This window comes from Salmo salar, chromosome 02 (assembly GCF_965601325.2).
Source record: "Salmo salar chromosome 02, fSalSal1, whole genome shotgun sequence".
NCBI classification, from domain to species: Eukaryota; Metazoa; Chordata; class Actinopteri; order Salmoniformes; family Salmonidae; genus Salmo; species Salmo salar.
The window spans coordinates 44,572,501-45,055,000 of record NC_138292.1 but is presented as its reverse complement, the minus strand read 5'-3'; the positions used below and the strand labels follow the sequence as shown (position 1 = coordinate 45,055,000).

The following is a 482,500-nucleotide window of genomic DNA, read 5'->3' as shown; positions in this document are numbered from 1 at the left end:
TACAGCTATTTGTATTACATCTTGGCCGACTTCTCCTTAACTCAATATGATTTCTTTGAACGGCAGCCAGGTCTCATGAGCACACTGTATAAACAACTTTCACAGACAGGAGCCCTAACTAATAGGTGTAAGTAGGCAGGGGTCACATGTAGTGTACATGTTTACGCACTAATGGGTTTCGGGATGACACGGCCATGATGCCGTAATGGACAGTAGCGAAGCATAATGGACATTTTAGGGCTGGATATCATCAAAGCACAGTCGCTTGTACATACGCACACACTATACAGTATGTGTATGGTTATAGCAAGCAGTGTTTGGTTGAAAACAACACAATTTAAATGTAAGAGCCCGAGGAAAGATTATACCTAAAAACCCATCAGCTTTTTTAGGATATAGAGAAGATAGCAAGAGTGTATCCGGGACCTAAAAGGGTTCTTCGGCTGAAAACCCTTTGAAGAACCCTTTTTGGTTCCAGGTTAGGGTTGCAAACCTACCGGCAAGTTAATGGAATCTTGAGTAATTTTGGTAATTAACAGAAAATCTATGGCAATGTTGAGTAACTTTGGTAATTTATAAAAATGTATTCATATACCATATTCATTTATTATATCTGTGCCCATATTTTCCATGAGTTTCTAGTAGATAGACCATATGGTTCAAGAGAAAATTGTCCAATTAATGAAAAAAGCATCTAATCAAATGACATTACTTTCAATTAACTTCGAGATAATACATTTTTTAAATAAAATATAAAGGATATTTCATGCTGAAACCCTCATATTAAACATCAATGGTATTCACTAAATTGATGGTTTGTATTTAGGAGAATATTTGTTCATATTTGTCATTATATTTTATTATTGTAAAATTATCTTATTTCATATGTTTTACATGTGGTAAGGCCACACAGAGGGACAGAGATAATTACAGACACCTGTGATAATCTGAAGTACATAAAGTCCTTGAAAGATACCAAAATTCTAGTAGTTTACTGGTAAACCTAGAAAGTTTCCAGTAATATACCCCCCCTTTGCAACTCTATTCCAGGTAGAAATCATTTTTGGTTCCAGGTAGAACCCCTGTTGGGTTCCATGTAGATCCCATACAGAGGGTTTACATGGTCTTTCTACTTGAAACTCAAGGAAAATATGGAAACAGAAAGGGTTCTAACTGGAACCACAAAGGGTTCTCCTATGGGGTCAGCAGAAGAACCCTTTTGGAACCCTTCTTTTTAAGAGTGTAGTTTTCTGACGCTGTATGGTAACCCTACCACAGCAGGGCTAGGAATTCCATCAGGCAGGATTGTTTAGACAAGAGAAGAGACTCCTGTGGTTTGAGTTATCATAACTCCTTAGCACGTCCAGTGCCTCGGGGGCTTGGGTATTAGCAGCGGTTCTTGCATAAAAAAACAATTTGCTGCTCATTTATAACAGTAAGTAGTGTTGCATGTTGACACCTGCAAGGTAGGGACTTAGCCTACTCTATTCTGATGACCTCTTTGTAATGAGACACTCGGGGCTTACGTTACCACCCATGTCTTTGGATGGAAGCCACCCCCTAATTCACACGTATCGCATTATCCATCCTATCGAACACGTCTTGATTTGTTTTGTTTGTTTGTTTTTTTAGGAACTCGGCCGGGGTCTCAACTTACTGTTGAGTTAGAAGAGTAGAACACACAAGGTGCAATTTCGAAATTTGGTTGTGCATCAGCAGTTTGGTCTTGTTATGTCAGTCACTGACAGTCACTCAATTAGCCTGACAGCAAAAAATAATTTGATCGATAAGTTAGTCTAGCCAACTATCTAAACTTGTAGTAATCATGGTTGAATTACTGACCGAGTGGACCCCATTGGTTTTGTTAGTCACTCTCACTCAGATGTCATATTCAAAGCTGCAAATAGTTTTCTCCCAACTATGGCAAAATGTGAAAAATTGCAGGAAATTAGCTGTAAAACTGCAAATGTTTCAAATTTCAAACATTTTTTTTTCACTTAGGTCCCTCAAAAGGCATGACTGCATGTGTGGGAATGCAGACCTGCAAGCCACTGCGGCCCCTCATGATGAGTTCAGATTTAATGTGGCCCCCACCCCCATCAAAATTGCCCATCCCTACTCTAGTATGTCAACCATCCATGTGAATTAGACATACAGTTCACCATCCTAATGTCAACACCTATTGCACATACCATACTGCCCCTAGAGGTGTGGAGTGTTTAAAAAAAATTCTGTACTTGCCATCCAATTTCATTAATAGGACTCTTATTGTACGGACCGACGCCGGAGGTGAGAAGCAGGTACGGGGAGTCAACATTTAATAAGGAACAGACATGAAACAAGACAGGCACAGCGTCAGCACACAGGAAAAACACGACATTTGACAATCAATGCAGCAGCAGGGAACAGAGATGGGGAACTGACAAATACAGGGGATGTAATAAACAGGTGATTGAGTCCAGGTGAGTCCAATAATACGTTGATGCGTGTGACGGGGAAAGGCAGGTGTGCGTACTGATGGTGGCAAGAGTACGTAATACTGGGGAGCCTGGCGCCTTCGAGCGCCGGGAGGGGGAGTGGAGCAGGCGTGACAGTGCCCCCCTCTAGGGGCACCACCCGGTGTCCCACCTGGGCGAGCCTAATGGGCTGGCCGAGGCACGGGCGCAGGACAAACCTGCTAGGCATAAAATCCCGACGAACCGGTAGGGGCGTGGGAGCCTGGCAAACCGGCTGAGGCGTGGGAGCCTGATGATCCTGCTGGCACGTGGGAGCCTGATGAGCCGGCTGAAGCGTAGATGCCTGGCAAGCCGGCTAAGGCGTAAAACCCTGGCGATCCGGCTGAGGCCTGACGTGGGATGGGCCTACCGAGCCAACCGGGACAAGAAAACCTCTCGAGCCAGCTAGTGCGTGGAAGCCCGACGAGCTGGCTTAGGCACCCCCGGTTCCATCAGTGGCGGCCCCCGGACACGACGTCACCACCAACCAGAACGCCAGCACTCCCCGATGTTTCGTTAGATGGCTGCTGCATTCTGTACGGACTGACGCCGGAGATGAGAAGCAGGTACGGGGAGTCAACATTTAATAAGGAACAGACATGAAACAAGACAGGCACAGCATCAGCACATGGGCAAAACACCGGGATTCGACAATCATTGCAGCAGCAGGGAACAGAGATGGGGAACTGACAAATATAGGGGAGGTAATAAACAGGTGATTGAGTCTATGTGAGTCCAATAATTACTGATGCGCGTGACAGGGAAAGACAGGTGTGCGTAATGATGGTGGCAGGAGTGCGTAATGCTGGGGAGCCTGGCACCTTCGAGCGCCGGGAGGGGAACGGGGGAAGACGTGACACTTATACACCTTTCAAACCAGTACGTTTTTTCGGCAACTTTAACATCCCGCCAACATTTGCAAAATTTTCTTTATATATGAAGGGTATTGCCAGCGATAAAGCCTCTACTTTTATTTTCCGTCAACCGACCTAGTCATGATTGCAGTAAAGTTCTGCCTACGGTATGAAATGTAGCCATAATGCTGAGGCGGCATTGACACGGACTACTCTCTTAAGCTCTTAATGGTTGCGATGCCGCGCCCATTACTACCATTCTCCTGCCAGTTCTAAACTTTGCGAGGCATGTCACTTCACCCATCTTTTTTTTCTCATAGCTCACCACATGCACTGTTTTCTTAACCACAACTGGCGTATCCATAAAGAATTACTGTTCCAGTAAATATCACTGAATTACGAAAATATTGTAATAAAGTAAGCTAATGCAATTGAAGGCAGGATGAAAGTCATCAAATAGTTATGATATATTTGAAGCAATAGCCTACCCGCGTGTGGTCAACTATTTCAGCACCGTTTCACGCTTCATTGAAACAAGAGTGGGGACTCGTCTTGATAAATCAATCAATGTCAGATTTGATTTTCTTCACTGAATCCACATTTGAATATTGGTTACAATTAGGCTGTAGAAACGTTAGCTAAGTTGAGGTGAGTGCTGCTCATGATCATCTTGTCTAGTTGGCTCATGTATTAGCACGGGTGAACAGAACATTTGTCAGCATGTTATGTAGCTTAACAAGTGGATAATGTTGCTCTTCACTCGCAGTCAATTAGTAGCCCTGGCCTACTCCCGACCAAAAAGCCTATGACTCGTCTTAATCAATCAATGTGATTTTGTTTCATGGAATCTCCGTCTGTGTTGACTGTGATCAGGGTAGCCTAAGTGTCTTGTCTGTTTAATGAACACAATAACTATTGATTTCAGGTGCATGGCATGGCAAGGCCATGTAGCATATAGGCTGCACAGACCCAGTGGCGGTTCTAGACCATTTCAACTGGGGGGGCCAAGCTGGGGCCAGTTGTACTGTTAGAGGGGCCAGTTACATTAGACGTTATTGTTGTCATATCGTTTTCTTCACTGCATTGCAGGCAAAAGACCATGTTCATAATCATCATCGTTGCCACTGTCTAATAACGGATGTAAAAAAAGAACGATTGCAAAAATTAGTTATGTAAAAATGATTTCATACTCCACATTTAGGGGGGCCACAAGGGGGTCCAAAATTGTTGTCACAGGGGCACTGCCCCCTTCCCCTCCCCCCCAGAACCGCCCCTGCACAGACCAGGAACGTCATTACACTCAAAATATGACATTCTATTATTTTGAAAACAAAATGATTAGTCTTATGTTTCTTAGGACCTGCCTAAAACAAATGAATAATGGATTTATTAAAACAGAAGTCCATCCACATTGGCCCATGTCCACTCAAATTCATGTGCACGGAGATATAAAAGGCTTATTGCAACAAGAATATGGTAAAAATGGGACTGTATGAATTGGGCTCAAAAAATGGGTATATATTTTTTTACAGGCAACATACCATGAAGTCTATCTGTAAAGGGTAAGAAACAGTCCTTAATTACTAAAGTTTGAAAACCCATGGCAGTGCAATTCTCACTCTCAAGTGAAAGGTGGCGGTGGGATCGGAGATATTGGAGCCAGGGAATGATGCTTTGAAGTTGTCTTTTTGTGGCGTGGACCATGTGTGAAAGTAAGACCGTGTCTCAGCCATCGGCCCCCCTGTGGAGCGCTCCACTTTTGACCCTGTGGATCACCTCAGATCTCCCTCCAGGCCGCAGGGCCGAGCAGGGGTGTGAGGTTGTATCTTGTTAAAGGGTTAATGAGGTAGAACTGTGTGGCACGGTTCATGTTCACCCAGTGGAGAGAGGGCCGTAGTGATAGTCAGTGTGACTATGTATACAGTGTGTGTGCAGGGCTCTAAAGTGCAACCATTTTGGTCGCATATGCTCCTAAATATTTTGAATAATTGTTGTTATGATTAGGCTTTGCTGTACCGCTGCCTCCAAGTGCCATACCCCTCGGGTCCGGAGAGCAAATCAAGTGCACCTATAGGCCTACGGCTGGCTAATCGGTTTGCTCAGATTACCGTGTCTGCAGCTTCCTCGAGCGCTGATACTATGAGATTTCAAAAGTTTTAAAAACATGACTAGAGACCCAGCTAGTACATTAGGTTCCTTGGAAATTTTTGGTTTACCAGTGGTTCTGGGAACGAAGCCATACGTTTCCTGACCGGTAAAACGGAAGTGAACATTTCGCCATTAAAATTTGTTTTTCAACCACTCCACAAATTTCTTGTTAACAAACTATAGTTCTGATCGGCTAATTGACATCATTTGAGTCAATTGGAGGTGTACCTGTGGACGTATTTAGAGGTCTACCTTCAAACTCAGTGCCTCTTTGCTTGACATCATGGGAAAATCAAAAGAAATCAGCCAGACCTCAGAAAAAGAATTGTAGACTTCCACAAGTCTGGTTCATCCTTGGGAGCAATTTCCAAACTCCTGAAGGTACCACGTTCATCTGTACAAACAATAGTACGAAAGTATAAACACCATGGGACCACGCAGCCGTTATACTGCTCAGGAAGGAGAAGCATTCTGTCTCCTAGAGATTAACGTACTTTGGTGCGAAAAGAACAACAGCAAAAGACCTTGTGAAGATGCTGGAGGAAACAGGTACAAAAGTATCTATATCCACAGTAAAACAAGTCCTACATAGACATAACCTGAAAGGCCGCTCAGCAAGGAAGAAGCCACTGCTCCAAAACCGCCATAAAAAAACAACGTTGAAACAACGTTGATTCAACCAGTGTGTGTCCAGTGGGCGTCCCCTTTTTGGTCACGGTCAGTCCCGGCGGAGGGATGGTGAGAGGCGGACCCTCTGCTGCTCCCTCCGTCTGCTGCTTCCTCCCTCTGCTGAAACTGACCATCAGATGCAGACAACATCAGTCCAGTAAAATAAAAAAAAATGAATTATTTAAATGTAGGCTCACTCAGCTGTGCCTCACGAGTAATACAACACCTGATCTATTACCAGTCTGATCATATACGGTAACTGCCCAAATAAAGGAAACACTTGTATAAATGAAATTGAAGAGTTCTGGAGTGTTTTCTACCACCATCAACAAAACACCAAATTATGGAATTTGTCATGGAAGAATGACGTCGCATCCCTCCAATAGAGTTCCAGACACTTGTAGAATCTATGCCGAGGTGCATTGAAGCTGTTCTGTTAAAAAAAGAATCTGCTGTAAATCTCGGCTTACAGGTATTTGTATAAAGGTTTTAGCTTTTTATAATAAACAATTTCTTTATTAGTGTCTAGGGCACATCATTGTGCCTCAGAAGTAGCTATAATTCATATAGACCCAATATAGGCTATCCCAATCAATAAAAAAATCTGCTTTTCTGGTGCTCCTAAGTTTTATGTTGTGCTCCTACATTTTTTTTTAGGTTTGGAAGCATCAGTGCTACCCATTAAACATTTACATTTTTAATTTAGTGCCCTGTGTGTGTGTGTGTGTGTGTGTGTGTGTGTGTGTGTGTGTGTGTGTGTGTGTGTGTGTGTGTGTGTGTGTGTGTGTGTGTGTGTGTGTGTGTGTGTGTGTGTGTGTGTGTGTGTGTGTGTGTGTGTGTGTGTGTTGGGGCATGCCTCAAATAGAACCGAGCCCTCAGGGTTGTTTATTTTCGTGCTACACAGCAGGAAGAAGCTTGGTATCCATCCACCTTTTCCTTCAGATGTGAAGAACCTGAAGTATCCACGGCTGGTAGAGTAAAAGCAGTACGAGCAAAGGAAGGGGTGGGGAGGGGATTGAAGAGGCCAGACTCTTCCATGCTACATGTGGTGCAAAAATGCCAAGCATGCATGTCCACTCTTCATAGGCTGTCATGTCCCCTCTCCTCTCATTCCGAGCCAGGCGTTGCGGAGAAACCCAGGACTCAAACACCATGTGGGAGTGAATTACTGGGACTCGCAGCACATTGCGGTACAGGTGTGAAAATTAGGTGTGAGGTTTATGTGTGATAAATTACCAACAGGTGTGCTAATTTAAGCCACTTCACCTCCATCCACCCCTTCTCCATTTCAACCCCTTTTCAGAGAGAGGAAAACACATTTCACTCTCGCAGACTGAGAGGAATTCGGGGAGTGGAAAATACCAAATATAAAAAATTCCCCCCAAAAAAGAAGGGCGAAAAGAGAGAGAAATATAAACCACAGGGCAGAAACATAAACCACATGTTTGTGTCTTCGAGCATGGCCAGAGAGTGATAAGATCCATTGTGTTGAGTCACCCATTAACTCTTTCTGTTATCCTTCACTGGAGAGTAGTAAACCCCGTAGCACCTGCACAGACCTATTGGCCATACTGGCATCTAAACAGCATAGCAACATGAAAACCAGAGGCAGATGCTGTATAGACAAGAGCGCCGTGCCAGTCAGTAGCTGGGAGATCATTCAGATAGTAGGAGTAGATCACAGAGCATGCTCTAGAGATGTTCCACAGAGGGACAACTGTACACGGTTATAAATGCATCAAGTAATGAAATGAGTTTAATCGCGTTAGTAAATGATGCTATTAAAATAGTCATGCTTTTTAATGGCACGTTTAGGTAATGTGATTAATGACGTTAAATAGGATTGCTGTTGTTTCTACTTTCCTGATGTGGAGATGACACCGACTTGTCAGCTGAACGTCAAGGAAGTTCCCACGGCTTTTCCTGTGCAATTCAGTTCAAATGGGGCTATGAGTCTTTCCAGTCCTTTCCAGTTCTTTAAAAGCACAATCCTTCATTCATTTTCTTTATTATGCTAGAGGTATTTTTATTATGCCAGAGGTATTATACTAGAGGTATTTTGAGGCAATACGTTTTGCGTTTACAACGACTATTGTTAACTATTGAGTAAAAACAAGTGCATGTTGGGGTAAGACAATTGTACTAAGTTCATGGGGCTTTATAAGTAATATTCTTATAGAATCAATGGGTGTATATTATTAATTAATTGAAATGACCACAACTGTAGGATTTTGCAAATTGTACCTTGAATGTGACATTTCCACCATACAGCAAGATCTCAACCAACTAGCCGACTGTTCAGAACAAAACAAGATGAAGCTCAACCCAACAAAGTGCAAAGTCAAAAATACCTGTTTCAGCCATAATCCTGACCCACCTCCGCCATTATCCATCTCCGACCACACACTTGAGGTGGTGTCCAGTGCCAAAGCGCTCGGTGTGACATTCCAAGCCAACCTAAAATGGGAAACACACATCTCCAACATTACCACCAAAGGGATCCGAAGGCTCTTCATGCTGAACCGTCTTCGCCACTTCAACCTTCCCCCGAAGACCTTCTGACAATCTACACCTGCTTTGTCCATCCAGTGCTATAGTACAGCTCATATTTTTCTATTTTATTTACTTATGTAGGCCTATGTATGCTGCAATTCAGCTTTTTTAGCTGCTAATGTGCACAATAGAAAATATATTTATTGTGTGTGTGTGTGTGTGTGTGTGTGTATATATATATATATATATATATTAATGGCCAAGCTTATTCTCATTTGGTTTTCCACAACTTGGATGAAACGTGGGAACAGACCGCAACACATACTACCATACCATTGGGTCAGTCACCTTTTCAATTTTCATAAAAGCAAAATAATGAGGTTTCTTTCACGTGAGAAAATCCAGATGCCGGATGTCACCCGGGTACATGGGACTTTAGTCAGAATCCATCATAAAGAAATGAATAAGAATGTGAACCAACCTGGATTCTTCATATAGATGTGTAATGAATGCATAGGGCGAGAGCTAAGAGAAGCCCCTCACTGAGTTAGACAGATGGGTGAAAGGTTCTCAGAGTGTTTCCAGATTGTGTCTGAAACGCGCTACGTTTCACTACAACCTGATGCAATAATATGGACCCGGATTGCAGAGAGAGAGAGAAACCTTGGTATTATGGTCATAGACTGACTGGGTTCTCATTTCCAGGTGAGGAGTTATTTTTTTGTATTGAATCTAGGATATTTTTTATTAGAATCTTATTTTATTTTAACAAGGGTTCCATAGACAACCAAACAAAGCGCACCATACAGACTAAGTACAATAAAAGGAATAAGGATAGGGCAAAACATTACACAAAAAGGTGGTCATAAAACGGAGAGAAAAAAAAGAGATACAAACATCACAATTATAACATGGGTCATTTATGGGAGGTTTGGAGACCAGATTTTCCAAAATGTATCAGACGTGTGATGTAAATCAATGGTAAGTTTCTCTAGGGGTAGAATAGCAGAAGCTTAAGAAAGCCACATTCTCACAGATGGTACTTCAGGTGTGGACCATAATAACAATATGAATTTTTTGGCTAAGCAAACAATGAACAGACGTTCAGTCAGGGCCAAACACAACGTTACAATCAAAGCAGAGCTAATATAAATTCAGTGAAAAGGCAAATTGTCTACCTAAGATCTTCTGGATCTGTAAATGAATAGCATTCCAATAAGACAGTACCAAAAAACGTGCATGAAGGTGCCAGTATCCTATTTACATTTGAACCATAAATGTGATGCATTGGGAAACATTTAGTGAAGGCGGAGAGGTGTAAAGTAGGTTCTATGAAAACATTTGAAATGTAGTTATTGTATGCTTACGGAGGTGCATTTGGGGTAGACCCTTTCGCAGATAGAAGCCCATTCTTCCTCACAAATGCATGTCCAATGTCTCTCTCCCAAACATGTCTCAACACATCATAGGATGAGGCACTTCTGTTCAATAAAATAGAATATATGTTTGAGATTAAATCTCACCGAACAGTAGTATTCATAAATAGTTTTTCAACTTCAGTCATTTGAAAACATAGTTTATCGACTTTCTTCTGACCCTCTATGAAGTGTCTAAGTTGTAGGTACTTAAAATAAATCTTTGTCGGGTAAGTTAAACTCAGTTTCTACCTGTTGGAACGATTTAAGAGTGTCCTGAGTAAATAAAAGTGTAAGGTCAGCAATACCCTTCGTCTTCCAGTCCAGAAGTCCAATACTCCTTATTTTGGGGGAAAATATGGTCTGGAATCTGCAAGTACCTCCTTGCGTCTTTCCAAGCTAAGAGTGTATTATGTTGTGTAAAATTGTCAGATAAGGCCGGGATCTTTTCAAGGCTATTAATAAATGGTAAGGAAGCTAATGCTCTTGGATGACATGCTATTGATTCCATCTCAACCGAAAGTGAGTGGCGTCTGTCTAGGCACCAACTAATCATGTGCTTGATCTGAGCAGACCAGTATTATTATTGCAGATTTGTCAAAGAGACTCCTCCTAAATCCTTAGGCTTAATTTGTTTGGTAAATTTGGTTCTAGGTTTCTTATTGTTCCAGATATACAGTACCAGTCAAAAGTTTGGACACACCTACTCATTCAAGGGTTTTTCTTTATTTTCACTATTTTCTACATTGTAGAATAATAGTGAAGACATTAAATTTGAGATTCTTCAAAGTAGCCACCCTTTGCACGACTCTTGGCTTCTCTCAACCAGCTTCACCTGGAATGCTTTTAAAACAATCTTGAAGAAGTTCCCACATATGCTGAGAACTTGTTGGCTGCTTTTCCTTCACTCTGCGGTCCAATTCATCCCAAACCATCTCAATTGGGTTGAGGTCGGGTGATTGTGGAGATATCGTTTCTATGTTGATTGTAGAGGGGATACACAAAAGGTAAAACCATTAATTTTTCCACATTCATTTTGTACCCTGACAGGTTACAGATATGATGTCCATTACTGCAGTGACAGAGGTCTCTGGTTCAGACATGTATAAAAGCACATCATCAGCAAATAATGAAATTCTGTGCTCTTCGTCACCCATAGAGATGCCCTTGATGTTATTACTAGACCTTATTGCCTCAGCCTATCAGGACTCAGGATAAGACCCAGACAGTACAAATCACAGATGTTTATTTACAAAACGGGGTATGCAAACGACAGGTCAAGGGCAGGCAGAGTTCAGTAATCCAGGGCATTGTCAGTAAGGTACAGAACGGCGGGCAGGCTCAGGGTCAGGGCAGGCAGAGGTCAGTAATCCAGGGCAGTGTCAGAAAGGTACAGAACGGCGGGCAGGCTCAGGGTCAGGTCAGGCAGAGGTCAGAAAGTGTCAGAAAGGTACAGAACGGCAGGCAGGCTCAGGGCAGAATGGTCAAAACCAGGAGGACTAGAAAACAGCAACTATAGAAACTCAAAAACACGCTGGTAGGACTTGACAGGACAAGACGAACTGGCAACAGACAAACAGAAAACGCAGGAGATAATGGGCAGAAATGGGAGACAGCTGGTGGGGGGGGTAGAGACAAACACAAGACAGGTGAATCAGATCAGGGTGTGACAAGGCAGTTAACCCGCTGTTCCCCTGTAGGCCGTCATTGTAAATAAGAATTTGTTCTTAACTGACTTGCCTAGTTAAATACATTTTAAAAAATGTGTTTTATATATAGTTTCTCAAACCTCTTCAGGAATAAAGGGGCGCATTTAGTCTATTTCTTTGCTCATCTGATATAATGGGCAAGATGATCTTATTCAGATATTTAGTAATTTTGTCATTCGATCTTGTACATTGTGAAGTATAAAGAGATTTATAGAAGCCGCAAAACGTATTATAGACAAGCAATGGATCATAAGAAGTGGAGCCATCTGCCATCCTTCTAGACTTAATCGATCTTTCATTCTGTTCTTTGTTAAGTTGGTGTGCAAGTAGACGGCTTGGACGGTTACTGAACTCATAATATTTTTGCTTGGTGAAAATGCTTACGTGCTTTGTATGATCTAAATTGAGTTTGGCCTTAGCACAAGCTAGTGAATTCCAGTTTGCCTGGGTTGGTTGTTGTTTATGAAAAAATTCTAAATGCTTTGCTTCAGCCTCCAATTTTTCCCTGTTTTCCATTCTAAGCTTCTTGATCAGAGAGGCTTGGGAAATGATATAACCCCTTATGGTTGCTTTAGCAGTATCCCAGATAGTTGCAGCTGAGACAGGAGAGAGTAGATTGTCGAGCCAGTAATGTGATAATTTATCTTTTATCCCAGAGCAGAATTCTTAATTGTTAACCAGAGACGTATTAATTCTCCAATATCTTGTTTTGGGAATTGTTTTGCCAATTTCAATATCTATATACACTGGGGCATGATCAGAACTTACTATAGAACCAATAGCATATGACTGGACAACATGCATGTAAGTAGAGGGCATAAAAAAATAGTCAAATCTAGAATATGTGTTATGGGGTCTTGAGTAAAAGTATGGTCTCTTGACATTAGGATTTAGCTCTCTCCATACATCTACTAAACCAGATGAATCACAAACGCTTCTGAGAGCATTCCAGACTGGAGCAGATGATGATTTATCCAATTTACCCAAAGTACAATTAAAATCTCCTGAAATAAACCCAAGTCCCTTGCAGTGTTGATTAAATAATAAAAATATGTCCAACATAAAGTCAGCAAAAAAAGAAGGCCCTTTTTCAGGACCCTGTCTTTCAAAGATAATTTGTAAAAATCAAAATAACTTCACAGATCTTCATTGTAAAAGGGTTTAAACACTGTTTCCCATGCTTGTTCAATGAAACATAAACAATTAATGAACATGCACCTGTGGAACGGTTGTTAAGACACTAACAGCTTACAGACGTTAGGCAATTAAGGTCACAGTTATGAAAACTTAGGACACTAAAGAGGCCTTTCTACTAATTCTGAAAAACACCAAAAGAAAGATGCCCAGGATCCCTGCTCATCTGCAGATGTGGCCAGGGCAATACATTGCAATGTCCGTACTGTGAGATGCCTAAGACAGCGCTACAGGGAGACAGGACAGACAGCTGATCGTCCTCGCAGTGGCAGACCACGTGTAACAACAACTGCACAGGATCGGTACATCCGAACATCACACCTGCGGGACAGGTACAGGATGGCAACAACAACTGCCCGAGTTACACCAGGAACGCACAATCCCTCCATCAGTACTCAGACTGTCCGCAATAGGCTGAGAGAGGCTGGACTGAGGGCTTGTAGGCCTGTTGTAAGGCAGGTCCTCACCAGACATCACCGGCAACAACGTCGCCTATAGGCACAAACCCACCGTCGCTGGACCAGACAGGACTGGCAAAAAGTGCTCTTCACTGACGACTCGCGGTTTTGTCTCACCAGGGGTGATGGTCAGATTTGCATTTATCGTCAAAGGAATGAGCGTTACACCAAGGCCTGTACTCTGGAGCGGGATCGACTTGGAGGTGGAGGGTCCATCATGGTCTGGGGCGGTGTGTCACAGCATCATCAGACTGAGCTTGTTGTCATTGCAGGCAATCTCAATGCTGTGCATTACAGGGAAGACATCCTCCTCCCTCATGTGGTACCCGTCCTGCAGGCTCATCCTGACATGACCCTCCAGCATGACAATGCCTCCAGCCATACTGCTCGTTCTGTGCGTGATTTCCTGCAAGACAGGAATGTCAGTGTTCTGCCATGGCCAGCGAAGAGCCTGGATCTCAATGCCTTTGAGCACGTCTGGGACCTGTTGGATCGAAGGGTGAGGGCTAGGGCCATTCCCCCCAGAAATGTCTGGGAACTTGCAGGTGCCTTGGTGGAAGAGTGGGGTAACATCTCATAGCAAGAACAGGCAAATCTGGTGCAGTCCATGAAGAGGAGGTGCACTGCAGTACTTAATGGAGCTGGTGGCCACACCAGATACTGACTGTTACTTTTGATTTTGACCCCCCCTTTGTTCAGGGACACATTATTCAATTTGTGTGTGGAACTTCTTCCGTTTATTTCTCAGTTGTTGAATCTTGTTATGTTCATACAAATATTTGCACATGTTAAGTTTGCTGAAAATAAACGCAGTTGACAGTGAGAGGACATTTCTTTTTTTGCTGAGTTTACATTCGGGGGAGTCTGTGTTCGGGCCATATACGTTTAGTATAGTAATATGTTGACCAAGTATATTACCTGGAATCAAAATAAATTGTCCTTCATGGTCTGTATCTTGGTGCTCAAATATAAAATGGGACATTTTTTGGTTTGAACTAAAGAAGAAAATTACACCTGGCCCACCCAGTCCCACTTCAGCTTAGCATGTTCTGTTGAAGATAAATGGGTCTCCTGTAGCATAGCAATTGAAACCCTTTCCTTTTTTAAGAATGTAAGAATTTTCTTCCTCTTGACCACATGCTCACTGCCCTGAACATTCCAGGAGACTGGTTTAAATGAACTGTTTATGTTACAGTAGTATTAAAGAATAACTTCAACCAGACTGAGTAGTGCATCACAAAAACAAAACAATTAATAAAACATTTGCGTAACCCTAAACTAAAATAAAACATAAAAATAAAATTTAGAAAACCCTCACTGCCGAGTCCCCAAATGAAACGACAGACCCCAAAATCAGTACCCACCCTGTTTTCTGTCACATTACTAAAAAGCCCACTAAGTGTTTCACCATGTCCTATGTTGAGTAAAGGGGAATTAACATCAATCTATGGACATGTGGATGAAAAATGAATAGCCTAGTCTTTTAAATTGTCCTAAGCGTTAACGCTATTGTATTCACATGCACGTGCCCGAACACACACACCATGTAGCCTAGCCTATATATTAAATAAAAAAAATACAAATTGCGGGCCTGAAGTAAATAGCCTGGTAATTACACCCCTTCGCCTACCTTGAGGCCCAACTAAAGGAGCAGATTAACAGGAACGTCATAGGGCTTCGGCTTATTAAATTAATAAGAACCTCAGTTCTATAAATGAGAAGCTTATTAGCTATTACTTTATAAACCATGGTAGACTGTTCCATCCCGAGGACGTCAGCCGTCTATATGCGGTGCATGGACTGCCCAAATAAAAGTTACTCACATTCACGTCCATAAACTGACCATGTGTGCACCCTAATAACATAACTAGCAGCCTTCACGGATCTGGGTTCTGTGCCGCTGTTGAGTGGATATTGTCCCAGTAGAAGGTGAGCACAGACTGGGGGTCGTCAAATGTGTGGCTAGCCCCCTGGAAAAGAATCCTCAGTTTAGCCGGGTGTGTCAGGCCAAATTTGACTCCTGCCTTGTGAAGGTGGGCTTTCGCGTCTTTGTATGCAGCTTTGCGTCTTGCCAGATCTGCCGAGTAATCTGTGAAGATATGGATCCGCTTGCCATTGTCCTTTTTCTCGGGAGGTCCGAATAATTTTTTATCTTTGGTCTGGAGGTAATGTAGGCGGACCAGCATTGCTCTGGTAGGGCAACCGGGCTGTGGTTCTTCTGTCAAACGTCTCTCTGCCGAGGACGCCTTGCAGGAAAGAGGCCATGAACTCGGTAAGATTGCGCCCTTCCGTCCCTTCTGGGATTCTGACCACACGTATGTTGTTTCTCTGGGAATGGTTTCCCTGTTCATCTAGACTAACCTTTAGCGTCACGTTCTCGGAGGTAAGCTCGTCGTTTTTGGTCTCCAATTCGGTAAGCCGCTTATTGATGTCGGTCAACAACGTTTCCATGTCCTTTATTTTTGGGGTTTGGGTCGCGATAGTTATTTGTCATAGTTCCAGCTCATAGACTTGACACAGAGGAACAAAGCTGGGACATGAAATCAGAGCATAGTCTAGCCATTTCTGCGCGGATGGTGACAAGCGTCTCCGTAACATCGTGTCGCTAGTTTTCATCATGTCTCCTTGTTTACCGTTTCGTCTCATTTTCCTGGTTGCCACCCAAATGTTACTAGAGCCAGTAGGTGTGCAAAGTGTGTTCTCGTTTTGATAGGTAAACGGTTCAAACATAAGTGTCAACCCTTTGTGGAGAGGCCTCGGAACGCGTCTTCACGAAGCCATGTAGAAACCGCCGTGGCGCTCTTTTCAATCTGAGGAACCAACTGCCTGTGTAACGGAGCAGTCTGTTTTTACTACATCTCTGCCATGCTCGCCTCTCGACAGGTCGTCATTGCTTATAACAATCTGTTGTTAAATGACTTGCCTGTATACAATAGTTAAAACAAATTAAAGTATAGAATTGAATAATAGTCAGGCCTTGAGTAAAATGTGCTTTTCGTTAAGGAAGACCAAGGGCCTTTTTATGAAGAGTATGTGAATAGAATCTTGACAGTTGTGCTGTGACACAGTTTGAATTCTAAAAGGGCTTTTAACGACTGATTGGACTTGGTCAAGGGAGTGGCTTCAGAGAGAGGAGAGTATATGAATGAGTCATGGTTTGTTTGAGTAATTGATTGATTGATTGAGTGAGGGAGGCCAAAGCCAGAAATAAGCTGTGCTGAGGCCTACTGTAGACCAGGAGTCTTCAACTTGTGGCCTGCAGGCCAAATCTGCCCCACAAGCCAATTTAATGTGGCCTGCCAAGGATGTGTATCCACCTGACATTGAGTCAGTGATTCTGTCTGGGTCATTTTTCTCTGCATAGAAATGAGAACATGTGCTAGGTACAGGCTGTGCCACAGCTCTTTTTGCCTACCCTATTCCCTATTATAAGCTGCAGGTTCCTACTCATATAGCTGCCTGTTTTCCCCATTGCTTTGGAGATCTCTAACTCCTTTCAAGTGATGTGATCAAATCTCTCCGTGCCTGCTTGCCTGCCTGCCTTGTCTTGCCTTGCCTGGTGGGTCTGTGTCACAGGAACACTTTGGCTATAATAATATGTCTGAAAACAAATGTGTTTGCTCAGACACATGCTGCAAAATCATTATAAGCAGCAGAATTGTCCTAAATTATAAACATGTGCATACAGTACGATCTGTTAAAGTAAACTCAGAAAAAAACATAGATCCTAAATCCTGACTGTTTCCAGCTGGAAAGGAGTCGGAGCCGAGTCCAACATATTTTCTACTAAATTGGAACAGAAATATGCCTTCAGCGCATATGGCTGGTGTTCCCCCCCACCCTTCATATTTTCCCCCTAATTTTGAGCGAAGTGTGATTTCCAGAACCGTGACAAATAAAGTCATATGCTTAAAATGTGGGTGATTTGATGTCCTTTTCCATGTACCGACTTTAACAAGCTAGAACAATGTGTAGCCGTTCCGGGGGCTGGTTAACATTGGGTGGACAGTCTGAGAGTTTTACAGTGTAGAATTGGCTGTTCAGCCTCTCGCTGCTACAGCGTAAGCCTCAAGGGTTACGTGGTTTGAAGAGGGATACAGCGAGCGGTCGTGTCTCCAAGTTCGATACGAGGCCAGCCTGTTGGTGGTTGTGATGGTGTCCCGCACGTCTCTCGCCCAGGGGTAGCACATCCAGACCCACTGAAATGAGAGGGATACGGCTTCTCTCTCTCTCTTTTTGACTGAATAACAGTAAGCTTATACTATCATTGAGGGTAAAAAAAACAAAAAAACAATAATCGCCTAGATGCTATGAAGAAAAGTCCACATATATAGTTCTGTTGGGGAATGTTCTTCTCACCACATAAGAAGAGTGAACCTCCTAACCAGGCTGCGGCTTTGTGACATATGAGGCCTGAGGTTTCCCTGCACTGTGTCCTCCCTCGCCGTTTGCATCCAATATGAATGGATCCATACATTAATGTTGAGTAGAACTCTTCCAAAACTCTGGTTAGCTACTAGGGATATAGCTATCCTAGAGTTATTAGATTGACATACCAGGGCCCTTCTGAGTAGCTAAGGAGACGTATAAGGATATAACCTCTTGTGTTGTGTTTGGTGCGTTTGACCCTGAATCCCCTGTACTGTATCATTAGCACAAGTTTCCCAGTCACAACAGTTCGAGTAAGAGTTTTCCCCCTCTACAGAGAAACATTAGTCATTAATCAGACCCTGAGTGGGTTTTGATGCGTAGCAGCTTTACTTACTCACTTAGGGAAAGCCCAATGATGAGAGAGAATGGACCCTGGCCCCAGCAACCCTCTTCCTCTGCCCTCTCATGTCATCCCATCTATCCCTGCCTCACACAACTTCAACAAATGGGATCAACAGTAAATGAGCCTTATTAATGTGGGCGGGATGCTCCCTTTTACATTTCCATCCCGGGCACTGGATGGATCGAGGGGTGAGTCAGTGTGTGATTCCTACAGGGAACAATCAAAGTTTTCACATAAAAGAAACACCAAAAACGGATCTGCAATTTGCCTTTTTATGGTTCATAAGTTGCAGAAAGTTATAATGAGTCAGTGTGGTTGATGATGTCATGGAGAGCGGTAGGTGCGTGAGAGGCAGGAGGTGGTTGGCTCAGACCAGGCCCGGCTAACTCCCCTGCCTGCATGTGGGGCTTTGGCAACTGCCAGTGATGCCCATTACGCTTGTTTCAGAGTCGTTAAACGTACCTGAGACAGACTGTGTTCCTGCTGGATCTCACAGTGGGCCTAATTGCTCCTGAGCTGCGTTCAAAACAAACCTCCCAACAACAGCACCGCTGCCCTGCTGAATGAAACTGCTACCCTCCAAACATGTTGTCATAACTCACATTATGGGCCTGTGTTTTGCATGAATGGAGGACCAAAACTTTGTTCACCTGAATGAACTGGAATATCTCTCTCCAAACTGGGCAGTGCAACTGGAACTCTGTTGGAGGAACATGTTGCCTCTCAGTTTAAATTAGATTTGATTTCATAGTCTGGAGCCTGAAATCATTGTTGGATGTCGTAGATATTGTTCTCATTCATAGATCAAATTGCACAGTTTGATCTACCAGAACTGCTTGTAAAATGGAGTCTCATTGAAGCCCAAAGAGAGAGTCAGATGAAGAATGATTATTACTCAACCCAGGCAGTTGATTCGTAGAAACTTATCAGGACTTCCCAGCAACACAAAAACACAGCACGTATTGGTTCAGTTGAGAAACTTAGTGTAGTAGAATTGTGTCTGCCAATAGAGTGGTGGACTTCAGATATATGTAAAATTGCTCCCTGCATATCTCACACAGGCACATACAAGGAGAACCCTCAAACCCACTACCGCAAACAGTTAGATGTCTGTGGCAGGGGAGGGGTTTCTCACATGATCTACTGTATGTGGTGCCAGTAGAAGACCAATATTAACTAGCAGCTATATGTCAGTCCCATTTCACTATACAACCGTCACACTCCAAATGATTTGTAATATTTGTCTTGTCTGCTTGGTTAGCTTGCTGTGCTAAGGAACCATCGTGGTGGTGTCTTCTCCAGTGATGTTCAAAAGGGCCCTGGTTTTTGTAAATACAATACTTGAGGCACAGAGGGATCATTAGATAACAATCAGAAGTGAGGACTGCAGAGATGTTTTGTTTTAAGTCCTATTTATTCTGTGGTTGAAACTGTAAACTATGTTGGCTGATCATGGAGAGGGAGTGGCATTTGTAATGGTGTGTTCACTGCATGCATTCTCTCTCTCCACAGTTACAAAAAACAGGCTGTTCCTAGGCATCCAAAATCTCACGATGAACATTTCGGCTAGGCCTATGTTCTGGTGATGAAAGATGACATGAAAGAAAAGACCTGAGCTACTACAGACGCCTTGAAAAAGTCTAGCATGTGAACATGTCAAAATACAGTTTGCATAGTTGATTTGTTGGTTTCAAATCTATCTGCTGTTCGGAAAAACTATTTATGTACGATGTGCGTTGCAAGTTCACGCAACATACCATCGCTGTGTGTTTAAAAGCTCACATGGGTTGCCAAATTAGGTTACGATGCTGTAATTTTCAGAGAGCCCGAAATTCCTCCAGACCGATGCACTTTGATCGTCTCCTCTCTACTGTGACTTGAAAACATGGCTATAGATGCTGTTTACACATCAGAGCCCAATGGCTTTCACTGTTTCGGTTGGAGGCCCTGTAGCATGCGAGCTAAGGGAGTAGAGGCTTCTCTTTTGATATCTATCTGATCGCTTCGCCATTGGATCTATCTCCCCATTGGCACGGTGTCTCTCTCTACAATGCACTGGACTGGTGGTGGTGGCGGATGCTATATTCCTCTAGAAAACCCCCAAACTGTTGATTTTCGAAACTTTGTTTATTGGGATTTTTCAAGGATATTGTTGGTTTTCTGCACGAATATTGCGAGAGGTTTGTATCTTGAACATATGTTCCTGCTAAATATCCATGTCTTATGTAGGCATGGAATTGGAGAGAACTCGTTTGGACACCTTGTCGTCCATAGAAAGCAAAACTGTTTTCCTTTTTTGAGCTTGTTTCATGTTTGGTTCACATCGATGTGTCTGAGAATTGATGAATGACTGAAACCAGCTGGCAATGTTGATGTTTGAATGTGCTTGACACCGTTCCAGTAGGTCTAGTTGAGTTGGACAGGGCCACTCCAAACAGGCAGACGGACAGACAGACAGACAGACAGACAGACAGACAGACAGACAGACAGACAGACAGACAGACAGACAGACAGACAGACAGACAGACAGACAGACAGACAGACAGACAGACAGACAGAAGCTGTGCTTCGAATGCGCTCCAGACTTCGACCTGATCCAAAGAAGTATCCAAAGAACAGTTACCAAAAAGAATTCTCACTCGCCTGTAGAGTGTTTCCTTCCTTCTTTCCATTTCTAACTGTAGGATGTGGGATCTGCATCGGGTCCAAACAGTGCATGCATGGTTGTTGTTATCCTTAATCAGCATGTGTTGCAAGATTAGCAACGAGCAAAACATTTTTTTCAACAGGATCAAAGAGGAAAGGCATGGAGTGTGAGCCAGAGATGTGATGAAGCGATTCACTGACAACGTTCTCGCTGATTGATTGACCAGTGGGCTGAGGTGATCAGGCATAATGAACACACAGTTAAATGGCTGCTAATAGAAGGCAGTAGGCATTCAACCACTAAAAAGAGGTGAGCCAGAGGCGCCGCTGGTCAGATCAAGTGAGTAACTAACCCGCCCATATGACGAAAGAAAGGGACATGCTTTGCGATAGTAGTGATCCGCCTTCGAAGCTGTTAGAACCCAGAACCCCTTCTCTCCCAATGGGTGGGAAAAGAACTCGCTAACTTCTCACAATTTCCATCTTCATTCCATGCCCGGTTTCCCCTGCTCTCAACGTTGTGTGTTAGCAATCATGTGTGGATGGGGTTTGGGAAAGGGGAGTACATTTGGCCAATTTACAGTGGATGTCAGGTCAATGTAAACATGCCCAGAGTGTATATTCTACATTAATGTATGGCTGTGTGAGGCGATGAGGAAGAAAAATACTCCCGTTTATTTTCCCTCCATATAGAGAGATTGACAGCATGAAGCCAGATATACAGTGAGCTTCAAAAGTATTGGGACAGTGACACATACAGTTGAAGTCGGACGTTTACATACACCTTAGGCAAATACATTTACTCAGTTTTTCACAATTCTGACATTTGAGTCCTTGTAAAAATTCCTTGTCTTAGGTCAGTTAGGATCACTGCTTTATTTTAAGAATGTGAAATGTCAGAACAATAGTATAGAGAATGATTTATTTCAGCCTTTATTTCTTTCCTCACATTCCCAGTGGGTCAGAGGTTTACATACACTCAATTAGTATTTGGTAGCATTGCCTTTAAATTGTTTAACTTGGGTCAAACATTTTGGGTAGCCTTCCACAAGCTTCCCACAATAAGTTGGGTGAATTTTGGCCCATTCCTCCTGACAGTGCTGATGTAAGTCAGGTTTGTAGGCCTCCTTGATCGCACACACTTTTTCAGTTCTGCCCACAAATTTTCTATAAGATTGAGGTCAGGGCTTTGTGATGGCCACTCCAATACCTTGACTTTGTTGTCCTTAAGCCATTTTGCACACCTTTGGAAGTATGCTTGGGGGTTCATTATCCATTTGGAAGACCCATTTGCGAGCAGGCTTTAACTTCCTGACTGATGTCTTGAGATGTTGCTTCAATATATCCACATAATTTTCCTTCCTTCCCTTTTTCCTCCAAACATAACGATGGTCATTATGGCCAAACAGTTCTATTTTTGTTTCATCAGACCAGAGGACATTTCTCCAAAAAGTACAATCTTTGTCCCCATGTGCAGCTGCAAAACGTACTCTGGCTTTTTTATGGAGGTTTTGGAGCAGTGGCTTCTTCCTTGCTGAGCGGCCTTTCGATGTAGAACTCGTTTTACTGTGGATACTTTTGTACCTGTTTCCTCCAGCATCTTCACAAGGTCCTTTGCTGTTGTTCTGGGATTGATTTGCACTTTTCGCACCAAAGTACATTCATCTCTAAGAGACAGAATGCGTCTCCTTCCTGAGCGGTGTGAGGGCTGCGTAGTCCCATGGTGTTTATACTTGCGTACTATTGTTTGTACAGATGAACGTGGTACCTTCAGGCATTTGGAAATTGCTCCCAAGGATGAACCAGACTTGTGGAGGTCTACATTTTTTTTCTGAGGTCTTGTCTGATTTCTTTTGATTTTCCCATGATGTCAAGCAAAGAGGCAGTGAGTTTGAAGGTAGGCCTTGAAATACATCCACAGGTACACCTCCAATTGACTCAAATGATGTCAATTAGCCTATCAGAAGCTTCTAAAGCCATGACATCATTTTCTGGAATTTTCCAAGCTGTTTAAAGGCACAGTCAACTTAGTGTATGTAAACTTCTGACCCACTGGAATTGTGATACAGTGAATTATAAGTTAAATAATCTGTCTGTAAACAATTGTTGGAAAAATTACTTGTGTCATGCACAAAGTACTAACCGACTTGCCAAAACTATAGTTTATTAACAAGAAATGTGTGGAGTGGTTGAAAAACGCATTTTAATGACTCCAACCTAAGTGTATGTAAACTACTGACTTCAACTGTAAATATTTTTTGTCTTTGTACTCCAGCACTTTGGATTTGAAATGATACAATGACTATGAGGTCAAAGTGCAGACTGTCAACTTTAATTTAAGGGTATTTTTCATCCATATCGGGTCCGTTTAGAAATTGCAGCACTTTTTGCACGTAGTACCCCCCCATTTTAGGTGACCAAAAGTATTGGGACAAATTCACTTATATATGTATTAAAGTAGGTGAAAAGTTTTGTATTTGGTTCCATATTTCTAGCACGCAATGATTACAGCAAGCTTGTGACTCTACAAACTTGTTGGATGCATTTTCTTTCTTTTTTGGTTGTGTTTCAGATTATTTTGTGGCCAATAGAAATTAATGGTAAGTAATGTATTGTATTTTTGACTACTTTAATACACATATAAGTGAATTCATCCCAATACTTTTGGTCCCCTAAAATGGGGGGACTATGTACAAAAAGTGCTGTAATTTCTAAACGGTTCACCTAATATGGATGAATACCTTCAAATTAAAGCTGATAGTCTGCACTTTAACCTCATAGTCATTGCGTTATTTCAAATCCAAAGTGTTAAAGTACAGAGTCAAATAAACAGCAAAATTGTCACTGTCCCAAGACTTTTGGAGCTCGCTGTATATTGTCCAAGAATATCATTACTTTGTTACGTCGTTATCTTTGAAAATGACATCAACTCCCCGTATAATTTCTCTATCAGAGTAGACAGTAGCAGGTTGGGTTTGACGTCCTGAAGCGAAAGAAGAAAAAGAGGACGGTCTGTTTAGATTTGGATGTTACAGTACGTGGCTGCAATGAATCCAATCTTCTCACAGTTCGGAAATATCTTGAAATGTGTTATGTGTCTGACGTATTGAGGTCTCTGCTCGTTGCTGAGTGAGTAGTCGTGCAGTAAGGAGATGAGCAATCAGTGATGAATAGGCCACGGATTACAGTGGGTGCTAATCTGAACGTGATCGACGAGGGGTGAACTTAATCCCTGGAGACGATCACAGACACACTCTGATTAACACTAAATCTCAGTGTCTCCGCTCTCGCTCCATCTCATCACTCCCCAACACAGATTTTGTGTGTTTGCGTGTAGTCTGCCAGGCGGGTCTTCTCCTCCGTAAATCCAGGGTACTCTGCTTCAGTCTTCAACACTGCGGGGAAGAGTGAACCCCATGTCAAACACTGACATCTCCTTGCTGCTGCTTCTCACATGATTACAAACTGCTGTTATAGTTCCACTTAGCAATTTATTGTCGTCTTTAAACGGGTTGGAGAAATGTAATATGCGAATTCATGGCCAATGGAGAAACATGCTCTGTTCAGTCAGTTGACTTCTCTATGATTGTTTTATTAAGAACTGTGGTAAGTTGCCTATTCGGTGGAAGCTGTTACCCTATATCTGCCTGTGATATTTAAAACTTGGCTCCGATCGATAGCAGTGTCTCTCGTTTGCAGCTATTGTGTTCGCCCAAGGACATTTTCTTGTAAACAGGATCGCTAAGGAGTTTATATTAAGAGACGCTTATTGTGGAATGGACTGGCTGTTACTGGCTCCTTTGTCCTCCGCCGGCAACTCGATCCGGGCCCAGAGTCAATGTGGTTTGGGGCGTTCATCGGCTGTCTCAACACAGCATCAACACAGCGCTCAGGAGGGCCAGTTCTGACCAGAATTAATGCAATATTCACATTCAAAACCAATCAGTATTCAAAGTTGCAGAGGGCAACCAAAGTTTGCATGAATGACAAATTGCTGAATTAGACGGATTTCCTACAAATTTGAAAATATCTTTGTTACATATCTGTAACTATTGTTTGGCTTATACTGTGTGATGGACTTTTCAACTGCTGACTTTTTCCTCTGTTGCCTCAAGTGTACCTTTGTCCTCAGCTCTGAGGCCATCCGCAGTTTTGTCTTACCACCGTGACAGGAACATGTTGTTGTTAGGCCCAGTGAACTCAGCTGCAGTATCACATGTTAGTTACAGTAGTTACAGTGGAATATACTATCAAAGGCAGTTATCATTCATACTGACGGTGCCTGTATTCCACACTCTCAAACTCAAGCGTTGTTCCAGGGGGTTTTTCCTTTTTTCCTTTCTCCCTGCTTTTTGGGATCTAAACCAAGTTTTTTTCCCTTGCCACTGTGCTTCTCCCTGCTTTTTGGGATCTAAACCGAGGCACTTGTGACCACTGCTGATGTAAAAAGATTTTATAAGTTAATTTGATCGACTGATTGATTGATTGCTTGATTGGATTGCTTTACATGTAGTTGAAACTAATCACACTTTCTGTTTGTGCCCTCTGTTTCTCGTCTCTCTCCTGCAGCTAGCTATGGCGTGTACCCTATCTGCAAGGGCTGCTCGGTGTGCTCCAAGGACAATGGCTGCGTGAACTGCCAGCCCAAGCTCTTCTTGTTCCTGCGGAGGGAGAGGATGAGGCAGTACGGCGAGTGTCTCCACGCATGTCCGACGGGATACTATGGCATTCGAGCTCCGGAGATCAACACCTGCTCCCGTAAGGCCTCCCTCCTTCATCCCTCCATCCCTCCATCCCCTGATCTCTCTTTTCTATCTCCTCTCTCCTCTCGTCACATGATTTATTGTCTCGTCACATGCTCCTTATGCAGGGAAGAGGGAGACGCACATGCTTCACACGGCTGAACCAAGAGCATAGGTGGATGTTAGTGCCGAGACTTTATTAAGAAGGGCCTTTCCTCCAGGGGCGACCAGTATAGGCCTGGATGTGGGATCTGAGGCTGTAGATGTCTGATTAATCCGGCTTCTCAACCAACAGTCCCACTTGGTGAACATTTAGAGGCTTGTTAGAGGGTGTTGTGGATGGGCTTCAGAACAAAGGCTATTCAGACGTACTTAAATGGGCTGTTATTCAAGTTCTAGGCATATCTTGGTGCTTTGTTTAATTTAAAAGAAAAATATTTCACCTTTATTTAACCAGGTAGGCAAGTTGAGAACAAGTTCTCATTTACAACTGCGACCTGGCCAAGATAAAGCAAAGCAGTTCGACACATACAACAACACAGAGTTACACATGGAGTAAAACAAACATACAGTCAATAATACAGTAGAAAAATAAGTCTATATACAATGTGAGCAAATGAGGTGAGATAAGGGAGGTAAAGGCAAAAAAGGCCATGGTGGCAACGTAAATACAATATAGCAATTAAAACACTGGAAGATTAGCGACGCTTACCAATAGTTTGTAGACTTTGCACAAACGGAACGCTGCCATGTGCAGATTAAAGCGAGTGGAATAGGTTAAGGCACTCGCAGAGGGCTGGACGATGTCATTCTGAGGAAAAACTATCCTGATGATGATGATGTGAGGAAAAAACATCAATCATATTAGATATTTCTATTCATCCATGTTAATAGTATAAATGTATATCATTTTTTGTGGGATTTATGTACTCGTGTTCAACGTGTTTTCTGTGTGTAGTCAGCTGTATTCGATATCAGGATTGTTTTGGTCTCATGACAACCTAAAACAGACACCTTTAGACACAGATCTTTTTCATTATGTTGTCTATATTAAAAACTGAAAGGGGAAGAACTAAAACCCAACAATGGTTCTCAGCTAAAAATAAATAATAATAATACAATATCAAATTAATTAAATGTGTCCCTCTCCACTCCTATTGGACCAGGCTGCGCCCCCATCTCATAACCTTATTTTAACATGGAGTCTGGCTTGAGAGAGGCCGGCTTTATAGGTTTATAGAGAGCCCGAGGCGTTGGCTGAGTGTTTCATGTGAAAACTGAGAAAGAACTTGAACCCATTGGGTTCTGTTAGCCAAACTCCTGACAGACATGCTGAAATGAGGCCCCAGAGGAGCGTGTCAGGACCTCTACGCCCAATAATCCAGACGCGCAGCAGACACTGGAGGAGAAACCATTTTGCTGCTTACTCACTGACTCGCTCTCTCTCTCCAAACCTCCATGCAAATACGTCCGCTGGTTTTGTCAGTCAGAAAAATAGAGCAGATTGACGACTGAAATGCCTGGCTTGTCGTAAACTGCTGGTATCAATTGGATTCTCCCCTCCCCGAGACACCCGCTCCCCCTGCACACACATTCTCATCTCTCCATTCCCCACAATAAAAGAGGAGAAGGACGGGCCTGCAGTCATTTCACCCTATCTTCACAAGTCAGGGAAAATCAGAGGAGAAAGACATTGTGTTCTTCAGCGGATAGTAATTCTTCCCCATCCCTCCCCACACTGTCTCTCTGTCCTGCGCGAAGTTTGATTTTAAGCGGTACCGACGTGCTGCACCAACGTGTGGCAAGTTAATCTTGTGGCAGTTTGCTCTTTTCAGAACCAAAATCTTACCATTGTCAAGTATCATCAAATCTCGGCGGCCAGGTCTTCTTTGATGTGATCGCTACTGGAGTCGTAACTATGTAATCCCACTTCGCATTTGACCTTCCTCCTTAAGTTGCACTCTTCATGTAATTTCCACTAAACAGTTTGGGTCTGTCGGCCATAACGGGCCGTTCTATCAGCTCGGCTCTACGAAGCTAATTGTCGGGTCACTGGGAACGATTTGTGGGCTGACAAGGCAGCCGGATTCTCCTCTGAGCTCAAAGACACCGGGGTTCCTCCCCGCCACCGGTGACCCAGAACCAGTGCCTGCCCCTGTTCTCTAAGAGGCCGGGAAGGTGGAATTACGTCTCTGTTATCATGGTCTTTCAAAGCAGCCTCTGAAATCACTTAAGGAGCAGCTGCTTATTATTACACCAGAGTTTGTCTGTGTGATCTTATCTCATTCAAGATTGTTTTGTGGACTGCCTGGGTAAAGGAAAACCAAAGCCACACGATAGAGAGAGAGGTTTACACACTCACTCCCAGGACCAGCCGTGATGAGGCTGGAACCCCGTGGCTAAGTTCCTCACTCTCTTTCAGCCGCCGCTTGACAGCTTGGCATTAGGAGAAGAAAGAGTGTAGCCACACACTTTAACCTGTGTGCCAATGTGCAGTAAGACTAGGTGACTGAAGCTAACCAGGCAACTGAACCAGCCAGTGGCTGAATTTAGAAGAGAGAGGGGGAAGTTAAAGGTTGGGAAATGGGAGGGGAGGAAGATGCCTGATTCCGCATATTTTTTTCTCAAATTCAGTTTTCTCTGGGTAGTTTTTCCAGGTTTCATTTAAATGTTTTTTTTTTGTGTTTTTTTGGTTTTCTCTCTCAAAATCACACTTTTTTAATAGAAAACACACACAACTGTATGTTCACTTTTGAGGTCTGGGAAAAATCTAAGAAATATTGGTGTAGTTACCCATTAATGCAAGTGTGCACCAGCCAGAGACTTTTGTTTGGTTAGCTGTGTTTCTGTAGCGCTCATGTGATTGCAGAGTTAGCAAAACAAATGGCTACTGGATTGATGCAAATCACCATCATATCATTCTGCCTGGTAGGCATAGGCTACTTTGTAGTTAACATTTCGTTCAGAAGGTTTTGGTGAAAACCTTTCCATCTACAGTACCAGCAGACGATTATCATTAGCATTCATGCTAACGGCTACACAAAGTGTAGACTAGATAAAAGTGCGCTGTACACAACACAGACGAGGGCATTCCTGTGCCTTTTCAGAAAGTTGCAGGAAAATACAAGTCACTGATGCATTTTGTTCATGGATTTTCTACAAGTCCAATAAATGTAGTTCATTTCCTACTAAGTTCAATAAATGTTTGAATATTGCTGAATTCCGTTTTAATGTCTGGCATACGTGATTCGGTCCGTGTTTTCCTCATCTTTCTCTCTCTCACACACATACATAAGTACACACACACACACACACACACACACACACACACACACACACACACACACACACACACACACACACACACACACACACACACACACACACACACCCTTTCAACAGCTAATGGTGAAGAGTTTGATATGATTTGTAAGTCCAGCTGCAGTCATGGAGGAGCTTATCAGCTCAACAGACTAATACTGCTCTATGCTCATCTGTCTCTATGTCAACCTCCATCTCTACCAGGGACATTTCTAAGGATAGAGATTCACATATGGTTTATATACAGCCCAGTCCTGATAGGTGCACATATATACAGTAAGGGATGTGTAAGTTAGTTCGTTGCAGTTGCACCAGTGCTAATACAAACTAGTCTGTCTACTTGCAAGGGACATCTATCGGCATGATTTAGGTTTAACGCAGGCTTTTATGACATTATTTAATTCCCAAGCTATGGCATAGACTGTATCAGGCATCAACTGTATTTTCACATGGGTTTAAAATATTAGGAGGGGGTGAGTGGTGGATAACAGTGTGCTGAGTTTAACGGTAGGGAAAGTGTTGACAGGGGCAGCATGAGAGTAATACTCTGAGCAAAACTTCCTCCCAGGGGCTGTATAATGGTTTTAAACACTGCTGAGGTGGTGGGGGGAAGAGGTTTGGAGGGTATCCTGGTGGACAAGGCTTTAAGTCTGGGATAGATTGTCCCTATATGCACCTCCATTTAACAAACACACACACAGCTCTCCCTCAGCCACAGCTCTCCCTCAGTCACAGCATGCTGTAATGCTCACAGAAACCCCAGCAACGAGCACCCCCCTGCCAGGATGGAAACCCTGTCAAGCTGAGCTCATAGATATGGCCAATATTCTGGAAGTGTGGTTCAAATATCACAGCGCGTCCAGTGCCAGTATATATGCCACTCGAGATTCCCCTTGTCCGAGGTGATTTTTAAAACCCCATTTCTGATTTTATTTTATTGCCTCTCTCGCATTTTGTTTCTGGTTTGTCCCGTTTTATGAGTTTTGGATGACTGGTTACACCTTTGTAAGATAGTTCATTTTTAAAGTGCATCATGGGAGCTTGGTCGATTCTGAGGTGGACAGTAGACACACGTCAGTTCTCCGGGCCAATTGAGTACCGAAGTATGAAGCTCTGTAAAGGAACTAACTCATAATACCATGAGCTACGTTGGCAGCACAGGCAGAAATAGGCTACTCTGCATCTCTGTCTTCCTGTGGGTATTTCCATTGCACATTTTAACCAGAAAAATACCAGTTGCTTTTGGCCTTTGCGCCTTACCAAGGGACAGTTAATCATCACAGCTTTTACAAACCACAGTTTAGACACACTGCCAGACAACACAATGGACACAACGAACTGACAGGCCTGTCGTGTCTCCTCTCCACTGGCCCATTCTGACTGACAGGAACACCGGCACTGTCTCGCCCAGCAGCCCCATGCCAGTGTGTTGAAGAGCATCCACGTGGAAAGAAAAGAGAATTTTAGAGGGAAGAACATGCAGCCTTTCCCTGTGACATGAACTCCTGCCATCCATCAATCCACATGACATGGCTGGGTGGCAGCTAGCAAGCCAAGGGTTAAATGTCAGCCAAACCTTCTGATTTAGAGAGTAGGTCAAAGCGCTATTAGGCTAGCACAAGGCTAGCTGCTTCACTCAGACCCACTTGGAGAGGAAGGCTGGAAAAATGGGGTTTGTTTTCCCCCGCTTCAGTGCCAGAGCTTCTTTCTGTCTGATCATGGACATGGACACTGCCACTGCCTGCCTGTTCAACAGCAGTCCTGGTTAGCATCCTGGAAGACTTTGTGACTTTTCATTAGACTGATGATTGGCTTGACAACCTAACCCCCATAGCTTACAAGAAAGGCCCTCTCTGGGCTCCCAACAGATTCTCCATCTTTTGAAAAATGATTTACAGTTTTTTTAACACGAATATTCATTGAAATAAATCAAGTGATGGCATATGTCCCATGTCAACCCAATCTCAGACAGAACACCTCTGAAATTGACAATTGCTTTGAGTGTCCCTGATCAAATTTGCTGATTTTCAATCCAGACCACAGCAGAGAGATGGGGAGAGTCGCTGCCAGCTAGACTCGCAGGGTTAGATCACGCTTTTAAAGCTCCATGATTCAACTCCAAATGTAGTTGACATGAAAACCACAAACTGAAAAAACAAAAAAATGGAAACAGTCACATTCATACAAGTGCAACCATGACTTTCCTTTAAAAGATGTTGACCATCTGAAATTTCAGCCTGTTTTGGCGGGTTGGCGTTTTGGCCTAATAGAACAATAAGAAAGAGAGTTCCAAACCTGTCTGCCAATAACAACTAGTTTTCAGTTTTCCCCTCCCCACTCCCAGACAGTCCTACCGCAATTCTTGCTTGAGAAATTGCACTTTACTAAGAAGCTATTTCTTTTTCTTTTTGACGATTTTAATTGAAAACAATCACAGTACAGTACTTAATTTTTACCCAGAAAAGATTTGATATTGAGTTAAAAACGGAGAAACAAGGCTAAGAGGAGATAATGTGTTTTAAGCCTCAAAGAAGAACATTGAGCCTTCCTTTCATCAGATTCCTGCCAGATCTGATGACCTCATTATTTCTTATTAGTCTCCCAGAGGCACCTAGAAGAGACATTGGAGGTGGCACAGAGGTTAATCCCAAAGAGGGCTATAACCTGCTCCTATGCATCTGAGGGCCATGGGCCTCGTCTGGCGCTCTCCGTTGGGCCCCTGGCCACCGCAGAGGCAGTCAAGCAGCCGGGCAGTTGCAGCACCCTGTGGGAACTTCCCTCATATCCATCCAACTCTGACCCCAGACATACATACATACATATATACACTGCTCAAAAAAATAAAGGGAACACTTAAAAAACACATCCTAGATCTGAATGAAAGAAATAATCTTATGAAATACTTATTTCTTTACATAGTTGAATGTGCTGACAACAAAATCACTCAAAAAGAATCAATGGAAATCCAATCAACCCATGGAGGTCTGGATTTGGAGTCACACTCAAAATTAAAGTGGAAAACCACACTACAGGCTGATCCAACTTTGATGTAATGTCCTTAAAACAGGTCAAAATGAGGCTCAGTAGTGTGTGTGGCCTCCACGTGCCTGTATGACCTCCCTACAACGCCTGGGCATGCTCCTGATGAGGTGGCGGATGGTCTCCTGAGGGATCTCCTCCCAGACCTGGACTAAAGCATCCGCCAACTCCTGGACAGTCTGTGGTGCAACGTGGCGTTGGTGGATGGAGCGAGACATGATGTCCCAGATGTGCTCAATTGGATTCAGGCCTGGGGAACGGGCGGGCCAGTCCATAGCATCAATGCCTTCCTCTTGCAGGAACTGCTGACACACTCCAGCCACATGAGGTCTAGCATTGTCTTGCATTAGGAGGAACCCAGGGCCAACCACACCATCATATGGTCTCACAAAGGGTCTGAGGATGTCATCTCGGTACCTAATGGCAGTCAGGCTACCTCTGGCGAGCACATGGAGGCGAGCACACCTCTGGCGAGCACATGGCCCCCCAAAGAAATGCCACCCCACACCATGAGTGACCCACCGCCAAACCGGTCATGCTGAAGGATGTTGCAGGCAGCAGAATGTTCTCCACGGCGTCTCCAGACTCTGTCACGTCTGTCACGTGCTCAGTGTGAACCTGCTTTCATCTGTGAAGAGCACAGGGCGCCAGTGGCGAATTTGCCAATCTTGGTGTTCTCTGGAAAATGCCAAACATCCTGCACGGTGTTGGGCTGTAAGCACAACCCCCACCTGTGGATGTCGGGCCCTCATACCACCCTCATGGAGTCGGTTTCTGACCGTTTGAGCAGACACACGCACATTTGTGGCCTGCTGGAGGCCATTTTGCAGGGCTCTGGCAGTGCTCCTCCTGCTCCTCCTTGCAGAAAGGCGGAGGTAGCGGTCCTGCTGCTGGGTTGTTGCCCTCCTACGGCCTCCTCCACGTCTCCTGATGTACTGGCCTGTCTCCTGGTAGCGCCTCCATGCTCTGGACACTACGCTGACAGACACAGCAAACCTTCTTGCTACAGCTCACATTGAGGTTTTGGAGCAGTGGCTTCTTCCTTGCTGAGCGGCCTTTCAGGTTATGTCGATATAGGACTCGTTTTACTGTGGATATAGATACTTTTGTACCTGTTTCCTCCAGCATCTTCACAAGGTCCTTTGCTGTTGTTCTGGGATTGATTTGCACTTTTTGCACTAAAGTACGTTCATCTCTAGGAGACAGAATGCGTCTCCTTCCTGAGCGGTATGACGGCTGCGTGGTCCCATGGGGTTTATACTTGTGTACTATTGTTTGTACAGATGAACGTGGTACCTTCAGGCGTTGGGACATTTCTTTTGATTTTCCCATGATGTCAAGCAAATAGGCACTGAGTTTGAAGGTAGGCCTTGAAATAGATCCACAGGTACACCTCCAATTGACTCATGATGTCAATTAGCCTATCAGAAGCTTCTAAAGCCATGACATCATTTCTGGAATCTTCCAAGCCGTTTAAAGGCACAGTCAACTTAGTGTATGTTAACTTCTGACCCACTGGAATTGTGATACAGTGAATTATAAGTGAAATAATCTGTCTGCAAACAATTGTTGGAAAAATTACTTGTGTCATGCACAAAGTAGATGTCCTAACCGACTTGCCAAAACTATAGTTTGTTAGCAATACGTTTGTGGAGTGGTTGAAAAACGAGTTTTAATGACTCCAGCCTAAATGTATGTAAACTTCCCACTTCAACTGTATATGCATGTGATATATCTGTAAAGGAATGCCGTATCTTCTATTATATCTGATAAAAAGTAAGACAGGAATCGCTATCACCGGTGTTTGCTAATAAATTTGACTATAAGCTTGTTTTTGACATCTATATTGTGAGATGAACTTTAACGTTGTGGCACTCGTTAGTCATGTGTGTTTCGGTGTACCAGCGTCTCCACTCCTGTTTGTTGTCAATAACAGCAGGTTGCGCAATATGCCAGTGCTTGAGAGTGTAGTAGTGCCAGATGTTCTTTTGTCTTGTGTTTGAGGGGTAAAGAGGAGCGCTGCTTTCCAATCTACTCCTTTGATTTATTGGCTGTTGGGTTCCTGTCTTGGGCCTGACGTGTATTGACACCGAGCCCCACCAATATCTAATTTCAGCGGGAACAAAGAGGAGAGGAGAGAGGGATGAGAGCTAAAAAAAAAAAAAAAAGTAGGGAGGAGGGAGAGGAGAGCGAGCGCATCCTGCATTTGTGTGGGCCTCTGCCTTACCTCCCGTTTCACTCATTCCATGCCAAAATCTCTACAGCACTGCGTAACTCTATTGGCCCAGTGTGTTTATCAAGCAAGAGATAAGCACGTGTGTGTGTGATATGTTGGACCAGGGATGAGATAGTGAGATGGCAGAAATGTCTCAATCGTAAATGTTGGCTGCCTTCCATGTTTAGTTTGTTTTGTTCTATCTAGGTAGTCTTCAATTGGTACCAAACGGAATAAAACTATTTGTACTTATCCAGTGTAGGGCAATTCCACTGTAACGGAGTGATGCTGAGACTCAGATTTTTCACTTTAAAATGTACAGGATATCCAACACAAACCAATGATTGCAAAGTTAAACACACAGAATGACGGTTTGTGCTGTTTGTGGCGTCATTCTGTTACCAAACTTTGCATCAGCACTGTTCTTCATGTAAATGTGTTTTTGTAAAATGTTCAGTGGAAATTGCTAAAAGTAGTCCTTGTGCATAGAGTTGTATTGTCTGTTTTAACTTTGCAGTCATTGGTTTTTGTTGGATATGCATTTTAAAGTAAAAAATCTGAGTCTCAGCATCACTCTGTTACCGTGGAATTGCCCTACAGTGTGCCCTAATGAAGACGACCCAGGAGGGCAGTGAGGTCTTACAGGCTGCCTCAGACCACCTCTTGAATCTGAGAGTGTCTGTTGCATGTACCACATCCGCACATCCGTTCCAGTAGCACTGAATTTACACTGTTCCTACCCCAACATCCCGTTTCTGCAAATCCCAGCTGGTTGTCACATATGGTTGTCACCTCCGAGAGAGTTTCTCTCTTTTCCTTTGGATAAAAGCGTATATTAAATGCCATTATATTGCCCTAGGTTGCACTGCGCTTTTACCATTAGATCACTTAGGCTGTAGCTGGTTTTATTCATGTCCCAAAGATGAAACTTATTTTTTTGTAACTTCTTTTCCAGCTTTTTTCTTCACGAACATACATTTTATATATTACATTTTACATACTACAGACATGGTACTTTTATATACAGCATTCACATGACAAATATATTATGTATACATACAGTACATATATACATACATATACACATGGATACATACACACATACATACACACATATATATATATATATATATATATATATATATATATATATATATATATATATATATATATATATAGTTAAAGTCGGAAGTTTACATACATTTAGGTTGGAGTCATTAAAACTCATTTTTCAACCACTTCACACATTTCTTGTTAACAAACTAATAGTTTGGCAAGTCGGTTAGGACATCTACTTTGTGCATGACACAAGTAATGTTTACAACAATTGTTTACAGACAGATTATTTCACTTATAATTCATTGTATCACAATTCCAGTGGGTCAGAAGTTTACAAACACTAAGTTGACTGTGCCTTTAAACAGCTTGGAAAATTCCAGAAAATGATGTCATGGCTTTAGAAGCTTCTGATAGGCTAATTGACATCATTTGAGTCAATTGGAGGTGTACCTCTGGATGTATTTCAAGGCCTACCTTCAAACTCACTGCCTCTTTGCTTGACATCATGGGAAAATCAGAAGTAATCAGCCAAGACCTCAAAAAAAACATTGTAGACCTCCACAAGTCTGGTTCATCCTTGGGAGCAATTTCCAAACACCTGAAGGTGCCACGTTCATCTGTACAAGCAATAGTACGCAAGTATAAACCCCATGGGACCACGCAACCATCATACTGCTCAGGAAGGAGTCGCGTTCTGTCTCCTAGAGATGAACGTACTTTGGTGCGAAAAGTGCAAATCAATCCCAGAACAACAGCAAAGAACCTTGTGAAGATGCTGGAGGAAACAGGCACAAAATATATCCACAGTAAAACGAGTCCTATATCGACATAACCTGAAAGGCCGCTCAGCGAGGAAGAAGCCACTGCTCCAAAACCGTTTGCAACTGCACATGGGGACAATTCACCCAACTTATTGTGGGAAGCTTGTGGAAGGCTACCTGAAACGTTTGACCCAAGTTAAACAATTTAAAGGCAATGCTACCAAATACTAATTGAGTGTATGTAAACTTCTGACCCACAGGGAATGTGATGAAAGAAATCAAATCTGAAATAAATCATTCTCTCTACTATTATTCTGACATTTCACATTCTTAAAATAAAGTGGTTATCCTAACTGACCTAAGACAGGGGATTTTTACTAGGATTAAATGTCAGGAATTGTGAGTTTAAATGTATTTGGCAAAGGTGTATGTAAACTTCCAACTTCATCTGTATATATATATATCCGTTGAACCTCTGGATATAGGCCTACAGTAGACCTATACATATCGCGTCAGGAACATCATTCATTAAACTTTGATGAGGGTGATAATCAAGCATTATGCCAATGACCAGCCAGAGAGCCAATAGATACTGTATCTAGGTAAAGAATCAAGAACAGTGTGGAGGCTGGTATTCAAACATCTTGTCATCCTGTCATCTTTTCATAAGGTAGGCAACAGGGGGGACAGGACGATGGGTGTGTCCCCAACCAACTTTGATTTGAGAGAGAGAGAGAGAGAGAGAGTGTGTGTGTGTGTGTGTGTGTGTGTGTGTGTGTGTGTGTGTGTGTGTGTGTGTGTGTGTGTGTGTGTGTGTGTGTGTGTGTGTGTGTGTGTGTGTTTCCATTATATGTGTGTGTCTGTGTGTACGTTTGTGTGTGTACGTTTGTGTGTATATGTGTGTGTTTGCGGCAGGTTTGTTTAGACTGGTCAGGATTGGAAAAGCGTGAGAGACAGAGTGAGTGGGTAGAGGCCATACTTAGGGGTTCAAAGTGAAAAGGGGAGGGACCTCCGTCGTTGCGGAGGAATGCAGAGTGAGCAGAGGAGGCCTGATGGTTAGCTGGAGATGGTGTAATTAAGGGGCGTGATTGTGAGAACCTTCTCTGGGCCCGCAATAGGGTCCTAGATAAAAGAGTCTTGGGCCTTGTACTCTGTATCTGTTACATGTGGATAATTACTTCAACACACAATCACATGCACACATGGTGACTCTCCGGGAGACACAGAGAAGAACAGATGTCACCACCATACCTGAGAAAGCCTAGTTGAGCGAGTGATAGAGATGACTGCTGCTAGATGGCTAGCCTATAGGTCAGTGGAGCCTGGTGGGAGGAGCTATAGGAGGATGGGCTCATTGACATGGCTGACATGGAATTAATGGAACAAAGTCAAACATGTGGTTTCTATATGTTTGATATGCTTGATACGTTCCATTTATTCCATTCCAGCCATTACAATTAGCCCATCCTCCTATAGGTCCTCCCACCAGCCTCCTCTAATATAGATTGGGGTTAGCCAACCAATCAGGCGACTTAAGGATTCTGAGGAGTGTCATCAATTAGACAGCTCGTGTGAGGGCTTCCTTTTAATCATGCAGCCCAGCGCGTCGCCCCGTCGGTGCGGCTCGTGTAATTTGGGCCCCTGCCTGAACGTGCTATTTGCAGAGTAAAAGGCTTGATGACACGTCGCCCTCGCCGCACAGTGCTGTGTTTCAGCCCGGCAGGGTGGGGCGTGGGACGCAAAGTGTGGCGTTGTGTTTCTCACCAACGACATCAGCGTTGGTTAGTTAGTTTGGCAGGGGCTCGCAATGTTTTTGTTCCCCAACCCAAACTAACACAAAACTGAGGATTCTATCGCAGCTGTATGCCAGCTTCCTAATCACAAAAAGTTCATTCTTACCCCCATCAATGATGCAATGTCTGATAGCACGAAGCTTAGAATAAGCCATATCAAACATAAATTGGAGGCATGGGTAACACTAACTTTCTTAAAAAATATATTGAAAACCAAAACAAAATAGAATCCCCCCCCCACCAAAACAAAATGGAATCCCTCAAACCCATTCATGGCTAGGACATGAGAACCAGGCCCAGACCTCTGTGTTGTCTCCAGACTGTTGGATGTCAGGCTAGTGGTCTGTTTTCTTGCCTGTGTTGAAAGGGGTCACAGTGAGGTAATGTTTCACTAACTTTGCTGTTGTTATTTCACAGTTCGCACTCTTCACCCGCTCACACTGAAAACCGAGTGTGCTGAAATACAGCACAGCCCTGGAGATATATGATTATATGATTCACAGGACATCAACACAGAGGCTTTCTTTTGGAGGGGGGCGGTAATCCTTTCAAGAACTCCATCTCCTTCCCCAAACCCCCTTAGTCTTCTATCAACTCCAGATGGTATGAGTGTAAACTGTACTGTACCGCTGCCTAGCCCTGGCCTTGCCGAGACCTCTCCTCTCTTCACTTCCCCTCCTCTCCCCGCGTCGCCTCTCATCTCGTCTCCTCTTCCTCCCACAGGGTGCAGGATAGATAACTGTGAGTCCTGCTTCAGTAAAGACTTCTGCACCAAGTGCAAGGCAGGGTTTTACCTGCACAAAGGGCGCTGCTCCGAGAAGTGCCCAGAGGGCTTTGCGCCCCTGGAGGACACCATGGAGTGTGGAGGTAAGACGGGAAACAGCAAAGACATATGTGTGTCTGAAATAGCTCCGTATTCTCTATGTGGTGCGCTACTGGGCTCTGGTTCAAAGTAGTGCACTATATAGGGAATAGGGTGTCTTTTTGGAGTAATTCATACTGTGTTTGAAATGTGGAAAGTCGACAATGTGGATCACATTGAGGCAGGATCTCCTAGAACTGATTGACTTTACCCAACAGTCTTTAACCAATCTAACCTCTTGTATATGTTTTTGAATGAAACAGTAGAAGGATGGAAAGGACCACACACCAAGAGGTTATGGCCATCCGAGTCTTTTCACTATGTACTGTAGTAAACCTTGATTTGGACCCTCTATCGAGTCTCCCTGGCGCTACCCTTTAATGACTCATGTCTCTCCCCACACAGAAGGCTGTGAGGTGGGCCAGTGGAGCGAGTGGGGGTCTTGCACCAGGAGAAACAAAACCTGCGGCTTCAAGTGGGGTCTGGAGACCCGGACGCGGCACATCGTGAAGAAGCCGCCCAAGGACACTATACCCTGCCCCACCATCGCCGAGTCCAAGAGATGCAAAATGGCCATTAGGCACTGCAGGAGAGGTAAGACGTAATGCCATATTGGCAGACAGCTGTTTGGGTGGGTAGATGGATAATGTGTGTGTGTGTGTGTGTGTGTGTGTGCGCGTCTGTGTCATCCATCTCTATCTTTAGGGTGTTTTTGGTCTGTGGTGTGTCTGTCATGTGCAAGTCTAGCCTCTCCTCAAGGATTATAGTGCTTTAGAGCAGCGGTGTCAAACTCATTTCATGGAGGGCCTAGTGTCTGCAGGTTTTAGTTTTTTTCCTTTCAATTAAGGCCTAGATAACCAGGTATGGGGAGTTCTTTACTAATTAGTGACCTTAATTCATCAATCAAGTACAAGGGAGGAGCGAAAACCTGCAGACACTCGGCCCTCCGTGGAATGAGTTTGACACCTGTGTTTTAGAGACTTGTATCTAGGGTAAGGGGCCAGAACTCCCTCTTGGGAGAAACCATTTCCCCTTTCTGGTCTCAGAGTCCCACCAGGTATGTCTGCTGCTCTAGCCCACATTAACCCTGCGTGTCCCTCAAACACAAACCCACCACGTTCTGCCTTTTTTTTTTTTTACCTTTTGGTTTTTAGGTGCACAGTGGTGTTTTCATGCATGAAGTATCAGTATTTTTCCATGGCCGCCCCATTCAAGCCAGCTCACCAGGTTTTTCTGGGTATATATATTTTTCTCTCTCTCTCTCTCTCTCTTCTGTGGAATTCTTCAAAGTATGAACTGCAGGTTTCCTCAATGGCACTCTCTGTTTCCTCCCGTCCATTTGAAAGTTATTTGCGGTACGCACAGCATGTACGTCGACCATTAAATGAGAAGTCAGATCTGGAAATATTTTTTGTGTAAATACAGCTAGGAAAATATTTTTCCTGAAGTTATTCAGTTCTTCACAGATGATCCAAACACACCATTTAGAGCGATGGCCTCATTCAAGTGTGCTTATTGACGAGTTGATGACAGAAAAGTTGTCCCTAACTCAAATATGTCCCTAACTCAGTCAATGTGATTTCGGATTAGGATGTGCTGTGCATACACTTCCTTAGGCAAAACATGGAGATATAGGAGTTATAGTGGCAGAATGGCAAATTGGGTTCAAGCCTTCCGAAAAATGATGAAAAAGAACATTGTTTAAAAAAAGCTGGAAAATATCCTACTCTCTCCAGGATTTTCCTCCATTTTTGGTATTGCATGTTAAATCCGAGTACCATTTAGTGAGGTGGTGAGAGCGTAAATAAACATGAAATAAACCATGATTGTCTCTCCTATTGCAGCAATATTGAGGCAGGCAGTGCTTTCTGGCTTGGAAACTGTCCCACTGGGCAGTTTCTTGACTCTAGCTGGGCCATGTGCGTGGAACCAACGTTGAAAATACGTTGAATTAACATCTGTGCCCAGTGAAACTGACGTGGAAACATTGAAATGATGTATAAACAACATTGATTCAAATAGTGTGTGCCCAGTGGGGTGATTATGTGTTTCTATCCCCTGTCCTGTTTTTTTTCTTTAGGAATTTCCCTCCCCCTAATTTAGCACTGCTTGCTTGACCTTTTCCAAAGTATTTTATGGTCTTCTTTAATTAAAACCTGGCATTGTTGGGCCTGTGTTACTGGCATCAATTATCTAGTATGAGGTCAGTGATGGGGAGTTATTGTGAAAAGTCTCAATTGAATGCATAACAAGCTATTTTTCTGCTAGCCTGTAGAAACCAAGTGTGGGGGCCTCTAACGTCGACCTCGCTTATCACTCCTGTCTCATGGTTGATACGGTCATCTATTAGTGTCTTCACCCCATTCAATGTTTCTGGGAATGGTCCATGGCTTCAATTTAGATGTGTAGTTAAAGTTGTCTGTAGTCGTTGCTGTGTGCTCTTTTTGGTTACAAGAATGGCAGAGGTGGCTCGTATCATAAAGTTGAGTTTTGTACTTAAAGGGAACTGTTAACTCCCCGACCCTCACGCCGCTCAAGTGGTAGTGAAAAATCCTATCCCCCAAAACTAAGCCTGTGAAACGAAAGACTCGTCCATGTCAAGCTGTTTAAATAAATACTATGTAAAATGGAAGCCATTTAAGTCGAGCGGGATAAGGGAATGCCAAGAAAGAAAAGAAGAAGAAATACTCAGGGATCCTTTCAGGCAGGCAGCATGGACCCAGTCCCAGTTCCAGACCAACTGACATTGTAAAATAATCACTTCCCATAAGTGATAATGAAGAGTAATCCAATGGGAGGAATGTCTGTCTTTCCCTTTGGTGTGCAGGTGACCAGGAAGTGGTCCAAGCCGGTGGATGAAGATCAAGAGGTTCATGGAAAGGCCTCATTACGCCCGGGTTCATTATTAAATACCTTCGAGTTGACCTTTTAAATTACAACAGATTCCAGGGACTTTGGGCAGTAAGGCCCTCCAATGCTATCTAATACACCATGTCTTTGCTCCGCAATATAACAAATTACATCTCAAGATGTAAATAGGATTATTCCCAGGCTATAACCACAATGTATGTTTTTGTCTTCTAAATATACCTTTACAACAATACAACCCAAAGCGAAAATCAGTTAGAGTGTGAACTAGAATAGAATCCAGAGTGATGGAAGAAAGGCTGGGTTAAGAAAATATAATTTAGGGTGCATGTAATTTCTTCCCACTGAACACCAGTATTTGGGATACATATTGGGTTAGATTTCTATGGATTAAAATGAGACAAGAAATATATATACAGTCGTGGCCAAAAGTATTGAGAATGACACAAATATTAATTTCCACAAAGTTTGCTGCTTCAGTGTCTTTAGATATTTTTGTCAGATGTTACTATGGAATACTGAAGTATAATTACAAGCATTTCATAAGTGTCAAAGGCACTTACAATTACATGAAGTTGATGCAAAGAGTCAATATTTGCAGTGTTGACCCTTCTTTTTCAAGACCTCTGCAATCTGCCCTGGCATGCTGTCAATTAATTTCTGGGCCACATCATGACTGATGGCAGTCCATTCTTGCATAATCAATGCTTGGAGTTTGTCAGAATTTGTGGGTTTTTGTATGTCTACCTGCCTCTTGAGGATTGACCACAAGTTCTCAATGGGATTAAGGTCTGGGGAGTTTCCTGGCCATGGACCCAAAATATCGATGTTTGTTCCCCGAGCCACTTAGTTATCACTTTTGCCTTATGGCAAGGTGCTCCATCATGCTGAAAAGGCATTGTTCGTCACCAAACTGTTCCTGGATGGTTGGGAGAAGTTGCTCTCAGAGGATGTGTTGGTACCATTCTTTATTCATGGCTGTGTTCTTAGGCAAAATTGTGAGTGAGCCCATTCCCTTGGCTGAGAAGCAACCCCACACATGAATGCTTTACTGTTGACATGACACAGGACTAATGGTAGCGCTCACCTTGTCTTTTGGGAAAATGGGAAAATCAAAAGAAATCAGCCAAGACCTCAGAAAAAACATTGTAGACCTCCACAAGTCTGGTTCATCCTTGGGAGCAATTTCAAAATGTCTGAAGGTATCACGTTCGTCTGTACAAACAATAGTACACAAGTATAAACACCATGGGACCACGCAGCCATCATACCGCTCAGGAAGGAGATGCGTTCTGTCTCTTCTAGAGATGAACGTTCTTTGGTGCGAAAAGTGCAAATCAATCCCAGAACAACAGCAAAGGACCTTGTGAAGATGCTGGAGGAAACAGGTACAAAAGTATCTATATCCACAGTAAAACGAGCCCTATATCGACATAACCTGAAAGGCCGCTCAGCAAGGAAGAAGCCACTGTTCCAAAACCGCCTTTAACAAAACAGACTACGGTTTGCAACTGCACATGGGAATAAAGATGGTACTTTTTGGAAAAATGTCCTCTGGTCTGATGAAACAAAAATAGAACTGTTTGGCCATAATGACCATCGTTATGTTTGGAGGAAAAAGGGGGAGGCTTGCAAGCCGAAGAACACCATCCCAACCGTGAAGCATGGGGGTGGCAGCACATTGTTGTGGGGGTGCTTTGCTGCAGGAGAGACTGGTGCACTTCCCAAAATAGATGGCATCATGAGGTAGGAAAATTATGTGGATATATTGAAGCAACATCTCAAGACATCAGTCAGGAAGTTAAAGCTTGGTCGCAAATGGGTCTTCCACATGGACAATCACCCCAAGCATACTTCCAAAGTTGTGGCAAAATGGCTTAAGGACAACAAAGTCAAGGTTTTGGAGTGGCCATCCCAAAGCCCTGACCTCAACCCTATTGAAAATGTGTGGGAAGAACTGAAAAAGCATGTGTAAGCAAGGAGGCCTACAAACCTGACTCAGTTACACCAGCTCTGTCAGGAGGAATGGGTGAAAATTCACCCAACTTACTGTGTGAAGCTTGTAGAAGGCTACCCGAAACATTTAACCTAAGTTAAACAATTTAAAGGCAATGCTACCAAATACTAATTGAGTGTATGTAAACGTCTGACCCACTGGGAATGTGATGAAAGAAATAAAAGCTGGAATAAATCATTCTCTCTACTATTATTCTGATATTTCACATTATTAAAATAAAGTGGTGATCCTAACTGACCTAAAGACAGGGAATTTTTACTTGGATTAAATGTCAGGAATTGTGAAAAACTGAGTTTAAATGTATTTGGCTAAGGTGTATGTAAACTTCCGACTTCAACTGTGTGTGTATATATATATACTGCTCAAAAAAATAAAGGGAACACTTAAACAACACATCCTAGATCTGAATGAAAGAAATAATCTTATTAAATACTTTTTTCTTTACATAGTTGAATGTGCTGACAACAAAATTACACAAAAATAATCCATGGAAATCCAATTTATCAACCCATGGAGGTCTGGATTTGGAGTCACACTCAAAATTAAAGTGGAAAAACACACTACAGGCTGATCCAACTTTGATGTAATGTCCTTAAAACAAGTCAAAATGAGGCTCAGTAGTGTGTGTGGCCTCCATGTGCCTGTATGACCTCCCTACAACGCCTGGGCATGCTCCTGATGAGGTGGCGGATGGTCTCCTGAGGGATCTCCTCCCAGACCTGGACTAAAGCATCCGCCAACTCCTGGACAGTCTGTGGTGCAACGTGGCGTTGGTGGATGGAGCGAGACATGATGTCCCAGATGTGCTCAATTGGATTCAGGTCTGGGGAACGGGCGGGCCGGTCCATAGCATCATTGCGTTCCTCTTGCAGGAACTGCTGACACACTCCAGCCACATGAGGTCTAGCATTGTCTTGCATTAGGAGGAACCCAGGGCCAACCGCACCAGCATTTGGTCTCACAAGGGGTCTGAGGATCTCATCTTGGTACCTAATGGCAGTCAGGGTACCTCTGGCGAGCACATGGAGGGCTGTGCGGCCCCCCAAAGAAATGCCACCCCACACCATGACTGACCAAAAAAATAAAGGGAACACTTAAACAACACAATGTAACTCCAAGTCAATCACACTTCTGTGAACTCAAACTGTCCACTTAGGAAGCAACACTGATTGACAATAAATGTAACATGCTGTTGTGCAAATGGAATAGACAACAGGTGGAAATTATAGGCAATTAGCAAGACACCCCCAATAAAGGAGTGGTTCTGCAGGTGGGGACCACAGACCACCTCTCAGTTCCTATCCTTCCTGGCTGATGTTTTGGTCACTTTTGAATGCTGGCGGTGCTTTCACTCTAGTGGTAGCATGAGACGGAGTCTACAACCCACACAAGTGGCTCAGGTAGTGCAGATCATCCAGGATGGCACATCAATGCGAGCTGTGGCAAGAAGGTTTGCTGTGTCTGTCAGCGTAGTGTCCAGAGCATGGAGGCGCTACCAGGAGACAGGCCAGTACATCAGGAGACGTGGAGGAGGCCGTAGGAGGGCAACAACCCAGCAGCAGGACCGCTACCTCCGCCTTTGTGCAAGGAGGAGCAGGAGGAGCACTGCCAGAGCCCTGCAAAATGACCTCCAGCAGGCCACAAATGTGCATGTGTCTGCTCAAACGGTCAGAAACAGACTCCATGAGGGTGGTATGAGGGCCCGACGTCCACAGGTGGGGGTTGTGCTTACAGCCCAACACCGTGCAGGACGTTTGGCATTTGCCAGAGAACACCAAGATTGGCAAATTCGCCACTGGCGCCCTGTGCTCTTCACAGATGAAAGCAGGATCACACTGAGCACGTGACAGACGTGACAGAGTCTGGAGACGCCGTGGAGAACGTTCTGCTGCTTGCAACATCCTCCAGCATGACCGGTTTGGCGGTGGTTCAGTCATGGTGTGGGGTGGCATTTCTTTGAGGGGCCATGTGCTCGCCAGAGGTAGCCTGACTGCCATTAGGTACCGAGATGAGATCCTCAGACCCCTTGTGAGACCAAATGCTGGTGCGGTTGGCCCTGGGTTCCTTCTAATGCAAGACAATGCTAGACCTCATGTGGCTGGAGTGTGTCAGCAGTTCCTGCAAGAGGAAGGCATTGATGCTATGGACTGGCCCGCCCGTTCCCCAGACCTGAATCCAATTGAGCACATCTGGGACATCATGTCTCGCTCCATCCACCAACGCCACGTTGCACCACAGACTGTCCAGAAGTTGGCGGATGCTTTAGTCCAGGTCTGGGAGGAGATCCCTCAGGAGACCATCCGCCACCTCATCAGGAGCATGCCCAGGCATTGTAGGGAGGTCATACAGGCACGTGGAGGCCACACACACTACTGAGCCTCATTTTGACTTGTTTTAAGGACATTACATCAAAGTAGGATCAGCCTGTAGTGTGGTTTTCCACTTTAATTTTGAGTGTGACTCCAAATCCAGACCTCCATGGGTTGATACATTGGATTTCCATTGATTATTTTTGTGTGATTTTGTTGTCAGCACATTCAACTATGTAAAGAAAAAAGTATTTAGTAAGATTATTTCATTCATTCAGATCTAGGATGTGTTATTTTAGTGTTCCCTTTATTTTTTTGAGCAGTATACATTGGATTTGAAAAAAGTCATCAAAGTAAACTGTTGTCTTGAGGGTGAAACTTCAACCACAGGATTATGTGATCATAGTAACCACATTTCAACATAGACAAAGCTTGTATAAAATATGTTGAATTTGTACCATTAAAACAACATCTTCAACGTTATATCCAGTATCAGAAAAAACAATAGGCTCAGCAGCACCTCTTATGGAGAATTGATCTATCTGCAGCTACCCTTTGGTCTCCCAACCAGGATTTTAACCAAGCACAGCCCTGCTTTGCTACGACACCAAGAGACAACAAACATACTATTTACACACTATTCACATATACATATTCTTATACCCAGTCCAGTTAAATTAGAGCTTTAGAAAAAGGAGGTGCTGTGATACAATATTCTTTTTTTAATCTGTTATTTAAAGCTAAACTTACATTTTGCATGAGTAACCTCTGGTGACAGAGCATCCCACGATGACATGGCTCTATACATACCTGATCAACGCATTAAATCTGTTTTTGGTTTGGGAACCATGAAGAAACCTGTAGTGTCGCGTCTGGCTGAGTACAGTATGTATGTTTGTTTACCAAAAGAATAGGACTGTATAAAATCAAACTTCATTTGATTAAAGTGCATTTAAAGTTGGATTTGATTTGATTTAGTCCTATAACTTATTCTTTAACTTAGATGTTTTTGTTGTTGAGATGGAGACGTGAATCCAACATCACAATTATTCATTTGTAGACAAACTGGAATTAAAGCCAGACTAAGTCAGTGCACAGATGGAACTATCCAAACAGAAAATAACTCTCCTTCAAATGTTGATATTTGGTTGCGTTGACAACCAAACAATTCAATATCACTTTTGAAGTAAAATAAATTGCCTATTAACTTGTCGACAATTAATAACAAATGACATGTTGGATTCACGTCTCCAACTCAACCAAAAATAAAAGTTGAAGAATGGGATTAAGCCAGAGGCTCAGATGGAACTATTCCAGCAGTACTGTAGATACGGCTCTTTTAAACGTAGATCATTTGTTGCGTTGTCAACCAAACACAATTCAATATTACTTTTACAGTAAATAGCCTAAAGTTAAGGCTATCGTACAAACTAATGTAACATTCAACCTCAGAAGTAGTAACACATCCATGGTCACATTTTGAGGTTACTGTAACTATACATGTCGTCATATGTGTTCATGTGAAGTGTGCATGTTCAAGATAGCATGAATAGGTTGTCGCAGGTTTGTGAGATCTTCACAATCACTGTAATAATCTGTGCAGAATCTGCAATCCAGGTCATTTGGTTATGCTATTAGATGAAGCACTGTGGTTACACATTAAGTTGTTGTATAAATAAACATAATATCTGACATTGTATTCCTATTTGAACCTTGCCATGCTTTTAAAGTGATTGAAAGCACTGTGATAAACATTGGGTGATTTTTAATTTATTTTAATAAAAAAAAAATGTAATTGGAATTTGGTTGTGCTTTTATAGATGGTTGAAATCATAGTGATACGACATAGGAAATTCAACTAACTTTTGTCTTTTTGAGTGGGTGAATATAGGTTGTAATCTCATTGATCAACGTCAACCAAATATTAGCCAGTTATCCACGTTGATATGAGTGGGTATATTCTGACTCAGCTAGCATGGCGTCTCTGTAACCTGGACTCAGGGGTAGATGTGACATCCTCCTGTAACACTGTGTCTTATGTAACCCTACCAAAGATAACTTATCATACTCATTTCAGTGTCCTGGATTCACATTAAAAAAAATCACGAAAATTGTGGCATTTGGTTTGCTTAATATAAGGAATTTTTTATTATTTATACTTTTACTTTTGATATTTAAGTATATTTTAGCAATTACATTTACTTTTGATACTTAAGTATATTTAAAATCAAGTACTTTTAGACTTACTCAAGTTGTTTTTAACTTGGTGAATTTCACTTTTACTTGAGTCATTTTCTATTAAGGTATCTTTACTTTTACTCAAGTATGACCGTTGGGTACTTTTTCCACCACTGCTGTTGGGTGCCAGTCTTCTTCTCCTCACCTCTTCCCTCCCTCAGGGTAGGTAGACAGACTGCTGTTCTGTTGCTTCCATCCTCTCCTCTCTCCCCAGGGTGGTCCGCTGAAAGGGCCATAAACAGGGCCTTATTAATAGCTGTTCCATTGGCCTCTGCAATGACACGCTGACTTCTCTCTCTCTCTCTCTCTCTCTCTCCCTCTCTCTCTCTCTCTCTCTCTCTCTCTCTCCCCAACTTCAATATGCTTTAATGGCATGATGACAAGGTCAATGTTGCCAAAGCACAGTGATACACAACAATTAGGAAAGCAACAGCAACAGCAATAAGAACTGAAATATATATATATATATATCTAATACAAAAAATGTAATAATGGTCAACGTTCAGAAATCTAATTCAGTACATGGAGAAATTACAACAAAAAAAGTACTTTCTTTCCTTAGCTTGTGGCAAGCTGTGACATATTATGCTGCCAACTAATACACATCAGACCTTTCCCCAAGAGTATAAGTGTCTCTTTGTTTGATTGTTCTGTGAATGGGAACATTTAAAATTTTCATTTGGGGAAGAAGGAATCTCTAACCAATATGTACGGGCCAAAAGATTAGAAAGTGTTCTTCAATTTCTATTTCTCCCGACCCACAGTAATGACATAGTCGCTCTGGCCAGCCATGTGTTTGTTATGGCGTCCTGTTTCAATTGCCAGGCTACGATTACTAATTATCTATTTAGTTAAAGATTAAATCTGCATTAGGTGGAAACAGCGCAACGTCCACCCCACCACCGTTGTTATTGTTTTTGTTGCCAAGCTGAAGAGACGTCGCGCAGCATAGTCAAAACAATTGCAGTACATATTGTGCTCTTGCAATGATGTCGGAGGGGGGGGGGACAGTATTTGTTGTTTGCAGTAACTTCTTCCTTGTTGTAATATTGCAAATGGGCGTGACAGTTTCACCATTAAGGATTTTGGCTTTAAGGTTTTGCTTTGTTTGGGGTCTTTTAAACGGGTTAAGTATTCAGTGAAGTCTCGTTCCAATGCTTGATAGCGTTCCGTCTTTCTCTGACCTTTGACCTCACTCTGCCAATACTCAATGTATGTGTTCTTATTATTCACCTCCAGCTGTCTAAATTCTGCTCATGGGGCCTCTCTCTCTCTGGAGTCTTAAGCTGCTCAGTATTGACGCCATAATATTCTCCCTCAGGAGATTTCACCACAATCCTAAAAATATAGAAACATTAATCCTGTCATCAGACTCTGGTTTACAAACAGAGATGTAACACATACATCTCTCGCTCTCGCGCTCTCGCTCTATCTCTCTCTACTTCTCTCCCACTCTCTCTCTACCTCCCTCTCTCTCCCTCTCTACCTCCCTCTCTCTCCCTCTATCTCTCTCTCTATCCCCCCTCTCTCTCTCTCTCACACACTGTAACTTCCTCTTTCTGCTTAAATTCATTGCAGACAGCCCCCCCCCCCCCCCCCCCCTTTTCTCCTAACCTCCAAGTGATGGGTTATTCCATTTTAATAGTATTAGATGCTGTGTAAACAACTTAAAATATTTAAGCTCTAAAAACGCCTACTTAATCTTTCTGTAATCCCTGGTTTTTGGATTTAGGCTGAGTAGTAAGGTCTTACACAAACACACCATTGAAACTCATTGGCTAATTTTCTACTGCTCTGCAAATCCGCTTTCAGATTCACAGACGGCTCCAAAGTCACTAGTTGTCATTGACAAGCGTGACATTTGTGTAACTCTTGTTTGCATTTTCTGTGTAACTACGCAAAATAATGATTAGTAAGCCCAGAGTGGATCATTTCTAGCCACAGAAAGACGGAGACATGAGATGAGCAAGACTCCCAGGCACCGTGGCGACAGGGTGGAGAGGGAGAGTGTAAGGTAGACTGTTAGAGAAAGAGAGACCCCATAATGATTATCTATGGTCATTGGGTTAGGTACCTGTGCTGGAAGCGGAGAGGAGCAGCAGTAGTAGGCCAGTGTGGTGGGGGCTAATGATCTCCCCTGTGTGTAAGAGGAGAAACCTTCTCTGCTGTAGAGCTCATCTGAGGCCAAGCCCTCCATCGCACTATCATCAATCATACACTTAGCTAAACTTCTCAGAACAGGCCCCGAGCACTTGCCTTGCCTTAGCCAGGCAGCAAATGCTTCTCATTGGAAAACCACTTGTGTGTGTGTTCCCATGTCTGTACAACTGTACAATGCATACTGTATGTGTTCCGTACCTTTTTTCTGTAGAGAAATCATCACAGCCTAGGAAAAAAGTTGAAAGTATTGGTATCATGTAACTTGTTATACACTATTAGTATTTCAGTATTAGTAGTATTTCAGTATTTCAGTGTCCATATAAAGTAACATGGCTAGATGAAAGCTAGAAGGCCTGTGAGGTATTCGTCAGCCGTTAAATAGCTATGGAACCGGACAGAGAGTGATAGGCAGCAGCTTTGTGCTCAGCAGCCACCTCTGTGGACCAGGTTCTGTCTAACCCGGTGTGGTTGTGAAGTGAACACGCAGGGCTGTGGACCAGGTTCTGTCTAACTCTTAAGTGTGGGTCTGTAGATTTTGTCTACCCCAGTGTGGTTCTGCAGTGTGGTTCTGTAGGGAACACACAGCTCTGTGGACCTCCTGGACGTCTCCGTCTGGGTACCATGTGTGGCGGTCGGTTTGGTCCTCCTGTAAAACGATGCACTGAGAAGTGGGACTGCCCCAAATCCGTTTGGGAGGAAGCGCGGCCGCCTGTCTGTAACACACACCGTCCGTGACACCAACACGCTCAAGCCAGGATTCGCTTGATGTGTTTGTGTGTGTGTCAAATCAAATCAAAGTTGATTCACATGACAGAATACAACGGGTGTAAGCCATACAGTGAAATGCTTACATACAAGTTCTTACTTACACACACACACACACTAGAGCTTGTGTGTGTGTGTGTGTGTGTGTGTGTGTGTGTGTGTGTGTGTGTGTGTGTGTGTGTGTGTGTGTGTGTGTGTGTGTGTGTGTGTGTGTGTGTATGTGACTGTGTACTGTGTCACACAGAATTTGCCTGTTTACGGTCAGAAAGCCAAGAGATTTATGTGCTGGCAAAGGCTATCCTCTGATCGCATCTGACTCTGGCCCGTGTTTATTGGTTTGGAGAACCAATATCCCCCAACAAATTTCTGGATGTTTGTGTGCCTGTCAGACATACCCCGCTCCCTCTCCTGCTGCCATCATCATGCCAGTTTGTGGAACACAGGCTGACAGACTTTTACTGAAGAGCTACCTCCTCTCTTATGGAGCGCGCTCCTTTTCCTCCACAGAGAAGTTCATGGGACAGGCCTCGTCCAAACCAAACAGCAAGTGATATGCCTCTGCCACCACACTCAACCAAACCACTTAAATGCTCTCGTGAAACAAAAAGGAGATGATTTTGTAGATGAAGATTCCTGAGTCCTGATGATTCCGTGGCAAATCCGGAATGGGGCCGATGATTAACAGGCAAACTCCGGCCCGGGTAATATCACGGAAAATCCAGATAAATGTGAGCCGCCAAGTGCTTTCCCAGGGCAGACGGAGAGCACTAATTGGCTGCTGGCCTGTCAGAGTGATTATGCACGCCCCACGCGACAGCCTGTTGTGACTGCGAGAGCCACGGCCTAATCTTCATTTAATTAGCCCGCACGGCACGGCCGACACGGTAGCCACTAAGTGGGGCCTTCAGAAGTGCCGCGCCCTGACGCTTCCCGCCTCACCCTGTCCTCGCGGCCACAGGGGCAGCTCTGTCCCCCTCTGACATCTACCATTCACCGCTGTTCTCCAGAGCTGGTGACACGGTGACATGCATTAACTATGTAATGTATCTGAAATGATTCATTAAGATTATTCATTAAGACGTCAGGATATTCAGGAACAGGTAGCTCTCGGTGATCACGAGGCCGTCGCTGAGCGCTGTGTGACATTCATTTCACCTCTGCGCTTGAGATTTGAAATATATTATAATGCCGAGGTAGGGGAGGTTAGAGAGTGTTTACTGCCGTGTTTCTGAGACTCAGATAGAGGATCACGGGTCAGAAGGAAAGACATCAACCTGCCATTGGATTGGCCTGCAGCCCTGAGCCAATGGCAGTTATAGCCAACGCTGCGGTCGCATTCACAAATGAACACACAAGTTCTGCTTTCAGTCTTCCTCAGTCCCCACCAGTCGCTGCCGTAGATCATTCCTTTTCCTATAAGCACTTATTAAAATTATTTCTTGCATCTCCTAACCGGATGGGAATTGATTATCCAAGCGCACAGCCAATCAACACTTGATTTATACTGACGGTTCCCTGACCAAACTTTGGGTTTATTTTTCTGCCTCTCGAGCGTTTTCGCGGTGTTAAATCTTCCACAGGAGGAGAAAGTCATTACCAGTAGTCTCCGGTCCTTCTCTGCCGTGGTTGCATTCCTCAAAGGAGGGTGGGAAGAGGGAGTCTCTGATTAACTCCCCACAAAGTGCCCTGCTCCCTGACCAAAATAAATATGGCCGCTGACATTTTGTCAGCGACTGTCTTCGGAGAGCAATATTTGAAACACCCCATGATCCTTGCTGGCTTTTATATGGAGAATCCATCGTCATACCACAGGCATGAGCCATAAACATGTGGAGGCCTTTCAAAGACCAGGGGGGGTGGAGGAGGAGGAGGGAGGAGGAGGGGGTGCATTAGTGCTCACTGGGGCTCCACACTCCACGTTATTGTCATCTGGTCGGTTCCAAGCAGGAAGAACGAGGGGGTGGGGCTTTTTTCTCCCACTCTTTGGCCCGACAAACTAGTCGTTTCACCGAACGGCCTCGCTAGACGCATGTAGTCACATTACACCATGGAAATCCCAGGCATTTCTTTCATTCATTTTAACGGCGATGACCATATTAATTATTGCTTGATTTTCGGACGTAAGGCGATGACGTTTTAGGGTACGTGTTAAGACGAAATCTGACACGTTATTATGATGAAACATCCATGGAACAACGGACTATTAATGGGCTTAATCAAGATGATTTGTGTGTCACGAAGTAGCCCGTCCAGATGTCTGACTGTCTGTTTTTGACCGTGTGTATGTAAGCGAGTATGTGTGTCTGTCTATGGCAGTATGCGTAGAGTGCGAGATAACACAGATCAGGAAAGCCTCCCTGTCTGAGGTTCTGGCTGGGAGGAAATGAGGCGGCACATGCCTAAACAGCAACAGCCCCATCAAAAACAGACGTACACAAACAAACAAAGTGGCAGCACACTGGAGGGGGAGCAGAGCAGAAGGAAAACGTTTCAAGTCCCCATCGACATGTTTCACAAGTGGGAGAAATGTACTGTCACAGTGTGATATTGTCCATGACATGGTTACTGCTGTAAAGCCAGGTTCTCTGCTGAGGGTTCATTGGAGGTTTTAGGGAATTGATGGTTTGTCAGTGGTTTCTGTATCTAGAGATGAGATCGGAGGGAGTCTTCGGTGCTTCAACAGACTCGCATTGAGGGGATGTGTTCTCCATGGCCCCTGTGAGGGCCCTAAAGGCCCCAGTGTGGCCCCTGCCCGGGATGCATCTCTGCCTGCCAGACCTCCAGCTCTCTGTGTCCCGCACACGCTTCCATCACCACACACAGACCACACATAGCATACCAACACACACACACGTACTAGCACACACACATATACACACACACACACGTGCAAACACACACACACAAACACACACACTTGCCGACGTACACAGACACAATCAGACAAACAGACCTCAAGCAGAAAAGGATATAGTGTAACTTATGTTTATCTACTCTACTCTACCCTACTCTTGTCTTCTCTCTCTCTTTCTCTCCCTCTCTCTCTCTCTTTCTCTCTCTCTTACACTCAAACATACACACATCTTTCAGACATGCAAGCACTATATGACAAAGACAATCGGAATGACAGACAATGTGCAGTGCACACAACACAGGAGAACATTTTAGCGTGTTGGTAGTTGTGCACATCTTCTAGGGGAACATCGTCGTGCCCGCGTCCGCCCCCTTGAGTGTGCTGGCTGTAAGGAGAAGGGAAGGGGGCCGGCTGGGAACATCTGGTGCACAGTTGCACCGGCTCAGCCACCAGAAGCCCCTCTACCTCCCCCCTCCCACTCTCTCCCCTCGTTCTCTCTCTCTCTCTCTCTCTACTCCCCCTCTATCTCTCTCCCCCTCCCACTCTCTCCCCTCTTTCTTTCTCTCTCTCTCTCACTCCCCCCTCTATCTCTCTCTTCCCCCCTCCCTCTCTCTATCCATCTCTGGCGGGCCTGGTCTTCATAGAGACATCACAGCTTTTAATTAGAGCCTGATGATTCACAGAGAGAGGCTGCGGCTTTTGACCCACTCATGTCCAGGAGCTTGGACCCAGGGAACAGACACACAGACACAACAAAGCAACAAGTACAGGCCTACCAGCTGCTGCTCTGTGTGTGTGTGTGTGTGTGTGTGTGTGTGTGTGTGTGTGTGTGTGTGTGTGTGTGTGTGTGTGTGTGTGTGTGTGTGTGTGTGTGTGGTGTGCGTGTGTGCGTGCGTGCGTGCGTGCGTGCGTGCGTGCGTGCGTGCGTGCGTGCGTGCGTGCGTGCGTCAGTGTTTGTGAACACAGACAAATACAGGGAAGGAGAAGCAGAGCACTTAAGTAGAGGCCCGCTCATAAAGGTTGTACTCAGCTCAACACACGAAGGCAATACACCATGGGCTCTGAGGAGACTGCAACCATTTGGACTGTCTGTAACTGTAATACGTGTTTTATTACATGGCTGAGGTGAGGGGATGGCTGCCGTTTACAGGCTCCTAACCAATTGTGCTATTTTGTGTGTTATTTTTTACATAATGTTTCTGCTACCATCTCTTATGACCGAAAAGAGCTGTATAAGAGCCTCGTTATTGTCATTTAATTGAGTTACTTTTTTTACTTTCATTTATTTAGTAAATATTTTCTTAACTCTTATTTTCTTAAAACTGGATTGTTGGTTAAGGGCTTGTAAGTAAGCATTTCACGGTAAGGTTGTATACCTGTTGTATTCGGCGCATGTGACAAATAACATTTGATTTGATTTGTATATACAAAATGGAAATCTTGAGAAACCATAGATTCTCCCATGGCTCATCCAACCTGTCAGACTTCTATGTGAATTACTCAAAAGGGAGTTTGACCAATCCCCTATCATTGATGTTTTAAATCCCCTGTAAAGTGCACCTAGTTTGCTTCATTGGTGTCAGGCTTTGGGATCATAACCCCGCCCCAATAGGCCTTGAGGCTGGGTATTGGAATCACGAGTCACTCAATGAGCATCATACAAATCTCCTTACCGTCATACCTCTCTGGAAGGATGTTGTTGCCTGAAATACTCAACTCTCTCTTTATTCGAGGTGAGACCCTGAAACGGCCGTCGAAATGGACATTGCGCTGTAATCAAAGGAGGCTAAAGAACAAACTCGTCAAATGTTTTCCATATGTCAAGACGTCAGGAAAGCCCCCTTGTTTGCGTTTGAGTGAGTGGAGGGGTATTGGGAGTATTATTGACAGACAGGGAGTCGGCTGGTGCCTGGGGAGGAGAGGAGAGAAGACTACAGCAGCGGCCTATTAGCTGGACGATACGGGATCTGTGAGATCTGTCAGCTTCACTCAGCTGTCTGCTTGACTGGCGCTTGACAGGCTTCTGATAGAGCTCAGGCCTTAGTGAGGATCAGGGACTACTGAGAACGGACTGATCTGGGTCTCTAACGAAAACACACACAACAGGAGCTCTGCAAGGACATCAAACAGACTGAGACTTCAAGGCTCAAATTAGACTTTGTCTAGTCAAAAATTTTGTCGTGTTTGTAGTGTTTTTGTAGGGTTTTCACGCTTTGTGAGTGCAAGGAGATGGGGTGGAAACCGTCCAGAGTTACCCAAACAATCCATGAAGATAAAAACACAAAAAACAAGGTTATGTCCTTGAGTCCCTTGTCATCCGCTATAGCACGGGGACTGTGCCATGATTTCCACAGCCCCTCTCTCTGGTTTAGCGTCTAAGCCCGTCTGATTTAGCATGGCTCCCTCTTCGTTAGGGCCTAGTTCCTCTTCACGGGACAGTTGTGCTCCGTGTCCAGACATGGGGGGGAGGGGATTTCCTCCCCTCCCATTCATTTTCCCAGAGGAGAAGGGGATGAAGTGGAGGATAGGGGGATGAAGGGACTTGGTGGAGAAATTAGGTGTAAAGCAGTGAATCATGCCGGACAATTTCCTCCTTGATCCCCCCCAAGCCCCCCAGGCCACGGGGGGGGGGGGGGGGGGATGTTGTGTGTGTGTGTGTGTGTGTGTGTGTGTGTGTGTGTGTGTGTGTGTGTGTGTGTGTGTGTGTGTGTGTGTGTGTGTGTGTGTGTGTGTGTGTAAGTGGTGGGGGGGGGGGTTGACCAGAGGGGCTGTTGCAGGCCAGGGAGAGGAGAGCACACACACGTGCCCCAGACAGCAGACAGCCTGTGTGACAGACTCTGAGTCGCCCCTTATGCCCCCTTGGCGTCCTCACAATGCAGACATGATGTTCTTTATGTATGTATGATGCGCTGTTGACACAGCCTTGATATTTCAGTGAATGTGAACCCCTCTGTCTGGAAGAGGATACACTCCATCGTGTGTGGGTGCGTGCGTGCACGCTTGTGTGTGTGCATTATAATACATGCGTACTCAGCAGGGCTCATGACAGTGTAAGTACGGTATATATTACACAATGTATTTGCGTGTGCGTGTTAGGAAGGGTCTTCCAGACAGCGCCGTGAGCGTAAGCAGAAGAACCCTCCTCCTTGTGGCCCCACAAAAGGGTCCAGAGATTCAGAGAAGCTCCCACCACCCAGACCACGTATTGCCTGCCCCCTCCCTGTTCTGCTGCCCACCAGGCCCACTCCACACCCCCTAGCAGGCAGCAGGAAATGCATCTTCACCACCCTGAAATGAAAAACAAATGTTCCATCCAATGTTTAATCCTTGGTGTGAGGAGGTCACCTCCTTGGCAGGACTACGTACGTTTTGTCTCTCGGTGCTAGCGAGCGTGCTTTTCAAAGTGTACAGTTAAGACTGGGTAGGTGGGGTTTTTACGGAGGGAGAGAGTCGGGGTGCTCTGGAGTGGGAGTTCTTCATTCTCTTCAGTTGGTTTTAAAAGGCAAAGGCAGAGTGTGTAAAAGTGCACTGCCAAGTCCTGTTTTTATTAGCTTTTACTGTTTAATGGCATGGCGTAAGATAATGAATCGCAGAGGCAATCATTGTACTTCTACTCCAAACAAAGGGAGAGTCAGGAATGCAACCAAGTCGGCTCCACGTTTCCCCGTTTTAAAACGGTTCATTTCATTAGGGAATTACCCTGCATCTATCAATTGATATGTAAACTGTGCGACGGAACGAAGATCAATGATTCTGTTTCTACCCCCCAAGGCACCTTTTCTAAGGGACGCAGGAAATATTTACATAAAATAGATTCAATTAAATGAATGAGTGAGATCAAATAATTTATTGTGATCTGGAAATGGAAGACGCCCCACAATGAAAGCATGAGAATGAGAGCCCCACCCTCTCCTCTGCTATGTGACCGAAGTGGAACGTAATTGACATCTCCCCTATTATTCCAGCCATGATGATAAATGCGTAATATTCCACTCATAGTCCCCTTGATCTTATAATTGGACCCCCGGCCCACTTTTACACCACCCCCTGGTTTGCTACAGCTATCCACAGCTCGCTAACACTCACACACACACACCTACACACACCCGCTCGCACCAGCACACACACTAGCAGAGCCACACACACACTGAAACACGTGAACACATACGCACGCATGCATGCAAGCACGCACGCACACACACACACACACACACACACACACACACACACACACACACACACACACACACACACATCGACAGAGCTATTTTGCCCGTCAGAAATGAAACGCAACATTTAGCCATTCATTATAGTTAACTAAAGCTAATTATTCCTCCTTTTCAGCAGCTCCATATATTTAGGCCCAGATGTGTGTGTGTGAGACAGTCGGGGGGGGGGGGGTGATAGCAGACTGCAGATGAATTTGAGTTTCAGGCGTATCAGACACAGTAGCCTAGTCATCACGCCTGCACTCTGCGTGGCCCTCTTCCGTTGCCGTGGTGACACCACCCGTAAAGTAGAGCCAGAGGTGGTGAGCAAGCGCCGATTTTAACCCGGAGAGGGGTACCGTTCAGGGGAGCAGAGTTGTGAGTGACTCTGCAGAGGTTTCAGTTTTGATTTCCACATTGGACGCCTGGTCTGCTGGCTTGCCTATGTTAAGGTTGTTAGCGGTGTGGTGTTAGCGGTTAGCCAAATATTGACCAAATATTTACAGGTAGCTCTCTCATTAGCAAAGTCTAAGCATACATACTCAGTGTTGACAGATCAGAAACTGACCGAGCGTTGACTGAAAGTTGAACGGTTTCATCGTCAGACAGTGTCCTTCCCTCAACACTGGACCATTCCTCAATACCGGACCATTCCTGGACACCGTTCCTGGGGATCGTTCCATTGTCTTTGTCACAGTCATTCAGCAGCTCAAAGGAGAAAAAACCCAACTCCATATTGCCCATCGGGCAGATTAATCACTGTGTCAGTCATGCATTATTTGCCGGGGCTTCTCCCTGCAAAAGACGCTAATCTCCTTGTTGGGTTTTCGATTTGACTTATTGTCAGCGAAATGGAGCTTCAAAGGCAGGACCGGTGGACTAACCTGCTGCTTAATCTCCTGACAGAGCCTCCATCGCGTAGATGAGAAAATAATGACCCACCTAATCCCAACATTAGCTTTTTAAATCGGAATGCATATGTTTTAAATCATCCCTGCTAAGCAGGATGGGTGATTGTAAGCAGAGCACTGGGGAAAGAGAATGAGAATGAGAAAGAGAAGAGTGAGAAGAGAAAGTACGATTCAGAGTAATCTTGTTAGGCTAAATGACACTGTGCAGAGAGGCTCTTGTCATCCTGTTGGCAAGATGGACTTGTTCTCATAAAATATTGTCCTCTCTGGACAAAGAGGGTGTTTTTTTTCTGTCTCTTTTTCACCGGTGTATCTTTCCCTGTTCTCAACTATTTCCCTTTTTTTCCCCCAATTTCCCTCCATCTCTGTCTCTCTCCCCTCTCTCGCCCTCTTTCCTACCTTTCTCTCTCTCATACACTGTCACTCAAAAGCCCCCACTACATTTCTTCCTTTTCTTCTTCATCCTCCTCCTCCTTCCCCTCTTCTCTATTACTCACTCTCTAAACTCTCTGTCACTTTTAGATCATATCTTTTCATGTGAACATCTGTAGACCTTGGCTCACCATATGTCCTTACCATTTTACATATCCACAACCCCACATTGTCCATGGAGTGTATCTTATTCCAGACAGTAGAGCTCATCGGTGTGAGTGAGAGGAGCTGGCTACAGATACGTTCCCCTTCACGGCATTATAAATGTATGTGTGAGGAGGCCTTTAATGGCTGCTAATCCAATTTCTGCCACTGAAATCAAATCTCGCTGGCGCCAGTAGTCCCCTCCTTCCCTCACAAATAATGGCTTTCGCTTTGGCATGTTTATGAAGAAGATGAGCCGCCAAAAATTCCAGCTTTTACCGTACTAAATCCACCAGAATCTTCTTCGGAATTGTTTTGATCCCCTACCCTCAACCTCCCTTCTCTTAAGAAACATATTAATTGATGGTCTCAGGATGATTGCGGCGTTTACTGGCGGGATGAGGTAACAAAAAGGAGAGGAGAGGGTTTACTTCAGAGGAGGAACCCATTTACCGTTCGTCTTAATGCCTTCTCAAGGTTGGTCCCATCGATTTCCTCCAACCGCAAGCGGAGCAGATAAGATTAGGCCTTCGATTGGTGCATTGCCTGCTGGAGCCCGAGCACTGGGTGGATGAAGTCACTTGGCCATGCCGCCAGTCAGTCAGTACACACACACACACACACACACACACACACACAGTGGTCATGGCCTCAGTGATTATAGATTTGCATGCAGGTACACACTCCCACAGTGGCAGCCACCAGGTCCGTATCTAAATAATCATCCCTTTCCTTTTCTGTCTCTATCGAGGTCTGTTTTTGTCAATGTCCTCATTGAACTGAGCCCATTCTTGGCAGCATGAAGAACACAACATTGACCTAATGATGCAACAAAAAAACGTTATTTTTTACATAATTCAAATACTCACTCATCGTAAAGAATACATTTTCTCCGGTTTATTTGGTTCTCCAAAACAAAGTTATTGGATTTGGAGATAGGTGAAGGGAATTTTGGCTCCGTCTTTCTCCCCTGTATAAAATGTTATTGTGATTCAATTAGACAAGTTGAATGGACTGCAACTCAGAGTGCCATATCTCCTGTGTCACGTTCTTGAAAATGATCGGACCAAGGCGCAGCGTGAGTATAGTTCCACATATTTATTTAAGTGAAACTAACAAAACAAAATAACAAAACTTACAAAAACCGTGAGGACGTAGTGCCCAAACACACTAACAATCAATATCCCACAAAACACAGGTGGGGAAATAGCTACCTAAATATGATCCCCAATCAGAGGCAACGATAAACAGCTGCCTCTAATTGGGAACGATATTAGCACCAACATAGAACTAGACATACTAGATCACCCCCTAGTCATGCCCTGACCTACTACACCATAGAAAACCAAGGGCTCTCTATGGTCAGGGCATGACAGTACCCCCCCCCCCAAAGGTGCGGACTCCGGCCACAAAACCTGAAACCAAATGGGGAGGGTAGGGGGGGTAATTAGTGTCGGTGGCGGCTCCGGTGCAGGTCGTAGCCCCGCCCAGACCCCGGATCCGGCCTTGGAGCTGGACTGGACACCGTGCCTGGAAGCTCCGGACCGTGGACCGTCGCTGGAGGTTCCGGACCGTGGACCGTCGCTGGAGGTTCCGGACCGTGGACCGTCGCTGGAGGTTCCGGACCGTGGACCGTCGCTGGAGGTTCCGGGCCGTGGACCGTCGCAGGAGGTTCCGGGCCATGGACCGTCGCAGGAGGTTCCAGGCCGTGGACCGTCGCAGGAAGCGCCGGAACGGGAAACGTCGCCGGAAGCTCTGAACAGGGAACCTTCGCCGGAAGCTCTGGACTGTGAACCGTCACCGGAAGCTCTGGACTGTGAACCGTCGCCGGAAGCTCTGGACTGTGAATGCGCACTGGAGGCCTAGTGCGTGGAGCCGGTACAGGTGGCACCGGACTGGTGACACACACTTAAGGGCGAGTGCGGGGAATAGGCACAGAACGTACCGGACTGGGGAGGCGCACTGGAGGCCTGATGTGTGGAGCCGGTACAGCTGGCACCGGATTGGTGACACGCACTTCAGGACGAGTGCGAGGAGCAGGCACAGGACGTACCGGACTGGGGACACGCACTGGAGGCCTGATGCGTGGGGCCGGCACAGGTTGCACCGGTCTGGTGACACGCTCTTCAGGGTGAGTGTGAGGAGCAGGCACAGGACGTACCGAACTGGGGAGGTGCACTGGAGGCCAGTTGCGTGGAACCAACACAGGTTTCACCAGACTGCTAACCGGATCTTCTGGTCGAATGTTGAGCAGAACACACTTGCACAACATCTCTCTCTCTCCCAACTTCTCCATTGCCTCCCTGACAGTCTATGGCTCTTCCCGCTGCTCAGCCGCCAGCTCCATGTGCCCCCCCAAAAAAATAATCTTGGGGTTTTTGTGACCGTGGTCTGACGACACGCTCCTCCAGAGTTTGCCATTCAGGCTCTGGCACTCTCCTCGGCTCGACCAGCCACCCCTTGTGCCCCCCCCCCAAAAAACTTGGGGTTGTCCTTGGGCTTTCTGTGGCCGCAAACCCTGGCGTCGTCGATGTCCTCCATTATTACCTTCCGTCTGCCGCCAAGGAAGGGTTTTGCACCCACCCATCACTTCTTCCCATGTCCAAAACTCCTTTACCTGGTGAACACGCTGCTTGGTCCTGGTTTGGTGGGATATTCTGTCACGTTATTGAAAATGATCGGACCAAGTCGCAGCGTGAGTATAGTTCCACATATTTATTTAAGTGAAACTAACAAAACAAAATAGCAAAACTTACAAAGACCGTGAGGACGTAGTGCCCAAAAACATTAACAATCAATCAATATCCCACAAAACACAGGTGGGAAATAGCTACCTAAATATGATCCCCAATCAGAGGCAACGATAAACAGCTGCCTCTAAATTGGGAACCATAATAGCACCAACATAGAAATAGACATACTAGATCACCCCTAGTCACGCCCTGACCTACTACACCATAGAGAACCAAGGGCTCTCTATGGTCAGGGCGTGACATCCTGAGAGATAGCATAGTGTTATTGTTACTATACAACAAGCCTACAGAACAGCATTCCTGTTGGGATATCTGGCTATGTCTCAACCACCATCAGAGATGGACAGAGAGAGAAAGAGAGGGATGCGAATGAGAGAAAACGAGAGAGAGAGATGTGAAAGAGAAATGGAAAGTGATGGATGTCAACCGGACTGGTCCTGGAATATCCCAGTCAGCAGAGGTCAGGGTAGAACTCCCACCCCAGTGCATGTAGGGAAGTCTAATCTGCCTCTGCCAGGTGCTTTGGCAGCTGATATGATTGTATGTGACATTAGAGGGTCCAAGACACATTTCTTAAAGACCTTGAGTTGATATGGAAGAGCGTACCTACCCAGGCACACATGTACATAGCCTAGTCTTAGACAAACACACAGATACAAAGCAGGCTTGGAGTGCATTCCAGGGCTTTCTTCAGGTAGCAAGAACTTTACCAGAACCAGACCTGTCTCATGCAGTGAGACCAAGATTGGGCTTACTCACACACAGGCACAAATACTAATGTACACACACACACACACACACACACACACACACACACACACACACACACACACACACACACACACACACACACACACACACACACACACACACACACACACACACACACACACACACACACACACACACACCACACCATGTCTATAATACACACACACACAGTGATAATGGTGGGGTCATCCTCTGCCACCACAGCAGCTTCTGCTTTTGATTCAAAACTACAAAACATTTTGATTTGCTTATAAATGTTTTGTTTGTTTGTTCAATTTACTCTGACTACGAACTCGTCCACATACAAAGCTTTAGTTGGCAGATTGAATCTACAAAAAACAAACAAACGTTATGCAATTAAGGATTGTGACCAAAACTGAAAAGAAAATGGGGAAACATTTGTAGAAGTATTTTCTGAAATGCAAGCCATTCTTCAATTTTGGCAGCAAGTTTAAATTCGGGGTCAGTGTGGGGTAAAATAAAAATAGCAAAAAAAAATGGAAGATTTATTTAACTTCCAAGACAAATTATCTTTACTCGCTCTAAGATTTATGAATTTGTTCCTTGTTTGGAAAGTAATCGACTTGACTTCTTAATGATTTATTTCCTGGTAAATTAAACATTTGTTTTTCTTATGGAAACTCTGGCTTGTATAATCATCTTCAGTGATTACATTGGTTGTAAATATGACATCATAAAAGCGTTGTGTATTCACTCTGTGTTACGCCCTGGTAAATGCTAAAAATGAACGAGACAGACCCTGATATGATGTACCATCTCACGAGCCTTAAATCAGATGCACAGGGGGGAAGATCTAAGTTCTCTTGGTATTGGTTGCCCTCTAGCTGTCAGCCTAGAGAACTCTGTCTGGTTATGAAATATAACCCAGCGTAGTCATTGTTTTCATGGACACAGTGGTCAAACAGTTCATCAGCTCACTTGGACAGCTCTGATGACATTCCCGGACGTTTTGGTTTTTACACTTCACATTGTCCTGGAATAAATGAGATATTTTGAGATATGAGAAGCGTAATAATGACGTGGGGCAAACAGACCTCAGACCTGGGACAAATACATAATATGTCAAGGTGATACGTTTTAATCCATTGGTTACGTTGGACTGGGGAAAACCAAATGATGCACAGCTCAAGCTTTCGAAAGGGTTTGACAAAGTGTGTATATTTCACCCATGTCTGCAGGCAGCCTTGACTTACTCACACAACTTACTTACATCTTATGAGATGAGCAGTACTGTGACATCGAATCACGGTCTATATAATGCCATGGAGATGTGTAGCGCCTTGTTTTTCCAAGAACATTCTGTAATCATGTTTGTGTGTGGTGTAAGACAAGTGTTATGCAGTTCACAAACATCATAAAGCCATGTGGATTATAGCCTTTCTGTGTTCGTAACTATCCAGGAAAGCTATACTGTAGGTCTTTAAGTGAGCTCTCACGCATTTATTTGCACGACACGCAAACAGCCTAATGGCTCCAAGGAATGGCCCGTATGGGCCTAGCCCAGCTACAGAGGTATTTTTAATACAGCAAGGTGTGCTTTATAGCCACCAAATGTAATTCGTCTGGAGTTGATCGTATTGAAGGCTGTGGTCCAAATTGACTTGAGCGTTATGCCTGTACTAACTAACCATACAGTAACTTACCCAAAGAATCGAAAGCGACATTTACTAAACAAGCATAACAACTTTGCTGTTAATGTTTTTCAATTGGAGGTCATGGAAAGTTTAGAGCAAGATGTATGTTTTCCTCATGAGATGTGATTTTAAAGCCTTTATGCTCTGAAGAGGGGATTTTTTTAATAAGATATTGCGTGCAGGCAACATTTTTCGCCCTCGGAATGGCCAATATGACCAAAAATAGCTAGCTAGATTGAATTAATTGCAGGAAATGGCTCTGAAATGTGGAAGTGAAATTGTTTGATATTTGTGCAACTGTAACATTACTCTCGTTAACAGAGCGAAAACAGAATTTTTTTCCGAATTTTATACGTCCCCATTTCTTGGAAATAATATTTTCTAATATATTTTACAGTGTGGTGCTGAGATGTTCAATTGAACCAGACTTTTTTGGGGTGGCTTTAAATGGCCGGCGTTTGGCCAGGCCATATGAGAAGGTAATTAGAGGTAATTCTGCCACATATTACACACTTTAGCCTTATTTTCCTGAGTGAAATGGCATGAACAAGTGCAATAATAGGACACGGAGCCAGGTTTTGCAAACCTACCGTTGAGACATCCATTTATGTAGCATTTTTCAGTATTTTTCCCCCCTCGGCGAACCATAGCATGCCTTGTTTCTTGCTGTGCCAAATCAGGATCCAGATAGCATCTCATCATCCAAGCCTGACTCTAGTTTACCCCCCCCATCAGATTTAATTTTTTTCTCAGATCACTTACCCACTCAAAACCAGCAGAGCTATGCCACTGGGCAGAGGGGTTGGCAGCAGGATTGTGCCCCCCCCCCACCACCACCCAAAGCCAACCTTTATCCAGCCCCATCACTTCTCTCTCTCTTTATTTCTCTCTCTGTCTGTCTTTCTCACACACAAACACCTCGTTATATTATTTGTGTCTTTTGGCAGCCAAACTGTTGCCTTTTGGTTCAGTAGCCTCTGTCATAGTGAACCATGGGTACCGAGGTATCGCAACACACGGTTCCAATAGCGCAGGTTGCCAACATGCTTTGCCCACACCAATGGCACCTGGGATACATTAATCCTGGGCTTGCGAACGAGGACCTTTCCAGTTCGGAAAGAGTGTTATGCAATTTCCCCAGTTTCTCTCCCCTCTGTGTACCCTAGCAGAGTGAGTGGAAGTGATGGAGAGAGAGAAAGAAAGAAAGAGAGAGAGAAATAAAGAGAGAGGGAGAAGTGATGAGGCTGAATAAAGGCAAGATCTTGCTGCCAACCCCTCTGCCCAGTGACATAGCTCTACTGGTTTTGAGTGGGTAAAGAGGGGACCAAGATATATGGTATATACACTACCGTTAGTGAATGACTATTGTAGCTGGAAATGGCATATTTTTTATGGAATATCTACATAGGTGTACAGAGGCCCATTATCAGCAACCATCACTCCTGTGTTCCAATGGCATGTTGTGTTAGCTAATCCAAGTTTATCATTTTAAAAGGCTAATTGATCATTAGAGAACCCTTTTGCAATTATGTTAGCACAGCTGAAAACTGTCGTTCTGATTAAAGACTCAATAAAACTGTCCTTCTTTAGACTAGTTGAGTATCTGGAGCATCAGCATTTGTGGGTTTGATTACAGGCTCAAAATGGCCAGAAACAAAAGACTTTCTTCTGAAACTCGTCAGTCTATTCTTGTTCTGAGAAAACAAGGACCCCTAAGGGATGTGTTCCTTTTTGACATTGATGCACTGCTTTTCTAACAGGCTCTCTTTTCCTTCTTGTCTTTCTGTTTCAGGAGAATCAGGGAAGCACCGACCCAAAGAACCAAAGAAGAAGTCCAACAAGCAGAGGCTCCGGTTCCAGGCCCAGAACCAGCACAGTGACCACCTGGCCTCCATGAGCTCCAGCCAGTAGAGGACTGAGTCCCCCCCCCCCACCCCTTGGAACCTAAACAACACAAAGCTGCTAGCTGCTGCTCCACAAATCTCCCCCCCCCGTTAACCCACCCCCCTACCCCAGCATACAGTCACACTACACCCTATTAATGACCCTACACATGTCTATGGTTGTAGTAAAGTACACATATGCCCTCTGTCCCTGTCTCTCTCTGCCTTCTGCTGCTTCCCTCGTACCGTAGAGTACCGCATCGTAGTGTACCGCTGACAGTTCAGCCAATCAGCTTCCCCCTTTGAGCCCACTGTGACATCATAGAACTCATAGAAACATTTGTTCCCTTTGCTCACACGTCATGTACGTCTGGTTAGAACAAACCAACGAGGGGCGACCGACACACACAGACTGACAGACTGAGGACGCGAAAGAGCAGAAGGAGAATGAGGAATGAGACGGATGTTGATAATAGTGATGACGGTCCAGCTGAGGGGGGGCAATGGAAGACGTCACGACGATGATTCTGACGGAGAGAGGAAGAACGTGCAAAGAGATAGAATGAGAGGATGATCAAGAGAAGAGGAGAGATTTGGCAGGAGCAACGAGGGTGACGGCTATAAGTGACATCTTGAAATAATTGAGACTTTTTTTGTATTTATTTTAAAGCAAACTCTTATTTTCCCCCATTGGAGGCAGTGTGTTCCATGTACGGCCTGTTTGTTCATTATGTACATTTTTGAGAGTCATGTTAAGAAATACCATGCATAGTTGCAATGTATTTTATTCTCGGCACAAAATGTTTACGTCCAGAACCGCTTTAACGCTCTAACTGTATGGTGTGGATAAATAAATGTAGTTGTTTGACTTAGCATGGCAAAAAAACTCATCTGTACATAGTTGATGAGTTTATCTAATTATAAAACCTATTACTGTATTTTCAGTATTGACTCCTTCAGCGTACTAAATGTTTTAGTGAAAAGGTTGTAATATCAAGTTACAGTTTCAAAAAGATTGAAAACGAAATAATAAACATAGCCACCACATAGCTATTACATTTATATGGTATATATTTGATTTATTTATTGATTCTATTTTGTACTTTTGTGTTCGGTGACAATTTTTGTCTCGTACTGTTACTCCTCTGTGCTGAAATATGATTTGAATCCCGCAATACAGATATCTTTAAAAGAGCCTCTTGTTTGTGTCTGGTCATGCGAAACAGTTTGAGTGTTGTATCGTATTCATTTGGTCTCATCTACTGATTTCAATGTTTCAAAAACGGCAAAATAAAATGCGTACTTTGTTTGACTTTCTTTAGGTTTGATATTCAGGATTCAACAAATATATGGTCATGGGACGACATCTGTACATTGTTTTATTAAAATACATTTCATGTGACTGTCGATGTAGCTTTTCAGTATTATTGTTCATGAACAGCTGAGAGCGCTAGCTTTAGCTTGTCCCTCCCACCTTAGTATACAATTATGTCATTTGAAAAACATTTGTGATATCAATCATGAACTGTGCACTGCATGACACAAGCTGCCTTCGAGCCAGGGAGATTCGATGTGGTCAGTTGACCATGACGTCACTGTGAACGGCCTGTAAGTCATCTTGACTTGACGTGTCCTCACGGATGGTGCAATGCCACATTGCGATGTCACCCCCGTATCATTCATTTCCATCCTCATTATCTTACACATGATTTGGCCATACAACTGCCTACTGTGCTTCCTTCATACACACACACACACACACACACACACACACACACACACACACACACACACACACACACACACACACACACACACGAGCATGCACATATACAGACACCCATTCACCCCCTCTTTATTTGAGCACTCATCAGATCTCTTTCATTTTCGTGGGTTTCAAAACATCAGATAAATAAATATATAAATCCAAAATGTGCTGGCTTGCCAAGAAAGGTTTAACGCCAGTCACGGCTAATTAACCTAGTGATGCATACTGTATAATCATTGCCCGTTAGAAAATGTGAGGCCGTATCTGCCAGACAGCTTATGGACACACAGTAGCGAATGAATCAACGTTGTGTCCTATATCATCCTGGGAGACACCGACCACAGGTTTCCTGTTCCTAGTAATCCTCTGAAGTCACACATGATATTTCCAGAGGGAAAGAGGCGACGGTGTTGATGCTCAAATAACCCATAATACCCGGTTTGTCCATGTAGCCTTCTCTGAAAAGGAGTGAAACCAACCTCTTACAGCGAAACAGTAGCCCCCGCTAGGAACGGCGAATGGCTCAACGTACAGTAAGGTCTTTCACAGGTGTTGGAAAGGATCACGGAGAAGGATGCTTGACGTACTCTTCATTTTTACAGCTTAACACTTCCCTTAACCTTTCCCCTTGATGAAATGTACCAGTACTCATTGTCATGAAAGGGGAATATCCTCTTTGATGCGCCTTATAGCAATTAGAGATATCCATAAAGCCTAGAGTGCAGAACAGTGAGTGAAGAGTGAATGGAAATGTAAAAGTACTAAGTGTTTTAAAAGACATCTGCTGCTGGTTAAAAGTTAATGAACGGTTTACAGATGTCATCCCCAGGGCCAGACTGTCACTGCTTCAGACTGGGAATTAACTGCACCGAAGTGGATTCATTAAGGAGAAGACCACCAACACCACTGAAACACTACACAATGTCTAGTGGGGGGGAAACCCAAGTGCACACTGGAGAATCCCCACAATACATCATTCTAAATGTCTTGTTTCCCTTACCTTATTCCTCTGTCTGTCATCCATTCTGGGTGTATTTGGGTCGTCGGTGAGAAACTGCATTCAGGGTTTCTTTAATGTTGGTTAGGGCATCAACGTTCACCCAGACATCAGAAGGTAGCCCTGCTAATCCCCTTTTATTAGTGAAACCACTTCTGTAAACTTCGAGGCAGCTTAAAGGAAGCGTCTGTGTTTCTCACCGTGTGTGTGTGTGTGTGTGTGTGTGTGTGTGTGTGTGTGTGTGTGTGTGTGTGTGTGTGTGTGTGTGTGTGTGTGTGTGTGTGTGTGTGTGTGTGTGTGTGTGTGTGTACTTTATATGGTTGAAGGACATAGTTAGGTGGTTGAGGCTGACGCTCCCTTTTAATGTGACTGGGTGCATTTTCATTAGTTCAGTTTCGTCCTATTATTAAAGCCCACTTCAAAGGCCCAACAAGTGAAACCACAAACAGGAAATGTCCCAGTGGCCTCTGCACACTAGAGATCCATACTGTAATACAGGAGGAGCACAGTGAAGTACTGCTAAAGGGATAGTTCACCTAAATTGTATACTAACATCCAGTTTTGACAGGTTACCAAAATGCCCAAATCATGTTAAGGTTTTCAGCATACATATATTGCAGTCCCTCTCTTCAGCTACTTCAAATGTGCTGCACTTTGTGAGTGACACATTCGTTCCAACCCCAGATGGCAGAAGTGGAAGTTATGACATTGGCGGGTTAATAACATTGCCCGGGAAAATAAACGTTGAAATCATTTGCTGTGTTTAATAACTATATAATTGGGCATTGGTTGCCCTTTGAGCTGAAGGAAATCTGGAACTATTAGCATTCACATGGGTTATGATGACGCTTGGCACGGCCTATTGCAGGCAGCACAGAGTAGGTACAATGAAACCAGTCTAAGACTTTCTACAAGTTTACCATATGTCAGCTATCATATGCAGGGGTACTGAGTGGAGGCATAAACACCATGTCTTTCATCCACCAAATTCGGACAAATTCCCTCATAATTGCAAAATGGTATCCGGTATCCACTTCCTTTTGAAAAGCAGATTGGCTTCATTAAGAAAAAGTTGCTAAGTAACACGTTTATTACAGGCATAAATAAATACGTCAATAAAAGGTAATTGTCTGTGACCCTCTCTGCGTTCTTGGGAGACAAATCGGACGGGAAATTGAAAGGGACCAGGCCCGGTAATGGGACTCCATAGCTAATGCTGGTGTGTTCTGCCTGAGTGCAGCTGAAGTGAGGCTTTGAAGGTGGCTATCTTAGGCAGTGCTCGTGATTATAGCCGTCTGACCTCTTATACATCTGTCCCACCTGCTGGAGAGAGATGCACCAACCTAATGACTCTTACTGAAGTCAATTGTTTCCTGTTTACATTGCCATCATCATGCTCTGTTCGATTCTTTCAAATGTCCAGCCTTCGACTTTGTCAAGCAGGGGGACATTTATGATGTCCAGCCTTCGACTTTGTCAAGCAGGGGGACATTTATGACTCATTTCCTTGGGCTGTGTTTCTTTGGTTACATTTCAACAGGTGCAGAAATGGGGCCATGCGGTTCCATAGTACACTACCCAGAAGGGAAAATCTATATTATATTCCTGACCTGGTATGAGGTTTCCTTAGGGGCTTGGCAGTCGTTTTCGGGTCTGTTTCACCTAACATTCCTCTTCTCCTTTCCAATGACTCATTTTACTGATGGCGAACCACCACCAGCAGCACCCCGGAGACAGTGCTGCTTTTTTCTCAGGTTCAATAAATCAACAGTGAGGCCCAAACAATGAAAACACACAAGCATTGTCCCTTACCCCCACCTGAGGGAAATAAGCACAGGGACCCTGTCCTTCCATTCAGGATGTGACACACATGGTCTTTATGACCCCAGCTGAATCATACTGAGCACTTAAAAAACATTAGTGATTACCTAGCGGAGCAAACAATTCCCCTTACTGGCAGACATAGAGCCATGGGCATAACTGTATTTACCTCGGGAGCCAGCTGGTAAGGACGTCCACCAAGACTACTATTTTCCCCCCTTTTTTGGCAGCCCTTCTCCATTCATTGACTTTTCATATGTGCCTAGTAGCCACATTACCACTGGTTTCAAGGGAGAATTAATCAAAAACAGCTCTTATTAAACCATATTAAGACCACTCGTGTTGGATATAATGTGACCAGCAAAGGCCCCAAAAGGGCCATATCTGTTCCATGGAGCTGGCTCAAGTGGCCCCTGAAGAAGGAGCTGTCCGCTATCATGTAGGGGAGCACAGGTTCCAGGGGGGGCCATTTAGGCATTAGAGCCAAGAGTCCTGCATTCATGGGGGGGGGGGGGGGGGGGGGGGTAAGGGTGGTTAGGAAGGTATAAGGAAAGTAGGGGGTAAGAGGGTCTCATTGTCCTGGAATGTTCACCTCACCTTCCCCCATGTCTTCATTGAGGGGGGGATTATGCAGCGCCATGCTTCATAGTCAACCTCTGCCTCGACTTGGAGGGTCTTGAGTGGAAATCTTCATCCAGACACACACAACACACACACACACACACTCACACACATGCACGCATGCACACACATACGCACGCGCGTGTGCGCACACAAACACACACACACCACACATAATCTACACCACAATAAGGAGCCTGTTGTTTCCTGCTTCCAGACAGCGATGGCGGTCTCGTCTTAGAGGTGGTAGGTGTGGGTCTGGGCTGGGCTGGGCTGGAGCCGAGCCAGGCTGCAGCAGGGTGTCATGGCTGCTGTCTCTCCTGACTCCTCTGTTGTCTGGAGCCATGGAGCCAGCCATAGAACACCTTCCACTCCATCAGACTCCCGCCTGCCCGTCATTCCTCCTCAGCAGCCAGCGCCAGCTTTTATTGGCTGCATTGTGCGGTGTGTCTCAGAAATGGGTTTAATCAACTAACCATAGGGGAGGTCGTGACCTCATGTCAATGGTTCCCAGGCCTTGGTGTGAAGTGTGATCTGTGGTTCAGCCACTAGTTCACACTCAGGACTCTTCGTTGGTAAAAGTGATCAATTGTAAGAAAGTCATGACTAATGGGAGGTAGCCTGACAGACAGGGCAATCCATATAGCTGCACATTATCCACAACAATCAGTTTAAATGAAATGCTAACAATTATCTCAAGGCATCGGTTATCTCAAGGCACTGTCGTTCCTCTGCTTCCAGAACAGTGAAAGATTGCAGATGCTTGTAAAACTTTAATCTATAAGTGTGTGTGTGTGTGTAAACGGAAACAGGCAATGATTCAGTACATGCACAAGCTACTTCCCTCTGGGGTGTGTGTGTGTGTGTGTATGTGTTAATGTGTGTGCGTGTGTGTGTGTGCGTTTTAAGGTGGTTGTCTCATTATCACCGCGATTTGTTTTTACAGTAGGCTGAACAAATCCACCTCCTACCAAGTCTCACATTACCAAACAAACATACAGTAGACGTTCTGGGATATATATCCATAGCATGTACTTATTAGCTGGGAGAGCCGAGGAGTAAGCAGTTAAGCCATTGGAGCAGAGAATATACAGTAACGCCGTATTCAGGCTGTACTATCAAATCCTCACTAAAGTACTTCAGCGGGACCCCCAGTAGCATTTAAGTCTTAACTGTTTTGTAAAGCATCCAGCGAAGAGTGTCTGCTAATCAAATGACCAACAATGGTAGCATCCTGTGGGATCCTCAGTTTTACCGCCCTGCGTGGAAATGTCTTCACTTTAAAACACTACAGTGAAGATTTATAGAGCCAGTATACCGGAGCAAACCAATGAGACAGACATTTAATTGCTGTTGCCTGCCTGGCTTGTATGCATTGTGTGAAGTAAAATAAACCACATGGGCTGTGTGTGTCTGCGTGCATGCCTGTTTGTGCATTCCCGTGTGTGTGTGTGTGTGTGTGTGTGTGTGTGTGTGTGTGTGTGTGTGTGTGTGTGTGTGTGTGTGTGTGTGTGTGTGTGTGTGTGTGTGTGTGTGTGTGTGTGTGTGTGTGTGTGTGGGGGGGCGCGAGACAGCTGCCGGACCTAGCTCTCTGCCTTCATTGTCTGTCTCCCTGTGTGGCTCGGCTTGGCAGCGGTTTTGTGCTGGTACGGGGGTGTACAGCGGGCATTTGTCTGGGCGCGAAGCATGGCAGTGTACTCCTCAACCCCCTGCAATGGTTGGCTGCTCGGAGGTCTAGCAGGCAGGCTCCAGTCTCTGTGGGAGTCTAGCAGGCAGGCTCCAGTCTCTGTGGTGGGGTTAAAGCCCCAATCTAACAGGCTTATTGGAGACCATGGGTTTACTAGTGCCCACACACATACACCATTGACATCCACTCACAATCAGACAGATCACACATATGCCACAGCAACTGACAGCAGATTACAATGTGTGAGCACACAATGCCTTGACCTCTCTGGCCTACGTCCGTTCCAACGCATCCGTCCGTGTGGCCATGCCACCGAATCTCAGTCTGTGTTTTTCTATACATTTTTTCACACTCAATTAACACGGTGCCATTAACAAACTTAGTGGTCATTTATAACGGCGAGGTGCGATCCATCCACGCTTAACATAATACAATAGCACACATGCCACCCTGGCCAACAGCCACACCTCCACTGTTGGTGAAGAAATGAAGCAGAGTGGGGCTGTGCTTGGTTAGCACTTGGATGGAAGACCACCCTAGGAAAATCAAGTTGCCCCTGTTTGTTGAGCCAGTAGACAAGGTTTTTCCTATGTGGCTCTCCATTCCCCGGTGTGGTACGCTAGTGGAAATTCTAGGCTGGAAAGAGGTAGGCTCAAAGTCTTAACTGTTTTGTACAGGTTCTGTTTCCCTGTGATCATTCTTGAACCTATATTTAACCAGGAAAGACCCGAGGTTAGAAACCTCTTTGGTAAAGGCTGACCTGACAAGAGGTCAGAAGGATAGTATGAACAACAAACATTTACATGCAACTTGACCACAAATATTGGAGTGTTAACCCCTCCAGGACACCTTCAGCACCCAATGTCACAGGAAGGCCAAAATGATCATCAAGGCCACTGCCTGTTCACCCCGGTATCCTCCAGAATGCCAGGTCAGTACAGGTGCATCAAAGCTGGGAACGAGAGACTGAAAAACATCTTCTATCTCAAGGCCATCAGACCGTTAAATAGCCGTCACTAGCCGGCTACCACCCGGTTACTCAACCCTGTACCATAGAGGCTGCTGCCCTATATACACAGACATGGAATCACTGGCCACTTTAACTAGTCACTTTAATAATGTTTACATCCTGCCACTTTAACATTGCTCGTCATAATATTTATATTATTAAATAATTATTTTATTTTCTTAATTCCATTCTTTTACTTTTAGATTTGTGTGTATTGTTGTGAATTGTTAGATACTACTGCACTGTTGGAGCTAGGAACACAAGCATTTCGCTACACCCGCAGTAACATCTGCTAAATATGTGCATGTGACCAATACAATTTCATTTGATGTCCTGGTAAAAAAAAAAAACACAACCATTCAATTCCCACAACGACTAAAAGTTTTTCTCCCTGAAACAACTCAAAATGGTTCTAGAAGGTAGGAGCAAATCATTGACGATGGTTGATACGGTAAGTCACCAACAGGCTATTAAGAGATTCGACAAAGCACTAGGTCAATGCAGGGCTGAATTAACTCATGGTTATAGGCACAACACAGCTGGGTAACACAGCTCAAACTGTCTACCGTTTCCAGACCTGAGTCCACCAGTAATGAGTTCTAGACAAACAGCTGACTGAAGGTATGTCAAGTGGTAGAAAAGTGACAGGTTCTTTTGGATCTGGGTTGAGCAGGCAGAGTGAAGTAGAGACCTAACAATGTAAAAATGAAATATACCAACAACAAAAAAAACACTGAATATTTAATAGAACATGTGGCTCAGGTAGGGTACATCTCACGTGTCATTCCACAGTTTTGCTTTTAGCCAATACATAGTTTAAAATACCGAAAACAAACCAAACACAAAGGGGCACAGGAAGGGATGCAGCCCAGGAGGCAGGCATCCAATTTCCAAGTTCTCCATAGCTCAAACAACTCCATTATCCATGTGCACTAAACAAATGACGCCATTAGCTCTCTGCACACAAGGAACCGCCATTAGCTCTCTGCACACAAGGAACCGTCATTAGCTCTCTACACACAAGGAACTGCCATTAGCTCTCTGCACACGAGGAACCGCCATTAGCTCTCTGCACACAAGGAACCGTCATTAGCTCTCTGCACACAAGGAACCGTCATTAGCTCTCTGCACACAAGGAACCGCCATTAGCTCTCTGCACACAAGGAACCGCCATTAGCTCTCTGCACACAAGGACCCGCAATTAGCTCTCTGCACACAAGGACCCGCAATTACCTCTCTGCACACAAGGACCCGCCATTAGCTCTCAGCACACAAGGACCTGCCATACCTGCGGACTGCATTCACTTCCTGTGGACAGGCATCTAGAACATAAAAAGAGTATGGTTTAAATACACAAGTCACATAATCAGTTCAATTGTCCAATGACAATGTTTGCTGCATTAGCTGAATGAAAAGGGGCCATCAGTCACACCTGTGACAGTTACTCCTCACATCCAACATGGTCTCATTAGAATATGTAATCTTGAGGCATGAGGTCTTGCTACCAGGAATACATATCTCCAGGGATTATTTCGTTTTTTGGAGAATTTGCAAACTGCTAACCATTAGGGCAGGGCTCCCCAACTGGCAGCACAAGGGACAAATTTGGCCCACGGATGGTTTTATACGGCCCCCAAGTTTTCTGAGCCCCCCCAAAAAATATTTGTTAAAAATGATTTATCATTTTCATTGTTGAACATAAAAGACTGTAAAAATCCGATTCAAGTGATAACATTTTTGGAAATCTCTATTCCCACGCATAATATAGAGACAAGTGATCGTTTACAAATGTAAGCAAGGTTTGAAATGATTTGAAATAATTTTAGTCAACAACTTCTTAGTCTATAAATTATATTATTTGTAATTATGATCCGCCCCCCCCCAACCATCCGATCAAGAGAAAAATTGGCCCGCGACTGAATCTACATATAGTTGATGATTCCTGCATTAGAGGATGTGCAAGTCAAAGTAATCTTGGAAGAGGGGGCATGGTTATTTCGCTCTCATCTATGTTTTTTCTTGGCTGAAGCAGCCTTCTCAGTGTTGCTAACTTAGCAACTTTGTCGCTATATTTAGCGAGTTCTCACGTTCTTCTGAAGAATGGGACCAAGGCGCAGCGTGTGTATCGTTCCACATTTTATTATAACTGTGAAACTATGCAAGACATACAAATAAACTAATAAACAAAACAACAAACCGTGACGAAGAGGTGCAACATACACTAACTCAAAATAATCTCCCACAAAATCTAGTGGGAAAAACAACAATTTAAATATGATCCCCAATTAGAGACAACGATGACCAGCTGCCTCTAATTGGAGATCATCCCAAAAAACATCAACATAGAAATACAGAAACTAGAACCACCCAACATAGAAAATGTAAACTAGACAAAAACCCCTGTCACGCCCTGACCTACTCTACCATGGTCAGGACATACCTACTCTATGGTCAGGATGTGACACGAGTATTCAGACCCCTCTGGCGACACATTTTCAAAAAATCGACTAGCGACAAATCTAGCGATTTTTTCTGGTGTTATTGGAGACTTTTGGAGACTCTGACATGAAAGCACGTATCGTTCTTACTCTTCTCAACGAGCAGCGGGTGCTGCCGTGGGCCCCACCCTCGTCCCAAAGCACTCGCAGGCGGCCCAGTCCTCGCGCAGCAGTCCCTCCCAGCTGCAGTCAGAGCAGGAGATGTTCACCCTTCCGCGTCCAGACTGCAAATGGTCTTCCATCCAAGTGCGGGAAGCCGCCGCTGGCTGATCCTGCCCTGAATGTAAGCCAGGGCGGGAAATGTAAAATGTTCTTTGTCTAAAATAAATCACTGCACAAAAATAAATCACTGCATTTGACTCACACAACCTCAGTCACTTACTCACCTTGTCCACTGTGTGTGTGCCTCTCTGTGACATAAGCTAAACATCTAGCTGGCTAGCTCATCATGTCTCAGTCTAAATTGTACACTCAAAAATACAGAAAGGAGTGGGAATCAAACCCTGAATTCAAAGGCCGGTTGAAGCCGTTTACTGGAGATGATACACGGGCATACTGCCTGTATTGTAAGGCTGATTTCTACGCCAAACTTAGTGATGTAAAAAAACACATGACAACTCAAAAACATACTCAAAAGGCAAAGCCTTATAACAGTTCCACCCAGAACAAGCTGCCATTTATGGTTAAAAAAATTGACTCTGCAAAAAAGGCTGAGGCCAACATGGCATTAGCTATCGCCGAACACTGTTCCATGCTGGCATGTGATCACATTGGAGAAGCATGTAGAGCTGCTTTCTCAGACCCCACTGCTGCTACCTAGTTCAAAACGCACAGGACAAACTGCACAGAAATTATTAATGGTGTTCTAGCACCATACTTTCTGAAAAACTTGGTCGCAGATGTGGGTGACCAGCGTTTCAGCCTCCTCCTCGATGAGTCCATGGATGTAAGTGTTTCTAAGTACCTGGGGGTTGTGATAAGGTACTTTAGTGACACCAAGCAGACAATTGTATCAACATTTCTGGGGCTTGTTGAGTTGGAGGGAGGAGATGCCAAATCTATATCCCGTGCTGTTGTGGCCTTTCCTCAAGAAGTGTTGTCTTAAAAAAGAGAAACTCCTGGGGATAGGGACTGACAATGCCTCTGTTATGACGGGGATTAACAATGGGGTCCATAAAGTGCTGAAGGAGGAGTACGGCCTCAAATATCTGGTTCTTATTCGCTGTGTGTGCCACTCTCTGCAGCGTGCTCATTTGTAGTTGTAAACATATTTAGGTGTTTTTTTTACTCACTTTCTGTCTCTCCCACAACGTTATTCCTCTCTCCTACAGCGTCCATCACAATTACATGCACATGGCCAATTATGCAAATTAGGCGACAACGTCATTTAGCAACTTCTAGCAACTTTTAGGACAGCCAATAGCTGCTTTCCTTACTGAGGAGTTGGCAACACTGAGCCTTCTTCCTTGTTACAATGGTCACTCTCTCACTCACACACATGCATGCATACACGCACGTATGGCATACTATATTTCCTCAAATATAGTGACATTTAATATATATAGTGACACCCAAGCTGACCTATCTGGGGTGGCAGGTAGCCTAGTGGTTAGAGCGTTGGGCCAGTAACTGAAAGGTTGCTAGATCGAATCCCTGAGCTGACAAGGTAAAAATCTGTCGTTCTGCCCCTGAACAAGGCAGTTAACCCACTGTTCCTAGGCTGTCATTGGATATAAGAATTTGTTCTTAACTGACTTGCCTAGTTAAATTTAAAAAAAAAAATTGCTACGGTATGTCACTTATGGCAGGTGACGTCACATCAGAGTGAAGGTGAACAAAGGGCAACCAGGGCAAACGTCGCTCCATAATTCACATTTAGGCTAATGTGCTTCTTTCCCTCCTTCCTCTGGCAATGTCCACAGCAAAACGAATAAAAATACATTGTGACATGGGAACTCTGCCAAGGCAACTGTAACACAGGAAGAAAATTCTATGGGAGACCGGTGTAATTAGCCTAATAAATGTTTTAACGCGGATGTATTGGAAACAAAGCAGAGCTTATTGCTGCACGCATGCCTTTTATTGTGAGACCTTGTAAGCGGATGATGTCTTCTGCTCCGAGTCAAAGGGCTCTCTCATTCGGTGGCAATGAAACTAGTTAACGGGAGCACTTGCGCTAACAAAACCGGTTTTCTACTACCGAGGAAGCAAAATGTGGAACTGCTCTCCTTTTTTTTTAATAATATGAGGATGTAATAAAAATGAGTGTATGGATTTTGTTTTAATTCAAGACCTTTTTTTATGATCGCATTAACCCCGATAAAAGATATATGAACAAACGTGCACGGGGGATTACATAAGGAGAGCATGCTGATTTGATTCTGTTTTTTAATTATGTGCAAAGTAACATGGATGCTTGTTTGGAGCATCCATTAAAACAGCCATGAGAAACTGTATGAACAGTGGTTTATAGAGTTACTGAGGTACTGAGCAGGGTGACATGTTTCTGGTTTAATACTGTTACAATAGGCTGCCATGCTCATTACTGAGGAGACGGCTGTACTGGTTAGGAACAGCTTGCCCAGAGCCTCTGGTTAGGACCTGCGCACACACCAGACGGCCCTCCTTTAATGGGCTGGGGCTGCCAGTTAGTGCTTTGCTGGTTCCTGCCCTATAGATGTGGCTTTTCAGAGGGTGTCGGGGGGTTTGGAGGGGGCAGAGAGGGGGTCAGGCTCGCTCTCCACTGGGTGTCAGCCGGCCAAATTGCTGCCACATGAACGCCTTCTGCACTTGTGATTGGGAAACGAAGGAAGAAAAAGGTTGAAAATAGGTTCCTATGGTGCATAATTGAGCCTTAAAGGGACACGGCCAAACTTGAACGTATCTTTAGCATCTACACAATCCAAGCTTGAGGGATGAACAGTGTGTAGACACAACACAATCATCTAAGCAAGGGGCTCTGAGCGTGGTAGAGGGAGGGTGAGGGATGTGAGAGGAGCTGATCACATCATGGCCACCATATGGATCCATCCAGTTACTCAAGTTGTGTTGGTCTCTTATTTACTATGTCCTGTGCAGTGTTGGGAGTAGTGGTAGTAGTAGTAGTAGTAGTAGTAGTAGTAGTAGTTGGGAGTAGTGAACTACATGTAGTTCAACTAGTAATTTAACTACATTTTGCAGTAGCTTGGAGGTAGTTGAACTACATTCAAATATTGGTAGTGTTTTCAGTAGTTCATATTTTCTTTTTACCATGCTACTGGAACAACACTACTTTTTTTGCAAACATAAAATAAAATATGAGTGAAGTAGGACTGAAATTCCTTTCCTTTTCGGCATCAGACCTGCCTAATTCTCACTTGAAACATTGTTTTTGTGTTTAATGGGAGAAATGACACATTATATTATCATCTGACGACATAGTGATCTGTTCTTGCAAATTGTATTCTATGACATTTCTGATTTCTATGATTATTTTTCATGAAGTAGTTTGGATGTAGTGAACTACTTGATAAAAGTAGCTTTAGTTAAGTAAACTGCATTTTTATTATGGGTAGCTTTACCATAGCTTCACTTCTTTCAGTGTGAAGTAATTGGTAGCTTGTAAACTATATTTTGAGAGTAGCTTCCCCAACACTGGTCCTGTACTGTCGTCAGGCTCAACTGTTTTACATCTTCCTTTCTTGATGGAGGCAGATATATTTAGCCGTCTACTGTGGCACAGCGGGGTGGTTGTTTAGAGGAGGTTGCTGTGCGCCGTGGCCTTCTCGGTTGTAGATTACAGTTGAAGTTGTAAAAATGTTTGTGAAGTGAAAACATCTCAGAGCTGTGGTGCTCATGCCGAAAAGGGTCTTCACACACATAGTAGGGCGTAATGAAAGAGCGAAACTAATCCACAGGTCACAGTCAGTCATCATAGGTCCCATGGATGTCAGCTAAGTGAAGCCAGAGCAGCCCTCAAGTTTGTTCAGCTATCTATCACCCCAAGGGAATTACACACAAACCTGTTCTTATTTTAGCTGTCAATGAACACAAGTATTAAACCTTTTCACTGCTAAAGTGCCTAAAAACCATGTCTACAAAACAGTTCTGTAAAGTGAGAAGCTAAATCTCAGGCAAGCCAATTAACATCATTCAATGTCTCTCCAGTGGTGGAAATAGCTTGTTGTGTAATCTCCATCCTATGTCTACATCTCATTAGCTTACTACTTGTAAGCCTAGCCTACCTACTAGACTAGACTACAATTAGCCTGAAATCTTAATTTGCTTGCGAAGTAACTCTGAAAACATACTCGTAAAGACATACACTAGCACTTGTATTACATTATGGAGACATTCGCAATGGAAATGCTTAGTCTTGTAGCCACCCAGGACTATTTAGTAAGCAAAATGGCTTTTTCAACACCACGTTATGTTCTCCTTTCGTTGTTTTCTCACCCACCATTTCTTCCAGCATGCTGTCAAAATGAGGCACATTGGAAATCGCTCCTTTTTTATCTATGTTGCTTTACACCCAGCTTTTATAACGTAATGTGGCAAGTATTACATGGTAAGGGACTAATGATATATTTTCTCAGCTGGAACGTGGGAATCGCACCGCGGACCCGGAGCAGTGTCGGGTCTCAGTAAATTAGTGCGTGCAGTTAAGTGAAAAGTGAGCCGCTTGCCAGCCAAGCGCCGCGCTGGTTTGTGATCCGTGGGGAACCCGCTGCCCACATGTTATGAGAGGGAGGAAGTTTCGAGGAATAGAGAGAACCGATAGGGAAACGAAGTCCTCTTTCACTGGAGAGACACTCTCAAAACCCAGACCCTCTGACAGCTCGGAAATATCCATTTTAATATGGGGGAAAAGTGGATTTGGCCAGACAGTTTCATTCTTCATGTGGAAACTCATCTGTTCCGACTCTCGTCTCTCTCTGATGTGAGGCGACACCCAGTGACTTTAGGGAGAGGAGAGCATATTCGGGCAAGCACGGAGTTATGTCACTTAAATGAAGGTTCTTCTGAGGTCTGGTAATATAGGGTCTGGGTCAGAGGCCATAGAGGGAGCTGGAGACATTGGTTTGAGAGGAAGGTTTGAGTGGCTCGCCTTTTCACAGCCTTCAGCATTGTACACTGTCCTGCTCTGATGTGCATCTTCTAAGCGTATTGCCCTCTATACTGGTCTTTATTTAATCAAACCCTGAGTTCCTGGGATTAAAATCTGTACACTGTAAGAATGCAGATGTGAAATGTAATGTTCTATTTACACTACATTGCCAAAAGTATGTGGACAGCCCTTCAAATTAGTGGATTTGGCTAATTTCAGCCGCACCATTGCTGACAGGTGTATAAAATCGATAGACAAACATTGGCAGTAGAATGGCCCGTACTGAAGAGCTTAGTGACTTTCAACGTGGCACCTTCATAGAATTCCACCGTTCCAACAAGTCAGTTTGTCAAATTTCTGCCCTGCTAGAGGTGCCCCGGTCACCTGTAAGTGCTGTTATTGTGAAGTGGAAACGTCTAGGAGCAACAAGGGCTCAGCCACGAAGTGGTAGGCCACACAAGCTCACAGAATGGGACCGCTGAGTGCCGAAGCGCGTAGCATGTAAAAATTGTCTGTCCTCGGTTGCAACACCCACTACAGAGTTCCAAACTGCCTCTGGAAGCAACGTCAGCACAATAACTGTTCGTCGGGAACTTCATGAAATGGGTTTCCATGGCCGAGCAGCCACACACAAGCTTGATCACTATGCGCAATGCCAAACGTTGGCTGCAGTGGTGTAAAGCTCGCCGCCATTGGACTCTGGAGCAGTGAAAACGAGTTCTCTGGAGTGATGAATCACGCTTCACCATCTGGCAGTTGGAAGGACGATTCTGGGTTTGGCAGATGCCATGAGAATGCTACCTGCCCGAATGCATAGTGCCAACTGTAAAGTTTGGTGGAGGAGGAATAATGGTCTGGAGCTGTTTTTCATGGTTCGGGCTAGGTCCCTTAGTTCCAGTCAAGGGAAATCTTAACTCTATAGCATACTGACATTCTAGACGATTCTGTGCTTCCAACTTTGTGGCAACAGTTTGGGCAAGGCCATTTCTTGTTTCAGCATGACAAATGGTTTGCCGAGATTGGTGTGGAAGAACATGGCCTGCATGGCCTGCACAGAGCCTTGACCTCAACCCCATCGAACCCCTTTGGGATGAATTGGAACACCGACTGCGAGCCAGACCTAATCGCCCAACATCAGTGCCCAACCTCACTAACGCTCTTGTGGCTGAATGGAAGCAAGTCCCCGCAGCAATGTTCAAACATCTATTTGAAAGCCTTCCCAGAAGAGTGGAGGCTGTTATAGCAGCAAAGGGTGGACCAACTCCATATTAATGCCCATGATTTTGGAGTGAGATGTTCGACGAGCAGGTATCCACATACTTTTGGCCATGTAGTGTATATCTGGTTACCTGTTTGGATTTAATAAGGCCCTACTTCTAGACTTAAGTTGAATTTACTGATAGAAAGCCGTTCTGGATAAGAGCCTCTGTAAGAACTTCTCATGTGGGGATCACTTTCCAACACAGGATTGTTTTCTTTTCTCCATAGTATGTTATTGCCAATTGTTTGTTACATGATGTTCTGAAATCTCAAGGTTTGATTAGGAAAAGGTCTATCTAAACTGCGAAAACTGAGCACAAAAACAAGGCGCACTCAAGTGCAAGAATCATCTGTCCCCAGATAAGAATAAGGCTCACAAAATGTCACCCTTTATGTACTGTAGAATATACATTACCTTGTACTTACGATTGCAGCTGAAGCTGTTTTCCTGGAAGTTATTCAATGAACTACTAAAAAATCAACACAAATACATGAACTTTATGTTTTGATTATAACGGCGCCTTATTTAATACACATGTACGTAGTAATATTCAACAGCTGCGCAACCCTGCCTCCAGGGCATTCTTTGTTTTTCACTAAAGAGAAGAGAAGAGAAAGGAAAATAAAAACTTCCACATGCTAACATTTATACAGTGATTTCTTTTAATTGCCCTCTACTTTTTAATTTGCCTTGGACTAATGCTTTTAAAAGCGGTGCTGGAGGTATTTTATTGAAGTCGTGCCTAATGCAGGACAGAGTTTTCCTAATTGCTGTGGCCTCGTAGCCGCCCAGCTCCTTCCTACCTGACAACCTGCGTTATTTGTTTCATTCCCAATGTCAAACATGCCACAAAGCATTTAGAGTTGGAACAGCGAGGGGAACACTGTGAGTGAGCTTCCTCCAGGTCGAAGCTTCAAAGGATTACCATGAATTAACGTGCCTAGATTCTGGGCGCACGGTAAAGTCCAAAAGGAATCACGTTAAAATGGAAAAGCCAGGTTGACTTTTTCAGTTGAACTTCAACAGCAGATGATCCATAATAGATATATGTTGCGGTGAAGGGTAAAGCAAAGACCATGTTTTATAGATTTCAATCAGCCAGGAGGCAAAAGTGATATTTAGTTAAAGAAGTCCAATGATAATAAAGCTTCTGTCAAAACAGTGAACATAAACTCTTGTTGACGAGCTAAGTCCCTAACTCAGCCTCTCTGACATCTTGGATGTCTTGATTCTGCGACGGGAATACACGTACGTTATTAAAGTAAATATCACGCAAAGTGACAGTGACTATGGCTCCATCCAACAGCTTTCCGTGTAATGCCTCAATAGAACAAGCTATGGCTTTTACTCTTCTGTCTTGATGGAAAGCACTTCTGCACTGATGAGAAAAGCAACAAAGTAAATATCCTCCTAATATTTATGATTATGAGCTCCCAGTTCCTGGTCTGTCCAGAGGCCCTATATCTCCCCCAATGGCTGTGTCTCAGCTACACACTCAGGGTGTCAAGAAGGCCAGCCAGGCCCCACATCTGCAGTAAACTAACTCTGCACTGTCACACTTGACAGCTCCATCGTCTGTTAGCTACGCTGCCGTCCTCCTCCAACAGAGAGAAGACAGAGAAGAACTAGAGAGTGAGAGAGAAAACAGAGAGTCATTCTGGATGTTAGGAGAGAAAAAGGGTGAAAATGAGTGCTATGCCGAGGAGTTATGGCCGGGGTTTGACCCCTCGTGCCTTCTGAGCCACAGTGCTACTGTATCTCATCCTCACTGCTGTAAAGACCTCTGTTTTATGGTCTCAATTTCCCATGTGAAAAACTCAGGAGCAGTCCCAGCCAGCAGATGTTTTGATCTAGGTCCCAGTGTTTCTTCGTCTGCTTCTCACACTCTGTGTGTGTGTGTGTGTGTGTGTGTGTGCGTGCGTGCCTGCATGCATGTGTTTGCCTGCATGCACGGGGGAATTGTGTGTGATTCGCATCCTGGCATGTGCGTGTGTGTGCAACTGTTCAGGAACGGTAAGGTGAGAGGTGTTACGAGTTCCACTGATCAAATCTTATTGGTGGTAAAAAAAAAAATCTTAAAGAGAACTTAAGTGGCAGCAGTATTTTTGATGAATTTGCGCGCTCAAAATAAACATGAACGCTTCATTAGAGGGGTGAATGGAAAGTGAGTGTTTATGGTCTCAATTACCACCTTTGCTTTAGTGCCTGCTTTAATCACAGCCATATCCCTCTAACACTCACCAGAATGCAATCTCCCACTGCAACGCACATCACCACGGAGACTGGGAAGTTAGAGGTACTAAATGGCCATGAATTTGTCAGTAAGAGAATAGAACGTTGTGTAATGTGACTGCATACACCTTGGCCCACGGTGGACGTTGCAACATACACAAAGTGCTTGAAAACATCTATACTTTCAACATGGAAACATATCCACTGAGTATACAAAACATTAGGAACATCTGCTCTTTCCATGACATAGACTGTCCAGGTGAATCCAGGTGAGAGCGATGAGGAGACAGGTTAAAGAAGGATTTTTAAGCCTTGAGACAATTGAGACATCTATTGTGGTTGTGTGCCATTCAGAGGGTGAATGGGGATAACAAAATATTTCATTTCCTTTGAACAGGGTATGGTAGTAGGTGCCGGGCGCCCCGGTTTGTGTCAAGAACTGCAACGCTGCTGGGTTTGAGGCTGTGTTGGGGGGGTGGGGGGGTGCAACTCAATATTAGGAAGGTGTTTCTAATGTTTGGTATATATCCTAGAAATACGTTGTAATCACCAGTAATATCAATTGAGAGAACAATTGTTCTTTGGCACTCAACATTTCACATGTACACCCTGTAGTTAATCATACCTATTCACCGTTCATTTCCAGTTTCACAAGAGCCCACTAGATCAAACATGGGTAGAAAATGGTTTGAGTTTCCTAACGCATGGTCTTGAACAACAATTCGGAGAAATAGAAACAGTATGTGCCATATCAACACTTGCGGTCACTGAACCATCACCACATAATGGGGTCATATTGTTTTCTGTTTCTGGCTGCCACGAGAGTCAGGCATTATGGTTCATGCTCATACATGCTCATACCAGTGACCCCATCTTGTGGACATACTGTAGTAGGTAACCTCATGCTCTACAAATGTGAATTTACAGTGCATTCGGAAAGTATTGAGACCCCTTGGCTTTTTCCACATTTTGTTACGTTCATGCATTATTCTAAAATTGATTAAAATGTTTTTTTCCCCTCATCAATCTACACACAATACCCCATAATGACAGAGCAAAAACAGGTGTTTAGACATTTTTGCTAATTTATTGCAAATAAAAAATGAAATATGACATTTACATAAGTACTTTGTTGAAGCACCGTTGGCAGCGATTACAGACTTGAGTCATCTTGGGTATGATGCTACAAGCTTGGTACACCTGTATTTGTGGAGTTTCTCCAATTCTTCTCTGCAGATCCTCTCAAGCTCTGTCAGGTTCAATGGGGAGCGTCGCTTCACAGCTGTCTCCAGAGATGTTCAATCGGGTTCAAGTCCGGGCTCTGGCTGGGCCACTCTAGGACTTGTCCAGAAGCCACTCCTGTGTTGTCTTGGCTGTATGCTTACGGTCGTTGTCCAGTTGGACGGTGAACCTTCGCCCCCAGTCTGAGGTCCTGAGGACTCTAGAGCAGATTATCATCAAGGATCTCTCTGTACTTTCATCCGTTCATCTTTCCCTCGATCCTGACTAGTCTCCCAGTCCATGAAAAACATCCCCCCCAGCATGATACTGCCACCACCATGCTTCACCGTAGGGATGTCCTTCTGGAAGGTTCTCCCATCTCCACTGAGGAACTCTGGAGCTCTGTCAGAATGACCACTGGGTTCTTGGTCACCTCATGACCAAGGCCCTTCTCCAGCGATTGCTCAGTTTGGCCGGGTGGCAAGTTCTAGTAAGAGTCTTGGTCGTTCCAAACTTCTTCCATTTAAGAATGATGGAGGTCACTGTGTTCTTTGGGACTAGCTAGCCAAGTTAGGCATTATTTACTATGCACTGAATGGAGCTGTATGCATGCTACCGAGCGATGCTTAAGTAAAGACAATTCTAAACAACATTACCTTGGTCTTGTATAGAACAAACAGCACACAAAACGGGGACATTCAATGCTGCAGACATTTGTTGGTACCCTTCCCCAGATCTGTGCCTTGACACAATCCTGTCTCTGAGCTCTACGGAAAATTCCTTCGAACCTCATGGCTTGGTTTTTGCTCTGACATGCATTGTAAACTGTGGGACCTTATATAGACAGGTACCACAGGAATAAACTGTTACTATTGTTTGGTCCATAACCTTTGTCTGAGGTCACATCAAAGTTACCGTATGATGAGAAAGGTTCTCTAGATTAGATGCCTCTAAATTTAGATATAACATTTAGGAAGGCCTCATCCCTGTGTCTGGAAATTAAACCAGGTTTAAGAATATACAACTAAAGGCATTCTTTATTGTTATTGTTAGACAGTTGGTCTTTTTAACAGCGACTACATTTCCCGGATTTAATTTCAAGCTTTCATATTTTCCTCATTTAACTCTGCACATTCCTTTTCATGTTGCGCATGTGCCAGTGAGTCGGGTTGACCTGTAACATGGTGAGATGTGACAGTTCAAATACACTGTGGTCAACAAGGCATCCTGTGTGACCACAGAGAGGCAGGCCCAATGAAACTCCTGCTCCAGAAGAGTACCCTCTAAACCCACACTGGGCCCACCACATCAGGGGCTGAGGGGTGAAATCATAGGACGACCGTGGCAGCCACGCTCACAATACCGTTTCCATTTTGTTCTTTTTTCCTCCCACTCGTGCTCAGTCCTCTTTACCACTTGCGACCGCAAGGCAACCGTAGGACCCATGACGTTGACATCAACCAGTCAGAACCCATGACGTCCTGTCGTCCTTAATGTCAGGTTTTATTGCAACGGAGCAGCCCACAGGGATGAAGGACACAGTGGTCACAGCAGAACCTTAAGCGCTGATGAATTGCACCCTAAGTGTACTTTACACAATGCCGTATATCTACTTAACGAGACAGACTGTGTTCAAAGTCAATCTAATAAGAAGGAACGGCAGTGTAACTGAGACACAGAGCTAATGACATTCAGGGGGACACAGCAGAATTTGGGGCATTAGCAGGAAGACGAAAAGGAGGGCATTGGTTTTCACAAGGTCATGTTTTAGAAATATGTTAAGGACCCAGTTCAGCTGATACATTGTAGATAAGTCGACTGCTTTGGTTGGATCAGAAAGTACAGGGTTGGTGAAGGCAAGTCAAGAAAAACACCTCCGGGAAAAACACCTCCGGAATCCATCCCCCTCACTAAGCCTGGGTTGTTTGAGGGATCAGGGGATGTACTCTAGGCCCTTGGTTAGAGAGGAAACCTGTGAAAATGTATTTGCTGACCGTTCTTCACCAGACAGAGTTATACTAGTCATTACAAATCAATTTCCTAAGCTGTGACTTACAGTAAGTATGGTAAATCTAACGATATCCCAACTGAGACCTGTTCTGGTCAGTGTACTATAGTATGTAATCAGTTCATCCCCCTGGATGGAAATAAGCTCAAAAGCAGTGGCTAGTACACAGTGAGTGTGACACGGGAACACCTACTTTTGTGCGAAGGGGTATTCAACTTCAGGCCTAGAGGGCAGACACACTTCTTATCTGGCTTTCATTCATTCCATCTAATCAGGGTCTGATTCAGACCTGAGACACCAGGTAAGTGGACTCTCTGGCCAATCAATTAACAAGGTATAAAGAACCGGAACTTTGGCCCTCCAGGACCCCTGGACTATGCTCACAAACGTGTGTGTGTGTTGGGGGATGCATGCGTATGTGTGTGTGCGTATATACGTGTGTGTGCATGCGTGTGTGTGTGTGTGTGTGTGTGTGTGTGTGTGTGTGTGTGTGTCATTCAGTAGCTGTGTACTTAGGGCTCTGATACATACAGCTGGTGCCCATCTGTTGCTGCTATTGCCCCTGCTGCCTGTGGCTCCCTGTGTGAGGTGCACTGGCACACGGTGTCTGGATCTGCAACACAGAGGGAGGATGTTTCTGGTGTGTGTGTGTGTGTGTGTATGTGTGTGTTTGTGTAAAAAGGATTCCAAAAGGGTTCTTCGGCTGTCTCCATAGGATAACCCTTTTTGGTTCTAGGTAGGACCCTTTTGGGTTCCAAGTAGAACCCTCCGTAGGAAGGGTTCTACATGGAACCACAAAAGGTTCTACCTGCAAACAAAAAAGTGTATTCAAACGGTTATCCTATGGGAACAGCCGAAGAACCCTTGAAGGTTCCAGATAACACCTTTTTTTTCTATGCGTGTACGTATACAGTATGTGTGTGTGATTGTGGGAGGGGTATCTCCAACTAAACATTCCTCTCAGTGAATAGAATCAAAATAAAGCACTCTGCTGCCCTCCAGGGCCCACATGCTAATGTACCCTATCATATCAGTGTTACTATCCATTCCAAAACACTTCTTTTCCCCATTTTGCCAGGTTTCCATCCGTGCATTATGTATAATGTGGTCGTGTTGGCGGGATTACTCTCTGAAGCTACAATAAGTATATTTCAACACGCACTCATAATGTTTTAAATATAAAAAGGACTTTGAGAAGCAAGGTTGACATTAGGTATTGGCTATGGAAGTAAATGCCTTGAGAGTGTGCTACTTGTCAAACAGATCTCATTTCAAAATGCTCTGGCTGATGTGTAAATTGTGATTGGGGATGACTTTGGGAATGTTAGAGCAAAATGCCGCATTACCGCTTTATCTTGTGGCCATGACCATCCACTGCTGCCACTTTTTGGCTCCATCTTCGTGACTAAAATACGACCACAACAAGGGTGTCACAGCTCTTTGTCCAATCACATTTATCATATGTGTTATCATTACTTGATACACAGGTGGAATATTAGACAATTAAATAGACGAGAGAGCACAGAATAGCTCTGTGTAACGTATTTCCTCTTCTGTCCTCTGGAGGACAGCGTAAGTCTGATAATAACAATGTCCATGGGTCTGCGATCATCTCCCCGCTGGTTCCCAAGTTCCTTTGTGTGTATCCCACTGCCTTAACCCTTCCCTCTCCAAGAAAATGACCACTCCTGTCCTGACCACTAAAATGTCTCCTCAAAATTTGATGTTATACTTTTGATTACGAAATGTAAATATCCTATGGAAATATGTGAGAGACAACTATCAATATTACAGTATATGTGAATGAAAAAAAGCATGAGATCAAACACCCATGTCAAATGATTAGCTAAGTAATTACATAATATGATGTTCAGTGAATATTGAATAGTCAACCTATTTCAGAGTGGTATGGAGGGGATTTAGGCCAGGTCTGGGGACTTGTGGACTGGACTGACTCCTCTTGGCTCTTGGGGCAGCCTTGCTGGACAAGCCAAGCACTTTACGATGACTCAGCTCCCTGTGAAAGTGGGCCTGCTTGGACTCCTGACAAGTGGGCTATTTCTAGATTGGTCTTAGGTACAGAGAGTTAGCGTCAGTGCTGTTTCTCTGAAGCCCACACTGAAGAGCCCAGCCAGAGTGGGGTGAGAGGGCTGGATGAGTGAGGCTCCAGACAATCCGTTACACAGGGTCTGTGCTTCTGAATGAACTGTCTCAATAGCAGCACCACCACACAAGCAGAAGGGCAGCAGCCTAACCGCTCACAGAGCACAGCTTTGTTCAGTCATTCTGATGCTTTTGGCTGCATGGCCAAATCTAGGGGTTTTATAGTGATGGTTTGGATCCATACAAAGACTTCAGAGAGACTGATGAGAGGACTGAGTGAGCTGAATGTTAGATTAGCCCAAAGAAAGAGAGACGTTTGGTGGAAATTACTGAGGATATAGTCAGATTGCCATGACTTTAGCCTGGACGGGCTCCATTGAGATCTGCTCTGAATGATGGCATACATGCAATCTGTTACTATTGAAACCATTGCCCTAAGATACATTATCCAAGAGCCGATCAAAAAGCTGTGCTTCATGGAGCTATAGTGATGAAACATCGGTTGAGAGGTACATTATTTGATCTCTCAAACGCTCAGTTTCACTCCAAATCAATAGGGCAGAAGGCAGAGAAGAGATCATTGGAAAACTGAGGTTATCAACAGAACACCTCATCTTTAAAACATGGGCAAAATATATTTATTGCAGTAACTTGTGATAGGGTTCCACTGAGGCCCCTGGCTAATAGCTTACGCTCATCTTAGAAATATAGAAAATACCAGAAATGGTCCTGTGGAGCGATTTCAACCAACCCACACTGCACAAATTTTAGTTTGAAAAAGAAGGCATCCTCATTTAGAAAAATATAAGGCCGATCCTTAGCGCAGAGATAAGGTTATAATTCAGTCCCACAGAAACACAGCTAGTTCTTTGCAGTCTTTTTGTATACCACGGTCAGGATATCAGAGGCAATCAATTAATTTAGGCTTTAAAATGCAAGATAATTTATGTTGTGTTTTTGCCACAATGAAATCTTCATCATCATAAGCCAAGTGCTGGAAGCCAGCAGGGCTCATCTTTTCAAGGAGCAAACTCAACTTGTTTTCACTTCCTGTTTTAATTACTAGTTGTTCCCAGAAATCTCTCTGGCTCTATAAGTATCATTAACATCAGCCATAGATAATTATATCTCTGGGTGAGTTTCATTTCAGGATGACAGGCTGCACCTCTTCATAACCCCTCTATTACAGGAAACATCTGCATCAGGCATTCATTGTTGCTGTGTTATCCTTATCGCATAAGTCATTGTTCTCCGAATCCTTATCAAATAAAAACATCCTACTAATAAGGATTTTGTTTTTGATTTAATGTATAAAGGTTGCCAAGGGCCTTTCTTGTCCAGAACTAATCTGTCAGAATGTCTATGATCATTATCAAAGTTTTTTCAAATGGCACATATTTTGACATTTATGATGAAATGTTTGAATGAAGTATAGCCCTACTACGGTTCTTATAATAACTATTTTACATACATCAGCCTTATGGTATCTTATGCTCTTGATAGATTGTTATTTAATTGAGGCCGGGAAAAGAGAACCTAGACGGTGAAAGTTGCAGCTGTCTGGTATGAACGTAAGATCAGCTAAATCACTGGCATGCAATCTCCTGTTGGTATCGTTTTAAGAAAACTGTCACCACTGACAATAATTGACATTCTCAATAAAGGCCTTATTTACAGCTCTCTACACGTATTTGCCACTGTACCATTTGAACTATAGAAGTTATCACCAGTGAAGGGGTTGGATCCTCAGACACTCTACTGATAAGATCCATTGTCATATCATGATGATTTTCATCATTAGGCAGTTTAAAAAATATATTACTTAAATATAAGTAACATTAAACTATAATTTTGGTGATTTTTAAACAGAAAAACATTCAGTAACGGTCAAATAAAAACATTTCAGGGGGACTTTTACTTTTTTATTTTTTATTAGTCATATGATCATTTGACCTTAATGCCGCTAGCGTCACAATGCTCATCGGTACATTGTGTCGGATCAGTAGTACTTTGAAAACTGCATCTGAGCATCGCAGCTCCGGTATCAAGCTTCCCATCACTACACATGACAACTTTGAGGGCCTGAACCTCTTTTTATTTATCCTTTATTTAACTAGGCAAGTCAGTTAACAACAAATTCTTATTTAAATGACGTGTCTTTCTCACTCAAACACTCATACGCACAGCCCCCGAGCCATTATAACGGTTGGATTTTCAAATACAGAGAACCAATCAACGAATTTCGGAGCGAATACAGCATTAACAGCCTCCTTTACAGACCAGTGTGGTCACAACTCTCCCTGTGCTTTGAGTCACATGGGTTGCGTCAGCCAGGCTAGGAAGCGTGCTCGTCCACAGCGGTATTTGAACCCCCAACATTCTGGCCCGTAGCCCAGTGTGCCATAGACTGTGCCACAAAAGCCTGCTCATGTGGATGAGTAGATCAAGCGGTTATATACACAGGGTCGCTACAATACTGTAGAAGTGGAAACAAAAATGACTGTACATTTGGGCCAAACAGTGGTGCAAATCCTGCCTACGGAAATGTAACATAATCGAGTTGTCCTCTTGTCAAGCAGAGGTGAGCCGGCCAAGTGACAAAAAAGTGTCCAAGTCTATTAAGAAGACAGAATCATGTCTGTGCACTGTTTATGAGTGAGTTTGGATCATATCAATTGCAGTGAGTCAAACAAAATGTCAATCAACGTGATAATAGTCAGACACAAAGAAAGTCAACCCTGTCAGTGTCGGAGAGTTAGTGTGAGTGAAAATCAAGTGCAGTCTCGTTGGGTATAGCCTAGCTCTCGCTCACCAAAGTGGGCTTTGTCTTTGGTTCTCAGCTGAAGCATAAATGAAGGCACAGGAATGTTTACAACAGTCCCAACGCTCTGTCTACATGTTAATAATGCTTGCTTGCGATAGGTTTTGGAAACATTTCGAAATGTATTTTCTTATGATCGAGAAATACATTTCATAAAACAAAAAGGTACAATCATTACACACCCTTTAAACATGATTCGACACAGCCATATTTCCATGTTACAGCTTGTTTACAGAAGAGAGAGATGACCTGTTGATTGACCTGTTCTAATTAGCTATCTGTTGGCTAGCCTAGACTCCTTTAAAGGACCTGCATGGTCAATCCGACATCTGCGTTGGCCGTGCAGCATTTACCGTGATAAGGCGTATCCAGAAGCCAGAACTTCGCGGAGAAGCGCAGAGCTGAAGTGATTTTGTGTTTATACAGGACCTCCTGCCCCCACCTACCATCAACCAAGCGTGTCAATCATGTAAATGCTGAGCTATACAGAGCCCTCGGCATTGTTATAAACGGCGATACGTTACGGAGCTAAATTTGGCCTCCCCATACAAAGCCTTTCGGATCAATCATAAATTGTCTCTTAAAGGCCCAGTGCAGTGAAAAATTTGATTTTTCTTTGTCTTGTATATATTTACACAAAATGAGGTTGGAATAATACTGTGAAATTGTGAAAAATGTGATAATGCCTTTTTTAGTGGAAGAGCTGTTTGAAAAGGCCGCCTGAAATTTCTGCCTGTTTTGGTGACACCACCAGTCGTAAATGAGTTAATAGACAAATAAGAAAGAGAGTTCCAAACCTCTCTGCCAATAACAGCTAGCATTTCCCACTCCCCACAGACAATCCGAGCAAAATTGCTTGCTTGAGAAGCTGTTTTTGTTTCTTGTTGGCCATTTTAATTGAAAACAATCACAGTACGGTACATAATTGTTACTCAGAAATGATTTGATATTGAGATAAAAATGGCTGCATTGGACCCTTTAACAGTACATCTTAGGCTAGGTTGTAGCCTAGCACATTTTGTCCTGTTCGTTAGACAGAATGATTTGTGAAGTTTGTGCCAGTGTGTGACAGTGATGTATAATCTGGTCGGGCTGTGTGTTTAAAAGGGTGCTTTCTTGAGGAATAATTCAGAGCTCTCCAACACCTTGATAGCAAGATAATTTAGTCAGCAATACATTCTACATTATCTCTGGATGACTCAGTGGCAGAAGACATCCGGCTTTGTCAAGCACTCCTATTACCCACAGAGCCTACCTATTCGTCACTGCAGTGCAGCATCAGACTTCTCCTCCCCCGTGTCTCAATTTCTCTATGAGAACACAGCCATGGATTCAGTGAAATGCTACTGCAGACCTATGGTTTTCCCAGTTTAATACTGTACTTTAGGTACAGTAAAAATGTGAATTTGATTTTTAATTTGATTTTTAGTTCACCTTTATTTAACCAAGTAGGCTAGATGAGAAAAAGTTCTCATTTACAACTGCGACCTGGCCAAGATAAAGCAAAGCAGTTTCGACACATACAACAACACAGAGCTACACATGAAATAAACAAACATACAGTCAATAACACAATAGAAAAAAAAGTCTATAAACAGTGTGTGCAAATAAGGGAAGTGGCAAGCGGCTTCATTAAAAGGATGGCATGTTCACTAGATTTATTCTCCATTACACAGCTGTGCAGGGGGCTATTAGGATACATGTGCTTGGGGGACCTAGTGGTTGATGCTTGTGGGCTCAGCTCTTGCAGCGACGCTCTCTTCTGTACACTACTTTCACTTTCCTGTGTTTCCATGGCAGAGGACCTGAGCACAGAAATAGAGAGAAATGAATCATTCCATTATGAATGGTTTCCACCCGAATCTTCTAAATCATAGCCTACCCCACAATAATTGTTTTTTGGAATTAGAAAAATAAAAAGTAAGTATTATATGGGATCGTCATTCGGATGTAATAATTTATAACATAAAAATAACAGCCATGCAATAACAGGCATGCTACTGATGCTGAGGAAGATGATGATGGTAAATGACGAAGACAAATGGGCTATCGCTCTATTAGATGAATCCGTATTTCAGGTTAGTCTTCTGATTTCAGAAACATGCGTCAAGAGCATCTCTCTAACCTCGACTGGGCTCTAGCTCTCCTCAGGACCAGGATAACTAATCGAACAACGAAGCACGTGCTCCGGGTTAAATTCACTGCATCAGATTCTCCCAGCAGACCCAGCCCGTTACAGTCAATTGCTCCCGAGCGTGTTGTACCACGCAATGAAGTCTGATCTTCTGCCTCCATCGCTAAATATTTGTAATGTTCTCTATCGGTTAACGTTTAGATCCAACTACAGACGCGGTAGGGGATGGTGAGTGAGACAGCGAAGGAGACGTTCACGTTCACAAATGCGCCGAGGGTACATAGTACCGTTAGAGGACTGCAGATTCTGCAATTCGGCTCGTCTCTCAAACCCTGCCTCCTGAAAAGGAGTGGCTATTGAAACGTTACACATTCAAGCACGGTCGTTGACAGGGAGCAAGTTTATTTGTTTCTGTTGCAGCCATAGCCATCGCAGCGAAGTCGTATGGACACCCGCATTCATGGCTATTTGACAGGAGCCCGTAAAGCAGCAAGCTGAACCAACATAGGCTACGGTAAGGCTATTTCGTCACTCACAACAACTACACAGTACTGTACTTTAACATTCAGTTTGTGTATCACTATTTAATGCAATGTCGAGTAGCCTAGACTACAGAGCTTATCAATACTGTAGGTTCCATGGTCGATTGATTTATCCACTGGGGGGAATTATGGGCTCCATTTGCAGCAGGTGCTTAATACTTTCATTATGCAACACCATTGACTTTCTTCAATAGTAAAGTGGTAGTTCCATGAGATGTTCAGTCACTATGAAATAAACACAAGAATTTGAAGCTTAGGCCTAAAGGTGCGGGGCCTTATTTCTATTAAAGCATATTGGAGGACTGTCATTCATATTCCATTCACCCAGCTCAATGTAACATCGATAGGTTTAGACCACTACATAGTACAAACATTTTCCCTACACCCGTCATGCTACAACCTAGCCTATGAATAAAAGTTCATAACGTTTCTTAAAAGGAAGCAAACAGAACGATGCGGTCATGAATCTACCTGAATTTGTCCAATAGAAACTCCCGTTTGGACAGGTCGAGAGACAAGTTGGAGGTGGCAAATAGTGACACATTCAATACCGCCTTGCGCACTCTTGTCTGCATCTAGCTGATCTAGGGTGTAATCATTAGTCCAAACGGGAGTTTCTATTGGACAAATTCAGGTAGATTCATGACCGCATCGTTCTGTTTGCTTCCTTTTAAGAAACTTTTTTCTACAGAATCGGCAGAATTAATACACCCCTGACCTTAGAGATCCCTTTTATTCCCTATTTGGTTAGGTCAGGGTGTGACTAGGGTGGGCCCGGGTATGGTTGTTGGCCCTGGTATGGTTCTCAATCAGAGGCAGCTGTCTATGTAACAGTGTAGGTTCCGTCCCTCTCTTCGCCCCAACCTGGGCTCGAACCGGGGACCCTTGCACACATCAACAACTGACACCCCACGAAGCATCGTTACCCATCGCGCCACAAAAGCCGCGGCCCTTGCAACGCAAGGGGAAACCCTACTTCAAGTCTCAGAGCGAGTGACGTCACCGATTGAAATGTCATTAGCGCGCACCACCGCTAACTAACTAGCCATTTCACATCGGTTACATCTATCGTTGTCTCTGATTGGGGATCATACTTAGGCAGCCTTTTTTCCCACCTTTGTTTGTGGGATCTTGTTTTTGGTACTGTGCTGTATGCCCTACTGAATGTTATGTTTTCGTTTTGTATTTATTTTGGTTTTGTTTCGGTCTTCATCTAATAAAGAAAGATGTACGCTTACCACGCTGCACCTTGGTCTAATTCTTCCCTCAACGAACGTAACACCCTGATCACCCGCACACACAGTTCACTTTCATAGCAGCCACATACTGTACAGCATCATCACTTTGCTCGTTGTATAATTCCTTCTTGCATCTACGCGCTCTACTCCACTCACCTTTTCCCTTCGCTAGTGGACTTCGGTGCACAACACAACAGCTGTGACATGGCAAAAAAAAACTTTCCAAACCAAACCTACATACCCTAACCGCCAGTGCTTGACTGAAAAAGGTGCCAGTACTCATTTTGGGTGCTGGTACTGATTCTATTTAGGTGCAGGAGCTCCACAATACTTTTGAGCTAATATTCTATAAGCGGAACAGGAGCTCAAGCAGTAGAAAACTTGAGGTGCCAGTACTCAGCTCTGGTGAGCTCCTGCTCACCGCTAACCGCTACACACAGTCTACATCGTTGTCACCATATTATCTAACATCACAGCCAACATAGTGTAGGTACTAGAAATGCCTGCATAAGGTAGCCTACAATGTAGGTACGGTACTGCATGGTATACAAACACCGCTTCCAGCTGCCCTCCTGGCGGTGATTCTAAATATTTATCCAGATATTCAAATCCTCCTGCTGCAGGATTATTTTCCTACTGTGACGAAAGGGGTCAAATTTAGATCCAACATCTGTACAGTACATTGTCCATGCTCATTTCCAGGTGTCAAAGGTACAGTAAGAAGGTGACAGTAATGTATATATTTCTCAAGGAAACCTAGACATACTGGGCTGAATGGAATAGAACAGAAGAATAGAATTGTGCTTTATTAGTCCATCAGAAATGGGAATTCTTCTACTCTGTCCCCAACTGCCCACCAGACAACACACAACACACGTTGAATGGAGCACAGGGCATCCGCAGTGCAGTGCCCCTGGAGATATGTAGGTGTTAAGTTCCTTTCTCGAGGGCTTAACGGCCAGAGATGGTACAGAGGAACTTAAACCAGCAACCTTCCAGCTACTGGTCTGCTTTTCTAACACCTGGGCTATCTACTGCCACCAGATGCACTGTGTCTCTATGAAGGACTCATTTGCACTCAGTCCAGGTTGACACATCACAGTAGCATGTCTCTGGGATAGTCCTTCACTGTCTAGGACCTTGGAGCCACAGGACTGCTTTACACCCATGTGCTATGTGTCACAGTAGGCGTGTCACTGTGCCATTGGTACCAATCATTTGCAACTCAAATATGCAATATGCAATATGCATGCCTGTTAAGATACCACGGTTCTTCTCTACATCAGCTACAGTTGGTCTTAGTTGTGGCATTGACCTCACACCACATTGCTGATTGCCACGTTTCATTAGGTGACAATGAGACACTAGTGAACTTATCATCCTATCCATCTCTTTGGTAACCCTTTCAGGAAACACAGTTGAATAAATAGAAATAACTCTCGCTCCATTGGCTATAATGAGGCCTAGTCTGACCCACATCCTCATAGCTGAGGTTCATTTCACTGTACCCCTATATATTTTACTGGCTTCACTGTATCGCCAGTGTGTGTGTGTGTGTGGGAATGGCATAACATGTCATCAATACTAGCTAGTAGCCACACTGTGTGTGTGTGTGTGTGTGCGCATGCATAGTATGTGAGGGTGTGTGCATCTGTGTGCGTGGGGGGTTAGGGTTAGGGGCTGATGGGGAGGGGTCTAGTCTAGCTGGGTATGACATCATGTGTTGCATGGTGTGACATTTTACTAGTGACCACACAGTGAGGAAGAGCTGTGACTCACTGGTCTGGAAAGGAGGTCGTTTGCTAATGCAATATTTGCTCAGAAATTGAGTGGCCACATTGATTGGTTATCTCCAATGTTTTTTTTTCTTTCTGGGGGGGTTGTTTGCATGTGAAAATTCAACAGTTGTAATTGAAGGGGGCATGGCTCTGGGGCTGTGCAGTGTTTGAGTGAGAACGACACAGAAGAGAACCAACCAGTAAAAGCACATCCGCCTTCATTATCAACACATCGTGCTGACAACATCAAAATAGCCTTTCCAGCCTTTTCCAGAAGTCAGGAGGACTTTGAGTTTGGTATCAGTCAGACCTACATTCCACTGCCAGGGAGCCTCTCTGTCTGTCACCATGCCAACCAAGGATTACGTGGCAAGTAAATATGTCAGGAGGGGTCGAAATCTGAACAAGTTGATAAAACTATGCACTGAAGGTGATTGGTAAAGAGATAGGAACATTTGCTCTAGTATTCTGAAACTACCTATTTCATGCGCTGTGTGTTCATCACATGCCTTCATGGTGTGGCAGTTTGCCTTACGGCTAGCTTCAAAATGCTAATTGGAACGTACAGCCTAACGACTTTGCGTATATGTGGCTGGTTTCTTTGCTCTGTGTTTCACCATATACATATCGATTTTGGATTTTGAAAGATGTGAGATTTGGTGTTGGGAGCTGAGATTATGGCCATTTTTCTTTGATGAACTGCTAGACAATGTCGGCTCAGTGACAATGTATTAGACATAAACAAGAAAGTTGAATGACTTTAGTTCCACCAAAATAAACACACCCAACAAAACAGGAAGTCATAACTTCAGGGACTGTTAATTAAAACAAATCCTTACCATGCACAAGGCAGAGATAGTGTAGTGCAGAGATAGTGTATTAGTTATGTTTTCCTGTAAACATCATAAATTGAAGCCGCAAAACGTGCTCCCACGTAGCCTGGTTGTCAGAACAACACAACTTCAAGACGAGAGTCTTTACATCACGCTAGTTTCTTATTTACTTTACAACAAACATATGTATCGGGGACACTTTATGTGGATAGTCCATTTCTAGATGCTAACCCTTATGCTAACCGTTACCCTAACCCTTATTCTAAACCTAACCCTAACCGTAACCTTAGCACGCAGTTGCTTATCAACAGATAGTTTGCGGATAGTATGACCATCTGTAGAGCATCTACAGACTATCCAAAGAAAGTGTGACCAATGTATCATCCAAAAATCGATGCACAATGCCTTATGCTTTTGTCTTCATCTAGTTACAGTATAATCAACTCATTTGATTCCAAATATTAACAGATTTGGTACCGCTTACATGTTTTACCCCCCAAAAACAAAGACATTAGTGCATTGTTATTGGGTAACATTAGCAGAGCGGGTTTTTTGCGTTCCGATCAGAGATGAAGGTCCATCACTTACCGATAGTGGCCACTTAGTCAGACTTTTTCCAGGAAACTCAATAGTTCATAGTCAGCCTCGTCTCCTTTTCCTATCAAGTGCCCAAGTCTACGGACGGTAAGGGATGCAAATGGTAGTTTGCACTTTGTTCCACTGTATGACTGTAATATGGAAATATTTTTCTTAACATTTATCTGGGCTGCATATTTTCATGGTGGTTAATCATCAACTGGGAGTTGGGTCACAGCGAAAGTGTCCCTCCTTTAACACGTGAGAATTGCCTGCCTGACCCTAACTGAGCTATACATGTTGGGTGTTTTATTAGACACCTTGGCTGGCAGCAGCTGGTTGATATCCTACTGTGTTGGCTAAGGCTTGCCATTCATCATGTGGCAAGTAGATCATAGAATGTTGTAGTCATTATCCTACTGATATCTGAATACCAGTCTGGACTATCTTTTGAACTAGCATGGATGCATGCTCTGTCATTGGTGAACTATTTTTTCGATGCCGCCTGACATGCCAGGCGATTCCAGAGAGATGTACTGTAAAACAACATTAGTTCCAGTGTATCCACTTGACCCATGTTAGGCAAGGCTTCCAACTGAACATGTTATAGACATTGCCAGTGTGTGTACCTGTGGCGGTGTATATTTGTATCCCGTGGACTGTATCCAGTATTCAATTGTGGAGCTCAAAGTGTTCAAATATGAACAATGTACAGTACTAGTCAAAAGTTTGGACACACCTGCTCATTTAAGGGTTTTTCTTTATTTTACTATTTTCTGCATTGTGGAATAATAGTGAAGACATCAAAACTTTGAAATAGCATTCAGTGTGAAACAAATCAAAATATATTCTATATTCTTCAAAGTAGCCACCCTTTGCCTTGGTGACAGCTTTGCACACTCTTGGCATTCTCTGAACCAGCTTCACCTGGAATGCTTTTCCAACAGTCTTGAAGGAGTTCCCACATATGATGCGCACTTGTTGGCTGCTTTTCCTTCACTCTGCGGTCCAACTCATCCCAAACCATCTCAATTGGGTTGGGTGATTGTGGAGGCCAGGTCATCTAATGCAGCACTCCATCCCTCTCCTTATTGGTCAAATAGCCCTTTAAAAAAAAATATATTCCACCTTTATTTAACCAGGTAGGCTAGTTGAGAACAAGTTCTCATTTGCAACTGCGACCTGGCCAAGATAAAGCATAGCAATTCGACACATACAACAACACAGAGTTACACTTGGAATAAACAAAACATACAGTCAATAATACAGTAGAACAGAAGAAAACAAAAAGTCTATATACAGTGAGTGCAAATGAGGTAGGATAAGGGAGTTAAGGCAATAAATAGGCCATGGTGGCGAAGTAATTACAATATAGCAATTAAACACTGGAATGGTAGATGTGCAGAAGATGAATGTGCAAGTTGGGATACTGGGGTTCAAAGGAGCAAGATAAATACATAAATACAGTATAGGGATGAGGTAGGTAGATAGGTAGATAGATGGGCTGTTTACAGATGGGCTATGTACAGGTGCAGTGATCTGTGAGCTGCTCTGACAGCTGATGCTTAAAGTTAGTGAGGGAGATATGAATCTCCAGCTTCAGAGATTTTTGCAGTTCGTTCCAGTCATTGGCAGCAGAGAACTGGAAGGAAAGATGACCAAAGGAGGAATTGGCTTTGGGGGTGACCAGTGAGATATACCTGCTGGAGCGCGTGCTACGAGTGGGTGCTGCTATGGTGACCAGTGAGCTGAGATAAGGCGGGGCTTTACCTAGCAGAGACTTGTAGATAACCTGTAGCTAGTGGGTTTGGTGATGAGTATGAAGCGAGGGCCAACCAACGAGAGCGTACAGGTTGCAATGGTAGGTAGTGTATGGTGCTTTGGTGACAAAACGGATGGCACTGTGTGTTTGGTCATTGTCTTGTTGAAAAACAAATGATAGTCCCACTAAGCACAAACCAGATGGGATGGCGAATCGCTGCAGAATGCTGTGGGAGCCATGCTAGTTAAGTGTGCCTTGAATTCTAAATAAATCACAGACAGTGTCACCAGCAAAGCACCATCACACCTCCTCCATGCTTCACGGTGGGAATCACACATGTGGAGCTCATCCGTTTACCTACAGTGCGTCTCACAAAGACACAGCGGTTGGAACCAAGAATCTCACATTTGGTGTTGTTTAGCAGATCAAAGGGCAGATTTCCACCGGTCTAATGTCCATTGCACATGTTTCTTGGCCCAAGCAAGTCTCTTTTTCTTATTGGTGTCCTTTAGTAGTGGTTTCTTTGCAGCAATTCGACCACAAAGGCCTGATTCACGCAGGCCCCCATGAACAGTTGATGTTGAGATGTGTCTGTTACTTGAACTCTGTGAAGCATTTTTTTGGGCTGCAATTTTTGAGGCTGGAAACTCTAATGATCTTATCCTCTGCAGCAGAGGTAACTCTGGGTCCTCCATTCCTCTGGTGGTCCTCATGAGAGCCAGTTTCATCATAGCGACTGCACTTGAAGAAACTTTCGAAGTTCTTGAAATGTTACACATTGACTGACCTTCATGTCTTAAAGTATTGATGGACTGTCGTTTCTCTGCTTATTTGAGCTGTTCTTGTCATAATATGGACCCCTACCTTGTCACAACACAACTGATTGGCTCAAATTCATTAAGAAGGAAAGATATTCCACAAATTAACTTTTAACAAGGCACACCTGTTAATTGAAATGCGTTCATGGTGACTACCTCATGAAGCTGGTTGAGAGAATGCCAAGAGTGTGCAAAGCTGTCATCAAGGAAAAGGGTGGCTGCTTTGACAAATCTAAAATATATTTTGATATGTTTAACACACTTTTTTGGTTACTATATGATTCCATATGTGTTATTACATACAGTCGTTTTGATGTCTTCTCTATTTTTCTACAATGTAGAAAATAGTACAAATAAAGTAAAACCCTTGAATGAGTAGGTCTGTCCAAACTTTTGACTGGTACTGTATGTTTCTAATATACATAGGCCTATACACGTGCCATGTCTTACTGCTGCTCTCCTCCATGTCGTTGTACAGTACTGTACTGTAGGTGATGGCGTCGGGGCGTAAGGACAGACAGAAGGACAGGGACCGGCAGAGGGAGAGGGAGAGGGCCCTGCTAGACAGCTATGGAGAGAGGAGCTTCCCTGCCCCCTGCCCTGGGGACACACTCCCCTGGAACCTGGCTAAACACCAGAGGGTCAAACGCTCTAAGTCTGCCTCAGGCGCTGGGGACGTCCTGGACCCGGCTGAGAGGGCCGTCATCCGCATCGCAGGTAGGCAGTCTGCTGTCTGCAGCCCCGCGACACTCCTCCTGCCACCTCTCACACATGCTACTTTGCTATGCTACTGTTCCCAACAGGCCTCATGCTAGAAAATTGGGTCTGAACTAGCTTTGTCTGAATGGGGCGAATGACACGTCCTGTGTATGAGTGTGTTTATCATACCAGCCATTGAAGTAGTTGATTTCTGTAGAATTTTGTTGACTGTTTTCATTGGCAGTGTGTGTGTGTGTGTGTGTGTGTGTGTGGGTGTGTGTGTGCGTGTGCGTGTGCGTGCGCGTGTGCGTGTGCGTACGAGTGCTGTGTTGGGCAGGTGCCTTTGGACTAAGTTTCACCAACTGAACAGGATGTGTGCGTCCACAGAGTGTGGGGCTATAGCCAAGTGTTAGGTGGGATTGTCCTTACAGGGCTCAATCAATAGAGAGATATCTAATTCACATGATTTATTTAGATAGTTGGAGCACGTAACGTTGGTGTTGCCTTCTTATTAGCTGCTCCACCCATAACACTGTAATTCGTTGGGTGGTTGTGCAGCGAGAAAACAGAACAGTTTCAGAGACATTAAATCATCTATTTTACATATTTGTGACAACTGCATCACTCAACTGGTAGTCGAGAACATCCTACCGTGGGGACGGTTGTAGATTCCCTAACGTATACTGACGCCATATTCACTCAGTCTGTCTGTACTATTGAAGTCCCTGATTGCAGTGTAATGGACACGCGTGTAAGTAAATTGGCCTGGCATCAAGGGCCCAATCAGATTACATTTCACCATTGTGTTGCCATGGCAAAATGGAGTGTGAGTTTACGACCTCAGGTGCACGTTGGAGTGAGCACCTTCCCCTGAGTCCCATATCTGGTCGCAATTAACAGTGCTAAAATCACCCCTCCTCATTACAAATAGTCTTCATTAGAAGCTTGGAGGAAATTCATGTTCCTTCCCCTCATTCTGTAGCATGATTAGAATAAGAACAACGTCATTGTCCACACACCATGTGAAAATGTGCCTTTGCTCCACTATAACATTTTTGACATCAAACACAAACAACATTAATACATCAGGATCATTATCGACATCTAGCTAATTTCAATGAAACTATTCTGTGTTTTGCTGGTCTCCTCTCTGGTTAAAGTAAGGTTAGATCTACCCAGCATTTGCAGAGGAAGGCTTTGAGGCCTAAACACATCCATTGCAACTGCTGAGATTGAAAATAAGTCTAAGTAATAGCCTAATATTTTTCATTATATACTGTATGATTTTTTTTTGGGGGGGAGGGTTGTCTCCTATCTCCAATGCTCTTCCTCTGTCATAGGACCTGGTGGGGCTGTGTCAGCACACATGGGGCAGCCTTTGTTCTATTCTCTGCTGACATGCTGCCCAGAGTAGGCTATAAACCCTGACAGTACGGGGAATCATGCATATATCTCAGCCGTCAGCTCTCCAACAGCCAGCCGGGGCATTAAGATAGGTCTGTGGTGTGCACATTTCAAATGGCAAGTGGACTGCCTCTGCGGCTGCATCTGTGTGTGCACTGCACAGGTACTTGGATGTGTATACATTATGTGGGAATCCTTTGCTGGGGTGCATCCGAATTTGCTATACTTCTCCCAAAGTGTGCACTTGCACATTCCATAGCATGGATTTAACGATGGTAGTTAGTGCTTAACGCTCACTTTGGGGAAAGTGTGGAGAATTGGGACCCACATCAGTCATGTTTGTCAGTCACAGGTGTATGGGAACCATGTGTTTGATGTATTTGATACCATTCCGCCCATTCCGCTCCAGTCGTTACCACGAGCCCGTCCTCCCCAATGAAGGTGCCACCAACCTCCTGTGCTGTGTGGGACAGGCGTTAATTAGCTGGCTTTGCTCTGAGTGCAGCAGTGTTCCCTAGAGGCAGGTGTGTATGTGCATCCTGGCAGGAACCCGGAGAACGGTGCCTCCTGCACGTAGTTCTCTCTTAAACACATGTATCCACTAACCTCTGAGTCTTAGACAGACAGGTTTTTAAAATGTACTACTATGTATCTAATTACTTCATGGAGGCTGATTTGAATCACTTACGGGAGCTCTCTGGCTCAGAGGAGCGGGAGAGTTGTTGGGCTCCTCCTTCATGTGTTCGGTTATTAATGAAATGCCACGAAGCTGCATCACCTAGCAGTGACGTGTGGGGTATGGCTATTTGTCATATAACACTCTCCTTTGGCACACTTGGAACAGTTGGGAATGGCTCAATCTGTCTCATTTACACTCCAGTGTCAAAAGGCTCTTGTTAAGTTCAACTCAATTCTCCCAGAGGGAGTTCTTCTCAGCTCCCGTACCAGTGTTCTTGAAAAGGGTGAAAGTGAGGTCAAACTAGGGAACAGGGAGGTGAAAGGTCGTGTAAGCGCCAGGGCAGAAGAACGTGTGTCATCCTTAATGTGTCCCCTGGGACCTGAACTCCAGAGCGGTGTCCCTGCTTTTCAGTCACTCACACCAAAGGTCAAGGGAGAGGAAGAGACTCAGGACAGCCACCCAGTGGTTAAGGGAAGATTCACCATTCACAGTGTACAGCCTTGGTAGAACTAGTGTATACCCCGGCCAGAGAATTCACTGTGGATTACAATACAATACGTGTTTTGAACGCCATCCAACACTGCTAGATATACTAGCTTTGATTTTGGAGGGCTGAAGGAAATCATTCAATGATTTCACCTCAGACAGGAGTCATGAATAGATATGTTGACACTGTTGACACATATTCATGACACATAAAAAAAAAAAATGCAAAAATGTATTACAACATCTGGTGCCATGGTACTTGCACACTTTGACGGCCTTGTTGTGTTCAGAGCTGCAATGTGTGTGAATGGTGTCTGTTTTTGACAGAGCCCTCCTGGGGTAAGGCTTTACTTACCCGGCTAACATCCCTACTGAGTGGCTGTCTATTATTCATAACAGAGCTGCTATGATCTAAAGCTGTCAAAGTCACGGTGCCGTGCGCATACACACACACGCACACACAGAGAGCAGATTTTAATGTGGGAAAGAGCCATTTGATTCATAGGGCCGTGTGATTCTGCACTGACTGCGTATTGATGACTGGATGAGTCATAAGTCCTCTCTGTTCCTCTCAGAGTGTGTTCACTGTGCTGTAAACAGAGTGAAAGAATGTCTCTTCAGTCAGTGTAATAAATAATCCACCATTCACACGCATTGGTACTGCCTCAGTCACTGAGGGACTTTGGGTTGAAGCCATGCCCGAGGGCCTCCATCAGTAGAATCACAAAAACAAAACAGGCTGTCTATCATTACACACTGTGGTACAGCATGTGTCTTATTTGTCTCCAAACATCTCAGGCATCTAGACAGGGGCCTGTAGTGTGTCGGTGGACCCTTTTCTCCATCCCTCCCAAAAGCCTTCAGACTGCAGTATCCGTATTCACCACCAGGTGTCAGTCCGCATGGGAAAGTTTCCAGCCGGGTCCTGGAGTAGCCCTGGAAACCCTTTGAGCCTCTGGAAAATGTGCCTCCATTCTCTATCGTTTTTAAATAGAATGGGTTACATATTTATTGTGGCTGATCTTATTGGCACAATGGCGCTCCTTTCATTTCACAGAGGATACATTTTATACTTATTGAAAAGTCAGTCAGAGGGGTTCAATTTCCTTTTTATGTGTGGTAACGACTTTTTTGGACACAGCATAAAATGGCTCACTGACGAAGCCCCATTGCATGCTCACGCAAATGAATGACTAAGACGCGTTACTAGTATGAAGAGTAGAAGGTGGGGTATTACAGTGGTGCCTGATGGTGACTAGATAGAGGCAAGGTAAGGTAGAGCATGGGATAGACTAGATAGGCATGTCCCGGATGTCACCAAGATAGAATGTCAGACTGAATGGCTTGTCAGTAACCAGAGGGTGGCACCAGCCTGTTTCCATGGCATTCTCCTATACTGTCACTGTTAACATCATTACACAGTCCTTACACACTCATTAGACAAGCAGTACACTGCTCAGGAAACGCCATATAAGCTGGAGGCTTATAGGGATTCTATATGTAATTATATATGAACCTGAGCCATGTTTTGAGACATGGAGATATGTTGTCAAGAGGTAGGAGTGAGAGAGGGAGCGATTGATAAACTAAGAGATGGGCTTTAGGAGGCCTCTGTAGCCCTCCTTACCCCATAAAAACACACACACACACACACACACACACACACACACACACACACACACACACACACACACACACACACACACACACACACACTCAAGGCACTAAGGGACAGCTGGCAGGAAGGTCACTTTGAAACACATTTACAGTATGTGCGTGACGTAGTAGCCATCTTGGTCATCGCATAGATGTTGGTCTGTGACACAGATTTGATTTGTTACAAATCAATCTAATTTGAAACAAGCAAGAGGGCCCAACCCAGTCCAAGGCCAAACGCAAGGCCAAAAAAGCTGATATTGTTTCAGTAGAACATTGGAATATTAGCCCTGTAGGACAGTATCTCTCTACGCCCTTCATTTCCATTTTCATTTCTCACTTGCCATATTAATTTCCTCCCCATTGCAAAGGACTATAAATCATAGCGTGCATAAACAAAGACCCACACACACACAGTCGTAGTTATGGCTTTAGAATTACAGCTCAGGAGTCTGTTATCTCTGGCCCGCCTTTACTGCCAAAATGAACTCCTTGCGTGTGTGTGCATGTGTGTTTGTGCTTAACTGTGTGTGCGTGTGTATGTGCACGCGCATCTGTGTGTACACGTGTGTATGTGCGTGCCTACTGTGTCTTTGTGTGTGTGTGCCTTTGCTTGCAATCTGCAGCTTCCCTGTATCCGTTCTGCTTACAGTAAATGTGCTCATCGCCACCATCCTCCAGCAGAGTATTCATTAATAACTTAGACATACATTTATAAAAGCTGCTGAGGTTTGCGTGGGCCTTGTAATTAATGACACTTCACTCTCAGGATGTACAACACTGAGAGAAACATTAATGTACACTGATGGATGCTTAAAGCACGCTGGCTGTTTGAGCCATACATTCTTAAAAAACAAACGATTCATAACGGGTTCTACGGCTGTTCCTGTAGGAAAACTGTCCTTGTTGGAGAACACTTTTTTGGTTCCATGTAGAACCCTTTCACCCAGTCAAGAAACCTAAAATAAAAGGTTCTACTTGGAACCAAAAAGAGTTCTACCTGGAACCAAACAGGGCTCTCCCTACAGGGACAGTCCAAGAACCCTTTATGGTTCTAGGAAGCACCTTTTTTTCTAAGTATAGACCTACTTGAATATCAAACGATGGGGCAGATCTCTGTGCTTCCTGCAGAAGAAAGGAGAGTGCAGAGACCTAGAGGTGTGAGGTTACTGAGGGGGCATGTTTCAAGCCTGTGTGCCTTCATCAATGGCATTACACACATGGGAAAGCTATGAAGGACTCACAAGCCACCTGGGTCAAAGCAAAGGGCACAGGTCACAGGTCAAGTTGGGCATGTTTAATTCCGTGTTTGTGCCAGCTGTGTTTACATGTTAACGTGTTCATGCAGTGTCATATCACTCACCTCATAGGCCGAAGTGGACATATTGAATTTCACTCCCATGTTAGTTGTGCACATGTGTTTGTACAGGGTTATACATCCCCAGGTGCTGTCAGCACACACAGCATCATACATCACACACATGCACACTAGGGATGTGACAAATGTAAAAATGTTCTTAATGTTTAAACTGCAATTTTTTTTACAGTTTAAACGATAACAACAAAAAAATTACATGTGAATTCCAAATGCAGATATGGTGCTGCATATGACCACTAGGGGGCCATTCAGTTCAATCTACCGCAGTCTTGGCTACCATACGGCTACCTTATTACTATCCCCCACCCACTCAGCAACGAGGGTAGTAAATTACGTTTTTTAGGTTCTCTGCTGTGTGCCTCTCCTCCATTTTCTCAGTGGTCAGTACATGGGACTTCATGTCTCACTTCTCTTCAATGACTCATTGCAGGGATGTATGACAGTGTGTTCATAGACATCCAACAATCTGTTGTTAATGCCATGTATGGGGTGTTTGAGAGCTCGTGCTTTGTACTTGCAGAGCAATCATTATGCAATTTCTCCATCTGGGCCGTCACGGTTTTTCGACATGGCATGCTTGTAGTCTGGGTCTAGATATACCATTAGGGTATTGAAGGTAACATCCTCTACCATTGACAATGGGTGCATATCAACTGCAATCATTTCTGTAATCAGCGCTGTGATTTTCTCACTCCGTCTCTTAACACATTTATTTTGTGTGAAGAGCCTGTCTAATGTCTGTTGTCGGGGGCCTGCGCAGCTGCCAGCAACGGTTTGGGTCGCACGGCGTCTCCCTTTCAAACGTTGAACCTGTACTGCTACTGTAGCTCAATTCCACCTCTCAATGGTTGCATTTCACAATGTTTTCATTTAACTTCTCAAATTATTGCCATTAAGGACTTCGCTGCTGTCACTTCCCTGTCTCACTCTGCCAGGTGTTAACGATGATGACGTGCGTAGCGCTTTATACCCCTGGCAAATAATTTGAAAGAAATCTAAGATGTTAACAAGAAGCTTGATCTTAACATCTAGCCACTTAGCTAGCAAGTTAGCAAACCAAATGGATAGCTGGAGCCCTGGGCTGGATACAGTGCATTCGGAAAGTATTCAGACCCTTGACTTTTCCACATTTTGTTACGCTACAGCCGTATTGTAAAATGGATTCATTTGTTTTCTTTCCTCATCAATCTACACACAATACCCCATAATGACAAAGCGAAAACAGTTTATTTGAAAATGTTTGCAAATGTGTATATATATATTAAAAAAATTATATCACATTTACATAAGTATTCAGACCCTTTACTCAGTACTTTGTTGAAGCACCGTTGGCAGCGATTACAGCCTCAAGTTCTTTTAGGGTATGACGCTACAAGCTTGGCACACCTGTATTTGGGGAGTTTCTCTAATTCTTCTCTGCAGATCCTCTCAAGCTCTGTCAGGTTGGATGGGGAGCGTCGCTGCACAGCTATTTTCAGGTCTCTCCAGAGATGTTTGGTCGGGTTCAAGTCCGGCTGGGCCACTCAAGGAAATTCAGAGACTTGTCCCGAAGCCACTCTTGCGTTGTCTTGGCTGTGTGCTTAGGTTCGTTGTCCTGTTGGACAGTGAACCTTCGCCCCAGTCTGAGGTCCTGAGCGCTCTGGAGCAGGTTTTCATCAAGGATCTCTCTGTACTTTGCTACGTTCATCTTTCCCTCGATCCTGACAAGTCTCCCAGTCCCTACTGCTGAAATACATCCCCACAGCATGATGCTGCCACCACCATGCTTCACTGTAGGGATGGTGCCAGGTTTCCTCCAGACATGACGCTTGGCATTCAGGCCAATGAGTTCAATCTTGGTTTCATCAGACCAGAGAATCTTGTTTCTCATGGTCTGAAAGTCATTAGGTGACTTTTGGCAAACTCCAAGCGGGCTGTCATGTGCCTTTTACTGAGGAGTGGCTTCCATCTGGCCACTTTACCATAAAGGCCTGATTGGTGGAGTTCTGCATAGATGGTTGTCCTTCTGGAAGGTTCTCCCATCTCCACAGAGGAACTCTGGAGCTCTTTCAGAATGACCATCAGGTTCTTGGTCACCTCCCTGACCAAGGCCCTTGTGATAGCCTATAATATATTTTTGCAATAATTGCAATAATAAATAGTCAAGATAGTAGAGAGTAGGTTCTTTCAACAATGAGACCAACGTTGAGGAAGGTGGTCTTGATCGAGCTGTTGCTTGGAGGAGCCTCTGCTGAAATGAGTTGAGCGGATCTGGGGGCTGGTACTTCCGATGACGCCTGGTGTGACGTTGTTAATCTTAGTTTCTCTCCCTGTTTCTCTCCTCATTTGTCACAATGGCCACATCCTGTTCAACAAGGTCCTCAGTGGTCACTTTCGTGAGGGTCATAATAATCTCACCGGCTTCCAGATCCCGAGGTGCTTCCTTCATTTCAGCATCATCCATCGCTGCAACGGTGGCAGTGGTGGTAGCACTTCTGGATGACGAGGAGGTTCTTGATGCACCGTTGGAGGCGGTGGTCACGCTTGTGGATGACGTAGACGACGTAAAGGGTCTCGCTGCAGCGGAGGTCACACTTGTGGATGACGTAGAGGTTCTTGATGCACCGGTGCCGGTTGTGGTCATACTTGTGGATGACGTAGACGTCGTAGAGGGTCTCGCTGCACCGGTGCCCGTTGTGGTCATACTTGTGGATGACGTAGACGTCGTAGAGGGTGTCGCTGCACCGGTGCCAGTTGTGGTCATACTTGTGGATGACGTAGACGTCGTAGAGGGTCTCGCTGCACCGGTGGTGGTGGTGGTCGTCGCACTTATAGATGACGTAGAAGGTCTTGATGCACCGGTGGCGCCCTCACTTGTGAAAGACGTAGAGGATCTGGCTGTAAAATTGCCACTCGTTGCCCTAGGCACAATAAATGGATCCAGAAAAGAAAGAATGTGACAGAAGCGCCAAGGCCGCTGGCCTGAAGCTGCTGACCCAGATCTCTTTTTCTCTTTCTCTGCCCTTCTCTCTCTCTCTTCTCTCTCTCTAATACCTGTCCCTGAGTCCTCTCTACTTACTCCTACAGTCTTTTTCTACATAGACATGAACATGATAAACCAAACCATCACCTAGCATAGCTATAGTTATTCGATTGCTAAAATGGACATCTCACCTACTGTACACACAGACACACACGCAGGGTTGGGGAGTAACTGATTATTTGTAATCTGTTACATGTAAGGGATTACAAAAAATAAAAATAAAACGGTAACTGTAATCTGTTACGTTACCAGCAAAATTATTGTAATCAGATTACAGATAGTTTTGAAAAACTAGATGATTACTTTGAGGATTACTTTTAAATTCAGAAAGGATGTTTGGTGGTGATTGACTCCGCTGTCCTGGCGTCGTGAGGGAGCTTGTTCCACCATTGGGGTGCCAGAGCAGCGAACAGTTTTGACTGGGCTGAGCGGGAACTGTGCTTCCTCAGAGGTAGGGAGGCGAGCAGGCCAGAGGTGGATGAACGGAGTGCCCTTGTTTGGGTGTAGGGCCTGATCAGAGCCTGAAGGTACGGAGGTGCCGTTCCCCTCACAGCTCCTTAGGCAAGCACCATGGTCTTGTAGCGGATGCGAGCTTCGACTGGAAGCCAGTGGAGAGAGCGGAGGTAGCGGGGTGACGTGAGAGAACTTGGGAAGGTTGAACACCAGACGGGCTGCGGCGTTCTGGATGAGTTGTAGGGGTTTAATGGCACAGGCAGGGAGCCCAGCCAACAGCGAGTTGCAATAATCCAGACGGGAGATGACAAGTGCCTGGATTAGGACCTGCGCCGCTTCCTGTGTGAGGCAGGGTCGTACTCTGCGAATGTTGTAGAGCATGAACCTACAGGATCGGGTCACCGCCTTGATGTTGGTGGAGAACGACAGGGTGTTGTCCAGGGTCACGCCAAGGCTCTTAGCACTCTGGGAGGAGGACACAAGGGAGTTGTCAACCGTGATGGCGAGATCATGGAACGGGCAGTCCTTCCCCGGGAGGAAGAGCAGCTCCGTCTTGCCTAGGTTCAGCTTGAGGTGGTGATCCGTCATCCACACTGATATGTCTGCCAGACATGCAGAGATGCGATTCGCCACCTGGTTGTCAGAAGGGGGAAAGGAGAAGATTAATTGTGTGTCATCTGCATAGCAATGATATGAGAGACCATGTGAGGATATGACAGAGCCAAGTGACTTGGTGTATAGCGAGAATAGGAGTGGGCCAAGAACAGAGCCCTGGGGGACACCAGTGGTGAGAGCACGTGGTGCGGAGACAGATTCTCGCCACGCCACCTGGTAGGAGCGACCTGTCAGGTAGGACGCAATCCAAGCGTGGGCCGCGCCGGAGATGCCCAGCTCGGAGAGGGTGGAGAGGAGGATCTGATGGTTCACGGTATCAAAGGCAGCAGATAGGTCTAGAAGGATGAGAGCAGAGGAGAGAGAGTTAGCTTTAGCAGTGCGGAGAGCCTCCGTGACACAGAGAAGAGCAGTCTCAGTTGAATGCCCAGTCTTGAAACCTGACTGATTAGGATCAAGAAGGTCATTCTGAGAGAGATAGCAAGAGAGCTGGCCAAGGACGGCACGTTCAAGAGTTTTGGAGAGAAAGGAAAGAAGGGATACTGGTCTGTAGTTGTTGACATCGGAGAGATCGAGTGTAGGTTTTTTCAGAAGGGGTGCAACTCTCTCTCTCTTGAAGACGGAAGGGACGTAGCCAGCGGTCAAGGATGAGTTGATGAGCGAGGTGAGGTAGGGGAGAAGGTCTCCGGAAATGGTCTGGAGAAGAGAGGAGGGGATAGGGTCAAGTGGGCAGGTTGTTGGGCGGCCGGCCGTCACAAGATGCGAGATTTCATCTGGAGAGAGAGGGGAGAAAGAGGTCAAAGCACAGGGTAGGGCAGTGTGAGCAGGACCAGCAGTGTCGTTTGACTTAGCAAACGAGGATCGGATGTCGTCAACCTTCTTTTCAAAATGGTTGACGAAGTCATCCGCAGAGAGGGAGGAGGGGGGGGGGGAGGGGGAGGAGGATTCAGGAGGGAGGAGAAGGTAGCAAAGAGCTTCCTAGGGTTAGAGGCAGATGCTTGGAGTTTAGAGTGGTAGAAAGTGGCATTAGCAGCAGAGACAGAAGAGGAAAATGTAGAGAGGAGGGAGTGAAAGGATGCCAGGTCCGCAGGGAGGCGAGTTTTCCTCCATTTCCGCTCGGCTGCCCGGAGCCCTGTTCTGTGAGCTCGCAGTGAGTCGTCGAGCCACGGAGCAGGAGGGGAGGACCGAGCCGGCCTGGAGGATAGGGGACAGAGGAAATCAAAGGATGCAGAGAGGGAGGAGAGGAGGGTTGAGGAGGCAGAATCAAGAGATAGGTTGGAGAAGGTTTGAGCAGAGGGAAGAGATGATAGGATGGAAGAGGAGAGAGTAGCGGGAGAGAGAGAGCGAAGGTTGGGACGGCGCAATACCATCCGAGTAGGGGCAGAGTGAGAAGTGTTGGATGAGAGCGAGAGGGAAAAGGATACAAGGTAGTGGTCGGAGACTTGGAGGGGAGTTGCAATGAGATTAGTGGAAGAACAGCATCTAGTAAAGATGAGGTCAAGCGTATTGCCTGCCTTGTGAGTAGGGGGGGAAGGTGAGAGGGTGAGGTCGAAAGAGGAGAGGAGTGGAGAGAAGGAGGCAGAGAGGAATGAGTCGAAGGTAGACGTGGGGAGGTTAAAGTCACCCAGAACTGTGAGAGGTGAGCCATCCTCAGGAAAGGAACTTATCAAGGCGTCAAGCTCATTGATGAACTCTCCAAGGGAACCTGGAGGGCGATAAATGATAAGGATGTTAAGCTTGAAAGGGCTGGTAACTGTGACAGCATGGAATTCAAATGAGGAGATAGACAGATGGGTCAGGGGAGAAAGAGAGAATGTCCACTTGGGAGAGATGAGGATTCCAGTGCCACCACCCCGCTGGCTCGATGCTCTATCTGGTTCTTTTATGGCGGTTTTGGAGCAGTGGCTTCTTCCTTGCTGAGCGGCCTTTCAGGTTATGTCGATATAGAACTTGTTTTACTGTACATATAGATACTTTTGTACCTGTTTCCTCCAGCATCTTCACAAGGTCCTTTGCTGTTGTTCTGGGATTGATTTGCACTTTTCGCACCAAAGTAAGTTCATCTCTAGGAGACAGAATGTGTCTCCTCCTCCTTGTTTTTTGAAAGAAAAGCACATTTTTTGTCCACTAAAATAACATCAAATTGATCAGAAATACAGTGTACACGTTGTTAATGTTGTAAATGACTATTGTAGCTGGAAACGGCTGATTTTTAATGGAATTATCTACATAGGCGTACAGAGGCCCGTTATCAGCAACCATCATTCCTGTGTTCCAATGGCACGTTGTATTAGTTAACCTCTTGGGGCTAGGTGGGACGCTAGCGTGCCACCCGTGGTGCACTCCATCAACAGCAGGTGCATTTCAAGAGCGGCAAATTTGAATCCAAATAAATGTCAAAATTCAAATTTTTCAAAAATACAACTATTTTACACCATTTGAAAGATAAACATCTCCTTAATCTAACCACGTTTTACGATTTCAAAAAGGTTTTACGGCGAAAGCATAAATTTAGAGTATGTTAGGACAGTACATTTACAAGAGTTGTGTGTAATGTTTTGTCAAGTCAAAGACAGGGTCACCAAAACCATAAAACCAGCTAAAATGATGCACTAACCTTTTACAATCTCCATCAGATGACACTCCTAGGACATTATGTTAGACAATGCATGCATTTTTAGTTCTATCAAGTTCATATTTATATCCAAAAACAGCGTTTTACTATGGCATTGATGTTGAGGAAATCGTTTCCCTCCAATAACCGGCAGTCAAGTCAGCGTAACAAATTAAATAATTAAAATTAGAAAACATTGGTAAAATATTATATTGTCATTTAAAGAATTATAGATTTACATCTCTTGAACGCAATCAACTTGCCAGATTTAAAAATAACCTTACTGGGAAATCACACTTTGCAATAATCTGAGCACTGCGCCCAGAAAAATACGCGTTGCGATACAGACTAGACGTCATGTTGGGGAGATCTAAAATCGAAAATACTATGTAAATAATCCATTACCTTTGATTCTCTTCATCAGATGTCACTTCCAGGTATCACAGGTCCATAACGAATGTAGTTTTGTTCAAAAAAGCTCATCATTTATGTCCAAAAATCTCCGTCTCGTTAGCACATGATGTAAGCCAGCCGGACTTCTCGTCATGAACGAGGGGAAAAAATATATTTCCGTTCGTTCAAACATGTCAAACGTTGTATAGCATAAATCATTAGGGCCTTTTTTAACCAGAACATGAATAATATTCAAGGTGGACGAATGCATACTCTTTTATAACGTATTGGAACGAGGGTACCCAACATGAACTCGCGCGCCAGGTGTCTAATGGGACATCATCGTTCCATGGCTCTTGTTCGGTCAGATCTCCCTCCAGAAGACTCAAAACACTTTGTAAAGGCTGGTGACATCTAGTGGAAGCAATAGGAAGTGCCAAAATATTCCTAAGCCCCTGTGTTTTTCAATGGGATAGGTTTAAAGTCAATACAACACATCAGGTATCCACTTCCTGTCAGAAAATGTCTCAGGGTTTTGCCTGCCAAATGAGTTCTGTTATACTCACAGACACCATTCAAACAGTTTTGGAAACTTTAGAGTGTTTTCTATCCATATATAATAAGTATATGCATATTCTAGTTACTGGGTAGGATTAGTAACCAGATTAAATCGGGTAAATTTTTTTTATCCAGACGTGCAAATGCTGCCCCCTAGACCCAACAGGTTAATCCAAGTTTATCATTTTAAAAGGCAAATTGATCATTAGAAAACCCTTTTGCAATTATGTTAGCACAGCTGAAAACTCGTCAGTCTATTCTTGTTCTTAGAAATTAAGGATATTCCATGCGAGATATTGCCAAGAAACTGAAGATCTCGTACAACGCTGTGCACTACTCCCTTCACATAACAGCGCAAACTGGCTATAACCAGAATAGAAAGAGTGGGAGACCCCGGTGCACAACTGAGCAAGAAGACACGTACATTAGAGTGTCTAGTTTGAGAAGCAGATGCCTCACATATCCTCAACTGGCAGCTTCATTAAATAGTAGCTGCAAACACCAGTCTCAAAATCAACAGTGAAGAGGCTACTCTGGGATGCTGGCCTTCTAGGCAGAATTCCTCTGTCCAGTGTCTGTGTTCTTTTGCCCATCTTAATCTTTTCTTTTTATTGGCCAGTCTGAGATTTTTCTTTGCAAATCTGCATAAAAGGCCAGCATCCCAAAATCGCCTCTTCACTGTTGACATTGAGACTGGTGTTTTGCAGGTACTATTTAATGAAGCTGCCAGTTGAGGACTTGTGAGGCATCTGTTTCTCAAACTAGACACTCTAATGTACTTGTCCTCTGTCTCAGTTGTGCACCTGGGCCTCCCACTCCTCTTTCGATTGTGGTTAGAGACAGTTTCATAGTTCAGATTCGTAGTTCTCATAGTTAATACCCCCAACCAACGCCATCACTACTACACACTACACCCCCAACCCCACAAAAAAAAGAAGCTTGCTCTTGACTTTTCCTACCAGATACTTTCTTTATTGAGGAAAATGTACTTACTATGACTGTGATATGTGGTTGTGTCACCTATCGATCTTAAGAAGAATGCACTAACTATACGTCGCTCTGGATAACAGAGTCTGTTAAATGACTACAATGTAAATGCAATACACATGCACACACACACGCACACCTTCTCGAACCCTCTCATGTGGACAGCGTGTGTGAGTATCTTAAGCCACATGCAAACTGCCACATGCCTAAGCACACAGCGTAGCCCACCTGTTGTCTGCATTGGGAGCTGGGAAACTGCAAACAATCATCTCAGATTGTGTTGACACAAAGTTATATATACATAGACGCACATTTAAACACACACACACACACACACACACACACACACACACACACACACACACACACACACACACACACACACACACACACACACACAGGTCATCTTTCACCTCATATAGACAACTGGAGAGTCCTCAAAGATGTCGTTAACTTGTATCTGGTTAACAACTCACAACTCACCTATCTGAAGTGTCGAGGCACGGAAAGAAGTAAGTGTAAATGTAAATATTTCTAAAGGGCCTGTTGCTGAAACACCAGTAACAAGTACGAATGTGTGACGTGACGTGATGTGTGTGTGTGTGTGTGTGTGTGTGTGTGTGTGTGTGTGTGTGTGTGTGTGTGTGTGTGTGTGTGTGTGTGTGTTCATCTCCAGGTGGGGTGTAGAGGAATGGGGTAAATGGGTTTATACAGGAACACACCACTCCACTCCCATCTGTTAAGCCACAGTACAGTCTTCTAATACCCTCAGCCCTTTAACCATTGTCAACAAAGCAAACAGCCCTCTCCCTCCATTGAGAGACTTGCCACGCTGAACTGGAGTGCCTTACCTGTCTAAATCAATCCCATTCCGTATATAGATGCTGTAAAGGAGTCAATGGAACACAGACTTTCCATTGACCAGATTGACCAGTCAAATCTGATCTAACAAAGTGGATATTGGTCAAATCCGTCAGAAATCGGCGGTGGTAGTCAACGTCGTGTTTTTAACTGTAATGCAGTTGATTGGTAACGATGACATGAACATGTGTTGGGGTTAACATCCATACAACAATTATACTCAGATTTCTACCTCGACATAGTGTTAAATACACTTATAAACAATAGCCTAAATGTAGGCTAATTTTGCTAGGGGGCAATGAGGAGACTCTTTCCCCCATGGCCCTTTCCCCCGCGCGTTTCCATGGCAATTTCATTATTTTGGTCGAGTTCGATTGACCTCTTTACCTCATCTACCGTACGCTGAAGGCTACTCTAGTTTTCTATTGTTATGGCACATGGCAACGATAGAAGACTAGAGTTAGCTTCAGCAGAGTAAATACAGTACAGTAAAGTATGGATGCAAGCTTAGTCTCATATCTGTTTGTGTAGTCTTGCCAACTCCTATGGTCATTGACTCGCCAATGTTTGGCTTGATAATAATAATAATTTATAAAAAAATATATATTTTGCGCTTTTCATAACAGGCTGAAAGTGCTTCAAAAGCAAAAAAAAACAAGCAACACATCATTATGAGTAGCCTAGCTATAGTCAGGTAAACCAATAGAGGCCAAGTCTTTGCATCCTCCAAAGATGGAAAGAGACAGTGATCAGAGGAATGACCAACAATGTTCATAGGAGTTGGCAAGACAGCATCAACAGATCTGGGACCAGGCTAGATGAACATGTGGTGAACCATCAGGTCTGTGTAGTCCTAGTCCTATCCTGTGCCAGTAGTGAAACAGTTTCCATTTCCTGTCGAAGTGTGGGCGTTTGTCTGGAACGGCAACAACGGCTCCTTTTCCAGTGGCGAGTGAGGCGTTTGGACTTATCCTGTTTCCTCACAGGAAAGCCCCCTGGCTGATGTCAGGGACTGGCCTTGGTCATGAGAAACTCGCTGATAGAACGGCCAGGACAGAAATGAAACAACGAGGGGAGATTTTCCTACGGTACTGTCTCTGCTCCCTGTCATTGTGCTGCTGAGGGGATCTGACGTTTAAAGACACTCATTCTGACTGCAACATTCTAACAGTGTAATTAATACATTTCTTATATGCTATTGCAAAAATAATAATTTGGTAGTGTTTATGAAGGCTGTGGGTAACGTTAGAATACTTTTTTTATTCAATATTTTATATCAAAATCACATTTTTATTAGTTTATGTTACTGTGGGCTATATGTATAAAAAAAAGTGTTCAATCAATTTTATTAGTGTTTGTTACAACTATGAAACAGAAATGTGTATGAACATGGTAACAGCTTCGTTTTATAACAACTAAATAAGGGTCAAGATGCGGGGTCAACTGATGAAAACATCAGTAGCCTAAACATCATTATATGCGCCAAGTGTCCTTGATAAATAGTGAAACTCAGCACAAAAGCAATAATGACATTATAATGAATATAAGTGTCGATATGACAGCAGTCAAAAATAGTCCATTATTATCAGCATGCGCTTGTGTGCGTCTTCACGCAACGGAGTTAGTTGGATTTCATTTAGCTGTTATCCCTTGTCCTAACAGTTGACAAAATGTTTGTAACTTTCACTCGTTGACACACTTTGACATACCTTTGTTGGTTGTAGTGCGTAATAGTCTCCGGTTTTCTCTTTATAGGTGCCTTATTTTGCGCAGAGGGAAGAAGTTTTGTTCATGGTGCCGGCCAGACTTGTTTTCTTTGCAAGCAACTTGGCCATAGTGACATTTCTCCCCTTGCCTCATCACCACATTCTGCAACACTGATAGGCCAGAGTAGACTGATAGGACTGCTTTGATTGGGTGGACTGATGTAGGGTACATACCATTTTAAGATTAGAATTAGAGTGGATCAATACAATAGAATGGGCCGCCCTGTTCTTCATTCACAGTGGCTGATTACATAATTATGCATTGTTCGCACCCCCTCGTTCATCAACTCACCCATTCTCCCCCTTTCTCCCCATCATGCTTTACTTAATTTATTTATTCTGTTGTTATATGTGTTCAATTAGTTTCAGTATAGTTTAGGTTCAGTTCTGAGGCAATGATCAGAGTGATTATCAACTGGGCACGGCACTTTCAACTGTTGTAAGAAGGAGCGGAGCAGGTCCTGCTGTTGGGATAACGGGCAACGTGCCCTCCTAAAACTGGTTAGAACTCCGGTTCTGTTAGTGATATTAAGATTCTAACAGCGGCAGTGTGTTCTGTAGAGTTACAGTATTTAGGAAAAGTCAAGGACAGAGGGAGGCATGACTTTACAAATGGCAGAGTAATAATAATGAAACAAATCATGAACAGTCAAATGACAGCTTTCACAGGTTCTAGTGTTGTTAATGCATGGAATGGATCTTTTACTCTCCGGCCTGAAATAAACACCGTTTTATGGAGATGTTCCTGTATACGGGGCGGCAGGTAGCGTAGTGGTTGGAGCGTTGGACTAGTAACCGAAAAGTTGCAAGGTCGAATCCCCGAGCTGACCAGGTAAAAATGTGTCGTTCTGCCCCTGAACTGTTCCTAGGCAGTCACTTAAAATAAGAATTTGTTCTTAACTGACTTCCCTAGTTAAATAAAGGTCAAATATGGCTGGATGGATGCTTTCAGTACAATGTCAGCGTTGTTTTATTGCTTTCCCACCACTACAGATGATTCACCAACACTTTTATGTGGCTTGTATGGGTGCCGTAATGAGGCCGCCAAATCAGGTGGGATATTAAATTGATATATGAAGTCTTGACATAAAAAATAAATAATAATTGTCCCTGGATTGTCAAGTGGAGGAGCTGCTGAATATTCAATGTTGCTTGCTTTTGAATGAGCTTGTTCCCAGAGGATGACAAGGGCATATCTGCATTGTAACTAGTTTTTAAACGTATTCATCAATTGAGAGGCAGCAGCATCAAAACATTTACTTCCACTTCCTTGTGAATGACCCGGACACGCCAGCTAGGCAGCAACAGCAACAGCTAGGCAGCAACAGAAAAATATCCTTGATCATGAGAATTGTTTTATTTGGTTTGTTTTTTGTAATTCAATTTAGCTTTTTGGTTTCTGTGATTAGGATTGCATATACTGTACATTTGAGTGTATATATATTTTTTAACTGTTTGTGTTTGGGTCTTGCATCTTATAATGAGAATTTGCACTTCCTTTTTTAACCCTAAGTCAGGAATTGGGCCCGCTGTAGAAATGCTGTAGCAGCTTGTTTGCTACTGGGTGTGACTGTGAGTTTGGTTAGGAAAGTACATGCTAAACCCATGTGGTGCTTTACTACAATGCAATGGTTTGATGGTGTGCCTGCCTGACAAGTCCTGCCGGTGTGCCCAATACATTTCTCTCTCTCTCTCTCTCTCTCTCTCTCTCTCTCTCTCTCTCTCTCTCTCTCTCTCTCTCTCTCTGTGTGTGTCTGTGTCTGTGTGTGTGTGTGTGTGTGTGTGCTTCCCCTGCCATGTGTCTTTAAGAGCTTAAGAGGAGGAGCCTGGCATTCATATTGAGTATTTCTCTGTTACGAGGGGAGGGGGGGAGAGGGGGGGCGGGTGCTGACCACTGGAATGAAGTTGAGAGCTGTGGAGAGCTCATAACCTACTGAGAGAACTACAGAGAAGACAGACAGACAGCAGGGGTTGTCGCACGAACAGGGAACGAGAGAGAGGGAGCCCACTGACCTCAAAAGGAGAAGAAGGAAGAGGAGAACAACAAAAAGAGGAGCAGAGGGTGACGTGCCCCAGTTGACAGACAGCGCCGGCCATGGCCATGTACGAACCCGCATGCCTGCCCCCCGATGCAGAGGAGCAGGACTTCATCCAGGCGTATGAGAACGTCAGGGAGAAGTACAAAGGTACCTGCCAGCTAGGGCCCACACACTCACATAGAGGGGAGACTGCTGCTACTGCTGCCGGTGATGACAGGATGGAGTGCGCGTGTGTGAGGAGGTGTGGGGCAGAGGGAGAATGTGTGATATCGGTAGCTCTGCACAGGGGTGTTAAGAGCACGTGTTTGTATAAGCCTGTGTACCTTCATCTGTCTTTCTGCATGTCTTCCACACGTGTGTGTGTGTGTGTGTGTGTGTGTGTGTGTGTGTGTGTGTGTGTGTGTGTGTGTGTGTGTGTGTGTGTGTGTGTGTGTGCGTGCGCGCGCAACAGGGAGTGCAGGCGGCCAGCCACACGCTGCCCCTCCAGAGTGCTGAGTGAAGTGTTGATTGGATCACGTTTGCTGTCACTCTGCCGGTCTCGCTCAGTGGAGGTTGTCAAAGTTCACTGTTGATTTACTCCACTGCTTTACTTTGATATGTGGCCATAGCCAACTAGGTCTACCATTCTAACCTTTGACCTTAATGAAATGGAGAGGAGAGGGTCTTACGTGTGCTGTAAGTGCTCATCTGATTGTGTTATCTTTTGCCCAGATACAGTTTATGGGACGTGGACAGGTGTTGTTTCTCTACAATGAAATATACTGTCAATTTACCAGAGCGTATCATCACATTATGTGTCTTCTTAATTGTCTCTTTTGAGCCACTTGGCTAATGTTCCTGGGAAAGAATGTTCTGTCATTCACAGCCGGTCACAACCACTGGTTGGAGTGTCAAGATCTTCTTTTGGTTCATGATGTTCATGATGTTCATATGGTATATAGGTTGGAATTCAGTGCACAGTCTTTGTTTAAAAATGTCACCCTGCTTTTACACGTCTGAAAAGTGAAGGCATACCTGTGAGGGGAGTCTACCTGGTAGTTTGTATAGGGCTTTATACAGTACCCCAGACCAGTCTGTGATTTTATATCACCATGGGGAAAAAGAGCTAATGTGTAAATGCATACTGCAATGTGGACTTGATTGAATTGAGCCCCCAGTCAGAAGTGGGTTTTGGGATGCACAGGTGATTATGCACTACCCCAATCATATCATACTGCATCCATTGACGATCAGGCCTCATCCACAGAAAACCTCATCCACACCCCGAAACTCCTCCATTGCTATTTCACACCTGCATCGGCGTGTCTTTGTACCCATAACTCATTCTCTCCACATCCCCATCTCTCTGCATGTCTTCCCTTATTCCTGTTCTGGATATCAAAGCTTTAACTCCCTCCATCTCTCGCATCCTGGTGTTCCTTCTCTCTCCTTCTCCCTACATTTTGCTCCCCTTTTATGTATCCCCGTTCTGCTTTCCCCTAGGAAGTAGTCCTTCCAGCTGGTCCTTCCTTCAGAAAACAGAGAGCTCATCTATAAATATCGCCCCAGTTTTTTTTTCTCCGAGAGAATCTGGAGAATGAGCCCCTGTGCTGAATCAATTTTGCTGTTGCTGGGTGGATCTGCACGTTTGTGGGTTTCTGTTACATGAACTATATATGGGGGGGGGGGGGGGGGGGGGGTGTATGGGTGCATGCATACACGTGTGTTTTGTTTTATTTCAAGCTAGTTCTTTGTGTGTGTTTGGGGGGGGGGGGTTATAGAACGCGTGGCCAAGAACGGTGGCAGGCAGGTGTTTATATTTGAGACGTTCCTCTGTGTTCTGTATTCACAGTATCTGTCCTACAGGCAAGGAACGTAAAACAGGCAAGGCTGTCCTGCTCCGCTCTCCTTATTAAGGCACAGGAGTCAGGGAGGCAATGAGCTGCTCATCTGTCTCTCTCCATCTCTCCCAGTCTCTCTCTGTCTCAGACCCCTCTCTCTCTCTCTTTTGCTCTCTCTCCGTCCCTGTATCTCTGTCTCTCTCTCTCTCTCTCTCGCCATTCCTCCCAGTCTCTGTCTCTCTCTGTATCACCCCCACTCTCTGTCTCTCGCCATTCCTCCCAGTCTCTGTCTCTCTCTGTATCACCCCCACTCTCTGTCTCTCGCCATTCCTCCCAGTCTCTGTCTCTCTCTGTATCACCCCCACTCTCTGTCTCTCGCCACCCCTCCCGGTATCTCTGTCTCTCTCTTTCTCTCTTTCTCCGTCTTTCGCCATCTCTCCCAGTGTGTCTCATTCTCTGTCTCTCGCCACCCCTCCCGGTATCTCTGTCTCTCTCTTTCTCCGTCTTTCGCCATCTCTCCCAGTGTGTCTCATTCTCTGTCTCTCGCCACCCCTCCCGGTATCTCTGTCTCTCTCTTTCTCTCTTTCTCCGTCTTTCGCCATCTCTCCCAGTGTGTCTCATTCTCTGTCTCTTGATTTCTTGAGCCAATTGTTTTAATCTGAACCTGTGTTCTTTTCAGTGATGTCATAGTGGTGTTTCCTCACTATCATGCACAGGTCAATCTAAGGTCATGACGGATCAGACTTCTTGTAAACCCCCTTGCCTTCAACTCTTGTTCTTCTTTGTGTATCTCTCGGCATATAGTTGGACCTAGTGTACCTACTGAAGTCCGATAATTGAAATCATTTAGTCTGTAAACATTGCGAGGTGGCTCGCAGTTCACATGTCTAGTTCTTCCGCTAAGACATCTTTAGCCATAGCAGCATACCGTGACAGTGTTGGAGTTTCACTGGGAGATTTCATTTCGTTGTCCACACTCACCACTCACCGGAGAATTCCCCATTCGTTTTGAGCTGTCGCGTGCTTCTCGCCTCACTGTTCCAAGTAGGAGTGGTTGCCATAGAAGTGCCGGATTATGGAACGCTTGAATGACTGCGCTCGAAGTCTGGGGTGGAGTTGTCAGCCGATGATTCCGAAGTGATTATATTCAATGAGAGACGAAAGCTGGTGATGCATATTATGTGAGATGAGGTAAATATATCTGAATAGTCTGTCATACAGCAAGATGGACAACATGACACTAGGGTCTTACATTCATCACAGTATGTACAGTATATAGAATGTGTCCCTCTCTAGGAGTCCCTCGGCCTGTGTTCTTTGATCCACTGTCATATCAGGAAGACGGACAACATTAATGGATAACAGTACTGTAATACGTTTGTAAGTGTTTATATATATATATATCCCTCTGTCGGAGTTAGTCAAACATTTCTCTTTGGTTCATTTGCAGCTCGGGAGACAACATGACGATACTCTCTTACATTCGTCAGAGTTTGTGTATAGAACATATCCCTCCTTGGAAGTTAGTCAACCTGTGCTCTACCTATTTCATTCACTTGTGCTGTCTCATTGTCCCAGCATGGCGAAGGGAGTGAGGGAGGCAGGCAGGCTACTGTAGCTGGCCGGCTTCCCAGCGTCCTCTAATGCAATTTGTGACGGCAGGTGATGTGGACAGGTCGTCACTGGGCCACCGGTGAGGGGGATTGCCCCAGTCTGGATGGACGTGCCGGGTGGACGGGCGGACTACGGTTGGCATCCACGCTCTCTCCCACCGCCAACTTCCATGGCGCCTTCCTATACCCCGCGGGGGCTTAAAATAACCCCCAAATATAACCTCAGCCTTGTTCGGCCAGCCAATTAAATAGTTATTTTTGGCTCAAGGGTAGACTTTGATTGTACCATCTTATTCTGGGGTATTAAACACATACTTATACGGACTGTGGTTAATAATTTGATTTGATATAAATGTGCTTATGCTATGGAATGATGGAATCATTACTCATGCTACTTAAAAAAAGTGGAAAAAAACAAAGGTTTCAGGTTGTAGAAACAGAGGGGTACGCTCACAAGAAAAGACTGGTGAGTCGTGACAAGTCGAACTTGATGAATCTCCATAGATCAATCAAGAATCTGTCAGTGGATGACTTAAGTTATATTTAGGGGTCTTGTGTAAAGTCATTTGGGAAGTGGTCAGTCACCCAGCTTTATGAATGAACAAGCTATTCAAAACCCGTGGTGTCTATTCTACCGTAGATATATAATGTGCGACTGTAGTGACTTTGTCTGTTTTAAAGCGGTGAGTGAGTGCGTATACTGTATATAATGAACAAAAATATAAACGCAAAATGTAAAGTGTTGGTCCAATGTTTCATGAGCTGAAGTAAAAGATCCCAGACATTTTCCGTACGCACAAAACCGGCCTCACAACCACAGACCACAGATTTCCCTAATGAAAATAACTTGGAACTGATTTCCTATTGTTTTTATATTTTTTAGTGGGGTTTTTTGCTCAGAAAACTTGGGGGGGTCAAATAAAACCACCCGTGGGCCAAATTCCGCCAGTTGGGGAACCCTGCCCTAATCTATGGATTTCACATGACTGGGCAGGGGTGCAGCCAATTCCACCCACTTGCTCAGTCATGTGAAATCCATAGATTAGAGCAGGGTTTCCCAACAGGCTGATTTTATTCGGCCCCCCAAGTTTCCTGAGAAAAATAAATATATATATATTTTATTTTCATTGTTGGACATAAAAAAACTGTAAAAAAACAAGGAAATCAGCTCCAAGTGATTTTCATTTAAGAAATCTGTTCCAAGTATTCCCATGCATAATAGAGAGATGTGATCGTATACAAATTTAAGCAAGGTTTGTAATGATTATGTTTTAGTCAAATATTATCTCTGTTTGGGCTTCTTGCGGTCAATTTGCAGTCCACAAATGATTTGTAATTATGTTCCGTCCCCGCCGAACGTCCTCTCCAAAAAAATCGTCCCGTAGCTGAATCCAGTTGATGATCCCTGGATTAGGGCCTACTGAATGTATTTAAATTGCCTGATTTCCTTATATGAACTGTAACTCAGTAAAAGCGTTGGAATTGTTGCATGTTGCGTTTATATTATTGTTCAGTGTATATATGAGCTGGCAGATCAGGTTTCCCCAATGGACAGGCTAGTGAGTGATGGGTGTGTGGTGGGCCTGAGGAACTTCTTGTGGATGATAGGCTGAAGTGATGGGGATTGTAAGGATCAGGGTCAGTGACACGTCAGATCTCCATGAATCACTGCTCTCTCTCTCTCTCTCTGTCTCTCTCTGTCTCTCTGTCTCTCTCTCTCTCTCTCTCTGTTTCTCTCTGTCTCTCTCTGTCTCTCTCTCTCTCTCTCTCTCTGTCTCTCTCTGTCTCTCTCTCTCTCTGTCTCTCTCTCTCTCTGTCTCTCTCTCTCCCTGTCTCCCTGTCTCTCTGTCTCCCTGTCTCTGTCTATCTCTCTCTGTCTATCTCTCTCTGTCTCTGTCTATCTCTCTCTCTCTCTCTCTCTCTCTGTCTCTCTCTCTGTCTCTCTCTCTCTCTGTCTCTCTGTCTCTCTCTCTCTCTCTCTCTGTCCCTCTCTCTCTGTCTCTGTCTCTCTCTCTGTCTCTCTGTCTGTCTGTCTGTGTGTCTGTGTGTCTGTCTGTCTGTCTGTCTGTCTGTCTGTCTGTGTGTCTGTGTGTCTGTCTGTCTGTCTGTCTGTCTGTCTGTCTGTCTGTCTGTCTGTCTGTCTGTCTGTCTGTCTGTCTGTCTGTCTGTCTGTCTGTCTGTCTGTCTGTCTGTCTGTCTGTCTGTCTGTCTGTCTGTCTCTCTCTCTCTCTCTCTCTCTCTCTCTCTCTCTCTGTCTCTCTCTATCACTCCCCCTCTCTCTTTCTCTAAGACTCTCCATGCATGTCAGTCTCCTGTCGACCGGCTGAAATAAGGACTCTCAAAAGTGCTACATTAATTAAACCCTTTTTTGTGTGTTTGAAATCACTTGAAATGTAAATCCATACATATGCAGTATGTATGAAGCTATTCACATACCACTTGCTTTTACCTTGCCGCAGAAGTACCGAAATTGAATAATACATATATTTGAGAACCATGCTGATCACATGTGTCTCTGTCTGTCTTGAGTTCTGTCTCACAGGTAAGCATTGTCCCTCTCCCTCATTGACTCCAACACAGGTGCATTGGAATCAGGTGTTGTAAGCCTACTGTGCTGTCTTAAATTGCTTTGCTGACAACATACCTGTGATTTTCCAGTAGTACCCTCAGTGCTTGTGTCTACTCGTAAATCGCCCCTCACCCTCTGAAGCATTGTCCTACTGTGGCCCCTATGGCTGTAGCTCTGTGAATCACACACACACACACACACACACACACACACACACACACACACACACACACACACACACACACACACACACACACACACACACACACTGAACTGATGCAGAGGTCAACCAGGCACAAATGATATGTGAATGCTAAAGGAAGTCATGAACAATTGTGCCTAGGTAGAAAATCAAAGTGTGTGTGTGCTGTCTGCTGTGTAAAATGTGTGACATTATGAGGACGTTTTCCTTAATTGAGTAGCTACCAGAATGTTCCCTTTCAAAGAGCTTAAGCTGGCAGTTTTCCGGAGCAAAAATTTAAAAGGAAAATCTCAGTAATGGACATTTTCTGTACAGTATGTCTGTGAAATCGTTGCAGCAGAAATGCAGCGGGCTCAGTGTGAGAGTGAAAAAAGAGAGCGAGGGAGTGTGTGTTAGAGAAAGAGAGGGGGGAGAGAGAGAGAGCGGGGGAGAGACATGGGTAAAGTGGGAGAGAGAGAGTCCTTTGTTCTGTCGGACTTAACTCTGAGAGGCGTCAGAACCATGCTGAGGGAAAGACCGCGGGTTATTCCGGGTCTTTTCCCGGCCTCTATGTGTTTCTGTATTCCTGTCATTCCTGCGTCAGCATTCTTAGGGCCGGTGGCAGCAGCCTGGGATAGATCAGTACTGACACACAGCTCAGGTGAGAGGTCACTTCAAGGCCAGGAGGGTCATGGCTAGACGGGATCCAGCTTTTGTCAAATGAACGTCAGATTTGACTTTTCGTAGCAGGTTAGGAGAACTTAAGCAGCACCTTAGGATAATTAACATATCAGGTTAGGAGAATTAGGTTAAGGTTAGGAAAAGGGTTAAGGTTAGCTAAAATGCCAAAAGAATTCAACTTTGGACTTTAATTTGGCGAAAGCTGGAATATGTCCTGGCCGGTCGGCTAGACCCTTCTAGCTATGACCGGCCAGGAGGGATGATAGATGCTTTACAGAGATTCCTCCGGCCTTATATGGACTTTGCAGGGTCCGCTGGGAGGTTTCCCAATTATTTACTGTCCGTTTCCTGTCAGAGAGGCATAGCTGTGCAGAGGCTACTGTTCTGTTTTCTTGGATTACAGCAAGTGCAGAATCACATATGGGCTTATTCATCAAATAGCTTTTTTTCCACAGTACAATCTGCTCTCTCTCTGTGTCTCTGTCTGTGTCCCTGTCTGTGTCCCTGTCTGTGTCTCTGTCTGTGTCTCTGTCTCTGTCTCTGTCTGTGTCTGTGTGTGTGTGTGTGTGTGTGTGTGTGCACTCCCTCGCGCGTAATGTGTCTGTTGAAACTCAGTTTTTAACAATGTTGTCAAACATTACACGTGAGGGAGCGCGCACACACACACACACACACACACACACCATCTGAGTCTCTGAACATGCTGAACAGACCGATCTGCAGTCTGCTGATAAAGTCGGTGAAACGCTGAGCCGTCCCATTCGCTGACGGCCATGGTTTTCGTCCACCTCATCTCTTCTCCTCAAGCTACATGACCTGACATCTTTGTTTGATGTTTCTCAGCCATCTTCGTTTGAAAGCGGCATGATCGACAGTTTAGCTGAGTGACAGGTGTCAGCGTTTGATGGCGTAACAGCTCAGCATACCAGACAACCTTTCAGATCTCCTTCACCCCTGTTTTAGTTTCAACCTCGGGCCGGTTATATGCTACGTACAAGCAGGAGTCACGGCATCATTTTTTGCAACAGTTCCTTTAAGATTTTCATGGAGACACATGACATTCATCCAACTGTTGTTGGGAATTATGTGGAAAAGCACTGTTTGCACCTGGACTGTGTTTGACACAATGCCTCTCTTTCTTCCTCCATCTCTCTGTTCCTCTGTTTCTCTGTTCCTCTGTCCAGGGCTACTAGGGTTAGGCTTTATTGACTGCACTATGTGTCGGGGACGGCTGCCCCAAGGCGTCAGTAAGCAATGAAAACATATAGGAGTAATCTTATTGCTCCTGCAGCTGCGCACACACATACACACACACACACACACACACACACACACACACACACACACACACACACACACACACACACACACACACACACACACACACACACACACACACACACACACACACAGATGCATGCAACATCCACATGCACTCGCACACGCGCGTGCACTCACGCAGGCACACACACATGCAGGCACGTAGTGACGGTTACATATCGCGATATTATATCAACCCTTTGGCTCCCAAGTATTGGTTTTATAAAAAATGCAATAAATTGTTGGGTAGCATTAGCTAGTGCTGGTCTGCTGTGCCTGATCAAATACTCTGGTGTTGTTCATCCTATAGCTTGTTCTCCAGTTCCTTTTGAAATCGTGAGCCAGCATCTTTTCAGCACTTTTATTTCCATGACTGCCCCCTCTTGTTTCTCTCCAGCAGACATATAGTGAGCAATATGTTCCCAGATAGCAGACGCACGTCTGCCCAACGTACGCACGATGTATACAGGCTAAATCGAGAAGATGCCTTCCAGACAACGTTTGCTCATGGCCAAGATGTCACGCAGATGCGTTTGTACGTTGGCCAGACATCAACATTCCTATTCTGATGTCTCGCCGACGTCTTCCCCGACGTGCGAACGGCAATACGAATCATATCGGCACCTAAGGATTGTGATAATATCGTATCGTGAGGTCCCTAGCAATTCCCAGCCCTACATGTACGTGGGCAAGCAGGCACACACACACACTCACCGGGGTCTAGGTCGTTAAAGCGGTATTCGGTGTCATATCCAGTCAGTGCACAGGGAATCTTCCCTCCCCCTCATTTCCCAACCCTTCCTTCTCACATGCTCATTATAACCATAGTGAGGACGGTGTGTGTGTGTGTGTGTGTGTGTGTGTGTGCGTGCGTGCGTGCGTGCGTGCGTGTGTCTGGAAGGAGTAACAGGTGTGTGTTTTGAACATTGACATCTATGTTAATGTGTGTGTCAACATGCTAGGGAAGTGTCAATGTGTACGCATGTTTGTAGAAGAAAGTGGAGTAAAGTTTCGTAAGCCACTTATTCGTCACGCTTTTCAATACCTCAGCTATTAATAAGAGTCCTAACACACACACACACACGCACACGCACACGCACACACACACACACTCAGACCCCCCCACACACACCCACATACATACACTCAGACCCCCCCCCCACACACACCCACACACATACACTCAGACCCCCCCACACACCCACACACATACACTCAGACCCCCCCACACACACCCACACACATACACTCAGACTCCCCCCACACACACCCACACACACACACTCAGACCCCCCACACACATACACTCAGACCCCCCACACGCACCCACATACATACACTAAGACCCCCCCACACACACCCACACTCAGACCCCCCCCCCCCAAACACACACACACATACACTCAGACCCACACACATACACTCAGACCCCCCCCCCCACACACACACACACACACACACACACACACACACACACACATACACTCAGACCCACACACACACACACACACATACACTCAGACCCACACACACATACACTCAGAACCCCCCCCCCCCCCCCCCTCCCTTACACACACACACATACACTCAGACACACACACACATACACTCAGACCCACACACAGCACAGAATGCATAGAAGATGAAGGTATCAGGATGGAATGGATTTAGTGTGAATGGCCACAGTGTGTATTATTTTCCATGGCCCTAATTGGACCTCTTCTTTAATGTGGAGTCTGTACTCGTGCTGTGATGAGTTGTTAAATGGAAGTGTCTGTCTGTATGCTCTGTGAAGGAGGACTGTGCTCGTGCTGTGATGAGTTGTTAAATGGAAGTGTCTGTCTGTATGCTCTGTGAAGGAGGACTGTGCTCGTGCTGTGATGAGTTGTTAAATGGAAGTGTCTGTCTGTATGCTCTGTGAAGGAGGACTGTGCTCGTGCTGTGATGAGTTGTTAAATGGAAGTGTCTGTCTGTATGCTCTGTGAAGGAGGACTGTGCTCGTGCTGTGATGAGTTGTTAAATGGAAGTGTCTGTCTGTATGCTCTGTGAAGGAGGACTGTACTCGTGCTGTGATGAGTTGTTAAATGGAAGTGTCTGTCTGTATGCTCTGTGAAGGAGGACTGTACTCGTGCTGTGATGAGTTGTTAAATGGAAGTGTCTGTCTGTATGCTCTGTGAAGGAGGACTGTACTCGTGCTGTGATGAGTTGTTAAATGGAAGTGTCTGTCTGTATGCTCTGTGAAGGAGGACTGTACTCGTGCTGTGATGAGTTGTTAAATGGAAGTGTCTGTCTGTATGCTCTGTGAAGGAGGACTGTACTCGTGCTGTGATGAGTTGTTAAATGGAAGTGTCTGTCTGTATGCTCTGTGAAGGAGGACTGTACTCGTGCTGTGATGAGTTGTTAAATGGAAGTGTCTGTCTGTATGCTCTGTGAAGGAGGACTGTACTCGTGCTGTGATGAGTTGTTAAATGGAAGTGTCTGTCTGTATGCTCTGTGAAGGAGGACTGTACTCGTGCTGTGATGAGTTGTTAAATGGAAGTGTCTGTCTGTATGCTCTGTGAAGGAGGACTGTACTCGTGCTGTGATGAGTTGTTAAATGGAAGTGTCTGTCTGTATGCTCTGTGAAGGAGGACTGTACTCGTGCTGTGATGAGTTGTTAAATGGAAGTGTCTGTCTGGATGCTCTGTGAAGGAGGACTGTACTCGTGCTGTGATGAGTTGTTAAATGGAAGTGTCTGTCTGGATGCTCTGTGAAGGAGGACTGTACTCGTGCTGTGATGAGTTGTTAAATGGAAGTGTCTGTCTGTATGCTCTGTGAAGGAGGACTGTGCTCGTGCTGTGATGAGTTGTTAAATGGAAGTGTCTGTCTGTATGCTCTGTGAAGGAGGACTGTGTTCGTGCTGTGATGAGTTGTTAAATGGAAGTGTCTGTCTGTATGCTCTGTGAAGGAGGACTGTGCTCGTGCTGTGATGAGTTGTTAAATGGAAGTGTCTGTCTGTATGCTCTGTGAAGGAGGACTGTACCTGTGCTGTGATGAGTTGTTAAATGGAAGTGTCTGTCTGTATGCTCTGTGAAGGAGGACTGTACCTGTGCTGTGATGAGTTGTTAAATGGAAGTGTCTGTCTGTATGCTCTGTGAAGGAGGACTGTGCTCGTGCTGTGATGAGTTGTTAAATGGAAGTGTCTGTCTGTATGCTCTGTGAAGGAGGACTGTACCTGTGCTGTGATGAGTTGTTAAATGGAAGTGTCTGTCTGTATGCTCTGTGAAGGAGGACTGTACCTGTGCTGTGATGAGTTGTTAAATGGAAGTGTCTGTCTGTATGCTCTGTGAAGGAGGACTGTACTCGTGCTGTGATGAGTTGTTAAATGGAAGTGTCTGCCTGTATGCTCTGTGAAGGAGGACTGTACTCGGGCTGTGATGAGTTGTTAAATGGAAGTGTCTGCCTGTATGCTCTGTGAAGGAGGACTGTACTCGTGCTGTGATGAGTTGTTAAATGGAAGTGTCTGTCTGTATGCTCTGTGAAGGAGGACTGTACTCGGGCTGTGATGAGTTGTTAAATGGAAGTGTCTGCCTGTATGCTCTGTGAAGGAGGACTGTACTCGGGCTGTGATGAGTTGTTAAATGGAAGTGTCTGCCTGTATGCTCTGTGAAGGAGGACTGTACTCGGGCTGTGATGAGTTGTTAAATGGAAGTGTCTGCCTGTATGCTCTGTGAAGGAGGACTGTACTCGTGCTGTGATGAGTTGTTAAATGGAAGTGTCTGCCTGTATGCTCTGTGAAGGAGGACTGTACTCGGGCTGTGATGAGTTGTTAAATGGAAGTGTCTGCCTGTATGCTCTGTGAAGGAGGACTGTATGAGAGAACAAGCTCTGTTTGATAGCACTTTTATTTATATTCACATGGAAGATGGTCCTTCTTACAGAGAGAGGAGCAATTGGCTGATGGAAACATGTTTTTTCCGCTCCAGAGAGAGGGTACGGATTGAAATGGACTTGAAACAGTTGAGCATTCTTCTAGTGGGTAACAGTACTCAAACAAGTCCCTAAAAGGTCATATGTTTATTAGTGATACTGTGAGCAATCAGTGAGAAATGAGGGTGCTTTCTGTGTGGAAGAGATTTAGATCGGTCTATATGTGTGTGTGTGTGTGTGTGTGTGTGTGTGTGTGTGTGTGTGTGTGTGTGTGTGTGTGTGTGTGTGTGTGTGTGTGTGTGTGTGTGTGTGTGTGTGTGTGTGTGTGTGTGTGTGTGTGTGTGTGTGTGCGTGTGTGTGTGTTAGTGGTCTGCCATGTCATTCTCTAGCACATTGCTGCTTCCAGACACGTTGCGCAACTCGAGCCGCCATGACAGAGTCACCATGAGGGCCGGTAATGTCACAGCAGGTCATCCTGCACAGCTGCCGCACACACGCACACACCGACACAAGAATGCGTGCACACGTGCATGCACGTGAGCGCCCAGAAACACACACACACACACACACACACATAGAAAACCCTGGGGTAATACAGACTGTCCTTGAGGTATCACTTGCTACATTCTCCCCTGGTAGCAGGCTGCTTGGTTTGCCGCACATTGACACGCTAAAGAATTTTGAGAAGCGATGCCTGGTGGCAGAGACAAATACCCAGAAAGCCGTTATTCCCCAGCCTCAACAATACCAAGCAAAACACTGAGTGACAGAAGTTGCCATTACCCAAACTTCTTGTATATAGATATGAAATACCAACTTCTCTATCAGATGTGTGAACAAGGTCTCAGCTACCTGAATGTGGGGAAACTCTTGTGGTAACTGTTTTTGACTGCTATTGATTGCATTTTGTATTTCAATTTTTTTTTGAGGGGTATTCTCATTTGAAAAGGAGACCTGGGTCTCAATATGACTCCCTGCAGAGATAAAGGTTAAACAAAATGTAACGTTGGTCTCTAACCTCTCCAGCACAGAGGGGTGTACCCCTTCCCCTGTGGGGAAGAATGGCCACACTGGAAAACAGTTTTTATTTTATCAAAGCGCTAAGAGCACAGCTAATTCTGGGTTTTCATGTTGTAGCCCCTCCTGTAGACATTTTGAATCAGTCAGAGCAAACTGGGGTCAAGGTCGTTCAGTGTTTTGAAGCATTTCTCAACAGTAGCAAAGCAAGGTCCTATCTGAGCTCTCTTATCAGTGCTCACAAACGCAGCGTGAAGAATCAAATATGAAAAGATATTCAGCAACTCTTGGTAGGACAATGGAAGTTTGCTTTGACATTGTCTTTCCGAGAATTGCCGACTATCTTTTCAGGTTCAGCCTGCTCCACGGTTCACTGCATCAGCATTTCACCTCCGTAGGAGCGTTTTACCGTGTTTTATGTATGATAAAAGAGGACAGAACAATGCTTAAAAGAGGACATACAGTACTGCCCATGTACAGTACGTATACTATTCCCTGAGTGCACAAAACGTTTAGAATATCACATGTTCGTTCCACGACATAACCTGACCAGATGAATCCAGGTGAAAGCTTTGGTCCCTTATTGATGTCACTTGTTAAATCCAATTCAAAAATCAGTGTAGATGAAGGTCAGGAGACAGGTTAAAACAATATTTTTAAGCCTTGAGACAGTTGAGACATGGATTGTGTCCGTGTGCCATCCAGAGGGTGAATGGGCAAGACAAAACATTTCAATGTTTTTGAAAAGGTTATGGTTGTAGGTGCCAGGTGCACCGGTTTGAGTGTGTCAAGAAGTGCAAAGCTGCTGGGTCTTTCACGCTCAATAGTTTCCCCTGAGTATCTAGAATGGTCCTCCACCAAATGACATCCAGCCAACTTGACACAACAGTGGGAAGCATTGGAGTCAACATGAGCCAGCATCCCTGTGGAACACTTTCGACACCTTGTAGAGTCCATGCCCTGACAAATTGAGGCTGTTCTGAGGGCAAAAGGGGGGGGGGGGGGGGGGGGTGCAACACAATATTAGGAAGGTATTCTTAATGTTTTGTACACTCAGTGTATAGTGTAAATGTCATGTCCTCTGGCTGGCGTCGTCACTCTGCAGTTCTATTGTTTGTGTACATAGATATGCCATGACAACTGTTTGTTTTGTCACCGCTAGTGTTAATGTCTGTATGTGAGTGTGTTTCTTTTGAAGTACTTGTTTTTGCTTCTGATAGTACTGTTGTGCAGTAATCTTTACTCATCTCATGTGTATATACTGTATTCTATTCTACTGTATTTTAGTCAATGCCACTCTGACATTGCTCGTCCCAATATTTATATATTTCTTAATTACATTTTTGTACTTTTAGATTTGTGTGCATTGTTGTGAATTGTTAGGTACTACTGCGCTGTTGGAGCTAGGATGTGTACGTGACCAATGAAACGGGATTTGGTTTGGAATAACGCATAATCCTAATGCATTGTATTGTATGTGAATGGATTATGTGTGAAATTCTAGCTATGACAGTTTTAGATGTCACGTAAAGGAAAGGACTCCTTGAGGGGCTGTACGATGTTAGCCTAGTTAAACCAGAATGAATGCTGCTCTCACTAATTGAGCACAGCATTCGGTCTGGTTTTTACCAAGCCAGTAAAGCTGTGGTCATTTTTATGTGTTGTACCTGTTTTGGTTGCAGACAATAGATTCCCCCCACGGCCTGCTGGATGTGGCCCTTATGAGGCAGCAGTTAAAAGAGAGGAGAAAGACGTATGTTTATTCCCGGAGATGCTGAGGCTCCTGTAACAGAATCAATACAACAGTACCCAGGTCCAGGCAGAGGCAGACATCTCGGATGAGTCTGGCCAGGCTCCCGGGGAACACAAAGTAGCCGAGCCGGCGCCTTCAATCAAAAACTCCTCGCATCATTACATATTCCAGGCGTATACAGAGAGAGAGAGAGGGAGAGAGATGGGAGAGTATGAGAGGCAGGAAAACACAGAGGGAGAGAGACACAGGAGGGAGAGAGAGGCTATTAGTCTCTCAGTGCTACTGTATTGATCAGCTGTGTGGTTGGCTTCCACTCAGCGGTTTGTTTCGATTATTAGACATGTGTAAGGGGACAGTACAGCCCTGTCACTGTGGGACTCATGTTCAGCCCTGAAATGGCTGTCTGTTTCTGCTGATTCGCTGCAACGATATCTAGGCAAGCGAGAAGAGACGCACTCACTCACTCACTCACTCACTCACTCACTCACTCACTCACTCACTCACTCACTCACTCACTCACTCACTCACTCACTCACTCACTCACTCACTCTCTCCCCCCCAAGGAGACAGCCCCTTGGCAAGGGCAACATTTTGAGCCATATGTGAGCATCCAGTTTACAGCTCCCACGGCAACCTGCTATACTCCCTGTGAAACTACAACATGCTGACTCAGCAGTTTTCTATTGCCGTAGGAAATGTATGCAACCTATTAAAAATGCATGTTACTGAGGGGAGCATCAATAATGAATATGCTGTTTCATATACATTTATGTAAGAAATATGGTAAAACTACTCCATTTCCCCCATGCCCAAGCACATATGTGATTGTGATTCAATCCGTTTGTGACTCATTTTCTTAAACGAACCAAAATAGCATTTTCTTGCCGTCTTGACAGTAACTGCTGCCTTGTTTCCTGTAATTTAACGAACTGTTTGCTAGAAAACAAATAGTTGTCTTTTCACCCTTTTTCCACTGAGAGTCCGACTCAGAGAGTTGGGGATAGTTTGGCTGTACAGCGTAAGCACAGCCCCTAGTGGAACAAAGTCCACATAACAACATATAAAAACTCTTGGATCCACTGTTTGAAAGAGGAGATTGTGTCAGGCTTTGGATAAAAAGTACTTCTGGAATATTACAGCCAAGCAAATAAGTACTGTGATTATTAACTATCAAATATTGCAATGAATACTCCATTTTTTAGGGGGGGGATTTGAACATGGATTTTTACAGAAGGACATGCATGTTTTGATAATCTCAAACACACAGAATTAGGTCTGCCTTTAGGTACTGAGATGACAGCATCTCTCCAGTGTCCAGCGGGGCTCATGGTCCAGCTCCAGCCCTCTGACCTTGACTTCCCTGGCCATTCCCTTTGAGCATGGGTGTGTGCCTTAAACCCAGGGGCCTGGTCTGGTCTGGTCCCTGGTCTGGGACAGAACATAGAGGAAACCTGGCTGAAAACTTTCTGTGCTCTGTTACCCTCCAGCCCCATTCCCAGCATTCCTGCACCAGGCCAACGCACGCTACCCCGCCAGCCGCCCAGCCTTTTGGGTCGGAAACCAGCTCCCTGGGCAGAGTTTGAGCAGCTGCATGCTGTATGCCTGCCAACATACTGTAGGCAAGCAGATCCACAGTGACAGTACAAACTCATTCTCTCACCACACACATCATGTATTGGTCAGCGTATAGACAAAATCAAGATTGTAATGTCAATAAAATGACATGGTAGAAATAATGACATAAGTAGCAGTTGTTTGAAATACATGTTCAGATCTTATTAGAGAGTTTTGAATATCAAATAAAAGTTATGGAAGTTGATAAGCTCCAATTATTGCGTGAGGGATTTGGCCTTTCGGAAGTGTATTCAGCAATATGCTCCTGAGGGCATGAGGTTGAAACTCTGGGTTCTCTTGCAGTGAGTGTGTTGACATTATCGTCACCTTATCTTGAGAAGTGAATATCCGGTGAGGTGGAAGATAAGGCACTATGATCCTGTAGTGGACAGCCTTTAGTAGCAGGAAACAATGGTGGAGGTGTGTCGGGTAGAATGTGTGCCAAAGCACCCTGCCCTCTCAGCACACTCTTACAGGGATTATATCCTGTGTGTGTGTAACCGATGTGAAATGGCTAGCTAGTTAGCGGTGGTGCGCGCTAATAGCGTTTCAATCGGTGACGTCACTCGCTCTGAGACCTGAAGTGGTTGTTCCCCTTGCTCTGCAAGGGCCGTGGCTTTTGTGGCGCGATGGGTAACGATGCTTTGTGGGGTGTCAGTTGTTGATGTGTGCAGAGGGTCCCTGGTTCAAGCCCAGGTTGGGGTGAGGAGAGGGACGGAAGCTATACTGTTACGTGTGTGTATGTGCATTTTATGCAGCCGTGTGTGTCTAACACTCTATGCGTGGTATTTAACCTCGAGATTATTCAAGTGCACCTGCAAGAGATCCTCAGTTACCATCATCACCACTTTAATGAAGTAGACAGTGAGTGATGCTTCACAGGGATATTTGCTAAGTGTGTGAGTGTATGTGTCCTCTTTGTAGTGTGTGTGATCAATATACTGGGACCTGTTGTGTTTAGCCTTGGCCTGTCCATTGACTAACAGTTTTATCACCAGATACTGGCTCTGTGCAAAGCTTTTCTCTCAGTGCTGCGGGAAATCTGTCCAGGGCTGGCCGCTGCCCTGCGCTCTAAGCTGTCACATTGGACTGGAGATTTGTGTGGCTGTGTGACCTCAGGGAGATGGAATGTTTTGTCTGGACATTCACAGCGGGGCTACCGGCGTCAACTGGCCAGGGGCTGCAAACACATTCATGGCCCACACAGTCAGGGGTGAAAGGATATAAGGCTCTGAAATGGACAGGGCTCTGAAATGGTGACGGCTCTGAAATGGACAGGACTGTGAGGGAGTGTCCACTCCGATACTAGGTGCTACACCGTCCCACACAGCCTTTCTGTGGTAGATTGAAAGAAAGAACGCTTTCCAGTGCTCTCTATCCTACATCCCACATTCGATCCACATCCACATGCTAGCGCAATCTACAGTACTGTTCCTCTCAGAAAATGTACAGAGTCCTGCTCTTCCCCTTAACTCTCCACAGAAAGCCAGTAATATCTTGACTTAAGCTACGTGTGAAAACCAGTGCTTAGAGTGATGCATGGAGCAATAGAGACATCACTGGGAGAGTGAAACGGGCCATTGGATTCGTCAATGTTTTGTGAGAGGAGAAAAGAGGATTCCTTTTGCAGGCGTTAACACTTTGTAACCCGGGACCACTAATAAACGGCTGTGTGGATTGACATGTTCCCCCATAAGTCTGCACTCTGCATATAAACTGCAGACAAGCACATAGCTCCAACACAGGCCCTACTGTTACGACAAAAGGCCTCTGCCTCATAACTTCATTCCACTGAGGCTCTTTGTCAATAACAAATGCCCGCTACTGATAATGAGACAAAGTTTCATCTCTGTATCCTTGACCATATGTGATCAAGATTACTATTACTGGAACGACCCCTTCAAAAAAAAAAAAATTGTAGTCACAACTGTTTGTTATCTTGAATACACCCGTCCATACTGAAGCTCAGACTTGTTTTTAAATAGCATTTGAAATCTTTCAAATACTTTGAACGTGTGCCCGAGCCTTGCTGGAGTCCAAGATGGGCAGGGTTTGCACTTTTGGGAATATCAAGCTCAGCTGAAGTATTTGAAAGTTGCCAAATGCTATGTGAACCCAGGTCTGCTGTAGCTAAATCTTAGTCAGTCACTAAGGTTCACACAAACATGCAGTGATGCTGGTGAACTGCATCTGAGAAATACAATTAAACCTCCCTCAGGCCAAACTTCAGACGTTTGCTGACTCATACAGTAGGCTGCAGTTACAATAAGCTTAGGATGAATTCGGTTTCCATTCCTGCCGCCTGCAGCCATGTTTTGAGTTTGCCCAATGCCTATTCAAGCAGACAACCAAATAAGATAATGACTGAACACAAACAGTAAACACACTAATCAAGCATGCTAATAAATATTTTTTCATAGGGATTCACATTTGGACATATTTAATCTGGGAGACAATGTTTACTGTGTGACAACAAATACATTCAACGGGGTATTAGGCTTAGTCAAACGCGCACAAATCTCTCTGAGTGGAATGCTGTTTTGACATGAACCTTATCCTTTAAACCTCCTGCTACTAGTATCACTGGTTTATTTCTAGTACCTATTGAATAAGGACTAGGGACTCCGATCATCCGATCTAAGTTGGGTAGAGTAGAGGGAATACGGTATAGCTCTGCTATTCTCTTCTCAAACTCATTAACACATGCTGTAGAGATTCTCATGATGAGCAATGAGGCACTCCTGTGTGTCCGGTGTGGAAAAATGCATTCAGCATTTAATCACATGTATGCAATACGACAAATTAAATTGGCCAGACATATTCATCTTTCCACACCTTCTATCCTGTTTCATCCTGTTGCAGCTGTGAGTGACATGTGAGCAGTCCAGTTCAAAGTAGTCCAGTTTTAATCTGGATCCGCTTCTCTGTTAGTCAGCTCACCCATCTGGAAGTTATTGGGGAGTGTTGTTGCTATTGTCACATCTAATTCATTACAGTTCTATCCTATTGCCTTTTGTTGGTTACATGCTGGTTAGTATTCATTCAACCTGTCACACTGACAAAGCGGGAGGTACAGGAAGAGAGGGAGGCACAGGTCCAAAGGGATGCTGGTGTGAGCCAATCCAAACAACAGTCACCCCATACACAGCTGTGCCATCTCTCTGTGTCATTTGTTGGCTGTTTAGTCTCTCTGGTGCTGTGGAATGCTGGGATAGCAGGGAACACATCCATAAGGAAATAGTCAGGGACCCCAGCCATGGACACACACACACACACACACACACACACACACACACACACACACACACACACACACACACACACACACACACACAGTTTTGTGTATGTATTTTTCCTTGATATTACAGAATGGCTAGACTGCCAGTTCCTTTGCGGTCAACAGTATGTCACTCATTTCCTCCCCCCTTCCTTTATTATATGAGAGAGAGAAAGCAATACTGATTGTGACTCAAATTATAGCACCATTCATTACAGGAAGACAGCTTCAGGGTTGTGTACTCTGAATCAGACCGATGCTTCAGAATTATAGGGTCATTTCCATGTACAGTGCATTCGGAAAGTATTCTGACCCCTTGACTTTTTGTTACATTACAGCCTTATTCTAAAATGGGTTCAATAGTTTTTTTCCCCCCTCATAAATCTACACACAATACCCCATAATGACAAAGCAAAAACAGTTTTTTAGACATTTTGGCAAAGTTATTAAAAATAAGAAACTGACATCACATTTGCATAAGTATTCAGACCCTTTACTCAGTACTTTGTTGAAGCACTTTTGGTAGTGATTACAGCCTGGAGTCTTCTTGGGTATTCTTCTTGGCACACCTGTATTTGGGGAGTTGCTCCAATTCTTCTCTGCAGATCCTCTCAAGCTCTGTTAGGTTGAATGGGGAGCATCGCTGCACAGCTATTTTCAGGTCTCTCCAGAGATGTTCGATTGGGTTCAAGTCCGGGCTCTGGCTGGGCCACTCAAGGACATTCAGACACTTGTCCTGAAGCCACTCCTGTGTTGTCTTGGCTCTGTGCTTAGGGTCATTGTCCTGTTGGAAGGTGAACCTTCACCCCAGTTTGATGTCCTGAGCACTCTGGAGCAGGTTTTCATCAAGGATCTCTCTGTACTTTGCGCTGTTCATCTTTCCCTCTCCTGACTAGTCTCCCAGTCCCTGCCGGTGAAAAACATCCCCACAGCATGATGCTGCCACCACCATGCTTCACTGTAGGGATGGTGCCAGGTTTCCTCCAGATGTGATGCTTGGCATTCAGGCCAAAGAGTTCAATCTTGGTTTCATCAGACCAGAGAATCTTGTTTTTTATGGTCTGAGAGTCTTTAGGTGCCTTTTTAGAAAATGTATGTGCCTTTTACTGAGGAGTGGCTTCAGTCTGGCCAATACCATAAAGACCTGATTGGTGGAGTGCTGCCGAATGGTTGTCCTTCTGGAAGGTTCTCCCATCTCCTCAGAGGAACTCTGGAGCTCTGTCAGAGTGACCATTGGGTTCTTGGTCACCTCACTCTAGGAAGCGTTTTGGCGGTTCCAAACTTCTTCCATTTAAGAATGATGGAGGCCACTTGTTCTTGGGGACCTTTAATGCTGCAGACATTTTTTGGTACCCTTCCCCAGATATGTGCCTCGACACAATCCTGTCTCGGAACTCTACGGAGAATTCCTTCGACCTCATGGTTTTTGCTCTGACATGCACTGTCAACTGTGGGACTTTATATATGACTCACCACCTGGATTCGGTCTTATGTAGCAAAATTTGAAATTGTGTTTTTTACATTGGATAAAATAGAGACTCAGAGCTACAAAATGGTATATCATACTGCATTGTTGAGGAACAATGGGAAAGTTATTCTGCTTTGAGAGTTGATAAACTCGGAAAACTCACTTTTGAGAAAATGGCCTTTTGAATGTTTGGTATCTACTGATATCTTTGTCTACACCCATTCAGCATTGTTCACACCCTCTTAAGCTTTAGCCCCACCCATCTTGTTTCGCCTTTGGAGTGTTCAGAGCGCACACTTGACGCTCTGGCCGATGATTTGTTTACCTATGGATAACATGAAAACAGTCTAACCAGCTCCTCTGGCAACAATTTCATAATGCTTCTTTGCAGACGTTTACGGCCATATCCAATGCGTGATGTACACTTTATCTTAAGACATGTAGTTAGCTAGGTAAACAATGAACCTAACTAGGTAAACAAAGTGTAAGATCACACACGTACGTTAGCTAACGAGCCAGCCAGCTAACGCTAGTTAGTTAAACAACAAGGAACATAGTCCCAAATCATGTCGTTACTACCCTGCATGAATATGCTGGGAGCTAACCATCCAGGTTCATTGTTAGCTAGCTAACATTAGGCGCTAACTAGCGAAGCAAACAGCTGTGGGATGCCAATAATAACGTCAGCTAGGGAGCCAGCCAGCTAACATTAGCTAGCTAGCTAACAGTACATTTTAGCTTAAGACATGTAGCTAGCTAGCTACGTAAACAATTAACCTAGCTAGGTAAAGACCGTGTAAAATCACACACGTCACGTAACGTTAGCTAACAAGCCAGCCAGCTAATGTTAGCTAGTTAAACAACAATGAACATAGTGCCAAATCTTGTTGTTACAACACTGCATGAATATAATGGAAGCTAACCAACCAGGTTCAATGTTAGCTAGCTAACATTAAGCTCTAACTAGCAAAGCAAACAGCTCTGGGATACGAATAATAATGTCAGCTAGGGAGCCAGCCAGCTAACGTTAGCTAGCTAGCTAACAGTATACTTTAGCTTGAAATGAAACCACTTTCAGATATTACAAAAAAATTGTAATATCTGAAAATGTATCTAGCTAACGCTAGACTATCTTACCTGTTTACATCATCATGCATGATGGACACGTTTCCATGTCATGGATGCCGTGCCACAGTTACCCTTAGTTTGAAGATGTAATCCGGAGACAGATGTTTTCTCCATCTCTTTAGCTATCATAATCTAATTCCAATGATTTCAAAACTTGATCCTCCAGAGAGTGGAGAGCAACACTTAGCTGTGCAGCTCCACTACACAATAAAACAAATGAAATGCTGCTTTCGACAGTATTACCGACACAGACGTACCAGCTCAAATAGACAGAAGCCTTCAAATTTCAAATTTGGCGTCAAATGAAAGCCAAGAGCCTTTGTAATTTTTTTAATAAATGAAGACCTATATACATTTTCAACCATTTTACATCCTAAAATTAGGAATAAGCAAGGCTTTGATTTCTGGTCAAACAGATGGAAAAGGGGTCTTAGAAAACATATACCAGAAAAAGTATTAAAAGGTATTCTAAATACATCAAAGCTTCAATAATGTTGAAGTTAAGTCCCTTGCGAACTAATATCAACATTTCTATTTAATTTTGCCTGAATGATTTGCCTTCTGTTATATTGCCTAGTGTCTTGCAACTATGTTAGAAAAACCTCACCTACTGTATCTTTAAGATACAGTATTTAATAAAAATAATTATCATGAGGACGGAAAATGAAAGTTCACACAAGTAACAAATAAAGGTAGACCTACCAATTAGTGTTTTTACTGATAACAATTTTGTTTATGATTGATTAAGTGATTAAAACTGGGCTCCCGAGTGGCGCAGCTGTCTAAGGCACTGCATCTCAGTGCTAGAGGCGTCACTACAGACACCCTGGTTTGAATCCAGGCTGTATCACAACCGGCCATGACAGGGAGTCCCATAGGGCGGTGCACAATTAGCGCCGGTCCTGGTTTGGCCGGTGTAATATGTGTCATTCTGTTACAAAATCCATAACAGAAGGACTGAAAATCTTTAACAGAATGACTGCAATTGAATTGGCTAAAATAGGAAGTTATAGTAGTCACAAACCACAGTTGGTTCACATGCTACTGTCCTTCCACTGGCATACTGTTATGTTCCGCTCATAATTGTGAAAGCAATCTGGTCAACCGCTCGCTCGCTCTCTCTCTCTCTCTCTTCTCCATCACTCTTTTCTCTGTCTCTGTCTCTTCTCTTTCTCGCTCTCGCGCTCCTTCTCCTCTCAAGTTAATGTCACCTCTTCCGGCTCTTACTGAGTAGTTGAGTAGAGTATAGGTCAGTACAGTACTGTTGAGTTTAGTACAGTAGAGCACACTACAGTAGAGTACAGTATCATTTACTGTACTGAACTCTGCTGTGCTGTACTGTACTCTATTGTGCTCTACTGTGATGTCTAAACTTGTGTAACATAGACGTCTATGATTGGTTCAGTTTTGCTCTGGTCCGTACCAACCAAATTTGATCTTGTTTGGGGTTGGGGGAGCTCATTAGAATAATAGTCAATGTGTTGAATAATACCCAAACAATCAGGTGTTAATCCACTTCACTTACTGAAGTTCAATAAGCAAATAGATTTTTTTCAAACTCAAGGTGTCATCATATTTGACACCCCATTATTTTCGCAAACATCTTTGAATCTTCATTCAGAGTAGATATTTAACAAAGGAAAACTACATAACATAAAAAACAGAGGGAGATTTTACTGTCATTCTGTTATGAAACTAGCTTGTTTTTGTTTGGCATACATTTTAAATTGAGTTTCAGCATCATTATTTGACCATGGAATTGCCCATAGTCAATCATGTACATGAGGATCTCGTTACTATCATTAGTTATTGTGTGGTTTTAGGGAGAGTTGTCTCTGTCCATGAGAGTGGAACAAAGGTTGCTGTGAAATATGCTCAGATTTTGTGCCTTTCTGTCTTCAGTGTAGCCTGGGGGCTCTGTGTAATATTGAAGGAACCCAGGGGACACTAAAGATGGGATGGGGTGGGTTATGTTGAAATTGAACATGGACCGTAAACTGGAACATTTGACACAGTACAAAGACTGGCAGTTTTTCCAGTGGCATTTCAATGTCAGATCAGCAGCTAAACAGTGATATTTGAGCGTTGGTTAGTTGCTACTGTGGACAGTTACTGTATGCATTAGAGTAGATGGTGAAAGTAAAGTCATGTTGATGGCGGTCTTAATTAAATGACTTTTACCAGGTCAATAGTTCTGCAGTGATCATGTTTTTGTAATGCAGATGTCAAGCAGTGCCTGATGATTTGAAATATTATAACATCAGGTTTGACACAGTACACCTGTGCTGCTGCAGGTGAAATGAGATTGTATTAATGGGATTGGTCCTGATTGTACCCATTCACCCTGTTGTGATATAGCATAGATTTAACACTGATAGAGAAGGTTGGCGTTTCCATTGTCACAGCCCAGATTTAGAGTGGGGTTACTGTTTGCGTATTCTCCCACTATTCTCTCCCACTATTCTCTTCTGCGAGATGGCGTCTAGCCTATACATTTCTGTGCGTTGATAAGGGATCTTCCTTCCTTAGTTTTATCTTTATCTTTATCTGTCTGGTTCGGAACTGGGCGTGGCACGGGGATTTTATTCCTCCCCAGCTTCACTTTCCATCCTTCCCATCATCGCTCTGTATGTCTATTACTCTATCCCCCCCTCTCTCTCTGCCTCCATCTCTACTTTAAAACTCACCATCATTCAAACTCCACTTGTTACAGTAATGAGTCTGAATGGCGGAGTTACACTGTGATTGGTTGCGCTATAATGAAGCGGATGCCAGTGCCCTGCAACCATTGGCTAAGTCATGGTGAATGAGAGTGATTTGCAGAGGCACAGCCCCCAGTGAAAAGCAGGCTTTAGGCGGAGGAGGAGGGAAGAAGGGAGGGGCTTCCCACAGAAGGATATTCCTGTACACACAAGGTGTGTGTGTGCATGTGTATTTGAGAGGGACCCAAACACAGCAGCCTCTCCCGGCAAGCAGCACTACAGAAACTGAAAGAAAGAGAGCAAAAAGAGGGAGACAGAAATTGGGCAGTTCCTAAGCCTGCGTCAGAGTAGCCAGGACTCACAGACACTTGCAAAGTCAACTTGAGGCAGAGGTACACAGTAGGAGCTGCACCGAGAACTGGCATCAACATCGTCACTGTCATCAACATCACAGAGAACTGTCATCAACCATCAACAGAAGGCTAGAGAGTCAGAATGGAAGGCCACAGGTCCATTCAGCAGGAGATCATTTCTCTCAAAGGTACTTTCTATCTTTGTACTGTCACTGCAGAGTTACAGTATACTTGTAACGGGGGAGTTTACAGAGGAACTCTCTGTGCGTGCTTCATTGTACTTAACCAGGGACAGACTGTCCAGACTGTCCAGACTGTCCAGACAGACAGACAGACAGACAGACAGACAGTACAGACAGTGAAACCATCCAACTACTTTTAACAATTTCCACAGACAATTTTAGGTACATTCCAGATACAAAGTTTGGTAACAGAATGACGACACAAACAGCACAAACCGTCAATCTGTTACCAAACTTTGCATCTGCACTGTTCTTAACATTTTCTGTGGAAATTGTTAAAAGTAGTCCTTGTGCATGGAGTTGTATGGTTTGTTTAACTGTACAATCATCAAACCCTATGAATGAACCATTTTAGAGATTTGTATTTTCTTTTCTTTAGGTCTATGTAAACATGCTGGAGTAACCAGTCAAGTTTTGTCCTCTAAATCATGCTTCCCCATTACAGTTTCTGTTGACTTGATGTAATGACGGACATGTGATTTCTTCAGCAAAATAATGCTAAGTATGTCGACCATGTAGACCAACAACTATCTACAACCATTTATTTGTATTATTTTGAACAGGGACAACTGTGGGACAATTTAGCATGACCATAGCCTAAATTATGATTGTTTTGATGAGGTTGACGATGAGGATGGTGTTGTCCACGATACTGACTTGCTTGTTTGCCGGAAGTGTGTGTGTGTGTGTGTGTGTGTGTGGTGTGTGTGTGTGTGTGTGTGTGTGTGTGTGTGTGTGTGTGTGTGTGTGTGTGTGTGTGTGTGTGTGTGTGTGTAAAATGAAGTCATTCAGTAATAATCCTGTGGAGCACCAGACAGTGGTGTGACTTAATGATGTCATGGCGGGCACTCCTTGACCCCGCTACCCAGCCAGCAGAGCTGAGATGACATTTCACCAGGGAGTGTGAGAGCAAAGAGGAGGTGTTAGTGTATGTGTGTGCACACATGCGTGTGATCTTAATGAATTGAGTGGGGATACACTAAATCCACTAACCTCACGCTGGCACAGCACAAATGCAGTTCTACCACACCCATGGGACGATTGGCGCGAGGGGATAATATCGTTTGACTCCTCTCTTAGTCTGGCGTAAGCACTCCTCTCAGCCACTGTGTTCATCGGAAGTCCAGGATCAATCGCTCTGTATAATTCCAGACATGTCACTCACTCTCTCTGACGCCCCATCCCTAGGCTAGCCTGTTAACACTGACGCGCTAATAGAACACATTGGGTCTCGCCATGGTGCTACATTTGGACAAGGCCTACTGATACATTTTAGATGACACCTTGTCATCAATGCCCATCGGTCAGATGGAGGAATTTGCAGTCATGGTGAAGAAGCAGGGAAGAGTGGGCATTAGGCTAGTTCTCTTTCAGCACTGGGATAGAGATACTGGACGAATTAGTGATTCGCGATCTTGATCAGTCTTAAGCCTATATCCTTACTTGTGTGTTTATGTGCGTTTACTGCGTTTGTGTGTGCCTGCACGAGTGCATTGGTGGGTGTATTTGTGTATGTTACATTGTATACAACATGTGCATCAGTGAGTGCTGTAAGAGGGTGTGTTGCCAGGAAGTGGCTCCTAGATAGGTGATTCATCTCATCTCCCCCTTGATCACCAACCCAGCAGCCTCTCGTATATCAGCTCTCCAGACCGCCGATCGATTTCAGTCTGAGCTGGACTTCCTGGCGGAGATCCACAGCCATATAAACCCACTGTAGCCCTGCTGCACGGTGAACCACACCGCTGTACTAGAGCCATCTAAATATATAGCTCTGCACTGTACCGTATGATGAATAGGAGCTTTATGGCTGGCCTGGGGAAGAGGGAGAGAATATACAGATTCTCCCTCTAGTCTTCTCCCTCTGGTCTTAATCTGATGCTGTCATAGTATCTTGTAGATTATATAGACTCTCCCCATGAGGGATGATGTCGTTGTGTGTGTGTGTGTGTGTGTGTGTGTGTGTGTGTGTGTGTGTGTGTGTGTGTGTGTGTGTGTGTGTGTGTTAAAAATGCCAGGGTATCTTGGAACCTGAAAGAGTGTATTGATGCTTTGGATTGTCTAAAGAAAACTCCCCACATTTCTGGGTCAATACCAAGTGAGCAGCGGACTGCAAGGTAAAGCATTTACTTGAGGAAGGATGATCAGCTCATGTGCTGGATGAGCCACTCCACTATTCGATAGGCTGTGAATTTCTGAAATAAAAAAAAAGCCTTCAGCGGTATGGGATAGGTTTTGATTTAAACCGTCCAAACTCAGTCCATTAAGCCACTGCAATGCAGCTGAGCAAAGAGCTGGTGAGACCCAAACACAACCGAAATGCATGAACCCACGCGCACGCACACACTGAACAAAGGGTGTTGCTGTCTGAAGGAAACACCTCTGATTACACAGGAAATGTTCCAACCACATGTGTGTACTTTACCTCCCATCTACTGTGTGTGTCAAGAAGAAGTTATGGAGAAGAATACTGTTAATAGGTTAAAAAAATAAGGCTAATATGCCACTCAAAGTTTGGGTCTATTAGAGAGAGAAAACTACAGTAAATCAGTTTTGACTCCAGGAAATATCCTGGAATCCCTCTGATTTCTGCCTAACAAGCATTTTTATTTATGTAGTACCATAAATGAACTGAGATATACTCTGTGCCTGAGCCAAACAGTCATTTTTGGATCTAATGGGAGTATTAGGAATCATAAATAAAAAATGTATGAACTCTTGCCTTTACCCTAAGTTAAGCAAAATGGTGTCTCTGCATTGCCTCCAAGTAGCCTTGGCACACTGAACCTCTCACACACAGTCACACACTACACACTCACACACAAGCTGTAATTAGTGTATGGGTAAGGTTACATAGGGAGGGTATATTACTGGAATCTTTCAAATTTTACCAGTAAACTACCAGCATTTTTGTAACTTTTATGGAATTTTATCACATGATATTTAATTACCTTTTTTGGGTTCTTCAGATCATCACGGGTGTTTGTAATTATCTTTAGCCTTATCACATGTAATATATATATATATATATACATTTAACATTTATTTAACTAGGCAAGTCAGTTAAGAACAAATTCTTATTTACCGTCATTGTCAGCTCGGGGATTCGATCCAGCAACCTTTCGGGGTGTGTGTGTGTGTGTGTGTGTGTGTGTGTGTGTGTGTGTGTGTGTGTGTGTGTGTGTGTGTGTGTGTGTGTGTGTGTGTGTGTGTGTGTGTGTGTGTGTGTGTGTGTGTGTGTGTGTGTGTGTGTGTGTGTGTGTGTGTGTCTATATATATATATAGTTACTACATGATTCCATATGTGTTATTTCATAGTTTTGATGTCTTCACTATTATTCTACAATGTGGAAAATAGTAAAAATAAAGAACAATCCTTGAATGAGTAGGTGTGTCCTAACTTTTGACTGGTACTGTATAGAATATATTTTTTTGCTATGTCTTTGTTGCAAATGCTTTGTGGCCAAACTGGTGGCAGTTGTGAAAAATACAATAGTTGGAGGAGATGCAGAGTTATTTGAAAATAATGCCATTGTTGATTAGATACTTTTTTCATTAATTAGGCTATTTTCTCTTGAACCATATGGTCTATCCACTAGAAAGTCATGAACAATATGGACACAGATTAAAACATATATATTAATACATTTTTAAGTTATTCAAGTATAATTGACTAATATTACCATGGATTTCCATAGATTACCTTTTAATGATCAAAATTTGCAAAAATTCCAGCAGGGGCATTTCTAGAATTCGCAAGCATTGGGGGCATAGCCCAAAGCCAGTAGGGGTTCTGGGACCATCATTGAGAGATGAGAACATTGAGAGATTTAGATATTTTTCAAGTAACTTGCACTTTGCCACAACAGGCACTGCCAGTACGCAATTACAGTAGCTACTGTGGGTCTCTTCACTGTAACACTCTCTACTCTACTATAGAACATACACAGCAGATGTATTGCCAAAAACCTCCATACCACTCAACAACTACAAACATAGACTCTGACAGATACCAACACATCTTGACCACCAAAGTCCATTTGATGTCACAAAGCTGTTCAGTACTTTAAAAATATCCTCTCCTGTTGTCCTGTTTCTCAGTGGTTTGCAGAAGAGGATGTCTTCCTTAATTGACCCTCCATAAACATAATGGACATATACCAGAAGCTGTACCAGGCCCGCCACGTCTATTAAGCTTTAACTTCCTGACTGATGTCTTGAGATGTTGCTTCAATATATCCACATAATTTCCCTCCCTCATGATGCCATCTACTTTGTGAAGTGCACCAGTCTACCCTGCACCAAGGCACCACCAAAACATGATACTGCCATCCCTGTGCTTCACGGTTGAGATGGTGTTCTTCGACTTGCAAGCCTCCCCCTTTTTCCTCCAAACATAACGATGGTCATTAGGGCCTAACAGTTCTATTTTTGTTTCATCAGACCAGAGGACATTTCTCCAAAAAGTACAATCTTTGTCCCCATGTGCAGTTGCAAACTGTAGTCTGGCTTTTCTATGGTGGTTTTGGAGCAGTGGCTTCTTCCTTGCTGAGCGGCCTTTCAGGTTATGTCGATATAGGACTCGTTTTACTGTGGATATAGATACTTTTGTACCTGTTTCCTCCAGCATCTTCACAATGTCCTTTGCTGTTGTTCTGGGATTGATTTGCACTTTTCGCACCAAAGTACGTTCATCTCTAGGAGACAGACCGCGACTCCTTCCTGAGCGGTATGATGGTTGCGTGGTCCCATGGGGTTTATACTTGCATACTATTGTTTGTACAGATGAACATGGTACCTTCAGGCGTTTGGAAATTGCTCCCAAGGATGAACCAGACTTGTGGAGGTCTAAAATTGTTTTTCTGGGGTCCTGGCTGATTTCTTTTGATTTTCCCATGATGTCAAGCAAAGAGGCAGTGAGTTTTAAGGTAGGCCTTGAAATACATCCACATGTACACCTCCAATTGACTCAAATTATGTCAATTAGCCTATCAGAAGCTTCGAAAGCCATGACATAATTTTCTGGAATTTTCCAATCTGTTTAAAGGCACAGTCAACTTAGTGTATGTAAACTTCTGACCCACTGGAATTGTGATACAGTGAATTATAAGTGAAATAATCTTTCTGTAAACAATTGTTGGAAAAATTACTTGTGTCATGCACAATGTAGATGTCCTAATCAACTTGCCAAAACTATAGTCTGTTAACAAGAAATTTGTGGAGTGGTTGAAAAACGAGTTTTAATGACTCCAACCTAAGTGTATGTAAACTTCCGACTTCAACTGTATATATATATATATTTACATACAGTTGAAGTTGGAAGTTTACATACACTTAGATTGGAGTCATTAAAACTTGTTTATATTATCATCTCTGTCTTATGAAACCACTCGTATTTGCGGTGCGCTTTTGAGAACAGTGTTTTCCCACTAATTGCATTTTGGAACATTTGCGCTTATGGTCTACTGGCGTATGCGCATTGCTGCGTTTTATAATGTGAAGATATAGCCTAATAGTTGATCAACATTTTAAGCTAAACGTTCTGATCTGTTGCATCAGCCTCATTGCTTTTCAAAACATTTTGTTTTAATGTACAGTGATTGTATTAGTTTGGGATCTATCGTCCCACAACATTCTCAGTCTGTTTGGAATATTTATTTCTCACACAGAATGACAAGCTGACCAATTAGAATACGTCAACTTTTGTACTATGGGGATAGTAGATTGACATAGTTCTTTTAATATCTTCAATATGCGTCTTGAATTTCGATAAGGACACGTGCCAATGCATCCCCAGTGTGTCTGTCTTCACTTGTAGCCTAATTCAGAGCTGCAATGCCTGTGAAAAGGACCCGATCACATGACAGTAGGGGTGAAACGGTTCGGTACAGGGTCCACGGTGCACATTTCGGTACGCACTGCGAACCGAACATACATTAATCATATATTATAGCTAGGAAAATATATTTCATTGTAAAAAAATATTACTGCATAAACCAATGGCGTATAAATTAAAGTGGGAAAAATTTCCACACAGTAATAAAGTAAAAGAAAAAAAAAAGTTGTCTTGTAGCTGTATGCAGCTCCGCTCGTTAGTTATTTCACTCCAGCGAGAACAGAGCTGAGAGAGCATCGTAGCAGCAATTAGCATGTGAAGGAATTAGCAGTTAGCTAAATGCAGAGGAGCAACAAAGCAAGCATTGGCGAGCCAGAACTAGAAGACGCCCCAGTATCATTCAGGTCTGCCGTCTGGGAACACTTCGGTTTCCCCGTAAACTATAACGGGGATGGCCAACGAGTGGTGGATAAAACTCCTACAACATGTAGGCTCTGTTCATTGCCGATAGCCTATACGAGTAAGATGACTACTCATTTGCGCCAACATCACCCCAAAGTGCCAATCGGTGGGACTTGGCGAAAAAATTAAACGGCAACCACTTCTCTGTGGTAGAGAATGAGGGGTTCAGAAACATGTTTAAAGTGGTCGAGCCGCGCTTCACTCTTCCTTCCCGTACGCGTGTTGCCCAGACATTAATACCTTCCTTATACAAAAAAACTAAAGAACACCTTGAGAGTGAGTTGTCAGAAACGTGGTCTGTTGCTCTAACACCACACAGCTGGACGTCTAGAGCTACAGAGAGTTACCTTACTGTGACGGCTTATTTCATTACGGCAGAGTGGGAGATAAAAAGCCATGTCCTTCAAACACGTCCCCTTGAGAGTAGTCACACCAGTGTAAACTTGGGGGGAGAGCTAAGGGAAGTAGTTGCAGTGTGGAAGTTGGAGAGGGTTAATGTAACGATTCCTGTGACCACTGACAACGCTAGAAATATTGTAAATGCAGTTGCACTAGCCGGATTGGGGCCACAGATAGGATGCTTTGCTCGCGTCAATAATCTAGCATCTCAAAAAGCAATGTCAGTGATTCCAATCTCTCTCCTCCAAGCAAAGATCAGGAAGGTGGTATCCTTCTTTCATAAAAGCACAACTGCTGCACATGTTTTCAAGACAAAACAGGAGATGCCGGAGCTGCCAAACCACAAACTAATCCAAGATGTCCCTACTAGATGGAATTCAAGACATGAAACGGTTGAGAGATACCTCGAGCAGAAAGTTGCGGTGTATTCTACACTGACTGATCAAGCTGTGAGGAAGAATGTCAAAGATATTGTGATATATTGTTAAATTCAGCTCAAGGGCACCACGGCCGAAAGGCGCAGATTTTTTTTTGTGGGCATTACGGCAACACAAGTGGCCATGGCCGTCGATGCCGCCGGGAAATTCGAGGCCTGGTGAGCGGTCCACTACATTCTGAAGTGCCTGCTACTGCCTATTGTATTGTTTATTTTTTGTCCGTTTATTTTTGGCACTAAATCATTTTGTTTTAAATACTGAATATATATTTTTTAAAGGTTTGGGGCTGGACCAAAAACATCCGGGACTGAAGCCCCGGAAGCCCAGACCTAATGACACCGCTGGATTTGGATAACTTTGGCAAATTACTGGTAGCTTTGCAACCCTATGTAAGGGGGAATCCCTGGGTCTTACGTGAGTGGCATGCAGGGAGGTACTCCACATACCCTGCCTTCCTGAAGTTCCTGCACCCTCATTTCCTTAGCGCCGGAGGTCAGTCAGACCAAGAACTGCAATACTGAACTCCTGGTAACAACAGAAAACATAACAAACAAGTGTGTTATTTCGCTTGTACTTACCAAGTGTATACACTATCATGTAGTTTCAGTACGTGTGCCCATGCCTAATAAGTCTGGATGGTATTGTTTAGGATTTCATATATTCCGATTTGCCTCAACCAGATTTCAGTTAAGAAGGGAGGGTTCCTACATGAGGGCCCCCTCCCTACCTCCCCACACTAGCCTGCTCGAGATGTCCCGATTAGTCCTTACCAGGCGTCCGACCAGGAGGGGCTGAAGAGGCCCTACTGCAGGGCTCCTCCCACTATCCTGCCAAAGACAGTTTGACCCAACCCCGCCAGGTGTGATATAAGGAGGGGTTGGGGAGACCCTGCTAGAGGGCCTCCCCCTTACCTCCCCATACCCTCCTGTCAGAAATTATTCAACATTCCCCTAATTGGTAATTATAATGATAAAGGTTAAGCTCTTTGATTAGCTATTTTGAAATGATTTTTTTTCTTAGCCATGAAGCTCTAACTGCCCTCATAATAACGTGTGCTATTTAGCAGACACTTTTGTCCAAAGTACAGTGCTGCGAGGCTATACATGTTATGGTCCCAGTGGGAATTGAACCAACAACCCTGGTGTTGCTAGTGCCACACTATTACCAACTGAGCCACACAGACCCACAGTCGGTAACAGTACTGGCCCCTGTTAGCTCCATGTGATTGTGTGGAGTGTTTGCACTGGGTTGTGCCCTCTCACTGTGCTGGGCTAGTCCCTGAATGGCATCAAATACCTCAGCCTCTTTCAGAATCCGAGTGCTGAGACTTGACCTAGTTTGGCTGAAAGATGTTGGCGTGCCTAACCCCCTCTCACTATTGCATAAGTCTAAAATACTCATAATGCTATTTGACTAGATTTTTAAAATCAGTCAAACACATTGGTTGAAACAATATGTTTGAGTTAGTTGAAGTCATATACTTTACTGAGGATAGGCCTTGAATGTCAATTGAAATGCTATTTTCTTGGGTGTTACTTAGGCGATGTGTAAAGCCATAACAAAATGTACAGACAAGTATCAATATGAAAGGAGTTTGGGATGGTTAGTAGAGTTGAGTGTAGCCTATGATCTTCAATGTGTCGACCTGAAGCTACTCTACCATCATCGAGACAATGTGAACAGAGTGCCGTGCCAATAACAAACTGACCCTGGTCAAATTACCACCAGTCTGATGATGATTACAGGGCGCTGTTAGACATCGGTCTATCACTACAAGTTTGACTTTTCAGTCAGACTTCAAGAGGCACCGCAGTAGGATATGTGATGAATGTTGGCTCATTTTTTGTATTTTTTATTTAACCTTTATTAACTAGGCAAGTCAGTTAAGAACAAGTGATTATTTACAATGATGGCCTACCCCAGCCAAAACCTAACCCGGACAACACTGGGCCAATTGTGCACCGGCCTTATCAGACTCCTTATTTATTTATTTAAACTTTATTTAACTAGGCAAGTCAGTTAAGAACAAATTCTTATTTATAATGATGGCCTAGGAACAGTGGGTTAACTGCCTTGTTCAGGAGCAGAACGACAGATTTTTACCTTGTCAGCTCAGGGATTCAATCTAGCAACCTTTTGGTTACTGGCCCAACACTCTAACCACTAGGCTACCTGCCGCCCCAATCACGGTCAGTTGTGATACAGCCTGGAATCGAACCAGGGTCTGTAGTGACACCTCTAGCACTAAGATGCTGTACCTTAGACCACTGCGCCACTCTGACGATAGAGTGAGAGAGGGGCGGGGTCTCCTGACCTGTGGGTGTTTGCTTAACCCTTTTCCTGGCCCTTTGTGGTGTGTGTGTGTGTGTGTGTGTGTGTGTGTGTGTGTGTGTGTGTGTGTGTGTGTGTGTGTGTGTGTGTGTGTGTGTGTGTGTGTGTGTGTGTGTGTGTGTGTGAGACTAAGTTTGACAGTGTTATTTTACAGCTGACTCATCAGCCCCAGTGTATCCTCCACACACCTCCTGACTCATTAGGAAAGACACAAAAGGGTGAGGACAGACAGCTTCCCAGCAAGGCATGTTCTGGTTGGCCCTTGGCCTGGGTTCAGGGGACTGGGGTTCACATGACCTTACTGGTGGTCCACACTGACCGCACAGTTTGTTTGTTTGTTCCAATTGCCTGCTATATCTCTCCAATAAGTCTTCTTTCTTGATTTCCCTTTATCTTCTTCAGTTTCATCAGTTGTTGAGATGTTGTAGGATTCCTCCTGCAACATTCTTCATACTCAGGAATGCAAAGTACAGATTAACTTGGCATCATTGATCTCACTTGTTACTGTAATTGTGGAATCAGCTGTTTTGACACAATTAGTAGAAGTTAGTGGAGCAGCTAGCTTGCTAAACATGGCGGGGATACACCTGTGTGTGTGCTGCTGTGAATACAGTACTACGCTGTGTCTATTGTGTGTCTGTGTATATACATGTACAGTGCCATCAGAAAGTATTCTTACTACTTGATCTGTTCCATATTTTGTTGTTACAGCCTAAATTCAAAATGGATTCAAATCAATTTTCTTTCTCACACACAATACCCCATAATGACGAAGTGAAAACACATTTTTTGTTGTTGTATGAAAATGTATTGAAAAGTAAAGACATAAATATATATTTTTTTACATAAGTATTCATACCCCTGAGTCAATATATGTTAGAATCACCTTTGGCAGTGACTATAGCTGAATATTTCTTGGTAAGTCTCTCTAAGAGCTTTCCACACCTGGATTGTACAATATGTGCACATTATTCTTTTTACATTTTTTAAAATTATTCAAGCTTTAGTCAGCCATTTTCAGTTCTTGCCATACATTTTCAAGCTGATTTAAGTCAAAACTGTAACTAGGCCACTCAGGAACATTCAATGTTGTCTTGGTTAGCAACTCCAGTGTATATTTGGCCTTGTGTTATAGTTCATTGTCTTGCTGAAAGGTGAATTTGTCTTCCAGTGTCTGTTGGAAAGCAGACTGAATCAGGTTTTCCTCAAGGATTTTGCCTGTGCTTAGCTCTATTCAGTTTTTTTTATCCCCCAAAAAACTCCCTAGTCCTTGCCAATGGCAAGCATACCCATACCCATAACATGATGCAGCCACCACCATGCTTGAACATATAAAGAGTGGTACTGTGTTGTGTTGGATTTTCCCCAAACATAACGCTTTGAATTCCGAACTTAAAGTTAATTTCTTTCCCACATTTTTTGCAGTTTTACTTTAGTGCCTTATTGCAAACAAGATGCATGTTTTGGAATATTTTTTGTTCTGTACAGGCTTCCTTCTTTTTTTTCTTTTTTTAAACATTTATTTAAATAGGCAGGTCAGTTAAGAACAAATTCTTATTTACAATGACGGCCTACACCGGCCAAACACGGACGACGCTGGGCCAATTGTGCGCCGCCCTATGAGACTCCCAATCACAGCCGGTTGTGATGCAGCCTGGAATCGAACCAGGGTGTCTGTAGTGACGCTTCAAGCACTGAGATGCAGTGCCTTAAACCTCTGAGTAACTACAATGTTGTTGAAATCCCTTAGCGGTTTCCTTCCTCTCTAGCCACTGAGTTAGGAAGGACGCCTGTATCTTTTGTAGTGACTGGGTGTATTAATACACCATCCAGGGTGTAATTAATAACTTTACCATGCTCAAAGGGATATTCTATGTCTTTGCGAGGCATTGGAAAAACCTCCCTGGTCTTTGTGGTTGAACCTATGTTTGAAATTCATTGCTCGACAGAAGGACCTTACAGGTAATTGTATGTGTGAGGTACAGAGATGAGGTAGACAATAAAAAAACAACTATTATTGTACACAGCGTGAGTCCATGCAACTTATTATGTGACTTGTTAAGCAACATTTTACTCCTGAACTTCTTTAGGCTTGTCATAACAAAGGGGTTCAATACTAATTGACTCAAGACATTTCAGCCTTTTATTTATTTATTTATTTGTAAAAATGTCTTAAAACATAATTCCACTTTGACATTATGGGGCATTGTGTGTGTAGGCCAGTGACACAAAATATGAATTAAATCCATTTTATATTGAAACTGTAACGCAACAAAATGTGGAAAAAGACAAGGGTTGTGAATATTTCCTAAAGTCACTCTGTGTGTGTGTGTGTGTGTGTGTGTGTGTGTGTGTGTGTGTGTGTGTGTGTGTGTGTGTTTGTGTGTTTGTGTGTTTGTGTGCATGTTCAGGGATTCAGTGAATCAGATTCTGGTGAGAGTTTTGAAGGAGGAGAGACAACAAAGACAGGAAGGAAAAGCCGCAAGAGTTTTTTTGTTGTTGAGGAAATTGTAAATTGTAGCTGTTTTTATGGAATCTGATATCAGATGAAAGGGCAGTATTCTGTACATGGGAGCTACTGTAAAGCCATGCCCCCTTGTGTATGAAGTGGCTGTTTGCTTTTTTTAATATGAGCCTGCCTCAGTCTGGGCAGAATGAAAGGAATTCTACAGGAAGACATGGATAGTCTGGAGCTTACTCCTTGAACTGGAGATTTACAGATGCTGTATCTTAATTTGATCATCCTGGTGTTGCAAGAAATGCAAACGTGTAGTGTATTCAAGGTTTAAAAAGGCTTCTAAAATATATAATTTCCAGTAAAAAATTTGACTTGATTTGCCCTAATGAAAAATGTATCAACCCCCCAAAACATTCTCCATTAATTATAATCCACATAGCTATTCTCATTTCCTGTGGCTGCAGGACTATTTTCCTTCTGTGTGAAACTGGCTCAAATTAAGATATGACATCTGTACATCTATAGTACTGTACCTGCACTGCTGTGGTGGGTCTAGTAGAAAACCAGGTTATTTTCCTGGTGATGTTTTAATTGTCAATCCAAGTCAGCTGTCAATAGAGTTGTTTGCAAAGCCAATAAATTGTGTCAGGGATGGGGAACGTTGATGGGGCTGGGGGCTATAGAAAAATCTGAACTCGGGGGCCGCAGTTGCTCGCGGGTCTGCGTACCCACACGTGGATTTTGCAATTTTATAAGTAATTTCCTGCACCTCTACACATTTTGTTGTAGGGTGGAGAGAAATGTTTGCTGTTTTTTATATGACATCTTAGTGAGACTGACTAACAAAATCAATTGGGGTAATTCGACTATGATTACAACGTTTTTAGACAGCTGGCCACTAGACTAATTTACCGATCTGAAAGATGTTAGTCACTCAGTTAGCCCATGTCAACTATCAGTGTCTGGTTGTGAATCAGTAGTTTTTCTCAATCATGTGTATTCTACTATTATAACCTGCAACAGTAAGTTGAGACCCCGACTGAAGGCCTTCAAAAGGGGGTCATGCCAGTTACCCATCCCTGAATTATGTTATGAAATCCAGAGGGTTCAGAGGGCAAGGATTCCACAAAATAGGACAGAATTCCTGTGCAACAATGCAGATGTAGGATATCTGGCTAGTGCTGAGTGGTTTAACCTTTTATTTTTACATTATTTTATTTTTTTACAATTAATTGACCTGACAACGGTTTAATTACTTGAATTCCAATTTTGTTTAAATGTTTTTGTGAGCTGAGCGCACCGTTTCTCTAGAGAGAAATCAAATCATTCATGAGAGAAATCACGTCAAGAACGATGTGGGACGCTGGGCAAATATTCAACCGGGTTCAGCGCAGAAATGTGGTAATTCACTACAATGACCATAATCCATTGCACTTGTTCTTCCCTGCTTGATAGTTGTAGTACAGTATGCATCTACTTTGAAGAACTAGTCAAATAATTTTGTCAGACAGCTCTGCAGCATACTTAGGCAGCTACTAGCTAGCCAGCTAGTGACTAGCCTAGCTAAATAGGATGTCTCAAAGACAGTACAGTATGGGGCGCATAGAGATAACGTTTGGATGTCTGGCTGGCTGGCTGGCTGGCTGGCTGCTTGCTTCTGCTTGAGCAGAGATGAGATGATGAATTTAAGGTATGAAAAATTATAAATGAAGTAATATACATATTTATTTTTTCCTTATAATTTCCTCGTTTTCTGTTGATGTCTACGCAATGTGGACCTGACAAAGAGAATGACATGTTTTCAATGTTTTGGCAATTGATTGTTCACTATATTGGGCTTTGGAATTTCCAATAAAAAGTTCTTAAATCATTTTAATGTCATTATTTGATAATTAGATATATTTTTTAAACCTAACCTAAATCGAACCCACCTCAAAAATCCCTCCGCACTAGGCTATATCTGGCTGACTTGTCATCACTCAGTCTGTTGCTTGGACCATTTTTCTGCCATCTACTGTTGATTTGAGGACATCCATTTCCTACTATGGTTTCAAACATAGACCAATATGTTTTTTTGGGATCCAATTCCTATTGATTGATTATCAGTTATTATTAGCCGACACAGATATCTCGGTAAAAGGCCAATATCGGCCAATAATATAGGTGAACCGATATATCGCTCTGAATAAGATGGGGATTGGGGAAGAGTTGCATTGGAGAGCAGAGGGTTCAAATGAGCCAATTGGAAGTGAAGATTAGCCTACGACTAGTTGGTCAGGGTAGTACAGTATGAGGGGCCAAGTTTGTTGTTTGAGCCAGGACATCGGGTTTAACAGCTCATGAACAGGACCTTGATTTACTGTAATGTTCTATCCGAAGGCAACACCCTTTGCAGGGCAGTGGCCCTGATCGACATCTCATTACTCTTAAGTTATTTACCCAAGTGTTTGGCTTTCCCATTGATCACTGATGGTATGGTGGCAGTCAGAATGTAACAATAGCGCTTTGGTAGATGCTTGACTTACTGGGAATGGTTAATAATCAGTGAGCAGACAGACAGACAGACAGACAGACAGACAGACAGACAGACAGACAAGAGCCCATCGATTCCTCCGCTCAGCTGCCAATGACAGGAGGGGGGATGCGTCGCTGCCTGCTCTATCAGGGAAAATCCGAACGTCCTGTTCAGTTTTATCTGATCCATTCCTATGTCTAGTCTGAGAGTCCTGAAACCACAACAGTAACCCTGTGATTTACCACTGATGATCGCTATCATACTCTAGTCAGCTGGCTACTGAAGCCAGTCAGCTGGCTACTGTATACTAGCGGAGGTGGCTACAGTGTTTTGGCGTGTAGAACGATGGCTGGGTGGCTGCTGGTCCCATTGTCTGGTATTGTTTATGTCTTCTTGTTTTGGTGGGGCAGGGAATGGGATCTCCCATCCGACGGTTGTCCTTCCCAGTTTATCCCAGTTACTTCATCTGGGAATCCCATCAAACACTCTGGCCTTGATTCTGAGGACGATGTTGATGGGTGTGAGTGTGAGTGTGTGCGTGTGTGTAGTTGTGTGTGTACGTATGTGAGTGGGATATGGAAATACTGCCTTAGATATCAAAACACTGTCCCTGGATAACCTCTCAAGGATAGCTTCTTTTGAACGATCTCTTATGTAGGGGGATTTTAAAAGCATTTCAGTTGGCCTGAACAGAAAAGGTTGAGAACCCTTGAACTAGTTAGTAATAACAAACTTTTAAGTGAATATAGCCATTGTCAGCAATATCCTATTACTGTTGAACAAACAATGCTGAGTCATGCACTCATACATCTTTATTAGTTCAACTCAACATTTCCAAAATGTCCCCACATGGGATTCAGACCTGCGTTCCTGTGGTTTCACGTCAATTCCCAATTTCCCACAACCACTCTGCCACACCAGCGACACAAGCTTCCTGAAAGCAGGACATTCCTTTGACATGGTCATCACTGGTAGGAAATGCATCACAGGACTGTTTTCCACCTCTGTCGTCAAGCTATTCACAGTGATTGTGAGGCCCAGGGGAGCAGTAGACAGTACAGTAGATAAACATAAGGCATGTCCCTCCACGGCTGCAGGTTAGGGCTTTCCCTGGGTGAAGTGTCCCTCTGCTGGTGGTTAATATGTGATCAGGACAGAAGCAGAAACAGGGTGCAGCTGGGTTTTACTCATTAGTGCGCACCGTAGCAAAATGTTTTGCCACGGAAAAGGAAGAGATTTGTTTGGTATTTTGCAAAAACATGTTTTTTTTTTATGGGAGATTACAATAAATGGAATTGGACGAAAACGACAAACATTCTCCGCGTTTAAAAAAATAAAATCGGCCACAAAACAAACAGTCACGTCCCTCACCGCCGTAACAATCACATCCCTCGCCTCCGTTAACCCCTCCACTCCAGCTGGTGTTACTAAGATTTGTAAAAAAAGATTTGTCTCCGTCTTTTAAGGTCAGTGTTTGCGTTCTGCTGCAGTCATACTTACCTTGTGCTGTGCTTACGTACGGTGTGCCATTTAGGCCATGATAACTGTAAATGGTTAACTGCGTGCACATAGCATCGTCAATCTCCAGCTGCTCAACACTGCACCTTTTTGAACTACACCACCGTGAAGCTACACGTGTAGTAACACACCTGCGCTGCAACTGCTACACGTTCTTTAGTGTTACAGCGACGTATCAATGCTGATGTTGCGCACTACACCTCTCTGCTTTGTACTTACTCAATATAAAGGCTGCACAAAGGTCAAGAAACAACGTCTAGCCCTACCCCTTGGACTTACATAGACTTGTATAGATCCTAAATAATTGGTTGGGCACAAGCAATATGGTCTAAAGTATCCGTTTAGTTTACTAGAGGGCAAGGTGGAGCTATTACCATATTTCTTACACCTGTCTAATTCTTTCACATCTACATGTGGTGTTTAGGTTAAGGGGCTAGTAGATTGTTTCTATGTAGGACACATTCTGTATTCTACTGCATTCCCAAACAGACTGTATCCCCCCGCTCCGTCAGTAGGGCTGGCAGAGGGCCATGCCACTGAACCACTCTGTCACTGTGCCAGAACACTTAACCACCTCGACCCTCCGCCTCCATGGAACTCTGTGGTGATAGTCTCCCCCCCACACACTGCTGCTTTCATCAAGGCGTCCTCTGTCTGTCCATCCGTCTGTATCTCCGTCTGCATGTCTGGCTATCTGTCCGTCTGGCTGTCAGTCAGGATATAGACTTCACTCTACCACAGGATCTCTCAGGAGGTGCAAACTGTTTTAACGCCGCTAGCTAAGCGCTGAACCGAGCAGTAGAGGATGGCAGCTGGGGATGTCGTCAAAGCATTGCACTTGTCTCCTTATAATGAATCATGAGCCTGCGTCTCACGTCTCAAGTGCACAGTGTCAGTGGTTGGCTGGTTTGCATTTGTCACTGAATCGAATGCAGAACTATTTTCTCATTCTGCATTCTTGTCCTGTTCTTTTGAAGTTTTTTTTATTCCCCGCTGGCCTTTGTTGCTGATGTGAATACCTCGCCTCTCTCAAAGCACTTGAGCGCTGCATTGACACACTCATACACACACACACACTCTCTCTCTCACACAAGCGGTGCTTACATGGGCCTTATGAGTGAGGGCGGCTCTAACCTGTGAAGGGGGGAGGGGGACTCCTATTCTGTGGAACTACGAGGCGTGACGTGTTAGAAAGGGAGAGGACGATAGACAGAGAAAGACAGAAACCAGGCTGCACAAACTGAGATCAAGAGACAGGGAGAAAAGCAAAAGAAACGCTTCAGCAAGGAATCTCAAGAGACCTAGCTCCTGCAGTTCCAAAGGTCTCAGGAGCTGCTAAGGCATGTCTTCTCCCTACTCCTCGACCAAAGGTAAGACAGCGGATTGTGTTAGTGGGTACAAATGTGGAACGCTGAAAGTGAAGAAACCTTAGAATGGTGGAGGAAACAAACGCAGGTGCAGAGTATGCGTGACAGACCCTCTGGACTAGCCGGGGAGTATAGACACCATAGCAGACTAGAGCCAACACACGACCGGTGTCTGTCTGTCTGTATCCAGGGGCTGCATACTGTAGGCCAGGGGAGTTCAGATCCTTCTGCACCGTATTTACTTCACGGTTACAAAGGCATAAGGTGTGTGTGTGTGGGTGTGTGTGTGCGCGCACGTGTATGGGAATGAGATATGGGGAGATGCATGTGTGGTCTCTCTGCACATCTACAGGGATTAGTGCATAAAACTTGATGACATCAACAACCATAATGTATTGAGCCTGGTTCTTAAAGTTCAGCCTGGCTGACTGCCAATGGGCTGTTTTATGCTACAGTACAGCTAGTTTACTGTGTGCTCCTTCTGTCTGTGCTTGCAGGGTAGACAAGACCGCAAGCTTGAGTGCTGGTAATGGTTGTGTATACCTTTTACTAATTAGGGGTCTTGGTTTTGTTGTCCTTATACCTCTGGCTTGGTCCTGTATGTGTAACCTAGTCAAATGGTATGATGTGATGATTGATGTTCTATTTCTAGACTGCCCCAACAAGCAAAAAAAGGGTTATTTAAAATGTCATAAGAATCCCAAGCCTAATCGTTGATGTGAGTGACTCTGTTTGCTGTTTTGCAGGATTAAGCAACACTACCCACCTGCCCTCGATTTCCCCTCCACTACATACTAATCTGTCTACCTCAAACACATACACACAGTTGAAGTCGGAAGATAAAATACACCTTAGCCAAATGCATTTGAACTCAGTTTTTCACAATTCCTGACATTTAATCCTAGTAAATATTCCCTGTCTTAGGTCAGTTAGTCCTAACTGACTTGCCAAAACGATAGTTTGTTAACAAGAGATTTGTGGAATGGTTGAAAAACGAGTTTCAATGACTCCAACCTAAGTGTATGTAAACTTCCGACTTCAACTGTATATACACTACCGTTCAAAAGTTTGGGGTCACATAGAAATGTCCTTGTTTTTGAAGGAAAAGCACATTTTTTTTGGTCAATTTTTGTCAATTAAAATAACATTGTTAATGTTGTAAATGACTATTGTAGCTGGAAACGGCAGATTTTTTATGGAATATCTACGAAGGACCATTATCAGCAACCATCACTCCTGTGTTCCAATGGCACGTTGTGTTAGCAAATCCAAGTTTATCATTTTAGAAGGCTAATTGATCATTACAAAACCCTTTTGCAATTATGTTAGCACAGCTGAAAACTGTTGTTCTGATTAAAGAAGCAATAAAACTGGCCTTCTTTAGACTAGTTGAGTATCTGGAGCATGGGTTCGATTACAGGCTCAAAATGTCCCGAAACAAAGACTTTCTTCTGAAATTCATCAGTCTATTCTTGTTCTGAGATTAAGGCTATTCCATGTGAGAAATTGCCAAGAAACTGAAGATCTCGTACAACACTGTGTACTACTCCCTCCACAGAACAGCGCAAACTGTCTCTAACCAGAATAGAAAGAGGAGTGGGAGGCCCCGGTGCACAACTGAGAAAGAGGACAAGTACATTAGAGTGTCTAGTTTGAGAAACAGACGCCTCACATGTCCTCAAATGGCAGCTTCATTAAATAGTACCCGCAAAACACCAGACTCGACGTCAACAGTGAAGAGGCTACTCTGGGATGCTGGCCTTCTAGGCAGAGGTGTAAAGAAAAAGCCATCTCTCAGACTGGCCAATAAAAATAAAATATTAAGATGGGCAAAAGAACACAGACACTGGACAGAGGAACTCTGCCTAGAAGGCCAGCATCCCATATATATATATATATATATATATATATATATATATATATATATACACACACAGAATGCAACAAGGCCTATACAGACAGATGGATGCACTACACTGTGCACACATACACACCCGCTTGTCTGTCAAAGGTCCAATAAATGACAGACCTGTTAAATGACATGTTGTTTCAATCTGTTTTTGACGAATATAAAGTTTGTCTGAACATGGCCTACAGTAACACACAGACACATACTGCTTTCTCTATACTCTTCACCCTCTCACCCTCTGCCTTTCTCAATAACACCCCCATCATTAAAACTCTTTTGTCGATAGCCCTCTCTCTGCCTCCCTCTCAACTCATTGTATGAAAAGGCCCTGGGGGGGAACGCAATGAATTGATGAAAGACTTGAGATTCACTTCAAACTAATCCAGACCAGACCAGTCCTTTATGGGAACAGCTGGCATCAGTGCTGTACTGTAGAGGTTAAGTGAGCTATTTAGGCCACCGTTACTGGCTCCTCTTCTAAACACTAAGCAGTTACCTCTCCAGATCAGCCCGTCTGTCTGTCCTACTTAATCTGAGGCTGCAGCTGATTCCTAGTCTAGTGGCCACTGGCAAGGCTCCTTCTCATTAAGAGTATTTTAATGGAGAGTGTGTACATGTGCGTCTGCGTCTGTCTAAGGGTGAAAGGTCCTTCTGTGTCTCCTTCGAGACCTCCCATGGAATGGAATAAGGAGCGTGTCTGTCTGATTTTTGTTGTGGCTTTGAATGCCAGTTGAGTTTAGGAAAAGCCTAAAACTGCAGTCTGACTGAGATTGCAGTTTGGCTGGTCGAGGCAGAATGCATTCAGAGAGAGGGAGAAAGGGAGAGAGTTGAGGGCTCGGTGTGTGTGTGTGTGTGTGTGTGTGTGTGTGTGTGTGTGTGTGTGTGTGTGTGTGTGTGTGTGTGTGTGTGTGTGTGTGTGTGTGTGTGTGTGTGTGTGTGTGTGTGGGTGTGTGTGTGTGTGTGTGTGTGTGTGTGTGCATTTGGGAATTATTGGATGACAATGGCCAAGGGTGTGTTTTTCTCCACCAAGTCCCTCCAGTGTTGCAGTCTTTCTTCCTACTGGTATTGATGGGCGTTACAGTAAACACCAGCTCTGAGGAACATACTGCCAATGGGAGCATATTATGGAGAGTTTCTGATTGTCGTGGGTTAGTGGGTGGGTGGGTGGGTGTGGGCATGTGCATGTGTATAATGGCACGTGAATGTATATGTGTGTGTTTCCCCAGAGAAGAACATTTCTCAATAAAGTAGGGTATATTTAAGTCAATAATACAAAGTTACAATGTTGTTTTTTTTGTTGACATGCTCCCTTGAGGCTTGACAGGCTTGAGTCTTTCTGGCCCTTGTGCAGCTGGTTTGCATCCTTCCAGGAGTGGTGACTATCCTGGAATGTTCCAGTGTAGGAGTAGTTAAGAGTTCAGAGAGTAGAAGTAGTTAAGAGTTCAGATTGTTCCCCTCCCAGATTCTGATTGTGCTCTTTGATTGTTGTCCATCTCCAAAGTGCACAGAACAGCCCGTCCGTCACCCGTAACATCCCCCCCCCCCCCCCCCACACACACCCACAATCATCACTCACTTGCCTGTTCCCAGATCTGTCTGTTCTGTTTTGGTTTAAAGGCTAAAGTAGACAACAATAGGGTATATGGGCACTTGCTGCGTTTTAAAAGGTAGATGCCCAGGTAAATTATACAGTGTCATGTCAGTAAATGGCTAGGTGTCAGTATTTGACTTGATATTTGAAGTAGACCTAGTAACCTTTGTCTCTAGTAGGGAAGTAATATTGAACTTGTATTAGTAGATCATGTCTACATTGATATACAGTTAGTAGTAGATTATACCAGTATAATTATACTTCCATTTGGGGGGATGAAAAGTAAGCCTATTGACTTATGGCCAAAGCGTAATATGTCACATTTTGAACACATGGCTCTACTCTTTTATCCCAGTAGGTGGCAATGTTGGCAAGTCATCCAGGCCTTGTCATGGTGTGAGGTCTCAGTGCAAACTAGGTTGATGTGTCAGGAGGATTATATAGAGTGCACACTCCTACAGCGACCATAAATCTATCACTGAAGCATCTACTACTAACCTATAGCCTAGACTCCTCAGTATCACGAATCCCTTCTGAAAGCTCAAGACTTGTTGCTTACTCTACTATTCAATTATTGTGTTTGTTTGCAAAAGTCAGATGTGAAAGATGCATTTTAACAGTTCAGTTGTAGTCTGATCCCATTGTTCTCTTTTAACGGAAGGAAGAACGGTTCAAGATTTACCCTGGAGGTTTACTCCTGCCAACTACGGAAAGTTCAACCGCCTCTCACACGGATGGGTTCTGAGACATAAGACTTTGAAAGAGTCACAGGTTGTTAAAATTGACATGTTTTGTCTTGGTATGCTTTACTAGTTGCGAACATATTGAAGATTTACATTGCCTATACCTAGTAAAAAAAAAATGTGTTCAAATAATATGCAATGAACTAATGAGTTCTTCTTCTGTTGTTTGAATCATCAGAAGGAAGGGTGGGACACCGGGGTCTGCTGCCATCTGTCTCAGTAGAAGTACAATACTCTAATAACATGAACATACCATAAGGGATAGAAGGAATCCACATAAAGGCGTAGGTAAATGTCGGAGAAAATGTCGGACAGATAATGTTATTGTAATGGTTGGAAATTATGTTAGCGGTGGTGCTGTTTTGCATTTGCATTTGCTGGGATTTGTATACGAGATGACAGGACAATGTGTACAGATGTAGGCGTGCAGCCTTTCAATTTCTTTGCCAAATCTATCACAATGATGCATTGAGTTTCAGGCCAGTGTAGTTGTGCAGGGAGCTGCCTTGTATCAAATAGTTAGGGGATAATCGAGTGTTTCAAGGTGAACAGCGATGGACAGTGCGGTAATAACAGTTGTCTCCAAGGTGGCGCATTTGGGAAATGGAATCACTGGCATGTAGATATGAAATTCCTTACATGCGCATGCAGGAACATGCACACAACATGTGTTAATCATACTGAAACATCCCTGTAGCAGTGTTGTTCTTTTATGCTGTCTTGAAAGAGAGGCCCCTCTAGTGAAGTTGAAAGGCTGGGTTGTGACTTGCCCTGTTCCCAGACCACTTATACTAGCATCTTACAACTCTCTGGAATGGTTCACGCCCCTTCTGACCTGTGCAGGTGCTGTAACACCTACTGTAGATGAGAAACACCTGAGTGAGAGGACTTGCTCAAAACGGGAGACTGGGAGAGGTCACCACCATGATGCAGTATTGGTAGAGCTGCATGGTTCTTTTTCTTTTTAGGATGGGTGGTGTAGATAAAGCAACACATCTGCTCTAACTTTGGACTTTGCATCCAGTTTCGTGAAATCAGTATGTGAAGAATGTGTGTGTGTGTTTAGCAATTTACTTTCAAGTATCTAGAGTCAACAGACTCATGACTGTACATGCGTTTACATGTCTTTTGCAGACCCTCAGAAAGCAGCAGGCGGTCTACAAAAACATGTAGAATGGAAGTATAGTTAGAGATAGCATGCTGATAAAGTAACAGTTGAGGTGCATGGTTGAGCAGGCCATGAACTACAACCCTCTTGCTAGCCAGGCTAGAGTACACTCTTAGAAAAAATGGTTCCAAAAGGGTTCTTCGGCTGTCGCCGTAAGGAGAACCGTTTTTGGTTCCAGGTAAAACCCTTTTGGGTTTTATGTAGAACCCTCTGTGGTAAGGATTCTACATGGAACCCAAAAGGATTCTACCTGGAACCAAAATGGGTTCTTCAAAGGGTTCTGCTGTGGGAACAGTCGACAAACCCTTTTAGGTTCTAGACAGCACACAGAGTGTGTAGGTGTCATTTTAGCACCTGAGGGCATGCAATTCATCATGCAACAACCTGGGCACACCACGCATGTGTCCTCTTTCTGCGAGACAATCGAAGGTAGGTTATTCTGAAAGTAAATCCATCTGGTTGGCATTCAATTCTTCTCTAGGGAGGCTGGTATCACTTTCCATCCACCAGTGTTATTACAGTATGTCAGCTCATCTTTATTCTTGCGAGCCATTATCAAATCTTAAGCTAGCTATGAATCTCTCTGGGAGAGACTACCTCCACCTTCCACCACAGGATAACATTTGCCCATATTGTATAATTGTCTAAATCCTCCATGAGATCGAAGTATGTTCGTTGACTTTGATGTGTTGTCTCTGTTGGCCCTAATAGGTTACTGTACCACTACTCTCTGGGGAGCTCAGAGTTGTCAGGGGAGAAACATGATAGGCTGCTGGCCATAGATTTACTATACCGTGCTTTTCTCTCTCTCTCTCACACTCTTTTTCTCTCACTCTCACTCGCTCTCTGTCTCTCTCCCCCCCCCCCACAAATCCACACTCTGAAGGACAAAATGTGAACACACTGCAACTCACACTGTTGCCCGTAGCCTCTTCTGGGAGGGGGTCTGAGAGGCCCACATACTGTAGGCTTTTCTTATATGACCAGCGCTGAAATGAAGGAGTGAAGAGAAAGTATCATCTGCCTGTTGTTTGAACTGGCTCTTTCTCTGTTAGAAGGAGCGTGTTTGCTTTGCTAGGTACTCACAGTGCAAAACAGGATAGGGCGAGACCCAGTCCAGCTGTGCTGATAAGCGAAGGCAAAGTAAATGTCACCTCTTGCAGCGACGGTGACTGGTGACATGAGAAAATGCTAGATATTAAGAGCCCAGAAAATGTCAGGTACTGTATTAAAACGAATTGGTGCGCAGGTCGATCATTTTGTTCATGATATGTTGGGTTATAGAAATAGCCTAATGCAGGAGGACTCAAACCTTTTCTAACGCAGTGTATCCTAATGCTGTTGAGTTGACGTGGGCTAAAGGCTTAGCATCTCAACCACCACTGAACCACTCCCCTCTGCAATCATTCGCAACCGTAACCGCCATGTGATATTGTAATTGCTCTGCTGCGCTGTAACTTTGGGTGTGGTGAATTTGTTGTTCTAAGACGCCGCGTTAGAAAAGGAAAACAAACATGCGTTACCAGATGGTGCTCTTGGATTATTGAGTCGCGTTTATAAATATCCTCCTAATCTTTTACCTTGGTGTTGCACGGTTATCTTTGGGACAGATCCTTGATTTACAACAGCCAATGACACCAAATTGTAGTGATGTTGGCTTTTTTATGAGAGTAATATGAGTTCTAACAGCCAACTCTATCTATTTGGCATGTTGTCTTGAGTTGATGTTGTGTAATAACTCAGTTCAACTGTGTTATGGACAGAAGTTAGGACTGCGACATTTAGGACTCCAACATTTATAGACTGCTAGTGAAGGTCCCACCTGCTCTTCTCATAAGAGGAAACACGCTGAGAAGGAGCTGAACCATAGAAATAGAATTCCAGTAATTCTATTTCTAAGGGCTCAACTTACGGTATATTAAAGCATAGTTAGGTCATGGGAAAGGTCTCTGAAGTTTCTTCGTCTCTGCAAATACACTACATGACCAGAAGTATATGGACACCTGCTCGTCGAACATCTCTTTCCAAAATCATGGGCAATAATATGGAGTTGGTCCCCCCCCCCCCCTTAGCTTTTATAACAGCCTCCACTCTTTTCAGGGAAGGCTTTCCACTAGATGTTGGAACATTGCTGCGGGGACTTGCTTCCATTCAGCCACAAGCGTTAGTGAGGTCGGGCACTGATGTTGGGCAATTAGGCCTGGCTCGCAGTCGGCGTTCCAATTCATCTCAAAGGTGTTTGATGGGGTTGAGGTCAGGGCTCTGGGCAGGCCAGTCAAGTTCTTCCCCACTCTCGACAAAGCATTTCTGTATGGACCTCATTTTGCATGGTGGCATTGTCATGCTGAACCAGGAAAGGGCCTTCACCAAACTGTTGCCATAAAGTTGGTTAGCACAGAATTGTCTAAAATGTCATTGTATGCTGTAGCGTTAAGATTTCCCTTCACTGGAACTAAGGGGCCTCGCCCGAACCATGAAAAACAGCCCAGACCATTATTTATCCTCCACCAAACGTTACAGTTGGGACTATGTATTGGGGCAGGTAGCATTCTCATGGCATCCGCCAAACCCAGATTTGTCATTCAGACTGCCAGATGGTGAAGCGTGGTTCATCACTCCAGAGAATGCATTTCCACTGCTCCAGAGTCCAATGGCGGCGAGCTTTACACCACTCCAGCCGACGCTTGGCATTGCGCATGGTGATCTTAGGCTTGTGTGTGGCTGCTCGGCCATGGAAACCCATTTCATGAAGCTCCCGACAAACAGTTATTGTGCTGACGTTGCTTCCAGAGGCAGTTTGGAATTCGGTAGTGAATGTTGCAACCGAGGACAGACGATTTTTATGCTCTACGCGCTTCAGCACTTTGTGGCTGAGTGGTTGTTGCGCCTAAACATTTCCACTTCACAATAAGAGCACTTACAGTTGACCGGGGCACCTCTAGCAGGGCAGAAATTTGACAAACTGACTTGTTGGAAAGGTGGCGTCCTATGACGGTGCCACGTTGAAAGTCACTGAGCTCTTCGGTAAGGGCATTCTAATGCCAGTGTTTGTCTATGGAGATTGCATGGCGGTGGCTCGATTTTATACACTTGTCAGCAACAGGTGTGGCTGAAATAGCCGAATCCACTAATTTAAAGGGGTGTCCACATACTTACGTTTATATATAGTGTATATATTGCTTCACTTGAGTTTCTGGTGATTTTTCTTGGCATTGTTACTTCCTATAGTGTCCTTGCGTTCAGCCTAAATGTACACCTTTACCATTCATCTCTCCCTCCAGCACATCTGTATAGGTGGTTTGACTCACTTCATGGTTGACTTCATAGCTGTCAGTCATTGCCATTGGGCGTCGCCTGTCTCTCCTCACCTCCATAAAGATGGTATGAGAGGATTTCAGGAACTGCTTATTTTCCCTCGCTCAGAGCATACACTTAGAATACACGTTATTCAATGTTTAAGGAATGCCCCTCTTTGCTTTCCTCAAAAATAAAATAAAAATCTGAAAAATGTACAAGAATTGTACTGAAATATTGCAGTCGTAGAGCAAAAAGAATGTTCTCACGCTTCCAGTTAAGAGATGCACTACTTCCATTTGGATTATGGCTGATCTATCCCTCTACGGTTGCTATAGGGTTGCTATTGAACTAGGGTTGCTATAGGATTGCTATTGAACTAGGGTTGCTATAGGGTTGCTATTGAACTAGGGTTGCTATAGGGTTGCTATTGAACTAGGGTTGCTATAGGGTTGCTATTGAACTAGGGTTGCTATAGAGTTGCTATAGGGTTGCTATTGAACTAGGGTTGCTGTAGGGTTGCTATTGAACTAGGGTTGCTATAGAGTTGCTGTAGGGTTGCTATTGAACTAGGGTTGCTATAGGGTTACTATTGAACTAGGGTTGCTATAGGGTTGCTATTGAACTAGGGTTGCTATAGGGTTGCTATAGGGTTGCTATTGAGCTAGGGTTGCTAAAGGGTTGCTATTGAACTAGGGTTGCTATAGGGTTGCTATTGAGCTAGGGTTGCTATAGGGTTGCTATTGAACTAGGGTTGCTATAGAGTTGCTATAGGGTTGCTATTGAACTAGGGTTGCTATAGGGTTGCTATTGAACTAGGGTTGCTATAGAGTTGCTAAAGGGTTGCTATTGAACTAGGGTTGCTATAGTATTTTAACCAGAGGGTCTACTTGATGTATTTTATTTGCCCGCTTACCTCACTTTTCAAAATGTTTCAACTATTGAATATATCTTTATATATTCTCTATTAGGCTGCTATTCACACATCTGCTCAAACCTAACAACTTACATTGACTGCTGGGAGAGCTGTACTGTAGGTTATAGTAGGTCATTAAGATGGGTACTACACACATGATAGTTGGTTTAAGGATTCAGTTAAAGAGCTTCGGGATAGTTCCCTTTCTGGTTCTCCAGCTAAAGCCTGCAGAATGGACAGACCCTGCTATGTTGCTGTCTCTGACTACTGTGTCCCTGGAATCACAAAGAGCTCCCTTGTGGAGAGATCAGCTCATAGACAGTCCATTTGATGATAGCTAGAGAGGAATGACAATGTTGGAAAGTTACTGCTGATATTGATGTCCAGAGCTGTTAAGAGAAAGGACCCTTTCTTTTCTCAGCCACAAACAAGCTAAATAAATTACAGCAATCTGCTTCTACGAATGGCAGTTCTTCCAGGAATTTTTTTCCCCTCCTGTTCCGCTCAGCGGAAAGAATGCGACTGATTTATTCTCTCCAGATGGAGAGGTTTTTATGGGCAAAATGTGGATAATAAATCTCCTTATTGTGTGTTCATTTGTGCTGTGCCCGCTGTGCCTGTGTGCATACTTTTGTGTGTGTGTGTGTTTGTTGGTTTAAATGTTGACTATAAGTTGATTTTCAGGACGCCTGTCTAAAAATATAATACAACGAAGCCTCTTCAAGCTGCAATGCAAATTCTACTCAAGTCACTGCCAGTAAGGAAGGGTATCTTGTGTCAGTTTTGTTTCGGGGACGGTTGCTGGGGCAACAGCCACGTTCTTTCGACCTCAGCCACAGACAGTACTGTATTTGCCTAGTCTGTGTCCCATTTACAGGCGGCGTCTCTATGGCAACACGTGGATCAGCATGACCACTCCCGTGTGTGGTTTTGTAGTCGCTGAATGTCGCTGAGTCATAGCACAAACATTCCCAAGGTTTTTATTGTGCTTTTGCTCCCTCAACACCGACTCAACTGCTGCCCTTTTGTTTTACTGTGGGACACTTTTGAGTGTGAGACTTAGTCTTTGTCACCCAGATCCTTCCTCTACTGTAGCTTTCCCCTGCTGTGTAGTTGAACTTCATTAATCATATCGACACTGTGGAATGAATGCTTCCCTCTGGTCTGGCGCAGCCGCCGGGCTCTGGGTGGCGCAAACGGGCCGAGCCCGGTGTTGGCTGGCACTCCCGGCCCGACGGACATTTTCTCCCTGCTCCTCCATCTTAGTTCCATTTCAAACTCCGACAGGAAGTGCAGGAGATAATCAATAACACTTATCACTCCAGAAACGGCCTTGTGAATAGTGTAAGAAGAAGTTCATGATATGGTATTGGTTGTGGTGTGTCTTATGCAAACAATGTTGATGCAACTCTTAGTGAACAGTGTCCATGTTATCTTAAGCAATTCCACACTGCTCTTGTGATTAAAAATGGCAATAATGCTACAGGCGTTTCTACATGTTCAAATGAGACCCAGAGTTGGAAAACCTTTATAAAAGAGTCATCACCAGTGCAGTCTGGGAAAGCAAGTAGAGACAGGTCTGACGCCTGCACAATTATTTTAGTGTTGAAATTTGCACAATGGTGTTTAACTTATCTTTCCTATCTTGATCCTATCCTTCAAAGTGCGTTGTTAAATCCACTGAGAAGGCATCCAGCCAAGTGCACTGACTCATATCCATGTGTCCCAAATGTGTTGCGAATGTTATCTTCCAGCCCAGGTCCTCTTCAAAAATGTTAACAATTTGGGTAATCCTTCCTCAGCCACTCAAAACAAAGAAAGTATTGATTATTAATACAGGTTTTAACTGTTATGGAGGCTTGATTAAGGGAGGATATCTGGATCTCTTGTCACTTTCTCCCTAGGCCTCAACACTCCTTTCAGCCTCCAACTGTCTGCAGAAGAACAGAATGTTTCTTTTAACAACCTGGACAAGGCCTAAATGCTCTCCTCCATGAACTCAGGGATGAGTAGGATAGAATAGAAGAGAGGCGAAGATTGACTGTGGGGTGAACTTGGGTAACAATGCAATACTGCATTGCTGCTTTTACTGAGTAAGACTGGGTATAAGCGAAGCGGGCCAGAATCACTCCTTGCTTTTGTCCCTCCTCTAGTTTTCTCTTTGCCTCTCTATCGCTCCATGACAATGTCCGACCTTCGTCTTAATCAACAAGGCTGAAATTTGTGAGGCCTCCAGGGACAAGGCGCCCTGTGTGTGTGTGTGTGTGTGTGTGTGTGTGTGTGTGTGTGTGTGTGTGTGTGTGTGTGTGTGTGTGTGTGTGTGTGTGTGTGTGTGTGTGTGTGTGTGTGTGTGTGTGTGTCTGGTCTGACAGAGTGTTTCTGGAACAATGTGTGTGTGTGCTCTTAGATGTATGGGGTAATGAGAGAGAGAGAGGGGCGGGCAGGCAGGAGCCAGAGGAGGACACATTGGTTCTTGGCAAGGCCTCAGATTTATGGTGTAGGTCTACTCAGATGTTGCTTTGTCTTTATGGGCACATTGGGCATAAGATGAAAAGAAGCCCTTGTTCCATCCACCCCATCCTTCTCTTCCTTGTCACATCTTGCATGCAGTGTGGATCTACAAGACAAGACGGGCAATAGGATTCACATGGGGGAGAAGAGTGGTTCAATTCTGGCCTAAGGCAGTGGAGGTGGTGGAAGGTTTAGTATCGTCTATATGGTCTAGAGGGTTGGAATGGATGGACCCAGGAGAACCTGAGGTGACACTGAGAGGTCAAAGCGCCACGGACATGGCTGAGAGGTCAATGGGCGACCCACTGGGAGACCTCTTCTGGTGCGGGACTAAGAAAGGTAGGTGACAAACCCGACTGATAAGACATTGCTAAGAATGGTATGAGACAAACCAGACTGATGCGACATTCCTAAGAAAGGTAGGAGACAAACCAGACTGATACGACATTCCTAAGAAAGGTTGGAGACAAACCAGACTGATACGACATTCCTAAGACAGGTAGGAGACAAACCAGACTGAAACGACATTCCTAAGACAGGTAGGAGACAAACCAGACTGATACGACATTCCTAAGACAGTTAGGAGGCAAGCCAGCCAGCTAGCTGCTAGCTGTTTATCTTTCCTTTGGACAGGTGGATGGTTGAGGTGCATGCCTTGAAGTCTTGGTCAGAGCACTCCTACCTCTCCCACATTCTTTTTTTCCAGTTGCTTTTCAGTTTCCCACATACCTTCTATTGCGCATTTACATAGGTTTTGAAGGCATAAATTCTGCAGGTACTGCCATCAGCCAGGTGTGTGACTGAGATGTATTTATTTTGGTTCAATTATAAATACGATAGAGTTTGTGGCTACTTTCTTTTACGTTCTGAGCGTGACTGAAATAGGACATGCCCTGCTTTACATTCGACGTAGTCTGTCATCCAGAGGGGCTGTAGTGGAGAGATTGAGGGATTGATATGAGAGATTATTGGACCCCCACAGTCTGCCCGTCAATGGTTAATCCTGACTGGCGCAAAGTGAAGTAATCATCCTGAAGTTTTGGCTGCTGCAGAGCTGTGCCGTGTGGAAATCTATGGCTCCCACAGGGGATCTGGGAATGAGGAGGACTGTTTCACATTCCCTGCTGACATCAGATCCCTGTGTCTGCTGGAACTTGTTTACCAAACTTTCAAACCTGATTCTCATTACGAAATGTAAAGTGGGATTTTTGGCACGCGTCTTACTTTTTCTCCTCAGAATTGAAACATTGATGTGAAATTAAGCATTGCTCGATAGTCTGACAGGTTTTACAGTAATAATGATGGAGTTGATAAACTTTACACCTTAATGTAATACACTGTAAATCTGTCAGACTCCCTTATGGGCCCGTGGTTTCAGTCCTTGCTCATTGGGCTCCTCCGCCAGGATCTGCAGGGGGCGCAGTACCAGTTAGGTTGGTCAGGGAGCGCACCACTGTCCCCCACCGAATCTCGGCTCATTAGATTAGACAAGTAGCAACACTGGAAGTGGTAGAGGTGCTTATTTTCTGACTTCATATTTCTTTCCACTCTGGAAAAGGAGAAGTCGTTGTGATCCATGACTCATGGAGTTGATATTTTTACCTCAAGCTCTGCACCCAATTTATAGCCATGTGTGTTTCGTGCCTCTGAGAACTCAGCCAAGCTGCTCTCCCTTAACACCTATGCTGCTGCTAAAAGGATTATTGATTAGATTTTATTAATACCACTACGCTGCTGTTCACTGATTATTGATTGCCATTATTAGTATCTATTTATCCTGCTACTGGTCACTTACTCCTGTTTATATTACCGGTAGTATATTATCATAAGTATTTCTACGTATATTCTTGCTACTAGTCACTTTTCAGCCCTGTTAACATGTATATCCACCTATCACGCCTACACTGACACTCTTGCACACACACACTAACACCTATACACCCGTTCACCATCACACACCCACCCACCACTTATTCTGCCGACGTGTTATTTATTCATATTCTTATCATTTATCCTGCTACCAGTCATTTTCTCCTAAGCCGTGCCCACATGTACATATCTACCTCCACTATTCCAGTATGCCCGCCCATTGTACTGGCACTGACCCTGTATATAGCTTACATTCTCCTTTTTATTTCATTTAAATGTATTGTTATACTAGGTTGATATTGAATACTGCACTGTTTGGAAGCGCTCGCAAGTTAAGCATTTCACTGTACTTGTGCATGTGAAAAATACAACTTGAAAACTTCATCTTGTTTAACACACAATAGCCTATTCTTCAGATGTGACGTCAGCATAATGTTTTTATATAGGTGAACTCTGCCCAAGAGAAAAGTTCTTGGCACACCCACATTTTATGTAGAAGCTTAGTTTTTACCACTTAGCCATTCTGACTTGCTTTACTTGGTTCCAAAACGATTTCATTTATTAGGCAGCGTCTGGAGACAGTTCTAGCTGGGCCGAGTTTGCAGAACAGCTCCTGGAGTTTGCCATTGATCTCCGCACAATATGTGTTTCTCTCTCTCTCTCTCTGTTTACCTCTCATGGACTCAACACCCTCTATGTCAACATGCCATAACTTTCTTCCATTCGAAGTTGATGTTTAATTTCGATTAGCCGAGAACAGTCAACTTGTTTATTTTCCTCTCAATGTGTGGAATGCCAATGGCACCTCTTTTTCTCTCCTTCTCCTTCCCTCTTTTAGCCAGCTCGTGAACAAAACACTGCTCTTTTGTCTGCAACAGTCCTTTGTGGTTTTTCAGTCTTTCCTTGTGGTGGTCTTACCGACAGAGGCTGTCCATTGCGATGCCAACTCACCCACCACACCTCTCTTTTCTTTTCCTCTGGTTTAGAATTTCATGCCAAGTCACACCAGGGACGCTGAAGCCGTCCATTTTGGATCTCACTAGATCATCCCAAATTAGTCGCCCGCTTCGTGCCAGGGGTTAATCTATGCTGCTCTGGCCCGCTTGCATTTCAAAGGTGCCATTCAAGGCTGGCCAAGGTGCTGATTGGCACGGCCCGTGAAGCTCCCATTAACAAGACACACTGTATATCAAGGTCACCTCAGTGAATGACCTATCTGGCCCTTAATGTCGCTTGATGCCGCTTGATGCCACTCGGGTCATAAACCATTTTATAACAAGTGACCAGTCAACCTGTTGACCTATTTTGAAAGGATCTTCCTGGATATAGTCATATTGACATCAACATTAATCACCATGTCCACGGTTGCCTTGTTACCCCAACCTATAAGTTTGTGATTTTCTCTCTATAAGTAGCCCATTTTAAGAGGTGTTATCGGGTTAAAAGTACCCCTCCAGCTGGTTACAGTACTCCCCAGTCGAGAGATTCCGGGGGGGGCGAGGTGACATGCGAGTCACACACGTCAGCTCTTGTTCAGAGTGGACAGCTGGACGCTTGTCCCAATCTGAGGGGGGTCATCCTCAAAACCAGATCAAGCAAGCACAAAAGCAATAGGGGTTGGAAATGTGTAATTCCACAGGACAGTAGTCCAACCTAACACCAGTGTCTGGAGATGTCTGGAGATGAGTACTCTTATTCCCTGTAATGATACTGATATCGAAAGTGAAAGTTACTAATGGTAAAGAAAGGCTGCTTTCTTACTGTAATGTATTTGCTGTGTAAATAAAACTGGCAAATTATTTGTTGCAGCCCATGCTCTAGTGAAAGCAAATGGCTGTCAATTCCAGGGTTGCAGAGAGGACCACGTGTCCACTTGAGTCACTGCAGTCCCAAACTGCCTTCCAACAACATTCTACCACAGAAGCACTTTCTACCACAAAACAAAATACACAAGATTCCCCATCATTACTCTCATACCCCTTGCTGTATTCAATTGCATTTAAAAGTCAGCACTCAGATATACAGTGCATTCGGAAAGTATTCCGACCCCTTTACTTTTTCTAAATTTTGTTACATTACAGCCCTATTTTAAAATGGATTAAATAAATGTTTTTCCTCATCTGGGGCGGCAGGTAGCCTAGTGGTTAGAGCGTTGGGCCAGTAACCGAAAGGTTGCTGGATCGAATCCCCAAGCTGACAAGGTAAAAATCTGTCGTTCTGCCCCTGAACAAGGCAGTTAACCCACTGTTCCCCGGAAGGCTGTCAGTTTTAAAAAAAAAGTGTTCTTAACTGACTTACCTAGTTAAACAAAGGTTAAATATATTTTTTTAATATATCTATATATATCGAACAACAGTTTTTTTGAAATACCTTATTTACATAAGTATTCAGACCCTTTGCTATGAGACTCTAAATTGAGCTCAGATGCATCCTGTTTCCATTGATCATCCTTGAAATGTTTCTACAACTTGATTGGACAGATTCAATTGATTGGACATGCCTTGCAAAGGCACACACCTGTTTATATAAGGTCTCACAGTTGACAGTGCATGTCAGAGCAAAAATCACGCCATGAGGTCGAAGGAATTGTCCGTAGAGCTCAGAGACAGGATTGGGTCGGGGCACAGATCTGGGGAAGGGTACTAAAGAATTTCTGCAGCATTGAAGGTTCCCAAGAACACAGTGACCTCCATTCTTAAACTGAAGAAGTTTGGAACCACCAAGAGTCTTCCTAGAGCTGGCCGCACGGGGGAGAAGGGCCTTGAGGAGACCAAGAACCCGATGGTCACTCTGACAGAGCTCCAGAGTTCCTCTGTGGAGATGGGTCATTCTGGAAGGTTCTCCCATCACTGCAGCACTCAACCAATCAGGCCTTTATGGTAGAGTGGCCAGACGGAAGCCACTCCTCAGTAAAAGGCAGATGAAATCCCGCTTGGAGTTTGCCAAAAGGCACCTAAAGGACTCTCAGACCATGAGAAACAAGATTTTCTGGTCTGATGAAACCAATTGAAGTCTTTGGCCTGAATGTCAAGCGTCACGTCTGGAGGAAACCTGGCACCATCCCTACGGTGAAGCATGGTGGTGGCAGTATCATGCCGGGGGGGGGGGGGGGGGGGGGGGATGTTTTTCAGCGGCAGGAACTGGGAGACTAGTCAGGATCGAGGGAAAGATGAACAGAGCAAAGTCAGGCCTAATCGCCCAACATCAGTGCCCGACCTCACTAATGCAATTGTGGCTGAATGGAAGCAAGTCCCCACAAGTCCCCAAAAGTCCTAGCTCTAATTCAGAGCATGTGGGCTCGTAATGATATGTGGTCTTTTTAGTCATCTACAGACCTATCATAGGTCAGTTAGACTACCTGCAGTACTGTTGGGTACTTACTACCTGGATGTGGTTTGTACCATTATTCGCAGGAGAGAACTTTAATGTTTTGCTGGTGAACTCAGCTGTCAATGGCTGAGTCTTGTGATGTTGTCAGTGATGAAGCATCCTGTTGACTTGCTCTCTTTATTTTCTCTCTTACATTCTTCCTCCCAGAGACAGATTGTGGGGGTCTCAGTCATTTATTAGCAGCTGTAATTACATCTACTAGCCACATGAATTTGAGCTTCAGTTGATTCCTGGACATATTACTCTCAATGCAACAGATACACACAACTGGTCTCTAAGACATATCCTGATGACCTTTGTTTTTCCCTGGAATGGCTTGGAGTCTGATATCAGAGTGGGCAGGCCGTAGGCACGTGTCTTTGACGGACATTGAGCCCCAGAGCACAGAGCCTTTACAGTGGGCATGGAGCCCAGTCAGAGTCCCTGGTGTGTGTGCTGACATGTCTATTCTGGGCAGAGTGGGTTGTCTGACACATCTAAGCAGACTTACCAGGAACAGCATCTGGCTGGAGTGGACTCTCCTATGATCTCTCTCTCTCTCTCTCTCTCTCTCTCTCTCTCTCTCGTTTCTGATTATCTCGTTCTTCATCTCTATCTATTATCAAAGTTGACTTCCACTCCCTGGCCCGACGTTGTCCCATTGCCAACTTCGACAGTTCAGAGATAATGAACAGCTTATTCAGTACAGTGGAAACTCAACTCGTCGTGTTTGGAGGAGGAGGAATGCTGCCTACGACCCCAAGAACACCATCTCCACCGTCAAACATGGAGGTGGAAACATGCTTTGGGGGTGTTTTTCTGCTAAGGGGACAGGACAACTTCACCGCATCAAAGGGACGATGGACGGGGCCATGTACCGTCAAATCTTGGGTGAGAACCTCCTTCCCTCAGCCAGGGCATTGAAAATGGGTCGTGAATGGGTATTCCAGCATGAGAATGACCCAAAACACACGGCCAAGGCAACAAAGGAGTGGCTCAAGAAGAAGCACATTAATGTCCTGGAGTGGCCTAGCCAGTCTCCAGACCTTAATCCCATAGAAAATCTGTGGAAGGAGCTGAAGGTTCGAGTTGCCAAACGTCAGCCTCGAAACCTTAATGACTTGGAGAAGATCTGCAAAGAGGAGTGGGACAAAATCCCTCCTGAGATGTGTGCAAACCTGGTGGCCAACTACAAGAAACGTCTGACCTCTGTGATTGCCAACAAGGGTTTTGCCACCAAGTACTAAGTCATGTTTTGCAGAGGGGTCAAATACATATTTCCCTCATTAAAATGCATATCATTTTATAACATTTTTGACATGCGTTTTTCTGGATTTTTTGTTGTTATTCTGTCTCTCACTGTTCAAATAAACCTACTATTAAAATTATAGACTGATCATTTCTTTGTAAGTGGGCAAACGTACAAAATCAGCAGGGGATCAAATACTTTTTTCCCCCACTGTACGTGGGTCTAGGCATTTAACCAGTTCATAGGTCATTGTGAGACAGTGGGTTGTTCAGTTAGCACTTTGTGCACAAACAGTGCATGAAATCCCACTGATGGGCAGTTCTAAGAGGAGGGCACAGGGCATGTGGATGCAAATTATCCCTAATGAGGAGTGCTGGCATGGGCAGAGGGGCACAGCTAGGGGACATGGCATGGCACAGTGAAATTGGGGGATGGTATTAAGGTGTCTATTGCCAGTTTATAGTTTTTAACAAGGAGCACATTTTCTTAAGGAAGTAATAGGGTCATCTCTGTTCATTATAACCTGATAGATCATGATCTTTTTGAAATGGATGATTAATTGGATACATTTCCTTTGAAAGCAAAAAATAAAATTGTGATTGATAGTGAGTTACAGAGCTGTCACTGTCATTGAAAGCAAGTCTAAGCAGCGGGAGATCTGTTCTATGTGCGCTGTTTCTATGCTTCCCTTGCTTAAGTTTCGTTTTTTTCTTCTTTTACTTTCGGTTTTGTACACCAGCTTCAAACAGCTGAAAATCCAATCTTTTTGCTTATTGAAAATATATTTCACAGATTCTCAACAGTCGTTTTGTCACAAACTGAAATTAGGTGAACTATTTGCATTTCAGCAACCAGGAAATGGGGGAGCGATTTCTGCATATTGCAACTTAATATGAATCATGTAGGAGTACAAACGCACAACTGCACAACCTTCCTTTCTCTGATTAGGCAGACTGTAGCATGCCAATGATAATCCATTCCATTTCTTTCGTAGTTGCAAGGAATGTGTTTGCAGTACATTACCTTCAGCATTCCTTGTGCTTTTACGCTATTAAATGTGGCCACTGACCCTTCTTGTGAAAGAGTTGCTAGTCTTGAGTTATGGTGTTTTATCATTTAGCTATCATGTTGCAATAGAATAAGCATTCAAATGTTACACACCTGACCCAGATTGTGATTTATAATGGAACATTTTTGGATTTGACCTTTATTTAACTAGGCAAGTCAGTTAAGAACAAATTCTTATTTTAAATGATGGCCTAGGAACAGTGTTCAGTGGCAGAACTACAGATTTGTACCTTGTCAGCTCAGGGATTTGAACTTGCAACCTTTCAGTTACTAGCCCAACGCTCTAACCACTAGGCTAGCCTGCCGATTATGTAAAAAACAACAGTAATTGTGTGATGGTGGGGACACAGGCCTGTGTTCCAAACAAAACAACAAGTGTGCTTGCTTCAGTTCCTCAGTGGCAAAACTAGGAGAGCTAAAAATAAAACTAAGCACTGTGCTGTTGAAAGCTCTTTTCGTGAGTCAGAAAAGTGCATTGAAACTACTTTCAAGTTTGGACAGGTTTGTGGTCACTTGGAGACACCAGTTAGTCCTCTCACTCAAACCCGTAATTGTTTTTTTTCTTATCTTCCCCCTACTCCAAAATTACAGTGAATATTCGTATTATGTTGAATGTATCCAGAGTATTTTCAGATGTTGTTATTGACAAATGCTGTGAAAGGTACGGTCAAAGTTAAAATGCACATAAAATCAACATTGTAATGTTTGGATTCAGTCTTGTGTCAGGTGAACAGTTGTGTCCTCACCTTTTGGTCTGACAATTTCCCCATCATTTAGAAAGTCTTTCCTGTCAATTGCTTCCCTGGTCATGCATATGCTTTTTATAATTCCTCTGTTAGAAAGATGTACATTTGTCGCTATATAATGCATAAAAACAAGTCTTCGGTGTTCATGAACTATTATTGTGGCAGTATGCACTTTTTTAAATGAACGCCTTAGATCTAATTGCATGCAGTTAAATTTAACGAGCTGTCTGTATTCTAAAATGTAGACCTAAAGAGCGCAATTACATCAGGTGATTATTTAGGATGACTTGATTGGTGATGGAACGCTGACTTGTGCCTATTGTATAGTTTGGCTGAGAGCGCAATGCTAACTGTTGCAGACAGCTGTCTGTGAAGTGACAGTGGAGTCAAGATGCCCTGAATAACATATTTATGTTATTTCTCTCTATATCCTGAAAGAGGAATTTTGAAGCATTTATGTAATCCTAAACTGCACAAAGCACATAAAGGCTTCATAATTCATAAAGGGCAGATTAACTGACTGATATTATCTCATAGAACAAAACTGTTTGTTCATCCCAAAACCCTATTTTTCCCCATAGGGATGGCTGAACGAACCATAGTTTACTCATTTCCGGGTTTTAGGACTACAAGCTGGTGAGCTCTATTTGACTTGCTCTGAACTGGAACACTGTCTTGTATGCCTGTCGCCATGGCGATGAAAAAGAAAACCTTTTTTTGTGGTTGGAAATAGTAGCCTATGCGTTTCCTCATGGCATTTTTTTGTGTTGTCGCCACAGGCGTTACTCACATACTATCTATCCGTGAGTGTCAGACCCACGTGTTTGTTGTACCTGATAAGTGTGTGAACGGAATATAATTTAGACTAATGAAATGTTCTCTCTTCCCCTAAGGGCACTTTCTAGTTTTCCTCTCTTACACACATGAATGAATGAATGAATGAGAGAGAGAGAGAGAGAGAGAGAGAGAGAGAGAGAGAGAGAAGAGAGAGAGAGAGAGAGAGAGAGAGAGAGAGAGAGAGAGAGAGAGAGAGAGAGAGAGAGAGAGAGAGAGAGAGAGAGAGAGAGAGAGAGAGAGAGAGAGAGAGAGTCCATCAATCTCGGGGAGGGTAATCTGATCTCATGTTCCTGGGTGCTGTGAAAGGTTAGCTATAATGTATAGGCTCTTTATATAGTCGAGTCAGGCAATATAAGTTCACTGGCTATATCAGGGCATGAAGCCTCCATGTGAGCTGTTTGGACAGTGGGAATAGTGGTTCTTACAGCCTGTTGCATCACTTTAATGGGTTACATTGGGAGAAGTTGGTGAGATTCTTTTATTTCCTCTTCACTTGGTGCGCTAACAAAACACTGACATGAATAGAGTTGAATTAAATCAATTGTTTGATTAGTTATATGTGTGCGATCTGGCTTTACCTCTTTGGCTTAAACAAGATGGATTAGTGAAGTAAGTTCAGTCCATAGGGCTATTTGTGCTTTCCACCCTGACTTGTCTAACTATCAAGTTACAGTATTCTAATTTTAGTCGGTCACATCAAAGCCTATGTCCATGTTACCTTAGCTGTGGCTATAGCCTATCTATCTCTTATCTCTCACATGATCTATATGTGTCATACTATATTCAAGAAGAAAGTGTGTTTACTCTCTTAGGCATGGGGTCTGGAGACACGCCGTTTTTCAGGCAGATCCTCTGTGTGTAGGGCAAAAGTCAAGCAGCCAGTGATACCGGATCTGAAATGTGTAAACCAGGGTGTTTGAGGGTAACAAGCCTCCCGTAAGTCAATGTCTAGTGTGTCTCTGCAGTGTAGGATGACATGCCTAAAGGTTGTCTCCCCTTACTGTCGCTAGCTAATCTCTCCTGGTCCAACCCACAGTGTGTGAATGTGAGCACGCGTGTGTGGGTGGGCGTCTTCTTTTAGCAACAGCCCTGCATGTGCTCAAGTACTACAGAGGTCTGTTAGTAGCTTCCATTCATTTTACTTTTCTTTCTTTCACTCGCTTATCCTAATCTAATCTCGATCGCGCACATTTATTCACCCCCTCGACAAGTCATTTTCCGCCTTCTGCCGTTGTTTAAGTTTGTTTACTCTGAAGGTTTTTTATTTTTTTTACCCATGCCAACTTTTCCTCAACTGTAGAGAGAAGGTAGGAGGAGCCGTTTGGAGCAGTGTGCCTCTCTCTCTCTTTCTCTCTCCTTCTGACACTGCTGCTGCATGCGTCAGACCGGAGTCTGTTCACTTCCAAGCAAGTCTGCTAAAGGGTGGAACAGTACTCTTTTGACTTAGTTTCTGGAGTTTTCACAAAGTTTTCTCTGTTTCCTCAACCGTTCAAAGGCAACAAGAAGAGAGTGAAGAAGCAATAAGAGAGAATAAGAGGATTTATTCATACTTTTTGTGATTGGATTGAAAAGCACTTGGCAGACGGTTTTAGCCACTGGACCCTTTCACAGACTGAGAAGTGAGGTCATCCTGTAATTCATTCTTCCTTGGCGGAGTGGCTCCAGCTTTGCTGTTAGTCATACTTTGAAGGGACAAACCCACACACACATACACACACACACACACACACACACACAGACCAACAATGGTGGCCGGAATGGTGATGCCCTTGGTGGACTTGAGGGCCATCTACGAGCTCCTGTTTCGCGATGGCGTCATGGTGGCCAAGAAGGACAAGCGGCCCCAGACCAAGCACCCAGAGATCCCCAGCGTAGGAAACCTGCAGGTGATCCGCGCCATGGGCTCCCTCAAGTCCAGGGGCTACTTGAGGGAGACGTTCGCCTGGAGGCACTTCTATTGGTACCTGACCAACGAGGGCATTGTTTACCTGCGCGACTTCCTCCGTCTGCCTGCTGAGATCGTCCCCTCTTCCCTGCAAAGGGTTCGCCGTCCAACAGCCACCTTGGCCGTTGCCCAAAGGGCAGCGCGTGGGGTCCAGTCAGTGGACGGCCCCACATCTTACGTCCCCAAACCTGGCAGGGAAGAGAGTCAGGAGGCGATGGCTGAGCGCCAGGTCTACCGACACAGGAGGCTGGACGCAGCCGAGGAGGAAGGCCCCTCTGACCGAACGCCAAGGTTCAGAGGTCGCCCCATGGCCACCGAGCCGGTCAGATCAAGAGCACCATGGGAATCTGAGGCCCAGGCCCAGCCTCCCCTGAGGAAGGCACGGGGCTTCCACACTGAGGCTTCAATGATGGAGGAAAGCCAGGGGAAGAGGGCATCCACGGTTACCTTCTCTCAGACCACTGAGGCTAGTAGCAGAAAAGCAGTGGTGTCCTCCCAGGAGAAGATCATCACTAAGGTCCATGCAGAAAGGCCCCAGGTGGTTCCGGTTCAGGAATCACAGGTCAGCATCAAGTCAGTCTCCTCCAAAACAGCCCTCCCATTAGCTGTTACTGCAGTAACTAGTGCTGCTGGGGCTGCAGCAGTGAAGGTCTCAGCTGAATCCTCTTTCAATAAAGCAGGTAAAGAGAAGCCCAAGAAAGCTGCAGCAGTGACTGTCCCTGAGGAGACCCCCAAAGTCTCTGCTGAACCTGTCCTCAGTAAGCCAGCCATCTCAGCACCCCTGCCCCCTACTAAAGAGGTTAAGGAGGAGAAAAAAACAGAAGTGAAGGTAATTCCGGAACCCAAGAAAGCATCAGAAATTACTGTCCCCCAAGAGACCCCGAAACTCTCAGCCGAACCCACCACATCATTCAAAGTTGACATCACTGCTCACTTACCAGTGGTCAATGGCAATGACGGTGTTGTCACTGAAAAGGTTATCGAAACTAAGAAAGTGATGATTGAAGATGGCTCCAAATCAAAGAAGAAAAAAGCAACAGCGAAGGCTGTGATTGCTGAACCACCTGTCACAAAGGTGTCCTCAGACAAAGGACTGAAGACCCCAGACAAAGAGACACAGGAGCCTGCCAAACCCCCACCAGCTATTACATCATCAATAAAGCCCAAGGATTCCGAATCCACAAAAGAAACTAAGGCTGAGGTTCGAAGGGAAACTAAGGCTGAGGTTCGAAGGGAAACTAAGGCTGAGGTTCGAAGAGAAACTAAGGCTGAGGTTCGAAGAGAAACTAAGGCTGAGATTCAAAAATCAAATGAGGCTGATCGTCAGACCTACAAACCAGCAGTGGAACAGAGCAACACGAAATCTGTAGTATTACAAGATGCACCCCATCCCGTTGCAGCCCCTCCAGCTGAGCCTCCAATCACTGTCCAAGTGCAGGAGAAGGCTGAGACAAGCAATAAACTGACCTCAGGCTCATCTGGAAAAATATCCCACAGGTCAGAGATGAGTGTCACTAAAGTGGAAATGGTGACAGTGCCGAAGACCATAAAAATGGCGATGACACAGGAAACCCTCAAACCTGTGGAGATGACCTTTACACTGCCACTGCAACCACCACAACCTGCCATAGTGCCAGAGGCTAAAGCCCCTATAGAAACAGCTGTGGTTGATTCATCAAAGGCAAAAAAAGCTAAAAAGAAAAAGCAGGTTTCTTCCCCAGACCGTGAGACCACAACCACAAAACCATTATCCCCACCTGCAGCTGAAACATTATCAGCAATAGAGGTGTCGCTGACCAGGACCACCGTTAAGGTTGACCACCCAAACACCCCCGGGGCAAAAGTAATGGACTGCTCTCTAAAGATGCCTCCGGAAAGAATGTGGTCTGAGGAAACCAGCGTGGCAGCAGCTGTGCAGGCTGGGTCCCCTGCTTTAGACAAAGGAGAGGCGGAGCCTGCCCAGCCCTCTGCTGAAAAAATCAAACGGGAGGACCCGAAACCAAAAACCTCCTCTGCGAGGGAAGCACCCGTTGCAGCCGAAGAGACAGCGTCAGCCAGAGCCGAGGCACGGGCCAGCCTCCACACTGAGCAGGGGGAGCTTCCTAGAGTTGTTGCACAACACTCAGCCGCTCTAGCAGCAGCACAGAGCACAGAGGAGGAGAAGGAGAACTGTCTATCTGTTCCTCCCAAGGCCTTGGAGAAGGACAACAAACCCCCACAGACCACTGCTACCACTGCAGCCACCACCCCTCTGCCAGCACAGCCTCACCTGGAGGACACCTGTGACCAGCCTGTAGACGAGGCCAACATGAGGAAGAAGATAGTAGTGGTGGAGGAGGTGATTGAGGTGCAGCACATAAATAGCCCACAGGCGGTGGCTGGAGGAGAGGTTCCTCCTTCTGTTGAACCTGAGATAACAGGGCAAGAACTGGACTTTGATGTCCTGCACGCACTGGCCATCGAACGGGCTCTTCTGGCCGGGGGAGCGGTGGTCGAGTCCGCCCGGAGCACCATCTCCGACGAGGACTGGGACCACTCTCTGGACGTACCTGAGGAAAAGACCTTCCCCAACTTCATAGAAGGTTTGAGACAATTTCTTGTTTCCCCCTATTTACTTCCTGTCCTGTGTGTTTATTGTGTGATGTCACTGTTGCTGAGGTTTCCTCCCCTGTATGTACTGTGGGAAATCCTAGGTGGGCGTTGTGGTGATGGCACTACCATGTCTTTTACCATGTGCTATTATGTTCTAGTTGCATAGTGGTATAAACAGTGTTCAGGTTATTGTACTTGTTGGTTTATGCATCTTTCCTTTCAGAGTATATCCTTTGAAGTTCAAATGATGGTATTAGTTTGGTCAGCAAAAATCTGTATTATAGTCCCAGGCCTTAGTTTCAGTGTTTGATTTATATTCTGTTATAGAGCCTGGTTGCTCTTTAGGAATAGTTTCAGTGAGATGATGAATGAGTACAAACCAACTACGATGAAGCTGTGATTTAGGCATCTACTAATAGATCAGCATGCCTCTATAGTAGTTCACTCCCTAATGTATATTCATATCCTATCTGTTTCACTGGCAGGGAAGATAACTCAATCCTACACATACGATGAAGTCAAAAATGTGATAGATGTTCATGCGTAGCAGCATATTGTTGTACAAACAGCAGTGCCACCTGACTTTGAGTTTAGACTTAAGCAATGCGGACTTAAGCGATGCACGCTCACTGTCTCCCTGCCAGAAATGATTCAGACCTGCAGTAATTCCTGCGGTGTGGCTATGTGCAACGCCTAGCTTACTCCCCTCCTGTCTTTTCTCTGTGGAGATGACCTGCGTTATAAAGTGAAGAAGAGAATGAATGAGAGAAGGGGGTGTGGTGCTTTTGAGAATCGCTCTCTGTGTTTTTTTTTTGTCAGGAAGGTTGTGTTCTTGGCACTGTGATTTTTGAACGGTGATCTCCAGTTCCTGGTTTCCCCTCTCGGGTGTGATAATAGTATATGCCTTTGTGTGCGTTATCGATCAACAGGCTAGCAATAGGGGGCTTGGGAACAGTATGTTATTATACCTGCTGGCAGCTCCCTGCTCTCCACCCCAGATTGGCTCACGGAAAGGGCTGGAACGTGCGTATAAATGTTGCCAATGCCATCCCATCTTGTTGGCTTTGACGGAACTAAAAGTATAAATCTCTGTTTCTCTGCTGTTGTTTGTTGTTATTAAAGCAAGATGCACGTTGGTGACAATTTGGTTTTGAGATTTATGGATTGTGGGTTTTGAGATGTATTACGTGGGTGTTAATGTGTATATACTGCAGAATATAACCCTCGCGCAGAGTGGCGAGAGAGCAGTACACATGGGCGTTGTCTGTACTGTTGCGTGAGCGACAGAACAGACAGGAAATTGGAATAGTTTGTTCATACCATAGCTGTACTATTCTGGGTGTGAGTTCTCAGTTCCGCACGTCACACTGCTTCTGCAGGTCTGGAGTGAATTAGCAGCGTTGCTCACATGACAGGCAGTGGTCAAGCTGTGTTCGTCATCAGGTGGATGACTCCACTTTCAGCGATTTTAAAGTTAGTGTGTGTGAACAGATCACCTAGTCAACAGCGTTTAGAGCGTTTGAGATATGGATCAAATAACACATTTGGAATAATAACAAACTTCTTCAAAATGTCCAGTGGCATATTGTTATACTGTATGTTAGGGCATTACATTCCTTTTTGTTTTGGCATCAGTGTGAAATGTAAAGAAATAAGGTTCCTTGGTCTTTATGTGAATACCATGGGATAAAAAAGGCTGTATAACTGATCTGGCAGGGAAGCCCATCATGCTTCAGAGTGCCATCCTAACCGCAGATAATACCGATGTTTGCTAACTCACTGCTGCCACCTACAGTGGATGATCCATAATAGCCATGTGTATGCGCTCCTTACCCCAGAAATAACCACTGTAAAAGCGTAGTGTCTTTCTCTGGGCTATTTTTTTATTCATTTTGGAATGCATGTCATGTGACCAATCATGTAGTTTGTCAATCATACCGTAAGCTACGTTAGAAACAGTATCTATGTGAAGGAATACATCTGGCAGTGATTGGTAATGACTTCAAATGGAGATGTTTAGCAGACACCACATTGGTATGAGGGTGTCTCTTCATGTCTGAAGATCCTAGAGCATCTAGTATTCATGGTCTGCAATCTAATTATATAGCTGTCGGATTTAGTAATACCCTCAGATACACTACGCCTACTTTTATACTGTGACACTGTCTGAGAGTCTCAGGACTCATTCAACCCTTTCTTAGACTTCTGTCAATGTGGCTATTTTTATTTAAAAAGGCAAGTCAGTTAAGAACAAACTCTTATTCACAATGACGGCCTAACCCGGGCGACGCCTGGCCAATTGTTGCACCGCCCTATGGGACTCCCAATCACGGCCGGTTATGATATGGCCTGGAATCGAACCAGGGTCTGTAGTGAAGCCTCTAGCACTGAGATGCAGTGCCTTAGACCGCTGCACCACTCGGGAGCTGGCTCAGAGTGACTGGGAGATCTACTGCCTCCCTTAAAACAGTTAACTCACTGTAATGTAAACTATGGAACAAGCACACAGATCAATCGCATATGTTCATGTGTAGAAATCAAAACGGGGATCTTTAGATCTGGCATTGACATGTTCGTATCTTGTCGCTTTAAAGCTCTTTATACATCAGTGACTCTTGATCTGGGAAATCCCAGGAAATCACTTACTCTGTGTCTGTGACATTTGCAATCGTGTGTGATGAATGGATAGCACTCCATGTTCAAACAAAAGCTACAGTGTTTATGATAAGTGGGGTTGCCTGCTGGCGCCATGCAAAAATATGCGCACACGTGGGGCACCCAACCCCAACTCATATTTCTGACAGGCCATGTTGTTTTCCTAGGCTTCTCTCTACTCGGTTCACGGCATTCCCACATGTAATATGTGACATGACCAGCAACTCTCAGGATTCTCCTCTGTCCCTTCTCATTCTAATGGCTCACGATTGTGGTGTGGCGTATGTGAGTGTGTGAGCCTAACCTTCCGTGAGTGAAAAAACATGGGGGTCGAGCACTGTTAGCCGTCACGCTATCAGTAGCCTGCGGTGTGACATCGCAGCGATGAGCGTGTTGAGTACAGTGTAAGGCTGTACATCTGGGCTTTGCTGTTGTGCTCAAAACAAGGTTGGGTAGCTCAGCTGCTCCTATGTCTTTCCGCTGACACCACCAGGCATGTCTCCTGGGCTGGGATGGCACCTGTGTGTTTACAGGCCGGCTAATGAGGAAAACACGTGTTGCTCCATATTTCTGAAATAACGAGATGAAATGAGAGATCGTACTTTGTCTGCTTGCGCAGAATTGGGATTTGCGTCACACGCTTGACGTCACACGGGTCTGATCCAATTGTAGGAACTTGTATGAAACAATGTAGATCATAGTATAGTGTATCGCTGCAGTGTATAAAGGTTGTGTAACATAGTTCTCTCACAGAAGCCTGCTGGGTATTGTCTTCCAGCGTAGGCAGGCAGAGTGGTTGCTATAGTTGGAGCAGAGCTGGCTCACATGGAGGAAAAATTCTGCTGGAACAACCAGCGTTAATTATAGTTTGTAATGCAATGTAATGAGTGCAGCCTGGCTGGCTCTTGTCAGAGTGACTGGGAGATGTACTGCCTCCGTATAACAGTAAACTCACTGTAGTATAAACTATGGAACGAACACACATCAATAGCATATGTTCCTATAATGAGTACTAGGCCAAGATGAGCTGATGTTAGGTATTTCACATAGTACATATTGGATTTTGGTCCTTGGTCAACAACATACATTAGAAGCTACAGTGCCTTCAGAAAGGATTCACACCCCTTGACTTTTTCTACATTTTGTCACTGGCATACACCTAATACACCATAATGTCAAAGTGGAATTATGTTTTTAGAAATGTTTACAAATGAATCCAAAATGAAAACCTGGAATGTCTTGAGTCAATGAGTATTCAATCCCTTTGTTATGGCAAGCCTAAATAAGTTTAGGAGTAAAAATGTGCTTAACAAGTCACATTGTAAGTTGCATGTTTAACATGATTTTTGAAGGACTACCTCGTCTTTGTACCCCACACATACAATTATCTGTAAGGTCCCTCAGTCGAGCAGTGGATTTCAAACACAGATTCAACCACAAAGACCAGAGAGGTTTTCTAATGTCTCGCAAAGAAGGGCACCTATTGGTTGATGGGTAAAAAAAAATGTGCAGACATTGAATAATCCCTTTGAGCATGGTGAAGTTATTAATTACACTTTGGATGCCATATCAATACACCCAGTCACTACAAAGATACAGGCATCCTTCTTAACTCAGTTGTCGGAGAGGAAGGAAACCACTCAGGGATTTTGTCAGGAGGACAATGGTGACTTTAAAACAGTTAGAGTTTAATGGCTGTGATAGGAAACTGAGAATGGATCAACAACATTGTAGTTACTCCATAATACAAACCTAAATTACAGAAGGAAGCCTGTACAGAAAAAAAAATATTGCAAAACATGCATACTGTTTGCAATAAGGCACTAAAGTATTGAACTTTTTGTCCTGAATACAAAGCATTGTGTTTGGGGCAAATCCAACACAACACATCACTGAGTACCACTCTTCATATTTTTAAGCACGGTGGTGGCTGCATCATGTTATGGTTATGCTTGTCATCGGCAAGGAATATGGAGTTTTTAGGATAAAAACCAAATGAAATAGAGCTAAGCACAGGCAAAATCCTAGAGGAAAACCTGGTTCCGTCTGCTTTCCAACAGACACTGGGAGACAAATTCACCTTTCATCAGGACAATAACCTAAAATATAAGGCCAAACCTACACTGGAGTTGCTTACCAAGACAACATTGATTGTTCCTGAGTGGCGTAGTCACAGTTTTGACTTAAATTGGCTTGAAAATCTATGGCAAGACTTGAAAATGGCTGTCTAGCAATGATCAACAACCAACTTAACAGAGCTTGAAGATTTAAAAAAATAAATAATGTGGAAATATTGTATGATCCAGGTGTGCAAGGCTCTTAGAGACTTACCCAGAAAGACTCACAGCTGTAATCGCTGCCAAAGGTGAGTCTAGCATGTATTGACTCATGGATGTGAATATTTATGTAAATGAGATATATCTGTATTTCATTTTCAATATATTTTCAAAAATATATAAAAACATATTTTCTCTTTGTCATTATGGGGTGTTCTGTGTAGTTTGGTGAGAAATCCATGTTGAATTCAGGCTGTAACACAACAAAATGTTGAATACTGTAAGTGAATGGGTATGAATCATTTCTGTATGTGGCTCCGGTATGACTATCCTCCCCTGGGTGTTGAGAGGAGGGAAGGGAATGGATTCTAAATAGTAAATGTTGATTTTGTGACGTGTACACACACATGCCCACATGCACGCTCACACATAAAAACCCACTCCCACAACACTCACCCATATACAAAATACTATAGGGTTTCTCTACTCTTTTCAACGGTCTCAGAACCATTTGACCTTCAACACGAACCTCCCAAATTGTAACAGTATGTTTTTCAGCAGCTACCCGCCTGACGTTCTCTGAGTCTAGATGGAACATTAACTAGAGCAGAGAGGGACTCCATGGTTTAGAGATAATAGCTGAGCTTTCTTCACTAGATATATAGAACATGTACATATACATATATAGAACATATACGTGGGGCCCCTTTATGGCTTGGTCGAAACTGGATGTGGACTTATGGTCAGTTAAATGAACAATTATGTGTTTTTCAATGTTGTGCATTTCTTGCACATTGTTCTTGTATTTGTTATGTCCAGTCTTTCTGTTGAAAAAAATACTTTATAAAAAATATCCTGTATAAAAAAATTTCATTACAAAAGGTTTAAGGGAGATAGCAAAGATAGCACTATTTCTCAGTTCTTCAATGTTCAAAGCCTTTTTAGGGACTTTTTTTTGTTGCCTTTTTAGGCACTAACTCCTCATCACTCCAGAAATGTGAGTGATGTGTGTATGGATACCACAAGGGTGAACTATCTATCTGTTGACATATAGAAATGCAAACAGGAAGTCATGTCTTTGGACTACTCTGAGCCTCCAAGGGGTGTCGTAGTACAGCTCTATTTCAGAAATGACTGCACCTCTTTATTGGTTAATTTGGTGGAAATATTCCATGTCAATATTACTAGGAACTGTGTTTGGGCTATCGATAATCCTATAAGAACATCAGTTCCTAGCAGACAAAATATTGAAATCTTCGATCTCTGTAACTGATTTTCAGTTTCACAGAGCTCCAAATGGCCTAGTTAACATTGAACACATAATAGTGGTTTTAGAAAGGCCTATTTCATCCTCAAACACAGGGGACCAAAGAAAAGCTGTCTCAGAAAGTAGGTATGGTATTGTTGCGAATGGAACATACATTGTCAGTACTGTAATTCACAATGCCACAAGCACACTTAGATACATAGCCACCAATTTAAAAAACAAAATGCTATATCTAGCTAATGTTATACATTGCAAAAGCAACAAAGCAACATCATTAGTTCGAGAGGCTTGGAGATTAGGTCATGCCAATCTATCTCTCACTAAACAGGAGTGTCTTCACTGGCATTTAGACCGTTAAGTTTGACATTCCAAAGAAGTGACAAAGAAGACCACCAAGCCAGCCTGAGCCAGATTAGTTCCAGTTCTGGATATGAGAAATCAGGTTTATGTTAGAGTACATTGTAATTGACACGGTGCTTAATTGAGAACCACTTGTCCTGCTTCACCTGTTGATTTTTCACTTGTGTCTTCATGTCACATAGATGATAGGCTTTTGGCAGAAAGCTTAACTGACCGTAGTGGTATTAGATGATGGCAATATAGTAGGCTATTTGATGACAGTATTAGCTGATGGACTTACTTCATGTATGTAGGTACAGTATGTGCTCAGGCAAACTGTATACGTCATCAGATTCCTCTTAAATGGGTCGGGTCTCTTTCCTGGCCTGGCTGAAACCTGTGACATAATCTCACTGAATAAAGATCTCATCTGAGAAGGGAGGTAGCCTGGCGTAGTAGCAGCAAAAAATGGCCGCCAGGGTGGTTCCATCAGCTTCTAAACTGTGATGGTGTGATCATCTGTCCCTGTCTGGTATTTATAGCCCCACAGTAAGCTTCAATACCGCCCCTTGCCTCCCACTCCCCTCCCCTCCTTCCCCCTCCATGTCCCTGCCCCCCCCCCCCCCCCCCCAGCCCTGTCGGTTCCCCTCGCTCCCCTTCTAATTGTGAGGCCACTAGAGAGCAGGCTGACAAATCCTAGCAGCAGGCACGGGGCTGTCAAAATTAAGAAGGTGGAGAAACGGGGCAGCGGAGAGCAAACAAACAGGAGTCCTCCTCTTTCCCCTCATTTCCCTGATTCGGCTCTCTCTGTTCCTCCTACTTCCTCTTCCTCTCTCTTTTCCTGACAACATAGATGAAGATCATACCTGGTAGGTCAACCGACTGGGGTGACTGTTGTTGTGGTCAATGTCCATCTGTCTCTCTGTCGGCTGTCCGTCTGTGTGTTTTTGGCAAACGCGGTGTGTGAAATGTTGTTGTGTTGCTGAGAGGGGGGGTGGAAACGCACATCGGTACTACACACAGACGCACATTCACCACACACACACACGTACACACTCATGGCCGCTTAACCGCAACCTTCAGCTACCGAAGTAGGGATTCTGTTCCATATTTAAACCTGTTGGCACTATGGCAGACTTGAATTGCAAATCATGTCTGATGACTGTTTAAAAAAAAAAGCCACCCGGATGGGACTGTCTAGTCCTCTGAGTTGGACAGACGTGCATCCAGAAAAATAGTGTTGTGACTGGCTAGAAGGATAGTGTTGCTCCATTTGAAACTCCTCTGTGTCTGTTTGGGCTATTTGTGAATACTGAAAAGCTGATTTTAAAAAAAAATATATAAGGCCTACACCTGTTTTCGTGTCTTGCACAAGCCTTGCTCAAGCCACCAGTGTCGCCAGGCCATTTGGGATTGTTGTTGTTGTATGTAAGCAAGTTAACTGGTAGTCTATCTGTTTCTTTCATAGAGATTTAAAAGGCAGGATTATTTGGTGACTCTTTTAAATTGTCTGCGCTTAGTTCACTCTTATTCTCGAAGGACGTTCTTTTGCAAGATAGAGGTGATACTGGTGTGAAGGCGTGATTGATGGGCTGGTATGGTAAACATGCCGTTGTTAGATGTTGAAATCACAGCGAGACCTTTACCCTGGGATGACTGGCCTTACTTTGATTACCATTCTTCCTTCGGGCTGGGCTTTCTCCTTTTGGGATCGCTCCGTGACAGGACCTTTTTAGATAACACTTCCAGACCAGCCAGTCCCGCTGTAATTGACCTAACAAAGGGATTTGCATCACCTACTTCCTTGCGAAATACTGTAGAACTAAATCCTTGTTCAGTTGAACTACAATGTACTGTATGTGTAGAGGTTGGAAAAGAAGGGGGGTGGGGGACATTCATTGGGGAACATATGGGAGCGATTAGGCAGCAGTGAGAGAGAGAAAAGGGGAACAAAATGAACATTGATACTCTAGGATGGAATGAGTCAGAGAGGGGGTTCAATTCAACGTGCTAAGAACACAATACTCTCAACGTAAACTTCCACCTACTGTTATCGTTTACTTCAATTCTAACCATATTATCAGATTGTTTCAAGAGGGACAATAGGATTTTTTTACATCATTTTACGGTGGTCGTTTTTTCGAACCGTTCCTTCATTTGAAGTCTATCTTGCCTTTTTTGACTGCGCGTGTGTGTCTGTATGTTTCATGAACAGAGTCTAGTTAATTGCCCAGTGTGACTAGACACACTTTAGTTTAGACAGCCCTTTGCAGTGAAAGCAGACACTGTAAACACACAGAGGGTGCCCTGGTTATTACAGAACAGACACATACATTATAGGAACATACGTTCAGAATGTAGAGAGAGGAAGAGAAGAGAAAGAGAGAGAGAGAGAGTTGTAAACAGAGAGAAGCCTAGATGAGCGACAGAAGAAGTGTTGAGGGCGTAGCAGCGAGTGAGAGATAGCTAGGGGTTCACTGTGTTGGCCAGGAAAGGTTGAAACTGTCTGTCTTTATTTTTTAAACCACCCTCCCACCTCTCTTCTCCTCTGACACACCCACATGGCCCCACTCCCCTCCCATTCCATGCCCTGCCACCTGTCTGTCAGTGCTGCCAAAGTTGTCCTGGGCTTATCTCTGTCCTAATGCTGGCTGTGGCGAGCCCCCCAGGATCCATGTTCCCCGCCCTGGTGGTTTTGGGGCACATAGTGACCCTGATCGCAGTCTGGCGCTTGACGAGACTGAGGAGGCAAGGTAAGAGAACTTCAGGAGATAGGGAGAAAAGGGGAAAGGGCTTTTCAATCGTAATCTCCCACTAAGACACACTAACCTTAAGTAAAGGAGAGTCAAAGTCATAGAGTAGCCGGCTGTACCATTCAGTAGGTCTCCTTTTCCCTCTACTTCTCTGTCTCACCAGCCCTCTCTCTTCCTACAGTAACTCGGTCTCTCTCTCGTTCTTGCTTTACTCTCTTCAGCCCTCTTGTGTTGGAAGTTAACCCTCTAAATGCTGGCTACTATCCTAGTCATGTTAGCAGTCGTGGCATGTGGTAAGAGAGGCATGGGGGGGGGGTGTAGCTGATCTGTTAATATCACTGTAGTTGTTATTCTTTGGATCTGAATCCGTGTCCAAGGTTTGAAAGGTCATTACTTATATCACAAATCGATGAATTGCAAATCTATCAAGCCTCTCTGAATAAATAGTAGCTACAGTATATACAATATTATATTATTATCACATTTTCATCTTGGCGTTAGCACAGAACAGACCATTTATCCGTTAGATTCAGATTGAAATTAATATGAGGGTCATAAGTGCCTTCCAGTACTTCCAACATTGATTTGATTTGCTGTGATTGAATTGGCTTACAACATGCTAATTTCAGCCTGCATGCTTACACCAGCTTTGCCTTTACGAAAAGGTTGCATGTAAGGCAGTCCCTTTCATGCTTGACCTCTGTGGTCGGAGGGCATAACCCGTGGCAAGCCATGACGGTTGCGGGGTCTTTCCGTGCTGATACCACGTGAGCACCCGGTACGTGATTGAAGTGACCTTACCGCAGCAGCAGCAAAGGGCTTAGCTCTCATTACACAGTAAGTGCATGGTAACATGGGAAGCCTATCACCTGGTATCGTGGTGCAGGTTTTCCTGTGACCCGTTAGACCCACCAGAGCCATCGTGACAAGTCACAACACTGAGAAAGCTTGAGGCGCTCCGCCTGACCACCCCACCTCCACTCCAGCGAGACTTAGCTACGCTTATTGTTGTAAGGTAGTTTGATGAGGGGCTGTCCGGTGTGAACAATGTGTAAGCTCCCAAACCTGTTTCAGTCATGGATAAGGCTATGCCTGTCGGCGTCGGTGTCGACCTGGTGTGTGTGTGTGTGTATGTGCCCACCTGTGGGAGTTGAAAGTTGCCTTGTATCCTTTTAGGTGGGGTTAAGCACAGTTACCAGGGTCATGGTTTAATGCACCTGTCAGGTTGGAGACAGGGCAGTGATGTCCCCACCCTACGGACAGACAGATAGCGTTACAGAGAGATGTAGAAATCCATAGGTGGGCCAGCCATTCAACAAGGAACACTGATGTCTTCAAGGTGCTAGTCTGAATCAACATCAGATCTGTGATGGGTAATGTCATACGGAGTGACACAGTCTGTAGGTTAAATGCATGAAGGGTTCTGTGTAACTAAATGTTAAATGTTGTTTACATGTCAGGCTGCTAGAATATGAGCCAGTGATTAGCTAGAATAACATCCACTACACCCAAAATGATAATGTTCTGTTAAACCCTTCAGAGTTGGTAAAGGTCTAAGTAGCTGGGGGCTACTCTAAGTGATTGTCACTGAACAGGAAGAGCATCAATGTTGGGCTCCTACAGAGAAAAAAACAATCCACAATAATATCATGACCTGGCATCTAGGTAGAATAACATCCACTATGTCATGTATGTTGTGAACACACACACACACACACACACACACACACACACACACACACACACACACACACACACACACACACACACACACACACACACACACACACACGCATGCATGCATCAAGTTGAACACAGCAGAGAAGCATCATCAACAGTTAAGTAGCTGGGGGAATGCAGCGGGGGGAAGTAAAATGGTGAAGTAGCTGGGGGAATGCAGCGGGAGGAAGTAAAATGGTTAAGTAGCTGGGGGGGATGCAGTGGGACGAAGTAAAAGGGTTAAGGAGCTGGGGGAATGCAGTGGGAGGAAGTAAAAGGGTTAAGGAGCTGGGGGGAATGCAGTGGGACGAAGTAAAAGGGTTAAGTAGCTGGGGGGAATGCAGCGGGAGGAAGAAAAAGGGTTAAGTAGCTGGGGGAATGCAGTGGGAGGAAGTAAAAGGGTTAAGGAGCTGGGGGAATGCAGTGGGAGGAAGTAAAAGGGTTAAGGAGCTGGGGGAATGCAGTGGGAGGAAGTAAAAGGGTTAAGGAGCTGGGGGAATGCAGTGGGAGGAAGTAAAAGGGTTAAGGAGCTGGGGGAATGCAGTGGGAGGAAGTAAAAGGGTTAAGGAGCTGGGGGAATGCAGTGGGAGGAAGTAAATGGGTTAAGTAGCTGGGGGAATACAGCGGGAAGAAGTCTCATCAGAGTCAGTAAAAGGGTTAAGTAGATGGGGGAATGCAGCGGGAAGAAGTCTCATCAGAGTCAGTAAAAGGGTTAAGTAGATGGGGGAATGCAGCGGGAAGAAGTCTCATCAGAGTCAGTAAAAGGGTTAAGTAGATGGGGGAATGCAGCGGGAAGAAGTCTCATCAGAGTCAGTAAAAGGGTTAAGTAGATGGGGGAATGCAGCGGGAAGAAGTCTCATCAGAGTCAGTAAAAGGGTTAAGTAGATGGGGGAATGCAGCGGGAAGAAGTCTCATCAGAGTCAGTAAAAGGGTTAAGTAGATGGGGGAATGCAGCGGGAAGAAGTCTCATCAGAGTCAGTAAAAGGGTTAAGTAGATGGGGGTACTCTTGGTGATTGATGCTCTTCCTGTGCAGTGACAGTGACCAGGTGTTATCAAGGGTATCTGGTCTCCAACTGTCCTCTGTCACTGGAAGCCGCCTGCATGATGACAGTTCTGTCCCCCAACCCCACTCAATGCCTCCTTAGGTGGATTCCATCCTTAATATACAGAGGGATGATGAGAGTAGTGAGGATCACATACCTTTACCCACGGTATATTGGCTATATATCACAAACCAAAGAGGAGGATTATTGCTATTAAACTGGTTACCAACGTAAAACTAAGCATTTTGTTATACCTGTGGTATACTGTCTGATATACCATAGCTTTCAGCCAATCAGAATTCATGGCTCAAACCACCCGGTTTATAATAGCGGGTATATTATACAGTGGCCAATTCCCCTGCTTCTGTATTGGAGCGGTAGTTTGGCTCTGTTGTACTGGGTCACATTCATTTGGCACCAAACGGACTGAAACAGGTAATGAATACGATCCCACTGGAACGGGAAGAGGCTATCATTTGCTGACCTGACCTAGTTCAAGTTTAATTTTAAAGTTCAAGTTTAAAGTACAGTGAAATGCCCAACCTGCAAGCTCCACCTAACAGTGCAGCAATCAACATAAAAACATCACAACAAATAATAAATAATCTGAACAAATATATATATACTGTATAGTGTATAGTAAAGAAAACATGAGAAATAAGAGAGGAAGCTATATACAGGGTCAGTGTCATTGTAAGCGGGCGTGGCTAAGTAAAACCATTAAAACTCTCTTTCGCGTACAAGGTGCATCACCTTTCGTTCTCTCTCTGAACTTTAACCTTTCCATTTGTGCTTGTTTACCATCGCCCCAGGCAACCATACCTAGCAAATTGTTCCTTAGGGGGTCATGCAAATATTTACAACTCATCCAGAACGCCGCAGCCCGTCTGGTGTTCAACCTTCCCAAATTCTCTCACGTCACCCCGCTCCTCCGCTCTCTCCACTGGCTTCCAGTTGAAGCTCGCATCCGCTACAAGACCATGGTGATTGCCTACAGAGCTGTGAAGGGAACGGCACCTCCATACCTTCAGGCTCTGATCAGGCCCTACACCCAAACAAGGGCACTGCGTTCATCCACCTCTGGACTGCTGGCCCCCCTACCTCTGAGGAAGCACAGTTCCCGCTCAGCCCAGTCAAAACTGTTCGCTGCTCTGGCACCCCAATGGTGGAACAAGCTCCCTCACGACGCCAGGACAGCGGAGTCAATCACCACCTTCCGGAGACACCTGAAACCCCACCTCTTTAAGGAATACCTAGGATAGGATAAAGTAATCCTTCTAACCCCCCCCTTAAAAGATTTAGATGCACTATTGTAAAGTGGTTGTTCCACTGGATATCATAAGGTGAATGCACCAATTTGTAAGTCGCTCTGGATAAGAGCGTCTCCTAAATGACTTAAATGTAATGTAAATGTAAATTTAAACTGTTGTTCATGGAAGTTCTACCTTATTTTTGAAGGATTTTTCTTTCTTTCTACACCTATTATGCATAGTGTGTATCTAGTAGGTGTGTGATATTCGGAGGATGGTTAGTTTTGAGAGGGTGTTTCCCAGACGGTTGATGGAACGTTTGAAGTGTTTTGCATAATTGGCACACACTGGCTTCATCTGTCTAGTTCTCAGGCAGAACATGTTTTACAGGTGGTTCACAGTTTAATCCAGGCTTATGGCAATCCTTTCTCATGGAGATAGATATAGAGATTGGAAATACAACAAAGATAATCAAATGGTTATTGGTCACAAACATGTGTTTAGCAGATGTTATTGTGGCTGTAGCGAAATGCTTGTGTCTCTAGCTCCAACAGTGCAGTAATATCTAACAATTTCACAACAATAGACACAATACACACAAATCTAAAGTAAAGGAATGGAATTAAGAACATATACATTTTGGGACGAGCAACGTCAGAGTGGCATAGACTAAGATACAGTAGAATATAATACAGTATATACATATGAGATGAGTAATGCAAAATATGTCAACATTATTAAAGTGACTAGTGTTCCATTATTAAAGTGGCCAGTTATTTCAAGTCTATGTATATAGGGCAGCAGCCTCTAATGTGCTAGTGATGGCTATTCAACAGTCTGATGACCTTGAGATAGAAGCTGTTTTTCAGTCTCTCGGTCCCAGCTTTGATGCACCTGTACTGACCTCGCCTTCTGGATGATAGCAGGGTGAACAGGCAGTGGCTCGGGTGGTTGTTGTCCTTGATAATTATTTTGGCCTTCCTGTGACATCGGGTGCTGTAGGTGTCCTGGAGAGCAGGTAGTTTGCCCCTGTGGATGCGTTGGGCACCCTCTGGAGAGCCCTGCGGTTGTGGGTGGTGAAGTTGCCGTACCAGGCGGTGATACAGCACGACAGGATGCCTTCAATTGTGCGTCTGTAAGAGTTTGAGGGTTTTAGGTGCCAAGCCAACTTTCTTCATCCTCCTGAGTTTGAAGAGGCGCTGTTCTTCACCACACTGTCTGTGTGGGTGGACCATTTCAGTTTGTCAGTGATGTGTATGCCGAGGAACTTGAAGCTTTCCACCTTCTCCACTGCTGTCTCGTCGATGTGGATACGGGGTGCGTGGCCACGCAGTCATGGGTGAACAGGGAGTACAGGAGGGGGCTGAGCACGCACCCTTGTGGGGCCCCAGTGTTGAGGATCAGCGAAGTGGAGGTGTTGTTTCCTACCTTCACCACCTGGGGGTGGCCCGTCAGGATGTCCAGGACCCAGTTGCACAGGGCGGGGTTCAGACCCAGGGCCTCAAGCTTAATGATGAGCTAGGAGGCTACTATGCTGTTGAATGCTGAGCTATAGTCAATGAACAGCATTCTTACAAATGTATTCCTTTTGTCCAGATGTGCTAGGGCAGTGTGCAGTGCGATGGCGATTGCGTCGTATGTGGATCTATTGGGGCGGTAGGCAAATTGAAGAGGGTCTAGGGTGTCAGGTAAGGTAAGGTAGAGGTGATATGATCCTTGACTAGATTCTCAAAGCCCTTCATGATGACAGAAGTTGAGTGCTACGGGGTGATAGTCATTTAGTTCAGTTACCTTTGCTTTCTTGGGTACAGGAACAATGGTGGACATCTTGAAGCAATTGGGGACAGCAGACTGGGATAGGGAGAGCTTGAATATGTCCGTAAACACTCCAGCCAGCTGGTCTGCGCATGCTCTGAGCTGGCAGCCTTGCGAGGGTTAACACGCTTAAATGTCTTACTCACCTCGCCCACGGAGGAGAGCCCACAGTCCTTAGTAGCGGGCCGTGTCGGTGGCACTGTGTTATCCTCAAAGCGGACGATGAAGGTATTAAGCTTGTTCGGAAGCAAGATGTCAGTGTCTCCGACGTGTCTGGTTTTCCCTTTGTAGTCCATGATTGTCTGTAGACTCTGCCACATACGTCTCGTGTCTGAGCCATTGAATTGCAACTCCACTTTGTCTCTCTACTAACATTTTGCCTGTTTAATTGCCTTATGGAGGGAATGCCATGGTTAAATGCGATTGTTTGCGCTTTCAGTTTGCGCGAATGCTGCCATCTATCCACGATTTCTGGTTAGGGTAGGTTTTAATACCCACAATGGGTACAACATCTGCTATACACTTCCTGATAAACTCAGTCATCGTCAATGTTATTCTCGTAGGCTACCCGGAACGTATCCCAGTCCGTGTGATCAAAACAATCTTGAAACGTGGATTCCGATTGGTCAGACCAGCGTTGAATAGTCCTTCGCACGGGTACTATCTGTTTGAGTTCCTGCATGTAGGAAAGGAGGAGCAAAATGGAGTCGTGATCAGATTTGCCGAAGGGAGGGCGGGGGAGTGCCTTGTAGTCATCCCGGAAGTTGGAGCAGTGGTTGAGTGTTTTAGTAGCGTGAGTACGGCTGTCAGTATGTTGATAGAACTTCGGCAGCGTTTTCCTCAAATTTGCTTTGTTAACCTGTTAGGGCTAGGGGGCAGTATTGACACGGCTGGATAAAAAACATACCCGATTTAATCTGGTTACCACTCCTACCCAGTAACTAGAATATGCATATACTTATTACATATGGATAGAAAACACCCTACATTTTCTAAAACTGTTTGAATGGTGTCTGTGAGTATAACAGAACTCAAATGGCAGGTCAAAACCTGAGAGATTCCTTTACAGGAAGTGGCCTGTCTGACCATTTCTTGAACTTCTTTTCCATCTCTATCATTTACTAAGGATCTCTGCTCTAACGTGACACTTCCCACGTCGTCCATAGGCGCTCAGAGCCCGGGAAAAAACAGAATGTCGTCATCCCAGCCCCAGGCTGAAACACATTATCGCCTTTCTCAAGTGGCCGATCAAGGGACACTGGGCTTATGCGCGTGACCCGACCGCCCCCGCCTTTGGGATTTTTTCCTCTGTTTGCCGAAAAGGAGATTCCCTGTCGGAATATTATCGCTTTTCTACGAGAAAAATGTCGTAAAAATTGATTTTAAACAGCGGTTGACATGCTTCGAAGTACGGTAATGGAATATTTAGAATTTTATTGTCACGAATTGCGCCATGCGCGCGACACTTCTTTACTATTTCGGATAGTGTCTGGAACGCACGAACAAAACGCCGCTATTCGGATATAACGATGGATTATTTTGGACCAAACCAACATTTGTTATTGAAGTAGCAGTCCTGGGTGTGCATTCTGACGAAGACAACAAAAGGTAATCAAACTTTTATAATAGTAAATATGATTATGGTGAGTGCTAAACTTGCCGGGTGTCTAAATAGCGAGCCCGTGATGCCTGGGCTATGTACTTAGAATATTGCAAAATGTGCTTTCACCAAAAAGCTATTTTAAAATCGGACATATCGAGTGCATAGAGGAGGTCTGTATCTATAATTCGTTATGCTTTTTGTGAACGTTTATCGTGAGTAATTTAGTAAAATGTTAGCGAATTCCCCGGAAGTTTGCGGGGGGTATGCTAGTTCTGAACGTCACATGCTAATGTAAAAAGCTGGTTTTTGATATAAATATGAACTTGATTGAACAAAACATGCATGTATTGTATAACATAATGTCCTAGGGTTGTCATCTGATGAAGATCATCAAAGGTGAGTGCTGCATTTAGCTGTCTTCTGGGTTTTGGTGACATTATATGCTGGCTTGAAAAATGGGTGTCTGATTATTTCTGGCTTGGTACTCTGCTGACATAATCTAATGTTTTGCTTTCGTTGTAAAGCCTTTTTGAAATCGGACAGTGTGGTTAGATTAACGAGAGTCTTGTCTTTAAATAGCTGTAAAATAGTCATATGTTTGAGAAATTGAAGTAATAGGATTTTTAAGGTTTTGAAAATCGCGCCACAGGCTGCCAGTGGCTGTTACGTAGGTGGGACGCAAGCGTCCCACCTAGCCCATAGAGGTTAAAATCTCCAGCTACAATAAATGCGGCCTCAGGATATGTGGTTTCCAGTTTGCATAAAGTCCATTCAAGTTCTTTGAGGGCCGTCGTGGTATCGGCTTGAGGGGGAATATACACGGCTGTGACTATAACCGAATAGAATTCTCTTGGGAGGTAATACGATCGGCATTTGATTATGAGGTTTTCTCGGTCGGGTGAACAATAGGACTTGAGTTCCTGTATGTTATCACAATCACACCATGAGTAGTTCATCTTGAAACATACACCCCCGCCCTTCTTCTTCCCAGAGAGATATTTATTCCTGTCTGAGCAATGAACTGAGAAGCCAACTGGCTGTACTGACTCAGACAGTATATCCCGAGAGAGCCATGTTTCCGTGAAACAGAGTATATACCAATCCCTGATGTCTCTCTGGAAGGAAATCCTCGCCCTGAGCTCGTCAACTTTATTATCCAGAGACTGAACATTAGCGAGTAATATACTCGGAAGCAGTGGGTGGTGTGCGCGCCTCCTGAGTCGGTCTGAAGTCCTCTCTAGTTCTTTCCAGCTGTATGTAATAACACAAAAACAAATTTGGGCTAATAATGTAAGAAATAACACATAAAAAACAAAATACTGAAAAGTTACCTAGGAACTAGAAGCACGGCTGCCCTACCTGACGGCGCCATCTGCCCTATCTGTTACCCTACTTTTACAGTAATTCAAGAGTTGCTACATTTTCATTAGAATGTATCTTTTCTTACAATTGTACACACACACAAATCATTCTCTGTTGTCCAAGGGATGACACAAACACTCATAATTCTGTTATAGGCTGATGCTATAGAAGGACTGGGGTGAGTGGCTTGGCACTGAGTTTCTGGTGTGGAGGAAAGCTCCACAGTGTTTCCTGGAAACAATCACAACTCCCACACCTACTCTGGAGGCTGCTACTGACATTCCGGCCAGGAGGGAGGGATTCAATTTGATTCACTTGTGTGCTTTTTATCATTCCAGGAACCATGAGTGTGTACGAAATAACACATATCCCCCTAACACCAACACTGTGTTGGTGTGGTATGGTATTCATAACAGAAAGTTCCAGAATTTCAAGCTAAACAGTGGACATATGCAACAGGGGGCACATGGGGAGCAGAGTTATACATCAGACGTGTAGTTTGGTTCAGATTGTTGACTTTGGATGCTGTTCAGTGTCCTCTGAGAGAAGGGGAGAGGGCAGAGCAATTGACCCTGCCAAAACACAGAGGAACAACGTACAGACCTCATGTGGACCTCATGAGTGCCAGTCATTGAGGCTGTATTTATGAGTTGCTCTGGGACCATGGAAACACATCCGGTCCTAGGCTAAGAGTTTATTTATACCTCACTGCCCTCATCAGGGGATTTCTCAACAGCACACCCTCGTTAGTATACATAAGCATCATTCTGTTTATCCCGAGAAGTTCTTTCTAAGTGATATTTAATCTAGGAGAAGTATCTCCCATTATCTGTGAAGCCCTAAAACCCTTATCAAAGCTATGGGACTGCCCAATAAAGAATACTGGTTACCCCCAGTAGACAATCTCCTGTTGAAAGCTGAAAGACCTAAACACACAAGACAACTGTTCACTTGCAACAAGGTGCAAGATCCCATACAAGACTATGCAAGCGGTTCATAGGACTCCTATTATATGTTATAAATTAAAGCAGAATTTTCTGACACCTGTTGTAAGTATAAGAAGGAAAAAGGCATGCATGGCCATCTTTTTTGGACTTGCCCATGAATAAAAAATTTCGGGGGAAAATATCAAAACGGAGCTGTGGAGCATGTTAATATGTCCTATAAGAATGGACCGATGGCTTTTTGGACTAGGTGTCGTCGGGAATAGGCCCTCACTTACCTTAGCACAGCTCAATCTTCTTCAGAAATGACTCTTTGTGGCCTGCAAATACATTTTCCTTAACCGGATTAAAGACTAGCCACCAACAATAAATCAGTGTTACTGTGAGATCTTTAAAGTGTGAAAATGAGTGCTATATTTAGGAACAAGGAAGGTGATTTCTATACAATATGGGACCCCTTTTGACTCTCCCTTCCCCCTAATCTTCCCAGATACCTGAAGACGTGTCAATATAAAAATTCTATTAATTTATTGGTCAACTGGACCCTGGTCTCTTTCTTGTATAAAATAAATATCTTGCTGAATAGGCCTCTATACTCTTTTAGGGGTATTTTACACACTACAGCTACACATTTTGCGACAGTTAAATTATTTTATGGTATGTAAGGAAAATACAAAATAGTCATGTTAAAGCAATTAATGAGGAAAATAAAAATTAAGAGCAGAGAACTGAAAGGGAATGTATAATTCTTATTGCTTGTGTATGTTTTTGTTTTGGTGTTTGTTGGTTATGTTTTATGTTACCTTGTTTAATTTTGGAATTAAAATATATGTACAATTTGCTTATGATGTTGACCTGAAACAAGGAAAATTAGATAATAATAAAAAAAATATATATATATATATTTGAAGAGTACTGGTTACATTGAATGTTCATGGCCATTAAAGAGTACAGGTTTGTTGTCCTCAAACAACATAAAAGCTTATACTGGAAAAAACTACAGTATGCAACATTTAATGATACATAAATGGAAGCTTCCATTTACAACATACAGTGCCTTCAGAAAGTATTCAAACCCATGGACTTATTCCACATTTTGTTGTGTTACAGCCTGAATTCAAAATGGATTCATATTTTCTTTTTTCTCTAACCCATCTACACACAACACCCCATAATGACAATTTTTACAGATGTATTTAAAATGAAACACAGAGATATCTAATTTACATAAGTATTCACACCCCTGAGTCAATACATGTTATAATCATATTGGCAGTGATTACAGCTGTCAGTATTTCTGGGTAAGTCTCTAAGAGATTTGCACACCAGGATTGTTTAATATTTTCCCGTTAATTATTTTCAAAATTCTTCAAGCTCTGTCAAATTGGTTGTTAATCATTGCTAGACAACCATTTTCAAGTCTTGCCATAGATTTTCAAGACGATTTAAGCCAGAACTGTAACTCGGCCACCCAGGAACATTCACTGTCTTCTTGTTAAGCAGCTCCAGTGTAGATTTGGCCTTATGTTTTAGGTTGTTGTCCTGCTGAAAGGTGAATTCATCTCCCAGTGTCTGTTGGAAAGCAGACTGAACCAGGTTGTCCTCTAGGTTTTTGCCTGTGCTTAGGGCCATTCCTTTTTTTTATCCTGAAAAACTCCATAATCCTTAATGATGACAAGCATATCCATAGCATGATGCAGCCACCACTATGCTTGAAAATACAGAGAGTGGACTCAGTAATGTGTGGTATTGGATTTGCCACAAAGATAACATTTTGTATTCAGGAAAAAAAGTAAATTGCTTTGCTGCATTTTTTGCATTATTACTTTAGTGCCTTGTGGCAAACAGGATTTATGTTTCTGTACAGAATTCCTTATTTTGTCAATGTTGATCTATCCTCAGTTTTCTCCTATCACAGCCATTAAACTCTGTAATTGTTTTAGTCACCATTGGCCTCATGGTGAAATCCCTGAGCGGTTTACTTCCTTTCCGGAAACTGAGTTAAGAAGGACGTCTGTACCTTTGTAGTGACTGGGTGTATTGATCCACTATCCAAAGTGTTATTAATAACTTCACCATGCTCAGGGATATTCAATGTCTGCATATTATTTATTTTTTACCCATCTACCAATAGGTGCTCTTCTTTGCAAGGCATTGGAAAGCCATACTTTTATCTCTCCTCATGGCACATTCCTAAACCTTCCCAAATCTCTCCGTTTCACTCAATACCCATCAGCAGTAAACGCTAGTGATTTTTCTGTGTATACACGTTGGAATGGGAAAAACAAGTGACTTAAGTGACTTTGAGTATGGTGTGATTGTCAGTGCCAGGCACGCCAGATCCAGTGTCTCAGAAACGGTCGCCCTCCTGGGCTTTTCACGCAATAATGATGCGACAAACGAACAAAAAACATCCTGTCAGTCGTAGTCCGGTGGTCGAAAACAGCTCATTGATTAGAGCGATCGAAGGAGAATGGCAAGAATTGTGCAAGCTAACAGGTGGGTCACAAACAAACAAGTAACAGCGCAGTACAACAGTGGTGTGCAGAATGGCATCACGGAACACACAACTCATCGGTCCTTGTCACGGATGGGCTATTGCAGCAGACGACCACACCGGGTTCCACTCCTGTCAGCTAAAAACAAGAAGAAGCGGCTCCAGTGGGCACGCGATCACCAACACTGGACAATTGAGGAGTGGAAAAACATCACTTGGAACATGACAGTGAGTTCAGTTTACTTGAGTGTCCTGGTCAGTCCCCTGACCTCAACCCAATAGAACATCTTTGGGATGAGATGGAATGGGCTGTTGGCAGCACGAATGTACCGCCATCCAATCTGCAGCAACTGCGTGACGCCATCGCGTCAGCATGGATCAACATCCCTGTGGAACGTTTTCCGGTACCTCATAGAATACCCCATCGAATTCAAGCTGTTCTGGAAGCAAAGGGGGTGCTACCCGGTACTAGATGGGTGTACCTAATGAACTAATGAACCACTATGTGGCTACGCTCATTGATAGACATGTGAGGGTTGGAGATCCCCCTGTGGGTAGCATCTGGCAGTGATCGTCTGAGCTCTGACACTTATTCCAGAAAGTTCTCTCCATTCAGTTCATTTTTATGGGGAAATTAATGTTGGCTTTTTATTGTATGTAGTTCAATGAGTGTGGGATTAAATGGGATTTGTATTTAAATTGACCTATTCTAACAGCAATTCACTTCACCTCTTAGGTTACCATCATCATGACTGCCTATGATGTTCAAAGCCCCCTCTTTGTAAAGCCTGATGCAAATCAAATACAAATTAGTCTTCTCTCTTGACAATGTGATATCCGCGTCTTTCTCATCCTTAACTTGGCTGATCTGGTTGAGAAGAAAGACCTGATGATTCCCGATTGTACAGTACATTCACTCTTAAACACCCGCTTAAACCCTTTCGACATGCACGCACACACACACCTCTTCATCTGTGTGAATAATAAAGCCATAGCCTTTTTAACGGTTTACTTGCTAAATGGATGTAACAATGTTATCAATTGTTGTCTGTTGTGGCTGGTTATTCATGACACAATGGTGATGCTTTAGTATTACCATTTACATTTTAGTCATTAAGCAGACACTCTTATTTTCACCTAGTCGGCTCTGGGATTCAAACCAGCAACCTTTTGGTTACTGGCCCAACACTCTTAACCGCTAGCCTACCTGCCGCCCAGAATATCTCTCTTTAGTTTTTTGTTTGTAGTGCGGGAAATGAATTGGTTAGAAGGATCATAGAATTAGGAATTAGAATTCGATTTGGATATGTGACCGACCACCTCGATTCGGTCTTATGATGCAACATTTGAAATTGTGTTTTTTAAAGTAGGGACTCAGAGCTACAAAATGGTATATAATGTACTGCAGTTGGGGAACAATGGGAAAGTAATTCTACTTTAAAAGTTGATACACTTGGCCCTTGAATGTTTTGGTACTACTACTGGAGAGCTCTTCTTTGTCTACACCTATTCAGCATAGTGCACACCCTTTTAAGCCTTAGCCCTACCCATATATTTAAGGATTCACATGTGAGGCCATGTGCTAAACAGAGTGAGTAAGGTTAAACAACCAAATATTCCAAGACTAAAAGTGGTGAAAGTATAGTAGACTACAATAAGGAAAAACTCCAGGTAAAAATACACTTTATCTAGTCCTTGGCCTATATCCTAATCTGACTTTGGTGCAGGTCATGTTGTTCGTCTCTGGTAAACACACACTCTATCAAATAAAATGTATGTTTATTTGTCACATGCACAGGATATAGAAGGTGAAAACTGTACAGTGAAATGGTTACTTGCATATTTGCATAGCAGCAATATCCAAAATAGTGTCCGGATAAAAATATTTTATAAATATTTCTAATTATTAGATGATACTTACCCAGACACACTTCTCTAAATGAATGGGTCCTGTGAAAGGAAATACTATAACCACCTCCCAGCCACATCTAGCTGTGGATGGGTCACTATTGTCTAGACATGTTCACATGTTCATGAAATACAATAGATGGCCTTAATCACCTCCAGACACACCTGGCTAACTTGATGAGTCATGTAATTTTCTGGCGAAGTGAAGTATTTTGTTTAGACATGTAGCTAGCCAGCTAAACAATGAAACATAATCCTAACCCATACGACTAGCAATGCAAACAGATTGTCATAGCTAGCCACCATGCATGAAATGCTGTAGTATGAATCTGCAGGTAGCTAAAACTAACCAACTAGGTTCAATATGAGCTAGCTAGCTAACATTAGGCTACAACTAAATCAAATAAAATAAAATGTTATTTGTCACATGCGCCGAATAAAACAGGTGTAGACCTTACAGTGAAATGCTTACCTACAATCCCTTAACCAACAATGCAGTTTAAAGAAAAATAAGTGTTTAAGTATTTACTCAAATAAACTGAAGTAAAAAATAACCAAAATAAAAAAGTTAAAAAGAAGAAAATAGAAAATAACTAATATTTAAAGAGCAACAATAAAATAAGGGTAGCGAGGCTATATACAGGGGGTACCGGTAACTAGCAATGCAAATAGCTTTCTGAGATGCTAATAATATTACTACACAGATCATACACTTGACGTTAGCTAGCGATCCAGCAAGCTATTGTTCGCTAGCTAGATAACAGTACGCTTTAACTTACAATGAAAACGACTTTCTGCCAAAATTAGAAACTTGTAATATCTGAAAATGTAGCTAGACTCTTACGATGTATACATAGATGAAGGCTTCACGGCAGACTGGAAACCCTTTTAACTCTGTTTTGTTTGGACAGCTTGTTTGACCCACATTGTGTCAAGTCACTCCGGTTCACACTGACCATGTTCAGAAAGTAGTCCATCACAACTTTTCCCACTGATCTTTGTCGTTAGCGCCTGCAAAATTTTGGCAGCAATGTTGTTGAGAGCAGTAGCAACACTTTTGCAGTTCTCCGTGGCTAACGTTATATCTTTCAAAACAGCCGCAGTAGAAAGGATTATCTACACATACTGAGCAGCTCATGTTATAGACAAAAGCATGCTACATCTCTCGGCATGTCCATCTCATCCATCATCTCAGCTTTTTCCGTGGAAATTTTAACAATTGTATTCCTATTTACAGATGGCATACAAGTTTGTTAGAAGGCATTTCTGCCAAAAGACGCATTTTGATTAAAAAAAAAAAGTGTTTATGTGCAAATGCCTCTCCTGTGAAGTAGCAACATATGCCTAGCTTCCTGAAACGGGTCACATAATATTGCTTAAAGGTTAGAAGTTAGAATCCTAGGTCCAGTTTCCCGGACCCAGATTAAGCCTATCCATGTGCCAAAAATCACTTTCAATTAAGACTCTCCGTTGACCATATGCTTTTTAGTATGGGTGTGGGAAACCAGTCCTTAGTGCCTGAAGACAAGTGCAGTTGTATGTTTGTGGAGCAGAGGTCAGTCATCTGTAAGAGAAGTCTCATATTCAGGCCATCTGCCCACTCTTTAATCTGACCTAGGATCAGGTCAGTTGTGACCTGTCGTAAATTAGCCCCCCGCCTCCTTTCCTTTGACTGACGATGGTGGTGTTGGTGTCGCTCAACCCATGTAGACAGTCATTCATTGTTTAATTACAGTCCTGTTAGAAAGGGAGAAAGTAGTCTGCTTTTTCCCCTTTTACTTTCATAATGAGAATTCAGTACTGTGAGTTCCAAGGTGGAATGCAGTACCGAGGGAGCCTCATAGGTAAACTGATGACAGCTTTTATCATTATAATTTCACATTATAAGACCTGTATCACCCCAGGCCACTGTTAAAACTGCCAAAGAGCCCAGATAACACACTTCATAAACCACAACACTAAGGAAGGTTCTCAAAGGCATGTGTACACACACAAAGTGAAATAATTAAACTATGTATTTCACACGTTATATTTCCCACCGAATGTCAAATTAACTGATCAAATATTTGCTTTCATTCTCACACATAAATATTGCAATTGTAATTTAACTTTATCCCAAGAATATACAAATTATTTCTAACAAAGTGTAACATTTCATCTTTTTTATATGAATTTTTTAACATTTTACTTCTATATTGAATAGATAGGCCTATATATGTATATATCAATTGATATGGAACAGAGTACAAGTCCATATACCTTTGGGAAATAAAAGGACCCAAATGAGATGGGCAGGGCTGTTGTGAAAGTGAAACTTTCACCCATCCATTAGAAAGCATTTTTTTCTCTCCATCGACTGTCGCACCATGAAAAAGCGAGTGTTTTGCATTCTTGCGTTCCGGAAGGTCGGTGAGCGCATCTTGAGAACTGTTGGAAGTTATAGCGACGCAGGGAAGCCCCGAAGTTCCAACTGGAGCAATTTTGTTCTTTCACCTGGGAATAGTTTATGAACGGGAAGATCACCTGCCCGAGATGAGCTATGCAGAAAGAAGCAGATATTTGTACATCAAAATGTGTTGTGTAGGTGAGTGGCAGAAATATAAATACTGACATGGGGAAGGGTTAAGCAAAGTAGGCGTTCCCCACACTGGTTGTACTCCTACAGTAGTAAATATGATCACATCTTATACAAATGTAGTTACTGGTAATAGTTGAAGTTTCTAATTGAAGTTGAATATATATTATAGGGCCCTGTGTTTTGCGCAATCATTTGACATAGCAAGATTTAATCCAGAAATGAGAATTACACCAAAAATGTTAACAATTGTCTAAGGATGGTGCTGGACCATCAAAATAAAAAGGGTTAAAAACCAGGTATGTAACATGATAGAGCAAAACACAGGGCCCTACAACATTATGTATTATTTTCACTTGATAGTTTCCATTTACAAGTGAAAATGTTGATACCTCAAGTGTGTTGTTAATTAGGCTACTCTTCCTTTCAATGAATGACCATTTAAATCTTGGGCAACTGAATGGATTCAGAATGTATGGTATAGTTCTCAAATAAATACATTATGCATATTAGTAGCATGTGAGATTTTGTGAATGGGGGAGAAAGCGTACGAGACTTGATTAGCTGTCTCTTTTAAGTGTTACAGTTAAACTGGTCCTGGATTCCAGTTATATAATGGCGGATGTTTTGCTGATTGCCTCCAGCTGTCTCATGTCCAACTCACTTCCATATGTGTTTAAAGTAGAACACTGAAGGAGCTCTTACTCCCCAGCTCTCACTCAATTCACAAATGACTACCATCATGGGCTTTGGCAAGCCTTTCCAATGGGGTGGGTCTTCTTGACTCAGAATCCCACACGGATATACACATGAATTAGGCGACCAGCTATTTGTTCTCTATGCATGGGAACTGCCTACGGGTCGAACTGTTAACAGTTTAGTCTATAGTAATTAATAACTACTCCAGTATATAAGATTACAAATAATAATGCACTTGTTATTCCTCTGTAATACAGTTCACAGGTTGTTATTGCACTCTGGGTGTGACATGGCTGCTGGGTAATATGCAGATTGAGTGACTGAGGGATAGTGCTCTGTGGATGACTCACCCTGACTGGATTAAGCAATGTCCCGACAGTTAGGATCAAGGGTGTCATTCCGCTATTATAACTATTACTGTTTTAGAGACACTGATGACGAGTAGTGTCTTAAACACTTTCAGTTCCATGTAACTATCTATAGCCCAGTTTTAGAGTATTCAGTGGGTATGGAGTCTAGCTGTGTATCCCCTTCCATAAATGCACTCTGAGAGGGTCTGAATAGCACCATCATTATATTTGCTGTTTCATACATTTCTTTTGTGTGATTTGAAATGTCTACTGTATGCAGGATTGGCAAGTTCTCATTACTCAGTTTTTTTATCGTAAATTTTTCATAATAACTAGATCCAGGTGTTTTTCTTCTCACCATGTAACTTGACTATAACTTACTGATATGGAGCCCAGAGTTTATCCTGGTTAGATCATGGCAACAGAAAAAAAAGTATAGCAACGTAATAACAAGGCCAGGAAAAGTCACTCTTTCCTCATTGTGCTTTGTTGCCATCTAGTGTTCACTCCGTGAACTTTCTATTCTTTTCTCCCTCCAGAGGAGAACCACTGTTTTCCTTTCTCTCTGAAGTTAGTCAATCATGGAAGACACAGCTTCCTGTCTAAAAATATAGCCATGAGTAATATAAGTAAAATAACCCAGCCACAGGCGCAAAAAGCTACCGTATGTTTGGAGATGTTGCCACAGCAACCCCTCTCAGGTTCCCCTTTTTCCACATTCAAATGTACCGTCGGTCAGATAGTTCTCGATTCAGCCCTCCGCTTATGTTCATCAAATATGGAAACCAGTAATAATGATTTTTGAAGGGATAGGGAATGAAGTGAGAGTGATGTTTTGACAGGTATTCTCAGCAGCAATATGTAATTTCCATTTTTGCATACTTTAAATAAGGTGTCTGTTGCCCTCAGTCGAAAGTATTGTTTGTAATGAGTGCATCGGCTGGTGTAGTATGATACCATCTCCAATAGAGGGAGACTGGGTGTTGTATTGTACAGGTACCGTACCTACACCTTGATTAAACAGACTCGGTTTTCTCTTTGTGTAAGTTTACTCAAGGAAAGTCCATGAGAGTGAGCGTTAATTCACAGATGTGGGGCTTTCCACCATGGCTCCAGGAGCGGTAGACTAATTAGCCATTTTTAACCTCAGCTGTCAGGGCTAATCCATTCCGTGTTGAGTCGGAGTTAAATTGGGCTTACAGCTTCATCTTTTGATCTAATTCTGACTATTACATTTTACATTTTAGTCATTTAGCAGACGCTCTTATCCAGAGCGACTTACAGTAGTGAATGCATACATTTCATCCTTTTTTTTTTTTTTCGTACTGGAAAAATCCCTGCTACAGGGATTTAGATCTGTGAAGATAATGTCGGACAGCGAGTGAGTCATTCCATAGCTGCGGCGGCAATCCCCTCATGTCCTGTTATACAGACAGAAAAAGTTCAACAAAGACTGAACAATATGTCTGTTGATCTTTATGAATATTTCAAAGGTACACTGTGCTGTAGTTCCTTTGATTTCTATTTCTTTGTGAGACACAGCTGACCCAAACTGGCTGTGCTCACACACACACACACACACACGCACACACACAGTCAGGAACAAGGTGTATCCCACTTGTTCCTCTTGGTTTTATTTTATTAACATTCCGAGTACACGCTCCCACTTGCATTGGGCTGGAGTGACAGGACAGTGGGAGGGAGAGAGTCAGTATCCTAGGTATCCTTAGGGAGGTGGTTGTTCCTCTAAGGGAGGGGTGAGGCTGTTCCCTTCTCTGGAATGAGGGGCGTTAACACTACCCTCCTCTTCCTCCCCTCTTCTCACCTTTTCTCTCTCCATGAGCTCAAGACTTTCTAAATCATGATGGCGGATTTCTGTTCTGTTTAATCTCTGTTTTCCTAATGCTCCCTGTGACTACAAGACCGATTTGTCTCAGTCAACGATGCTTGACCTGATGATTTTTACAGATGAACTTGACATGAGCCATATACTGTACAAATGCTCATAAGTAGAGCATAGTGGCTTTGACATTCCAACTTTGAAGAGTCAGGCAATAGCATTGCATTTATGTGACCGTTTACAGTTGTGAACGAGTTCAAACAGAAAGGGTGTGGCCGGAATAGTGTTGTGATTATCTTCTGTTAACTTTGGATGGTTCTCCATTCCTCTCCCCTTGAACTCTGGGTTAGAATGTCTGCAGGGGACACTTTTCTATCGCTGCAGGAGTAGGCCTAACTCTCCGGAGGTTTTGCAATGGAAAATGGAAACAAACCTTTCTTATTGGATAAGTTTTGAAGGTCACTCCATGTTTCAGTCCGTTTTGTGCCTCATGAACACGACCCTGGTTGATTATGACTGTGATGCTTATCTCTGCTGAGTTGAGTGAGTAGGGTTGAGTACCATGAGAAGCTATTTGAAATGGAACCTAGTTGTTTTCTATTTGAAATGGAAAACAACTACTGTACCACTGTTGATTTTGGATAAAAATCACTATTTCCGTCAACCCAATTTGATAGATCTTTCAGAAAGAAGGACGTAGTATTATGGGAACTGTTCAGAGGATTCACAGTGATATAGACAGTGTTTGGCGTTTTCATCTGGGACTTTCTACAGATGCATAGGCTTGCGGGCATATTCTTTCTATTTAGTATGGAGATGAATACACAACTGATAGTGTAGGATGCTGACTCATTTTGACATCGGACAAACATCTGACAAAGTTTGGCTTTGTAGAGTCTCTAAGTTCTTTGAATATACACGAACCTTGAAATGAAACATTGGGCATACAAATTAGAGGAGTGGATCCAGGGGGTTTCCCCCTCTTCCCTCTTCCCTCCACCAGAATGATCCATCCACATATAACCTAACGTAGTAGGCGTTAAAGAAACACCTCAGCGGAGTTTCCACTTCTGGCTTGGTTGAAGTAGCTTTATCCCTGAAAACTGGACGCATCCGGTTGTTGGGAACTCCGCTGAGGGTGTCCACATATGAAGCCCAGTCAGTGTGGGAACACATGAGGAGAACCCCCAAGACACTCTACTTTAATCTGTCCCGTTCTAGCAATGAGAGAACATCAAGCATGTCATTTAGAGAGAGAGAGAAAAATCTCTTCATGTTTTCAACAGTCTTCCTGTTTTTTAAAGGCCAAGCGTTCCATCTGGTTTAGATGATGGCAAATGAGGGAGCAGGTTTATAAGCATGTGTAGACCTTAATGATACATCCTTTCTTTGGAGCGTCGTTGGCGAAAACAGTTTCATGAGTAAGATTTTCCACGGTATCTCTCACGTTGGCTGCTCTTTTCAGTTTGGGCCTTCCTGTGACATTCCACATTTCCCGTTGTTATGCCCCCCTGGGCTTTGTGTTGTTATGTGTGAAGTACCTAACACCCTGGTGTTGGTACAGTGCCTTCGGGAAATATTCAGACCCCTTGACCTTTTCTGCTTTTTGTTACGTTAACCTTATTCTAAAATGGATTAAAATCAAAAAATCCTCAGCAATCTATACACAATAACCCATCATGTTAAAGCAAAAACAGGTTTTAAGAAATCTTTGCAATTTATTAAAGATACAAAACATATCTTATTTACATACTGTAAGTATTCAGACCCTTTGCTATGAGACTCGAAATTGAGCTCAGGTGCATCCTGTTTCCATTGGTCATCCTTGAGATGTTTCTACAACTTGATTGGAGTCCACCTATGGTAAATTCAATTGGTTGTACATGATTTGAAAAGGTGCACATCTGTCTATATAAGGTCCCACAATTGACAGTGCATGTCGAAGCAAAAACCAAGCCATGAGGTTGAAGGAATTGTCCGTAAAGCTCCGAGATAAGATTGTGTCGGGGCACAGATCTGCGGAAGGGTAAACATTTCTGCAGCATTGAAGGTCCCCAAGAACACAGTGGTTTCCATCCTTCTTAAATGGAAGAAGTTTGGAAACACCAAGACTCTTCCCAGAGCTGGCCGCCCGGCTAAACTGAGCAATCGGGGGAGAAGGGCTTTGGTCAGGGAGGTGACCAAGAACCCTATGGTCACTCTGACAGAGCTCTAGAGTTCCTCTGTTGGGATGGGAGAACCTTCCAGAAGGACAACCATCTCTGCAGCACTCCACCAATCAGCTCTTTATGGTAGAGTGGCCAGACAGAAGCCACTCCTCAGTAAAAGGCACATGACAGCCCGTTTGGAGTTTGCCAAAAGGCACCTAAAGACTCTCAGACCATGAGAATCAAGATTCTTTGGTCTGATGAAACCAAGATTGAACTCTTTGGCCTGAATGCCAAGCATCATGTCTGGAGGAAACCTGGCACTATCCCTACAGTGAAGCATGGTGGTGGCAGCATCATGCTGTGGGATGTTTTTCAGGGACTGGGAGACTAGTCAGGATCGAGGCAAAGATGAATGGAGCAAAGTACAGAGAGATCCTTGATGAAAATCTGCTCCAGAGTGCTCAGGACCTCAGACTAGGGCGTAGGTTCACCTTAAAACAGGACAATAACCCTAAGCATACAGCCAAGACAACACAGGAGTGGCTTCAGGACAAGTGTCTGAATGTCCTTGAATGGCCCAGCCAGAGCTCGAACTTGAACCTGATCTAAAATTTCTGGAGAGACCTGAAAATAGCTGTGCAGCAACGCTCCCCATCCAACCTGACAGAACGTGAGAGGATCTGCAGAGAAGAATGGGAGAAACTCCCCAAATACAACTGTGCCAAGCTTGTAGCGTCATACCCAAGAAGACTTGAGGCTGTAATCGCTGCCAAAGGTGCTTCAACAAAGTACTGAGTAAAGGGTCTGAATACTTTTGTAAATGTGATATTTCAGTTTTTTTTTTTTATAAATTAGCAAACATTTCTAAAAACCTGTTTTTGCTTTGTCATTATGGGGTATTGTATGTAGGTTGATGAGGGGAAAAAACAGTTTCATCAATTTTAGAGTAAGGCTGTAACGTAACAAAATGTGGAAAAAGTCAAGGGGTCTGAATACGAATTCATGGAGGAGGGTGAAGTTGCCCCTTGACACTGGTCTTAAGTCAGTTTTGCATTTCCCCCATGAATGGTTAGGGTTCAGAATGGGGGAGGGGAAGCTGATCCTAGATCTGTACCTAGGGGAAACGTCACACCGCTGAAGAGAAGTGCCTAACATTGGTGTTCACACCTGTGAGGGGAAAGCCCTTTGCCACCGCACGGCAGTGTTGACCTTCAGGTATAAAATACTGTACGGTCCAGTATGTCAAGCTATTTACGATCCAGTGACAAGCTATCAAGTTCTATACAATAAGCTACACCCAAGATGTACCTTTGCTCATACAACTTGTTTTTTATGTGATGTGGCAGATGACGTGATTGTGATTTGTATGGCTAGATTTGTCACATATCAGCTTCTTGCAGGCCTACCAATCCTCTCTGTGCGGGGGTAAGGGTGTGTGTTTGTTTGGTGTGGTGGGTTAGGATATTTAGGTTAGGACTTTGGCCCAGTGCACCAGCCAGCAGAGAGGAGATCGCAGACACATTCCAACAGCTCATCACATGCCCTGCTCTCAGTCAGCAACCTATCAGCTGTATAAGCAGTAGTCCATGAATAAATTCCTTTCACTTCACCTCTTTTCTAGCTTTCTTTCCACCCCATGCACATTGACATTTGATTCCATAAATTCACTCTGTTCCAGAAACTCCCAACCTGTTTTAAGATATCAGTAGCAGTTAACGTGTTGTGGTCTCACCTATAACGGGTTTAACAGAAGACTGTATTTTGTTTACATTAGATGTTGAGAGTCTATATACCAGCATTCCCCATATGTGGGGGCTGGCAGCCCTAGTTCACTATTTGAGAGACAGAGATGCTAACGAATACCCACCAACAAACTTTATTCTGGAGCTGACTATTTCAGGTTTGATGATGAATACTACCTCCAAACGAATGGAACATCGATGGGGTCCACATTCGCTCCAAGCTATGCTAACCTTTATGTGGGTCTTTTTGATGAACGTTTTGTTAATCATGAAAATGAAAATCCATTTTTGAATAAAGTCCTGAATTGGTATCGATATATTGACAACATTTTTTTGCATATGGAGAGTATGGGAGAAGAGCTGTCAGACTCTATGGCATTACTCAATGACGTTGACCCCAATCTCAAATTCACTATTGAATGTGACACTAAATGTGTTCATGACCTCGATATGTGGATTCAGAAATCAAATGGAACACTGTTTACAACTCTGTATAGAAAGAAACGGACAGAAATGCTCTATTACAGGGGGACAGCTTCCACCTTGAGCCATTAAAAAGAGGACTTCCAAGAAGTCTGTTTTTCAGACTGAGCCGTACAGTATATGCCACTCCACAGAGGACTATCTAGAAAAAGCAGCTGAGATGCGCAATAGGTTTCTAAGAAGAGGGTATTCTCCACAATGTGTGGATGAAGCTCTTAATTTGGCATTGGGGAAAACACGAGACGAACTGCTACAAAAAAGACCGGCTAGAGCTAAAGAATACTCTGTAATGTTCACAACTACCGTAATTTCCGGACTATTAAGCGCACCTGAATATAAGCCGCACCCACTGAATTTTTTAAAAATTATTATTTTGAACATAAATAAGCCGCACATGTCTATAAGCCGCAGGTGAAACAAATGAACTTTACACAGGCTTTAACGAAACACGGCTTGTAACAAAAATAAATAGGCTTTAACGAAACACGGCTTGTAACAAAAATAAATAGGCTTTAACGAAACACGGCTTGTAACAAAAATAAATAGGCTTTAACGAAACACGGCTTGTAACAAAAAATAAAAAATTAGCAGTAAACAGTAGCCTACCAAGAAAGTCATTGGTCACTATCTTCCTCCTCCTGTGCACTGAAACCATCTCCTTCGGTGTCGGAGTTGAATAGCCTCAGAATTGCTTCATCCGATATTGGATCGTTTTCATTGTCGCTCTCGTCACTTTCATCCGGAGGCAAATCCCCCACTGAGCCCTCTTCAACACGCAGCAGTCCAGCGTTTCGAAACCCGTTGATGATAGTGGATTTTTTGACAATGCTCCACGCTGTCAGGACCCACAAATTTGAAAGCGGGAAAAATCCATATATTAGCCGCGTTATTGTTTAAGCTGCGAAGTTCAAAGCGTGGGAAAAAAGTTGCGGCTTATAGTCCGGAATTTACGGTACATATACTTTGAACTCGCGAAAAGTAGGAGATACGGTCAAGAAACACATATTTTATCGTCGGACCCAGCTTTGCCTGCTGAATTTAAGAATCCACCACTTATTGTATATAGGAGAGGTCGCAATTGCTGCGATAAATTGGTCCATGCCAACTGCCAACCACAAAAGAAAATCAGCCAGGCTCTTTTACGCCCTCTTCCAAACGGTAGCTACAGTTGAAGACGGAAGTTTACATACACCTTAGCCAACTACATTTAAACTCAGTTTTTCACAATTCCTGACATTTAATCCTAGTAAAACTTCCCTGTCTTAGGTCAGTTAGGATCACCACTTTATTTTAAGAATGTGAAATGTCAGAATAATAGTAGAGAGAATGATTTCAGCTTTTTTTTATTTCCTCACATTCCCAGTGGGTCAGAAGTTTACCTACACTCAATTAGTATTTGGTAGCATTGCCTTTAAATTGTTTAACTTAGGTTAAATGTTTTGGGTAGCCTTCTACAAGCTTCACACAGTAAGTTGGATGAATTTTGGCCCATTCCTCCTGACAGAGCTGGTGTAACTGAGTCAGGTTTGTAGACCTCCTTGCTCGCACACGCTTTTTCAGTTCTGCCCACAAATTATCTATGGGATTGAGGTCAGGGCTTTGTGATGGCCACTCCAATACCTTGACTTTGTTGTCCTTAAGCCATTTTGCCACAACTTTAGAAGTATGCTTGGGGTCATTGTCCATTTGGAGACCCATTTGTGACCAAGCTTTAACTTCCTGACTGATGTCTTGAGATGTTGCTTCAATATATCCACATAATTTTCCATCCTCATGATGCCATCTATTTTGTGAAGTGTACCAGTCCCTCCTGCAGCAAAGCACCCCCACAACATGACGCTGCCACCCCCGTGCTTCACGGTTGGGATGGTGTTCTTCGGCTTGCAAGCCTCCCCTTTTTCCTCCAAACATAACGATGATCATTATGTCCAAACAGTTCTATTTTTGTTTCATCACACTAGAGGACATTTCTCCAAAAAGTACGATCTTTGTCCTCATGTGCAGTTGCAAACCGTAGTCTGGCTTTTTTTTGGCGGTTTTAGAGCAGTGGCTTCTTCCTTGCCTTTCAGGTTATGTCGATATAGGACTCGTTTTACTGTGGATATAGATACTTTTGCACCTGTTTCCTCCAGCATCTTCACAAGGTCCTTTGCTGTTGTTCTGGAATTGATTTGCCTTTACCTCCCTTATCTCACCTCATTTGCTCACACTGTATATATACTTATTTTTCTACTGTATTATTGACTGTATGTTTGTTTTTACTCCATGTGTAACTCTGTGTTGTTGTATGTTGTCGAACTGCTTTGCTTTATCAAGGCCAGGTCGCAATTGTAAATGAGAACTTGTTCTCAACTTGCCTACCTGGTTAAATAAAGGTGAAATTATTATTTTTTTTAAATTGCGCTTTTTACACCAAAGTACATTCATCTCTAGGAGACAGAATGCGTCTCCTTCCTGAGCGGTATGACTGCTGTGTGATCCCATGGTGTTTATACTTGCGTACTATTGTTTGTACAGATGAACGTGGTACCTTCAGGAGTTTGGAAATTGCTCCCAAGGATGAACCATACTTGTGGAGGTCTACCATTTTTTTCTGAGGTCTTGACTGATTTCTTTTGATTTTCCCATGATGTCAAGCAAAGAGGCAGTGAGTTTGAAAGTAGGCCTTGAAATACATTCACAGGTACACCTCCAATTGACTCAAATGATGTCAATTAGCCTATCAGAAGCTTCTAAAGCCTTGACATCATTTTCTGGAATTTTCTAAGCTGTTTAAAGGCACAGTCAACATAGTGTATGTAAACTTCTGACCCACTGGAATTGTGATACAGTGAATTATAAGTTAAATAATCTGTCTGTAAACAATTGTTGGAAAAATGACTTGTGTCATGCATGAAGTAGATGTCCTAACCGACTTGCCAAAACTATAGTCTGTTAACAAGACATTTGTGGAGTGGTTGAAAAACTAGTTTTAATGACTCCAACCTAAGGGTATGTAAACTTCTGACTTCAACTGTATAAATGCAGAGTGCAACAGTATGATGAAGTGTGAATATTTCTGCCACCCACATACAAGAAAACGTATCCAAATAAATGAAATTATTATGTGCTCCACCACCCATTTTATCTACATTATTAAATGTCTATGTGGGCTGTGCTATTAAGGTAAAACCTCTCGTTCTCTCAAACAGAGAATCAGTGAACATAAAAGTTCAATCAGGTGAAACGACAGAGATTATCCAGTCGCAGAACATTTTAATGACCTAAAACATGACATGTCTACCATTTTAGATTTTGTGGCATAGAGAAAGTTAAGATATCAGACAGGGGAGGTGATATAAATAATACTCTGAGTAAAATAGAATGTTTTTGGATTTTCACCCTCCAGACATTATTCCCTAAAGGTCTTAATGATGAAATGCCTATGTATGTTATGTTGTGAATTTGAACATGAATTATGTCCCTATTTAAGATTACTCTGACGTTTTTCTTACGCTGTACCCAATGATTTATGAAAACTTGCTCGATCGGTCGATGGCCTCATTGTGGTTTTACAGACGTGTTTAATACGTTTTATGTACACACTTTATTCAAATATTTCATTATTTGTTATATTTGGTGGCACTTATTTGTTTTTCCTTCGCCTCCAACCCCATTCGACGCATCGAACGGATGTGGGTGGGGCTAGGTCTACCCTTGGGTGCTAATTTAAAAAAAACTCACAAAACCTTTTACAAAGGCCGTGAGGCCGATACGAAAAGCTTATTAAAGATACTATCAAGAGCAGTGTGCGGGTTCCTTCTTCTTTTTTCTCTGCTAAGCACCTAGAAATCAATGACGTCATATATTAATCATTTATTTCACATGCTACACTGTCCAAACTCCCCTGTCAGAGGTGATCATATGAATCCTCAATGTCTTTATGTTTAGCCTCCAGCACTGTCGAATGTGTGATTATGTGTGTGTTATTATTACTGTGCTCTTCCCTTCTGTGTCTTGGACTGTACAGTATTATGGTATTTGCTTGCCCTCCTTAATTCCTGTTCTTGCCTAGACATGTGGAAGTACACTATTATTTAAGGTGTGCCTCTCCACAATTTGCTAATTTTGTGAACTTAGTGTTTAAATAAAACAAACACACTCATCCTGACAAATCAACTGCTTCATGTTCAAACAAGATGCCTTAATAACCTCACATTGGAAAGAAAAGTTGATGTTTTTTTACATCCTTCCTAATGTTATGTCAGACAGGGTGTGGAAATGAGATGCACACCTTCTACCCTCTTAATGTTTAGAGGGCTAGGATTTGCCAGGGCCTGTTGGTCACACCCTGCGGCATTGGTTTGGGTGTCAGCACCCTACAGTTCTTATAGGGGGTTAGACCGCAGTGAAGGGACCTTAGTGAAGCCCCAAAATATACAGGACTAGGAACCCTGAAGGGTATACTACAAAGCAGATTCAAGGAGTTAGTTAAATATTGTCATAGAAGTAAAATAAAAATGTTTGAAAGATCTTGAAAGGCGTATGGTTTACTCTTATTGATTCAATAATCAAAAATGCATATTTAAGTTTAGCTTTTTTTAATGAAGCCAGCTTACTTTGTTCATCAAAGTAAGCTGGCTAACTCCTTGATCTTACTTTGTAGTATACTCCCCTGTTCTTCCCTGGGTCTGTCTTCAGTGTATTTTGTGTCTTCCCGTGTTATTATGAGGGAATGAGACACCAAAACAAGTCCGCACTGATGTCCTCACAGATATAGTGTCTTATCAGTTATCTGAATGGTCATCTCTGGGTTAGAGGCTGATAAAGGACTCATCATCATAATCGCTGGCTTAAGGATGCTTGCTGGTTGTTGTGGAGTTGTGCTGGAATGTTTCTGCAATGTCTTCACATGTGAGTGTAGAGTTTGAGGAAATCAGGTCTGTGAGCGTACATGAGTGTTCATGCTAGTGTAGTTAAAGGGAAAACAAAACACACACACACACACACACACACACACACACACACACACACACACACACACACACACACACACACACCTGTCAGGCCTTCAGCAGAACAGAAGGAATAAGTACTCCTTCACTAATTGTCTAGTTCGAGAATCTACATGTCCTTAGATAGCTGGTAGTGTATAGTCTTGTTGAGGGTTGGGTCATGGCTGATCTCTCTCTGTGTGTGTGGGTGCCAAAGTAGCCCTTCCTTCAGCCCCCCCCCCCCCCCCCCCTTCCTCATCACACTGAGTAATACCCACAGCTCTTTCAGGAATGCCATGAGTAGGCAATGATTCATATTGGGGGTGGGTGGGTGGGTGGGTGTGTGTGTGTGTGTGTGTGTGTGTGTGTGTGTGTGTGTGTGTGTGTGTGTGTGTGTGTGTGTGTGTGTGTGTGTGTGTAAAACGTAATTAGAAATCCATGGAGACATTGAACTGTGTTCTAAAATAATATATCAAACCGTAAAACAATATTGCGTTATTTATTCCGGTGCCATTCTTCGTTATTGCTTATACAGCCATCGTAACGAAGCAGAATGATTCAGGCTGTGTACTGTGCGCGCTTGTGGAAGCGAAGTTAAGATGACGAGTAAAAGTGTATGCAGGTGGTGTATTTTATGGCACAACGGGCCCGCTGGCCAGCACACCTCGTCTGATCACTCACTCTCTGCCCCTGCCCCCTTCCTGCTCACACCAGCCACACCAATATGACGGGGCAGAGGAAGGGGTGTGACCGAGCCTTACCCACCACAATGTCCTCCAAACACACAGGCAGGTATCATAGTGTACAGATCAGCACAAGGACAGGCCCAGACACCGTACCCCACAGGCATAACTTATTGCGAAAGGAGGAGAGGAAGAAAAAAAAAAAACCACACACAACGGGAAGGAAAGAAAAGAAGAGCTCATACGGTGATAGAGCGAGAGAGGAACCAATTGTAGGCTAGATCGAAAGTGCTGACTGGATCTTAGCCACGCCACTGCATGAGTGAAAGGAGCGCTGAGGAATTTTTAAGAGGAAAAAGAGCAGGAGAGAGAAACGTTCTAGCTACGGACGCAAACCGTGTGGTGACAAAGCGGTCACATAGAGCGCGTTAGAGGGAACGTTTGATTCATTCATTTCGGAGTTGAGTTGCATCATGAGCGGTCAGCAACAGAGATACCGGAACTTCTCCACAGACAGCAGTGGTGGCAGGGATGGGAGAGACAGGGTGCCCTCAGACGAAAGCTACTACCAGGGGATGCTCAAGTCCACGGACGGCAGGAAAGGTACCAGTACGACAGCATTCACCTAGGAAGCTATGTGTCCTAGACGTTAACTGTACATGAAACGTTTGGTTCTATAGGTACGAGTATGACAGTGTTCACTTAGACAGTGTGTGTCATAGACACCTAGACTTTCTGTGTCTAATAGGTTCATATGAAAAGTTTGCCTCTAACACTATGGTTCATGTTTGCGTATGGGAGAGAGTTAAAATGCTGGGTGTTTTTTTTGTGTTTTTTTTCCTGTGAAAGGAAAAGTTTTACTGCTGCAGTTACAGGTTTGGACCATTTTTATATCCCTGCACAGACAAGTCTATTCAGAGGTTCAAGTCTGTGCCTGATTGGCTAGTCTGTGAAATAATGAGCCCCTTCATGATGCTAAGATACATACCAACTGTCAGTGTCAATTTAAATTGAAAGAGGGCTTGTGGCTTCCACTGTGAGCCTTTTATTGTATTTTTTTGTATTTATTATGGATCCCCATTAGCTGCTGCAAAGCAGCAGCTACTCTTCCTGGGGTCCAGCAAAATTAAGGCCGTTCATACAATTTTCACAGATTTCACACCACACTGTGCACTCTCAGGCCCCTTTAGTGCACTCTCAATTACAGTTTGAGCTTTCTCTAATCATCGTCTATGGGGATTCCCCTTCTCTTAAGTGTCAATTCTGAGAACACATTTAGATTTAAAAGGAAGTGTTTTTTTGTTGCTGTAATGTTTTCTGTCTCTCCAGTGGTCCACATTGTGACCAGGAGTGGACACTCCTACTAATCTAACGCATCAGCCGCTCCCTCCCACCCTATTGGTCAGCGAACCCATTCACAAAATGAGTGGATGAAATCTCAGCAGGCCCATACATTGTTGATAAAACTCCTATAGGATGACCAAAAAACATTCCTTAACCCAGGACACATCAACGGTTGACTATCCAGGTGAACAAAGAATAAGGAGTAATAGAGTAAAAGTCAAATGCGCATTGGTTAATGGTCAATTATATATCAAGTGCTGAGAGTGACTCACTCAGGAGGACCTATTAGATTACCACATTTTGCGATGGGTTGAAACACTCCTTTGTCCTGCAGTGAATCAAGGAGATGGCTCAGGGTGAAGGAGGTAGGACTTTCGCCCCTTTTACCTTTGTGATCACTGTGTTTATCTTTGGCGTTATACAATGGAGTTTAAATAGTTTGTCTTAGCCTGAGTCATGACTGCGCTAGTGTGTATGCTGGTTGCAAGCTGGACACTACTATTTTGAATTTACATTAGTTGAATGACCACAGGTCAAGGTGCAGGGTTTGTCCAGGATTATGGGACCTTTGCAAAACGTGCTAAATTTGATTTAGTATTTATGCCAGCAATCAACCAATCAGGATTGCCCTCGTATTGTAGCTTTGTTGATGAACGACAGAGGTCAAAGTTGCGTCAGTCTCCAGGCGCACACACGCCCTGCGGTTGCCACGGCAACGTGTTTCCATAACACAATAGCAACATGGCACACCTTAAAATACTAAAACGTAGCCTGCGGGTTCAGTTTCCGGTCGCAGTGAATCAGCACTGCCTTCAACGTTCTACTTTGGTTCGTCTGGGCGTTGCACGATGCAGAAATCGCTCTGCCATTTCCTGGTTGCTAAAACTCTAATAGTTTGCCTAATTTCAGTTTAGTATTTTAAGTTTAGTGCAGAGAATCATTGTACCATCTAAACCGCTGTGAAATGTATTTTCCATAACCATGAATATGAATATTGTTGTTTCAGCTGTTTGAAGCTGGTGTACGAAACCGAAAATAAAAGACTCAAAAGCAACACTTAAGAATGGGAAGCATAGAAATACAGTTTCATAGACTTGCTTTCAAGTAGAATGATAGATCTATAACTCGCAATTCTATGTGACTTGGTCAGGTCGGACAAAAAGTTACATATTACCACTTTAAGGGAAAATTCCCCCCAAAAATGCAACTTCGTATTCATCATCTCCAGCACCACCCCAACATCAACATATGTGAAAATGGCCATTTCATAAAAAAAAATTTGTGAGGAAGATAAGTGTTTCCACTGACATCATTGGTGTGCATCGTGTGATTTTAACCAAGTATGATTAGGCATTGCCTACTTATTGTCTACTAATTGGTTGATGATGGCATTGGAAACATTTTATCTTCCTCTATCTTTTTTACTACAAAACATAGAAACGCGCCATTTTCACAATGTACATTTTGGGGTGGTATTTTCCTTTTAGCTGTACGGTAGGCTTTGATGAAGAACCTTAAATGCAGTTTGTTAATGAACTATTATTAATATGGACACCCATTTCTTTTATCTGGATAATGATTCTTCAGTCTAATAACTATAGTATTATCTTCAATGCGACGTCTGACTTTCTAAACAGACCTATTGGAATTGCTATTGGATTGGCCATCAGTACTATCTCACGTGATATAACTGATGGGCTCACTTGAAAAAGTGAGCCTAAATACTAATCTCAATGGGACTTCTTTGTTTTAATTTTGTTTGTATCCGTTATTTAACCAATCTTTCAGTGAAGTGGTCTGGCATGATGGGTAACAGTTGGTGATATGCCTGTTGGTTGGGGAGGGTCAGTGTCTACGGTTGCTACGTCTGTGTCTGCGCTCCGCAATATGTCTTCCAGTACCCCAGGGTAGTGGGGTGTGTCCAAGTATTTGCCCGAGGGTGTGTCAATTCCACTCAGTACGGTGAGGCTGAAACCGGATCTATCTGCTAGATGCGATTATCTGCCCGTTAAGGCACCGTTTTCTTACTCTCTGAGAGCTACCGTATCTTGTCAGGTTCAGCATGCACCACAGTGTCCGTTACAGTATGTCGCCTGTAGAGATACTGAACACCTGTACAGTGTAATCCTTCCACTAAGCCTCAGGCCTGTAGTCATACCATAGTGAAAAGCATTTGCAGATACAACTAGACGATGATGGTCTATATCTAGACACTGACTGTGCTATGATGATTTCTCCTAAGTCAGACATGTTTAGTCCAGACGCTCTGGTATCATGTCTCACTAGGCAAGACTAATCCCATCCAATGACTTGTCTTTGTTTCGGGGATGTACAAAACGATGGCGGCATCTGGAATATTTGTTATTTTTCAGCTCTTGTTGTTCATGTTAAATGTATTTTAAATCCTTTGATCTTCTCCTTATCCCTAATACCCTGCGACATGTTTTAATCTCAACCCCCGTTAAAAAATACATCAATATTACTGTATGTACTCAGAGGGTGTATCAAATATTTATTTTCATTTCTTTTTAACCATGTCTGACGTTTGCTCTTTGTTGTGTCTTGCAGATGAACGGGATCGAGTACAGAAAAAGACCTTCACAAAATGGGTGAACAAACACTTGATAAAGGTATGGTAACACACTACCAGAGTAGTTTTTATGTGCTCAATAACTCAATACCTAACTCACTCTCCCTGTCTTACATACTTTAATGCACTCATCACTGGTATCAATACTTTATACACAAAGACAATCACATGCGCACACACACCACACCGACTTATTTTTAACCAACATCAGTTTGATTTCAGTAGATTTGTTTACATTTTGTTTCTGAGGTTTACTGGAGTTCTCACAATGACTCGTACATCATTTTCAAAATCACTATTCCTGTGTTATTATCCATAAATATCTTTTTAACCTTTATTTAACTAGGCAAGTCAGTGAAGATCAAATTCTTATTTACAATGATGGCCTAGGAACAGTGGGTTAACTGCCTTGTTCTGGGGGCAGAACGACAGATTTTTACCTTGTCAGCTCGGGGATTCGATCTCGCGACCTTTCGGTTACTGGCCCGACGCTCTTAACCACTAGGCTACCTGCCGCCCCTTCGTCAAATATCAGTCAAATGTCATAAAACGAATGAAAATGCCTGAAGTGGTTACTTGCAGAACAACCGCAGAAGTTGTCAAAGTAGGATTTATGGTGAGTTGGATCACAACTGGTCCAGAAGTGATGTGTACGAGTGGCAGATGGTAGATATTTCCTTAGTGAATCATACCTCATAATTGGCCAACCAACCACATGGAGGCTGAGCTGTGTGTTTTCAGACGGTTGCAGTTTAGCCTCTCGGCAAAAAATTGGTCTTTAGCTTCAGAAGTAATTTTGCCACTAATGACAGGAGTAGGATAGAATCTTTGGCGTGAATTGTAGCGACACCGGCCAGATACTTTATTGCTGTGTTTTAGATGTGTAGTTCCGTTTCTCAAATTTAAAATGGCGACGAATCTTAACAAACACCAGGGCCCGCATTCATAAAGCGTCTCAGAGTAGGAGTGCAGGTCTAGGATATGTTTTACCTTTTACATTATAATGAATGGTCATGGGGTGACCTGATCCCAGATCAGCACTTCTACTCTGGGACACTTTATGAACATAGGCCCAGATAGTCTTCCTCTGATACAGAAACTATGTTCTCACCTTTTATGTTTACAATAATTATTTTGGTATAGGGGATATCTGTGTTGGTATGTTAGTAGATGAGATGTGACCGTCTGATTTAACCGTTACTGCATTACTATGAGTGGAGCTGGGGTCCATTCTGGTCCAGCCATGCTGAACATGCAGGTGCTATTAAAGTCATGATCCCATGCTGGGTAGTATCCATGACAACACAATATTATGACAGCGAGTTTTGATCCCCCACCAGACAGATATCCACAGATATCAAACCATCAAGTGGTTGTTGTTTTTAACACCATCTCAACCTACTACATCAATACAGTCAGACAGACCAACCCCTTTGGAAGGGTTTCATTGAAAGTGCCATGCATTGGTCATACACACACACACACACACACACACACACACACACACACACACACACACACACACACACACACACACACACACACACACACACACACACACACACACACACACACACACACAGAGAGAGAAAGGTTGCTGGAAATCATGAGTGTTTGGTTTCTAGCTTGGTGTTTTGAGGGAAGGTTTACCCGAAGACCAGCCTCACTTTGACTGAGTGAGTTTGTCAATTGTGCTGTTGTCACCCTTCTCTTTTCATCTACCTCACCACTGCCCCTTCCCTTAGGGCTGAAAACCATCAGCGCTAACATACTCTGTTCCTGATATAACACACAAGCGAGCAGTCTTTTTCGTTCAGTGTTTTATGTTAGTCCCAGACATCTGGATATGTTTTGCTCTTTGCCTCTGAAGCACCACATTCTGTTCTGGGCCCAAGGCCCGGTGGCTGCTAGCTGGGCCAACAGTAGCACATGTGCTACACAGACTGACTGCTGGTTCTGGGTGGCTGACTGCCTGCCTGCCCGCCCTTAGCTCTTTGCTAGGCAAGGTCCTTAAGTGCTCCTTACAGGTACTATCAGAGGAATCAATCTGTGTCTCTTGTCTTCCCACTACCATTATGACAAATTGGTCGGCCTATATGACAAGATTTGCATCTCGTTTAATGTTCGATGGACTGGGATAACTGTACATTTTTCCTTTAAAAAAAGTTTAAATTAAGTAGGCTATATATTGACATGAAGTAGACAAATGTTTAATTAAGAGCTTTCCTAGAGAGAACTGTCTTTTTAGAAACCGTTTCCTACCATACACAGTATGTGCTATGCAATGCATTGTTACAGAACTAGCCTAGTCATTAAAATGAAATAGCGACCCAAGCAAGGCTTGAAAAACATAATTGGAAGCATCACGCGGGAGATTTTTAAATATAGCATTTTGCGGTAGAACGAAAGTGTTAAGTCTGCCTGTGTGATGGTAAACTGACGTTGAACGAATGTTGTTCATGTGTTTCCAGTGGGCACGTCCCGGGGTGGGCCATGAGGTGGTTGTAAAGGGATTTGGAATAACTTCCACTCGAGCATAAATCTTGTTGTGTGTCAACAAGGGTGGGAAGACAGCATGGAGGGTTTCTCAGCCATTATTTCTCAGCGTTATGTAAAAGGTAATCCACTGTAGCTTACATCGTTCTGTAGATGTAATGCCCCATTCACTTTTAATGAAGTGTACAGACCAGACACTATCACTATTTTCTTATTCAATGACGTGTGTGATTTATTTTTATTTTTTATAGGCGTTCAACATTATAATAACACATGTTAAGTGTTACGTGCTAAGTTAAGTGAAGAACGCATTACCTAAAGGGTGTTTTGTAATGGGAAAGCGACGTGGTGGATGAGGTGTTGTCAGGTTCTGTGTTGACTGGCCTAATGTTTTTAACCTTGATGTACTCATAATGAGCCCAGGTCTGCAGTGCACAATTTGTACCATGACACCACCTGATCACGTTGACTCAATCTGAGCTTCTTCAACATGGGCTATTGTGTTTTGATGACAGACAGGGTTTAAACATATGCTACAGGATAGCAGAGAGAGACTGTTGTAGCTACCATAGAGGAACCAATGAGAGTGAAGCATTTCACACCAACTACAATTATGCTGTATTTGTATGTATTACTCTTCCTGGGGTCTGGCAAAATTAAGGCAGTTATACAATTTAAAAACATTACAATATATTCATTACAGAATTCACAACACTCTGTGTGCCCCCAGGCCCATACTCCACTACCACATATCTACAACACAAAATCCATGCATACGTGTGTGTATAGTGCGTATGTTATCATGTGTTTGTATGCATGTGTCTGCGCTTATGTTTGTATTACTTCACAGTCACTGCTGTTCCTAAAGGTGTATTTTTACCATATTTTTTTATCTGATTCTACTGCTTGCATCAGTTACCTGATGTGGAATAGATTTCCATGTAGTCATGGCTCTATGTAGTACTGTGCGCCTCCCATAGTCTGTTCTGGACTTGGGGACTGTGAAGAGACCTCTGGTGACATGTCTTGTGGGGTATTCATGGGTGTCCGAGCTGTGTGCTAGTATTTTAAACAGACAGCTCGGTACATTCAGCTTATCAACACCTCTTACAAAAACAAGTAATGAGGAAGTAAATCTCTCTTCCACTTTGAGCATGAGAGATTGACATGCATGTCATTAATGCCATCTCTCTGTGTACTTTTAAGGGCCAGCCGTGCTGCCCTGTTCTGAGCCAACTGCAATTTTCCCAAGTCCCTCTTTGTGACACCTGACCACACTACTGAACAGTAGTCCAGATGCGACAAAACCAGGGCCTGTAGGACCTGCCTAGTTGATAGTGTTGTTAAGAAGGCAGAGCAGCACTTTTATTATGGACAGACTTCTCCCCATCTTAGCTACTGTTGTATCAATATGTTTTGACCATGACAGTTTAAAATCCAGGGTTACACCAAGCAGTTTAGTCACCTCAACTTGCTCAATTTCCACGTGGTTCATTACGAGATGTAGTTGAGGTTTAGGTTTTAGTGAATGATTTGTCCCAAATACAATGCTTTTCGTTTTGGAAATATTTAGGATCAACTTATTTCTTGCTACCCATTCCGAAACTAACTGCAGCTCTTTGTTAAGTGTTTCAGTCATTTCAGTTGCTGTAGTAGCTGACATGTATAGTGTTGAGTCATCCGCATGCATAGACACACTGGCCTTACTCAAAGCCAGTGGCATGTCGTTAGTAAAGATTGAAAAAAGAAAGGGGCCTAAACAGCTACCCTGGGGAATTCCTGCTTCTACCTGGATTATGTTTGAGAGGCTTCCATTAAAGAACACCCTCTGTGTTCTGTTAGACAAGTAACGATTTATCCACATTATAGCAGGGGGTGTAAAGCCATAGCACACAAGTTTTTCCAGCAGCAGACTATGATCGATAATGTCAAAAGCTGCACTGAAGTCTAACAAGACCACCCACACAATCATTTTATCAATTTCGTTCAGCCAATCATCAGTCATTTGTGTAAGTGCTGTGCTTGTTGAGTGTCCTTCCCTATATGCGTGCTGAAAGCCTGTTGTCAATTTGTTTACTGTGAAATAGCATTGTATCTGGTGAAACACAATTTTTTCTAGAAGTTTACTAAGGGTTGGTACCAGACTGATTGGTCAGCTATTTGAGCCAGTAAAGGGCTATAAATTATAGATGGGCTATGTACAGGTGCAGTGATCTGGGAGCTGCTCTGATAGCTGGTGCTTAAAGCTAGTGAGGGAGATAAGTGTTTCCAGTTTCAGAGATTTTTGGAGTTCGTTCCAGTCATTGGCAGCAGAGAACTGGAAGGAGAGACGACCAAAGGAGGAGTTGGCTTTAGGGGTGACCAGAGAGATATACCTGCTGGAGCGCGTGCTACAGGTGGGTGCTGCTATGGTGACCAGTGAGCGGAGATAAGGGGGGACTTTACCTAGCAGGGTCTTGTAGATGACCTGGAGCCAATGTGTTTGGCGACGATTATGAAGCGAAGGCCAGCCAACGAGAGCGTACAGGTCGCAGTGGTGGGTAGTATATGGGGCTTTGGTGACAAAACGGATGGCACTGTGATAGACTGCATCCAGCTTGTTGAGTAGGGTATTGGAGGCTATTTTGTAAATGACATCGCCGAAGTCGAGGATTGGTAGGATGGTCAGTTTTACGAGGGTATGTTTGGCAGCATGAGTGAAGGATGCTTTGTTGCGAAATAGGAAGCCAATTCTAGATTTAACTTTGGATTGGAGATGATTGATGTGAGTCTGGAAGGAGAGTTTACAGTCTAACCAGACACCTAGGTATTTGTAGTTATCCACAAATTCTAAGTCAGAACCGTCCAGAGAAGTGATGCTGGACAGGCGGGCAGGTGCAGGCAGCGATCGGTTGAAGAGCATGCATTTAGTTTTACTTGTATTTAGGAGCAGTTGGAGACCACGGAAGGAGAGTTGTATGGCATTGAAGCTCGTCTGGAGGGTTGCTAACACATTGTCCAAAGAAGGGCCAGAAGTATACAGAATGGTGTCGTCTGCGTAGAGGTGGATCAGAGATTCACCAGCAGCAAGAGCGACATCATTGATGTATACAGAGAAAAGAGTTGGCCCAAGAATTGAACCCTGTGGTACCCCCATAGAGACTGCCAGAGGTCCGGACAGCAGGCCCTCCGATTTGACACACTGAACTCTATCAGAGAAGTAGTTGGTGAACCAGGCGACGCAATCGTTTGAGAAACCAAGGCTACTGAGTCTGCCGATGAGGATGTGGTGATTAACAGAGTCAAAAGCTTTGGCCAGGTCAATGAATACGGCAGCACAGTATTGTTTCTTATCGATGGCGGTTACGATGTCGTTTAGGACCTTGAGCGTGGCTGAGGTGCACCCATGACCAGCTCTGAAACCAGATTGCATAGTGGAGAGGGTGCGGTGGGATTCGAAATGGTCGGTAATCTGTTTGTTGACTTGGCTTTTGAAGACCTTAGAAAGGCAGGGTAGGATGGATATAGGTCTGTAGCAATTTGGGTCAAGAGTGTCACCTCCTTTGAAGAGGGGGATGACAGCAGCTGCTTTCCAATCTATGGGAATCTCAGACGACACGAAAGAGAGGTTGAACAGGCTAGTAATAGGGGTTGCAATAATTTCGTCAGATAATTTTAGAAAGAAAGGGTCCAGATTGTCAAGCTCAGCTGATTTGTAGGGGTCCAGATTTTGCAGCTCTTTCAGAACATCAGCTGAATGGATTTGGGAGAAGGAGAAATGGGGGAGGCTTGGGCGAGTAGCTGTGGGGGGGTGCAGTGCTGTTGAATGCAGTAGGGGTAGTTAGGTGGAAAGCATGGCCAGCCGTAGAAAAATGCTTATTGAAATTCTCAATTATAGTGGGCTTATCGGTGGTGACAGAGTTTCCTATCCTCAGTGCAGTGGGCAGTTGGGAGGAGGTGTTCTTATTCTCCATGGACTTTACAGTGTCCCAGAACTTTTTAGAGTTTGAGTTGCAGGAAGCAAATTTCTGTTTGAAAAAGCTAGCCTTGGCGTTTCTAACTGCCTGTGTTAGTGGGGTTCCGTGTGGAAGGGGGGACCAGTCCAAGTTGGCAAAATAGTTAGTTATAGTGGCCCAAGAAAAGTGTCCGAATAGACCTATTCAGATCGCAGCCGATAAGACAGCTAACGATTAACGATTAGTGGGCCGCAGATGGGCGATCAGGTTACGTCGCGACGGAGGGGCCAGTTGGATAACTCCCTCGGGCAGATAACGTCGGTGGTCCAGTTGTGAAGGCCCGATGGGGCTCCGCATCGGCAGTAAAGCGGGTCAGGATAGGTGATTGTATCCCAGGGGACACTTCAGCTGGCTAGCTCAGGAAAAGCCCACGAGTGGCTGACGGAACTCTTCAGCTGGCTAGCTCCGGGATAATGTGTATTAATTCCGGGACCGACGTTGCCAATAGTCACTCAGGTAGCAGCTAGTTAGCTGCAAGATCCAGGTGTAAATGTCCAGAGCCTGCGGTAGAAATCGGGGAAAGGAGAGAGAATAGGTCCGGTGTGCTCTGGTCTGAGTCGCGCTGTACAAAAACTGGCGATAGCTTTCGAGCTAATGGATAGCTGAGGACAGCTAACCGTGGCTAGCTGAACTCCAACGTTAGCCAGTGAAAATGGCTAACCTCTGGCTAGCTTCTGTTGTGGATTTCGGATTTGAGGTAAATAATACTTTATTTTTTAAATTGGTGAGGCGGGTTGCAGGAGAGTGCTTTGAGGTTGAGTTGTAGAAGAAAAATTGTAAAAAGATAATGCGAAGAAAAATATGTAAATATATATATATATATATATATACACGGGACACGACAAGAGGAGGGTAATGGACGTCTGAACTGCTACGCCATCTTGGATTACGAATGATTCACTTGTCATTGTTGATAGACAACAATACTTTTTTCAACAATAATTCTTGAACTGTAGAATGCCTTCAAATTTAAGTTGGATATTAACTGATTTTGAGGTAATTTGGCCTATAATCATAACTGTGGTATTGTTGCCCCAAGCAGTTGAACTGAAGAAAAACACTTGAATGTTACGCGATCTTATCCCATCAGTTCCAGACATACAACTTGTATAATATTGTTGAAGTTGGAGACTCTTAGTTGAAGTTGGACAATCTTACGTGATTAATGTGTAAACAGTGGTCCCTAGTGGCCATCATCAACTCCCACTGCATTTCAAACCTCCATGGATGGAGTGTGTACGCCACAGGTGGGCAGGAGTGAGTTACTGTGTTCACACACAGGGTTATATAACTACTTATAACACACAGTATTACATAATACTTACCATTGATGCCAGTAATAAATCAAGGTAGTGAGTGTTACAACTTGCAGGGGCGAGACTTGCATACATACCTGTGCGAGGACAGTACCTGTTTTTCACAAGATCGAACACACTGACTAGAGGTCGACCGATTCTGATTTTTCAACGCCGATACCGATTATTGGAGGACCAAAAACCCGATGCCGATTTAATCGGACGATTTAATAAATACATTTGTTTTTTAAATATATTGTAATAATGACAATTATTATTTGTAATAATGACAATTACAACAATACTGAATGAACACTTATTTTAACTTAATATAATACATCAATAAAATCAATTTAGCCTCAAATAAATAATGAAACATGTTCAATTTGGTTTAAATAATGCAAAAACAAAGTGTTGGAGAAGAAAGTAAAAGTGCAATATGTGCCATGTAAAAAAGCATTTCAGCTCCTTGCTCAGAACATGGGAACATATGAAAGCTGGTGGTTCCTTTTAACATGAGTCTTCAATATTCCCAGGTAAGAAGTTTTAGGTTGTATTTATTATAGGAATTATTGGACTATTTCTCTCTATACGATTTGTATTTCATATACCTTTGACTATTGGATGTTCTTATAGGCACTTTAGTATTGCCAGTGTGACAGTATAGCTTCCGTCCCTCTCCTCGCTCCTACCTGGGCTCGAACCAGGAACACATCAACAACAGCCACCATAGAAGCAGCGTTACCCATGCAGAGCAAGGGGAACAACTACTCCAAGTCTCAGAGCGAGTGACGTTTGAAACGCTATTAGCGCGCACCCCGCTAACTAGCTAGCCATTTCACATAGGTTACACCAGCCTAATCTCGGGAGTTGATAGGCTTGAAGTCATAAACAGCACAATGCTTGAAGCATTGCGAAGAGCTGCTGGCAAACGCACGAAAGTGCTGTTTGAATGAATGCTTACGAGCCTGCAGGTGCCTACCATCGCTCAGTCAGACTGCTCTATCAAATCATAGACTTATTTATAACATAATAACACACAGAAATACGAGCCTTTGGTCATTAAAATGGTCGAATCCGGAATTTCTTAATCATCATTTCGAAAACAAAACGTTTTTTCTTTCAGTGAAATACGGAACCGTTCTGTATTTTATCTAACGGATGGCATCCCTAAGTCTAAATATTACTGTTACATTGTACAACCTTCAATGTTATGTCATAATTATGTACAATTCTGGCAAATTAATTACGGTCTTCACACAGTTCGCAATGAGCTAGGCGGCCCAAACTGCTGCATGCGGCCCTGACTGCTTGCACGGAACGTAAGAGAAGTGACACAATTTCCCTAGTTATAAGAAATTCATGTTAGCAGGCGATATTAACTAAATATGCAGGTTTAAAAATGTATACTTGTGTATTGATTTTAAAGAAAGGCATTGATATTTATGGTTAGGTACATTGTGCTACGACAGTGTTTTTTTTGCAAATGCGCTTGTTAAATCATCACCCGTTTGTCGAAGTAGGCTGTGATTCAATGACAAATTAACAGGCACCGCATCGATTATATGCAACGCAGGACACGCTAGATAAACTAGTACTATCATCAACCATGTGTAGTTAACTAGTGATTATGTTAAGATTGATTGTTTTTTATAAGATAAGTTTAATGCTAGCTAGCAACTTACCTTGGCTTCTTGCTGCCCTCGCGTAACAGGTAGTCAGCCTGCCACGCAGGCTCCTCGTGGAGTGCAATGTAAGGCAGGTGGTTAGAGCGTTGGACTAATAACCGGAAGGTTGCAAAAACGAATCCCCGAGCTGACAAGGTAAAAATATGTCGTTCTGCCCCTGAACAAGGCAGTTAACCCACCGTTCCTAGGCCGTCATTGAAAATAAGAGTGTGTTCTTAACTGACTTGCCTAGTTAAATAAAAACATCGGCAAATCAGTGTCCAAAAATACTGATTACCGATTGTTATGAAAACTTGAAATCGGCCCTAATTAATCGGCCATTCCGATTAATCGGTCGACCTCTAACACTGACACAGTAGCAAAGCATTACATCCAATATTAACCATGTGATTAAGCACTAAAATTTGAACCTTTTTTTTATTATTCTCTTTTATTCTATTCATCTAACTTTTCATTTTCTTAATCATTTTATATAATCTCAGGCTCATTTCTTTTTTTTAATTGATTTAACCTTTATTTAACTAGGCAAGTCAGTTAAGAACAAATTCTTATTTATAATGACGGCCAACCAAAAGGCAAAATGCCTCCTGCGAGGACGGGGGCTGGGATTAAAGATTTTACAAACATTTTATAAAAATATAGGACAAAACGCACATCATGACAAGAAAGACTGCACAACACTACATAGAGACCTAAGACGACAACATAGCATGGCAGCAACACATGGCAACATAGCATGGTAGAAACACAACATGACAACAACATGGTAGCAACACAACATGGTAGCAGCACAAAACAGGGTACAAACTTTATTGGGCACCGACAACAGCAGAAAGTGTAAGAAGGTAGAGACAACAATACATCACGCAAAGCAGCCACAACTGTCAGTAAGAGTGTCCATGATTGAGCCTTCTAATGAAGAGATTGAGATAAAACTGTCCAGTTTGAGTGTTTGTTGCAGCTCGTTCCAGTCGCTAGCTGCAGCGAACTGGAAAGACGAGCAACCCAGGGATGTGTGTGCTTTGGGGACCTTTAACAGAACGTGACTCATGATCGTGTTCTCTTTCTCTTTCTGTCATTCTCCCTCTCTATTTCCTTGTTCTCTCCATCTCATCCCTCATCCACGCTTTCTCCTCCGTCCAGCATGGGAAAGCAGAGGTAGGTGCCTGCAAGCCCCAGCAGGAGGGCACTGTATGTGGGACACATTCTGATGAGCATGTATCTCACCTGAACACTATCCACTCCCCACACCTATGCCATCACTGTGAAAGTATGAGGAATTACACTGATGCTGTCACACAGAGTGCCTTGTGGACTGTGAGCCAAACCCTAACTTGAGATATGTGCGAGTAACTAGGGTTTGGTCACGTAAATCATGCATTTATGTCAATGGGAGATTTGTCCAGGTTACGTGCACAGACCTCAAGTGTTAGGACTATGTGTTGCACAGTAAAGTACATACTTGAGGCATGCAGTCCCTTTGCATTTGGATGAAAACGACTTTTAAATCCTTCAGTTTTCAGTCGTTCCCTACTCTCCCTAAGCTTTCACCCTCTTCTGCTCTCTATAACACTTTATCTTGCTTACTGGAATTGATTATAGCATGCGCCCAGTCCCAAGACTCACTGGACTATCTGTTTTCATTTGCAAGTATCTGTCTATATTCAAACTGTTTATTTAGTTGTTTTTGACTGTGATTTTTTATTTTTTATTGAGACTCCCTGACTTCCATCCATCATCTCTCAGTAGATCTGGCAGCTGCCACTTAGCAGGTGTCTTGAGTGTCCAACACAGGCTGATTGGTTGCCTGCAGCCATGCATTCCTGTCCTTTGTACAGATGTACTGGTGGAGCGAGAGAGAGAGAGAGAGCTGCAGGCTCATAGCATGAGCTGTGTAGACTGATTGAGAGGAGCATGAACATCTTGTATAATTTTATACAGGAATGATTGGTTATTCTTTCCAAGGTTTACTGTAAGAGGATGATACCCATGTCTAGGTGCCCTATCAAATCAGACTCATAACCAGATCCGGAATATTAAAATGTTATTACATAAATACAAGGTATTGTGTCTTAGGTGTTGCACAAAGAAAATACATTGCGATGACAACCTTCTCTTTCTGTTCCACAGTCACAGAGTCAGGTGACTGATCTGTATGAAGACCTGAGAGATGGACACAACCTGATCTCCCTCCTGGAGGTCCTCTCTGGAGAGACACTGGTGAGTGCTGCTGACTTCTGATTGGCGAGTGGACGGACCTCGATCCAAACACCCCAATCTGAACCAAGTCCTGACTCTAAGAAACAAAAGTCTAGCCCCTGCTTACCTACCTCTCATTCCAGTCCCTGGAAATATTAACTATTTGTAGTTGTTTCGATTTTTAAAATACAAGTCAGTAAGTCAACACTGGACGCTTGCACATTATGATGATTCGTTATAGGTTACTGCAGATCTCTCTGGAAGCCTTGCACTCTGTCTCTGCTACATTAGCTCATCGCTCTGCTGGTCTCTACTCATCTACCAGACGCCTCCGTGGTCCTAACACAATAACCCCACTTTGGCTTCTCTTTTTGTACTGTGTGCTCCTGTCTGACCTTTCTCTGGTTCTCCTTTTCTGCTCCCCCCCTCTCCTCATGTCCCCCTCTTTACCCCCCTACACTTTCCCCCCTTTCCTGTATGCTGACCGTTGCCCTTTGGCCTATGCCTCCTCTCTTTGCACTGCTCTTTGCTGGGGCTAGGCAAGGGAGAGAGACGTGGTCAGGAACTTGCGGTTGGTGAGTGGGGTTTTCTATAACTCGGCCGCCATTTTCTTCTTCTACTTCATGTGGCTTGAGTCGTCCGTTACCCAGTGGCTCGGCTGTGCATGACTTCCTGTGCTTATGATTCCATTCATTATTTTTCCTTTGGCCATCAATTATTTATCATTGACAAGCTTGCAAAGACTGGGGTGCATTAACCATTTCGCTGCTGGCTATAAACAAAAACCCCTCGGTTATTAATAGGTGCCATGGCTGAATGAAGGAAGGACATGATTGACTTACTACTTCATTGACTCTAGTCATTGACCCTATAACAATACTTAAGCATGGGAAATTATCCATTTGAAAATAGCTTTATTGTTTCTGTTTATCTCAATTACTAATGCTTATTGTATAGCACAAATACAGTATTCTTTGGAAGTGGAAGTCTTCGATTCATTGTTCTCCCATCCGAACACATGACCGAAGTGGTGACCTAATAACTAATCATGGTATTGGCTCAGCCTCTTTCACACCAAATATATCTCCTATTTACCTCTGTGTTTGTCTGTCGAAGGTGAAGAACAGGTAGGTACACTAATGAATGATGTCATTAATGTGGTTTTACAATGAGGGAAGTTGTACTTGGAAATCTGTGAGATGCATCAGTTATTCGTCGTGTTCTTTGTCATTCATCTTTTTCTTTGGAGGAAAATCATGTGTACTCTTGTCATTGAGTCTACAATTTAGTTCCCAATTTCCCTTTTCCCGTTTTGTTGGATATTGTCGTAGCTGCATCACATTTTTCTCTTCCGACATAGTCTCACTCGCATTTCTCCAAGCCTCTTCTAAGGTAGCATTAACTCCTGTCCAGTCTGTTTCTAACCTCTCTCTCTCTCTCTCTCTCTCTCTCTCTCTCTCTCTCTCTCTCTAGCCCAGAGAGAAAGGCCGCATGAGATTCCACAAGCTGCAGAATGTACAGATAGCACTGGACTTCCTCAAACACCGACAGGTAATAGAAACAGCAATTGAAATGGAGATAATGTAACAAATGATTTACCCTCGTGTACTGTATTAAGATGTATTAAGTGACATGACTGAGAACTATCTAAATGCATTGGAACAGGGTCATAATGTATCTACTATGATGTGAACTACTATAATTGTTAAGTCTCGCTCTTCTCTGTCGTCCAATCACAGGTCAAGCTGGTGAACATCAGAAACGATGACATCGCGGATGGCAACCCCAAGCTGACCCTTGGGCTGATATGGACCATCATCCTTCACTTCCAGGTGTCCTACTCTGTCAGTGTTGTGTTCCATTACCATATAGCTCCTCATCCTCCTTGGCTCTGACCCAAGCCAATCAGTAACAATCACAAATTGAACTCAATCCAATCATGTGTAATCCATTTGATCTCAATCACTCGAGATGTTACCACATCGCTTTCATAAAATCACATTGCTCTCAAATCTGTTATCAAATTATTATCAAATATATTTCAATCGTAGTATTATTACAGTTTAATAATTATTATAACAGATTAAACTCCAGCCTCTTCATAGTAGGCTAATGTACTGTAGGCCATGCTAACCCTTCCTGATAATTCATGATCATGCATTCATTTAGTTATTTTGAAACATGGAAAGAATAAGGAAGTGATCTTATGATGTAGCTTTCCCTGCCACTTAAATATCCTTAACATATTGATGAAGTGTTACAATACAATAGCATTAGTGTGTGTGTGTGAATCACTCTCCCCATGCTTCCCAAGGGAAAGGAGTGGCATAACTTTGACCCACTGGACAAAAACTGGTTGAATCAACGTTGTTTCCACATCATTTCAACCCCCATAAATCTGTTATGACATTGAATCAACGTGGAAAACTAATTGGATTTGCAGAAAGTCAAAAAGTAAGGGAATTTAGTATTTTTTTCAGAGGTGGAAAAAGTACCCAATTGCCAAGTGAAAGTATAGATACCTTAATAGAAAGTTACTCAAGTAAAAGTGAAAGTCATCTGGTAAAATACTACTTTAGTAAAAGTCTAAAAGTATTTCGTTTTAAATATACTTAAGTATCAATAGTAAATGTAATTGATAAAATATACTTAAGTATCAAAAGTATAAGTCATATAAAATTCCTTATATTAAGCAAAGCAAACAGCACCATTTTTTTGTTTTTAAAATGTATGGACAGCCAGGGGCACACTTCCACACTCAGACATTATTTACAAAATATGCATTTGTGTTTAGTGAGTCCTCCAGCCCAGAGGCAGTAGGGATGACCATGTGCTCTCTTGATATGTGCTTGAATTTGACCATTTTCCTGTCCTGCTAAGCATTCAAAACGTAACTAGTTGTAATGGGCGTCGTAAGGATTGGACCAAGGTGCAGCGGGAACGTGTATACTCATCTTCTTTATTAAATCAAAAGAAGGAAAAACAAATAAATCACGTATACAAAACAAAGAACGGCACTAAACAGTCCTGTCAGGTGCACAGACACAAAACAGGAAACAATTACCCACAAACACCCATAGCACAAACACCCCTATACATAGGACCTTCAATCAGAGGCAACGAGGAACAGCTGCCTCCAATTGAAGGTCAATCAACAAACCCTAAACATAAAAACACTAACCTAGAACATAGACCAAAAACCCAGAAACACTCTAAAAAAACACCCTTCTTACATAAGCACATAGACCAACAAACCCCGAGAGACTCTAATCAAACACCCCCTTTTACATAAGCACATAGACCAACAACCCCCGTGACACTCTAAACAAACAACCTCATGCCACGTCCTGACCAAACTACAATAACAAAAATACCCCTTTACTGATCAGGACGTGACACTAGTACTTTTTGTTGTCAGGGAAAATGTATAAAGTAAAAAGTACAATATTTTTTGATAGGAATGTAGTGAAGTAAAAGTTGTCAAAAATATAAATAGTAAAGTACAGATACCCCAAAAAACTACTTAAGTATTTTTACTTACTTTACACCAATGCTTTTTTTCACACAACTTTTAACCAAAATCGAATGACGTGGTGACACTTTTTGTTGAATTCACGTTAGTTGACAACTCAAACAATTGTAACTCAAAACTAGAAGTTGAACTGACGTCTGTGCCCAGTCTTGCTGCACAATTTCAATAATAATTTCAAATACTTTAGCTAGGCTTGATCGAATTTGCCTGGCTTAATGGAACCAATACAATAGTCAAACCCTGCCCATCCGGCACCCCAGGAAGGCTTAAGTAAACATGAAAAGTATTTGAAAGATGTCAAATAGTATTTGAACCCAGGTCTGTGAGGGACCCATGTTCCGATCAAGGCAGAGGAAATAAAAGAACATTGTGTCCTGCAAACTATTCCCTACGGTAGCATTGACTATTGGTTCCATTAAGCCAGGCTAAAGTATTTGAAATGATTTCAAATAGTATTTGAAACCAGGTCTAAATACGTCCCTTACTTGCTATGTTATGCTGTAAAACCTTTGTGAAATAACACATGAGCTTTCTATAACACTACATTATTTGATTAAAGAATGCGTGGCACTGCCAGTTAAAATGGAGCAGTAAGCTCATGTGGCCTTGGTTGAGCAGGGCACAGGAAGAGATGTTGGTTCTGCAGTAAGACTGGTGTAGAGTATACCCACTGGGCACAGACATCAGTTCAACTTCAAGTTGTGATTTACATTTTCATTGGTTTACTGTACTCCATGTACTGCGTTGGCTAGAGAGACGTATCTCTCATTTCTCAGAAGGAGAAGAAAAAAAACAGCAGGGCCGCAGCCTGGTGAGTCATCATAGGCATTCTCCTCTTCTTTAGAAGGGAGAGGTTTAGGGTGGGGCCATCGAGGGTGGATTGGATCCCGAGGAGAACACACACACACACACACTTACAGTATACGCACACACACCGACTACAGAAAGAGACCAGTAGGCAGAGAATTTGGTAATTGAGCGGTCTTTTGGCAAGAACAGAGAGTACCCTCTGAGCCTCTGGTGACTGTGACTCATTTCATTTCCCTTCCGGCCCAAATAATAAAAAAACAGTCCTGCCACATTAGCCAATGGACCAGATAGTGCTTAAGTTGTGTCTGGAGACCCAAAGCAGGAGCAGTCTCCGCTTGCCATCCCTCCCACCTACCCAATGACCTAGGAATTGAGATCTAGTTGGCGGTTCCCTTTGATGTCACATATGTACTAATGATGACAGAGTTGCCTCCCCTAGCTGAAAAACACTTTTTTCTTGTTTTCCACCACAGATCATTGAGGTGGACAAAACCTGATTCCGATTGAGCCAGAATATCATATGATTGAATCAATCCCCATCCATTACAATGCATCATCGATTTTCTCAAACAGATTATAACTTTGTTTCCAACTATCTCCCTCTGCCACCATGACAAGCAGGGTTGGGGTCAATTCCATATCAATTCAGTCAATCCAGGACGTAAACTGAAACTCCATTTTCTATTCCAAATCTCGTCATTGAGAAGGCATTTTCATCCAAGTTTAGTTAACTTCCTGCATTGACCAAAATGTAAATGGAATTGACCCCAACCCTGGTGGCGTGTGGCCTCCTCCCCTGTCTAACCCCGGTATCTGTCCTCCCCTGTTAGATCTCGGACATCCAGGTGAATGGCCAGTCAGATGACATGTCGGCTAAGGAGAAGCTGCTGCTGTGGTCCCAGCGCATGGTGGACGGCTACCAGGGCATCCGCTGTGACAACTTCACCACCAGCTGGAGGGACGGCAAGCTCTTCAACGCCGTCATCCACAAACACCAGTAAGTGGTCCTCCGTAGCTCAGTTGGTAGAACATGCTGCTTGTAATGCCAGGATACTGGGTTCGATTCCCGAGACCACCTGTAGGTAAAATGTATGATTGGAGAAAGGGTCTGCTAAATGGCATATATTTGTATTATTTTTAGTATATTACTTTGGCGGTCGACACCTCAAGCCACAATACGTAGTGTAACATTTACAGTATTTCATCTCTGCACCCAGAACCAAATCTTGGGTAAAGTCTGTCCATAAGAGACTATATACTGCACCTAATGTTCAGATACTGGCGAACATCTTTGGATTTTAGCCTCAGAATGTTACACGTAAGCCCTGCTGTCGCCCCAAAATGTAGCCTCACCTCCAGCCATTTCAGGTTTATTCTTAAAAGGTGAGATTAACCCCCAAAATACTACCCCAAATGTACCCCTCAGTAGACTGTACCCACTCATGTTATTACCCACAGTAAGTGGCACTAATAGGTGTTAATATGTCTTGTCCTAGCGTCTCCGGTAGTGCTAAGCTGTATGCAACGGGGTTGTCATGACACATCACCACACTTAGGTTTTATTCGATGTGAAGCAGATGGGGCAGGAATGGAATATATTGTCAAATTGTAGTGTGTGCCATGCTAGTTCTGACTAGTCCTTCAAATTATCATTATTATTTTATCACAAGGTCATACATTCGCTCATATATAGGTACAGTCATTGGTAGGTATGCTTGGTAGAAGATCTGCTTCAAATGTACTATATATATATATTATAGCTAGATATATATATATATATATATATATATATATATATATATATATATATATATATATATATATATATTATAGCTAGATGCTTGACCATTAGTATCTAAATTACCAGTAATTCTTAGTAGTATTTTTGTCTTTTACACCATGTGTCCAAATCCCTCCCCATCCACCCCGGGCAATATTTATTTAATTGATTTATTTCCTTTGTATCCTTGTGTTGATGTTTACATCATATATTATATACACTATATATACAAAAGTATGTGGACACCTCGTCAAATGAGTGGATTTGGCTATTTCAACCACACCCGTTGCTGACAGGTGTATAAAATTGCTCACACACCCATGCAATCTCCATAGACAAACATAGGCAGTAGAATGGCCTGACTGGAGAGCTCAGTGACTTTCAACCTGGTACTGTCATAGGATGCCACCTTTCCAACAAGTCAGTTCGTCAAATTTCTGCCCTGCTAGAGTTGCCCCGGTCAATTGTACGTGCTTTTATTGTGAAGTAGAAACGTCTAGGAGCAACAGCGGCTCAGCCGTAAAGTGGTAGGCCACAAAAGCTCACAGAACGGGACCGCAGTGTGCTAAAGCGTGTAGAGTGTAAAAACTGCCTGTCCTCGGTTTCAACACTAACCACCAAGTTCCAAACTGCCTCTGGAAGCAACGTATGCACAAGAACTGTTTGTCGGGACCTTCATGAAATTTACTTAAGTACTTTACACCACTGCTTTTTTTCACAACTTTTAACCAAAATCAAATGACGTGGTGACACTTTTTGTTGATTTCAAATTGAATTCACGTTAGTTGACAACTCAAACAATTGTAAATCAAAACTAGAAGTTGAACTGACGTCTGTGCCCAGTCTTACTGCACAATTTCAATAATAATTTCAAATACTTTAGCTAGGCTTGATCGAATTTGCCTGGCTTAATGGAACCAATACAATAGTCAAACCCTGCCCATCCGGCACCCCAGGAAGGCTTAAGTAAACATGAAAAGTATTTGAAAGATGTCAAATAGTATTTGAACCCAGGTCTGTGAGGGACCCATGTTCCGATGAAGGCAGAGGAAATAAAAGAACATTGTGTCCTGCAAACTATTCCCCACGGTAGCATTGACTATTGGTTCCATTAAGCCAGGCTAAAGTATTTGAAATGATTTCAAATAGTATTTGAAACCAGGTCTAAATATTTCCCTTACTTGCTATGTTATGCTGTAAAACCTTTGTGAAATAACACATGAGCTTTCTATAACACTACATTATTTGATTAAAGAATGCGTGGCACTGCCAGTTAAAATGGAGCAGTAAGCCCATGTGGCCTTGGTTGAGCAGGGCACAGGAAGAGATGTTGGTTCTGCAGTGAGACTGGTGTAGAGTATACCCACTGGGCACAGACATCAGTTCAACTTCAAGTTTTGATTTACATTTTCATTGGTTTACTGTACTCCGTGTCCTGGAAGCAACGTATGCACAATAACTGTTTGTCGGGACCTTCATGAAATGGGTTTCCATGGCCAAGCAGCCACAAGTCTAAGATCACCATGCACAATGTCAAGCATCGGCTGGATTGGTGTAAAGCTTTACACCGCGCTAAAGTGGTGTGAAGCTCGCCGCCATTGGACTCTGGAGCAGTGGAAACACGTTCTTTGGAGTGATGAATCACGCTTCACTATCTGGCAGTCCGACGGACGAATCTGAGTTTGGCGGATGCCAGGAGAACGCTACCTGCCCCAATGCATAGTGCCAACTGTAAAGTTTGGTGGAGGAGGAATAATGGTCTGGGGCTGCTTTTCATGGTTCGGGCTAGGTCCCTTAGTCCCAGTCAAGGGAAATCTTAACGCTACAGCTTCCAACTTTATGGCAACAGTTTGGGGAAGGCCCTTTCTTGTTTCAGCATGACAATGCCCCGGTTCACAAAGCGAGGTCCGTACATAAATGGTTTTTCGAGAACTTGACTGGCCTACACAGAGCCATGACCTCAACCCAATTGAACACCTTTGGGATGAAGTGGAACGCCGACTGCGAGCCAGGCCTAATCACCCAACATCAGTGCCCGACCTCACTAATGCTCTTGTGGCTGAATAGAAGCAAGACCCCGCAGCAATGTTCCAAAATCTAGTGGAAAGCCTTCCCAGAAGAGAGGATGCTGTTATAGCAGCAAAGGGGGGACCAACTCCATATTAATGTCCATGATTTTGGAATGAGCTGTCTGACGAGCAGGTGTCCACATCATTTTTGTCATGTCATGTAGTGTATACACACGAGTACAAATGTAAACTATCAGGTACATAATCAATCAGACACTGGTTTCAGTTTTGACAAGAGAGAGAAAAGTGTTCCATGTCTTATAAAATAAGGTTGTGTATCCACTTCGTGTTCATTTCTGACTTGTCCTGAGGTAAATTACGTTTTTACATCTAACTCCGTAGTTGTTCAATCTCCTCTCCTGGCCGTACTTGATCGCACAGGTTTCAGGCAGCTCTAATAAGACATTTCTTTGAACTTGTCAGTGCCCTGGGCTTGGAATACCACAGGTGGGTGTTGCCTCACATGGATATAGGTACTGGCACTGATTAGAGCACTTACTGTATACGCTGTTATTATTATGTTATTAGACTCAGTAATGCCCATTCAGGTGGAGAGGGCGCTGTCTGAGGCACCTGGGTGGCGTAGAATTGGGAAAGATGGGTTTGTTTACTTATCCTTTCATGAGAATCTATTTTTCTAGCGAGCCTTGGACTAAAGGAAGTGACCAGTTGAGTTCTCAGTGAATCACTCCCTCTGTTAATATCACAATGGCCTTAGAGCTGCTTTAGTCTCTGCTGACGCATACAGTTACGTATAGACATGAATATGAGAGCGGATGAGTGGAGACATGTCTGTGGTCTCTCACAGTGGGAGGCGGAGTCCTAAAAAGCCACAGAGACAGGCACGTTATCTGTAAATAATAGGGTCTTCCAGCACATAACATGTAATGAAAGCAGCACCCTGCACATCCCCAGGGAGTCTGAATGAAACATGAGAGCGACTGAAAGAGGGCCACGTGATGAGGGAAATCTGGGTGAATACCCAGCAAGGCGTGGCACAAAAGGAAGGAAGAAAGAGAGGCCCACGGGGCAGGTTCAATCAAAGCTGTGCATGTACCTGCAAAGCCCAGCTACACTCTGCTCCCTCTAACAGAGAGCGAGAGAGAGAACACTTTTTTTTTTCAAGGTTTTGAGTGTCACCTAAGGCAGTCTATTTAGTAGCTTATTTTCATAAAGAGAGCGGTGTCACTGTAACACTCCTACTCAAACGAAGAACACTGCAGAGTTACTTTTTGCACAGCCTGCAGTCTGCGTTATCCACCAATTTGCGGCACTTTTTTTTAACCGCTTATTTGGAGGATTGAATGTTGTCGTCACCCTGGGAACTAAGGAACTTACCTTGGGCTGGTGAAAGTTGCAGTTGATTTCAGGGGAGCTGTTTTGGATAGACGGGGCTGAGGTTGGGAGGTCAGGTCAGAGGGGATGACAGCAGTTAGCCTCCTAGTGGTACAGAGCTGTTTCTTCTCTCACGGAGAGGGTTGAGCACTCTTTGTAACCTCAACGTGAAGATTGTGAAGACGTCTTATTGAAGACGTAAATGCTCGGGTGGGATTTACCTGCACGTTCTGCAGACTTGGACCCAACTGTTTCCCGAACAACCACCAAACCATCACAAGGTACCTTGTTGAAATGGTTGGAGCAGCACGCCTTTTGGAATCGGAATTTCACTGTTAAGTGCAACGTTTTCACTTGCCACTGGACGAGTACGAAACATCTAGCCAGCTAGCTCTCTGTTTTTGGGAGACTACAACTCCCAGAAGGCACCATGATGTCGAGTCTGAAGAGGAAGCTGTCCATAAAGTCCAGGAAGAGGACTGGCCGCTCGTCCAGCAGGGTCACAGGCTTGGTCAGCTCATTGGAAGACCGTGTGGTCATGCAGTGTGACAATATCCCCTCAGAAGGCTCCTCATGGGACTCAGGCCAGGGATCCCACAGCTCAGTGGCCCACTCCAGCTGCGACTCCCAGTCAGGGGACCAGGAACTGGGCCAGGGGACAGGGCTGGGACATGATTGCAGCCCCCACAGCCTCCAGGGAGGGGAGGGGAGGCTGGTCAGCCCCAGTAGGGTAGAAGGGAGGCCCACCAGGCCACGGAAGCAGCTCTCTCTTAGGGAGGTGCAGTGCCTGGAATCGGCCCCAAGCCCTGGGGACTACTACACTGTCCGCTCCACCCTTCACGTCAAATCGCTGTACGGATCTGCTCTAAGCGTCTCTCTTATTTGTCTTGGGCTTTCCATTCGGAGTATATCAGAATAATGTGAACGTATTGTAAAGAGAGAATGAGTATACTGTGCCATTTTAAAAATAGAATAAGTTGTAAACAGTGACATTTTTACTTAAAGGATGCAATGAAAAATGAATTAGAGAGGGAACGTTTGTGACGGATTTTTTTGTAATGTTTACATTGGTCAAGAATTGAATTTGAGTAACGGTATGCTTTGAATGTTTCCCTATGGCTATTTTCTCACTTAACCTCATCTGCACCACGGAGAGGATAGTAACGGGGAGCGAGTATAGGTGCTTATCTAATTTGAAACATGGCTGCCCAGGTTGTCTGCTGCAGCCCCATGTAACATTCCGTTCATATATAGATGCCAAGCACCCCAGGGAAAGCAGGTGTTCACTACAGATTTCTGACATACAGACGTGGCATTTCTTTTAGGACAAGCGATATGTAGGTAGGCATGATCAGTATCTGCCCGGCCAGTCCTTATACCCTCCTCACCTGTCTACGCTGCCTTTAAACCAGTCGTGACGGATGTCCCGTGATTCTGTCTCCTCAGGCCTAGACTCATTGACATGAGTAAGGTGTACCGCCAGACCAACGTGCAGAACCTTGAGTACGCCTTCAACGTGGCCGAGACGGACCTGGGCGTGACACGCCTGTTGGATCCGGAGGGTAAGACTGCAGTACATGTACATGTGATGATGGCTGACCTCTACACCAGGGGTGGAATCATAAGTGCACACTGTAGCAAATAGTTGCAAAAATGTTTCGCAAATGGAAAACGTTTTTTCCAACGTAAACAATAGTTTCTATTCGGCAAATTCCCTCCCCATTTTGTTGTTTGCTTCTGTTTTGTTCCTAGTGAATGCACCCCAAGTTCTCCAACCACGTCCCACCTAACGTTGTACTTTTGCTATTTAATGGAAGAAGAGTCAGGGGTGAGAGACTCCAGATGGAACTTGAAGAGCCCCCCCCCCCCCCCCCCCCCATTCAGTGCTGCTGTACTGTATGAGCCGTGTCCAATCAAATATTTTGATAGCTTACTCCTTTCTCCAAATCCACCATGAACATGATCTAGGTGTATAACTAATGTTTACACACATCTTCACATACCAACTAATGATTGGGCACACTTCACTTTTTGTTATACAATGAAAGGTCGTCATCCTAAAAAAAAAATGTATTTGCAGCATCTCCATTACTCTTTCGATGTGAAAACAAATCTATAAACACACCAATTATTTTCCCAGATGTTGACGTGCCACATCCGGATGAGAAGTCCATCATCACCTACGTGTCGTCCCTGTATGATGCCATGCCCCGGGATGTCCAGGATGGAATCCAGGCTAACGTGAGTGCACTCCTGACCGCCTCTGATCACTTCATTCTTTTTCTACAAGATTGTCCCTAAACCTGATATACTCACAAACTGGACACCTCACGTCCGAGACTCAAATTGATCAATTCAAAAAGGACACGCTATAAGCCACTGTTAATGCATTCAACCCTACTTTCAATGAGAGTTCATTCAGGGAAACTCCTGGATTATGGCTTGTGACAGTCAGAATATGTAATTGCTTTGTTTATGACACAGAGTAGCTTCAGTTTGGAACTACAATAGAAGTCCTGCCATCCTAAATGGAGCTGCAGGAAATTAGCAACCTTCTGTGTTTACCTCAAAGTACTTTCTACCCAATAAACACCCCTCTCACACCACAGCATGCTCACAGCACACAGAAGAGAGTTGTTGGAAAAGCAGAATGGTGTACTGAATTGTATTGCCAAAACAGATTTTAGAATGCCATTTGTACTCCAATGCTAACTAAAGATGTACTGAAAGTGAGTAAAGGAGGGAACTTTTGTTTATTGCGCGTGTGTGTACTAATGCACGTACACACACACTACATTATCATTCTCTCTCTCGCTCTCTTTCAATAAAATCTGCTTTATTGGCGTGATGTAACAATGTACTGTACATATTGCCAAAGCGTAATAATAATCAATATTGTCACCGGGACAATCAGTAACAACATTCAGTCACTCACACTCTGCTCCCTGTCCAGCCACACAAGGCTGGGCCTGTTGACACCTAATTGAGTGAGGGTGGTGTGTGAGCAGGCGAGTTATCCTGGCTCTCCAGGAGAAGGTTCTTGGCTGTCTGTCATTAAACCCCGTCGTTGTCTGCTGTGTTCTGTGTTACAGCAGCTGGAGCTGCGCTGGACAGAGTACTATGAGCTGGTCACTATCATTCGACAGTGGATAAGCCACCATGTCGTTATCTTCGGGGAGAGGAGGTTCCCAGGCAGCTATGAGGAGATAGAGGTGAGTCTCCTACCTGGACAGTTACTGGGAACGCTGTTGTGACTGGGATTGGACTGCTACCTGTGGCTGGTCACGTAATGTATTATTGCTCGATATAGGAGCGTGAATACTGTAACTTGGATACTGAAAATACTGTATGTGTTTCTGTGTCTATATATCGGGGCTGTAGCTAAGGCATTTTTTTTGGGGGGGGGGGGGGGGGCTGTGAGTTATGATTCTAACATTTCTCCACACACATTTTCTGTTACCATGACTAAGCCTATTCAGAGATGCCTTACATGATGTAAAAATCTGTCGTTCTGCCCCTGAGCAAGGCAGTGTTCCTAGGCCGTCATTGAAAATAAGAATTTGTTCTTAACTGACTTGCCTCGTTAAATGAAGGTCAAAAAAATAGAAAGAAATATTATGAACAAGCAGCTAGCTCTGCCATTCGATCCCACATCAAACAGAGCAATTACAGTCTAGAGATTGCATTGTCTCGTGTGGTTGCATTGTGTGGCATCTGGGTGGGTGGCACTGGAGCTGAGAAAAGCAGACCTGAAGACACACATTATTCTACCTAATCCTCGGTGGAATCTTCCGTACTGCCCCTCCCCATTCCCTGGCTAGCGTGCCTGCAACTTTCTCTGTGGAGACAAAGGGGACTGTCAGACAAAAGGCTAGGTCAGCTAAGTTCTCCTATTGGATAATGTATAAAACATTCATTAATCCTTTTCAGTTGCTGTAATCAGTTTCCAAATCTTGTACAGTCAAAGGGATTGTACAGTAAAACAGAGGAGGACCCACCTCCGTGTTAAATTTACTTTATCAACTCGAATGACATTATCAGAATGAGCAGTACGAGGCTGCGTATATTGTGCTTCGAGGTAATCTAGTTCCAAGATCTCTTTTCCTAGAAAATGGTTCCCAATTACAGACAAAAGCAGTATCGCGAGTCTATTTGTTTCTATTTGTGTTGATACACCGTCTGCGTCTTCTAATAAGGCATCTGACTTTTCTATGTATACTTTTCAACACCCCTTATCTTTGTTAGCTTGAGTTTTTATTTGGGAAGGTGTCAGAATAATCGGGTTAGCCACGTTATTGATCTAGGTACCATATTGGATTTAGGTAATCCCATTTTTAATGGCCAGTTGAAAAGGTCAAGCTCTGTGTGTATCTATGTGAATTAAGGACATGGGTACATGTTATAAAGCTACAAGGTTAACAATACTTTCTCAAATAACTCCCCCTGTAAGAATGTAAACATGTTAACTAACTCATCAAGAGCTGTAGTTTTACACCACAGAAGCAGAATCATCACCTAGACTAGAGTCTATGGGAGCAGAATCATCACCTAGACTAGAGTCAATGGGAGCAGAATCATCACCTAGACTAGAGTCAATGGGAGCAGAATCATCACCTAGACTAGAGTCAATGGAAGCGGAATCATCACCTAGACTAGAGTCAATGGGAGCAGAATCATCACCTAGACTAGAGTCAATGGAAGCAGAATCATCACCTAGACTAGAGTCTATGGAAGCAGAATCATCACCTAGACTAGAGTCTATGGAAGCAGAATCATCACCTAGACTAGAGTCAATGGAAGCAGTTTGAATAAGTACTGCTGTGGTGGTTGGGGTCAATTCCATTTCAAATGGAATTTCAGTTTACTTTCTGAATTGACTGTCTTGAAATAGAATTGTCATCAACCCTGTTTAGTGGCATGTAGCATTTTAAAAAGGAAGCAAGAGTAGGATGGATTGAGTCACAAGATAATACGGTAGGTAGCCTAGCGGTTAGAGTGTTGGGCCAGGAACCAAAATGTCGCTGGTTCGCATACCTGAGCCGACAATGTGAAAAATCTGCAGATGTATCCTTGAGCAAGGCACTTAAGGGCCATTTGCTCCAGGGGCGCCGTACTGCTATAGCTAACCCTGTAAAACAACACATTTCACTTAACATACATTTTTTATTTTTCTACGTCAATTTCCCCTTTGTGACCGTTCAAGAACGGTAAAAGAAAATGTCTCCTTCATCCTGTCTCTCTCTCTCTTTCAGATCCTGTGGCGTCAGTTCTTGAAGTTCAAAGAGACAGAACTGCCTGCAAAGGAGGCCGACAAGCACCGTTCCAAACTCATCTACCAGTCCTTTGAGGTTAGCCATGCACAGAGCTTCTATTCTATTATTTTCTATTCTATTTGCATTCTAGTCTATTCGATTCTATTGTATTGTATTCTACTCTATTGTATCCCATTCCATTATACTCTACTCTATTGTATCCCATTCCATTATACTCTACTCTATTTTTGATAGAATGATATAGATAGATAAAGGTGGTTGTCTGATTTGTGGCTAGAGGTCTAACACTTATTATTTTACACCACCCCCTCTACAGAGTGCAGTGCATGCTGGTCAGGTCAAGGTTCCTCCAGGCTACCATCCAATTGATGTGGAGAAGGAATGGGGCCGTCTGCACGTGTCCATCCTTGAGAGAGAACGACTGCTCAGGATAGAGTTTGAGAGGTGAGTGAGTGAAGCTGTGTAGTGGATATCAATGTCTGGCCATATTATTCCTGATTCCATCAATCCTCATCTGGATCTACACTGACCAAAAATATAAACGCAACATGTAAAGTCTTGGTCCCATGTTTCATGAGCTGAAATAAAAGATCCCAGAAATGTTCCATACACACAAAAAGTGTATTTCTCTCAAATTCTGTGCACAAATTAGTTTACATCCCTGTTAGTGGGGATGCCAAGATAATCCATCCACCTGACAGGTGTGGCATATTAATAATCTGACTAAACTCCATGATCATTACACAGGTGCACGTTGTGCTGGGGACAATAAAAGGCCACTCTAAAATGTGCAGTTTTGTCACAAATCTCAATACCACAGATGTCTAAAGTTTTGAGGGAGCGTGCAATTGGCATGCTGACTTCAGGAATGTCCACCAGTGCTGTTGCCAGAGAATTGAATGTTAATTTCTTTATTAGCAGCCTCCAACGTCGTTTTAGAGAATTTGGCAGTGCGTCCAACCGGCCTCACAACCGCAGACCACGCGTATGCCGCAGTGTGGGCGAGCGATTTGCTGTTGTCAACGTTGTGAACAGAGTGCCCCATGGTGGCGGTGGGGTTATGGTATGGGCAGACAGAAGCTACGGACAACGAACACAATTGCATTTTATCGATGGTAGTTTGAATGCACAAAAATATCATGAAAAGATACTAAGGCCCATTGTAAGGTCCATTTTTTTTAAAGGTATCTGTGACCAACAGATGCGTATCTGTACTCCCAGTCATGTGAAATCTATATATTAGGGCCTAATGAATTTATTATTTCAATTGACTGATTTCCTCATATGAACTCAGTAAAACCAATTAAATTGTTGCTTGTTGCGTTTATATTTTTGTTTACTATATATCTATTCTCTTCAAGTGACCTTGTTAGTTTCTGCCTGTTTTGTTAGAAAAAGATTCTTCATGTTACAAAATGGGAAGAATATGTTATTGTTTGACACAAGACCGGTCATTGATTCGTTGGTCTGTGTGAGAGCATCCTGGATAACTAACTCCATTAGTCGATTAAGCCCAGTTTTACCTTAGTTGCACTGCTCTGGGACCTTGTTTAGGCTGTGGTTTGTCTAGAGCCAGCTCCTCTTGAACAGTAACACCATTGGCACGCCTGAGGTTTGCTATCTATCATGCTGTAAGGGGCTTGGACACTGTCCTGCCTGATTTCTCCAAGGTCGTCAGGGATGACTTCACGCGTCTTGACTTTTGATGGAAGTTTCCACTAGTTTCTTTTGTACTGAGTAGCGCCACAAAGCGTAGATTAGAATATCAGACCGTTGACGAGTGCAATTTACTTACAGCGAATGAATCACGATTCATATAAAAACCACAGAAAGTGACAGATGGATTCTTATCAAGCCGATTCTGTTTATCGGACCATTTCCCTGTAGTTACATGTGCCGTTTTAAACAGCTGCAAGAACATCTGAAGCTAAGTAATGCACAGTAATTCTATTACCCATCTCCCCTCATTTGGAGACTCCATATCCAGATGTTATGATTGAATCAGGTTTTCCCTTTGCAATGAAGGGATTGCAAAGAAAGACATCCTCTGTTCACAAGGGCAAGTCTGGCACGGAGCGATTGTATTTTTACAAAATGTATTCTTGTCAACTTAATCAGATATGATTATCTGTCAGAAGACATCAAATGCCAATGTTATCAATATCATAAGGCTAGGTAGCTGGGGGGGGGTGTTGTGCTGGAAGTTGTCTTGAAATGGGCTGGTCCACTGTCATGAGACAGCCTTGTGTGCCGGGTCCATGTTCAGTGTAATGGGCAGTCATCGTTTGCTAGTTTCGACTAAGTTCATCAGACTGGGCAGCGCTCTATCTGGGCAGCCTTATTCGTGAACTGGGATGAGGAATGTCTGAACAAGCGCTGCAGAAATGTGCCTTACACAACGCAGCAGACATTTGTTGTCCCTGCCAAGGTTGGGAGAGAATTCCCATGACACTATGGGACTGTGTTAAGAAGAGCCACCTCTCTACCTGGGACTTTAAAAGGGAGAGCATAAGGACAAGAGTATGGCATTTGTGACGAACCCTTATAAAGTAGAGTACCTTCTGCATTCAAAGAGGCCGTAAGTGTCTTGTTCCGGACTTTCAGTGATTGTGCTGTTGTGGTTATTGTGTTACTATGTTATGAAGTTTTTAGCTGTGGCCAAGCAAGGAACATGTTATATTTGATACTTGATATTCTTAATCGTGACATAAATCATCTTTTGGTTTGTTTGTTTTTCTATTGATTCATTCACTTTTAGCATGGTACAGAAGTGAAATTCTATACCCAGGTCCGTGTTGATCCTGACCTGGTATGTTTGCTAAAAACCATTGAAATAAAAATGTTTTGACCAGATCAGTGTTAACGCTCCTCTTCTCTTCCCTCAGGCTAGAGAGACTCCAGAGGATCGTCAGTAAAGTCCAGATGGAGTCAGGTGTGTGTGAGGAGCAGCTCAACCAGCTGGAGACCCTGCTGCAGACGGTGAGTCTTGGACCACTAACACTCTGACAGTACAGTGAGGCCTGGGAATGGGACTGAGGCTGGGACTGGGAATGAGGCTGGGACTGGGACTGGGAATGAGGCTGGGACTGGGGCTGAGAATGAGCCTGAGGCTGGGACTGGGGCTGGGGCTGGGAATGAGCCTGAGGCTGGGACTGGGACTGGGAATGAGGCTGGGACTGGGATTGGGGCTGGGAATGAGGCTGGAGCCGGGATAGGCTGTGGCTAGAGCTGGGGGAAACTAAGGACAGCCATTGTCCTCAATTATGTAAAGTTGCTATAGGCCAGTGATTGGGTCAAATGACTCATACCGGGTAAGTCATATGCTCCAGTTAGAAAATCATTAGCTGTCTGTTTACTACCTCATTCAAAACCAATGTGTCCAGTCATCACCAGCGAAAATGCTCCAATCAGAATGGTATTCCCTCTCCTGTCATGAGGTGGGCTGGATACAGTCTCGCATAACAAAATGAAGATCTGAACTGATCTCCAACAAGTTTGGAAAGCCATGAAATCCTTAAAGTGGAGGAAGCATTACTTGTCTGTCAATCATAGAAACCCTTTTACCTTCTCTCTTTCACAAGCTCATAGGTTAATGACATTAATATTGGTATGCCCTCCTCCCTCTAGGACATCCGTCTCCTGAGTGCAGGGAAGCCGGCTCAGCACACTGCCGAGGTGGAGCGGGACCTGGACAAGGCAGACGGCATGATCCGGCTGCTCTTCAACGACGTGCAGCTGCTCAAAGATGGGCGCCACCAGCAGGCCGAGCAGATGTACCGCAGGTGAGTTGGCCATTTTCAGTTTCTCACAAAATGGATAATAAAGTATCTATTTTCTATTCGATTATATTATATACATCGATCGATTACAGCGATCTGCTTCGTTAGGATAACAATTTCCTCTAAATTATAAATGATATCCCCTCCCCCTCTAGTCATGAACGCTGATTGAAACCTAAGCTTGTTGCATAACCATAGTCATTTAATTGAAGAAATGTGTGACAGGACAGAACACTTACCTGTCAAATGCGTGTCGTTCCCACAGGGTATACCGCCTTCACGAGCGTCTTGTGAACCTGCGCACCGATTACAACCTGCGTCTCAAGTCGCAGGTGACGACCACCCAGATGATCCAGACCCAGACCATCCAGCAGTCGTCCTCCAGGGTGCGTCCTGAGCTGGACGAGGTGACCCTGCGCTACGCCCAGGACCTGCTGACCTGGGTGGAGGAGAGTCAGAGGCGGATTGACGAGGCCGAGTGGGGCTCGGACCTGCCCACCGTGGAGTCTCAGCTGGGCAGCCACCGGGGCCTGCACCAGACCGTGGAGGACTTCCGCGCCAAGATCGAACGGGCCAAGGCTGACGAGGTACTAGACCTTAAAGGGGCAAAGGTGAAATATGTTTTAGTGGGGTGTTATAATAACTTTGTTTCATAGACTCTCTATATCTCCATATATTTCCATTACACTTTGAATGAGTTTATATCATGTACTTTGTATTCGATCCGAGGGAATGGAGACATTATATACATATATATCATTACCATCCTCAAGTGCTAGATCCTCTCTGACTGTGACATAACATTGATGTTGCCTGTGTGTCTCTTGTGTCCCTCAGAGCCAGCTATCCCCAGTCAGTAAAGGGACGTACAGTCAATACCTGGGCAAATTGGACCTTCAGTATGCCAAGCTGCTGGTAAGATCTTTATTCAGAAGCGTTATTTTGGGTTAAATGTAATGTTGTTATGGTCAACTACCACAAGGATTAGTAATAATTGTATTCTCATAAATGCACACATACAGTATGTAATCTAATCTACATCTTCCCTCTTTCACCGCTCTCTCCCAGAACTCCTCCAAGTCTCGTCTGCGCAACCTGGACTCGCTCTATGTGTTCGTCAGCGCGGCAACCAAGGAGCTGATGTGGCTCAACGACAAAGAGGAGGAGGAGGTCAACTACGACTGGAGTGACCGCAACACCAACATGACAGCCAAGAAAGACAACTACTCGGTAGGTCAGATACAGATACATAACTTGAAAAATATATCAGAAATGCTGTTAAGACAGCTTGGTTGTTCAAGTGCACGTTTTCTGAAGCCTAGAAAAACATTGAATAGATCATACAGTATTTCCAATCTCGAGTAGTGCTCATCTGAATGTAAGGCTGTTGATAGCTCATTGATAGCTCATCTTCATTCGGAAGGGTCTGATGCGTGAGCTGGAGCTGAGAGAGAAAAAGGTCAACAACATCCAGGTCACAGGAGACAAGATGCTGAAGGAGGGCCACCCTGGCAAGAAAACAGTGGAGGTGAGCACTACACTACCCCCTAGTGGTCTCCATGAGTAATAGCAGGGTAAACCTGGATGTATGCGTTAGTACACAGAACTGCATACCGTTGTAGATTGTTTTGCAACTGAAAACAAGCATGTCTTATTGGACAAGTTCAGGTAGTCCCTCCCTGTTTCAGTCAGTATTCCTCCGCTTGGTACCTAATGAACACGACCCTGTTTTGCCCTACTCTTGATGTCCCCCTTTAATTTCCAGGCCTTCACAGCAGCCCTGCAGACTCAGTGGAGCTGGATCCTCCAGCTGTGTTGTTGCATCGAGGCTCACCTCAAAGAGAACACAGCTTACTACCAGGTTTGGATGCTCAGAATAATTTTCAAAATAGAGAATGGCTCATAAACCTGCATGGTTCTATAAGTAATAGTTCCAAACACAATTGTTGATGTTCTCATTTTATTGTTCAATACACATGCCCTTATCTTCTCGTGCTTCTTCGCAGTTCTTTTCGGACGTGAAAGAAGCTGAGGAGAGGATGAAGAAGATGCAGGAGACGTTGAAGAAGAAGTACTGCTGCGATCGCTCCACTACGGCCACGCGACTAGAGGACCTGCTACAGGATGCTGTGGTACGTAGGCTACTACACAGCTGGACTGTGGACGGGTGCTTGTGCTCACATAAAACATGAGGTCGCCTAGCTCGGGACCCGTATTCATAAATCGTGAGAGTAGGACTGCGGATCTAGTATCAGGTCTGCTTTTTATATATGATGAATGGAAAGGGAGTACACGATCCTAGATCATACTTACTCTGAGATACTTTATGAATATGGGCCCTCGTCTCATAGGCAGGACTTTAGTTGCTCAAATGCAGAGAAAGCAAACCAGGAAACTCTTATCTTTTTGTTCCATCTTTTTCCTGAAGATGTTAAATTATTTCCCTTCTTCACCAGGAGGAGAAGGAGCAGCTGAACGAGTTTAAGACTCACGTGGCCGGCCTGAACAAGAGGGCCAAGACCATAATCCAGCTGAAGCCCCGTAACCCCACCAAGTCCATCAAGGGCAAACTGCCCATCCAGGCCGTGTGTGACTTCAAACAGATGGAGGTAAGCATATCATCCTTACCGTCACCTTTTCAAGGTATCAGGTGTAGGAATAACGGCTCTACATATGTAGACAGGAAGTAGATACTTACTTTTAGTTTCTTTGTTCATTAAATTGTTTGTTCATCACTCGTTTTTTTTCATTCATTCATTCTTCCTGGTTCGTTGGTTCATGCTGGTCTAGCCATCCACCATCCATCCGTGGACTGTAACATCTCATATACTCCGTCTCTCTGTGTAGATCACCGTCCATAAGGGAGAGGAGTGTGCTCTCATCAACAACTCCCCACAGCCCAACAAGTGGAAGGTCCTGAACCGCTCAGGCATTGAGGCGGTGGTGCCTTCAGTCTGCTTCCTGGTTCCACCTGTCAACAAGGAGGCTATGGACAGTGTGTCCAGGTGAGACTCTTACATCAATACACAGTGCTCTCCATCAATGGATCACATGGAGCCCGTTTTTCTTCTTTTTTTGCCACGTCCCGTATCTGTTTGCGCTGTCTTCCGTCACAGTGACCATAGGAGTTGGCAAGATGACACAGACAGATCTGGGACCAGGCTGGTTTTTCGGGACCTAGCCTTGAAAAAACTCTGGGCCCTAATTATATTTGTTTTACGGTACAGTAACACTTCCTTCTGTCTCCTACCCCAGTCTGGACTCTGGTCACCAGTCGATGCTGGTCCTGTGGCAGAGATTGCATGTGGACATGAAGAGCATGCTGTCCTGGCAGTACCTGACGAGAGACATCACACAGATACGTACCTGGAACATCACCATGGTAAACGCTAGTCACCTGTGTTTTTATTCTTTATCTTGAAAAAAAAACGGAGAAAGATATATAGTAATTGGAATAGTTTGACATTAGTTAACTGTTTGAAGCTTAGACTTTTTTAAGTTAAAAGTGATCCTCACAGACAGCCAATCAGTGACACTGTGAGAGAGAGTCAAGTGGTCACCCTGTTTGTGTTACTGTAAGTGTACTGAATTGAACGGGGAGATTCCCCATGCCTTTGTTGCTTTACGGTGAGGTTGAGTCTCGAGCTCTGTTATTTATAGAGCAGACCATGTAAACATGGACAAGTGTTTTATTGAGGTAGAAAACCTCATGGGTTTCCAAATGGAATTATTGTCGGGGAAAGTTCTTATACTGTTACGACAGTAAGGTGCGGTGTCTACCAAAGCTTGTTTGTATTACGTAACAAACAAACTAAAAGTCTTGATTGTATAGTAGATTTGATTTTTATGAAATGTAACCATCTAAAACAGGTTGTGATGCAGGCAGGGTACACGGACAGGATGACAGTAACAAATTGACAGGCAATTCTGATCGGTTCCTCTCACAAGGAGGTGGTTTTGAAAGATTATAATGATTAAGATTAACATGTTTTAGATTGACTATTTACTTACCGCTCTCCCTATTCTCTCTCCCTCTTTCCCCCCCTCTCTCCTGCCTGTTCTTCTCTCTCTGTCTTCCTTCTCTCCTTTTCACCCTATTTTTTTCCCTCTCTCCTCCCTCTTTCTCTCTCTCTCTCCTTTCTCCCTCTCCCCTCTCTCCCCTCTATAGTTTAAGACCATGAAGGTGGAGGAGTACAGGCTGTTTATGAGGAACCTGGAGCTTCACTATCAGGACTTCATGCGTGACAGTCAGGATTCCCAGCTGTTTGGTCCACACGACCGTATGCAGATCGAGGGCGACTACTCTAAGACCACACAGTACTACGACAACCTTCTGCGCTCTGTGGAGAAAGGTCCGTCCCACCTACATACTCATGAACAAACACAACAAACCTCTGTAAACCTTTTATTTTACAGCCTGGTACTTACCTGGTGTTTACATGGTATTAACTAAGAAACTAATGGGGTATTAGTCGGTACTTTCTGGTTTGGTGACTACCTGGTTTGACAAATAATTTGTAAGTAATTACCTAATAAACAGCGGGCTGTAAAATAAAGTTTTGATCTCAGTAAGGGTGGCATCTACTCTCCTTCTCTGAGTACCACTAGCAAACAGTCCTTTATACAGTGGATGTGTGTAGTCAGGGGTGAAAGGCGTGTTACTGTACACCAGTTCAGCAACATTGGGTAACTGTCAAATTCACCTTTCAGGACCAGTGGTTAAAACCAAAGGTGAGTGTGAACAGTGAACCGCCATGCTTTTGAACTATGGATGGTTGGCACGTTTAAAAACTAACGTTTTGTTGTTTCCATCACGCCAACCCCATCAACTTACAGTGTTCACATAGATAGAAATGCTTTCCCTAGCTCTTACAGCTTTTGAGTGAGTGCATGATATTTAGTCTTTTTTTGTCCATTTCCTGTTTCCAATGTGGCTTGGTTTGTTTTCTTGTTATGCAATATAGTGGTTTAGAAAAACACATTCAGGTAGTGGTCAAGCTGTGTTTTGCTGTGTGTAGAGATACCACTGCACAGTGGGTAATTTAATGAAATATGCTTTGTTTGAATGCTTATCAACCTGTGTGTGTGTGACATACTACATGTGAACACATGCATGTCTGATCATGAACCATATGAATACACTGCACAAAAGTATGTATGTATGTATGTATGTATGTATGTATGTATGTATGTATGTATGTACAGTTGAAGTTGGAAGTTTACATACACCTTTGCCAAATACATTTAAACTCAGTTTCACAATTCCTGACATTTAATCCTTGTAAAAATTCCCTGTCTTAGGTCAGTTAGGATCACCACTTTATTTTAAGAATGTGAAATGTCAGAATAATAGTAGAGAGAATGATTTATTTTTTATTTATTTCATCACATTCCCAGTGGGTCAGAAGTTTACATACAGTCAATTAGTACTTGGTAGCATTGCCTTTAAATTGTTTAACTTGGGTCAATCGTCTCGGGTAGCCTTCCACAAGCTTCCCACAATAAGTTGGGTGAATTTTGGCCCATTCCTCCTGACAGAGCTGGTGTAACTGAGTCAGGTTTGTAGGCCTCCTTGCTCGCACACGCTTTTTCAGTTCTGCCCACAGATTTTCTATGGGATTGAGGTCAGGGCTTTGTGATGGCCACTCCAATACCTTGACTTTGTTGTCCTTAAGCCATTTTGCCACAACTTTGGAAGTATGCTTGGGGTCATTGTTCATTTGGAAGACCCATTTCTGACCAAGCTTTAACTTCCTGACTGATGTCTTGAGATGTTGCTTCAATATATCCACATAATTTTCCATCCTCATGATGCCATTTATTTTGTGAAGTGCACCAGTCCCTCCTGCAGCAAAGCACCCCCACAACATGATGCTGCCACCCCCGTGCTTCATGGTTGGGATGGTGTTCTTCAGCTTGCAAGCATCCCCCTTTTTCCTTCAAACATAACGATGGTCATTATGGCCAAACAGTTCTATTTTTGTTTCATCAGACCAGAGGACCTTTCTCCAAAAAGTACGATCTTTGTCCCCATGTGCAGTTGCAAACCATAGTCTGGCTTTTTTTATGGCAGTTTTGGAGCAGTGACTTCTTCCTTGCCTTTCAGGTTATGTCGATATAGGACTCGTTTTACTGTGGATATAGATACTTTTGCACATGTTTCCTCCAGCATCTTCACAAGGTCCTTTGCTGTTCTGGGATTGATTTGCACTTTTTGCACCAAAGTACGTTCATATCTCAGGAAGGAGACAGAACGCGTCTCCTTCATGAGCGGTATGACGGCTGCGTGGACCCATGGTGTTTATACTTGCGTACTATTGTTTGTACAGATGAATGTGGTGCCTTCAGGCGTTTGTAAATTGCTCCCAAGGATGAACCAGACTTGTGGAGGTCTAAAAAAAAATACATTCTGAGGTCTTGGCTGATTTCTTTTGATTTTCCCATGATGTCAAGCAAAGAAGCACTGAGTTTGAAGGTAGGCCTTGAAATACATCCACAGATACACCTCCAATTGACTCAAATTATATCTATTAGCCTATCAGAAGCTTCTAAAGCCTTGACATTATTTTCTGGAATTTTCCAAGCTGTTTAAAGGCACAGTCAACTTAGTGTATTTAAACTTCTGACCCACTGGAATTGTGATACAGTGAATTATAAGTGAAATAATCTGTCTGTAAACAATTGTTGGAAATATTACTTGTCATGCACAAAGTAGATGTCCTAACCGACTTGTGGACCTAAGTGTATGTAAACTTCCGACTATAACTGTATATATATTTCTGCAATTGTAATTCCATTCAAAGCAATCAGGTATTGCAAGCTAAAGAATGTACATGGAAAAAAACAAGGGAAAGGTTTCACCACACTACTGTCAACCCTCTATCTTATGACACCTACACCCACAGTGACCACACCCATCCTGCCCTAAGCTCTTCACCATGATAATATAATAATTATATTATTATTGCCCCTTAGCAGGTGCTTCTATCTGAAATGATTTACAGTACAGTGAGCGCATACATTTTGAGTATGTGATCCCTGTGCGTATTGAACCCACAACCTTGGAGCTACTAGTGCCACACTCTTACCATCCTAACCAATCTCCACAATGTCCACGCTACACACAGGTGAGCAGGATGAGTCGATGTGTGTGACCTACATCACCCAGATCAAGGACCTGCGTCTACGGATAGAGGACTGCGAGGCTCGTACCGTGGCCCGCATCCGCAAGCCCGTGGACAAGGACCCCATCCAAGACTGTGCCCAGAAGACCACCGACCAGAAGGTACTGTACCTACACTGTACTAACTAAAGAATACGTTGTGACTTAGGTCTAACATATTTATTGGACAGGTCTCCTCTGTAAAAGACTCTCAGTGGATCAACCTGTATAAATATAGGATGATAAAGTATAACCTATATACAGGTAAAGGTAACGGTGGGGGAGGGGCACATCAGTGCTAGTGTCCATGGGACAACAGATACCGAAGTTAATCACCAAAAAACAATGACGTTTTATTTGAACACTAGAAATAACGTCATAAAGAACCCTGAATGTGTTTTTAGGAGCTACTGTAAAACTGTTATGGAGGGGGAAGCACCTAAAATGTGATACCAAGCAGGGTTTGGTAGGTTACTTTCTAAATGTAATCCATTAGTTACATGGCCAAAATTGTAATAGATTACCTTCCCCTTAAAAACTTCTTAGAGATCAAATCCCTTTAGCGGGATCGATTTTACAACAGCCAGTGAAAGTGCAGGGCGCCAAATTAAAACAACAGAAATCTCATCATTAAAATTCCTCAAACATACAAGTATTATACACCATTTTAAAGATAAAGTTCTTGTTAATCCAACTACACTGTCCGATTTCAAAAAGGCTTTACGGCGAAAGCATACCTTGTGATTATGTTAGGTCAGCACCTAGTCACAAAAAAACATAGCCATTTTCCAGCCAAAGAGAGGAGTCACAAAAAGCAGAAATGTAGATAAAATGAATCACTAACCTTTGATGATCTTCATCAGATGGCAGTCATAGGACTTCATGTTACACAATACATGTATGTTTTGTTCGATAAAGTTCATATTTATATCCAAAAATCTCAGTTTACATTGGCGCGTTATATGATTTTGCAGAGAGCCACATCAATTTACAGAAATACTCATCATAAACTTTGATATAAGATACACTTCTCCTTAATGCAACCGCTGTGTCAGATTTCAAAAAAGCTTTACGGCAAAAGCAAAGTCCATACTTTGTCCAAATACCTCCCTTTTGTTCGCGCGAGCACTAAGTTCAGACGAAAAGTCAAAAAAGTTCAATTACAGTTCGTAGAAACATGTCAAACGATGTATAGAATCAATCTTTAGGATGTTTTTATCATAAATCATAAAACGGCCGCGCGCGTGACTTAGCTCATTGCATTCTGCCAGACACCTGATTCCAACAGCTCTTATTCTCTCCCCATTCACAGTAGAAGCATGAAACAACATTCTAAAGACTGTTGACATCCAGTGGAAGCCCTAGGAAGTGCAATATGACCCCATTTACACTGTATATTGGATAGGCAATCACTTAGAAAAACTACAAACCTCAGATTTCCCACTTCCTGGTTGGATTTTTCTCAGGTTTTCGCCTGCCATATGCGTTCTGTTATACTCACAGACATCATTCAAACAGTTTTAGAAACTTCAGAGTGTTTTCTATCCAAATCTACTAATAATATTCATACCCTAGCTTCTGGGCCTGAGTAGCAGGCAGTTTACTCTGGGCATGCTTTTCATCCGGACGTCAAAATATTGCCCCCTAGCCCAAAGAGGTTATGCATTAGAAGGCGGCAAACCTTTATATTACCAATTTACCAACATCTATTACAGGATAAATCAATGTTAGCGTTTACATAGCTAGTAATGTAACGTACAGTTATTTTCTTTTGTAATCAGTTACATGTAATCCGTTACTCCCCAACCCTGATACCAAGCTACAGACTGGCACCAGAAACAGGACAAAGCACTACACAGAAAAGGAGAGAGAGAGAGAATGAGGAAGAAAGAGAATGAGGGAGGGGTAGAAAGAGAGGGAATGAAATACCGAGAGAGGAGACAGCGAGGCTTAATTACAGCAGATTGCAGCTATGGATAGGGCTTTCTGCGGTGGGGGAGAGAAATGTGAGAAAGAAGGGGGCTTGAGAAAGGAGATATACATACTGTACTGGAGCCAAGTGCAGCAGGAAAGAGAGGAACGATGACTCAGTAGAAGGGAGGATAGGCGGAGCAGAGGTAGATAGATAGAGAGGGAGGGAATGGAATGGCATGGTCACCGCCTTCTGCGCTGCCTCTGAGGGGGGAAGAGGGAGAGAGGAGAAGGCAAGTCATGAGAGTAAGACAGAGAGAGAGCGAGAAAGGGAAAATAGAGTAGTGTATAAGCTCAGTGTGTCCAGTAAGTCCCTGGGCTGTGTTTCTCTATGGAGACTGAGGGAGACTGGCTGGAAGGCCCACTGCCCAGCCTGCTGATCCAGCTCCTCTGGACCCTGCTGGCTCTGGGCCTAGTGGGGATCCTTTCTCTGCTACTCCACCAAGACCCCTGGCAGCTCCTCACCCGGAGAGTCCACACACAGGTCAGGCTCAGGAACACACTGCTTCCTTGGGCCTGATAGGGGGGGTCTCGTTCAGCATTATGATACTCGGTGGAAGTTTGTAATCGGAGGAGATTTTCTCTCTTTGTTTTGCTATTTGTCCTTTCTTTATCTTAATCGTCATGCGCTTGTTCTTCTCCTGTTTCAGAAAGTCCAAGTGGAGCTTGAGGGTATCAAGAAGAACTTGGACCAGGTGGCCGTGAAGACCGAGGAGGTCCTGAGTACCACTCCTCAGCAGTCCAGCACTGCGCCTGTCCTGCGCTCTGAACTGGAGTTCACCCTGAAGAAGATGGACCATGCCTACATCCTCTCCTCTGTCTATCTAGAGAAGTGAGTTGACTTGTTGGTTTTCTTTCTGTAGCCAGATTCCATTTTTGGGGTTCTTATTGCCCTGACAAAAACAACAAACAAGCGAGGGAAAAATACAACATTCTATTTAAGCAGCATTAAATCTCTCACGCCACTTCCCATCCCTCCTCCACTGACATTTCCTTTTCCTTGCCTCAGGCTGAAGACGGTGGACGTGGTCATCCGCAACACGCAGGGGGCCGAGGGCGTTCTGAAGAAGTACGAGCAGCGACTGCGCGAGGTCCAAACGGTTCCCAATGACTTCAAGGAGGTGGAGATGTACCGCACCCAGCTCAAGGTGAACTGACTGGACCGCACTGGGCACAGCCTCAGCCTTTATTCTTGTGTTACGTTTCCACTGAACAACCAGGCTTTTGTTCTCAGTTCTCTGAACACTTACCTCCTCTTTGTAGGACACAGTTGGTCCGCTTTTTCCAAGCCAGGGAGCTGGAGAGGCTTTTGCATAAACGCTACTCAGTAGATAGATTGTGATGTTTATTACATTAAAAACACATGCGCTTTGGGACATTAATGAACTGTGTGGGATTCATTACGGGTTTCTTGACAGCCAACGCTCATGTATTTTTGCGTTTTATATATATATATATATATCATTGGATTATGAACATGGAAACAAGGCAGGTTTAAAAAGAGAGAGAAACTGTTTACGTGATGAAACACAAGAGACTTGCTTCTGTGAATTTTTAAAAACTTTTTCGAAGATTATTTTTGATGTAAGCTACACTTATTGATAGCTTATTTAACATGCTAACTGTTGCTCTTCCCTCCCGTCTCTTTCCCTGTAGAAAATGCGTGCTGAAGCGGAGGGTGAAAAGCCTGCATTCGATTCTCTGGAGGGCGAGCTCGGAAAGGCAGCAGCCGTGAGCGAGAAGATGTCTCGTGTGCACAGTGAGCGTGACGCCGAGTTGGACCACTACCGCCATCTCCTGTCCTGTCTCCAGGACCGCTGGCAAGCTGTGTTCTCCCAGATGGACCTGCGTCAGCGGGAGCTGGAGCAGCTAGGTCGCCAGCTGGGTTACTACAGAGAGAGCTACGACTGGCTCATCCAGTGGATCGGTGACGCCAAGCAGAGGCAGGAGAAGATCCAGGCCGTGCCCATCAGTGACAGCAAGACTCTGAAGGAGCAACTGGCCCAGGAGAAGGTACTGATGGGGGAGTATTAGGGGTCCGTTACATCACTGCATTGCTCTAGGTGCTTAGCTGATCAACTGAACATTCTGGAACTTAAATCATTGACACCTTTTTTTTATACTTCTTATTTGGTATACTACTTATGAGACAATGAATGTTAAAAAGGTGTGTTTTGTGTAGTTCTCATCATTGAACATATACAGGCACATCTTGAAATCCCATCCAGACTAATTCTGATTATTTCCCCCAACATAGAAACTTCTGGAAGAGATTGAGCAAAACAAAGAGAAAGTTGACGAGTGTCAGAAATATGCTAAGGCATATATCGACACTATCAAGGTAAGCATGCACAACATCGGTGTACAAACGTGGAAACCATTATTACATTCACATACAGCTCTATTTAAATATCTTCGTTTCATAAGGTTTAGTGTTGAAACATCCTGTTTCTTTTTTATAAGGATTATGAACTCCAGTTGGTGGCCTACAAAGCACAGGTGGACCCTCTCTCACCCCTGAAGAAAACCAAAATGGATTCTGCCTCAGATAACATCATTCAAGAGGTGTGTGCCACTTGTGTAATCTGAACGCAGGTTGTCATTCTCTGACAACCATTTGCAATGTTAGGAGAAAAGTTTAGATCAATAGTTTAAGCCAAACCCACACTAAATCAAAGGTTTCCCGTTTCATTTCTTCTCCATCAGTATGTGACGCTAAGAACCCGCTACAGTGAGCTGATGACTCTGACCAGTCAGTACATCAAGTTTATCACGGAGACACAGCGCCGCCTAGAGGACGAGGAGGTGCGTGACAACACACTGGGATATCCTAACACATTGACAACCAATGAAAAACAAACGCATGACCACTCTTTTGCACGCACAAATGCATACACACACATTAATGTATGGATGATATTCTTTCATTTTGAGGTAAAGTATGGTTTGGAACATTGGCATTTGCATGCTGTGCTGTAGCCGCAGGATGTTAGGGCACCTAGCAGACAGGAAATCCTATCTCGTAGAAGGATGGCCAAGCGGAGCTATTCGGCAAATATGAACGATCTTCCAGAAATAATCCTAGTGCGTAGTGTCATGGTTCTCAGATGGGAACCAGGGACTATCAATTAGAATGTGGCTGGAGTGTCATTCATTTTTTTAATGGTGCCTTAAAATATCCAGGGCCAAGTAGATACGTATCGATTATATGAACATCATTGACAATTGCATACTGTTTTGATAAGCAGTAGTGGCCTTGTCACAAAATTCAATGAATTGATGAAACGTTTATGTTCAGTCTGAAGCAAAAGAAAGAAAGCATCCCCAAAAGATTAAGGGACCACGAGAGGAAATTCCAGTGGGTTAGAAGAAGCAACTCATTGGGTTTACACATTTAGTATTTTGGCCTATTCATTTTCATGTCATTTATTGAGGCGTGCCATATTTTTTTTTAAAGGGCGTTCTTTCTTTCACTATGTCTTTTTTTTCTCATTGGCCACTCTTTCTTAGATGTCAATCTAAGCTCTCCCACTGTACGCTTCAGGCCGACTGCCATGTTCTTCAACTTTCCTTTTTTCAAATGAACACAAACTTTCTGTCTCCCGTTCTTTTCTAACCCTAATGTTTTGTTTGTTTCTTTGCTTCTCTTAACTGCTTGCCAGTGCTTTGTCATGATGAATGCTTATCTTGTTTGGGCGTTAAAAGAGGTAAATAATCCACTACGCTCCAGTTACTATTCTCTCATTATGTGCCTTACCTTCCATACCCTCAGGCTTCAATTCATCACCTAAACTGTCAAACATTTCCATATTTACCTTACATTCACTTACTTCCATGTCTCGTTTATTCTGTGTTCGCATGGGCTTTAGGTGCTATTTTCTTATTACATTTTCAGACTCTCCTTGTACTCTCCCTGCTTTCCCCTTTGCACATATTCTGCCCAGTTCCTTGATAATAGGGATCTAAAGAATGCATTGCATTGTTGTGCAATAAATCATAACAAGTTGTTTAACAGTGTGAATAGATTCATTTCAACTAACTAGCTGCTGGTTGATTGTGATGTAATTTTTGGATGACAACTTTGAGTCATTTCAAGCTGAAAATAGATTATTTAAAAAATAAATGATTCACTTTACTATTTCACTTATGCAAAATGGTTTATCACAAAAGAATTCCCTTAAGGACACCGATATTGAAAAAGATACAGTTGCATGCCACATGAATTCCTCACTTTGTTGTGTTGTGATGTCTTGTCTCCATACATTAATTGTTACATAACCATTTTCCATCTTACTTGTTTCTACCTTGAATTGTCTTTGTCGAAGATAACTTGCTTTAACAGCATCCTCCTGAATGAATTTACATCTGAACATATATCAATCTTTAAGCTACCTATTAACATTTAACCTGTCATGCTTAATTTTATATTTTCTTTACCATTTGCTTCCACTAATACAGAAAGCTGCTGAGAAAATGAAAGCGGAAGACAGGAAAAAAATGGCAGAGATGCAGGCTGAGTTAAACAAACAGAAGCAGCTAGCTGAATCTCATGCAAAGGCCATTGCCAAGGCCGAGCAGGAAGCTCAAGAGCTGAAGCTCATGATGCAGGAGGAAGTCAGCAGGAGACAAGTTGTTTCTGTGGATGCAGAAAAGCAAAAGCACAATATCCAGCTGGAACTACATGAGCTCAAAAATCTCTCAGAGCAGCAGATCAAGTCCAAGAGTCAACAGGTAGAAGAAGCCAATCAGAGCAGAGTCAAGATTGAGGAGGAAATCCGTATCATCAGGATCCAGCTGGAAACCACTGTCAAACAGAAGTTTACAGCTGAGGATGAGCTCAAGCAACTCCGGGAAAAAGCGTCTGAAGCCGAGAGGCTGAGGAAGCTTGCACAGGAGGAAGCTGAGAAGCTCCGCAAACAGGTCAACGAGGAGACCCAGAAAAAACGCAGGGCAGAGGAAGAGCTCAAGTTAAAGTCTGAGGCTGAGAAGGAGGCTGCCAAGCAGAAGCAGAAGGCTCTGGAAGACCTTGAGAAGCTGAAGATGCAGGCGGAGGAGGCGGAAAGACGCATGAAGCAAGCTGAAGTGGAGAAGGAGAGGCAGATCAAGGTTGCCCAAGAGGTGGCACAGAAGAGTGCTGCCACTGAACTCCAGAGCAAACGCATGTCCTATGTTGAAAAGACATCAAAGCTGGAGGAATCACTCAAACTAGAGCATGTCACTGTCATCCAGCTGCAGGAGGAGGCAGCTCGTCTCAAGAAGCAACAGGAGGAGGCAGATATGGCCAGGGAGGAGGCGGAGAAGGAGTTAGAGAAATGGAGGCAGAAGGCCAATGAGGCACTCCGCTTAAGGCTCCAGGCTGAGGAAGAAGCTCACAAAAAGAGTCGTGCCCAGGAGGAGGCTGAGAAACAGAAGGAGGATGCTGAGCGTGAGGCCAGGAAGAGGGCTAAAGCTGAGGAGTCCGCACTGAAACAGAAAGATATGGCAGAGCAAGAGCTGGAGAGGCAGAGGAGGCTAGCTGAGGGAACTGCCCAGCAGAAACTCTCAGCAGAACAGGAGTTAATCCGGCTCAGGGCAGACTTCGACCATGCTGAGCAACAGAGATGCCTGCTTGATGACGAGCTGTACCGCCTGAAGAATGAAGTCAGTGCAGCTGAGCAGCAAAGGAAACAGCTCGAAGATGAACTGGCCAAAGTGAGGAGTGAAATGAATATACTCCTGCAGCTAAAGTCTAAGGCAGAAAAGGAGAGCATGTCCAACACTGAGAAGAGCAAACAGCTCCTCGAATCTGAAGCTGCAAAAATGAGGGACCTTGCTGAGGAGGCAGGCAAACTTAGATCCATCGCTGAGGAAGCCAAGCGACAAAGGCAAGTTGCTGAGCAAGAAGCAGCTCGTCAAAGAGTAGAAGCTGAAAGGATCCTCAAAGAGAAGCTTGCTGCCATTAACGAGGCAACTCGCATGAAGACTGAAGCAGAAATTGCCCTCAAAGAAAAAGAGGCTGAGAATGAGCGACTCAGACGACAAGCTGAGGATGAAGCTTACCAGAGGAAAGCTCTGGAGGACCAAGCCAGCCAGCACAAGCAAGATATTGAAGAAAAGATCAATCAACTCAAGAAGTCATCTGAGAATGAGTTGGGAAGACAAAAGACACTTGTAGATGAAACTCTCAAGCAAAGACGAGTGGTTGAGGAGGAAATTCGCATTCTCAAGCTAAACTTTGAGAAAGCCTCATCTGGCAAGCTTGATTTGGAGCTGGAGTTGAATAAACTGAAAAACATTGCAGAGGAAACACAACAGAGTAAACTCCAAGCTGAAAAAGAGGCTGAGAAACATAGGAAACTTGCCCTGGAGGAGGAGAAACGCAGGCGCGAAGCAGAGGAAAAGGTAAAAAAGATCACTGCTGCAGAGGAAGAAGCAGGCAGACAGTGCAAAAATGCGCAGGAGGAAGTGGAGCGCCTCAAAAAGAAAGCAGATGAAGCCAAAAAGCAGAAAGAGGATGCTGACAAGGAAGCAGAAAGACAGATCCTTGTAGCCAAACAAGCAGCACAAAAATGCAATGCAGCAGAACAGCAAGTTCAGAGTGTCCTTGTCCAACAGAAGGAGGACAACCTCACGCAGAAACAGCTCAAGGAAGAGTATGAGAAAGCCAAGATGCTTGCGAAACAGGCAGAGCTTGCCAAGGAAAAGGCAGAGAAGGAGGCTGCTCTTCTCCGGCAACAAGCTGAGGATGCAGAACGCCAAAAACAGGCCGCTGAACGCGAAGCTGCCAACCAAGCCAAGGCTCAAGAGGAAGCCGTGAAATTGAGAAAGGAGGCAGAGTTCGAAGCTGCCAAGCGAGCACAGGCTGAGGCTGATGCAATCAAACAGAAACAACAAGCAGATGCTGAGATGGAAAAGCACAAAAAGCTTGCAGAGCAAACAGTGAGTCAAAAGTCTCAGGTAGAGAAAGAGCTCACAAAGGTCAGGCTTCAGCTGGATGAAACTGACAAGCAAAAATCTGTCTTAGACGAGGAGCTGCAGCGCTTAAAGGACGAAGTCGGTGATGCGGTCAAGCAGAAGGCCCAGGTGGAAGAGGAGTTATTCAAAGTCAAGATTCAGATGGAGGAGCTGGTCAAACTGAAACTCAGAATTGAGCAGGAGAACCAGCGTCTTATCAAAAAGGACAAGGATAACACTCAGAAATTCCTGGCTGAGGAAGCTGAAAACATGAAGAAGCTTGCAGAAGAAGCTGCCAGACTCAGTGTGGAAGCCCAGGAGGCTGCACACATGAGACAGATCGCTGAATCTGACCTCTCCCAACAGAGGGCACTTGCAGAGAAGATGCTAAAGGAGAAGATGCTTGCCATTCAGGAAGCATGTAAACTGAAAGCAGAGGCTGAGATGCTCCAAAGACAGAAGGACCTGGCTCAAGAGCAGGCCCAGAAGCTGCTTGAGGATAAACAACTGATGCAGCAGCGTCTTGAGGAAGAGACTGAGGGCTTCCAGAAATCCTTGGAAGCTGAGCGCAGGAGACAGCTGGAGATCACAGCCGAAGCTGAAAATCTCAAAGTCAAAGTGTCCCAACTTAGTGATGCTCAGTCCAAAGCAGAGAATGAGGCCAAGAAATTCAAGAAGCAAGCAGATGAGATCAGTGCCCGTCTTCATCAGACAGAGCTAGCAACTAAAGAGAAATTGACTGTTGTAGAGAAACTTGAAGTGCAGAGACTGAGCAGCAACAAAGAGGCTGATGAATTACGCAAAGCCATCGCTGATCTAGAAAAGGAGAAGGACAAACTGAAAAAGGATGCTGAAGACCTACAGAATAACTCTAAAGAGGTATTGTGTTAGAGATGGCATAGTAGTGCAGTTTATGTCATTGTTAACCCTCTCTCTGAAAACGAACAATCTTAAATAATTTAATTACATTTCTTTATCTATTCCTTCTTAACATTAACCACTTACACAGTTATATTGTTTTGAGTTATATTTGTATTACGGCACACTGAGCTTAAAAAGATCATATCCCTTCCAGATATGTTCAGTTTGTCCAGGACAAAAGTATATATTCATTATTGGTGGTGTTCCCCATAATGTTCTCCCTTTACTGAGAAGAGTGTATATACTATTATGTAACATAGAAATAATTCAATCTAATATATGTATTTTAAACTATTTGGGACTGATTCTTATAAGTGGAGTGCATTGTACTAAAATGTTGTAATTTCTTTGCTATATTGCACAATATGTGGATTGATGGAGTTTTACGGAATATTTTAAATATAAATGAAACTCATATTGTTCTAATTATGTTCTTGTTTTCCCTTTTTCTCAATTAGATGGTCAATGCTCAGCAGAAACAAATCCAACACGAGAAGACAGTACTCCAGCAGACATTCATCACAGAGAAGGCGGAGCTGTTGAAGAAGGAGAAACAAATTGAAGAGGAGAAGAAGAAGCTGGAGAAACAGTTTGAGGAAGAGGTCAAGAAGGCCAAGGCCCTCAAAGAAGAACAGGAACGCCAGAGGAAACAAATGGAGGAGGAGAAAAATAAACTTCAGGCGACCATGGATGCTGCCCTCAACAAACAAAAAGAGGCTGAGAAAGAAATGCTCAACAAGCAAAAAGAGATGCAGGAGCTTGAAAGGAAAAGACTTGAACAGGAAAAGCTGCTTGGCGAGGAGAACAAGAAACTTCGTGAGAAACTGCAGCAGCTCGAGGTCGCCCATAAAGAGCCAATCTCCCACACCAGAGAAATTGATATCCAGACTGACGATGTGCCTGAAGAGGAACTGATCCATATGACCATGGTGGAGACAACGAAGCAGGTTATCAATGGCCAAAGTGTTGGGGAGGAGGTTGACAGTAAGAAGGATACAATGTCTTTTGATGGCATCCGCGAGAAAGTACCTGCAAGCAGACTTTATGAAGTTGGCCTTTTGACGAAAAAGGAGTTTGATAAGCTGAAGAAAGGCAAAGCCACTGTGCAAGACCTCAGCCAGACTGATAAGTTAAGAACAATTCTGCAGGGCAAGAACTGTATAGGGGGTGTCTTGACACAGTCTAATCAGAAAATGGCAATATATCAAGCTATGAAAGAAAAGAAAATTACTCCTGGCTGGGCTTTGATCCTCCTGGAGGCACAGGCAGCATCTGGCTATGTAGTAGACCCAGTTAAAAACAAGAAACTCTCTGTCAGTGAGGCTGTGAAGGAAGGCCTGATCGGACCTGAACTGCACAACAAAATGCTGTCTGCTGAGAGAGCTGTCATTGGTTACAAAGACCCTTACACTGGTAACAAGATCTCACTCTTTGAAGCTATGAAGAAGGGCTTGATTGACAGAGACCATGCCATTAGGCAGCTTGAGGCTCAGATAGCTACTGGTGGACTCATTGACCCCATAAACAGCCACCGTGTGCCCATCGAGACTGCATACAAACAGGGGCAGTTTGACGCTGAGATGAACAAGATACTGGAGGACCCTTCGGATAACACCAAGGGATTCTTTGATCCTAACACCCAGGAGAAATTAACATACCTTCAGCTAATGCAGAGATGCAGCACAGATCCGGAGACAGGACTGCTGCTCCTGCCCATCACTGACAAGGCTGCTCTGAGCACGTCAACCTACACAGAGGAGGAGACCAAGGATGTGTTCAGCAAGACGACTGTCTCTGTGCCATTCGGAAAATTCAAAGGAAAGACTGTAACTATCTGGGAAATCATCAATTCTGAGTACTTTACCGAGGACCAGAGAAAGGATCTTATTCGTCAGTACAAGACAGGAAAGATCACAGTGGAAAAAATCATCACGATTGTTATCACCATGGCAGAGGAAAAGGAAAAAAAGAATGAAATCGCTTTTGAGGGTCTGAGGGGACCTGTCCTTGCTACTGAACTACTGGAGTCCAAGATAATCGACAAAGACCTCTACAACAAGCTGCACACAGGCAATACAACAATCAAAGAGGTGTCTGAAATGGAGCCTGTTCACAAATCCTTGAAGGGTACAAACTGCATTGCAGGTGTAGTTATTGACTCAACTAAGGAGACTATGTCTTTCTATCAAGCCATGAAGAAGGATATGATGAGGGTAGGGCCTGCTTTAACTCTGCTGGAAGCACAAGCAGGAACAGGATTTGTTGTTGATCCTATAAAGAATCAGAAGTTCACTGTCGATGAAGCTGTGAAAGCAACTGTCATTGGTCCTGAGCTGCATGAAAAACTACTGTCAGCTGAAAGAGGTGTTACAGGCTACAAAGATCCTTACACGGGAAAGACTGTGTCTTTGTTCGAAGCAATGAAGAAAGAACTCATTCCAAAAGATCAGGGCATCAGACTCCTAGACGCGCAACTTGCAACAGGAGGCATCATTGATCCAGTGAAAAGCCACCGCATCCCACATGATGTTGCCTGTAAACGAGGCTTCTTTGATGATGAAATGAACCAGATTCTGAATAATCCAACTGATGATGTTAAAGGCTACTTTGACCCCAACACACAGGAAAATGTCACATACTCACAGCTATACAAGAGATGTATCACTGACAATAAATCTGGCCTTCAGCTTCTTCCTCTGTCTGAGCAAGCAATCAATGCAAAGGAAGAGCAGACATACACAGACGTCCAAACCAAAGAGGCCATGAGCCAAGCAACAATGGAGCTGCAGTCTGGTCCACTCAAAGGGAAGAAACTCACTATCTGGGAAATTATCCACTCTGAATATATTACAGAGGAACAGAGAATTGACCTGATGAGGCAGTATAGGTCTGGAAAGATTACAATAGAAAAGATCATCAAGATTATGATCACCATTGTATATGAGAAAGAGGCTAAGAAACAAGAACAAGACGGCTTCAAAGGGCTTAGGGCACAGGTTTCTGCCAAGTCACTGTTTGATTCCAAAATCATTGACAAAGCTACGTTTGACATGCTTCAACAGGGCAAAAAGACACCTACACAGGTCAGCGAAAATGTCAATGTAAGCAAGTACCTACAGGGCTCTGACAGTATTGCTGGTGTCTACCTTGAACCAACAAAGGAGAAGATCAGCATCTATCAAGCTATGAAGAAAAATCTTCTGAGATACAACACAGGCCTGTCACTTCTAGAGGCCCAAGCTGCCACAGGGTTCATTATAGATCCAGTGAAGAAACAGTACCTGTCAGTGGATGAAGCAGTTAAAGCAGGCATTGTCGGCCCTGAGCTACATGAGAAACTGCTTGCTGCTGAAAAAGCGGTCACTGGTTACAAAGATCCCTTCACGGGCAAAACAATCTCTCTCTTCCAAGCAATGGAAAAAGATCTAATCATTAAGGAGCATGTCATGCCACTCTTGGAGGCCCAACTGAGTTCAGGGGGAATCATTGATCCTGTAAACAGCCACCGTGTTCCTATTGACGTTGCCTATCAGAAGAGCTTTTTCAGCAAAGACTTGACACACACCTTCTCGGAACCATCTGACGATAACAAAGCATTCTCAGACCCCAATTCAGACGATAAAGTAACATACAAACAGCTGAAAGAGAAGTGCACTAGAGATCCTGATTCAGGCATGAACCTTCTACCACTTTCCAAGCCACAGGCCCCTACTGTGGTGGAGAAGACATACCTCTACACGGAGGAACAGACGCAGAATGACCTGGCCACAACACAAATTGACCTCCCCAGTTCACTTGAGTCCCTTGCTGGAGGGTCAAAAAGTATCTGGGACATCATGAACTCAAATCTACTTCCTGAGCAAGAGAGGAAGAAGCTGATGGAGGAGTATCGTTCTGGAAGTATCACTAAAGAGCGCATGATCATCATCATTATTGAGATTATGGAGCAGAGAGAGATCATCAGAGGTGAAACTGTTAAGTCCTGCAACACAATCAGACGTAGGGTCACTATCGAGGAGCTCTACAATTCCCGTATCATTGACCTGGAGACATTCAACCTGCTGAAGCAAGACAAAAGAAACATCCGTGACATTATGGAGATGCAGAGTGTGAAGCAGTATCTGTTTGGCACGGGCTGCGTTGCTGGTGTCATGTCTGACTCTACCTCCAGGATGAGCATTTATTCAGCGATGAAGAGAGGGTTCTTGAAACCTGAAATTGCCCTTAGTCTCCTGGAAGCACAAGCAGCAACAGGATTCATAATTGATCCTGTGAGAAACGAGACACTCACTGTTGATGAGGCTGTCCGCAAGGGTGTGGTCGGCCCTGAGATCCACGACAGACTTCTGTCAGCTGAGAGAGCGGTCACAGGCTACAAGGACCCTTACAGTGGCAAAATCATATCTCTCTTCCAAGCAATGAAAAAGGACCTTGTTCTGGAGGATTATGCTCTGAAAATGTTGGAGGCTCAGACTGCCACAGGAGGCATTATGGATCCTGAATTCTACTTCCACCTCCCAGCAGACATTGCCACACAGAGAGGATACATCAACAAGGAAACAAATGAAAGGCTTGCTGATGATGTAAAGGGATTTGTTGACCCTGTCACTGAGGAGAAACTTTCTTATGCCCAATTACTCAAGAGATGCAAGATTGACCCTACCAATGGGATGCGCTTGCTGTCACTAGGAGACAAGAGACTGATGTTCAAAGGTCTTAGAAAACAGATCACCATAGAGGAGATGTTACGCTCTCAGATCATCGACCAACAGACGGTCACTGAGCTGAATGAAGGTCTGATTTCAGTGGAAGAGGTTAGCCGTAGACTCCAAAAATACCTTGAGGGCACAAGCTGTATCGCTGGTGTTTATGTAGAGGGAACTAATGACCGTCTATCAATCTACCAAGCCATGAAAAAGAACATGATCAGGCCAGGAACTGCCTTTGAACTGCTGGAGGCTCAGGCTGCCACAGGCTATGTAATTGACCCAATCAAAAATCTCAAACTTACTGTCAATGAATCTATCAAGATGGGAATAGTGGGGCCAGAATTCAAAGACAAGCTTCTCTCTGCTGAGCGTGCCGTGACAGGTTACAGAGACCCCTATTCCGGAAAGACAATCTCTCTGTTCCAGGCCATGAAGAAGGGGCTCATCTTAAAAGACCATGGAATACGTCTCCTTGAGGCTCAGATTGCCACTGGCGGAATCATTGACCCAGAGGAGAGTCATCGCTTGCCAGTGGAGGTGGCCTACAACCGTGGCCTCTTCGACGAGGAGATGAATGAGATTCTCACAGATCCATCAGATGACACCAAGGGTTTCTTCGATCCTAACACTGAGGAGAACCTGACCTACCTCGGGCTAATGGAGAGGTGCATCACTGACCCAGCTACTGGCCTTGTGCTCCTGCTCCTGAAGGAGAAGAAGCGCGAGAGACAGACCTCCTCCAAATCCTCTGTCCGCAAACGCAGAGTGGTCATTGTGGACCCAGAGTCAGGCAAAGAGATGACTGTCTATGAGGCATTTAGAAAGCAACTCATTGACCATCAGACCTACCTAGAGCTTTCTGAGCAGGAGTGTGAGTGGGAAGAGATCACACAGACATCCTCTGATGGCGTTGTCAAGTCAATGATCATCGACAGACGGTCAGGAAGACAGTATGACATTGATGACGCCCTTGCACGAGGCCTCATCGACCAGACTTCACTTAGTACATACCGCTCTGGAAACCTGTCCATCACTGAGTTTGCTGACATGCTGTCTGGAAACATGGGTGGTTTCCGCTCCCGGTCATCCTCTTTTGGTTCCACCTCTGGTTCCACCTCATCATCATACAATCCCATGAGCCCCATACCCTCCATTAGACCCCCTGCAATCATGTGGAATGACCCCACAGAGGAGACTGGCCCTGTAGCTGGAATCCTGGATACAGACACTTTGGAGAAGGTGTCAGTCACAGAGGCCATGCACAGGAACCTTGTGGACAATATCACAGGCCAAAGACTACTTGAGGCACAAGCCTGCACAGGGGGCATAATCGACCCAACTACTGGGGAACGATTTGCTGTTACTGAGGCAACCGAGAAAGGGCTTGTGGACAAGGTGATGGTGGACCGTATCAACCTGGCTCACAAAGCTTTCAATGGATTTGAGGACCCAAGAACCAAAGTGAAAATGTCTGCCTCCCAAGCTCTAAAGAAAGGCTGGCTGTATTATGAAGCTGGGCAACGTTTTCTGGAAGTCCAATACCTTACGGGGGGGCTGATTGAACCGGATGTTGAGGGCAGAGTCTCACTGGACGAATCCATCAGAAAGGGCACAATTGATGCTCGCACTGCTCAGAAGTTGAGAGATGTGAGTGCTTACTCCAAATACCTGACATGTCCCAAAACCAAACTAAAAATCTCTTACAAAGATGCCATGGACAGAAGCATGGTTGAGGAAGGATCTGGCCTGCGACTGCTGGAGGCCTCCTCACAGTCAAGCAAAGGGCTGTACAGCCCATACAATGCCAGCAATTCCGGGTCCGCCGCTGGCTCCCGGTCCGGGTCCAGGACTGGATCCAGAACAGGATCCAGAAGAGGCAGCTTTGATGCCACAGGTTCCGGTTTCAGTATGAACTTCTCATCCTCCTCCTACACCAGCTCCAGCAGTTACGGTGGCCGCAGATATGATGCAGGACCTCATAATGGGCTCATGGATGAGCTAGCCCAAGCCCTTGCGGCTCTAGCAATGATCAGGCCATGCAGCTCAGAAGAACAACGAGCCTTCCCAATGATGATACCAATGCATACCACAGTCGCATAATTTATAGGAAAAGAAATTGACATTTGAAAAACAAATAATTAATTTATTCTGCTCACGTGGTCACATTCGGAAATGGCTGGAAGTAATTAAATGCAGTTCCTCATATAGATGTCTAAAACAACGCCTTATCTCTCCAGCCTTAATTTCTTATAATTATTAGATACATTTAATGTTTTGTTCCACTTTATTGCAATTTTTATTGATTAGTAAGTCAATTTATATTTTAAGAGCAAAGTATCGGATTTAGTTTTTACTTCATATAAAGTGATCACAACTGATTTTATAGTTCGCGTTAACACAACTTGTATACTTAAGCTTTCCGAAACGAATATATGTACTTCGAACAGATATATTTTTCCAGTTTTCTTTTTCTTTTGAAACTTAAGAATATTTTTGTCCTCTTTCTTGTATCTGTTTGACAATATCCTATGAAATATGCCAACATAGATATTACAGTGACGCTTTTAGATGTTTTCATATTCCTGAATGTCTGTATAGAGTTTGACCCAGAGTTTTTTTTTTGTTTTTTTTTAAGTGAAATTACTTATCTGGCAAAGTAAAACAAATAGTCGCAGAGCAGAATAAAAAAACACTACATAAACAGTGGAAGACGACTGCAACATTCAAAGTTTAATGAACTGCTTCCCTGCCTACATCCCAGACAACATTGCCCTTTCTGTTCAGTGGACAGGCCCATGTACCAAGTCATCACCTTATTCTTTAATCACCCACTCCAAAGTTATGAACTATTATACCCATCATTATGGACTACTATACCCACCATTTACCCCTTGTCAAGTGTTCCTGGTAGACTGTCCTAAGAAGATGTCAGGCTTCACCATGCTTCCTCTGACATTAGAGGCAAAGATCTGCATCCTGGATGTTGCTTTGGTTCTTGTAAGTTGAAATCAGTTTTCTGATTTTGTAATTTAGTAATGTAGTTTTATCTACTTCCCTTTCATCACAGCCATACACCTTCTCTACTCTCCTCTGATTCAGTTTTTTCTCTTCCCCTTTATCGCTAGTATTTCAATTCTAGTTTGAAAGAAAGCGCTATCAAACGTTTTTATTATTTGGATGATTATGATCATGCCTTTTTCCCCTCAGTATTTTAAGATGATTGATTCCCTTTTTTGACAGATGTCTCATTCCATCAGAATTCGATGGGGATTTGCAGATACTCAGATGGGCATGGCTGATGAGTCTCTTAACAGGGACGATATCCCAATTCAACAGCTTCACCATCCAGAAATGCAGGTAAATTCATCATCCACCATATAAAGCATTAAATCATCAAATACATTTGGAATTTATTTATTTGTTTACGTTACAATTATTTTAGCTTTTTTATTTATTTTTATTTTTTACTGTTGTTGGTTTTGTTGTCTCAAAATTATTATTTTTGTTTTGTTTTTAGATCTGCCATTGAGTACCTTTCTTCCATTGCATCTCCCTCATTTTTGAAGACAGTTGAGACTTGTGACCCCTGAAGTCTCCCTGGGATACCATACTAGGAACAAACTCCATGAATTTTTGTCCAACATTCTTACTTGAATATTGATCATAATCCCCCCTATTTTGGATTACACCTCTTACATGTACACATCACTATGTTTATGGGCTTTCACATGGTCAGCGCCATGAAGATGAAATGCAATGTAATCTTCATTTCTGTAAGCAACATTAATGTAACATCAGTCAAAACCAAAGTAAATAGTTGCTGAGATGACATTGCAGTATATGATCTGATATTACAATACATTGAATGAATGTACATGTTTTATAGGATGAATATATTTCAAGACATTTTCCTACATTCTACATATTTCCTTTGCAAAAATGATTTTGAAGCTTTGTCATATGTTGCTTTTAAACCAGTATTGGAGCTCTTGTTTTCCATACCAAGTATGTTTTTTTCTGTTCTGCTTCTAGGAAGTGTTTTACTTCTGTAAATCTTCATTTTCATTTTTCATCATATTTTTCATATCTAATATAATACATTTTTGCTTTGCATGTTTTACTAACTTGGTAATAAATATTTTGGGAAAAAAATAATTGTAAGAAGAAGAGAATAGGACATGAATCTGCTCTGCAAAACATGTTTTGTTAAATGCGGATTTAATTGGTAACAAGATATTTAATCAAAACTAACTGGTTGGTTTTGCTCATTAACAGATTTTTGTGTTGAGTGGCATGGTGAGTGGAATCTGGTGTATGTTTTGATAACACTTTAATGTAAATAAATGTGCTATTAAAAAGGTAATCTTGTCAACTACATTTCAATATCCAGGTAAATCACACGTTCTGACATGGAATTATCTACACAGTGACCGTACAGCATACAGAACATATCACTATTTTCAGCATAACACATAACACATTGTGTGTACCTGTAGGTGCATTATAGATTTTCACACTAAAGTCTATAAACCAATTTATTGGTAGCAGCATCTGATATACTGTATGATTTTTCATGCAAAATTGCTCAATTGATTCAAATGACTTCAGTTTAAGCCATTGTATTTTGTGGTAGGCCTTATACTTTAGTTTAGTAATTTTATTGTGGTATGCATATACTTAAGCTTAAAAGCATTGTTCTGTACAGTGGTGGGTGGAAAAATTACACAATTGTCATACTTAAGTAAAAATACCTTAATAAGAAATGACAAAGGTGAAAGTCACCCAGTAAAATAATACTTGAGTAAAAGTCAAAGTATTTGGTTTTAAATATACTGTACTTAAGTATCAGAAGTAAATGTAATTGCTAAAGTATACTTAAGTGTGTGAATTTGACCATTTTCCTGTCCCGCTAAGCATTCAAAATATAACTAGTACTTTTGGGTGTCAGGGAAAATGTATGGAGTAAGAAGTACATTGTTTTCTGTAGTGAAGTAAAAGTTGTCAAAAATATAAATTGTAAAGTACAGATACCCCCAAAAACGACATAAGTTTTACTTTAAAGTATTTTACTTAGTGAGCACCATAATTCATTGGACAGTGACCATTTTTTGCTTATTTTGGTTCTGTATTGTAGCACTTTGAGTTTGAAAGGATACAATGAGGGTGAAGTGCAGACTGTCAGCTTTAATTTGAAGGTATTTTCATACATATCGGATGCACTGTTTAGAAATGACAGCACCTTTTGTACATGGTCCCCCCATTTTAAGGTACTATAAGTATTTGTTGAATTGGCTTCACAGATGTGTGTCGTTAGGCAGGTGTATTCATTTGTGTCGTTAGTGAATGCAGGAGAGATGTTGATGAATAGTATTGATTCTAGAATTTGCTATTGCCTTTGGAGGTTGTTGTTGGGGTGTGACAACATGAGGAAGACAGCAGTGTCGTTGCAAATGAAGCTGGCTGTCATAAGGCTCAGAAATGAAAATCAATCAATCAGGAACATTGCAAAAACCCTGGGCATGCCCAAGTCAACAGTATGGTTCATCAGTAACAAGAAAAAAACAACCGGTGAACTTAATTATGTCAAAAGACCCGATAGACTGACGAAGACCACTGTAGTGATTGACCGGAGAATACTCTCTATGGTGAAGAAAACCCCCCTGACAACAGCCCAACAGATCAAAAACACTCCCCTGGATGCAGGTGTAGATGTGTCAAAGTCTACCATACGTAGAAGACTACAGAGGGTACACTACAAGATGCAAACCACTGAAGAACAGAAAGGCGAGATTATAGTTTGCTAAAAAAACACCTAAAAGAGCCCTAAGAGTTCTGGAAAAAAGTATTGTGGACAGATGAGACAAAGATTAACCAGAGTGATGGAAAGATAAAAGTGTGGAGAAAAAAAAGACATGCCCATGACCCAAAGCATACCACCTCAATTCGTGAAACATGGTGGAGGGGGTGTTATGGCTTGGGCCTGTATGGCTGCCAGTGGAACAGGCTCACTTGTCTTCATCGATGATGTGACTCCAGACAGAAGTAGAACAATGAATTCTGAAGTCTACAGAAATATTTTATCTGCTCAGATAAAACCAAATGCCTCCAAACTCATTGGAGAGCAGGAGTGTGGCATACTGCTTGGCATACTGCTAGAGCAACGAAGGGGTTTTTGATGGCCAAAAACTGGAAAATCCTTGACTGGCCGAGTCAATCATCGGATCTGAATCCAATTGAACATGCATTTTACATGCTGAAGAGGAGACTGAAGGCAATAAGTCCCCGAAACAAGCAGGAACTGAAGATGGCTGCAGTACAGGCCTGGCAGAGCATCACCAGGGAAGATACCCAGCGTCTGGTGATGTCGATGTATCGCAGACTTCAAGCAGTCATTGCATGCAAAGGATATGCGACCAAATATTAACAATGATTACTTTATTCTACATTATGTTAAACTGCCCAATGTTTTTGGATGCCCAAAAATGGTGGGGACTATGTACAAAAGCTTCTATAATTTCTAAACGGTTCATCTGATATGTATGAAAATACCCTCAAATTAAAGCTGACAGTCTGCACTTCACCCTCATTGTCATTGTATCCTTTCAAACTCAAAGTGCTACAGTACAGAACCAAAATAAATGGTCACTGTCCAATGAATTATGGTGCTCACTGTAAGTCCTTTACACCACTGGTACAGTATACCATAGTAGAATCATTATAGGTGAATGAAGTAGTGTCTTTAATGCCCTCTACTTGCTGTCTACAAGCACTACTGTCTGCATTATTTAATTTCACCATTATGAGGGCACTATTAGTTTGACTTACAAGTAATTTCAACTCATGTCCTCTTGGAATCAGATGTATTGGAATACAAGCAAACAATGAACCCTCATCCCCTCATTCACGATTCAGCTACCAACTTCATTTCATGGATACATTTTCTGTCAGCAACTTGGAGAACGTTATTAGAGACTTAGATATACAGTATATGTGTGTCTGTGTGGAAGGGTGTGGAAGTTGTGCTCTATTTGTCTATATGTCTATGTGTGTTTCTTTCTATGCTAATGTTAGCCTTTGACATTGATGGAAGATCCAGCCAATATGAGAGATGGGCCGTCTACCTGCCAGAATACCTCTAATGACTGCCTTGACTACCCTTCACTGACCCTGTCCCTCCCACCCCTCCCAGAGAGGGGTGACGAGGAGGTAAGACATCCGAGAATGGGGTGAGGCAGTGCCTTGGGAAGACAGTGCTGTAACAGACCTACCAGTAGGGAGCAGTAAAACGAAATACCTGAATTTGAACTTTGGTAGTACTATACTAATGTATCGATGAGGGCAAACTCAGTGTCCTGATCACTACCAATTCAGCTGCACTAATTCATTGTATTATACTGTATATTGAGTGAAAGCAAACACATATTAATAATATCTGATGTATTCTTATTTTTGTTGTCTGTTTCAGGAAGAAAGAGGGAGTGTGTATGGATTGGCAACACCCACATCCAAGGAACCAAGCTCTGGGTATGGGTAAATGCTAGTGATGCACCGATATTACATTTTTGGCAGATACCGATATTCAAAATTTTCCTTGCCAAAAAAACCCGATACCGATAACCGATATTTAAAATGTTTGCGGCCTTTTAAGCATTCTAGTACAGTTAAATAGTTAACACACACACGGACGCAGCGGTCTAAGGCACTGCAGCTCAGTGCAAGAGGCATCACTACAGTCCCCGGTTCGAATCCAGTCTGTATCACATCCGGCCATGATTGGGAGTCCAATAGGGCTGCGCACAATTGGCCCAGCGACGTCCGGGTTTGGCCGGGGTAGGCCTTCATTGTAAATAAGAATTTATTCTTAACGGACTTGTCTAGTTAAATAAATGTTATACACACACACCACACTGACCAAAAAGTTATTTTGTTGGTATTTACGTATGTCCCCATTACCAGTAAAAACATAATCAAAACATATTTATTTCACTTACTTGCTGTGCTGTTTCATTGTTCATTTGTTCAGTTGTTTCATTCTCAACCAGGATTTCTATGGAATGCCGTTTGAGTCTTTTTGCATGTCAAAAAAGATACACATCACATAACACTATTTGACGTGTCAAAAAGCTTGTTGACCAATCAGGACTTGAATATGACTGCACGTCACATAATAATTTAACACGGACATACATTTTCTACGTAGTTATTACACATTGATTACGCTGTGACACATGAAATACGAGTGATAGCAACGATTCATCGATACGTATGCTATGATGCTGGTAAAGTTGTCTCGCGCTGGTCATAAAAAAAAGCTAGCTAGCTCATGGATGCAAACAATGTTCTTCCCCAAAAACATCGCAAAACGACAATCTGTTTCAGTAGCTATCGTTAGCTAGCTAACTATATAGCTAGGTGTCATCATCTAAAATAACCCTGATTTATAAAACAGTTGTTATTTAATTAATGGTGGTCGGACCCATCTATGTGAAGCTAGCCACAATAAGGATTAGTCACAATAGTGAACTTTGCGGTTAGCCTTCAAAATAAACGTATGTCATTGACAGTGACGCAAGTGAATACAAATAGCAGAATTATGCCATAATTGAATAGATCATGCTAAACGAGGTTGGAATGTTGGTATATAAAATCAACAAAAGACAATCATTTGTTAATTTGACAAAAATCTGTCGAAATCACACATGTATTATACTTTAGAATTGCATTGAGGGCATAGTTATTTCACTGTACAGCCTTACCTATGGATTGTGGATCAAGGACATGGGGTATCGGTCTACTCAGTGACACCCAGAGAACATTAGCGTCGTAGCTCTTATTGCGGGACTCTGAAACAACTGTGAATTGAGCCACAATTATTGTCAACCTATGTGTATTTTACAACATTAAGAATGTCTACACGGTACTTCTGATCAATTTGATATTATTTTAATGGACATAAATGTGCTTTTCTTTCAAAAACAAGGACATTTCTAAGTGACCCCAAACTTTTGAACGGTAATGTACGTTTTATAGGTATGCACGTCAGCTTTGACATCGGTTTTTCACATCGGCGTTAAACTAGACATCGGGCCGATATCGATATTGCCATTTTTACGTTTCCGATATGTTCACCGATATATCGTGCATCTCTAGTAAATGCAAAAACAAGGTGGCCATGGCTAAATTCAACACATAACCATCACAACTTCAACAATTCACCTATTGGTGAATTTTCCTTTCTGTATGCATTTCAAGATCATAACATTTGTAATTAAATACAAATTCAATGTGTTAGACATGTTGCACTGAGCTCCATGCCCGTCACCCACCATCAGTCAGGTCAAACTGAATAAATTGCTGGTTATGATGACATTTGGTCGATTGTCACAGTTTAGTGGACCAGTGTACCTGGATCTAAAGTCATTGACCTGGATGGTCCAACAGTACAAAGACGATAACAAAGATTAAGTGTAAATCGGTCCAGTTACAAACATTGGGTAATTGGTATATGTATAGTTATTAGTTATTTCAGTAAACAATGATTTTAATGAAAAAATGTAATTAAATTACATCCCTGTTAGTGAGCATTTCTCATTTACCAAGATAATCCATCCACCTGACAGGTGTGGCATATCATGAAGCTGATTAAACAGCATGATCATTACATAGGTGGACCATGCGCTGGGGACAATAAAAGCCCACTCTAATGAAGCTCTTTTGTGGGGAAAAACTCATTCTGATTGGCTGGGCCTGGTTCGCCAGTGGGTGGGCCTGGCTCACAAGTGGGTGAGCCTATGCCCTTCCAAAATCACCCATGGGTGTGCCCCTGCCCAGTCAGGTGAAAACCATAAATTAGGGACTATTGAATTTATTTCAATTGACTGATTTCTTTCTATGAACTGTAACTGTAAAATCTTAGAAATTGTTGCATGTTGCATTTATTTTTGTTCAGTATACAAAAAGTGCTAATCTTTCTAAATGGTGCACCCGATATGGAAAAAATATCTCACTGTCCCAATAATTATGTATAATGACACTTTTAATGACAGCATTTATCCATCCAAAAAATGCTAAGATGCTAAATTATAAACTAAGTGGTTCGAACCCTGAATGCTGATTGGCTGACAGCCGTGATATATCACGGGTATGACAAAACATTTATTTTTACTGTTCTAATTACGTTGGTAACCAGTTTTTAATAGCAGTAAGGCACCTCGGGGTTTGTGGTATATGGCCATGGGCCATGGTATATGGCAAAGGGCTGTGTATAGGGCTCCGCGATGCGTCGTGCCTAAGAGCAGCTCTTAGCCGTGGTATATTGGCCATATACCACACCCCCTCGTGCCTTATTGCTTAAATACAAATTCCCTTTTCAGTGTAGCTGGAAAAGCCGTTTACAATACTCTAGGTATTTGAAGTTACAGTAGGTATCTGGTTAGGCAGGTATTCGTATATATACAGTTGAAGTCGGAAGTTTACATACGTCTTAGCCAAATACATTTAACCTAGTAAAAATTCCCTGTCTTAGGTCAGTTAGGATCACCACTTTATTTTAAGAATGTGAAATGTCAGAATAATAGTAGAGAGAATGATTTATTTCAGCTTTTATTTCTTTCATCACATTCCCAGTGGGTCAGAAGTTTTCATACACTCAATTAGTATTTGGTAGCATTGCCTTTAAATTGTTTAACTTGGGTCAAACATTTTGGGTAGCCTTCCACAAGCTTCCCACAATAAGATGGGTGAATTTTGGCCCATTCCTCCTGACAGAGATGGGATACCTGAGTCAGGTTTGTAGGCCTCCTTGCTCGCACACACTTTTTCAATTCTGCCTACAAATTTTCTATAGGGTTGAGGTCAGGGCTTTGTGATGGCCACTCCAATACCTTGATTTTGTTGTCCTTAAGCCATTTTGCCACAACTTTGAAAGTAGGCTTGGGGTCATTGTCCATTTGGCAGACACATTTGCGACCAAGCTTTAACTTCCTGACTGATGTATTGAGATGTTGCTTCAATATATCCACATAATTTTCCATCCTCATGATGCCATCTATTTTGTGAAGTGCACCAGTGTACTGTTGTTCTGGGATTGATTTGCACTTTTCTCACCAAAGTTAGTTCATCTCAAGTAGACAGAACGCGTCTCCTTCCTGAGTGGTATGACAGCTGCGTGGTCCCATGGTGTTTATACTTGCGTACTATTGTTTGTACATTTACATTTACATTACATTTAAGTCATTTAGCAGACGCTCTTATCCAGAGCGACTTACAAATTGGTGCATTCACCTTATGATATCCAGTGGAACAACCACTTTACAATAGTGCATCTAAATCTTTTAAGGGGGGGGGGGGGGGGTTAGAAGGATTACTTTATCCTATCCTAGGTATTCCTTAAAGAGGTGGGGTTTCAGGTGTCTCCGGAAGGTGGTGATTGACTCCGCTGTCCTGGCGTCGTGAGGGAGCTTGTTCCACCATTGGGGTGCCAGAGCAGCGAACAGTTTTGACTGGGCTGAGCGGGAACTGTGCTTCCTCAGAGGTAGGGGGGCCAGCAGGCCAGAGGTGGATGAACGCAGTGCCCTTGTTTGGGTGTAGGGCCTGATCAGAGCCTGAAGGTATGGAGGTGCCGTTCCCTTCACAGCTCCGTAGGCAATCACCATGGTCTTGTAGCGGATGCGAGCTTCAACAGGAAGCCAGTGGAGAGAGCGGAGGAGCGGGGTGACGTGAGAGAACTTGGGAAGGTTGAACACCAGACGGGCTGCGGCGTTCTGTACAGATGAACGTGGTACCTTCAGTCGTTTGGAAATTGCTCCCAAGGATGAACCAGACTTGTCGAGGTCTACCATTATTTCCTGAGGTCTTGGCTGATTTCTTTTGATTTTCCCATGATGTCAAGCAAAGAGGCACTGAGTTTGAAGGTAGGCCTTGAAATACAGCCACAGGTACACCTCCAATTGACTCAAATGATGTCAATTAGCCTATCAGAAGCTTCTAAAGCCATGACACAATTTTCTGGAATTTTCCGAGCTGTTTAAAGGCACAGTCAACTTAGTGTATGTAAACTTCTGACCCATTGGAATTGTGATACAGTGAATTATAAGTGAAATAATCTGTAAACAATTGTTGGAAAAAATACTTGTGTCATGCACAAAGTAGACCAACTTGCCAAAACTAGTTTGTTAACAAGAAATTTGTGGAGTGGTTGAAAAACGAGTTTTAATGAGTCCAACCTAACTGTATGTAAACTTCCGACTTCAACTGTATGAGATGAGTAGTGACATTGACACAAGCTTTGTGGGGCTTGTATGCTTCCAGGAGGGAGTCAGAGGAGTGGAGCCAATGGCAGGGGGAGTTCAGAGGTCAAATCCGAGCCTTGCGACACTGGCTGAAGAGCATGGAGATGAGGCTACCTCCTCTGGACCATACGGTCAGTTGGGTTGTTGAGTTGCTAGGTTCCTTACCTTTCTCTCGTTCACCTATTTAACCTACAGCTTGAATGTAATTTGTTTTATAAATATTAATAAGACATTTTCTGTCACCATTGCTAACATCAGTCTTTTCCCTCCGTAAAATTATTCTCAGCGGTTTAGTGTACATTACGCAGTTAGCAGTAGAATGGACAGGGCCTTATTTACTAAAGCAACATCCTTGTAGTGGGATCTGCTGAAAGAGGCTATCAACCTATTGCCATCATCATCAATGGATATCCACGGAGCCAATAAAGACGGACATCGTCCTCCATCCTCTGTTGCTGTGCGTCCAAAAACACACAGTAAAATACACTGATGGAGAGGGGGCTGGATATTAAGTCAAGGAGAAGAATGAGTGAACAATGTTGATATGTTATCCATTCACAGGATGCTAGAGGACTGGACAATACCCATCCCCCATGATGCAACTTGTTGGTCTAACGGTAATTGTGTGGGCTGGGAGAAATCGAAAGAAGATTTCAAACAAAAACAGTGATTTGTGGCTGGCCCCTATTGTGTAATACACTGTCCCCATGGCGTTGGGCTCAGCATCACTATCGAATACTATGCCCTAAGCCCCAGAGAAATAAATGCTCTCTCACCCAGGGGGCTGGCATGAAACCACTAAACAGAGAGCGAGAGAAAAACTGTACAAACAACAGAGCAAGAGTCAGAAGAGGGAGACACATTACACGTATGACTTTAGACAGAAGGAAAAAAGAGCAAGGGAATCAGTGAGAGAGAAGAATCTAGAGCCAGACGGACTCAAGCGGAGATCGAGGTGGTGGTCTTCGCTCCTCCGTGTCCTGCAGCAAGTTTCCTTTGGGGAGAGGGGCAGGCAGGCAAGCTCTTTTGTGCTGTGCTGGGACAGGGAGGCTGGAGAGACGCTCAGCAGTGGAGGCCCACTGCACACATGAGCGAACAGACTGAAAGGACATTAGACTCAGATGGGAGGATGAGGACGGAGAGAAAAAAAGAAAAGAAAAACAGGATCTTACCGAGTGCTGTGGTCTGGCCATAAAGGCATTTGTTGTGTGTACCCCAGCCATTAGTCTTTTTTATCTGTTAGTGGCGGACAATGACATCTCAGCGTTGCACAATAATTAGTGTGTCTTGAAGGGTGATATTTCATATCACAAACAGTAACCGTGTTCTTTTAGACTTAGGATAATGAACAAGGGCCTCGACTCCGATAACTAGCCTAATCCACAGATTTAAAGCATCAATATGACCAGACTGAAGAGCACACCAAGACTCTTTACAACACGAACACTGTTTGAATCAATCGCCATACTGTGTGTTTCAGCGTCATGTCGCTACTCTCTGCATTCATTTAGACTTTTTGGCTTCTTTGTGTTTTTTTTTTTTTTTTTTTGTGGTTGTGAGTACTATGTTACCTCAGAGGGAAAGGAGGACCTTATTGTGATTGATAGGTTTTGGTTGATTTAGTGTTACTAAAAGTTCCATTGTCCTAATTGTTTTGTTTGATTGATTAATTGATTATAACGCTAAATGGCGTAACAACGGAATTATTTAATCTTATAATCAAGGTTTGAACTGGATAAATACACATTACCTTTTGGGTGAACTTATCCATCAAGCCAAAGCCAATTGTTTTTCTCTAATATTGAATTGCAAAATATTTTTTCATTATGGCATCATCACGCTTTGTTTTGTGTGTGTGTGTGTGTGTGTGTGTGTGTGTGTGTGTGTGAGACTCAGAAATGTGTGTATGACACATGTATTCTCAACTTAAAGGAGTCCGTTTCTTATATTTTTATGAGCTATAAGGTAGAACGCTATGTTCAGTGGTGGGCTGAGGGTGTGGGGGCTCCTGTGCCTCTCCCAGAGAACGTGGGTTAAATGCAGGTAGTCTTTATTCAGTACTGTCCCTTTATCACAGTGCACCCCTCCATAAGCCTTTGTCATGTTAATGCTGCTAGTCTGCTCCACTGCTGTTTTCAGTCTGGTCTGTGGGAACTCGTTAGTTAGCTAGGCTAACTGCATGATTGAGACACAACCCAACTTCCCCCAACATGCCAACAAAACACAGGAGAGAGACACACCTGGTCCTTAACACATGCTCTGACAGTGGGTCACGTTCTTTAAAACATACTGTGGCAAAATGTCTTGCAATGGAAAACAAACATTTTACTTTTGAACGACGATATCAGATAGTACTTCACTGTTTCACTCCACGTCGGGACATTTTATTCCATTCCGTGACTGTTGAACATCACCTTGTTTCTCCATACAACCTAACAGCCTCCATAAACAAAGTTAAGATGATTCATAAACAGATGTGAAGCAGAAATTTGATTTGTTTAAAAAAAAAAAAGTAGGCCTAGAAGTTTACGCTGAATGTTCCACCTTGTGAAAATGACTTGGAAGTGTTTGCATTGTGTAAGAAGTGCTGTATTGCGCCATTCAAAAGTCAGAAAAGCAATCTCTCCGTTCAGAGAAACGAATTAAGGCCAAAAGTTACTCTCTTCTTTGTTCCGTCCCCCCGCTATTGAGGAACTGCTGGATAAAGAGTGTCTGTGTCCCTCTGTCTCTAAAGGTCTCTAATTTCCCTTGGCCCGCTGCAAAGTCTGCATCTCAAATAAGCCCTACATACATAACCTGTAAACAGACCAGGAAGAGGGGTGAGAGCTAGCAGCCTATTCTCCTCTACTCTGTCTTGATGGCAGTGGGCAAACAGCAGCCCTTCTCTGATGACGGAAGATAATGACTTGGGAAGATGCGTTGGTGTTGATTGCTGTGAATCACCAAGTGGTAAAGATAGGGAGGGATTGTGTGTGTGTGTGTTCATAATGTTTTGAATTATGGTTATCTTCTTCTTTCTGGTCCTGGGATTGTTTGTGTTTTTGTGTTTCTTTAACATTCGTTGTCATCAACCTTTGCATAGGAATACTAAAAGGTTATTGACAATGTAGCGGCTTCTTTTATGTTCTGACTCTTTACTTGTTGTGGAAGCTTTCAATCTAATCTTCCTGTGAACAGACCAATCACATAAGGGGGTTGGGTCGTTGATTTTGTTGTTGAATCCCTCCACCCTGTGACTAAGATTTCCAGTGTCCAGGCACCCCAGGGAAGCCCCTAACTCCTTTTCACCCAAACCCACACATTTCTGGGAAGTGTGTGTGTGTGTGCGTGCGTGCGTGTGCATGTGCGTGCGTGCGTGCATGTGAGTGTGTGTGTAATGGTGGTGAATGGTGCTTTAGTTTTGACCCATAAAAGGGACCCCTTTTTCATTTCCTCATGAAGAGGGCTCCCCAATTGAGGGGTGGGCGTGGCTGCCAAAGTGCTAATTACCACATAGGCTAATGGCTCCATAGAGGAACCACTGAGGTCTTGTTTAATTTGAAGGCAGAGCAGAGAGGGAAGAGAAGGAAGGTTGTGGAGGAGAAGGGGGGACATGCCATGCAGCATTAATCTACTTTAGTGCTCTCAGGTCTTCTGGCACATGGGGTCTGTGATCAAATTTGGCCCCATTTGCAACCAATTTGGATTTGTGTTCTTTCAGGCCCCTATATCCCATCTCCCCATATCAGAACCTACACTTCCCAGTCTTACATACAGCGTAGGGGGCAGATGGGAGGTTAATGGTAGAGAAACTGGGAAATGATCAACTGCCTGGCTGCCCAGCCTGTTAATAGTGTGTTGCTTCGTAGCCCCATTGATAGCCAGTGTTCCAGTGCTTCTTCAACTACTGTACACCAGCCAGTCTTTTGGAACGGGGTTTACGTGTGGTTAAGGCCAGGGTGTGAAATGGAAAGGGACAGCGGGTTTGGTGAAACGATTCAATTATTTCTAAGAGGATTTGGAGCTCGCTGAAAACCAGGATCAGGTGTTGTGGGTTTAGAACAGTGGCACTGGCATACTGGAGTCTCATCCATGCCAGACCCACTCAGGGAGAAGGAGGAGGGCTGGCTCACTTGCTCTTCGTTAAACAGCTGAAGACACTGCTGCTCTCTTATGGGACCAACCAAACCCTTATCTGGAGTATTGCTACTATTTCGAAAGCTTGATCTTGTCTGCCTGGAGTATCAATCTCTCTGAACTGTCGGTTGCAGATGTCCGCGCATTTCTGTCATTGCCTGCAGGTTCAGATCTCTGGGACGGAGAAGGTAAAGTATGGGAGGTTGTAATATGTGAGGCTGGTATAATTTAGGACACACAGGGATGGAGTGGTCACAGGGTTAAATAACTTGACCCCATGGGGGTCACGCTATTGAAATCCCTTTTCCTTCGCAGCCAGGGCATTTTCAGTCTCCTTTGTGGTTCATGCTATCACCTCTTTCCCAGTTACTCCTTGTCCCTCATTGTTTTCAAAGTGGCAAGTAACACTGTCGTAAACAAACATTCACTCCTGGGAAAATAAGCCTAAGCAAGGTTAAAGCTCGCATGAAGACATGCAATACCGGTATGACAATATCTTGGCATCAGTGTAAAACGTGTTACGTTTACACTACAGAAAGATGGTGTATTGGTAATCAGCTGATCTTGGCACAGTGAAAAGGGAGGAACATGTGATTTCTTGTCCCCTTCTGTCTTTGCACAGAAAGAGTCAATATTTCGCCCCCTCTTCCATCTGCCATGCACTTTCTCCTCTGACTAATCCTTCTAGAGACATTGACTCCGATGTCACTTCGCCCCCACCTACATATACAAATTACCTCAACTAGCCTGTACCCCTGCACACTGACTTGGTACCGGTACCCCCTGTATATAGACTCGTTATTATTATTCTTATTGTGTTACTTTTTATTATTACTTTTTATTATTACCTACTTGGTAAATATTTTCTTCTTCTTGAATTGCACTGTTGGTTAAGGGCTTGTAAAGTAAGCATTTCACGGTAAAGTCTACACTTGTTGTATTCGGCGCATGTGGCAAATAACGTTTGATTTGATTTTGAAAGACTGTAGATTATGGAAGAGGGAGGGGGCTTGCGTGTGTACATGAGAGAGAGACCGAGAGTGTGTGTGAGAGAGAGGGAGAATATTGGAGGAGGGAGAAAGAAAGATAAGGAGAGAGAGAGAGACACAGACAGACAGACAGACAGACAGACAGACAGACAGACAGACAGACAGACAGACAGACAGACAGACAGACAGACAGACAGACAGACAGACAGACAGACAGACAGACAGACAGACAGACAGACAGACAGACAGACAGACAGACAGACAGACAGACAGACGAGAGAGAGAGAGAGAGATGTTAAATTAGGTTGTTCAGGGCTTCAGGGAATAAACACCTCTTTGAAGGGAGTGACCTAAAATTGCACCTGTCCTCCAGGGCTTCCAGTGCACCTGCTGCCCTGCACCTGTCCACTTACTCACAGCTAGTAGTAATCCCAGCTGTTATCGCAGGGGAGATCACTACACACATTATCTCCAGGAGATCACATGAGTGTGTGATTATCTGGTTTCATTCAACAGGGGTGTTGGTTTCCCTAGTCTTAGTCTCCCTGTAAGAGATAGATTAGGAAATAAAACAATTAGGTAACATAGTGTTAATGTAAAAAGACAAATCACATGTAGATGCTATTGTATAGTTCAGATTTAGTTACATGCAAATGTAGTTTGATAAATGATATCCACAGGGTTCAATCATAGCTTTCCCAGAAGTCAGAGAGGTCTATTTTGCCAACATCCAATTTTCTCAATTTCGTCTTCATTTACCTTCTTTGTTTTTTCATAGGAGTTGTATGGGTCTGGAAGTGAGTTGAAAAAAGTAATCAGAGATGTTTTACAGTAATTTGTTGTCTTTGTTGCTGCTGTGGAGGCTGCTGCACTGACTGAATGGAGATGGGGGAATGGGTGAGGGTGGGTGAAGGTCCCTCCTTTTGTGGCATTGCGCTGATTGCCCCTGCCGGTGCTGTGTGAGCTAGAGGCAGAGAGAAGGGGCTGGAGGCAGCTGGAGGCATGTGAATGTTTCCAGGAGGGTGACCCGGAGCTCTTTAGAAAGCTTTTTTTCTCACTCTCTCTTTTTTCACCACAAGCAGCATGGAGTTTCAGAGCCCAAATAAAACCTTCTAAGGGAGGGACTATCGAGGGGACGGGGGACGGGGGACGGGGGGTAAGGGAAGCACTTTGCTGTCTAACTGTCTGGTATAGGAGCACAAGCGGTGTAGATTGTGCCACTGGCCTGCGGTCATATGGAGCTACCAGAGTCTGATCACAATGCAATGACTATTTTCTGGCTGGGAACCGAGGGAATCTAGTTGAGCCGTTGGAACTACATTGTCTTGATCCGGGTGCACCATCATCCTATTGGTGGCGTGAACAAGGAAGGAATTCCTCTATCGGAGCTCCAACAACAAAGGAGAGAGGGAGAGGAGCGTAGCCGGTGGGAAGGGAGGAGGGGGTGCTGTGAGAGGGGAGAGGAGGACATTGTTTGCCTGTGGCTGTGGGCAACGGAAAGCATGGGTTATCAGGCCTTGTGTGTTTTTGTTTAGAGTGTGTGTTTTGATGTGAGGATGTCTGAGTGAGTTGTGAGTGTATGTGCGTGAGGAGACTTCTTGGGAAGGGAGGGAGGCCATTCAAAGGATGCTCAAACAAGGCAGGAATTTTTTTCTCTCCTTTTTGAATGGTGACTGAGGACTAGCTGAATTCCTTTGCTCTAGCCGTTGTGCTCGTCTCTGCTCCAGGGTAAGTGTGCGTCACCTAAATCTCAAACCGCCAAAACTGCCACCAGGCCTGGATTGGCTTGTAGGAAAAGTTCAGTAGGAGTTTACTCTTCTGTGATTGTAGCTTGGAAGAGCATGTGATGATGCAAAGTGGCTATGACCATTGGTTCACTGGTCCACATTGGCCCAAAGGGACAGTTCCGAGTCTGAACAGTGAATGTGAAGCTAGAAGTATGTTTTTATTTTTACTCCACACATAGGAAATATGTATTTTTGATTGTTTCATACAGTTGTAAGTATATGTCTTCATGATAATGGTAATGTGCAGTAATAACGTGCAAGATAGAATATTATAATTTACAGATTTGATTCAGGAAGAAAGTAGTGAGTTTGATATGTGAAATTGGGAAAATTCTATCGACCGTTGCTACATTTTGTCAGGATCAGAATGATAAAAATAGCATTGTGGTGCTAGAGCCAACATGTGCTGTTTTAAATGCAATTCACCAAAATATCAAACAACTTCACCATTGGATGCAACCGTCACATATAGTCTTACCATAGCCAATTGTGCATCTTGGGTTTAATGTATTAGATATTTAATATTATTTCCTAGATGTAATGTGAGGTGTTTAAATCAACAAAACAGTTTGATACAATCGTTTGTGGCACGCTTTGTTGTTCTGTTTTAGTCATGAACGGATTACCTTTTTTCATATCTGTGATAAGAAGTCTCACGGGTGAACGCACAGCCGTCAGCTTTAATTAGAAGACCGTTATCTTGATTACCACATAGACCCTCCGTGAATCGGGACTGGCCTGTCTTTGTGGGGCTCTAAGATTGTAATTCATGATTATTATTCTGTTGTTAATGGAATCAATAGTCTGGTTTGCCTGTCATTGGATGCATTTTTTTGGTTTGGAAACACGCTGGAACAATGGTGCCACAACACCAGACTCTCTTTTGTGTGTGAGTGCATGTTGGTGTAGGTGTGGGTGGGGACTGTGTTTCTCACAGACACTCACCGAAAAAGAACTCAGCCACATTCAAAACTGTCTAGTGTCCATCCGTGATAGGATACATAGATTTCAATTTGTAATGATTGAGATAATAGTATCAGACATTTTACTGCCCTTTCAGGTCTCATTGCATGTTCCATATATTGCAGAGTAGCCCTTTATTGTGACTCTAAATTTGATTCGTCAGGAAACGGTCTTGCAGGGATGGATCTTGAGAGCACACAAAGGGCAGTCTAAATCAAGGGTCATTTCTAGAGAGGTTAAGTGGTGGAATGGGCCGGGTCATCTGAGATATGGGTTCAGTGAAATGGTTGCCTGGCTTCAGCTTTAGCGCAGAACAAGCTACTGTGCACATTCGTATCATATAGCAACATGGCCTTAATAAAATATGTCAAAACAGTATAATTTAACCATTGGTTAGCCTGTTGTGGACTGATTGCCTGGGTTGTTTGAATTCTTAGTTAAATTGCAGTATGGCCTTGCAGATTATTTGAGATTTTGATGGACCTGGAAGATAGGCTCTTAGAATGACTCAATTACCTCATACAGTAGAGTTGAAATACAAAACTGATAGTTTGGTCGCTATAATAGTTAACCAAATAGCTACCCGGACCATCTGTATTGACACTTCACATACACTGCTGCTACTGTTTATTATCTATCCTGTTGCTTAGTCACTTTACTCATACCTATATGTACATGTCTACCTCAATTACCTCGTACCCCTGCAAATCGACTCAGTACTAGTACTCCGTGTATATAGCAAAGTTAGCGTTACTCATTGTGTATTTATTCCTTGTGTTGTTATTTTTACATTTTTCTCTCTGCATTGTTGGGAAGGGCCGTAAGTAAGCATTTCACTGTTAGTCTACACCTGTTGTTTACTAAGCATGTGACAAATACAATTCGATATTATTTTATGAGATTGATGCGGTAATTAGCATCCTCAGTGTTTGTTTTCAGATGGCATCTCACTGTTAATGTAGTAAATGTGTCAGTAGGATGACACACAGCATCATCACGCTACATACAGTATGTCTCATAGAAATAGTTTATGATAGCACACTCAGGTAGCCTGGGATCCAACCTGATATGCTCTGTTTCCATTGTCTGCTATTTTGAAGTGAAACAATGGGCAAACAGAACGTGTCAGTTTGAATTCCAGGCTACACGTTTTGTTTAACTAGGCAAGTCAGTTAAGAACAAATTCTTATTTACAACGACGGCCTACCCCCGGCCAAACCCTAACCCGGATGACGCTGGGCCAAACGTGTGCCGCCCTATGGGACTTCCAATCACGGCCGGTAGTGATACAGCCTGGAATCGAACCAGGGCCTGTAGGGATGCCTTTTGCACTGAGATGCAGTGCCTTAGACCGCTGTGCCACTTGGAAGCACATCAGGTGCAATAGCCAGTCAGACATGGCACGCCCTCACCCTTTGCCTTGGTTTGTTAACCTACTGAACATGGACACAGCCGCCTGGCCGCAGATACTCTCCTCTGGAGAATACGAGGATGTGATTAAGGCTAACAGGGTAATCATTGATCTTGGGCTGGGGCTTTGTCTGTGAGCCACTATCCTCTCTGATCCTGTGTATTCACAGAATTCCCCCTGGGATCCATGCTATGGCCTACATCATCTGCGTTGCAGACATGTGCATAGTACGACTGTAATTACTAAAATGCACATAGAGAGGTCTAATCAAAATGTTCATTTCAGCTACACCCTCATTATATAATAGAAGACAGAGACATCCTGGTTTATAATGGGGATCATGGCTGCGAAACAGAATAAACTGAATAGAATTATGAATAGAATAGAATTACAGTATGACATGAAATTGCTGACAGAGGCACAATGAGGTTGTGTTCTGCTACAAGCCGAACAAGCTGTTTTATCTCCAGCAAAGAGAACAGCCGAATCCAGTCATGCAGCTAATTGTTTCAAGCTCCTAACCTGTGATTACTGAATATTCATTGTAACCAAAGAACAAAGAGCTGATACAGCCAGCAAAGACAGCACTGTAAAATTTGGTGTCTTCTGGTCCAGCGAGCCAGAAAACAGAAAACCCTCTTGGCAGGTGTTTTGGAGCCAACTTCCCCAATTTATCTGACCCGACCAGCTGAGACCAGTTGCGACCAGCCGTGACCTGGAATGACCTGTTGTCGATCCACAGGCACTAATCCACTCTGACCTCAGAGGAAGCAGTCGCAGCAGAGTATAGCAGAGCCCCTCCCTTGTAGCCCCTGATGGGCTCACCTCAGCCCCTATAGGCCAGGATAGTTACACTCATCTTTGTCTGTCATAACAATGACCATACTGTGGAGAAGTAACAGACAGTCTGAAACAGTCCCTAGTCATGGATAAAACTCATGGCAGTTATGTTGGAATTAGCCAATGAACTCTTGGAAAAGGATGCGTTGTAAGCCATGCAAAGATGTTTAATATTTGAAAATAGTGGACTGTTCTGTGGCTTACAGTCCAAATTGTTGTGATGATGTGATTTGTTAGTGATTTACATTTACATTTAAGTCATTTAGCAGACGCTCTTATCCAGAGCGACTTACAAATTGGTGCATTCACCTTATGATATCCAGTGGAACAACCACTTTACAATAGTGCATCTAAATCTTTTAAGGGGGGGGGGAGGTTAGAAGGATTACTTTATCCTATCCTAGGTATTCCTTAAAGAGGTGGGGTTTCAGGTGTCTCCGGAAGGTGGTGATTGACTCCGCTGTCCTGGCGTCGTGAGGGAGCTTGTTCCACCATTGGGGTGCCAGAGCAGTGAACAGTTTTGACTGGGCTGAGCGGGAACTGTGCTTCCTCAGAGGTAGGCGGGCCAGCAGGCCAGAGGTGGATGAACGCAGTGCCCTTGTTTGGGTGTAGGGCCTGATCTGAGCCTGAAGGTATGGAGGTGCCGTTCCCTTCACAGCTCCGTAGGCAATCACCATGGTCTTGTAGCGGATGCGAGCTTCAACTGGAAGCCAGTGGAGAGAGCGGAGGAGCGGGGTGACGTGAGAGAACTTGGGAAGGTTGAACACCAGACGGGCTGCGGCGTTCTGGATGAGTTGTAGGGGTTTAATGGCACAGGCAGGGAGCCCAGCCAACAGCGAGTTGCAGTAATCCAGACGGGAGATGACAAGTGCCTGGATTAGGACCTGCGCCGCTTCCTGTGTGAGGCAGGGTCGTACTCTGCGAATGTTGTAGAGCATGAACCTACAGGATCGGGTCACCGCCTTGATGTTAGTGGAGAACGACAGGGTGTTGTGCAGGATCACGCCAAGGTTCTTAGCACTCTGGGAGGAGGACACAAGGGAGTTGTCAACCGTGATGGCGAGATCATGGAACAGGCAGTCCTTCCCCGGGAGGAAGAGCAGCTCCGTCTTGCCGAGGTTCAGCTTGAGGTGGTGATCCGTCATCCACACTGATATGTCTGACAGACATGCAGAGATGCGATTCGCCGCCTGGTTATCAGAAGGGGGAAAGGAGAAGATTAATTGTGTGTCGTCTGCATAGCAATGATAGGAGAGACCATGTGAGGATATGACAGAGCCAAGTGACTTCGTGTATAGCGAGAATAGGAGAGGGCCTAGAACAGAGCCCTGGGGGACACCAGTGGTGAGAGCGCATGGTGCGGAGACAGATTCTCGCCACGCCACCTGGTAGGAGCGACCTGTCAGGTAGGACGCAGTGATCAGTCACAGCAGAAATCTTGCTGCTATTACCATTCCCAATTATGTACAGTACAACCTGTTTACAATGCTTCGTGAGCCCAGTGTCTCTGCAGTTATGTCAGGTCATCACAACCAGATCAGAAAGCGGAACGGTGTCCTGTGTCATCATAGACATCTTTTATCTGTGATTCCCCGACTATGCATCACTGCCCCCCCCAGCCATACCTACTTCCTCCACCCCCTCCTCAGCACCCAAAAAATGAGGGGGCGTTTTTATGCCTGTCATATTTAATTATGGGCTAAATAGTTTCCCCAGGGCCGGGCTGGAGAGAGAGAGAGAGAGAGGGCTAGAGCTGGCAGGGGAGAACTGATCCTGCCTGCCAGAGCTCAACAGTGGGTTTCCTAACAGTGGGTATCCTTGAACATTCTGCTTTCAGTGGACAGGCCTGTCACACACATTTCAATAGCCAGAATGTTTTAGCTGGTGCCTGGTGCAGGCCATCCAAGACCAAGAGAGCCCAGATCAGTGCATGTGGTCCAAGGATGACAAAGAACCAGGATTGTCTGCACAGTAAACCGGTCTCCCTGGCTCTGCTGTGCTTCAGTTGATTTTACTGCACTATTCGGTCTCTCTCAACTAATGGGCTGTGGCTGTGGTTGCGGTGTGGTTAGAGATGGAGTGAATAGGTAGTTAACCTCTCATGGATATGTTTCTGCAGTTGTAGTAGTTTTCACCATATTTTAGTTAGTGATTGCTTTCATAAGTCATGCACATTGCAAATAATATGAAATCTACCATTATCCAAAGTTGGTGCAATAACATCAGAGATCAACAAAACATGTAATATAAATCAAACTGTTTTGGGGGGTCAAAGAGGAATGATTTTACAGTTAAGCTGGATGCTCACCCCAAGCCCCCTTGTCTCACTCTAGGCTTCTGAAGGATCTCCTGCATGCATGGCAGAGGGGCCCACTCTCGCCTATTACCTCACTATCCCTTGGGCTGAAGGATTATGGGTAATCTGATCAGCCGGCCCAGCTGTCTGGGCCAGAAGTCCAAGCAGGTGAGGTCCGACGAGGACTTCCTGAAGGAGTGCTACCAGCGGCGCCGCGAATGGCAAGCTCCGCCCCTGACGCACCACGGGGAGGCCAGGCGGGAGGAAGTGGTCAGAGAGAGGGAGGAGGAGGAGGAGAGGGTGACAGACAGGACGAAGGAGGATGAGGTAGAGGATGAGGTGTCTCACAGCAACACCCCTCCCTCGGACAAACCCCTAAGGACCAACACATCCCCCGCCCCCACAGTCACCACCACCAGTACTCTGGACAATGCCTGGCACGGCACCCCCTCCCCCATCAAGACTTCCAGGAACAGCACCCTGACTAGGAAGGCTGTGGTCCAAGAGATCCCCTATGGGAAATCCCCTCTAGCCCTGCCTGGCTCAGTCCCAGGCTCAGCGGAGAGGAGGGCCAGCCTCCAGAGGAAAGACTCCAGAGAAGGAAGCCTCCAAAGGAGAGACTCTAGAGAGGGCAGCCCCTGGTCCTGGAAGACCTTGGCCTCCCGCGAGGTCACGGAGGTGACAGAAGTGACAGAGACAGTTGTGACAGAGATTGTGGAGGTGACGGAGTACCCGTCTGGAGAGAAGGGCGGAGACCCCATAGTCACCAGGACTGTTAGGGTTCTGACTGGAGCAGCTGAGGAACTCGCTGAGGTCAATATAACTTCAACAGCAAACAGCCTCTCTAAAGTGTCTATTATTATTCAGTACAGTAGACTAGGATTTGACTTTCCTTTTTTCCCCCCTTTCCATTCCATTCTTTCATTGAACGTCTGAACTTCAGCCTATCATCTTTACCGCTCTGCAATTTCCTTAACATCTCTTCAGCAGCATGTGCTACAGAATGTGTTATATTTTTGTCGGGATGGTGCTCTTTTTCAGAAAAGTAGATTGTGCAATGAAGTCGGCTGTTGTGTTGACTTTTATATTTCTATCCCAGCTGCAAAGCGATGGACATTCTAGTTCAGACCAAGATTCCAGCTTGGACCGTTGGAGGGTAAGATATCCAGTGCATTGCTCTGTTTTTTTTAATGTGATTTACTTATTTTAGCATTATCTCAATCGCCTCTGCACAGTATGAAGGTAACACTGATATTACAGAATGGTTCCATGGTGCCCATGGTTTCATATGGTTGAGTTACTATAAACAGTGTTAATGCTGTGTCATGCTCTCTTTCTCCCCAGGGAACAAGATCTGCCTTGACTCTGAGAGATGATTTTGCAGATTCTGAAACATTCCATCAATCCCTGGAAGCACTGTTGACCTGGGTCTGTGAGATAGAGGAGCTGACAGCCAATCAGAAGCCTCCATCTTCAGAGGTCAAAGTGGTGAAAGCACAGCTGCAAGAGCAGAAGGTACAGTACCAGTCAAAAGTTTGGACACACCTACTCATTCAAGGGCTTTTCTTGATTTTTCATATTTTCTACATTGTAGAATAATAGTGAAGACATCAAAACTATGAAATAACACATATGGAATCATGTAGTAATCAAAAAAGTGTTAAACTAATGAAAACATATTTTGTATTTGAGATTCTTCAAAGTAGCCACCCTTTGCCTTGATGACAGCTTTGCACACTCTTGGCATTCTCTCAACCAGCTTCATGAGGTAGTCACCTGGAATGCATTTCAATTAACACGTATGCCTTGTTAAAAGTTCATTTCTGGAATTTCTTTCCTTCTTAATGCGTTTGAGCCAATCAGTTGTATTGTGACTAGGTAGGGGTGATATACAGAAGATAGCCCTATTTGCTAAAAGATCAAGTCCATATTATGGCAAGAGCAGCTCAAATAAGCAAAGAAAAATGACAGTCCATCCTTACTTTAAGACATGAAGGTCCGTCAATCCGGAAAATGTCAAGAACTTTGAAAGTTTCTTCAAGTGCAGTCGCAAAAACCATAAAGCGCTATGATGAAATTGGCTCTCATGAGGACCACCACAGGAAAGGAACACTCAGAGTTACCTCTGCTGCAGAGGATAAGTTCATTAGAGTTAACTGCACCTCAGATTGCAGCCCAAATTAATACTTCACAGAGTTCAAGTAACAGACACATCTCAACATCAACTGTTCAGAGGAGACAGCGTGAATCAGGCCTTCATGGTCAAATTGCTGCAAAGAAACCACTACTAAAGGACATCAATAAGAAGAAGAGACTTTCTTGGGCCAAGAAACATGAGCAATGGACATTAGATCGGTGGAAATCTGTCCTTTGGTCTGGTGAGTCCAAATTTGATATTTTCTGTTCCAACCGCTGTGTCTTTGTGAGACACAGAGTAGGGGAACGGATGATCTCCGCATGTGTGGTTCCCACCGTGAAGCATGGAGGAGGAGGTGTGATGGTGTGGGGGTGCATTGCTGGTGACACTGTCAGTGATTTATTTAGAATTTAAGGCACACTTAACCAGCATGGCTAACACAGCATTCTGCAGCGATACGCCATCCCATCTGGTTTGCGCTTAGTGGGACTATCATTTGTTTTTCAACAGGACAATGACCCAACACACCTCCAGGCTGTGTAAGGGCTATTTGACCAATAAGTAGAGTGATGGAGTGCTGCATCAGATAACCTGGCCTCCACAATCACCTGACCCAATTGAGATGGTTTGGGATGAGTTGGACCGCAGAGTGAAGGAAAAGCAGCCAACAAGTGCTCAGCATATGTGGGAACTCCTTCAAGACTGTTGGAAAAGCCTTCCTCATGAAGCAGGTTGAGAGAATGCCAAGAGTGTGCAAAGCTGTCATCAAGGCAAAGGGTGGCTACTTTGAAGAATCTAAAATATATTTTGATTTGTTTAACACTTTTTTGCCTACTACATGATCCCATATGTGTTATTTCATCGTTTTTATTCTACGATGTAGAAAATAGTAAAAATTAAGAAAAACCCTTGAATGAGTAGGTGGGTCCAAACATTTGACTGGTACTGTAATTTACAACATGGTGCACAAAATATATAAACTTACACACAGCACCCATGGCTAAGTAACTATAATGTTTGATCAATCGCATGAGGATACTTTATCTATGGAAAATGGCACTGAGATCATGGAAATAGTAAAATGCTCCCTTTATTATATGAAATCCCTTGTATTCAGGACTGAATAGGGAAGGTTCACTCTTACAATTCCTAGGATTATTATATATTTTTTAAAGCCATTCACCTTTCAGTGTGAACCAGCACCCATTGTGAGTACAGCGGGTGAGGTGAAACCTGCCTGGCTCCTCACAATGCAGGCCTGACACTTGAGATGGGGCTTTCACTGCACTCACACAAAGGCAGGAGAGACAAGAAAAGGCACATACTGTATACCCAAATGTACATTCTCAGGGCTAGCAAGTAGCAATGACTCTCCCCAGCTAAGACCTGAGTCGTCTGAGCTGGGGTTGTCCTAACTCCTAATACATCTATTTGAGATATTCTCTGGCTTTACACTTCACTTCTCAATAGTTGTAGCCTATTTTCAAGAATTTGTAAGATTACACTGGCTGTTCCAAAGTAGCCCATCCCCGACTTATCACAGGTTTTGACTTTTTATCACTGAGAAAATATCCATGAGTCTCACCATCAGAAAGACAATGAGTAAGACTTGGCGTTTTCCCTGGTCAGGTACTGTGGTCAGGTAAAACTCCTGGTCATAACAACAATAAGGCAATGGCTGAGTATCCATAATCATCTCACAGCTCCTGCAGCGTCTCCTGGAGGACCGGAGGCATAGTATGGAGACCATGATGCTGGAGGGCCCTCATATGGCAGAGGCCTTCCCAGGGGAGGAGGGGGAGCAGGCCAGGGTCCAGCTCTCCACGCTCAGACACAAATGGGAGACCTTACTGGTAGATGCAGTGAACAGGTCAGCTATGTTATGTTTTATTTTGCTTTGCTTTGCTATGCTATGCTATGCTATGCTATGCTATCATGCTGTTGGCAGCGTGGGCTGAGCTGTAATGTAATGGGTGTTGTGTATTGGTGTTGACAGGCGGGGCAATCTGGAGCTCATCCTGCCCAGGGCCAAGCTCTTCCAGGAGAGGGTGGACAGCCTGCAGCAATGGCTCATCTCTGTGGAGCAGGACCTGGCCAAGCTACGCAATTGTGAGAGGGAAATGCTACACCTCCCCGAGGGTACGGAGGAAGCCAAGGTATACGTTTCTTCTGCATGCAGGCCTATACCCTGTGCCATATACTGCATGTTTATATACCAGTGGAGGCTGGTGGGCGGAGAAATCGTCTGACACAAAATGGCTGACATATTTTTGGAATACCCCTCAGGCTGTGGTGGAAGAGATCAAGGGGAAAAACGCTGACTTGGTGAAAATTCAACAGAGCGGTCATGACCTCAAGGAGAAGATTTCAGGTACATAAATGAATGTTGCAAAATCAATGCGTTTGTAAATGTTTACCCTTACCAATACACAAAATCCATCAACAGATGACTTACATAGAGAAACAACATGAGAAGCGACATGCCACAGGAGGCTGCTGAGGGAAGAACGGCTCGTAATAATGTCCGGAACGGAGCAAATGGAATGGCATCAAACACATGGAAACCATGTGGTTGATGTATTTGATACCATTCCACTTATTCCACTCCAGTCATTACCACGAGCCCGTTCTCCCCAATGAAGGTGCCACCAACCTCCTGTGTTACATATGAATAGTAATAACATGCTAAGAGTACTAACATGCTAAGAGTACTAACATGCTAAGAGTACCAACATGCTAAGAGTACCAACATGCTAAGAGTACCAACATACTAATAGTAATAACATGCTAAGAGTACTAACATGCTAAGAGTACTAACATGCTAAGAGTACCAACATGCTAAGAGTACCAACATGCTAAGAGTACCAACATGCTAAGAGTACCAACATGCTAATAGTAATAACATGCTAAGAGTACTAACATGCTAAGAGTACTAACATGCTAAGAGTACCAACATGCTAAGAGTACCAACATGCTAAGAGCACCAAAATGCTAAGATGATCCACATGCTAAGTGTAGCAACATGCTAATCCTACACGTCTTTCTGTTGGTGTGGTCCCCACAGAAGAGGAAGCCCAGCAGGTGCAGGAGCGTGTGGACAGCCTGAGGATACGTTGCTCGGTGTTGAGCCTGACCAGTGGTGACGTGCTGCAGAGACTGGAGCAGGCCCTGGAGGCATCCAGCCGCTGCACCTCCAGCCAGGAAGACCTCCACCTGTGGCTGGGCCGCATCGAGAGGGACCTGCTGGGACCTGCTGGGGGGCAGACTGGGGGGGGAGACACGGTGCTCTGTGCTGCAGAGAGACAGAGGGTAAGAAGCGGGGCTTAGCAATATCGCCTGTGTACATAATTGATATGAGGTTGATGGATTGCTTACCCACCAGTCACGACTACTCATTGGGTCCTGCGCATTTAGTCAATTTTGATAGTCTTCTGATAAGGATGAAGTAGTAGGAACTCTGCACACACTTCAACGAGACAGCAATGTGTACTTTTGTTAACCTTTTGTTAACCTGTCTGTATATGTGTGTTATTTTTTGTCAGTTGGAGCAGGCTGTGGTGAAGGAGATGGCCTGGTTCAGAGACACTGCCCTGGGCCTGGAGCAACTTAAAGCCTTTACTCTGGAGCCTGAGCTTATCTCTGCCCAACTCTATGAACAGAAGGTGAAGAGACCCATTGGAACTACATTTTAAAAGCTACTTTGTCCCTTAGGGCCACCCTATACAAGCCCGTTCATCCACCTCTACACATGCCATGTTTTGTTCTACAACCAGCTATGTAGATTTGTATAGAGGTCTGGTGATGTGTGAAGTTTGAAAATATTTCTTGGTTTGCAAAGGCTTGTGTGTTTGAACAGTATTTTACATGACCTTCATTTTAGATTGTAAAATATGCCATGCTTTTGTGTGTTGTGTACATGAAGATCCTTGCAGTGGAGATTCTGCAACACAAGTTCAACATTGAGAAGATGGTGAAGATCGCTGAAATCTTGCAGACATACGGTGATGAAGGGGAAATAAGGGATCTGCAGGTACATACTGTACCATCTTACCCATGATGTCATCTGAATATAAAACATTCAAACAAATGAGACAAGCTACTAGCATACAGGTCACGTTAAAGCTGTTGTCACCCTTTCTCCCCAGACCCCGTTGGATGCCTTACAGGAACAATGCAACACCACGTCAGCCACCAACTCCCATGTGGTCCTGCAGCTGGAGCATGCCCAGTCCCTCTTGGTCCAGTTCACTGAGGGCTTTGCTGAGGTGTCACCATGGCTACAGGAAACCCAAGCGCTCATTGGCCAGCTCTCCCTGAGTACCATTAGCTACAAGGCATTCCGAGAACAACAGGACCTCTTACAGGTACTGTTAGCAGAGACCTGCCTTTGAGTGACAATTCTTTTTTTGTCGTTTTTTTCTTCTCCCCGTTCAACAATGATGCCCTTTTAGACTTCAGAGCTCCCCCTCCGTTTTCTGCTCAAATGTGCTGTTCTACTGTTCTTCCCTTGTAGATTTTTTGGCTCCGTTCATTAGTGTACTTTAATCTACTTCCTGAAAGGATAACATTGAACATTCCCACAGGTACATAAAGACATCTCTATTCTCCTAGGTAGTTAATGGAAAGTGAGGCAAGGTGACCCGTTTTACCTTTCCTCTTCAACAGTTCTCAGAGATAGAATTGAGACCTCGTTTTTCAAACATAGCCATTTAAGTGCACTCTACAATGCCTTTACCAAGCCCAAAAAGTTATCTGGGTCATATTCATTAGGTACCAAACGGAAGAAAACGTGGAGGAATTACCTGAATTTGTTCAATAAGAAACTGTCCTTTTAGTTTTCAAAAACTTTTTACTACTGTGTGCCCTAATGAATACAACCCATATCTATGTGTCTAGGGATCTATTTCTATGACCCCTAACCGTTTCTCACCTAGGGCCTAAGGGAGTCCATAGCAGAGCATAGACCTCTGATAGCACGGCTGTGCTCGCTGGGGAAGCGTCTGTCAGAGCTTAGCCCCGCCCAGGGGGAGGAGTTCTGTCATAGCGCCACAGAGGCTGAGGAGCAGCACAGGGCCATCAGGGACAGGGTCAGAGAGGCTGCCAATCTGTTGGAAGAGTCCCTGCCAAGATACACACAGGTGACAGTTATACACACACTGCTGCATGAACACACGCGCACGCAAGCCTGCATGAAGACTGTCTTTTGGACTCTCTGTGGTCACTAAAGATCCCATGGCACTTATTTTAAGAGTAGGGATGTTAACCTCGGTGTCCTGGCTAAATTCCCAATCTGGCCCTCATACCATCATGGCCACCTAATCATCCCCAGCCTCCAATTGGCTCATTCATCCCCCTTCCTCTCCCCTGTAACTATTCCCCAGGTCGTTGCTGTAAATGAGAATGTGTTCTCAGTCAACTTACCTGGTAAAATAAGGGTTAACGTTTGAATTTTTTTTATAATAAACAAAAGACACGTGCAACACAAACACACACACACACCCCCCCGAAGCGCACACACCCCCCCACAAACACACATGCGTAAAGACACACACATGGTACATGTATACTTACATACAGAACACATAGCAGTCTCGCCAGACACTGCATACTGTGAGAATAGACTATACACATGTAAACGTTTGGCCATCACATACACACAGTAACACAATGTTGTCTTGTCTCTGTAGCTGAATGAGAGGATGACGCTGATTAGAGAGAGTCTGGATCGTCTGCTTGGCCACATGCAGTCTCCAGTCTCTCTGCAGGGCCATACTCCACGCATCCAGGAGCAGCTACAGGACAACAAGCACACCCTGGCTGAGCTCTCCAAGCTGGAGCTGGGGCTGGGGAGTGTCCGGACCCAGGCTGACGAGCTCCTGGCCAACACGCTGGCAGCTGGGGACGCCTCCATCGGTACAGGTACACTCGTCACAAAGTGCCGAAATGTTGGTTCTTTGCGTTAAACGGTTGGGAGTATAAAGGGTGTGTAACTTTCTTTTATGTGAGTTGTTTCAATCAATATGGAGCTTTTCTGTTTAGCAGCCGACATCTGGAGAGGGAGAATACATAGCAGGTGCTTTGCTTGCTTGCCTGTGTGTCATGAATTTATCATGAAACACCTTTGACAGAGATGCTGCCTAGGTTACCTACAATGGGTTACCATTTTTTGGAGTGTGTAGAGAACGTAATTCGAGAGAAAACACAGAGATGTCACTGTGACTTGCAATGTTTGTGATATGTGGTTGACATGTGTATGAGTGTCTGCTAAACGACTAAAACGCAATGTATTATATTGATTGTGTTCCGTGTTCTCCCTAGCGATCCAGGAGCAGGTCTCCAGCCTGACCCAGCTGTGGGAGGAGGCTCAGAAGCAGGCTCAGGAGAGAGATGGCTGGCTGCTCAACCTGCTGGACCTGGCCCTCAAGTTCTGGAACGATGTTAGTGACGTGACGGCTGGCCTGAACGATGCCCAACAGGCTGTCCTGGACCTGAACGCCAGTAGGACAGACTCAGAGACCATCCGTCAGAGCCTGGAGACCATGCAGGTAACTGTGGCCGGTGGAGCTGTTGGTTTGATCTTAGCTGCTTAAGATTTCCAGTGAATGTGTTTTTTTCATCTTCTGTCAGGTGTTTGTTTCGTCCTCTGTCAGGTACTAAGACGATCCAAGACGATCTATTTCAACTAATGTACTTTATGATGCCTGCTTCTATTTAACTCCCTTCTTACCGATTCCATTGTGGGGTCTCTCACCCCTGGCTATATCACCTTACAGACACTCAGGAAGGACATTGACAGTCTACAGGGGGAGCTGGACACGCTTGGCATTCTGGGAATGGACCTGATGTCAGCATGTGGGGATACAGACAAACCCGATGTCACCAAGAGCCTAGATGAGGTGAGGAGTGAGAGGAGGTAACATTCATTTTAATATTCATTTTCTGTAAGACAATCATTTTCCAATGTGTTTCTAAGCAACTTCGTCACTGACTCCATAGCTCTACTGCACATGGAACAACCTGAGTAAACTCTGGAGTGAGTGTCACAAGAAGCTGGAGGAATCTTTACAGATGGCTCTACATTACCAGGACACCATACAGGTGCGTGTGTACAGTATGTGTGCGTGTGCGTGCATGCATGTGTAGTGCGTGCGTGCGTTCGTGAATGCGTTTGTGCGTGTCTGTGTGTGGGAGCTGGTCACTAACATATCCGTATTGTCACATAGCTTTGCTTGGCTGCTGCTTCTCCTCTTTACTTCCCCAGTGCAGTGGTAATCAACCAACAAAGACCTCCACTAGTCTTTTATGTCAATTGCAATGGCAGAAACCAGACTCTAGCTTCCTGTAATGTTGGTGATGAGTGACTGACAGACTGTGCACTTCCCTGCCAGTGGGAAACAAATGGTGTTGATGGTGTTAACTGTGAGAGACAAAGTCTATGCCCGAGGTCTGGGAAGCCAGCCTCAGTGTCGCCACTTGTACAAGTCAGCAGGATCGCATGTTTCATTGTTCAATATGGAAGTTATTTCACCACTTCAAAATACAGAGCAACTATTCATAGTCTCTTGTGACACAAACTTGTGCGTATATGAATGAATTATGTTTTTAATCATATAAAAACAATCCGTTTCTTGTTTTTCCACAGGGGCTTTTCGAGTGGCTCAAGTCAGCAGAGCTGAGATCCACAGAGGAGTTCTTGGTAGGAACTGACCTGGAGTCAGTCAAAGAGCAGCTGTGTGATCTCAAGGTGAGTCTACTCTACACAGACAGAACATACTGAAGAGCTCCCACTCTTTTCTAAACTCAAACCAATCGTTTATCATGGGAGCAAGAAGCAAGACATTCCGTAATTGTCACGAAGCCTTTGAGTATTTTGCTGAGTCGGACAGTTCTTTCTACGTTGCCAGGTCTGTAAAGTATATGAAACCTGTGCCCCTTTCTCCTCAGGAGTTTAAACGGGAGCTATACCAGAAGAAGATCGAGATGGAGAGCCTGAACCACCGCTTCGTGTGCAGGCTGTCTCCAGGCTCTGAGCGTCCCGGATCTGTCTCTCCCCTGTGTGACTTCAGACAGCGCTGGGACAGCCTGGAGGCAGAGACCGTCAGCAGACAGGTCAGACTACACTCAATCACTCATCAATATGTGGAATTCAATTGGCTGGGACTGGTTTCCCAGACACAGATTAACCCGAGTCCTGGATTAAGAAGCACTTTCCATGGATAAATTCCATTGAGGATGTTTTTTTAGTCTAGGATAAGGCTTAGCCTGTGTTCAGGAAACCGACGCCTGTTCAGTATTTTTTTTAATGGCTAGGGTTATGTTATTGAAGAGGTCGGACAATGTGTTAATGTGTTTTCACTACTTGTGGTTGCAGCATCAGTTGGAGTGTGCCCTGCTGGGTCTGGGTCAGTTCCAGAACACTCTGGATGAGCTGCACACCTGGCTCTCCCACACAGCCGACCTCCTCCAGTGCAGTCGGCCAATCAGCATCGACCTGCAGGCATGCGAGATAGAGCTGGCCAAACACAAGGTTTGTGACTTGAAATGAATCAACACACTTTATTGGGATCAATGCCATTTCAAAGCTTCTGACACCTATGGGTGCGTGTGTTTGAGGAAGGATGATACTATTGGATATATTGGATATGCATGTACTATGTTCTCCCCACTCTAGGTGCTGCGTAATGATGTCATGTCCCACGTGCGTACGGTGGAGTCTTTGAACCAGGCGGGGCGGGGCCTGTTGGAGGTGGGGACTGGGGACAGCCCTCACGGTCTGCACCCGCGGCTGGAGCAGCTGAACGAACGCTGGGAGTTTGTCCGCTGTGAGACAGAGCGCAGACAGCTACAGCTGGAGAACAACCTCAGTCAGGTGAGGAGAGATTGGGAATGGGGAATACCCCATTCCCAAACCAAGAGGCAAGTTAGAGGTTATTTTTCATGATCCCTCCATCTCTCTTTCTCATTCACTATCGCAAAGAGATGCCAAACTTATTAGAAGTCTTAGGTCTAGCTACTTATTAGGTTTCTCCCAACATTGCGATATCATTAGTCCACAGTACTGAAGGATCCTCTGCTCTGTGGTGCCCTCTAGGGGTCAGTGTCTGAATCAGACTTAGTCAAATAAGAAATAATGCAGTCATAACAGATTAGTGATTGATTATTCAATTATTCTAAGTGTGGTTTTCAGAAATGTATTGATCTTTATTTTTTTCTACCCTAGGTCCAAGATGTTACCATGGAGATCCAGGACCTTCTTCAGTGGTTGGAGAACACAGACCTGAGGCTGTCCTCCAGTAAGACAGTGTGGGGGATGCCTGACTCTGCCAGCGAGAGGCTCAACGCACATCTGGTAAGGCCAACCCAACACCTCACACCAACTCTACCCCACCGCAGTAACCTATCTAGTAACTGCCCACTGAAACTGTCCTGTGCCTTGATGAAAAAAAATTATATCCAAGTTCAGAGATTCATAATAATATAGGGTGAGAACACTTCTCCCATCCAACTGTATCTCATTAAAACCCAATGTGTATTGTAATTGTATGATTTTTTACAAGGTTTTGCCTCAGCTCAGAGGAAACCTACTCTTTGAGTATGCACATTTACAGTGTGGCATCGAGCAACAGTGATATCTATATAGCTGGATAAACCTATCTACTAGTTCATATCTTTAATTCAAACTTTTTCTTTGAAGGTGTAAATTCAAGTGTGAATTGAATGACTAGGAAGGAGCAATTGAAAATGACATATATTATTTATTTGTATTACTGACATTACATGTTTTTATATACTGTATCAACTGCTTAAAACACTTGTTCATTACTTCTGAGATGGCAGTGCGTCTTATTATCAAAGGCACGTTTTACTGTTAATTACATGGAGTTTGAGTCATAAACTATCTTCACAACCCTCCAGCTAATCAGTACATAAAGACATTACATCATTTCATATGTTAGTGCATTTTGTCCTCACTTGACCCTGGCAATTTAGCTAGTTTTTCGCCTTTCCTAAAAGGCGTAGTGGGCAAATCACACTTCCACTGTTAAAGTATGGGAACATCTTTTCAGTGAATTTGTCTTTGAAGGTGCACAGGGTAGTGTTCTTGGTGAGGTCAAAGAATTTCACCTCCCCTTTGTTACAGTCCAGTCGTACTCGGATCACTCGTGGGCTCTCATCTACCTTGATCTGGACGAACGATTGTATACCTGCCTTGTATTTCCCATTGATGTATTTGATGATCCACAATCCACTCTGAGGCTCCATTTTGACTTCCGTCTTGCGTGGAAAGGACTCTTTGGCTACCCCTAAGATCCAGTTGTCGTTATCTCCGACCTCCACGTCCCAGTAATGGGTGCCTTTACTGTACCCTTCAGAACCCAACACTCCTACGTTAAGAAACCTTTCGGGATTGTCTGGGAGACTCTGCCTCTCGTCACAGTATGTCATAGTGGTGAGGTCATCAGAGAGGGTGAACTTAGTGGACATTGTGTTCGGATCCATGGTCACAGGAGCTATAGGGATGTGTGCAGAGATGTTGTATATTAATATTGAACTATATTGGTGGGAGACACAGTAGAGAAACACTTTTTGGGGGGTGGGGGGGATGCACTCACTGTAGTCAACAAACTCAAGCATTTTCTCCCAAACTTTGAACTTGAGAGATCCTACATGTTTGGCCATGTCAATCAGTGCTCCTGATACTACCTCTGTATCTGCAGTATCTGGGAATGTGCAATCGGCTCTATGGGGAAAAAAAGGGATGGCGTCAGTGAAATGGAAAATAATATAGATATTTCGATATTTTTTTTTGTTGATTTACCTGTTAAGTATGGCCTTGTAGTTCTATAAAAAAGAACGAGGACAAATGTCACTTTTGATATCAGGTAACTGCGAGAGATATACTTTCACAGCAATGGGATTTGAAACATTTTGACAGACCCCTTACCTTCAGGAATGTGATATTGTCCACTTCCATTTCCTTATCGATAACTACAATTGTCTCTGAAAAGGTTGTGATCTCTCTGGCCAATGCCTCAGCTCTTCCTCGCATCACTTCAGATTTCTGCTGTTCTTCCTCTCTCAGGGCAGCTATCCTGGCTGTCTCTTCCTCGTCTAGGAAGTGGTGGAGTTTCTTAAACTCCCTCCTTATCTGTTCCTCTGCACATTGGGCCTGGCCCTACAATAGAAAATATTAAAGTCACGTTTCAACATTGCTTAAATGCTCACTCCAATTTGTATGTTGCTTAAATTGTATTACGATAGCTACCTTTATGTGCTCCTCCCAGCTTTGATGACCCATCTTGGCTGTGTTCTTGTTTGCTAGTTTGTTCTTCAAGGTGGAAACCACAACCTGGATTTCACTCTAGATTGGAAGTGATAATTATCAACGCATCTTTTTTTTTAGTTACACAACTCTGTCACACTGAAAAAAAAATAATGTGTTTATTCAGCTTCAATAAATCTAGGCAACCAGCTGCAATAGCGTTTTTAGTTTGCTCAACATTTGGGCATATTAGCTCAACCAACAAATGTAACTAGAAATTGTGTTGTAGCTGGTTGGTTGCCTTGATTTGTTTGTGTTGAGTAATCTGAAGCCCTCTAACCTCCTGCTGGGCTCTCCCCTGATATACTTAAAAACTACTTTTTTTTTAAGGGTTTTGTACTTTATTCAGACAGATGCAGAATAAGGGATTGTGGGATAAATAGTTGGAAAGGTAGTGTTAAGGACTGAACCCCTCGGGGAACAGTATATGTGCATAGAGCCAGGATATTACCCCTTGTGCCAGTAACTGAAAGGTCGCTGGTTCGAATACCCAAGCCGTACCACTATTTCATCACACCTATCCGGTATATAATTTAAACGGAACAAATATATCAACACAACATGCAACAATTTCAACAATTTTACTGAGTTACAGTTCATATAAGGAAATCAGTTAATTTAAGTAAATTAATTAGGCCCTAATGTATGGATTTCACATGACTGGGCAGGGGCACAGCCATGGGTGGGCCTGGGAGGGCATAGGCCCATCCACTTGGGAGCCAGGCACCTACTCTGAGACGCTTTTTGAATACGGGTCCAGGACAAGACCAACGGACGGCACGTTGGGAAATCGTGTTGCCAAAGAGAGTAGATAGTGGTTTCCTCTCCGGTTGCTGTGCTCTCCTCGTCAACTTCAAAGATGAAAGTGCGTTTGTGCAATGTCTTTTGTCATTGCCTTCCAGAGGCAAACCTTAATTTGTAATTTTACGCAACAAGCCTTTTCAAATTCAACTCAAAATCCACTCAACTCACAAAATAACGCTGATTAAGACATTTATTTTGTCACTGAGGGAGATACATTGGCAGTTAAATGAAAGCAAAGTAAACAAAAAGTTTACAAAATGGTCTCACCTTCAAATCAGGCACAGCCTCCTCAATGGGATAACAGTTATGACCTTTATGTTTTTTTGATGTGTAGCAGACAACACAGATGGGCTGTTTATCATCGAAACAGAAGATTTGAAGTTTCTCTCCGTGCAGCCGGCAGTTATCAGATCTGATGTTTTCACCCCCCTTCTGTATGGAATCACAGAGACTCTTTAAAGCGAGGCTTAAACTCTGCTCCTCAGATGAACACTCTGCCCTGCATGCAGGACACCGCGGATTCTCCATATCCTTCCAGTATTTCTGCAGACACTCCTCACAGAAGCTGTGGCTGCATTTGAGGACCACAGGGTTCCTGAAGATGTCACAGCACACGGGACAAGAGAGGTGCTCCTCCAAGAGATACAAACTGGCCGCCATTCTTTTTCACACACAGGGATCGTCTGTGCTATTTCTTCCACGTCGATGGGCGCTGTGGCTGGAGCAAAGGGCATGTTAATATGATTGAAATGGACTCCTCCCACGAGTTACCAAGAAACATAACAGAAACCAATCTCACTCTGCCTCCGTGCAGAAACTCAGTCTTGGAAAATAATGTAAACTGTTTATGATTATAGCAATATGGCAAACAATTATCAAAGGCAAAATATTGTACAAACTATTAGAGTGACATAAAACAACAAAAACTGACATTTTGTGAGGACTTTTGCCTATGTGAGCACACCTCTTTACCACTAGATGTCAGTAAGTTCCAGACATTGTGAAGACATGGTGAAGACATGGAAATTATGAAGGTATTGCTTAAAATCGGCATAAACATAAAGACATGGTCACCCCGTGACACTGTTGTAATACAGTATGTAACATTTTATCTTTCAAATCTGGTGGAAAAAAGTCACAGTGAATCCCATTCAGAGTAAACCTGTCCCAAGGTATGCTTTCATCTTATTAGCAAGCAGTTCCAAGAGCTTCAACTTAACGTTACTGTCTACCATCTCTCTCTCTCTCTTTCTTTAAGATGGAGCGGCAGGCAGGCAATGCGATGGACACAGGCTTAGTGATTAATTACTTATCTCACACTGGCCAATGTTCTCCCTCTCAGGCAGCCAGGAAGCTACGAGCCTTATTAGGGCTGAGGATGGCTGTCAATCCCCCTAGGTTCTAATGAGCTTAGGCAGTTTGACATAGTGTTCTCTCTTACTATTCTCCCTGGGACTAGTCTCAGTGACAGATGCCTTCTGGAGTGCATCGAGACCCCTCCACCAGTCTCACACCACTCTCAGGGTGTTACGGAGCTGACAGTAGAGAGTGTCAGTGTGGTTTGCACTTCCCCAAGGGTTCTTGGGAAAGGGGAGGGTGCTAGAGCCCAGTGCCTGTCCCAAAATACCCTCATCCTCTTTGTTCGATGTTACAATGCCACTGTGCTGTAGAGCTCCTTCCTGCTGCACAGACTCTGGAGAGACGGAAGGTATTGATGGCGATGGCTCCGAGAGCATATTCAATATTGTTATCAATAGAGTATAACGGTGTCACATTTATTGCAGCCTCATATCAACCGATTTGCAAAAAGATGACAATTAGTCAATAGGCTATTTCTCTCCTGTGCTGCGCAGTTATGGTGGATGGTAACTAGTGAGTAGATGGTCGTTTGACTGCATACATAAAGAATAATATTTTGTACATAAAAACAATATATATATATATATATATATATATATATATATATATATATATATATATATATATCAGTTTGAAAGGAAAGTGGGAGACGTACTGTATATGAGTGGATATAGTGGATGCTGAGCAGGGTTCAATCCCCCATTGCAAGGGGATGTGGTCCAGAGTCCGCTGCGTAAACCACAAGGCCTACGCCAAACTCTAACTCATGTGTTAGAGTCTCTTTTAGTGTCTCTTTTAAACGCCCCTCTCAGGGGTCGGGTTAAATGCGGAAGACACATTTCAGTTGAAGGCCTTCAGTTGTACAACTGACTAAGTATCTCCCTTTCCCTTTCCCTCTCTGTACCGCCCCAGGAACTGTGTAACGAGATGGACTCTAAGCTCCATGCCTACACAGACGTGAGGAACGCCATCCGCAGGATGTTGGAGAGCAGCGACGTGACCCGGGGCTCCAGCACGGAACACAGCCTCTGTATCCTGGAGCAGAAGTGGGCTACCGTCTACGGGAAAGTACAGGACCGCAAGGTGAGAGTGAGACTTAGCCTGCTCCCGGATCTACGTGCTTTAGCCAACTCCTCTGACCATTGTTAACATCACATACAGGGTTGTATGTGGGCATGCAGCAATGTTTTAGCTACAGAAAACGAAAAGGAGCATTTCTTACTGGATAAGTTCAGGTAGTCCCTCCCTTTTTCAGTCAGTTTACTTCCAACCCAGATCTGGGACCAGGGTAAGTAACACCGACGAGGGGCCTAAGAACAGGATGATTAACTACAGTATGTTTGTGAACGACCTGAGTAAAAGTGTGGTATCTGTTCTGTTTGTAGGCTAAGCTAACCGAAGGGTTGAGCCTGGCGAAGGAGTTCCACTGTAATGTCCAGGAGCTGCTGACCAGGATGGCCAAGTGTGAGGAGGCCATAGGAGTCCTGCCTGTCCCCAGCTTTGTCCTGGACACAGTCTGTGGCCAGCTTCAAGACCACCGGGTGGGTTTGTGTGTGTGTGTGTGTGTGTGTGTGTGTGTGTGTGTGTGTGTGTGTGTGTGTGTGTGTGTGTGTGTGTGTGTGTGTGCGTATTAGCATGCATGTGCACATGCATTTGTGTGTCTATGTGTGTGTGTGTGAGAGTAAGAATGTATGTTTGTGCATATGTGTGTGCATGTGTGAATTATGTCTGCGTGTATATGATAAATCATAGTCTATTTCCCTCCCATAGACTCTGGTGAGTGAGGTGAACTGTTACGGTGAGAAGAAGACAGTGGTAGAGAGTGCAGGCTCCAGGCTGACCGAGCTGAGCAGGAAGGAGGACTGTGACGTGGTTCACAACCTGATCATGACCGTACACGACCGCTACAGGAAACTTCACCAGCGCGCCACAGAGAGGGGCCGTACACTAGAGGACGTCAAGAAGAATGCAAAACAGGTAGAGATACAGAACCATCAGATATTCTCTGAAGTATCGTTTTTTTTGTTGTCATTATTAACTATTCTGTATTTTCCACCCAACATCGTCATTTTTTTCCAACATCCTCTATCTAGTAACTCATAATAACCCTCCAAACAGTTAATGCCTCAGTTTCAAAAGTCCAATTTAGAAGGGCTCTCATGATAACAAGCCTGCAATAACCTCTAATATTTCAGTTCAGTGAATCTTGGCGCCTCCTAGTGGACTGGATGACTGAGGTGGAGCAGACACTGGACACACATAAAGAGATCGCTGTGGACCACGAGGAAATTAAACTGCAGCTCACCGAACAGAAGGTAGGCCTAAAGAAATTATAGCAATAATTATAGCTCTTGTGAATATTTTTCTAGCTTGGAATGTATAATTTAAATCCATTGTTTTTACATCAATTACATATTTCATTGAACTATCCCTTTAATTCCTGTATTTTTCTGTATGTGTGCTCCTAGGACTTCCAGAAGCTTCTGCGCTCGAAGCGACCCATGTACGAGGCCACTCTAAAGAGTGGGCGGGGCCTTCATGAGAGGTCTCAGAGTGCCCAGGACAGACAGCACCTGGAGAACCTGCTCTCTGAGCTCCGGGACTCATGGGATACTATCAGTGGCAAATCCATGGAAAGGTGAGGGACACAATGCACTGATGAGGGAACACCTACAATGATTTAAAACACTGTTCCCAATTCGCTCCCCACCTCTTCCCCTAGGCCTTTGATATCTGTAGACCTGAAGGGATAGGATAGGTTCAATCCAAATAGTTGTGGACTATCCACAATTTTGCTTCCACCTTACAGATTTGCAAACATTGAAGGGATCTGCAAACATCAAAGCCAAGGGTAGGGATAGAGAGTGGATTGTGATCGGAATCAATTTGGGCAACATGGCAACTTTGACAGAGTATATGATCCAATTACATTTTCCACAGGCAACACAAACTGGAGGAAGCACTGCTGTTTTCAGGCAGATTCACAGATGCCCTTCAAGCCCTGAATGACTGGTTATACAGAGCAGAGCCACAGCTGGCTGAAGACGTACCTGTCGGTGGGGAAAAAGACATGGTCAACAATCTGATCGACAAGCACAAGGTCATTTTTTATCCATTCTGTGAATGTGATCCGGTAAGATATTGAGGCTTTCCTATGGACACCATAAAAATGCCTTTCTTGAGGCTTCACCTGTAAACTGTGTGACAGCAGTACAGGGTATGAAATTCCTCTCAAGCTGACATTCTCTTGGACTCTCTTGTTTCTCAGGTGTTCCAGAAGGAGTTGGGGAAGCGAGCCGGGTGCATTAGGACCCTGAAGCGCTCGGTGAGGGACCTGACCAGGAGCAGCACTGCTGATGCCCATTGGTTGCAGGAGCAGATGGACGAATTGGAGGCACGCTGGGAGGACGTGTGTAAACTGTCCGTATCCAAGCAGGCCAGGCTGGAGGCAGCCCTTCAACAGGTAACTCACCATACTGTCTTATTCACATTTTACGATCACGATCACACTGACTTATCTTCAGTGTTATGTTATGTAATTGTCTAGTGTGGACAGGGTATATCAAAGTTCAAATCTCGGATGAACCCCCAGAAATCATCCAAGACAATTTCCCCCCTCTTGGACAATAAAGCCTATCCTTTCTGAACACTTTACTTAAAGCCTGCAGGTATAATGATTTATGACTTGTTATTAACATGCTTGAGGCTTTATAATGTCTCGTTATGTCTTTCTATGAAGGATGGTGTATCTCATTGTCCTTTCATATGTGTGTCTCTGTCAGGCTGAGAAGTTTGACAGGTTGGTCCACTCCTTCCTGGAGCATCTGGCGGAGGCAGAGAGGGTGCTGAGGTACGGGGTCATCCCTGAGGAAGAGGAAGCTCTGCTGGCCTTCCGCAAACAACATGAGGTAGGTAGACATTTAGGCCTAATATGACTGTAGCCTCCATTATTAAGGTGCATAAATAGCATAATAACAATTAACATCAGGGCTTGTAGAGGTTGCATGATACAAGATATAAAAGCCTGATGCTTTATCTAGCTTTTTATAATAATAATAATAATAGTTCATGGTATTTATAAAGCGCTTTTCAAGAACCCAAAGTTGCTTTAAAATTGTAGAAATGAAAAACAAGAAACTGAAATCAAAACAAAACAATGCCAAACTAAACAAAAGGACAAAAACATGAAACAAAGAGTAGGGTCTGGGCTCAAGGAAGGGAAAAGGTCTGATGTGTCCGTGCATGACTGAGCGAGCAGGTGTTGTGTGTTGTGTGTGAGTAAGTGAAAAATAGTGGGTGCTTGAGAAGAGTGTGTGAGGATAGTGGGGTTAAGGGTAGGCCATGATGAAGAGGTAGGGCTAGACTGAAAGATGGTGATAGACTCAGATGGCCGTGGGAGGTAGTTTCAGTTTTGTGGTTGCCTTTTTAGTTTTACTGACATTCAAGATACCAAGCTACAGGTCATTTTGTATTTACTCATAGTTTTGTATTTTGATGGCATTACCCAGTAGATGGGGGGTGTAATGAGCTCTGTGTTTATGCCCTGCGTCCAGAAGTCAATCACTTCCCTGCGCTCCCAGGAGATGGAGCTAGAGAGCATCCGGTGTCTGAATGAGGAAATCCTGTCCTCCTGTCACCCAGACTCCATCATCACACTCAAGTCCTGGATCAGCGTCACCAAGACCCGCTACGAAGAGGTGAGTCCACTCTTACCTCTTGGGACTTTACGTAGGACAAAAATATAATAACTATGACTTAAGCGTTGGGGCATGCAATTTCTCTAAGGTATTTAAATTAGCCTTTGCGGAGTCGCCAGAAAACACTGACATCCGGTCTTCAGGGATACAGTATTTTACAGCCAAACTTCTGCTTCCCCTAACAACTGAAGTGGCAACTCTGCTCAGGCGCCTTTCTACACCTGCTACGCTTGGTTATATTTACATTGACCATCCCCCACAAAAAAAACGGTGAATGTTTGATCCATTTTGAAGATAAATTATGTTTTTGTTGCTGCTTTGGCAGCCTGTCAGTCAATCTGCAGTCAGTCAGTCTGCAGTTAGTCATTTTCTGTTAGTTGGTCTTGCTGATTCCCTGTAGACAACACAGAATCCAGGTGTGACTTTTTGCTGGTGGTCCCTCTCTCTCTCTCTCTCGCTCTGATTCAGGTGCAGACTTGGGCTCAGCAGCAGGGCCAGAGGATCCAGGCCAGCCTGTCTGCTCTGGAGGTTGAGCGGGAGAAGCTACAGCGCCTACTGGACTGGATCTCATCTGCCGAGGAGGCCCTCAACCTCAGAGACCAGGAGCCACCAGCTGAGAGCATAGAACACAACCAGGAACTCATCGTCCAACACATGGTATAGTACATAAACACACAGTCTCAAACCATATAGTCTCTACAAGCTACAAACCATGCAGAGCACAGAACTAACAAACACAGCTAAACAGTTCCAATTCACACAGTATACAATTACCAAATACATTTACATTTGACATTTTAGTCATTTAGCAGACATTCTTTTCCAGGGCGACTTACAGTTAGTTAGTGCATTCATCTTAAGAGCTAGGTGGGACAATCACATATCACATAGTAAGGACATTTTCCCACAATAAAGTAGCTATCAGCGAAGTCAGAGCTATTAATTAAGGGGGAAAAAGTCAAGTGCGAGTATTAGTTCACAAAATACTATTGATTTTTTTTTTTACAGACTCAAATATTTTTTTGTTAAGACTGTTAATAACTCACTCTTCCTCCCTCCAGGTATTCATGGAGGAGCTGAACCAAAAACTGCCAGAGGTTGAACATGCCACAAAATCCTGCAAACAGAAGCTGATCCCCAAACAGCAGGCTTCACCGTGCCGCAAGGCACTGACAAGTAAGTGAAGGGTTAGGGTTAGCAACCACTTGGCTTAGGGACTTTGTATTTTATTGAATAACTGTTTTACTTACAGCTCTAATCTGAGCCATATTAAAATGTTGACGTGCGCATTTTTTGAGGGATTATGTCAAGCATGGACTAATTTTACGTTAAAGGCCCAATGCAGTCAAACACGTAATTGTCCTGTGTTTTATATATATTTCCACACTATGAAGTTGGAATAATAGTGTGAAATTGTGAAAATTATGATAATGCCCTTCTAGTGTAAGAGCTGTTTGAAAAGACCACCTGAAAGATTTTGATGGGATTGAGTTTTGGCCTGCCTATTGACATCACCAGGCGGTAAATTACTGAAAAGACTAAAGAGAGTTCCAAACCTCTCGGCAAATAACTGCTCGTTTTCAGTCCCCCCTCCCCCCAATCAGACCACTCCCAGACAGTCCTTGATACATTCTTCCTTGAGAAATTGCTCGTTGCTATTGTTGTATATTTTTTACCCAGAAATGATTTGATATTGATATATATATATGTTAATGTAAAACGTTCCTTGAAGTTTGTATCTACTAAGCTAATTGAGGTATCCATCTTCTGTGTTTGCTCCAGAGAGGAGGAGCACTCTGAAACTCCAGCCTATAGTAGTCCCTCTACCCCTGGAGAACCTGGACCCTCAGACCCCTCAGCTGTGTCAGCTGGTCAGCCACTGGCAGAAACTCTGGCTCCTGGCTCTGGCCAGACAGGGCCGCCTAGAGCAGCACGAGCAGGGACTCCAAGAGGTGACTGACACAACATACTGCCACCTATGTGTTAGCGCTAGTTAGTTAGTTTCCCTTTCAATAGCTTCAAAATCGGACATAAATTACTCGTTGTACAGTGTTAATGTCATTTCTCGCTAATATTATTGATTTTCCACAAACAGATGGAGGAATTTGCGAATTTCGACTTCAACGTCTGGCGCAAGCGCTACATGCAGTGGATCAGCCACCTCAAGTCTCGGATCCTAGATGTGTTCCGAAACATCGACAGGGACCAGGACGGACGAATCAGCAAGAAGGAGTTAATCGACAACGTCCTGGCATCCAGTAAGCCCTGCCCCCATCCCCACTCCCAGCCTCTCAGCATCTGTCACTCAAACCCTACGTTCATTTACTCAACGCCCATTCATTATTGATTTGATGTATGTATAAAACTGCCACTTGGCACTAATGTCCTGGAGAGAATGATGGCCTTACTTAATCAGCAGAAAACTTTGATCAGTCTGTTATTAAAATGTAATTGAAATGTCAACTCCCATCACGGATTCAAAGTCTAAAACTTAAACAAATCCACATGAACAAATCCACATATTACCTTTTTAGAATTCCCCACCAATTCCCTGGAGATGAATGCAGTGGCCAATATCTTTGACATGAATGGGGACGGCTTCATTGACTACTATGAGTTTGTGAGTGCCCTCCATCCCAGCCGGGATCCCTACAGGAGGACGCTAGATGCAGATCAGATCAACGAGGAGGTGAAATGTCACCCAGAGTTGTTTTCATGCCCATGATCTTCAACGGTGTAACAGCATACAGTTCAACGTATTACACCTAACCACAGTTGTGTTTGATGAAAGTTGTCTGACTGACTGACTCCCGTATCTCCCTCAGGTGGGTCGACAGGTGTCTCAGTGCAACTGTCCCAAGAGGTTCCAGGTGGAGCAGATCAGTGCCAACCGCTACAGGGTGAGGGACCTTTAACCTTTGACCTTTTGATTGTATGTAGGTCATTGGAACAAGGAACATGTGTTTAACTGAACCCAGTGAAAACGTTGGTTATAGGGTTGTTAATGCTTTGAGTAATGCCAGACTGTTAAAACCAGTTATGTTTTTTGATGGTCTCTGCTGTAGTTTGGGGATTCCCAACAGTTGCGGATGGTGCGTATCCTGCGCAGTACCCTGATGGTACGGGTGGGAGGAGGCTGGACAGCACTTGATGAATTCCTGGTCAAGAACGACCCTTGTAGAGGTTAGTGGAGACTTAAAGTGCAGTAGGACCGTATAATTCTCAAAAATAAGGTTTTAACTTTTAGTTTATTTTCGTCTTATCTTGGATGTTGTCATTTCATCCAAACCGTTTTGAAGTTTGTTAGCTGGTTATTTAGCAACGTCCAGAAAGCATGGGGACAGCGGCCGTGGGGACCTAAGAAGCACTCTGTAGAGCTCTTTTCCCATGCTTTTAATACAATCCATTTCCACTAGCATTGCATCCACTACATCCTCCAAAAATGAAGCCAGATTCATAATGACCATTGACATCTGTTATTTATTTCACAGTGAAAGGTCGGACGAACCTAAAGATAAAGGAGAAGTACTTGTTCGACAACTCTAGGAGAGGAGGCTCGTCTAAAACCCTGACGGTCAGCAGGTCCAACTCCAGCCTGAGTCTCTACAGCAGTGCCTCGGCTCCTAGCAGCCCCCTAACACGCAAGGTAAGATCCCCTCCATCGTAGTGTACAACCAGACCCAGAAACAGTCATATCACTACCTGTGTATAAGCCTACAAACCAACAAGGTATGCTTACCACTGTAACTTTGTACTAGCCCAAACCAACACACTCTGTTGGGGCAGCAGGTAGCCTAGTGGTTAGAGCGTTGGGCTAGTAACTGAAAGGTTGCTAGCTCGAATCCCCGAGCTGACAAGGTAAAAATCTGCCATTCTACCCCTGAACAAGGCACTGTTCCTAGGCTGTCATTGTAAGTAAGATTTTGTTTTTAACTGACTTGCCTAGTTAGGTCAAATAAAATAAATATATAAAAACAACACACTCTCCTTTGTTGTAGAATGATAGTCCTCAAAGCAATAAGGTAAGCTCACCTATTCATGTCATTGAGATGGCTAGTATCATGGTTAACTCATCTCTAAGCCCATGTTCCAGGCCTTACTGCGGAGGAGTCTCTCAGGCGACCGCTGCATCCGGCCCAGGAGCTCCATAGCTGCTCTGGGGTCAGATCTACAGTTCTCCACTGCGGGGGATGACGATTCTCTTTCACCATCAGGTGTGTACAGTAAATAAACCCTCTGTGAATGGAAATGGACTTGCAATTATAGTGAAGTTCAAATGAGCTGGGCTAGACAATCTGGACCCTCTCTTTCTAAAATGATCTGCCGAAATTGTTGCAACCACTATTACTAGCCTATTCAACCTCTCTTTCGTATCGTCTGAGATCCCCAAAGATTGGAAAGCTGCCGCGGTCATCCCCCTCTTCAAAGGGGGAGACACTCTAAACTGTTATTGACCTATATCCATACTGCCCTGCCTTTCTAAAATCTTCGAAAGCCATACCTTCTCCACCGTACCTTCTCCACTATGCAATCTGGTTTCCGAGCTGGTCATGGGTGCACCTCAGCCACGCTCAAGGTTCTAAACGATATCATAACCGTCATCGATAAAAGACAGTACTGTGCAGCCGTCTTCAATGACCTGGCCAAGGCTTTCGACTCAGTCAATCACCGCATTCTTATCGGCAGACTCAATAGCCTTGGCTTCTCAAATGACTGCCTCGCCTGTTTCACCAACTACTTCTCAGACAGAGTTCAGTGTGTCAAATTGGAGGGCCTGTTGTCCGGACCACTGGCAGTCTCTATGGGGGTGCCACAGGGTTCAATTCTCGGGCCGACTCTTTTCTCTGTATATATCAATGATGTCGTTCTTGCTGCTGGTGATTCTCTGATCCACTTCTACGCAGAAGACACCATTCTGTATACATCTGGCCCTTCTTTGGACACTGTGCTAACAAACCTCCAAACGAGCTTCAACGCCATACAACACTCATTCCGTGGCCTCCAACTGCTTTTAAATGCAAGTAAAACTTAGTGCATGCTCTTCAACCAATTGCTGCCCGCACCCTCCCACCCGACTAGCATCACAACTCTGGACGGTTCTGACCTAGAATATGCGGACGTCTACAAATACCTAGGTGTCTGGTTAGATTGTAAACTCTCCTTCCAGACTCACATTAAGCATCTCCAATCCAAAATTAAATCTCAAATCGGCTTCCCATTTCGCAACAAAGCCTCCTTCACTCATGCCACCAAACATACCCTCGTAAAACTGAGTATCCTACCGATCCTTGACTTCGGCGATGTCATTTACAAAATAGCCCCCAACACTCTACTCAGCAAACTGGATGTAGTCTATCACAGTGCCATCTGTTTTATCACCAAAGCCCCATATACTACCCACCACTGCGACCTGTATGCTCTTGTTGGCTGGCCCTCACTACATATCCGTCACCAAACCCACTGGCTCCAGGTCATCTATAAGTCTTTGCTAGGTAAAGCCCCACATTATCTTAGCTCACTGGTCACCATAGGAACACCCACCCGTAGCATGCGCTCCAGCAGGTATATTGCACTGGTCATCCCCAAAGCCAACACTTCCTTTGGCTGCCTTACCTTCCAGTTCTCTACTGCCAATGACTGGAACGAATTGCAAAAATCTCTGAAGCTGGAGTCTTTTATCTCCCTCTCTAACTTTAAGCATCAGCTGTCAGAGCAGCTTACCGATCACTGTACCTGTACACAGCCAATCTGTAAATAGCACACCCGACTACCTCATCCCCATATTATTACTTACCCTCTTGCTCTTTTGCACCCCAGTATCTCTACTTGCACATCATCATCTGCATATCTATCACTCCAGTATTAATGCTAAATTGTAATTATTTTCGCCTCTAGGGCCTATTTATTGCCTACCTCCTTATTCTTCTACATTTGCACACACTGTACATAGATTTTTCTATTTTTATTTTCTTATGTGTTATTGATTGTACGTTTGTTTATGTGTAACTCTGTGTTGTTGTTTTTGTCGCACTGCTTTGCTTTATCTTGGCCAGGTCGCAGTTGTAAATGAGAACTTGTTCTCAACTGATGTACCTGGTTAAATAAAGGTGAAATAAATAAATAAAAATGATGGCTTTTGTTTTGCGTATTTTTCAGAGGAAGCTGAAAGACTGCCCACATGATGAGGAAGGTATGTCCACAACGCGCATCATGTGAACACTACAGTGATGAGCTCCACTACAGCCTTGGGGTCCAGAGAGAGAGAGAGAGAGAGACCAACAAGACAAGGCCTCAGTCACAAACTCCACAACCTTCAGAAGTGATACAAAAGGGCCAGATAGACTATTGGACACTGTGTTTGCAGGCTCTCTGGAGAGCCTCCGATTGGTCAGCTAGGGATCTGGACATGACCTCTGACCTAAACCTGGACATAACCCACTACTCTCCTCTTTGAGTCGTTATATTGATATAGTCATCATTTCGATCATCTGTATCCATATACAACTTCGATACTGGTTTTCCAAATATGACAGTATCCGAGGATAAAGATATTGGAACAGTCTGCATGGATACGATTCGCATGACGGCTATCGGCAAAGCTTACAATCTAGCTCCAACATTTGTTTTACCCTGCACCCTTATAATGATGTCAGGGCAAGCTGCGATCAAGCAACAGTGTGGCCTGAAGCTAAAACCACAAAACTCTACAAGAACAAACACGTGTATTAGCAGCAACTGGATGATCCTTTTCTAAGCTATATGAAGACAGGATTTCATCAGCGACCGTCATAATTAGTTCCTTTATGTTACTGTGTGTACTGCATTTCTCCTTTGAAATAAGGGGGATGCGCTCAAATGCAAGTACGTGAAGGTGTGCTAGTAGACCCTGTATTTAGTAACAAGACACAGACCATCCAAAAGATGATGCCAAAACCTACAGAGCCAATGGTTCCATCATCTTTCACCGTTGTAATTCTTTTCCCATGACATAATAGGAAACACTAGCCTGGTCCCAGATCTGCTTGCGCTGTTTCGCCAACAACGTCCATAGGAGTTTGCAAGCCAGCACAAACAGATCTGGAACCAGACAAAGGAAACACTGCTGGCGGGGCCACATTGCTGTTTCATGTTACAACTTCAACCTGAACTGATGCTACACTGTCAGTTAAAGATTTCTTTTTAACGTCCTGTAAGTATTGTTTTAAATGCTACATTTTAAGGTCAAAACATGTATGAAGATGGGCATAGGTCATTATTTTGTTGAGATCATTTTCTCAGGTTTGGTTTTGCCTTTTGATGTTTAAGGGTTCAATGTTTAAGTGGAACATTACTGTGAGATTGTAGATGTACTTTTTATGTTACTGCTGTGTAGTCACTGGAGGTTTTATATGGCGGGACATTTGAATGGCAAGTTGTGTTCTTCACACATGAACTTCTCCTCATGGAATGCACTTTTTCTTTGGTTTGGTTCTGTATGTGTGGGTGGCGAAACTTTTTGTGATTTAATTCATGTAGTTTCAGTGTTTAGGACTAGAGAAATAGACTGGAGTTTATTTTATTTCTGATGAACAACTGTATTTCTATAGGGTTTCACAGGGTGTGGCCCTCCCAAAATACAAAAGTGTAGTTCTCAATGAGATCTTGACTTTCTTTCCTCCATTCTGTCTTAATTCGGACTATTTTAGGCAAACCAACCCATTCATTTATGTCTCTTTCCTCCCTTTGAGCCTAGGCATAAAAGCAAAATGTCCCACCTATAGCAAACGTTCCCCACGTGTGTCTCAAACAATTACACCTCTGCATACAACAACTATCAGACAAAGGATTGATGCCGCTCACCATGACCGTGCCGGTGCTACAATTCATATCAATATTATAAACCCAAAGAAAACTGTATATCATGTGACCCGCGTGTGAAAATCTACACCCTCAACTCTACCTCAGACAGATGAGGGGCGAGGTGTGAGGCTTGAGGCTGACGATGTCCTAAAATGGACACCATACAAATATTTGGTCTATAGGTGGCATCTGGACTTGTCCCTGCTTAATCTTGTATAGTGCTTGCCTTCTCTATGATTTACTGTATGTCTGGTAAATTGTACCACTGTAAGCAAGTGTGTGTGTGTGTGTGTGTGTGTGTGTGTGTTACCACTGTTAGCAAGTGTGTGTGTGTGGGTATGTGTTAAGTATGGGTTTTCGTTTTTATTGAGACTGGTCCAAGAAAGGTACAATCTTACATGACAAAAGCAGTGGATTGTGTACTTTACATGTGTGTACACAATAAGGTTTGGGCTTATGCAGTTCTGATTAAGAAAAACAAAAAACTACATTTCGTACTCCTTTGTTCCGATTCATTCCATTGTCATTTTACGCTTCAATGTGAGAATGTTGGGCAATACAGAATCTCAATGTACTGTAAAACACAATAGCCAGATTCCTCTACTGCTATGCACCCCTATCTTTCTGTACTGTACATGTCAATTTCTATATCCAGCGCTTGTTCTGGTATCTAATTTAGGAACACTGTAGAAGAATGAAACTAATAATGTTTTAAGTCCATTGTAAAATAAACCATTTGTAATGAAATTAAGAACATTTTTCATATTTTATTGCACACTTTTTTTAGCTTTGATTTCCTATCATTTATTTTTGACCTTGAGACATCCTCACTGCTACATTTAAACACATGGGGTTCAAAACTTTGTTTTTCTTAACACAAATATACCATGTTCTCATATTTAATTGTTACAGAGAAGTTACATGTAGGCTCATAATGTATGTATAGTATACTCTATGTACTCTGTGAAATAATTTAGAGACAGGGAAACATCCTGATACCATCAGCTAGCATGAACCGGGTGCTGAAGGACGCTGGTCACGATACATACATAAAATCAAGGAAGAAGCTATCCTTAGTCTCAAATGATCATGTCTTTTGTTCCTGTACCTAATAAGAGTGTAGAAAGAACAACATCTAACATAATTCCCAGGTGGTCATCTTACTCTGTAACCTTTTTGTTTTTGCTTTCTCCAAACTAAGACCCTTCATAAATGTCCAACTTCCTATTAATACATGTCAGCCAAAACGCACAAATATGTATTGTTGCAAAATGGAGCCACAAGACCCAGCAGAAAGAGAGAAGGGGAAGAAAACGGTCAATTGTGTTTCCACACACACAGCCAGCACCAACACAGGTCATGAAAGTGACCTGCTTGACTGGCTTGGCCTGAAGTGAAACCATCAGAGTCCTGTGACTGGACTTGTGTTCTGTAACTGGACTTGTGTCCAACTCGCGAGTGCCCACCAGACCTGGGTTCAAATAGTATTTGCTTTCTCTCAAATACTTTGATCAAGGGCTCTATTCAATCTGTAAAGCTGAAGCGTTCCAGTGAACGTGCCCAATGAGAGCAAATGAGAGCAAATTCCTCCAGGCCAACCATGGGCTCCTTCAACTGCACAGTCGAGTGTGAGCTTTTTGTCCTACTTGGCAGACTCAACACTCTCACTGTGCTGATAATGAAGTAAAGAACAGTCAGAACAATGCCTTGCAGCTTGGATCCCGTCCCAAAGACGGGAAAGAGCTAACTTAATGAGAGACCAGTGAACTGTGTTACTGAGGATGGTTAACGATTCACAGCCGAACACTGCCTGGCATCCACCTTAATCCCATGGCTATACGGCACATGAATCTGACAAACCATCCTGGATTACAAAAAGTAAATCTGAGCAAATGTTAACAAAGGCATTTTTGTAACTCTAGAACTTTATCAGACAAAAAGTATAAGCCCTGCATGATAGGATAGGTTAAGCAAGGGTGGCGGGTGGGCAGATGTATGTGGGAGGGTGTGTGGGAGGGTATGTTGGCGGAATGGGGAGGGCTCAGGGAACAAACGGGGTTGTTTGTTTATTTGTTAATTTTTTGTTTTGGGGAATTCGGAGCAGCTTTAATTTTGTAAAAATGCATGCTAAAAACGTCAAAAATAATAAACAATATGTTTTGGTAACTCCAGAGCTTCACCAGCAGAGAACAATTAAAAGTATACGCCCTGCATTAAAATCTTGTGAAATATAAATGTGACAAAGAATGTTGACAACAAATGTGCAGAGGTAACGGATGCGTGCAGGATTATTATTTATTTTTTTCTACAATGTTGGTTTTGGGGTCAGTAACTCCCAACACTAAAAATGTGATAAGCTTGGTAGTGTGGGTGTTAACCCTCTTTCAAAGATGGTTAGAAATGTTCTCTCTTTGGTGGCAGGTTCAGATGATAGACACTCAGTAAAATGCATCTACTGTAAGGATGCTCAAGTTTTAGTGAATAAGCATCAAATCAGGGTGAAAATAATTTGAGGAAATCGTTCAGGAGAGTAATTATCTGGCCTTAATTGAGTAGAGGAGGGGGGTCGAGATAGGTGGAGGGGTGCTCGTTCTCTGCACTCAAATCAACTCCCATCTAATCAAGCTCCAGGCCAATCAGGCCCATTCATTTGACATCATGGAATTTATGCTGAACAAAAGCTACTCTGCATCCCACCCTTCTGAAGTCAAACATCCCAATCCGCTGTCTGAAGCCGTCGTATGGTTGGCTAAGCTACACTACACACCCAGCCTTCCAACCATTAGGGAGGGCATAACCCTGCTACTCCGCCCTACCTCACTTCCACAGCCACCCAACTCCTCTCCCCCTCTCTAGCCTCTGTAGCCCAGGACATTGGCTCCCTGACTGGACCCCTGTGAACCAAAGTGCAGCGAAGCCCTCCCGAGTCACGTGACATTCTGGTACAGTAGTTATAGACACAAAGCACCATCCCACTGTTATTTAACAGACAGACACATCAGCAACCTGCGCAAGGTCGCTCCAGACCATTGTGTATCAGCACGGCAACCTCACACACACATACTCTGTCAGAGGACCATCACATCGCGCTGTGGGACTCAAACACCGGCAGCCAACATCCATCAACTGCATCCAACTCTGTCTGACTGAGAGGAAGCTTACAGAGTCAGGTAGGCGCTTCCTGTTAGGTGTTTCGGTCAGGATTGGAAATGTGTCATTAGTAGGTCAAGAACTACAATATCATGTTTTGAAAAGAGTTGCGTTAAGTGTTGACTCCCATCATGCTACATGGCCATCTGAGGTTGAGGATCACTGGTATAGGTATATAATGGGGGTGGTATTTTTCCTGGTTGCTTATTGAGCTATAAAATACTCACTTTTATTGTACTGTCTTTCTCTAGATTTTATTTGACCCATGACAATTACTTTTCAGGCATGCCTTACTATCATTTATCAAGTTCCCATGGTAATTGGGATGGACTAACAGAAGCATATTTGACTGTATTTGGAGGAGAAATGACGTAACATTTTGGATTGAGAGATGCAACAAGTTAATCAGGTCTCTATAAAGATAATTGAGGACCTTTCTATTTTTCTTACTTTACCGTGCTGTACTGTATGTATTTGCAGGTGTCCCAAACTAACCCCATCTTACCTAAGACACCATACCTCATAGGATTTAAATGTCAATTTGCGTTAATTAGGTTGTATACCCCCTTTTCTAGCAATTAGTGATACAGTACAGTATATCCAATATGAAGTTTGGTGTTCTTTGTTTTTTCTTCTTCTAGCAAGTAATCTGTGTGAAACTAACTTGACTGCAATTATTTCCATGTCTTATTTTACAGTGAACAACATACTGAAACTTTACCAAGGGTTGCAAAAGGAAGAAAAAGATGAATGGTATTTTTGTCACCATGATTATGGCTGGAGATTGGTTACAGCTAAACAATACCAAACTAATTGAAATGGGTGAAATACAGTATAGATGATGTTATAGCTTTTCCTTGGAATACATGGGGTAGTTGAAATACAATTTCCATTGCATTGCATGTTCATGTAAAATGCAGATTAATGTACTTTCTCATCAGTCTTCATATCACTTTGTCTTTCTCTTGTATAACTGTCTGCACTACTTCTAATATGAGGTGAAGGAAAAAAACGAAATCAGATGCTTTTTGCACCATCTACTGGTCTACTGGCAATGTACCGTATATTCAATAGCGTTTTAGTAGTACCATATGCCCGCGTAAGATTTTTGTTGATTTCTACTGAAGATTTATTGTGAATGGTTAAACAAAAATGACTTAGTTGAATTACTTGTTTCATAAAACAGAGTTTGCTACACTGATGAGTGATTTTATAAATGGATGTATTTTGCCAAAAGTGCACTTCACAGCCAATTCTTCACTGTGAAGAAACACATGTTCACTACAGGCTGCACCACATCTGTTTTTTGGCAAAAAACAAAACAAGTTATAAGAGATTGAGGAAATACCTGCTGTTTCCTTTTTTCTCATTAGACTGGTTCATGGTGCTCCAGCTAGATAATGCAGTGTTGGATCCAATTTCACAGCCCAACATTCATCTGAATCAGGAGACAATCATTAGACCAGAGCAAACTAAAGCAAATGTTAGCTGACTGAATCCCACTGTGAGAAAAGGTTTGAGGCATGATGTACTCCAAACAAAGCATTGTCGACAACGTTCCAGGTAAACGCTGCAGATGCCAGCTCAATTGGAAATTACCTTTAAAACGTCAAGCGCGCTGTAATACGGTTTCGGATTGAACCCCGGCCAAAATCGTGTTATGTCAAATGAACAATTCGAAAAGATCAACAGCGCAATATGATTGTGACAACATTATATAGGCACCATACTAGAAGGTAGAACATAGAGATAAACACATGGATTAATCTCTATGGGGTAGACACATTTAATGACTCTCCAAGGACTCAAGGCTGTTGGAGAGAACATGGGACTTTGGGACAGGAAGAAGATTGAGCAAACAAGTAAATCTTGCCTTTTCATGTGTTTTGGGTGTGTTGTATTACAGTAAGGTCATCGACATTACAGATACACAAAGTGGTCAAAGTAGCATATTACTGCATTATCCTTTGAGTAGGTTTCTCAGGGGCAAAGTAACAACTTGTTTCATCATCACCCTTTTAGGTCACTGCAACATTCTCCTAAAACCAATCTGGAGTAGTCAGAACTGCACTCTAACATTCAATTATAAATACACAGCTTCTTATGACTAGTGTGTAGTAGTGTACTAGGCAGCTGCCCCTCTCTCTCTCTCTCTCTCTCTCTCTCTCTCTCTCTTTCTCTCTCTCTCCCTCTTTCTCTCACGTTACAGCCAACATTTTCTGTTTAGGGGTGGCAGAGCCAAGGTCATATTTTCTAGGGGTGGAAGAGAGGGGGAGGATACAAGTAGTTGACCCCCCCTGCTGCTACTGAAGCTTGCTCTAGTGCTCTAGGGGCTGCAGGGAGGCAGAGCGGAAGAGCACACGGATAAATCATTTTGGAAAGAGGCTCCTTTAAAACCAGAGGGATTAGGGTGTCATAGAGATCAGGAGCCTGCGCACTGCCTGTTCTGTCAGTTGGATGGGAGACACGGAAGTCACGTGAGTGTGTGTGTGCATGTATGTGAGAGTGTGTGTAAGAGAGATAAAGACGGGGGGAGGGAATATGAACTGAATGGGCACACATGCTGGCTGATGTAATAATGCTCTGATCACAACGGAGTGAGAAGTTACTCAAGAGAGAAGTAGATATTATAGGTAGTCCTACTCCATCACAAGGTAAGATCCTGGTTAGACAATAATTCCACAAGCCTCTGTAAGTCCATCTGCTCCACACTGAAGCTGAGCCAGTTTGTTAATTAGGCAACATGGGATGTGAAAATAGTCTAACCAGTGGTATTATTGGTTTGACTATTTCCTCATCACTCACATCCCATGTTGCCTAATTATCAACATGTCTCATCTACAGTGTGGAACAGATGGACTTAAAGAGGCTTGTGGAATGATTATCCCTTCCGTGTAGGATGGATTCAAGCTGAAGAAGGACCTAGAAGAGAGGAACTAGGGAGAGTTACTGTGAGCGTACAGTAGTTCTGTAAACTCTAAGTTTGTGTGTGTGTGTGTGTGTGTGTGTGTGTGTGTGTGTGTGTGTGTGTGTGTGTGTGTGTGTGTGTGTGTGTGTGTGTGTGTGGTGTGTGTGTGTGTGTGTGTGTGTGTGTGTGTGGTGTGTGTGTGTGTGTGTGTGTCGGTATGTATGTAAATAAAAGCAGTGTTTCTCTCCATACACTGAGTGAGGTGACTCATCAACTATTCAGTTACAGATGTTGAATTACAGGGAACTATGAATCAGCAGAAGTCACAGTAAGTCACAGTAACACCCTCGTACCATGTTGTACTTCCACAGAAAAAGTGTAGGTTTAGCCTTTGTGTATGGGGCTGTTCTGCTTCTAGCGGGTTTCTGTGTGAAAGGTCAGGTGCTCTGTGCCAGACTCAACATTCAGGGGACGGGGGAGGGAAGGCTGCTGAGTCTGAGTCTTATGGTCACATACTGTATAGCAGACAGGCTGGCTTTTGTAACCAATGACAACGTGTGTGAGAGGAAGAGCCCACCAACACTTACACATAGGTTAACCTTGAGGAGAACCAAGGGAACTATGGAAATGTGTTCATATAATGTTGTCATTGTGCTGATGTTACAGAGCTGAGAATAGGGATTTTAGCAGCACATTGATTTAGTTCTGTGTTCTGGTACAAGGAATAATGTTTCGGTAATTATGCCTTTCAACACCCCAGCAAATATCAGTTCATGTTGTTCATTAGTTTGTTCCAAATGGGGGAGGGGTGGTAGGGTTGGAGAGTAATAAAGGAAATATATATATATATACTTGTATGTATTTATGTGTATGTATGTATGTATGTATGTATGTATGTATGTATGTATGTATGTATGTATGTATGTATGTATATATATATATATATATATATATATATATATATATGTATATGTATGCATACGTGTATATATATATGTATGTGTATGTATACCTATATACAGTTGAAGTCGGAAGGTTACATACACTTAGGTTGGAGTAATTAAAACTAATTTTACAACCACTCCAAAAATTTCTTGTTAACAAACTATAGTTTTGGCAACTCAGTTAGGACATCTACTTTATGTGTGACACAAGTAATTTTTCCAACAATTGTTTACAGACAGATTATTTCACTTATAATTCACTGTATCACAATTCCAGTGGGTCAGAGGTTTATATACACTAAGTTGACTGTGCCTTTAAACAGCTTGGAAAATTCCAGAAAATGATTTCATGGCTTTAGAAGCTTCTGATAGGCTAATTGACATAATTTGAGTCAATTGGAGGTGTACCTGTGGATGTATTTCAAGGCTTACCTTCAAACTCAGTGCCTCTTTGCTTGACATCATGAGAAAACCAAAAGAAATCAGCCAAGACCTCAGAAAAAAACCTCCACAAGTCTGGTTCATCCTTGGGAGCAATTTCCAAACTCCTGAAGGTACCACGTTCATCTGTAGAAACAATAGTACGCAAGTATAAACACCATGGGACCACGCAGCCGTCATACCGCTCAGGAAGGAAACACGTTCTGTCTCCTAGAGATGAACGTACGGTGGTGCGAAAAGTGCAAATCAATCCCATAACAACAGCAAAGGACCTTGTGAAGATGCTGAAGGAAACAGGTACAAAAGTATCTATATCCACAGTAAAACTAGTCCTATATCGACAAAACCTGACAGGCCGCTCAGCAAGGAAGAAGCCACCACTCCAAAACTGCCATCAAAGAGCCAGACTACGGTTTGCAACTGCACATGGGAACAAATATTGTACTTTTGGAGAAATGTCCTCTGGTCTGATGAAACAAAAATAGAAATGTTTGGCCATAATGACCATCGTTATGTTTGGAGGAAAAAGGGGGAGGCTTGCAAGCCGAAGAACACCATCCCAACCGTGAAGCACAGGGGTGGCAGCATCATGTTGTGTGGGTGCTTTGCTGCAGGAGAGACTGGTGCACTTCACAAAATAGATGGCATCATTAGAAGGAAAATTATGTGGATATATTGAAGAAACATCTCATGACATCAGTCAGAAAGTTAAAGCTTGCTCGCAAATGTGTCTTCCAAATGAACAATGACCCCAAGCATACTTCCAAAGTTGTGGCAAAATGGCTTAAGGACAACAAAGTCAAGGTATTGGAGTGGTCATCACAAAGCCCTGACCTCAATCCTATAGAAGGAGGAAGGAGGCCTACAAACCTGACTCAGTTACACCAGCTCTGTCAGGAGGAATGGGCCAAAATTCACACAAATTATTGTGGGAAGCTGGTGGAAGGCTACCTGAAACGTTTGACCCAAGTTAAACAATTTAAAGGCAATGCTACCAAATACTAATTGAGTGTATGTAAACTGCTGACCCACTGGGAATGTGATGAAAGAAATAAAAGTGGAAATAAATCATTCTCTCTACTATTATTCTGACATTTCACATTCTTAAAATAAAGTGGTGATCCTAACTGACCTAAGACAGGGGATTTTTACTCGGATTAAATGTCAGGAATTGTGAAAAACTGAGTTTAAATGTATTTGGCTAAGGTGTATGTCAACTTCCGACTTCAACTGTATATATATATATATTTGCACAAACAAATGTGGGATTGGAAGTGACGCAGACAATTACATTGATGGAAGCTACAATTTATCTGCAATATTTAAGCTGATCTACAACCTAAAAAATAATAACTAAACAAACTAAAATATCAGTACACGACCAGTATTATGACAATGTATGTTGTTGCATTTTACTAATGAAATAATGTGCATTGTTTGTGTGTTTCAGGTCCTTTATGCACGTTGTTTACTGGCTGTGCCCCTGCCCTTCACCATGACTCTCCTAACCCACGTGCTGGCATGCCTTTTTGGCATGGGCTCCTGGGTGGCCATCAACGGGATATGGGTGGAGCTGCCACTCATCGTGCCAGAAATCCCAGAGGGTTGGTACCTGCCCTCTTACCTCACTGTGCTCATCCAGATGGCCAATGTGGGGCCCCTTTTCGTCACCCTCATGCACCGCTTCCGCCCTGGCAAGCTGGACGAGCGGCCCGTCATCTACTCCATAGTGGGCCTGGGAGTGGTCGCCACCTTCCTCCTGGCCTTCTTCTGGAAGCACACGGTGCCCCTAGCGGGCGCTACGCATAGTGTCCCCCTCCTAGTCCTCTGCTTCCTACTCTCTGTGGTAGACTGCACCTCCTCGGTCACCTTCCTGCCCTTCATGATGCGCCTCGGGCCCCAGTACCTCACTACGTACTTTGTAGGGGAGGGTGTTAGTGGCTTGGTGCCTGCTGTAGTGGCTCTGGTGCAGGGGGTGGGGGTGGTTCACTGTCGGAATGCTACAGTGGCTAGCTTAGCCAATGGGACCTTAGGGGTTAACTCCACTGTAGGGGCCAGTGGAGAGCTCCAGGCTCAGTACCAGCCCGCTAACTTCTCGGCCCAGGTCTTCTTCCTCTTCCTCAGTGCCATGATGGTGGTGTGTCTGGCCGCCTTCCTCCTGCTCAACCACCACCCGGCCGTGGCCAGGGAGAAGAAGTGCGAGCAATATTTCAACGGAGGCCTGGCAGAGGAGAAGAGCGACCAAGCCCTGTCCCTGTCTCACAGACCTCAAGAGGAGAAGCCCATGATCAGTTCTCCGGATAGCCACCGGAGAGCCCGGCAGAGCTCCTTCGGGACGGGCTTCTACAGTGGGCCGGAGCTGGTGTTCATCTTTGTGGTTCTGGCTTGGGTCAATGCCCTGACCAATGCAGTGCTGCCCTCAGTGCAGTCTTACTCCTGTCTGCCCTACGGGAACCAGGCCTACCATCTAGCGGCCACCATGGCAGCCGTAGCCAACCCCGTGGCCTGCTTCATCGCCATGTTCCTGCCCTTAAGGTAAGCCCAACACTGGATTAGCATAACTGACTGATTAATCATTTGCTGAACATAGAATCTCAGATCTATGCAGTCACCAGTGAAGGCTGTTGAAGGTAGACATGGGGAGGAGTCATTGTAATGGCTGGAATAGAATGACTGGCAGTCATTGAATCAAGTTGATTTCTATAAGAAAATACAGAATAAACAGCATTAAATAACATTGCAGTCTCATCCTAAAACATACAATACTTCAGCGGATCATTTACATAATCCAAACACCTTGAATTTTCCAACCCACTTCTTCAACTCACCTTGTTGCTCTTCCTTGTTCTTTTTTTTAGGTCGTTGGTGCTGATTGGGCTTCTGACAATAGTTGGGACAGGGTTTGGTACTTACATCATGGCCATGGCTACACTGAGCCCCTGTCCTCTACTGGTCCACAGCGCCTCAGGAACCACACTCATAGTAAGGCTCTTTCTGTTATTACGTCATGGAATAGAGAAAATACATGTGTTACGTTGCAAGATTGCTGATAACACCTGAACACAACATTACTGTCAATTTGATTTCATTGGGCAATTGAAAACGACATGTTTCTTAGTGAAAATGGGATGTTTGAGGTCAGACAAAGGCTTCCTAAACAACAGTAAACATTCAAACTCATGTCCATGCTGCTCAGTATGCAGTTACAACTGCCAGGTCACAGCTGTAAATGAGAACTTGTTCTCAACTGGCCTACGTGGTTAAATAAAGGTGAAATAAAAAAATAAAAAAATTATGATCCTTTAATGTACTGTGAGTATTGACACAATTCTAGTATTTTGTTTGTAATGTAATGTCTATCTACTCTCTGTTGTAGGTCATAGCCTGGGTGTTGTTTGTCCTGACCCTCTCCTATGTGAAGGTGATCATTGGGGTGATCCTTCGGGATGAGGGTCACAGCGCCCTTGTCTGGTGTGGAGCGGTAGTGCAGCTTGGCTCCATGCTGGGTGCCCTGTCCATGTTTCCCTTGGTCAGTGTCTATGGACTCTTCAAATCAGGGGACCCTTGTAACACCAAGTGCACAAAGTAGGGATCAAGATGTGGCTTACTGTTGAAACTCACTGTAGAAAACAAAAATGGTTGACACTGGAAATATATCTTTCATCATGCGAGTTTGCCTCTTTAAACTGATTTTGAGGTATCTCGTCTGTTGCGTAAGCAATGAAATATCTCCCTATGGTTGCGGAAGGATCTCTTTGAAGCACATCCTCAGATTAGGAACTAAATGGTACCAAACCGCTTGTGTTTGTTTACCGTTGAATTAAGTTTCAAAACGTTTTGCCTCAGATGTAGGGCCTTAATTTGATCACCCTGTTGCGAGACAGATTTTTCTGAAATGCAGGAACTTTAAAAGGTATAGTGTATTTGAGGTTTAAAAAGGCTTCTGAAGTTTGCAATTTCCACTTTGACATTTCAGACTTAATTTTCCCTTGCGAAAAATGTATCATCCCCTACAAAAATGGCCATTAATTATAATCCACATAAGAATTCAAATTGCCTGTTGCTGCAGGATTATTTTCCTGCTATAGCAAACTGGCTCAAATGAAGATCCTACATCTATACAGTGTGCCCTAATGAATACGACTCAGTATGCCTATATTGAGGTTAAACACCGTGGGAGGCCAGCGTATTGATGTCTCAGACTAGACTTTCACTGTTACAAAGACCACAAAGATGATCCAATTTTATTGCTAAGCTTTTTACAATTCTTCTTTAAAAGAAGATGAATGCCTTTTTTTGCTTGAAGGGTGATTAAGTATAGTGTTATAAAAGTGATGATTGGAATATGTTACTGGGACAAAACAGTGTCTTCATTTTTGAGTTTCTAGTACTGCAAATGTCAACCAAAAGGTAATTTATGTTCATTCTTTACCAGTCTATAATTTATGGGGGTTTTTCAAAACCAAAGTTTGTGTTACATTATTTGTATATGACCTTACTGCAGTTATAATGTAATGCACTGTAATTATGTATGGCTCATGTCAATTAAAATGTATATTTATATACTTATGTTTTGTATTTCTGTACTAATTGCTGGCCTCATTATCAACTTTCTGTGGTTTATTTATCACCAGCATGGATATAAAGCATCACTGTAATCTTAATCATACTTACAGTTGTAGTCGGAAGTTTACATACACCTTAGCCAAATACATTTAAACTCAGTTTTTCACAATTCCTGACATTTAATCCAAGTAAAAATTCCCTGTCTTAGGTCAGTTAGGATCGCCACTTTATTTTAAGAATGTGAAATGTCAGAATAATAGTAGAGAGAATGATTTATTTCCACTTTTATTTCTTTCATCATATTCCCAGTGGGTCAGCAGTTTACATACACTCAATTAGTATTTGGCAGCATTGCCTTTAAATTGTTTAACTTCGGTCAAACATTTCGGGTAGCCTTCCACCAGCTTCCCACAATAAGTTGAGTGAATTTTGGCCCATTCCTCCTGACAGAGCTGGTGTAACTGAATCAGGTTTGTAGGCCTCCTTGCTCGCACACACTTTTTCAGTTCTGCCCACAAATTTTCTATAGGATTGAGGTCAGGGCTTTGTGATGGCCACTCCAGTACCTTTGTTGTCCTTAAGCCATTTTGCCACACTTTGGAAGGATGCTTGGGGTCATTGTCCATTTGGAAGACCCATTTGCAACCAAGCTTTGACTTCCTGACTGATGTCTTGAGATGCTGCTTCAATATATCCACATAATTTTCCTACCTCATGATGCCATTTATTTTGTGAAGTGCACCAGTCCCTCCTGCAGCAAAGCACCCCCATAACGTGATGCTGCCACCCCCGTACTTCACGGTTGGGATAGTGTTCTTCGGCTTGCAAGCCTCCCCCTTTTTCCTCCAAACATAACGATGGTCATTATGTCCAAACAGTTCTATTTTTGTTTCATCAGACCAGAAGATATTTCTCCAAAAAGTACAATCTTTGTCCCCATGAGCAGTTGCAAACCGTAGTCTGGCTTTTTAATGGCGGTTTTGGAGCAGTACATTTACGTCATTTAGCAGACGCTCTTATCCAGAGCGACTTACAGTAGTGAATGCATACATTTCAATTAATTTCTTTCCCCCGTACTGGGCCCCGTGGGAATCGAACCCACAACCCTGGCGTTGCAAACAACATTGCAAAAACCATGCTCTACCAACTGAGCCACAGTGACTTCTCCCTTGCTGAGCGGCCTTTCTGGTTTTGTCGATATAGGACTCGTTTTACTGTGGATATAGATACTTTTGCACCTGTTTCCTCCAGCATCTTCACAAGGTCCTTTGCTGTTGTTCTGGGATTGATTTGCACTTTTCACATCAAAGTACATTAATCTCTAGGAGACAGAACACGTCTCCCTCCTGAGCGGTATGACTGCTGTGTGGTCCCATGGTGTTTATACTTGCGTACTATTGTTTCTACAGATAAACGTGGTACCTTCAGGCATTTGGAAATTACTCCCAAGGATGAACCAGACTTGTGGAGGTCTACAATTTTCTCTGAGGTCTTGGCTGATTTCTTTAGATTTTCTCATGATATCAAGCAAAGAGGCACTACGTTTACATTTACATTTACATTTAAGTCATTTAGCAGACCCTCTTATCCAGAGCGTTAGGCCTTGAAATACATCCACAGGTATACCTCCAAATGACTTAAATTATGTCAATTAGCCTATCAGAAGCTTCTAAAGCCATGATAACCTTTTCTGGAATTTTCCAAGCTGTTTAAAGGCACAGTCAACTTAGTGTATGTTAACTTCTGACCCACTGGAATTGTGATACAGTGAATTATAAGTGAAATAATATGTCTGTAAACAATTGTTGGAAAAATGACTTGTGTCATGCACAAAGTAGATGTCCTAACCAACTTGCCAAAACTATAGCTTGTTAACAAGAAGTTTGTGGAGTGGTTGAAAAACAAGTTTTAATGACTCCAACCGAAGTGTATGTAAACTTCCGACTTCAACTGTAGATCCTTCGCTTCCAGAATTTGACCAGTAGATGTCAGGCTAAGATAATGGTAACACAAACTGAGAGTGAGATGCGAGACCTGAACAGAGCAGGGGTCCACATCCTGGCATACAGCTCAGACCTATGGATATCACATATGCTTTCCATCTGCCAGCAAGATCTAATGGAAAAGTATTTAGCTATGAATACAACTTAAAAATAATAAGTTGTCATAACTGACTTGCCAAAACTAGTTTGTTAACAAGAAATTTGTGGAGTGGTTGAAAAACAAGTTTTAATGACTCCAACCAAAGTGTATGTAAACATCCGACTTCAACTGTACCATGAAAATAGCCCTTTCATAATAAGCCATATTCAAGATAATTGTATAAATATCACTGTATCACATTGATAATGATGAAGGATAATTGTCTACATATTTTCGGAGACCATACTTCTGTTATTTTTTACATTACTCATTTTCGATTTTTGCCCTTCCTTCTGCTTTTTGAATGCATCTTGAAATTGCTCAAAGTACTGTAGGAGTTGTGCATGTCTCTTGGGTATTGCCCCATGCCGCTAGAGTCATGTCTCAATCATTTCCTGAATCCCACCCACTCACAGTAACTTAGCGAGAGTGAGAGCGGGTGCAGGTGTGTGCTCTTTTTCTCTACATGCCCTAAAGATAGAGAGCACTGAGGAACCAAGTCATTGCCTGATTCAGACCCCAGCGGCCCCCAAGGTCCCCCAATGGACATCTGGGTTCATCATCTCCTGTTGTCTCATACCATACATATGCTCTTGTGTCTCTTTGTGGTTTTAGTGGTTTAAGTGTGCAGGGGCCCATCAATAACAGAGGTTAGATAACTTTAGGTGCTAAGTAATATATGCAGTGATTCATTTTATTTATCCACTATTTGTCGAGAGAGAGCCCTGGCAAATTAGGATGCTTCTTCTGTGAACGCTATTGCTTCTGTGAATGCCATTGCTTCTAGGAATGCTGTTCCTTCTGTGAGTGTGCAAACTGTAATGCAGGTGGACTGTCTGACCTTCGTGAAGGTGGGTGCTTTGGTGAAACCGTCATTGGAGTAGCAGTGGCCATCTCTCTCTCTCTCTCTCTCTCTCTCTCTCTCTCTCTCTCTCTCTCTCTCTCTTGCTCTCTTGCTCTCTCTCTCTCTCTCCTATTGTCGCTTGAACCAATTCTCTCATTCAGTCGCCCGCTTTTGACCCAAATCTCACACCGTCCGTTTCCCTCTATTGGCTCCCTTTGATTATGCATACAGCATACGTTGTGATCCTAATTTCAATTGAAAACATATGACGGGAAATCCTAGCTCCCGCTGCTCTTTAATGGGCCGACGTGGGATTGGAGAATGCTGAGAATGATTGAATTTTGTGTTAAGGCCAGGGACGATCAGGTCTCGCCTGGCATTATGCAATCGACCATTCTCCCCTCCTTACGCGACGTCTGGTAAAAGCCAGAGAGGGAGGGCTGGAAAGCCCGATGTCTGGAAGAGACCAAAAAGGGATTTCTCTAAATGATTCAAGACAATATTAAAGCGATCAGAGGAGCCAAATGAGATTTGATTCACCACTTCAAATGCAGAGACTCTGGAGGCGACTGCTTTTAATATTGCTAAATTCTTTTTTTTTTTACACTGTGATGCTTGACATACTATATTTCCTGACGGACGGAAACATATGGTTCCTATAGGAATCCTGCTATGCACAATTATTTATATGATTATGTCATGTCTGTTTTCGTTCTACTCTTTCCACCTGCTTGGCTGCATTTGAAAGACTTATGCGCAAAGGCCGGCTTACTCCCAGGCCTTAAAATTACCACTTTGTCCAAACTCATCAAAAACACTTTTATTGCAACTTCATAGTATCATTTTGGGCCCTTTGGGGAAGGCTAAAGACTTTTGTTTTCCGTTTAGCCCATTACACAGTTGTCTTGACCTTGGCTACTCTTTTTATGCAACAATGTACAAGGTCATCAAAAGTTAAAAGCAACACTTGAGGTAGGCACCTAGCAAAAAAAAGCAAGGCTTTTATGATAAAACATGGGCTATATTATATAATTGGCAGGTAATCTTTGGAGATGACAGGGTTGCCTTGCGGTTAAGTCCAGTATGGGTTTACAAAGTAGACTTCTAATGTGACAGAGCCTGGGCTCGAACCCAGTGCCTTAGACCACTGCGACACCCGGGAGGCCAACTCGGGCAGTTGTTGTTGCCATCCTGTACCTGTCCCACAGATGTGATGTTCGGATGTACCGATCCTGTGCAGGTGTTGTTACACGTGGTCTGCCACTGCGAGGATGATCAGCTGTCCGTCCTGTCTCCCTGTAGTGCTGTCTTAGGTGTCTCACAGTAAAGACATTGTAATTTATTGCCCTGGCCACATCTGCAGTCCTCTTGCCTCCTTGCAGCATGCCTCCTTGCAGCCTAAGGCACGTTCACGCAGATGAGCAGGGACCCTGGGCATCTTCCTTTTGGTGTTTTTCAGAGTCAGTAGAAAGCCCTCTTTAGTTTCCTAAGTTTTCATAACTGTGACCTTAATTGCCTACCGTCTGTAAGCTGTTAGTGTCTTAACGACCGTTCCACAGGTGCATGTTCATTAATTGTTTATGGTTCATTGAACAAGCATGGGAAACAGTTTTTAAACCCTTTACAATGAAGATCTGTGAAGTTATTTGGATTTTTACAAATTATCTTTGAAAGACAGGGTCCTGAAAAAGGGACATTTATATATATTTTTTTGCAGTACTTCATAAAATAAATGACATTTGTGAGATGAATTAAATTAAAGAGTTAGGTACTCTATGAGTGACAAGCTTTACTGCTCTACCATTCGTGAACCATGAGGCCACACAAACCATTCACACCCGTGCACAAACAGACACACACACACACACACACACACACACACACACACACACACACACACACACACACACACACACACACACACACACACACACACACACACACACACCACACACACACACACACACACACACACACACACACACACACACACACATCACAGAGAGTGCAGGGGCTGCTGTTAACATAATACTCAGCTGTTTTGAGAAATTCTGACTGTTTTCTGTGCTACAATGCACACAGTAGGGACTATGAAAGAGAATGTCCGAGCTGCGGACAGAGAAGGAAATACCTCGGTGTTTACTGGCTCTCTAAAACGCGGAGGCACTTCCTTGTGAGTCCTCTGCGAGTCATCTGCTGAAGGCCAAGAAGCAGGGCATTCAAAACCGATTTGAGATGGATCACAAAATGTCTCATGTGAGGGGAATTACTGGATCCCAAACGGTATCAGGTGAGGAAAACCCTGTTGGACCACAGAATGGGAGGACAAGTGAACAGTTATTGATGGCAAAGGTTAGTAGTGATGGAAGACACTATTTGCTTAAGTTACCTAATTGTTTTGCTCTTTGTGATACATTTTCGTGAAGGTAAGACTAGGGGCTCTATTCAATCCGTATCGCGGAAGTTCAGCGTTACAGCATGATTGACATTTAAAGGCAATGTTCCCGCGTTTGCCGAGACTGCATTCATGGTAAACACTGCATATGTGGGCTCAATCAGAAATGACCTTTAACATTTCTATCGTTTCAGCGATACAGATTGAATAGAGCATTTTATTTCCACGTCTAACACGGCTAATCTGGCTATGTTGATTCTCTATATGCTGAATAAGGCTGCGGCCGAAACGTGTCCGTGCAGAGCAATTTGGATTAATTGAAGATTGTTTTCTGGTGTGCTGTCCATCTTATTTACTGTATTCTGACAGTGACCTAGACTAAAACCTCCTGTTGAGAAATCCTATAGTCTCCTCTCTGTCAGGAAGCCAATCCACCAGGGGTGTGCCAGCAGGTCACCCTGAGGTCATGCCGGGCATCCATTAGAGTGCTTATTTAGTGGATTACTCCTTTAAGAGGAGTGATCGGCCTGCTAAGGCAAAGAATCATTACCCTTCCTCCCGCCCCCACCCTGTTAACAATCAATACAGAGGGATCATTAAAATGAATAGCTGGACATTCCCCTTTCCTCCGGATCCTCATTGTGAAGTCAGTGTCAGGGGGAAACGAAGATTGAGCCGAGAGAAGGCGTCTAAAAGCCTCCAGTGATTGACATGAAGTCATCTTAATCCGAGAGCCCATAGCTGAGAGAGAGAGAGGGAGGGAGGGAGAAAGAGAGAGAGAGAGAGAGAGAGAGAGAAAGAGAGAAAGAGAGACAGAGTACTAAGCACCCACCTGAACTCGGACTAGCCCCATTAAGAGCAGCCTACGTGTCTGCTGCTACTGTAAGGTCAACACAACTACATAGTGTATACAGAACTGCACGGTAGACAAGCATGAGTGCAAATGGCAGGGTCGATGACGGTAAGGTGTGTGTGAGTGTTTCAGCGTTTTTTTCCCGCATGAATTCAGAGCATTATAAAGGAATCAGAAGGGGATATCAGAATTTCATTCATTGGATCAATTGACACACTGAAACCGGATGATAATATCAATAAATTGACTCTTTTTGAATGATTTTCGATTCAAGTCTCCTCAAGCACAACAGTATGTCCTCGTCAGAATTGTATAAATCCTTGCATGACATTTCACGCATCGCAAAAGAGAGAAATAGTGAGTCAAGTTGAATGATTGCGGATGAAGAAAAGACATACACACTTTTTTCCAGTCCATCTGGCTCTGTCTTTTTGAGTGTCTCTTAAAGTCTCTTTTAAAAGGGGATTCGTCTTTGTGACCGCACTGATGTGACCATGTCAGTGGGTCACCTTTTGGGCCTGTCACGTGTCCAGAGGGCCCATGTGGAGAGAGAGTGCACCTGTGGATCCCCCCTCCCCGCAGACACACACATGTACACACACATGTACACACACATGTACACACACACACACACACACACACACACACACACACACACACACACACACACACACACACACACACACACACACACACACACACACACACACACACACACACACACACACACACACACCCCTATCAATCCTCAGCCCCTCCTTCCCCACTCCCTATAAGAGGCAATATAATCATTCATGCTCTTCATGGGCAGTAGACGCTGATCAGAGACCAGCAGTAATATCTCCACTATCCTGCTAAAGTTGCATAGCGACATACCCTTACGTCTCTAACTGTGATCATGAACAAAAATATCCATGCAGTTGTCTCCTTTAACCAAAACAGAAAAACATCAAAAACATCTCTATTGCTTAGAATGAGAGAATATCAAAGTCCAACTGTATGCATGGTCAAGCAATCATCTCTTAAAGCATCTCTTAAAGTCGCCCTCATGGTTCTCTCAACATGCCCTTCATAACAGAGGTAAGTTATATCCCGGATTTACGATCTGCAGATGGCTGGACTGGAGGAGAGGAGAGGAGAGGGCAAGAGCTGAACCACCGTGCCTAGCTATGCATTCACTTTATGAAAGCAGAAATCAAGGGCATGGTGGGAATACAATAAGAGAGGAAGCAGAGCCATAAAAACCTGTAAATCTACCCTCCGGAACGTCTTAGCAGTGCCCCAAATGGCACAAGCTGGAATCATGCCGATTTTCTTTTTTCACTGACAAAGGAAGCACACGGAATCAAGCCACATAGGTACACCTGTGAAATCTGCTGACTTATCTCACGCTGTCTTAGGCCACTGCATCAATAAATGCCTCATAACATGAGCATGATAGGACCAGATAGGATCAGTTAGATTTTTCTTCTAAATCAACTATATGGGTCCTCTAATAAAATGAGACCGGTTTCAATGATTACTCAACCGTGTCAAAGGGTAGCTGGCTCCGGCGGAGGAAGATCTAGGTGAGAGTGGGCGCCAGGAAAAATAGGCGTGACTGCTTCTGTAAATAGAAGGGCTATTTTTGGGACCGCCATGGGTGTACAGGGGAGCACCGCCCAGACCTGCCCGCCTGACTTCTGTCACTATGACGATGGGCCATTCGAAACTTTGCTGCTGGATGGAAAAAGTCTGGAGGACTGGCAGGTGGTACACAGGAGCGTGGTACAGCTCCCTTGGTGAGAAACACTATGCCACTCCCATAACCACCCACTCCACACATGCAATACCGTACTGTAGGCTAACCACGTCCTTGCAAAGACATACACCTGAAGGAAATGCGTGTTTAATTGAGTATAGCAGCTAGTCATGCTAGTCAGGTCAATCTGAATTAAGGTAAAGGCTTGAATCTTGGATCAAAGGCTTGAATTGCATAAGAAGAAGAATGATGTCAAACAATGCCTGCTATTCACAGTTCATTTATGTAACTACCTTGTTGCACCCCCCCCCCACCCCCCACCAAAATTCTAAAATATCATTCATATATTTGAATTGTATTTCACCATTTTGTTAATACATAGGCCATATATCTATACTACTGTTTTGTGCCTTGTAAGAGACCTAGAAAAAAGAGACCTTAGAGGAAATGAATAAATCACCAGACTTTAAATGTCTGCATAAAGCCATGGTAAGATAATTGAATATGGCCCATACACGTCAAGGTCCTGCTGTGTCCATTTCAAGCTTTATTAGGCATATGGGGACAGGTTGGAACCATCCAAGGTTTACCATGGTCAAAATAGTATAACGCAAGAAAATCAAAAGCCGTTGAGTTATAGAGAAAGTCTTAAACTAAAGCATAGCCATATGGAGCATGGATGGATAAGGGAGAGAATGAGTTCAATGTGCTTAGAGAGGTGCAATTGGTAAGTCATTGATTCTGTATTGCTGTATGGAAAATATTGTTTCAACGTTGAGGGTGAATTAGATATCTAAAAATGTTATGTCATTCCAGACAGTCAGAGGGATAAAACACCATATAGGATTTCTGGTAATGATTTGTGCCAAAAGGAAAGGATTTTCTATAGCACACACATTGATTCATGGCCAATGCCATCTGGTAAAGACAGCAATATAAAACAGCTAGAGTATCACTGCATGTGTGTGTGTGCGTGCGTGCGTGTGTGTAAAATACTCAACATAAAAATCGAACTAAAATCCTAATAACAGCAATGCACATGTCAGTATTGTCAATATTATGTCATTTATTAATTCCTTTTTTTTATAGAACACATTGAGTGTACATAAAACACCATTTGAATTTCCATAAATATTTCATATTAAAGAGGAAATATATTTCACCTTTGTGCCTGGATAGAAAATGATTAAGAGTTACAATCATGTTGTAGCAGAGAGACAATGGAGAATAAGGCACAATACATCAATCTGTTACATAGAGCCATGCTATCATATAGTCCACATGTATTCATGAAGCTATTTAATGGTGTAGTAAAGCTAAATCATATATATCATTAGTATTCTCCGCATGCTGAAGAAAGACATTGTACTTGACGACATAGAAAAAGATTGCAGATCTGTCAACCTTTATAAGAAGAGACTCCGTGGCTCAGTAAGGGCTGTCTGGCCTATCATACTAAGTATAGGAAACTAGATCCTATAACATTTGGTCATGATGGAAGATAAACCTGTGCTGCTACTATGGTAAAGTGCATTACATACTGATTGAAGCCTACTGAGCCACTGCCTCTAATAGTAAAGAAGAAGCTTGAACAATAATTTACAAGGTAAAAGCCTTTGATATGAAGAAATCAATTATTGCCAAGCAGAAGCCTCCATCCTTCTCTAGCTTTACTATACAGGCAAGGGAAATACGATTATGTCTTAGCTAGTCCTTATCATCAAATGGTATGTACATGCAAACCCAGTTGTTCTCCTACAATATGTACAGTAGGCTCTCTCCTGATTGTCTAAGCATTTCTGAATATTTTAGAAAGAAGGGAAGAGGGAGGCCAGAGCAGAAGGAAAGAAGAGGCACTAGGTGTCAAGACAGATGCTAGCAACGCGGTGGTACACATTGGATCATCAGAAAAAAGGAAGACATTGAAAAAAAACGATGAGCTAAAGATTTAAGGCATACACAAAGTACATTTCAAATACATGTTTATACAAAGAATATCATACACAACATTCAGTATAAATGGACGAGGACATAATAAAAAAAAAACAGATACACAAATCTAACCTATACACATGTCCCTACATATTTTTCAGCCATTTTTTGTTTCCCTGTAAACGAATGATTGAAGTGATCGAAGTGACATTGCATTCTAGTCAGTGAGTGATGTTGTAAGGCACCGCTTGGGTTGCTGTGGTTTGCCAGGACGCTCTGACCAACATATGATACACCCATTGGCTTGTCCGTATATTAGAGTCCAACACACATAAAGAAGAGGCCATCAGTAAAGAAACGAGTATTCAGTCTTACTGAGCTGTTTGGTCCATGGAAGAGCAAAAGTTGTCATTTAAGGCAAGTGTATTAATTGTCACAGTCCCTCCCATTATATCTAAGGCCGTCTCACATTATATTATAACATTCGTTCATATGGAGCTTTGCAGTTTCCTGTCAATGACCACCAGTCGGCCAATCGTTCTGCAGCGTCATGAGGGGCAAGCGAATCAGGCATCTGGGAAATGTAGCAATGAGGAAGTGGTAATGTGAAAGCTCTCTGTTAAGGGGATCCTCATGTGGATATAGGAGCTTTGGTTTGGGGTCCTTTTGCCTCTGTCCCTTTTTGTATCTGCAGAGAGTTTATGTACTGAGATGCACTGAGATGCTGGACAGGTCGTTTCGGATGATCTCATTGACTGTGGAGATAAAAGGAGAGATATAGTTACTCGAAAACCCCCCAAAACATACCTCTCATTATATCATCATCATTGTCACAATATTCATCTTCATCATCTTCATCAACATCATCATCATCACCATTTTCTGTGGCTGTACCACATGATATTTGGTGGTTAAAAGTTTGTCACTGTGATTTCTGCGGATTCATGTAAGAGTAATATCTCCACTTTCTCAACAGCAGCACAACTGCAAGGTGAAAAATATATAACTCATTCTAAATCTCTTTTGACACAGCAATAAATATACTTTTCTTAAGGATTTTCAGTGAATCACCACTGTGGGATTTAGATACAATTACACACTCACACACACCCTTATTCTCTTTCTTGTCTTTCCTGTTCTAGACCCTGTGCCCGTGTCTTTCCCACAGTTGGGCAGACAGAGAGCAGTCCCCTCTCTTTATCTGCTGTGTGCTTTGGCACATTGGGGGGAAGTGACTGACCAGGGCCCTAGGACTGGGAGCAAACAAGAGGCTCCTCAGGGCACCCCAATGTAAAGCAGAGGAAGAGAGAGAGAGAGAAGAGAGAGAGAGAGAGAGAGAGAGAGAGAGAGAGAGAGAGAGAGAGAGAGAGAGAGAGAGAGAGAGAGAGAGAGAGAGAGAGAGAGAGAGAGAGAAGAGAAAGAGAAAGAGAAAGACAGAGAGAGAGAGAGACAGAGAAGGAGAGAAGGGCCACTCAGTCTGGAACTCAGTGAGGTCACCATCCACATCACTGGAGGTGGGAAAGGAAGTCAACCCCCTCCTCATATCCACTCTGCACCCACAGACCAGGGCAGACTGGGCAGACTGGGCCTACATTATCAGCCCCTAGCCCACTGGACAAACAGGCATACAGTGGAGACAGCCTACCCACACAGATATCGCAACCCCCCAAACACACAGACACAGACATCACCACCCTACACACAGGGAGAGAGGAGGGGGCGGGGGCTTATTTAATGAGGGCACCCTTTCATCTATTGTGGCAGTAGAAGTGTTTACATGATTAAATACTGTATTTTCCCGGTGTTTCTATGAATATGGATGTTTATGGATATGAGTTGTGATAAACGAGTTCAGTGTTTGAATTATGATTGACTTAAACAGCTCGGTACAGGTAAAAAAAATCTATAATTCTGAATAGAACGCTCGGACGAATGCACGCACGCACGCACGTATGCGCACACACACACTCACACACACACAGAGTTGGGGCTCACCTCCCTTTCATGAGGAACTCCTACTGGAAAAAGTCAACCTGAGCCAACACCGCTGGCTGTTTTTACCAGTGATTCCGCTCCTGGCTAAACAGGCTTTTACACGTTGCGGTTATTTTTAGTTACGCCTCTGCGGGACAAAAAAAAAAGGCACACAAGCATGTTACAATGAAATGATCAAACTTTAATGCCAGTCTTCAATTCCATCGTTGTGTAGGAAACAAGAAAATAGCTTGGGGCCGAGAAGTGAGGGAGGGAAAATCCAACACCTCAGCAGAGTATGCCACAAATGTAGCTTTACTTTGAGAGAAAAGCAGTAGCTTCCTCTCTTCTTGTCAGTCAGGCTAAAAACACTGCCATCTCAACACCCACGTATTAACCACAGTGTTGTTTTTCTATTCTTTATCAACTAATATTTTCCATTTTCAAAGCGCAGGATTTTCCATGATGATAAAAAAAAACGAATCTGTACAGGGACTACCTTTGACTGACGGCCTCCTATCTGAGCCCTGTTGACGTTCAGCAAGCTGCCGAAACAGGATGTGGCTAACTGTTACACCACACAACTATCACAAACAGTTATTTATAGCTAGCTAATGCCGTCAGTTATCTGTATCGCAAGGGGAAAATAATCATTCTTAGGTAGGCCTCAAAACAATTGACTGACCAGGGACAAACTGGTTTGTATTCGTGTTTGCTGTTTTACTGTGCTTAGAGCTCCCCATAAGATGTTATGTGGAACTTTATTGCATTATTCAGGGTCCACTCTATTATGAAGTCTGTCTCAAATTATATGCACGTGTTACTAGGTAGGGGCTGTCCGAAGTTGTAGGCTAGTATCAAGGTTAAGGCTTCAAGTCCTGGATCATGTTCATGGAAATGGTTTCAAACAAAAATCAACATTTCACATTGGACAAGTAAAGGGAGTCCCTCCCTATTTCAGGCAGTTTTCTTCCGTTCGGTACCTAATGGACATGACAAAGTACTGTACCCTAGGCCACCCTGTCTAGTCCTTAAGGAGAAACACATTCTTCTGAGGTGAGGAAAGAAGGGAAAAGGGGTCAGAGGTCGGCCTAGGTCCTCTCATTGCATTCTTCTTCCGTGATGCAACACTAACCCAGATGAGAGTGCTTTACTCACTTCACTCCCCCCATCCAGCTCACTCTCTCCCACATGAAGGAGACAAGCACAAAAACCCAGTAAAATGGTGAGAAGTCCTATTTGAGGGTGAACATTTTGTTTAATTTTCAAGGGAATTTTTATATAAATTCAAGGCAGTTCACGGTATTACGCAACCTTATGAGTTAGTGCAAGTCTGCAATGTCTCCTCATAGACTGAGTAAGACCCTATCAAATATGCCCAACTGACAAAATAGAAAAATGATCATACTTCATGCACATGATAATGTGAATCTTCGGTAGATAGGCAGTCAGTATCAAATGTAGTTATATTATATAAAGTCCTATTCATTTAGGTTATGATAATATCATCGCAATATTATTGCAACCACTACAGATGTTAATGTGTGACTCTCCTTGGATCAAACTTTGATTGATGATAACACTCTACTATTGTCATGTAATTCCAACCTGCTTGACAAGCTTCTCAACAGCATCGGAAACTTTTTTTTTTTTTTGGTTCTTGTTTCTGTGGGAGAAGTCCTTTGTTGAATCAACAGAAACAGTGGAAAATTCAACTGAACATATTCCACTCATGCGAAACAACACAATCCTCGCCAAATAAATAATAGCGTCATACTTTATTACCTCAAGTACCTGTTAAACAGCTCATTTTGGAAGGTGTGAGAGTGACAGAGGGTGAATCTCAATTGGGATCCTTGATTTCTCACCTCCTCTCTCCTCGCCTCCTTAAGAGGGGAGGAAAATTAGATTTTCTCCTACAATCAGTACGGTTACATGCACACAATAATATGATTATTGTGCATGGTCAGGGGAATATAATAGTTTGTTTAAAACACTTTTAAACAAACATTTTGCAAGAATAACGATTTCCCTAATAACCCTGTTTACATGGACACATCTGAATTTACGCTACCCGATGGGACATAGTGTAGAAAATCAGCAATCAAAATGAACCTTTATACCACAGAGACATTTTTTTTAATCCTGAGTTCGGACATATAAAGTTTCTATGTAAAAACTTACTTTCAGTTTTTCCAAACTCACTTCACTCACGCATAAGAAGGAGTCTTGAGCTACTGGTGCTGGCACGTGCAGATCAAATACACAGGTTGGAACGCCGATTAAACATGTCCTAATAATTCGAAAGATTACTCAGAAAACCAGGTGTTTTAATCGGCGTATGCTTACTTCGATTTTGACTGTACGCCGATTAAGATAAGAAAAGTGTTTACATGACTATTGCCATAATCACCCTACCTGTCATGACCTCCGCCGAAGTCGGCTCCTCTCCTTGTTCGGGCGGCGTTCGGCGATCGACGTCACCGGCTTTCTAGCCATCGCCGCTCCATTTTTCTATTATCCATTTGTCTTGTCTTGTTTCCATACACACCTGGTTATCATTTCCCCAATCAATCTACTTGTATTTCACCCTCTGTTTCCCATCATGTTTTGTGTGTAATTGTTTCATGTTTTTCCGTGGTGTTTGATTTACGCGCCTTACTTTGGTTATGTTCCGTGGTTTTGAGCGCATTTTGATTTATGTGGTGCTCTCGTATTTTGGAACTATAATAAAGGGCGCTTGGTTACATTTCGCTTCTCTCCTGCACCTGACTTCGCCTCTCATACACCCGATATTGACACTACTGCCATAATCCATTTTATAATCAAATTATTACTGTGCATGTAAACGTACTCAGTGTTTGGAGAAGGAGAGAAGGTAGTATGGAAATATAGTGTGTCAGTGAAGCAGCCATCGCTCCTACCCACCACTATAATTATCCTGCTGCAGTACTTCCTATGTGTTTGTGCGGTGGGGAGTACACATCTAACCATGTTTCTACGGACGGACAGACAATAGATGGATGTATCTATGGGATTGGCTTGGGTTGGGCTCTCTAATCTCTCTGCTACAATACATCAGGGAAGAAGCAGCTTTCCCTCTGGGGTGTAGCCCTACTGAACAAGTGTATAGAGAGCTCTCCAAGGTACTCTCTGTCGGCATAAACAGTCATTAAAAAGACTTCCCTCATCTCAGGGAGGAGCTACCAAGCACCTCTGAAAGGGCCCAAAGTGCACAGCAGAGGGACTGCAATGCCATATAATTAAATTTCAAGCTTTGAATAAACCATGTTTGTCAGTTGTACATGAAATTAGAACACAGAACCAAGTGAACCGTGAGGTTTAGATTACAGGCTGCTGTTAGGTTAAGCTACTGTAACGTGCCTGAAATGGACGCCAAGGCAGCAGGCACCCAAAAGGTTAAAGAGCTTGTCAACGTTCAATTCTGATAAAGACTGATCCGAGACCAACAGCGAAGTCCATCAGAACAGCACTGGAGCAATTTGGCCCTGTTTTGATTGAGTTATTCAGGCAGAAGCATTATGACTTCATTTGGGCGAGGAGAACGCGCCACCCGAGCTCCCCCAGCCGAACCTGACCCGCGCGGGGGATTGAGTTAGCCGAGGTTAGTGGATAGCGTTGGCGTCGGGGTTCGATAACATTCAGGCTTCCTCTGAGAACAGAGGATAGCCATGTGGTTAGAGGAGACGGAGAGGAGAGCCTCCCGGGCCGCAAAAACACTCGGTGGTCCCGGCAAGCGTAACCCGATTCCCCCTTTACCCAATCAACGACTGGCAACGACCTGGCAGCGGCGCTGACTTCACTTCACCTTCTTCCTGTTCAACTTTCTAAACATACCCTTTGAACTCTGAGTTGTAAGCGCTGTAAGAGAGGCATCCTGCTTGGGAGTTTCTATTCTTTCTGGCTGCTCATGAAGAAAGGCATAGCTAACTTCCTGAAACACTTTCACAGGGTGGATAACTACATCAACTCCAGTGGTGTTAGGGTTAGAGATCCCGGTGCTGTACGTAGGGGTACTCTTCCTATGCTTACACTTCCCCGGGCCCTCGAGTGCCCCATCGCGCCTTATGAGAAAGACAAGCACAGCTTCCACCTATTGTGTTCTGGCTCCCTACTGCACATGAAGAAGCTGCTGCTCTGAATCATAATGGTCATTCATATAAACATGCTGAATATAAACATGGACGCACACTCGCATGCAGGCCCACAAGCACGCACACAGGCAAACGGAGACGCAGACAGACGCAAACAGGCACACACAAAGGAGCACGCATGCAGACACACATGCAGACCATGCCATGAAAATCCATATGATTTAGGAGCAATAACGTAATGCAACAAAACTATGCATTACCCATCTCTATTTCAAAATACTGTCATAGGCAGAAGAGGGGAGTACAGCCATTTGGATATCCACCAAAACAAACGCTAAACCTCGTTTGAACTCAACGTGTACGTGAAATTGATTTGGTGAGGAAGCTGAACTGGAGTTTGAAGCTGCTGAAGAGAGACAATTGAATTTCCTGCTACATATTACTTTTGTTTCCCCACAATATCAAATCTGCTCTCGGTTTCAGCAGAAACGCTTAATTGACAATTTGCAGCCTCCCACGCATGGCTGCAACAGCTAGAGGGAGAAGCTGGATGCACGTCACTCACTCCTCTTCTCATTAGGATCTGTCAGAACCAGTGTTGTGAAGGGGGGTGAAAGGGTCAGAGCATGCAGACAGGCACACACATACCCATGCACGCACGCGTACGCACACACACAGAGCCTATGCATGCACGCAGACACAGACAGACAGACAGACAGACAGACAGACAGACAGACAGACAGACAGACAGACAGACAGACAGACAGACAGACAGACAGACAGACAGACAGACAGACAGACAGACAGACAGACACGTGCACTCCTATAGAGAAACACAGTTGGACACAGAGAAATTACACTAAGCTAATTCTTCATCGTGATCGAACACTTCATAAATTCGTCTCAGACTAGCAGGTAGACAACAGAGACTGATACCCTGGGAAGCCCTGCGGGTGTAATGAAGTGATTATATGTGCAGATGGGGATATATCATCCCCACAACTCTGCTGATGTGTGAAGCCTGCCTTTCCCCATGTGGAAGCACTCAGCCTCACAACTGACCGGAGGAGACGAAAGAAAAAGTTAAAGTGTGTGGGAGAGAGAGCCGAGAGAGGCGCGGGGGGGGGGGGGGGGGTAGCTGGAGTCGACTGTGAGGGTCTCTGCTCGAGTTTTACAACCCTTCCGGCAGCAGCTGGGCCACTGCGCAGACGTCGCTGTGTGCCCTGGGCCTCGGCCAGTCCGCTTCCTTCACTGCCAAGGTGCAGACCAATGGTAAGGGGGGAGGAGAGAACGGGGGGAGAGGAGTAATGGTTAACAGAGGCTGAGGCTGAGCCACGCTGGCGGAGAGAGGGAGAGCGGTAGTCCTTGGATCTCCAGGAATACTTTCCTCTGATGGCTGCTACTGCTTGCCGGACCTCTGAGTATTGCTCCAAGGAGAACAGCTTTGAAAAATGGCAAAGCCATTTGTTTCTTAATACCATGTGGAGCGGCGGAGAGCAGGGAGTGGGGAGATAAAGTGAGATAAAGCGAAGTGCTGCTCTCATCTTATCTCATCTCTACCTGTGTCTTCCTACGTGAGTCTCTGATGTGCTCCTCATCTCAGACAGCTTGCTTTCTTGGTCTCTGAAGTCAGATGAAGCCCGCTCGTTGCCAGGCTAAACGAGTGGGACCCTAGAGAGCTAGTGAGCGTCTTCTCGGTGCTCAGCCCGGACGGAAAACACCAGGCAGTAGCCAGAGGGCTGCAACCCCTGCATCACAGACCGAAACAGGCTGAAAAAACAATAGCCATCTCTGCCAGCCACCCCAAAATTAGACAGCCAATCTAAAAACAACAGATTTTTCACTGAAAACCATCCGACACTGTTTTGCTTGTTTTGGCAAGGCACTTTCTCTTTGATCTTCTATGGTGTGTTGCTACCGCTGCCTCTCCTCCCTATCTTACTTCTCTGTGAGATGCCGCCACCACCCGTTCCTCTCCTCCTCTCCACTTCCTCTATGGCCCTGGGGGCGGTGGGTGTGTTCGGTGGGGCCCGTCTCCGGGGACGAGGCTGGGGAGGTGTTTACATGGTTAGGGCTGCTCTCCTGTGAGCTCATCACTGATGGACTGAAATAAGTCACTTGATTGTCTTCGCTTGTGTCCTCTCCCAGTTTCTCTAATACTAACCGTACAAAGTAAAGCAGTGGTACCAAGATTTCATGATATATTTGGTAGTAAAATTAAAACAGGGGTTCATCTCATTCTGCATGCTATAGTAATGCGATATGTGTTTATTTATGTTTAAAGCTGCAATAAAGCACAACCAAGCCCAACTAACCACAACGTCGAAAAGTATCTGAGTGTGAAAGTGAGTGAATCACACGTCTGCATGGTGGAGATATGAAAGGAGACAGATTAAAAACGTTCAGCATGCCTCATTGACTAAAAGTTTCATGCTAAAATAACGATGGCTATCAGATATGGTCGGTCTGATTGATAGTGAATTGGAAAGGCATGAGGCAGCAGTGGCTAATGCACATGGATAGAGATCTCACTTTTTGAATATGGCGGAAAAGCATGGACATATTGAAGCGATCATACTTTGCTAGATTACAACCATCTGAGTGAGATTTTGGCCGTACACCTGCATATAATGGGATTTATGACATCAGCATTTGTATTCTGCCTCTTTAAATCACCTGTTCCCTGTCAGTTGTAATGTGGGATTTCAGAATCCACGTTTTATCTAGAAAACCACATTCCCTGCATCCAAAAAGGCTTACCTTTAGTGCACGTTTTATTAGCCCCTGTCTATCATAGACATAAGGCTTAGAGAGGTACCTTGTCGTTTGAGTGTACGTGTGTGTGCGTGTATGTGTGTGTGTGTGGAGAGCCTGGAGCTTGGCCTTCGACCGGACTGTTGCTCTTTCCATCTCGGTGAAGAGGTATGAGCTACTGTTCTTCGCCATCTCTTTCATGCATTATGAAAGGGAGCCCTTGAACTTGAAAATATACTCCTGGAGCGACCCATCCCAATGCCAGCAGGGATATTGTCTCAATCTGCCTCGCAATGTTGGATATACAGTGAAGACCTTGCCATGAGGAACTTCCAGGAGTCACGGCACATCACAGCGCAGCACTAAAACTCAGGATGGACACTAAATCCACAAAAGGCTCAAGCAGTGCAGAGAAACGTCTCTCGTCTCCAACACTCCTGCTGAGATCTCGCAGCTGACCTACAGGGTCAGACTTATATTTACTGTAAGTCTCAGATCTGATTTACTCTCATTCCACTGACCTGGAATCTGCTCTGAGTCTGCACTGTTTGAAATCGTCTCCCACCTGCTATGATTGGTAGACTGAGAGGTAAAAGGGTAAACTTAGGGTGACTCATGGACTTACTTACCTGGGCTAGGGTTAAAGGGAAGGGTTGGCTTGGCAAGTCCTCTCCTCACGCCAACCTCTTTTTTAAATTGACCTAGTGTGCAGACAGACAACCTTCCTACATCTGGAGGTTCTGATCCATCCAGCCATCCTAGATAATATAACATCTATATGGATCCCAGGATATCTGTTCCAACTTCTTCCTACACACGTCACAGCAACCATGCACCCACATGCAAACTAACACACACAGACAGACACACACACACACACACAAACAAACAAAAACCTATCTGAGCCGTCACTGGTAAATTATAGCAGCCGGTTTCAACTGATTATGGCCATACGATTTCATCACCTTGTCACGCTCTGACCTTAGAGAGCCTTTTTTATTCTCTATTTTGTTAGGTCAGGGTGTGATTTAGGTGGGCATATCTATGTTCCTATTTCTTTGTTGGCCTAGTATGCTTCCCAATCAGAGGCAGCTGTTTCTCGTTGTCTCTGATTGGGGATCATACTTAGGCAGCCCTTTTTCCCACCTGTGATTGTGGGATCTTGTTTTTGTATAGCTGCTGTTAAGCCTGCAGAACTTTACGGTCGGTTTTGTATTTTATTTGTTTTGTCGGTGTTCATCTAAATAAAGAAAGATGTACGCTTACCACGCTGCACCTTGGTCTCCTTCTTACGATGAACGTAACAGAAGATCCCACCAAAAACGGACCAAGCAGCGTGGCCAGGATGAGTGGACATGGGAGGAGATCATGAGTGGAGCAGGGCCCTGGACACGAATTGGAGAGTATCGCCTTTCAAGGGAGCAGTTGGAGGCAGCAAGAGAGGAACGGCGACGATACGAGGAGTTAGAACGACAACGGAAGCCCGAGAGGCAGCTCTAACATTTTTTTGGGGGGGGGGTTACACGGGGAGATTGGCGGAGTCAGGGTTTAGACCTGAGCCAACTCCCCATGCTTACCGTGGGGAGCGTGTGACCAGTCAGGCACCGTGTTATGCGGTGATACGCACTGTATCTCCAGTGCGCATTCACAACCCGGTACGTTTGTTGCCGGCTCCCCGCATTTGCCGGGCTAGAGTGGGCATTCAGCCAGGATGGGTTGTGCCGGCTCAGCGCTCCTGGTCTCCAGTACGTCTCCTCGGTCCAGGATATCCTGCGCCGGCTCTACGCACTGTGTCGCCAGTGCGCCTTCACAGCCCAGTGCGTCCTGTGCCAGCGCCCCGCACTTGACGGGCTAAAGTGAGTATCCAGCTAGGACGGATTGTGCCAGCCCTACGCTCCAGACCTCCAGTGCGCCTACACAGCCCAGTATATCCTGTGCCAGCTCTGCGCACCCGGTCTCCAGTGCGTCTCCTCAGCCCGGTACGTCCTGTGCCTGCTCCACGCACTCGGTCTCCAGTGCATCTCCCCAGCCTGGTACGCCCTGTTCCGGCATCACGCACCAAGCCTCCAGTGATGATCCATGGCACGAATCCTGCAGTGATGATCCATGGCACGAATCCTGCAGTGATGATCCATGGCCCAGAGCCTCCAGTGATGATCCATGGCCCGGAGCCTCCAGTGATGATCCATGGCCCGGAGCCTCCAGTGATGATCCATGGCTCGAAGCCTCCAGTGATGATCCATGGCATGAAGCCTCCAGTGATGATCCATGGCCCGAAGCCTCCAGTGGTGATCCATGGCACGAAGCCTCCAGTGATGATCCATTGCACGGTCTGCAGTCCAGAGTCTCCAGCGGCGGTCTGCAGTCCAGAGTCTCCAGCGGTGGTCGGCAGTTCAGAGCCTCTGGCGACGATCTATGGTCCAGTCCCTCCGGCGACGATCCACGGTCCGGTTCCAAGGAAGTGGGGGGAGCCTCAAGCGGAGCGGGGTCTGCGTCCCGCACAGGAGCCTCCACCGAGAGGAGATGCCCACCCGGACCCTCCCCTGTATGTTCAGGTTTGCTTTCGGAGTCCGCACCTTTGGGGGGGGGGGGGGGTACTGTCACGCTCTGACCTTAGAGAGCCTTTTTTATTCTCTATTTTGTTAGGTCAGGGTGTGATTTGGGTGGGCATATCTATGTTCCTATTTCTTTGTTGGCCTAGTATGGTTCCCAATCAGAGGCAGCTGTTTCTCGTTGTCTCTGATTGGGGATCATACTTAGGCAGCCCTTTTTCCCACCTGTGATTGTGGGATCTTGTTTTTGTATAGCTGCTGTTAAGCCTGCAGAACTTTACGGTCGGTTTTGTATTTTCTTTGTTTTGTCGGTGTTCATCTAAATAAAGAAAGATGTACGCTTACCACGCTGCACCTTGGTCTCCTTCTTACGACGAAGTAACACACCTGTAGATTTAATGCTTGCCATCCCTTGGGGAGTTCGCCACATGAACGTCTTAGCAGAGAGGGAGTCCTGCTCTTTTTTTCCTAAATACAGTAAATCTTGCTGATTCAATTAAAACATATGTGACATCGCCGCTCACTTGGAGCATTTAACAACTGACTTTATCTGACACGAGGAACGTGCGAGCAGGTTTGACATGAGCGAATTATAAAACCTAACAGAGAAAATCTCAATTTACCCATCTAAAGAAAAATAAACTAACCTTTTAAAGAGCGCAGCTTTGCAATCTCATATCACCATCAGTTTTAACCTGGACTCCCCAGACTAGCTCTTAGAGGTCTTACCTCTTCGTGAGGTATGGCAGTAGACAGGGTTAGCTTAGCTTCCACCTTCTATACATGTTAATATAGAGATGAGAACTTCAAATTGTAGTATGAGAGAAAGAGGTCAGTCTGGGGATCGAGGGACTAATTGAGATGTATATCTTCCATGGTTCATAATAAGCCAGCAATGGGACACTGAACGCTCACCGCTTCTGAAGGATCCTTAAAAGTAAACTCATTCAACCTCAGCTTGGTAATTCTCTGCTCTACAGGTGCTCAGTGGGAAAACGAGAAATAGAGAGAGAAATACACTCCTCCACTCTGAGCCGTGTTTTTATTTCTTAGACTTCTATCGATTCAGTTAATAACAGCTTCAGCCCAGTCAGAAGCAAGTGTGTGAAGTACAGGGGCATCGGGAGAAACTGCCAGGGAATCTAACCAGAGATTGCGTGCTTCTTGCTTCACTCTCACATTTTCCCCTCTCACTCTCAGTATGTCTGTTCTCCACTTCTTCCCCACTAAGTTTTCTCTGGTCGACAAGCATCTTGTGAGTCTGCCCTGTCCGTGTCTGACTGAATATCCCTGGATCTAAGCAGGTGTTGAAGGTTTGCTGTGTCTGTCAGCGTAGTGTCCAGAGCATGGAGGCGCTACCAGGAGACAGGCCAGTACATCAGGAGACGTGGAGGAGGCCGTAGGAGGGCAACAACCCAGCAGCAGGACCACTACCTCCGCCTTTGTGCAAGGAGGAGCAGAAGGAGTCTGGAGACGCCGTAGAGAACGTTCTGCTGCCTGCAACATCCTCCAGCATGACCGGTTTGGCGGTGGGTCAGTCATGGTGTGGGGTGGCATTTCTTTGGGGGGCCGCACAGCCCTCCATGTGCTCGCCAGAGGTAGCCTGACTGCCATTAGGTACCGAGATGAAATCCTCAGACCCCTTGTGATGCTGGTGCGGTTGGCCCTGGGTTCCTCCTAATGCAAGACAATGCTAGACCTCATGTGGCTGGAGTGTGTCAGCAGTTCCTGCAAGAGGAAGGCATTGATGCTATGGACTGGCCCGCCCGTTCCCCAGACCTGAATCCAATTGAGCACATCTGGGACATCATGTCTTGTTCCATCCACCAACGCCAATTTGCACCACAGACTGTCCAGGAGTTGGCGGATGCTTTCGTCCAGGTCTGGGAGGAGATCCCTCAGGAGACCATCCGCCACCTCATCAGGAGCATGCCCAGGCCTTGTAGGGAGGTCATAGAGGCACGTGGAGGCCACACACACTACTGAGCCTCATTTTGACTTGTTTTAAGGACATTACATCAAAGTTGGATCAGCCTGTAGTGTGGTTTTCCACTTTAATTTTCTTTTTTTCATCATCTTTTAACCTAAATCCGTTGACATGGTGACATTTATTGTTGACTTTACGTTGGATTCACAACTCAACCAAATGTAAATAAAAACTAGATGTTGAACTGTGGTCTGTGCCCAGTGTGTTACAGTCATGCGTGCGTACAGTACATATACTCTGTCTCTCTCGCTCTCCCTCTCTCTGTCTCTCTCTCTGTCTCTCTCTCTCTCTCTCTGTCTCTTTCTATATCTACGATTCTCATTCCACAAGGAAAATATATACTCTAAAGTAGAAAATATCTCCCGTGATCCTGATGCTAAAACTTGACATGATTACAGAAAGAAATACAGAAGAAATCGATAAATAACTGCACGATTATAAATGTGTATACGAGAAAACTCCTTTCCTCTCTGTTGAAACATCTGTGTAGAGTATGATTTGTGTAACGGCCTGCACCATTGAAACACGGGGTGATGTGCAGTTAGTATATAGGCCAGTGTCAGAAGCTACTGGGGGACTACTTGTTCTTCCCCACTCTCTCTCTCTCCTCTCTGTCCCCATCTCCCTCTTCTCTCTCTCTCTCTCCACATCTCTCTCTCCCCATCTCTCTCTCTCTCTCTCTCCACATCTCTCTCTCTCCCCATCTCTCTCTCTCTCTCTCTCTCTCTCCCCATCTCTCTCTCTCTTCTCTCTCTCCCCATCTCTCTCTCTCCCCTTCCTCTTCCTTTACCCCCGCTTTCACTCCCTCCCCTCAGCCAAACACAGTGAAGATGGGGTGCTTGCCAAGAGCAGCAAACCCCACGTCATTCTCTATCCTGCCTGGCTGGAACAGCCCTCTTCTGTTGACATCCGTCACTACAGGATACTATTTCACTAAGCTAATACATTTCAGATGGCGCCTATTATAAACGAGTCTGAAATGAGAGATCTGCTTCTGTTTATTGATGCCACAGGTATTTACCTTCCCCAACAAACTAAAAACTCACCGGTATGTAGAGTGTGAGAGTGAGGACTTACAGTGTGGCAGTGGCAGACCCGCTTTGTAAAGGGGGACTTAACACAGGAATCTGTGTTTGTCTGTCTGTGTGTGTGTATCTACGTGTGGGCGTAGATTGTGTGTTGTGTGTGTGCCTGCAGACAATCCCAGCAGTGAGAAAAGATTTACCGTGTACCATTCAGAAGCCAATATGTTAGTGGTCTGGAGCAGAGGAAGCTACAATCATATCTAGTATAATGGCTTTGCCAGGCTACAGATAACCTCAACGGCTCACAGGCCAAAAGGGAGTCATATGGGAGTCAATCAAAGCCTGAGGAGAATAATATAGATCATCCTGTCAGTGTTGTAAACCACATGCACATCAATCATCTTTAGATGCTGTGGAGAGAATGCATGGGACTATGGGGTGCTGGGGTACCACCCCCACCACTTCACCCAGATGCATGGCCCATCCCAGGCCAAGCCACAGGCCTCTCTTTGGGGCTTGACCCGCTGCGATTCGCGTGGCTCGGCGGCTTCTGAATGTGTACTCTCGGAGCCTCAGAATGCAAGCCACAGAAACCAGCCATCTAAACGGCTGCGTCAGGAGAATCTGCATAAACACACATCACATGCCCATCCAGGCAAGTACAAATGATAGAGTAATGAAAAGTCCTACCGACGCACACACACACTCGCGCGCACCCGCACACACACTCCTTACTTTCATTAGATCAATTATGAGAAAGCACAGCAAGCCACAGTGTCAATTGGCCACTCTTCAAAGAACTGGAGTTTGTGATGCCATAGATTGGCTTCTACCTGGATCAGTTCACCTACTGTACCTAACCGTGTGCGCACAGCATGGAATAATTAGACAACAATCAGACACTCACAGTAGCAAATCGTCTAGAAGCATTCCTGACATCTGAGCATTCCTTCATAAACACAAAACCCATTAAAAAGGAAATCTGGTCTCGCATCTAATTACATCAGGCCTCTGACATGGAGAGACCCAATTTGTTTAGATATAGAGCTGCAGTTACGTGGTAGATGGATTCTTTCACAGTGACTGTGGATATTATGACGGAGCGGCTGAAAGCGCAGCAGACTACTGCGGTTAAGCTGCTGGGCCTGTAGGGACACATTTGAAAACACCCAGAGCCCAATGGAACATAATAGGTTGACATTTAAAGAGAATATACAGAACTTTTATCTTTGGGGGTGCTCTTGAGACAAAAGGGGTCCCTTAAATATAAATATTGCCCAGAAATGACCTAATTGGACAGAGCGGGACACATATTCCCACACCCATGAGCAAAAGCATACATTGTTAGCTTAAAACTAAGGATTTGGGTGGTCTTATTAGATAAGAAATGGATGAATGTTATATTCGTGAATACAAAAAAATCCTCTAACTTCCATATAGTATGTTTAAAGTTAGAGTCTTCGTACAGCTCATCCCACCTATCACCTTCCTTATGAGTTTACTACAAGGATACTGCAATTCAAAGCTCGATGGTGACAGCCTATCATACTTCCACCATTATATGTAACCACTTAAATAGGAATATTTCCCCTTTCCTCATTATCTTGGATCAGAGAGCCTATAATACGGTGACATGTCATAATAGGGGGAAACGTGTAGAAAGCAGCTGGTCCCAAACAGCAACCAGAGAGCTTCTCAAGCCTGGCCAAGAGGACAGGGATAAAAGCACACTGAGAGGAAACAGAACACGGTGCTAAAGGTAATCCAAGGTGCTTCTCACACACACACGCACACACAGTGCAAAGGTAACCTATTCGTCAAAGCGTGATGGGATCTCGCTATGACCATGAGATCATGGTCTATTCTGAATCCAGGTTTTCATTGAGTCTAGCATGCATTTATTATATTACAGAACATCAAATAGTTACATTAAAAGTGTAAGGAGTGAAGATATCTCTCCTTGCTTTGGACTTCCTTGCTTTAGACTTAATCCTATTTCTAAGTCATTGCATATCATTTCCTACTATATGCGTAAGTAATGTGACAAGCAAAGAAAGGATATTCAGCGTGACTAATAATACATTGGGCCAGTCTATGATAACAATAGAAAAATGAGAAAAATATTTGTTTAAATCGCAGGGTACAAGACATGGTTTTGATTCCACTAGGAGAAATCTGCAGTTGATACAATGTCCTAGTGATCTTCATTGTCTCTCTAACCATCTTCTAAGCGGTCAATGGCTCTCAGAGGCCTATCCATATGGCCGTGTATTCTTTTTTCCTCCCATTATAAAACTTCCAAAAGCCTACACCCTCCTTTATCCACCATCAGTTCAAGGTCTTGCCAGGAAAACAAGATTCCTAACATGAAAAACGCAGCCATAATAGCAATATTAAAAAGTCCACATCCTCTCTGAAGCCATAAATAATAAACAAGCCATCCCCCTTCTATTATACCTGTCAATAACATGAAGCATAAGCCATGGGGATAGGAGGTCTTGACACTGCACTTAACCAACAGAGAGTATTGCTCTTCAGCCTCTATTAGCCCAGGCTCTGCCCCCTCCCAGCAGAGCTGGGGGTCAAAGGGCGAGTGTGGTGAAAGCACAGGCTCTAACCACTAACGGCTGACCGTCAGATGGTCTACCTTGACTCCTCGCACACACACAGGCAGGCTTGCAGACACACACACACATGCAGGCAGGACGCACGCGTGGAAGCACGCACACGCACACACACACGCACACGCACACAAACACACACGAGCAACTCAATAACAGCAGCTCAGAGATTCCATCCCATTAGACACCCCCCACCCCAGCCGCAGCTTCTTTAATGAACCCCCTCACCCCCAACTCCGCGCCAGTCTCGCGACACACACTCCGATGTTAGAGACTCAGCATGTTTTCAGAGCGGTGCGGACACACTCTCAATCATCATTAGGGGTTTTGCAGAGTCCTGGGGTCTGGGCACCTTGCCAAGATGTGTAAAAGTTTCCATGAGAAAAGCTTGAGTTGCCGTTGGAGGGGAATGGTGGCGGACGGGGATCCTCAGAAATGTTAGAATTCTCTATTGTTGTTGGGGAATGGATAAAGGGGGAGAGAGAGAGAGCGAGAGAGAGAGGGAGAGAGAAAGAGAGGGAGGAAAGATGAGGTCTGTCTAGAAACCTGTTGCCACTGACGTCTGCCCTCATGCAACATCGGGTCTGTTTTCAGTTTCGATAAAAAAAAGGGTATTTCATTTCAATTGTAGAAAACTTGAGTTGAGGAGGAAACAACTACTGGAAAGCTGACCCTGAAATATAAGGCAATCAGAATACACATGTCAAGTGTCAGAAATCAGCAGTGTACATTTGGTTGTGTTTTTCTCATGTGGGTGAATAAGGCCCCTCTGTATTCAGCTGTAACCAGATGGCAAGAGTCTGGCTGGCTGATTAGCCTTAGCCCTGTGCAGGTTCAGCTGTGCTTCATGATATCACCCATCACACCAGAAGCTAATGAGAGAAGACACACAGCGGTAACCTTGCTGGATCCGTCAGATGTCCAGGCTGGTATACTACGACTGCATTACACACATGTGTGCACGTACACGTACACACACGCGCGTGCACACGCACACACACACACAGAGAAACACACACACACACACATATACAGGCACAAAGAGGCCTTCATGAGCACCCTGGTTCGAGGACTGGGGGTTCGTAATGTGGCTCAAAGCCTTCCTCTGTGTAAACAGCAGCCAAGTCTAGGATCAGAGCGGATATGTGTGGGCGTGTGACGGGAGGGGGTAATGATGTCACCCGCAACTGCAACTCGGCTAGGACGTGTGACAAAACGTGGCGTCATCACAGCCCCCTGTTTTATGGGTTAATTAGCCAGGCTAACAAGGCAAGCGTAAATATACTGCCCTCCTCATTCTTCATAACTTCTATTGTTTTTATTGATGCCGTTTGCATGACATTGTAAACCCGCCCCGGATTAGAGAGAGCGAGGGGTATGAGTCAACGTGAAAGGTATTTTTTTACTTGAGAAACTTCTGTTTAAATGTAAACCTCACATTAAATATGTATATATTGCGTTTGGCATATGACAATGGGCCAAAAACAATACAAAGAGCTCTAGGGCTAGCTTTTGAAAATTCACTTTAACATACATTCCCCCAAATGAATTCTGCTTCCATTCCCCCTAAACATCAATCTATGGACATTGGTCCAGGTTAATTCGCTCCCTTAACTCTCCAGGCTATCGTGAGACAGACAGATCCCTGCTGCAGCGAACCAATGGCAGCCGCAGGCCAGCGGTCCTAAATACATCCCCAGCACAAGCCAACTGATCATTCATCAATTTAAATACAATCCTGGACATTACCCAAAAAGCCTTGGGGCACCCTTTTACAGACAGACGGTGCATAATGTCCTGCAGTTAGCTAGCCTCGAGGCTCCAATGCTCCATCACAGAAGTAGTGGATGAAGTGGTGCTAGCTGGGAGGGGGTTAGGGGGTTAGGGAGTTGAAGGGCAGTTAGAGGGGCTTATGTTAAACTTGTTATCCCCTCCCCCTCTAGATCTCCTACATATCTACCCCACACTGACAACAGAGCTCCTTGTGATACAGTAGCTTAGCCTGTTGATAGGTTGAGTGATTTCTCGGGGGCTGGGTTAGCCGTGCGAGCCGAAGGCCAGTGAGAGACATTTCCTCTGGCCGAGACCTGGGCGTGGGAGGTGCTCCACTCTGGGGAAGCTCAAGTGTTGTCCCGCTGCAGAGCTCAAACCACTGGCTCCAAACAGGTCAGGGTGGGGCACTATGCTACGCGGCTAACGCTAAATCACCACCGCCCGCCCAACCACCTGGTGAGGTCATCCCCTACCGTCGCCCCTCTAATGGAGCAGCTCGCTAACATACGATAATTAACGGACGGTAATGACTGTGGAAAGGGAGCTCGCCACTCGCCGACTTCTCCCAGCTCTAATTTATTTTTATCCCAGGCTCATTTGAGGGGTCTGGAATGGGGCCGGAGGGCCTGAGCGGTACAGCGTGCAGATGCCTTTGGAGTATGCTGTTACCACCACACACTTACCGGTACTCCAGGAGCACAGTTAGCCCACCACAGATGCTTATTCAAGACATTAGATGAGGCGAGATTGCAGTGCACCAAGGTTTTACCAGGGACGCCTTGGTAGGCCTCTGCCAATCAATACGCATTCCTGTGAGTCTCTAATGCATCTGTAATCACAGGCCCAATAACACTTGGCCACTGGGTCCCCAGATATGGGCACCGCTAAAGTGACAGTGGATGGGGTGGTGGAGCATGAAGACATGGTTACTACTTAAGGGTTATAACTTTAGCAGAAGGCAAACGTTGAATATTTCCATACTGTACAAATGATGGCGTAAAATGACCCCCTAACAACCTTTTACCTAGCGCAAAATAAAGCTTGGGTTTCACTCTTATTCGATTAATTCTCATGCTCTGGCTCCTTTGCCTTCCATAACTGCTGAGAAGTTTGAAAAGGAATTAGACATGTACTGTACATGCCAATGCTAATCGTAATTTAGCTCCAGTGTCCTCTTGTTTCAACGCACTGTAAGGGGAAATATGTCAGGAGCTGGCGCGGAGTCAGAAGATAAATGCTAGTTCTGGATGTGTCAAGTGACAAAGACTTGTAGAACAGCCTATTTGAGTGTTGTGCTCGTTTTATAGAGGCAGACATCCTCACTTCTCGCTATTGTCTGTTTACGAGGTGAGGACTAATCAGGATGGACAGATTTGCTGACAACCACATTTCAACTCAATTACAACTCTGCTACTAAACCCCTTGATCCCCAATGCCCATCACCCCTGTGCACACACACACACACACACACACAGACACAGACACACACTTTTTTATTTAAATGTTATCTTTGTTTAACTACACAAGTCAGTTAAGAACAAATTCTTATTTTCAATGACAGCCTAGGAACAGTGGGTTAACTGCCTTGTTCAGGGGAAGAACGACAGTTCGGGGATTTGATCTTGCAACCTTTCGGTTACAAGTCCAACGCTCTAACCACTAGGATACCTGCCGCCCCAAATGTTTACAGTAGGAGTGAAACAAAAGGTGCACAGGAAGAGTGCTGTTCCTAAGTTGAGTGGGGACTCGCCTTGTTCCCCCTGTTTGGATGCAGGGGGACTTTATCTCTACTGGCATACCGCCACGGATGCCGCGCACCACACAATCAGAGCATAACAACAATGTGATGAGCAACCCCGACAGGGCCATAACAGGCTGGGAGTGACCAGAGGGAGGGACGATTATGAGGAGGGGGGCACATGGAGAGTTAATAGGGGGTCTACATACAAATGCTGCGTTCCTCCATTCCCCTGGCTGTGCCTGGGCTCACATCCAGTGGGGCTCAGGTGACCCCCCAGCCTCCCCAGGCTCCCTCGATGACGTCAGCTCCAACACTACACCCTCCGCAGGGAAAACATGGGAAAACAAAGTGCCTCCTGCCTCTTGACATCCCTCGCAGCGAGGGGGAAAAAAGCGTTGCAGCTCAGGAAACCCCTACCCATTGTTTTGCTTCCTTCATTAGTCCTTGTGTCAACAGTCGGGGCCGGCACGCGCGCGCCACTGTTTTTGTTCTCTTGCTCCCTGCCTGACCTCGCTGCTTCTGATGTTTTGACAGATTGTTTCGAAATCCCATCAAGGCCCAATTGACTGTTAAAATAACGCCGCTATTAACTCGGACAACATACACAGTAGTTGCAAAAACAAAATGAATCTGGAATGTCTAAAATTAACAAATCTGACGTAAACCCATGGTTGATAGCGCTGCAATTCACCAGGAAAGAGGGAGATGCGGGGGAAAGGGTGTGGGTGGGTGTGGGTGTGTAGATAAGCAAAGGTGTAAAGTTAATGTAATGTGCACTGTAAATGGAACGTTCTAGAGAGAAACGAGAATCGTATTTTTTATGACCCTGTGTTTTCATAAGGAAAAACAACACTAATGTGATAATGACGATGATGATGTGATGTCACTAGCTAATAGAGAGCTTTGATTGACAGGTCTAGGTAGATACACCTTGTTCTTGTGACTCACCATCGTCCAGGTACATCTGGTCCAGATCCTGGGGTTCCCGCTTGACGGTGACGGCTAGGGAGGGGGGGCTGGCATCTACCGGCAGCAGGCTGGGAGGGCTGATCCTGGCCTCGGTCTGGCTCTGTCCCTGGGTAGGGCTGTAAGGTGGTGCCTGGGCGAACGGGCTCTCTGCTGCCCCCCCTGGAGTGGAGGGGAGCGACCCAGGGGAGGTGGAGGGGCTGCTGTTGGGGTAGAGCGGGTGGTAGCCATGGGGACCGGGGCTACCAAGGTGATGCGGGCTGCTGCCCTGGGAGTGGAGCATGCCCAGTGGAGCGTGGTCGGGTGAGGAAGGGCAGACCAGCGGTGCTGGGCACTGCCCTGGCGTCTCCTGGATGGCGGACGCCAAGAGACCGTTGTGGGCATGCGTAGGGCTGGTGGAGAGGCACTTGGGGTAAGCCACGGGGGACAGGTCGTGCAGTGTTGGGCTGGAACTGGGGGAGGAGGCGGGCATGCTGCCAATGCTGCCATGGCAAGGCGGGCAGGGAGGATAAACCCCGACCAGGCAGGTGTCAGCGTCCCCCACAGGTATGATAGGAGTGAGCCTGGGTTGGCCATAGTAAGGCTTGGAATGAGCCCCCAGAGGCTCATATTCATCATTCGGTTCTGTCTTTATTATCGGGACTGGAAAAAGAGAGAGAGAGAGAAAGAGAGAGAGAGAGAGAGAGAGAGAGAGGAGAGATTAGAAACGTGAGGTAGGTCCACGTGGCTGAATGAGCAACTGAATGTCTGAGTGTATGAGTAAAGGAGTTGGTGTAGTGAGATGGATTGTGGGTAGGATACCCTCCAAAACCAAACAAACAACTGGCGATTAAAAGAGACTCTGTGTCATTGGCTGGGCCTCTCAAACGCCAGCTCAGAACCACCCCCCCCCCCACCCCAAAAAAAAGAAAAGAAAAAAAAGAAAAAATAGATGAGTCATCAGAGCAGAAAGCCACAGCTGGCTCTAATCATGAAACGGCGCTATTTTCTTTGGACTCTCCTTCAGCTCTGATATCCTATGAAAGAGTGCTTTAAAGCGGCTGGGCTGCTGCTGCAGGAGCCCGGGACCCCTAGGCCTCCATGCCCCGAAAGCAATTGTTGCTCTCAGGACAAAAAGAGAGAGAGTGTGAGGGAGAGAGAGAGAGAGAGAGAGAGAGAGAGAGAGAGAAAGGATGATTTGATTGAGGTGGTCCGTGCTCCTTAAGAGAGTATGGTATGCCTGCGGTTTCAGGAGCTCTAACTTCAGCTAATGCAGGAGGAGAGTGCTATGACCCCACTTGCTCATGCCGCCGTCTTCCAACTCACTCAGAGTCCATTTGGGAGATGTTTCCACCATTTCCTGATTAGTTTGGACTGACAGTCATCGCACACTAGGTTTCCTGGCTGTGCGATCAAGATCAGTTTTCATCTTTCGGAGACTGACCATGACGTGTGCACTATTTATTGAATATTTAAACATATCCTCCAGTTGAACACACACGCACACACACACATAAAGACCCAAACCCTAAGGAAAAGATGAAATGGCCCAGTTGCTCTAAGAAAACCCTTTATAAACCCCCACATGCTCTGATTCTGCCACGAGTACTGTGACACAACTAGGATTGAATTAAGACACCCAGATGAATAACAAAAAGCTTCTGAGTCACAATACATGCACTGTCTGTTGCTATTTCTGCACACAGTTAAATGTGTTAATGGGTGTGGTTAGTGTTTGATGCCAATCATAAGTGTTTTGGCAAAGTCTGAATCACTCTAAATGTCTTCTGACACTCTATTCGGCCTACTAAATGTCTTATGACACTTGATTCAGACTACTAAATGTCTTCTGACACTTGATTCAGACTACTAAATGTCTTCTGACACTATTCAGACTACTAAATGTCTTCTGACACTCTATTCAGCCTACTAAATGTCTTCTGACACTCTATTCAGACTACTAAATGTCTTCGGACACTCTATTCAGACTACTAAATGTCTTCGGACACTCTATTCAGCCTACTAAATGTCTTCTGACACTCTACTCAGCCTACGAAATGTCTTCGGACACTCTATTCAGCCTACTAAATGTCTTCTGACACTATTCAGCCTACTAAATGTCTTCTGACACTATTCAGACTACTAAATGTCTTCTGACACTATTCAGCCTACTAAATGTCTTCTGACACTCTATTCAGCCTACTAAATGTCTTCGGATACTCTATTCAGCCTACTAAATGTCTTCTGACACTCTACTCAGCCTACGAAATGTCTTCGGACACTCTATTCAGCCTACTAAATGTCTTCTGACACTCTATTCAGCCTACGAAATGTCTTCTGACACTCTACTCAGCCTACGAAATGTCTTCGGACACTCTATTTAGCCTACTAAATGTCTTCTGACACTCTATTCAGCCTACTAAATGTCTTCTGACACTCTATTCAGCCTACTAAATGTCTTCTGACACTCTATTCAGACTACTAAATGTCTTCTGACACTCTATTCAGCCTATTAAATGTCTTCTGACACTATTCAGCCTACTAAATGTCTTCTGACACTCTATTCAGCCTACTAAATGTCTTCTGACACTCTATTCAGACTACTAAATGTCTTCTGACACTCTATTCAGCCTACTAAATGTCTTCTGACACTCTATTCAGCCTATTAAATGTCTTCTGACACTATTCAGCCTACTAAATGTCTTCTGACACTCTATTCAGCCTACTAAATGTCTTCTGACACTCTATTCAGACTACTAAATGTCTTCTGACACTCTATTCAGCCTACTAAATGTCTTCTGACACTCTATTCAGCCTACTAAATGTCTTCGGACACTCTATTCAGCCTACTAAATGTCTTCTGACACTATTCAGACTACTAAATGTCTTCTGACACTCTATTCAGCCTACTAAATGTCTTCGGACACTCTATTCAGCCTACTAAATGTCTTCTGACACTATTCAGCCTACTAAATGTCTTCTGACACTCTATTCAGCCTACTAAATGTCTTCGGACACTCTACTCAGCCTACAAAATGTCTTTGGACACTCTATTCAGTCTACTAAATGTCTTCTGATACTGTATTCAGCCTACTAAATGTCTTCGGACACTCTATTCAGCCTACTAAATGTCTTCGGACACTCTTCAGGCTACTAAATGTCTTCTGACACTCTATTCAGCCTACTAAATGTCTTCTGACACTCTATTCAGACTACTAAATGTCTTCTGACACTCTATTCAGCCTATTAAATGTCTTCTGACACTATTCAGCCTACTAAATGTCTTCTGACACTCCATTCAGCCTACTAAATGTCTTCTGACACTCTATTCAGCCTACTAAATGTCTTCTGAAACTCTATTCAGCCTACTAAATGTCTTCGGACACTCTATTCAGCCTACTAAATGTCTTCTGACACTATTCAGACTACTAAATGTCTTCTGACACTCTATTCAGCCTACTAAATGTCTTCGGACACTCTATTCAGCCTACTAAATGTCTTCTGACACTCTACTCAGCCTACGAAATGTCTTCGGACACTCTATTCAGCCTACTAAATGTCTTCTGACACTCTATTCAGCCTACGAAATGTCTTCTGACACTCTACTCAGCCTACGAAATGTCTTCGGACACTCTATTCAGCCTACTAAATGTCTTCTGACACTATTCAGCCTACTAAATGTCTTCTGACACTCTATTCAGCCTACTAAATGTCTTCTGACACTCTACTCAGCCTACTAAATGTCTTCGGACACTCTATTCAGCCTACTAAATGTCTTCTGACACTATTCAGGCTACTAAATGTCTTCTGACACTCTATTCAGCCTACTAAATGTCTTCTGACACTCTATTCAGACTACTAAATGTCTTCTGACACTCTATTCAGCCTATTAAATGTCTTCTGACACTATTCAGCCTACTAAATGTCTTCTGACACTCTATTCAGCCTACTAAATGTCTTCTGACACTCTATTCAGACTACTAAATGTCTTCTGACACTCTATTCAGCCTACTAAATGTCTTTTGACACTCTATTCAGCCTACTAAATGTCTTCGGACACTCTATTCAGCCTATTAAATGTCTTCTGACACTATTCAGACTACTAAATGTCTTCTGACACTCTACTCAGTCTACGAAATGTCTTCGGACACTCTATTCAGCCTACTAAATGTCTTCTGACACTATTCAGGCTACTAAATGTCTTCTGACACTCTATTCAGCCTACTAAATGTCTTCTGACACTCTATTCAGACTACTAAATGTCTTCTGACACTCTATTCAGCCTATTAAATGTCTTCTGACACTATTCAGCCTACTAAATGTCTTCTGACACTCTATTCAGCCTACTAAATGTCTTCTGACACTCTATTCAGACTACTAAATGTCTTCGGACACTCCATTCAGCCTACAAAATGTCTTCTGACACTATTCAGACTACTAAATGTCTTCTGACACTCTATTCAGCCTACTAAATGTCTTCGGACACTCTATTCAGCCTACTAAATGTCTTCTGACACTATTCAGCCTACTAAATGTCTTCTGACACTCTATTCAGCCTACTAAATGTCTTCGGACACTCTACTCAGCCTACAAAATGTCTTCGGACACTCTATTCAGTCTACTAAATGTCTTCTGATACTGTATTCAGCCTACTAAATGTCTTCGGACACTCTATTCAGCCTACTAAATGTCTTCGGACACTCTATTCAGCCTACTAAATGTATTCTGACACTCTATTCAGCCTACTAAATGTCTTCTGACACTATTCAGATTACTAAATGTCTTCTGACACTCTATTCAGCCTACTAAATGTCTTCTGACACTCTATTCAGCCTACTAAATGTCTTCGGACACTCTATTCAGCCTACTAAATGTCTTCGGACACTCTATTCAGCCTACTAAATGTCTTCGGACACTCTATTCAGCCTACTAAATGTCTTCTGACACTATTCAGACTACTAAATGTCTTCTGACACTATTCAGCCTACTAAATGTCTTCTGACACTCTATTCAGCCTACAAAATGTCTTCGGACACTCTATTCAGCCTACTAAATGTCTTCTGACACTATTCAGACTACTAAATGTCTTCTGACACTATTCAGACTACTAAATGTCTTCTGACACTATTCAGCCTACTAAATGTCTTCTGACACTCTATTCAGCCTACAAAATGTCTTCGGACACTCTATTCAGCCTACTAAATGTCTTCTGACACACTATTCAGCCTACAAATTGGCCATCATAAATGTATTTCTTTTAATAGTTACTTTTTACTAACAAAGTAAGAATAAGTAAATCCTGATGAAGGCGTAATAATACTAATAAGCATTTCTACTTCCATTGTCTGAATAAATGAGTGTTTTGATCAGATGAAAAACCATTCCTATCGTAGTGTTATGATGTTATTATTGTTGGGACAGGACGTAACTGAGAGATTAATTTTCACTCCTCCAGTCTCCGTTGGGGAGAGATGAGCTGGTGTGATTACCCAGTGGGAAGCCTATTTACGTCAGTCTTGTCAGAGGCACAGGGCCGGCCCATCTGTCTTAGAGGCTCCCTAGGTAAGGTCTGTATCCTTAGGAAAGTCCCAGGATGACACCACCATACACTTACTAGGGAATATCATACTGGACCTTGTAACAGGCTCTCAATACCCCCGAGCTGGGTTCACGCTAGGTCTAGTATTTGTTTTCTGTTTTCTATACTTTAGCTGCATTTGATGAAGCTTGCCTATTGCAATGGAACCAATGGAATAGTGCAAAAAGTGTAAACCCTACATACATAGTAATACATTGCATATTTAGCAATCTGATTTATTCTGTAAACCAAGGACAGCTTCATAGTCTCACCGTCTCCCACTTTTCCTGAGACTCACACGCTCTGTCACACATTCCCCTTCTCTTATCTGCAGAATGAGAGACAGAGGGATCCTTTGAGGGATCCCTCTCTTCTCTCCTCCATCCAGCTCTATTTGTCTCCCCCATTCTAACCGATCATTCCTCAATCTGTCTCCTGCCCCGTCTCTCTGTCCACGCCTTCCAGCTATCTGTGTGTGTGTCCCTCCAAACACACACGCTGCCCCTTCCCAGTTCCATGGAAGCAGATTCACCCTGTGAGTCCCACCCCCAGCTGGCTTCTATTTCCTCCCAACCTGCGGGTTATGGCCGACAGACAGTTTACGCTCTGCACATGTTTTTCTCCCCATCTCTTAAAGTGATCTGGCCTCATCGGAGTATTTATTAGGAACTGGTTTCCTCCCAGGGATGGGGGTGAGGGTTCGAGGACGGGTTTGTGGGGTGTTGAGCACAGAGGGCCTAGGCCCGGCAGGTTGTCGTGTGAAGGGAAGAGACAGCCGGGCAAGAGGTTTTTCTGGGATGCACTCTGATTCTCATTACGATTGGCTGCTCTGCTCTCAGAGTGGAACTATGGAGTGGATGCTCTACTGTCTCCATAAAAGACCTGGTCTGATTGCACTGTGGAAAGACTGTGCCCAATGCATTATATCTAGGGTCCTGAGTTTTTCCTGACCATGTGACCTGACTAAGAAAAACTCCAGGCCCTCGTTTTAGCAGACGACCACCAGGGCCCAGAGTTTTTCCCGGTCAGGTCATGTGGTTAGGAAAAAGTATGCTAGCTGTATCTCTGATATTCAGAATGGAGCAGGTGGTGCGTCATGGTGGTAGTCATCAACTCACTGGTGTCTAATTCAGTACGTCCCACTGTGGTCACAATCTGGCTGACGGCTGGTGTCCTAGTCTACGTAGGCCATGTAAATGTGTGTGCGTGTGTGTGTCTGTCACTGTCCTAACTTGGAAACAAGGAAACGTCTCAGTCTCCAGTTTGGTTAACATAACACATCTTTGGGGAGAAGTTCACGGGCGTGCGGTTCGTGAAGTTTTCATGTACGCGTGTCTCTCTTGTTTCTTCTGAACATACCCCTCTCTCTCTCCTCCCTCCCATGTCTCAGACCACAAACCTACGGCCAGGAATCAGCAGCAGCCCCCGCTGGTGTTAACAATAGAACCCGATCTACAGCAGGAACCTCCAACGGGAAATGAACGGCATTCCGAGAACTGACTTTGGTTGGGCTTTCGTCAGCGCCAGCTCTGTTGGCGTTTGTTGTTTTATGTGGTTCCGTGAAACTGTTTCTTATTTAAAGGAGAAGAAAAGGACGGCGTGTCACGTCTTCACTCACACAAGAATGATTTGGACAAGAGCTCGGAAAAGAAAAGCAACACTCACTCACACACACACACTAGGATGTAGACAAGGACACTTGTGCTGTATGTTCATCGCAACATCGGATATGTGGTGATTTATACAAACCATTGCTGCTGCCAACAGCACATTTTAGAGTCCACAAAAAGGAATAACTTCAGAGTGACATATTGCTTACATTCTTGGATCTTTCTCCTCTCAAATTGTAACTCATGATAATGCACTTTCCGGACAAGCTTATTAAGCTTTAGTCATCAAATTCATTGGACTAACGTGACATTGTAAAGGAAAGTGAGGACAATGAAGAGCATTTTGAGAAACACAAAGACAATAAAAGCAATTTTCATAAGACAATCTACATTCTATTGTTTGGCATCAATATGCAACGGCATTGCTACCATGCTAACTGCCCATTTGAAAAACTCCCTGTATGAAATTTGGAAGAATATTCCCGATAACATCTGGAATAAGCAACGGTTCAAATCTGCTACTCCTTTCTTGCTTGTGTAGGACAAAACAGGCCTACGACAGCCTTGTCATTCAAGCTTATCTTGACCTGTCAAACCTGGCAAAGACTCAATCGTTTCCAATCCTCCAGACTGCATCTGGTAATAATATCTGTACTAGCTCTGAGAGGCGTGACTAAACCAAAAGGGGAGATAAGAATCAGATGATGTTTACACGACAGAAACAATGCCTCTGCCGTGAGATATGACTGTCCTATTTATAAGATGGAGAGGAAACGATTCAAATACATATTATCTCTTGTTTCCTTACTTGGGCATTTAGCTACGCCGTACATGTTTGAGGTGCTACAGCGAAAGCTTTGGGCTGTCAACAGGTTCAATAGACCTTTTCACACACTTGTCCAATTATGTTTTCACATGAATGAGTAGAGAAAACATCACGTGACTCCAGTGGAAAATACAAGTTGTTTTCAATAGCGATCGGTGGACAGCAGATTGTTTGTTTCGTCCTTCACACTTTTTTTCAAACAAGCAGGGCTATTTTAAGTGCCGGTTTTATCTTTTTATAGACGAGCACACACCCGAGCGTGAACGAGATGTTCTTTTTAGAAAGCATAATTGACGACCACGACTGTGTTTAAAGTGGGCAGGAAGCCCCGCTCAGATGGGCGAAGAAGGAAGAGATGAGAACAACCTCTATGTAACACACACACACACACACCCCCCTTACCTGCCCACAGTGCTGAGCTGGCTCTATCTACGTGTTCAAGCACTCTCACACAGTGAAACCCTCAAAAACAAACAACCAGGTTTTCCTCTCCTTTGCCATGTATATATCCCTGTTATAATTATCCTCAATGTGACTTAGAGATCTGTTTGCTTTGATGACAAGCTGCATCTGATCTTGGACGGATATAATTAGGGCTTCTCTTTTACCTCGGCACAGTTGAATCAGCTCTGCTTGCATTTTACAGAAGACGCCACTTCACCCAGACACGTGCCCATGGGCAGGCAGACATGGATTCAAACTAGATGAGTGGTAAACTCAGGGACGTTCAGGGACTACGGATGGAAATTAGCTCGGTAGCGAAATGCGCCACTATTGCTACTCAATATTATCTGAGCTATTTATTGTCGCTTGTTGACTATCGTGTTGAATAAATGATATTTAAGCGTTAAAGCCCGAGGAGGTGTGGTATATAGCCAATATACCACGGCTAAGTTTATAATAGCCTTATTGCTATTATAAACTTGTTACCAATGTAATTAAAACAGTTTAAAAAAAATTGTAAACCACAGCTTTCAGACAATCAGCATTCAGGGCTCAACCCACCCAGTTTACAATACATGGATAAATATCAAAATAAGAAATAAGAAGGTCTGGTGAACCACAGCAAGTGGATTTGACTGGGACTGGAGTGGCACATTATGTTCCGTCATAAAGACACTGCCACTGCTTGTGTGGTCCCCACTGCAATCTAGTTCATTTGGCATCGTAACAGAGAGCACACCCCATTCGTCTGTTAATTGGATCATGTTGACTCTCCGTGAAAATGACTTGAAGATGCAACGGTCAAAGCGTGATACGTCTTCTCCTTGTACAGCTTATCTCCTTGTCTGTCTCCCCGGTTCGTACGGGGCTGCCAAATATGGCCAGAGTTTGTCTGTCCTCAACTCCCACCACCGCTCGCTCTGCTAGGGTCAGTCACCCCAAAATGTCCTGTCTCTCCCTCTCTCCCTCTCTACTCCCCCCTCCTCACCTCTCCCTTTCTCAACCTCTTTCTCTCTCACTCTCTCGTTCACTCTCATGCTCCCATCAACCGTCTCCAAATAGGGCCCTTTGTTCGTTGTCAAGGTGGTGATGCGGTCTCTCTCTCTCCCTCTCAGAGTCCCGTCCAAAGGCCTGAATCATTGCTTCTTATCTCCTCCAGGCTACAATAGCAGCGGGTGATCATTGAAGTGTTTAGGGAGTCTTAAAATCACATGTTGTCAGTTTAAAGGTGAAGGCTGCCTTTCAGCACTACTGGACCTGATTCTTCATTTAACATGGGGATATAAAGAGAGAGAGAGACATTTGAAATGTCTTTATTCTTTTGGAACTTATTCTTTATTGTTTATTTCACTTTTGTTTGTTATCTAGTTCACTGGCTTTGGCAATGTTAACATGTGTTTTCCCGTGCCAATAAAGACCTTAACAATGTTGCTTCTAGCAGCATCAATGGATTCCAATCAATATCAATGTGTATATGCATGAAACATGGATTTGGCAAATGTACATTTACTCTGAGCCCAGAATGAGAGGTACAGTATTTACTAGCTGGTGATGTAAGGCTGTGAAATGACTCCGAATCCCAATAACTTCTTCCCATTCCAATGTGTCAAGCCAACTATACATGTGGAGACCGGGGGGGTCATGTGAGCGTGTGGTGCAGAACGTGAGCTGTGTGCGATGGATGTATCCATGAGTGGTGTGTGAGGTCGACGTTTCAGGGATTGACTTCTCAAACGTAGCGTCAACATAGCCCAGAGGCTCTGTCAGCCAACCCTTCACACCTCATCACTGGAGAACGCAAGCTCGCAACCAAAACCAACTCACATCTTCTGCTTCACTTCTGCCCTCGCTCGACAGAGCCTGTGATGTGGCGGTGTCAGGCACTACCGAAGCCACAACAGATTGTGTGTGTTTTTGTAGAGCCAAAATGATTTAGGAGGAAACACTGGAAGGTATAATGCATGAGCATGTACGACCCCTTTATAAGTTATCAAGCAAAACTAGCAGGGATAATAAAGTGAGGAGGTAAACCTGAAGGTTTGTGGGGTTACCGTTTGGGGAGAGGTAGGTGAAGCGCTGGTATTGGCTCCTCTTTCTCTTGCCATTGCAGACGTAGAAGTTGACCTGCACTGGGCTGGATATTCTCTGGTTCCTGTAGGGTGGGATCTCCACCACCAGCACCGTCTACAACACACAGAAACAGCACAGAATGGATACACTTACGAACCCTCCAGGCGCACTGTAGATCATATGGCAGGGTGAAGATTTTAGTTTGAACTTCACAAGCTTAGGCCTACAACCCCTTTCAATGCTCTTTTAAGACACAAACATAACTCCAAGTGTACGTAAGTGTCAGCTCATTAATTAGCAGGTATGCTTGTTTCGCTTTCAGGGAACCCTGGAGGAGTGTTCTGAACACGCTTTCTGAGCTGGGTCTTCAGCCCGATCTGGATGGGCTTAGCATGACCCCCAGAGTGTGTACCACGCCCCTGTTTGTGTCTGTCTGAAGCCCTGAGGGCCTGGGGTTTGAACCCTACCTCTGGGGAGGGATTTGGGGCTTTGGCCTTGTTTTCACAGCCCCTGATCAGCGTGTCGCTCCAGGCCCAGGGTGAGACCTCTGTAATCCTGGACGGACGTGAACTTTGGAGGCTGCAGAGCAGGGGTTGAGGTGCATGACAAAGGCGCCATTGGGACATGACTGAGTGTCTGCCTGCCTAGAGCCTGTCCGTCTCTCTCTCTCTCTCTCTCTCTCTCTGGAGGCCGGCTCAGGCCATATGGTGGAGGAGCAGAACAGGAAGCCATTCCCAGCATATTTTGTGGGGTCTGTGTGTCTGTTCATAGGCCAGGTCTGCACCAGACTGACGGGTCAAAGACAGCACAGACACAGGTGTTGATGACCCCCTACCATCCCCCTCTCCTCCCATCCTCCCACACAGTGAGCAGCGCGATCCAAACAGGAATAATGAAAACATATGGCAGGCAGAGCATGGGTGACCTAACCGTGGCCGGTGGCAGCAGGGGAGAAAAAGCCAGCAACACTGTGGCTTCTTTGTCGGCACACCAAATAAGCACACTGTACTATTTGTCTTTCACCTACCTAACCTAGCCCAACCCCTCACTGTAATGTTCCAACATGTGGGACTAGCCTTAACATCAGCCAGCCCTTAAGGCCAATTAAACATCGAAGTAATAGAGAGGAGGCCGTATTCAACACTCCTGATGTAACAAAGCCGTTCACCTGAACGTAAAAACACATGACAAGAAAAACAACATCACCATTGAAATGCCGCCGATTTGAAACACATGTTCCACGGCCGACGGTTTATTCTCCAGCCCTGCAATTGTCAATTACAGCAGTTCGTTTACAGGGAGACAGAGGGATGGTGAGACCCGGCGGATGAAAGAGAAGAGAAAGGGAGTGGGGCATGGATGATTAGAAACACATTGTCGTCACACACCCTAATGTGCACCCGAAGACACAGACACACACAGGCAAACACACACTCGCGCAGACCTTACTAGACTCTCCTCACCATAAGTATTTCTTCACTTGTAGCTTTTCTATGATACGTACAACATTTACCGTCCCCTCTGACGAATCCCCTTTGCCTTGTTTTTATGAACAGAACGTAGGCCTAAATGTGTGACTGGGTATCAGTAGAAAGGTGCGCTGGTTAATTTTCTCATTACTTCTCTCGTGAAAACAGCAGGTAAAAAGGGAGGGGGATAATCCACTCTTGGCTAGGCGTCAAGCAGAAGGCCGAGCTCTGACAAAGTATTTTAGCGCTCCTCCACCCTGAACCAGAAGTTGAACAGTGAACTAAATGTCTGGTTATGCTGGCTGAAGTGGTTGGTAGGGCAACTGGGCTTGCATCAGTATTCATTAGGCAACAAACTGAAGAAAATGTACTGAAACTGGGAGGGACTACCTAAACTTGTCCAATGAGAAACAGACTTTTTGGTTTCCCATTACAAAGTGGTTTGCTATGGTGTCCTCTTTTGAATATGACCTAGTAGAGAGAAGTGTGTGCACGCGTACACAAGTGTGTGTTGGCGTGCACGTGTGAATGTGTGTGTTTATTGAGGGGTGCTTGTTGATGAGGAAGCAAGATGCTCTAGGTGCAATCACTCTGTTTACTCTGTCTGCCGATGAGGACAGAGAGAAAACGTGTGAAAATTCCATTCAGGATTGCATGGACTAATCAACACGACTAATCTCTCTCCTTGGTAATGTCTTAGCAAAGATTACATCAGCAAAGTGAGTAAGGGGAAGCGAGGGAGGTGAGAGAAGGGAATACAGGGGGAGAAAAGAGAGAGAGAGAGAGGGAAAGAGCGAGAGAGCGAGAGAGAGAGAAACAGAGAGGGAGAGAGAGAGACAGAGAGAGGTAATATAATGGAAGAGAAAGATGCATAGAATGTATGACTGAGCCAATTTACACTTTCAATCTTAAAAACAGGACTACAACTAATAGAGTACTGTATTTTACTGAAAACACTGAGGACTACTTACAGACTTGAAGGAGTCCTTGTCAACTTTGGCTTCTGTCTCCCATAGGTGGTGTCCATCTATAAAAAAAGGACAACAGAAAATATGACACCCTACATAATCACACACAATATAATTGCAAAAACGAAACTTACGAACGGGAAGCATAGAAATGGCGCACATAGAACAGATCTACTGCTTCTTAGACTTGCTTTCGATGAGAATGACAGACCTATAACTCCAATTTCTATGTGAATTTGGTCGGATCGGCCAAAAAGTGACATATTGCAGCTTTAACTCTGCTTCATAAACGCCTTTTGTTCGTTTCATCTTGAGAGTGTGTTGTGGTGTCAAGGTCTCCCTGTCATGCAATGAAAGCCCAGGGATCTGCGGCAGCTGCCGGGAATCTGTAGCTGTAGAAGTTCTCTCACATTCTTTGGATCTCTCTGGGATTTCATGCCACACCTTCGCGAACAGACACTCGATGCTCTGTTTATACAATCAGGCCCAAACCACAGCATATTTTCTTAAAGCCTGTGACTCATTAGTGGCTGTCAGAAATAGAAGTGACAATATCCAGCCTTTGTGTGTCTGTGTCACTGCCAGTGTCTGTATGTGTATGGCACTGCTATGCTGGCTGGCAATATAGTTTAGTCTATGACACTACCATGCAGTGTTGGCTGGCAATACAATTGTGCCAGTGTGTGTCTATGGCACCGCCCTGATGTCTATGGCACTGGCTGACTATATCATTCTTTGTGGTCCTAATTTAACAAGGACTGTGAGATATGTGTGAAGTAACAAAGACTAAATATGTTATGGCCATTGGGCAGCTGAACTAGTATAACTGAAGAGCCAAGTAATAAGACTTGAGTTCTCCGCATCAAATTGTTCTCCCAAAGTCTTATTTTTCACAATGCAAAAAAGGGAAGAAAAGATCCCAGTCATGCTTGGCCTGCTATCACTCGTGAAGAAGGGTGGAGCTGGGGTTGGGAGAGAGCTTAGGAGGATGGAAGTCACCATGTATCTGGTTTCCAAAAGCAATATTAAAAAGAGGAAAAGAGAAGAACAGACATTGAAAAAGATCACAGACAGATGTCTTTATTTGGAGTTCAGGCAGAAGTGAGAGGAATTAAGAAAGAAGAGAAAGATGAAGTGAGTAAACAGACAACTGTGATATTTCAGTAGGGCGACTAGTATGCCTATATGACTGCGATGCTATGTGCAGGTGATCATGATGTACCATGGAACTAATATGCTGGTCAGGCTGTGAGATGGGAAAGGGAGAGACAAAGAGAGTGAGAGATGATAGGGAATGCTCATTCCTCATATTACATCTGGGGAACTAAGAGGGAATCTCGCCCGCCCCCCGCACTGGGACTCACTCCAAGAGGGGAAACCTTAGACGTCAACCCTCCACAAGTAAACATGTTTTTCAGGCTTCTCTCTCGCTCTCGTTCTCTTTTTATCCATTTCTCTCTCGCTCTCATTTTCTTTCCCCCCTCTCTCTTCTGCTCCCCCTCTTTAACATTCTCTTTTGATTCTCACCTAATTTTCACCCTCTGTCTTTTCTACAGAAGCAGAAATGAAACAGACACTCCTACTCTTTTAGAAATAGTTCAGCAAGATTAAACAAAAAATAACAAAAGCAGTCATTTCCCCCTCTTCTCTCTCTTTCACCTTTGCTGAATCGCGAGACAGCCACGTATGTGGCATGCAAACCTTTTCAAGTCAGAGTGCCGCCGGACTGAACCACAAAACATTACGTTCTCTCTCTCTCTCTCCCTCTCTCTCTCTCTCTCTCTCTCTCTCTCTCCCTCTCTCTCTCTCTCTCCCTCTCTCTCTCTCTCTCTCTCTCTCTCTCGCCCTCTCTCTCGCCCTCTCTCTGTGCAACATCTGCAAAACGCTTCCGTTCTGTCAACGGCACCGCCCCTCCCTACTTCGCAGAGCCCCCACCCACACACACAACCCCTCCCTCCATCTCCGTCTCTACCTCGGCCTCCTCCTAAACTCTCCCTCTATCAGACTGGTCACAACACAGAGCAGTGGTAGTAGGAGGCATAGCAACTCCCTATACGGATCAATGACAAATGCACTCAACACATTTACACCAAAAGATTTACACACACGCGCGCACACGCACGCACGCACGCACGCACGCACGCACGCACGCACACACACACACACACACACACACACACCTTTGTCTCAAGTAAAGTCCTTTTGGGGAAAGATCAGCCAGCTGCCTTTTACTGTGTCTAAACTGGTGGGAAGAGTCCAAAAGACTCACATAGTACAGGAACACACAACAATGGACCTACTGATGAATGAAGCATCATCAGGACACAGATGACAGGGAGGTTTAAACAGCCTAACAACAACACAGTCCCTATGTTTATTCTATGATTCATATAATACAGTGTATGCTGCCACATGACTACAATAACAATAACCTCCCGTTTGTTTTCTTTCTCTACAGCAACTGCTTGGAGATTTGGTTAATGACAGGAGACACAATGTGGAACGCCACACAGGACGGTGGGACCACTCTGGTGTTTATTGAAGAACCCTTCTTATCTGGCCTCTCTTACACGTGTCCCTGCACTGACCTGTGGTTGGTTTACACCCAAACACAGAGAGACAGAGAGACAGAGAGACAGAGAGAGAGAGAGAGAGATAACTCTCCTCCTACTAAAACATAGGGAAGGGGGCATACCAACAACAGAACAACAACTTCCACTGGCCAAAGAATGTTCACTTTGGTGGTTTTGGGAATGGAAAATATGATTTGCCCCGACTTAATTGCAGAGGCACTCGTGAAACAAGCCAGCCTTATTTTTCGACTTTTGTCCTTCCCAGAGATAATTTCGGGGGTGTATTTTTTCTCTCTCTATCCCTCTTTCCTGTTTATATAATACAGTCAGTTATCAAATTTGTCAAAATCCTGCTGCCACCTGTCTGACAAAAAAACGTGAGTAAATTTGGAGCCAAAATAGCAGGCAAAACCGCATGCCAAACAGGGTCCATCACACACAAGACCAGGGGTTGTCTTCTGTTTCTCTAGGACGCCTGGTACCTGCCAGTCCTAAAACTGTTGAAATCTGTCAACAGGATGGTAGGGTGGGAAAGTTAGGGGATCCAGGAAGAAGTGGGATCGAGGGTAGAGGTGCTGGGCTGGGGGTAGACCAGACTTCTCTTTCCCTGCTGTGGAGCTATATCTGTGCTGTATGCTCCAGACCTCAAAGGCACAGCTCCAATCACACCAGATGTAAAAGCTATCCTGCTCACAAGGGAATTCCCTCCCTCCCCTCTGAGTCAGAGTGTAGGCTTTCCCCAGCACTCCCTTCCTCCTCTCCTCCTTCCCCCACTCCCTCCATGCATGGAAATCAGGGCAAGCCAGAACACACACTCAACGAGGTGCACCAGCTATGCCTTTCTGCTCCTGTGCCAAAACGAGAGGGTTGAGCGAAGTCAAAATGCACACACATGCATGCACATTCACACACACACGCACACACACAAACACACACGCAAACACACACATAAACACCCCCCCCCCCCTACACACACACCACCGTAATAAAAATAACAGAGACATCATAGCTAATCCAAACGAGCAGCAACACAAAAGGAAATGGAAAGTCTCTGAGATATGGAAAGGAAAAATAATCACTCCTAAATCCTCTAAAACAGTACTTACTGGTACAGGAGTGTGAGATGCTCAAACACAGAAAAATAATGCTCCGTTAACATATCAACTATGATCACTCACAACCCATATCATACTTTACCCCTGAGTTAGAGGGGAAGAGGGCATGGGGCGTGCAACGGGTAACAGCGTACTTATTAATCACGTGATAACGTCAAAAGTTCTCTCAACAAAACTTGGGTGAAATATCACAGACACTGTACTGTGTGGCTGAACAGAACAGTGGACACGCTGGACACAACCTTATAACTCATATCGGTCTCAGAGCTTGGAGTGCGAAGATAATAGCCATCTCCAAAACCTTGTTGGAACTCACACACTAAGCAGAGAGTCAACAGTGAGAATCGACAGTGAGAGTCAACAATGTGAAACACACCCAAGGAACGGATACAGGACATCCACTAGTGGACAATATCCGCGTCTCCTGCCCCTGGCTTTCCTGAACAGCACTTTGTCTCACCCTGCCTGTGCCCCCTCCCCTCTTCTCCTCCCTCCCTCCCTCCCTCCCTCCCTCCCTCCCTCCCTCCCTCCCTCCCTCCCTCCCTCCCTCCCTCCCTCCCTCCTCCCCCTCTGTTCTCGTCTGTTCCGCTTCGCCTCTCTTCAGGGAATCCTTCGCAGATGAGTCACTGAAAACACTTCCTACTGAACACACAAACAGGCCCGTAGGCTAGCTACCAGACCCTAGCTACCCTACCCCTCAGCGGCAGCACACACACAGACATGTACACACAGACATGTACACACACACATGTGCACTCTGTTTGCATCATTCATCCTGCGGGTCCTTGATGCAGAGCAATGGGGACGGCCTTAGCATTTGAAAAGTAGAAGTCATTATTTTTCTGAGCACATTAAACCCTTCCGCAGTGCCACCATCCATGAGCTCTGCTCTTTTGTTACAGAGAGGGGGATTGAGAAACAAGCAAAACAACACACGAGAGAGGAAGAGAGAGGGAGAGAGAGGGAGAGAGAGAGGAAAAGAAAGACAGTCCATTATGAGCCTCTTAAATGGATACTGGTCGACTACATATCTTAACCACTGATATTGTGACAACAAATCAATCACTTTTTGATGGAAAACGGACAATTCATTATATATAGCCAAATCAAACTATATCTCAGTACAGATCATGTAGTTTTAGTTCGAACAATAGATGCGGTAAAAAGGTCAATGGCATGCAGGATTTTGTGACGCCGTCATTGGCGCACATTCACAATCGTATTACACCGGCTCCGACGCTCGTCGGATGTGGAAGGGCTTGCAAACTATTACAGACCACAAAGGGAAGCACAGCTGAGATCTGCCCAGTGACACGAGCCTACCAGACGAGCTAAATAACTTCTATGCTTGCTTCGAGGCAAGTAACACTGAAACATGCATGAGAGCATCAGCTGTTCCAGATGACTGTGTGATCACGCTCTCCGCAGCCGATGTGAGTAAGACCTTCAAACAGGTTCGCATTCACAAGGCCGCTGGGCCAGACGGATTACCAGGACGTGTACTCCGAGCATGTGCTGACTAACTGGCAAGTGTCTTCACTGACATTTTCAACCTCTCCCTGTCTGAGTCTGTAATACCAACATGTTTCAAGCAGACCACCATTGTCCCTGTGCCCAAGAACACTAAAGTAACCTGCCTAAATGACTACCGATCTGAAGCACTCACGTCTGTAGCCATGAAATGCTTTGAAAGGCTGGTCATGGCTCACAACAACACCATTATCCCAGAAACCCTAGACCCACTACAATTTGCATACTGACCCAACAGATCCACAGATGATGCAATCTCTATTGCACTCCACACTGCCCTTTCCCACCTGGACAAAAGGAACACCTATGTGAGAATGCTATTCATTGACTACAGCTCAGCGATCAACACCATAGTGCCCTCAAAGCGCTCATCACCAAGCTAAGGACCCTGGGACTAAACACCCCCCTCTGAAACTGGATTCTGGACTTCCTGACGGGCCGCCCCCAGGTGATAAGGGTAGATAACAACACATCCGCCATGTTGATCCTCAACACGGCGGCCCCTCAGGGGTACGTGCTCAGTCACCTCCTGTACTCCCTGTTCTCTCATGACTGAATGGCCAGGCACGACTCCAACACCATCATTAAGTTTGCTGATGACACAACAGTGGTAGGCCTGGTCACCAACAACGATGAGACAGCCTATAGGGAGGAGGTCAGAGACCTGACCGTGTGGTGCAAGGACAACAACCTCTCCCTCAACGTGATCAAGACAAAGGAGATGATTGTGGACTACAGGAAAAGGAGGACCAAGCACGCCCCCATTCTCATCGACGGGGCTGTAGTGGAGCAGGTTGAGAGCTTCAAGTTCCTTGGCGTCCACATCACCAACAAACTAACATGGTCCAAGCACACCAAGACAGTCGTGAAGAGGGCACGACAAAACCTATTCCCTCTCAGGAGAAAAGATTTGGCATGGTTCCTCAGATCCTCAAAAGGTTTTACAGCTGCCATCGAGAGCATCCTGACGGGTTGCATCACTGCCTGGTATGGCAACTGCTCAGCCTCCGACCGCAAGGCACTACAGAGGGTAGTGCGTATGGCCCAGTACATCACCGGGGTCAAGCTTCCTGCCATCCAGGACCTCTATACCAGGCGGTGTCAGAGGAAGGCCAACAAAATTGTCAAAGACTCGAGCCACGCTAGTCATAGACTGTTCACTCTGCTACCGCACGGCAAGCGGTACTGGAGCGCCAAGTCTAGGTCCAAGAGACTTCTAAACAGCTTCTACCCCCAAGCCATAAGACTCCTGAACAGCTAATCAAATGCTGTTACTATCTGTTATTATCTATGCATAGCCACTTTAATAACTCTACCTACATGTACATAATTACCTCAATTACCTCAACACCGGTGCCCCCGCACATTGACACATTGACTCTGTACCGGTACCCCCTGGATATAGCCACACTATTGTTATTTACTGCTCCTCTTTAATCATTTGTTATTCTTATCTCTTACTTTTTTGTTGTTGTATTTTCTTAAAACTGCATTGTTGGTTAAGGGCTTGTAAGTAAGCATTTCACTGTAAGGTATTCGGCGCATGTGACAAATACAAATTGATTTGATTTGATTTGCCATTCAACAAATTTGATCTAACAAAGAGGATATTCGTCAAATCCGTATTACTAATGTCCAATTTGGATATTTTTGTCTGTTTTCACTGTATATTTAAAAGTTGTCCCGTTTCAGGTTTAGAAGAAGTGCCTGCTAACTGAAGTTTGTATGAGCTGGTAGCATAGCTAGCATACAGAAATCGGCAGTAGTCGTCGTTTTTAACTGTAACGCACTTGATTGGGGACGTTGACATGAACATATATTGGGGTTGACATCCATACAAGAATTTTACTCCGATTTTAACCTCAACATATTGTGAAATACACCAATAAACTTAGATTTGATTTGATTTACAATACACATATAACTCACATTGAAAAACAAACTCATTTTGCTGGGGGGGGGGAAATATGGAGATTGGGGATCTTTCTCCCATGGCATCTTTCCCCCACACGTTTCCATGGCAATTCCATTGTTTTGGTCGAGTTCCATTGTCCTCTTTACCCCATCTATTGAACATCCAACAAATAAAGCCTGTAGAGCACCAGGTAGAACTCCACAACCAAAGAAAATGTCTAAATATCAAATATGGGCGTTGAAGTATAGTATGAAGGAGGTGCCCTCTCTGTGCAGCAATGGAATACCACGACATAGTTTGGCATGGAAAGCTCAAGTTAGGTCAAGTTAAGTCCTGTCTGTTGCTCTTGTGTAGCTCTATAAGAATAGCTCTTTGGAATTTTCCGGGGAGGTGTTTATTGGAGCACGTCTTGGAAAGTGAGCAGCTCTCCAAACCTTTAGTCGCTGCAGCAGTAATGGATGTCACCGCTGGAACACAAGCAGTGATGGCTACAGTGTGTGTGTGTGTGTGTGTGTGTGTGTGTGTGTGTGTGTGTGTGTGTGTGTGTGCGCGCGTGTGTGTAATTAGCGTAATGCCATGAATTTTACTCGTGAACTTTTACAATGTAATATAAAACCATATTCATGGTATTCAACTTTAATATAATTCGATTTTATTGGATAGCTTTTTCCTTTTTCCCTTTATTTGTCTTCCGACCGAAATCAACAATAAGACTCAAACTCAAAAACTTTTCTCAAACTGCAATATTATGTGAACAAAATGCCAAGATGTCATTCTATACGAAACATTTAAATAGAGCATAAGAACATTTCTACAGATTTATCAACTCCTGTGAAGTGGCTATTATACAAAGGTTTCTGTGTGTGCGTGCGTGCGTGTAGTACTGTGATAATGAGCTTTGAGCTGGGAGTCCCTTGGAAGTACTGGGTCCTTTATTGCTTACAAAAGAGCAGACAAAGCAGACAGACACTGAGACAGGGTCAGGGAGAAGGAGGGGGCATGAAAATAAATCCCTCACTTTGTGCACCCTCTCAGAAGTCTCGCTCCCTGGACGCCACTGAGAAGGAAAACAAGCCACTGAAATGTCGATAGCAGGCAGCCGTGTGGGGATCCCTGGAGCACAGAACTCCACACCACCCTGGCTAATCGCTTTAACGGGCCGACGAGGAGAGAGAAAGATCGTGAGGACAGGGCTGGGAGAGAGCGAGAGAGAACGAGAGAGCGGAAGGAGAAGGTGGAGGAAAAGGGATGGGGGATGAAAGGTGAAGGGGGTAAAAGGGGCGAGAAGGTGCTAGACTAGACAGGGCTTCCCTCTCTTCCCTCTCTTCAGGGATCCCCCTTCATTTGGATTTAGTCCAACATGGGGAGACTCCCAGCACATTAACAAGTCAATCTCTCCCCCTCCCCTCACCCCGGTGGGCTCTAAGGGGCTGAGGGGTGAGCCAGCCGTCAGGGTGAGACAATGACAGAACTGTGGAGGGGTAAGGGGTTGATAAAGGGGTTTCGGGAGTGTGTGTGGGGGGGGGGGGGGGGGGTGAGAGGTTACTCTTGGCAGCAGGGGGTGTTTCCATGACAGGGAGACTCCAAGGCCAATAGTACCAGGCGTGGGGAAATCCTCTCCAAGAAACAGGAGCAAATACCTCGCTCAGAGCTGATAAAGCAGCTGCAGAGTCCTAGAGCTTGCCATCTTCACCCAGTAGAAAACAGACACCTCTCAGGAGATAATGACGTGTCAGGGCTTGATGCTTCAACTCTTGTACCAGTCTACTGAGTTGACCTGGAGTTGGAATGTACCTATAGTCATCTATCTGAATAGCACCTCCTCCATAGCTTGTCTAGCACCTCCAAATCATTCCTACGAGGGGTAAATGAAGATATTATGAAAACCTCTCAAATAGAACTTTCTCTTCTCACAGCACAAACATTTTGAAACTCAAGCAGTAAATATCAGTTAACAAATGCCAAAAAACACCACAGACAGTATATCTATATAAACCAATGAAGAAAGGTCAGATTTTCCTCTTTCCTTGGAAAACGTCTACCACTATCCACTATCTCCTCATGATCATCATCATCAACATCATCACGTGTGTTTACACAGCCCAGACTTGGCCAGTACAGTTGCCTTTGATTCACTGGACCCAATCAAGGAAATGACTGTTTGTAAACTTGATCACCAGTGTCTTCACATAGTCATCTCTCCTCTCCCTCCCACACAGAGAGGAAACGAATGGGAAAAATATTACATGTAAAAGTAATAACAAACTACACCGCAGGAGGGGGGAGACAGTGTGTGTGTGTGTGTGTGTGTGTGTGTGTGTGTGTGTGTGTGTGTGTGTGTGTGTGTGTGTGTGTGTGTGTGTGTGTGTGTGTGTGTGTGTGTGTGTGTGTGTGTGTGTGTGTGTGCGTGTGTGTGTGTGTGTGTGTGTGCGTGTGACAGCATGAGAGAGAGATAAGGAGTGTGAGATAGATAGAGAGAGAGAGAGAGAGAGAGAGAGAGAGAGAGAGAGAGAGAGGGAGAGAGAATAGGGGAGAAATTATGGGACAGAGGTACAGATGCCATGCATTAATTTGATCATCCTTTTGTTGCAGGAAATGCAAACTTCTAGTATATTCAAGGTTTAAAAAGGCTTCTAAAGTTGGTAATTTCCACTTTGAAATTTCAGACTTGATTTTCCCTTGATACAAAAAATTTATCAACCCCTACAAAAATGTACATGAATTATAATCATGTTGCTGCAGGATTATTTTCCTGTTGTAGCAAACTGTCTCAAATTAAGATCCTACATCTGTACGGAGGTAACTTGAAAGACGTGAAAGAGAGAGAGAGAGAGAGAGAGAGAGAGAGAAGCAAAGAAAGAAAGAGACGTTGCACATGCCCCGCTTGTGATTCATTCCTTAACTTGTGGCGAGCGTCACTAAACAGGCAATGGAAACTTCTACAAATGTAAATACGGTTTGGTTAAAAATATAGCTCCTTAATGCACACCACATGTGGCTCCCTGGCAGACTCTGCTCTATTTTGACGGGAGGAGATCGAGGGAACGCAATGAAAGGAGAGAGAGAGGCAGACAGAGGGATAACTTAAAAGTGAGATATTAAGGAAGAGTGTGAGAGAAAGAAATAAAGATATATAGAGAATGATAGAGAGAGATAGCGATAGAGTGTGTAGCTGCTCTGTTTGCGTCCTAACTTACCTTGGGCCTTCTCCACGAACACCACTTTGGAGTCTGGCAGAAAGTTGTGTCCGTTCAGGAGGATCTTCTTTCCCCCCGTGGCGGGGTAGCTGTCCAGGCTCTGCTTCTCTATCAGGGGCAGCTCCTGTGCCGAGCGCTGGGCTGGAGGAGGGACAGACAGAGAGACAGGCAGGCAGACAGACAGACACAAGGAGACAGTGTTAATTCACATCCAACTTGGCACAATAGCTGGACAAAAAAAGAAAAACAGTGAGCAGATATACACTTTATACTACATACACAACAGCACTCTATACTGCTAAAGCTTTCCTTACCCACTCCCCATCTGCCCCCGGACCTCCAGATCCCCTACCTCCCCAACTCTGCCATGTCACAGCAGGAGTTGGTTAGCAACAGCCTTATCAGTTTTCAAATGGCTTTTTAACACCACTGGCTATTTTCTGATTTTCAGACAACAGATGTTTTTTTTTTATAATGTGAAATATATAAAAATGGATCAAAACAATATTTATCTGATGACCCAATCAGCTTTTCTACTTTCTAGATTCATTATTTTTCATATTCACTCAGGGAGGAACAAGCCAAATAATGAGTCATACCTTAGTCATACTTTATCCACCACCTGTCTCTGCTTTTATCAATGCACCTCGGGGTTCTTGGTTATCGAGACCATGTTCACAGCCAGACACACAATGCTCCGTCATTACATCACTATGCAATTGACTTGACTCATTCATTCATCTGTAACAATGATCCATCAGACCGTTGTAAAAAAAAATGTAGTAATCAATCGAAACACGTGTCATCATCAACCTTGTACAATAAACTACAAGACTAGCACATTCCTACCATCCATCACACATAGTCTATCTCCTCAAGATGGACATGACCACACACACACACACACACACACACACACACACACACACACACACACACACACACACACACACACACACACACACACACACACACACACACTCAACTGATTGACATAGTTAGCGGTTTCCATACACTCTTCCAACCCCGCCAGATCTAGGGCTGGCAAATGACCCTTCATAAACCTCTGATAATAGGGTCACCTCACCACAATAAGTTAGGCATAAAGTCATAAAATGCACTGAGGGATAAATAACATATGTGCCTGACCTCACAGTTATCAATTAAAGTACAATGCGTTCTATGACTTGGCAAATTTCTTTCATCATATAAAGATTTCAATTGGGTCCAAAAGGCCACCTCATACTGAGTTCCATGCTAAGAGAGTGCTATTGGGTTTGTGTGTGTGTGCACCTGTGGATATGTGTTTTCATAAGGAACAGTCATTGTGTGTGTGTGTGTGTGTGTGTGTGTGTGTGTGTGTGTGTGTGTGTGTGTGTGTGTGTGTGCGTGCGTGTGTGTGCGTGCGTGCATATGTGTGTGTGTGCACACGTGCGCGTATACTCACAGCACTCGATGGGGTTGGAGGAGGCCTGTAGGGAGATGGTCCTGCCATTGGGCTGGTTGATGTGCACACGGAACACCATCCTCACGCGCGTGTTTTTGCGCCCGATGTCCGTCTCGCCCTTACGCAGCTCGATGTCAGAGTTCCGCAGCTTCAGAATCCCTGCACAGTCAATGCTGTCACACAGGGGAGAGGGTACATTTTAGCATCAGCATACTGGCACTAATCAATATACTGTCTGTTTGAGCACTATGCTACTGCTTGTCTCCAGAACCCTGAGTTTACTATAGGCCATGATCGTCAGACTATAACGAGACATACATTACAGATGGAATATACTGTATCATACTGTATCATCATTAAACAGAAACATAAAAATGTGCAGTATATTATTATTAGGTCATCATCATTAGACCATAGAGACATCTATAATGCAGATGTACAATTAGTTCACTGTCATGAACAAGTCCTGGAACGAGGGGTTGGGTTAAAGGCGGAAGATGGAAGACACATTTCAGTTGAAGGCATTCAGTTGTACAACTGACTAAGTATCCCCCTTTCCCCTATTTGATCAAAGAGACCAGGGCCAGATCCACAAAGCCTCTCCCAAGGTAAGAGTGCAGATCTAGGATCTGTCCATATAATATTATTAATTATGATCTAAAAGGCAAAACTGATCCTAGATCAGCACTCCTACTCAGAGACGTCTCGTCTAAAGTTCCGGATCACAGATATCGGAAGTCCCGCAGAACACTACTGAGTAGACACTCCCCATTTCTTCTAAGAACAACATTAATTTGTTTATGTGACTTTTAATGTTCCTGGCGCCCCAGAATACAGCTCTCTGGAGCAATCTTCAGGGTCGTGTTCATTAGGGCAGGTAACAGAAAATGCTTTAAAACTATTTGCAACTGTTTCACTCAGTTTATCGTTTATTAGTGCCTAATGAACACAGGCCTTTGGTCTCTCCACCGTCACTTTCCAGAGGAGAAGCCCATTGGCTGCCGCCTGCATTCTCACAGCCACTTTATAACCCTCTGTCTTTCCTCAAAAAAAAAAAAAAAATGCTCCCTCTGCACTGTTCGGGTCTCATACTTTTAACATTTCAAACATTTACGGTTTCAACCTTACTAACCAATGCCACATTTAGCTGCAGACGTATTTTTTTTATTTGCTGTCTTTATTTATTTTATTTCATTTAATATATTTTTTTTTGCGGGAGGATTTTCCTTCTTAGAGGAAAAAGGCATCACTTTTCAGACTGGCCTTTCAAGAAATTAAACTAAAACCAAAAAGTTGCTGGTAAAAAGTCAAGAAATACATATGGGATATGGCTTGGCATTTCAATTATTTTACATTGTAGCTTTTTGGGTGGAATTCCTGGAACATGTTAAATGTCAAGTTTTATACAAATCTATTTTTCCCCTTCACTTTGGTCTATCTGAATGAGATCTTTTTTTTTTAAGAACACTTACAACAAGTTTCTTTAGTGGCTCATGCATGATGTAAGTGTTCAGTCATGCAGTTATGGTTTTAAAACAAACACATTAGAGGTAGTATGCCATGCTCTATTTTACTGTCAAATGACTGTTGGAATGAACATTAGTGTCTCTTTTCATGAACTATGGTGTGGAGCAGCCAGTCATGGCTTGTAGCAGTGATATGTTGAAGTCAGCTCAAAGTGAAGATCTGTAGGGACAGCATGGTGACTGTTGGTCATAAAAACACTGCAAGGTGTATCCTACACTTGTGGTGGAACAGTGTCAACAAAGCATTAAGTCACTGACTGCAATGGTGGAAAGGGAAAGGGGGATGCCTAATCAGTTGTACAGGAAAGGGTTATCGAACAAAAAAACTTGATTTGCAGGTTGATGATTTATTTGACATCCGTTTGTCAAATCAAAATGAACTGACAAATTTTTACTAGTTGAGTGAAATTATTTTTTTCTTCCAACAACAACTGTACTTGTTCAGTGAATGTTGCATGATTCGAAATCATAGTATAGAAGTAGCCCAGAATTTTATAGATTCTCAGAGACAACATACTGTGTAATAAAGTAGTAGCTGTGGCTACTATCCATTTCAATGGGCGGATGCTAAACAACAGATAACACTTTATCAGTAACGATAGGGAAGAAAGAGATATGTGTCTGGAGTCTGACACCGGTTGTCTACAGTACCGTCTATGTAACATATATCTATATGTAACACAGTGAGCGAGAGAGAGCTGGCGTGAGAGCAAAGGGCTGGCCGGAGTGTTATCAGGCTGACTGTTAACAGCTCAATGGAAAGACTCCGTCAGCGACCGACCCTCCTCAGACAGACCCTGGCCTTCCAGCCAGTCGGTAGAGAGAGAAAAACATGGGCTGTGTTCATTAGACACCAAACAGATGAAAACAGACTGAAACATGGAAGGACTACCTGGACTAAGAAATGCTAATTTACTTTTTTTCTGTCGCGAAACACTTTAAACCGTTTTCAGTAGCGTGACCTAATGGACACTACCCTTGCCTACACTGTTCTACCCCGACCCCGAGGCTCAGTTCTACTATATCCTTCCACTGCTCTCTCGCTCTAGCTTATGCGGTGACGACAAAAGGGAAAACCTGACGTCATCTGAATAGTTTTCTCGAATATCAGATTTATCTATTGTGCCCTGTAAAGTGTAATGGCTGAAGTTCATCAAAGTATCCCCTGTCTAGATTTCATACATTATAAAGGGGAAGTATAGCATTGTTGGAAATGGAAAGGTGTACTGTATGCATGTTACTGTAGGTTCAACCCTGTTAAACCAAATAAGTTCATTTTCCAGTCAAAGAGATCTGATATCTCATGGTGCTTGCCAAATATCTTTGTAACCTCTAAACAAATATAATATAACTTAATATAAACCCATTCAATCTACACCAATTCTTCTAAAAAGTATATTATACCATTGAAACACAGAGGAGAGTAAGGCTACAGTTCAGTAGGTGGTGATGGAGCTTGAGCTGAGATTTAGATGCCTTCTCCATCAGAGAAAGTCCTGGGCCTTGGGACAGCAAACCAATTGTGACCTGAACAGAGCCCCAGGGCAGGAGCTGCTGCCTGGGTATCCTGCGGAGCACAACCTTCTGACCTGCTAGAGATCCGGAGTTGGAGAGTGATTTACAACCGCACACAAGGATATAGTGATTTCAGGAATTGTATATTTTTTTATGCACACGGCAGACTGGGTGCAATGGGGTAGAAAACCAACAGAAATAAGGCCTATTGGATTTCCTGGGCATAATTCCTTTTAGACTTTTACATTATGTACTGCACTGTATTAGGCAGGCTTTGGTTGTCTTTCTTCCTGAATTCCAACACACACTGTTAGCGATCATGCAATGGTACCATTTTTAACACTAGAAGCGCAGAGGCAGTCCTTTTGACTGCATATGAATTTAAAATAGAAAAATCTCTGCCATTGTTAGTCATGCCCCCCTCCTATATCAGTCTGTTGTTAGAATTTTGTTAGAATTCCGATATCACAAACAGAACTTGTGTTATAAGCAGTGTTAAGAAGCCATCCCTTATTTTTTGCAGGGAAGACGTTTTGATTTCAATATAATATCAGAAAGAGCAGATTCAGAGGTTTCCAAAACACTTTTGTTAAATAACTCTCAAAATTGAAGAGATACACTCAAATTATAAATCTTGCCAAGAATAACCGCTGTTTCATGCGCTCCACATGTGAGCATGCAGCAGCAGATAGCTTACTGCAGGTTTCCCCAACAGGCAGCGCACAGGTGATTTTATTTGCCCCACCCAAGTTTTGTGAGCAAAGCAAAACAAAGTAAAAATAAATATATATATATGTAATAAAATACCAGAAAATCAGCTCCAAGTGATTTTAATTTTGGAAATCTGTTCCCAAGTGTTCCCACGCACAATAGAAAGACACATGATCGTATTGAAATGTAAGCAAGGTTTGAAACTATTCAGCTTTTGTCAAATATTATATCTGTTTGGGCTTCTTGCGGTCAATTTGCAGTCTACATATTATTTGTAATTATGTTCCTGTCCCCTGATCATCCGCTCAAGGAAAAATCTGCCTGCGGCTAAATCTAGTTGATTATCCCTGGCCTACAGTTACATAAACAAATGAAAATTATATTGTGTTTTAATGTTACCCAAGACCTTCATAAACACAACCAAATTAGAATGAAATATGAAATGTATTTATTACACTGTTAGAATGTTGCAGTCAAAAATGCTTGCTCGTTGCTTCAAAGTGGGAGTCCTTCGAGGCCTAGCTTTTCTAGTGTTAAGAGCGAGAGAGAGAGAGAGGAGAGTGGAAAGGACAAGCACTCACATGGCTCGCATGTTGTTCTCGGGCAGCAGAGGGATCTCCAGCACCTTGGTGTTGGACTGCAGGGCCTCGTGGCTGGCGGTAGAGACAGTCTTGCCCGTGATGCGGTGGACCTGGTAGAAGGCGTGCGGTCGCAGGAGGCGGTCGTCTGCGGTCCCGATGAACAGCTGCAGGGTAAGGGGCTCGCTCTCCATGTAACCGTAGAGCTGGCGGGAGAACAAAGAGATCCAGGTGAGACCCAACGCCGGGTTTTAAAGCACCTCATAAACAACCCGTCATTTGGGGAAACAGAGATTGAACACCACATCAGGTACCGATAGTTAAGAAGCTCTTTAATGATTGCTTTTAGTTTTTGGGGGGGAGGTTTCAGAAAATAGGCCCTTTGGTCGAATTTGTTTTTCAGTCAGGTTGGATACCCGTTTCCAGATTCTTGGAATCTTCTGTTTTTCGAATTTGGGAGCGGTTTGTTAATGTACATCCCTTTAGGGGAGGGTTAAAGAGGGTTTTGATATTTTGGAGGTAGTCTGTCTGGGGTAGAGATCTTCTGGGCAGCCAGACACAAGTGCTGATGGAGAGGTTGGCTTCCCATCACTTCACTGTTCATTAAAACCTCACAGCCACCATAAAAAAGCGCCCAAGGAGAGGCTAGCAGTCGACAGTGACTCAATGGAAAGTGACCATTTTGGAGACCAAATAGAAAACCAAGATGATAATTTCAAAGTCTGCCTCTGAGCATGATGCACAATGTTTATGAGGATTTGATCCCCTCAGCAATGGACTGAAGTTAGTAAACATTAATTTGCCTGTCAGAAAAGGAGTTGAATTCATAAGGGGGTAATCATAAACAGTATTTTGGCAATCTATGTGGAATATTTCTGCTGATGCACAATACGTATTAAGCATTTTAAATGCAATCCTTTATAGAATTGATTTTTAATGTGATCAGCAATATCTCAAGAACAATTAATCCTAGATGATTAGTAGCTCCACACGTGTTCAATAAATGTCTTGTACACACAATATCAAAATACCAATGTTTATGAGAAAATATCAATTCTGGTCAAAAGTGACGCACACTCAATTGAAACAAAATGTCATGACTCTTTATCGATTTGTACATATTTCTTAGTCTCGGGGCTCTCAACGAATCATCTGAGCGTGAATCGTCGACCAGCCATGACCAGCCATCATTTATCACAGAGCACTCAATCGATTCACTTTATATGTGTGTGTTGTATTGACCTGCTCCCTTATTAATAAGTGATTAAAGATTTAGTTTAAGTATAACTCTGACTTGTGTGATAAGTTTGTCTCTCCTCATTTGATAGTAAAGAAACGAACCACCACATTCTACATTGTTGATTACATTCTTCTGCGTTTGGTCCCAATAAATGATAAACTCAGTTGCCTTGTGGTCATAGAGCACCCTGAGATTGGAATGTGGAAGATCGATCCCTGGCTGAGTCATACCAAAGACTGTAAAAATCGGACCCAATGCATCTCCGCTTGGCACACAGGAGATGGATTGAGGGTAAGGCCCTGCGATAGACTAGCGTCCTGTCCAGGGGGTGTCCTTGTGCATTAAGCTCCCTCACGCTACAGAAGCAGGAGATAGGCTCCAGCTCCTATGAGCTCCGGCTACTTACTTTTGGTTGCAAAATACAGAAGAAAATCTCTATCCACATTTATATGGATAGCTTGACTTTCACACAAAGAAAACACCAGATCACAGTGAAGCAAGGATAGCTTAATCTCTACAAGTCGCTCACTCCCTTTAAAAACATTCACATACTTGTGCCTAGCATGCTGACATGGCTTCTGGGCATTTATGAACATACATTATGATTTTCATTAAAGCCTATGAAGCTCTGGAGCGGAACCAGAGACGGTGTCACACAGAGATGAAAGCGGCCCCTGTATCGGAACCACCACTTCAAACGGTTATACACTTCCCCTCTTCCTCTCACGGACCACCTTTAGCTGCTACAGATTCCCCAATAAAAGCAAGTACACCAAACAACAGGGATGGAAATCTAGCTAAGACGGCTACTACTCAGTACTACTCAGTAGACTATCGTTGCTCAGTGTTATCTCCAATAGCCCCAATAGCCAAACAACAGCTAGGTGAGAAGGTGATGCCTGTCGGTTCATTGAACATTTAGTCAACCTTGGAAAAACTAGAATCATCTAAAACAACCATAGACCAACCCTGACAACCATCTAGAACAACAAAAAACACCTAGAACAACCATAAAACAACCAGGACAAGCATCTGGAACAGTGCTCTCCAACCCTGTTCCTGGAGAGCTACCATCCTGTAGGTTTTCACTCCAACCCTATTCTAGTGCACCTGGTTCTAATAATTAGCTGGTTGATGAGCTAAATCAAGTTAGTTACAACTGGGGTTGGAGTGAAAACCTAGCGGAGGGTATCTCTCCAGGAACAGGGTTGGAGAGCCCTGATCTAGAACCATCTACAACAACACTGTCTGCAGAAAGAAGCATGGGGGATGGTTGAAACCCATTTGGAGAGGGGGAAAATACTTCAACCTCGGGAGAAAATGGCAGAGGTGCACATTCCTCAATGTGGTGAATGTTACCAAATATTTTGGGGAAGAATCCTGACCCAGGCCCATTTGCGAACCCAATGGACCACTTCTGGTGAAACCACATCTCTAGACCTCCCAGCTCTCAAGCAATGTTTGTTCAAGTGTGTGTGTGTGTGTGTGTGTGTGTGTGTGTGTGTGTGTGTGTGTGTGTGTGTGTGTGTGTGTGTGTGTGTGTGTGTGTGTGTGTGTGTCTGTGTGTGTGTGTGTGTGTGCGTGCGTGCGTGGGAACGTACGTACGTGCGTATGTGCATTTAATGTGGACTTGGAAGAATCTCCCAACCTAGAGACCCCCCAAAAATTTGGGATCCGTTCTGAACAGTCAACAGGCAAACCTCGCACTGGATAACGATGGACAGACCTCCATGGCTTCACACAGCTAGGTCCTTGACCACATCAGAGACCATCACAAGAAATCCCTTACACTAGACAGGTCCTAACCAAACAACGTCCATCTGAAAAAATCCCACAAATTGCTCAATTATCTCCCCAGTACAAGTGTATCATTTCAAAATCCCCTTCTTAAAGTTCAGTCTTATGGAAGTTCAGCGCTGCTGTGTCCGAGTGAAAACAGCGAGTCAAACGGAATAAGCGACCCGGTGTTTATTTAACGAATTGAGTCATAGAACAAAACACAGACCACATGTAACCTTATGACATAATCTGATTAATGGATTTATAATTACCTTTGCAAGGGGGTCAGGGATTGGGGAGTAAGTGAAGGTAGAGAAATACGTCATTGGAATCTTGTATCTCCAGTATTTTGTCTGCCTTGTTGGCCATGTTGACACTCAGTAACAACCCACTCTGCCAAACACTCTGCCAATTACCCACCGAAGACACAATCAGCACGCATCTATGAAGGCAGTGAAGAAAGACTGAGCTCATTTTGCTCAAAATGATGATAAACTTGCCAGGTGACTGTGCAAACAAGTGAGGTGAGGTGATCTACAAACTGAAGGCATAATTGGCTGGTGCGACATATCGAGTTATGCTCATGCCTGCCCATGCAGTAGCTCTCTGTTGGTGATTCTCAACACAGTACAGTACAGTACTAGGCATATGCTATCCAAGGGTCTCAATAACGGACAAACCAGCAGCAATCATTACAAAATGATCTGTTTTTCTACTTCTCGACTTGATATCATCACCTGTTTGATTCAGATATCAAGGGAACTAGTTAAGCAGGCTATAGTCTCCTTTCCTCCTTCACTTTCCCCTATTTTCTTCTTCACAGCTCCACACAGTGTCTCCAGCATCTGTCCTGACCTGTGTGCTAGCCACACATGCTAGTCATCAGTGAGTTACGCTGGGGTCAGGATCTTCTTGAAGTCTATGTGTCTCCAGAGAGCAATTCATCCATGTGGTGACCTCAACAGCAGACGCCTCTCTCTGCTCACCTTTTTATATTTTACTTACAGTGTCACCAATGGTAATTACGCTTAGCCGCCACATGCTACCAGTTACTTACACATACACAAGTCGACCGAGAAGGAAGGGAAAAAGTTGTACCATTATGTTACGACGGAACCAATGGAACCGGGCATGAGGTACCAATTTGAAAACGCAAAACGGTCTGCTAAAAATGGCGTAATTTTTTAGGATTTAATTAAAGGCAGGCTGCCACTCTGCGAAGCCTGTGTCCTCTGTCCCTTTTGTACTTTGCTCCTTGGTAGACTTTCTTATTGAATTTCTTGGTGACCTCCAACCATTACCTTAGCCTCAGCCTTCACGTGTCTGTGTATGGATAAACCACAAGAGGTGAAGTGTGTATGTGTGTTGGGGGTATTCGTTATCCCTTCACTTTATCCCTTCACTCGGCAATGCTGCGGTAGTGCACGATGGCGGTGGCGTCCTACGGTGGGGTGGGAAGTGATTAATGAGTTCAAGCAACCCTCAGTGATGCTGGTCTTCCCGACAGCGAAAGGAACGTGGTAAGGTCCCCCCTGGGCGTTCTCCCTCAATTCATTTACCATATGTGCTCCCTCAACCCTCCTCTCCCCTATCCCCTCTCTACCTCTTTCCCTCTCTGCTCCTGTGACCTTCCCTCGTCCACACACACCAACCACAAGCTGAGCGCAAAATGTACTTCTTCATTTTAAATCCTCACAAGGGCAATAAGAAAAGACAAAGTTGAGGAACCGTGGTAAAGTTTAAGCGTGGTTCAACGAGAGAGGCTTCGCACACCTGTGAATCCTACTTTATATTTGTGTCTCCAGCCATCTATGAGTCTAGACACACAGCCTAATTTTGGCCAGATGAGTTTAGCTAAGCTGTGAATGCAGTCAAACTGGGCTACGTCTATTTATCTTTGAGATCATCTCAAACCCGATTTGAATCGAAGCGTAATCTGCTGTAGTCACACTACACCAGGTCCTGCCACTGCATGTGCCATATTACTTTACACCTCTAACCACCATCTACTGGCAAGTTAGACAGCATCTCCTCTTCCAAGACGTGCCATGCAGGATAGACCGAATCACAAATAAAACAGTTTGTACATGTCAGCTGAAGCATTAATTGTGTAATTGTACGCAGCTGGGTTGTCTGGGTTTTGACGATGTGTATCTGCGAGGGTGTTGAGCTCAGAAACCAGAGCTCACCCCGTCCTTTTCCACCATTCATTTCACATGAACCATTACAGATCCATCATCACGGCTGCTAAAACTCAGCCCTGAGATGGTGGTGCTCCGAAGAGGTTTTTCCTATGGGCTTTCAAACCACGTTTGCTATGTTCTCTTTAATGAGAATCATGTGTCCTTGTCAGTGATAGCTTAATGAACTTTATGTTTTTTTATTCTTTTTTTTTGTAGCTGGTGCTTTATTACCTTGGTTTACGTACTGTTTATATAAAAACTCGACTTCACACTTGTCAGTGCTATGCTCAAGCTCTAGAGACAGACCCGGGTTGAAATGTGACAGAGAAAAGATTTGCACATGTTTGTTTAATAAGAAAGTGACTTGCTGGTGAGTAGCAGCACAGTCTGGGCTGTAGGGAGAGTGTGAATATGGGCCTGCGCTGGAACGCTCTCTTTCCCTCTAACTCTTTCTAGCTCACAGAGATTTCATCACCACCTAGAGAAATGTCATGACTCGTAGTCCACGTGGCACATGCAGCGGAGGGGATAGAAGACTGGAGGCAGGAGAGAATTGGAGAGGAGGGAGGAGAGGAAGGCAGCTCAGGTTTTCCCTATTACCACACTCGCTCTCTCAAGTGCTGACAGTCACACGGCGAGACTTCCCTGTACCCAATTCAAACACTCATCCAAGCTGTCTCTTTCCCTCCATACTGTCTGTATTATCATCTTCCTCCAGTGCCTCATAGTCATACACTATTCATATATCAACATGTGACTTTTTAATGGCTTCCCATGTTCCAAATGGCACTTCTTTATACAAGCGACAAAGTGGCTATATTCCTCAAAGTTTGTATCGAAGTGTATGTCCCCAATGTTATGTAATCAAGGGCAACGTTTCAAGTCCTGGCCCATGTCTAGACCAGCAAAGTCCAAATTCCAAATAAAAGAACGACTTGTTACCAAAATGTGTAGGCATTAAGTTTTAGCCAAGGTACAGGGTATTACATTTGGGCAGAGTGATGTGTAAATGGTTTCAGTCTACCCCTGATATAAAGGCTGGCGACCAGTGTTTTGCCTCATAAATCTGGTGGCTTCTGGTCCTCACCTCAAACCAGTGAAAATGCAGTCATTTAGTCCAATTCTTTCCAGTTGCTGTTCAATGGTAATTAGTGGTTGCCCAATATACCAAGGCTGTGAGTAAGGGAAGCCCCTCGGAGACAGAAACACCGTTTCATGGGAACCCTAACTGCTCCTCGGGGCACAGACGAACAGCCATGACTGCCTCTTGTAGAGCAGTACACGGTCGTGTTCACTAGGGACAAAACGAAAATAGAAAAAGGCTCTCGAAATGAAATGAAACAGGGAGGTACGATCAGAACTTTTCCAATAAGAAATGCTCATTTTCATTTCTGTTGCGAAACGGTGTTCGTCATCGAACACAACCCAGGAGTCTGCGCGGAAGAACCAAAGGCATCTTTCATGTTTTAAACACCAGATTTAAAACACAATAAATGACAGTCTCTACGGCGAACATACATTTACTGTAGTTGTTGCCGAAGACATTAAGCAGCCAGCATAGACGTCAAGGTGAAACGGCACATGTTCGACCAGCAGCACATATATGCTAAGGTCCTACATGTCATCCTAAAGGAAAAAGACAAAGGTTGCTGTACTGTACTGTAACACACAGTTCTACCAGATGGTTACGCCAAGCACACGTTAATGGGGATGAGAGACACATTCTGTCGTAGTAAAGCAGGCTCTTCAGGCCCAGTCATTATAATTACAGTATATACGCTATCCATATGTAGTACTTACTACAACACTGTGTGATAGGTCTAACACTCTACAGGTGTTGTCTAACACTGCGTGCCCTGTGCGTGTCTATGTGTTTCCTATGGTTTCCTGTCTCAATGTAAACCTGAATGAAATTTCCGGAGAGGTTTCTACCCCTCAATGCAAATATAATTCCATGTAATTCCACTTTGGCAATCATTCAATTCCATCATAATATTGGTTTCTTTGGAAAAACTCATCCATCATGACGTGGTGGTCTTCGGTGTAAAGGGAGGTAGAAGATTTCTCCTGAGCATGCCTTTGGAAACCATGTTGTAGACGTTGGACATAACTGTGGTGAGAGGAGGGGAGCCTGGTGAATCATCAGGGGGAGAACGGGGAGGGTAGTTGGGGTAGAGCAGAGGACCCTCCATCCCGTTAATGGGCGCTGTGGTCTGCAGCCAGTAAGAAAAGTGGAAAAGTGGCCGCGGGGGTCAGGACGTGGTACATCATCATGAGAAGGGGCTGAGAGGCCTGCCTGTAGCGATCTCCAAAACAAATGATGGAATTTTGGATCGAGGAGCCAGAAAGGAAACCGATGGGGGTGAGGGGTTACGGACAGCAGAGTGCAGACAGTGTACCACATAATCTGGAGGTTTCCATCAGTGTGCGGCTGTGGCAACAGGCTGCAGCTCGGGGCCTCCCCAGATTTACGTCTTCATCCTGCAAGAGGGGCCGGTGGAGAGCGGAATGGTGGAGGAGACGGAGCTAGGAGCTGAGCATGATGTCACTGTTAGAAAGGGAAGTTTCCTAAACAAAGGGGAGCCTGTGTGTTTGGCAGCCGGGATTAGAAAAACACCTCTGTTCATTATGTAGGAGCTACAGGAGGACTTCCGTGATAGAAAATTGAGTGGTCATGGAGACAGAAACTGTAAAGGTAGCAAACATTGTTTTGAGTAACTGTTTTTCAGTCAGGTGTTTGTCAGTCAGTGTTCTTGGGGTCATTGCGTGTGTTGCAACGCTTCATTGACTGATAGGTTAGAGACATCATGTTTTTCACCATGTTATTTTTAAACTGTTGTCCACAGTGATGGGATATGTCACAATCACTCATAGGTGTTGTGCCTATCCAGCCCTGAGCCAAAACCCCAGTGCTGGTGTTTGTGCAGGTTTAGCCAGCATTGGGAATGTTGGTGTGGGAGAGAGTTTTGAGGAATGAGCGGCTCATGAGGAGCAACATCAGCAGTGAAGCGGAGGCCCCCTGGGCCAGGATGGTGGTGGAGGAGGAGGCATTGGATGGGCTCTGGGACTAGTCTCACCTCACCCAACCCCTCCTCCTCTCCCTCCACCGAACCCCAGGGCCACCCGGGCCCTAATCAGCAGGAAGCAGAGTCTCTCTAGGGGTAACACAGCCGAGACCCAGCTGCCTGCCTGCCTGGTGACTCCCTGTGCCCTCCCTCTCTCCCTCTTTCCTCTGCGCCGCTCCCTCCCTCTGCCCTCTCTACACCCTTCCACCGCCTCACTCTCTCTGTCTGCCCTAATAACATCTCTCTCTGCATGTGCTCTCTCTCTCTCCCTCCATCTCCCTCTCTCCCTGTCCTCCCACATCACTAAACACTCACCCATTCTCCATGATTGCACCACCCACCGATCGCCTGCCACTCATTGCTCATAACAGCAGGGCACCCCAGGGACTACAACATGCCCTATCACCCCTATCAGCCTCCCTGGGGACTGCACAGGATGAGTGAAGAAAGAGAGAGAGAGAGAGAGAGAGAGAGAGAGAGAGAGAGAGAGAGAGAGAGAGAGAGAGAGAGAGAGAAAGAGAGAGAAAGAGAGAAAGAGAGAAAGAGAGAGAAAGAGAGAAGAAAGAAAGAAAGAAAGAAAGAAAGAAAGAAAGAAAGAAAGAAAGAGAAAGAGAAAGAGAAAGAAGAGGAGGAGAAAGAGATATGTGCCTCCACATCCTACACACAGGGAAGAGATATGATGAAATCCTGTCTTCATTTTGCTAACGCTGTGTGTGTTTGCGTGTGTATCAAGTATTTACCTGACCTTCTGCATTCATCGTTCTCTGCCAACAAACTTCCAGTCAGAAGCTTATGATTCTTATGACATTTCCCAGAGATTCTAATTCACTCCAAATGTAATATTCGAGATGTTGAATCATTGTTCCATAAAAGTAAAAAATGTGAACAATGTGAGTGGGTGCGAATATGCGCGTCACTAGAGCAGCTGTCATTCTGTTTATCTGAACCATTGCAATATTACCACCATTGGCTGGCACACAGTTGCTAATACCTTATTCAGTACTCTATACTGAAAAAAAATTGACACAAGTGATATTGGCTCCTTCAATTCATCTTTCCTCGATTCCTCACATCCTCTCTCCTTCCCTTCTTCACAAAAGGTATTGGAGTAGAACATCTGAGGGGAGGGATCTTGGACCTTCTCCAATACAGCTGAGAAGGACGGAGGAAAACGGGCCTCGAGAAAAAAGGGCCTCGATGCTTGAGGCTCTCAATGGACATTCATCAGGGTTTATGCAGGCTTTAGTGTGTTGGAGTTTCTTCTCAATTCACTTCACTAAAGTATCTGTGTAGTAAGACAGTAACTGTCCTCACCATTACCATCACCCACCTGGGAAAGGTTTCCCACACGTACACACACAGGATGCTAATTCCCCAATCCTGATTCACTCCTTAGACCCCCTTATAGGCTGACACAGCCTGAGTCACAAAGTGGTATAAACTAAACTAAATCAAGTTCAGTTTCACCTGCCGTAACACTGGACGTTGGTCAAAGTCTCTCAGTGCAACACGGGATGGCAGGGGAGTAGAATGTCAACAGTGCACTTTTATGTCGTTATACGAAGGGTTTTAATGAATGGATGTAATTACTTTCATTTCGAGCGAGAAGCTGAAGCTTGAATGGCGATGTCTATAACGCCTTGTTGGGCGCAACAGCTGTTGTCAGAAGTGAAACTCAGCAGGTTCAGTTGTGTTGAAAAGATCTATTTGAAAAAAAACAGGCTGCAGTGCTAACAACACATGTTGAGTGTTTTGGAGAGAAGTAGGAACCATCAAGTTGGAGAGAAGAGAAGAGGGTTTGCTCAGCCCTTCTCAGAGGCAATGTGCTACGCTATACTTGTATTTGCTTTGCATTTATATATAAGCTATGTGCTGTTATATTTATACACAGTGAATATATAATGACACCCCCCCCCCCCACCCCCCCCTTCCCCCCATACACACACTACTGTCTTAGTAGCCAACCAGGGTCCCCACCTTGAGTAAACCAACATGTCCAAACAGTGTGACGGCCTTAGAGAGAAAGGAGCTCTGTGTTGGGCCGCTGTGGTGAGAGTGACGTGAGCTCTAGAAGCCTTGCCAAGCGCAATACTGAGAGGTGATGGTCCTGCTCCATGCTAATTGTGTCAATATGTGCAACTGCTAGCCACAGTGACCTCTTACTGCAGTACTCTTGGCTTCAAGGGACATTCATAATAGAGAACACACACACACACACGTTATTGAGATAGGTACCTGCACGACCGGATGACCTCCGGACGGAGCTTTGACTGCCCCGCGGCTGCCCTCTGTCTCGTAGTGGGCACGGTGGTGGGACTTGGGCTGCACCTCGATCTGCAGACTGTACGGGCCAGAGCAAGACGGCAGCTGCCAATCCAGGGCGGGCAGGGAGCTATGATGAAGAGAGACCGTGCTTGGTATTTTGTGGAACATATAGATATAATAGAATATGTAATAATATAAATAAGAATCTACAGAATAGCTTGGTCCCAGCTGCATGAGCTGTAGCCAACTTTTCTATACCCATCATGCAATACGTAGACATATATGCTTGGCATGACAATGAACGAAACCAGAAAGGAGTTGGATAAAATACGAACGGACAGGATCACCAGACTACCTACAAACACTCACCCACGCACGCACAAAGATGGATCCGTTTCACTTCAATCCAGGTTTCCCTTGTTAAATAATGTCCTGATCCTTTCCATTTCATCATTGGCTCTGATCTAATCAATTGAAGTCATAGCCTGACGTATGTAATTCCTAAAGCCTGGGCAATAATGGCTCTTATGATGAAAACTAAATGAAACTAAATGAAAGAAGCATGTGGTCTGGATAGTCTGCTGTGTTTTTTTTAAATCTTGCTGTGACAGGTGTCGACAAGTGGACTCTTAGAAAAAAGGGTTCCAAAAAGGTTCTTCAGCTGTCCCCATAGGAGAACCCTTTTTGGTTCCAGGTAAAACCGTTTTTGGTTCCAGGTAGAACAATTTTGGGTTCCATGTAGAACCCTCTCTGGAAAGAGGTCTACCTGGAACCAATAAAGGGTTCTCCTATGGGGACAGCCAAAGACCCCTTTTAGGTTTTAGACAGTAATTGTTTTCCTAAGTGTGTGGAAGGGGCATAGTCATTTCAGCAGCACAATTATACAACTTGCCTAAAGGCTTAATGTAGTGCATTGGTGGTATCAATAATACAAGTAGAGCTACAGTTGAAGTCGGAAGTTTACATACATCTTCGCCAAATACATTTAAACTCAGTTTTTCACAATTCCTGACATTTAATCCTAGTTGTCTTAGGTCAGTTAGGATCACCACTTTATTTTAATAATGTGAAATACCAGAATAACAGCAGAGAGAAGGATTTATTTCAGCTTTGATTTCGTTCATCACATTCCCAGTGGGTCAGAAGTTTACATACATTCAATTAGTATTTGGTAGCATTGCCTTTAAATTGTTTAAATTGGGTGAAACGTTTCGGGTAGCCTTCCACATGCTTCCCACAATAAGTTGGGTGAATTTTGGCCCATTCCTCCTGACAGAGCTGGAATAACTGAGTCAGGTTTGTAGGCCTCCTCGCAAACGCTTTTTCAGTTCTGCCTACACATTTTCTATAGGATTGAGGTCATGGCTTTGTGATGGCCACTCCAATACCTGGACTTTGTTGTCCTTAAGCCATTTTGACACAACTTTGGAAGTATGCTTGGGGTCATTGTCCATTTGGAAGACCCATTTGCGACCAAGCTTTAACTTCCTGACTGATGTCTTGAGATGTTGCTTCAATATATCCACATAATTTTCCTTCCTCATGAGGCCATCTATTTTGTGAAGTGCACTAGTCCCTCCTGCAGAAAAGCACCCCCACAACATGATGCTGCCGCCCCCGTGCTTCACGGTTGGGATGGTGGTCTTCGGCTTGCAAGCCTCCCCATTTTTCCTCCAAACATAATGATGGTCATTATGGCCAAACAGTTCTATTTTTGTTTCATCAGACCAGAGGAAAAAAGTACGATCTTTTTCCCCATGTGCAAACCGTAGTCTGGCTTTTTTATGGCGGTTTTGGAGCAGTGGCTTCTTCCTTGCTGAGCGGCCTTTCAGGTTATGTCGATATAGAACTGGTTTTACTGTGGAAATAGATACTTTTGTACCTGTTTCCTCCAGCATCTTCACAAGGTCCTTTGCTGTTGTTCTGGGATTGATTTGCACTTTTCGCACCAAAGTACATTCATCTCTAGGAGACAGAATGCATCTCCTTCCTGAGCGATATGACTGCTGCGTGGTCCTATGGTGTTTATACTTGCGTACTATTGTTTTTACAAATGAACGTGGTACCTTCACGCATTTGGCAATTACTCCCAAGGATGAACCAGACTTGTGGAGGTCTACACTTTTTTTTCTGAGGTCTTGGCTGATTTCTTCTGATTTTCCCATGATGTCAAGCAAAGAGGCACTGAGTTTGAAGGTAGGTCTTGAAATACATCCACAGGTACACCTCCAATTGACTCAAATGATGTAAATTAGCCTATCAGAAGCTTCTAAAGTGATGACATCATTTTCTGGAATTTTCCAAGCTGTTTAAAGGCACAGTCAACTTAGTGTATGTAAACGTCTGACCCACTGGAATTGTGTTACAGTGAAATATAAGTGAAATAATCTATCTGTAAAGAATTGTTGGAAAAATGACTTGTGTCATGCACAAAGTAGATGTCCTAACCGACTTGCCAAAACTATAGTTTGTTAACAATACATTTGTGGAGTGGTTGAAAAATGAGTTTTAATGACTCCAACCTAAATGTTTGTAAACTTCTGACTTCAACTGTATCATCAAAAATCATTGAATCCCACATAGTCCTTTATTTTTAAATAAACAACTCACCAAGTAACCAGACAACTGTCTGACACACCCGAAAGACCATGGTATCTCAGAAAGTGTCACAGCTGGCCACTCATAATATCATTGTTCAGATGTCGCGAGGGAATTAGGCCTATCTTCCCATGTGAAGACCGCAGAGATATTGAACCAAAACAAACATTTGCGAGACAATATTTCACTGCACCGGATGCCTGTGAAGCATAAAACCTCTGACATAAAGGCTGGCCATGAAAAGCAATCTCTGGCATCCTCTTGGAACTTTCAGGGTGTTTGTTGACCCAAAACTAACTGATTTCCCCCCTCTCAGGCTTTATCTGTGCTGGCTGAACATTACATCATGTTTAGTGGCCAAAGAGGAGGGGGGGCACATGACAGCATGGGGAAGCCGGTTGTGTGATTACCCCACCAACTGCTTCCTTGAGCAGGCTTGTCACCATCACTTCCCGTCTCTGCATTATCTTAATCAAACATTTGATTTCCAACAGGAAAGTGTGCCAGGGCAGGAAAGAGAAAACAGGGAAAGGGTCGCCGTGAACTGAAAAGGTTGCCTTGTTAAGAATGGAGTCTGTGTGTGTGTGTGTTTATGTCTATGTGTGTGTATTGTTTGTGTGGGGGTTTCCATGGAAACAGGGAACATGTGCTACACTACTCCTCCCTGCGAAATATGATTTATGAAATGTTTTGTATCTTCAAAGGGAAGCCCTCTTGGAAGCGATACAGCGACTACGTTTCGACTGCTGCCTTTCGCTGCGGTCTTCGAAGACAAAAACTATTTGGCACTTGCGATAAATAAACAAGTGTAATTTTGGAAAAAGACAACACAAAATCTGGGATGGCAAAATAGCGGTGCAAGAGGAGGAACTGTTTTCCGTGTGGGAAAATAAAGGACTAGACCTTGGGTTGGATATTAGTCCATAAATCTTTTGAAATAAGTCAACACCTCCATGAGCTTCATTGTATTTTTCAAAGCCTAATAACACTTAACAATACTGCCTTATGTTCTAAGTGACTTCCCTGCCAACGTCAAAATGTGTTTGTTTTAAACTGCTGATAATAAATTATTATACAATACAATTAATTGACCCAAGACTTCCCAGTCCAGCAGAATTTCATTTCCACCTACCTGAGGTAGGGCTTTGGCTTGGACCAGGAGTAGGATTGCTGGGGCACGTCTAGGAAGCCCCCACAGTAGCTCTCCTTCTTGAAAGGCAGGCGGGAGATGTAGTCCTCCTGGAGGAGCTCGCTCCCAGGGCCCATCTCCTCTCCTCCCGGCTCCCTCTTCAGGCTCATCGTGGGGCTGTGGTCTAGGTTGGTTTTGCGGGCCTTGACGGGGATGCCCTCGCCCATGTCGACCACTCCGTCGGTGGTGAGGGCGTTGATGGCCGCCACGATGGCAGAGTTGGTGTACTGGTTGGTGTTGGCCAGCCAGCTGTCGTCTGTGACGCTGACCCTGGGCGAGCCGCGCGGGGAAGGCGTGGACGACTGGTTGGGCGAGTAGGTTGGCTGTCTGTAGGTAGTGCTGTTGAAGCTGTATTTCCTCTTCCCCACGCCAACGCCGCCACCTCCTCCACTGCAAGCCGGGGAGTTGGGCCTGGAGCTTCCACAGGGCCCCTGCCCCGCCCAGCCCTCCTCGGCTTGGGCCCCGATCTGGGGGGAGGTGGATGGCGAGTGGCGGGGGGAGGTCGAGGGGGGGCCGAGAGGAGCGTGTGGGCAGGAGAGGAGAGAGGACGAGCCTTTCGGAGAGACGCAAGGAGACTGCCATGGCGAGTTCTGGGGTGAGTTGTCATAGTTGTAAAAGCCGGACTCGTAGGACGACGCATCCGAGTTGCAGCTACGTGATGACACGCTGCTGGCCGGGCTGAGGCAACTGGGGTCGCGGTAGCCATCGGCATTTGGCAGCGTCAGGGTCACAATGGAGTTGACCCCCCGCTTGTGGTGGACGATGTGGTCCATGGTGCTGCTCTCCTCCACCTCCTCCTCAGGGTACTGGTGGTAGGCTGTGATCTCGATGCGAGGACTCTCCAGGGCCGGAGCCCCGTTAGGCCTCAGGCCGTGGGACATGTAGTAGCCCTGGACTGGGTTGTGGTTGTTGTGATCGTGGAGACCGTAGCCTGTCTGGTGGCAGGAGGACACAGAGATAATGGGGCTGGACTGCATCGTGTGGTACTGGGTGGCCAGACAGGGGTTTCCCATGCCCAGTGGCAGGGACAGGCTGACGTTTGGAGTGTAGCTATATGCATCTGGAAAATACAAACACACGAGGGCATTGTAAATATTGGCCACCATATAAACATTTGTTTTTACAAAGTTGATGCTTTGTAAAATGCACCTTTTCTCACTTCTAAATCCAAGACATCAACAGTATTTTTCATGGAGTTTTGGTAACAATTTACTTTAGGTCACATATGTATTCATAAAGCCTTTATAAAAGCTATATTACAGGTCATAAAACATAGCAGGCTAGCAGATACCAATAGACTTCCAGTCATTGTGCTAGTTAGCATTAGCTCTCAAAACTACCTGTAACTTCTTTCATACTGGACACAGAGACATACAAATGGTATCCACGAGTTCATCTGACTTTGGGGGAGTAGATAACGGGCTGCATTGCCAAAAATCCCAAATGATCCTTTAAACCCTATGTCTATTGAACTGATCAAGGTCCAATGGAATGTGTGAGATATCAGCAGATTGTTAACAGTTCATCTGGAGCTGTGCAGAGATCCATGGTTTGCTCTCTAGACTATAGGACCTCCTCCAGCAAAGCAGTGGCGGGTACTTTATTTGATTGATCGCTTCACTCACTGAGTGAATTAGGGCTCGCCCATGTTGAACGCTAACAGCACTCTGCTTTGCTCTGAGCTCGTGATTAAGTCAGAGAGTTTACAGCTGCTGAGGCATCGCACACATACAGAATACATGCTCAGGCACAAATGGTTGGACACACATTCACACACACACAGACATGCATACTGCACACATAAACACAAATACATACAGTACATACACACATTATCTGCCACACACACACACACACAACACAGAAACAGGACAACAGCAGCAGCACTTAGTGAGCAAACCTCCCCTTCTGTTATGATTTTCCATAAGAAAGATCTTCATGCCCCTAACATTTACTTGAACAACTTACACAATTGTTCCAATATAATGCTTTCTGTTTGATAAGGGTCATTTTACTATCTCAAATGAAAACCAACCAAATGCTGTGCAGTGTACTCGAGTAGGGCAATCCCCTTCCAGCTTGGGTGCTATATTCGTTAACCGCAACTCTACGCAAACAGCACATCACATGAAATGATGAGCCTGTCATGCACCACAGAATACGTGGGTAGACTGTCTAAAATTAGTTCATGACAGACTATTTCCAGAAACAGTGGCAGGTCAAATTCTAATTGTATCTAGCAGGTCATAAAGTTCTTTTTTTTTGCTCAATGAAGCAATTAACAGTAGTATGAAACTTTATATGCACACAAACTAATATTAGAGCACATTAAGGGCACTAACAAAGCTTGCAATTATAAGGGAAGCAAACATAACTACATTATTCGATTTTCTCATATCTGAAATCATAATAAATGACAAGCCTAAATGCCACTATGTAAATTATTCTGCTAAGCAAAATACAAAACGTGTATTGTCCTATCCTTATTATGGAAGCCTATGTAGCCTAAGTAGCCTTTGTATTATTAATTACACACCGAAAACATGAACAAAATAAGATGAAAATAATCACACCAGGCTCAACTGCATAATGTACAACATACACACAGAGCAAAAGAAATCCCCCAAACAGTTTGAGCAACCACAAGTTCAGGAAGACACACCAACCCCCATCCAGAGATCTGTCACCACCCACCTCTGTCAGGCCTGTGGCCACACTCTCCCCCTTGGCTGTACTCAAACAAAAAGTTGAAGTCAAACTCTGGTTCTTCACGAAGGGAGCTCATCTTTGCCTCAGCTTAAGGGTGATGAGAACAGCCTCCAACACATCAGCTCTAACGATTGTCTGTGTATGTCTGTCTCTGTCGGTCTGTTTTGTCTTCTCCTTTTCTCTTTCGAGATGCTGATCTTTTCTGGTGCTCGTTCCTGACAGACCCTCCACTAGTGCTGAGGATGAAGATCTCTTTCTCACTCCACCTAATGTGACTTAGAGGGGTGAAACACACCAACTGACTACAGGGCTGACTGCAATATGATTTTCCCTCTTCCGTGTGTGTGTGTGTGTGTGTGTGTGTGTGTGTGTGTGTGTGTGTGTGTGTGTGTGTGTGTGTGTGTGTGTGTGTGTGTGTGTGTGTGTGTGTGTGTGTGTGTGTGTGTGGTGCGTGTGGCGCACACTATGCTTCAGCACACTCTCTGTTTCTAACACATGAGCTACATCCACCCACACACATCGGGACTTTCACTCAATTGTGTTATCTCTGCAGATTTTGAGCTTTGCATTTCTGGGTTACATCTGCTGAATGCTGAACTAACAGTGACAGATAACAAATTGGGGGTGAGAGCTCTATGGAGTTACGATATCTCAAATCCAAGAAAAACAATCACTGACGCTCTGTTTCGGTGACTTGCTTTCAGGAATTGTTTATGACAGTGAGTAATCACATCTGCAAATTCATGGTAATATTAATATTAACACTGTATACACATTTGCAGTTTAAAGTGACTCACATGGCATGCTTTTCTCTCTCGTCACCATATTCCAAACTGTTCTAACTCTGATTTTGTTATTAACATCCATAAATCCTTTTTCCCAGCACATGGGACCAAGTCAATTTGCATGTCTCTAAATATAATCTGGTTTCATCCACACAGATGGTGGGGCTCTGCTTGGCGAGGACAGAGTGAACCTCGGGAAGAGCTAGGTGGACGCAGACAGTCATCTGTAGAAAATCAGGGGCTTAGTGGCTTGCAGTCAGTTATCACAAGCATCTTTTTGTTGTGGCTAAGCCACCGTAGAGACAGGGGTTGTGTGCGTGTAGGCATGATGGTACAGGCTACCATACTGGGTCACAGAGAAAGGAGCCTGACTGTGTGTCTGCAATACTGCAGTTGTCAGCAGACTGGTGAAGCAGAGTGGTTATGCATATACACCAGCCAAGCAAGCTACACACACACACACACACACACACACACACACACACACACACACACACACACACACACACACACACACACACACACCCCCCCCCCCCCCCCGACGCACATGTGTCTGCTATTCATTATGAGTCTGACGAGGGACTGAAATGAATAATAACACAGCCCCCACCAGTCCACGTCTCAAAACCTCAAAGGCAAATTAAATCCCCAAACCACAAAAAAAAAGTCCATGACATCAGCACTGGAATACTTCTGTAGCCTAGGCTACTTCATGAATGAAGTGGCAAGGCAAATAGAGCACTGTCAGTGAGTTGGATGGTCCAGGTATGTGTGCATGCATGATGTGATGTAGTTTGTCAAGGTTGAAAAGCACAACCATGAAAACATACATAAATAGTTTCAATCAACATGGTCAAATAAATGCATTAAAATGTGGGCTGTGAATGACTGATTATTGACAATGAGGGCATTTTGAAACCTGGAGGGGAAAAAAATACAAATTAGTGTATCCTACTAAAAACAGCGTTCCTTGCACTCAAATGTTGCCTACACGTTGCTATAAAAGTGTCACTCGCTCACGTCGGGCTCTGGTTATCATATGGATGCCGCTCACCGTGTCAGGTATTGCGCGGCTAGGAGACTCCTGTACTGAAAACACCGACACCTATTGGTAGCTGAAGAAACCTTCCCAAACCGTTGCAACTATTGTAGTGTATAAATTGATAATAATAAGCATGATTTCATTTATAGCAACTGACGATTTGAGAATCGTTAAAGTAAACATGACACAAGCAAGCACTGCAGTCAGATAATAACTTTTGAACATTGCCACGTCAAATTAACGGATAATATAGGCTACACAGTAAAGCCGGTTACCTTCTTCTGCAGACTTCATCTCGGTAGCGAGAGAGGTGAGAAACTGCAATCCTCTTTCCTTTCCCAAAGCCGCTGGGAGGACTGGACCAAAGTTGAATTTGGAGCTGAGTCTCAAACAGCTGGTATCCTGCATTCAACTAGCGATTGGTCTACTTTTGTGGTTGTGAAGGTTGGCAATAATATCACAGGCAGTACCATATGAGAACTGCGAAAAAGAACGAACTATTTTAGACTGTAGAAGTGTGCATTAATCAAAAGAAAAAGAAACGCATTATTTGTCAATAAAGAAAGTAAACTCGAATGCTGATTTGAGATTCATTCAAACACTTTCATCCATGTGACAGCACTCCAATAGAAACTGAAATGGAAAAGAGAGTAGAGTATGCGATCGGCTTATCTTCACAGCACTTCTCACACACTCGGGGTTGGTCTGATGGTTAGATGAGTTTTGCTGTCGTTTCGTTGTGCTTAAGCCTAATTAAGATTTCCAGAGAGTCCCGGTAGCTGTGACACAGGGCTTGTCAGAAGGGGCTGGCTCCATCCCCTTTAAAGCTGGAAAACACCTCCTGTTCAGCGCGCCGCCCCTCTAGGAATGACGTTACCGCTGCCCACTAGCTCCTTTCTGGAAGACTGGCGATGCTTGATGGAGTCCGCCAAGGGATTCCATTGTTGTAGACGTGGGAGGGAGTCGGGAGATGCTTTGGAAATCCTCGACTCTTTATTTGGGGCTTTCACTGCTCACCTTTCAGGTCAGTTTGGGTAGTTTTGAATGCAGATAACTTAGTTCAGGAGTATTCTACCTGAGGTATGTTGTTATGAATATCGCTAGCAACAACAGAATAAAGACATTTTTATTACATACCTACAGTAGAAAATAGGATAATATCTTCTTTCAAACTTTTTATTTCTCAACTACTAATATTGAGGAAATAGCCTGGGTCGCTTGCTGCTGGTAAAGCTTTCTTGACTTGGACATACATTTTTGCCAACTTACCTTTGTTTAACCAACTAAACAGCTGCTCTTAGAGAAAATGTGTTTGGAGTGACCTTTCTAGCTAATTGGCTATGTTAGTTTACACTTCCTCTTCCAATTATAATGTTGGGAGGTCAAATTAATGAAAAACAATCAACTAAACCTATTTATTTTAAAATCTTGATTACTTCTCCTTTCCATTATCATTTACCTGATGATAAGACAAGATGTGAATTAAAACAAAAAATGATGGGCCTCCTGAGTGGGGCAACGGTCTAAGGTGTCACTACAGGCGTCACTACAGACACCGGTTCAATACCCGCTGCAACCGGGAGACTTATGAGGTGGCGCACAATTGGCCCAGTGTCGTTCGGATTAGGGGAGGGTTTGGCCGGCTGGGATTTCCTTGTCCCATCGCACTCTAGCGACTCCTTGTGGATGCCGGGTGCATGCACGCTGACATTCGTGTGGCTGGCTGGCGGCTTAAGCGGGCAGTGTGTCAAGAAGCAGTGTGGCTTGGCGGGGTCGTGTTTCGGAGGACGCATGGCTCTCAACCGAGTCCGTACGGGAGTTGCAGCGATGGGACAAGACTGTAACTACCAATTGGATATCATGAAAAAGGGGTTAACATTTTTTTTAAAACATATAAATAATAATACAAAAAAATTCTAGCGTATGATGTGGATCCAGGAGTCCCTGGGCAAGAAAAGTTTGAAGACCCCTGGCCTAGTTCATAAATAACTTGAACATCCATAGCCACAGTTACTAGTGTATGACCTCATTAGAATTGTATTACAACATAAAAGCCAGGTGAGTGCAAAAGTATTGACCTGGGTAAAAAATAAAAATATACTCACTCCACAAATACCAAAACATATACATTACAGAGGTCTTGAAATTGTACTGAATATAAATGTTGGTCCCATGTTAGATATAAGTGTTGGTGCCATGTTAGATGTTTTTCCATAAAACTAAAAGCTTATTTCTCAAAAATGTTGTGCACAAATTTGTTTTCATCCCTGTTAGTGAGCATTTCTGCTTTGCCAAGATAATCCATCCACCTGACAGGTGTGACATATCAAGAAGCTGATTAAACCACATCATCATTACACAGGTGCACCTTGTGCTGGGGACAATAAAAGGCCACTCTAAAATGTGCAGTTTTGTAACACAACGCAATGCCACAGATGTCTCAAGTTTTGAGGGAGCCTGCAATTGGCATGCTGAGTGCAGGAATGTCCACCAGAGCTGTTTCCAGAGAATTTAATGTTCATTTCTCTACCATACGCCACCTCCAACATTGTTTTAAAGAATTTGGCAGTACGTCCAGCCGACCTCACAACCGCAAACCACGTGTAACCACACCAGCTCAGGACCTTCACATCCGGCTTCTTCACCTGAGGGATTGTCTGAGACCAGCCACCCGGACTGCTGATGAAACTGTGGGTTTACACAGCAGAAGAATTTCTGCACAAACTGTCAGAAACCGTATCAGGGAAGCTCATCTGCGTGCTCGTCGTCCTCACCAGGGTCTTGACCTGACTGCAGTTTGGCGTCGTAACTGACTTCAGTCGGCAAATGCTCACCTTCGATCGCTACTGGCACACTGGAGAAGTGTGCTCTTCATGGATGAATCCGGTTTTGAACTGCACCGGGCAGATGACAGACAGCGTGTATGGCATTGTGTGGGCGAGCGGTTTGCTGATGTCAATGTTGTGAACAGAGTGCCCCATGGTGGTGGTGGGGTTATGGTATGGGTAGGCGTAAGCTACGGACAACAAACACAATTGCCTTTTACCGATAGCAATTTTAATCCACAGTGATACCATGACGAGATCCTGAGGCCCATTGTTGTGCCATTCATCCCCCGCCATCACCTCATGTTTCAGAATGATAATGCACAGCCCCATGTTGCAAGGATCTGTGCACAATTCCTGGAAGCTGAAAATGTCACAGTTTTTCCACCGCCTGCATACTCACCAGACATGTCACCTTTTGAGCATGTTTGCGATGCTCTGGATCGACATGTACAACAGCCACCCAAGTTCCCCAAAAATGGTCAAAGACTCCAGTCACCAAAGTCATAGACTGTTCTCTCTGCTACTGCATGGAAAGTGGTACCGGTTGGCCAAGTCTAGGTCCAAAAGGCTCCTTAACAGCTTCTACCCCCAAGCTATAAGACTGCTGAACAATTAATCAAATGGCCACCCGGACTATTGACATTGAACCCCCCCTTTGCTTTTACACTGCTGCTACTCGCTGTATCTATGCATGGTCACTTTACCTCTACCTACATGTACAAATTACCTCGACTAACTTGTACCCCCGGACATTGACTCGGTACCGGTACCCCCTGTATATAGCCTCGTTATTGTTATGTCATTTTATTGTGTTACTTTTTATTAAATGTTTTACTTTAGTTTATTTAGTCAATATTTTCTTAACTCTATTTCTTGAACTGCATTGTTGGTTAAGGGCTTGTAAGTAAGCATTTCACGGTAAGGTCTACTTCACCTGTTGTATTCGGCCTATGTGACAAATAACATTTGATTTGATTTGATTTGGAATATCCAGCAACTTTGCACAGCCATTGAAGAGGACTGGGACAACATTCCACAGGCCACAGTCAACAGCTTGATCAACTCCATGCGAAGGAGATGTGTCGCGCTGCATGAGGCAAATGGTCACACCAGACACTGACTGGTTTTCTGATCCACGCCCCTACTTTTTTTTTAAAGGTTTCTGTGACCAACAGATGCATATATGTATTCCCAGTCAGGTGTAATCCATTGATTAGGGCCTAATTTATTTATTTCAATTGACTTATTTCCTTAAATGAACTGTATCTCAGTTAAATCTTTAAAACAATTGTATGTATATTTTGTTCAGTGTAGTTTGTTTTTAATAAACATATAGGCCTACTAGTGTAGGCAATTACGATCTTTTTCTCACTAATTGGTCTTTTGACCAATCAGATCAGCACTGAACAAGAGCTGATGTGAAAAGATCCGATTGGTCAAAAGACCAATTAGTGGAAAAAATATCAGAATTGGGCTGCCTGTGTTGACGCACACATACAGTATAGGCCTGCAACAAAAATAACAGACTTGACTTTGGTATTAAACAAAAGTACACACTGTAAACTAAACTGAATGAAATCTTAAGTAGAGTTCTCAGTAGAAACCCAGGCTTCAATTAGACCTGGCTCTAACCCAGCAGCATGTCAATCTGTCTGCTGTTTGAAGACGAGAATTGCAGGTTGGCAATGTTGTAGCCAATCATTTAGCCTAAAATGTCAAGTATTTACCTCGATTTGCCTCATTATTGAAGAGAGTTTTCTTACCGCTTCCTGGTCGGAGGTTGACAGTCAAACTGTGGTGCATTCTGGAGCGCAAGGTTTATCCTGTTTTGCGGGTATGAGTGCAAAGGTTACCAATTCCCAGGGGGAGGACATGTTTATATCCCTGAGCTATGTGTGTTTAAATCATGATTCAATCACTTCTGTTGACATTCATCATGTGTTACTTGAATGTGTAGAAACATAGTGGTAACCTATGTTCCTTGGGCACTTTACATAGGCCACCACTTGCCTATTAGCAACACATTAGCAACAAAAAAAAGCTTTACGTACATTCAGGTAACACATGATAAATATCAACAAGTCATCGTGACGTCTTCAAGTTCGTCACCCCCCCACCCTCACCCCGTCCGTTGGTTGCGCCTGTTGGTCTGCCATGTACGGCATTACCTAGTTTAAATATCAACAGTACAGGCACAGCAGCATAACATTTGATTAACACCTGATAACACTTGATTTACATTATTATCAATATTCAGTCTTGTTGGCTGATATTTAAAAACATATATATTTAACCAGGCAAGTCAGTTAAGAACAAACTCTTATTTACAATGACGGCCTAGGAACAGTGGGTTGTTCAGGGGCAGAACGTTAGATTTTTACCTTGTCAGCTCTGGGAGTCAATCTAGCAACCTTTCGGTTACTGGCCCAACCCTCTAACCACTAGGCTACCTGCCTCCCACAGAAGAGAAAGGCAGTAAGCTAAGACATAGAGGAGCAGCTGCATCAGCGACCCTTCGACTCAACTCCATCCCTTCTTCAGTCAGGAGTTGCACATGTCAGGGCAGCAGCAACACAGGTAGTCTAGACTCTAGCTAACCACCATATATACACAAATGTTCAAAAGTTTGGGGTCAATTAGAAATGTTCTTGTTTTTTAAAGAAAAACACATTTTTTTGGTCCATTAAAATAACATAACATTGATCAGAAATACAGTGTAGACATTGTTAATGTTGTAAATTAATATTGTAGCTGGAAACGGCTGATGTTTTATGGAATATCTACATAGGCATACAGAGGTCCATTATCAGCAACTATCACTCCTGTGTTCCAATGGCACGTTGTGTTAGCTAATCCAAGTTTATCATTTTAAAAGGCTAATTGATCATTAGAGAACTCTTTTGCAAAAACAAGGACATTTCTAAGTGAGTCCAAACCTTTGAATGGTAGTGGATATAAAACTTTCCACACAAGCCACTAGCCAACAATATATTAAGAGTTAGAAGATTATTACTATTAAACTATGAAGTTATTATATAAGAATGTAAGAGTATTTTTTTTTTTTTTTTTAGTATTTATTAATTTTTTTGAGCTAGCTAACTTTCAGATTTACATCAATCAACATCAGTGATTAGCTGATAGCCCACCCTCTTTTCCGGTGTCAATCATGTGTTTAGGAGGCACTTTAACTAGCTTGCTTACAATTTGTGATGAATGCGTTGTTGCAGAAATATATAGACCTATGCTAAAACATTGGAAAATGTTTTGCTACAGAGGCAGTTTGTATGTTATGAAAGGTCTGTGCACGGCCCTGTGTAACTCCATTTATTGAGACCAGGGGCCAGGGCTGGGTTATCTTACCTTGCAAGGGCCATTGGGAGACTTTTATTCATGCCAAGCACCAAAAAACAAATCATGTCGTTTTTTAACCAAGGCTTTGATTAGTAGAACATAGTGTGCTGCTGCATGGCTAAAACAAAAGCCTGCACCCCACACCAGGCGCTGTAGCATGATATTGCCCACCTGGTAGGGCCTATATCATTTACATAATATATAGGCCCTATCAAAACATGTTCAGAAATATGTTTTCCTCATCAGAGGGCAAAATGTGCTTTCTACCAGACATTCCAGAAAGCAACACAGAATTGTAGGAAAAACTGTGTGAAGAAACCAATCCCTGCTCTCTGCCGTTTCAATCATAAAACCTATCCATAATAAATGGATGGGCAGGACGCCCTGTCCTCTTCTCTCTCTGGCTCCCCATGTTAGCACTCCTACTGACGGAGAACCGAAATACTGCTATCGGTGCTGCTACTCCCAGTACTCCATAATTAGTGACAGTTTGAATAATCTGTGGAGTAATTCATCTTGAACCAGAGCCAGTCGTGAAAAACCCTGGATTCCCCCTTAACCTGAAAAACTAGCTTAAGCACAGAGGATCATCACACATAACCACCAGTAGACGTCCCGGGCCTTGTGGGGTGGGCGGTGTAGGGTCGGGGCAACGTGAGCACTCTGCTGGAGCGGAGAAAGTATATGCAGTGTTTTCCTTGCCTACAGTAGATTTCTGGTATCGACGGTGGCTTGGCTGTTTCTCTTCTCGGAGCTTCTGGGTGAAAAGCCACATCACATACTTCAGAAGATAAATGATGGTATTAACCATTGGTAGGAAAAAAGGAGCTGTAGACAATTGAGGAAAGGCTCAATGACGGGGGTCCGTTACCGCTTGTTTACAACTGCAGGCAGACCAGGAATCATTGCTCCCTGGCAAGTGGAATTGGAACTTCATTCTTGTGAATGTGTTATTGATTGTGATTGTAACATCGGTGTCTGACACCAGCTGAATCAGAGGAGAGAAAGACCATGACACCTATTGATGCCCCAACTGTTTCAGTTTCTCAGCCTGGGTTCCATACAGTATTTATTCATGTATAACTTTCTCATCTCCAAGTGTCATTCAAATAATTAATAATCGTGTTTTTACATAATTCTAATGATCCACTTCCTGGGAAGACGTCATCATTTATAATGCTTCTACATCTGGCCCAATGGCAACACACACACACACACACACACACACACACACACACACACACACACACACATAGCAAAGCACAGCACAGCACAGCAAAAAGAAACCACATGGAATGTCTTGCGCTGAGATTTACGAGCAGTCTGCTCCTCGCTTGTGTTTTCATGCAAAAATGATTATTGCTCTGTCTTGTAAACAAACATTCACTCCCTCAACATTTATCCATTGAAGACTGCTGCTGCAGTTGGTTTTACTGGTACTCTTCCTATGGTCATTTCTGGATGCAAGCTTAACGGTTCAAGTGCACACTCACAAACATACACACATGCACATTATACACAGTCACAGACATACACACATGCACTTGAAACACGCACGCAGACACACACACACACACATACACAGAGAGAGGCTGTCAATTTTTGCGGCCAGTTGATCTTGGCTGAGACTTCTGAAGTGTGTTTGAGTGAGTCTAACTGTTGGAGTGTGTTTGAGTGAGTCTAACTGTTGGAGTGTGTTTGAGTGAGTCTAACTGTTGGAGTGTGTTTGAGTGAGTCTAACTGTTGGAGTGTGTTTGAGTGAGTCTAACTGTTGGAGTGTGTTTGAGTGAGTCTAACTGTTGGAGTGTGTTTGAGTGAGTCTAACTGTTGGAGTGTGTTTGAGTGAGTCTAACTGTTGGAGTGTGTTTGAGTGAGTCTGTCTGTTGGATAGTTTTAGATGTTCAGATGTTTAGTGCTACGTACATTCTTCAGCCCCTCTTGTCTCTAAACAAATCTAAAAGACGTGGTAAGTATACATACTTTACTGGGGTCTGTTGATGAAAGATGGAAATGTAATGGCATTTTCTTGAGAATAACAGAATAATAATAATATGTTATTGCTGTGTTACCATTTTACCATGTAAAATCATTTATGTGCCATAAGATGAAGTGATACTGACCATTTTACTAGATGCTGGGTGATACCTCATACAGTAATGTGCAGTGGAGACTGGATTGTGACTGAGAGAGCACACTCCAATACAGAGTAAACAAATGTGATTAACAAGAGTGTCCTCAGAGGTGTATTAAATACTGAAATGAAAGATAGTCTGGGGAGATGGAGCTATGGATTTGTGTTTAACATCATTTTTGAATGACTACACCATCTTTGTACCCCATACATATAACTTTCTGTAAAAGCAGTCGAGCAGTGAATTTAAAATACAGATTTAACCACAAAGACCAGGGAGGTTTTCCAATGCCTCGCAAAGAAAGACACCTATTTGTAGATGGGTAAAAAAAAAAAAAAGAATTGACAATGAAAATCCCTTTGAGCATGGTGACGTTATTAATTACACTTTGGGTGACGTGTCAATATATCCAGTCACTACAAAGATACAGGCGTCCTTCCTAATTCAGTTGCTGGAGAGGAAGGACACCGCTCAAGGATTTCACCATTAGGTCAATGGTGACTTTAAAACAGTTACAGCGTTTAATGACTGTGATAGGAGAAAACTTAGGATGGATCAACAACATTGCAGTTACTCCACAATACTAACATAAATCACAGAGTGAAAAGAAGGAAGCCTGTACAGAATAACACTATTCCAAAACATGCATCCTGTTTGCAATTAGGCACTAAAGTAAAACTGCTAAAAATGTGGCAAAGAAATGTACTTCATGTCCTGAATACAAAGTGTTATATCCAACACAGCACATCACTGAGTACCACTCTTCATCTTTTCAAGCATGGTGGTGGCTGGGTATTTTGTCATCGGCAAGGATCATGGAGTTTTTTTTAGGATAAACAGAAATGGAATAGAGCTAAGCACAGGCACAATCCTAGAGGAAAACCTGGTTCATTTTGCTTTCCAACAGACACTGGGAGACAAATTCACCTTTCAGCAGGACAATAACATAAAACACAAGGTCAAATATACACTGGAGTTGCTTACCAAGACTACTTTGAATGTTCCTGAGTGGCCTAGTTACAATTGTGACTTAAATCGGCTTGAAAATCTATGGGAGGACTTGAAAATGGCTGTCTAGCAATGATCAACAACCAACTTGATAGAACTAGATTTTTTTTAAACTAATAATGTGCAAATATTGTACAATCCAGGTGTGAAAAGCTTTTAGACACTTACCCAGAAAGACTCACAGCTGTAATCAATGCCAAAGGTTATTCTAACATGTACTGACTAGGGGTGTGAATACTTATATAAATTAGATATTTCTGTATTTCATTTTCAATACATGAAAGAAAAATATATTTAAAAAAATAACTTTGTCATTATTGGGTATTGTGTGTAGATGGATGAATAAAAATCTATTTAAACCATTTTCAATTAAGGTTTTAACACAACAAAATGCGGAATAAGTCAAGGGAAGGCACTGTACGTGGCAGTTGTAGGAACTCAACATAACTCTACATACATTTTATCACCTCAAATAAGCAAAGACATATTTCAGTCCGTAACATCAATAAACTTATACTACAGTAGCTGTATACGTCAATATATACTTGAGTAGTGTGTAGGCCTATTGTGCAAAAATGTGTATTGCTGATGGTTTGTTGAAAGCACAGGACGGTCAATTCCACAAGCATCACATGGTTCTGTCTCTTAACACTTGTTATTTAGGCTACCGTTGTAACAACGGGAAGCCCCTTTATAGTCTCACTTCCTTATGTCCTCTTCGAGTGTATCTGGTACGGGTGGCTCTGACAACAGTAGACATCTATTGCTGATACAGAAAACAAGGTGTGAATGATTGTGGTCAGTTCTGTCGCTGTTAATGGTGACTGTAGCGCCTACTCATTGACAACCCAGGGCCTGTAGCTACAAACCTCACACCCTTTTTTTCCTCTGTTACTATTTATGGAGCTGCACAATTCACTGTCTTACAGCTCACAATGAAGAACTTCTTGAGGCTATCTTAGGCATGTCTGGACATCACAGTATGTTTAGCAACAGACTTTTTCTTTTTTTAAAGATTCCTCATATGGGTATGAAGTGAAGTGCTGTGCTTGCCTGGCTTGTACACTCAGAGAACATGATGGTCATTGTCACACAGCCATTGACTAAAATGTAATCTATAGGCCTGTCAGAAATAGGACCAGGTTACTGTGCTGGTGTGTTGGCATGGCGATGGAACGACTTGATTCATAAGAATTTACATACTATTCACAAATCCTGTTTACAAGATCAGTCCTTATACAAAACAGTATTTTGTTGAATGTATTTATGGTTTATGCTGCAATGAGATTATAGTTAGCTAGATGAACTATAATACAGCTAATAATATGCTAAAAGTAAGCTAGCTTGCTACTAACATTAACAACATGTTAAAACTAGCTACATTACCCATATTGTCAAAGCTTGACATTGTAAAAATTGATTTGCTTTATCATCTTAATGGTTAAAACGGTGAAAGGTCTAAGTAACTAAACGGGTCAACTCCTAAAATCGGGTCAATTAAATCTGTCCTGTTTATAATTCAGACTTCAATGGTCATTCAAGTGATGATTTCCTAGTATGATCTCCTATGTGGCTCTCCTGGTAGAGCATGGCGCTTGCAATGATTGGGTTGTGGGTTTGTTTCCCACTGGGGACTACTATGCAAAAGTACAAAAATGTATGCAATCCATACTGTAAGTCGCTCTGGATAAGAGTTTCTTCTGAATTAATTAAACTTGTTTCTGACCACCTGAAGGCAACATTAATGTACAGAATTTGCGTTGTCAACGATACACCATATTTCTGAACTTTAGTCTGCAACACATCTGTATCACCAGATGAGATTCTGTTGTATTGTACCATCTTGATCTTCCGTGACTGAGACGGTCTGTTGTGTTGTAAAATATACTGTGGATAACGAAAGCAGCATGCATGCATGTGTGTTTTATCCAAACCTGTAGCCAGTAACATGCTATGTCAAGTCATATAGACCCATTTTTCCAATAAGAGATTTAATAGAAAGAATAATTTGGCGAGCCGGACAAGGAAGACCATAATGTCAGTTTCAGAGAAGATTATATTAAATAAATACACATTTTCCCTCCTAAAATGTGTATTAGTTTAGTTTTGTTGCCAATCCAGTAATGATATGGGATTATGAGCATAGATGGTTTCATTTTCCTTGGGCTGTGACTGTCATATCAGGCTCTATTACAATGATTTAAACCCAGGCGTATATGCCAAAGCCATTTTTATGACGGGGCTCTCCAGGCTTTCTGAAGTGCATTAAAATGCCTTTATGTAGTCTAGCGCAGTGAGAGCCCTGGTACTGCCGATGTAAAGGGTCACTCACAAATTCAGGTTCAATCTCTGAATCCTGAAGCGGTGTGTGTAGGCCACTCATTGAATCAAGCTGCTCTCTCTCCTTTGACATTGGAGTTGACTAGTTGTCACATGCAGCCAGGTTTCCATGGCTATTTTTGAACCATAGTTTCCATTAAGTGTGCAACAGGTGAGGAGATGTGAAAAACACTGCACTGTATGTAGCCTACATCACAGCATTGTCAGAATGATCGAGCAGTTCTGCCTCAGTGCTGAATGCAAAGACATCGCATATCTCCATTTTTCTATTGTTCCAGCTTTTGTTTTATTGAACACACAACTGCGATGAAAGCAATGTCATGAAGAGTGCCTTGGTACTCCTTTGTTTTTTGCTGACCAATAACCCCACAAAGAGCACCTTCAATTAGGTTGTTGACATTCTACTACTGTATCCTTGTTTGCGCTTTCCATCCTTCTTTTTTCCACATGATATATTGTATTTTCTCCGTAGGTTGTTCTTGCTGGTCAAATATAGGACACCCTCTGCTGAGTTTGTTGCGTTTGCCTCCACTTCCAAAATATATGACTGTCTGAAAACTTTATGATCCGTTCAGGTCATAAACTCATGCTCTACACGGTATGTTATGCTGATGTTTTCATCTCTGTTTCCCTTGTTGTATGAATGAGTAGTGAGTACCATCCTGCACAGGCAGAGTATGGCACTTGTACAGTAGGCCACAGAGTACAAGGCTTTCCAAGTCTAGACAGGACCATAGCCTGAACTCTATTGCACAGGGAACTTTCACTTCATCTATGTATGTAGTTAGATTAGATGAGAAATATGTTTCCGAATCTGAATTTCACGCATAGTATGGAGCACAGAACAATGACTATGAACCAGAATATGGTGTATACTCAGCTGAAGGATGTTACTTCAATGGCAGTATCCAGTTACTCCTCTAAGCTATTTCTGCTGTATGTATTGTACTTTGTTTACAAGGAGATTGGGACCAATGTGTGCGCGTGACTGTGATTCCATGACCTGTCCTTTGCTGTCCCTAGTGACTTGCAGTAAAATAGTAAAAATAGCCTTGTCATGGCTGGTTTTGTGGTAGTAAGTCATATTCTTGTTAAGCTTCCAAGAGTTTTTCACACTATCGTGCCACCCAAACCAATTTGTGCTGACTTGGATATTTTCTTTCCACAACTTAGCTCCACATTCCCTATTTCAGTATGGATCAGTACAGCTTGGCTCCTCTTGGCTCAGTTGTGTGAAAAGGGTATATCTGGTCAGGTTGTATTGCAGCAGAACTTGGCACTATGAAGTGGTATCTAAAACACAGGGTAGATATTTGTGCATGGAGGATGAGAATACAAGGCTGCCCTCTCTTTTCTCCTCTTTTCCTGTTTCTAGTCAATGCTTTCCTTTCTCGTAGGCCCTGTGACGGAATCCCTCGTCTGTTTCCTGCTGTTTGAGAGGGTTGGTAGGAAACCGTGGCAGCTGTCCAGTTTTCTGAAGTCAAGGGAGGGCTGTGGGGTTAGCGGGTCAGATGTGTGTGTGAGGGGGGTTTGATAATGGGCATTTTTTAGGGATGCATGATATATCGGTGAACATATTGGGATCGGACGATATTAGCTAAAAATGCCAACATTGGTATCGGCACGATGTCTAGTTTAACGCCGATGTGCAAAACCGATGTCAAAGCTTAAGTGCATACCTATATAACGTAGGTACATGACGTAATGACGCCACGTAAAATGTTGCGCTACACGTGCAACACAGCATTCCTAACCTAGCCCACAATGTCTGCTGTGTGGATCGAGCAGTCAACAGGTCGAGTAGTCATTTGAAAGAGTAAGAAAATTTCAGCGAGACAACTCAAATGCGAAATGCATTAACACCAAGAAAATGTAATTCATTACCCTTGACACACTAACGTTACCAAGTGCTCTATTTTTCAGATGTTGACCTACCGGAGTTACACAGTAATAGTGTCAGTGCTATTATCTTCACAACATACTATGGAACTCCGTTTGGGCCTTTGCGTATCAAAAAAGATACACATCAAACAACACTATTTGACAATAACACTATTTGATGCATTAAATTAGCTTTTCATTTGACACGTCAAATAACACAGTTCTATTATATTGTATGTTCTGAATTTGCACGTGCAAGCCAAGCACCACTACTACTATCAGTAGCACTGTCAAAGTTGTACAAAAAAGTCTGCAAACAAGCAAACACTGGCTACGAACGATGTGTTTACCATACCGCGTTGGTAATAAAGCATTATTTGTTTGACCGCAACTTCTGGGGTAGCTAGCTAGCTTTAGCTTGGTACCTAGCTAGCACCAATACAACCAGCCTGAAAACAATGACCAGTAGAAACTGCAGTCATTTTCATTATTCTTAGCAATGATTTAGGAATCCTTGTGAGTAAGTATTAGCTAGGTAGCCAGTTGTTGCCAGCTACTTAACCCTGTTGCCCAAAGCTAAGATTATAAGCAGCCAGCTAGCTTCATCTGGCTAGTGAGGCTCGACCGGACCGGGTTATGTGGTGTGAAGCTAGCAACAATAAGGATTTGGCACAATAGTGGAATTTGCTGTTTGCCTTCAAAATAAAATTACCTCTTTGAAAGTGATGCAAAATGTTACAATTGGTGGAATCATGCCATATTTAGACTAGATAATGTTAAACAAGGTTGGAATGTGAAGCAATGAAATGGGGTATCAGTCTACTCGGTGACACCCACAGAACACAACTGTGAAGAGTTTACGCAAATATTAGCATTGTAGCTTTTATCGCGGGACTGTGACTGTGTGAAATCTCCTTCCCAGTTAGCCTATTGTGTGTATTGACATTCATATTGCACTCTAGGGCTTTACCTAAGGATTGGGCATCAATGAAATGGGGTATCAGTCTACTCAATACCCAATAATTTTTTTCCCAACGTCCTCCTCAGAGTTATCAGACTCCAAAACATCCATTCAGAGTCCCACAATAAGAGCTACGGCACTAATGTTCTCTGGGTGACACTGAGTAGACTGATACCCAATGTCCTTGATCCACAATCCATAGGTAAGGGTGTACAGTGAAATAACTATGCCCCCAATGCAATTCTAAAGCATAATACATCCAGTGTGATTTTAATAGATTTTTGTCATGTTAACAAATTATTGGATTTTGTTGATTTTATATACTGCTCAAAAAAATAAAGGGAACACTAAAATAACACGTCCTAGATCTGAATGAATGAAATAATCTTATTAAATACTTTTTTTCTTTACATAGTTGAATGTGCTGACAACAAAATCACACAAAAATAATCAATGGAAATCCAATTTATCAACCCATGGAGGTCTGGATTTGGAGTCACACTCAAAATTAAAGTGGAAAACCACACTACAGGCTGATCCAACTTTGATGTAATGTCCTTAAAACAAGTCAAAATGAGGCTCAGTAGTGTGTGTGGCCTCCACGTGCCTGTATGACCTCCCTACAACGCCTGGGCATGTTCCTGATGAGGTGGCGGATGGTCTCCTGAGGGATCTCCTCCCAGACCTGGACTAAAGCATCCGCCAACTCCTGGACAGTCTGTGGTGCAACGTGGCGTTGGTGGATGGAGCGAGACATGATGTCCCAGATGTGCTCAATTGGATTCAGGTCTGGGGAACGGGCGGGCCAGTCCATAGCATCAATGCCTTCCTCTTGCAGGAACTGCTGACACACTCCAGCCACATGAGGTCTAACATTGTCTTGCATTAGGAGGAACCCAGGGCCAACCGCACCAGCATATGGTCTCACAAGGGGTCTGAGGATCTCATCTCGGTACCTAATGGCAGTCAGGCTACCTCTGGCGAGCACATGGAGGGCTGTGCGGCCCCCCAAAGAAATGCCACCCCACACCATGACTGATCCACCGCCAAACCGGTCATGCTGGAGGATGTTGCAGGCAGCAGAACGTTCTCCACGGCGTCTCCAGACTCTGTCACGTCTGTCACATGTGCTCAGTGTGAACCTGCTTTCATCTGTGAAGAGCACAGGGCGCCAGTGGCGAATTTGCCAATCTTGGTGTTCTCTGGCAAATGCCAAACGTCCTGCACAGTGTTGGGCTGTAAGCACAACCCCCACCTGTGGACATCGGGCCCTCATACCACCCTCATGGAGTCTGTTTCTGACCGTTTGAGCAGACACATGCACATTTGTGGCCTGCTGGAGGTCATTTTGCAGGGCTCTGGCAGTGCTCCTCCTGCTCCTCCTTGCACAAAGGCGGAGGTAGCTGTCCTGCTGCTGGGTTGTTGCCCTCCTACGGCCTCCTCCACGTCTCCTGATGTACTGGCCTGTCTCCTGGTAGCGCCTCCATGCTCTGGACACTACGCTGACAGACACAGCAAACCTTCTTGCCACAGCTCGCATTGATGTGCCATCCTGTATGAGCTGCACTACCTGAGCCACTTGTGTGGGTTGTAGACTCCGTCTCATGCTTCCACTAGAGTGAAAGCACCGCCAGCATTCAAAAGTGACCAAAACATTCCAACCTAGTTTAGCATCAGCTATTCAATTATGGCATAATTCTACTATTTGTATTAATTTGCATCACTGTCAATGACATGCTTTTATTTTGAAGGCTAACCACAAAGTTCACTATTGTGGCTAATCCTTATTGTGGCTAGCTTCACATAGATGGGTCCGACCACCATTAATCAAATAAGAACTGTCTTAGTAATTAGGGTTATTTTAGATGATGACACCTAGTTAGCTAGCTAACGATAGCTACTGAAACAGATTATGTCGTTTTGCTATGTTTTTGGGGAAGAACATTGTTTGCATCCATGAGCTAGCTAGCTTTTTTTATGACCAGCACTGTAGGTATGCAAGACAACTTTACCAGCATCATAGCATACATATCGATGAATCGTTGTGACATATGAAATACGAGTGATAGCGTAATCAATGTGTAATAACTACATAAAAAATGTATGAACAAATTAAATTATTATGTGACGTGCAGTCATATTCAGGTCGTGATTGGTCAACAAGCTTATTTGACGTGAGAATGAAACGACTGAACAAATGAACAACGAAACAGCACAGCAAGTAAGTGAAAGAAATAGGTTTTGATGATGTTTTACTGGTATTGGGGACATACGTAAATGCCAACAAAATAACTTTTTGGTCAGTGTGGTGTGTGTGTAACCTTTATTTAACTAGGCAAGTCAGTTACGAACAAATTCTGTGATACAGACTGGATTCGAACCAGGGGCTGTAGTGACGCCTCTTGCACTGAGATTCAGTGCCTTAGACCGCTGCGTCCATGTGTGTATGTTAGCTATTAAACTGTACTAGAATGCTTAAAATTCCACAAACATTTTTAATATCGGTATCTGTATCAGGTTTTTTTTTCACAAGGAAAATATCCGATATCGGTATCGGCCAAAAATGTCATATCGGTGCATCCACTAGCATTTTTCTTTGTGTTTCATGTTTTTGGTACAGAAAAAGAGGAATACACTCAATATACATCCTTGATGTTGTCAGAAGATAATAGGATAATAGTAATGGGTGCTTCTCGTGTTAGCCAAAGTCATTTGGCTGCTGCTCTTTTATTAAGAGGACAAAAGACCAAAATATGCTCCAGACTCTGTTAGAAATATAGCGTTGTGATTCACACTATATTTATAGACTGTCCTTTGATTGATTCACGACCATCTGGTTTTGATATGACATGAGCCAGTATCACATGAGGAATACACTGTATGACCCTCAAAGTTTCAACAGCCTCACAGAGACAAAAGAGGCCCTGCGGGCAGCAGGTAGCCTGGTAGTTAAGAGCGTTGGGCCAGTAACTGGAAGGTTGCTGGTTTGAATCCCTCAGCTGACTAGGTGAAAAATATGTTGATGTGCCTTAGAGCAAGGCACTTAACCCTCAATTGCTCCTGTAAGTCACACTGGTTAACAGTTTCTACAAAATTATGTAAATGCTTCCTTTAACCCTCGTTCCATTGCTGTCTAACATGCCTTCTGAGAGGACCCTTGGACCAGAGTGTAAGGATTTTTTAAAACACATACAGTACAACAGATGTCTGCACACACACCACAATGATTGGCCCATTACCCTTACATAAAGTACTTGTACTGTTGAGGTGTCATTTCTTGCCATTAATTAAACAACAAGAGGATTTCAATTACTCGATATATCAGAGAACATCCCCTAGAACTTAATTTATTTCACCTTAACTCCACTTGTAGATAGTAAGCGACATAAGATGGAAGAGTACACACACACACACACACACACGCGCACAAAGTGTGAGTGTGAGAACATCTCTGCTTCAGGATGAATTTATCCTCAAGTCATTGTGACTCAGAGGGCATGCATTCCATTTAGTAAATCTCACAAGCACGTGTATAACAAGAACACATACACACACTGTCATGTCCTGACCATAGTAATATGTTATTTTCTATGGTAGAGTAGGTCAGGGCGTGACAGGGGGTGTTTTTGTGTTTTTCTATGTTTTCTATTTCTATGTTTAGTTCTAGTTTTCTATTTCTATGTTTTTTGGGGATGATCTCCAATTAGAGGCAGCTGGTCCTCGTTGTCTCTAATTTGAGATCATATTTAAGTAGGGTTTTTATCCACCTGCGTTTGTGGGCAGTTGTTTTCTGTTTAATCTCTGTACCTGACAGAACTGTGCGCTGTTGTTTTTTCTCTTTGTTATTTTGGTCCAGTATTTTGAGTTATAATAAATTATCATCATGAGCACTCAACACGCTGCGCTTTGGTCCCCTCTCTATGATAGCCATTACAGAACTGCCCACCACAACTGGATCAAGCAGCGTGCTCAGGAGGAGATGGATACCTGGTCTCTGGAGGAGAGGCTAGAGAGGGTAAACTGGACTTGGGGCCAAGTACTGGACAGATATAGAAGCCTGCTGTGGATGCACGAGAGGCTACAGAAACCCAAATAATTTTTTTGGGGGGGGCACATGGATCAGTCGGCGGAGCCAAGGAGTAAACCAGAGACAATCCCGGAGAAGAAAGAGAATTTGGAGAAATGGGAGAGTTCTTGAGTTGTTGGTGGTGGTGGTGGGGGGTACTGTCACGTCCTGACCATAGAAATGTTATTTTCTATGGTAGAGTAGGTCAGGGTGTGACAGGGGGTGTTTTTGTGGTTTTCTATGTTTAGTTCTAGTTTTCTATTTCTATGTTTTTTTTTTGGGGCTCTGCAATTAGAGGCAGCTGGTCCTCGTTGTCTCTAATTGGAGATCATATTTAAGTAGTGGTTTTATCCACCTGTGTTTGTGGGCAGTTTTCTGTTTAGTCTCTGTACCTGACAGAACTGTGCGCTGTCGCTTTTTCTCTTTGTTATTTTGCTTCAGTATTTTGAGTTATAATAAATTATCATCATGAGCACTCAACATGCTGCGCTTTGGTCCCCTCTCTATGATAGCCGTTACACAAACATTCATACATACATACACACGGACGGACACACTGACACAAACACACACACGAACACACAGCTGTGGTGTAGCTTAAAAAAACCTGTCACATCTACATGACATATTTACAGATGTAGGACCTTCATTTAAGTTTTCAACAGCATAAAAACAATCCTGCAGCAACAGATGTTAATTATGTGTAGTATAATTAATGGACATTTTTGTATGGGTTGATACATTTTTCAAAAGGGAAAATCAAGTCTGAAATTTCCAAGTGTAAATTACACACTTCAGAATCTTTTTTAAACCTCTAATCTACAAGTTCTCCTGCAACAGGGTGATCAAATTAAGATCCTACATCTGTATATCAGCTTTGCAAATCAAAGGAGACATAATCATTGTCTGATGAAAGATATCCCTCCATTGGGAATATAGGTCAAACCTTTGTGAATACATTTGAAGTCATACCCACCCTGCAGCCAAAAGCTACTTCATGATTTCTGGTAATTTTATCCTATGTTGTGTTTCTCCAGTTTTGAGAGGTGCTCCTAAGCCCCGACAATGATCCAAATCAAGTGGAATACCACTGATGCTGCAGTTTGCTCCCTCTACACTGGAACCAAATACTATAATGCTATAATGAGTGGCCTTTCTCCATGGAAAACATTGGAAAATCCTACCGCTACGACTGCAGACAACTTAGCATGTCTCCCTTGTCAGCTTGGTGTACAGTGGTGGTACCAAAACATTCATGTGTGTTTGATAATGAATATGTCACATTATATATGAAAACATTTTTTTTTAAGAACTAGCATTCAATTAAAAACAGTACTCGCAATGTTATATTATGTTAAATCTTTGTTTTGGCAGATCTAATGACTAGTCTATTGACTCATGCTTCTGTTTGATTTGCACGAGTTTTAGTCTAACCTTGTGTATATATATATATATATATATATATATATATATATATATATATATATATATATATATATATATCTCCTCTCCTCTCTTTCCAGGATTATCCCAGGCAGACTGACCTTCAGCAGCTAAGCAGAGAGGAACTGTGCTTCCGGCACAGAACGGGTTTATTGACACGACATGCAGGAGATGTGTGTTTAAGCAATGGGAACTCAGTCCTCTACAAACAAAAGGCATCCTAATGTTTCTTCATGTGGCACGGCTGGATTTGAATTAATTACAGATACAGAACACACAACTTTCATTTCAGGAATACGACAGTAATACTTCAAGTGAATGACAATGTCTGGGCAGATTCCACACTGTAAAATTGTTGATACGGCTTCCTTTCTAGGGTAAAGCATTGTTAAAAATTTGCTATCTGAATGAGGTTGTAGACATTTGATGCAGAATGCTTTTCCCTTGGTTAATTTCAGGGGCGCAACTTTCACTGGGGACGGGGGGGACATGACCCCCCCACATTCTTAAATTGCATTTTTGTCCCCACCAGTTTTATCATTGACTTGTGATACTAAAAGCAGCAAATGTGTGCTTTAGGACCATGCGGACGCCTCAGCGCTGTCGGGTAGGCTGTTTGGTGCTTCAGCGGGCTGGATTTAGGACCTGCACGGACACCACAGTGCGTGCGAATAGAGGCAGCTGTTGTCTGTGTGTGTTGTGCATTTTCTCTGCGTTGTAAAAGCAAGCAGAGCAGAAACTGGCTACTCTTTATTTGACTGGTGTAGCTGGCAAGGTAAATGCTATTTGACTTAACAGAAAAAGTATTTATTCCCAGTGCTGAGTTAGTAATGTAACTGACATGTAACGTTAGCTAATGTTTCACCCCCTCTCAACTGAAGTTCTGACTGAAGTGAATGAACTAGCTAGCCAGCTAGATAACTAGTTGCTACAGTACCACAGCCAGTTCAGCTCTAGCCTCTAGCTATTTGTCAGGTAGCAGTATCGAACAATGTTTTGTAGCCTTTGTTTTGTCCCGTTTCAACAGAACTAAATTAACTTAGCTTGTTTTTGCCAGTTGATGTACCATTAGAGCAAGCCAAAAGTTGGCTAACGTGAGATATTATTTTTGCCCCAATCACAATCAATATAGCAATGTTATTGATCTGCTTTTCACACTGACACAGTATAAACAGCTCTACAAGCTACCCTGTCACGGTGCACAGTCAGTACACAACACTATACTCATCATGTCCTAGCAGGATCAGATGGTGACAGGTGTCCCAGCAGGGTCAGACAGCCAGGGAAGACCAGTCTACAGAGCTCAGGTGAATTTTGCAGTATATTATAACAATAAGTGAATGGATACAACGTTCCATCTTGAGTTGATGGGTATACTACTGTCTGGGATCTGGGAATAATGGTAATTTCAATTATTGAACAATTGAATCTGTTCTTGATTAATATAATGTATAAATGTACACTAAGAAAATTATTTGTCATGCCTCATCTAAGCAGGATCAGATGGAGACAGGGGTCTTAGCAGGGTCAGGCAACCAGGGAAGACCAGTCTGATGGCACTGAGGTGAACCTTTGCTATTCTCTTTGTGCAGCAAACACTGGACAAGCCAGAAGCTTCAAAGATTGAAGCTATTTGAAGGCAGTTTGACAAACCTCTAAAGTTGATTTCCAAACTGTGTCTAGTGTTGATAGAGGCTTTTCCCGATGACACAAAACATTTAAAACAAAAATGTGAGGAAGACACATAATTCATATAATCTCAGACATAAATTACTGCAGTTTAAGACCATTCATAGAACGTACTATATGCCAGTGAAACTGAATATCATCCACTCAGAAATGTAATTACTTTGCTGGAGGTGTAAAACACAAAAGGGGACATATTTCATTATGTTACGCACTTGTGAAGGCTGGCTGAATTCTGGTAAAGTGTATGTTCTTTTATCTCAGCATGTCTTCAGATTCTCCCTTCTCCCTGTTTTTGTTTCCTTGGAACTGTTGATACTGAAGACTGTTATCAGAAGAAACTGTGTAACCTAGCATTTACAGCAACTAAGAAATGCATTGCCATTAATTGGAAGGTTGGTTATCCTCCCACAATGTCATAATGGATGGCAGAAATGTCAAGTTATGAATCACTAGATTTGATTTATTACAAGATTAAGGTTATACTTTTTAAAATGTATTCAGTTAAGAACAAATTGTTATTTACAATGACTGCCTATCCCGGGCAAACCCTAACGACGCTGGGCCTATGGGAGTCCCAATCACGGCCGGTTGTGAAACAGCCTGGAATCGAACCAGGGTCTGTAGTGATGCCTCTAGCACTGAGACGCAGTGCCTTAGAACACTGCGCCACTCAGGAGATGCACTGTATACTGTGCATCTTTCATAAGATCTGGATACCTTATATGGAATACTGTATGACAAAAGGAGTCAGTATTATTAAAAACATGCTCATGTCAGGGGGGATACCTACTCAGGCAATCCTAGATGATGGGCTGCTCAGTCCTGGCTCTGGGGGACTGCCAAACTGTTGGATGTCCCTCTGGCCTTGGCCTACCACAACTGAAACTAATAATTCATGTTTCACTCAGATCCTAAAACTGAGTGAGGTGTGTTGGATTGGAGGGAAGCAGGGAGGTGGAACCCTAGAGGCAGGATGGGCGATCCAGCTATATTGTGTGCAAGTAAAAAGAGCTCTAAAGTACTATTAAGCCTATGATATGAATTACACTGCCCTCTGTGATTATTAGGACGGTGAAGCATTCTTTCTTTTGTTGGCTCTATACTCCAAAAGTTTGACTTTGAAATCAAACAATGGCTATGAAGTTAAAGTGCTGACGGTCAGCTTTCATTTGAGCGTATTTTAATCAATATTGTGTGAACCGTTTAGAAATTACAGCACTTTTTGTACATAGTCCCCCCATTTTAGGGGAGCAAAATTATTGGGACAAGTTCACTTGTATGTTTATTAAAGTATTTGGGCCCACTTTCATAGCACGCAATGACTACATCAAGCTTGTTACTCATTTGCTGTTTGTTTTGGTTGTGTTTCAGATTATTTTGTGCCCAATATAAATGAATGGTAAATAATGTGTTATGGAGTCACTTTTATTGTAAATAAGAATATAATATATTTCTTAACACTTCTACATTAATGTGGATGGTACCGTGACTCATGTAGAAGTGTTTAGAATCATGTTAGAAAGATGTTCTATTCTTAATTAATATAAAAGTGTCCCCAAAATGACCCAAAAAGGGTCATATTAGATTCTGTAGAAATGCAGGAAATGAGCTTTAGATGCCACAAAAATTTTGAGGGAGGACCCCCAGACCCCCCCACTTCTAAAACGAAAGTTTCGCCCCTGGTTAAATTCCTCATCCACGTATGCTGTACATTATTTAACACCTAAAGAGAACCATTAGTACGCTAACTGAAGGATGGAGTATTTTCACAGGAGAGCTGGCGTTATAATGCTTTACTGTATACTACATCCATTTGAGATGACACATCTCTCCCCAGTGCATTCCAGGTCGGGTAAGAGGTTGTGAAAGTCTGCATGCCTTCATGGTTTGTTAGCTTGGCCTATCTGGCAGCAGGAGGCACTGTTACTCAGCAGCTCCCATGTGTCAAGACACCGCTGGCTGTATGTCTGAATGTCTGAATGTGTGTGTGTGTGTCACGGCTGCTACCTACGTAACCCTGGGGCTTCTGGGAAACAGTCTGGGCCCTTAATCATTCTCTTGTAAAGAGACATTGAGGAGAGCAAAGCTGCCAGACAAATATGCAGACAGACTAACATACAAAAAGACTAACACATGCCCGGAGGTGCGTGCACACACACACACACACACACACACACACACACACATGCAAATGCGAACACATTCATACATACTGTTGACGCTGTAATGAGTTATCAGGTCAGACTTTTGCATTTGGGAAGAATGAAGAGTATCGTAGTTGTTGGTTTGTTTATGCTGCTTTTATTTAACAGCTTGTAAGGAATGGGGGTCAGTTAACGTCTCTGCTGGTCTTATGTCATAGTAGCACACACACAGACAGTAAATCATGTACAGTAGCTGGCCGCACGCACTCAAGATTTGTCTCACTCACTCGGTCACTCAATCAATCACTCTCTCTCATTCTCTCTTTCTCACTCTCTCTCTCTCTCTCTCTCTCTCTCTCTCTCTCTCAATTTCTCTCTCTCTCTCTCTCTCTCTCACACACACACACACACACACACACACACACACACCTTTCATGCATACCTCCCATCCACCCCTCCCTCTACTAAGTCCTAATTAGCAAGGCTTTAGGTCTTGTCAGAGGGAATCCCTTCTAGCCAGACTGAGAATAGGCATGCTCCACACTGGCCTCCACCGACTCACTACTCCCCCTCTAAAAGTCTCTAACGGCTCTAACCCAAAGTCTAGAGTGACTCAGTGTGGCTCGCTTTCCACACTTCCCAGAAATAAATACCAGGTTCTGGTTAGAGAGGTCCCCAGACGGCTGAGACTTCCCATTTTTGCCCTGGGTCCTCTGTTGGGACACATTCATGTTTTGAGTTTGCGTGTGCATGTTTACTTCTAAAAGCTCCTCAGACCCTGATTGGAGCTGAAGGTGGAAAATGGCCTCTGAAATCCATTACATCTCATCATGCATGTGAACTGGCTGGCTGGCTGGAGTGGAGAGGTGGTCTCATATTAAGTCTGCTAGAGTGGCATGGCGGCGCTGTCCCAATGTCTAGACGGTTATGAAACTCGCTCACCAAACACGTTATTATAACCCAGTGATGCCTCGCAAGATGTGGTTTTGGAGGGAAACTGGCACCAAGTTCTGTTTTAGAGGGAGTTCCTCGTTGTCTCCCACCACTCGCTCCTTGCCCAGCCTGGTAAAGTGTGTCTGTACTTGTTGTGAGTGGAATTAAAAAATATAGAGTTTGCTTGGCTTCCTTGGATTACACTAGTAGAATAGGTTATTATTTTCTGTTATACTTTGGTGTAACAGACACATTATCATTGTCTGACACTGCACATCCACCACTGGCTTCAATCTGATCTACTTTAGACAAGGTTGAATCTTTTTACTGTAAGGATAACATTATACTTGAATATTAGTCGAAAATCACACTGTCCTTTTGAACTGTGACACATATGTACACGTACTGTATGTTTGTGTGTGAACATGAGCATTTGTCCAGATGTGTGTTTTTGAGTGTGTAGAGCAGCAGGCAAAACAGGCAGGACAGTGTTAGTAGTGTGCCACATTCACCACGTCACCCACCCTCACTGCATTCTAGGTACGCAGATTTGACTGGCAAAATAGTGGGATTCTCCACTAGGAAAACACTGCAGTATTGTTCTGTGTGCCCAAGCTGAGGTGTTCTCTTTTTCCTATATTCATTGTGGTGGTGGACTGTGGACACACAGTTCAAGTTATGTGCACAAATTACACACGTACGTAGCATCAATGATAATTTGTATGTTGCCTTAAATTAACACATGACGCAAGGTCACAGGGCGATTGGTTTGCTAAACATTGTTTTCTTGTTATTTGAAGTTTGCAGTTACTCATCATTTTGTCTCATAATAACCCAGATTACAACCATAAATCGGCGTTGGGGCTTCCAACAGTTTATTTCACATTGAATGAAATATCAAAATTGGAAGTTGTTCTGATGTCTTTGCTCAGTGAGCCACCGTTATATTGGTCATAGGTTTTTCCATCATAACTTTCTATTTGTAATATTGCAGATAATGAGAAACAATTGCTTCCTTTGAATAGATTCCCATATGAAGGCTCTTACAAATTCACAGAGGCTATCTAGAGTATATTTTTTGACCATAGACCAAAGGAGCTAGTAAACTCTAGGAATAGACATAAGCCGATAAAGATGTGCTTTAATGAAGTCAAATATGCGTCAACATTGAAATTGAGTGTAGTGAACCACAAAACGCTGCATTTGTGATTCATGTGCTATTGGCGCTATCTTCTGGTCATTAAAAGTACTGCATGAAAATGTGTAACTCCAATTGTCTTTCATTGCACCTCCTGGTGGACATTCAATCAATGAACACTGTCTTTTTGTTGTTTTGTCCACTACAGTGAAGAGTGAAAGTCGGGGAAAGTGCACTGCACTGTTGTTCTTCAGTTAGTGTGTAATTATTTTGTAGCGGTAAGCGATATGAGAAGAGAAGCTATGACATAGCAAATAAACTTCTCTTCATCCAGTGCAGAATTAGTGGATGGATCTACAATAGATATAGTGTACAAAACATTAGGAACACCTTCCTAATATTGAGTTGCACGCCATTTTGCCGTTAGAACTGACTCAATTCGTCTGGGCAGGGAAACTGCAAGGTGTTGAAAGCGTTCCACAGGGATGCTGGCAAATGCTTCCCACAGTTGTGTCAAGTTGGGTGGATGTCCTTTAGGCGGTGGACCATTCTTGGAAAACCCAGCAGCATTGCAGTTTTGTACACTCAGGCTTCAAATGTTGTGAGAAGGAATGAACAACTAAATGACCTCCCATTGAACTTCATCCAGCCTTACCTTTCCCGGATCTATTTTCGCTCCATTCATATCTATGTGTTACTCCATTCTGACCAGTATTTATTCTTTAAAATGTCTTTAGGCCTCCACTGTACTCTCTTAGAAAAAAAAGGTTCTTCAGCTTTCCCCAAAAAGAACCCCTCCCTTTTGGAACCAAAAAGGGTTCTCCTTTGGGAACATCCTAAGAACCATTTTTTCTAAGAGTGTATGTGTAAAATGTCTTCTATGACAGTTTTCCTCTGTCTCTTAGGTTTTCTTCTTTCATTGAGAGGACCGATTTTTGCCATGTGGATGACCTCCCTTCATTCTTTCATTTCAATGTGTGTGTGTGTGTGTGTGTGTGTGTGTGTGTGTGTGTGTGTGTGTGTGTCACACGTGCATGTGTGTGTATGAATAAGTCTTAGGCTACATGATGGAGAAACTGGAGAAGTACAGTTGATATCCACGAGTTGAAAATGCCCACCTTAATGTGTGCAGGGCCTCCTTGTGAAATCCACCTGGGTAAGAAAGACTCTACTGTATTTCCATAGTCTCACATTCACAGCAGTCTCCATTCATAGCACTTTCCTTTCTCCGCCGCCCTAGCTCTAACGCTCTCTGACTGATCACATCATTGTATATTCTCAAGTATGGCACATTCCATGGATGCAGACTGTGTGAAATAAGGGAAAGGCAATAGTGACTGAAGTTCAAATATTTGCTCGTATTTCTCGTCCTGCCATTTTGTTTTTTAATTAAAGGCAGGCGTGGTGATGTCATGCGTGGACAGGGTCCAGGGCTACTTTTGAGAGTTGTGTCACTTTGCAAAAAATAGTGAAATATCAATTTACCCCGCCAACAAAGACAAGTGTGCTACTTATGCAGCCGTTGGGTAACTTAACCTACTGAGAAATGCATGGGGAGCAGTGGTTGAGGGAAGGAGGACAGATGGAGACATTTGAAAGAACTCAAAATCCTGAGAGGAGTTTGGTAGCAACCTGCCATGGTATCTTTCTCTTTCTGATTTGATGAGGAACACAATGTTTTCGATGACAGTTGGATTTAACCTTCCAGGTGAGCAAAATTGGTTAAACATATTTTTACCCAAAATACGTATTTTCAACGTCTTGTGCTCATAGGGTAAAATCAAAAATGTTTGGTCACCTGCACCAAATACAACAAGTGTAGACTATGTAGTGAAATAGTCATGGGTGAAGTACAGGAGGAGACTGAGCACGCACCCCTGAGTGGCTCCTGTGTTGAGGGTCAGCGTGGTGGATGTGTTGTTGCCTACCCTCACTACCTGGGGGCGGTTCATCAGGAAGTCCAGAATCCAGTTACGGAGGGAGGTGTTCAGTCCCAGGGTCCTTAGCTTAGTGATGAGCTGTAGTCAATTAACAACATTCTCATGTAGATGTTCTTTTTGTCCATGTGGGAAAGGGCAGTGTGGAGTGCAATAGTGATTGTGTCATCTGCGGATCTGTTGGGGTGGTATGCAAATTGGAGTGGGTCCAGGGTTTCTGGGATGATGTTGTTTATGTGAGTCATGACCAGCCTTTCAAACATTTCATGGCTACAGATGTGAGTGCTAAGGGGCGGTAGTCATTTAGATAGGTTACCCTGGCGTTCTTAGGCACAGGGACTACGGTGGTTGTTTGTACCTGTAGGTATTACAGACTGGGTCAGAGAGAGGTTGAAAATGTCAGTGAAGACACTTGTCAGCTGGTCAGCGCATGCTCTGAATATTAACCTGTTTAAAGGTCTTATTCACAACATACTGTCATTTGGAACAGCTGGTGCTCTCACGTATAGCTCTCACGTATAGAAGGCATTTAGCTTGTCTGGTAGGCTCGGGTCACCGGGCAGCTCTCGGCTGGGTTTCCCTTTGTAATTCGTAATAGTTTGCAAGCCCTGTCACATACGTCGAATGTCAGAGCCGGTGTAGTAGGATTCAGTCTTAGTCCTGTATTGACGCTTTGCCTTTTTGATGGTTCTCCGGAGGGCGTAGAGGAATTTCTTACAGGCGTCCGGATTAGTGTCCTGCTCCCTGAAAGTGGCAGCTCTAGCCTTTAGCTCAGTGCGGATGTTGCCTGTAATCCATGGCTTCTGGTTGGGATATGCACGTACAGTGCATTCAGACAATATTCAGACACCTTGACTTTTGCACATTTTGTTATGTTACAGCCTTATTCTAAACAATCTACACACAATACCCCATAACGTCAAAGCGAAAGCAAATTTATTAAAAATAAAAAAACAGATATACCTTATTTTGTTAAGTATTCAGACCCTTATACACTGCTCAAAAAATAAAGGGAACACTTAAACAACACAATGTAACTCCAAGTCAATCACACTTCTGTGAAATCAAACTGTCCACTTAGGAAGCAACACTGATTGACAATAAATTTCACATGCTGTTGTGCAAATGGAATAGACAACAGGTGGAAATTCTAGGCAATTAGCAAAACACCCCCAATAAAGGATTGGTTCTGCAGGTGGTGACCACAGACCACTTCTCAGTTCCTATGCTTCCTGGCTGATGTTTTGGTCACTTTTGAATGCTGGCGGTGCTTTCACTCTAGTGCTAGCATGAGACGGAGTCTACAACCCACACAAGTGGCTCAGGTAGTGCAGCTCATCCAGGATGGCACATCAATGCGAGCTGTGGCAAGAAGGTTTGCTGTGTCTGTCAGCGTAGTGTCCAGAGCATGGAGGCGCTACCAGGAGACAGGCCAGTACATCAGGAGACGTGGGAGGAGGGCAACAACCTAGCAGCAGGACCGCTACCTCCACCTTTGTGCAAGGAGGAGCACTGCCAGAGCCCTGCAAAATGACCTCCAGCAGGCCACAAATGTGCATGTGTCTGCTCAAACGGTCAGAAACAGACTCCATGAGGCTGGTATGAGGGCCCGACGTCCACAGGTGGGGGTCGTGCTTACAGCCCAACACCATGCAGGACGTTTGGCATTTGCCAGAGAACACCAAGATTGGCAAATTCGTCACTGGCGCCCTGTGCTCTTCACAGATGAAAGCAGGTTCACACTGAGCACATGTGACAGACGTGACAGAGTCTGGAGACGCCGTGGAGAACGTTCTGCTGCCTGCAACATCCTCCAGCATGACCGGTTTGGCGGTGGGTCAGTCATGGTGTAGGGTGGCATTTCTTTGGGGGGCCGCACAGCCCTCCATGTGCTCGCCAGAGGTAGCCTGACCGCCATTAGGTACCGAGATGAGATCCTCAGACCCCTTGTGAGACCATATGCTGGTGCGGTTGGCCCTGGGTTCCTCCTAATGCAAGACAATGCTAGACCTCATGTGGCTGGAGTGTGTCAGCAGTTCCTGCAAGAGGAAGGCATTGATGCTATGGACTGGCCCGCCCGTTCCCCAGACCTGAATCCAATTGAGCACATCTGGGACATCATGTCTCGCTCCATCCACCAACGCCACGTTGCACCACAGACTGTCCAGGAGTTGGCGGATGCTTTAGTCCAGGTCTGGGAGGAGATCCCTCAGGAGACCATCCGCCACCTCATCAGGAGCATGCCCAGGCGTTGTAGGGAGGTCATACAGGCACGTGGAGGCCACACACACTACTGAGCCTCATTTTGACTTGTTTTAAGGACATTACATCAAAGTTGGATCAGCCTGTATTGTGGTTTTCCACTTTAATTTTGAGTGTGACTCCAAATCCAGACCTCCATGGGTTGATAAATTGGATTTCCATTGATTATTTTTGTTTGATTTTGTTGTCAGCACATTCAACTATGTAAAGAAAAAAGTATTTAATAAGATTATTTCTTTCATTCAGATCTAGGATGTGTTGTTTAAGTGTTCCCTTTATTTTTTTGAGCAGTATATGAGACTCAAATTTGAGCTCAGGTGCATCCTGTTTCTATTGATCATCCTTGATATGTTTCTACAACTTCATTGGAGTCCACCTGTGGTAAATTCAATTGATTAGACACGATTTGGAAAGGCACATACCTGTCTATATAAGGTCCCACAGTTGACAGGTCATGTCAGAGTAAAAACCAAGCCATGAGGTCGAAGGAATTGTCCATAGAGCTCCGAGACAGGATTGTGTTGAGGCACAGATCTGGGGACGGGTACCAAAACATTTCTGCAGCATTGAAGGTCCCAAGAACACAGTGGCCTCCATCATTCTGAAATGGAAGAAGTTTGGAACCACCAAGACTTTTCTTAGAGCTGGCCGCCTGGCCAAACTGAGCAATCGGGGTAGAACGACCATGGTCAGGGAGATGACCAAGAACCTGATGGTCAGTCTGACAGAGCTCCAGAGTTCCTCTGTGGAGATGGGAGAACCTTCCGAAAAGACAACCATCTCTGCAGCACTCAACCAGTCAGGCCTTTATGGTAGTGGCCAGATGGAAGTCACTAATCAGTAAAAGGCACATGACAGCCTGTTTGGAGTTTGCCAAAAGGCACCTAAAGGACTCTCAGACCATGAGAAACGAGATTCTCTTTTATGGTGAAACCAAGATTGAACTCTTTGGCCTGAATACCAAGGGTCTAATCTGGAGGAAACCTGGCACCATACCTTCGGTGAAGCATGGTGGTGGCAGCATCATGCTATGAGGATGTTTTTCAGCGGCAGAGACTGGGAGACTAGTCAGGCTCGAGGGAAAGATTAACGGAGCAAAGTACAGAGAGATCCTTGATGAAAACCTGCTCAATAGCGCTCAGGACCTCAGACTGTGGTGAAGGTTCACTTTCCAACTCCACAACGACCCTAAGCACACAGCCAAGACAACGCAGGAGTGCCTTCGGGACAGGTCTCTGAATAGCCTTGAGTGGCCGAGCCAGAGCCCAGACTTGAACCCAATCAATCATCTCTGGTGAAACCTGAAAATAGCTGTGCAGCAACGCTCCTTATCGATTGTGATAGATCTTGAGAGGATCTGCTGAGAAGCAGCACCACTTCCATATTGGACCACTTCCATATTGAGCACGACACTGGTACTTCCTGTTTGAGTTTTTGCTTGTAAGCAGAAATCAGGAGGATAGAGTTATGTTTCGATTTCCCAAATGGAGGGCAGGGGAGAGCTTTGTATGCATCTCTGTGTGTGGAGTAAAGGTGATCTAGAATTGTTATTCCTCTAGTTGCACTTGTGACATGCTGGTAGAAATTAGGTAAAATGGATTTAAGTTTTCCTGCAAAAAAATCACTGGCCACTAGGAGTGCCACCTCTGGATCAGCATGTTCTTGTTTGCTTATGGCCCTATACAGCTCGTTGAGTGTGATCTTAGTGCCGGCATCGGTTTGTAGTGGTAACTAGACAGCTACAGAAAATACATATGAAAACTATCTTGGTAAATATTATGGTCTACAGCTTATCATGAGGTATTCTAACTTAGGCTAGCAGAACCTTGAGACTTCCATAATATTATAGATTGTGCACCAGCTGAGTGCAACAGGCCTGAAGTTGGCATTTTTGGATACAGCAATGCAGGAGGATTTCCACGGTATAGGTACAATGGAGGTAGACAGTCTGTGCATGCAGATAAAGTGCATGAATCAGCACTGCTGCTCAGCACTGTTCTTGAGTACCTGGGGTCTGACTCCATACGGGCCCACAGCCTTCCTGGCATTGGTCAGTTGGAACTATTTTGGTTTGGTTTGATTTATTCGGATCCCCGTTAGCTTTTGCCGAAGCAGCAGCTATTCTTCCTGGGGTCACACAAAAAAAATGTACACGACAAGTAATACAACACCGATACACTGTTGAACAAGAACAGTCACACAAATGTAAAATACAACAATATTCAAACAATATAACTAAATAATAATATGTGTGTATATTGTGTGTGTTAGAATGTGATAGTGTGTCATTTTACAGTCTCTATTGTTGTTTTATCCCTTGATATGTTATGTTAAGTTTGGTATGGTTACAGGTTACTTAAGGCAAAAACAAAACGCAAATGTCTAGCAACCCAAAGGTTGCATGTTCGAATGTCATCACGGACAACTTTAGCATTTTAGCTAATTAGAACATTTCAACGGCTTACTACTATTCATCTACTTTGCAACTACTTAGCATGTTAGCTAACCCTTCCTCTAACCCTAACCTTAGCCCTTTTAGCTAACCCTTCCCCTAACCTTAACCCTTTAACCTAACTCCTAACCTTAACCCCTAACCCTAACCCCTAGCCCAGCTAATGTTAGCCAGCTAGCTCGTTAGTGTTAGCCACCTAGATTATGTTAGCCACAACAAATTGGAATTCCTAACAGATCATACATTTTTCAAATTCGTAACATATTTTACATTTAGCAAATTCATAACATGTCATACGAATTGTAATTCATAACACATCATACGAAATGGATGATGGACATCCACAAACAAATGAATACATATCATATAAAACATAACATATCATACTAAATTGTAACGCCCTGGCCATAGAGAGGGTTTTTTTGTTCTTTATTTTGGTTAGGCCAGGGTGTTACATTGGGTGGGCGTTCTATGTTCCTTTTTCTATGTTTTGGTATTTCTTTGTTTTGGGCCATGTGTGTGGCTCCCAATCAGGCACAGCTGAAGCTCGTTGCTGCTGATTGGGAGTCACACATAAGGAGCATGTTTTTCCTTTGGGTTTGGTGGGTAATTGTTTCTGTTTTGAGTATTTTCCTAACAGGACTGTTTGCTGTCGTTTTTGTTCATTTTGTAGTATTCTCTTGTTTATTTGAATTAAAATTCTAATGATGAACACATCCTCTGCTGCACCTTGGTTCCCTCTTCCAGACAGCCGTTACATAAATGGAGTGTCTCAGATTTACATTCAGAATAATACGAAATGCTATGAGACCAGGTTGGACAATCTGACATTTTCATCACGGTAATATTTCTCCTAAAAACTAGAGCAGAAGCAGTTAATCTCTTGTCAACCCTCAACCAGGGAAAACGGCCATGCATGTTGTTGATGTTAGCTCTCTATGTGCAGTTAAGGGCAAAACATGCTGCACTGTTAGAGACAGCTGCAGCTTTGCTAGGTCTTTCTTTGCTGCACGTGACCATATTACCGGACCGTAATCAAGATGGGACAAGACCAGAGCCTGAACAACAAGTGCAGTTGATTTCTTTTTGTTTAAAAAGACATACCCCTCCCCATCTTCACAACAACTTTGTCAATATGACTTGACCAAAGTAATTGACCATTCAACATTATACCTCGGAGTTTAGCTTCTTCAACTTGCTCAATGGTCACACGCTTTATGTACAACTCCAGTTGAGGTTTTGGTCTTAGAGAAATGTTTTAAACCAAATACAATGTTTTTAGTTTTTGATGCATTTAAAACCAGTTTATTGTTAATCACCCATTCTGAAACTGACTGTAACTGACTCCTTATTTAGAATTTAATTGAGCTCACTGGCATTTGGTGCTGACATGTAGAGTGTGGATTCATCCGCATTACATAGTCATTCTAGCTTCGTGTAAGACCAGTGACAAATCATTTGTAAAAATAGAGAAGAGTAACGGCCCGAAGAAACTGCCCTGAGGGACACTGCAGATATCTGATATTAGAGAAGCTGCCATTTAAAAAATGTTTCATTTTTTATTTAACCTTTATTTAACTAGGCAAGTCAGTTAAGAACAAATTCTTATTTACAATGACGGCCTACTAACAGGTCTCCTGTGGGGACGGGGGACTGGGATTAAAATAGAAGAACACCTTCTGGGTTTCATTGAATAAATAACTCTCCAGCCATGTGATGGCATGTGATGTAAAGCCATAGCAAGGAAGTTTTTTTTAACATCAATTTATGATCGATAACATCAAAGGCTGCACTGAAATTTAACAATACAGCTCCAACTATCATTTTATTATCCATTTATTTCAACCAATCATCAGCCATCTGAGTCAGTGCAATACAAGTTGAGTGCGCTTCTCTATATGCATGCTGAAAGTCAGTAGTTAACTTGTTCTCTGAAAAATAGCATTGTATTTGGTCAAACACAATTCTCTCCATCAGTTTACTGAGAACAGGCAGCAAACTGATTGGGCGGCTGTTAGAGCCAGCAAAGGGTGCTTTACTATTTTTAGGCAGTGGAATTACTTTAGCTTCCTTCCATGCCTGTGGAGATACACACTCATTTAGGCTTTGGTTAAATATATAGTAATTTGGGATTTCAAACACTGTCTATACCTGGTGGCTTATCATTATTGATGGATAACAATAATTTTCCAACTCCCCCTCACTAACTTGACCAAATTCAAATCAGCAATCCTTCTCTTTCATGATTAGATATTCACTACAAAAATATGACGGTTCACTGTTCAATGTTGTCATTTCATTTCTGAGTTTTTCCACTTTACTAGTGAAATAGTCATTGAAATGATTGACAATATCGAAAGGTTTTATTATAAATGACCCGTCAACTTCAATGAACGATGGAGAATAACTGGGTTTTCTGCCCATTATGTAGTTTAAGCTACTCAACAGTATTTTTCGATTCTGTTTTATGTAATATATCTTGGTTTGGTACTATCATTTATTCTTCATTTTCTTAAGTTTAGTCACAAAAGTTCTCAATTTACAGTATGTCAACCAATCAGCAGAGCAGCCTGAGTTGTTTGCTACCTTTTTTTGAATCATTTCATTGAATCACGCAATTTTTTAATTCATCATCAATCCAGAGGGCTCTAACAATTGTCACAGTTTCTTAACAGGTGCATGCTTGTCAACAATTGGCATGACTCATTTTACAAATGCTTCCATTGCATCTGGATTCACTTCCTTATACACATCAGACCAACATACATTTTATATATCTTCAACAAAAGACTCCTGAAAGAACATTTTGTATGATCTTTTATGAATTACTTTAGGTCCAACCTTTTGGCACTTTGGCTTTTCCTGTTATTGCCACAATGTCATGGTCACTACAGCCAATGGGAACTGTAGCATTAGTGAAGATATGATCGATACAAGTGGATGTCACCGATCCAACACTATTGGAATGCACACTAGTTGGTTGAGTGATAACCTGAGTCATATTACAGGCATTAGTCACAGTTGTAAATACTGACGGTTAGTATTTGGTGGCCTGAAGCAGCATCCTTAAAGAAGAAGCTTTACATGAGGCAGTTGAACTTGCAACCACAACACTACAGCTACTGTACATTTGACATGAGATCCTCTCAGCTTTACAGGAATATGGCTCTGAACAGACACAACAACCCCTCCCCCATAGGCATTCCTGTCTTTTTGTAGATGTTATATCATTGTATTGCTACTGCTGTACCATCAAAGGATTATCTAAGTGAGTTTTAGAAATGGCCAGTATATGAATGTTATCCGACGTTAGCAAGTTATTGATTGCATGAACCTTATTTCTAAGGCTACAATTACTAATATGGGCTGTTCTTAGCCCTTTCCTGGGTAGCTTATCAGAGATACACATTTTTTTATTTTTTATAAATTAAAATAAAAAATGTTTTTGGCTAATAGAGTGAGTCAATCAGGCACTTGAGAGCAGTGGTTGACTTGGGCAGGAGCTCACAGGAGCTGAGTACCAGCACCACACATGTTCTACTGTTAGAGCTCCTGTTCCTCTTATTGAATATTAGCTCAAAAGTATCGTGGAGATCCTGCACCTAAATATAAACAGTACCGGCAGCCAAAATGAATACTAGAACGTACCAGAACCTCAGTTGATATATAGTATGTGTGTGTGTGTGTGTGTGTGTGTGTGTGTGTGTGTGTGTGTGTGTGTGTGTGTGTGTGTGTGTGTGTGTGTGTGTGTGTGTGTGTGTGTGTGTGTGTGTGTGTGTGTGTGTGTGTGTGTGTGTGTAATGTTGGGCTGAAGCTACTGACCCTGACGCTTGGCTCTCTCACTCCTCACAGGACAGTTTTCTCACCTGGTCAACAGTCAGAGTAAAAGCCAGACTGGTCCCAGACTCCACTGCTGTAACCTCTCCACAGACCTCCCGTCTTTCTGTGGAGAAATCACAGTTGTCGAAGCGTGCGAAGAAGTGGTTGAGCTCATTAGCTGGTGCATCCACAGTTCTCTCAGCTGGCCTCCCACCATATCCAGTCATTCCTTTCCATACCTCACTGTTGTTGTTGCTTATTAATCTTGTTCTTGTAGACCCTCTTTCAAGCCCCGGTCATTTGTTTTAATTCCTTCTGTATCCCTTTCACACGGTCCATGTCACACCTCATAATGACTATGTTCTTAATGTCTCTTGTAATCCATGGTTTGTTATTGGGGAAGCACTTCACTGTTCTCTAATGAACAACAATTTCCGCACAGAAGTTGATATAGTCAGCAACACTATTGGAAAGAAGGTCTATGTCACCAGTCGACTGGTTGCTGACCACTGCCATACTAGAACCCTTAGAAGAACCCTTTTTGATTCCAGATAGAATCCTTTTGTGTTCCATGTAGGACTCTTTCCACAGAAGGTTCTACATGGAACCCCAAAGGGTTCTACGGGCAACCCAAAAGGGTTCTTCCTGGAACCAAAAAGGGTTCTCCTTATGTGGACAACTGAAAAACCATTTTGGAACCCTTTTTTCTAAGAGTGTATACACAAAGCATTCCCTCAGAGTTTCACAGATGTTCTGTGACCATTTTCGTATCATGATGGTTTTGGGCTTCTGGCGCTGGACAATAATTATTGGTCTGTACTTCGATAGGAGTTGAATCATATTGTGGTCAGACTGCCCCAAAGGGGACACGGCACTGGATAAGACTACAGCAAGTCAATAGTCTTATAATTGCGAGTGGGGCATTTAACAAATTGCCTGAAGTTGGGGAGAACAAAGGATAGAGAGCAGTGGTTAAAATCCCCAGAGTTTCAAATAAATCCATCTGGAGATGGCCTCTGCAGGTCCTCTATGATTGTTTGCATACTATCCATGGCACACTTTGCATTCTCTGAAGGAGGGATGTGAGTGACAAGGGCGATCACATTTGTGAACTCATAATGAAGGTATTATGGTCTGCAGCTAGCAGCTAAAACGTCAGCATGCGGAGTGCATAAAATCTGTTTGATTGTGATATGTCCAGCATGACACCATCTGTTGTTGACATACAAACAGACTCCGCCCCACACTTTTTTACCCATACTGATGTAGTCTCTATTCAAGCGCACAAGAGAAAACCTATCAAAAGTCACTGATTTAACAAGTGTATCCCCTCCTTAGCCATGTTTCGGTGAAACAAAACATGCTCATATCGCGAAAGTCCCGTTGGAATTTAATGTTCGCTGACAGCTCATCTACCTTGTTGGGCATTAAGTGCACGCCATAGCATGCATTATCCAGTCATGGGATTCTGTCTATCATGAATTACTTGTTTCTTCATACTAAATATCCATCTATTTAATTTCAATTAGAAAAAATGTAATGTACTTAATCACACGTTACTCAGAACCTCACAATCTATATACTTCCGATTCTCTTCCCGATCCAGACAGCTGTATCTAACAAGACATTACAGAAAACTCAGCTTGTTACTTACACCTGCTGTTGCTATTGATGTGCATTGGTCAAATTTAGGGTCGGGGTGCACATTTGAATTTCCAGTCTTTTCCCACTATTTCCAATACAAAATATTTCACTTACCACATAGTTGTACGTTTTAGAAATTATCTATGAATGGCTTATAAATTAAAGTTATCATTACACGCTTTCTTGATTTCTCTTGCTATGACTTGAGTGAGTCCCTACCCCATTGTGCTTTATCTGTGATGCGCGCTGGCTAATGATGACTCTCATTGGTCTCTTGTGAAGCAACACTAACGGCTAATGAGCATGTGTGTCTATCAGCCAAACGTCTGATACATGACTAATAAACATGCAGGCTACATGGGGATATTTTAGGCCCATAAATGAATGCATTTGGACAAGAGGGTATTTTTCCTGTCCATCCACCTCTCAGCTCAGTGTCAGTCGGTGTCAGCTGCAGAACATGACAGCATGACTCTGCCCTCTGACACTGATTAGCATTGGGTCAAATCAACAGATCAACAGTGTCAAACATACACGCACACATACACACACACGTGCACGTGCACACAGACACAAACAGACAGACAGTCACAACACTGCCACCATGTGGACATCTGTGGACATAGCCACTTCCTTTAGATGTACTGTGTTCTAGGAGCATGTGGTCAGTACACATACAGTGCCTTGAGAAAGTATTAATTCCCCTTGAATTATTTCAAATTGTGTTGTGTTATAGCCTGAATTAATTAATTAAAGTGATATTTTTTTGGCACCCATCTACACACAATAACAAATAATGACAAAGTGAAAAAATGTTTTTAGACATTTTTGCAAATGTTTTGAAAATGAAATACAGAAAAATCTCATATACATAAGTATTCACACCCCTGAGTCAATACATGTTAGAATCACCTTTGGCAGCGATTACAGCTATGAGTTTTTCTGGGTAAGTCTCTAAGCGCTTTGCACACCTGGATTGTACAATATTTGCACATCATTCTTTTTTTCATTCTTCAAGCTCTGTCAAGTTGGTTGGATAGCAATTTTCAATTATTGCCATAGATTTTCAAGCCAATTTACACTACCTGACCAAAAGCATGTGGGCACCTGCTCGTCAAACATCTAATTCCAAAATCATGGGCATTAATACGGAGTTGGTCCCACCTTTGCTGCTTTAACTTATATGGGCTAGGTGGGACGTTAGCGTCCCACTCTATTCAACAGCCAGTGGAAGAGCGTGGCGCGAAATACAAAACCTCAAAAATGCTATAATTTCAATATTTCAAACATACGACTATTTTACACCATTTGAAAGATAAGACTCTCATTAATCTAACCACATTGTCCGATTTCAAAAAGGCTTTACAGCGAAAGCGAAACATTAGATTATGTTAGGAGAGTACATAGACACAAATAACCACACAGCCATTTTTCAAGCAAGCATATATGTCACAAAAACCCAAAACACAGCTAAATGCAGCAGTAACCTTTGATGATCTTCATCAGATGACACTCCTAGGACATTATGTTATACAATACATGCATGTTTTGTTCAATCAAGTTCATATTTATATAAAAAAAACAGCTTTTTACATTGGCGTGTGATGTTCAGAAATTGTATTCCCACCGAAAACTTCCAGTGAATTTAGTAAATTACTCATGATAAACGTTGACAAAATACATAACAATTATTTTAAGAATTAAAGATACAGAACTCCTTTATGCAATCGCTATGTCAGATTTTATAATAGCTTTTCGGCGAAAGCACATTTTGCAATATTCTGAGTACATAGCTCAGCCATCACGGCTAGCTAATTTGACACCTGCCAAGTTCGGGGCTCACTAAACTCAGAATTAGTATTAGAAAAATTGGATTACCTTTGCTGTTCTTCATCAGAATGCACTCCCAGGACTGCTACTTACACAACAAATGTTGTTTTTGTTCCAAATAATCCATAGTTATGTGCAAATACCTCCGTTTTGTTCGTGCGTTCAGGTCACTATCCAAAGGGTAACGCGCGAGCGCATTTCGAGACAAAAAAATTCAAAATGTTCCATTACCGTACTTAGAAGCATGTCAAACGCTGTTTAAAATACATATTTATGGTATTTCTCTCATAAAATAGCGATAATATTCCAACCGGACAATGCTGTATTCATTCAAAAAGGAAGAGAAGAAATGGCGAGGTCTTGTGAACGCGCATTTCCAATCTCTTAGTCACCAGGCAGTCCACTGACAAACTGTGCTCCTGTTATCTGCCTAGAGACAGAAGACGCCTCAATCCACTTAAAAACGCTTTAGAGAGCCAATGGAAGACTTAGAAAGTGCTACATAACCCCACGGGCACTGTAGTTTTGATAGAGAAGCAAATGGAGAATTACAAATTCGCAGACAGGCCACTTCCTGCTTGGAATTTTCTCAGGTTTTTGCCTGCCATATGAGTTATGTTATACTCACAGACACCATTCAAACAGTTTTAGAAATTTCAGAGTGTTTTCTATCCAAATCTACTAATAATATGCATATTCTAATTTCTGGGCAAGAGTGGTAACCAGCATGTAGTAGTAACCAGTTTAAATCGGGTATGTTTTTTATCCAGCCGTGAAAATACTGCCCCCTATCCCAGACAGGTTTTAACAGTCTCCATTCTTCTGGGAAAGATTTCCACTAGCAAAAACTAAAGCAGGACGTACCAGTGACTCGCACAATACGGACGTGGTCAGATGACGCGGATGCTACGCTACAGGACTGTTTTTCTAGCACAGAATGGAATATGTTCCGGGATTGTTCCAATGGCATTGAGGAGTATACCACCTCAGTCACCGGCTTCATCAAGAAGTGCTTCAATGACGTCGTCCACACAGTGACCGTGCGTACATATCCCAACCAGAAGCCATGGATTACAGGCAACATCCACACCTAGCTAAAGGCTAGAGCTGCCGCTTTCAAGGAGTGGGACACTAATCCGGACGCTTATATTAGAAATCCTGCTATGCCCTCAGACAAACCATAAAACAGGCAAAGCATCAATACAGGACTAAGATTGAATCGTACTACACCGGCTCTGACACTCGTCAGAAGTGGCAGGGCTTGCAAACTATTACAGACAACAAAGGGAAACCCAGCCGCAAGGTGCCCAGTGACGCAAGCCTACCAGACGAGCTAAATGCCTTTTATGCTTGCTACGAGGCAAGCAACACTGAAGCATGCAAAAGAGCACCAGCTGTTCCGGACAGCACCAGCTCTCCGTAGCCGATGTGAGCAAGACCTTTAAACAGGTCAACATTCACAAGGCCACGGGGCCAGAGCATGCGCTGACCAACTGGCAAGTGTCTTCACTGACATTTCCAACCTCTCCCTGACCGAGTCTACATGTTTCAAGCAGACCACCATAGTGTCGGTGCCCAAGAAAGTTAAGGTAACCTGCCTAAATGACTACCGCCCCATAGCACTCATGTTGGTAGCCATGAAATGTTTTGAAAGGCTGGTCATGGCTCACATCAACACCATCATCCTGGAAACCCTAGACGCACTCCAATTCGCATACCGCCCCAACAAATCTTCAGATGACGCAATCTCAATCGCACTCCACCCTGCCCTTTCCCACCTGGACAAAAGGAACACCTATGTGAGAATGTTGTTCATTGACTACTGCCCATAGTGCCCACAAAGCTCATCACTAAGCTAAGGACCCCGAGACATAACACCTCCCTCTGCAACTGGATATTGGACTTCCTGACGGGCCGCCCCCAGGTGGTAAGGGTAGGCAACAACACATCTGCCACGCTGATCCTCAACACTAGGGTCCCTCAGGGGTGTGTGCTTAGACCCCTCTGCGTGAATGTGCCTTAGGCATGCTGCAAGGAGGCATGAGGACTGCAGATGTGGCCAGGGCAATACATTGCAATGTCCATACTGTGAGACGCCTAAGACAGCGCTACAGGGAGACAGTACAGACAGCTGATCGTCCTCACAGTGGCAGACCATGTGTAAAAACACCTGCACAGGATCGGTACATCCAGATATCACACCTGCGAGACAGGTACAGGATGGCAACAACAACTGCCCGAGTAACACCAGCAACACACAATCAACTTCATCAGTGCTCAGACTCTCCGCAATAGGCTTAGAGTGGCTGGACTGAGGGCTTGTAGGCCTGTTGTAAGGCAGGTCCTCACCAGACATCACCGGCAACAACGTCGCCTATGGGCACAAACCCACCGTCGCTGGACCAGACAGGACTGGCAAAAAGTGCTCTTCACTGACAAGTCGCGGTTTTGTCTCACCAGGGGTGATGGTCAGATTCACGTTTATCGTCGAAGGAATGAGCGTTATACCGAGGCCTGTACTCTGGAGTAGGATCGATTTGGAGGTGGAGGGTCCGTCATGGTCTGGGGCGGTGTGTCACAGCATCATCGGACTGAGCTTGTTGTCATTGCAGGCAATCTCAACGCTGTGCGTTACAGGGAAGACATCCTCCTCCCTCATGTGGTACCCTTCCTGCAGGCTCATTCTGACATGACCCTCCAGCATGACAATGCCATCAGCCATACTGCTCGTTCTGTGCGCGATTTCCTGCAATTCAGGAATATCAGTGTTCTGCCATGGCCAGCGATGAGCCCGGATCTCAATCCCATTGAGCACGTCTGGGACCTGTTGGATCGAAGGGTGAGGGCTAGGGCCATTCCCCCCAGAAATGTCCGGGAACTTGCAGGTGCCTTGGTGGAAGAGTGGGGTAACATCTCACAGCAAGAACTGGCAAATCTGGTGCAGTCTATGAGGAGGAGATGCACTGCAGTACATAATGCATCTGGTGGCCACACCAGATACTGACTGTTACTTTTGATTTTGAACCCCCCTTTGTTCAGGGACACATTATTACATTTCTGTTAGTCCCATGTCTGTAGAACTTGTTCAGTTTATGTCTCAGTTGTTGAATCTTGTTATGTTGGTCTGTACCAAAACAATTCAAGCTTCTACTTCTAAAAATTCACCTTTCCAGAATCAAGTCTCTCACCGTTGCCGCTTGCTATAGACCACCTTCTGCCCGCAGCTGTGCCCTGGACACCATATGTGAATTGATTGCCCCCCATCTATCTTCTGAGCTTGTGCTGCTAGGTGACCTAAACTTGGACATGTTTAACTCCCCGGCCATCCTACAATCTAAGCTTGATACCCTCAATCTCACACAAATTATCAATTAACCTACCAGGTACAACCCCAATCAGTAAACACGGGCACCCTCAAACACGGGCACCCTCATAGATATCATCCTAACTAACTTGCCCTCCAAATACACCTCTGCTGTTTTCAACCACGATCTCAGCGATCACTGCCTCATTGCCTGCATCCGTAATGCGGTCTGCAGTCAAACGACCACCCCTCATCACTGTCAAACGCTCCCTAAAACACTAAAGCGAACAGGCCTTTCTAATCAACCTAGCCGGGGTATCCTGGAATGACATTGACCTCATCCCGTCAGTAGAGGATGCCTGGTTATTCTTTAAAAGTGCCTTCCTCACCATCATAAATAAGCATGCTCCATTCAAAAAAATTTGAACCAGGAATAGATATAGCCCCTGGTTCACTCCAGACCTGTCTGCCCTTGACCAGCACAAAAACATCCTGTGGCGTTCTACATTAGCATCGAATAGCCCCCGTAATATGCAACTTTTCAGGGAAGTTAGGAACCAATATACACAGGCAGTTAGGAAAGCTAAGGCTAGCTTTTTCAAACAGAAATTTGCATCCTCTAGTACAAACTCGAAAAAGTTCTGGGACACTGTAAAGTCCATGGAGAATAAGAGCACCTCCTCCCAGCTGCCCACTGCACTGAGGCTAGGAAATACTGTCACTACCGATGAATCCACTATAATTGAGAATTTCAATAAGCATTTCTCTACGGCTGGCCATGCTTTCCACCTGGCTACCCCTACCCGGTCAACTGTCCGGCACCCTCCACAGCAACCCGCCCAAGCCCCCAATATTTCTCCTTCACCCAAATCCAGATAGCGGATGTTCTGAAAGAGCTCCAAAATCTGGTCCCCTACAAATCAGCCGGGCTAGACAATCTGGACCCCCTCTTTCTAAAATGATCTGCCAAAATTGTTGCAACCCCTATTACTAGCCTGTTCAACCTATCTTTCGTATCGTCTGAGATTCCCAAAGATTGGAAAGCTGCCGCGGTCATCCTCCTCTTCAAAGTGGGAGACACTCTAGACCCAAACTGCTACAGAGCTATATCTATCCTACCCTGCCTTTCTAAGGTCTTTCGAAAGCCAAGTTAACAAACAGATTACCGACCATTTCGAATCCCACCGTACCTTCTCCGCTATGCAATCTGGTTTCAGAGCTGGTCATGGGTGCACCTCAGCCACGCTCAAGGTCCTAAACGATATCATAACTGCCATCGATAAGAGACATTACTGTGCAGCCATATTCATCGACCTGGCCAAGGCTTTTGACTCTGTCAATCACCACATTCTTATCGGCAGACTCAACAGCCTTGGTTTCTCAAATGACTGCCTCGCCTGGTTCACCAACTACTTCTCTGACAGAGTTCAGTGTGACAAATCGGAGGGCCTGTTGTCCGGACCTCTGGCAGTCTCTACGGGGGTGCCACAGGTTTCAATTCTCGGGCCGACTCGCTTCTCTGTATACATCAATGATGTCGCTCTTGCTGCTGATGATTCTCTGATCCACCTCTACGCAGACGACACCATTCTGTAAACTTCTGGCCCTTTGTTGGACACTGTGTTAACTAACCTCCAGACGAGCTTCAACGCCATATAACTCACTTTCCGTGGCCTCCAACTGCTCTTAAATGCAAGTAAAACTAAATGCATGCTCTTCAACCGATCGCTGCCCACACCTGCCCGTACACCCAGCATCACTACTCTGGACGGTTCTGACTTAGAATATTTGGACAACTACAAATACCTAGGTGTCTGGTTAGACTGTAAACTCTCCTTCCAGACTCACATTAAGCATCTCCAATCCAAAATTAAATCTAGAATCGGCTTCCTATTTCACAACAAAGCATCCTTCACTCATGCTACCAAACATACCCTCGTAAAACTGACCATCCTACCGATCCTCGACTTCGGCTATGGCATTTACAAAATAGCCCCCAACACTCTACTCAACAAATTGGATGCAGTTTTGCAGTGCCATCCGGATGCAGTGCCATCCGTTTTGTCACCAAAGCCCCATATACTACCCACCACTGCGACCTGTACAAACTCGTTGGCTGGCCCTCGCTTCATACTCGTCGCCAAACCCACTGGCTTCAGGTCATCTACAAGTCTCTGATAGGTAAGGCCCCGCCTTATCTCAGCTCACTGGTCACCATAGCAGCTTCCACCCGTAGCACGCACTCCAGCAGGTATATCTCTCTAGTCACCCCCAAAGCCAATTCCTCCTTTGGCCGCCTTTCCTTCCAGTTCTCTGCCGCCAATGACTGGAATGAATTGCACAAATCAGTGAAGCTGGAGACTCTTACCTCCCTCACTAGCTTTAAGCACCAGCTGTCTGAGCAGCTTACAGATCACTGCACCTGTACATAGCCCATCTGTAAATAGTCCATCCAACTACCTCATCCCCATACTGTATTTATTTATTTATCTTGCTCCTTTGCACCCCTGTATCTATACTTGCACATTCATCTTCTGCACATCAATCACTCTAGTGTCTAATTTGTATATTGTAATTACCTTGCCACCATGGCCTATTTATTGCCTTACCTCCCTTTTCTTACTTCATTTGCACACACTGTATATAGATTTTATTCAACTGTATTATTGACTGTATGTATTGTTTATTCCATGTGTAACTCTGTTGTTGTATGTGTCAAACTACTTTGCTTTATTCTTGGCCATGTCATAGTTGTAAATGAGAACTTGTTCTCAACTTGCCTACCTGGCTAAATAAAGGTGAAATAAAAATAAGTAAATAAATGTTCATACAATTATTTACACATGTTAAGTTTGCTGAAAATAAACGCAGTTGACAGTGAGAGGGCGTTTTTTTGTTGTTGCCCAGTTTACAAATTACCTTGACTAAGTACCGATACGCCCTGTATAGAGCCTCGTTATTGTTATTTTATTGTGTTACTTTTTATTACATTTTTTAGTTGAGTTTATTTAGTAAATATTTTCTTAACTCTATTTTTTGAACTGCATTGTTGGTTAAGGGCTTGTAAGTACGCATTTCATGGTAAGGTCTACACCTGTTGTGTTCGGCGTATGTGACAAATACAATTTGATTTGAAAAAATTGTTCAATCTTGGTTTCATCAGACCAGAGAATCTTGTTTCTCATGGTCTTAGCGTCTTTAGGTGACTTTTGGCAAACTCTAAACAGGCTGTCATGTGCCTTTTACTGAAGAGTGGCTTCCGTCTGGCCACTCTACCATAAAGGCCTGATTGATGGAGTGCTGCAGAGATGGTTGTCCTTCTGGAAGGTTTTGCCATCTCCACAGAGGAACTCTAAAGCTCTGTCAGAGTGACCATTGGGTTCTTGGTCACTTCCCTGACCAAGGCCCTTCTCCCCCAATTGTTCAGTTTGGCTGGGGGGCCAGCTCTAGGAAGTCTTGGTGGTTCCAAACTTCTTCCATTTAAGAATGATGGAGGCCACTGTGTTCTTAAGGGTCTTCAATGCTGCAGAAATTTTTTGGTACCCTTCCCCAGATCTGTGCCTCAACACAACCCTGTCTCGGGGCTCTACCGACTATTACTTCAACCTCATGGCTTGGTTTTTGCTCTGACATGCACAGTCAACTGGGGGACATTATATAGACAGGTGTGTGCCTTTCCAAATCATGTCCAATCAATAGAATTTACCACAGGTGGACTACAATCAAGTTTCTGAAACATCTAAAGGATGATTAATGGACACATGATGCACCTGAGCTCATGTGAGTCTCTTAGCAAAGGGTCTGAATACTTATGTAAATCATTTATTTAAGTTTTCTATATTTAATGCATTTGCAAAAATGTCTAAAAACCTGTTTTCACTTTGTCATTATGGGGTATGGTGTGTAGATTGCTGAGGAATTGTTTTTATTGTGTATGTATGCATGTGTCTGTGCCTATGTTTGTGTTACTTCACAGTCCCCGCTGTTCCATAAGGTGTATTTTTTCCTGCTTTTAAATCTGATTCTACTGCTTGCATCAGTTACCTGATGTGGAATAGAGTTCCATGTAGTCATGGCTCTATGTAGTACTGTACACCTACAGTACCATAGTCTGTTCTGGACTTGGGGACTGTGAAGAGACCTCTGGTGGCATGAATTGTGGGGTATGCATCGTGTCTGAGCTGTGTGCTAGTATTTTAAACAGACAGCACTGTACCTTCAGCTTGTCAACACCTCTTATGAAAAGTAATGATGATGTCAATCTTCCACTTTGAGCCATGAAAGATTGACATGAATGTCATTAACGTTAGCTCTCCGTGTACTTTTAAGGGCCAGCCGTGCTGCCCTGTTCTGAGGCAACTGCACAGTAGTGACTGTGTGTATTGACACACCATCCAAAGTGTATATATATATTTTTGTAACCTTTATTTAACTAGGCAAGTCAGTTAACCTCTTCACTATAGGCAGCAGTATTTTCATGGCCCGATGAAAAACGTACCCAAATTAAACTGCCTCCTACTCAGACTCAGAAGGTAGGATTATGCATATTATTAGTAGATTTGGATAGAAAACACTCTGAAGTTTCTAAAACTGTTCGAATGATGTCTGTGAGTATAACAGAACTCATATGGCAGGCAAAAACCTGAGAAAAATCCAACCAGGAAGTTTGACCTCACATGGTTGTAGTCATTTCAAATGATGTTCTGTCTAAACTACAGTGTCTGTGATGTCATATTGCACTTCCTAAGGCTTCCACTAGATGTCAACAGTCATTAGAACCTTGTTTGAGGCTTCTACAATGCAATTTGATTGAATAATACCCGGAACAGTAAGTGGTCGGGCTGGGGTCATTGACTTACCTCGTGCGCAGTCACACAGGGCTAGCCATTTTTACTTTTCTTCTGTAATGAATCTGCTATTGTCCGGTTGGAATATTATCGAAATTCTACGTTAAAAACACCCTAAAGATTGATTGTGAACATGTTTTGACATGTTTCTACAAATGCTGAGGGAACTTTATAACTTTTCGTCGACGGTGGATAGATGCATTTTGGAATGGTGATCTGGACGCGCCATCAAAACGGATTTATTTCAACATAAATTATGGACTTTATCGAACAAATGAACATTTCTTGTGGAAGTGGGAGACCTTCCGAATGCATTCAGCTGAAGATCAGCAAAGGAAGATAATATTTTTAACATATTTCAGAGTTTTGTGGATGCCCTGGCTGAACGGCTAACTGAATAGCTTGGGGCTCAGTAGTCAGAATATTGAACAATGTGCTTTCTCCGTAAAGTTATTTTGAAATCTGACAACGCGGTTGCATAAAGGAATAGTTCATCTATATTTCTTTGATTAATTGTTATATATTTTGTCAACGTTTATGATGAGTATTTCTGTAAATTATGGTGCACATTCACCAGAAATTTGGGGTGAATACATTTTCTGAACGTCACGTGCCAATGTAAAATGTTTTTTTTTAAATATAAATATGAACTTGATGGAACAAAAAATGCATGTATTGTCTAACATAATGTCCTAGGAGTGTCATCTGATGAAGATCGTCAAAGGTTAGTGCATCATTTTAGCTGGTTTTGTGCTTTTGGATGGCTACCCTTGCTTGGAAAATGGCTGTCCTTGCTAAGAAAATGGCTGTGTTGTTGTTTTTTTGCTGTGGTGGTATCCTAACATAATCTAATGTTTTGCTTTCGCTGTAAAGCCTTTTTGAAATCGGACAACGTGGTTGGATTCAGGAGAGTGTTATCTTTCAAATCGTGTAAAATAGTCGTATGTTTGAGAAAATTGAATTGTGGTATTTTATTTGATTTTGTATTTCGCGCCATGCGATCCCATTGGCTGTTGGCTAGGGGTTCCACTGGCGGAACGGGGTTTCACCCCTAGATGTAAAAGGTTAAACAATATTATTGCACAGGGTGTGTCCATGAAACTAATTATGTAACTTGTTAATGTCACGTCCTGACCAGTAAAAGGGGTTATTTGTCATTGTAGTTTGGTCAGGGCGTGGCAGGGAGTGTTTGTTTTGTGTGTTTTGGTGTTTTTGGTTTAGGTTCTATGTTTCTATGTTTAAATCTAGTTTTCTATTTCTATGTTGGGTTTTTGGTAGGACCTCCAATTAGAGGCAGCTGGTTGTCATTGGCTCTAATTGGAGGCCATATTTAGTTGAGGTTTGTTTCACTTGTGTTTTGTGCGTGGTTATTTCCTGTATAGTCTGTGCACCTTATGGGACTGTTTTGTCATTTGTTTCTTTTGTTTAAGTGTTATTTCTAATAAATTAAGAAGATAAGCACTTTACCCGCTGCGCCTTGGTCCAATCCTTACGACGCCCATGACAGAACCACCCACTACAAACGGACCAAGCAGCGGGAGAAGGAGCAGCAGGAGAAATATTTGGAGTCGTGGACATGGGAGGAGATCTTAGACGGAAAGGGACCCTGGAGGCAGGTTGAGGAGTACCGGCGACCGAGGGAGGAACTGAAGGCAGCAAAGGCAGAGCGGCGCTATTATGAGGCGCTGTATAGGCCCAAAGGCAAGTGCGAGAGGCAGCCCCAAAACAAAATTGGGGGGGGGGGCACACGGGGAGTTGGGCAGAGTCAGGGTGGAGTCCTGAGCCAACTACCCGTGCTTACCGTGGGGAGCGGGTGACGAGGAGAGCACCGAGCTACGCAGAAATGCACACGGTGTCGCCCATACGCACGCACAGTCCGGTGCGGCCAGTACGGGCTCCGCAGCGTTGCCGGGCGAGAGTTGGCCGGCAGCCTGGGAGAAGTGCACTGGCGCAGCGCATCTGGCCACCAGTGCGTCTCCTCGGTCCAGCTTACCCTGCGTCTGCTCTACGCATGGCAGCCCTCACTCTTCAGCACAGCCCAGTTCGCCCTGTGCCAGCGCTCCGCCCGTACCAGGCTACAGTGACCACTTAGCCAGGACGGGGTGTGCCAGCCCTGAGTTCCAGACCGCCGGTGCGCCTCCACGGCCCAGTGTGCCCCGTGCCCGCTCTGCGCACCCAATCTCCTGTAAGTCTCCCCAGTCCGGGGAGACCGGTCCCAGCTCCACACAGGAGGCCTCCAGTGACGCTCCTCAGCCCGGAGTCTCCAGCGACGCTCCCCAGTCAGGAGCCAACAGCGACGCTCCCCAGCCTGGAGCCTCCAGCGACGCCTCTCAGCCCGGGGCCTCCAGCGACACCTCTCAGCCGGGGGCCTCCAGCAACGCCTCTCAGCCGGGGGCCTCCAGCAACGCCTCTCAGCCGGGGGCCTCCAGCGACGCCGCGCAGGCCAGAGTCTTATGAACAGGAGCTATGCCCAGAGCCACAGCCACCTCCGTAGTGGGAGGATTGGGAAGGGGGGTGTAGCACAAGGACTGTCGTTGACGGTGGCCACCCTCCTTTCATTGTAGTTTGGTCAGGGCATGGCAGGGGGTGTTTGTTTTGTTTGTTTTGTGTGTTTTGGTGTTTTTGGTTTAGGTTCTATGTTTTCTATGTTTAAATCTAGTTTTCTATTTCTATGTTGGGTTTTTGGTAGGACCTCCAATTAGAGACAGCTGGTTGTCGTTGGCTCTAATTGGAGGCCATATTTAGTTGAAGTTTGTTTCACTTGTGTTTTGTGGGTGGTTATTTCCTGTATAGTCTGTGCACCTTATGGGACTGTTTTGTTGTTTGTTTCTTTTGTTTAAGTGTTATTTCTAATAAATTAAGAAGTTGAGCACTTTACCCGCTGCGCCTTGGTCCAATCCTTACGACGCCCATGACAGTTAAGGAGATATTTACTTCTGAAGTTATTTAGGCTTGCCATAACAAAGGGGTTGAATACTTATTAACTCAAGTCTTTTCAGCTTTTCATTTATCAATTTCCCAAAATGTCAAAAATACATCATTCTGTGTAGGCCAGTGACACAACAATTCAATTAAATCAATTTTAAATTCAGTCTGTAACACAACAACATGTGGAAAAAGTCGAGGGGTGTGAATACTTTCTGAAGGCAATGTATACACACACTTGCATGTAGAAAGGCTGGCATGCAATATAGAAACAAACATCAACATGCAGGGTTTTTTAAATTAAAGTACTAGTAACATGAATTAGGCTGGCAGATGCAGTAGTAATTCAGAACACACTTTGCTCTATGATATTTGATATATTATATATTGTACAGTATATGCTCCTGTAAGGGTTTTTAAGGGAATTGTTCAAGGACATTAGTTGACAGAACAAAGAACACAAAAGGACTGTGAATAACCACAGATAAACAGAATCAGAGCCCAGGCAAGCATGCTCTTTTACCTTCCGTGAGCTCAGAAGGTCAAGAAGAAATTGTACTTGAATATAATCAGCAGCTTTAACATTTTAATTGTAAATTGCAGTCTTGAGGGTGTCATTTACGACTACGGTCTATTTATCTTATTTATTTATTTTCCACACAAAACACATTTATATGTAAATTATATCTAAATAATTATGTTGGCAAATGAATTAGCTTCCTTGTGTAATACATGCTGGGTTTAGGGCTTATTCCCTCAATATA

The 482,500-nt window shown here is 43.8% G+C and overlaps 6 protein-coding genes and 1 long non-coding RNA gene across 41 annotated transcripts in view; 5 read left to right on the top strand and 2 right to left on the bottom strand.

The window, feature by feature from the left end:
• The window catches only part of LOC106583742 (R-spondin-2), a 78,474-nt gene extending 10,452 nt beyond the window's left edge, over positions 1–68,022 (top strand). The window contains exons 3-6 of the mRNA XM_014168289.3: positions 25,425–25,613; positions 38,509–38,652; positions 39,053–39,241; positions 66,525–68,022. Of these exons, the coding sequence (XP_014023764.1) occupies positions 25,425–25,613; positions 38,509–38,652; positions 39,053–39,241; positions 66,525–66,643 (641 nt within the window). The 3' untranslated portion in view covers positions 66,644–68,022. The remainder of the gene's footprint in view (positions 1–25,424; positions 25,614–38,508; positions 38,653–39,052; positions 39,242–66,524) is intronic.
• A 35,883-nt stretch (positions 68,023–103,905) lies between these two features.
• plecb (plectin b) lies at positions 103,906–290,984 on the top strand. 28 transcript variants are annotated; one of them, XM_045704593.2, is made up of 36 exons: positions 103,906–104,146; positions 234,653–234,714; positions 245,292–245,306; positions 246,279–246,368; positions 247,821–247,898; positions 248,087–248,191; positions 251,520–251,686; positions 257,320–257,435; positions 258,014–258,114; positions 258,966–259,085; positions 261,126–261,221; positions 261,463–261,590; positions 264,032–264,125; positions 264,774–264,928; positions 265,191–265,536; positions 265,763–265,840; positions 265,994–266,155; positions 266,349–266,453; positions 266,691–266,786; positions 266,932–267,057; positions 267,382–267,534; positions 267,773–267,930; positions 268,181–268,307; positions 269,094–269,277; positions 269,636–269,656; positions 272,053–272,210; positions 274,709–274,890; positions 275,068–275,206; positions 275,715–276,071; positions 276,316–276,399; positions 276,522–276,623; positions 276,765–276,863; positions 278,517–281,870; positions 282,371–289,618; positions 289,862–289,978; positions 290,139–290,984. In XM_045704593.2, the coding sequence occupies exons 1-34, from the start codon at positions 103,924–103,926 to the stop codon at positions 288,719–288,721; spliced, it is 13,932 nt and encodes a 4,643-aa protein (XP_045560549.2). In that variant the 5' UTR covers positions 103,906–103,923; the 3' UTR covers positions 288,722–289,618; positions 289,862–289,978; positions 290,139–290,984. The 28 variants fall into 28 exon arrangements, with proteins under 28 accessions (XP_045560549.2, XP_014023576.2, XP_045560551.2 ...); XM_045704614.2 differs by lacking the exon at positions 103,906–104,146 and adding an exon at positions 122,885–123,183; XM_045704622.2 differs by lacking the exon at positions 103,906–104,146 and adding an exon at positions 148,299–148,629.
• A 2,383-nt stretch (positions 290,985–293,367) lies between these two features.
• On the top strand, positions 293,368–299,036 carry LOC145861354 (uncharacterized). Its single transcript, XR_014381087.1, has 3 exons — positions 293,368–293,827; positions 294,087–294,145; positions 298,931–299,036. It is a non-coding gene; the product is annotated as an uncharacterized LOC145861354 (long non-coding RNA).
• Positions 299,037–305,147: 6,111 nt separating this feature from the next.
• On the top strand, positions 305,148–340,226 carry macf1b (microtubule actin crosslinking factor 1b). Of its 4 annotated transcripts, none has more exons than XM_014168276.3 (40): positions 305,148–305,744; positions 311,351–312,126; positions 312,413–312,469; positions 312,658–312,828; positions 315,154–315,320; positions 315,447–315,606; positions 315,737–315,821; positions 316,515–316,759; positions 316,993–317,112; positions 317,373–317,480; positions 317,596–317,814; positions 318,385–318,588; positions 319,138–319,363; positions 319,769–319,995; positions 320,224–320,346; positions 320,447–320,548; positions 321,093–321,194; positions 321,395–321,559; positions 321,822–321,977; positions 322,122–322,319; positions 322,671–322,799; positions 327,849–328,019; positions 328,322–328,477; positions 328,707–328,913; positions 329,132–329,251; positions 329,405–329,574; positions 329,877–330,036; positions 330,205–330,399; positions 330,719–330,844; positions 331,490–331,633; positions 332,102–332,290; positions 332,695–332,809; positions 333,416–333,585; positions 333,729–333,891; positions 334,168–334,322; positions 334,459–334,533; positions 334,699–334,816; positions 335,125–335,279; positions 335,727–335,847; positions 337,790–340,226. In XM_014168276.3, exons 2-40 carry the CDS (start codon positions 311,431–311,433, stop codon positions 337,813–337,815), a joined length of 6,396 nt encoding a protein of 2,131 aa, XP_014023751.2. In that variant the 5' UTR covers positions 305,148–305,744; positions 311,351–311,430; the 3' UTR covers positions 337,816–340,226. The 4 variants fall into 4 exon arrangements, with proteins under 4 accessions (XP_014023751.2, XP_014023750.2, XP_014023745.2 ...); XM_014168275.3 differs by having other exon boundaries at positions 319,138–319,369; positions 331,493–331,633; XM_014168270.3 differs by having other exon boundaries at positions 305,149–305,744; positions 319,138–319,369.
• LOC106583734 (nuclear factor 7, brain) lies at positions 323,186–326,309 on the bottom strand. The gene is made up of 6 exons (XM_014168278.2): positions 325,845–326,309; positions 324,717–324,812; positions 324,396–324,626; positions 324,270–324,292; positions 324,064–324,191; positions 323,186–323,961 (listed from the first exon to the last, which is right to left on the bottom strand). Exons 1-6 carry the CDS (start codon positions 326,235–326,237, stop codon positions 323,441–323,443), a joined length of 1,392 nt encoding a protein of 463 aa, XP_014023753.1. The 5' UTR covers positions 326,238–326,309; the 3' UTR covers positions 323,186–323,440.
• Positions 340,227–344,936: 4,710 nt separating the features above from the next.
• Positions 344,937–351,484, top strand: ct054 (CT054 protein). 4 transcript variants are annotated; one of them, XM_014163686.3, is made up of 5 exons: positions 345,111–345,276; positions 345,521–345,573; positions 348,366–349,450; positions 349,774–349,897; positions 350,292–351,484. In XM_014163686.3, the coding sequence occupies exons 3-5, from the start codon at positions 348,411–348,413 to the stop codon at positions 350,502–350,504; spliced, it is 1,377 nt and encodes a 458-aa protein (XP_014019161.3). In that variant the 5' UTR covers positions 345,111–345,276; positions 345,521–345,573; positions 348,366–348,410; the 3' UTR covers positions 350,505–351,484.
• Positions 351,485–360,502: 9,018 nt separating this feature from the next.
• On the bottom strand, positions 360,503–431,692 carry LOC106583607 (nuclear factor of activated T-cells, cytoplasmic 1). Of its 2 annotated transcripts, none has more exons than XM_014167982.3 (10): positions 431,078–431,692; positions 426,210–427,326; positions 422,450–422,606; positions 411,951–412,153; positions 407,618–407,790; positions 406,171–406,311; positions 395,844–395,899; positions 393,385–393,517; positions 382,879–383,538; positions 360,503–362,143 (listed from the first exon to the last, which is right to left on the bottom strand). In XM_014167982.3, exons 1-10 carry the CDS (start codon positions 431,208–431,210, stop codon positions 362,088–362,090), a joined length of 2,829 nt encoding a protein of 942 aa, XP_014023457.1. In that variant the 5' UTR covers positions 431,211–431,692; the 3' UTR covers positions 360,503–362,087. The 2 variants fall into 2 exon arrangements, with proteins under 2 accessions (XP_014023457.1, XP_014023468.1); XM_014167993.3 differs by lacking the exon at positions 431,078–431,692 and adding an exon at positions 428,961–429,279.
• Between the last annotated feature and the right edge of the window lie 50,808 nt (positions 431,693–482,500).

Bases quoted from the DNA above. Each gene is read 5' to 3' on its own strand.
- ct054 (XM_014163694.3), top strand. From the start codon at position 348,411: ATGACTCTCCTAACCCACGTGCTGGCATGCCTTTTTGGCATGGGCTCC. The intron at 349,451-349,773 runs GTAAGCCCAACA...TCTTTTTTTTAG, and splicing joins GCCATGTTCCTGCCCTTAAG to GTCGTTGGTGCTGATTGGGC. The intron at 349,898-350,291 runs GTAAGGCTCTTT...TCTCTGTTGTAG, and splicing joins CCTCAGGAACCACACTCATA to GTCATAGCCTGGGTGTTGTT.
- LOC106583734 (XM_014168278.2), bottom strand. From the start codon at position 326,237: ATGGCGGCCAGTTTGTATCTCTTGGAGGAGCACCTCTCTTGTCCCGTG. The intron at 324,813-325,844 runs GTGAGACCATTT...CTTCCAATCTAG, and splicing joins AGGCTGTGCCTGATTTGAAG to AGTGAAATCCAGGTTGTGGT. The intron at 324,293-324,395 runs GTAAGGGGTCTG...TCTTTTTTATAG, and splicing joins ACAATATCACATTCCTGAAG to AACTACAAGGCCATACTTAA.
- LOC106583607 (XM_014167982.3), bottom strand. From the start codon at position 431,210: ATGCAGGATACCAGCTGTTTGAGACTCAGCTCCAAATTCAACTTTGGT. The intron at 427,327-431,077 runs GTAACCGGCTTT...TGTATTTTCCAG, and splicing joins GATGAAGTCTGCAGAAGAAG to ATGCATATAGCTACACTCCA. The intron at 383,539-393,384 runs GTAACCCCACAA...CTCTTTTTCCAG, and splicing joins CACCTACCTCTCCCCAAACG to TCCCGATAATAAAGACAGAA.
- plecb (XM_045704567.2), top strand. From the start codon at position 189,022: ATGGTGGCCGGAATGGTGATGCCCTTGGTGGACTTGAGGGCCATCTAC. The intron at 258,115-258,965 runs GTGAGTGCACTC...TCTGTGTTACAG, and splicing joins AGGATGGAATCCAGGCTAAC to CAGCTGGAGCTGCGCTGGAC. The intron at 269,278-269,635 runs GTCCGTCCCACC...TTCACCTTTCAG, and splicing joins TCTGCGCTCTGTGGAGAAAG to GACCAGTGGTTAAAACCAAA.
- macf1b (XM_014168270.3), top strand. From the start codon at position 311,431: ATGGGTAATCTGATCAGCCGGCCCAGCTGTCTGGGCCAGAAGTCCAAG. The intron at 333,892-334,167 runs GTAAGCCCTGCC...TTACCTTTTTAG, and splicing joins CGACAACGTCCTGGCATCCA to AATTCCCCACCAATTCCCTG. The intron at 334,534-334,698 runs GTGAGGGACCTT...TCTCTGCTGTAG, and splicing joins TCAGTGCCAACCGCTACAGG to TTTGGGGATTCCCAACAGTT.